Source organism: Lissotriton helveticus, chromosome 6 (assembly GCF_964261635.1).
Source record: "Lissotriton helveticus chromosome 6, aLisHel1.1, whole genome shotgun sequence".
In the NCBI taxonomy this organism is placed as follows: domain Eukaryota; kingdom Metazoa; phylum Chordata; class Amphibia; order Caudata; family Salamandridae; genus Lissotriton; species Lissotriton helveticus.
The window spans coordinates 821719054-822295769 of record NC_136067.1 but is presented as its reverse complement, the minus strand read 5'-3'; the positions used below and the strand labels follow the sequence as shown (position 1 = coordinate 822295769).

General features: G+C 44.5%; 1 protein-coding gene across 3 annotated transcripts; it reads left to right on the top strand.

The window, feature by feature from the left end:
• The first annotated feature begins 105264 nt into the window (after positions 1-105264).
• On the top strand, positions 105265-502956 carry ARMC2 (armadillo repeat containing 2). 3 transcript variants are annotated; one of them, XM_078646857.1, is made up of 18 exons: positions 105265-105397; positions 153759-154043; positions 195706-195778; positions 201862-202033; positions 212240-212342; positions 223389-223465; positions 259000-259107; positions 271741-271916; positions 274367-274469; positions 296082-296305; positions 332127-332272; positions 385214-385313; positions 416585-416900; positions 427925-428047; positions 446442-446555; positions 458017-458149; positions 477532-477692; positions 502358-502956. In XM_078646857.1, exons 2-18 carry the CDS (start codon positions 153826-153828, stop codon positions 502510-502512), a joined length of 2502 nt encoding a protein of 833 aa, XP_078502983.1. In that variant the 5' UTR covers positions 105265-105397; positions 153759-153825; the 3' UTR covers positions 502513-502956. The 3 variants fall into 3 exon arrangements, with proteins under 3 accessions (XP_078502983.1, XP_078502984.1, XP_078502985.1); XM_078646858.1 differs by lacking the exon at positions 259000-259107 and having other exon boundaries at positions 502358-502649; XM_078646859.1 differs by lacking the exon at positions 105265-105397 and having other exon boundaries at positions 153828-154043; positions 201864-202033; positions 502358-502649.
• Positions 502957-576716: the final 73760 nt, after the last annotated feature.

Genomic DNA, 576716 nt, shown 5'->3' with positions numbered 1-576716 from the left:
CTTACATTTTTGTAAATAACTTTTGTGAAGATTATGTTCAGTGTATTTTATTGTGACGAAAATCCAAGAACAGAAGTGAAATATTAACATCTTTTTATGACATTTGTAATAAAGCTTGAAACATTGCAAGAACATATTTGAACCAGTTGTTGTTGAATGGTTGCACAGATTGATGCTGTGGTGACGCTGAGTGATGTTGTGGTGGCGACGAGTGATGCTGAGGCGTTCAGTGATGATGTGGTAGCGCATAGTGATGTTGTGGTGCCCCTGAGTGATGCTGTGGTGGCGGTGCTGAGTGATAGATATAGTGAGTGCGATAGATAGTGTGAGGGGGATGTGGCGGTGGACGTGGTGGTGGGTGTGGTGGTGGTGGACATGGTGGTGGTGGACGTGGGGGTTGTGGACATGGTGAAGGACGTGGTGGTGGAGGCGGTGGTGGTGATGGACATGGTGGTGGAGGTGGACATGGTGGTGGATGTGGTGGGTGTGGTGGTGGTGGACATGGTGGTGGTGGACATGGTAGTTGTGGACATGGTGATGGACGTAGTGGTGGTGGTGGACATGATGATGGTGGATGTGATGGTGGTGGACGTGGTGGTGGTGGATGTGGTGGTGGTGGATGTGGTGGTGGTGGTGGACGTGGTGGTGGATGTAGTGGTGGACATAGTGGTGGATGTGGTGGTGGACGTGGTGGACATGGTGGTGGTGGATATGGTGGTGGTGGATGTGGTGGTGGTGGATGTGGTGGTGACATGGTGTTGGTGGACGTAGTGGTGGATGTGGTGGTGGTGGACATGGTGGACGACGTGGTGGTGGTTGGTGTGGGAGGGTTGAAATCTGAAGCACTCCAGAGGCGATGAGAATCGCTTTTACAGAAAGTCAATGAGACAGGTATAATCTTTCAAAGATATCCGTAGTTTATTCGTGGATTTATCTTTCCTTATTACTTCATATGAAACGTAAATGTTCAATCCTTGTAAATACAGTCCGATTAAATCATAGGACAGTTCATCACATGTGTTGATGCTAATTACACTTTGAAACGAGCAAAAGCTCTTCATCAGGGGGGATTTTCTGGGAAGTAAAACAACTGAAATACGTGTCTGAATCCAAGAAGACAGATTGCGAGCAAGACAAAAACATTCAACTGTAGCAAAATGCTACGTCTGGGGTGAAGGAAACAAAACTACAGCAGTAAAAGACTCTAGGAGAAGGTGCCGAGTAGGGCGCCCCGTTTTGCGCGAAGCGTGTGGGTGAAAATACTGAATCTAAAAATACCCGAGTGAATTCACGTGTTCCGAGGCATTTATGTACGGAAAACAGGAGAAAAAGAAATGTGCTTAGGACACACAAATGTGAGGGTTAAGAACTTGAATGGATCTGTGACACTAATCAGTGAGTGAGCTCAAAACAAAGAGAAGGAATCTTATTGAAAAAAGCAAATGTGTCTTTAGATGTGTGACACGGACAAAATAAAGTGACCTATGGACGTGGGAACAAGCATTATTAAAATGTAGCCTAGCCTAACAAGAAACAGCGCGGCAATCGGTGCAAGTGATGCCGCACATTAAACCTGCTGGTTACCGAGTTAAATACGGGTGACCGAAAGTGATCGGTGAAAACACAGTGCTCTGAACAAGTGAATATGTAAGAGTTAGCGCGGTTAAAAAGTTCAGAGAAATATGGCCGTCGGGCATACCTTAGTGCTTGAAGCTCACATTGCCGAAGCCAACCATGTCGGTGTTTAGTAAACGCCGTTGGGAGTGAAGTTAGCGGTGTGGTGACTACAAGAAGTACTCCAAGACCCGGAATGCAGCCCTGGGGTCACAAGAAGTAGAAAACAGACAACGCGCTGCCGCGGCGTCTAAGAAGAAAGTGAGAGCTGTGGGGAAACGTTAAGAGCATAAACGCGGCCGTGAAATGGGAGGCGCGAGCGTGGAAAAAAAATTTGACACAAAAGAATGCATGTGCCACGAGCGCTGTGAGGGAGCTAGGCAAGCATGCCAGCATTCACGAGCAGATGGTCCTGTTTACCTATGGACGTGGAAACAAGCATTAGTAAAATGTAACCTAGCCTAACAAGAAACAGCGCGGCAATCAGTGCAAGTGATGCCGCACATTAAACCTGCTGGTTAATGAGTTAAATACGGGTGAACGAAAGTGATCGGTGAAAACACAGTGCTCTGAACAAGTGAATATGTAAGAGTTAGCGCGGTTAACAAGTTTTGAAAAGGGCCTTCCACCACGCAGCTGCATTTTTAGTATTGCTGGAACCGTTTGAGCTAGAAACAAAAAATATTGTTGTTAAAATATGCAGACGATGTTGTAAATGCGGAAAATCTATAATTATGCGAAAATCACGCGACCGCACAATGGTATAATTTCCGTAGCCTTGCTTTTAGCCTACATGTATCATTCGGGCAAGCTCAACGGACTTAGGGACACATACTTCCCCAGAAAGATACTACGTCTCGTGCTAGAAACAAAAACTTAACAGAAATATTGAAAGAATACTCAGTATATTATACTACAGTATACTAATTATAATGGTATACCACATGAACAGGAGAACAGTAATGGAATTAGTAATACGAATAATGACCATAATAAAACAGTACGCAGCACAGCTCTGCGATGCACACTAATGGCGGCACGGCGCTGTAAACATCTCAACATAGAACTCAATTGTAACTTTGAAAGTAACTCACATCACGGTGACAGTGACAACAGGAATAACGCTGACACTCACAATAATCACATTAATAGGTATCATACAGTGTGTAGTGATGCGGTGCTTATATTCAATGACCAGTTTAGGCCGAGCCGTGGTGATATGTTATGTGCAAGGGAGTTATTGGGAGGGGGAGGGGGCGGGAGTGTGTGCAGGAGGAAAGGGACAACCTGAGAGGAGAGAGGAAAGATAACGGACAGAGCCCGACTGTTGTGCTCAATAATAACACGGAACTTGAAAAACGGGTTTGTGGGAAAGGAGGAAAAGTAGAAGGTTGGAAGGGAAAGGAAAATGCAGCGGGGAGGTGAAAAAAGTAACAAAAGGGAAAGAAGCGAGGAGAGCGAGAGAGTACATATAGAAGGGAAGGAAAACCTCGAAGACTTTGGATAAAAGGTGAACAACAGAGAAGGAAGGAGGTGAGGAAATGCACTGGGAGTGAAGGAAACAGTGGGAGGAAGGAAGGAAACGGCGAAAGACGGAGTCAAGCTAGGGAGGTGAGAAAAGAGAACGAGGTGAAAAGACGAGTGAGAGAATAATCTAGAAATAAGGAAACAACCCAAGACAAAGAGAAGGAAGGGGGTTGAGTAGAGTGGGGAAAAGGGCAAGAAGGGCTGGGATGAAAGGCCAACGCGAGAGAGGGGCGGGAGGTAAGAGATGAGTGAAGAGAGAAAGTAGGGCTCGCAGAACAGAGGGTGGTAGAAGGAAGTTTCCAGAGGAAAATATATTAGAAATGGCAGGAGGTGAGAGAAAAGAGACCTTGGTAGAAGGAGGGAATATGGGAAAGAGGAGCTCAGTGGAAGTCGGGGAAATGAGGGTAGATTGGGGTAGATACAACTATGGAAAGACGGAAAAGGATGAGGGAAATGGGGGGCAAGGAATGAGCATGTGAATGAAAGAAGAGTGTGTAAAGAGTTAGCAGGGTGAAGGAGTAGAGATGGGAAGAAAGAGTGATGGAAGTAAATCAGAAAATGAAGGAACCAGTTATGGATTTAATATCACAATTGGATGTATGAATTGAAGCCTATAGTGCTGGTGGGGGGGTGGGGTGTAGCGTCTTGATGCCTGGAAAGGGCTTGAACTATTAAAAAGTGAAGAGACAGCTTGTGAAAGGCAAGGGCGCCCGAGAGGTAGAATGCGAGAGCGCCATGGCACGAACTTCAGGATGTTAGGGAAACAAGCTCTCGGCATTGCTGGGTGGGCGGGGGAGCAGCAGCCTGTGGTGTGAGAGACAAATGTTGGTGTGCGAGGCTTCCTTTCAAGTCGGGTGGGGGAGCAGGGGAGCCAGCAAGTGGGTGGGAATAGCTCTCGGCATTGCTGGGTGGGCGGGGGAGCAGCAGCCTGTGGTGTGAGAGACAAATGTTGGAGTGCGAGGCTTCCTTTCAAGTTGGGTGGGGGAGCCAGCAAGTGGGAGGGAATGACTGAGGCCAAGCACGCGCTGGTGAAGCGTCACGCTTCAATACTTAACATGCATTGTGAGAAATCCGCTTGTTTAAGAGAGTTTGGTCACATGTAATAGGTTCAGAGCAATAAATTGCTCGACCTAAAAACGGTGGAGCAGGAGTAAGACTAGCAGGGGTGAGAGAGTTTTGTGAAGTAAAACATTGGAAATGCAAGCCCTCTAATTAACAGAAACAATACAGCTTTTTACACATATGCATGCTATTTGTAAACATCTGTGAAGTACTTACTTGTGGCTCCAAGAAGACTGACGTCAAGCCACGGAGCTACTTTGAAGTTATTGGTTTCTTTGTGCCCGTGAAGCACACGATTTTAAGAATACCTGCAAAGTACTTTGGTGCGGCCTTAACACCAAGCCAAGCTGGCACAGCTTTCCTAGCCCCTATCACAGTTACGTTGGAAGATAAAACCTGAACTACATTAATGTCCCTAAGCAGCAGGGAGTCACAGCTACACAGGGAAAAACAGGTGCAGCCTCATAATAATAATGATGAAATATAAAATGTGTGCTTACAGTGTGCGCTACAGTACAGTGTGCAGCAGAGAAGTGTGCCACACTGAGGAGAGCGTTCGCTGCTATTGCTCTACCAAGGCTTGTGTGCACTAACATTAACATTTGGGCAAAATACATGGCGTTGCTTTGGGCCTGATAATGGTGTTGCTTTGGGCCTGGTAATGGCAGTGCTTTGGGCCTAATATTTAAAGGCCATTGCGGTTGCCAGGTTTGTCTGTCGTATTGGGCTTCCTGAAAAAAAGCGAGGAATGTTGGCTCTGCTGGTATCATAGGAAGAGAGCAGCCTCGGCAGGGTCACCAAAGGAGTAAATGAAGGACCATTTACAGCTCCGGGTTGGGAAGGGAAGACTTACCTTGCCGCGCCGGTAAAATATATGGAGCCCACTTAATTACTTTTTGATTCCAGTGGGCTGGTTTTTACTTATCGACCTGGACAAGATGAAAGGCTATACTGGCTCCTTCGGTATTGAATCATGTGACGCTAAGATGCACTAGCATTCTAGCAGCATGTACAGTAACTCTAAAGTATCCTAGCATATAAGATACGGCTGGATGAAGTGTTCGCATCTAACATGGGGCAGCTTCAGATATCTGCACCAATAGCTATTTTATGGGGAAAGATGGGCATTTTACAGCATATGCTAATGAATATTTACAAAATAAAAACAAACAACAAATAAAAGTGTTCAAACCCAAAATAATAGACAATAAAAATATGTGCATTTAAGAGCCCAGGAGTGAGTGACTTCCAAGGGCATTCTTCACACCGCTACCACACAAGAGGGTGGGTGCATTTAAAGGGGAGCTGCATGTTTTGGGACAACTCAAGCACAACCGAGCTAAGGAAGCACAGAGCTATTTGTCGTGCAGCAGTCTCTGCATAACCTTGATCCAAAGCAAAGGGTATTTAGTCACTGTTTTCTGCCGGCTTGCGGCACTGATGTGAGAGTAAATTCACACAATGTTTATACTTTAAAAGCCTGTGCAGTACTTAGCTGCGGCTCCAGAAAGACGGACACAAAGCCATGGAGCTCCTTTGAGGTGATTTGTTTTTGTGTGCATATAAAGCATACAATATCAAGAGCACCTGGGTGCAGCTTTAATACCAAGCAGCAAGTTTAAATGTAATCTCTTAAAAGACGACCAGCACACACTAAACAGCTCCAATTTAAAAAAAGTGTGTTTTTGGCCTAGAATGCAATTGATCTGCAGGGGCTGTAACTTTTTGCATTTCATGAACATCACCCGCTTAGCAAAATACAAAAAGAGCATAGCATAAAAATAAAATGTAATCCAAAATAATAATACCAAGCGGACCAAAACTAGGCAACATCTGGAAATATATATAAATGATAACCCGATATTCACACAGTTGGTAGGGGGAAAACCTTTTACAGTCTTTACGCATTGCACTGAACATTAAAACTGATTGCTTTTGCTGGCGAGAAAGTGTTGCTTACAGTTGTTAAATATAAATTATAATTACAATAAAATTAAGAAAAAGACACATATAGCAATCTCAAATTTTAGCAGCTATATGCAGACAATTTTGAACAAAAGCACCCCCTGAGTTGGGCTTATCTCGAGGAAGCGCATTCCTCAAAGGCTCCGTGAAAACTAGCTGAAACGCGAGAATAAGCCCCCAGTAACAACAGGATGTTTATGGGCTGTTACCAGAGCTTTTATACACATTAAACCAGGAAAAATTAGAAGTTGATCCCAAAGACTATTTAAACCTATGCACAAAACAAAAAAAATATAAAACACACACTGATTTGCAGCAAGCAAAATAACCTACAAAGTTACATGCAGATTTAATGGTTAAAAAGAAACAACGCGATTAAGATGGCACATCCTTTTTAGCTCCGGTCACAAAGTAATGTTGGAGAATAAAACGTGAATTAGCTGAAAGTTCCCCTTAGCAGCAGACAATCACAGCTACTCGGGGAAATAGAGGATATATAAAATATGTGCATGGAGCGCACGTTCTACCTAGGTGCTCTAGGCACTTTAGTGCGTTGAGGAAAGATACAAGGTCCGTAAAAAAAGGTACGAAGGTTCTGGTGTTATTGGAAGGTGGATGAGAGTTATACTTCCCTTACTGCAGCGGCTCTAGTGGAGAGTCTCAGTGGCACCATTAAAGTATAGTGTACACGGGTCAGTCATTAAACCACAAAAAAGCAGAAACTGATCCCAAAGACTGTTCCAACTATAACTACTGTTCTTAAAGTAAAATACCGCACTGGCAGGGTTCAAGGGGCCCGGTGCCACTGCACCTACTGCACCAACGGTAGGTACGCCCTTGCTCGGCAGTCCTGGCAGCCGTCTCTTCGGTAGCGTAAATGGCGTCTATTTTAAGAGAACATGGGAATCTTCAGGTCACGCACTTTCAGTAAAACGCAGTCGGTTCTCGAGCTGCTCTGGGCCCGTGGCGGGGTGAGATGCGCCTGGGGCCTACTCGAGGACGGACCTTGCCCTGGCGCTGAAGGAATGCAGCCGGCCTTAAGAGGCACTTCGCAGTGAGATTTTTTTCCATTTCTCACAGAGAACAGGCTGGGCTGGGCAAAGTCTGCAAATAAAGCGCCCTCTCGCATCCCTGTGAATTTCACCTTCCCTGTGTGAGTGGGCTGGGCGCCAAGAGGCGCTCCCCGCTGTCCTCTTTATGCTTTTACTTCCCGAGGCAGGAGGCAGCTGCAGGGCTTTCTGTTCCAGCTGTTCAGGTCCACCTTCGGCGCGGCCATGAGTGATTTGCCGACCTCAGTAGAGGAGAGCAGCGCGCCACCAGGAGGTGAGTGTGTGCGCGTGCCCGTGTGCTAGTCCCAGTGAAAAGGTCCGTCAGTGAATGCCGTGACGTCACTACCGTTCTCAAAGCCCACTCTCTGACAGTGTGGAGATCTGTCTGATGTCAGTGGGCGTCGGCTGATGAGGATGTATTGATTGGGTGAAGAGGACAGAATGTGATTATAAATTCAACAGGAGGAACAAGCCGTGAGCGTGCACTCTCCCGAACTTACGGTGTCGGGATGTGCACGCTCACGGCTGTCGTGGGGCGGGACTTCCGTCTTATGCGCCCACGGAGTGGATGGCCGGCCCAGAGGAGCGGTGGCAGCAGAAGTCAGGAGTGGCGGCTGAGGCTGCTGATGCGGTAAGGTAAGTGGGGCTTAGTCGTGGGGGTGTGTGTCTGTGTGTGCGTGTCTACGTGTGTGTTTGTGTGCGTGCTTCCGTTAGTGTAGCTGTGTGTGCGCGCGTGAATGAGAGAGGCTGACGCTGTGATTGTGGAATGTAGAGCAAAAGATGTGCACGGCTGGGGGGGCGGGGGCTGGGCATGCGCGTCCATGAGGTGCAATCGGCGCTCGTGCCCCGGTCTGTGGTCCCTTCAGCGCTAACTAGGCAGCAATAGGTCTTTCGCTGACACGAGACCTAAAAAGGATATCATTAAGAAGTGTCAGAATAAACAGCATGACGCACAGGATGTTAATTGTCTAACAAATCTAAACGGGGCTACAAATTGTCCATCCTGAGCTCCTGTACTAGGAGGACCTGGCATGGCTTGCAGCAGTCCTTCCAAGTCTGAAACGTTGAGCTGCAAATCCAACTCAAAGTGAAAGTGCTGTTCTTATGGAGGCCACGCTGTGTGTGATTGGATGGTACTCCCCTTGCCTTTTGTGTGAGGGCCTCTAGCACTTGAGGACAATGGCCCATGAGGGCCACAGCTGTCAGTCAACTACCGCTGAGTGTGATTAACATGGCAGCATCTCATGCTTCACTGCCTGCAGTAGGCCTCACATAGCAGGTCCAAGGAGGCAGAAGGGTCCCTCTGCCTATTGGGCTCACCTCTTGTTTGGTGCAGAGTCAGATGTAAAGAGGCAAAATACCATCAGTTTTTATGCCTGAGCACTCAATCCCTCACTTCCAGCAAACAGTGGAGCCCACATATCACATTTACCTTTCATGGCACTGATGCATTTTCTGCACAATCTTCTGGGGAATTACAGGAAAGATAAACAAATCATATGGGTGAAACCAGTAATAACAGTACCATTTTAAGAGAAGGACACACACACACACCGTGGAGCTGCATAGCAGTGTCACAGTGCACAGATTCATAATACCAGCAAAAAGTGTCCAGAAGAAAAAGGTGAACAATCTAGGGTTGCCATGCAGAAAAGGTTGTTTTCCTACAATGGCATTATGTGACGTTGCCCTTAACCAGTGATGAAGTGCAGCATTTATCAGCATGGAGTCAAATCACGTTCTCTTAAAAAAGAAACGAAAACACACCTCTTTGCGCCTTTTCTAATGTTTGTCCCACTATCTTTAGCTTGCTTTTTCTTTCAAAATATACAGCGGTGAATAGTCCCTTTCTACAAATCAGTCTGCATGTGTCCTCCTTTTCAGGTTTGACTTAACAGTGCTTGTGCCTATTCGGGCAAAATATTGTGTAGAATATTTAACAACTGGAGGGCTCTGTGGAATTATTTTGCCACCAGTTAAACCAGAGGTGGTATGCAAACACCAGGGCTCAGGAATGGAGTTTACCCTATTACAGGCTAACTGATTCCCTATTATTTGTGTTATACTATTATACTTTATGATTTGTTTGATTCTCACGCATGTATTACCATTTTTTTTGTCAGACCAAATGTTACACTAGTTCCTGTCTTGTAAAGCGCTCCGATACCCACTAGGGGGCACATCTTTCACGCTATACAAAACTTTCTAAATAAAATAAATAAATATTAATTATATTAGGGGCCAACTAGTGCTGGTAGAAACAAAGTGTGTTTGTACAGAGTGGTCTTTCATTTAGGCATTTCTTGAAATAGTTTTGCGACACTTATTAATGAGCGGCTGGCTCGCTTTGTTTACAGAGTCAAACTCTCATGTTAAAGGTACTATCTGCTTTCATGCAATTGTCAAAAAAGTAAATTAATGGATGCTGCTAGCTGAGCATAAAAAAGGAATAAAAAGAGGATTAAACAGAATTAGTGTGGAAAATGTAAATGGAAAACATCGTTTAAGTTCGCCATGAAAATAGAGGGAGAGGGGCAATTTTGTCCAAACAATAATTTACAGAGAGGTAATAATCACAAGCTATCAAATAACCAACACTATGCAAATCTCATAAAATGAAGCAATCCAAATAATAAAGGTTTATGATGCAAAGATGGTTGTTAGGATGTTTGGACAGATTTGTATGTAGATGGGAGCGAGATTGTCTTGTGACAACAACCGAACGGATATTTTGGGAGACAGATGTGGCTCCACCCGGTTGTAATTCTAAACACAGGCATCTCTCTAGCATCTCCATTCACCATTAAAAGGATTCTTCTAGTAGAAGTAGGGGGGCAGTAAGCTTCCACCACAGCCACAACAGATGATGTCGCACTAAGACCCTCATAACAAGGGCCCGACATGATTGCGATACACACAGTAATTTCTGTTGATGCAAATATCGCAGTTAAGAGTTTGGTGGCTAATAACGCAGTCCTGCAATTTTCCTCTCATACGTTTTGGCAGGTTGAACCTCACAACATTTATTAATTGGAAAATGCCCCATAATTATCTGTACATACAAATGTAGGTGCAATAAGCACCTAAATCTGCATGTTAGTCCCCTTGTTCGGGGACAACTCCTCATTTGGAGTCATTTACTAGAACCAAAAAATCCTGACCTTGTGGAGTTCGAATTTGTTGGGGTGCTAAATATTGGCCCAAAAACTGAACAGCTTGTAATAAGTGCCACAGTATCAGACCCCTAACTGGGTGGAACCAATGGTCTGGGCAGCAAGAAGCTGACTTGTCCTATAGCTTACGTCTAAATAAACCCCTTAAAAAGTTAATGAAACACACAAAATATAACATACAGTGAACAGCGCCCCTTCTGGTCTGTTTACTTCTAGATGCCACCAAACAAACCCCATATCAGAGTAGCTTCTTGAAGAGAGAATCTTGCAATGGTATAACATACAGAGAGCAATTGCTTTTGCTGGCGAGAAAGTGTTGCTTACAGTTGTTAAATATAAATTATAATTACAATAAAATTAAGAAAAAGACACATATAGCAATCTCAAATTTTAGCAGCTATATGCAGACAATTTTGAACAAAAGCACCCCCTGAGTTGGGCTTATCTCGAGGAAGCGCATTCCTCAAAGGCTCCGTGAAAACTAGCTGAAACGCGAGAATAAGCCCCCAGTAACAACAGGATGTTTATGGGCTGTTACCAGAGCTTTTATACACATTAAACCAGGAAAAAGCAGAAGTTGATCCCAAAGACTATTTAAACCTATGCACAAAACAAAAAAAATATAAAACACACACTGATTTGCAGCAAGCAAAATAACCTACAAAGTTACATGCAGATTTAATGGTTAAAAAGAAACAACGCGATTAAGATGGCACATCCTTTTTAGCTCCGGTCACAAAGTAATGTTGGAGAATAAAACGTGAATTAGCTGAAAGTTCCCCTTAGCAGCAGACAATCACAGCTACTCGGGGAAATAGAGGATATATAAAATATGTGCATGGAGCGCACGTTCTACCTAGGTGCTCTAGGCACTTTAGTGCGCTGAGGAAAGATACAAGGTCCGTAAAAAAAGGTACGAAGGTTCTGGTGTTATTGGAAGGTGGATGAGAGTTATACTTCCCTTACTGCAGCGGCTCTAGTGGAGAGTCTCAGTGGCACCATTAAAGTATAGTGTACACGGGTCAGTCATTAAACCACAAAAAAGCAGAAACTGATCCCAAAGACTGTTCCAACTATAACTACTGTTCTTAAAGTAAAATACCGCACTGGCAGGGTTCAAGGGGCCCGGTGCCACTGCACCTACTGCACCAATGGTAGGTACGCCCTTGCTCGGCAGTCCTGGCAGCCGCCTCTTCGGTAGCGTAAATGGCGTCTATTTTAAGAGAACATGGGAATCTTCAGGTCACGCACTTTCAGTAAAACGCAGTCGGTTCTCGAGCTGCTCTGGGCCCGTGGCGGGGTGAGATGCGCCTGGGGCCTACTCGAGGACGGACCTTGCCCTGGCGCTGAAGGAATGCAGCCGGCCTTAAGAGGCACTTCGCAGTGAGATTTTTTTCCATTTCTCACAGAGAACAGGCTGGGCTGGGCAAAGTCTGCAAATAAAGCGCCCTCTCGCATCCCTGTGAATTTCACCTTCCCTGTGTGAGTGGGCTGGGCGCCAAGAGGCGCTCCCCGCTGTCCTCTTTATGCTTTTACTTCCCGAGGCAGGAGGCAGCTGCAGGGCTTTCTGTTCCAGCTGTTCAGGTCCACCTTCGGCGCGGCCATGAGTGATTTGCCGACCTCAGTAGAGGAGAGCAGCGCGCCACCAGGAGGTGAGTGTGTGCGCGTGCCCGTGTGCTAGTCCCAGTGAAAAGGTCCGTCAGTGAATGCCGTGACGTCACTATCGTTCTCAAAGCCCACTCTCTGACAGTTTGGAGATCTGTCTGATGTCAGTGGGCGTCGGCTGATGAGGATGTATTGATTGGGTGAAGAGGACAGAATGTGATTATAAATTCAACAGGAGGAACAAGCCGTGAGCGTGCACTCTCCCGAACTTCCGGTGTCGGGATGTGCACGCTCACGGCTGTCGTGGGGCGGGACTTCCGTCTTATGCGCCCACGGAGTGGATGGCCGGCCCAGAGGAGCGGTGGCAGCAGAAGTCAGGAGTGGCGGCTGAGGCTGCTGATGCAGTAAGGTAAGTGGGGCTTAGTCGTGGGGGTGTGTGTCTGTGTGTGCGTGTCTACGTGTGTGTTTGTGTGCGTGCTTCCATTAGTGTAGCTGTGTGTGCGCGCGTGAATGAGAGAGGCTGACGCTGTGATTGTGGAATGTAGAGCAAAAGATGTGCACGGCTGGGGGGGGGGGGGGCTGGGCATGCGCGTCCATGAGGTGCAATCGGCGCTCGTGCCCCGGCCTGTGGTCCCTTCAGCGCTAACTAGGCAGCAATAGGTCTTTCGCTGACACGAGACCTAAAAAGGATATCATTAAGAAGTGTCAGAATAAACAGCATGACGCACAGGATGTTAATTGTCTAACAAATCTAAACGGGGCTACAAATTGTCCATCCTGAGCTCCTGTACTAGGAGGACCTGGCATGGCTTGCAGCAGTCCTTCCAAGTCTGAAACGTTGAGCTGCAAATCCAACTCAAAGTGAAAGTGCTGTTCTTATGGAGGCCACGCTGTGTGTGATTGGATGGTACTCCCCTTGCCTTTTGTGTGAGGGCCTCTAGCACTTGAGGACAATGGCCCATGAGGGCCACAGCTGTCAGTCAACTACCGCTGAGTGTGATTAACATGGCAGCATCTCATGCTTCACTGCCTGCAGTAGGCCTCACATAGCAGGTCCAAGGAGGCAGAAGGGTCCCTCTGCCTATTGGGCTCACCTCTTGTTTGGTGCAGAGTCAGATGTAAAGAGGCAAAATACCATCAGTTTTTATGCCTGAGCACTCAATCCCTCACTTCCAGCAAACAGTGGAGCCCACATATCACATTTACCTTTCATGGCACTGATGCATTTTCTGCACAATCTTCTGGGGAATTACAGGAAAGATAAACAAATCATATGGGTGAAACCAGTAATAACAGTACCATTTTAAGAGAAGGACACACACACACACCGTGGAGCTGAATAGCAGTGTCACAGTGCACAGATTCATAATACCAGCAAAAAGTGTCCAGAAGAAAAAGGTGAACAATCTAGGGTTGCCATGCAGAAAAGGTTGTTTTCCTACAGTGCCATTATGTGACGTTGCCCTTAACCAGTGATGAAGTGCAGCATTTATCAGCATGGAGTCAAATCACGTTCTCTTAAAAAAGAAACGAAAACACACCTCTTTGCGCCTTTTCTAATGTTTGTCCCACTATCTTTAGCTTGCTTTTTCTTTCAAAATATACAGCGGTGAATAGTCCCTTTCTACAAATCAGTCTGCATGTGTCCTCCTTTTCAGGTTTGACTTAACAGTGCTTGTGCCTATTCGGGCAAAATATTGTGTAGAATATTTAACAACTGGAGGGCTCTGTGGAATTATTTTGCCACCAGTTAAACCAGAGGTGGTATGCAAACACCAGGGCTCAGGAATGGAGTTTACCCTATTACAGGCTAACTGATTCCCTATTATTTGTGTTATACTATTATACTTTATGATTTGTTTGATTCTCACGCATGTATTACCATTTTGTTTGTCAGACCAAATGTTACACTAGTTCCTGTCTTGTAAAGCGCTCCGATACCCACTAGGGGGCACATCTTTCACGCTATACAAAACTTTCTAAATAAAATAAATAAATATTAATTATATTAGGGGCCAACTAGTGCTGGTAGAAACAAAGTGTGTTTGTACAGAGTGGTCTTTCATTTAGGCATTTCTTGAAATAGTTTTGCGACACTTATTAATGAGCGGCTGGCTCGCTTTGTTTACAGAGTCAAACTCTCATGTTAAAGGTACTATCTGCTTTCATGCAATTGTCAAAAAAGTAAATTAATGGATGCTGCTAGATGAGCATAAAAAAGGAATAAAAAGAGGATTAAACAGAATTAGTGTGGAAAATGTAAATGGAAAACATCGTTTAAGTTCGCCATGAAAATAGAGGGAGAGGGGCAATTTTGTCCAAACAATAATTTACAGAGAGGTAATAATCACAAGCTATCAAATAACCAACACTATGCAAATCTCATAAAATGAAGCAATCCAAATAATAAAGGTTTATGATGCAAAGATGGTTGTTAGGATGTTTGGACAGATTTGTATGTAGATGGGAGCGAGATTGTCTTGTGACAACAACCGAACGGATATTTTGGGAGACAGATGTGGCTCCACCCGGTTGTAATTCTAAACACAGGCATCTCTCTAGCATCTCCATTCACCATTAAAAGGATTCTTCTAGTAGAAGTAGGGGGGCAGTAAGCTTCCACCACAGCCACAACAGATGATGTCGCACTAAGACCCTCATAACAAGGGCCCGACATGATTGCGATACACACAGTAATTTCTGTTGATGCAAATATCGCAGTTAAGAGTTTGGTGGCTAATAACGCAGTCCTGCAATTTTCCTCTCATACGTTTTGGCAGGTTGAACCTGACAACATTTATTAATTGGAAAATGCCCCATAATTATCTGTACATACAAATGTAGGTGCAATAAGCACCTAAATCTGCATGTTAGTCCCCTTGTTCGGGGACAACTCCTCATTTGGAGTCATTTACTAGAACCAAAAAATCCTGACCTTGTGGAGTTCGAATTTGTTGGGGTGCTAAATATTGGCCCAAAAACTGAACAGCTTGTAATAAGTGCCACAGTATCAGACCCCTAACTGGGTGGAACCAATGGTCTGGGCAGCAAGAAGCTGACTTGTCCTATAGCTTACGTCTAAATAAACCCCTTAAAAAGTTAATGAAACACACAAAATATAACATACAGTGAACAGCGCCCCTTCTGGTCTGTTTACTTCTAGATGCCACCAAACAAACCCCATATCAGAGTAGCTTCTTGAAGAGAGAATCTTGCAATGGTATAACATACAGAGAGCGATTTACTCCTAATTGCTTTTGAAATTATTGAACCCAATCTACATTGTGGGGTATGAACCCCAAAAGAATATCTACAAAGCAATTAGTTATTCCACTTTAATGCAGTTCAGTGGATTAAGCTAGCGATAAACCGCATGAGGCAGTTCAACAATAGCAATCTGTTGGTTAAACGAATGCAGCAATTTTAAAGTTTGAATTAACCAAATTGATTAATTGACTATGAGCAAGTTGATTAATTGACTACCAAGCGCCTTGCCAACATACGATTCAGTCCCTATGGATCACAAAAGGACATCATTTACAACTGAAATTAAACACAGAAAACAATTCTTAGAGATCATAAGCAGCTAAAGTAAAAAGGCATAAATTGAGAATCTGAATCAGTATTACTCTGCAGCCTTTCTGGACATTCATTCATTTAACCTGGACTTTCGCATGCATTTAAAAAAAGCCCACACCACAGAGAAATTAGCCCCCAGCTTGGCAGCACACACAACTGCCCGGTAGCCAGTCCGGCCCTGATCCCTTAGTTTCATTTGGAACTAATAGCATAGCTATCATGGACGTCATTTAGGGGTCGCCAGTGGTCGCAGCATGCCCCTTGTGACCCCTGGCACTGCTTTTGCGACCCCTGCCTCAGCAGCGGCAAAATCCGTGGCAGGAACAGAAGCAGCTCCTCCTAACGGATGTCGGTGGGGGCTTCACTCACGCCGTTTTTTTGTCACATTTTTATTATATTAATAGTGAATAATATTACATTATTTGCTATTAGTGTAATAAAAAATTGATCATAAATAGCTGGAATATGACTTTCCCTGGCAGCTGAGGTAAGTAAAAAAATGATCTTAAATTAATGTAGGTTGTGTGCATCCTTGCAGTTTTGAGTGTGTTTATGTAAGAGGGTGAGTATGTATGAATGTGTGTGTGTGTGTGTGTGTGTGTGTGTGTGTGTGTGTGTGTGTGTGTGTGAGTGAAAGTGAAGGTCAAGGGGCAAGTGAGTCACTTCCGCTACCCCAGGCATTTTGGTGAATTGATGTCATGCTTGCTATATACATAAATGATCATAATTTAGACTCATTTGAGGTTCGAGTAATTTGCACAATTAATTGGGTTAGGTTGGAGTTCACATTTCTCACACTTTAAAGAATAATGATTAAAGAAACCGACCCGATTAAAACAAAAGAAAAACAGGCGTGAGACTCCGCCTTTTATCGAGACACACTTGCCCCATGTGGGTATCACAGTTTGTGGGTCTCATTTTTCAGTTCTTCAGCTCAAAAACGGACTGTGTTAAGCAAGTTGGCTCGTGTGTGGTTTCGTGGTCTATGCAATTTATAAAATTAGCATTAAGCAAAACTAAACGCACGCTGTAACTCACCTGCTCTTCGTGAAGTGTCCTGGTTTCACATGGACACATTTTACATGTGCTTCGAGAGTGTGGAAAAAATGATGCAATTGCACGTGCACTAATTCTATTTTTGAAAGTTACAAAACTGCCTTTCTGATAGCAACTTTTCCCATTCATCGTGATCAAGAATAAATATAATCTAGTGACCAATGAAACCACATTTCATTTATTTCTATTTAATTGCAATAGTGCTGGAATCTGAATTACCAACATTGAATTAAGCTAAACTCGACCCTGAATTTGCCTGCAATAAAAGTCATTTAGTAATGCTAGAGTTTAGAACTAGAATGAAAGTTCATTCAAAACAACGTAAGTACAGAGCAGTATTTCTGTGCAGCACGCCCGGTATATAAAACAGATTATTTCCCAGCTGAAATTGTCCAGATAAATAGTCATATATGCATATGCATTACTCGCATTTCTCACATTTTTAGGATTTTGTCTCGAAAGAAACCACAGTGGAAAGGACTTGCTAAAAACATTTTCTCTGCTCCAGGAAACCGCTTCGCAAGACGCGTTTATAAGATTTCAAAGTAGGAAACTATTTCGGAACATGAATGTATTTTTGGGGATAGCTGTACCTGCTTTCCAGGGGAACCCATAGTTTTCAGCGGTTTTCCATAGAAGAATGAAGGTGAGAAGCGGCAGTTCAGCGCGAGCACAGCAGTCCTTAAGCATGTGGCGTTTCAGCTCGCGCACTGCGCAGGAACTATGTCAACAGAGGTATGTGTGAGGAGAGTCCCCTCGGGCTACAGAAGCCTCCTGCAAGCACCGGCCAGATAGGGAGAAGACAGGGCGGGAGAAGCGGCGAAGAAGAAAAGCAAAAGTCTGCTAAAAATACAACGTGAGATCACGCTCCTCTCAAAGACAGATGGGATGTGCACACTCACGGCTGTCGTGGGGCGGGACTTCCGTCTTATGCGCCCACGGAGTGGATGGCCGGCCCAGAGGAGCGGTGGCAGCAGAAGTCAGGAGTGGCGGCTGAGGCTGCTGATGCGGTAAGGTAAGTGGGGCTTAGTCGTGGGGGTGTGTGTCTGTGTGTGCGTGTCTACCTGTGTGTGTGTGTGTTTGTGTGCTTCCGTGAGTGTAGCCGTGAGCGCGCACGTGAATGAGAGAGGCTGACGCTGTGATTGTGGAATGTAGAGCAAAAGATGTGCATGGCTGGGGGGGGGGCTGGGCATGCGCGTCCACGAGGTGCAATCGGCGCTCGTGCCCCGGCCTGTGGTCCCTTTAGCGCTAACTAGGCAGCAATAGGTCTTTCGCTGACGCGAGACCTAAAAATTAGCTGCTAAAACAGCAAACATGAAACAAATTGGCCGGATTAGCAAATGAATCCGAAGTTTATAATCAGGATGGCATTCTCACTCCATGTCATTGCGGGCATGTGTTCCTGTCCTGGGCTTTTGCGTGAAACGTATTCAATTATGGGTAACGCAGTGTTGGTTTGCATCCCTTTGCCTAATTAGATTAACACGCCATTTAGTAATTATTTGAAGGTTAAAAGCCCAGGACTGCAAATAGTGTAGGTAATAACATTGTGTGAGGTGGTCATCCGATCATATTCTGTTTAAATACAGACTAGTTTATGAGGCAAAATGGCTCAGAGATATTTTTGCTATCCCAACAGAAGGGGTTTTGTTCCTGTCACTGACTGCAGTCACAAGAGAAAACAGATTAAAAGAACACAGCAGAAAGCAAGGCAAAAGAGGGGCCTGCAAGATCGTTTGACTTCCCACAATAAATGCGTATATATACTTCATATTGGCAGAAACAAAGGAATTATGTATTTGTGTTGAAATATAGTAAAATCAACCACCATATTGCTTAAAAGGTAAAAAGAATAGTTCAACAATTAAATGTCAGCACTAGAAAGAGCTATGTCAAATTCATTATTACTATGTTGCAATATACCTTTGGGTTCCTTCTAATACAGTGACCACTGGCGAGGGCTGATCTGCTTTGGGGTAAATAGGTAAACATAACATGACAAGGTTTGATTCCTGAGGTTTCTGGCCCCCTTGCTAGATATTAGAGATCTTATGTAAGGCACGATCAGAACACAACTGTATCCTTGCTTCTCTTCATGTGCACACACATCCAACCATCCAACTGTTGTGGTTGGTGGATAGGGTTATTTAGGTAGGAGGTAAATTCTTAATTCCATGGTACACCCTTGGGTCACAGTTACAGCTGGTGGGTCATTTTAGGAGCTCATTCGCCCTTCAACTGTAATCCACTCCCACACTTCAGCCAGCACACAGACTCCAACATTCCACACATTATCACATTCTAACAGCATCTACACTCTGTAGGAAGCTGGCTCTGTATAGACTATAGAGACACCTGCATAGAAGAACCCACAAGAAGGATTTGATACCCAATAATTCTTCTAAATCCCAAGGGTGTGTAAACTAACACCAAGCCCTGAGGTCCAGGTGTATTTTCAATTAAAAACGTTACTACAGGTAAAATCTCACTCAAACAACAGAAAAAGTGAGCAAAGAGAGAGTACCTCACGGTAGCACCACCCGAGGGGGTTCCTGGCTAACAATTACCAGTTTACCCGCTTCTCATCATCGGCCCTCTCTCTTTGTAGTGCGTGAAAAAGAAAGCAAAAGTGTGTTGAATTCCTAAATAATAATCACGCAGTGCAGCAATAGTGAATGTGACCAAAATATACACTATTCAATGACTGTAAGTATGTATGTGCACCACGAACCCCAAGGAGAACCTGTGCATTCGGTTCCCAATGTTAAAACCTGGTGAGGCTTGCTGGCTATCCAACTTTATTCCACTGCTGCAAGCCTCCCCGGCTAAAAATGGTTAATACTGCACCATATTCATTTTCTTAATGCCAACATGTTTCGTTGCTCAAAAGTTCCAGCAACTTCGTCAGGGCAAAATGGGGTTCACTTTTCTTTATCTTCACACTCATTGAATTCCAAAACCTGTAGTAACATTAAAAACGAGACAGCAGTGAATCACCAAAGTTCCTTCAAAGAAGGTCTTTGGTTAAGAATAAGTTTAAACACCACACAGACTGTTTTTCAACTCATAGATTAACTTAGGGTCGCCTAGTCACCGCATACCAGCAACCATGTAGAATGTCGGACCGGTACACAGTCTAAATATCGAGTTTGTAATATCGACCTACAGAAATTTCGAAGGTAAAGAATATCGAGGTCAAGAGTATCGTTGGACAGAATATCGACCCTAAGGTAAGTAATATCGAATGTATTTATGTGGATGTAAGTAATATCGAAGTCAGTAATATCGATATCAAATATATCGATGTTATTAATTTCGATGTTACTAATATCGATATCTGTATTACTATTATGTATTTTATTATGTATTTAATATTTATATGTTTTTTGTTAAGTATTTTACTTGTTTTAAATTACATGTGTACTATTTTTATATATTAATAATGATATTTTAAAGTTAATTTAAAGTTTTAGTACTGGAGCGGGTTGTGGGTTTATAGGGGAATAGGGTGGGAAGTAATTTAAATATATTAAATTAATTTATATTTTTTAGGAATTACAAATTAATTGTAATTAATTTTTGCATTTAAGTTTTGTAGCGGGTAGTGGGTTTATAGGGGAATTGGGTGGGAAGTATTTTAATTGTAATTAAATAATTCTTTATTTTAATTTATTGGTACTGATAATAAATTCATTTTTAATTAATTATTAATTGGCAATTAATTATTTTAATTGTTAATTTAGTTTTTTAAATTGGTAAATAATGTTTGTAATTGGTAATTAATTTTTGTAATTGATAATTTTTTTTATTGGTAATTAATTTTGTAATTTGTGATTAATGTATGTAATTGGTAAATACTTTTTTTAATTGGTAATTAATCATTGTAATTGGTAATAAATTTTTTAATTTGTAATTAATGTTTGTAATTGGTAGTTAATTTTTTTAATCGGTATTTAATTTTTTTTAATTGATCATTAATGTTTGTAATTGGTAATTAATGTTTGTAATTGGTAATTACTTTTTAAATTGGTAAGTAATTTATTTTAATTGGAAACTATCTTTTTAATATTTGGTAATTAATGATTTATGAAAAGTATTTTTTGGTATAAAAAATAATTTTATTGTTTGAAGTTTTTTAATTCCTAATCAATTTTTTATAATAAATATGTGTTTTGTTTTGAAAAATATTTAATTGTTCAATATTTATTATTCGGTAACTAATATTGATTAATTAATATGTATTGGTATTTATTGTTAATTTATTGTTAATAAATTATTCAATTGTAATTATGTTTTTAATAATTATTAATGGGTATTTGTAAATGATGTTGGTCTCAAATTTAAATTTTTAATTATTTTAAATACAAACATTATTTATAAGTATGTTATATTTAATTTCTATGCTATCCAACATTTTCCCTACTTTTGCACTCTCTGGAGTGGGAATAGTAATTTTTACCCCTATGCTATTCAACGTTTTCCCTACTGTTTTACTCTCTGGAGTTGGAACAGTAATTTTAACCCACCCGCTATCCAACGCTTTCCCTACTGTTACACTCACTGGAGTGGGAATAGTAATTTTTACCCCTACTCTATCCAACGCTTTCCCTACTGTTTCACACTCTGGAGTTGTAATAGTAATTTTTACTCACCCGCTATCCAACGCTTTCCCTACTGTTGCACTCTCTAGAGTGGGAATAGTAATTTTTACCCCTACGCTATCCAACGCTTTCCCTACTGTTGCACTCTCTGGAGTGGGAATTGTAATTTTTGCCTTCCCGCTATCCAATGCTTTCCCTACTGTTGCACTCTTTGGAGTAGGAATAGTAATTTTTACCCCTATGCTATCCAACGCTTTCCCTACTGTTGCACTCACTGGAGTGGGAATAGTAATTTTTACTCACCCGCTATCCAACGCTTTTTCTACTGCTGCACTCTCTGGAGCTGGAATAGTAATTTTTACCCCTATGCTATCAAACGCTTTCCCCTCTGTTCCACTCACTGGAGTGGGAATAGTAATTTTTACCCAACCGCTATCCAACGCTTTCCCTTCTGTTGCACTCTCTGGAGTGGGAAAAGTAATTTTTACCCCTACGCTATCCAACACTTTCCCTACTGTTGCACTCTCTGGAGTGGGAATAGTAATTTTTACCTTCTTGCTATCCAACGCTTTCCCTACTGTTGCACTCTTTTGAGTGGGAATAGAAATGTTTACCCCTACGCTATCCAACGCTTTCTCTACTGTTGTACTCACTGGAGTGGGAATAGTAATTTGTACCCACCCGCTATCAAACGCTTTCCCTACTGTTGCACTCTTTGGAGTGGGAATAGTAATTTTTACCCCTACGCTATCCAACGCTTTCCCTACTGTTTCACACTCTGGAGTTGTAATAGTAATTTTTACTCACCCGCTATCCAACGCTTTTCCTACTGTTGCACTCTCTGGAGTGGGAATAGTAATTTTTACCCCTACGCTATACAACGCTTTCCCTACTGTTGCACTCTCTGGAGTGGGAATAGTAATTTTTACCTTCCCGCTATCCAATGCTTTCCCTACTGGTGCACTCTTTGAAGTAGGAATAGTAATTTTTACCCCTACGCTATCCAACACTTTCCCTACTGTTGCACTCACTGGAGTGGGCATAGTAATTTTTACTCACCCGCTATCCAACGCTTTCTCTACTGTTGCACTCTCTGGAGCTGGAATAGTAATTTTTACCCCTACGCTATCAAACGCTTTCCCTACTGTTCCACTCACTAGAGTGGGAATAGTAATTTTTACCCATCCGCTATCCAACGCTTTCCCTACTGTTGCACTCTCTGGAGTGGGAATAGTAATTTTTACTGCTACGCTATCCAACGCTTTCCCTACTGTTTCACACTCTGGAGTTGGAATAGTAATTTTTACCCACCCGCTATCCAACGCTTTCCCTACTGTTGCACTCACTGGAGTGGGAATAGTAATTTTTACCCCTACGCTATCCAATGCTTTCCCTAATGTTGCACTCTCTGGAGTGGGAATAGTAATTTTTACCTTCCCGCTATCTAACGCTTTCCCTACTGTTGCACTCTTTGGAGTGAGAATAGTAATTTTTACCCCTACGCTATCCAGCACTTTCCCTATTGTTTCACACTCTGGAGTTGGAATAGCAATTTTTACCCACCCGCTATCCAAGGCTTTCCCTACTGTTGCATTTTTTGGAGTGGGAATAGTAATTTTACTTTCTACGCTATCCAATATTTTAATTACTGTAGTTTTTTTTGGACTTTAAATAGTAGTTTTATTTATTTTTTATTTAATATTTTTTGTATTATTTTAGATAAGGTAGTATTTAATTAACTTTGAATATTTTAAAGGTATATTTAATTTTTTAAATTTATTAAATAATTATATACTTTTTATTTATGTTATTATTTTATGTGTGTAGATGTATTTGTAATGTATATTATTTATAAATAATTTATAAGTAATTAAAATAATTATTAACAGTTATTATTAAGTATATATGATATATTTTATGTATATGTTTAATTAATGTTTTATTATTATATATGTATAATTTATTAATTTAAAACAATATTAAATATTTTCAACTATGTGTATTTTCTTTATTAGTATTATTTACTTTATTTTACACATTTATTTTTAACTGAAAAAAACTATATTTTTAACTACGATATTTTTTACATCGATATTTTAGTTTTGATATTTTTGTACTTACCTTGTTGTAGATAGGATGTCGATATACTTACCTTCGATATTCCACCGTCGATGTTTCTGTAGGTCGATATTCTTAGAGTCGATATTCTGTCAGTGATTCGTCGGACCACGTGTCACAAGATCACATGTCCACCAGAGGCTCGTTCTGTTTTAAGCCCCCTGCATGACAAAGAAGAATGCATATCATCATGTCCGGGAGGCACGCCTTTGTGTGTAGAGACTCCAATGACCACCCTTCTATACAAATGGCCACATCTCGCGATATTCCTTACGAACACAAGCAGCCTCTTAACAATCTTATGAGTGCATCTGTCAATGCCCAAATGATTAGTGGCGTCCACACACTTTCACGTTCCACAACTATCAACAGCAAACACTGACGAAGTGCATGTGCTTGCTTAAACACCCTCAGCCCGTCTCCAAGTACTTCTTATGGCCCACACACACATGTCCCGAAAACCTTACTGTTGCCGAGTCCCGCTGGCGCTTCTGGGGATCCCTCGCACTGCCCGCTGCCATACTCGCTCTATATCCTAACCTTCAACACCGCCCCTTCCGCAACGTGACGTCAGGCGTCATAGCAACGCGAGACGCATTGCGTCGCTGCTCCGCGGGGCGGCCATTTTTGACAGGGATTAAAAGGTTCGAGCCTGTTCAAAGTTCTGGCAACTGCTATAATGAATTAAACTTGCTTAGAATACCATCAAGCCCCATCGGACTGTAACAGAGTTATGTGGCCGGCAACCTAAGCTCCCAATATTACTTTCAAATGCTCTTGATCACACATAGTATAGAAGTGGCAAATAACTATGTGCTCTTTAAACAAAAATAATGATAAAGATAAAAAATGACATGGCATTGCAATTGCATGTATCCAAGTTCCTTATTAAATTACCGGTGAATCTTGGTAACTTTTATAAAAAGGAACCGGTCCCCAGTTACATCAAAGCATGTAGACCATACCTCCGACAGTACCAGCACAAAGGGGGAGGGGACATGCAGCTAGTAGCCAGAAATTGGCTGATCTTACTGATTAAAACACTGAACAGGTATGTGGGGCTCTGTGTAGATTGGTGTACCCAATACTCAGGCCGGGAATGAGTGAACTACAGAGATCTAAGATGGACTGTCCTTGAAAGGGTGGTTGGCGACACACATAATCTTGAAGCCATACTAGCAAAGAAAGAGGCCAAATGGATTTTCTCAGAAAAAGCAGATCGTGAGGACTTAATGAGAATATTGAGTGGAATAAGGTGAACAGATGTTGAAGTACTAATGGGATTGGGAGCGAATACTGGGACTAACTTGATGTTAAAATTCTCTCTGATCACATCACCACCCAGGTTGCCCTCTCCGTGCTTTCACTCATATCCCGGCCTGAGTATTGGGTACACCAATCTACACAGAGCCCCACATACCTGTTCAGTGTTTTAATCAGTAAGATCAGCCAATTTCTGGCTACTAGCTGCATGTCCCCTCCCCCTTTGTGCTGGTACTGTCGGAGGTTTGGTCTTCATACTTTGATGTGACAGGGGACTGGTTTCTTTTTTATAAAAGCTACCAAGATTCACCGGTAATTTAATAAGGAACTTAGATACATGCAATTGCAATGCCATGTAATTTTTTATCTTTATCATTATTTTTGTTTAACAAGCACATAGTTATTTGCCACTTCTATGCTATGTGTAATCAGAGCATTTATTACAGTCCGATGGGGCTTGATGGTGGTCTAAGCAAGTTTAATTCATTATAGCAGTTGCCAGAACTTTGAACAGGCTTGAACCTTTTAATCCCTGTCCAAAATGACCGCCCCGTGGAGCAGCGACGCAATGCGTCTCGCATTGCTCTGACGCCTGACGTCACGTTGCGGAAGGGGCGGTGTTGAAGGTTAGGATATAGCGCGAGTATGGCAGCGGGCAGTGCAAGGGATCCCCAGAAGCACCGGCGGGACTCGGCAACAGTAAGGTTTTCGGGACGTGTGTGTGTGTGGGCCATAAGAAGAACTTGGAGACGGGCTGAGGGTGTTTAAGCAAGCACATGCACTTCGTCAGTGTTTGCTGTTGATAGTTGTGGAACGTGAAAGTGTGTGGACGCCACTAATCATTTGGGCATTGATAGATGCACTCATAAGATTGTTAAGGAGCCGCGTGTGTTTGTAAGGAATATCGCGAGATGTGGCCATTTGTATAGAAGGGTGGTCATTAGAGTCTCTACACACAAAGGTGTGCCTCTCGGACATGCTGATATGCATTCTTCTTTGTCATGCAGGGTGCTTAAAACAGAACGAGCCTCTGGTGGACACGTGATCTTGTGACACGTGGTCCGACATTCTACATGGTTGCTGGTATGCGGTGACCAGGCGACCTTAAGGTAATCTATGTGTTCAAAAACTGTCTGTGTGGTGTTTAAACTTATTCTCAACCAAAGACCTTCTTTGAAGGAACTTTGGTGATTCACTGCTGTCTCGTTTTTAATGTTACTACAGGTTTTGGAATTTAATGAGTGTGAATATAAAGAAAAGTGAACCCCATTTTGCCCTGACGAAGTTGCTGCAACTTTTGAGCAACGAAACATGTTGGCATTAAGAAAATGAATATGGTGCAGTATTAACCATTTTTAGCCGGGGAGGCTTGCAGCAGTGGAATAAAGTTGGATAGCCAGCAAGCCTCACCAGTTTTTAACATTGGGAACCGAATGCACTGGTTCTCCTTGGGGTTCGTGGTGCACATACACATTTACAGTCATTGAATAGTGTATATTTTGGTCACATTCACTATTGCTGCACTGCACGGTTATTATTTAGGAATTCAACACACTTTTGCTTTCTTTTTCACACACTACAAAGAGAGAGGGCCGATGATGAGAAGCGGGTAAACTGGTAATTGTTAGCCAGGAACCCCCCTCGGGTGGTGCTACCGTGAGGTACTCTCTCTTTGCTCACTTTTTCTGTTGTTTGAGTGAGATTTTACCTGTAGTAACGTTTTTAATTGAAAATACACCTGGACCTCATGGTTTGGTGTTAGTTTACACACCCTTGGGATTTAGAAGAATTATTGGGTATCAAATCCTTGTTGTGGGTCCTTCTATGTAGGTGTCTCTATTTGGTAAGGCTCTGTTGTGTTGGTATTTGGTTGAGTGGGGGGCGGCCTTACCTTGATTCCCCCTGATACTCCTATTGATTGACTCTGTATATACTATACCAAAGTAAGGTATAGTGTGCACAGATTCCAGTGGAAACCCAAAGGTAGGCAGAAGTAAAAGTAGATAAAACCTTACTCTCTATTTGCGATAGTGTGGGCAAGCAGTAAGGCTTTATCAGAGGGTAGTGTTAAGGATTTATTGTACACACTCAGGCAAGGAATGATGTCACACACTCAAAGACTGAAACCAGACCAATGTGTTTGAATAAAAATATTATTTAGTTGTATTTATTTTCTAGAACCAAGCAAGCCTGGCACAGGTAAGTGTAAATGGTACTTTTCAAGGCAGGTTGAACATTACAAGCAAGCTGACAGAAAATTACTTTGTTACAGGTTTATAAATACTTTGAATACAGTAAAAATTACTTTTAGATTACTTTTGATTACTTTGCAGATTACTTTTTCTACTCAGTGTGATATGCCTAGATATCACACTGGGACTATTCCTAGGGAAAAGGTAAGTAATTCACTTTTTGTACATTTGCAGTTTTTCAAGGTTTCATACAAACCAACTCCACACAAGAATTTTCAAAGAAAAGCAGTCAATGCAATCCAATGGGAGGAAATGAAGTTATCTGTTTACAGGTAAGTACCTGGTTGCGGGAGTTGGGTTTCTGGGGTTAGAACCAGGATTCCCACAGGGTCGAGGATGTACTCTCAAAGTGCCCTCAGCCGCACTTGGGCAGCCGGTGCAGTGTGCTGAGGCCCAATGTTATCTAATGGGGGATAGGGGTTATCCGTTTGGCAGCTGCTCAGCAGCAGACCACACGTTGTGGGAGCAAAGCTCCTGGTGTTAGATTCAGGGCAAAGGTGGATCCGATTTAGCACACAAAGTGCACCCACAGTGGCACAGGGGGGGGCGGGTGCAGGGTGCTGGTTTGGCATCGGGTGCCATGTTGATTTCAATGGGGATTCTCCGATTGCAACAAACACTGCAGGCTCGGGAGGAAGATCTTCTGAAGGTGACCACCAGTTAGAGAGGTAAGTTGGGATGCCTTGGGATGCTGGGACACCATTGGTTGGGCCACCAAAGGCTGTGGGACATTGGGTGCAGGCGTGTCTTTAGGCGTCGGGTTTTTCTTACCGGCTGCGGTTGGGGGGGATCATCCAGAAGTGTCTGCAGGTGTCGGTTGGAGACTTGAGACAAGTCAGGGATCACCAGATCCCAGGTCAGGATCGCTGGGAGACCTCCTTGTGGTGTTGGGTCACTCGAACTCGGGCCGTGGGAGTCGGGTGCAGAGTTGTGCAATCTCGCGGATTTGGCTGGAGCCAGAGTCTGTGGGTGAGCAAATCCAGTACTCACAGGAGACAAAGTCTGGTTTGGGAAGGCAGGGTAGGTTCTCTGAATTCTTGGGAGCTGCTGGCTGCAAGGCACACTGGAACTTCGCTGTGATCGGTCGAGGTCGGGACAGGCCGGTAGGGCTGGGGCCAAGTCAGTGGGTGTCCTAATCTTTTTCTTCAGCACAGCACTTCGATCCTTCTTCTTCTTGTCTCCTCTTGTCTGAGGAACCCAGGTTCAGGTCTGCCCCTAAATACTACATTCAGGGGTGTTACAGGTAAGTACAGGTCAGGACCAATGGGTCCCTTCCTTGGGGTGGGTACATCCCTATTAAGCCACCTTCCAGTGGGAGGGGGTATAAGCCTCACTTTGGTTGACTGGGTCCCTCCATCTGCAAGATGGCAGGGACTGAGAGATGTGCTTCACCTCACGTCCCCCACCTGAGGGGTGGGGCTGGCAAAGGTGGGTACACCTCTCCTCCTAACTTGGTTTTCTCGCTGATTCTCCCTCCCAAATTGGGGGACAGAACCGGGGGCGGCCAGTTGCTGGGAGCAGCAAATGCCTGGGGGAGCTCACAAAGGCGGCAAGCCTTTAAGCTTCCCCTTCATGGACCCTGCCCATCCTAGTGGAGGAGGCTTGGCACATCGTCCCAGGATGTGCTCTTTTTCAGCGCCTCTTTTTCCAATCTCGGGCGTGGCTCGGACGGCCCCAGGCCGTCATGCGCACACGTCCACTGGGACTCATGACGGCCGGGGGCCATCATGAGCATGGATGAGGTTAAATCCCACACTGGCATCAGTGTAGGAGTAATGAGCTGAGAAGTTTTATACCAAACTTCCCAGTTTTCAGTAAAGCCATTATGGTGCTGTGGAGTTCATAATGACAAACTCCCAGCACCATATACTCTTTATGGCATTACTGTACTTACAATGTCAAAGAATTGGCTTAGACACTGTAGGGGTTCAGGGCTTATGCACCTGTACCCTCACCACTGGTATAGTGCACCCAGCTAGAGGGTTGCTTACCGGTGCCAGGCCAGTGGGTTGTAGGCATGTACCCTTATGATGCTGCATATACCCAGGCTCACCCCTTCACGAAATGCACTAGGCATTCGATTACATGTAGCAATCTCACGTTTCTCCAAGAAATTCACTAAACAGCCCTCACATGACCATTCTTCCACTGAGTAATTCATATACACTATAATGGTTTGTTTTATTTAGAATATATTGTTTTCGTCTGGTTTTCAGTGTATGATCAAATCTAAACATCAGTAAGTACGACATGCTTGAACCTCAGACATTTTGTAATCCTAGAGCATGTACAGTTTTTGAATGTTCATGAATTTTTTATGTTATGTACTGAATACTAAGGTTCTGTATGTTTCTTTTTTATAGACCCCTGATGAAGGGTTAACTTGATAACCCGAAACGCATTGGGTATAATGAAACGCAATTGATAATCCATGACTTTAATGTATTTTGGAAACATTTTGATGAACTTACAAATTTGATGAATACTAAACATTTGAATAAAGATAAAATGTCATCAACAACGTTGGCTTGATTGGAATCAATGCATATTCATTTAAGTAAAGTTTAAGAAACATCTGTGTTTCATGTTAAAGGAGCGCGCCCTTTCGTGATAACATTATCACACCAGCACACAGGGATGTGTGCCATGTCGACTCTTCACTTTGTTCTGCACCAAAACACGCAGGCTGCAATGGCAGTGTGAGTGTGTGTAAAAGTACAGGGCATCTAAGCGTGGCAGAATAAATGCTACAGCCCTTAGAGGCCTTCCCTGGTCACAGTGCCCTTGGTACCTATGATACCTTGAACAAGGGATTTGCATGTGGCAAGAGAATTGCCAATTGGGTTTTGCAATAGTACAGTTTAGGGAAAGAACATAGGCCCTGTGTGCCTGGTTGGCAGGAACCCATGGCACGCTCAGTCAAAGTAGATCAACAGTTTGGCAAAAAGTCGGGGCTACCATGCAAAAAGGGGCACTTTCCTACACACTCACTATTCTACAACATGCCCATGCATACAGACACATCATGTCATCACACAATACCCATTACTTACACACAAGACAAACCAGACTTGCCACGTCACTACACTGACCCACTCCTAATTGGTGTCTGGTTTTTCCCTTGACAGTTTTTCCATAGCTGTCGGCACCTAGGCCACAGACAGAAAACTTACACTGACTCCATCTTGCTTGTGTCACATGAATGCACTGCCACCGCACTAATACACGCTTAAGCTTCAGTGACTAATAATTAAGGGTATTTGGCAGACCGCAACTCTGGGCGGCATGGGAAGACTGGGAAGTGAGATATGATGTTCCCTTTCTGGCATTTGCAAATGTTTCTTAAGGCTACCTTTGTAGTAGGTAGAATGCAGTTTAACCCCTTGGGTGCTCATGACGAGTTTAGCTCATAATGGCACATAGTGCTCGTGTGCTCAGCTCGTCATGACACCCACCCCCCGAAATCCATCTGGTGCGGGCACCAGAGGGATTCCCTTTTCTTCCCTAAAGCCTCGGGAGCTGGGGAAGAGTTTCCCCAGCTCCCGAGGCAAAGCCCCCCCCCACCCCCCCATCCGGTTTCCCTGCAATGACGACCAGCGCGCACGTCGCACTCTCGTCATTTCAGTGAAACTGAAAAAGAAATGAGCCAAGAGGCTCATTTCAGTTTCAGTTTCTATGTGCTCAGGGGGCTATCTCAGCCCCCCGGGCACGTAGAAAGACGGGAGAGGTATCATTGGAAAGGGGGGAATCCCAAGCAGGGATCCACCCACTAGACACCAGGGAGCGGGGAGTGGCCCCTTGGGCAAGGGCTTTTGCTCCCCCCAAATTGTTTTGGTGTCATTTAGTCTTTTTGCCCCCTCTGGGGGGCAAAAAGCCCACCAGACCCCAGGGATTTTTTTCCATGCCGCATAATTTACTAGGGTGTGGGCTGCCCATAAAGGGCATGTCCATGCCCCCACCCCAAAAATGTACAGCCTTTCTGCCCCCCCTGGGGGGCAGTTGGGGGCAGCAGCTCCCAATCAGCCCCCCGTGGGGGGCAAAAAGTCCACTATATGCCAGGGATTTTTTTAATTATAATTTGTGGTGGGGCTGCCCAATATGGGCATGCCCATGCCCCCAACCACCCCCCGCAAAAAAAGACAGCCTTTCTGCCCCCCTGTGATGCAGATGGGGCAAAAAGCCCAGTAGACGTCAGGGATTTTATGTGCAAATTTTAATTAGGGTGGGAGCATTGGCATGCCCGTTTTGGCCAGCCCCTACCCTAATTAAAATTTGCCCAAAAAACTCCCTGGTGTCTAGTGGACTTTCTGCCCCCCCTGGGGGCATTAGTCCCCCAATCTGCCCCGCCGGGGGGGGGGGCAAAAAGCCCACTAGACGCCACAGATTTTTTGGCAAATTTTTATTAGGGTGGAGGCTGCCCAAAACACCCCACCCGCAACAATTACAGCCTTTTGGGTGCATTAGCCCCAATCTGCCCCCTGGGGGGCAAAAAGCCCACTAGGCGCCAACTATTACGCTGGCTTTTTTATGTGTGGGGTGGGGCCTGCCCAGAATGGGTATACCAATGCCCCCACCCCCCCAAAAAAGTAGCCACAGTGTTTCTGCCCCCCTTGGGGGCATATCGGGCATCCCACCCCCAATATCCCCCCCCCCCCAGGGCTGCAGAAAACCGACTAGGCACGGATTTGTTTTTAGCAATATGCTTACCTGTCGATTTTGGGGCCTAGCGCAGCAGGCACATAGGAAAACCTAGCAAACCTGTATATTTTTACAAACTAGACATCCAGGGGAATCTAGGATGGGTTGACTTGACTGGCTCTCACCAGGTTCTATTACCCAGAATCCCTTGGACACCTAAACATTTGTCCAAAAACCCCCACATTTTCCTCTGTGGTGGAAAGTTCTGGAATCTGGGAAGATCCACAAATTTCCACCAACCCCACGATCCCCAAAGCCTTCCGAGAAAATTAGTACCTCACTTGTGTGGGTAGACCTAGTGCCCGCGACAGGCAAGGGTCCAAAACCTATTAAGGCGACATCAAAATTACCTATAACAAAACAACCTGGTTTTGCAAGGGGGTCTCATGAGTTTTTGGCCCCGGGCTTGGCGACATCTAGGGAAACCTACCAAACCCACACATTTCTGAAAACTAGATACCCGGGAGAGTCCAGCGAGGGCTGGCTTGCGTGGGTCCCCCAACGTTTTCCTTCCCAGAATCCCCAGCAAACCTCAAATTTAGCTGAAAAAATCACTTTCTTCTCAAATTTCTGTGTGGGAAAGTTCTGGAATCTATGTGGATCCACAAATTTTCTCCCACCCAGCGTTCCCCCAGGTCTCCCGATAAAAATGGTACCTCACTTTTGTGGGTGGGTCAAGTACCCGCGACAGGCAAGGGACCAAAACCTATTGAGGCGACATCAAAATGTCCTATCACATCACAAAACAACCTGGTTTTGCAAGGGGGGTCCCATGAGTTTTTGGCCCCGGGCTCGGCATCCATCCAGGGAAACCTACCTAACCCACACATTTCTGGAAACTAGACACGCAGGTGAGTCCAGCGAGGTATGACTTGCCTGGGTTCCCCATCATTCTCCTACCCAGAATCCCCTGCAAACCTTACATTTCGCAGAATAATTCACTTTTTTCTCAAATTTCTGTGTGGGAAAGTTCTGGAATCTGCGTGGATCTAAAATTTCTTAAAATTTTTTAGGTTTGCAAGGGTTTCTGGGTAACAGAACCTGGTGGGAGGCAGTCAAGTCACCCCATACTGGATTTCCCCGGGTGTCTACTTTTCCAAAATGTATAGGTTTGCTAGGTTTCCCTAGGTGCCGGCAGAGCTATGGTTTTAAAAACTACAGCCAGGCAATTTGCTAAAAAAGGGTAATTTTTCACTGCGAAATTGAGGTGTGTCCACGTGGTGTTTTGCGCCGTTTCCTGTTGCGGGCACTAGGCCGACCCACACAAATGAGGTACCATTTTTCTCAGAAGACTTTGGGGAACGCGGGGTGGGTAGAAATTTGTGGATCCACACAGATTCCAGAACTTTCCACCACAGAAATGTGGGGAAAATGTGTTTTTTTTTACAATTGTTTAGGTTTGCAGAGGAATCTGGGTAACAGAACCTGGTGGTAGTCAGTCAAGTCACCCCATCCTAAATTCCCCTGGGTGTCTAGTTTTTACAAATGTATAGGTTTGCTAGGTTTCCCTAGGTGCCGGCAGAGCTAGGGTTGAAAAACTACAGCTAGGCACTTTGCCAAAAAAGGGTCATTTTTCACTGCGAAATTGAGGTGTGACCACGTTGCGTTTTGTGCCGTTCCCTGTCACAGGCACTAAGCCGACCCACTTAAGTGAGGTACCATTTTCCTAGGAAGACTTTGGGGAACACGGGGTGGGTGAAAAATTGTGGATCCACACAGATTCCAGAACTTTCCACCACAGAAATGTGGGGAAAATGTGTTTTTTTGGACATTTTTTTTAGGTTTGCAAGGGTTTCTGGGTAACAGAACCTGGTGGGAGGCAGTCAAGTCACCCCATCCTAAATTTCCCTGGGTGTCCAGTTTTCAAAAATGTATAGGTTTGCTAGGTTTCCCTAGGTGCCGCAGAGCTATGGTTAAAAAACTACAGCTAGGCACTTTGCCAAAACAGGGTCATTTTTCACTGCGAAATTGAGGTGTGACCACGTTGCGTTTTGCGCCGTTTCTAGTCGCAGGCATTAGGCCGACCCACACAAGTGAGGTACCATTTTTCTCGTAAGACTTTGGGAATTGCGGGGTGGTTGGAAATTTGTGGATCCTCGCAGATTCCAGGACTTTCCACCACAGAAATGTGGGTTTTCTGAAAATGTTTTAGGTTTGCAAGGGATTCTGGGTAACAGAACCTGGTGGGAGGCAGTCAAGTCACCACATCCTCGATTCCCCTAGGTGTCTAGCTTTCAAAAATGTATAGGTTTGCTAGGTTTCCCTAGGTGCCGGCAGAGCTAGGGTTAAAAAACTACAGCCAGGCACTTTGCAAAAAAAGGGTAATTTTTCACTGCGAAATTGAGGTGTGACCACGTTGCGTTTTGCGTCATTTCCTGTTGCAGGCACTAGGCCGACCCACACAAGTGAGGTACCGTTTGTCTCAGAAGACTTAGGGAAATGCGGGGTGGGTGGAAATTTGTGGATCCACGCAGATTTCAGAACTTTCCATCACAGAAATGTGTGGAAAATGAGTTTTTTTAGACAATTTTTAAGTTTTCAAGGGATTCTGGGTAACAGAACCTGGTGGGAGGCAGTCAAGTCACCCCATCCTGGATTTGTCTGGGTGTCTAGTTTTCAAAAATGTATAGGTTTGCTAGGTTTCCCTAGGTGCCGCAGATCTAGGGCTAAAAAACTACAGCTAGGCACTGTGCCAAAACAGGGTAATTTTTCACTGCGAAATTGAGGTGTGGCCACGTTGCATTTTGCGCCGTTTCTAGTCGCAGGCATTAGGCTGACCCACACAAGTGAGGTACCATTTTTCTCGTAAGACTTTGGGGAACGCAGGGTAGTTGGAAATGTGTGGATCCACGCAGATTCCAGGACTTTCCACCGCAGAAACGTGGGGAAAATTTGTTTTTATTTTACAATTCTTCAGGTTTGCAAGGGATTCTGGGTAACAGAACCTGGTGGGAGGCAGTCAAGTCATCCCATACTGGATTCCCCTGGGTGTCTAGCTTTTAAAAATGTATAGATAGGTTTCCTAGGTTTTCCTAGGTGCCGGCAGAACTAGTGTTCAAAAACTACAGCTAGACACTTCGCAAAAAAAGGCAAATATTCATTGTGAAAATGTGGTGTGTTCACGTTGGGTTTTGAGCCATTTCCTGTCGTGGGCACTATGCCTACCCACACAAGTGAGGTACCATTTTTATTGGGAGACTCTGGTAATTCATATTTGTAAATCAACTGTTATTAACTATTGATTTTTGATGCATTTCTGCCTTTCAAATGAAAGACATTGTGTAAAAAAGAAGTCATTTTGAAAAATGACCGCTAATTCTCATGCTTGTATGAGTATTCCCAATTTTGAAAATGTGCAAATATGCACTGTTTCTAAACTTTATAATTTGTTCCCATTTCAGAAATACATAGGTGTCTTTCATACCAATTTTTCCATGTAAACATTTTCCCACAATAATTGCTATATACCCAGTACATAATAAAAAGCCATTGCAAATTGCTGCTCAGTTTTTGACTCTGGGTTCGTCTGGTTCTTGGTGAACCTACAAGTCCTATATATCCCCACAACCAAGAAGGTCCAGCGGATGTAACGGTATATTGCTTTCAAAGAGCTGTCATAATTACAAAAAGTTACAGATGAAAACAAAAGGCTGTTTTTTTCAACTAATTTTTAATATTTCCAATATTTAACTCTAGGTTTCTATAAAGAAACCCTGATAGAGCTACACAAATGACCCCTTGCTGAATTCAGAATTGTATCTACTTTTCTAAAATGTATAGTTTTCCAGGATCCATTATTGCTTTCACACTCATTTTTACCATTAACTGGAAGGAGGTTGAAAGCACATACAATAGCAAAAATAGGCTATGTCCAAGGAAAATGCCAAAACTGTGTAAAAAATGTTGGTTTCTGACAAAAATCTGTCATTCCCTAAAAGCTGGGAAAATGGTGACTTCAGCCCCACAAACCCTTTTTTGATAACATTTGCAGGGAAAAACCCAGACGCTTTCTTTGTAGCCTGTTTTTCCAATTGTTCAAAAAAAAAAAACTACATTTGGCCGTATTTTGGCTAATTTCTGGGACCTCTCCAAGGGAATCCACAAACCCTGGGTACCTTTAGGATCCCCATGATGTTGGAAGAAAAGGACGCAAAATTGGCTTGGATACCTTATGTGGTCAAAAAGTTACAGGCGGCTAAGCACGCACTACCCCAAATAGCCAACAAAAGGCTTAGCACAGGGGGGGAAAGGCCTAGCAGCGAAAGGGTTAACAAATGTTATCAATATACCAGGAAGGAGTTGTTAGGTGTATAATGAATGTACATGTTTGTCCTGCTTGAGAACGGAACCATTGTGTAAATGTCCATTGCTGGATGAGGGAATAACTACCTGTGCTTAGAGTTCTTGTCAGACACTTTGCTGTAGCTCCAGGAGCTCCCAGGTCATTCATCTGAATAAAAACTTGGTCTCAAAGAAAGATCCTGCTAAAGAATTTTATTTGAGGCTTGTGCATTGACAGTCCTGGTGAAAAAATGTGGGCACGCTGTCGGCAATTATCATCATGGAGGGATATTCTTGTAATATTCTGACCTCTGATTGTGTGCTCTAATTGGCTGCAGTAATATGTGGCACATGTGTAACCTTAGTAGTCCTTTGAAAGTGACAAGTTGCATAAAGTGGGGAGAAAAGATTAGCAGAAAAATAAATACACTGCAATTAGTCACCTGTAACAGGTGAAATGCTTGCCAGGTTTTTCTCCTTTCCCCATTACCATGGGGTGAATATAAACGAGCAGGCTGGCGAAGAAGAGTGTTTGCATTCAGAGGAGGGGTGATTCCCCTCCAGGTGTATGATTGAGTCTGCCAATTGGGTAGGCCCTTCAGGGTGTGAAAGTTGATTAGAGGTCATAGGCAGGTGTAATTGAAAACCATAGCCCTCCCGAAGTGATCTCACAAACAGAGAAGATAAATGAACGATATTAGGTTTCTCCCTTCAAGGTTTTGAGTGCAGAAGTAGCTTAGGAGGGGCAGTTCCTTTCCAGGTGTATGAGTGGTAGATTTCCAAACCTGAGGTTATGGGAATGTCTAATAGTAAGGCTGGTTAGACGAGGCACAGACGATCCCCCACCCATAGGGACTGGCAGTGTGCGGAATGTTGATTAAGGTTGGTATGTATACTCATTTGTGGTTCAAAGAATGGTGTTAGCTCACTAAGAAGGGCGCAAACTTGCAATTTCCAGAAACCTGTTAATTTGAAATTAAACGTCTGTAGTACTTGCTAAGATGGATGAATTAATGGAAGATGCTACCTTGACCAGCAGAAATGAATGAGAAGAGCGAGTGACTGATAAAGCCAATGAGAGCAAAGCAAAGGGGCAGGTGTGCAAGGTGTTGGCTGGTATGAAAATAAATAAGCTTTGCAGAAGCAGAAAGAGACTTGGTGTGAGGGAGTCATAATAGAGACTGAATCATAGCCTGTATCTCCCTTTGGTGGCATCTTGGCTCCTGAGGGACAGGCGAATGAGGAGAATATGAAACACACAAACAGTAATGGGAGGCTGAAAGCAGTAAGTCTAACCACTGGCAATAGCCCAGGGTAACTCTCCAGCCCATCGTTCTTTTGCCCACCATGCCACCTCAGTTTGGACCCAGCCATTTGCAAATCAGCCTTGACCCTGTTCCTAATGAGAACAGTCCAGCCTAAACTGCCAAGCCAAGCCCTTTCTGAACTGAAACACAAGCAACCCAGAACCTGTTTTGCCCTGGTTGTGGGTACCTAAGCTAGATCAGTCCCCTCCTGAAATTCTAATGGGACAACCAATGAGGCTACCCAGCATGCCTGCTACTGTTTTGCTGTCAATAACTGATGATTTGATCATGGGCTATTGAAAAAGTCTGTCTAATGTCGGGTGATCTGTGTCACACCAGGTCCAGCAAGCCCCCATAATATGTTCGACTGCTACCTGTCATAGAAAACAACTGGAGAGTGGGCCCAAGTGAAGAACCATGTCCACAAAAGATGTCTCTCGCACTATTAGAAGGGGCCCTAACAGGTTCTATGGTAATGAATACTGCTGTGAAACATGAAAAAATGCCAGCTTGCATACCTGCATCCCATCCTAAAAAGTGAAAACACCACGGTAGGGTGGCAAAGACCCTGAGGCCTCATGTTAAGCCATCCCAGTCAGTGGTCACTGCCAGAAACAATAAGTCAGGCAGATGGCCAAATCACAAGAAGGAAAACAGAAAAGGGGCAGCACGCGTAAATGAAGTAAGCAATGATGGGTCAGGGACAGAAGATAGTGTTGATAATCATGAGGGCTGCATTTGCTACCTACACAATTGGATTAATTCTGGTGTTGATGATGCATATGATCCATTCAGTAAAAACATTACGCATCCTTCACCCTAGCTATGCTTCAAAAGATGAAAGAAAATGATGAAAAAGAAATGCATTCTGAGCACCAAAATAAATATCAAGAAAATTCATACGTACAGCTGATCCAAACTTGCTAATCGATTATGAATGAGGCCAACTATTGAATGTGCACTATCATGCCAGTTTCCTTGTCTGAAGAAGTTACATATGTGGAAAGACCACTGAAGAGGAGCCAAGGGAAATAAAATTTACAATTCCTATGTCTGAAGAGAACAATATTTGTAGCTTTATACGAAAACAATGCTAGGCATTTCTTGGATATGCAAAAGTAAGCATTAGGGTTATGAACCTAGTTTGAGAGAAAACGCTTCACTTACGAACGCATCCAGCTTTGAACCTATAAAGTGAAAGGGCAAGGATGCTTTGCACAGCACACAGGGCCATCTTAGAGGTGGGTGAAAGTAACGTATTTATTAATTAGAGTGCTACAGTGAGATAAAGGGTTACAAAGATACATACCATGTTGGTGGAAAGAAGGCTAACTTCTCATTACCAGTTGGGCGGGATGGCTCTTTGTATGCAACTTTTGTATCTCCATGTATATATCATGCTAAACACTTGAGGAATATCCACTTTTACTGCCAAAGGAGGGATGCAGGGAAACATACTTTAGACATTTTCTAAATGTAGTAGGAATAAGGAAACAGGCTAAATCCAACTAGACTGGCTAATGACCTCTCAGGGGAGAGGTTGTAGCGTTACGGCTAGAGCGGTCAACCTCGACCCCGAAGCTGGGGAACCAGGTTTGAGTCTCGGCAATGACGCTCAACATCCTGTGATTCTGGGCAAATCTCTTAATCTCCCGTGCCTAATCAAAATGAATTTGCTCATCTGTAACAAAACTGGTGCTCATGTAAAGCGCTCTGATACCTGATATCTTCGGGTCGAGTTTGCTCTGTATAAAACTTAAAAATAATAAAAATGACACTGCTGCTAATTTAGCTAATATTACTGAGGAAATGATTGCATTGTGCAGCATAAGTTTGCAGAATAGAATAGCTCTGGATTTGATTGAAACAAAAGAGGGTGTGGGTGTGCAAGGTAATCACTTGGAGTGTTGCACTTTTATCTCTGGCAATACACAGAATACACAAGATCATAAATTTGAAAGCTCAAAAGTTTCTCTGGAGGAGTATGAGATGGGGAAACCAGGATTTTGGAAAAGACACGAGACCAGCAGCTAAGGAGTTGGGGAAAGTGAATTCTAGAACTTCTGGAATTGGTAATTGTTCTATTTTTACTCTTGTTTCAATTACTGTGAATAAGGCTTAGCTTATATTCAATGTATTTAATTATGGTAAGGTATTGTAGGGTTCTAAAGTTTACAAACACAGATTGGGAGATAAGGAGGTACAACTAGAGAGGAAATATGACTTCCAGAAGGAGGTCAGGCTTTTGAATGAAACTGAGTGCTAAGAAGGTTGTATGCAGTGCCAAAAGGATAGAAATGTGAGTGTCCAAGCTGCAAGCGGACAAACTAAACAGACCCCATCTTGCTTGTCGGAAATCGCCCAAAATAAACAGACCACAAACATTATCACTGTAGCAAAAAAGGCCACTTTATTTAGATCAGGTAACTCTCTGAACTAGAAATACTCTTTATTTCATTATGTATACACAATATCGTAAAGTGGGCCAAAACCTTTCACTTCTTACTTAAAATGTTAAACTTTCTGACCAAAACCATCAATATATATATATTTTGTACCATTTTCCAAAAACCTTGTTTTATTACCTTTCTTTCCGCTTGTATCCAAAAGGATGGGTAAGCCCGCTCCAGACTTACCCACCCCCAAAATCGCCTCTCATACCTGTCTCCCAGAGTAACCTGTCTAATAGTGGCATGAAAACCTTTTTTTTTTGGGTGGGAGGGTGGGATTTCGCCGCACTATAACACGCTCCCGCCTCCCTGCCGAGCTCCACACAATCTTTCTCGTGCTTCAGCATTCAGTTTAGAACGCTGACAGCGCGTGCCTCTACTCCGTACCCCTGGCCTGTTCTATTCGGGCGAAAACCCCAGGGGGAGACTGCTCGCGCTGCGCTCCCCCTGGGGCCCCCATCGTCCAAAATAAACAGACCACAAACTTTATCACGGTAGCAAAAAAGGCCACTTTATTTAGATCAGGTAACTCTCTGAACTAGAAATACTCTTTATTTCATTATGTATACACAATTTGGTAAAGTGGGCCAAAACCTTTCACTTCTTACTTAAAATGTTAAACTTTCTAACCAAAACCATCAATATATATATATGTTGTACCTTTTTCCAAAAACCTTGTTTTATTACCTTTCTTTCCGCTTGTATCCAAAAGGATGGGTAAGCCCGCTCCAGACTTACCCACCCCCAAAAGCGCCACCCAGGAAAACCAACGAGTTTTCCTGGACCCCACCCGTCCTCTGAAACAAATATGCGCATTGTTATATGTATTGTACACTGCACCATAAGTTCACATTAAGCTCCATAGCCAAGAAATCACGGGTGATGCACCGTTACATCGCAACTTTTACAACGGGAGGCTTTTACAACGGAACTTTTACAACGCAGGATCCATTACATCGGATGCCATTACAACGCATGGCATTACATAGCAGATGCTATTACAACGCATGGCATTACATCGTAAGTATAGGTAAGTATTTAATTTTTTTAATTTTATTAATATTAATTATAATTAAATATATTTATTTATGTTTTTTAATATTATTAATTTATTATTTATTATATTAATTAAAGTAATTTTTAAAATAAATACAGGTGTACATGGGGTGTTTTTAGGTTTCAGGGTAGGGTTTGGGTTTTGGGATACAGGGGTGTTTTTAGGTTTCAGGGTAGGGTTTGGGGTTTTGGGGTACAGGGGTGTTTTTAGGTTTCAGGGTAGGGTTTGGGTTTTGGGGTACAGGGGTGTTTTTAGGTTTCAGGGTAGGGTTTGGGTTTTGGGGTACAGGGGTGTTTTTAGGTTTCAGGGTAGGGTTTGGGTTTTGGGGTACATGGGTGTTTTTAGGTTTCAGGGTAGGGTTTGGGTTTTGGGGTACAGGGGTGTTTTTAGGTTTTAGGGTTGGGTTTGGGTTTTGGGGTACAGGGGTGTTTTTAGGTTTCAGGGTAGGGTTTGGGTTTTGGGGTACAGGGGTGTTTTTAGGTTTCAGGGCAGGGTTTGGGTTTTGGGGTACAGGGGTGTTTTTAGGTTTTAGGGTTGGATTTGGGTTTTGGGGTACAGGGGTGTTTTAGGGTTCAGGGTTGGGTTTGTGCTTAGGGCTAATTAAATTATATTTACCATTTATAAATTAATTAAAATATATTTATTAAATAAAATTAATTATATTATATTAATTACATTTTTTAATTAAATTAATTAAATTAAATACATTTTTTTAATTAATTTAATTTAATTACAATTTTAAAAATATTTAAATTAAATTAATTTCATTATATTAGATTTAAATCTATTAAATTAAATTAATTACTATTTTAAAATGTATTTTATTTAAATTAATTAAATTAATTAAATTAACTTAATTACATTTTTTTTAAAAAGGTATACTTACCTATACTTACGATGTAATGCCATGCGTTGTAATAGCATCTGCGATGTAATGCCATGCGTTGTAATGGCATCCGATGTAATGGATCCTGCGTTGTAAAAATTCCGATGTAACGGAATGCGTTGTAATAAATCGCGATGTAGTGACACCAATCCGAAATCACGCAGCTCCAATAAATAATGGGCAAGGACCAATTGTGAGAGGTGCACACCATCGTTCCTGAATAAGTGGCCTTCTTTGCTAGTGATATTCTCATGTGATATGTAACTGATACCCATTGCTGATCAAAAAACTTTCATCGCCCTGTTGAACTTTCTGCGAGCTTTGTCCATTGCTGACTGATCTCGTGCATGCCTCCACTGCTACCTGTAAATAAATTCCACCCATGCAATGTGGGTACACAACCAGTTATTCTTTATAATTGCCAAATCGAGCTGCATACACTTAATCAATGTTAAACCCGAAAGAGGCACTAAATCGTTCTCGCCGAGGTGTATTGCCAAAAGTTCTGGTGGTGCTCTGTCATACCTCATTTTGTCAATGGTCGGAAATAGATGGTCCCACCTCATTCCTCCCTTGCCACACCACCTCAATTCATGTCTTGCACTGGGTACGCCAAGGGCTTGTCCATAAATCTGATTCTCAGCAAAGAGGGCTGCCCGCTTGACAAAAGAATGTCCCACTATCCACACCTGCTGTTTCCCAAGGCAATTAGCACGAATGTCACCTAAATTGGAAAATACAATTAGCAACAAATAACAGCTCAAAACGAAAAAACAGAATCATTATTTTCGCACATATCTGGCACAGCAACTGGATTTCCATCTTCCTATCTCCGAATAGCTTCCCAGCCCATCCCCAATCTTGCCACCTCCGTGGCTGCCCCAATTCTAAAGGAATGCGTTGCAAAAGCTTTAGGGTTTTCCCCAAGCAAAAGCAATGCCTTCCTTAAAACAGTTAACAACTGGGAACTGGTAATCTTATGACCTGCACAAATATGGCACCTTGCTGAGAATTGGACACTGAAATTAAGTGTGCCCACTCTAATACTGGGCAGCAATTTTTTATACCACTGCTTTTAAGAAAAATCCAAACACCTCTCCCCAACTGGTCTGTTTTGGACCTTCTTAACCAGATCCTAATTTTGTTATCTATTAAGAAAACATCTTCGTAACAAAGGCCCGGCTTGTCCCTCAAACCCAAAACTTCGGAGATCCGAAATGCTCCAAAACACAACCATGTCATGCATAATCTGAAGCTGGCCACTTCTGATTCACTGTAACAAAAAACAGGCAACTGGAGTAAAATTCTTTGCAAGAGATGAAAAGTGATAGGGGCACGGGGCTGCAAAACCATGGCCTTTTCCCTGCTTAAACCCTTCAATATTTTCCTAACAAGGATATTGTCAACTGGGTCAAAACCCCAAAATAACTGGCCATAAAAAGACAACCCCGACAGTTTCCCCCCGATTGTAGAGTGTGACAAACCTTTGTTAGCCAAAAACAGTACAAACTCTAAAATCAGTGGGATTATATCGTGCATATTTCTTTTGCAATGAAAAACCTTTTCGTAACTTGAAAATTCCAACCATGTTTGTCTGTACGTCCGCCTGGTAGATTCAGCTAAGGAATTCTCTATGAGCTTCTCAATTCTCAGTCCCCTAGGGCCTAAACGCTCGACGGAATGGGCATCTTGCTGGCTTCTGCCCTAGGCGCCAACTCCTGAAAACGCTGCCAATGGAAACGTGAAAGTGCATCAGCGATACAATTGTTCACTCCTGGAATATGCTTTGCTTGAAAGACAATGTTAAGCCTCAGGCTTAACAACATGAACGCCCGAAGCAAGCTCAAAACTTTCACATCCCTAGCTTTCTGGTGATTGATCAAGTTCACCAACGTCATGTTGTCGACGTTAAAAAGAACTGTCCTTTTCCAAAATTCATTGCCCCACACCAACAGTGCCACAATCAAGGGAAAAAGCTTGAGAAAAGCAATACCCTGCCCTTACTTTAACCAGGTCTCCGGCCAGCTCTCCGCACACCAGCGTCCTTCCCAAAAGACTCCAAAACCCTTGGACCCAGCCGCATCAGAATATATTTGCACCTGCCACACCAATGGTTCCTCTGTAAAATGTAAAGGGACTCCATTGAAATCTTTCAAGAACGTGAGCCACACTTTCAGGTCCTCTTTTACCTGCTTAGAAATGCGCACTCTATGATGTGGCAACTTAGCTCCAGACATCGCCATGCTTAATGATCTACAAAATGTGCGCCCTGCTCTAATGACTCTACACGCAAAATTGAGATATCCAAGTAAACGCTGCATCTGGCGTAGTTCCAGCTTTACTTTGTCCAAGGCCCCTACAACACAATCCTGTATCTCCTGCAACTTATCCTGTTGTAGTCGGGCCATAATAGTGCTGGTATCAATTTCAATGCCCAAAAAGACTATTTGGGAGCTGGGGCCTACCGTTTTTTCTGGTGCCAACGGCACACTAAATTCCTGAGCCAGATTTTGTAACGTAACCAAAGCCCGCTGGCATTGCTGTATCCTGGCTTGCCCCATGAACAAAAAATCATCCAAATAGTGACAAGCCCTAGCTGGCGTGCAAACTTGAGAAAAAACACAATGCAAAAAAGAGCTAAAGGTCTCGAATAGTGCACATGACACCGCACATCCCAAGGGGAGTACTCCATCTACGTAATAGGCTCCTTCAAAAAACATGCCCAAAAGTTCAAAGTCAGTCGGATGAATTGGTAAAAGCCTAAATGCCGACTTTATATCACATTTGGCTAATTCTTTGCCCTCGCCCAGGAAATGTATCATTCGTAATGCTTCCTCCACAGACGTGTATGATACCGCCGTATCTGTAGGGGAAATGAAATCATTGATTGAGTTGCCTTCCGGCCAAGACAAGTGCTGGATCATTCTAAAATCCCCAGGTGTCTTTTTAGGAATGATCCCCAAAGGAGAGACAATCAAGTTAGGCAAAGGGCAATGCAAAAAGGGGCCTACTGTTCTACCCAGAGATACCTCTTCCACTAATTTTGCCCTTACAGTCTGCAGTAATTCCTTAGCTGATCGGAGATTATCTGTCCAATGCCTAACTCGGGGACCCTGGTAACTTATCTTGAACCCTTCTTTAAATCCCCAAAACAATTTACTTGCCACCTGCCTGTCAGGATATCTTTCCAACCAGTGGGCCAATGCCTCTAACTTAACTGGGCTATGAGCTTTTTGCCATAAGAGGGAATGCCGCCCCACGTCCTCTGGCACTAAAGCCTTGCTCTTGTGGTCTTTGTCCTCCTGCCCCTGATGCCCTTGCCAATCATTGAATAATGGCATGTCGTCCCCCACATTGAGAACATTCATGTCGGAAACGACATGCTGGTCTATCACAGAATCCCCGATTAAAGTTCCAGCACGCTCCCCATCCAGCCACCTGACCTCTACCTGTTCCATCCGCCCCTTGTTGGGCGGGACGCTGCAGAAAAGGACGATATACTACAGGCAGGTCACTTGCCGTGTGCATTGTCGCCGGTGGCTACGTTGACGACATCCATTGCAGCCAAAACTCCGCGTCAACCTCCCCCCAGGGTTTCTCATTCCATATGCTCATCCTGGCTCTAAACTCCTCGTCATAATTAATCCATGAATTCCCCCCAAAGTGCCTCTGAGCCATCCTCACTATGTCCATATACTTAAAAAGAGCAACCGCCCTGTCAGGATATCTTCCAGCATATATACTCGCAAAAATAAGGAAAGCCGATGTCCAATTTTCAATGTTACAAGGAACTCTTGGGCGCCTCGCCAATTCCCACTCTTCCTCTTTCGACCCTTCCCTTGCCTGCACTTCCCTATGTAATAATTTAAAAACATCAACAAATTCATGGTCCCAAATTCGTTGCTTTGTTGTGACTGATAAATGAGAACCCAATGGCATAGCCAACCCCATATATGGAAGCCGTTTGTTAAAACCTTGGTTATCTTTGTCACTAGGCGTGGCCTGTTTCCCCTTTTCACCTTCGCCTGCAGCGCACGTGACCACGACGTCTGTATCAGTCCGCCCAGAATCGTCCTCCCTAACCAGCTTATTAACATGTCCGTGTAAAGCCTCACCATCACCTTCCCCAATATTACCAAAACATGTATCATTAGATTCCCGTACTCCCCACCACTTCTGCTTACGGCATGTGAGCTGATCAGCTCTTTCTTGAAATTCCGAGCAAACTGTCTTCACTTGTTCTCTGCTTTGTGACCTCTTCCTTGTAGTTGCCGGGTCCGCTCTTGACTTCTGCAACGATTTAAAAGAGGAGGTTGCCCCTTTCCCTCCCCCAACATCCATGCCCCTCTCCATCTCAGCAAACCAGCTCTCTGTGGCCGGCCTATCGCAAATTTCTCCTTCCTCCATTTCCACAAATCCTTCTTCCCCACCTTCTTCGGTGCCCCCAGCACCATATTGGACATTACTGCTACCCGGAAACTCACCATCTCCGACTCCTCCATCAAAATATCGCCAATTAATGACAGACCCACACTCTCTGAGGCCTGCCCACACCTCTAGAATCCGCACTAGACCCGCAAGTAACTGAAATAAAATTTGTGGCAACCGCTAATTGTGCCGGTGGACGGGGAGAATGTAATCCAATAGCAGATCCTTGATCTGCACCAAATTGCACCTTCCGGTTGCTCGAACCAGAAGAGACTTGCAACCGTTGAATATCCTTTTTCTTCTTCATAATCATCTTACTATCCACATACTTCTCCAAACTCACGTTGTTGGCATGCTCTACCCACACCCATTGCCCTTCAGCCTCACTCCCACCATGAGCAAAGGGAGGTTGACGCTGACGTGGAGGGGAGCGAGCCCGCGGGAATATATATTCGGTATTGAAACAGCTTGTCGCCCGGTCACTAACCATTGCCTGCCGCCCAACGTCTGTTCGCCTCACCTGTTGGGAGGCACCTGCCTCTTCTACATCGAACTCAAATTCTAGGGCACCATCAAAATTCCTATGTCCTCCGACACATTGGGGCTGCGTCCCTAAACCACCTGACCTGCTATCCATAGCCATAATGTTGAACCTTTGGCCCACACTGAAAGCATGTGTAATAACAGAAGCATTATCAAAAACAACACCTTCCATTGTGTGTTGGGGGGTGGGGGTTGGCGTTGGGAGGAAACTAATGTCATCTTCGCTGTCACTGGAGTAATTAACCAGTGCAGGAGTCAGCTGTGAAACCACTCGCTCAGGCGTACCCTCCCGACTGCTCAAACGGTTGCCCCCTTCAGGAAAACTGCACAATTCTTGTCTGTGCACACTTTGTGCATCTGTCGCTGGTAAAAACATGGCCCTGTCACACCCCCGGCCCCTCACACTACGGAGCCCGCTCCTAGCTGACGACAAAGTACTCGACAGCAAAACACTACCACCTTCCCTCCCAGGCCCGCCCCTACCCTCCGCAGTAAAACACTCAGCAAGGGCTTGTGGAACCTGGGAGGGGGCCCCCACCGGCGTGTCAGGGGCCAAAGACTGTGCCTTCCTAGTCGTCATCTGTCGCGCCACACCGGTGCGAGCACCAACACTATGCGGTCTACTCCCCTGTAAATGTGCAGACCCACGACCTCTAGCAGTATGCTGAGGTAAACATGCCTCTACTGCGCGCTGCACTCCTCTGGCAGCCAAGCGCTTAGGCAGCCTCTGAGGGGCCTCCGCCATCTGCCTTGCCCCCAAAGACAGCAGGTCTTCTCTACCCGCCTCCTGAATAACTTTCAAGGCCCCCAGCAACTCTGCCTTCAGTGCCAAGCTGACCCCAAAGGCAGCACGCACTAAAGAAAATGTAAATTACTTTACCCGAGGGAAATCCGCCGATTTTGCCGCACGATAAAACGCTCCCACCTCCCTGCCGAGCTCCACACAATCTTTCTCGCGCTTCAGCGTTCAGTTTAGAACGCTGACAGCGCGCGACTCTACTCCCTACCCCTGGCCTGTTCTATTCGGGCGAAAACCCCAGGGGGAGACTGCTCGCGCTGCGTTCCCCCTGGGGCCCCCAAACTAAACTGACCCCATCTTGCTTGTGTCACATGAGCACATTGCCACAGTACTAATACATGCTTGAGCTTCAACTACTAATAAGGGTATTTTGCAAAGCTCTGCTCCGGGTGGCATGAGAAGGCTGGGGAGTGAAATATGATGTTCTTGTTCTGACATTTGGAAGTGTTTTTCAAGTCTATCTCTGCAATGGGAAAATGTACTGTTCAACAAGTGTTATCAATGTATATCAATGAACCAGGAAGGAGTTGTTACACTAAACGTAAAAACAATGCACATCTGTTTGTCGTGCTTGTTAATTGAATCGTCAAGTGAATTTCTATTGCTAGATGAGGGTATAATCATCTCTGCTTAGAGTTTTTGTTAGACATTTTGCTGGAGCTCCAGGAGCTTCCAAGTCATTCAGTTGAATAAATCCTTGCTCTCAAAGAACGATCCTGCTTATGAATTGTATTCAAGGCTCGGGCACTGACATAGCTATCATTAGTGTAACAGATGCAGCAGGTGCAAAGACCCAACAGTATTTCTTCCATGATCTAGTCAGGGGTGGAACGGTAACTGCGGCACATTTTCCATTCTAGGATTATGGCCTATTCTACGTTTTGTATAGAATTTCCTAGAACACTCCTCACAGAAAGGACCTATAGATGTAGGGACATCTAAGCTTAAAAAAAGGGAAAATTGTCAATGTGAGCTCATGGTGGTGACAACAATTGTTCAATAGGGGAGTCAAAGGTTCAGTAGTACCAGAGGTAATAATTGCACAGCCTCGTGGTGGATGTGTGCCACGGATGAGTGAAAGAGAAAAAGGGAGAATACTCACATGGGACCCAGCCGGGTGCTGCACATGAGAGGACATCGCCGTATTTATCAGTTAAACACACAACCTGTCATTTTACTTGTATTGTATGACCCATACAATGAATTTGAACCATCCCTCTTTGCTCTTGTGAAAGGGGAAGTGGCTTCAGCTAAGCTCCAATTGGTGTAATGATGACACCTGTACTTAACATGATTGTATTTTAACCATTAATATGGCTTTTCCCTAAAGCATCTGACATTACTCATTTGAATACATATATACGAATGTGGGGGAATTGTACTATGTGCTACGTATAATCCATAAATGCAAATGTGAATTGTCATCGAAGAATGTATTATAAACTCGCATGAAGCCGTATGACCAAATATTGTTGTTGTAAGTAGCATCACTGACACAATTATAAATGTGTGTAGAGCCGTGAGACTTGCTCCCACTCCGAGTCCCCTACTCCCTCCTTGACCCACTGGTCAGAGGGCAAGACTAGAGGCACTCAGCGGTAGTGTTGACTATGAATCCAATTTTTTGGGGCAGGTGACTTTGACTGCAGTGCGGGTGGCAAGGAGCTCCTGCACTGACCCCTTCCACCTCGGCTCCAAGTTCTTCTTTCGCTGAAAATTCTGGACAGGGGTGTAACAAAGGCCCCGAGCTGCAGGGTGCCCCCTCAGCCCAGCTGTTGCCATGTACAATCAGACTATGCTGTCAACACTTGCAATGTGTTTGGGTCTCTGCCTCTCCCCCTACTAGTAAACACAATCTCTGAGTAGCACAGGAGTGGCTCCTTCTTGAGCTCTAATTTTCTGCTCGTGGAGCTGACGACTATTTGCCAACTCATCTGTGTATTCATACGTTAAAAAGCTGATAATGCCTATCCAAAATAGGTAGAGGAATCCATTTTTAGCCTTGACTGAAGTTAAAAGAAATACCAGCAGGAGACTAAATCATCAGACGTTCAGGGTGTACAGAATGGCTCAATCTCTTACACATAATAAAAAATGTGTTCTTTATTTAATCCTTTTACCCATAGCACTTCACACAGGACCTTTATGAATGCATTTACCATTACTTCGAGGAAATTTATCTTTTTACGTGAATAAAAACAGGTCTGCTGATCGGCAAAATTGCCTTTATCCTCATGAGAATGTTAAAAGTCTACCCAGGCAAAGCTGAACTTACATCCACAAATACCTTTGAGAACTTGGCTCCATGCGGCCATGTGGTTCAGTTCCCTTATCTACAAGGACTTGCGAGCTTGGAGACCAGCTAAACGTAAATCGCAAACACTATAAAAACACTGGACACTTTCTATAATCCAGTTTCTTCCGATGCAGTCAAAACCCAAGCGCTGTAATTGGCTGCAGCAGTACAGCAGTCTGGGCTTCTGGCCTTGCTGTTCACAGAAATACCTGGGCGGGGGTTCACTGGCACACAATGGCAGTGTCTTGTGCAATTTTTACCAGAGCATGGCAATCATGAAACAGGCATGTCTCCTGCCAGAATCACATATTATTACAGCAATTTTCTTCCACTGGAGCCTCGTCTGCTGTAACTTGCATCTCTGCTTCCTTCTTCAGCAAACGAACGCTTGAGCCTGCTTGTTGTGTAAAAACATCCAATCTATCTGTACTTCAGTGTGACAAGCCAAACAACCCTCTGACAACCCTTGTGCAAGGCAGGACCTGAGGGAAGAATGGGAGCCTTGTCATCCCATGGTCATCCCATGGGATTGTTGGGTGAAAGGTGCACTGTTCATTGAGAAGACACAGTTCAATGGCCAGTATATCTGTGTGGGGCGAGGTTTGGGCAGCTTTGCCTACTTATGTGAAAAAAAAATTATGTGAAATTACATGAAATGCTAAACCATCATTTTGTGCTAAATTTTTGCGTGAAAACCATCCATTTTGGCAGCTAAGACATATTTTTCCCCAAAAAGTGTGCAATAAACCACAAGCTCTGGAAACAGCAGCTGCTCGCGTCCTGGTCGATTGCATTGCTCCCATGCGCTCCACTAAATTTTTTCCACAAAGGGGCATGATTATGCGACGTGGCATAACAGTGCAATTTCAAGAAATTTTGCATATTCAGCTCAATGCAAAGTTACCAAAATGATGCACTATTTACACTGGTGTAACGTAAACTTCACCTATGACTACTTGTGACACACTTTTATAGCCTCAAACGGGTTACCCTCCAATACATTCTTCAATGTTACTTTGTTGGCTGTTTCTGCCATGACAGGTTCATGATGGCAATTTTCCTGGTCTTTATTTTGATGAGACAGACTACTCATGGGAGTTGGATGTTAACGTAAATGTTGCATAGAAGTAGACGTTCAGTTTTACTTTTGGTTACTCAAATAGGCAGGACAAAGCAACAGTTGCCTTTCTTCCCAGTCTGAGCAGTTTACATGTAGACTGTGGAGGGTCAATAGCTCCAGGAAGGTGAAACACTGATCCCGTGTAGAGACTAGGCAGGTGTCCGGGGAGCAGCTGAGTTGATAAGCTCTGTAGCACCAGCCGGACTGAATATTAATTGTAAGTTGTTCCAAAGCGATCTGGAGTTCAAGTACAAATGTGTTTATAAGACCATTTTTATTTTCAATCACCTTTGTACAAACTATAATACACGTTTTGCAGTCGCTATGGCAGTATTTTCATTCGTGGGATAGGCCTCAACCCAGTTACTGAATGCACAAACAACCACTAATACATATTCAAATTGCTGACTCGATCTATCTCTATATAATCTATCTGAAGGCCTTCAAAAGGGAAAGTGGGAGGTACAAGATTACTAGGTGGCATAGGGGTACCCTTTCCAGGATTGTGCATCATACACACCATACAATATTTGACCAAATGAGCAGCAGTCTTTGGGATATTATCATTTTGCCATACAAGGTCTAACAACTTGCAAATACCTTTAGCACTGACATGAGCTGGCCCGTGCGCCATGGTGACTACGGGAAGAAAATATGCATCTCATAGCATCCATCTCTGTTTCCCTGACTTATCAGTCCAAAGCCCCTCCTCATCCAAACGTGCTGTGCTTTCCTGCCATATTGCTAATTCCTCAATTTTTGCCTCACTCTGTATCTCCTTGACATTCTCCTGCTACAAACATCTTTTTCATCTTTGTTTGGGCTGTCTCCTTAGGTGACTGATCTGCAAAGGCATTCCCCTTACCCACATCGTCAGTAATCTTCTTGTGGGTGCTGCACTTTACCATCGCTAATTTCTTGGGGAGTGTCAAAGCCGACAAAAGCCTATGTATTAAGGGGCCATGCTGGACCTTCAGCCCATTGGAAGTGAGAAACCCTCTCTCTGCCCAGCACTGTCCAAAATTATGGGCGACTCCCAAGGCATACTGACTGTCAATATAGATATTGACAGCCAGTCCCTCACTCAACTCGCAGGTTCGAATATGGGCAACGAGCTCTGTAGACTGGGCCGACTGATAGGGAACTTGTGACATCTCAACTACCGGGTAAAGTGTTGTGATTGAGTATGCAGTAGTGCAGTGCCATCTGGTACATTAAAACAAGAGCCATCAACATATAGTTCCCCTAGGGGGTCAGATAAGGGAACATCATTTAGGTCTACCCTTCCTTTCTTCTCTTGCTCCGTCCGGAAGATACAATCATGTATGCCAATTTCCTCACTCTCAGAAGGGAGGGGTAGTAACGTGGCTGGGTTCAGAGTGGCACATCTTTTAATCGTGACATGTGGTGCATGTGGTACAAAGAGAGTTAGCTCATAACCAGTCAGACGTGCACTGGTGAGGTGCTGCTTCTTGGTCTTATTCAAAAGGGTATCCATAGCATGGGGCACCATGACTTAGAGGTCAGTATCAAGTATGAGCCCAGCTGATTGCCTTATGGAGACGGCCACAGCCGCGACTTGTCGTAGACAGCTCGGGAGGGCTTTTGCGACAAGGTCAAGAAAAGCAGAAAAATAAGCACACGCCATTGCTTACCTCCAAATGCCTGTGTTAAGACAGAAAACGCACAGCCAGCCGTCTTGTGTACGTACAGCACGAACGGCTTTGCATAGTCAGGCATACCAAGCACAGGCGAAGAGCATAGCACAACTTTTAATTGCTCAAAAGACTGCTGACATTCAGGTGTCTAAGGCAAGGATTCATGCACATCTTTAGTGGTTAGTGCAAGCAGGGGTTTTGTTAGTAACAAGTAGTTAGGGATCCATTGGTGACAATAGGAAGTAATGCCAATAAAAGCGAGCACATCCTTCTGAGTTTTAGGGATAAGCAATTTAACAAGGGTACTGATACGCTCAGGGGTCAATCTCCTACCCTCCTTTGACAGTAGGTGACCTATGTAGGTGAACTCCTGTTTACAATATTGAAATTTGGAAAGGGACACTTTAGGTCCGTGGTGTGCCAAATGCAACAACAATTTAACCATACTGTATTTTCAACCCTTTTCAGTGTCAGAAGCAATGAGAGGGTCATCTACATATTGGAGTGATACATTACCTGATGGAAGCACGAAGGAGTCCAATTGGGCTTTTAAAGCTTGACTATATATACTAAGGCTCTCAGTATAGACCTGAGGTGCTTGACAGAATCTAAAGCTTCTGCCAACTAGTGTAAAACCGAACAAGTACCTGCTATCTGGATCGATCGGAATACTAAAGAATGCATTTTTTAGAACAATGACAGAGGAGTATTTAGCAGTAAAAGGAATCATCTTCAAAAGGGCAGTAATGTCAGGGACCACCGGGAACTGAGGAACCACTATTTTATTTACTTCACGCAAGTCAATCACAGAATTATAAACATCTGGATGATCATCAGAGGAGCTCAAAGGTGCCCTCTTAAGAATGGGAAGAATGGGGCTATTACACACACACCTGTTAACAAACAGTCGGATACCTCCATCAAGAGACAAATCCTGCCCACTGTAGTCCAGAAATACATCTTCAAACAGAGTGAAAAAATCTGACACACTCTCGTCTTTCTTCTGATGACAAGCTGAGAGCTTGTCCCAATCTACCTTTCATGGCGGTGTAAGAGAATGCCTATAAGTAATGATACGGGCTGGAAAGGCAAGTATCTCCACTCAAGGCTGCTCACCAGGCTTCCTCTCCTGATCCCATGCCTTTATTTGATCCCATGTAACCCCCAATCTATCATGCGCTACAGCTTTCTGAATCAACGTCTGCATTCTCCTCTTCCGGGCCTCCTTCTCTGCTTTCATTCGCCTCTTATTGCCATGTTTTGAGGGAATCAAACATCGACTGGCTACTCCTTTACGCAAACAATTTCTCCTGCTCATCAAAAGTGCCCATCAACGGCCATTGCAACTCTGCATTGTCCCTTGTATATTTGTGCCAAAACGTACTAAACATAATAGGGCCAAGGCCGTGTTTTACGTACATATCGAAATTTGGAGTGCTTTCTGGAGGCAGTGGCTGACTTTCTTCCAATCAAGCATCAGCAGAAAAACGACAACAGCCTAAACAAAACACTTTACTAAAACACTGCTTTTTTTAAAGAAGAAAACAAGTTCACTAGTTATGCCTAGCAGATATGTGCAAATATCCTTACCAAAGTCCTCTTTCGAATCTCATCAAATACAAATCAAAAATGGTACCATGTTCATAAAGAACTCAAACAAATTCAAGCACTTGCCTAAAGAAGGTCCTCACACTGTGTTGAATACAAATCAAAATGGTGCCATATCCACAAACACCCCAGCAAACTCACCTGATGCACACAGGTCAAACAAATGTATTCTTCACTGCCGACTCCTCGGACAAACGGTCAGATCCAAGGGTTTCGCCGTTTAGGACCCCAGTCGGGATGATCACTGGGCGAGGCACCGTCCGGTCAGACAGACAGGGCAGCTGCGAGTACCAGACTCTCTTGTGCAGGGAACCCCGGTCTGCCCATCCGACTCACCGTGGCCCGACCTCCTCAACAGTCCATCCACGGGCAAGGATGGATCACCCGATGAAGTTCCTGTTTGGGCACCAAATGAAGGAAGTAGCCTGTTTAGGGTCACAAACCAAAGATATTTATTAATGGTACACTCGAGTGGTGGAGTCCGGTCTGACAAGGCTCCGTACATTGCTGCAGAGGGACTGACTTCTGTCAACTTGCTAACACATAATGTACATCTTCAGAGCCACTAACGGCATGCCCAGACTAGAAATGTCCAGTTGGTAGCTGGTGAACATAGGACATACAGAAGGATGAATTGGAATCCTGGGACCTGGTACATGCTATCTCAGCATCAAGGTTACTCTGCCTGCACCCGCCGCTCTAAGCGTGGGAGCAGGCCTATCTACAAGGAAATGTATGCAGTAGAAAAAAACAGTGGTCAAGTATACCTTGAGTACACTAATGTAATATCAACAGTACATACAATATCATCAGATCTCATACAACTGAAAGAGTCCAATCATTTAAGATTCAATGTCTATGAATGTATTCATGATCATGAAAAACCGATAGAAAGAGGGTCCAAGGGAATGTTTAAAGACCAGGCAAAGATACGGTCCCCAAAGAAGACAATACGAAATACGAAATGTAACTGTGCGTCTAAACAATCTACCTGCTATTCAGTGTTTGACATAAAATTCACTGCCAATTATAACACTAAATCATAAAGTGTGACTCAAGCACGACAAGATACTTCCAAAATGTGAAAGTACCCATCAGTTATCGTCCGGTACTGCCCTTGTCAACATCTGGGACTCCTCACACCAAGGAGAGTATACCTGCAGCCACTTGGTGTATTAGAAGTGGATGCCCCAGTGTATTGAGGGTGTGTAAAAGGTGACCGTGTCTTGATAATTGAAAAGCAGTGCGAAAAAGGAGTGAATGTGTGAGCAAAGTGAAATGTATAAAATTGGAGAGTAGGGAGGAAAAGAAATTTATTAGTGTGGCGGGGTTGACGGAAGGGCACGGAGACAAGGTCTTGGTATGTAAGGTTTTAACTTTATTAGGGTTTTCTTTTTCCTCACAGTAAGTCTCTCCCGGGCTAGAATGTCCGGATTCGTGGTAGCGGTATTGCGTGTAGGACTTCTAGGCTCCTGGGACGATGTAAGCTTCCCTCCTGCTGCTGGCTCTTGCTTGGTATTTCCAGAGGGGTGCCTGCGAGGAAGAAAAGAGCACTATCAGTGATCTTGTCCATTTAAAGTATTTCCAAAAAGGAAGCCCAGGGGTGTGAAGGGATCACCGGTGCACGTCTATATACAGTGTGCCTATATACATTGAGTGCAGAGGTTGGGGAGGGTTTGAAGGTGTGGGAAGGTACGGGTGTGGGGAGCGGGAGTAACAAGGTCGGGATATTTACACAAACGGCGCATAAACAGTGACTTCTTCACTAGGCGGCTCTCCCTCAGTCACTCCCCGCCTCCCCATTCAGCCTGACACCCGTTCTCGTACCTGGCTGAGCCACACTCCCCTCGGTGAGTGTGGCTGGGCGGCTCGTGGGGACGGTGGCCTCCAGGCAGTGCAGCTCCTCGATACGGCGCCTCTGTTCCTCCGGTCCTCTCTTCCTCTGCCTTCTTCGGTAACTCGACTTCTCCTCCGATCTCCACACGCTCTCCTCGGCACACTAAACGCTCCTTGGTGATGTCACACGCCAAATTCTTCTCTTCCTCCCTTTTCTCCAATGGCCGCCGAGCTACGTCATCCGGGGGCGGGTTTTCCTCCTCCAGTTCATTGTAGTTAAAGGGACCGTCCTCCAATTCCTCACTGTATGTGTTCCAAAGTTCCTCAGCGTCCGATCTCCAGTCGGTCTGGTTGGGGTGTAAAGAGGGTAGGTCATTCGAGTCAGCCATCCACCACTCTACTTCCGTTGGACCCGTCCCCCTGCTATACTCCTCCCTCCCCGGATTCTCCCGATCGGGGAGAGGAAAACTCCTGGACAGGAAGTCTGCATTACTGTTGTCTTTGCCCTTCTTATGTCTGACAACAAAGGAAAAGGGTTGCAAGAATAGGAACCATCCGAGTATCCTAACATTTTGGGACTTATTTTTGTACATCCACTGTAGTGGAGCGTGATCTGTGTATAGTACAAATGCCTTTCCTACTAGATAGTATTTTAGTTTTTCAACGGCCCATCTTATGGCCAAGCATTCTCTTTCTACAGTGGGATATTTCATTTCTCTGGGATGTAACTTTCTGCTGATAAAGAGAATAGGATGTTCTAAATCATCGCTTCCTCGCTGTGAAAGGACTGTCCCTATACCAGCATCAGTAGCGTCAGTGGCCAGGAAAAAAGGATTGTTAAAGTTTGGTGCAATGAGAACTGGACTGGTTGTAATAGCAGTTTTTAGATGAAGAAAAGCTTGTTTTGCTTCTGCTGTGGGTTGTAAAAGGTGAGCTGGCCGCACTTCTTTTTTTAGTAGGTCGGTAAGGGGACTGGCCATTTCTGTAAAGTTGGGCAAAAAGCGCCTATAATAGCCTATTAGGCCTAAAAAGCCTCTTGAAGACCTCTTGGTAGTCGGAAAAGGGGTGTTGACTATGGCTTTTATTTTCTCTTCTTAAGGAGCAATTTCTCCATCCCCTAGCATAAACCCTAGGTATTTCACCTTCGAATAGGCCGCTTTGGATTTCTTGGCATTAACATGCAACCCGGCTCTTTTTAATGCAGAGAGGACTATTTGGAGGTGTGATAAGTGCTCTGGCCAAGAATTACTGAAAATCACGATATCGTCCAGGTATACTGAACAGAATGATGTACAAGATTGAAGGACTTCATTCATCAACCTTTGAAAGGTGGCTGGAGCCCCGTGAAGTCCGAATGGAAGGACATTGAACTCGAAGAGTCCCTCATTTGTAGAAAAAGCTGTTTTACATTTGTCCTCTTCCCTGAGAGGCACCTGCCAGTAACCTTTTGTCAGGTCTAGGGTGGTGATAAAGCTGGCCTCTCCTATTCTTTCTATTAATTCATCAACCCTCGGAAGGGGATAAGCATCAAGGGAGGATATGGCATTCAGCGAGCGGAAGTCCATACAGAATCGAGTTGTTCCGTCAGGCTTCGGGACCATCACGATCGGGGATGACCAGCTACTACGGGATGGCCGTATGACCCCTAATCGTAACATTTCCTGTGCTCTTTTTATGTCTTGGCGCCTGGCTGCTGGTATTTTGTACGGTCTCATCTTCACTTGTTTACCTGGTTCTGTCTCGATTTTGTGCTCTATGAGATTCGTGCATCCTGGACCGTCTGAGAATATATCGGTAAACTCTTGGAGAACAGTCATGAGTTTGGATTTAATTTCTGAGTTGAGCTCGTCATTTACTGGAAGCATATCTAAGGTAGTCTGGTCTGTGGTAGAGGGTAAACCAAATTGGTTGTTTTCGGGAACTGGTCCCAACCATTTTTTTTAGTAGATTTATATGGAAACATTGTGTCCGGGAGGGAGAAATCTATAATCGGTAGGTCGTGTTGCCTATGGTTTCGATGACTGGATACGGGCCCTTCCACTCCCTTTGGAATTTTTGTGAGGAAGTGGGTAGAAGGACCAGAGCCCAATCCCCTACTACCATCGTTCTCCACCTTTTCCCTTTGTCATAATTTTGTTTCTGTCGACGCTGGTTTTTCTCTATATTGGAATAGGCCAAATCTCTTAGTTTCCCCAGTTTATTTTTTAACTGTTGTATATACTCGAGGAGAGACTTTGCTTCATTCAGCTCCTCCTTTTCCCAGGCCTCTCGGGTTATTCCCAACAGTGATCTGGGTTGCCGCCCATAAAGCATTTCAAAAGCAGAATAGCCAGTACTGCTTTGCACTTGGGATCTTAATACGTATAGAGCCAAGGGTAACAGCCTATACCAATCCTTGTTTTCTAGGGTCAACATTTTTCCCAATGTAGTTTTTAATGTATGGTTATACCTCTCCACTAGACCCTCGGTCTGTGGATGGTAGGCTGAGGTTCGTATTTGCCGTAGGTCCAGTATTTTACTGACCTCTTTCATGAGCCGAGACACAAAAGGGGTTCCCTGGTCTGCTAGCACCTCTTTAAGGAAACCCACCCTGGAGAAAAGTTCTACGAGTTTCTCTGTGATGTTCTTAAAAGTGGGTGCCCTGAGAGCAAAAGCCTCAGGAAAACGAGTGGCATAGTCGATGATAACCAATGCGTATGTATTCCCTTTCGAGGAATTGGGAAGGGGGCCTATAAGGTCTATTCCTACTCTTTCGAATGGCTGTCCTATTATAGGTAAAGGCTGTAAGGGCACTGCTGGTGGTTTGTACAGGTTACGCTTCTGACATATCTCACATGTCTTGCAATATTCAGTGGCTTCTTTGTATATTCCAGGCCAGTAAAACCATTTAATTATATTCTGAATAGTCTTCCCTGACCCTGAATGTCCTGCTGTTAAGTGAGTGTGAGCATAGAATAGTATTTGTTCCCTGAATACTTTAGATACAAGTAACTGGTGGTGTTCCCCAGCTTTACCTTCTCTATACAACAGTTCATTATCTATGATGAACCGTGGATATGTGTCATTTGAGTTATTCTGGCCGGCATGAGCCAGCTCCCAGGCATTAAATAACGTGTTATCATTTGCTTGAGCAAAGCGAAAGTTGCGGTCTAATGCCCAGGGTTCTGAGGCCATAAAGGCTGTCTTAGTGGGGGCCTTCCCTTTTTCTGCCTCTCTGATTTCTGTCTTGAAAAGCGCCAAGAAGTCAGGGTTATCTACCCCTAGGATCAAATCCTCTGGTAACGACTCTACTGTTCCTACCCTTACTGTACAAGGGGCTCTGCCTACAGGTCGTATATTTATTTCTGCTAAGGGATAGGGTTTCACATCACCATGTATACACCTGATGTGCACTATAGTTTCGGGGAGTATCTGTGATGTTTTAACCAAAGCTGTCTGAATGACCGATTGCCTGCACCCCGAGTCCAATAAAGCCCTAACTCACTTATGGTTCACCAGGACACGTACATAAAAGGAAGGGCCCATCTTTGCTGTGGACATCACTGCTCTTGGCGCGTAGCCCACCTCCATCGGTTCTTCTGGGGGTTTCTTTCGGGGACACAGCCGGGCAATATGAACCCAGTCTCCGCATTCGAAACATTGCGGCCCTTTCATCAGAGGTACGTCTAGTTTGATGGGTTTAGGCTTGGGAAATTCGACTTTAGGTTTCTTCTCACCCTTTGTATTCGTCACGATCTTCGCTGTCTTTTCTGCTTCCCATGGGATGGCTCTAGGTTGGGCTCGGGAATAAGTAGCGGCCATTTCAATAGCTTGAGCCGGGGTTAAGACCTGAATACTGCTTCAGCCATCTTTGTTTCCCATATGGAAGAGCTTCCATGAATTGTTCTAAATATATGCATTCCATTATTTCTGGCTTGCTTTTCCCCTCCGGACGGATCCACTTGTCGGCGGCAGCTTTTAGACGAAAATACAGGGTCTTGGGATTTTCTCCTGGGATCCCTTTCTCTTTCCTGAATCTGACCCTGTAGGCCTCAGCACCCAAACTGAGGTGGTCGAGTATTATTGCTTTGATGTCTTGATACGGTGTGATTCCTGTGGCATTAGCCACCTGATATGTGGCCTGCGCTTCACCTGATAATAAAGGGGCCAAGAAAAACGGACACTTTTCTTTTGGCCAACCACAGGCCCTAGCGGCTCTCTCAAAGTTAGTTAGAAAGGCGTCAGGGTCATCACCAGCTATGTATTTTTGCAAGGATACCCCTGAGGGATGCGGCACAGGAGCCCTTCTATCCACCAGTGACGTACTACCGGAGTCTTTCATGGCATTTTGGAGTCCTTCTATTTGGGCGGACATCGCATTCTTGAATACCTCTCGATCCGCTTGAGCAGAGGTCATTTGGCGCTCAATGGCCCACTCCAGCTTCTCCTGCCCTTTAATGAGATGTTGTATCAGCTGCTCCATCTCCGGGGTCGGAACAGAAGGGTATAATCCCACTTCTGACACCAGTTGTGGCGGGGTTGACGGAAGGGCACTGAGACAAGGTCTTGGTATCTAAGGTTTTAACTTTATTAGGGTTTTCTTTTTCCTCACAGTAAGTCTCTCCCGGGCTAGAATGGCCGGATCCGTGGTAGCGGTATTGCGTGTAGGACTTCTAGGCTCCTGGGACGATGTAAGCTTCCCTCCTGCTGCTGGTTCTTGCTTGGTATTTCCAAGCGGGGTACATGCGAGGAAGAAAAGAACACTATCAGTGATCTTGTCCGTTTAAAGTATTTCCAAAAAGGAAGCCCAGGGGTGTGAAGAGATCACCGGTGCACGTCTATATACATTGTGCCTATGTACATTGAGTGCAGAGGATGGGGAGGGTTGAAGGTGTGGGAAGGTACGGGTGTGGGGAGCGGGAGTAACAAGGTCGGGATATTTACACAAACGGCGCATAAACAGTGACTTCTTCACTAGGCGGCTCTCCCTCAGTCACTCCCCGCCTCCCCATCCAGCCTGACACCCGTTCTCGTACCTGGCTGAGCCACACTCCTCCTCGGTGAGTGTGGCTGGGCGGCTCGTGGGGACGGTGGCCTCCAGGCAGTGCAGCTCCTCGATACGGCGCCTCTGTTCCTCCGGTCCTCTCTTCCTCTGCCTTCCTCGGTAACTCGACTTCTCCTCCGATCTCCACACGCTCTCCTCTGCTTACTAAACGCTCCTCGGTGATGTCACACGCCGAGTTCTTCTCTTCCTCCCTTTTCTCCAATGGCCGCCGAGCTAAGTCATCCGGAGGCGGGTTTTCCTCCTCCAGTTCATTGTAGTTAAAGGGACCGTCCTCCAATTCCTCACTGTATGTGTTCCAAAGTTCCTCAGGGTACGATCTCCAGTCGGTCTGGCTGGGGTGTAAAGAGGGTAGGTAATTCGAGTCAGCCATCCAACACTCTACTTCCGCTGGCCCCGTCCCCCTGCTACAATTAGGTACCTCTCAAACTTCCAATGATTAAAACCAGTGCGGGAACATAGTAGGTTAAACAAATAGCTACTATTTAGATTTTGAAGGTCAACATGTTTCTGCAGTATACGGACCCAACAGGGTGTCCGCTGCTTTCATCAGGACCAAACATCGCTACTGCATGGATAAACAATGGGTGAAAAAACAAAATTTACGTTACAATAGTGTCAACAACCAATGGTACTTGACAATTTTCTGACACTAATGTTTATTTGTTTATTTTTCTTTCCTTGTTCTTCTGCTTGTCTGACATTACTACTCTCTTACCCTGGACATCATCAAGTACCCTGGAGGATTTGCACATACCTAGGACACTATTGTAACGTAAATTTTGTTTTTCACCCATTGTTTATCAATGCAGTAGCGATGTTTGGTAAATAGTAGCTATTTGTTTAACCTACTATGTTCCCGCACTGGTTTTAATCATTGGAAGTTTGAGAGGTACCTAATAGATTTATTTTCCTCCCTACTCTCCAATTTATACATTTCACTTCGCTCACACATTCACTCCTTTTACGCACTGCTTTTCAGTTATCAAGATACGGTCACCTTTTACATACCCTCAATACACTGGCGCATCCACTTCTAATACAACAAGTGGCTGCAGGTATACTCTCTTTGGTGTAAGGAGTCCCAGATGATGACAAGGGCGGTACCGGGCGATAACTGATGGGTACTTTCATATTTTGGAAGTTTCTTGTCGTGCTTGAGTCACACTTTATGATTTAGTGTTATAATTGGCAGTGAGTTTTATGTCAGACACTGAATAGCAGGTAGATTGTTTAGACCCACAGTTACATTTCGTATTTTGTATGAATTTATTCAGTCTTTTCAACTCAAATTGTGAATTTCTGGTAATTTTTCTCTAGGCACAGCTAGATATCCAGTTCATATGAAGAACAGTCTTCAATTCACAAAGCAAAACACAGCCAACATGTGTTCCATCATGCAGTATGCACAATTGACTTCTTCAGTGCTGCAAACCCAAAAGGAACATAATTACTACATGCAATCTTAATAAGAACATAGCATAGTTTTAAGGAAAAAGGGGGAGATGATTTAAGCAAATTTAAAGCTTAAGTAGAAACGTGAAAAATGAATCAAGGTACACCGTCACCAAGAAGATAATTGAAACCAATCAAGAAAAATGAAGACTGTAGTACTGAGTGTTTCATGCTAGATCACCAAAAGCGTAGATTATGAGGGGGTTATTCTTCACTCCCCCCAGTTCCGGTGAGGCTCTCCTCTTGCTGGTGCCGGGTTGAGAGGTCTCCATTTCTTGGGCTGTCGGGCCCTCTAGGTATCTGGCCAGTTCTCTCGGTTCGTCGAAGAGTTGGGAGCGACCTCTGTCATTTATCCTGAATTTTGCTGGGCCTTCGAACGAGTATTGGATGTTGCTCTTCTTCAATTTGTCCCGTAAGGCTAGGAAGCCTTTCCTTGTGTCCACCGTGGGTTTTGAATAGTTCTACGTGAAGATGATCTTCTGCCCATTCCATGTGATATGGTGGTTTTTCCTTGCATAGTTGAAGATGGCTTCCGTGTGTTGAGATCTCAGGGGTTTGCAGATTATGGGCGAGCTGCGCTCCTTGTTGTGGACCTGAAGGTGGGGACTCTATGAGCTCTGTCAAGTTTGAACTGGTGATCTAGTCTTAGGTTTGTGATTTTAGGGATCAAGTCCTCTAGGAAGGCCAGGCATGAGCCCGCTTTATCTTCTGCACCCTCCGGGATTCCTAGGATTCTTATATTCCCTCGCCTGTTACGGTCTTCCAAATCCGCTGTTTGTTTCTGGAGTTGTGATTTTAGATAAGGTCTTCAGCTCTTTATTTACTTGCAGGTCTGCATCTTCGATGTCGCTTATTCTCTGCTCCGCTGTGGCCAGCCTATTGTTAGCTGTGTGCATGTCCGCCCTGACTGCTGCTAGCTCCAATTGAATAGCGTCTGTGGTCTGTTTGGTGGTCTTGGCCAGATCATGAACTTCCGCCAGTTTCTTTAGGATCATTTCTAGAGTGCCGTTGATGTCCGGTTTCTGCTTGATTGTTGAGTCAGAAACTGCAGGCTCTCTCTTGTTTTTCTTTAGTTCATGCTGGAGTCTTGCCTCGCTCCCCGCCATGTTCGTTAGGCCTCTGTTCTCCTGATGGCGTTCAAATCTCCCAACTCTCCTAGTTGTCCCTTTTGGGCCACTGCGGGTTCGTGTTCTCTCCCCTTAGGTCTGCCGGGTAGTGTTCTGCTCCACTGTTGGATAGCTGGAGTCTCTTTGCTCTCTTGCTGTGGGGTATTAGTGTTTTTTTGTTGTACTTCTATCCCGAGGTACCTGTGATCCTCTCCTATGGGCTTCTTCACTCTCACGCTGATCTGCTGCACTTCTGGCTCGCACCACACCACCTTCCAGCACCCCTTGTCCTTTCCTCCGTTTTGTTAAAAATTCCCCTCTGAGATGCTGTGGCTCTGCACGGTGACTCCTCTGCCCTTTTTTCTTTGTTCAATCTCTTTGCCTTTTTTTTCCGTCTCACTCTGGTGGTGATGGTCCTATCTGCCCCCTCTAGCTTAAGGCGGTGGCAAGTTGTTCGCAGTTCAGGCCCTGAATCTGGCTGAGTTTCGTTTTCAGTTTCAATTTTTAGTGGCTAGTATTGTTCGTGAGCCCTCCCTGGGGGATTGTTCCCTCAGCCCTGACTCACCTCTGCTGACCAAGGACTTAACCGGAATCTGTTGCGTGTGGCCAGGTTGCTCGAGGCGGCTCGGACAGTTCTGCCCTTATTTTTAGACTGCGGGCGTCTCTTGGGCTCCCCTGCAGCCTTTTTCCCTAGTGTGCGTGAGAAACAGTGGCTCTGTGTGAGCCGCGCCGCGCCGCACACTCCGACTCTTCTTCCAGTCGCTCCACTCCTGCCCCGCATGCCATGGTTTTCTTTCCCCCACTCAGTGCGCTGCCCTGCAGTGAAACTCACTGCCGCCCTTTGTTCTTGCCTGGATGGAGATGCCCTGCTCCACTCGTAATCATTGTCTCGTATACGGATATCATTAGATGAGAATGATTGTACTTGATTTTATTCATTGGAAGTATTGTCTCCAATATCTGCATTCTAATATTATACTTCCAACATGTTTTCTATGATTGCAGACCGGGATTTCACTTAACAAGTCTTTTGGGTGTTGCTACCACTTAATCCAACCACTAATATTGAACTAGACATTGAACTATTGGATATTCCGAAATTGGGTACGAAATGGATTGAAATTTTCGTCCCAGCTCACGAAATAATTACGAGAGATTTCTCTGATTAGCTTCCTCTCTTTGACTACATGACGTTTTTACTTATTAGAGGAAAGCCATACTTTTGTCTTATCGAACCTTATGCAACATATGGTGTACCTTGGATTTCAGGAATACATATATGATAATGGATAAATTCGTTTTTAACGCTAGAGGATACTTTTCCTCTGTGCTCCTTGTGGGGTGTCTTTTTGCAATTTGTTTCTGTTTAATTTTTATGTATATGTTGTCCCTTTCTTTTTACTGCAGCTACTTAGCAAACTAGAGATTGCATAATTTGAGGGTTTATATTTGGAAAGATACGGATACTAGTGGAACGGAACTAGTGAGGTAAATATGGCTCTGAATTGTAGGTTTGAATTATTTTTGAAACTGAGATTAGGTACAACGGTATTTAAGTTGAGTATTCTTATCAATCTTATAGGTACTATCCCTCGGTTGTGTTAAAGGGAGTTTACGACTTGATTCCGGCTTCTTGTTATTGACTGTATATTTTCCTGATCAGGTGAATAGATACTCACTTTAATCTAATTTGTTTCATTTGCTCTTGGGCAGCCACATCTTTTGGTGATCTATCATGAAACACTACAGTCTTTATTCTTCTTGACTGGTTTCTTTTATCCTCTTGGTGATGGTGTGCCTTGATTCATTTTTCACGTTTCTACTTAAGATTTAAATGTTCTTAAATCATCTCCCTCTTTTTCCTTAAAACCATGCTATGTTCTTATTAAGATTGCATGTAGTAATTATGTTTCTTTTGGGTTTGCAGCCCTGAAAAAGTCATTTGTGCATACTGCACGACGAAACACGTGTTGGCTGTGCTTTGCTTTGTGAATTGAAGACTGTTCTTCATATGAACTGGGTATCTAGCTGTGCCTAGAGAAAAATAACCTGAAATTGACAATTTGAGTTGAAAAGGCTGAATAAATTCATAGACATTGAATCTTAAATGATGTACTGGTGATATTACATTAGTGTGCTCAAGGTAGACTTTGATTGCTTTTTACTCTCCTTAGGAGGGTACATACAAGATTGAAGTGGTAAGCAATCTTTCCACCTTTAGAGCACCGCATAGATTATAATGAGTTATGTACACTACCCGAGATAAGAGTTGAGCGCCCATTAGTTTACCTGGTTACCAATTGTGAACTTTATTATAAGGTTAGATTTGGAGCAGCCACCGGGGTTTAACATGAGTCGAGACAAAGAAGCAGCGGATTTATTCAGTAATTTGAATACAGGTAGCTCCATAGGCCCAGCTATTGGTTATACCAAGAGTAATAAAAAAGAAGGCTTGAGAGCAAAATTTGTACGCCTAGAATATCTCGAGAGAGCTGAACTAAACAAATGGTGGGATGCTGCAACTTTGAAGCAGTATCTTACACTTAATAGATAACACATGGTCTTAGATCACAAATAGTTCCTACGTATGAAGATTTAGAACCAGACCTTCTGGGATTATGGGAAAAGGAACTTACAAATAGTTCCAGGAGTCTTATTAATATCTTGATTGAAAATGCGGATAGGAAGATTGCTAAATTTTTGCAGGAGATTCAGAGTTTAGTTGAAGAAATCAAGCAACTTATCTTGCCTGAAGCTACTATTAAGAATTATGCCATACTTGATGAGATTTTGTTAAAATTACAGGATGATATAAAGCGTAGAAAAGCAAGAAAGCTTAAACGTGATGAGAATGATTATAGAACAGGTTGTATGTTTACATTTGCTAAAAGATTTGATGACCTAGTGAGCAAAGATCTAGTTTCAGAAAAGAAAGATGACACCCCATTAACTAGTGAAATTAACACTTCATCAAGTAATGTATCAAGCAGAGAAAGTGAAGATGCAGGAGAGGGTCCATCTAATGAAACTACAGAGAATAGTTTTTTTACAAGAGGTCCGTCGGATCAGAATGGGGAACAGAAAAACGTGTGCAAGATGACAAGACACAGGTGCACCAAGACTAGGGGAGGGACACGAGGAAAAGGAAGAACAAAATGTAAAACAAGGGATGAGGACAAGTTCCTGGAAGAATTAAATGATAATGCAGAATCTAAAGTAAATGAAATTGATATAATTAATTTGTCATTATCAGAGTTGTCTGTGGATATGTTTCAGTGCTTAAAAGAGGCTTAGGATTTTGCCAAATGATTAGCAATGACTTATTAAAATACCAAGATCGATCTGTACAAATTTGTAAAGTTGTTGAAATTAAAAAAGTTTTTCTCAACTAATCCTGCTAAAATGAAGTGTTGTAATGTAATATGTGATTTCAGTAACATGACTATTCAGGATGTATATGATACTAGACTTCTCTTGTCCCTTACTGAAAATGAAGATGACCCATTGACTATGACAAGACTGCTTGAGGACTTGGAAGTTAGTACGAATGTGAGTATAGGTAGAAGGCTTAAGAATAAATCAAAATGGACCCCCCAACTTTCATCTTGTTAAACTATTGATGTATTTTATAAATCAGTGAACCATGATCTAGATAGATTGATTGACAATAGACATAAGGAGGGGACTTTTTTAGAACGTGATCCTATCTAGAGCAGAAAGAGGGGCATTGAAGGAACTTAGCAATAATCAAGAACTGATTATTCGTATGGCAACATCGTGTTGATGAACAAATCAGATTACAATGAAGAAATGTTTTCTCAACTTAATAATTAAATGTACTATGAACACCTTGATAATAACCCATTACAAGATCTGAAAGGTTTGATTAATAGGAATTTTAAGCTATGGTATGACAAAGGTTTAATTGATCATGACGAATATTCATATCTAATGGTTGATCAGCCCAGATCACCATGTAAGTACAGTTTACCCAAGATTCGTAAGAACAGAGTTAAACCACCAGGAAGACCAATAATATCTGGGATTGGAGGACCCTCTGAGAAACTGTCCCAGTTTATTGATATTTTTCTTAGACCTTATGTTCAAAACCTGTTGTCGTATATACAGGACACAAAACATGTTTTTAACATAATGAACGATATTACATGGGAACCAGGAATGACCCTGGTTACATTGGATGTGGTGACCTTATACACCAATATACTTCATCACTTGGACTGAAGGCTTTGGAATCATTTCTGAACAAGCGTCCAGCAGAGTATTACAAACATACTTTAATGTTATTAGATATGACTAAATTGGTATTGGAAAATAACGTGTTCTTATTTGATAACAAATGGTTCAGACAACGACTCGGAACTGCCATGGGTTCCAGGTTCACTCTGTCCTTTCCCAACCTATTCATGGGTTGGTTTGAGGCGGAGTGGATCTGGGGCCCCAAGGGCAGAGCATGGATTGACTGTGTTTATGATTGGGGACGGTTTATAGATGACTGTCTCCTAATATGGACTGGAACAATCATTGAGTTAGAAGAGTTTTTCAATTATCTAAATACGAATGATTTGAATTTGAGTTTTACCATGCACTATGATACAGATAAAATTGTCTTGTTGGATGTAGAGCTGTACACTGAAGATGACAAACTCTGCAGCAAAATGTATCGAAAGAGCACTAGCTGTAATGCATTGCTGCATGCTGAGAGCTGTCATCCACGTTGCCAAATAAATGTGATTCCATATGGTGAGATGTTAAGAGCACGTAGGAACTGCTCTGAACATGCAGACTTTGATGAAAACATAGAGGATATTAAAACGAGTTTGAAAGTAAGGGGTTATGATCATGATGTAATTAATTTTGCAGCAACCAAAGCCCACAATCTGAACAGAAAAGAGACTTTAAAAACAACTACAAAGAAAAAAAGGACCAATGAAAGCAACAAGATCAGACTGGTAACAAATTTTAGCCAAGAGAGCAATAAGCTCTACAGGATATTGAATAAACATTGGCATGTGTTAAGATCGGATAAGGCAATTATTCCATTTTTAACAGAAAAACCAAGTTTGACATTTAGGAAGGGGTTGACACTAGCCAATATTGTCAGTCAAAGTTACCCCAGACAACCTCTAAACTTAAATTGGTTAAATAATCAAATGAAAGGTTTTTACAGGTGTGGGCGTTGCAGTTCATGTAGATGGGAAGTGAATAAGATTGACCACTTTAACTACAATGGCACTGGCACACATAAGATTAATATGTTCATCAGCTGTGATACCACCTTTGTTATCTATGTCATCACGTGTATTTGCAAGAAGATATACATTGGGAGTACGATCAGGCGTCTCCGTGAAAGGACGACAGAATACTTCAGAGCCTTAACAAATGGAGATACCCGTTACCCTATTGGGGCACACGCAATTCAGAACTATCAAGATGAGGGAAATCGTAAATTTAACTTCCAAGGTATAGCACACTTGAAAATGGATATACGTAGGGGCAATAGAGAACTTCAGCTTAGATGCAAAGAAGCGCTGTGGATAATTAAATTGAGGGCAGTAGAACTTGGCATGAATATTGACAGTGAGTTACAATACTTTCTGGGTCAATGATTATAATAGTATCTTGAAACTGTAATCAATGGATTGCTACTTTCTGTAAAGATTACCCTACAATGAATTTCGGGTTAAAGAGTTTAAAAAGAATCATGATATTGTAATTGTTGGACTTTCCTTCCCCCTCTTTGGTTTTGGTTGCAAATATTGAGGCAATGTAACAGTTAAAGAATGTGTATATGTATATATTACATGTGACTCAATAGATAAATTGTGAAACTTAACAGATAATAATGGAAACTAGTTTAGTTTCTAAATGCAGTGTACATTACATATTTGTTGGCGAGTACTAGAATTTGAGCATTTTGCTGTTACGTAAGAATTATAGTTATATTGCTTAGAAATATGTGATAAAATAATTGTACTTTTATAGAACTTTTTGAAAATGAGTGGTTTACTGCTTTTAGGAAATGTATAAGAAGATTTAACCTTTCTCTTTTACTACATCTTCCTTGTGTCTTCTATTGTCTATATTTTTTATTACTTTGAAATTTATATAGCCCGATTACAGGAATAGTTCTTGAAAATAAGTGTTCAGAGTTGCAGAATAGCATAGTGGGTAGTGCATACGATAAGGGTGCTGTTTTATCTTGAGGAGAAGAATTAGGCAAGTATTCACTTTTGACAGCGTACTGATACTGTACGTGTGCGTACAGGCTTGGTATGACAGTTTCTTCTTGCTACGATAATTTTTTTATATAGTTCCTCGGGTGACAACACCATTTGCATATACTTTGTTATGGCTCTGTATTCGGGTGGTTTCACTCGTTAGACCAGCTTAGTCACGATCTATGAAGTATCATATATTATTTGAGCAACACTGATATTTGAAATTCGCTTTTGGGTGCGTCTCTGTCACGAAGATATCAGTATAAACTAGTGGCTTATTTTATTATGTAATCGCCACAGCTCATATTCTGTTTTATTTAGGTGACCAGATTTCTTTGATACAACTTCTGTGGGAGGTTAAGCTATTATATACTGTATGCCACTCTAGCACTTTAGATGTAACTAAGAAATGGCTATTTCTACTTTAAGTTGGCGCATTCACTATATAGGTGAATGTGTTGATATATTGGATAGTTTAAATTTATTGAAAATCAGACTTAAGTTACAGTGGAGATCTTGCCGAGCATTTTGGTCTTACGTTTTATTCGAGTGAAATATCTGATTACTACCAGACAGATAGGTACACAGTAGAGAATGCCATCCGGTTATATTTATTTGAAGTTGTGCTACTAATCATGTTTCAGAGGTAGCTTTTTTCTACTCCAAGATGGCGCTTAAGATGCCTCAGTATATAAGTCTGTTCCAAGATGGCGCCTATGCAGAACGCCGTCGCGATTAGTTGATTTTTCTGACGCGGCTCCTTACATTACCGGTAAGAGATTCTATGTTGCGCTAACTTAAGCCATTAAGATCATATAGATAGAGATATATATATTTAACAATAGTGTTCTCTCCTTTTGACCTTAGATCACATACCCGTGATTGAATTTAAGTTTTCCCGGTGACAGAATGCACTGATCGTTACGATAGGTGAGAATAGGTAATACTTGGTTGTAGTTTTTATTGCTATCAGTACGTATAAAATGAGCTGAGTACCATGACATCCGACTGTGCATAGCTTCCCCTATATTACTGATTGGTGTAAATATAGGTGAGATTGATATATTCTGTAATGTCTCTGTAGTTTATAGACCATGGTAGAACTCAACCTCCGAATAGAACTGAGCTCTTTGGCTTCCTCTTTTCTCTAATTGTCTTCACTCGCATATCGCGTACCCGTAATAATTAGTCTTGTATACGGATATCATTAGATGAGAATGATTGTACTTGATTTTATTCATTGGATGTATTGTCTCCGATATCTGCATTCTAATATTATACTTCCAACATGTTTTCTTTGATTGCATACCGGGATTTCACTTAACAAGTATTTTGGGTATCGCTACCACTTCATCCAACCACTAATATTGAACTAGACATTGAACTATTAGTTATTCCGAAATTGGGTAAGAAATGGATTTTAATTTCGCCCCAGCTCACTACATAATTACGGGAGATTTCTCTGATTAGTTTTCTCTGTTTGACTACATGCAGTTTTTACTTATTAGAGGAAAGCCATACTTTTGTCTTATCGAAACTTATGCAACATATGATGTACCTTGGATTTCAGGAATACATATATGATAATGGATAAATTAGCTTTTAACACTAGAGGATACTTTCCCTCTGTACTCCTTGTGGGGTGTCTTTTTGCAATTTGTTTCTGTTTACTTTGTATGTATATATTGTCCCTTTCTTTTTACTACGGAACTAGTGAGGTAAATATGGCTCTGAATTGTAGGTTCAAATTATTTTTGAAACTGAGATTAGGTACAATGGTATTTAATTCGAGTATTCTTTTCAATCTTATAGGTACTATCCCTCGGTTGTGTTAAAGGGAGTTTACGACTTGATTCTGGCTTCTTGTTATTGACTGTATATTTTCCTGATCAGGTGGATACTCACTTTAATCTAATTAGTTTCTTTTGCTCTTGAGGAGCCACATCTTTTGGTGATCTATCATGAAACGCTCAGTACTACAGTTTTCACTCTTCTTGACTGGTTTCTTTTATCTTCTTGGTGACGGTGTACCTTGATTCATTTTTCACGTTTCTACTTAAGCGTTAAATTTGCTTAAATCATCTCCCCCTTGTTCCTTAAAACCATGCTATGTTCTTATTAAATTGCATGTAGTAATTATGTTCCTTTTGGGTTTGCAGCCCTGAAGAAGTCAGTTGTGCATACTTTACGACGAAACACGTGTTGGCTGTGTTTTGCTATGTGAATTGAAGACTGTTCTTCATATAAACTGGATATCTGGCTGTGCCTAGAGAAAAATTTCCAGAAAGTGACAATTTGAGTTGAAAAGACTGAATAAATGCACCAACATTGAATCTTAAAGGAATGGACTATTTCAGAGACAAGACTTGAGCACCCAGCAGTATACCTGGTTACCAATTGTGAACTTTTTAATTGAAAAAACAGTGTATTCATTAGCACAGTTAGACTCAGCCTCGAAGAAACAAAAAAAAATATTGCAGCTGCTATTAGCTGAAGTAGACAGAAAGTGAAACAGTGCACACGCCTAATCCCTGCTGATGAGCGTTAATGAACGCGAAACACGTGTCCAGGGATGGCAAGCACACCAGTGAACACCCTCAAGACTTTAAACTCGGGTAGAAGCGCACCCGCTGATACCGACCACATCGACCATCATGCTCCGGGGTCACACGCTGATGGGACGAGCAGTGTGCGACCTCATTTGGACTTACTATTTATACAGGCTCCCTTGAGCCGGTGGAGGTGACGACCTCGAGACAACGCACCTGCGCGCCTTAAGCGGTATCTGTGTGGTTCTGAAAATCTGGATTCATATAATAGTACTGGACTCGAGAATAAAAACTTCGTCGAAATATGACGAATTTGGTATCAAAAGACCGAGAATGACGAGTACATCATGTACATGTATTTTTGGCGTGATTGAGTGACGATTTCCCCTCAAAATCGTCATTTACATTCTGAACCCTTAGCTCCCATTTATATGTTGCCCTTTACATAGGCCTTAATCCAGTTTAATTTAATTCCACAAGGACACATACTCCTTAATCGACTTCTCCCTGACCTCAGTACAAGTTAGAAACCATTGCCCCAGGCCGAACTCGTCAGGTCAGTTCCCTCCCAGTGGCCGAGCAAGATAGCATCTAGGCTCAACCAGCCATAAAACCATTTCAGCGCGCACACCTGCCATATCTCGCTCACATCTTTCTCCACTCCTTTGCTTCGCTTACTTTATGGTGGGGAGGTGCCCGTTTTTATTAGGGGTCCAGTGTTATCTGATGAAATGTTGGGCCTTGCCAAATGATTTGTTGTAGGCAGCACGAAGTGAAATATGGACATGTCATCATGACTCTGCTTTTTCTTTGTACTAGAAACATGTTAACTATTTACTTTACAACCAAGAATGTTTTGCCCAATGCCCAAAACTGTGTATAAGAAGAGAAGCCTGACTTCATGAAAGTGTGCAGTCTCCTGAGAACATACCCGTATTGTACTTCTAGGACACCTGTTACCTTGGTTGCAGCCAATAAACTAATCTTTGACTTCACCTAGAAGACTCCGAGTTTCTGTAGGTCTGGATCAGGAGAACCCGAGGTCTCTGGGTGTTGATTCCCTGGCACCGCTGGGTTACCGGTTCTGTGCCGGTTCTTAAAAACCCAGTACCTCAGTTGGCGCCCAACGTTTGGGGCGATTCCAGTGGTACCAGTCAGCCTGAAGATCGTGAGGAGCTTCGTGTGGAAATTCCGGAGGACGGCCAACCACCTCATCGACCCCTGCATGTAGACGTGGTCCGAAGGTCTTTGCTGCGAGGTTCCCTGCTTCCCGACGGCTACAAGGACTGCTGCCCTGGCTATCGCCCTGATTTGGACCCTTGAAGTTTTTGGTAGAGCGAAACACTGAGACGAGTCTTCTGGTGACGTCATCGATATTTTCAGTTAAGTATAAGTGGAGCGTCTCCCAGTCCTTAGTTGGACTTACTTTGTGGTATCTTTGGGATACAAAAGGTTTTGTATTGGTACTTGCAAGCACCATAACCGAAGGACTCGTGTATTCACGAGAAATATCGTAATCGATTATCCTTTGAAGTTTGGAACTAGACTAGAGAGCGAGGATGCCTAGTCTTATACTTGGGAATTTATTTTGTCTTGGTAATAATAGGGACTCCCGATTGGAGGACTCATGTCCGGTTCCTCCAGTTGGAACTCCGACTTACGAACTGTATGTAAAACATGGGGTAGGCCCCATCACCTACAACGAAGTATGGATTAAATACACCAGGAAAGATGGTGTTTTAAAATGGCCCCAATATGGTAGTTTTGATTCTGAAATCTTAGACAACCTTGAAGTTAAACTCTTCAAAAAGAAAGCCCGGCCGGCAATGTTTGACTCTTTTCGCTTATGGCGCAAAGAAGCCAAACAAAAAGAAATTAAATTAGCTAAGAAAAATAAGAGAGAAGGGGGACTTTCAGTAATGCAAGCTGCTGTGCAGTTTAAAGATAATGAAGAAGCGCAGATGAATGAGCAGTTGCACAGGCAACGTAAACTGGCAATAGATAAGTGTTATCCAGTTTTACCGTCTCTTCAGCAAGAGGCAGCAAAAGAGCGTGAAAAAGACCCATTAATGTCACATTTGCTAAATTCACCACCCCCCTATGCGCAGAATGCCACAGCACCCCCGCAACCTTTAGTTGCACAAGCTGCGCCTCCTGCTCCTCAACAGCACCCACCAGCTGTTCTTCAGCTGGCTCCTACTTCTTCGGTGCAGCCTCCTCCAGGCCCACCGACCACTTCTGTTTCACCTGTGTTTTCTACGATTTTGCCTACTGTACTTTTTACATCTCCTAATGCTCCCTCTACGATTTTGCCTAGTGCCCCCTCTATTTTCCCTGATACCTCTTCTGCTATCTCTACCCCCGCCTTATCTCACCCCGTTTTTCCATCTGTTTGTCCTTCAGTTTCACCTTCCATTCGGCAGAAAATGGCCAGCACTGTTACTAATCTTCTTTTACCTCTTTTTGGGTCGCCTGCTACGACCCCTAACATAGGAAGAAGACAGTTGCGAAGTCAACTGCCTGATTATCAAGAGAGAGATTCACTGAATAGTTTAGCTCGGAAATGGGTCATGGACACTGCAAAATATGATGTACAGTCTGTCATGGAAGTCTTCCATCAATGGGAAGCAGCGACACAGAGATATGTTTTCGAACAGATGTGTGTTTTTCTTGGTGAAGATTTAGAAGACAATGATCAGGAATGCATCCCACAAGAGATGTGTCGTGTACGGTTTAAGTTTGGAGAGGGTATGATTGTAGGTCCAGATGTGGAAAAAGCAGTTGAAATGTTATTATCATATCGGAGTAAGGGAAACAGTTCTGGGTCGCCATCTGAATCTAATACATCCAGTAAGAAAAAGGCACGACAATACCCTATGAGAGAAGTTCCCCCACAGTGGAGAGAGGGTGACGCGACTGCTGTCCCACCTGTTCTGCCACACTTTCAGCGTTTATGGGTACATGTCCCATGGAAGCGAGCTGAAGTTTTAGCACTCAAACAAACATTACCAGATCCGCGTAAAAATCCTGCAGGGTACTATAAAGAATTGTCACAAACTGCTGGGTCATGTATAATGAATTTAGCCGATATCGACATGTTATTCGGGAATGTTGTTCCACAGCCTTTATGGGGAAAGATTCGTCATGTAGATCATGACCAGGAATTAGGTGACACATGGGCTAATATTACTGCTGCAGATGCCCGCCAAGTTGGTGGTGCCAAGCCTGAGCCTCTGATAGCAGAACTCCCTGGTAAAATAGTAGATTACATGAAAACGATAATGCCTGCAATACGCGTAAATTGGGATAAGTTGTCTGCATGCAAGCAAAAGAAAGAAGAAACCGTTTCAGATTTCTTCACCAGATTTGAAGAAACATTCATTGACCACAGCGGTCAAGATATGACCACAGAAGGTGGTCAGAGATTGTTTGTCGATAAATTCGTGCACAATCTGCTTCCAGAATTGTGTAAAAAATTAAAAGATTCAGAAAGTTCTTGGGAAGTCTCATCTTCAGCCCAGATATTAGCTACTGCGCAATATTACAAAAATAGAGACAAAGATGAGAAAGATAAAGTAGAAAAGAAAACTAGAGAACTCAAAACGAAGGTTTTGCTACAGCAAGCCTATCCGCCACGTGGTGGCGGTAATCAAAATAATAATGTCCAGAATCACTACCAAAATACTTTTCAGCAGCCTCAACAGTATCAGAGAAACTTGCAAAGATTTGATTACGCTCAACCTCGTGTAGGCCCCAACCAGTGTTTATATTGCAAACAAGAGGGTCACTACAAATATAATTGTCCTGCCCTGTCACAACGTACAAATGGAGTTTCCGGTGTTAGAGGTCGTGGCAGTCAGCAAGCACCTAGAGGTAGAGGGCGTGGAAACGCCCCACAGGACACACGTCCCCTTCCACCACAAAACTCTATGAACAGGTTTGATCAGCAAAATAACGTATCTGACAGGACCGCTCAATACTATGTTGATGAATATTACACAGAAAATGAGCAGTGGGAGAATGATGATTGCTAGGACAGCCATAGACAAAGAGAGGGAGTTGTTTCAGTTCCAGTAGATCAGAGTGGACCTTACGTTGAGGTGATTACATCAGGTGTGTCAGAACCTTTTCTGTTGGATACTGGTGCTACAAAGAGTTCTATTATGCACTCCAAACTCCCTGGCGCACCTTTGTCTGGCGAAATGAACGTTTCTGTAGGTTTTTCTGGCGCCCCAGTTAGAAATCCGATTTCTGACCCTTTGTCTCTTTCTGTTGGTCCCTGCGAATTCGAAGCACCCCTCATACTGACGACAGGTTGTGGTAAAAATTTGCTAGGATTAGATTTACTAAAAAGATTGTATGCGACTTTGTACTGTTCTCCTTCAGGAGTACAACTTACTTTAGGTAAAAAAGTGGTTTCTCCCATGTATTTGTCGAGAAATGCACTTCCAGCGGAATTGTCACTTCTCCCAGATATTCTTTGGGCTACTGGTCCGAATGATGTAGGTCTTTTAGAAATTCCACCACATGTTGTAACATTGAAGTCGAATGTTAAAATGCCACGAATTCCACAATACAGAATATCTAATGAGGGTGAAAAAGCTTTGCTAGCGATTGTTTACGAATTGATTGAAAAGGATGTGATTGAGGAAACACGAGGCAATGTTTGCAATAGTCCTGTTCTGCCTGTTTTAAAATGAACGGACCCTTCTCAGCCACCTGTGTACAGATTCGTGATTGATCTTCGAGAAGTAAATGAAATAGTCGTGCCACAATTGCCAGTTGTGCCCGACATTACCACATTATTAACTATGATTCCAGCTTCTGCTTCATGGTTTTCAGTGATCGACCTAAAGAATGCTTTCTTCAGCATCCCAATTGCTGAGGAGAGCAGGGACATTTTTTCCTTTACTTTAGGAGGTCGAAGCTTCCGCTTTAAACGTGCTCCTCAAGGCTACTGTGAAAGCCCCTCAATATACAGTCAAGCTCTGAAAACACAGCTTGACACGATTGTTTTGCCAAAAGGTGCCACTCTTGTACAGTATGTGGACGATTTGCTCATTGCTGCAGATAATGAGAAAATTTGTAAACAGGCCACATTGACATTATTGCGACATCTGTGTGATCTGCATCACAAGGTGTCACTTTCCAAGCTTCAATATTGCCGACAAGAAGTAACCTACTTAGGTCACCTCTTATCGAAGGAGGGAAGGAAACTGACCCCAGAAAGAATTCAGGCAATAGCGAAATTGAATGTGCCAAGAACACAGAGAGAAGTGCGTGCTTTCTTGGGCATTACATCGTACTGTAGACAGTGGATTCCAAATTTTTCGTTATTGGCCAAACCTTTGGTGGCATTAACGTGTAAAAATACACCCAATCCCATTCCTTGGTCTGAAGAGTGTCAGAAAAGTTTTCTCGAATTACGCACAGCATTATGTTCGGCTCCTGTGTTAGGTACGCCCAACTACAGTAAGCCTTTCACATTGTATGTCCACGAGAAGGAAGGCTGTGCATTGTCTGTGCTGACTCAGTTATTCGGAGATAGACAGCGGCCATGCGCCTATTTTTCATCCACTTTGGATCCGGTAGCACAAGCATTGCCGAGTTGCTTAAGGGCCACAGCAGCAGCAGCTGTTTCTATACGACAGTCTGCTGGTCTAGTAATGAATAATACACTAATCGTGATGGTCCAGCATGCAGTAGACACATTGTTAAATAGGACCAAGACACAGCACTTAACTAGTGCTCGACTGTCCAGTTACGAATTGACGCTGCTAGCGAGCCATGTGCATATAAAAAAGTGCAGTACTTTGAATTTAGCCACGTTGTTACCAATTGCAGAGGAATCAGATGCTTTAGAACAGCACTATTGTTTTCTCACAACAGAGGAAGAGACAAAAGGGAGAGTGGATCTATTTGACACTCCTCTTGCTGAAAGTGATGGTACATTATGGGTAGATGGTTCATGCTTTAAGCTCCCAAATGGGAATGTGACTGCAGCATATGCTGTCACAACTTTGCACACAGTCGTTGAAACTGCACGAATACCACATGGTTTAGCTCAAGCCGCAGAACTAGTAGCACTTACGAGAGCATGTGTGTTGTCTAAAGGAATGAGAGTGACTGTCTACACTGACAGTCAGTATGCATTTGGAGTGGCTCACAGTTTTGGACGATTGTGGAGAGAACGTGGATTCCTGACTTCGCATGGAGCTAAGATTCAGCATGGTCAGTTGGTGAATGAGCTTCTCGAATCACTGACCTTGCCCCTGCAAATGGCGATTGTGAAATGTAGTGCTCACAAGAAGGTGACTGATGATGTTGGTCGTGGAAATGCATTTGCTGATGAGACCGCTAAGGAAACTGCAAAGAATGTGATGAGCCGAATGTATGTTGCAGGCCCTGAAAGATGGACTGGTGAGGTTGGAATATGTGAGGACACGATAGAAAGTGTGAAGTCCATCCAAGCTGAGGCCACAGAGAAAGAGTTGAGCACGTGGAGAGAGAGTACAGGAAGAATGGATGCAAATGGTTGTTGGGTTGAATTGACAGAGCATCAGAGATGGTTGCTACCCGATGCGTATGTGCTTGCAGTGGTTACAATGGCTCATGGAATGGCTCATATCAGCGCGAAAGGGATTTGCGAGTTGTTGGCCCCAGTGTGGTAGAATTCAGGGATTCCCAAGTGTGCAGAGAATGTTGTCAAGAATTGCATGGTATGTCTGAAGCACAATCCTGGTAGGGGAACCCCAACTCCAGCTGGTCATTTTGCACCTCCTATGTATCCGTTCGAGGTTTTGCAGCTAGATTTTATACATATGGAGAGGTGCAACAACTTAAAATATGTGCTCGTGGTTGTCTGTGCCTTCTCAAGATGGGTAGAAGCCTATCAACCCTAAAAAACAATACTGCCTTGTCCACAGCAAAAGCCCTTGTAAAAGAGTACTTCCCCAGGTTCGGAATGCCTAGAATGGTCTGGTCTGACAACGGAAGTGAATTTGTGGGTCGTGTGATGAAAAGAGTGTGTGAAGGGCTAGGCATTAGGCAGAAGTTCCACGCTGCAAATCACCCCCAATCAGCTGGATTAGTGGAATGTTACAATGGCACGCTAAAACTTAAATTGGCCAAAATCCAAGCGAGCACAGGTCTTAAATGGCCTGACGCTCTACCCTTAGCACTCCTATCCACCAGAATGACTGTGCATTCGCGAGTGAAACTCAGCCCTTATGAAATAGTCTTTGGCCAGCCAGCCAACATATGGGGAGTGCCTGAGCCCACGAAATTCAGCGAGCTGCAACACCCTATTTTGCTTGATTACTTGTATGAATTGACAGCTAAATTGCGTGTTTTACATCAACAGGTCCACAACACCCTGCCTCCGGTCTCCGAGACTCCGGGTCACGCCATTGACCCCGGTTCGTGGGTTCTCGTCCGCAACTTTCAAAGAACAAGAAACGACCAGCCCAGGTGGACCGGGCCTCACCTCGTCCTTCTGTCCACGAGGTCAGCCGTCCGGGTGGAGGGGAAGGCCAACTGGGTCCACGGGATCCATTGTAAAAAAGTACCCTTCCCTCTGCCCTATGACCAATGGATCCGGAAAGGTGGCACTGACTCAGAGCCTGCCGCTGTGCCACGTGTCATACCTGTCAGCAATGACCGTGTAAAAGATACTAACCCTGATTGTGAAAGCGAGAACATTTTTCAAGGAACTGTGCCACCACCAGAACAATTGAACTTTTTGGAGCCTGAACTGCTGTTTCAGGACCAGACAGTACCAGGAAAAAGACGTTACAATCTAAGACCGAGAAAAACAGACTAATATAATAAAGTGATTCCTTTTATGATTTGAGACCAAGACCTATGGACAAGCGAAAGTATTTTTTTCCTTCCAAGTACTATTTTTGAAAGTGCAGATCTCCCATCTAGGTAACTTGCTTATTTTTGTTTTTCGAACCGCCATCCGGGTTCCGCTGCTAGGGCCGCGATTGGTTAAAGTCTTCGGAAAGTGCAGCCAACGACGTTAGGTTGGTGGTTCTGGTCGGTCCAAGGGAGTTGCCCTAGACTGACAGAAGCACTCCTTAGCAGAATCAACCTCCTCGTCGCGGGCAGCACCTTAGAGAGGATGGAGTTTCCTGATGTGGAGAGACCTGCCAAACAAATGAACTTTAAGCAGAGACTATGTAACACGATGACAAAGGAAAGTTTTATAATATTGTGTATTTTTATGCTATCCAGCGTAATGATCTTTTTGATAAGTTATGTTTTATTCTCTTTCCATGTAACATTTGCGCCCACTGCATCACCCATACCTCTTCCTACTGTTTTCTCTCATTCTTTCCACCCTCTGCCTGACCACGAATCCAATAGAAGGTTAGAATTCATTAATAACTCCTTCGTTCAGTTATTACACCAACACCAACTTGTAATGAACACGACTAACTGTTGGGTGTGTGGTCTCATGCCTCACACAACGGATAAAGGTATCCCCTATTTGGTCCTGCCATTTAGTCACAATGGTTCAGTATGGGCATATAGGACAATGTTCATATATGCACGAGAAGTCCAACCCCTACGTTCTGTAAAAGACAACCTCAAGACTAGCGCCCTAGTCAAAGGTATAGTTGACATGATCAAAGAAGTAACTTCTTATGAAGATACTCCGGATGATGAGATACTTGCATATGTAGGTTGGAACGTGACCGGATATGGCACTACATTAAGTGAGAAACAGCAAGCCAAAAGATTGTCCCCTATCTGGATCGTACCCCATCAAGGTCACCTGTGTCTGCAAGGTATTGGCAAGAATCCCAGAGCTCAGCTAGGGAAGAGTATCTGTACAGAAACGTATGTTTTTGGATCTCAGACTTCCCCTGCGTTTTTAGCTGCTAAGGGTACTTACTTCATCTGCCATGATAGAGCCTATACATGGTTGCCCCCTGATTTCTCGGGCTCATGTTTTGTTTAATTTCTGTTGCCTCCCACCTACACAGCAGCGGCGGATTACCACCGGACAAGGGTAGTTAGAGGTGTTTTGAGTAAAGAAGACACTGCAGGTCAAGAATTTGGGGACTTTGCAAAGGGTTTTCTGCCGTTCTGGGGATCCATGGCTAACAGTAGAAATAATAAGGCAATTAACAAGGGTAGTTGAATCCACCGTGATTGAAACTGCTGGTGCCCTTAGTAACCTGACTGCTGAGCTCCAGTCGGATCGACTTATGACCCTTCAGAACCGGGTCACTTTGGATGTAATACTTGCGGACCGAGGTAGAGTATGCAAATTGATCCAATCTAGTTGTTGCATTTTCATCCCAGATAATGCTCCAACCGTGTACGGGGCCATCTCCAAATTACATAAAATTTCTGAATCTATCCATGTGGATAAAGGAGATTGGTCGTTAATGGGATGGCTCTGGGAACTGATATCTGCCTGGGGATGGAAAATTCTGATGGTCATTGGGATGGTCTTAGCCATTCTTTTCCTGTTCTGTCTATGCATACAGTGTGCTCCTGCAAAATGTGGCCTCTGTGCTACATCATGTGTAAGGAAGCCTGTGTCAAGAGATGAACTAAGAACTAGAATGATGTTACAGCAACACCTCAATGACTTTAGGAATATAGATCTGGACTCAGACTAACATGAGAATAGATTAATTGCCTATGTAAGGGCAAAAGGAGGGTTTGTGGTTCTGAAAATCTGGATTCATATAATAGTACTGGACTCGAGAATAAAAACTTCGTCAAAATATGACGAATTTGGTATCAAAAGACCGAGAATGACGAGTACATCATGTACATGTATTTTCGGCTTGTTTGAGTGACGATTTCACCTCAAAATCGTCATTTACATTCTGAACCCTTAGCTCCCATTTATATGTTGCCCTTTACATAGGCCTTAATCCAGTTGAATTTGATTCCACAAGGACACATACTCCTTAATCGACTTCTCCCTGACCTCAGTACAAGTTAGAAACCATTGCCCCAGGCCAAACTCGTCAGGTCAGTTCCCTCCCAGTGGCCGAGCAAGATAGCATCTAGGCTCAACCAGCCATAAAACCATTTCAGCGCGCACACCTGCCATATCTCGCTCACATCTTTCTCCACTCCTTTGCTTCGCTTACTTTATGGTGGGGAGGTGCCCGTTTTTATTAGGGGTCCAGTGTTATTTGATGAAATGTTGTGCCTTGCCAAATGATTTGTTGTAGGCAGCACGAAGTGAAATATGGACATGTCATCATGACTCTGCTTTTTCTTTGTACTAGAAACATGTTAACTATTTACTTTACAACCAAGAATGTTTTGCCCAAGGCCCAAAACTGTGTATAAGAAGAGAAGCCTGACTTCATGAAAGTGTGCAGTCTCCTGAGAACATACCCGTATTGTACTTCTAGGACACCTGTTACCTTGGTTGCAGCCAATAAACTAATCTTTGACTTCACCTAGAAGACTCCGAGTTTCTGTAGGTCTGGATCAGGAGAACCCGAGGTCTCTGGGTGTTGATTCCCTGGCACCGCTGGGTTACCGGTTCTGTGCCGGTTCTTAAAAACCCAGTACTTCAGTTGGCGCCCAACGTTTGGGGCGATTCCAGTGGTACCAGTCAGCCTGAAGATCGTGAGGAGCTTCGTGTGGAAATTCCGGAGGACGGCCAACCACCTCATCGACCCCTGCATGTCGACGTGGTCCGAAGGTCTTTGCTGCGAGGTTCCCCGCTTCCCAACGGCTACAAGGACTGCTGCCCTGGCTATCGCCCTGATTTGGACCCTTGAAGTTTTTGGTAGGGCGAAACACTGAGACGAGTCTTCTGGTGACGTCATCGATATTTTCAGTTAAGTATAAGTGGAGCGTCTCCCAGTCCTTAGTTGGACTTACTTTGTGGTATCTTTGGGATACAAAAGGTTTTGTATTGGTACTTGCAAGCACCATAACCGAAGGACTCGTGTATTCACGAGAAATATCGTAATCGATAATCCTTTGAAGTTTGGAACTAGACTAGAGAGCGAGGATGCCTAGTCTTAGACTTGGGAATTTATTTTGTCTTGGTAATAATAGGGACTCCCGATTGGAGGACTCATGTCCGGTTCCTCCAGTTGGAACTCCCACTTACGAACTGTATGTAAAACATGGGGTAGACCCCATCACCTACAACGAAGTATGGATTAAATACACCAGGAAAGATGGTGTTTTAAAATGGCCCCAATATGGTAGTTTTGATTCTGAAATCTTAGACAACCTTGAAGTTAAACCCTTCAAAAAGAAAGCCCGGCCGGCAATGTTTGACTCTTTTCGCTTATGGCGCAATGAAGCCAAACAAAAAGAAATTAAATTAGCTAAGAAAAATAAGAGAGAAGGGGGACTTTCAGTAATGCAAGCTGCTGTGCAGTTTAAAGATAATGAAGAAGAGCAGATGAATGAGCAGTTGCACAGGCAACGTAAACTGGCAATAGATAAGTGTTATCCAGTATTACCGTCTCTTCAGCAAGAGGCAGCAAAAGAGCGTGAAAAAGACCCATTAATGTCACATTTGCTAAATTCACCACCCCCCTATGCGCAGAATGCCACAGCACCCCCGCAACCTTTAGTTGCACAAGCTGCGCCTCCTGCTCCTCAACAGCACCCACCAGCTGTTCTTCAGCTGGCTCCTACTTCTTCGGTGCAGCCTCCTCCAGGCCCACCGACCACTTCTGTTTCACCTGTGTTTTCTACGATTTTGCCTACTGTACTTTTTACATCTCCTAATGCTCCCTCTACGATTTTGCCTAGTGCCCCCTCTATTTTCCCTGATACCTCTTCTGCTATCTCTACCCCTGCCTTATCTCACCCCGTTTTTCCATCTGTTTGTCCTTCAGTTTCACCTTCCATTCGGCAGAAAATGGCCAGCACTGTTACTAATCTTCTTTTACCTCTTTTTGGGTCACCTGCTACGACCCCTAACATAGGAAGAAGACAGTTGCGAAGTCAACTGCCTGATTATCAAGAGAGAGATTCACTGAATAGTTTAGCTCGGAAATGGGTCATGGACACTGCAAAATATGATGTACAGTCTGTCATGGAAGTCTTCCATCAATGGGAAGCAGCGACACAGAGATATGTTTTCGAACAGATGTGTGTTTTTCTTGGTGAAGATTTAGAAGACAATGATCAGGAATGCATCCCACAAGAGATGTGTCGTGTACGGTTTAAGTTTGGAGAGGGTATGATTGTAGGTCCAGATGTGGAAAAAGCAGTTGAAATGGTATTATCATATCGGAGTAAGGGACACAGTTCTGGGTCGCCATCTGAATCTAATACATCCAGTAAGAAAAAGGCACGACAATACCCTATGAGAGAAGTTCCCCCACAGTGGAGAGAGGGTGACGCGACTGCTGTCCCACCTGTTCTGCCACACTTTCAGCGTGTATGGGTACATGTCCCATGGAAGCGAGCTGAAGTTTTAGCACTCAAACAAACATTACCAGATCCGCGTAAAAATCCTGCAGGGTACTATAAAGAATTGTCACAAACTGCTGGGTCATGTATAATGAATTTAGCCGATATCGACATGTTATTCGGGAATGTTGTTCCACAGCCTTTATGGGGAAAGATTCGTCATGTAGATCATGACCAGGAATTAGGTGACACATGGGCTAATATTACTGCTGCAGATGCCCGCCAAGTTGGTGGTGCCAAGCCTGAGCCTCTGATAGCAGAACTCCCTGGTAAAATAGTAGATTACATGAAAACGATAATGCCTGCAATACGCGTAAATTGGGATAAGTTGTCTGCATGCAAGCAAAAGAAAGAAGAAACCGTTTCAGATTTCTTCACCAGATTTGAAGAAACATTCATTGACCACAGCGGTCAAGATATGACCACAGAAGGTGGTCAGAGATTGTTTGTCGATAAATTCGTGCACAATCTGCTTCCAGAATTGTGTAAAAAATTAAAAGATTCAGAAAGTTCTTGGGAAGTCTCATCTTCAGCCCAGATATTAGCTACTGCGCAATATTACGAAAATAGAGACAAAGATGAGAAAGATAAAGTAGAAAAGAAAACTAGAGAACTCAAAACGAAGGTTTTGCTACAGCAAGCCTATCCGCCACGTGGTGGCGGTAATCAAAATAATAATGGCCAGAATCACTACCAAAATACTTTTCAGCAGCCTCAACAGTATCAGAGAAACTTGCAAAGATTTGATTACGCTCAACCTCGTGTAGGCCCCAACCAGTGTTTATATAGCAAACAAGAGGGTCACTACAAATATAATTGTCCTGCCCTGTCACAACGTACAAATGGAGTTTCCGGTGTTAGAGGTCGTGGCAGTCAGCAAGCATCTAGAGGTAGAGGGCGTGGAAACGCCCCACAGGACACACGTCCCCTTCCACCACAAAACTCTATGAACAGGTTTGATCAGCAAAATAACGTATCTGACAGGACCGCTCAATACTATGTTGATGAATATTACACAGAAAATGAGCAGTGGGAGAATGATGATTGCTAGGACAGCCATAGACAAAGAGAGGGAGTTGTTTCAGTTCCAGTAGATCAGAGTGGACCTTACGTTGAGGTGATTACATCAGGTGTGTCAGAACCTTTTCTGTTGGATACTGGTGCTACAAAGAGTTCTATTATGCACTCCAAACTCCCTGGCGCACCTTTGTCTGGCGAAATGAACGTTTCTGTAGGTTTTTCTGGCGCCCCAGTTAGAAATCCGATTTCTGACCCTTTGTCTCTTTCTGTTGGTCCCTGCGAATTCGAAGCACCCCTCATACTGACGACAGGTTGTGGTGAAAATTTGCTAGGATTAGATTTACTAAAAAGATTGTATGCGACTTTGTACTGTTCTCCTTCAGGAGTACAACTTACTTTAGGTAAAAAAGTGGTTTCTCCCATGTATTTGTCGAGAAATGCACTTCCAGCGGAATTGTCACTTCTCCCAGATATTCTTTGGGCTACTGGTCCGAATGATGTAGGTCTTTTAGAAATTCCACCACATGTTGTAACATTGAAGTCGAATGTTAAAATGCCACGAATTCCACAATACAGAATATCTAATGAGGGTGAAAAAGCTTTGCTAGCGATTGTTTACGAATTGATTGAAAAGGATGTGATTGAGGAAACACGAGGCAATGTTTGCAATAGTCCTGTTCTGCCTGTTTTAAAACGAACGGACCCTTCTCAGCCACCTGTGTACAGATTCGTGATTGATCTTCGAGAAGTAAATAAAATAGTCGTGCCACAATTCCCAGTTGTGCCCGACATTACCACATTATTAACTATGATTCCAGCTTCTGCTTCATGGTTTTCAGTGATCGACCTAAAGAATGCTTTCTTCAGCATCCCAATTGCTGAGGAGAGCAGGGACATTTTTTCCTTTACTTTAGGAGGTCGAAGCTTCCGCTTTAAACGTGCTCCTCAAGGCTACTGTGAAAGCCCCTCAATATACAGTCAAGCTCTGAAAACACAGCTTGACACGATTGTTTTGCCAAAAGGTGCCACTCTTGTACAGTATGTGGACGATTTGCTCATTGCTGCAGATAATGAGAAAATTTGTAAACAGGCCACATTGACATTATTGCGTCATCTGTGTGATCTGCATCACAAGGTGTCACTTTCCAAGCTTCAATATTGCCGACAAGAAGTAACCTACTTAGGTCACCTCTTATCGAAGGAGGGAAGGAAACTGACCCCAGAAAGAATTCAGGCAATAGCGAAATTGAATGTGCCAAGAACACAGAGAGAAGTGCGTGCTTTCTTGGGCATTACATCGTACTGTAGACAGTGGATTCCACATTTTTCGTTATTGGCCAAACCTTTGGTGGCATTAACGTGTAAAAATACACCCAATCCCATTCCTTGGTCTGAAGAGTGTCAGAAAAGTTTTCTCGAATTACGCACAGCATTATGTTCGGCTCCTGTGTTAGGTACGCCCAACTACAGTAAGCCTTTCACATTGTATGTCCACGAGAAGGAAGGCTGTGCATTGTCTGTGCTGACTCAGTTATTCGGAGATAGACAGCGGCCATGCGCCTATTTTTCATCCACTTTGGATCCGGTAGCACAAGCATTGCCGAGTTGCTTAAGGGCCACAGCAGCAGCAGCTGTTTCTATTCGACAGTCTGCTGGTCTAGTAATGAATAATACACTAATCGTGATGGTCCCGCATGCAGTAGACACATTGTTAAATAGGACCAAGACACAGCACTTAACTAGTGCTCGACTGTCCAGTTACAAATTGACGCTGCTAGCGAGCCATGTGCATATAAAAAGGTGCAGTACTTTGAATTTAGCCACGTTGTTACCAATTGCAGAGGAATCAGATGCTTTAGAACAGCACGATTGTTTTCTCACAACAGAGGAAGAGACAAAAGGGAGAGTGGATCTATTTGACACTCCTCTTGCTGAAAGTGATGGTACATTATGGGTAGATGGTTCATGCTTTAAGCTCCCAAATGGGAATGTGACTGCAGCATATGCTGTCACAACTTTGCACACAGTCGTTGAAACTGCACGAATACCACATGGTTCAGCTCAAGCCGCAGAACTAGTAGCACTTACGAGAGCATGTGTGTTGTCTAAAGGAATGAGAGTGACTGTCTACACTGACAGTCAGTATGCATTTGGAGTGGCTCACAGTTTTGGACGATTATGGAGAGAACGTGGATTCCTGACTTCGCATGGAGCTAAGATTCAGCATGGTCAGTTGGTGAATGAGCTTCTCGAATCACTGACCTTGCCCCTGCAAATGGCGATTGTGAAATGTAGTGCTCACAAGAAGGTGACTGATGATGTTGGTCGTGGAAATGCATTTGCTGATGAGACCGCTAAGGAAACTGCAAAGAATGTGATGAGCCGAATGTATGTTGCAGGCCCTGAAAGATGGACTGGTGAGGTTGGAATATGTGAGGACACGATAGAAAGTGTGAAGTCCATCCAAGCTGAGGCCACAGAGAAAGAGTTGAGCACGTGGAGAGAGAGTACAGGAAGAATGGATGCAAATGGTTGTTGGGTTGAATTGACAGAGCATCAGAGATGGTTGCTACCCGATGCGTATGTGCTTGCAGTGGTTACAATGGCTCATGGAATGGCTCATATCAGCGCGAAAGGGATTTGCGAGTTGTTGGCCCCAGTGTGGAAGAATTCAGGGATTACCAAGTGTGCAGAGAATGTTGTCAAGAATTGCATGGTATGTCTGAAGCACAATCCTGGTAGGGGAACCCCAACTCCAGCTGGTCATTTTGCACCTCCTATGTATCCGTTCGAGGTTTTGCAGCTAGATTTTATACATATGGAGAGGTGCAACAACTTAAAATATGTGCTCGTGGTTGTCTGTGCCTTCTCAAGATGGGTAGAAGCCTATCCCCTAAAAGACAATACTGCCTTGTCCACAGCAAAAGCCCTTGTAAAAGAGTACTTCCCCAGGTTCGGAATGCCTAGAATGGTCTGGTCTGACAACGGAAGTGAATTTGTGGGTCGTGTGATGAAAAGAGTGTGTGAAGGGCTAGGCATTAGGCAGAAGTTCCACGCTGCAAATCACCCCCAATCAGCTGGATTAGTGGAATGTTACAATGGCACGCTAAAACTTAAATTGGCCAAAATCCAAGCGAGCACAGGTCTTAAATGGCCTGACGCTCTACCCTTAGCACTCCTATCCACCAGAATGACTGTGCATTCGCGAGTGAAACTCAGCCCTTATGAAATAGTCTTTGGCCGGCCAGCCAACATATGGGGAGTGCCTAGGCCCACGAAATTCAGCGAGCTGCAACACCCTATTTTGCTTGATTACTTGTATGAATTGACGGCTAAATTGCGTGTTTTACATCAACAGGTCCACAACACCCTGCCTCCGGTCTCCGAGACTCCGGGTCACGTCATTGACCCCGGTTCGTGGGTTCTCGTCCGCAACTTTCAAAGAACAAGAAACGACCAGCCCAGTTGGACCGGGCCTCACCTCGTCCTTCTGTCCACGAGGTCAGCCGTCCGGGTGGAGGGAAGGCCAACTGGGTCCACGGGATCCATTGTAAAAAAGTACCCTTCCCTCTGCCCTATGACCAATGGATCCGGAAAGGTGGCACTGACTCAGAGCCTGCCGCTGTGCCACGTGTCATACCTGTCAGCAATGACCGTGTAAAAGATACTAACCCTGATTGTGAAAGCGAGAACATTTTTCAAGGAACTGTGCCACCACCAGAACAATTGAACTTTTTTGGAGCCTGAACTGCTGTTTCAGGACCAGACAGTACCAGGAAAAAGACGTTACAATCTAAGACCGAGAAAAACAGACTAATAAAGTGATTCCTTTTATGATTTGAGACCAAGACCTATGGACAAGCGAAAGTATTTTTTTCCTTCCAAGTACTATTTTTGAAAGTGCAGATCTCCCATCTAGGTAACTTGCTTATTTTTGTTTTTCGAACCGCCATCCGGGTTCCGCTGCTAGGGCCGCGATTGGTTAAAGTCTTCGGAAAGTGCAGCCAACGACGTTAGGTCGGTGGTTCTGGTCGGTCCAAGGGAGTTGCCCTAGACTGACAGAAGCACTCCTTAGCAGAATCAACCTCCTCGTCGCGGGCAGCACCTTAGAGAGGATGGAGTTTCCTGATGTGGAGAGACCTGCCAAACAAATGAACTTTAAGCAGAGACTATGTAACACGATGACAAAGAAAAGTTTTATAATATTGTGTATTTTTATGCTATCCAGCGTAATGATCTTTTTGATAAGTTATGTTTTATTCTCTTTCCATGTAACATTTGCGCCCACTGCATCACCCATACCTCCTCCTACTGTTTTCTCTCATTCTTTCCACCCTCTGCCTGACCACGAATCCAATAGAAGGTTAGAATTCATTAATAACTCCTTCGTTCAGTTATTACACCAACACCAACTTGTAATGAACACGACTAACTGTTGGGTGTGTGGTCTCATGCCTCACACAACGGATAAAGGTATCCCCTATTTGGTCCTGCCATTTAGTCACAATGGTTCAGTATGGGCATATAGGACAATGTTCATATATGCACGAGAAGTCCAACCCCTACGTTCTTTAAAAGACAACCTCAAGACTAGCGCCCTAGTCAAAGGTATAGTTGACATGATCAAAGAAGTAACTTCTTATGAAGATACTCCGGATGATGAGATACTTGCATATGTAGGTTGGAACGTGACCGGATATGGCACTACATTAAGTGAGAAACAGCAAGCCAAAAGATTGTCCCCTATCTGGATCGTACCCCATCAAGGTCACCTGTGTCTGCAAGGTATTGGCAAGAATCCCAGAGCTCAGCTAGGGAAGAGTATCTGTACAGAAACGTATGTTTTTGGATCTCAGACTTCCCCTGCGTTTTTAGCTGCTAAGGGTACTTACTTCATCTGCCATGATAGAGCCTATACATGGTTGCCCCCTGATTTCTCGGGCTCATGTTTTGTTTAATTTCTGTTGCCTCCCACCTACACAGCAGCGGCGGATTACCACCGGACAAGGGTAGTTAGAGGTGTTTTGAGTAAAGAAGACACTGCAGGTCAAGAATTTGGGGACTTTGCAAAGGGTTTTCTGCCGTTCTGGGGATCCATGGCTAACAGTAGAAATAATAAGGCAATTAACAAGGGTAGTTGAATCCACCGTGATTGAAACTGCTGGTGCCCTTAGTAACCTGACTGCTGAGCTCCAGTCGGATCGACTTATGACCCTTCAGAACCGGGTCGCTTTGGATGTAATACTTGCGGACCGAGGTAGAGTATGCAAATTGATCCAATCTAGTTGTTGCATTTTCATCCCAGATAATGCTCCAACCGTGTACGGGGCCATCTCCAAATTACATAAAATTTCTGAATCTATCCATGTGGATAAAGGAGATTGGTCGTTAATGGGATGGCTCTGGGAACTGATATCTGCCTGGGGATGGAAAATTCTGATGGTCATTGGGATGGTCTTAGCCATTCTTTTCCTGTTCTGTCTATGCATACAGTGTGCTCCTGCAAAATGTGGCCTCTGTGCTACATCATGTGTAAGGAAGCCTGTGTCAAGAGATGAACTAAGAACTAGAATGATGTTACAGCAACACCTCAATGACTTTAGGAATATAGATCTGGACTCAGACTAACATGAGAATAGATTAATTGCCTATGTAAGGGCAAAAGGAGGGTTTGTGGTTCTGAAAATCTGGATTCATATAATAGTACTGGACTCGAGAATAAAAACTTCGTCAAAATATGACGAATTTGGTATCAAAAGACCGAGAATGACGAGTACATCATGTACATGTATTTTCGGCTTGTTTGAGTGACGATTTCACCTCAAAATCGTCATTTACATTCTGAACCCTTAGCTCCCATTTATATGTTGCCCTTTACATAGGCCTTAATCCAGTTGAATTTGATTCCACAAGGACACATACTCCTTAATCGACTTCTCCCTGACCTCAGTACAAGTTAGAAACCATTGCCCCAGGCCAAACTCGTCAGGTCAGTTCCCTCCCAGTGGCCGAGCAAGATAGCATCTAGGCTCAACCAGCCATAAAACCATTTCAGCGCGCACACCTGCCATATCTCGCTCACATCTTTCTCCACTCCTTTGCTTCGCTTACTTTATGGTGGGGAGGTGCCCGTTTTTATTAGGGGTCCAGTGTTATTTGATGAAATGTTGTGCCTTGCCAAATGATTTGTTGTAGGCAGCACGAAGTGAAATATGGACATGTCATCATGACTCTGCTTTTTCTTTGTACTAGAAACATGTTAACTATTTACTTTACAACCAAGAATGTTTTGCCCAAGGCCCAAAACTGTGTATAAGAAGAGAAGCCTGACTTCATGAAAGTGTGCAGTCTCCTGAGAACATACCCGTATTGTACTTCTAGGACACCTGTTACCTTGGTTGCAGCCAATAAACTAATCTTTGACTTCACCTAGAAGACTCCGAGTTTCTGTAGGTCTGGATCAGGAGAACCCGAGGTCTCTGGGTGTTGATTCCCTGGCACCGCTGGGTTACCGGTTCTGTGCCGGTTCTTAAAAACCCAGTACTTCAGTTGGCGCCCAACGTTTGGGGCGATTCCAGTGGTACCAGTCAGCCTGAAGATCGTGAGGAGCTTCGTGTGGAAATTCCGGAGGACGGCCAACCACCTCATCGACCCCTGCATGTCGACGTGGTCCGAAGGTCTTTGCTGCGAGGTTCCCCGCTTCCCAACGACTACAAGGACTGCTGCCCTGGCTATCGCCCTGATTTGGACCCTTGAAGTTTTTGGTAGGGCGAAACACTGAGACGAGTCTTCTGGTGACGTCATCGATATTTTCAGTTAAGTATAAGTGGAGCGTCTCCCAGTCCTTAGTTGGACTTACTTTGTGGTATCTTTGGGATACAAAAGGTTTTGTATTGGTACTTGCAAGCACCATAACCGAAGGACTCGTGTATTCACGAGAAATATCGTAATCGATAATCCTTTGAAGTTTGGAACTAGACTAGAGAGCGAGGATGCCTAGTCTTAGACTTGGGAATTTATTTTGTCTTGGTAATAATAGGGACTCCCGATTGGAGGACTCATGTCCGGTTCCTCCAGTTGGAACTCCCACTTACGAACTGTATGTAAAACATGGGGTAGACCCCATCACCTACAACGAAGTATGGATTAAATACACCAGGAAAGATGGTGTTTTAAAATGGCCCCAATATGGTAGTTTTGATTCTGAAATCTTAGACAACCTTGAAGTTAAACCCTTCAAAAAGAAAGCCCGGCCGGCAATGTTTGACTCTTTTCGCTTATGGCGCAATGAAGCCAAACAAAAAGAAATTAAATTAGCTAAGAAAAATAAGAGAGAAGGGGGACTTTCAGTAATGCAAGCTGCTGTGCAGTTTAAAGATAATGAAGAAGAGCAGATGAATGAGCAGTTGCACAGGCAACGTAAACTGGCAATAGATAAGTGTTATCCAGTATTACCGTCTCTTCAGCAAGAGGCAGCAAAAGAGCGTGAAAAAGACCCATTAATGTCACATTTGCTAAATTCACCACCCCCCTATGCGCAGAATGCCACAGCACCCCCGCAACCTTTAGTTGCACAAGCTGCGCCTCCTGCTCCTCAACAGCACCCACCAGCTGTTCTTCAGCTGGCTCCTACTTCTTCGGTGCAGCCTCCTCCAGGCCCACCGACCACTTCTGTTTCACCTGTGTTTTCTACGATTTTGCCTACTGTACTTTTTACATCTCCTAATGCTCCCTCTACGATTTTGCCTAGTGCCCCCTCTATTTTCCCTGATACCTCTTCTGCTATCTCTACCCCTGCCTTATCTCACCCCGTTTTTCCATCTGTTTGTCCTTCAGTTTCACCTTCCATTCGGCAGAAAATGGCCAGCACTGTTACTAATCTTCTTTTACCTCTTTTTGGGTCACCTGCTACGACCCCTAACATAGGAAGAAGACAGTTGCGAAGTCAACTGCCTGATTATCAAGAGAGAGATTCACTGAATAGTTTAGCTCGGAAATGGGTCATGGACACTGCAAAATATGATGTACAGTCTGTCATGGAAGTCTTCCATCAATGGGAAGCAGCGACACAGAGATATGTTTTCGAACAGATGTGTGTTTTTCTTGGTGAAGATTTAGAAGACAATGATCAGGAATGCATCCCACAAGAGATGTGTCGTGTACGGTTTAAGTTTGGAGAGGGTATGATTGTAGGTCCAGATGTGGAAAAAGCAGTTGAAATGGTATTATCATATCGGAGTAAGGGACACAGTTCTGGGTCGCCATCTGAATCTAATACATCCAGTAAGAAAAAGGCACGACAATACCCTATGAGAGAAGTTCCCCCACAGTGGAGAGAGGGTGACGCGACTGCTGTCCCACCTGTTCTGCCACACTTTCAGCGTGTATGGGTACATGTCCCATGGAAGCGAGCTGAAGTTTTAGCACTCAAACAAACATTACCAGATCCGCGTAAAAATCCTGCAGGGTACTATAAAGAATTGTCACAAACTGCTGGGTCATGTATAATGAATTTAGCCGATATCGACATGTTATTCGGGAATGTTGTTCCACAGCCTTTATGGGGAAAGATTCGTCATGTAGATCATGACCAGGAATTAGGTGACACATGGGCTAATATTACTGCTGCAGATGCCCGCCAAGTTGGTGGTGCCAAGCCTGAGCCTCTGATAGCAGAACTCCCTGGTAAAATAGTAGATTACATGAAAACGATAATGCCTGCAATACGCGTAAATTGGGATAAGTTGTCTGCATGCAAGCAAAAGAAAGAAGAAACCGTTTCAGATTTCTTCACCAGATTTGAAGAAACATTCATTGACCACAGCGGTCAAGATATGACCACAGAAGGTGGTCAGAGATTGTTTGTCGATAAATTCGTGCACAATCTGCTTCCAGAATTGTGTAAAAAATTAAAAGATTCAGAAAGTTCTTGGGAAGTCTCATCTTCAGCCCAGATATTAGCTACTGCGCAATATTACGAAAATAGAGACAAAGATGAGAAAGATAAAGTAGAAAAGAAAACTAGAGAACTCAAAATGAAGGTTTTGCTACAGCAAGCCTATCCGCCACGTGGTGGCGGTAATCAAAATAATAATGGCCAGAATCACTACCAAAATACTTTTCAGCAGCCTCAACAGTATCAGAGAAACTTGCAAAGATTTGATTACGCTCAACCTCGTGTAGGCCCCAACCAGTGTTTATATTGCAAACAAGAGGGTCACTACAAATATAATTGTCCTGCCCTGTCACAACGTACAAATGGAGTTTCCGGTGTTAGAGGTCGTGGCAGTCAGCAAGCACCTAGAGGTAGAGGGCGTGGAAACGCCCCACAGGACACACGTCCCCTTCCACCACAAAACTCTATGAACAGGTTTGATCAGCAAAATAACGTATCTGACAGGACCGCTCAATACTATGTTGATGAATATTACACAGAAAATGAGCAGTGGGAGAATGATGATTGCTAGGACAGCCATAGACAAAGAGAGGGAGTTGTTTCAGTTCCAGTAGATCAGAGTGGACCTTACGTTGAGGTGATTACATCAGGTGTGTCAGAACCTTTTCTGTTGGATACTGGTGCTACAAAGAGTTCTATTATGCACTCCAAACTCCCTGGCGCACCTTTGTCTGGCGAAATGAACGTTTCTGTAGGTTTTTCTGGCGCCCCAGTTAGAAATCCGATTTCTGACCCTTTGTCTCTTTCTGCTGGTCCCTGCGAATTCGAAGCACCCCTCATACTGACGACAGGTTGTGGTAAAAATTTGCTAGGATTAGATTTACTAAAAAGATTGTATGCGACTTTGTACTGTTCTCCTTCAGGAGTACAACTTACTTTAGGTAAAAAAGTGGTTTCTCCCATGTATTTGTCGAGAAATGCACTTCCAGCGGAATTGTCACTTCTCCCAGATATTCTTTGGGTTACTGGTCCGAATGATGTAGGTCTTTTAGAAATTCCACCACATGTTGTAACATTGAAGTCGAATGTTAAAATGCCACGAATTCCACAATACAGAATATCTAATGAGGGTGAAAAAGCTTTGCTAGCGATTGTTTACGAATTGATTGAAAAGGATGTGATTGAGGAAACACGAGGCAATGTTTGCAATAGTCCTGTTCTGCCTGTTTTAAAACGAACGGACCCTTCTCAGCCACCTGTGTACAGATTCGTGATTGATCTTCGAGAAGTAAATAAAATAGTCGTGCCACAATTCCCAGTTGTGCCCGACATTACCACATTATTAACTATGATTCCAGCTTCTGCTTCATGGTTTTCAGTGATCGACCTAAAGAATGCTTTCTTCAGCATCCCAATTGCTGAGGAGAGCAGGGACATTTTTTCCTTTACTTTAGGAGGTCGAAGCTTCCGCTTTAAACGTGCTCCTCAAGGCTACTGTGAAAGCCCCTCAATATACAGTCAAGCTCTGAAAACACAGCTTGACACGATTGTTTTGCCAAAAGGTGCCACTCTTGTACAGTATGTGGACGATTTGCTCATTGCTGCAGATAATGAGAAAATTTGTAAACAGGCCACATTGACATTATTGCGTCATCTGTGTGATCTGCATCACAAGGTGTCACTTTCCAAGCTTCAATATTGCCGACAAGAAGTAACCTACTTAGGTCACCTCTTATCGAAGGAGGGAAGGAAACTGACCCCAGAAAGAATTCAGGCAATAGCGAAATTGAATGTGCCAAGAACACAGAGAGAAGTGCGTGCTTTCTTGGGCATTACATCGTACTGTAGACAGTGGATTCCACATTTTTCGTTATTGGCCAAACCTTTGGTGGCATTAACGTGTAAAAATACACCCAATCCCATTCCTTGGTCTGAAGAGTGTCAGAAAAGTTTTCTCGAATTACGCACAGCATTATGTTCGGCTCCTGTGTTAGGTACGCCCAACTACAGTAAGCCTTTCACATTGTATGTCCACGAGAAGGAAGGCTGTGCATTGTCTGTGCTGACTCAGTTATTCGGAGATAGACAGCGGCCATGCGCCTATTTTTCATCCACTTTGGATCCGGTAGCACAAGCATTGCCGAGTTGCTTAAGGGCCACAGCAGCAGCAGCTGTTTCTATTCGACAGTCTGCTGGTCTAGTAATGAATAATACACTAATCGTGATGGTCCCGCATGCAGTAGACACATTGTTAAATAGGACCAAGACACAGCACTTAACTAGTGCTCGACTGTCCAGTTACGAATTGACGCTGCTAGCGAGCCATGTGCATATAAAAAGGTGCAGTACTTTGAATTTAGCCACGTTGTTACCAATTCCAGAGGAATCAGATGCTTTAGAACAGCACAATTGTTTTCTCACAACAGAGGAAGAGACAAAAGGGAGAGTGGATCTATTTGACACTCCTCTTGCTGAAAGTGATGGTACATTATGGGTAGATGGTTCATGCTTTAAGCTCCCAAATGGGAATGTGACTGCAGCATATGCTGTCACAACTTTGCACAGAGTCGTTGAAACTGCACGAATACCACATGGTTCAGCTCAAGCCGCAGAACTAGTAGCACTTACGAGAGCATGTGTGTTGTCTAAAGGAATGAGAGTAACTGTCTACACTGACAGTCAGTATGCATTTGGAGTGGCTCACAGTTTTGGACGATTGTGGAGAGAACGTGGATTCCTGACTTCGCATGGAGCTAAGATTCAGCATGGTCAGTTGGTGAATGAGCTTCTCGAATCACTGACCTTGCCCCTGCAAATGGCGATTGTGAAATGTAGTGCTCACAAGAAGGTGACTGATGATGTTGGTCGTGGAAATGCATTTGCTGATGAGACCGCTAAGGAAACTGCAAAGAATGTGATGAGCCGAATGTATGTTGCAGGCCCTGAAAGATGGACTGGTGAGGTTGGAATATGTGAGGACACGATAGAAAGTGTGAAGTCCATCCAAGCTGAGGCCACAGAGAAAGAGTTGAGCACGTGGAGAGAGAGTACAGGAAGAATGGATGCAAATGGTTGTTGGGTTGAATTGACAGAGCATCAGAGATGGTTGCTACCCGATGCGTATGTGCTTGCAGTGGTTACAATGGCTCATGGAATGGCTCATATCAGCGCGAAAGGGATTTGCGAGTTGTTGGCCCCAGTGTGGAAGAATTCAGGGATTACCAAGTGTGCAGAGAATGTTGTCAAGAATTGCATGGTATGTCTGAAGCACAATCCTGGTAGGGGAACCCCAACTCCAGCTGGTCATTTTGCACCTCCTATGTATCCGTTCGAGGTTTTGCAGCTAGATTTTATACATATGGAGAGGTGCAACAACTTAAAATATGTGCTCGTGGTTGTCTGTGCCTTCTCAAGATGGGTAGAAGCCTATCCCCTAAAAGACAATACTGCCTTGTCCACAGCAAAAGCCCTTGTAAAAGAGTACTTCCCCAGGTTCGGAATGCCTAGAATGGTCTGGTCTGACAACGGAAGTGAATTTGTGGGTCGTGTGATGAAAAGAGTGTGTGAAGGGCTAGGCATTAGGCAGAAGTTCCACGCTGCAAATCACCCCCAATCAGCTGGATTCGTGGAATGTTACAATGGCACGCTAAAACTTAAATTGGCCAAAATCCAAGCGAGCACAGGTCTTAAATGGCCTGACGCTCTACCCTTAGCACTCCTATCCACCAGAATGACTGTGCATTCGCGAGTGAAACTCAGCCCTTATGAAATAGTCTTTGGCCGGCCAGCCAACATATGGGGAGTGCCTAGGCCCACGAAATTCAGCGAGCTGCAACACCCTATTTTGCTTGATTACTTGTATGAATTGACGGCTAAATTGCGTGTTTTACATCAACAGGTCCACAACACCCTGCCTCCGGTCTCCGAGACTCCGGGTCACGTCATTGACCCCGGTTCGTGGGTTCTCGTCCGCAACTTTCAAAGAACAAGAAACGACCAGCCCAGGTGGACCGGGCCTCACCTCGTCCTTCTGTCCACGAGGTCAGCCGTCCGGGTGGAGGGGAAGGCCAACTGGGTCCACGGGATCCATTGTAAAAAAGTACCCTTCCCTCTGCCCTATGACCAATGGATCCGGAAAGGTGGCACTGACTCAGAGCCTGCCGCTGTGCCACGTGTCATACCTGTCAGCAATGACCGTGTAAAAGATACTAACCCTGATTGTGAAAGCGAGAACATTTTTCAAGGAACTGTGCCACCACCAGAACAATTGAACTTTTTGGAGCCTGAACTGCTGTTTCAGGACCAGACAGTACCAGGAAAAAGACGTTACAATCTAAGACCGAGAAAAACAGACTAATAAAGTGATTCCTTTTATGATTTGAGACCAAGACCTATGGACAAGCGAAAGTATTTTTTTCCTTCCAAGTACTATTTTTGAAAGTGCAGATCTCCCATCTAGGTAACTTGCTTATTTTTGTTTTTCGAACCGCCATCCGGGTTCCGCTGCTAGGGCCGTGATTGGTTAAAGTCTTCGGAAAGTGCAGCCAACGACGTTAGGTCGGTGGTTCTGGTCGGTCCAAGGGAGTTGCCCTAGACTGACAGAAGCACTCCTTAGCAGAATCAACCTCCTCGTCGCGGGCAGCACCTTAGAGAGGATGGAGTTTCCTGATGTGGAGAGACCTGCCAAACAAATGAACTTTAAGCAGAGACTATGTAACACGATGACAAAGAAAAGTTTTATAATATTGTGTATTTTTATGCTATCCAGCGTAATGATCTTTTTGATAAGTTATGTTTTATTCTCTTTCCATGTAACATTTGCGCCCACTGCATCACCCATACCTCCTCCTACTGTTTTCTCTCATTCTTTCCACCCTCTGCCTGACCACGAATCCAATAGAAGGTTAGAATTCATTAATAACTCCTTCGTTCAGTTATTACACCAACACCAACTTGTAATGAACACGACTAACTGTTGGGTGTGTGGTCTCATGCCTCACACAACGGATAAAGGTATCCCCTATTTGGTCCTGCCATTTAGTCACAATGGTTCAGTATGGGCATATAGGACAATGTTCATATATGCACGAGAAGTCCAACCCCTACGTTCTGTAAAAGACAACCTCAAGACTAGCGCCCTAGTCAAAGGTATAGTTGACATGATCAAAGAAGTAACTTCTTATGAAGATACTCCGGATGATGAGATACTTGCATATGTAGGTTGGAACGTGACCGGATATGGCACTACATTAAGTGAGAAACAGCAAGCCAAAAGATTGTTCCCTATCTGGATCGTACTCCATCAAGGTCACCTGTGTCTGCAAGGTATTGGCAAGAATCCCAGAGCTCAGCTAGGGAAGAGTATCTGTACAGAAACGTATGTTTTTGGATCTCAGACTTCCCCTGCGTTTTTAGCTGCTAAGGGTACTTACTTCATCTGCCATGATAGAGCCTATACATGGTTGCCCCCTGATTTCTCGGGCTCATGTTTTGTTTCATTTCTGTTGCCTCCCACCTACACAGCAGCGGCGGATTACCACCGGACAAGGGTAGTTAGAGGTGTTTTGAGTAAAGAAGACACTGCAGGTCAAGAATTTGGGGACTTTGCAAAGGGTTTTCTGCCGTTCTGGGGATCCATGGCTAACAGTAGAAACATAAGGCAATTAACAAGGGTAGTTGAATCCACCGTGATTGAAACTGCTGGTGCCCTTAGTAACCTGACTGCTGAGCTCCAGTCGGATCGACTTATGACCCTTCAGAACCGGGTCGCTTTGGATGTAATACTTGCGGACCGAGGTGGAGTATGCAAATTGATCCAATCTAGTTGTTGCATTTTCATCCCAGATAATGCTCCAACCGTGTACGGGGCCATCTCCAAATTACATAAAATTTCTGAATCTATCCATGTGGATAAAGGAGATTGGTCGTTAATGGGATGGCTCTGGGAACGGATATCTGCCTGGGGATGGAAAATTCTGATGGTCATTGGGATGGTCTTAGCCATTCTTTTCCTGTTCTGTCTATGCATACAGTGTGCTCCTGCAATATGTGGCCTCTGTGCTACATCATGTGTAAGGAAGCCTGTGTCAAGAGATGAACTAAGTACTAGAATGATGTTACAGCAACACCTCAATGACTTTAGGAATATAGATCTGGACTCAGACTAACATGAGAATAGATTAATTGCCTATGTAAGGGCAAAAGGAGGGTTTGTGGTTCTGAAAATCTGGATTCATATAATAGTACTGGACTCTAGAATAAAAACTTTGTCGAAATATGACGAATTTGGTATCAAAAGACAGAGAATGACGAGTACATCATGTACATGTATTTTCGGCGTGTTTGAGTGACGATTTCACCTCAAAATCGTCATTTACATTCTGAACCCTTAGCTCCCATTTATATGTTGCCCTTTACATAGGCCTTAATCCAGTTGAATTTGATTCCACAAGGACACATACTCCTTAATCGACTTCTCCCTGACCTCAGTACAAGTTAGAAACCATTGCCCCAGGCCGAACTCGTCAGGTCAGTTCCCTCCCAGTGGCCGAGAAAGATAGCATCTAGGCTCAACCAGCCATAAAACCATTTCAGCGCGCACACCTGCCATATCTCGCTCACATCTTTCTCCACTCCTTTGCTTCGCTTACTTTATGGTGGGGAGGTGCCCGTTTTTATTAGGGGTCCAGTGTTATCTGATGAAATGTTGGGCCTTGCCAAATGATTTGTTGTAGGCAGCACGAAGTGAAATATGGACATGTCATCATGACTCTGCTTTTTCTTTGTACTAGAAACATGTTAACTATTTACTTTACAACCAAGAATGTTTTGCCCAAGGCCCAAAACTGTGTATAAGAAGAGAAGCCTGACTTCATGAAAGTGTGCAGTCTCCTGAGAACATACCCGTATTGTACTTCTAGGACACCTGTTACCTTGGTTGCAGCCAATAAACTAATCTTTGACTTCACCTAGAAGACTCCGAGTTTCTGTAGGTCTGGATCAGGAGAACCCGAGGTCTCTGGGTGTTGATTCCCTGGCACCGCTGGGTTACCGGTTCTGTGCCGGTTCTTAAAAACCCAGTACCTCATCTGGACCTAAGAATATTTTCGGCAGCCCACGCAGCAACCCCGTGCACACGCCTAATCCTTGCTGATGAGCGTTAATGAACGCGAAACACGTGTCCAGGGATGGCAAGCATACCAGTGAACACCCTCAAGACTTTAAACTCGGGTAGAAGCGCACCCGCTGATACCGACCACATCGACCATCATGCTCCGGGGTCACACGCTGATGGGACAAGCAGTGTGCGACCTCATTTGGACTTACTATTTATACAGGCTCCCTTGAGCTGATGGAGGTGACGACCTCGAGACAACGCACCTGCGCGCCTTAAGAGGTATCTGGACCTAAGAATATTTTCGGCAGCCCACGCAGCAACCCCGTGCACACGCCTAATCCCTGCTGATGAGCGTTAATGAACGCGAAACACGTGTCCAGGGATGGCAAGCACACCAGTGATCACCCTCAAGACTTTAAACTCGGGTAGAAGCGCACCCGCTGATACCGACCACATCGACCATCATGCTCCGGGGTCACACGCTGATGGGACGAGCAGTGTGGGACCTCATTTGGACTTACTATTTATACAGGCTCCCTTGAGCCGGTGGAGGTGACGACCTCGAGACAACGCACCTGCGTGCCTTAAGAGGTATCTGGACCTAAGAATATTTTCGGCAGCCCATGCAGCAACCCCGTGCACACTGCACACGCCTAATCCCTGCTGATGAGCGTTAATGAACGCGAAACACGTGTCCAGGGATGGCAAGCACACCGGTGAACACCCTCAAGACTTTAAACTCGGGTAGAAGCGCACCCGCTGATACCGACCACATCGAACCATCATGCTCCGGGGTCACACGCTGATGGGACGAGCAGTGTGCGACCTCATTTGGACTTACTATTGAAACAGAAGTTAGTTTCGATCATAGCTCAAAATGGCGGCTCAACTTAAAATATTGCAGCAAATGCTAACTTTTCATAGAGCAATATGCAAGTAAAACAAATGCATAACAATTACATTTCAACACCTGAAAGAAATGTAAATGTGAACAATGGGTCAATCTGCAAACGTAAAGGGTGCTTGGAAGCCGGTATTGGCTTTAATTACCAGAAGCACTGGAAGCTTCTGTTGACACAGATTTATTATTTTGGAGTGGTATTGCACATGAGTTACTATCAGGGCTAGATAGTTACTAGACAGGGGACAGGCAGTTGCACTGATCCTGCTCGACCTGTCTGCCGCCTTTGATACGCTTAACCACGAGATCCTACTGAGAAGACTGAGTGAGGCCGGGGGAAGAGGCTGTGCCCTGCGCTGCTTTCAATCCTTTCTGCAGGATCGACATCAGGCAGTGTCCCTCCCGCCTTTTCAGTCTGCTTTCCCTCCTGTGCCGCATGGGGTCCCTCAGGGTTCGGCAATTAGCCCTATTTTGTTTAATCTTTACTTAAAACCTTCGATTACGGTCATTAAATCCTATGGGATCAATACCATAAACGATGCGGACGACACTCAGTTGATCCTCTCCTTTGAGGGTGAGGATTCGACATCACTGGAGGTGTTTCATGAGTGTCTGCGGGATACGGCCGGCTGGCTACAGAACAATTCCCTTCAATTCAACGCGGCAAAAACAGAGGTGCTCTTCTGTGCAGGGAGTAGGACTCCTCGTCACTTCCCTGATGTTTTTTGGCCCCCTGAAACATCGGTCACAGTTCGACCAGTGGAAACTGTCCATAACTTGGGCATTATGATGGACAGTAGACTTACCATGGAAGCTCAGTTTGCGAAAACAAAAACTTGCTGTTATGCAATCATTAGGTCCCTTCGGAAGATTCAGCCTCTACTTCCCTTTCATGCGCGTGCTCTTGTGGCTAGATGTACAATCTTGAGCAGGCTTGATTACTGTAATGCCCTCTAACTTGATTCCCCTAGTTTCCTGCTGGATAGACTGCAAAGAATTCAATCAGCTGTAGCTAGATTAGTTTTAGGGCTGCCTAGAAGTTCGTCTGCGTCAGCAGCACTGGCTGAACTTCACTGGCTCCCTCTTAGGCAGAGAGTGAAATTCAAGTCCCTCTGCCTTGTCTTTAAAGCCCTTTTTGGCCTAGGACCCCCAGCATTGCAAACAAAATTTGCTTGGTACTCGCCCACTAGACTGCTTCGCTCTTCATCGGCTAGATTGGCGAGAGTACCTAGATTTAGGAAAGTCAGGTCAGGGGGTAGATATTTTGGGGTGGCTGTGCCCAAACTGTGGACCAGCCTCCCTTGGGAGATTAGGCAAATTAAGGAACTTCTCCACTTTAGGAAATGTGTGAAGACCTGGTTATTTCCTAAGTCATAGTCTCCTGTGCTTGCCCAACTCATATTCTCACCCTCATGTAGCCACCAGCGCCAGGATGCCTGTATGGTGACAGTGTGCTTTATAAGCTGATTAAATAAATAAATAAATCTGAGCTGTGAAGTGTGTGCTTTAAAAAGACAGTTTAAAAAATTACACTCATTACAGACTGGGTATTACTAACATTTACAGTTTGGAAGCACTTCTATATCTGAAGCCTTTTTGCATGTAGCAGCCCATTTAGTAATGTGTGTAATGCGAGTTTAAAATATGAATTACATATTCACAGTGCTTTCTGTCACAGACTGACCTCATAAAACAAAATAAACACACATCATTCATCATTATTCTCCACTGCACCAACCAGGTTGCAATTGTGTGGCTGTCTGGTTATGCACACAGGCTTCTGCAGGGCATTAACTAGTGGAGGTTTCATAATCTATTATAGTGCTTTATTTTATATGTAGTTACGTACAGGTGAAAGACCAAAAGAAGTAACAGAATTTTTTTTCCAGCCAAGGCTTTGACCCTGCCCCATGCTCACTCGACCCCACCCCATTGCGCAAAGTATTGCAGTTCCTATAGTTTTTTTTATGCACTTCGACCCCTGCCTGCTTTTATTTTCCCTCTTAGAAGCAACATAACAGTGCTTGTTAATTTCTGAAATAAAAAGTCCGAACACTTAGATTAAAATATAGTAAAAGGCAACCATAACAAATAGTTCATATTTTACTTACATTATCCATTTCTCTGCTCTTTTCCCTTCTTAATTCCTTCCCTTCCCTCTCTTCTAGTTTCTCTCATCTTAAACCTTGTATTTTAAAATGCTATACATTTTAAGTATCAGAGTAATTAAGCTGTTATAATATATTTATTGACGTCACTGAATGCTTTGTATACAATTATTTTATGGCTTTAATAAAAAATAAATGAAACCAGAAAAAAGCATCAACATAGAAAAACCTCAAATATGATAACCATATAACGAGAGTTTAATATTTGTTCTGTATGTTGGACACATTTTGAGAGTTCCCAGAAACACAATTAATAAGTTAGTCCTATAAAAACTGCGCGTGCAAATCCCGGATACATTAACTAATGAGGTAAGTTACAAGAACATTCAGGAGTAGTGCCTAAAACATGATGCTATTCATGATAAAATCATGAGCTGTGGTGAAACCGTGATGCTCCGCCATTCTCGCAGGGATGCACCTGAAGCAGCACCTGTCATCAAGTTACACCTTCCACCAACTACCGGAGCCGCCCCGCCTTTGAGTGCGCGCACGCGCAACACCCTGTCAACGCCAGAGGGAGGGGGAGGCGGAGAAGGCCGGGGCGTGACGTGGGAAGAGACGCTCCGCTGCGGATGGGTAAACACCAACATACCGGTGTTGGGTGCTCTGCGTATCAGGCCTCTAGGCACGCGGCCGGGTCCTGCGCAGGTAGGCATTGGGCAGCGACGTGGTGGGTAAAGGGTCTGCTACTCTACCTGCTCCTCTTTCCTCGTGGGCTGTGTATGAGATCGTCGGCCGTTGGGAGGATAATGCATGTTGCCATGGAGACCGAGGTAACAGCGTACTTGAGACGTGGCCCAACGGCGGGCAGTAGGGGGCGCACGTTATGACACGCATGCACGTTGTTCTGTGACCCTCATTTGTACATGGGCACACGATTTCAGTGATCACATTTGTGGCGTCTGTATGTTTACAATGTACGACGTTTGCCGGTCTCGCGAGTAACCGTTTGGGTGATACTTTATAACTAGTATAGACTAGTAAAAACATAGTGCGGCTCAGACCTAGGTTCTTTCCCTTCTGGGACGTTTTGTTTTGTGTTTTAAATGTAAACATAATCGCTAAACGTATCAGAATGCAGTAGAAAACATGCATAGGCAATGCCTATGGGCTGGCTTAAAATTAATTATATGGTAATGTGAGCCATTGCAAGTAAAAAGTATGGAGAGGGACACATATTTGTGTGGAAGCAAATAATTGTATAATAATATTGGTGTAGGTTAAAGGGTCACATGATAGTCGCACTGTCAAGCCAGACCTAAATATCCTTATAGGTTAATCCTCCCATAAATATTTGCAAAACAGTAACTCATTTTGTTTTATTTGTAAAAAGCCTGTGTCTAGGAGGTGTTGCAACAAGTATTCTCTGTAGTATGATCTGTAAGGCTGTGCCTTTAAACCTCAACTCCCAGGTGAAATTCCAAAGCTTTGATTTTACACGAAAAGGATCGGAAAGGGTAGCTTAAAAGCATTGCATGTTTCCAAGCGGAATCCAGTCACGCTAGCACAGCGTCAGATATAGCAAGTTTAGAAGTATGTGTGACGATATCCGCACGCTGTGGAGATGCCGTGGTAAGCCCAATTTGGGTTGGTGACATGCGGCAGGCTGCACACACTATACTGAGCACCCTGTAACTTATTGGCATGAACCGTATCACAGCAACAGATTTTGTGGATCACACAATGAGATCCATCAATGCTGACGCAGGACTGTACGTCTTTTGTAAACATTGACGTTCATTTTGTATTTTCAGCAACTTGTTTTATTTAATACATCCGGAACTTTGAGAGATAAAGAAGTGGACCTTGTAAAGGTTCATGCACGCTGTGCTTGCTCAAACTGTGACACACATGGCATGGCAGATACTGAGAATGTCTTCCACTGGCATTTCTAGAAAAGGAAAATAGTCATTTTGCTTCAGCAGTCACTTTGTGGCCACACGTCTTCAGTGTCCTTCATGAGTCTGATCAAGGATGCATTTAGTCATAGCCTCTGGTGTTGGTTAGTCTGGGGGTCGTAGAGTAATACGCTGTATGTCTTATTTATTCTTCAGTTATCAAGGATCTAGATGCTTTTTGAGGTAAAGAAATTTTCAAAACCGAATCTGGTTGTATTCTATTCAGGGGTAATGTATATCACAGGGGTAATGTATATCTCAGGCCTCATTCCAGTAAAGCAGGCATCCTAGCTTTCCAGAGATGGAGACATAGACTAGGTGATCAGTGATGATAGGTAATTGCTTACCGTAATATAACAGTAGTGCGTACCGAAAAGGCAAGCCTTCTTACCGTCTCCTTCTCAGCTTGAGTATGAGCCTTCTCTGGTTACTTTAAACTCCCTCTTGCCAATGCATTGCTGAGTCTAGATGATTCAGGACTTGGTTCATGTTGAATCAGGGAGCCAGCAGTCCCACCGTGCTAGCATTCAGTTTGCGTTGAGGGATTGAAGTATGCACATAAATGAAAGATTTGGTAGCATCTAATTCTGGTTGACACTGATCTTAATATAAGCACACCAGCCTTCTTCATGAGGCGTCTCAGCAGAGTACTGAATGATACAAAGTTTTGGATGTAACTGGCAAAATAGCTGATCCTGCCTAAGAGAGAGGAGATAAGAGGCATAAACTGGTGTAGGTTTCAACGCAAGTGCTTCTACCTTGCTAGGGTCTGGTAACAAACGTTAGTGGAAGGAGGTGCGTCTATCAAAATTTAGCAAAGACTTGGAGGGTACTTATTTCTACTTGTTTAGGGTGAGATGTTACTAGACAAAGGCATACATAGTTTGAGGGTCTTGTAATGCTGATGTTGAACATTCTGAACACTTGAATGTTGTCACTCTACTTAAGGCAGTTTGGGGTTCAGTAAATTATGTCATATTTTTTTCCTAAAGCCTTATATTTAAGAAAAACTCAAGATTTGTATCTGTGCAACCCGAAAGGAGTGAGAAATATTGTGAAGTAGTGTACTGATTCCCCGTGCTCCATTTGAGGCTACACCTTGTTGAATTCAGGTTTGAAAAATACTCAATAAAAAATTACGGAATTAAAAAAGAAAAAAACTCAAGTTCTATTTAGCTGATGTGTCCCATCACGAATGCAAAAGATCTTGCTCTATCTCTGAATGATGAGATTGGACTCTTTCATGTCACCAGAGAATATGATCTGCTTGCAGACTCTCATGCACTGGAATGATCAGGGAAATCCATAGGGTGGAACTGTATACCTGCTCAGTGACTTCCTCGTATGTGCTTTGCCTGGTGATCTACATTGCCCACCCTGGGCCTATCCTGCACTTTTCGTTCACTAAACTAGTGCTTGCGGAGGTACTCCATATTTTGAGCCACACACTAAAATGGGAACACTTTGTGGACATCAAAGCAATACTGAGTGACACTTAGATGTGTAAATCATTGGTGGCCATTTCTAGTTCCAGTGAACTGGGTTCATTTTCCTGCTTCAGATGGGTGTATGTGTGTAACTGACAGGCTACATATCTCCATTACAGTAAAATGGCTTACAATGTTTATGTGCCTACCGCAAGATCTAATTTGTCTTGCAAGGTGCATATTTAAATCCACGCAGAACAGCACTGGGTCAGTGGTTCTACTGCACACTTCTACTTGTTATCTGCAGCTGGCAAATTTGTTCTTAGCAAGATAGCTCAGAGGTTTAGCATAAACATATCTGTGTACATCCTTTAGAAAATAGATTTGAATTCTAGTAGGACTCACTGGACCATTTACTTTTCTGTGGTCAACAAAATTAATGCATTTAAATCTGGTAATGCTTATTCATGACTCTTAAATTGGTAATTAGAACTCGGGCAGAGAGAATACTAATTTGCCAAATTTGGTCTGAAATTCGTGGTCTCTTATTAAAGAAGGACAAAAGAGGACTATAAACCCAGGAAGGGACCCGTGTGCAATCCTGTCCCCTCTCACCCACAATGTGGACATCTGTTCACATTCCTTTTACCACCTATCAACACAAGCAGTGCTAAAGAGAGTAGGTCTGGTGTGTTTTAGGTATATCATGTCTTTGTTATATGGGCTATATATTGTGTGATGTATTTGGATGCATAAACATAAAGCACATATGCAGAGCATCCCGGTTCACATGGAGATTATCTATCTATCTATCTGTCTGTCTTTCTGTCTGTCTGTCTGTCTGTCTGTCTATCTATCTCCACTGTGAATTTATGATGTAGCTTCACTTTTTATTGCAAAGGCATTTCTATGATTTGCCCATAACTATTGATTCCCATGCACAGATCTACACCAAATTTGGCAGTCACATAGCACAGTAAGCTAAAGTCTATGGGACACATTTTTGGAGCATAGAAAGTCTGTTTGGCTTGAATTCCTTGTGACGCTGGAGGGTGAGGAGAGAGACATCCTGGGAGAAGCCTACAGGATGGCCACGGAAGTGGATGGTTTGTTTGGCCCAAGCTTGAGTATATCCTGCGGTCTGGCATTGGGGCCCGCGGATCGGCTGACCCAGTGCACCCTATCCAGCCGTAGGTCTGCAAACTCCTCCCATTCCAAGATAGAGCAAAATAATGCCTGGGTATATTCTTGGATGTCTGAGCCCACTGGGACCCCGTTACGATGAATACTGTTGCGTCGAGATCTATTCTCAAGGTCCTCCACCTGTACTCAGGATTCATCTTGTTGCTTATGGAGACTGGTGATCTCCTGGCACAGCAGCTCCACCTCGTTGCATCTTGCCATTTCATTGACCTCTAATGTAGAAACCCTCTCTTCAACTGAGGACAGGTCGTGACAATGCTCACGCATGTCTTGAGAGAGGTCATTCTGAGGTTTTGGATGTCAGTTTTCAATGAGTCAGAAAGGGAGGCCAGGAAAGCCCGGTACACCAGTGCTTGGTCTGAGTCGGTGGACTCTTCAGGCTCAGGGTGCGAGGGGCGATGGGAGGCTGAGGTTGGTTCCTTGGTGGCGGCTGGCGTAGAGCGATTGAGCATATACTGCACCGATTGTTCGCTTATTGTTTTGATGCTGCCATGCTGGAGATATCGTGCTTATGCTGGGGCCCTCTTCTGCAATGTTCCCTCACAAGCAGCCAGAGTATATGATCCACTGTAGTGTTGGGGTTCGAAGGAATGCCGAGGTGTCCTGGACCGGGTCAGGAGCTCTGCGTAGGTTGTTTGAGGTTTATGGGGCTGGAAATGCCTATTCCGCGCAGCACCACAGCAGCTTGTGGCCTTCATGCCTCAACGTTCATGTTTCTCATCACCCTTCTGTCAGTACCTCTGGACCGAGCAGCCTCTCCTGATGGCAGGTATGCACTGGGGGCAATGTGCACTTCCTGGTCCTCCAGGCACACCACGAGCAATCAGCAAGCGCTTTACTAGCATGCCTCCACGACCACCAGGGGAGAAGCAGGCGTGTTGGTGGGGACCACAGAAGGCCTCTCCTGACCCCGTACAATATGCAGATAGGAAGCTTGTGCCAGGGTGCAGGGTGCAACGTAGAGGCTATCTAGCAGCTTGGGCTCCCCGGGTACTGGACAAAGGTTGTCAGGCCGCTGATCACCGCCAGCAGGTTGTCGATGTTGTAGGGTAAGAGCGGGCGCTGAGATAGGTTCACAGTTCCTCTGGAGCGCTGGTTGATGGGTTCCTGAGCTGCGGCAGGGACCCCCTCCGTGAATGGGGTATGGGCGTCAGTTAGAGCACATGTAACAGGGCCCCCAGAAGACTTACTTATGCGGCGCTCCCAGCCAACCCTCCAGTTTCAGGTGTTCACGTGGTGCCCCACCCTGGGCTCCACGGCAGCCAGAACATGTTTTGCTAGAGCTGAGTAGATCCCCTGCCGTCCCAGGCACATTCTACAGTCCAGACAGGGAAGGCTGGCTGCTTATAGACTCCACAATAATTCCAAGTTAAGGATATATTATAGACAAGAGTCTGTACTATAATAAACAAAGTGCCCAGCCGGACACTGATTTAATTATTAAAGGGAATAACACTTATAAGACAAAATTTGTACAATGGGATACAGTCCTGTATCCTATACATACAACATTTAAGAAAAAAGACAGATTTTAAACCATAAAGACAAAAAATCAACAGGCAATTATATATAGAGCCGCTAGTTAAAAGGATAACAATTTGTCTAGCTAAGCACATGTAGATAACACAATTTTTGTCACATTGGAAACTGATGTGTCACTACACTGACAGTCGACGGCGTTTCGATCCTATACCCTATGAAGGATCATCATCAGGACTACAGATAACATTGCCTTAATCATAAGCCTAGTTGGCCAATTGAAGCACGGGGACAGGGGTGGACCATGTAGTAATTCAGCAATTATTGGTCCATGGACTGTATCCCACTGTACAAATTTTGTCTTATAAGTGTTATCCCCTTTAATAATTAAATCAGTGTCCGGCTGGGCACTTTGTTTATTATAGTACAGACTCTTGTCTATAATATATCCTTAACTTGGAATTATTGTGCTTAATCAAGGACCCTTGTTACTTGATAAAATTGCTACCCTGGTCCTTGACTATTTATAGGGTACCCCTTGTTCTGTTTAAACTGCTTATAGACTCCAGGCACTGCTGATCTTTGCGGATGGCGACCTGTGTGGCTGAGGAGTGAGAAGTCACGACCTACTCCGCCGTTAAACTCATATTGCAAAACCTCAGAAAGAAATTCCGAAAAAGATCACAGATAATTCTCAAGGCCATATGAAAATATAAGCATTACATTTTTGGTAAAAATGACAAAGTATTGAATGGGATTAGAAAAAAAATACTTATGAAAGAATTTTAATTTTATCAGCCAATTACGGATCGGAAACTGTGACCACCAGAACATTAGAAGTTTTCGAGACATGAGGTAATAAGTCAAGTGCCTTTGGCACTAAAACTGTTAATGTCTATTCTGATATTTAAAATTGAGAACATTAAAGAATCATCAAGGAAAAAGGAGAGACTGTCCTTGTTTAGGGTTACATTCCATAGATGCATAACTAGAAGAAGTAACTCTGGTGAGCATTAAAGCATTTGTGTTTATGACAATTATCCTGAGAATTAAAGCATTTCGTTTTTTAGTTACCTGCCACTTAATGTTTTTTCCAGAGCTTTAGAAAATGTGAAATGTTTAACCAATGCTGCATTAAGAATTGTTCAATCTTACTCTTGACCTGTGCAACGATAGTCTTGATATGTATTAAATGTACATTGACATGCATTGACATTCCTGCATTTCAGTGCCATTTGTGTCGCTGTATGGATGGATGTTAATCCCCAAGTTTGTGTAAACTTTGCCTTTCGGGAGTTCATTGTATTCATGTACCAAGTGATTTCTGCCATTGTACAAGGAACGAGTAGCTTGTTTATTTGGTATTCGCCAGATCAGGGTGTGAATCTATTCCTATTCATGCACTCTTTGATTCTAATGCACATGATACAATTGATGCTAAAATAAAACACAATGACGCTGATTTTATATATATATATATATATATATATATATATATATATATATATATGTATATGTTCCACAAGTTGCCTTTCTTCAGAAAGCACTCACAGCAAGAGTTTTCAAAGCGCAGGGACACCTTTAAATGAAAGACAAATGCAATCTTCTTGCATGCCTCGCCTGACGCGTTTCAGAGATAGACTCTTTCCTCAGAGGCCGCATGCTCTGCAGTGATTGTTTCAAAACTTCACCAACTGATTATCCCCTCGTTAAGTATCACGCCCATCCGGGCATTTGAGGAGTTGGAGTGCAAATTAAACCCATGTCGGTCAGAAACAAAGGACACTTGTATATTTATAAGCAGCATACCTTCTTTATTCAGTCAAATGTTCATTCATTAAAAGTGCCCCCATAAGTAAAGCACATCTTGCTGTTCCAAGGTAGCACAAAATCATCTCGCACCACAGGACTTGCCATGAATCCTGCAAAGGTGCAATCCCCGGCCTGGCTGGGCCGTACACATTAAGTTCCACAAGTTGCCTTTCTTCGGAAAACACTCACAGCAAGAGTTTTCAAAGCGCAGGGACACCTTTAAATGAAAGACAAATGCAATCTTCTCGCATGCCTCGCCTGACGCGTTTCAGAGATAGACTCTTTCCTCAGAGGCCCCATGCTCTGCAGTGATTGTTTAAAAACTTCACCAACTGATTATCCCCTCTTTAAGTATCACGCCCATCCGGGCATTTGAAATGTTGCATCACGGGAGTTGGAGTGCAAATTAAACCCATGTGGGTCAGAAACAAAGGACACTTGTATATTTATAAGCAGCATACCTTCTTTATTCAGTCAAATGTTCATCCATTAAAAGTGCCCCCATAAGTAAAGCACATCTTGCTGTGTCAAGGTAGCGCAAAATCATCTCGCGCCACAGGACTTGCCATGAATCCTGCAAAGGTGCAATCCCCGGTCTGGCTGGGCCGTACACATTAAGTTCCACAAGTTGCCTTTCTTCGGAAAGCACTCACAGCAAGAGTTTTCAAAGCGCAGGGACACCTTTAAATGAAAGACAAATGCAATCTTCTCGCATGCCTAGCCTGACGCGTTTCAGAGATAGACTCTTTCCTCAGAGGCCGCATGCTCTGCAGTGATTGTTCTGAAGAAAGGCAACTTGTGGAACTTAATAAATAAATAAATATATATATATATGTATATATATCAAAACAAAACCCTTTCAGGCATAGAGTGACGCATACATTATGCAAAAAAGAAGGAAAGAACTCTGGGTAGGTCTCAGTTTAGGTGGAAAGCAGGTCCTGTTAGAGCACTCTCAACACCAGCGACACTCTAGATCTGCTCACCTCAAATGTCTGTTTTTCTATCAAAGTTTTTAAGCATAGGATTAGCACAGTGCTATCCACGTCGAGATAGAAAATGACAGTCTTTTGCCATCTAAACAGCAAAGTCTTTAAGCATAGGACTAGTACAGTGCAGTCCTTGCCGAGCTGTAAAATAACAAAAGCCATTTATCACTCCAGGAACAATGTTACAGCTTTGAATTGGTAAAATACCAATTCAAGCCAACCTGAAATGAGTAAAAGCAACCCCTGACAAAGTGTTTCGCTCTAATTAGAGCTCTTCAGAGAGGTATAGCTTTGTCCAGACACAAGGGAGCACCCAGTATTAAGTCAAAACAAAACCCTTTCTAGACATTTGAGGTGAGCAGATCTAGAGTGTCGCTGGTGTTGAGAGTGCTCTAACAGGAGCTGCTTTCCACCTAAACTGAGACCTACCCAGAGTTCTCTCCTTCTTTTTTGCAAAATGTATGCGTCACTCTATGCCTGAAAGGGTTTTGTTTTGACTTAATACTGGGTGCTCCCTTGTGTCTGTACAAAGCTATACCTCTCTGAAGAGCTCTAATTAGAGCGAAACACTGTGTCAGGGGTTGCTTTTACTCATTTCAGGTTGGCCTGAATTGGTATTTTACCAATTCAAAGCTGTAATATTGTGCCTGCAGTGATAAATGGATTTTGTTATTTTACAGCTCGGCAAGGACTGCACTGTAATAGTCCTATGCTTAAAGACTTTGCTGTTTAAATGCAAAAGACTTTGTCATTTTCTATCTCGGCGTGGATAGCACTGTGCTAATCCCATGCTTAAAAACTTTGATAGAAAAACAGACATTTGAGGTGAGCAGATCTAGAGTGTCGCTGGTGTTGAGAGTGCTCTAAAAGGAGCTGCTTTCCACCTAAACTGAGACCTACCCAGAGTTCTCTCCTTCTTTTTTGTGTATATATATATATATATAACACACAGCATTTTTTCATTTTACTTTTATAAATAAGCTAATGTAGGCAATCTTTCTGTAGTGTTATGTATCAACCGATAGTATAGGTTCATAATCCAATTTACATTTGTATATTTTGCAAAGCAAAGAAAAAAGGGAAATAAAATAAAAATAAAAAGGAATGAAGAAAAAGACAAATACCTGGTATACTATTGTATACCAGGAGAAGCCTCATCTATGAATTGTGAGAATATTACAAATCGTGCTATGCTACGAACATATTACAAGTAAAGATAGGTAATAGCCATTTTAATAATGGTATTGCCATAGGGGGCTTTCACGCATGTCATTAGGCATCTCATCTATAGGCCTTCAAAGTTATATGACTATCCTTTAGCATCTTTGCAGTTAAATCATCATACCTACGAACATGACTGAGAGTCATGAGTGGGACCTTAATTTACAACTATCATGAAGCTACTCATTATCGATTCAGTGGCCACTGTGTTCGGTAGGTCTGAGAGAGTTTTATCATATTCAGAACGTCTAAGATCAGAAATATCGGAGTAAACAAATTTGTCTGAAATTATTGTTTGTCTTAAATATTTGTTCATGTTAGCAGTTGCATTGGCCTAAAAGGTTTAGTCATGTTGCAATTTTCCAGAACAATGGAGCCCACCTCTATTTACAAAGCCAACAATTCTCACTCTAACTCAAACCACAGCTTTGTAATTTATATGATGTCTAAGAACAGTTGTGCAATTAATTGCAACACCTGCTGTGAATAGCTCTATTACAGAGAATAAGCCAGCTATGTCGGGTGCTGATTGCTAATACATCTGTAGCAACAAATATTCCTCAGAAATTGAGTGTAACGGACACCATTTTCTCTTTGCAAAATGGACTTCAAGACACTTCTAATTCATGTTATGTTATGTCATGTTAAGGGCTTTTGTATAGCGCGTGACTCACCCAGGGGCATCTCAGCGCTCACCAGAGGGGTACAGAGATCGGAAAACAAGAACAGAGTGTACTTATGCTGACTCTCTCAAAACAGCCAAGTATTTAGTTGTTCCCTAAAGGACAGATAGGTGTTGGATTTTCACAGTGTAGCTGGAAGTGAATTCCAGTATTTGGGGGCTATGAACGAAAATGCTCTACCCCCTGTGCGAGTTAGCCGTATACGGGGAATATTTTGGAGTGCTAAAGCATTAGATCTTAGATTACATTTGCTCAAATGTTTGGAGAATTTGTTTTGGAGATAAGATGGTCCTTCTCCTCTAATAGCTTTGAAGGAAAGGAAGCATATTTTGAACAAAGACCGTTTTTGTATTGGCAGCCAATGTAGGTGTCTAAGCAAAGGGAGGGATGGAGTTCCAGGAGGGCAGTTCAAGACCATTCTGGCCGCGGTGTTCTGTATCACCTGCAACTTTGCCAGAGTGGTGACTCCTACCTCAGCCAACAAGGCGTTGCCATAGTCTAGCCTACTCTCTACCATTGCCTGTACTACAGTTCTGCGATGCTCCAGCGGTAGGTAAGGAATAATCCTACGCAGTAGACGCAGGTTATAGTAGCATGATCCTGCGATGTTTTTCACATTGTCCTTCATATTAAGCTTTACGTCCAATTGGATTCCCAAGCTTTTTACTGAGGCTGATGGCTTTAGTGCCTCACCCAATTGGGGGGGCCACCAGTCCGAAGTCTAAAGGTGAGCAGACTTCCCCAAGAGCATTAGCTCTGTTTTTCCTGGGTTGAGTTGTAAACACTGCACCCTCATCATCCAATTTACGATCGCCAGCATACCGCTCATGAAACGTTGTTTCTCATCAGAGATGTTGTTACCTATTGGGAACAGTAGCTGCGTATCGTCTGCATACGAAATAATCTCGAAGCCGAAAGATTGAATTGACTTAGCCAGAGGGGCCAGGTATATATTAAAGAGGGTAGGGCTGAGACAAGTGCCCTGTGGCACCCCTTTGTCCAGTAGAAATCTATTTTTTGAGACATGTGGTCCAAGTGAAGTAGTTTGCCATCTGTCTCTTAAGAAATTTCTTAGCCACTGCCCAGCTGAACCCCCGATGCCACACTCACTTAGTCTCTCTGCTAGCCGCCGATGAGATATCGTGTCAAAAGCCGCTGAGAGATCTAAGAGGATCAGGATCGAGGAGCCTCCGGCATCGAGGGTACGTCTCAACGAGTCAGTGACCGCCAGCGTTGCTGTTTCTGTGCTGAACCCAGGTCGGAAACCCGACTGGGAGGGGTCAAGTAGGTCATTAGCTTCAAGATACTGACTAAGTTGGGTATTTACTTTGGATTCTAGCATTTTCCCCAGTAGGGGTAATAGGGATATAGGTCTATAGTTACTTAACTCCTGTGGGTCTGCAGATGGCTTTTTTAGGATAGGTCGCACAGAGGCCTTCATCTGACATCAGCCATCAAATTCCAGTAATTCTGACATTATGCAAATCACAATAATTGGTATCTTTTCCACAGCATATTGTAAACATAAATCAGCCCTCTAATGCACTCCCGAACTTCCATCTTGCAATGGCAACGGGTCTAGGGGGAAATCAACAGATCTCAAAATACCAATCATTTGTTGGATTCAAGTCTAAAATCTATTGACTCTAGCTCCGTTGTAGCGCCATCTGAATCACAACTAAAGGGCATTTAGCTACGCAAAATGTAAAAAATGAAGTTAATAATTTTGGAAACAATTAAGCTAATACAATACATTTTTCTGCTAATTATGATTTTATAGGGAACTGCGATGTCCAGAGCAGGGGAAATTTACTTCTCTTTTCTTCCCATCCGAACGTAGCTTATATGAATACAGTCTGCATAAACAGGGTATGATTTGCCCCGTGCCGAGCTGATGAAAAGGGCGAAGTTACCTGATTTGATCATAAGGCTGTAGTCTTAGTTTTTAATCAACGAAACATCTTTGACGATTGGGGTATTCTCATAAAAACTATTCAGAAATCCTATTCTATGCCATTAATGCCAAAGCCAACCACAAAAGCTATAGTAGTAGATGTTGAGCTCACTGTTAAGCCTTGCTTAAAAACATCAAAGAGGGCTGATGGTGACTTGAATACACTAAATAAATGGCTATCTATAATGTTGCAGAAAGGAGACCATCCATCCTACTTGCTGAAACAGGAGCAGGAAAAGAAAACTGGATGTGGCTCTCCCAAATACTCAATCAATCTGGCAATCCAGCCTTAGAAAACAAAGGTGAAAACACTGCTCCTAATTCAGGTGTAAATAAAAACAAAAATTAAGTGCTCCTCTTTCCATCAAGCTATATCCACCCTTGTTCTGTCCTTTTGAGATCATGGAATGTCACAGGTTTTTTAAGCTCGGATAGTTATACTTTCATTCAAAACTATGTAAGCTCTCACCACATATTCTGTTGCCAAGAAACACGGTTATTTCATGCTTCAGCAATATCCCTAGGAAAAAGAAGAAGGACTTCTGCGGGGGTTTGGCTTTATACATCTCAGTACACTTGATGTAACTAAAGAAATCTTTACACATTCTCCACATATTCAGGCAATTAGAATTACAAGAAATTCAACTTATTCTCTCAGTAGAATAATAGTAGTGAATGTGTATTTATATACCTGTAATAAAAAGAACAAAGTACCCAATGATAGCATTATTACTCTATTAGAAGATCTAAAATGCAAGTAAAGAATTAATAATAACTGGTGATTTCAATCTGAATCTGAATCTTTTACATTCAGAGCAATCTGAGGAAATCTTTGAGAACCATGACTTAACATGGGATTCCCCTGAACTGGTTTTATCATCTACCAAGACACTTCTATAGGGTACTCATTTCCAGCAACCACTACATAGTCTAGGTCCGAAAATTCTACCAGCTGATCATCCAGCTAGGAAAACAAGAATTAATAAAAACTCAGTCACAAACTTGGACTGCACTTTTGTATCCATATCTTTTTTTTCCATGCTGTTGAGACCTTTCCAATTGTAGAGCGGTATGAGAGTGACCACTTTCTGCAAAAAGCTCCTATTAAATTAAATTGAGAATAACACACTCATCCCAAATTCCTGGTCACTGTGTGGGAGCAATGCATTTAAAATAAATGGAACCCAAACATAGCTTGAAAAATTGCAGACTGGAAACAGCTGACTTTAACAATATTCTGGAAAGTTCTGATCCTAGCGTTTCCAGTGAAATTTATGGAGGAGATTTGGTCCCTTTCTGTGAATTATCTAATAAAATATACTGATAGTGGAAATGTCAAAGAAGATAACGTACATCTGGGCGTGGAATTGATCAACTTATGGTACTCCTAAAAATTAAAATCTGAAAGAAGAGCTCTTCATTGTTTATCAAGATAAATTAAGATACTCAAAGTTATTTAGAGTACTTCAATCAGAATTAAAGAAGTTAACAGAAAGTGCAAATAATACCAAAACTTCTATGGGAAGCCAAATTTTGGCCGCAGGAGGAACACTAGTGTACATTATTCATGTTATGCAAGGCCAAAACAGCAGGAAATTTTGAAATCATATAAATGAATTAAAGATCAACACTAATTCAAAATCAGGGAATTCCATACTGGCCTGTGTTTGGGAAAAGTATGTTTTCTCACTATATGTTATAAATGTAAAGAATGAAGTTGATTTACATCCTTTACATATGGCATCCAGAAAATGGTGTCTGAGTATCAGTGGGAGAGGTCTCAGGAGAAACTGGAGCATATAGCTGGTGTTCAGAGAAACTTGTACCGGATATTATTAGGAAAGGAAGAGCAGATTGAGCTCCTGGGCCAAATTGTATCCCTTCTAAGAGGTTGTATGAAAGAAGCACACATGGTTGAACCACGCGTACCTCTGCCATGCAGCCCAAACCTTGAAGGCGTCTTAACCAAGCATTCCTTTACCACAAAATCTCTTTGTATAAGTATGAATGGTAAAGGTGTATGTGTGGGTAAGGTTGCCACTCCCACCTCCCCGCGCTGTCCCTTAAACTACTCCAACCCCTTCCACTGCCCTAAAACTTACCTGAACCCCAGCCCTGAAAACTACCCCATCTACCTATTCCCCTCCCACTGCCCTAAGGCCTAAAACCCTACCCCTTTACGTACACTACCCGACTGCTGTGTTGTCCCTTAAACTACCTCAACGCCTTCCACTGCCCTAAAACCTACCCCGACACCCTGCCCTAAAAACTACCCCATCTACCCATTCCCCTACCACTGCCCTAAGGCCTAAAACCCTGCCCCTTTACGTACTACCCAGACCCCTGACCCCCTGCGCTGTCCCTTTAACTACCCCAACCCCTTCCACTGCCGTAAAACCTACCTGACCCCCCACCCTAAAACCGAACCCAACTACCCATTCCCCCTCCCACTGCCCTAAGGCCTAAAACCCTGCCCCGTAAGTTACTCTACCTACCCCCCTCCGCTGTCCCTTAAACTACCCAAACCACTTCCTCTGCCCAAAAACCTACGCTGACCCCCTTCCAGCCCTAAAATCTACCCCCTAGCCCCACTTACCTCACCACAGCGTCTTCCTGCTGCCGTCTTCCGGCAGCTAGACTGGGCACTGCCTTAACCACGCGTATGCATGTTTACGGCATATGCATGGTTAAGGCAAGCATGGTTGAGCTTGCTTAGTTGGAACACGCGTGGTTCAGACCTTGGTGTTCCAACTGTTTCCCCTTCTAAGATGCTCAAGCCTGAGCACTCCTATTGGGCATCCTTGTTAATCCTGCTCTTCAGGGGTTGCTTTGCTTCTGGCTCTATTCCATCCTCTTGGGTAGACTCCATCTTCTACCCTCTAGAAGGGTTCAAATGCTGACCCCTGCAAACTATCGAATGATAACCCTTCTTAATGTAGAAGGTACGTTATCACATGTCCCTATTGCTAAAAGACCTACAAGATCGGTCAGATACAAAAAATCTGGTTCCCTGGTATCAAACAGGATTCCTGGGAAATAGTGGCACACTTGATAATATCATGGCATTATCAATTTTGTCAAACCATTATGTATCAACTAAATTCAGGAAACTATATATCTGCTTCACCTGTTTTCAAACTGCATTTGATTGCATAAATAGAAACAGCATTTGGGCTAGATTGAACGCATGGGACATAGATTCAAAACTGTTAAGAGCTATCCAGGGCCTTAATACTAACACTTGGATGCAAATTAAGCTAGGCGACAACAAATCTAAGAAATTATATAACCCTACAGGGCTTAAACAAGGCTGTGTCCGTGCCCATACTCTATTTAATGTATATATTTCAGATATTGGCTATTTTCTATCCAATTCTAGACCTTTTCCACCGAAATTAGGAGGTACCCAATGCCCTTGCTCTTGTTCGTGAATGACACTGTCATCGTACATATAACTAGCATGGGTCACCAGTATACTCTAAATCGTCTTGGATTTTATTCAAGGAGATTCTAAAACAACTTAATAATCCCACATATTATCGCAGAATTCATGACAGCCCGACACCACCTTTAAAAGCTAAAATGTTGTATTTGACCTCTGAAGCTTGGGATTGTGGTTACCTATGCAACAAACGATATGACTACTTACATTTTACAACACAAAGAGTGCCCAAGATATATGTACTGCCCATAGTGCGTAAAGATGCCCAAAATCCACCAGGGCGGCCCATCATTGCTCCCTGTGGGTTGATACTTGAACCCCTGGCAAAACATATAGAAACATTCTTGAAACCATTTGTAAGGGCCACACAGGCATAGGTGAGAGACGACATGGACCTTATTTTTAAAAACTGAACACTCGGTGTTTGATGGAGACCGACAATTGTTGGTCTCCTTCGACATCGACATCGAGAGTTTATATACTAACATTCCTCAGGATGAAGCGGTATTGGTTATGGAAATGGTCCTGGAGCAAAGAGTAAGACCACACCAGGTCCCCACAGAGTTTATACTAGAGTTGGCTAAAATTTGTTTGAAAAAAAACTTTTTTTCTTTTAGGAATCAGTTGTTTTTGCAAATAAAGGGTGTGGCAATGGGGTGTTGCTTTGCCCCGGAAATAGCGAACCTACTCCCGATTTGAAGTTCACGAAGTCTCTAAGTAATGTCCGCATTAATTTCCTGGATGTATAGATTTTTGACAATGAGGGTAAACTGGAGGTGAGTTTATATACTAAACCCACAGATAGAAACACCCTTTCAGAATTCACCAGTGGACACCCTAGAAGTCTCAAGGAACATTTGCCTTATGGGCAATTTTTAAGGATACGCCGCAATTGTTCTAATAAGGATGATTATTTTGAAAATGTGGAAAGTCTACAAAATAAACTCTGCGCTAGAGGGTATCCGAAAAACTGGTGAGAACAGCCCTCCAAAGGGCATAGTATACATCAAGGGATAGTTTGTTAACTGCTAAAATAAAAGAGGAAGTAGAACAAATGACATGTGTCCTCACGTTTAACCCCAAAGCCAATAAAGTCAAACAAATTATTTTGAGAAATTGGAGACTGATTGAACATCTGCATATGCCTAAACCACAGTTCTCTTTTAGACAAGGTAAAAATCTGAGACAACACCTAGTAAGAGCAATAAGGGAACCCTTGATTAAAAAAGATACAAGAGTTTTATTAGGCTTACCGAAATTTGTAGGGCACTACCGTTGTAATAACTGTGTCGCGTGCATATGCACGAATGACTCAAAATTTGTTTTGATCAACAACAAGAAGCATGCGATGCAGACTTTTTTGAATTGTAACACCAAAAATGTGGTGTATGTAGTTACTTGCCCTTGTGGGAAGTCATATATTGGACAAACAACTTGTAGTGTAGTTCCTATATTCCTAATAGGCTCTGCGCATTGGAATAATATATCCTATAGATTTAGAGGTAGGACTGAGGTCAACTAGGTCTCTAGCGAATATATTAAACTTAATAGTGAGTGCCAGCTAGCTCAGAGGTTACTAGAAACTTTCTCGAATTCACAAGAAGGGATTAGTTTCTGACAACCGCATAAACATGGCAACTTTGTTTCCCAAGAATAAGAAATGTATCTCAGAGTCGCGGAAACAATAGATAAGAATTTCACTCAGTCAATCATGCATGCTTCGTTTCTCTAGAGGTGCAGAGAAATAGTGAGACAGGCGTTTTCAATAAAAGGGTTTTATTGAACAGTCTTCTTTCTCATGCAAAGGAAATGAACTGCTACAATCGTAATGCAGACTGCAAAGTATATTGCGCACAGCGAGAATAATATTATAAAGTAATACTGTAATAGCATTGTATGGTTTCTAAGCCATATAAAAATACATACATAAATAACAATGACTAAAAGTACTCAACTGGTGCTTCTAAAATACGCCTATCCCAATGTACCTAACCTAGGTCTAGTACGAGGGGAGAAGTAAGTATTGTGTAGCCTCAGTTTTAGTTTTCTTTGCCAAGATTCTATCCAAGATTTCTCTTAGGTTCTAATCAGCTCCATACCTTAGTTTAGAATGAAGGAGGTCTGGTATCTCTGTCTCGGGACTTCGATTGCCCAACACCCTGCGAGGTGAGCTTGGAAACACTGGAGAAAGGACAGCTTCTCGATCAGTGCATCAGCTGGAGGGTCGGCTTACTTCGGCTCTTGCTGTAGCGAGCTGCGTCGGGCAAGTAGATAGTCGAACTGCTCCGAACCACCGTGTCTTGCTAGAGCAAGTGAAGGCATATTTATACCTTGAAGGTGTCTAATTTGACGTAAAGTCGGGCATGATAACGTTAGGAAAGAACCCCTAGGGAATAGTAGTTCTTTGTAAAGTACATGATTTGTCGGACAAATCAATATTCAAGCAAGGGGAAGGTCCCTTACTGCTTAAGGCGATTTTCCTAGAAATCGTCGTGACGTTTTGTACGGGTGGAAGTAGCCATGCCTGTATTTGGTCTGCATGGACTATGTCTAAATAAGGGAATTATTTCTATGCCTATATTAGGGCAATGTGAATTGTACCTATATAAGGGCATTAATCGGGAAAATTCACTTGGAGCCTAGAACGCCACACAACAAACTCAAGCTGTACAAATGTGAGTCCTGCAACACAAATCCAGCATTAGATGCAGAACTCAAGGAGCACCATTGGTACAGCACTACATTTAGTGCGGGCACAGTGAGGACGACCTTGTATGGTCTGTATTGGTGGTAATAAAGGCATGTAATAAAGGAGAACTAGAAATGAGGCTGAATAGCAGAGAAGGAAGCTCATAGAAAGATACCAAACAACCACAGAGGGTCTCAATGACCGTGATGAACTATGGGCACTGATTTAGAAGAAAATGTATTACAATAGGGATGTATGTGTCATGATTTTTTACCTGAAAATGTGAAAGAAATAAGTATTTTTTTTGTACTATACGGTACAACAATGTATGCCCAAATATTCCACTAAGACGTATATGCCAAATATGGAACTGATGTTCTTTGGATAAAGGTGGGGTTGTTTAATATAGAAAGAATATGTATATAGATTGATTGATAGATTGTAAGCGCCCGGTTTTTGTACATACAGTGCTCTAGTATCCCGTTTGTGAGAGTGAATATGGGAACTTAGAGGCATATAAGGTGCGCTGCCTCACCCCCATTTTGTAGAGAGAGTTGGTCCCCTCTGGATATACTTTTAATATTTGCCCCTTCTGTGCAGCATAGCAGAGCCCGTTTGTATAGATACTAGGGAAGTACCCGCACTATGTAGGCCATAGATAGATTTCTGATGGGTCCAGTGGGACCAGGTCTATTCTCCCACTACTGAATAGTTGCTTCCCGCATGTGGGGACGTGATACAACACATTTTAGGAGATGGATTATGTACATGGGTTGATTTATTATTAAATGTGTCGGTATGTCCACGCTTCCACACATAAGAGAGTGTAGAGAGATAGAATTTTCTACCTGCATCAGATACAGTGAGCGCAGAAAGGGCGCTGATGCGGATTAGGTTTGGTGACATTTAAGAATGACATTGGAGTAGATGATGGTAGCCGATATTTAAATGATCGAGGGGGCGGTTGGATATACTCCTCTTGCCGTCATACCAATGGGAACATATTTGTATGTGGATGGCATTGCTGGTTAAAAATGACATAAGATTAGAGTAATCTTTTCTCCACAGAAGGCTATCTGGAGCACTTGGAAACTATACGTCAGTTTCCCGATAGTCTTTTCTTTATGTTGCCAGCCGGTAGCGTACAACGCGATTACGCGCGTACAGAAACAATCTCAGCCAGAGAGCGTTTGCAGTACATCCATGTGGCGGGAATAGTGAGGACCGTACTTGTTGACGGTGGACCCTTACGGCAGGTAATCTGAGTTGGGAACTGGATACTTTGATACTACTTTTTTTAGTAGGATTACTGATATTGTGAATGACGTGCATATAATTCTAGTACATGTTTCGCTCTAGGGAGAGAAGTGAAGGAACGGCCAGTGACCGGAGGGCTACAACTGTTTATACAAGCGGCAGAAAAATAAATATTTAAGGTAATTTTTGGTATGTGTTCGTGTACTTGGATAGAAGGATGTTTGGAATTAGTGATAGAAGGGAGTGAATACCAGCTTGACCTATATTGGCCCCCATGTTACTGGCATGGAACCACACTATGTGGGCATCGCTTACCCCCGATGAAAAGGATTCGCCTTGACCCTGATAGTTAGGATAAGACTTCAGGTATTTTCCACCTGACCAGGTGTTTGATCGGTGTCTCGGGGCAAGCACAGACATGGTGATATGCACACTGGAAAAAGGGTATTACTAGAGGAACATTCTGGAATTAATATATACTAAATCCACCCATTATACCACCTATGGGATTAGATATCTTCATGTGGTAGTCTCCAGACTACTTTTACTGAGGACTGTATGGGCAAATAAGGGAGAGAACTAGATTGGTTGAATACATGTATGGTTATGTAATTTGGTATTTTGATCACTATTGTAGATATTGTGTACCCTTTTTAATCTGGCTTTAGATTATAGACGCACATAAAGTGAATGAGAAAAAGGTGTGATACCTCTTGCGCAAAGAGGACTACCTCAGAATGTATCACTCTGAGTGAGGAGTTTACATTAATATACGTAATAATTAGGGTATTGTATATGTTGTATATATTGTGTATATGGATTGTTGTTGTGACAATGATTTGTGTTTGACTATTATGTATTTGTTTTTGTCTTAAATATATTACCAGCAGCCCGTCCCGACGTTGTCCGGGTATGAATTGCTGCCAGCCAGTAGTATATTGTTTTGTAGGATTTTGTTTTGATAGCATTTCTTATCTGTGACAGGCCTGTGAAACGCTCCGATTCCGAGTGCACTGCTGATGCACTTAAGAGTGCGCGTTCAGTAGTGTGTGAACTCGAGTTTCCCTACTTTGTTTTTCCTTGCAATATTATATAGCGCGAACTCGACAACATGGCATGAGCACAATTTACATTACAGAAGAACACATTCATTTGTGGTAGGCACGGGGAGACAAAACGATTTGCCTGGAATCACAGGATGTTGAGCTGATGCCGAGATTCGAACGTAGCTCCCCAGCTCTAAAGTTCGCAATTCTAGAACTTGTGGCGGGAGGTGTGTCTAAAAGTGTATGTCGGTGCTGGCCTTCAATGAGAGAGACCTGTGCATTTTTCAAATGGGTGGTGAAAAAATATGAGTGTGTTGCTGGAGAAGTGGGCCGCCGTGCCACCAATGTACACCCATTATTCCACAACTTTCTTTCCGCATACCATCACTCCGCATACTTTCATTACGAAAATACCATGACTCCGCAATGCCATTATAACGCATGGCATTTCATTTGATATGCTTTTACCACGCATACATTTACAACGAAATTCGTTGTAAATGCATGAATGGTGAAAGCATGTTTTTTTAATGTTTGGATAAGGTAAGTATGGGTGTAGGGGTATATGTTTTGGGGTACTGAGGTATATGTTTTGGGGTGTTTGGGTATTTTAAGTGTTCAGATATAGTTTTAGGTTATGGGGTACAGGGGTAGTTTTAGGGTTTAGGGATAGGTATGGGTTTTGGGGTACAGGGGCATTTTTAGGGTTCAGGGCTAGGTTTGGGTTTTGGGGTATAGGGGTATTTTTAGGGTTCAGGGGTAGGTTTGGGTTTTGGGGTACAGGGGTATTTTAAGGGTTCAGGGGTAGGTTTGGGTGTTGGGGTACAGGGGTATTTTTAGGGTTCCGGGCTAGGTTTGGGTTTTGGGGTACGGTACAGGGGTATTTTAGGGTTCAGGGGTAGGCTTGGGTTTTGGGGTACAGGGTTATTTTTAGGGTTCAAGGCTAGGTTTGGGGTACAGGGGTATTTTAGGGTTCAGGGGTAGGTTTGGGTTTTGGGGTACATGTGTATTTTTAGGGTTCAGGGGTAGGTTTGTGTTTTGGGGTACCGGGCTATTTTAAGGGTTCAGGGCTAGGTTTGGGTTTTGGGGTACAGGGGTATTTTAGGGTTCAGGGGTAGGTTTGGGGGTACAGTGGTATTTTTAGGGTTCAGGGCTAGGTTTGGGTTTTGGGGTCCAGGGGTATTTATAAGGTTCAGGACTAGGTTTGGGTTTAGGGGTACAGGGGTATTTTTAGGGTTTAGGGATAGGTTTGGGTTTTGGGGTACAGGGTATATTTATAGGGTTAAGATGGGTTAGTGTTTAAGCGTGTTGGGGTATTTTAAGGAGTAAGGGTGGGTTATGAATATGGGGTGCAGGGGTATTTAAAGGGAGCAGGGTGGGATTAGCACAAGATATGAGACATGGCATGAAGGGCGGAACGTACCACACGCCCCCAGCGTTTGTCACGCCCCCAGCACATGCCCACAGCACAATGCAGACACGCCCACAAGGGACTACTTTGCTGGCACGGTTCTTTTACCTTTTAAATGTATATGGTGGGCGTCTGCATAGCCTATGTCCTTCTACTGCAACTGCCCTTTCCAACGCTGTATTGGGTGTTGTGATTGGTGCTGTGGTTTCTGAGATCACCCGCCTCAAAGGTTTGGGCTCTCTCTTTATTATATTAGTATGGATGTTTGACGTCTATTCATGTGTAATTGATTTTTGTACCAGAGTCCCGCCAAATGATATGTGTATCTAAAAAAATCATTTATATTTATAATCACAAAATATTGAAAACGTTAGGGTAATTAATGGTGCCTTGAACGAAAATAAGAGTCATTGATCCCTCCATACTTTTTTTTCCTTTTTATATCTTGTTGATGTTTTATGCCCAGGTATAGGACATTTGGGCATACCCCCTTATTTGTATTTATTTTGGTGCCAATTCGGCACAACGAAACCCCTATGGCACCTTCATGATATTCTCCACAACAAAGTACCTTGTGGTGTGCGTCCAGGGAGAGGGAGCCTCAGATGCTGGCCAAGATGTCATGCACTGTCATCCTCCCTATCTGGAGTTTGAAGACAGTCTCAGCTCAGGTCCCCCAACACGCCTCAGACACCACCACACTATCAGAATTGCACAGATGTAGCTTTTCCCCTAGCTCCCAGATGTGACTTGGAGACAGGCTGACAGACACACAGAGTCATGGGCATTGATATGTCCACTTTCCCAAAGTAAGTAAGGAAGGGAAGTCCCTATTTTCCACAGCTTGGGAATATGATCGTACCCTCTTTAGTGAACACACAAACCCATGAATATAAAAACCACAATGTTTACAAACACTTTCAATAAGATGAGATACTTAAAACACAATATCTGATAGTGATGGTTTAAAACAATTGTACAATTTATTCAGTATAAAACTCATACATTCAATAACAATTTTAAGTGCCTTTACAATACAGTGTTAAAAATATAGGGGCATATTATCACGCCTGTGCGATAAAATTATCGCAGCTTTATCGGCCGAAAACGGCCGATAAAGCGGCGATAATGGGCTTGATAATATGCTCTAAGGAATTCCAATCGAAGCCCATGTTAGATGTGAAGACAAAGCGGCGATAATTTTATCGCACAGGCTTGATAATATGCCCCATAGTTCTTTTTAAAAATCACATGAAGAGCAGGTTAAAAACGTATTTGTTAAAAAGACGTCGACGCAGCGTTTCGGTTTTATTATTACACCTTCATCAGGACAAAGCTATGGTCAAAAAGAAACATACAATTAGAATCATACAGTGATTTGCTTATTATTTTTTGACATTATTACTCCAATATACATGTTATACCAACAAAGGATTATTTACATTTAACACAAAACATTTAGGGCACTGTGTATATATAATCCAAAACATGTGGTTTTCTGGGGTTGCATCGTCACAAAAGGGGATATTATCACTAGAACTAGGCTAGAAGAGAAAGTGCTTAGAAATTGCACAACCAAGTATCTCTAAATGTCGTACTTGCATACCTTAAGGTTTAAGGGAATGAATTATCGTCCTCTGTATTCAATTCGAGGTGATTTTCATCGTGGTACCATTCGTCATAAAAATCGAGTCACTAGCTTGAGCTTAGTGCAATAAAAATTTCTAAGGATTAAGAAGTGTCACAGATTAGAATATCCTGGGACTCCTATTAATTGCGGAATTAACACATCATAGGATAGACTGTTGTTACCTTTAGGCCTAGATCTATTCTTGCATCTGAGAGTTGAGGGAACCACCGTTTTCTTATTGGTGCTAGAATAACACTTCTGATAAAAAAAAAAGGGGAAAAAACCGTTTACTATTTGATTCTAAACGTACAACTGTTGCTCGGGGGGTCCATAAATCTTACTCACCCTTAAATGTGGAGAAACGTAGCAATATCTGACTAGATGCTCTTGACAACAGCGTTTTGAATTGCAGTTTTATCAATTTCGAGTTTTGTTCCATCCGTCTCTATGGGATTCGGAGTAATTAATTCCTCCAAGTCTGTAATATAATACAAAGTTTTGAGCCATTTAGGATCTGCTCTAGCTGCAAGTTAGTGTTACACCTGATGCTATTTGTCAGTTCGTCATCTGGGGTTTCTATAAAGAGCTGTATTACAATTAATATAGTTCAAAAGATTTATATACTCTTCTTGGGTTTTAGTTAAACTCATTAGCCCTCCAGGAAATTATACCTAGATTTGTTTACGATATCACAAACTTTCCAGTGGTTTCATTTATTCCTTTCCGGAAAGAACGTATTATCCATTTTGTCTGTGTTTCAATCTTATTTCCTGAATGAATATTAACCATTATTTAAATACTAGGAAGACACCTCTCTGAACGATACACGCCTTGCTATCACTAACTCTTCAATGCCGATGTCATGTTCTGAATTAAGGTGCTAATAGTATTTAGACACCAAGACTCGGATTGTCAACAGAATGGGTCTTTAGGTTATGTATACAGGTAGCATATCAACATATTCTTTACGCTTACCCGGTCGGCGTGGTACGGCCTCCCTGCTCCGCTCAATACTCTTTACTCGGAATATTAGCGACCCTGATGCGGTCCTTGTTTATAAGCGTTAGCGGATACCCGGTATGTCCGAGATTTCCCGCGAATTGTTGATGTCATTTCCTGTGCGTCTTAAACAAAGAACTACTCGGGTAGTTTCCAAACCGAGATCGCCCTTTATAGACAAAGTTACTCGATTATTCTTAATTATTGTCGTTTTTATATTTACTCTCCATGCTATGTTTAATTAGTGGTATAGATCATAGCAAGTATTGCTATCCGCATGGGTGCTGTCGCTCATGATCTCTACCTATATGGATAAGTTCTGAATGGGCAGCACTTGGTAATTAAACCACAAATGTATTACATCACTAACACTAGAAACGATTTTTGTATAATTTTGGCATTACGAATTTGTTTAGAGTATTGTTCATATTGGGTTTATTCAAGCACAAGGCCGCATTTTGTGCCAAACCATGCTGCTTGTTCCCATCTAAAAATTATAAATTATAAGTCTGTCGTTCACCTCTCCGATGAATATCATAAACGAGGGTGATCGGTATAAAGTACCTATGTCATCTACAACAGTACTAATACAGCTATTATATAAGAACAGTATTTAACTTTAATCGTCATAGCTGGCTTTAATGTACATATTCCTATTGTTTAAGGAATGGTCAACACACTAAGGAAAAGGGAACTGGTTTGTTTACAGAATACGTTCCCAATCCTCCTTGGAATTTAATCCTTTCTTGACAGTATTAAAGCGGGACATGTAAAATTGTTCTCGTTTTTTCCTTTTTACCTCCACGTCTCCCCCTCTAGCGTTCATATAGATAGTTTCCAGCCCACACCATGAAAAATATCTAATGTGTGGTTTGCTGTTTGCCAGTGGTCCGTCAGTGGGGCTCCTTTCTTTTTAGTCCTTTTAGCGGATTTGTGTTCATTTATCCGCAATCTGATTTCGCGGGAGGTTTCCCCTATATATGCTAAATTGCAGGGACATTTTATAAAATATATAATGTTTTTCGACCTACAATTGATGAAGGATTTTAGTTTGTGCTTGGTATTATTATGTTCAACGTATTCTCCTTTCATGACATGTGTATAATTAGAACAGTTACCACATGGAAAAGTTCCAATGGGTAATGGAGCATTATTAATACTAGCTTGTGTTATGGTTTCTTCTTCCCTATAAGTGTGTGCTAGTTTATTCCTTATTGTCTGATTGCGTCTAAAAGCAACCACGGGTTTGGGGAGTTTTTCTTTATTTTTGTTTGTCACTAGATGCCAACTTCTGTTTATAATGTTTTTAATTTTCATGCTAATGGAGCTGTAATTGGTGACAAAAATTAGTGGTTTTTCTTTCTGTTTCTCTTTGTTTTTATTCTGGAATAGGTTATCTCTATTAAAATACTTCGCTCTTTAATACGCTTGTTTCACCAAGCGTTTCGGATAACCTCTCTCAACAAATTTCCCCGTCAGTATTTTAGAATGTTTCTCAAAGTCTTTAATTTGTGTACAATTGCGTTTAAGTCTGAGAAATTGTCCAAATGGAATGTTATCGCGTTCACAAGGAGGATGATGGCTTGTATAATGTAACATGGTGTTACGGTCTGTTTTTTTGGTATAAAGTTCTACTAGTAATAAGCCTTCCTCATGCTTAATGATTATGTCAAGGAATTCACAACTGTTCCTATTAAAAGTGGAAGTAAACCTTAGATTAACGTCTCCAAGGTTTAACCACAATATGAATTCATTTAATAAGTCTGCTGGTCCCGTCCAAATAAAAAAGACATCATCAATATATCGGGACCAGTATGAAATATTTTCAAAAAAAGGTGCCAAAGGATTAAAAATATGATTGTTCTCAAACTCAGCAACGTAAAGACAGGCCAAGCTGGGAGCACAGGTTGCTCCCATGCTGATGCCCTTCACTTGTTTAAAAAATTCTTTGTTAAACATAAATATATTGTTTTTTAAAACCACAGTCACACAATCAATAATAAAAACTTCATGTGAATTCAGATCTCTGTCTCCACTATTAAAAAGGGATTCTATCATTGCAATTGTGCTGTCTTGAGGGATATTGGTATAAAGGACCTCAATATCGAGGGTAACCAGTAATTGAGTATTAGTATTAAAAGGTAGTCCTTCCACTTTTTGAATGATAGCTGCCGTATCTTTAATATAAGCCTTTTGAGCAACAACATAGGGTTGTAAAAAAATATCTGCATATTTACTTAAAGGCTCGGTAAGTGAACCAATACTGGAGACTATGGGCCTCATTGGGGGATTTTCTAGATCTTTGTGCACTTTAGGTAATCCATAAAGTGCGGGCACAATTGGATTTTCGTTATATAAAAATGTATATTCATTAGTACATATTACCTCATCTTCCTTAGCTAGGTCTAGCATCCTTTTCACAGTCTCTTTTAGTTGTAGCCGATCATTTCTATTCACTTTTTGGTAGTGCTCCCTGTTGTTTAAAAGAGAGGTCATTTTATCATTATATTGATCTGTGGACATTATAACAATACTACCGCCTTTGTCCGCGGGTTTGATTGTAAGCGTGTGGCAGTTCTGTAATTTGCTTAAGGCTTCCTTTTCTTCCAGGTTTATGTTATACTTTAACCAATTGTTCTGATCTAAGAGGTCTGAGATATTCTTTTCTACAATTCTCTCAAATGCTTCGATGTCTTTATTGACCTGTCCTATCAGTGGAGTCCACGTGGATTTAGGTTTCAGGCCTGATTTGTTTATGAAGGGAATCGTATCTTTGTCCTCAAAAAAGGATTGTAATCTGACCTTGCGAAAGAAAGTCTGTATATCTCTTTCTAGACTAAATCTATCAATTGGGGAAACTATAGCAAAGCCCAATCCTTTTGCTAAAAGTCTACTTTCTGTTTCTGTGAGAACTGTGTTTGAAAGATTGATTAGGGGAGCTTTATTTATGGATCCCAATTCTTCTGGCTCCTGGTATAGGGTCTGCGATTGAACTGAGGTTGAGGGGTGTACTTGCCTCTCCCTCTGTTCCTCCCTCTCTGTTGTCCAAATGGTTGACGCTGTTCTAAAAAAGAGAGAGATTCTCTATCGGGCCTTTGCATGCTATCCTTGTCCTTCTGATTGTATTGCTCACCTGACGTTTCTGGTTCCGAATCAGAGCTGGTATATGAAGTGTCGAAAAAACGAACCTTCTTTTTCTGAAAATATTTTGGTTGATGTTGCCATGATCTATGATTTTGAAAGTTATCCCGTGGACGCTCATAATAGTCTTTTTGAAGGTATGGATAGGTATGCTCTGGATTATATTTGGCAATATTTTTCCTCAGTTTATTACTCTTTTTATTGATAAGATAATCTCTGAATCTGTTCACATCATTTTGAATATCATCTAACTTTTTTTTGGCATCGTCTAAGGCAGTACTTTCTTCTAATTTTTGTTCTATATCTTGTATTTCCTGTCGCTCAATGATAAGGGTGTCTGAGGCAGTTTCTATTATCAAGAGCATCCAGTCACGGCTGCATCGGTTGGCCACAAAGGTCCAATTTTCTATAAATTTACGATTATTGATAAAGATCCCCGGCTCGTTTGTGACTTGGAGTCCTTTTGGGATTATTCCTTTTTTACAATAGTCTATTAGGAAATCCGAGTGTAATTCTGTTCTCACTAACTTTTTTTTAGCATTCCACAGATTACGCCATTTCTCCTCATCACTATTGTTTATTTGAACAGTTGTGATGTTTTTGGTGGTGCCATTAATTATTTTATTAAATTGGTTCTCACTATAACTACGTGTTTTTAAGCCATCCATATTGGCCTAAGCACCAAGGTGCTTAGAGGTATATAGAAACACCTCCCCGGTTAACCAACCGTAAGTTACAAGTCAAAAAGAAGTAAAGGAGGTCTCCTTACAGATCCATTCAGGGACAAGGAGAAATATCTGAAGAAAGGAAGGGAAGTTTTTAAAAAGAACTATATTTTTAACACTGTATTGTAAAGTGGTAGAACTGGCTATTTCTGGTAGGCTAAGGCTGACGCCAAAGCCAGGCAGAAACCACCATTCTAGTCAGGGCAAGGGAGTCACATGCCAAGATAACCCCTGCTCACCCCCTTGGTAGCTTGGCACGAGCAGTAAGGCTAAACTCGGAGGCAATGTGTAAAGCATTTGCGCCAGCACACAACAGCAACAACGTCCTAGGCACACCACAAAAGGAACTCCACACAAGGTTATATTAAAATAACTTTTGTATTGTCAAAACACATCAGATAGAATTCACACATGTACATTGTGCCAACTGGCACGGGCAATATTCACAAGGGATTATGTACAAGACAGGGCCACATGGGCCACTGTCATAATCAACACTTTTAGAAATAGAAATACTGTCAGAAATTAGAATAAAAGGATATAAAATAACTGTAGCACAAATTAGCAAATCTAGATCACATCCAGTAACTACTGGGAACAGGTAAGTACACACTACGCAATACTAATAACTATAGGCCTAGATCACGCATGGACACATAACCTCTCTAGTATAACTAGACTAGGCAAAACACAACCACCTAAGAATAAAATACATTTAGGGGTAGAAGCAAGAACACATTACACATGATGCATCAAAAACACATTCAGCGGTGTCGGGAAAAAGAAAACACATGATGCATAAAACATTCAGAGGTGTAAGGAAAGAAGACACATGATGCATAAAACATTCAGAGGTGTAAAATCCAGGAAGACACATGATGCACAAAAACATTCAGAGGTGCCAGGAAAGAAAACACAACTCAATAGCGCAAAGACACATGATGCCTAAAACATTCAGAGGTGCAAGGAAAAACCACACAATTGCGCAAAACCTACATAAGCCACCACCTGTGGCAGTCCCTAGGCCAACTGGCCTTGTTGGGGCTAAGACGCCCTGTGTCTCAATGTCAGGGGCCTAAACGGTGCAGGTGCCCACTACTTGCTGGGCAGCTGGGAATCATCAAAAACTGCGACAGGGCCCTCACTGACCCTTTGGCGCAAACTGCGCCCACTGCTGGAGCCACACAGGCTCTGGGCATGTCACGTGCCCCAAACGTTGGAGCCACCCAGGCTCTTAAACAATTATGCTCATCTAAGTTTTAGAATTATTATTTCATTCTACACATACGAGGAAAACACTATGTGAGAGGAGTTTGATTTTTAGAATCAATCTTTTTGATTTCACATTTTATTTCAACTTAACGTTTTCATTTAGTTTTTTTGACATTTCACCGAAATATTACAAAACACATCACAAAAAAAACAATTACTCAATGATATTCATTCTCTCTTTTTACCTCATTCATCCTCATGTTCTCACTAAAAAGCTATACCATACACACTCAATACACATTCATCCAACTAGCGATCTAAATAACAAACAAAATTTGAGAAACCATAGACTCGCATTTAAAGACATAAATCACTGTAATCAAGAGGTTGTTCAATTTTCTTATGGTTTCAACGTAGCGACGTTTATATGAGAAGGTCATATAAACGTCGCTACGTTGAAACCATAAGAAAATTGAACAACCTCTTGATTACAGTGATTTATGTCTTTAAATGCGAGTCTATGGTTTCTCAAATTGTATATAAACTGTATCAAATATAGCTGTTTGTTATTTAGATTTGTGATTTCTATCTGATGTGTTTTGACAATACAAAAGTTATTTTAATATAACCTTGTGTGGAGTTCCTTTTGTGGTGTGCCTAGTATGTTGTTGCTGTTGTGTGCTGGCGCAAATGCTTTACACATTGCCTCCGAGTTTAGCCTCACTGCTTGTGCCAAGCTACCAAGGGGGTGAGCAGGGGTTATCTTGGCGTGTGACTCCCTTGCCCTGACTAGAATGGTGGTTTCTGCCTGGCTTTGGCGTCAGCCTTGGCCTACCAGAAATAGCCAGTTCTAACATTGTTGGTCAGTGGTGCGGATTTGGACTTGTGTTTGCACAGCGCCACAGCGACAGCTGGCTACATTACAAAACTCTGCATTTTTCAGATAGTCACATGTTTGGGATTATTTTTTGTGATTTTGTTTTTCCTCAAGAGTGTCATTTTCAGATGGTGTTCCTGCGCTTTATGTTTAGTGGCAGATGAGAGAAAGTGACAGGGCGGGACGCCAGTAGAAGGGGGAGGTTCCCATAGATAAGGAATCCCTTGCTGGGTCCAGTGGCCAATCCCTATTCCTGTTCCTGTGTGGGTAGATGGAAGAGAAGGAGTGTGGAGGAGAAATGGCTTGCTTGGGAGGGTGGTTATCCCCTGAGTGTAGTGTGTGTGTCTGGATTCCCCAGTATGGTAGAATCCAGTGGTGGCAGCTAAAATATGTCAAGTGCGTGAAGTCCCATTCCCAGTTCCCAGAGTATGGTGCCTGGTGCACAGTAAGAGGGGTACAGGTTGAGAGTTAGAGGCAGTGAGGAACTGTCTCACCAGTCTGGAGGGGGAGTGTGTGGATGAGTGGTGTCTTGAACTGGAGGAGTTGGTGTGAGTTTTTTTTAAGGAGCTTGCACATGAGGTGTACCTCTGGTGGTGTGCAGGAGGTCCTGCAGAGGCACTGGACAAGAAGGTGGATGTCTGGCGGTGTGCTAGATGTCTTGCAGAGACATTAGGGAGTGATTCTAAAAGTAGTGGCTTGTGTATCTGATGATCCTGTGTAGGTGAAGAGGTTCATATGTAGCCCAGCTAGGTCCCATTAGGATGGTAGGGGTGTAAGGGCTCACGTCCTGTCTCAGTGGAGGCGGAGTGAGTGTGGGACGGTGTGTCCCATGTTGGCCCGAAACCCTGTCTCTGGCCTGGAGGGTTCCCCCGGGAGCGTCAGGTCAGGGGCCTAGGCTGTACTTACAGGTCATTTGAGGAGGATCTTCCTGTGTCTAGAGGACGGGGAGTGTCTGTAATCAGAACTCCGGCGGTCCTGGTGTTGAGGGGTACCGCTCCTAAGTGGAGGGTACAGAACTCTGGAAGGGGGTGCAGAGGGGCGGTGTACTTCTGACCCCGGTGCAACTGAGGGTTTAGATCCTAGGTTGGGGGATTAGGAAGCTTCCAGGTCAAGAGGAATCTCTACCAAAGTGGATCAGCTGAAGAGATTGAGGGGGCTGCCCTTGCTGTGTGTTCTGGGGCCCACCTGCAGTTTGTTGTTTCCACTAAGGTAGAGGAAAGGGGACTTTGTTGTGTGCTGTGTCCCCCCACCTGCTTGAAGAGGGACTGTGCTGTGTGCTTTGTACCTCAGAAGTGAAATAGTTTCCAGGTGGTAGACCAGTGATGGAGTGAGCTCTTGATCTGGTGGGAGAGTTGTGTTCTGGTGAGTGCTTCCCTGTGAGGGTGCGTAAACCCAGAAGTAGAGGTAGGGTGGGGCATGCTTGCCTGTGAACTCTGGTCAGCCTGAGGGTATGGTCCCTGGGTTGAAGGATCAGTGGTAGTTGTAGCTACACTGAGAGGGAGAGTGGAGAATGGCTATTGTGTGCCAGGGGTTACTGCCCCCCACTCTGTGGTTTGGACAGGACCTGTGACATTTGGATGGCCTAGGGCCTGGTCCTGGCTGTGGATAACTAGTGTGTACCATTGGGGTATCCTAGTTGGGCCAGAGAGCTTTTGTTGAGAGACATCTATGTGGGCTCAGAGTGGCGAAAAACCGGAGGGTGTCCCTGCCGTGCGGGCCCGTGTCCGTGTTTTGTCGCCCATAGCAAGGAAGCCCATCAGTGGAGTGATTGGTCTACCCTGCGTTTTGGCTGGAAGGGGGTTGTGTTGGACCTGGCCCTTTTGGCAGGTTCACCCCGAAACTTTTTGCTTTTTCCTAGCCTGTTTCTAGAACCTGGTGTTGGTGATTTTAGGCCTTTGCGCACTTTTTCACTGTGGTACAGTGTAAAGTGCGTGTGCTCTCTGTGTATGTGTGGTGAGTGACCTGCCCTCCCATAGGAATGAATGGGTAATATGTATGCCCATGGTAGTTCCTGGTATGTGGGGAGTGCAGGGTCGAGTTTGAACTCGTGAGATTGAATGCTGCGTAATGGTCTAGGCGGCATGATTGTGTCTAGTCTAGAAGTGCCACTTTGAGAAGTTGGTATATTTGTGTAATTTGTGCCTGGCGTGTGATTGGCTGGTGAGCCTGGCCCAGAGTGCCTGGGCCAGTTTGTGGATTGACTGTCTGGTTTGAGGATGACAGGGGCTGCAGAGCCCCCAGGAGGTTGTCTGAGTCAGCCCGTGGATGAAAGGCAGCATCTGCTGCCAGGGAAGTGGGTGGAGATAGCACCTGAGAGTGAATGAGGCCGTGCCTGCCTGCCACAATGCTGGCTCCACCTCCCCGCTGGGCGACTGTCACCTCTGTCCCTGATACTGAAAGGACTTCCCTATAACCAGTTCTAGCTGGTTCTCACACTGCCTACACAAAGACTTCAAAGACTTTTCTGTGTATAAAAAGGGGCTGTGTCCCCTTCCAAAATGTTCTTGTTTCCGACTTGAATCTACCAGGGGCGGGCGCTGCCCAGCCCCTGGATGCCTGGAGGACTTCTGGGGGACCCCTCTACCTTGCCTGGGCAGATGGGGGGACTTTGCTTTGCCCTGGGATCCTTTGGACCTTCTTTCTATCCCCCCAGGACTTTGCTGGACTTTTCCTGATTCCCCCTAGCGCCTGGGAGCGCTTTGTCCTGCTTCCAGCGCTTGAGAGCGCTCTATTTCGCCTGTAGCGCTTGGGAAGCGCTTTATGTGGCTGCTAGCGCTTGTGAGCGCTTTATTTTATTTATAGCGCTGGGAGTGCTGCAATTTTCCCCTCAGCGCGTGGTAGCACTGTTATGGCCTTCCGCGGCTGCCCACGCCGCGTATTCATTTTTTATTTATTTATCTCGCCGGAGCCGACCCCTCGGATAATGATTCCCCGCCTGCCTGCCTAAGCGGGTCCGCTGCGCTGCCCGCAGCGACCCGAAAGTGGTTGGCCGGCCGGCCAATCCTGGGGCACCCGGCCGGAAGTCCCGCTCCCGCAGCCCGGGTGCCGAGGAATGGCAGCCGCGAGGCGAGGGTAGAAAGAGGAGAAGCATGGCGGTTCTGCAGGGCTCCCATGAACGGAGGGAGCCCTGCGGCAGAGGAGGAATTGACCCCGCGGTGTCCCGGGTCCCAGGAGGGGGCCCGGGTGACGCCAGAGATGTGCTGCCGCCTGCCCGAAGGAGCCCCGCCGGAGGAGAGCAGCCGGTAAGTGTAGACTGGCTGTGGGGCTCCGGGCGTGTGTTGTTGTAGCGGCGAGTGAGTAGACACAGAGCCAGGGGTGCATTTAGGGCGGCCCCGGATGGCAGCGGGCCAACCCAACGTGGTGAGGATGTCACAGAGCCTGAGAGGCTCCAACATCCCGGGGGCATTTTTATTTCAGAGCCCGAGGCGCCCGGGGGCAGTTATGTATTCAGAGCCACGAAGGCTCCCTGGGGGCATATTTGGTGTAGAGCCCCGAGAAGGCTCCGGGGGCCATATTAGTTAGAGGGGGCGTCGGGGCACATTGCCGGTGCCCGCCCCCTCCTACCTGCGAGGGATGTGTTAAGAGCGTCGAGGGCTCCATCGGCCATAATTGTTTAAGTGCTAATCACCACTGGGTATGGGCTCCCAAGCAGCAAGGCCAAACCCTGCCTTTAGTTGTATTACAAAAAAGATGCCAATGCTGCTCATCTAAGTTTTAGAATTATTATTTCATTCTACACATACGAGGAAAACACTATGTGAGAGGAGTTTGATTTTTAGAATCAATCTTTTTGATTGCACATTTTATTTCAACTTAACGTTTTCATTTAGTTATTCTGTTTACATGTTGCTTTCTGGCACTTGGTTATAGTGTGGAGTGGCTGAGCTTCACTTGTTATATATCTGATCCTCTTTTTGCTTGTGTTTTGGTATCTTGTTCCTGTCATTCATTTATTTTACATATTTTTATTGTTTTTTTCTTAACATGCAATGATAATAACAGTGTGCAGGCTATCTGTTTGCTGCTTGCTGCTTGGTGTGTTCCTGTGATTCATGATAACAGGACAACCAATGCCTCTACCACCGAAGGCAGCTGCGTTTTGAGGCCACTGTTTGCAGAGCCATGCACGCAGAAGGCTTGCTAAACATTTAAACAAAGTCCTGGGCCCACATTAAGGGTAGAGAACAAGAATGTCAGTCCATTCCAAACGTATTGTAGGTACAATAATCACAAAAGGTCGACATCAGTGGATACTTTTTTTCTGCTTGTATTTAGCGAAAATCCTTCATACAGTAACATCATAGGAAAAAAACAGCCGACACGTGTTTTGTCACCTGGGTATTCACCCGTGACTCATCAGGGCTGTAAAGCTACAAAAGCGTGGACTCGCAAAACCGGTGATAATTCCAACCCGCTAATTCCAAACTGGCGTGTGTGGGTAAAAAAAGGGGAACGAGTAGAAAAGCGGTGTGCCAAGGATAAAGGCAGGAGGGGGCAGGGACGTGTGGGTCTCTTGCCCGTGGAGACCGGACCAAGTCAGGGCTAGCGGGCGGGTACGTCCGTCCTATGACCACCGAGGTAAATACAAACAGAAAAAAAGTATTCACTGGTGTCGACCTTTTGTGATTATTGTACCTACAATACGTTTGGAATGGACTGACATTCTTGTACTTTACCCTTAATGTGTGCCCAGGACTTTGTTTAAATTCATACAGTGTGGGCCTTTGCCCTCACTTTCAGGGGTTGTTTGGGTTCCCCCTGACCTGGTTAGCACCATATCTAATTTTTACTTTCTCACACTACTGCTTACTGCCTGGAGCGCCATTTTTCCTGTTCACTTAAACCCTAAACTGAACTGTTAGGCGTGCTAAACATGCCTTGCAGGTAAGCCCGCGGTACAAAAGGGGGGTGGTGATGGACGGAGCATCTGAATCAATCAAACACTCACACCCAGTCAAAAGATCTGGGTTTAATCCATCACCGTTCTGTAGCCCACTCTACCACCCCAGTTCAGATATGGCTATATGCAAATCAGTCTGACCCTGTGCCTCATGGGAACAGTCCAGCCCCAACTGCCAAGCCATGTCTTCCCTGGACCGGAAACAAGCTTCCGAGGACTGGTTTCTGGCATTCCAGCCGTCTTCAGCCCGGCTTGCTTGAATTCAGTGGCAAAGTGAGCAAGGGACTCCCGTCTGAGCATACCCTGCCACACTTATGGCGGCCAAAAGCGGTACAAAAGGGGGTGGTGATGGACGGAGCATCTGAATCAATCAAACACTCACACCCAGTCAAAAGATCTGGGTTTAATCCATCACCGTTCTTTAGCCCACTCTGCCACCCCAGTTCAGACATGGCTATATGCAAATCAGTCTGACCCTGTGCCTCATGGGAACAGTCCAGCCCGAACTGCCAAGCCATGTCTTCCCTGGACCGGAAACAAGCTTCCGAGGACCGGTTTCTGTCATTCCAGCCGTCTTCAGCCCGGCTTGCTTGAATCCAGTGGCAAAGTGAGCAAGGGACTCACGTCTGAGCATACCCCTGCCACACTTATGGGTCTGAGCATACCCCTGCCACACTTATGGCGGCCAAAAGCGGTACAAAAGGGGGTGGTGATGGTTGGCGGTACAAAAGGGGGTGGTGATGGACGGAGCATCTGAATCAATCAAACACTCACACCCAGTCAAAAGATCTGGGTTTAATCCATCACCGTTCTTTAGCCCACTCTGCCATCCCAGTTCAGACATGGCTATATGCAAATCAGTCTGACCCTGTGCCTCATGGGAACAGTCCAGCCCGAACTGCCAAGCCATGTCTTCCCTGGACCGGAAACAAGCTTCTGAGGACCGGTTTCTGGCATTCCAGCCGTCTTCAGCCCGGCTTGCTTGAATCCAGTGGCAAAGTGAGCAAGGGACTCACGTCTGAGCATACCCTGCCACACAGGTAAGCCCAGCTGGTCTAAGTGTATACACAGGGTCAAGGTAGCTATTGGTTCTTCTTCTGAATAGGTTAAAGATGTGTCTTATTTAAACATGGGAGGATTTCCTTGCACTTCAACCATGCACAGGTGAGTATCTTGCTGCCTTGTTAAAGTTGTGCCTGTTTTCACTTATTCCGAGCACTGTGAGCAGCCTTGCATGTCTATCCTTTTACCTCACCAGCTCTTTCTGCTATTATTTTAAAAAGTACACTGATCTTTCAACAGTGTTTACAAATACGGCCTTCTTTTAAAACTAGATTTTGCGACTATTATAGAAATCTGGTGCACGGAATCATAAAGATTCCATATCGTCTGTGCATGCAGTGCCCCGTCCCCTGTTTATGAAGTTACTCACCGGAAGCAATTGCTGTTATTGATGGTGGAGAAACCTTTTTAACATGAGAAGTTTTTGATGTCTCAAAACTTCCCTAGAGTTTAAATAATTGCAATCAAAGTCGTAATTTCATCCGTACGCACCTTACCTTTTGGTGTGAAATGCTGTTTAATATTACACACTTTGGGGGTCTATTTCAGAGACTGCTGCTACGTTTGTTTTGGAATCTTCCAGACCTTTTTTTGGCCTAGTTCTATCTTTGGACTGCGTGCATAAGTCATTCGAACGGTTGTTATATTTTTTACCTCTTCTCCATCCTAGCTCTGCCATTATGTATAGGGCCCAAACCCATTTGATGAGTCATACTCTGGACTTATCTTCTCTTCTACCATCTGTATAATATTAAGACCTACTTTCCCTCTTCATTATTTAAGCCATTTGCCCCTCCCTTTTCTTCTCACTGGCCTTGGGATAGCCGTCCTAACCCAGATTTCATCTGCACCTCTAACCTACAGGTCTTTGTGCAAATTTACTGTGACTAGTTTTAATCTAGCCCTTTTCAGTCCACCCTATATTCTGTCTCCAGATCCTACAATTACATTCTTGGGTTTCATTGAATAGGTATTAGCTGCTAGTTCTGCTGTGAAAGAACACTCCACTTTCAGTTTCAGTTGAGTCTCCAAATGTATTCATTAAAAGAGTTGTGAAAGTGGAGAAAAGGGATTCCCTCAGCATCTACTAAGTATTCAAGCTCACTAGGGCAAGGTGAAGCACACGATCTATTCCCTAATACAGAAGTTTCTAGAATAGGCCAAATGTCTGAGAGGCTTTGCTACTACAACAAGCAGGCTTTGGGATAAGTTCAAGAGCATAGGAAGCGAGCAATCTTTTTATAGTATCCGCACAGGAGCACACTTTTGTACAGAAGCAGCACCTCTGAGAAATCAAACTTCAGGTGCCAGGGGAGCTCCTTGTCTTAGGGACAGGAGCTGTCAGTTACAAGATTTTACTATGGACAAGAAACATGGTTCTTTTATACGGTCTGTATTAAAGGGCTCCCATCTTGATGTAGTTAAGGGATCTAAAAAAATCCCTGCAAGTCGCTCTATCGCTGGAGTATTAGTCTCACATGAGCAATGTTCACAATACAACTAAAGACATATTTGTTATTGCTATGGAGCAATCTGATCATTATTGTAAGTAAGAGCAAATGCCTTTCTCCTTAAACAGGCCCATTATAACCACTATAACTAAGTTCATAGTGGCAATTATAATGCGCACAACCCCACCATAATAAAGTCAATCAATTAAAGTCATTTGAGAATTATAGTGTTTTAGCACCAATCAGACAGCGTATTCAAAAGTTCCGCTCAAAACTGGCTAAGGGCCCTGACTTCAAGCAGCGCACGAGGGAGGCGAGAGATGCACGTTCTAAATGGTGCAAACATTGAATACATTGCCAATACACATATGCAGGGAGTCAGGTCTTGTCTTCTGTACAAATAGACTAAAGAAACCTTTCCACCCCCTTGTGGATATTATAGTAAAGGATGGCATATGGGCCAACTTTCACTTCTCAGACCTTAAGGAGTAGAGTACCATTCCGATTAAGTACAATGTAAGCGTGGGTGTGGATCCATGTGTCCCAGCTACTCAGGTGCTCCCTTACAGCCCATTTGCTTTGCTCTTTTGTGCCAGCGTCACATTGGCAGTAGCCTAATTTCCATCTTTTACCACTCCTGTGCCTCCCTTTTGACACCCCTTGCGTAGCAGCTTTACTCCAACGCTTGAGGTTCCCTTGCCACGTCACTACATCTTACCATACCTATGCCCATTTTGCATTGATAGCACTGTGCTTCTTCAATCATCTCTTTGCTCCTATTAACTATCGCCACTCCCACCTTTTCACCTCCCTAATCCTGGCCACCTACATGCTGCTGATATCCAAGTACCTCCCTTAGCACCCCTCATTCAATACTCTCTCCCTTGCCCTCCCATGCTCCTTTCCATCCACATTCATCCTTAACATTGACAGTGCTCCTTGCCACTCCTATTCAGTCTTGGCATGCCTGTACAACATTGACACCCTTGTGTCTTTTCTACCACATCCTTATCACAACTGTCCCACCTTTCCTTTTCTTCATGTGTGCCTACTTGCATTCCTTGTGCCCTCTTAACACCCCTCTCTTATCAATCAAGTACCTTGCTTCTTCCTTCCTGATTTCATGGTTATCCATGTGTTTCACTGTGCTTTGCCATTACTGCCTCTCTTGTCTTATTATGAGGCTGGTCTCAAAGGCACTTTGGAGTAAATAAAGCTGCACTACTATAGTACTCATTTACATACACTTACGTTCCCTGTGAATTGGCAACAAAACATCTAAGATGGGATTAATATGAAAACATTCAGGGAAAAGTTGTGCAATTTCTACAAATAGAAAGGGCTGTGTCCTCTTTGCTTTTTTACTAGTAGGGAGTTGGACATTTGGGGCTGATTTACAAAGGCATGTAAGACTGTGTAAAATAGTAGTCCTATAATATTCATTCTCTTTTTAAAAACATTTTTTTTTGCAGAAACACTGTAAATACCCGCCTTCAAAGCGCACTACATTCTATCCGCGTTAAGGATAGTCGAAACAGTTGTAGAGTGTTACACAGCCATTCAGCCCACATCCCAGAGGTCGGGCGGCAGATGTCAATCATTTGCTGACTTTACATTTCCAAGAACCTGCGCAGGCAATTAACATCCAGTAACTCCTCTGCATTTTTACTTTTACCCCTCCCCACCCCCCTCCCAACTTGTCCTTGTAACTGAAAGTTGTTCTACAGTCATGGACTTAGTCACATCATACACTTCTGGCTGCGTTTGTGGACATTGCTAACTACATTGACTCGACAATGTACAGCCCTTTCTCCCCATCCCCACACCACCCCGTATGCATCCGTATGTTATCCATTTCACAGTTCCCCGCATCTCACCTCCACTCTCCATTGGTCTCCTTCAAGGCTACCTCTCTGGCCCCTTTCCAAACTCCGGGTCCGTGGCAGTCCCGTTCTCCCCTCTCCCGGGTCGTCCCGCCTCCGTGCACCCCCTCCAATCCATGGTATTGCCTCCATTTGGTCCACACTCTTCGGAACTTTTTGGGGCAACCTCTAGCCTTATAGGTCACTCTTTCTGCCGCCATGTACATGTCTAAGCACCTTCTCCATTCCTCAATGTCTGGTGTTTCTGGGGCCCCCCAGTGTCTCGCGATGTCCCTTTTGGCCACCACCAGTGCTAATACTAGGAAAGTAAGTAGAGGGCGTGGCAGGTCCACCTCGTTCGTCATGCCTAGCAGAGCCAGTTTTGGTTCCTGTACTAGTTCTACTTCTAGGACCTCCCCTAGCTCAGTGAAAATGCTTGTCCAATAGGTTTGTATCCTGTCGCAAGCCCATATGTTGTGTGGTAGAAATCCCCTTGTTAGTGCCGACACCTGAGGCACGCCGGGTCGTCTATTTTCCCCATTTTAAGGAGTCGCACCCTATCGAAATAAGTTCTGTGGAGCACATTTAACTGGATGAGATGTAGCCTTGGTTTTATTGCCACGTCTCGGGGATGCATTAGGATGATCTCCCAGTCTAAATCCTCCATTTCCCCCACTTCCGCTTCCCACACTCCCCTAAGTTTCATTAAGTCACCCAGTAAGTTATTAGTCAGTGTTTTATATGTTAGTGAAACCGCCTGGTCCAGTATCAGTTCCTGGAGGAGTCTGCCCTCCAGTGGCGCATATTCCGGTATCTCTGTGAGTATGATATTCTGGGCCCTCCAGGCATGTCTCAGCTGTGTGTGTTTAAAGCTTTGTGATTGGTGTAGTCCAAATTCTGCCTGGAGTGTCTGGAAGGACTTCAACTCTCCCTTTGCGATCACGTCTCCAATGCTTGAAATGCCGATGTCATCCCACCTTTGGAAGCCCCGTAACTTACTGAGTTCTTTTAACCATCTACAGTGCCATAGCGGCGTCTGTCTGGTGGGTCTCCCTTCCCACCCCATACGTTTAGTGGCAGTGGTCCAGGCTCTCAGTGTGATTACCGTTGCCGGCAGGAGCGACGCCCTCGCCTTACCACCATAAAGATAGTACAGTATGTTGTGGGGTGACATTTTGCACCGTTCTAGTGCGTATGTCGGGTGGTCCGCCGGGGCGTGGATCCAGTCGTTTACCGGGGTCAGGTGTTCTGCCCAATAGTAGGCCTCCAGGTTGGGAAGCGAGATTCCTCCGCTATATTGATGGCGTTGGAGTGTCTGCAGGGCTATCCGCGGTTGTTTACCTAACCATAGGAAGGTACGAAGGTCCACATGAATTTTAGAGATCGCCCTGGCCGGGAGTGGGTAATATTCATTTTGGAGCGCGTACAGGAATTTTGGGAGGGTGATCATTTTGTACATAGCCGCCCGACCCAGTATGGTGAGCGGCAGTTGTTTCCACCTATTCATATCAATCACCACCTTGTCCATTATCCGCTCTATGTTTTTACGGAAAGAAAGGTTCCTGTCTAGGGTGATATATATACCGAGATACTGAAATCCCTCCGAAGTGTTGATCAATTGCTCCGGCAAGTTCCCCCATCTCTCCATCCCCTGTGGATCATAAATAACAGACTTATGGCAGTTTATGGTGTGGCCTGCCCTTGCTCCAAACTCATCCAGCTCCCTAAACAGCTCCGGTATCGTGGTTTCGGGTTTAGTGATGTAGAGGAGCACATCATCGGCATAATGCAATATTTTTTCCTGCGCCGCGTCAGAGGCCTCCCGTTTAAAGCCAGATATATCTGGATTCTGTCGTATTTTTGCCGCCAGAATTTCGATAGTTAGCGTGAATAGTAGGGGGGATAGCGGGCACCCCTGTCGCGTTCCTCTTTCAACGCGAAACTCTCTAGATAGTCTCCCATTCACCCGTACTCGTGCCCTTGGTGCAGTGTATAGGAGCTGTATCCACCCCTGGAACTTGGGGCCGAAGCCGAACCTTTGTAGCGCCGCCATGAGAAAGGGCCAGTGCACCGCGTCGAACGCTTTTTCTGCGTCTAAGGAGAGAAACCAGTGTGGTTCCCTTCTGCCCTTGACTTCTTGTAACCAATTGTGCGTTTGCCTGAGATTTAACTTGGTGGCTCTATCTGGTAAAAACCCCGATTGATCCATGTGGACTAGGTCGGGGATTACCGATCTCAGCCGGGTAGCTAGGATTGTTGCTATAATCTTCACCTCCATATTAAGGAGTGAGATGGGGCGGTAGGAGGCACAGTCATCCTTTGGTTTGCCCTCCTTGTAGATCGGTACAATGGTGGCCAGTGCGAGATCCGGAGGCAAGTTCCCTTCCCTATATGATTCGGTGAAGAGGGTTTTTAGGTGTCTCGTCAAGAGATCGGTTGTTCTTTTAAAGAATTCCGCTGGGAACCCGTTTGGCCCCGGCGTCTTACCCGTTTTCAGTTTGGTTATGGCCTCTGATATCTCGTCTAACGTGATATCTGCTTCCAGGGCTGTACACGTTTCGGAGGGCAGAGTGGGCAGCTCCGTATGTCCCATATATTGCAGCGCTACCTCGGAATTCCCCAAGTCTTTGGCCGCATAGAAGCATTCGTAATAAGACGCGAAAGCCTCCGCTATTTCGTCGTCGGTATTCACAGATCCCCCTCCCATCTATTTGACTTGTTCCACCCATCTAGCCGCCCTTTCTTTCGTACTCAGCCACGCCAGAAGCCTACCAGACTTATCCCCCACATGGTATAGACGGTGTAAGGTTGCTAAGGATTGTGTCCGTGCCTCGTTAGATACCACTTCTCTGTACTTCCTTTGTTTATCAAGCAGTTGTCTCAGAGTCCCTGCCTCTTTGCGTGTCTGGTATCCCTCTTCCAAGGACAATATTGTGGCTTCCAGGTCAGTTACCTCGGCTTGTTTTTTTCTGCGCTCCTCCCCTACCCTCATCTGTATTCTGTCTCGCAGGACTGGTTTCATCGCCTCCCAGAAAGTGACTCCCGAGGCGACTGTACCTTCATTCTCGGCTATGTACACCTTAATGTCAGCCCTAATGCCACATGCAATCTCCGGAGTCTGTAGATCCCAGGCTGCCAACCGCCATTCCTCACCCCCTATCCCCGTCACCCCTCCCACCTTTGTGTATAAGGGCGAGTGGTCCGAAATTCCCCTCGCTTTGTATTCTACCACATCACCTACCGTCAAGTGTTGCCTTGCCATGAATATATAGTCAAGCCTCGAGAAGACCGTGTGTGCTCCGGAATAGTAGGAGTAGGCCGTTCGCGTCGGGTGTCGCCACCGCCATACGTCAATGAGTCCTATGTTTGTCATTTGCTGTGCCAGCGATGTCTGTGTCCTCCCTCTGCGTGCGTGACCTGTACGGTCCAGCTCTTCTGACATTACATCATTGAAGTCGCCCCCCGCTATTTGTACAGTGTGTGCCGTATCCATCAGAATGGACGCAATTGCCTTGAGTGTACGTGCCTGTAGTTTTGGGGGTGCATAGACCGAGAGTATTGTGTACCTACGTCTTCTCCACAACCCCTGCACTCCTACATACGTGCCCTGGGGGTCGCTCCATGTGCGGGTGGTGTTGAACGGGGCCGATTTACGGATCAGGATTGCTACTCCTCTGGAGTCCGATGTGTACCCCGCATGAGCTAAGACCTTATAATGGCCCCTCGCTATGAAAGCACATTTATCTCCTCTAAGATGTGTCTCTTGGAGTAGTATGACATCTGCCGCAGCCCTCTTAAGGTATGCATTCACCAATCCCCGCTTAATTTTCGATCCCAGACCATTTACGTTCCAGGTTAAGATGGAGGTCCCCCTATCAATCTGATGCGGTATGTCTAATGTATCTGCCATTGGGGGGAGTTGTTCTCGACTACCATTCGTAGCGGTGGTGGATGTTTGGAGCGAAGTGTCGAAGTGTATGACTGTAGCTTTCCTCCCTTAGGTCCCCCATCCCAACTTTTCACTGCCCCCCCCCCCAACTTGTTTGAACATTGTGACCCCTTGCCCCCAGCCCCCCCCAACCACCCTCCCCTTCCAGACTCCTCCCCTTACAGGACAGAGCTTTCAGTGGGAGCCGGTCTGTCGCCCACCCGGTTCCCCCCCGCTGGTCACCTACACCTCCCCCTTCCCACCCAGTGAGAGCTTGGTGAGGTTACCAGTCCAGACCGTGCGCCTGAATCTAACAAACCAAGTCAAACACAAACGTTTAGAAAATGTAGAGAAAAAACAAGGGGGTAGTGTCAACTTGCGTGCCTCAGGCCGTCCCGGCCGCTACCGCTGGTGGACCACTCCATCATTGTTCATGAGTGTGAGTCTTGTGTGGCAGTGTCCGTCCGACTATTCTTGTCGGAGGAGTCCTGTTCTAGGTTCCGTATCTCCTTCACCAGTGGATGGACCGAGCCCATTCTCTCTCCTCGCACCTCCTCGTCGGCTTCCGATGCTCTGTGTTCTGCCTCTTCCTCTTCCTCACCCTCTGAGCGTATCTGCTTCCGATTACCTTGTAGTCTGGAGCCCACCGTGGATGATTCCCCAGGGGATTCCGATCGCCCCCTTCTTACTCCGGCAGAGGTGCGTGAGTGGTACGGTGTCCCGTGTGTGCGGGAATTCAGCCTTCTAGATTTCCGTCTTTGCATTCTCGGCAATCCCCACTGTGCATTGTCCATTAGGGACCTTTCCAGTTCTTCACGTCCAGCTGCTTCTCTGCCATTGAAAATTGGTCGTTCCTCTAGCCACTGCCAGGCATCGTCAGGGTGATTGAAGAATATCGATTTGTCTTTATATATCACCTTGAGTTTTGCTGGGAAGAGCAGCATGTAGGTGATGTTCAGGGTCCTGAGTTTCGCCTTTACCATATCAAAGGAGCGTCTCTGCTTCTGCACTTCCTGGCTGTAGTCCGGGAAAATCATGATGTTCATATTTTCAAGGCGGATCTCCCCCAATTTCCTTGCCTCCCTCAATATCAAGTCTCTGTCCGCAAAATTGAGGAAGCGTGCAATCACTGGTCTGGGTCTCGCACCCTCCGGAGGCTTCACTAACAGTGCCCTGTGAGCCCTTTCAACGACAAAGCACGCCGAAAAGCATGCCGATGGAAAAGTTTCGGTTAGCCATGTGTGAAGGAACGCCGCCATATTGCTTCCCTCAATTCCTTCTCTAAATCCCACGAAGCGTAGGTTATTGCGGCGCGCCCTATTTTCGGCATCATCCACTTTCCATTGTAGTTGTCTGTGTGAGGCTTGAAGTTCCACCATATCTTTCCGGAGTGTGGTCAGCGAGTCTTCCGCTTCGCCGATTTGCATTTCCGTCTCGGTAACTCTAGCCGACAGGTTCCTGAAATCTTGTCTTAGGAGAGTGACCTCCGACCCCACCTCTCCGATTTTGACCTCTAGGGCCGCTCGTGACTCCTGGATGTCCGATCTTGATGCCTGGATGGCTGCAAGCAGCCTGCCGGTGTCTACGGACCCCTCGGGCGCTGTATAGGGGATCTCCCTGCTCTGGCGTGGTGCCGCGAAGTTGTCCATCGGGCCCTGTTTTGTTTGTTTGGTTAGTGGATCTTTTTTCCCCATTGTCGGCCGTTTCAGGGCAGTACTACTCGCCTACTGCTGTCGTTAGAGTCCGCCGCACTAGGTCCAGGTGCCGGAGGTACTCTGCCCGTTTCGTGGCCCGCCGGCTCCGGTACCGTCAAGGTATTCCAGTCGTGCCCTTTGGATATACGATGCCAGCTCCCTCCTTCCTCTTCAGGTCTCGGTCTCACCACCCGGATGTAAGTCTCGTGGCCGCCTCTGCTGCCGCTCCGGGGTAGTGTCAGCGTCAGACTGGTTCCCCCGCTGAAGGTTACCAGCATTCCATATTGGGCACGCTCGCTTCAGGGTTGTATAGTAGGCAGATATCTCCCTCCACGCACCTGGGTATGCCGGGTCCAACCTCTTGCAGTCTTTATTCCCTGTGCACTCGCAAGGGGGGTTCGGGGTCTGTGTCTTTCCCACGCCGGGACTATGGTAATGTCACCTTTGACTATCTGGAGTAGGTTGTAAGCACGTGCTGCACCTAGTTGCAGGCCCTAGTTCTCTCTCTAGTGGGTGGCCCTTTGAGTCTCTCTGGTCGGGGAGTCACGTCTCACACCTCCCTCGCCCTGCTTGCAGCCGGTGTCACCCTCTTAGTGCAGTCTACGTGTGCCAGGCTTATTTAGAGCTGCCGGGTCTCCCGCTCCCCCTAGTTTCAATCGCTCCTCAGGCGGGACATCTCCCTACTCCATCTCAGGGTCCCCGGTCTGCCCCTGTGAGGTATTCGTGCTCTCTCCGTCTCCCCTCACTGCGTCGCCATGTCCGGAAAGGCGTTGCTGGGCGCCCGCCGTTTTTGGTGAATTTTTCTGTCCCGTGAACTCCCCTGTTGCTGCGCGGGGTCTCCACTGGTCCACGTCCCCCTCTGCGGCACCGGCGAGCTAACCGGGGGCTCACCGACTGCCGCCGATGCCTGCGGTTGCCATCTTGGTGCCGGGTGATTTGGGCACCGGGGGGCTCACTCCTTCAATGTGTGGCCGTCCGGACCTCTCCACCGCGGGGTCCACTCCCTCCCTCCTGGTCCTTGGCTCGCAGCGGCTCCGCCGTCCTTCTCTCGTCTCCCGGTCACCGGCTCCAGATCACGCCGCCATCTTGGTAAAGGATCGCCGGGTGCCGGTACCGTCTTCGGCCGGAGGTCCGGCCGGTGAACTCCCTGAGCGTCTCCCAGTGCCTCGCGGAGCCCAGCGTCACTCTACTCGCTGCGGTGGGGCCATTCACGTACCTCTTTCCAGCTCCGTTGCTGACACTACACCGGCAGCGCCATCTTGCCTCTTCGGCTCCTTTCCCGGCCGGCGAGCTAAAACTTCGATTCCGCAGCTCCAGAGTCACTAGCGGGTCCCCTGGGGTCGCGCAATGGTGTCAGAGTTGCTAGGTACTCGTGTACTGACGTTTACATGCGAGTGGTCTCTAGTTTAAAGGCGGATTGTGGTGTAGGCGGCCGGGAGCTCCCGGACTGCACGTCTAGCTCGGCATGCTGCTGGCCACGCCCCCCTATAATATTCATTCTCATACTCAAAATGCTTTGAAGAATATTCCTCACTGTGTCCCCTTGCCATCCCTGCGCTGCCATAGCCGCCCATTTTCTACCTTTCTACTTCTCTAGCTTAAACTTTGCCAGGCCCAGTGGCGTCTGCCTCTGAACAGGAAGGGTGGGGTGGTTGGGGGAACAGGAGGGAATGGATAACAAAATAAATAAAAATAAACTTACCTTCGCCGCCGCACAACTCTCTTCTGTCCTCTTTATCTGCTGGAGTGGTAAGCACCGTAAGCACCTAGGCCCCCCGTACTCTCCCAGCCTATCACGAGGCAGCATGAGCAGCGTCGTGATGGGTCTGAGCAGCCTTTTTGGCGACTCGGGCAGTGCCTGGGAACCTGGGCATGTTCTCCATGTGGCTGTGATACAAATCCCTGTGGAGAACATGCTAAGTGTGCATGACGGTTTGTTCAGCCCAAACCGTCATTTGCACTTAGAGGAGTGCAAAATACTCTGCTCTGGCATCACAGAGCCAAGCCCCACCCAACCTGGTTCCGAGTCCAGCATAGAAAAATAAAATGATAATAACTTCATGTTATCATTTTCTTTTTTGCACTGCTGAAATAGCAGTGGGGCTCCTCCACCTTTGCAGAGTAGCCGCCACTGGCCAGGCCATTCTTCCATAACTGTGCTCCCTTGTTATCACTGTGTTTCACAAATTAGCTATAGTCTTTACTTCCACACCCCTGTGTTTCTATTGTAATCCATTGCCATATAGCTATACCCATACTGTGATTGCTGTGCTGTGCTGGGGAACTTTAGTTGCCTTTGGTGAATGACTCAGTGTCTCATTTTTGAATAAATGTTTTGTTTTACTGCTAGAACATACACTTCTAAACTAAAACATTGAGGAATCATAAATTGTGTTTTATTATACAAGTCTATTCCTTATTACAAAAATTCAAGAAATACTTTGCAGGCATGACGCATAGCTTTTTTTATTTTTCGAAAATACATATTTTGTATGTTTCTCAGTATCAATATTGTTATTTAGAATTGATCCGTTGGTAAATTTTACTTTGTTCCTTGAAAATATAAACACATTGATATGAGCGAACCTTAATTTAATATACAGAAAATAAATTTGCAATGTAATAACAACTCTTTTCCTGGTTCCCAAATTGTTTTCTATGGATAAGTTTGACATACTTCTAAATTTTCATTCGTAAGTCATACCAGAAAGAAAGTTTTATGATGTGGGTCCTCGTTTTAATGTATGTATTTAATTAAAAAATGGCATAGAGTTGTAATGCTTGTAGATCATTTAAGAGGACCGAGATTGAATAAGAGAACCTTATTTCAGTTTTAGTTAGTTCCCAAAATATTGCTGTCCTAGATCCACTCAGAACATGGTATTTCGTCTATGTAATAGATGGAGAACAAGGAACATATTTCACCAGTATTGCTCAGGTGAATTTGACTTGTAAAATGTTTTACAGACACTATTGAAGTATTGAGTAACGATGTCTCTTTGCTTTTTGACTTGCAGGTACTCTACACGCCTATTATGTAGCACAAGGAGTACTTCTATAACATATTCAAGATTAATTACAAAGATGCACCCCTCCAAGGATAAGAAGGCAGAGAAACTGATACCATTTTTCAAACCACCAGTGCCTAAACAAAAAACAAGTGCTGAAATTATAACTGAGGCAAGGAATGCACTAAGGACTATAAAAACTCAAAGGCCATTTACTCCAAGGGATGAACAAAGAAAGCTTTTTGGACCTGCATCTTCTAGAACACCAGAAAACAGACCACCGTCGACTTTCAGGTACGGAACAGATCTCTCGTTATTAGTCATTTGGGTGTCACCTTAATAGGGCTCATCTACAGACGGACCTATTGTATATAACACATAACAATATTTAGAGCGGGTTGAGTAGTCGAGCCCTATGTTCATGAGTGGGAGGCTCTGTTGTCTGTCTCAGTTGTATTATCTTGATTCAGTGGTTTTCCTTCCTCTTCCTTGATTGTCCTGCCCAGGCGCCTATCAGTCTCACAATGTTCTGATTGGAAGAATAGTATCTTTCTGCTGCATACCTGAGGGAGCTTAATTTATTTAGTATTGCCCACTCCATGTGAGTGCATTTGATGCATTTCTTTTGTTGATCTCACTTCACACTTTTTCTGAGTTATTCAAGCTCTCCCTGGCACTCTCTTACCCACTCCCTCACTCTGTCCTCCCCATCCCACTTCCAGTGGTACATTTTGTTATTATTTTCATGAGAGATGTGCTACCTGTCTGCTTGTTTCCTTCCCTTGAGCTCACATTTTCCCTGATGCTCCATATCCTTCGGCCCAAGTTTAATAAATTTTTACTGCTTTTTTTCTGAGGGACCAGTTGCTGGAAGTGCTGCTTACTTCCTTTTTTGTGCTTTGCACATACTACTTTTGAATTATTTTAAACATTTTAATTCACTTTTCTCACATAGTCGCCTGCCATGTTAAAATTGTAAATTATGTGCATATGTTGACATGCGTCATGGCGCACGTATTTGCATGCGTCCTGACGCATATATATCAGCGGCCATACATGTGTGCATCTTAAGTCATGCGATTGGCAGCAAGCATTGGCAGAGCCACTTGCGTAATCTTTTATAACCTAGACCTATTCACTTTGCCAGTGATTGCTTTCTATTGTATGCAAGGGACTGTTTTATATTTTAGCCCAGCTCACAATTTTAGTTTTCTTCCACATAGAGCTCTCTGGGTTTCATTACACCAGTGGGTATCCCAAAGACCTGTTGTAATACGTATTGCCCCTACATCATTCTCCATAATCCTGCCTCGTAGTAATAACATTGTTTTTGCTTTCAGAAATCAAAGTATAGCTATAGAAACCTACCTGCTATTTTCCAGTTGTTTGGTTGGTGCCCCATGAGGGACTTTCTTTAAGTACTTTATTTTTCAAAAATTACTTCTTTGATATATTTACAGTGCAGCGTCCACTCGTTCCTGAAGATGTGCTGGGTTTGTGTCTCTTGGCCAAAGCACAGTTTTAGATGTTGCTTAGCAATGTGCAGCTCTTGTTCCAAAGTGCATTTTCTAGTTGTCTCCTGCCAGAAATCCACAACTTACCACACCTATGTATGCTCTCTCGATTGTGGAGATTTTGAACGCAGTCCTGATGCAGACCTGGGTGATCCTGCTAACCTTCTACCATTACATATTTCTAAGTAACCACTTGACTGTTGAATCTATATTTATGAAAGGCCTTTGTGTTCAGAACACCCTAGCACATTTATGTTTTTGTGGCTAAGCAGAGCCCGCATGTCTGGCCGCTAGGTCGCTCCTCCCACCTTCCCACTCTGCACTCCGTTTCCAGACGCACTCACAGCCACTGAGCAGTGAAGCTATGTCACGGTGAGATGGTGTGCAGGCAGGCTTCAATTCAAGTTTCCCGAACTGGACACCGGTGGTGTTCCCGCATCAGGGGTGTTCCCACATCGGGGTTATATTTCAGTCAGTTGTTCTCCCGTCCATATATTGGGAGTTGCCACAGGTAGCCATGACACAAAATCATTGTGAATGTTATGCGCAGCGAAACGCTGCAAAAGGACACAACAGGCATCAAAGCATGTCCACTTCACAACAGACTGTTGGTTCCCTTGCTCGCGTTCAGTTGTTCTGGGGGAAATATCAAGGGGACGAAGTTGGTGTAACACTGTGGTGATAAAGTGTTTAAGGAAGGCATTCCGGGACTACTTGTTCACTGAAGTCACACTGAGATACTTTCTAAGAAGGCTGTTAAGCCTGGGAGGAGTTCATGACTATAAAGCCTGTCATCAAGTGTCAGGACGTGCCTGCCTAATATCTGTTGTGTCCAAAACCAGTGCTATGTATGGTCTGTGTTACTGTTTCGGCTTGGGAAAGTGACCAGGAGACTGAAAGACATTTTGTTCTAGGCTATCTTCTGTATAGGAGCATGGTTGAAAAGATGGATCTGGGTTTAGGTTTTTGCGGAGTGGTCGCATCTCAATTTGACCAGGTATTATGGTCCGATAGAAGATGATACAGAGTTAGCTTTATAAGCTTTCAATTGAGCCATACTGCCACCTTGGTTTGGGAGGGGATTTCAATTTTCCACAAAATGTGAAGTTGGATTCCTCAAATAACTTGCAAAGGCAGACAAAGCCCAAAACGTCAGCCTTATTATAATCATTCAAACAGGGTTTTGCCATGGTAGACCCATGGCGTCTTCGTTATCCGGACTTCAAGAAATTTACTTGTTTTTTGCAGCAGTTTAATACCGTGTCCGATTTAGATTTGTATGGTTTTTTTTGGCTAATTTAAATAGAAATTCAACCACCATTTTCCCCAATGCTTTTTCAGATCACTCCATAGACCTTCTTGAAACTGGTCTAGGTGTTGATTTAAACTCAAGGCAAAGATGACAGCTGGATAGATTATTGTTGGTAGATCAGGTTTGTTATTATTTGGTTTTTCCAAATAAACCAAAATGCGGCTTCAATATTGTCAGTTTTGGTCTCCTTTAAAGTTACATTTAGGTGGTGGACGATTGGTTATAAAGAAAATAAACCGGGAACACTCCGTGCGAATTCAGGAGCTGTAGGAAGCCCTGGAAAAGGCATCAGAGACAGTAAGAGCTCAGTCAGGCGTCACAGAATTTTAGGGATTTTTTTATTGCTGAAGAAATATGTAATGCTTCCAGCAGAAAGCATTTGAAAAGAGGCAACAGATCAGTAAACTTTTGGCATGGTCCACTAGGAGTAAAATGAGTCACAACTGCATTCATACTATTCTTAATCTATTTCCATCACTCAAACAAGTGACAAAGAAGAAATAGCACAGTTATTTTTATCAACCTTCAAGGACCTTTATTCTTGGTAGAGCAGGACCAATATCTTAGTTTGTTTGAGCTCCCTAAATTGTCCCAAACATATAAGAATAGTCTTATTGTGAAAATATATTTGTCCGACATAGCTTTTAATACAATGGCAAATGTAAAAGCACATGGGAGCAATGGTATTCCAACAGTATTTTATATAGAACTTGCTCCACAACTTCTAACTTTTTTGAAAGAATTATTTGAGTTGATGTTGCCAACTCTTTTACTGAAGCACTGGTAGTCCGCTTTCTATAAAAAGATAAGCTACCTCTTTATGTCAACTCATATCTGCTGATTAGTCTATTAAATATTGAATCTAAGCTTTTCACCAAAGTAATTGTGACACAATTAATGCCTGTGGTACAAATATTTATTCAGATAAACCAGATTGGGTTTATATCTGGTAGATCAGTATCGGCAATAGAAGCTATCTGGTCATCAAATATTTTTCCACAATTTAAAAGTGGTAATAATCTTAACCCCTTCAGTGCTAATGACAAGGGTAACTCGTCATGGAGTTTCCATTGATTTCAATGGAAAGTCAATGGACCTACATGCACACCCCTTAGCAGCCAAGTGGTTAATCGATGCTGAAAAGGCTTGCAACCTAGTTAATTGGGGTGCATTATTCAATATTTTAGCCAAATTTGATATCCCCAAGAAATGTAATCAATGTTTTATAATATGTGTCAGAGGTGCAGAGGTCAAGATGTTGATTAATGCTAAAGAGATTGGTGTGGTTGAAATAAATAGAGGTGATTGCCAGGGCTGTTCAGTGTCTCCACTTTTGTCTACCTTTTTTTATTGAGCCCTTGGCGGTTACATTATGCAACAAGCTTCTGATTAGTAACTCTTTGGAGGGGATGTCAAAAAGTACGATTTTTGTGATTGACATTATCTTATATCTCAAAGCAGACAAAAACAATACTCCAGGACCACTCAACATAATTCAGGAATTTACTGCGGTGGGTGGTTATAAGATCAACTACTCAAAATCGGAAGCCTTGTTCAGGGCAGAGGCGAGCGATAGTCCTCTCTATTTGCAACAACAGTTGGTTCCTAATTATCCAGTTCGATATTTGGGAAGTTTTCTAACCTCAGTTATTACATATCTGTTTCATCTCACTTATCTGACTGCGTTGAGGAAAGTTAAAGACTTATTGAATAGATGAGTACTTCTTCCATTATCTATTATTGTACGTGTTTCACTGATAAAAATATCGATTTGACCACTATTCTTTTTTTTGTTTTGCTACTGTTAAAATTAAAGTGAATAATTCATTTTTCCACAAATTCGACTCCCTCTTCAGTAAGGTTATATGGAGGAAAAAACATCCCAGCGTTCATTTGGCAGGATTACAATTAAATAAGGAACAGTGGGGGCTAGTGCTACCCAGGTTCAGGGTCGTCATTTACCATTGTTTTCAGATAGTACTGTGCAATCAATCGTCCGGGTCAGTTATTTGTCATTTTCTTCTGATCCAGATGATCAAGTGATCAGCGATAGATTTGCCAGCTTTTTTGAAAATTGCTAAATTACAGAACAAAACTAGATATAAAGTGGTCCATAATATGGTGTGTCATAGTAGACAGTTTTTAGGTAGTGGAGTATTCCTTTATGAAATGCATTTATTTTGTTAAATGAATGTAGATATATGCGATTGGTGATTTCAGGAACTCTTCTAGAAAGATGGAATGTTAAATGGCTTTGCTTAGTCGACATTTCTTTTTTTTTTCTTTTTTTTTTTTCTTTTTTTTTTTTTTACAAATCTGAGTTTGAGAACCTGGGCTGAGCTTGAGTTAGAGCTGCAGCTCGTGCATTGGATTCAATTCTTTTTACCGTGTTTTTCCAGATAAGTAATTTCTTGAAAGATAAATGTGCAATGTTGAATGCGGGCTCTCATCTGCTGATGAAGTTATTCACTAAGAACAGAATTCTTGGTGTAAGGAATTGGTATAGAGCTCTATGACAGTATTCAAACGCAAGGCTGATTCCCATCTTTTTAGATAAAATTGCTAAGAGCACTGGTTGTAAAAAACGATAGGGGGAATGGCAGATTATAGTTGATACAGGGTGCAAAGCTCTTAAGAGCAGAAAACTTTTAGAAAATGGCGTTCCTTTCTAGGTGGCTAGCATATTATACCCCTAGTGCTCTCCATAGGGTAAACCCAGCAACATTGTGTCAATGCTTCAGGTGCCAAACCAATGCACTCAAATGCCATCCTTTTCTTACCTATCCAGTACTGCATGACTTTTGGTATCTGATTATTCAAGGTTTAAGCAAAATGCTTGGGTTGAATACTCAGCCTGATTCTGCTTTAGCTCTATTTGGTTTCTTCAAACACATTAAAGCACCTCACCGGCCAGGTCAATGATTTATTTATATAGCTATGGTGGTAGCACATATTTGGTATTACAAGGTTGGAAATTTATAAAATCTCCAACTAGGTAGTCTCTAAATGTACATGATTCTTTGAGACAGAGTATTAGATTTGAATGTTTTGATGACACCCCTCCCCATGGTATGAGCGTAATGCACTTTATTGAAATAATATTTAGAAGTAACGTAAGGGGAATTGGGAGGCTCTATGTTCAATGGTTCTATCAAAGGCACTTTAAAATCATTTGTATTATAACAGTTAATTAATCGGATGATTAATTGAGAGTGATATTTATTTGTGCTATTTGCACTATTGCTCATCTATATGGTTGGCTCAGTGTTAAGATCATAAGCACTTTTCGATCGTCTAGTATTATGTCGATATTAATGAAGATTGATTGCAAATCCTGACATTTGCACTATTGCACATTGCCACTTTAATTTGCACTGATTTGATAAATGTTAAGATGCTAATGTTCATAAAATATTAATCCCCTCGGTTATATCAATTTTTTTTTAATCCATTCTGTGTTTGTCTACTGGTTTGATCCCCCTGAAAAAGACAAACCTAAATGTCTTCTCAAGGAGTACAAAGCCGCGGTGCTGGCGGAAAAGAAAAAGCATTTCACCAAGATGACCGCCTCCCTTAGCTCCCCTAGGGAATTGTTTAAAATTGTTGACTCCTTATCTCTCCTTCAATCACCGGACCCCATTAGAGCTACTCAGGAACTCTGTGACCAGATTTCTAACTTTTTTCATGTGAAGATAATGGATATCCACTTAGGCTTAGAAGCTCTCAATCAAAACCTGGGGGCTCCCTGTGCCCCAGTGGCGCCCCCTCCCCTGGAGGAGGATCCTGTAAGGTCCCAGGGTGGTTCCCTCGCCAATTTTCCCCCGCTCACCCTGGTGCAACTTAATCTGCACTTGGACAAACTTAAATCAGGATCTCCTCTTGATCCCTGTCCTTTGAAGATCCTAAAAGAATGCAGGGATGTCTTACTTCCTCCATTCCTTGAAGTTATCAATCTAGCAATCCATGAAGGTGTTTATCCGACCTCATGGAAAATGGCCATAGTGAAACCTCTCTTAAAGAAGCCCACATTGGACCCTGGGACTTTAAAGAATTTTCGCCCCATCTCTTTACTCCCAGCCCCTGCGAAAATGTTAGAGGCCCATCTAAATAACCATCTGAGTGCCTTCTTGGAGAATTCCAGCCTTCTTGACCCCTCTCAACACGGTTTTCGGAAGGCCCACAGCACAGAGTCCGCCCTTACAGTTGTCACTAATAACATCCGCGCGAAGGTCGACCGTGGCCAGACTACCCTTCTGGTCCTGCTCGACCTCACAGCCGCATTTGACACCCTGTCCCCCTCCATCCTGGACATGCGCCTTAGGGAGATAGGAGTGGACGGACCGGCGCTTAGCCTCCTAACATCTTTCCTTGATCACCGTGAACAGAGGGTCAAGCTGGGTGAGTTTCTTTCCCCAGTCAAGCCTGTGCAGTGTGGTGTGCCTCAGGGCTCGTCCCTGAGCCCCACACTTTCAATATTTACGTGACTCCTTTAGCCAGGCTTGTAAGATCTTTCGATACAAAAGGGGATGATGGACGGAGCGTTTGAGCAAATCAAACACTCACCCCCAGTCAACTGATCTGGGTTTAATCCATCACCATTCTTTAGCCCACTCAGCCACCCCATTTCAGACATGGCTATATGCAAATCAGTCTGACCCTGTGCCTCATGGGAAGAGTCCAGCCCGAACTGCCAAGCCATGTCTTCCATGGACCGGAAACAAGCATCCTGGGACCGGTTTCGGATTCATAATCCTCATCAGCCAGGCTATCTTGAATCCAGTGGCCAAGTGAGCAAGGGACTCACGTCTGAGCATACCCTGCCAAACTTAGGGCGAACAAAGCGATACAAAAGGGGATGATGGACGGAGCGTTTGAGCAAATCAAACACTCACCCCCAGTCAACTGATCTGGGTTTAATCCATCACCATTCTTTAGCCCACTCAGCCACCCCATTTCAGACATGGCTATATGCAAATCAGTCTGACCCTGTGCCTCATGGGAACAGTCCAGCCCGAACTGCCAAGCCATGTCTTCCATGGACCGGAAACAAGCATCCTGGGACCGGTTTCGGATTCATAATCCTCATCAGCCAGGCTATCTTGAATCCAGTGGCCAAGTGAGCAAGGGACTCATGTCTGAACTGGGGTGGATGAGTGAACTAATGAATGGTGATGGATTAAACCCAGATCCGTTGACTGGGGGTGAGTGTTTGATTTGTTCAAACGCTCCGTCCATCATCCCCTTTTGTATCGCTTTGTAAGATCTTTCGGGCTGGAAGTTCTATCCTATGCCGATGACACTCAGATCATGGTCTCCCTTTCGCAAACTGTGGATTTCACGGCCAAAAATTTCAGGAACTGCATGGAAGCAGTTGCAGGCTGGATGGTGAGGAACTTCCTCAAATTAAATGGGGACAAAACAGAGGTGCTCATCTTTGGAGGCAAGCAGGAGATCTGGTCGATCGACCGGTGGCCTCCTGCTCTCAGAGCCTGTCCCACGCCCTCTCAGTCTGCTCGGAACTTGGGCGTAATTTTTGACACCAAGCTCTCCTTTGATAAACAGGTTAGCAGGACTGTATCAACCTGTTGTGGTGTCCTAAGAACCTTGAGGAAAATAGTGCATTATCTCTCCACCGAAGCTCGCAAACAGGTCACGGTGGCCCTTATATCCTCCAGGCTAGATTACTGCAATGCGCTATATTTAGGAATCAATAAATGACTTGTCCAACGTCTCCAAGTAGTGCATAATGCAGCAGCAAGGTTTGTTGTTGATGCCCCGAGGCTCTCATCTGGCTCCTCCATTAGGAAAAACCTGCATTGGCTCCCCATGCAGGCTAGGATTGAGTTTAAGGTTCTCTGCCTCACCCACCGTGCCCTTCACGGAACTGGGGCGGAAGACATTAGATCTCTTGTGTCCTTCTACGCCCCTGGCAGGGCACTTCGCTCGGCCAATAAAAGCCTTCTCTCTGTGCCAAGAATCACTAAAGCAAGGTGGGGTGGGAGGGCCTTTTTCCCTCTCACCCCTAGGATCTGGAATTCCCTTCCGCCTGAGATTAAGGACCAACCCTTCTACCCTCTCTTCCGAAAGACCTTGAAGACCTGGCTTTTTAGGGAGGCCTACCTATAGCCGGCGCACTTCCCCTCTTTCCATACAGCATTTCCATCCTTAGCGCCTTGACGCCCATGGGCATAGTTGCGCTATATAAATCCCTATTCAATTCAATTCAATTCAATTATGCTGCTCAATAGAAAGATTTTGTGTGAATGGTTCATTTGCTTCCTTACATGGAAGCTAGGAAGAACAATGTAAAAAAGATGGACATTTGTAAAAATAAAAGAAAGAAAGATAGAATGTAATAAGAAGTCAGGAATGTTGAATTGAAAGCAAGAATGGTGGCAAGAAAAATGGGTAATAGTAGATTGAAACATAATGAGAAATAATTTACTTAATCAAAGACTATTAATGAACACTTCAGAGACAGGGAGGTTTTATTGAGGTGACAAGAAAATAACATCAACTAGTACATCCTGAGAATAAATGCTTTTAGAAGAAGTGTTGGATTATCTGTTTATTCAATGGGGATTTTCATCTCGGTGGCTGGAGCCATTGGAGGCCAGTTTTTGAAGGTTGAATGCGACTTCTTATGTCTCTAACTCCTTGTGGTCTTTGGCAGCAGACACACAAATCAAAGAGAGAGAGAGTGAAAGACCGGGAGAGGGACTGGAAAGAAAGTGACAACAGGAGTGGAGTGGGACTGGTCTGAGCATTGCATTTTAACAAGGGCTGGTTTGGAGATATTAGCCAGGGATACATGTGGTTCCCAGTCTGGCCCTGATTTCCAGCCCCACCTTCATGTAAACCTGTTACTGCTTAGGCTTGGGATTTATATCAGGCTAGCTCCTGGTGTGAGCACCAGAGCTTTCCAGCCCCCTATACTAGGACATAGAGAACATGTCCTTATTATTTTAGAAGTACTGCTGAAGACATTCCCTCCATGGCCTTAACACTACTTGAGTTAAAACTAATAGTAAACACAATGATTACCAATGTATCTAACCGAAAGTAATGGTAAAATGTCCAAAAGCAGAAACCGTGTCTACATTTGTTAGGGGGCTGAATGCAAAGTGTTTATTGCTTTTGATTTAGGATTATTGATGCTGGGTATGAAAAGGGTAACTCAGAAGGCTTCAAAAAGCAATACTCTCTTCCTTTACTCTCACATAATTTAATGTAAAGGTATTTTCCAATTCTCTAGTTAATTTTAATCATATATTCCCAAATAAGTCCACACATTCCCTCTGCTTTTCTCTGTGGTTAGGTTCATAGGTTGTTTTCTAGATCGTGTGTCTCCCACAGTTGAGCACTGGATACAGTCCTGGTCTATTCCCGGTTGTCTGACAAGAGATTGGATTCCAGGCCAATATGGAAGCTCAATAGGTTAGGGTCCAGGTCTCTTGTGTGTGTCCTTCAAGCCTGGGAGAAGGGCAGTTGTATGAGGCTGCAAGAATCCCTCCCACCTTCCTCTGTTGGTGTTTTGAGACATGATACGTTGGTGGCATTTTTGACTCTCTTATCCTTTTCTCTATTGCTTAGGTGTGAATACTGTCCCTACCCACTTTAAATGGGTCGTACGTCCTATTGTATCAGCTTCCTTTCCAACATAGTAGTTGGGAAGGTTCCGTACCTTCACCAGGAAACTGCTGCCTGTTCGCACTGCTTGTCCAATCTGGTTTGTGGGATGGGTCACCCTAGGCTCAGATTTGTGATATGGGTAAATACTTTCTTCATGAGAGGGAAGCACAATCTTGTTTAGTTGTAAGTAAAAGGACAGTAGTGACCTTACATGGCCTGTCTTTAAATGGGTTCCCTCCCCCACACTACCTGTCAGTCACCCTACCCACTGTGGAGGTCCATGAATCTTCAAGCCTTAAAAAAGGACCTATCTAGAATCGTACCTATGGAGTGCTCCAGAGAGCTAAGCCACTATTATTGGGACCCTGGGCTTAGTGGATACCTGGTATAACAATTTTGAAAATTGATAAAGACATTTTCTTTTGTATCCTGATGTTGCTGACATCCATCATCAGATAGGTATCCAGTGTCTTTGTCTACTTATAGAACATGTTGGAGATCTTTTCCTTACCACTTCAGGATTTCAACACCACAGTTAACTCGACATCCAGCATAAGTCATTAGTTTCCTTTGGTTATAAAAGTGCTTCCTAGACCATAGTTTCAATGGCATGTGGCTAGATCAAAACAACCACAAAACATTTTTTGCGCTCTCCAATCCTGAAATTCTCAAAACCACAAAGTATGCAAGTACAAAATGGGACTTGGCCAGTGCGCAAGCCCTTATGCAATTTGGAAAATAATTTCTTAATTGCAAAACAGTTGCTGCAACTCATTCCGAATCACAAGTTAGGTGGAGGCAAGAAGGGGGCGTCCCATCCTAATTTCGATTATCAAGGAAGTGTATCATTTATTTGTGACCGCAATTGTGGAGCTTTCTCTTTGGGAATTCTTTCTGATGGCCTTAGCGGTGTAGGCTTCCCCATTTTTTCCTAAATTGGAAACCTTTTTTTAATGCAGCACCTGTTTCTTTGAGGAACTTTGGCTGGAATAAAAAAAATGAATTATTTTCTTTGGAATGCAAATTTAGGGAAGGTTGTCTGCTGTCTCTTGCATATCCCTGTGTTCTTAGCCAATAGCATTGGGTTGCAACTTTCATAAATATTCATTAGACAGGGTTGTCTTTGATCCCCTGGGAATGTGAGTTTTGGAAAACGGCCTACTAGTACATAGGCAGCATTGTAGAATTACAGGCAGGTTACTAAAAGTTGGTGTGCAGTTTCAAATGTCATGAAAATGTCATATTCGTTATGACTGTGCGGTACAATCTCTAAACAGCCTTTAATCCCAAATCAGCAAACGTGGTTTGAGGTAAACCTCTTTTTCAAGGCATAGAAATGCTTGGTTGTTGTACAATCATAATTCATTCTGTGACACGTATATTCAGAACCAATTTCTTTTTTTGTAGTTTTACCCAAGATTAATAATGAATAGTGTTTAGATTATCTGCCAAATAAAGTTTTTAAAGTTTCCATGTTCATCCTTTCCTGTCCTTCTCTCCATCATTTTCGATATCGGGATAACATGCGCTTCACCTTATATCATCAGGTCTCTGGTCACAGTTAGAGAAGCCTGTCCACACTTCATGAATACTTAAACCATCACTGGGGCCAGTCTTAAGAGTTAGTCAAGTGTCCACTCTTGTGAGGTCCATTAATTTCTCTAAATCTCCTTAGTCTGGGATGCGAGGTTGCATATGAAACCAATGCATGAATGTTTTGATGATCACTGGTACCAGAAGTTAGCCAACTGTTGCATGCTTTACAGTCCCTAAAATGGTGGTGCAAGAAGAAGAACCTCCTGTAACAAGTACTTCTTTGTCCTCTGATGTAGTCACAGACATTGGTGCCAGTTGCCTCTCTGGAGAACTTAGGTATTCACATGGAAAATCTTACCACTCCTGGGATGTGGGTCCCAAATTAACTGATATCACATCAACATGTCGGAGTTGAGGTTAATTCACCTTGTTGTTAAGTCTTTCTTACAAGTTTGTCAAAGTGGGGCCAATCCTACTTTAGACAGAAGACAGACAACATGCCTGTCACATATTATGTGAGCAAGAAGGGAGGAACACATTCCAGGATGCTCTCCCAGGAAACTCGGGCATTTGGGCATAGCTTGCTGGTGAGAGGTAAGAGACATACTGCTGATAGCCATACATCTTCTTGGACTGCAAAACACAAAAACAGATGATCTGAGTCTCCTTTTGTTAGAACAGCACAAATGGGTTGTAAACAACAAGGTGCTGCCAAGCATGTTTTCTTGTTTAGGCTAACAGGAAATAGACTTATTTTCAACAGAAGAAAATGCAGAATGCTTTGCTTTACACCTTCATGTTCCCAGAATGGCTGAACATGTGTCTCTCTCTCTTCCGGGGTCTTGAAATATGGATACTTGAAGATCCCTGATGACTACATAGACATACTGAAACAGGTGATGCATCCTTCTATGTGGTCTTTAAAAGCATTCAAATGGAAGAGTTACTGCTTATGTTTTTTTAAAACTATTTTTATTGGTTGTCTGCATTTACAACAGCGTAAAGAAGTAACCCACCACCGTATAAAGTACAATTTAGATACCGTTCACACAATTAAAAGGCTCTTTCCCGGTGAGGTATTACAGAGACCCAGGTAGCAATGTCAACAAAAGGGGACCTAATCACCAAAGAGGCCCCTGCCCTCTCCATTTCCAGTACTCGTCAGCTGCATATAGTTTGTAAGCAAGCAGTCAACCTGAAGAAATGCCTGGACGAGACGGTGTAAGTTTATCTTCTTCATGTAGCAAAACCTGGTTTGCAGTTTCCTACTATCAGAGAGCATTGCATTTGGTTGACCATCACTGCTTATTGTAAGTCTTCTTTGGAGGCATCTTTCCTCACTATTGCAGTTATTTAGGATTTCCTTGTGGGATTTAGAAAAGTGTTTCCTCCAGTCAGAAGGCCTTCCCCATGGGAATTGAATGTGGTCCTTCTCAGCTGGATGGGTCCCTCTTTTGAACCAATCTGCAAGGCTGATTTACATCACCTTTTGTGGAAGGTTGTATTTTTAGTTGCTAATAACTATTACATCTGCCAGGAAGAAGAGTGGGCTTCAAGCTTTGTGTATCAATAAACAATACTTGTTTGTCCATTGTAACAAAGTATTTAGATCTCGCCCTTTGTTTCTTCCAAAAGTACTTTCCGATTTTAATACTACTCAGACTGTTTCCTTGCCTGCTTTTTCCCCAAATCACTGTCTGCCGCAGAGAGACGTTTACATACAATAAAACTCATGTGGGCATTAGATTGTTATTTCAATAGGACTAAAGATATCCTTCAAGTGATGCAGCATTTTATCAATTATGGTGCTCTCAGGGCAGGTCTAGTGCCTTCTGAACAGACCATAGCCAGTTGTATAGTTTCTTGCACTTTCCACAAATGAACATATAGCAGCAATTCTGCCCAATATAAGGTTGTATATACAAAATACAGGTTCAGCGCTCAAGATTTGATGACGTTTCGATATTCTAGTAATGCAAGGATCATCATCAGGACGTCACATTATGATGCCTGAGAATATTACTCAGTAGTAATAGGGAAATAACTGGGAGAAAGAAAAAAGAGGGAAAAAGAGAACCAGTTGGCAACCTAATAATGATACAATTGTATTACTAATTAACAGGGTGTAGGCTTGCAATAAAGTTGCTCCTCAATACTCTAAAAGGAGCAAGGGGAGGTAGGTGGAGTGCAGGTGTTAAGTGCCTAAGGGCTTCATGTCAAGTAACGGCCCAAAATGTATCTGTGAGGGAGGCTCAAGGGTCATCGGGAAGTGGAGGGTGTATACGTGATCAAAGGGTAGTGACTAGGAACCAACCCACTTGGAAAAAAAGAATCAGAATGAAAGGATCGAATTGAAGAAACCAATTTATATTGTCACAAAATAGTCGCTGCTCACCATGAGGAATTACCACCAAACCTATCTAACGGGACAGTGCCCGGAAGTAGAGGAGTCACATAATCCACAGCATATCTGAGACACCTTTTTTAAAATCCAAAACCAAGGGCATTGAAAGTTAAGCCATGTACCATACAGGAGAATCCCTAAATACTTGAGCAATCTTATCATGAGGGAAAGTTGCTGTTACTTCGAAGCTGTAGTCTGAGCAAAGCGGAGCACATCCCCCAGTCTAAGACTGGGTGTGAGAGGCACGGGAAGAATTTGATCGCGTTGCGGCCACTAATGAAGGCGGGAAGCTGAAAGGCTCGGCAAAGCCCTCCTCATCATCAGGTGTTTGGGCAAGAATCTCGGGCATGTTCAAGCACCAGTGTGCTAAATAGCCGGGTGCAGAAGATTAAAAATAAAAGGAGGACTACAGCTTGAGAGCTTTGGAAAGCAAGGTGCAGCAAATGATGGCCATATTGGGGATGAAAGCAGGCTGGGAGGCTTACTAATATATTGATAGAGAGCACAACACGAGATTGAAAGGCGTTCACTTGACATTAAGGCCCTAGACACTTAACACATGCACTCCACCTGCCGCCCCTTTGCCCTTCTTGGTTAATGATTAGCCACTTTATTGCGGGGCTACACCCTGTAATTATTACTGCAATTGTACTATTAGGTTGGCAACTAATTATTTTTTTCCTCTTCTTTCTTTCTCCCAGTTATTTCCCTATTACTACTGAGTAATATTCTCAGGCATCATAATGCAATGTCCTGATGACGATTCTTGAGTTACCGTAGGATCAAAACTTCATTGACTCTTGCACACTGACCCTGTACTTTGTAAATATAATCTTATATTGGGAAGAATTGCTGCTATATGTTCATTGGTGACGAAGAGTATTTTCCTGATATGCTTCACATATAACTGCCTGAGTTTATTCATATGATTTTTGTTTTTTTCTGTCTCCGCCTACCATCTCACTTATTTGTTATATATGTGATTTTACTTGCTTTCATAGACTTTGTGTCTGGTTCTTACTTTTTCTGTTTATTGAATGTTTGATGTTTGGCCATAGGGGCCCTTGTTCCTTTAAAACATTATGGGGCCAGATGTAGGTCACTAAATACCGGTCGGTATTTGGTGATTGAGATGTAGGGGGCCTAAATTTTACAGAATCGGTAAATTTACAGATTCTGTAAAATACTGATTCGGTAAACTTACCGAATTGGTAAATGTAGATGTAGGTGGCACTGGAAACAGTGCCACAGGCCCCTAAGAATTCGTTATTTACCATGTAATACTATTGCATGGTAAATAACTAATTCCTGTGTACACGCACATCTGTGCATGTACACCTGTGCCATGTGGCACACATACATGCCACAGGGCATGTATGTGTGCCACATGGCACACAAGCCTGAATCAGGGGTGCAACAGGGTGTCAAAGTGACACCCTGTCCCCCTGTGGAATTCGGTAATTTTACCATCAGCGGCCTAGAAAAGTACATCTTATCACGATCTGCAAGAAGAAAGGAATAACCTAAGCCTTAGATTATATTCCTTTATCCCATCAATAAAGCACTTACCTCCCATTTCAAACCTGCTTAGATACCCCCAAAAAAATAGAATAAAGAAACCATGTTAACCAGAGAATCATAATATGCAAATGCACGAAGCAACCCAGGTCTTGCTCAGAGTACCTAACTTATTCTATTCACTACATGCTATGAACTAATTTTCTCTCTTCAGGTTTACACTCAATACTCTACTTTGGAGATTTGATCCTTTGATTGCTCCTCTGAAGGTACTGACCATCCTGGAAGCGCTATTTAAATAATTCTGTAGCCACCTCATTGGATTTACACTTACCTTTCATGAAGGACTGATTGACTTGCAGACAGCTATTTCCTTTCCTGACTTATCAATGTATGTCTATGGAAAACCACACAATGCCCTGTCCCTTACGCTTCTTACCTTTAAGAGACGCCTTTACCATAAACCCCCTGCAAGGGAGACGTACACAGAAACTATTCGTATCCCTATTACCATCACACTTTTAACAGTAATGCACTTTGACACACTCCTTCAATGCAAGCTTGTGAAATTGCTGACCTCATAAAATAACTAAACTAAACTAACATTAATTAATGGATAGGAAGCCCACATGAGCCACCAGAATACACAAGGGAAGCTTTCGGACATGGAGGAAACATATTATAGAAATATACTGAAACTGAGGGCAGCCCCTCTACAGTTGAACTCATTTTATCTTGCAATCAATCCCAGTTCCAACCTAACACAAACTGACAACACCACAACAATGGACTACCTCAAAAGAAAGCTGAGACTTTCTAAGATGTGCAAATAATTTGACAATGATTCCTCTCGAGGACCGTTCACATCCCTATCGCTCACCTCCCAATCCCACACCTCCCAAACCCACAGAACTTCAAATGATACTTGCTCATTTGATCTTTGAACTTGCTGGAAGAACACAAGTCCCTGTTTAGTAATGAACTGCTTTCAGCATCTCTCCAAATGGCTAACACCAAATATGAACTAAAGTCTTTACGAAAGGAAATACAAAATGCATCCTATTTTGTTATGGCCTCATTCCAAGAGGAATGCCCTTTTGACCGACTAGATCAAGAACATTTCTATATGCTTTATCTTCTATTCCACTTCAGTCAGAGGCGATTACTAGACTGAAGCAGTGCACTGTCCCAGTGGTGATCATTGCCTAAATCTAACCTCTTCAGTCGTGCCGTTCAGAACTACTTCACCATCCATCGTATCATAAAAGTGGCTTCTGTTCAGTCCTTCCCTTCAGCATGTCTTGGAAGATTCTTAATTACTGCCACCCGTCACTCAATTTTACTGCCTACCTCACGATTGTCGGCATTAACTCTACTTCACGGGTGTCTGCATGAACATCATGAAGAAGGCAAAGTGCCCTTCCACAAGATAATCTTGTGCTTTTAAGGTGAAAAGGTGTTTTACATTTAGTATCTAGCAAAGCAGGTGGCCTGAATAACTCTCAGTAAGAGACTGTTTGGATTAGACTGGCCTCTAGTTCTCTTCTGTTGAAGTTTGTTTGGCTCTCATAATTGCATTTAGAAAGTGCTCTTTCCAGATATCTGTCATCACAATCTCAGTGAGTAAAGATTTCTTAAGATTTTTTTTTCCTCTTGTGAGAAGGCCCTCTCTCCTTAAGGGTTTAATATTTTGCTAAGTTAATGGGCCCCTTTTGATTATATGTAAAAGTCAGAGCTTTAGCACATGTCTTGAAAGATCGCCTCTTAGTGACTGTCTCTTCAGCTAAGAGGTTGAGTGAGCATCAGGCTCTATACACCAATGCAGCTTAACTGTCTTGATTTAAACAAAGTATTTTTCTTTCTTTTATTTGCGTTTCTTTCTTTCTTTCTTTTTTTTCTCCTCAAGCAGAGAGGGCTGTATGTTCATAGCCTTTAGAAAAGTGTTGACTTAGAAAGCAAAGGAGAAGTTAGTGTCCAAGAGAATACCCAGGCTTCTTACTTTAGGCGAGGCCACTTGAGGCCTTCCGAGGTTTGTAAGCCAGGCAAACTGAGTATTAGGCTTGGGATCTTCAGAATATTTGTATTGGTGCCGTTCATAGATAGGAAGCTGCGTATGATAAAGAATACATTTTGAAAGCAGCAAATCATGCTGGTTGTGCTCTCAGGACTGTTTTTCAAGTGGAAGTGGATTTGGGTATCATCTGCATACATTTAGAAGTTTACCAGATGTTGTCAAAGGAGAAATGCCAGATGGCGTGTGTAAATGTTGATTAGTAGCCTTGAGAGATTTGATCCTTATGGGATGCCAGACATGACAAGGCATGTGTATGATTCGAGTGATATGATTCTGACTTTTTAGCTACAGTCTGTGAGAAATTGTTGGACCACTACACTGCATGTTCAGATATTCTTGACAAAGTTCAAGCCTTTATAGAAATATTTCATGGTCGACGGTCATAAGCTGCTGGAAACTGAAAGAGAAATCGGACAGTCTTTTTTTTCTCATCCTGGGCAAATGGAAACTCTTCCATCATATTGGCTAGTACAGTTTTGGTGCCCCTGTGAACTTTAAAATCTAGATTGGTGGTTCTGGAGAACATGGTTAAGTTCCACTTGCACTTTAAGTTTTCGTGTAACGTCCCTTTTAATTATTTAACTGAGAATGGGGAAGTTGAAGACAGACTCTTATTTATCCTGTGCCTTGAGATCAGTATGTTTTTTGCAGGTGACGGATGACAGGGAGTGTTTTAAAGGGCCATATACAGATCTTGAAATGAGGGAGCATTTGACCACATCAGTTATGTCCATCACCAGAGGAAGGAAGAGGTGCTTGAAAAATGTGACTGGTCAAGGGTTGATAGAAGTGTTGGGTGCTGTCAAACCTTGTTTGAGAGGAGGAGCCCAGCAGGCACAGTCCATTGCACCCCAACGGTGGTTGTTGAGGTCTTTCGATTTTAGTGTCTTGAAGTCAGCCCTAATACAGCTCTGCAAACTGTGCCTAGTACACCCTTTTCTGCACTTGACGCTCATGATAGTTGCAAGCTTCTCGAAGCATACTTTAAGTATTCTTGAATACTTCAAGTATTCTTCTTCTTCTTTTTTTTTTATGATCCTCATTTTCCACCATGGTTTAAAACATTAGGGCCAAGTGAGAGCGACAAGAACTGCCACAGTAAAGACTGGAAGGGACTGCCAACCATCCGTTCAGCGTCACCAATCAGTATTGTCGCTGCCACCTAGACCCCCACGCAGGAGAAACCATTAAGGTGCGAAGTTGCTGCCCTCATAAACCAGCCTCTAGACACCCGACAAAACAGGGAAACAAACAAAGCAGCGTAATCATTGGACCATGGGGAAAAAAATAAAAAAACATAGTCAACTTCACTGTTGATCCCATTTCAGGAAGTGCCAAAAGGCTCTTTTCTCTTGATTTCCAGACCTAGCCAAGTCCAGCTTTGACACCTGGAGAATGGAGGCACGCCAAGCAAGAAGGCAAGGTGGTTTTGAGTCTTTCCATTTTTTGCAAATGTCCCTTCTTGGCAACAAAATGGAGTAGAAAAGGAGATTTTTACCTGGACTTCTAGCCCCATCCACAGCCCCAAATATTACAAGAGGAAGATTTATCAAAACTTTAAAACTTTAAAACTCAAGGAGGTCGTCAGTAAGGCACCTATAGAGTCCCAAAAGGAAGACAGAAAGGGGCACTCAAAGAAGATGTGTACATCGGAGGCGGCTGCTAAACCACAACTGGCACTTGCAACCGGGTTGTCCTTGGAAAGTTTTGATAGTCTCTGTGGTGAATAGTAAGCTCTATGAAGAGTGAAAAGATTTTTCATCCGAAGCCAAGCAGGCTTAACCATGTCCCACAGCACCTTAAACGATGTAAACCACAAATTTTCCAGGTCATGACCAGCGAGGTGGGATCCCCACAGCTTCTCCGGCAGATGGAATTCGCCGTCAACCTCATCTAACATTAAGTTGTACCATAGAGAAACCTCCTTTCTGCCTGGGGGTTTATCAAGCAACAGAGACTCTAATTGGCTACCCCCTCCTACTGGGTATCTACTCTTGAGAGTGATCTGTGAGTGCGCCCAACTAACAATACGAAGATATTTAAACCTTGAAAAGTTTGGCCCAACTTTAATATTCAGGGATTCCCATCGCAACACACAGCCTCCTACAAACAGATCACCCCAGACCTCCAAGCCCGCAACTTTCAAGGGCACCGCAAGACTGTCTACCAACCAACTCGGGCTCCCAGGTGAATCCCACAACGGTGACCTACTTGAAAAGTGCCTCAACCTTATGGAACTCCTGAGTTTAACCCAAGTTCTCACCATCCCCTGCAAAACCTTCAGTTTTATCTTGTTAAAAAATTTGGGGTCTCCGAATTTAAACAAAAAGCTTGTCTGCACTCCCCCGTCCCCTCTAAGCAAAGCTGAAAAAATGCATCCGACCCCAAGATCCGTGGGCATTTTTAATAACATGTGAGCATGGGAAAGTTGAAATGGCCATGTTTATATTTGGAGATCTGGAGCTGCTAAGCCACCTTTTTCTCTACGCCGCCTAAGTTTTTTCCAGGCATTCCTTGGGATATGTTTATCCCAAATAAAATAACTAATTTTGCTCTGTAGTTGTGACAAAAGTGAGGGTTCAAAATAAAGGGGAATATTGTTAAACAAAAAAGTAACTTTTGGTAAAATAGTCATTTTATCAGGTTTATTCTTCGTAGGATAGACAACGGAAGCTGTGACCAAGACCGCATTAATCTACGGCAGTCTTTTGCTACCGCAGAGAAGTTAAGTGTAGCAATTTTATTTATGTCCTTAACAATATTAAGACCGAGATAGCGCAAATTTGGACTAGGCTGAACCCCTGCCCCAGGGTCATTATCGTTCCAAACCATAATCTCTGTTTTAGAGGCATTAACCTCATAGCTAGAGATCTCCCCAAAGTCCTGAGCTAAACTGATAACTGATGGAAGTGCTGTGCGTAGTTCTGAGGAAAAGATCAAAATATCATCGGCGTACAGGGCCACCTTCTTCTCCCATCCCCTATACCTAAAAGACTTGATGTTAATGTCATCTCTCAGCCGTTGGGCAAAAGGTTCAATGTATAGGTCAAATAGGAGAGGGGAGAGAGGGCAGCCCTGACGTGTTCCCCTTGTGATGTTAAATGGGTCTGATAGTTCTCCATTAACCAACAGACAGGCAGAGCGGTTCTGGTAAAGTAATCTCACTGCTCGACGAAATCCATCCCCGATGTTAAACTTACCTAAGACCCCCGACAGGTATGACCAATTCACCCTGTTGAAGGCCTTGGTTGCGTCGAGCGTAAGAACAGCTAGGGGAAGGGAGTCAGTCATTGCCATATCTATAGCCCCTATAAGATCGTATGTCAGTTCGTAAAGCTGACGACCCCTCACAAATCCTTTCTGATCTTGGTGCAAAATGACGGCAATACTTCAAGTATTCTTGACAAATTCTGAGTATCAGGTCCACAATGTATTATGACAACTAATGAATTTGAGTTTCTTATGACCTGAATACAGAACTGTTTGGCCAAATTTCTCCCTGGGTCTGTGTTGCATCCTAGATTACTGCCGCAGTGTATCTCTTTAACCTTTCCCTTGGGTTCTTTCATTTCTTCTCTTTTCTTCTCTAGTGCTTGATGGAAATTGAGCTTGCTCATATTTTGTAAAATGCTTTTAATCATGAAATGTAATGTAGTGTCTTATTTGTAATTTTAAACGTTTGTGTTATATAGTTGTATTGTTCTTTGTGGCCCAAAAAACGTTTGAAATGTTCATGAAAATAATAGCATGAACTGATTCCTTTTGAAAAAATAAAACATTTAGTAGTTTTCCAATCACTATGAGTGTAATGTGTGATTGCTAAGAGTGAAGTGGTGAATAATTATCAGTATTGGCAGTTGTTTTGTTGTATCAATTATAGATTGGTCCAGCCTTACTGATAAAGGCCAGAACCCTCTATTGATTAGCACTACCCAGGATTTAGCATCTGACAACATCCAGACCAGCTTCTTTGAGCACCCTGTGCCAGCAATGAGTGAGGCCGCTCTATACCATCCTTTACCACTTTGGAGGATGTACTAAGCTCAGAACAAACAAGCGAGGCAACTGGAGCAGCTACTGCCACACCCCATGGCAAAGGGTAACATGGGCTTGAAGGAAAGAGACTGTTATTGTATATTGTACTGTAGAGCCCTGTTTAGATTACAGGCATAGCAAAACCAATGTGAACTCTTTTTAGAGTAGCTCACACGAACTGGCATGTAGGTTGATACCGCATAGTGATTGCTTAGTGATCTTGCAACTGTGTTATTTTTGTTTAACTTTGCTATTCCCTAAAGATATTCCAGATCTTCGGGAGCCCCAAAGGACCGTAAAAGAGTGCCAGAGGTGTTGTGGTGCCTAGCGTGAACTTGCTGTCGGGATTACCAAATCCTACACTGCAACTCATTAGTGTGTATAGTATTTCATTTTACTGTGCCATTAAACTACTTCACATTACTGTAGATAAGCACTGCACTGGACTGTAAATTACTGTATTTATTGGTTGATTGTTTAGCCCTGAGTCTTAGCCCTCCCCCCCCCCCCGTCCCCAACTCCCGGAGAAGCCTCACTACCCTGAGACTGCAGTGTGGAAAGGGTGTGCCTGTGCCAATTTGCTCAGCCATAGTAGTATGGGCTACAGGACATCGGTGGTAAGTGACCCCATCTACCACAGTGGTATCCCAGTAACCTCTGTCTGTCCCTCCTCCCGAACAGAATGTGATCGAGAAGGAAACATTACTTAGACTATTTATAATCTTAGTTCTCCATCATGGATATTCTCCCTGAATTCAAAACATCTTTCTCTTATGCCGAGGGCCAGGATCATAGTCTTCAGTATGGCCTTTTTTATTTGTTTGTTCCGGAGCATTTCTGTAAGAAATGTTATGCATGGTAAAGCAACAGTACGTAATCACATTATTGGCGGAGTGGTTATATAGAGCTGTGAGACTGAAGGAAATTGAGGGAAGTGAGTGAAGACAGTGATCAAGACTGCACATATATATTTATATGATACATATATTACATCAGGTAGCCAGCTTTGCAAGGGACTTGGGTGTTAGGAAGATGAGGCTGTGGTGAAGTAGGTATATAAAAGAAGGTGGTGTGACAGCTGATCACAGGTGAAATTTGAGAGCATTTTCAAAGGTTGATATGAAGGGAATGCTCCTGAGATCGAGCTGCATTGCATTTCAGTGGAGCGAGGCAGGAAGTTGGAATGAGCAATAGTGAGATTGTGTACTGAAGGGGGATTGGGGAAAATGAAGAGGTGACAATTAGCGGAGTCCATTCGTTGGTACAATGAATAGCAACAGAATTTCAGACAAGTTCTCTCAGTGCCCCCAGAAGAAGCTCCAGCACTGGAGGTGTGATGAGGTGACTAGGGCAGGGGTGAGGCAGTGGGGTGCAGGCGAGGATACTTGAGCATGGGGGGAGGTGAGGATGGGGGAAAACAGCAGGAGAAAAGATTGAATGCAGTCCATGAGAGGGTGAGTCGGAACATTAAAAAGCATGGGCCATATGCGGCAAGGCCAAATGTCCTGAAGAAGTGTGTCACATTGGATGGTAGACAATGGCTGCCCAGAACAAAATGAAACTCCAAGTGACCTAGCACAGTGGATATATATGAAGAGGGATTACGTTTTTATCAAGAGACACTGATCCTGGTACGAAAATATAATAGTCTTCTAATCTCTCCATGGCATTCCACCCCTCCCACTGCCTGCCCCTCTTGCTTTGTCTGAGACTCTCCCTGCACTGCGACATGTGGTAGAAGCAGACTCCATATCAAGGGGCATTGTCCTCCTCATTGCTTATTGCCATAAAAAATATAAATATAATGAGGAATTCCTGCCCAGCATAGATACCTATTGAGCAGGATATTATGTGCTAGTACATCTGGCCCAGAGCGGCTTTGGCTCTGGCTGTAGCACTTCCCTTAATGTAAGACTCTTCTTCATGTAATGTCGTGGGTCGTACAGGTATGATTGCAGCCTCGATAGCATCTTTGGATATACAAAAAGCATTTTATTGACTGGGGCTAGCCCTAGGTACTGGTAGTGCTAAAGAAGATGGGTTTTTGACCTGAAATGTTATGTAGACTTGTTCATTCACAGTCCACGTATTTTATGCACACTAACTGTGTGTGTATTTATTGCAATGGGGCATTGGGTGTGGGACCAGGCAGGGGTGCCCCCTTGCCCTTTTCCTATGTGCCTGGGCCCTAGAACATATGGCTTGCCAATTCAGGAAATAAGGGGCTTCACATAGCTTGTATCTGACATGTCATGTAACTATACGGTGAGGACTCTGTTAAATACCAAGAACCCCACAACTCAACTGCGAGAGGTGATTGGCAAGCTGAATGAATTTGAGAATGTTTTTGGACACAATTGAGCTAAATCATGCTTGTTTTCATGGTACCAAACATTAGCCTGCACCCCAATACAGAATGACATCGCCCCATTGCCCTGGGTTAATTCAACATTAAAATACGTGGGAATTCTAATAAAGCACACAGACTTTGACCTAATGGCTGGCAACATTCAGAGAGCTCTTGGATTATTTAGGAACTTTTTGTGTATCTGAAACTCTTGTCCTTTTCAATAATGCACAGAATCGCTTTGTCCATACTGGTGATTTCCCCAGATTCCTGTAATTTTTAAATATTCTACCAATGATCCTACCCTACCTATTATTTAAAACATCTGTACTCCGTTCTACCAGTTTTGGTATGGAATGATGGCATGTCCAGCGTGCTGATTGGTGAGCTCTGGCTGTATCTGCTATCTGGCTAGTGTAAGACATATGGGTTAATAACATACTATCCAAACCCAGCCCGAAAATGACTTGAGGAACCACCATTCTAGTAAACGTATTTTCAGGGCAGCGCCTGACGCTTTTCACAATTTGGAGCAAAACAGTTTGCCTTCATGCGAGTCCTGTATGATCCAGTAACGAGGTCTAAAAAATAACACTCCTTGCAAGGTGCGGCAGAAAGTATGCAAGGCAAAATAGTAACTCTATGATGTTTCCACATTTAGGTGGGGAGTGACCTACACCGTTTCCCACCATAGAGGCTTACTTACTATACTTTTTTGAGGCAAACATGCCCAATTGTTTCCAGGATTCAGAATGGCACTCCAAAATAAATGTGAATATACACATAGTTCCAACTTTGCGGATGTCCCAAGCATCCTCATGACACCTGCAGAGCCTACCCTTTTCACAACCTTTCCGCGAAAGTCCTTGATACTTGCAGGAGTTTCACAGTGGTAAGCAAAATTTCTGCATGCAAACATCAGCCAATCCTGATTCTGGGAATCCATATTTGGCATTTCTGTCCACAAATTAAATTGCAGATGTAACTTTAAGACAAGAAGACACAGGAAACATCTTTTGTCTTCCCCAAACTCTCACAACCTTCAGGTGGAGTACAAAATGTTAATGATGTAAACCCATGATGTACTTCTCAAACAGAATAGTGTGCTCATTTATCCAGATTTAATTTTGCAATGACGGGTTGCATTTTGTAAGCGCTATTTACTGGATTATGGTGTTGAAGTTGTTTTCCGGAAGCCTGGTCAGGAATATGAGGTCTCACCCTCTCAGTGTTTGTGTCATCCTGTTGTCAACCAGTTGAGAAGCAAGGGAGATGATAGCAGAAAAAGTAAAATCCTGTACTCTTATTTCCAGTACACTTGTGTTCCCTTTCTCCTTGCCAGAACCAACACAGCTATACACTCAATAAGGATATGCCTTGCGGCAACATGACATGACCGAAAAAAATAATTTAGGAACTGGATATGGCAGTTTTCCATGCAGAGGTGGTCCTGGTGGTGAAGCTCGCGCTCACTGAGAGATGCTTGTGCATGCAAGTCTCTCCCTCACATTCGTTTAAAGTGGCAGCCTTCTTTTGAGAAGCTTTTCTGGCAGTTCCCAACCCATGGACGTCAATTAAGGGCTGCCGGGGGTCGCAACTGCTATGTTATGTTAGTTTATATTTATAGAGCGCCAAATCACCAAAAGGTCTTTAAGCGCTTACAGCATTGACCATGAACACGGGAATCCCTTATTCCTGCTGGGGTCAGCATGTTTAGGGTTAGCTTATCCAAATGCCTCAGTGAACAAGATGGTCTTGAGTTTCCTCCTGAACAGGAGTAAGGTGGCTTCCCCACGCATACTGTCTGGTAGCGACCCTAAGCCACCCAATGCGACCCCTGCCACATTACGTGTAACCCCTGGCTGGAAATCACTCAGCCAGTGTGAGCAGCACTTGATTGCTCTGGTGAAGGAAGCTCTGCATCATGATTATAGATTGCCTGCAAGCTGGCTTGGCCTACCAGCTCAGGCCTGTGCAGACCTTGTCCTCTCTACCGTGCTGTGGTGAACCCAGCCGGCCGGCACGCAGTCCTAGACTTCTGGATACATGTGTATGTTCCTGCTGCACTGCGTGCCTGGACCTCGCCTTGGTTACTTGCAGGGTTGATAGTCTAGTAGCGCGAAAGCACTGCTACCAATGACGAACCTGGTAAGATTTATTGGCCAGCCCCTGAAAGGTCTCTCTCTTGGAGTCGGGCTCGTGGGACGACGCATGTGTCAGACTCCAGTGTGTGACTAACGGTGACCAAGTTACGGCTGGGTATGTAACCTCTGCACCTCTCTAATTACATAGTGCCTCCGTGTTTTTCGTTATATGATATGCTAAATGATCGGTTAGAAACTCCAAAGGTTGAATTGATGCGTGTGTCAATCAGGGCTCGAGTTGGGGTACCACGTGGGTGGACGGCATCCCCCCACTTATTTTACCGGGGTGTCGCCGTCCCCCCTGCCAAACAGCTGGACTTCACTCTTTGGCCTCTCTGGCTCGAGGAGCTCGGCACCTTTCGTGACGGCACTTCCTGTCATGACGTCACTTCCGGTGACAGCGTCCCCCCCCAATTCTTTTTTTACGACTTGTGCCATGATGTCAATACATTGTTATTAGGGAAATTCCAGCTTTAATTTCCTACATTTTAAGAGCTATTTCACTTTTGAAGCTTTCTGGGCCTCAATCAAATTCAAAGCAGTGGATATGAGAAAGTACACTCGTGCACACCAATGTTTGATGCACACAATAGAATGTACAGATGCATTATTCACTTAATGCTTTTTTCCTAACCAAGAATGAATGTTGTCAATAGCATGTTGTGGTAGCCTTTCACGTTTTTCCAAAACCCCAGAGAGTAACATTTAGAATCTATGCTAATTTTTAAAGATCAGTCTGGAGAAAACAACTAATTGAGTTGGAAAGCCTCAGGGTAAAGCTTGTTTTAAACTTTGTTTAACAGTCTGCCTGTTGGCACCCATATGCAAGGTGTCATGGCTCACTGTTGGTTCAATTTTGTCCAACAAGTTGGTAGTTTTGTAATCTGTGCTAAGAGCCCCCAAGTCTGTTGCATGAAGATTTTGCAAACTCCTAAATAGGTCTATGCTCAGGTGGATGGACGAGGCCTATGGTCAATTGACTTTATATGGTGGTGGTAATTGGCGAGGTTTTCCATCGTTCATTACCTACTGGCGGTCGCCAGTAGGTATATATAGTTAGGATTTTTTCTCTATGGGATTTTTGAAAATTCTATGTCTAATAACTTTGGCGTTTGTGGACGGAATTGGCTGAAATTTTCAGGAAAATGGCACATTTTGTTTCTGAGCAGCCCTTGAAAATTTGGGGGGGGTTCGTCAAGGGGGGGCCGAGAAAAAAGGGGGGTCCCAAAACGTGTTTTTAACATTGAGTTTTCCATAGGGCGGTTGGCCTCACTTTTAGCCCGAACGGCTGAATGGATTTGCACGAAACTTGGCAAAATTGTAGGGACTGGTAGCCCGATGTGCCTTTTGTAGGTCTCAATATATGTGCTCCAGTGGATTTTGAGAAATTAACGTTTAAAAAAAGATATATATCTGTAACAGCGGACCTGGCAGCGTCCCAGGACGCGTACTTTACGCGCAACGGAGCTTTGTGAAGCGAAGCTGATTGGTTCTCCGGCGTCTGTCAACATTCCAAAAAGTCCGTAGCGGCCGCCATCTTGTCTCTCGGTAGGATCGAGAGACAAGAGGAGGTCAAAACAAAGGGGGAAATAACTATAAGGGGGCATAGTAGATCCTCGCTGACCCCCTAGGTTTGATGTGGAGGTTTTAAAAGGGCCCCGCGGGGCAAAAAAAAAACAAAATAATAATAATCGAACGGTTGAATGGATTTGCACGAAACTTGGCAAAATATTAGGGACTGGTAGCCCGATGTGCCTTTGCTAGGTCTCAATATATGTGCTCCAGTGGATTTTGAGAAATTAACGTTCAAAAAAAGATATATATCTGTAACAGCGCTCCGCTTCGCGTACTTTTCGCGTTACGGAGCTTTGCGAAGCTGATTGGTTCTCCGGCGTCTGTCAACATTCCAAACAGTCCGTAGCGGCCGCCATCTTGTCTCTCGGTAGGATTGAGAGACAAGAGGAGGCCAAAGCGAAGGGGGAAATGACCATAAGGGGGCATAGTAGATCCTTCCTGACCTCTTAGGTTTGATGTACCATTTTGCCAAGTTTGGTGTAATTCCGTTCAGCCATTCAGGCTGTAGACGTATGTAAATGTCCTATGGAAAATTGCATGGGGAAAACACATTTGAAAGTGTTGAAATTTAGAACCAATTAAAATGTTACTTTGGTTTTGTATTTGTGTGTGATGAAAGTTAATTGGTTATGTATATATGTCAAATGAGAGGAAACCACAGCCATTTTGTGATACTACTGTCTGAGGTACATTTGTGAGGAATTTTTGGTGGTGAATTTCTGGTGTTTGATTTACACAGTACTAACACTTCTGCTACTTTTAAAAAGGTGAGTTGTTAATTTGTAAGGGGAACTATGTTGTACACTTGAAGATAATTTGAAAAATGTTTTCTGTTATTTATTTGCAGTCCTTCTGTTATACTAAATACTTGATAAAGTTAGTTTTATATTATGTATTACTAAAAACGATAAATGAAAGTGATTATTTTTTTCTGCAATTTACAGCAAGCAATTTCAAAATAAAATGGCTCACAATGAAGAGACCGTGGCAATTTCTTTTGAATTGTCCAACACATTGATTGAAATTGAGAGCACCAATAATGAAATATTGTCACAAGGAGGACATGACTTGTATGATTCCATTAGATTGATTGAAATGGACAGCACCAAGAATGAAATATTGTCACAAGGAGATGACTTGAATGATTCCACTACATTGATTGAAATTGAGAGCACCAATAATGAAATATTGTCACAAGGAGGAGATGACTTGTATGATTCCATTAGATTGATTGAAATGGACAGCACCAATAATGAAATATTGTCACAAGGAGGAGATGACTTGAATGATTCCACTACATTGATTGAAATTGAGAGCACCAATAATGAAATATTGTCACGAGGAGATGACTTGAATGATTCCACTACATTGATTGAAATTGACAGCACCAATAATGAAATATTGTCACAAGGAGGAGATGACTTGAATGATTTTTTTGATCAATCTCTTGATGGCGAATTTATCGAGTGTTTGGAGACCATAGAGTTACAAGAATCATCATTGGAGACTTTTAATGAGGACATTGCTGATGAGGACATGTTACTAGTTCTTTCAAATTTAGAAAATTCTGAAGAATAAATTTATATTTAGAAATCAAAAATTGTTTGAGACATTATTCATTTTTATTTTTAATTTATGAGGTTGTAGCGAAGTGATTGTAGTATAAAATGAGACTTATAGTATAGAGTGCAACATTTTTATGTTACATGGTAAGTTTACTCATATTTACTTCCCTTCTGCCACTATATTATCTCCAATGTGTATTTGACATCTCTTCTTCATCTCCGGCCTCCTTTCTCTCACTGTGTGTCTCCGATGCATCTTATCGCTGCTATTTTGTGTAATTACAGAAGAGAGTAAAATAAAATAGTTTGGAACGTGAAAAGGGGGCAAAGTAGAGTACTCCTCACCCCCTAGGCCTTTTTAGGCGGTCCCAAAAGGATCAGTTTCTGCTTTCCTGAGAGATTATGGTATGAGTTCCATATACCACAATAACTTGCATTACAACATGCAAGATATCTATCTCCTATTACCAACTTTTGGAGATATTCGCGCTAAGCGCGAATATCTCCAAAAAGTAACACCTGCCCTGAGCAGTTCTTAGCCATGTTATCCAATGGGAGGTGGATAACATGGCTAAGAGCATTAGCTCGGTAATGCATGAATATCGCTGAGTTTTTAGCGATATTCATGCATTGCGGCCGTTTATTATCGCATTTGCGATAAACCTTGATAATAGCAAGGTTTATCTTCGATAATTTCTGACGATGCTTAGTGGTAAAAAATTGGTTGGTAAGCATCGTTAGCGATAAATATCGCTTAACTTTGGTAATATGCCCCAACGTCTGTTAACGTTCGATTCGAAGGAAATGAGGAAGTGTTGAAAAACATTGTCTGCGCCATCTTGCCTTTTTTGAAATGCCACACTTTTGTCGTGCACGGCAGCCATTTTAGATGTGTTGACCAGACCCACTCTCTGCACGCTGTCGATTCGTAGCATGGCTCCTCACCCACGCAAGCATCTTCCCTAGGCACTGGTCACCACCGCTCTCTGTCTTATGCATGGGCAATAAACCTCCCCCCATCTGCGCTGCTCTTCCCTGAGAATCACACTCTGTGCCCGCCCGACACCTCCCTTTCGCCCTATTCACTACCGCACCCTCTGACACTCCTCTTTCTCTGTGTCCGATTGTCCAGGCTATCAGCTAGCCCTGCAGATGTAGTTTATGGCCCCAGCTGTAAAGAATCACCCCTCTTCAAAGGAGTTATAGTAGATCAAGGCCCACACCCGATGAGATCCGTCACACCACACGTGTTCCTACTATCTGAAAACCATCCTGTATTGTGATTGGGGAGGGGACCGAGCCTGAAGCGGAAGATTCCAGGAATGACTCTTTGTACATCAAAGTTTTTACAATTATGTGTCACATTAAAAATATATAGCACTCCAACAAAGTAGTAGGAATATAAAACTTTAATAACATATAAATATATACAAGAAAACAAAAACAGTAAAAACATTTAAACAACGAAGAGACCGTGGCAATTTCTTTTGAATTATCCAATAGATTTATTGAAATTGACAGCACCAATAATGAAATATTCTTGTCAGTAGCGGTCTGTTGTGCGAATAGTTCCAAGGCAGCAGAACGCGCTGAAATCTAGATGGCACGAAAGTGATGTCTAGTAAGTTGCCGCCCAGCAAAAAACGGCGTGGGGCGCCGCGGGGGTGAGTGAGTCCAGTAGGCACCACAGCTATTCTTACCGGCATTGCAGAATTACTGCTGGGGACAATGCCTGTGCTGTAGCAGGGTCACAGCAGAAACAAAAAGGATTCTGTTGAAGATGTTGTTGGTTTTCAATTTGAAAACAGTTCTGGTGTCAACTGCTATGCTAATGTAGTGGTTAATGTTTTGTTTTCTCTAGAAAATGTAAAAGAGGGGGAGGCAGTCCAAAGTTCCGTTAAAAGGGCAAAGGAAAGGATCGGTGGTTTGAACTATCAGTCAAAAAGGGGAGGGGGTGCAATAATTTTTCCTACCGGGTCACACTGTGCTTTCACCGGAAGTGAGGTCTGCAGGATTCTAGTAATTCAAAGTGAGGCTGGCGCCAGCATGGGAGCGCCGACGTCCCGCGGATACAGTTTCGTCACTCCACGGGCGATCATGGCAGTCATTCCCCATCGGGGGTCGGAGACTCCCGCGGCTCCTCTAGAATCTTCAAGGTCGTGGAGGACTACGGTGGTGGAGTCAACCAGTGACCGGGCCATTTCTTTATGCTGGGCCCGCTCTTGCCAGGTCGACCGCCATTTTGAGAGTTCGGCAGCTACCGGCGATCGCGGGGTCACATGAGCGGACGGGCTCCACCCTGCCGGGCGAGACGTTGCAGCATGGCCACAGTGGAAGAACCCTTTTCCGGGCGCCTGGAGCGCTGAGGGTGCAGCTGGGAAGCCTCCACCTGGGGAGGCGGGAGAGGCCTGTTCGCACCTTCTCTCCCTCCCAGTGCACCCCACGGCGTCTCGCTTGAGATTTGTTATGGCCGGACCAGGCGATGAGGACGAGGGGGGGGGGTCGGAGGCATGTGCAAGACATCCCCCCCCAGTGTTGTCGCAGCCATTATAAAAGAAAGAAGTGTCCCGTCCGTCTTCGGGCCGGGCTCCGGTGGATGTCGGCCGGACGCTCCTGGCTCTGGCCCCATGAACGGGTTTCTTGGTTTATCGGCTGCAGCCGGATCCCGTCGGCCTCGGCCCCCCGACCGTTGGTGGTCGGACCGGAAGAGCATGTGGCGGGACTACCTGCAACTCTCAAGGGCCACCGCGGCCGGACTGGGAGAGAGAGGGGAGGGTCGAGGAGACATTCCCCCCCCCCTGCAACTGTTCAGCGTTGTAAAGGCAATCCCCTGGCCGGGTCCCGCTGGCCTCGGCCTCTCCTCCGGCTACACCCTACGTTAGGATCTCCTGGGCGTGGCAGCAGGACCTGCCTTATATGGGCTGCTCCCGGCTGGGCGTAGCCGGAACCCTGCCCCACCTTGGAAGTTTCCAGAGTGGGGGTGGATGTTCTACTGACTTGCATTTTCCCTAGTCTATCGATTTTTTTGGCGTGGCAGGCGGTGGGACAGCGAGGGGTGATTTGGTTTCTCTTACTGTTTTTCTGGTCTCTCACCACTGGCATATTTTAACGTTTTCTTGTTTCTAGGACATTAATAGGTTTTATCATTACGTTATGTTATCGTTTCTTTGTTCGTTGTTTAATAAAAGTTCATGTTCATCAGTGGCCTACTGATTTTCGTTTTCCTATTTTTTTCTTTCCAGGTTGTTTCATGGTAAAGTTTCTGTTAACAGGATACAGTGATCACTTCGTTATTATTGCATATGTCCTTTTCACTAGGGGTGCTCTCTGGTCGGGCCAGATGACGTATCTCTAGTAAATGGTCCGGGTGAAAAAGGTGCATCAATCAGTGGGGAGTAGATAGGCATGACAGATTACAACGGGGGAGAACGGTCCGCATTACGTACCCTTTCACTACTTGCAAAGATTTTCCTACGTTTATTTGCAAACAGGGAATACCTCCAAAAAGAACTAATTCCCAAACAGTCAATGTTCGGACAATCAATCAATCAATGAGGAATGAAATAGGTACGACGTGTTAAAGGCTTGCGTTACCTACCCTTCACTATCTGCAAAGGGAGAGAGAATATTCCTATTCTTCCTCGTTTGCAGGTAGAGAAGATCCTTAAGAGAATTAACTTCGAACAATTCAATGCTCGATTGAAACAATCAACAAGGGGTACTGTGAACACAAATGAACGCCGCTTATATACATACGCATTGCTATTTTCAACAGGTTGTTCCTAATGTTTCTATTTTAGCGAGGTCAAAAAGAGATCCCATTAGTGGCCTACTGATTTTGCTCGATTCCTTTTGTTTTTTTACACGATTTTTCGCTATCTGCAAAGACTAAACAGAGTATTGCGACTCTGTGCTTGTTTGTAAATAGAGAATGAACCAAAGAGAACAATCAATCAAATGGAGAGAGAAGCAGGCACGACGGATTACAAAGGGGGCAAAGGGCTGCGTTAACTACCCTTCACTATCTGCAAAGAGAGAGTACTCCTAATAGAAATGAGGGGTGGGGGGCAGCATTCAAAGCAGATCAGTGTGCATAAACACGAAAATGTTTTTACTTACCACGTACTTGACATTCGACAGCTTATGATATTTGCTATTAAAAAACCATTGAAATTCACTGAAAAAACCATAGGTTATAGACCATATATAGTTAGGAATTAGCATTTACAAAACCTTGAAAATTCACTGAAAAAACCATAGGTTATAGACCATATATAGTTAGGAATTAGCATTTACAAAACCTTGAAAATTCACTGAAAAAACAATAGGTTATAGACCATATATAGTTAGGAATTAGCATTTAAAAAACCTTATTTTACTCACACAAAACCATTGAAATTCCATATATAGTTAGTTGCACTAACTATATATCGCGCACCCGCAATCCACTGCTGATGATGTCACATATTACATCATTCATGACATGGTCAGTGACATCACTGATGACATCACTGATGACATCTCAAATGACATCACTGATGACATCACTGATGACATCTCATTTGACATCAATGACCACATCACTGATGATATCATTCATGTGACAATACAATGCATCTCCTCACACTTTAATATAACCTCTGTTACACCCAGTGTTAAATACAGAGTATAATTTTTGAAACCATTGACACACCAATACTAGTTACTACATACGCACTCAGTGATTCCTATGTTTACACACACATTCACTCATTTACCCATACAATCATTCATACATACAATCACTCATCTTTACAACACTATCATATGCACTCATACACCTATACAGACTCTCACACTCTGTCACTCATCCATGGAGTTACTCACACACCTAGTCAGTCCTGTAAAGAATCAATCACACTTCCATTTTCTAATCTATACAGTTAAACATAGAGCACCTTACATTTTGAAACATATACTAACACATAATTACTCTCTTATACAATCATTGATACAAGTACACATTGATCTGCACAGAGTCACACACCTCCCAGCCAGCCACACACACACTCAGTCTCCCATACAAATACTTGGGCAATCAATCAATAACCCATATAGTTACTCATATAGCTACTGATCAACACATGCAGCAGTTTACAGAACAACAGACATAATGATGCACAAATTAAGACAGTTTAGTCACTAACCCATGCACTCAGTGAGACACATTTAATCACTCACTCATACAGTCAGTCACGCACCTACTAAATCCTTCATCCAGACACTTCTACATCTACTCATTCTTCAATATGTAAAACATATTTAAACTTTACAGAAACACACAGTCACTGGATGATGTCATCAGTGATGTCATTTGAGATGTCATCAGTGATGTCATCAGTGATGTCACTGACCATGTCATGAATGATGTAATATGTGACATCATCAGCAGTGGATTGCGGGTGCGCGATATATAGTTAGTGCAACTAACTATATATGGAATTTCAATGGTTTTGTGTGAGTAAAATAAGGTTTTTTAAATGCTAATTCCTAACTATATATGGTCTATAACCTATGGTTTTTTCAGTGAATATAGTATATGTTTGGGCTACGTTATTTATCATAATACTATTTTTTTGTTGGGGGGGGGGGGGAGTTTTATATAGAGCATACTCGACCCACAGGTATCAGAGTGCTTTACATGAGTGCTTTACATGAGTACCAGTTGCATTGCAGATGGGCACATTAATTTTTTAGGGTTCGGCAGATAAAGTGATTTGCCCAGAATCCCAGGATGTTGAGCCTCCCGCTGAGACTCAACCCCAGTTTCCTAGCTTCAAAGTCGGCTGCTCTTGCTGTTACCTACATCCTCAACTGCTACACAGCAAACACATGCCACTAATCAGAGCCGGCCTTTGCAAAAATAGGCCCTGGGCTGAAAGAAATGTGGTGCCCTTGCTGGTTTTGTTGCATAAAATGAAGCAGCAGCGGCCCCTTTTGTGTTCATTGGTCAGTCCCTGGCTGAGCAGCGTCTTGCCACTGAACACAAACCTCTCTGGACCTCCCCCAGCTCACCTAAATTACAGATAGCTTTGCTGCCTCACGCTGATGAGGGTGTTGGTGTGTGTCAGCAGGGGTGAGAGGATGAAGGGTGGGCAAGGAAGGGGGCTAATGGGGTGTTAAAAACATCACCCACAATATAATGAAGGTTTAAAACCGCTTTAAAGCTGCAAACCACTTTAAACTTGCAAATTAGACAGAAACGAGCACGCAGGTGCATGGGCAAGACTGGAGCAAGATGACAGGGGTGCTGCTGTTGGAACAACCTTAATGCAACCAGCTCCATGCGTCCCTCAGAATATTGGCGGCCTGGGCCCAGCTGCTCGCCCATGCAGAGTGGGCTAAAGAACGGTGATGGATTAAACCCCGATCTTTTGACTGGGTGTGAGTGTTTGATTGATTCAGATGCTCCGTCCATCACCACCCCCTTTTGTACCGCTTTTGGCCGCCATAAGTGTGGCAGGGTATGCTCAGACGTGAGTCCCTTGCTCACTTTGCCACTGGATTCAAGCAAGCCGGGCTGAAGACGGCTGGAATGCCAGAAACTGGTCCTCGGAAGCTTGTTTCCGGTCCAGGGAAGACATGGCTTGGCAGTTCGGGCTGGACTGTTCCCATGAGGCACAGGGTCAGACTGATTTGCATATAGCCATGTCTGAACTGGGGTGGCAGAGTGGGCTAAAGAACGGTGATGGATTAAACCCAGATCTTTTGACTGGGTGTGAGTGTTTGATTGATTCAGATGCTCTGTCCATCACCACCCCCTTTTGTACCGCCCATGCTAAAGGCCGAGCCAGTCACTAAAACGCTGTTCTGCTTTATTGTTCACCTGCTGCTTGATAAAATGCTTGATAAACTATTTTGAACTGCATTCAGTTCATAAATAAAAACGGCAGGTGCTTTATGGTGGTATAGAATTGGAAAGGACTTGTTGCTCTAATATTGAATGATTCCAGCTGGATTGGTTCTTGGGTATTTCAATCTGCCCTATAGGTCCATAACACACCTGTGAGCCTGTACACTACTTGTCTCGAGCATGTGTGCTACTTCTAACCCACTCGTATGCCTGTGTGCTACTTCCTCATCCTCAGGCCTGTTTGCTACTTGCTCCTTCTAGAACCTGTGTGCTACTTATATCATGTCTATGCACTACTTGCCATTGCGGAACCAGTGTGCTGCTTGTCCCCCCTGAACTTGTAAACAATCAAGCCACCCTTAAACCTGTGTGCTCCTTGCCCACACTTGAGCCTGTTGCTTATCGGCCTGGAGCTTGTTTACTACTTGTCTCCTCTCCAAGCCGGAGGACTACTTGCCCACCCATTCCTGAGTCTGCGTGTTTATTGCTCACCAATAGACACCGGTGAATTCAATGCCAGTGTTCAAAAATAAAGGAGCAATAATCAGGGTTCAGTGGCCCCTCAGGTAACTTGGCCCTGGTGCCACTGCACCTGCTGCACCAATGGAAGCTAGGCCCACTGAATTCTGATTATTGCTGTATTTTCTCATTCAAACAGCAGCAGGCGGGCAATTTCCTGTCTTGCACTAGGGAGCATGACTGGCGCTTTAAATGTGTTGGTGCTGTCAGGTTATTTTGAGAGGGAGAGTCACTTCTCAGCAAAGGCGCGATATTTTTAATTGTAGAGTAATGCCATTTCTGAGAAACAAGCAGGCACTTTAGCATAGGGTACCTGCTGTAGTATTGTGGGATGTAGTCTAGTGGTTGGGGGGTGGAGTCAGAGGGAGGAGCAGGAACAGGAGGAGCCAGAGAACAGGAACCAGGGACAGTTAGAGTAGGGACAAGGCAGGGGTAAGAGGTAGTGAATAAAGCTCCAGTTCACATGAGTACTTGTGTCTGTGTTTCTTGTAGCAGGATGCTACAACTGGCGACGAGGGTGGGATAGATGCCAGCCCCACTGAACCCAAAGCGCTGAGAAGACGCCCTGCCCGAGCAGCTCTGAAAACGCTGCTGGTTGCCGCCTGGAGATAGAAGAAACGAGCGCCAAACTGCGCGCTAAAAATAGCCTCACGCTGGAAGCGTGTGCCCGGTGTGGAGAGCCTGTGTGCAGGGATCGGGAGCCTACTCCGACCCTGTGAAGTGCCCAGAGCGGTGAGAAGAGTGTCCCTGAAGTGTGGACGGCGTCCACAACGTGCCGCCAGCAAGCGCTGCTGCGAGCGCTGAAATCCGAGCCCGGGAGACATCGGACGTCGGAAAACCTCACGCCCGATGCGTGAGGTTTGGGAGGTCATCGGCGAAGACGACCGGGAACTGCGGAGGCGAGCCGGGAGCCCACCCCGATCTCACCTGTTGTCCATGGTGACCGTGGAGGAGTGAATCCTGGCGTGGACTGCCCCAGAAGCCGACCGCCGGTGAGTCTTGAATGCCCCGAGTGGATGAGCCTGGAGAGCTAGCCTCGTGTGTGCCTGCAGTGACGGCGGCCATCTTAGAGTCAGGCGTCTAAGAAGGACAACCCTGTGCAATGCAACGGCGGCCATTTTGAAGTCAGGCACTGGGAAAGAAAACAAGCATTGGTCAAGAAAACAAGCATTGGCGACTGAAAGAAACAAGCATTGGCAGATTGGATCAAAATAAACATTGGCAACTGTAAACGAAGCAAGCATTGGTGACTGTAACAAAACAAGCATTGACGCATGCAAACAAGCATTGGCGAATGCAAGTGAAGAATAACAAAGCGCTGAAAAGACGACAAACAAGCACATGCAAATGCAAGAAGCAATCTAAGAAGACAAGCATTGATAAAGACAAGGAGAGAAATAGTACAACAAGCAGTGGCAAATGCGAGAGAACAAGCATTGGTATACGTAAAGCAACAAGTATTAGTAAATGTGAAAGACCAAACACTGGTAATTGTAAAGAAGCAGATGCATAAGCCTAAGCGAGTGCCCGAGATTAACAAAGATAACGTTGATTACGACCAGAGGAGGACCGAACTGCAGAAGACAGTTCCAAATCAGCGAAGAACGCATCAAATGTAATCAATGAATGCGAATGAGCAACGTGACGTGAAAGGAGCCAAGGGTCAACAAACATAGCGAACACTGGCAAGTACAAGAAACGCGCTGAAAACAAGCCCAAGTCTGCACAAACTGTGAATGCGACAAACACAAGCAGTGAGGAAGCCTTCTCTCATCAGAAAAGGGAGTGGAAGACCTGTGCTAGTCCAGAAGAGATGCATGAATGAATAAGACGCCAAATGTGTCAGGCGTCATCGTGAAAGAGCCCTCAATCATAAGACTGGAGGCAAAGTGAACAATCCTGCGACGGTAGTAGACAAAACCTTTCCTCCATCATGGCGGGGGAAGAAATAACACAAAGGTTCGATCCCTGCTTTGAAGCACCACCCCCAGGGGTGCCGACGGACACCTGGAGTCTATGTCTCAAACGAAACCAATGGCTGGCCACATTGAGTGATTTCCTGGACGCCAATGGGGAACAAAGAGAGAGAAAATGTCTAATGCTGCTCCTCCATTTGGTGGGCCCAGAGGGCCGATGCCCAATCAAAACATTTTCTGAGGAAGACACAGACATCTATAAGAGACTCCAAGAGAAGCTATGTGCCCGCCTCTCCGCACAAGCGGAAGTGGATCGAGAGCGCATCGCTTTCAACACAGCTCGGCAGGAACCAGGTGAACCACTGCCTACTTTCATCAATCGGTTGAAAAACCTGGTACAAGGCTGCCACTTCAACACCTTTACGGATGAGGACGCAGTTCGACTCCGGATAATTGAAGGCTGCGCAAACCCCGACACAAAGCTCAAGATCTTGCGAGGAAAGTGGTCGCTAGAAGAAATAATCAGGAAGGCTGAAATTGGAATGCACGTCAAGGCAAGAGACAAATCAAGGGACCCGAATCTGAAGGCAAATTGTCAAGTGGCCCGGACAGATGAAACTCGGAAAACAGACAAAACAAAAAATAGAGAGAGGAAAGGCAGACCAATGAAAAGACAACGGGAAAGACACAATGACAAGGAGTACTCTGAGTCAATCAGTCAAAGGACAACCTCAAGGAGTTCTTCACTCTCAGGGTATCATCCAAAGTCTGGCCAACGGGAGAGACACAGTGACAAGAAATACTCCGAGAAATACTCCGAGTCAATCAGTCAAAGGACAACCTCAAGGAGTTCTTCACCCTCAGGATGTCATTCAAAGTCTGACGAGGGGGGAGTGTCCAGTGGGACAGATAGCACCCCTGGACAAAATGGCAACTTACACAACAACAGAGTAAGGAAGATGAACTATAGAAGGAGAGCTCCAAATGGTCAAAACTGGAAGTCGGCGCAGGAACACTCTTCGTCAAGGTGTGAAGATGAGTCTGAAGGAACATCATCCAGCAGGAGAACACATCACACCCACATCATGGGTATCCAAGCACCAAACAAGTGTGAAGAAGAAATAGGTCGCATAAGACGAACCGACCCTCCCCAACAACGAACAGGAAAAGACCAACGCATCAATGACACCGGGGACAACGAAGAAACTGAGAAGACGTCGTTGACATGTGAGAAAGGCAAAGATGGAAAATCTCAAGAGCAAACACAAAGAACAAGCACGTGGTTGCTGAACAACTTCTCGGATGAAACAATGCCAAAGACAAGTCGACGAAGGCGCCCGGAGAATCGTTTTAAAGACAACCCTGAGTCACCAAACAACGCGTCACGGCCCACTTATTTCAGACATCCAGCACCCGATACACCCTCAAAAGAACGCTTCAAAAGGAGTATGGCCAGGAACTCCTCTGATTCAGAGAGCGCGTCCGTTCGATCCTGGAAGTCGACAAAAGACTTCTCTGACCTAGAAAACACGTTTATGGCCAGGAACTCCTCTGGTTCAGAGAGCACGTCTGTCCGATCCTGGAAGTCGACAAGAGACTTCTCTGACCCAGAGTGCTCATCTGTTCAATCCCGAGAATTGACCGAGTCATGGTCCCAACAACAGTCATGGCGTCAACCACTCAAACGCACCATGGAACCAAAAGACACCCTTCACATCAAGAGCAACACGTCACACACCAAGGACTCTGACCACTCAGTCATGCCACAAGACAACCCGTCATGTCAGTCACAAGTATATCTGGACACAAATCAGACACCGTCACCCCTGAAGGGGTCCGCGAGGCTGACTCAAAGGACCTACAGAGGGAAAACAGAGACGGTGGACCCTGGTCACCGGACGGGAAAGGGCCAGCCAGTCACTCCGCAAGGAAAACCGGACGCGTCAGTAGAGAGTGATCATCAGATGAGAAAGAAACATGCCTATGCACAGACGGCTCACGAGTCTGCCAGACAACCCGAGGCTGTGAATGAATCATCGAATCAAGCCAAGACAGTCTCATCAGATAGCACCATACTGTCTGATATGCATGACCCTGAATTGGAGGACAGTGTTGCCCTCAACAGGGCAAGACAAACGGAAGTAAAAGCAGATGCGGGTACTCGGAAGAGGACCAGAACATTATTCACTCATGAAAGAGATCGAGCATCTGAACTAACAGTAGCTACACCACTGGAAGGAGACATGCTGACTGCGGAATGTGAGAGCAGACAGTTCACACACAACGTGATCAAGAATGCCCCGACTAAGACAACCGGAAGATTGACCAAAGTCAAGCCCACCGCGGATTCAACACTACTGAGGCTTGAAGAACAGGCCGTCCGCCGACCCGTGTGGTGGATTGAAGAACTACGAACACTGAGGACATTAAGCTCATTTTGTTAAGCAAGGGGGAGATGTAGTATTGTGGGATGTAGTCTAGTGGTTGGGGGGTGGAGTCAGAGGGAGGAGCAGGAACAGGAGGAGCCAGAGAACAGGAACCAGGGACAGTTAGAGTAGGGACAAGGCAGGGGTAAGAGGTAGTGAATAAAGCTCCAGTTCACATGAGTACTTGTGTCTGTGTTTCTTGTAGCAGGATGCTACACCTGCAACTGCCACTGCTTAATATGATGAATCAACCTCCATGTTCCAACCAGCTATGAATGAGAGAGGATGATCTAAAAGTGCTGGGTCGTGATAAAGATGTTTTCCCATAAATTATTTTCTTTTCAAATCTGAACCCTGGCCAACCAGTGGGGCTTCCGTAAGGTCTTGAAAACCCGTCCATTACACCCAAGGTAAGCTAGCCTTGCTGTCTCAGCCACCTCGCCTTTTTCTCTTAGCACTAAGACATCTCCTGAGCTATGAAGAACATAAGTATTTGTTTCTGTTTTTATGCCCTGTGATTAACTGTTCTTTATTTGATTTATTTCAGCCTTCATGCCTCCAGTTTCGAATCTCCAGACTCCCGGCCAGTCTCTGGAACTCGTCTTAGCCCATTGCAACATGTAAACCCATTTTAATTATTTACATAGCCATTGGAGATTAATTGAAATTGGATTCACAATGTATATAACTATAAAAAGGAAAATGTTCTTATTTCAGTTTTTTATCATTTTTTAAAATTTTCATTATAGTTTTTCAGTTGACTTTTTTAGAGCAAATGTGATTGAATTTGTCTAGCTTGCGAAGCTAAAAACAATTTTGTCAAGTTCCAGATCATCCAAAAACAACTGTATATAGGGAATTAAATATAACCTGTTATCATTGGGGAAACGGGGTAAAAAAATATTTAAGAATTAATCAATTGATCAGAAATAAAGCGCAAATCAAATAACATGCATGTGATATTTTGGTGCTTTTTTATGTTTCCCCTGTACAGCTCTTGCGCTGCTTGGGATAACTAATACTTTCAATATATCTTAAAAGGGGCTTGTACAGGGGTTGTTCCTCCGCAGTGTCGGAGGTGCAGCGCCTCACTGCCTGACTCAGAGCAAGGAAATGAAAAATAAAACTATGTTCATCATCGTTTTATTTTTCATTTGCCGTCTCTAAGCCAGCTTGTGGAGGGAGGGGCGGGGTGGGGCGCGGGAGGAGGAGTGCTGTGTGCACTCCTGCGCATATATGTTTGGCCGCCTGTCTCAAGCTGATCAGAACACATATGTGCACTTAGGTTTCTCCAGCCCGGCTCCATTGAACAGCCTGGCAGGAGAAACCCCCCACAGAATCCCTGACCTGAGCGGAGTGTCTTTTCAGCCCGCTCAGGCCAATCCCCACACTGCTGTCCCTGAGACTGAAAAGAAAGTGTAACGCGGTAGGCGGCCATCGGCTTCAGGGAGCTTTTTTAAAAATTTTAAATACTATCTTGCACCCGGCGCGTTTCCCCCCTCCCGTGTTCTCTCCACCCGTCCCAACACTCATTGTTTGTCGCGGTCCCCTGGGCTTCTCTTATCAGTTCCCAAGGCCAAAGTACTCATCCCAATCTGCTTTAGTGGGTGGAACTTCTTTCATACATTACGGCTGCTCATCAGTTACTGTTTACAGATACTTCCCTTCCCCTGGCTGCAGGCATTTAAAATACACATCTTCAGCTTAAGCTGTTGACACTGTTTAAGCCCCATTCACCGTCCAGACTTCAGGGTCTGTTAAACTGTTAGATATGATCTCTTCCCGTGGAGAAGGCAGACAGCTTCTAACAGTATGCAGGAATGTTTGCTTTTTTATTACTTTGTTGTGTAAAGCAGATGCTTTTGCCTTAGAACTTTTGCAGCATTTCCTATTGATGCATCAGTACCTTTCTTTGCACTTTGTAGGCATTATTGGATTGATTTTACTACTATACAGTCAGTCACAATTGCAGTTAAAAGGGGCTTGATTTAAATGGTGCAGTGATTTTGGGGCCAAAAGTTATTATAACTCCACTAAACACCAAATATTGCTATATTTTACTACTAAACAGGCAGTCATAAATGCAGTTATCTACCAGCAACTAGGGCCATGATTTCAATAAGCAGTGGCACTGGGACCAAAAGCTCTAGACACTCACTAAGCACCTATATTGTACAACTAAACAGGCAGTCACAAGTGCAGTTATTTTTCAGGCACTGGGGTGATGATTTGAATGGTGCATCAAGTCCAGTGGCACCGGGCACAAAAGTCAACAGGGCCTTTATTTGAATTGTGCAGCAGGTGCAGTGGCACTGGGCCTAAATGTTGTCAGAACACCACTAAACTTTCTATATTTTACGACTAAACAGGCAGGTATCTAGCGACCACTTGGGTCACGACTTCAATGGTGCAGCAGTTGCAGTGACACCAGGATCAAACCCCATTAAGCACCTAATATTACTATATTTTGCTACTTAACTGCCAGTCACAAGTGAAGTTCGCTTGCAGACAACAGGCTCATGATTTGAATGGTGCAGCATGTGCAGTTGCACCGGGGCCAACCATTGTCATAAATCCATTAAAAACGGATTATTGCTATATTTTACAACTGAACAGGCAGTTATAAGTGCAGTTATCTAGCAAGCACTAGGGTCATGATTTCAATAGTGCGGCAGGTGCAGTGACACCGGGACCAAGAGCTCCAGGCACCCCACTAAACACTGATTATTGCTGTTTTTTACAACTAAATAGGTCGTCACAAGTGCAGTTATTTTTCAGGCACTAGGGTCATAATTTGAATACTGGAGCAGGTGCAGTGACACCGGGCCGAAAAGTTGTCAGAACTCCTTTAAACACCTAATATTCCTATGTTTTACTTCTAAACAAGCAGTCACAATTGCAGTTCCTTTGCCGTTAAAAGGGGCTTAATTTGAATTGTGCAGCAGGTGCAGTGGCACTGAGCCAAAAGCTCTAGAGTCCCCACTGAACACAGATAATTGCTAAATGTTACAACTAAACAAGACCGCCACAAGTGCAGTTATCTAGCAGGCAAATATAGGTCTCATTTCAATGGTGCAGTGACGCCACGACCAAAAGCTCTAGGCACCCCACTAAACACCTAATATTGCTATATTTGACTACTAAACAGGCAGTCACAAATGCAGCTATTGTGCAGGCACTAGGGGCATGATTTGAATAGTGCAGCAGGTGCAGTGGCAGTGAGCCCAAAAATCAGCACTCTAAACACATCACATTGCTATTACATAAATTAATTCTATTATCTCCTTCTTTCATTTAAGTTTTCAAAATGTTGCTAATATTTACCCACACTATACCACTAGTAACAGCACATTATATTGTCTTTTTTTTTTACATGAACAAGCCATAACACTTAAACAGACTTTCTGTAACTTATATTGTACAACTACTCAGCATGCTACAACTTACAACAAAAAAACGCTTAATATTAATCATATAGGTGAACCCTAATGCATTTACCAATGCTTGTTATATTCATAGCCCTTGGTTGCTCAATCATGGCTCATGTTTCTGCTCGAATTTTTTTGTTTTAGTGATTTGTAGAATTCTTGATGTATTAAGGCTACTCTGGTGCCCTAGGATTTATGTAGCATTGTTGAGCAATTTTCTGTAGGTGCATATGGTACATGCACATAGTTCATGGCACAGGTAGAAAGTAAAAACAATCATCGGCACATGTACAGCTGGTTTTAGCGGTCGCTAATGGAGAATCGGGCCGTTAGCAACCGCTAAAATGCTGTTTGGCATGTACTAACCCTATTTTGCGAGTCGGTAACCTTTTACCAACTCGCAAAATAGGGTTTGCGAGTTGATATGAGGAAGGGGTGTGCCAAGGGCATCCCTTCCTAATAGTGAGTCGCAGAATAATGTATGGTTGCTTTGCAATCAAAATGCGGTTGCAAAACATTCATATTTTACCAACTCCATGAAGGAGGTGGTAGCCCATTCGTAAACAGGTCCCCTTTGTGAATATGGGCGCCAACATTTTTTTAAGAGCAGGCATTGTTCCTGTAGGGGCGCCAAAACGTATAGTGATCCTGTTTTTGCGTATCACTCCCAATTTTGGGTTCTTTAGTGCAGTGTGGGGAAAAGAGGTTGCTCCTCAATATGTCACATAGAAAGGTCACGGTACAGGCCTTGATAGGCTCTCGCCTGGACTATTCCAACGTCCTGTACCTAGGCCTTCCGGACTTCCTTCTTGCCCATCTCCAGGTTGTTCAAAACTCAGCGGCCCGGGCCATCTTCGGCCTCACTAGGAGAGCTAGGGCCAGCGACCTTCTCAGGACTCTTCACTGGCTGCCTATTAGGAAGCTTATCACTTTTAAGGCCTTGACCATTGCTTTCAAAGCCCTTCATGGTACAGGTGCCTTTTATCTCTGGAAACGGATTAGTTTCTATCTGCCTTCTAGATCCTTGCGATCCTCTACCCAGGCCATGGCGGCCACCCCGGTGATCCGACACGCGCGCTGCGAGGGCGTTCTTTTAAACATCTCGCCCCGCGGCTGTGGAATGCTCTTCCTCTATCACTCAGATCCAACACCAATCTGCTGGCATTCAGGAAGGATCTGAAGACCCTGCTTTTCACCCAGTAATTCATCCCACCTGCTCAGCATTCTCTCCCGTTTTGCCTTCCACTCTGGGTCCGTGACGATCTTAAGCGCCGGGACACTCTTCGGAGTAGCTGTGCGCTATAAAAGTACCCCATTAACATAACATAACATAACATAACATATGTGGGTTGATTTGTTATAACCAATGTTCCTTTTAAATAGTTTCAAAATATTTTCCATGTAAATTGCGCAATAAAGGTCATATTAAAAACGATTTAAACTTTAAAATAGTTAATTTACATAAAGTAGATGCATCACATAAGTCATTCAGACACAAGAAGCCTCTTAAACAAAAGATTAATGTTAGGGAAGGTAGGAAACTTTTAAGTTAATATTATGCTTTCCCCTAACTTAACCGACACAATATCAGGAGAAACTTGACACACCAACAAATGTAATGAAATAGATTAGCGAAATAAAGAGTGCAGTTCATTCCGGAGTTTACTCAAAATGTACGAGCCCTCGATAGGAGCCATACAAAATGGAACGAGGTTGCAGGCAGTTGAGCAAACTTTTATGTACTTAATCAAATTTTAAACACTAGAGAAAAAACAGCAAAATACATATATGTAGGTTATTAGGACAGAGTATAGTGATGCATAGGGAAATAATTTCAGAGTGTAACCAAATTCTGGCAACGAGACCTGTGAATTTTTTAAAAGCAAACACTTGCATTACGTTTTTGCTCTATACAGGCTCTTTAAACTACTTTTCTTGTCCCCTCCCTCTACTTGGTACATAGAGTTCTCTTGCTGCTTAGCAGGAGAACCCTTCGTGGTGTGTGCTACTGGTGACCCCATATGTGGAAAGAGATTGCAGCCTGAGACCCCCCTCCCCCACCAGCTCTTTAAAAGGAACAGGGTCATGACTGACAGGTGCCCTTAACCAATGGCTGTTAAATGCGAGCTGATCAGTAAAAGTGCAAAGAACTTACAGGAACACTCTAGAATGCGGATGTGATGTTCGAATAGTGACACGACTGCTACAACTATTATTATTGAGCTGTCTGTCCTTCATGTTGCCGATCGGACATTAAGCTGTAAAAAGGACCACTAATGCCTTTGCTCTGGTCTTCACGTCACTACTATTCCCACAATTAGCGGAGACACACCGTGATCACGCCATTTGACCACTACCTAGTGGTACCCTCCTCCGACGTCATCTGGGAATTGTGTCCTGTAATTATTGTTTTCGGCAATTGCTAAGAGTCATACTCCTCCGACGGCATCTGTGAGTTGTGGTCCGGGATATTATAGTTCGGGTTGGGGCCGATTCATATACTTTCGTGCCTACCACCATACTTACGATCCGCAGTGATTGACCCTTTCTTTGAGGTTACCACACCACTTCTTTCTATTTCATGTTCGATATCTACATTGTTTAGCCTTGAGAAAGTCTTGGTACGGACTCTGTACTGACGAAACATGTGTTGGCTGTTTGTTTCTTTGACGTTTGTGAATAAAAAGAAAACCATCTTGTCTCAAGAAGAAATCTTTGTTGAAACACGCATACATTGTGACTGTATTGGTGAAATAATTGTTGTGACCAACAGGTCGTCTTTAATATTACTTTAAGGATAGTGCTGAATAGACCCTCCTTGTATTTCTGCTCTGGCAGGTCCCTTAGATCTGGTTTAGTCACCCTTAGTAGTGAGTGACGGTGGTCTCCCTAGCACTCCTACTGTATTTTCAGTATTTGTAATAATCATGTTCCCTAATCAACTTTTCTCTTGATATTTATTTGAATGTGCGGTTACTCCCTCTTAGAGAACACCACTACCAAATTCCTTCTGTCAACTTACAGCAACCAACGGCTGAGCAGGATTGACCATTTTCCCCTTTGTCTTCAGAGATAATATTGGCTATCGAGAGTGACCTAAAGGTATTGCAGACAGATTTAAGCAGGAAATGTGTTAGACATGAAAATTAATGTGTTGGTCAAGGATGTTTTTAACATTTTTGATTGTAAACATTTGGAAGGCATATGACAATGTATTGCAGTCTGTTTTTAAAGAGGTGTTCTAGATAAATTATTTGTTTTTGGTATTGCTTAAGAGACCAAAGTTTCCTGGATCTGCTGCAAATGAAGAGGAGCCTTTCCCTTCTATTCCAAAACCTCCTTTGCACCCGGTGGATGTAAGAAGGATCAGCAACTCTCGTGCACGCCTGTTTAAAACTGGTTCTCAAGGATCCCTCTTGCCCGACAAAGGATTTCATCCTGAAGACGGTAAGAACATACTGGAACATTTTCATTATTTTACACCACTCTTAGTTCACTTTTACGGTGTCGACTTAGCTTTCCTTTCTTTTGCTTCACCCATTAAGGACAACACAACCATGAGCTGCCAGTTGAGTCACTACTTTTATGCGTTGTTGTTTAACCTGCTAAAGACTCATGTTTGTAAGAATGTTCGTAGCAGGGTCCTATTTTGAGATATTTAGCAAAAGCGGATTTTTGTTGCACCTTTTGTCATAACCTGTCCACCTGTTCTGCTATAGTGGTATATGCCAATGACAAGTATCCATGATGTACCAAAACAAGCAGTTGTTCTTGGTCTTGATAATTCACAATTCTTCCTTATTTCTACCAGCAGCAGGAATAGTTATCCTTTTAGTACCTGTGGAAACCTGCCAGAATCTCAGAAAACCAGATGCTGCTCCCCCTGATAGAGGGGGAACTAGAGTAACTGTCATACATAGTACTGTAGTAGAAATGGGGGGCCATCAAACTAACAGGGAGAGCCAAGTCCAGCATTTTTCTTGGCTCTAATAGCCTAGCCAGAGCTCGACAATGAGAACATTTGGCATAGAAATCACGCACCAGATAATAAATAAAAATATGAAAAACTGTATTCAAAGTTCAGTGAAGATAAACTGTTTTACCTTCGTGCATTAGATTATATCACTGCATTGAGAGGCATTTACTAAAAGTGATAGTTTTTAAGCTTTTAAGCATGAACTGAGAAACATTAATGCCCCTACCCCCACTCTGATGACAGTACCATTAGTGAACTAAGAGATAAGTTAGTTGTCTTGTACACCCTTTATGAGGGTTATATTTTTATTTTGGATGGAGTAACATTTTAATCCATTAGGCCAAACACAAGAGGGATGTTTGTACAGCACATATCCTCCCTTATTTCAAGGTTTTCCCATATGCTGTAATGAAAAAAATAGGAGACACGATAAAATAAAATAATTGCATACAATCACACAATTTGATCAAGTGGCCAAGCCAGGATTGATCCCAGGTTGTCTGTTTTCTCACTGTGTAATTCAGCCACTACATTGGTATCCCTTTCTAGCTGCTGTTTGACATCAACATTTAATGGTTTGTCTTTCATTCTTGGTGCATAAGGTAAGAGATTTGGGTAGCAGGGGAAGAAGACACAAGAAAACTTAATGCATTTTAGACTCGAGGGCTTAAGAGGAACTCTGGCGTAAGCAGATTATAGCATCTGTCTCGAACCTTTAGTGGCTCACCTACCTCTATAATTTATTCTGGGTATTCTGTGCCTCATATAAGCTTAGATGCTTCTGCCAGTATGATACCTGTTTTGTATGTGAGGATGTCAAGTTTGCACCCCAGTTCGGTTCCTTACACTTGTACCAAATCTGAAATCATGCTTGTATATTGTATCTAAGGGAGGCCTTACATGGCGATGCACAATGTGACACTTGTTCCATGTATTAGAAGGAAGCTTGCCGTGGCCCTTCAATACCACATTTGTTCCATGCCTTTGACTCAAGCTTGCACAGTCCCTGAATACCACTCTTGTTCCATGTCTTTGAAGGAAGCTTGCACTGACTGACCCGGAAGTACAATACTTGTTCAATGCCTTTGAAGGAAGCTAGCACTGAATAGCCATGCGGTACCACAATTGTTCCAGGTCTTCGAAAAAACTTGCCCTGTCCTGCAGTACCATACATGTTCAGTGTCTTTCAGGGAAGATTGTGATGCTCTTAACCAGCGCTGTATGTCTTATGCATGTAAACCTACGACTCCTGTGCTCCTTTACTTTATCTATTTCTGTGTGTTAATGATCTGTCCAAAAGGCTGCTTAAGTTGTCTCACCAGCCTCACATGTTTGCAACAATAATACGTAATCTTGCTTAGAGAAAATTGGCTTTGGGTAAGCCTACTTCAGTTATTCATCAGACAGAGTTTCATTCACATATTCGTTCAGCTCTTCAGAACAGCACACACCCAATTGGACAGTGGATCAGGCATTGGCTTTGTTGCCAATGTTTGCTCTGCCTAGTATAAAACCGCTGGTCTTTAGGATGTCAGGCAGTCTGAGTAACAGTATTTTGCTATTAACTCTGTGATACTCTGTATCCAGAGGAGTCATTCTCCAGAGATATTTCCTTTAAATGTATCCCCAACAGCTCATGCAAATGCAGGCTAGTCTTAATTTAGAGTACAAGCAGCTGCGTTGCCATTGCTACTGGACCACAGCTTTCTAATGCAGAGCACCAGGTGTCACTGCTGCAAGCTTCAAAATCATGCCACAATCTATAATCCTATTCTGCATACTCAGCATACATGTTTGCTGTTCCAAGCTGGCATACCAGTGTGAACCTATACGATTTATTCGTTTTTATTAATACGCATGCCCTCCACATTTCATTGCAATTATTTTAGTTTTTCTTCATTTATTTTAGGATATGCCTGTACTACAAAGAAAACAACTGCCTTGCTTTTTAGAAGGCAAGTGAGACAGTTTTTGATGCCAAGACCTTCCCTGCAGTGTACTTGTGTGGGTGCATAATTGCTGCCATGTCTATTGATTGCATTGTGAGGGGTGTGCCTGTGAGCATGCAGAATTTACATTGTCTTTTGTGATTTAATTGCCTGTGGTTTACAGGTTGAAAATTGTGCATGTGTGAGTACAGAGTGGGGCATATGCCTGTGTGAGTGTAGCATGAGGTCGTGCCTATTTGAGGGTAAAAGTGTGAATGTTGGGTCTCTTCATGTTCTGTCTTTGTGTGCATGCTCTTTACAAGGGCCAAACATATTTCTTTTGTTAATGCTTTTTAGGGATATTACTTTGTCTTGCAGAAATACAGTGCAGTGAGTGCAAATACAATAGTGTGTGTATGAGAATGGTAGTTAGTTTTGATATGGCAGGTGCAGAGTCTGTCGAAGGAGGTTTCAGGAGTGTCGGGACAGCTGACAGACTAAGATGCCATGCTAGTGAGGGGGCCCAGTTACTTTTCTTGCACTAGGGTGCCTGCCAACCTAGATACGCCACTGTCAGGTCCCATATTAGTAGTGACTGGAAGAATCCTTAGAGCGCAATGATTGGGGTATCCACTGCCAACTTTCCTTTATCGGTTCACTACTAGTAACTTAGGGCAAACTTGATAAGTCTTCCAAGAGAGAATGCCTGGACCATGCTTCGAAGGAAAGTGCTGACTGCCTGCTCAGAAGGAGCCTGGAAGTGTCCTTTCATTAAGAAGAAGCTACTCTGAAGGAGATGGGGTTGTGAAGGAGCCGGTGCTAGATGAGTTTAAGCTACTGCTCTTAGGCCACAAGAGACCTGCACCACTGTGTGAGAAGTGAGGTCTGGAAGTCCCTGGTTTGTCCACACAGCATGGCAACTGCATTGATGCCTAACCGAGAAGGGTGACATTGAACTTACCCAGGAGTTGGCCTGTAGTACAAGGAAGCCTTTAAGCACTGGAAGCAGGTGACCTTCTGTGGTTGAAACAACAAAGACATACCTGCCGAAGAAGAGATCAACCTAAGCAGAGTGACCGCATTAGCCAGAATAATCACAGGTACGAACTAGGGTGTGCCTGAACTTGTTTGGGATGTGGATTTTGTGACTGGACCCAAGGAAGAATCTAAACCACAGTCTCACTGTGACCAGAAGACCCGTGCTCCTCCCCCACAGAGCCTCCTCTTGACTGGTGAATTGCAGGCACCACCACTCACCTTGACATCGGTGGGGCTATAGTGAGAACCACCATAGCTCCTCTTTGTGAGTTGTCCATGATGCACATCACATAGAATGGTGCAGCCAACCCTGACTAGCAAATACTGCAGGTGTTAATTGCAGACAAACTCAGCTCTTCGAACTACTTCACCCTGGACAGTAAGGTACACTGATATTGCAAGCTTGGATAGGTGGGCTAAGTGCACACCTATATGGGGGGACAAACTAACTGTGATTGATGGATCACAGGAGCTGCTGTGACAGACCTGCTGAGATTTCTTGCCCCTAAACCCCCCTCCCAGGCTTGGGCAAGGGCCAATGTACAGTACCATTACACACTGTTCCTGAGATTGCCATGGGAACTGTTTGTGTTATTGCCTTTGTGAAATACCATCTGTTTGTTTATTACTTTAAGTGATTCAATTGTGTGTGTCAGTTTAAAGTACCGACTGGATAGTGAATTATTGATTGTTTTCTAATGTTCCACACACCACATCCCTGGGTAAGCCTTGGACTGCTTGACTTTGATACCCTGAGAGTCAAGTGCTAAAGTGGTAACCCCTCATTGCCTGAGGACTCTTGTAAAAGAGTTACCATAGGTGGTCTTCTGTTGGTGCTGCTTAACGTGAAAAGAAGGTGTTAAGGTTAAAGATATATATTTCAAGTACATACACTACCACCTACAAACAAAATAGAAGTTCCAAAAGATACCTCTGCTTTACAATTATGTTTACTAACTTGAAATTGATTGAGAGATACTGTTTTACTCCATAGTCATTCTTTGTACTCTCATCTTCCAAACGTAAAGAAACAACTACTCCCACTTGTAATCCCCATTTAAAGCCATTACTTTTAGACAGAGATTTTCATTTGCACTTTTTTGGTGGAGCAGTAACTGTTGTTCTTAGCTTTGATGGAATGCATTGTCTTCCCATAATTTACTTGTTTAAGAGTTTGTCATGTTGTGGAGTGATGCTTTAAGTTGAACCTATTTGTGCAAGATGTGGTTTAATTGTGTGTGGTTATTTTTTAGTTGGCAAATATCACAAAGGTACACAAGTCTGAGGCTTTAATTATAACTATCTAATGCTATCACCTCAGACGACACACCAAAACTTGTTTCAACTAGATATGAAATGTTCTTATAACATCACTATTATGAGGCTACTTTTTCCATTCATGCATATCATGAAACTGGAGTCCAGTATCAACTAGGGGTTAGGTAAAGGGGTGAGCACATAATGCAACATATTAATCAACAACAACTGCTTATGGTCTGTAACAAAGACTAAAACTGCAAACACTTCATGACAGCTCTCAGTAATTTTTGGCCATATATGGGCGTAAAAATAGAGGCATGGGAGTTTTGTTTTTCTGTATTGCTCAGTCATCACAGGTGCAGGCTCAATTTGGATCACTATCCAAGACTTCTTTAGTCTCATTAAATCCAGATCCTCACAAGCTGTGGTAAGTTGTGCAAAAAAAGTGAGTTCTGCTGTTATGCACAACTCACAGCCTGGCAAGAAGCCAGAAAGATGTGTTCACACCAGGAAATAACATGCTTTTTTAAATCCTGCCCTCTTTTCTTGGCTTCCTACAATCTCAAGTCTGTCCCGAGAGCTTTGGGGACAAGGTCAGGCTTCTGCTGATCCTCCACATCTGCAAGGGTTGTGCCCTTTTTAGTTCATTCAGAAGGATCTCTCTTGGGGGGGGAAGGATTCATGCAGGGAGGCAATGCAATATTGTCTCTGTTTTTTAACCTCTTCCACGCTCATGACGAGCTGAGCTCGTCATGTAACTCGTCTTTTCACAAATGTTAGCGCACAGCGGGAAAACCCGCAGCATGCATGGGGTTAATTAATTAGTGTAGATTGTTTGTGCCCCCTTTCATGGAGGTTGAGGCTTTAAGTATCTTCAAGGTATAAAACATTGTAGCAAATATGTGGAAGTTCATGTCCAAGGATTGGATCTTAGCCTTCCCATTTTTAAAAAGGGGAATGAACAACTCTTTAGTTTTGCTATCCCATAGTGATCAGTTTTCTTTAATAAGAGAATGTAGAGTTTTAAAATAGAATGTGTCTTTTGTTATAAAAGATTAGTTTTAATCCTACCCAATCAAAAGTTATCATACGTTTTGCTTTTCAGAGTCTCAGAGGGGCTGCAAGAACTCTGGTTGTAGTTTTTGAGAGTATGCTTGGATAAGTCGCAGAGCGGGGATGGCCGAGGGGAGGTCAGAGCCCATCGGTATTATTACCTACATCCTCAAGTCTAATATGATCGCTTTGGTTTAGTTAGATATGCTAGGTGGTGGGATCTGGTGATCGCATTGATGGTTCAATTTGTAAAAAGTTTTACAATTTTAGAAAAGGGTCAGCACACAAATTTCCATTCAAGTATAATTTGGCGTTCATTACAGGGATAAACACCTTAATATACGTTTACAGTTAAAGGCACATACCACATTGGAAGATAATTTAATATAATATACGATAATGCAGTATAATTCAAATCCAGCTCACAGTCCTATACATAGCTCTATCTTTGATTTACACGTGGGGAAACAGTTTACAACTGAGAGTGGCACCAACGGTTTACCATACAATTCAAGGACAGCATACTATCTGAGAGATACAGCAACAAAATAATGAGAATAATACTATAAGTAAGAACAGTCAACTGCAAAATGCAAATACATTCCAATTTAGACTCTGGGTCTGATATAAATGTTAGCGGCCCTTCATTACCTTGCAAGTGGAGAGATGCATATTGTGTAAGACTCATGTAATGTATGTACAGTGAAGTCTGACCATACTAAGTATAATTTAAATGACCTCTACTTAAATGTATCTGCATACATATTTGCATTTTTTCCACATTTTAAGGGAGTGAAATACTTTGATATATTTTAGTCTTGAGTCTACAAGCGGTAATCTTGGAATTCAGAGTCATAACATCTAACTTAGACATGTTGGATGTATATTATCTTCAGTTATTGTTTTCTATATACTATAGTGTTGCTGTTCTACTTTTCTTTCTTGGATACTTTGAAAGCTAAAAAACAGTTGGCTTTTGAATGGGTAGTTTGATGATCTGCTTTTGTTAAAACTAAAGCTTCAAAATGTTATGACAATGACTTGTTTAACCTATACTTATAGTCCTTTCTCTCCCCATAGATTAAAATCACCCATGATGATATATGGCCTAATTTATATTCCATCGGATGGCCTCCACCAGGGGGGTGGAATAGATTATTCCATCCCCTTGGTGGAGGGACCGCCCCCCGAATTTATAAATGAGTGCCAAGCTAGCAGTCATTTATAAAGCATTGACATAAACCTCTGTCATGGCGGTTCCTGTCAATGCGGTTTGTTGCAGGGCTCCGGCTACATGACTGAGCACTGCACCAAAATGTTCTTTATAATTTTCAAAAACAAATCCCTGAAATGGGATTTTCTTTTTGAAAATGAAAAAGAAAAAGCCTACCTCATGAGTTATCTCCCATGGTGAGGGGGGCATTATTTTTACTGTCCGTTACTGCCAAGGTTTGCCTTGCGGTGACAGATAGTAAAATAATGGTAATATGTCCGCTTATCCTAATTGGGTGGATAGACACATAGCCATTTCTCCAACAGCCCTTATTCTGTCTGGCCGTCAGAGAGGTTTGGCTATGGCGATGACGGTGTAATCACCGCCGTAGCCAAACCTATGGCCAGCCTGCATCTAAATCATGCGAGCAAACCATTATCTTGTCAGTAAGCATACCGCATTGCTGTTACGATGGAGTATGCTTTTTTAATACATTTTGTAAACATTCTTTATTGAGTGTTCACAGTTTGTAGGTACAATGAATAAGTAACTGTCAATTGTTGCCATCATGAACATTGTCAATGAGGGAAAAAGCATATGCCACACAAGCATATAATGGAGTAATTTACGTGAGACGGTATGGAAGAGCGAGAATCTGCACTCAGTCCATCTATGGGAGTCACACACAGCAAAATGATTTCCTAATAACCAAATAAACAGTGATAAAGTCATAGGAGTCTTCCCCCCGCAACGGAGTATGCTTAGCGGCAAGATATAAATCGGGCCCTTAACCTGGCTCGACGAAAGTAATAAGATATTCAAATTCTTCCTTAGATATGCCTTCATTTTAATTTGAAAGTTTGTAGAGATTTGGCAAGTTTATCGTTTTTTTGTCTAAGGGCCCGATTTAGGATGGTGGAGTAATGTACTTCCCCTATCCTGAGGCACCGCCGCCCTCTAGTTTTAGAGTTGGCTGCCGGTGCTGTGGACAGCTGTCTACATTGCAAGGAACAGTTGTCATGACTGTTCCTTTCAATGTAGGAAACCATGATACTATCAAATATGACAGGCAGCAGTCAAACTTTTCATAAGTTGTATTGCTTTTAACAAACTCCCAAAGTGGGAATTGAAAAAAAAAAAATAATGCCGGGCACACACTGGGAGTTTTCAACTGGGATGTGGGGGCCTTTATTTGTTTTTTTTCCTTGTACCTTACCACAAGGTTTTTCCTGGTGATGATGGAGGAAGAAAATACTTTACACCATTCATCCTGAATATGGTGGGTGGTATCCTTCCTTTGTCAGCGCCTATTCTGTGGGGCCATCAGAAAAGTATTATTTTGACAGTGCTGTCAGTGTTGTTGCCAACGGAATACTTTTGGTCTGCCTCTCTCTAAAAGAGGAAAGTGGACCAAGAGTTTAGGGGACGGGGTACTCTGTTGTGTTTGTGATGAAGTACCCTGTCTGCAGGTCCTGAGTTACTAAGGTTAGCCATAAACATTTCAATTGTCCTACAGTGGGAGGTTTTAAGCTGTATGATCTGAAAGTTACTTGAGCACCCTGTCCTGTCTGTCAGTTTATTTTGTTTAAAACGTAGATGAACCTAACAGAAGCATAAGTACTTTGGTATGCCCAGGGTTTTTTTCTAACCATTTTTCTGTAATGTCAAAAGATTTTTTGTTGCTATAGAATTTATTAAAGCCATTTTGAAAGTGAAGTTTCTTAAAGCTCAAGTTTGTTTCATTAATACTGAAAATCTGCTTCTAACTATCTCTTAGTTAAGCATGTTCATATTTTTCAGCAAAGTCCAGCACTCATAAGTATCTGATCTTTATTGAATAACACATCAATGAGTATTTGCCACAATGGTCCGATTTTGTAATTGTGAAATGTGTTGGTGTGTGAGGGTTGACATATGTGGCGTTTTCTATTGGTGGCGAGGGTTAACATAAATTTGTGTCAGTAGTGTTTTTCAAGACTGAAAAAGTGTTCAATGCATATAAGCGCCAAATTGTACATGCATACATCAGTTCTAGTTATTTATATTTTAATTCAAGCACTTTGAGAAAGCGTGTAGCATAATATAGCAGTTTCCTTCAGAAATTGCTGCTGTTCTTTGGAGTAGAAATGTAGATAGCATTTTGACCGGGAACTTTTCCATAGCCAATAGCTGCCAAATACTGCCACTTTAGGCTGTATTTGATGACTTGTGAGGGAATTTCAGATTTTGGAATTGTGTGATATGGGCAGCTAGAAGCAGCTGAGTGACAAAAGCCAATGAAGAGGTCACATGCGTCACCAGGAATGGGAGATCACAGAAGGACAACCAGAGGGTTCCTCAGAAGTTGGATATTGATTTATAGACTTGATGCGGTACAATGCACCCTTCTAAAAGAAACTGTGCTGTCCTACATGCCCACAACACATGGAACATGTTGGTCATCTGATTATATCTTGAGCATCTGGCCTGTCTTTCTGCTTATAAGACACCTAACCTGACCAGTGTTAGTTTTCCTATATGTAGGATATGCAGGATTGATGTTGAGTCCTTCCAAACACAGGTATATATCTAGTGCCATTCTTACAGATAGGATTCTAGCAGTTTTATCTCCCAATGCTTACTTCATTTTTGATGCCCATAATTCAATAAAAAGTAAAGGTGGTAGTTTGTTTTTTATCACACTCTGCCCTGTGCCTACTGCAGTTTATCTTCCTTCCATTGATAAATTACCACTTTGGGACCTATGTTACCTGCACATGTGCAATTGCACCGCATTATTTTGATTGTTCATTCAAATGTCATTGGAACATCTACGTGGATTTTAAAAGTATTACGTTGTCTATAGGGATTGCATTTAATCTGTGACTCTATCCTTTAAAAGCAACATTTTCATTGTTGATTGTGTTTTTAAATTGTTATACTATAAAAAAGCTTTTAGATGTAGGGTAGAAAACTGAATACAGAAATCTGAATTGAGCAAAGATGGGTATAGAATGTGGGTATATAAACAAAATGCCCATACAAAGTGCTAGATGCTCTGTAAATATGATATTTGACAGACAGTCTATAAGTGAGTGTGTTTCAGTCCATGCTGAGTCATGGCTTTCAAATGATCAGTAAACCTGGAGCACACATGTCGCTGTTGATAGGCTGTCATAAGGTAATCCTATACTTTACTTTTACAGCAAAGAAACAATCCAGTTTAGAGGAGCAGCTAACTAGTTGTGCTTCCTCCGGTCCAAGCAGGGGCCACAGCTTCAAGGAGGAGAAGGTACACACAGAGTGCAGGTATGGAAATCTTGAGTTGTTTGACAAAGGCAAATTTAAGTAAGCAATTTCAGGACCTTTTATCTAGAGCCTAAAAATATTTAATCCTAGCTCATAAGTAAATCAGTGGTATACGTTAAGTGTGACTTTGTAAATTGTTGAAAATATCTCTGCAAACTGACGGACGTTGGCTGTAATCTCCATAGATAAACGCAAACGACTAACCTTCTGATGTAGGCATGTTTTATACTTGCCTTTTATAATACTTTACGCTTACAGACAAGGCGGGACACAAGAATACTCTTTATTTTTCTAACGTTCTATGTTGTAAGATCTTCATTGATGGTCATACAACTAGAATATTCGCACTTGCATGTGGGGGTCCCAGAATATTTTAAAACACATCAATAATTTCGTTATATGATGGAACTATGTATCTTTTTTAAATGCATATATACATATTGCAGCATATTAAAGATTGATTTTTGTGAATTTTAAATATTTTCTTTTCCAAAATGATGTCCAATTAAACACAAAAAAGGAAACAGTGCTGTACAAATCCTAACCTATCTGACTAGCGAAAAAGGAAAATGCAAGCACAAATTAAAGGAAAATGCAACTAGAGAGGCATCATACATAGAGATGTAGAAAAACAAAAAACGCTTGTTAAAGGAGCCTGCAGCTACCATATCACATCATGCTCTTTACTGGCAAGTGCTCCACAGCCTTATTTATTTTTCTGTCTCGTGGGAGATAGTTCTCACAACACTGACAGAGTTTTTGGCATATTTTTTTAGAGGATTATTCCCTATTACCAAAGCTTTTTTGGATTCTCTCAGCATGTTTAACATCTGTGTGTATTCCCTACCTTGTTTCATGATTCATTTCAGTAATATTGACTGGGTCTTTTCACTCTGCTTTCATCATACCTTTATTGTTTGCCCCTTATAGGAGGGAGAAAGGTGCAAGTAATTGACACAGAGTGTATGTGATTTGTAGTCCATCTTCACTCTCAGTGGAGGACTGCTAATTTTGTCAAAATCTTTTTCGAAAATGACACTGAACGATACCAAAGACCTGAGAAACAACAAGGTGAAGAATTGGCTTCATAGAGCTAGGATGGGCTCCTTCCACTGTGTCTCAGTTCTCAACCCATCAGAACTCTCACTGTGGTAGATCCTATTCATGATCAGACGACTCTATTCTGTATTGAGGTCAATCACGGTACCAGCATGCTCGCCATAACAAACCGGTACAGCATCAGTCAGGATGTTGATTTTCAAGCAAAAACACTATTCAGCATCAAGGGAGCCATCATCGTCAGGCTTTCTTTCCTATTCGAAAACTCTGTGATGACCTAGTACTCATGCTTTCTAACTGCTGCAGCTTTCACATGACCCTGATTCATGGAATGTAGCCATTCTGAGGCAGAGGTCGGTATCTGCATACAGGAGAATTTTCACATAGCTCCTGCTCAACCTGCATTGGTTTCTGTTGCTGTTCCAGTGCTTCCGACAATACAACCAGAGCCTCCACATGGTGTAGCCTGATTTTTTTCCCTATCAATCCCATTAATCATCAAACACTTGACCCTCTTCTGCCTAAGTGTAGAAGAAAGAGAACCCCATCTCCAATGCCTCCTAATGCAGATACTTACACAGACTCTGAATTCCTGTTCCACGTGATGCTGACTAAGATGCAACTAAACGTAAAATTCCTTTGGAAACACTTGAGTCTTCAGTGTTAACATAGATACGCTGAATGTAGGAGTTCAAGCATGACCCTTATTGCTTCTGGTCCATGGGATTGCAGAGTTAGCGGATGAATATTTGACTCCAGTTTCTACGCGAGTTGTCACTCCATGTCTGTTTAAAAAACTAGAAAACTATCCGAGCAGGATCTGTTTTTTTTTTATCTGATCCAAAGACAATGCTCCCTTATAATATCAGCAGTGAGAACGAGGCATGCTTGTGCTAGTGAGATTTCATTGTACAAGATGGGGAAAGTAACTGAGTACAGGTGGAAAGATGGTGTGCAGTGCTATGGTTCTTTTGGACTCGTGGGACAGTTTCCTTTGGGGAAACTATATAGAGGTTGCTGAAGAACTTCATAGAGAACCAAGATAAGAATTCCGAGTGATAGCGGAAAAGCTTTCATGGCTCTACTTGGTTGATGATAATCCCTATTGATTTTCATTATCTCTCAACCTAATTTGAAGGTTTGAAGGTTCAAAATGGTGTAACAGTCTGTAGAGTTCTTGGTCTTTACTCCAAATCAGTTGTGCTCCCAAATATCTTATCCTATGTCCTATCTGTCACAAAAGTGTAAAATCCTCATGGAGGTTTTACAACATCCTGCAAGAACTACAAGTAAAATATGTAATGCTGGGTTTAACTAATTTTAATCTTTCTTCCCTGACACAGGATGAAAAATGAGCTTGAGTAATGTACCCTTGAAGTTTAGAGCATTGATATCTTGCTGCACTTGCTTGAATGCCCACTTGAACTCAGACACATATCTTTTTCTTCTGAAGTGCATTGCTGATTCACAACTCTTTCTTGGGATTCACAATTCTTCTCCACTCTGATTTACTGGCGGTCACTGAAAAATGTCTGTGTTGGTTACCATTACCCAGTACGTTGTACCACATATGATGGTGGGGAAAATAACAAGCATTGAAAATACAACAGGTCTCGCCTTTGATTAAGTTAAAGCCATTTGATTTGCTATACAATACCATTAGCAAAGCAAATGGCTTTATCTTAATCAAAGACGAGACCTATTGCATTTTTAATGCTTGTTTTATAAAGCAATAAGCTCTTTAAAAGGCCCTCTGCTGCCTGGAAGGAGCAAGCCACAATAATGACTCCCTTTGGCAGGCCCTGGAGGGGCACCGCGGGAGGCAGTCTGGGGGTCACCACTGCTTCGCCTCTGAGGCGCTTCTACTGGAAAAACAAGGCTTTTCTGTCATGGCTTGTATTCTTTACAGCACCAGAGATGTCAGAACACATGTCGGGCATAGGTCGGTAATAAGCGCATTTTGACGGACAGTTGTCCCTTGCAATATGAGAAGGAAGATAAAAAGGAACACACGATTGGGGGTGCAGCAGGAGAGACACAAACATGCATGCTGATGTTATGAAAGCTGCGTGCACAGCGCTTAATCTACCCTTTGAGAACGGAGAGGGTAAGGTGTGGTCACGAGAAGGAAGAGGAGAAGAGAAGACGAGGGGGTTTTAGGTTGGGGGGGCGGGGCGGAGGAGGGTGAAGGGAGAGAGGGAAGAAGTAGAACATATTAATACCCCTTAATGGTTGCTTGCGTTAATGCTCACCATGTGCCGCTCCAAAGCGCTACATTTGAATGAAGGTCTCTGCTTTCCCATCACAACCCGACTCCAGCCACTGCTGACATCATTTGCCGCAAGAGTCTGTTTACCCCACTCTGCAGACTGCGTGGCTGCCTCACCACCGGAGGGCACTGGCCCATGCAACACAGGCCACAACATCCTGAGCTTGGCGCAGCCTGGGCGCTTCCTACTGCACAGAGTGTTCATTAAACAAGGGTACTGAAACAACAAATAATTCTGGTAGGCAAATACTAGAGCGAGAAGGAGTGAGATCCGATACATTTCACAAGGAGATGTGAGGTACTGTGATAACTTGCGAAGCAATAGATCATTACTGTTCCACAATGTTCCTAAAAGTGAATCACACCAAACAAGCACTTTGGCTTTTCCAAGACAACGTACTGTATTTCTATCTTCCTGACAGAATACCACACAAATGCAAGCTTAAATAATACAGCTGGTGAGGTAAGCAGTGAGACTGGTGAGACGTGAACATTAATTGGGGAAGCTCGGGATGTATCCTGTGGAGGAGGATCAGAGAGGCACGGGGTGGGCGTGGAAAGGAAGGGAGGGCTGACTTCATGAGCGCATGGCAGTGTGTGCTGTGCCAGAAACACAGATGGTGTCGGCCTGTCCACATGGGCCGTCCTACAAGTAGACAAGGCGGCAACCAAGAAGCCCGCTTTCCAATCACGCGCCATCGTTTAACATTAACGATGACGCGTGACAATGGAAAGAAGGGCGGTGCTTCAAGTATACTTCTGGAATCGTATCGATTCCTAAAGGCACTCGCAACGGCGAGAGCAGCGCATGCGCGCTGCTAACGCCAGGCTAGACCTAAAAAGGAAAAAGGGCAAAAGAAGGCAGAGAGAGAGTGTTCTCTCTCTGGTTTCTGGATGCATGGTCCTTTATTGGGTATTCTTCCCCCAGGTCATACACCGAGGTAATGAGTCATTGCACTAACACTAAAGGTTGCACAGACAGGTCCTCACATCAGAGTTTGCTGCATAGTTACTGGTCCACCGGAATTTTACCATACTGTGCGCAGAGATACCATTCAAGTAGTCTTCAAATTAAGACAGTCTTAAAGGGTGACTTTTCTTTGGAACAACTAGCTTCTCCATGGGGTCTAAGTTTTCTTTCAGAGGGCCCAACCCAGGTTGCTCTAACTACCTTCCTGACACAGACACTGAAATGTAAACTCATGCCATTGGAGAATTGTGGTTAGTGGACCACCTGATCCTTCTTGTATCATAGAAGCCTCACAAATGGAGAAGAGCATCTTCAAGTTCCTGGGACAAAAGTTGTCCCTGCTATAGGTACAAGAAAAGCCAAAGCATAGAAATCCTACTCACTCTCATCTTTGGGAAGCTGTTACTGTTGAGGATCCCAAGGCTAAATTAGACACTGTTGCTTCCTCAGAGTCCAGCATGTCACTTGGAACAAGGTTGAATTGCTTAGTGAGTGGTCTCAAACTCCCATGAGAGAGTTATCTGAGACCTCCGCCTCACATTCTTAGGGGGACAATTTCTAAAGGACATCACACTTAAGCATACCATGACTAGGAACACTTTGGGTTTCCCAGTTCATTCTAGCCTTATCTAGGCAGCGGGTCATTGGCTTTATTTCAGGCAGAGTACTTATATTTTGGCTTTGGGGTGACTTTTGTGCCCTGACTGATACCGCTTGATTTGTTCCAGTTATTTTCAGAATACAGAAAAATAATTCTGCAATTTTTATGGTCTTCTTATAACGCCTCCGATCTCTGAGCTCTGTGTTTTTATTGGATAAGCTTAGTAAATAAAAAACAGTGCTGATCCATAGGAGGCACACAGAAAGAGCAGTTTGCTTATAAACACAACAAAAATAGTGCACTTGTGCATTCCTATCAATGTTCGCATTAGCATATTAAAATCAATCCTTTAGGTTTTGCCGATGCTTATTGTCTCTGTGTTTGAGGCCTCTAGATTTGACTATTTCTGACTCCAATTTAGAATTGTGAATGTATGTGAAGGTCAGGATTTTGAAAAAATCAAGTACCCGTCTGACCAATCCAGTTTTTGCGGGTTATATATTTGTATATGTTGTTTTGGTATGAAAAGCAGGTTCAGGTTAGAGCTTTTATTGTAGGTAGAGGTGTTGCAATATTATAGGAGAATGAGGAGGAATGTGTTAGTGTTTTTGCGTTTTTCCAGTTAGAGGTTGAACTCTCCCTGAAATCTGATTGCAAGAGTCTGGGAGTTGATTAGGGCTGTAATTGAATAAAAACTTCAACCAAACTCTTTTTATTACTGGCCGGGTAGTGTACAATATTCAGCCTTGGTGGTTTAGGTGTTGTGTTTGTAATCTTCACAATGATGCATTGGGATGAAGATGGGGAGTTGATTGAAAAAATCTGTTCGCATTTAAGGGGCTCCTTGTGGATCGAGATGACCCTTCACACCATTTTATTTGCTTAATCTAATTGGTGTATTCTAGTGGTTAGATAGCTTTTGGAATTTGAGCAGAAATAGCTTTCTGTGAGTGAAATAGTCTCAATGTGACAGTTTTGGATGATGACAGATGTGTTAGTAGCAGCAGAGACCTCATATCTACAGTGCAGGAAGGCAGCTTTGATGTGATGTGTAGGAGATGCGTCACTAACTTGAGAGAAGCTAATTCTTCTGAAGTTGTTTGGGTAGATTGATCTTTTAATTTGCTTAGGTCTCCAACACCTCAACTCTGGTCAAACAATGGAGCGCTTATTCATCTTCCTCCCCTAAGAGTGCTGATATTTTTGGGTGGTTGAGAATGTTGTCAAAGAGAAATTAGGGATTTTGGGGAGGAGTTCTGACCTCTTCTGGAAAAAGTGCTGACAAAGCATGTTAAATTTCTTTTCTACTTTCAGTGTGTTTCCTAACGTCCTTGTTTACTGAGTCTATTTTATTCTGCACTTTATCAATGTGTTTGATTACTTCCTGCTATTACTTTTCGTCGTGGTTAAAGTTGAGCTCTTTCTTGGTGGCCTTTGCAACAAGCGCTAACATGCTGGCTGACAGCATTGTGCTCTGGGACAAGGCGAGCAAGCTCCTTCCACCTGGGGTGCACCTCCAGTGATAGGTGGCAGGTCTGGCTCCCGAGGGATCGGAGCGATGCAGCGGGCACTGTGAAGAGAGAGTTAGGGGGGTGGTCGTCCTCGTACTGTGTCTATCCATGTACGGTGGCCAGGTCTACGTTTATGGATATTGTGTGATATGATCCATGATCAGGTGTGTGAGCTACATGAAGGAATGCTTCTAAACATTTGGGTTGATGTGAGTATTTGGATCTTCAGGAATAGCTGTGTTGATTCAGATATAACACAGAGTTAGGAGAACAATGCTTTGGAGGAGAGTTCTACGAGGAGAGAGTAATAGTGTTGTTTGCTAACTTATCTATATCATCTATACATGATATCCAACCATAACGTGATGCCAAGCAGTTCTTTTGTGGAGTGGCTAAGAGATTTGTGCTCTGGTCTGCAGTAAGGCGAGTAATCGTTTTTATGTCTGATCAGTGTAGGAGTAGCTTGTTCCTGGTTATGGCCCCGAGTAACTTGATTTATGGTTCCATTATGCTATTTGGATTCATTCTCTCAGGTCTCTGTGGGTAATTATGGAGAAATGGCGAGGAGTGGAGTAGGGTGAGTTAGTGTCTTCAAACAAAAAAGGTTCAACAGATCTTACAGTCCTTTGCTTTGTGAGAAAGATCTAGGCAGTAAATACATTTTTTGGGGAGTTTTACGAATGTAGCTACAGTTCCCCACAACTTCCTCAAGGCCTGAAGAGACCTTTCTCAGATATATCTGAAATAGTGTTCAGTCAGAGGTCAGAAAGAATGATGGCAGAAAATGTTCTGAAGTGATGAAGCCTGGCTGGCAAATGAAGGGGTTGAAGATTTTCAGGTTTTCCGAAAGTAGACTGAGTAGAGCTCGACGAGACTTCACATGACATGCAGTAGAAAATCTGAAGTGTGGTAGTCTCTGAAAGGAGCAGTGATCAGGGTATTGCAGTCTGATTGGATAAAGCTTAGTTCTTTGAGTTGATGTGAAAAGGATAATAAAGTCTGCTTATAACCTGAGCTCTCCTATGACCTCCATGTCTTTTCCATAAAGCATTAACCTTATATTCAGAATCCAGTGGGACCAATGCATTCTCCCATCCTATCCTTCACTGATTCTAGCGTCAACCTCACTTACAATATGTAGGCTAAAAGTGGGAAATTGGAATCGTATAAGAAAGAAGACAGAAAATATGGTATCACCACTCTGACTTGTCAGCATGTTTGGCACAGCCTTCGGCATGTCAAGGTAGTTATCTAAAGCCAAATAAGATAGCTTTAATAACCTCTCATTGAAGTGGAGCTTCTAAGCCTATTAGTAGATCAGATACACCTTAAGACAGAGGTCTTCAAACTTTTTGATGCCGAGACCCCCTTGTGAAACGTTTTTAGCGGTAAGGACCCCCTTCTGACAAAAATTTCTAGAACCTGGTACTTCTCATCATAGACAACTATCGTCACCTATAAACGCCCCCAATTCCCACAGCAAATAATTTTTACAGTGGGAAATAATGTTAAACAGTGTTTAGCAAACCAAAGGTCAGTGAGCGTGGGGGTTTAGTCAAAGGTGTAGCTAAAAACAAAGGGCCTCATTTATGAGGAATTGGCGTAGGACAGCGCCGCAAGTCTTCATGCTGCGCTGCCCTATGCCAATGTGAAAGGGCAGGAATGCACAGTATTTATGAAATACGGTGCATTCCTGTCCTTTTCCTGTATGTCTATTGTTCTCTGTGCTTGGATACCTGTGTGCATCGGTGTCTGTATGTCTATTGTTCCCAGTGCTTGGATGCCTGTGTGTTAATCTGTGTGCATCGGTGTCTGTATGTCTATTGCTCTCTGTGCTTGGATGCCTGTGTGTTAGGATGTGTGCATTGGTACCTCTATGTCTATTGTCCTCTCTGCTGGGATGCCTGTGTGTTAGTCTGTGTGTATCGGTGTCTGTATGTCTATTGTTCTCTGTGCTTGGATGCCTGTGATCGTCAGTGTATGTATGTCTATTGTTCTCTCTGTGCTTGGATGCATGTGTGCATCAGTGTCTGTATGTCTATTGTTCTCTGTGCTTGGATGCCTGTGTGTTAGTCTGTGGGCTGTGGTGTCTCTATGCCTATTGTTCTCTGTGCTTGGATGCCTGTGTGTTAGTCTGTGTGTATCGGTGTCTGTATGTCTATTGTTCTCTGTGCTTGGATGCCTGCGTGCATCAGTATCTTTATGTCTATTGCTCTCTGCGCTTGGATGCCTGTGTGTTAGTATGTGTGCATTGGTACCTCTAGGTCTATTGTCCTCTCTGCTTGGATGCCTGTGTGTTAGTCTGTGTGCATCGGTGTCTGTATGTCTATTGCTCTCCGTGCTTGGATGCCTGTGTGTTTGTTTTGTGCATTGAAGCCTGTGTGTATATTGTTCTCTGTGCTTGGATACCTATGTGGTGGTCTCCATGGATTGCAGTTTGTATGCCTATTAGTCTCTATGCTTGGGGACTGTATGTGTAACAGGTGAAATGCCGATCTAATAGAGTGTTCTAGCGCTGGGCGGCCTTTGGGTAACCACAATCTGTGTGCATCGGTGTCTATCTGTTAGTGTGTGTGCATTGGAACGTGTGTGTCTCTAGACCTATGTTTAATGGTGTGTGTGTATGGTAGTGTGTGTGCAAGGGTTTCTGTATGCCTATTGAGCTGCGTGCCTGGTCTGTAATGGGTGCCTGCATGTGGACTATGTACATGAGTATTTCTGTGTTCATGTCTCTGGGTGCCAGCATTCATTTTGGTCGCTTATTTACCTGTGCACATGTGTGCCTAAATGCCCATAGTCCTGTGTGCACTGGTGTCTGTATGCTGGTTAATGTGCAAGGGTACTGGTATGTTTGGCTACCTCTGTGCATGTGTGTGTTGGTCTCCGTGTACGGGTGCCCGTTTGTTTCTGTGTGTACATGTGCGTGTGATCTATGTGTGTACCACAGGTGGGCACGCGCCACGTACAGGAAGTGGGAGGCTAGATTACCTCTGTGCAGACTGGGAGAACTTTACAGATGGGCAGATCGGGTATTCATCAATGAATCAACTAACGTAAGCTTTAACCAGCTATAAAAACCTCGAGCCAATTTATTTATTTGAGCATTTATAACACTATAGATTCTAGTGTTAAAAGTGAAGCTGGGGATTGTGCAACCCCCTTCCAAGGCCTCCACGGCTCCCCCTGGGGGTCGTGCCCCACAGATTGAAGACCCCTACCTTAAGAGGTTTCTGTCACAGACGTAACGAAAACCGAGGGGGCCTCCCTGCACGGAACTTAGAGGGGCCCCCTCCGAGCTCAATCAGGAGCTCTCCGGCCAGAGGGCAGTGCCGAGGGGGCCTCCTGGAGCTTGGGGTCCCCCGCACCACGGGGTATGCGGGAGCCTGTGTTACGCCCCTGGTTTCTGTATAACCATTCCTCGGTACTTGAAGTGAAACTGATGTTTTTGAAACTGAAACCAGCATGATTCAGTTCTGTTTGAATATTGAAGCGCATCCCTTCTTTATAGATAGGGTAACTACCATTTCTTCTAGAATGTACACTTTCTAAACATAGTGGTGTAGTTTCCACTGCCCTGATTGTGCAGTTGTAAAGGAATTGATACTCATCAGTTTCTGTGATTTCTTGGAGTAGCAGCATACCTATCTATTAGGTGGTAGACACCTTTAACATTGCAGATATTTATATGTACAAATCATGAACATTCAGAAATGCCTAGTGCAGTTATTCTTCCTGTACATTCACAAGAAGTGACCCATAGTTCTTGTAAAAGTCTCTCTTAAGTCTATACTTAAATGTACAAATGATTCAAAGTTTGTTTTCCTGCAGCTTGACTTGATTTGAGAAATACTTCTCTAAACCCCAAGCTGCCCTCCCCAGGATTTACCCTTGAACTTTGAGTTCTCCACAGAAAAATACAAATCTAGTCAATAGGTCACAGCTGCAGCAACACTATAGTACGAGTACCTAGCAAGAAATCCATGACACATGAGGAAAGCTATCCCAATAATTCAAGATAGAAGCACTCATCTTCAAATAAAGTGAGAGTTCAGGATTTCATAGGTATTGTAGTTTCAGTGTCAGATGCTGTTGCGTAGTGATGGATGCAAAGCCTTTCGACAGGTGACACTCACATTCAGTGACCTTCATCAGCCTTTTCTTCATTGAACACACTCAGTAATAGTGGGTTCTGAGTATTACACACCCGCTAAATCCTTGTCAGTAAGCGAAATACCCTGACAAGTGCTCATGGGACAGGGAACTTGAAGGGAAATTTAAAATTGTTTGTAGGCTGGGTGTGTGTGTCTCCATTTTATTTAACCTTATTCTCTTTATTGTTTTCAACTTCTCTCTAGTCATAGTAATTGTAAGTGAGGTCAGGGTGTAGTGGAAACTGATAATGATTCTAAATTGGGGAAAAAACATTACCTATTTTGTGCGGTCAGTGTCTCTGATGTGCGTTTTTCTATTTGCAAATATATGAATACTCAATGCATACATTACTTTAAGAAAATAGAAATGCAGTTTATCTTTGTAATACAGTATAAGATATCTCATTTAGTATTGGAAAAAAAATACTACTAATGTGTCTTGAATATGCTTTTTGATTGGGTTATTTTGTTGTGTTTTTTTAAAGTCAGGGATCCAAAAGACAGGACCGACCATCATCATGTCCAGAGAACATTGACAATCGTAACATTGGTATTAAAGCAGGTATTTGTTTGTGAACTTTAGTGCGCCTGTTACAATGAAGATGTGTACTTTTTCTGCTGATCCAGTGTATTATTGTTCTGCACTCAAAAACCATATACACTTAATTCATATATGCCTTGTAGCTTCCAAAAAATGTAAGTATTTCCCAATCATAGGCGAGTATGACCAACATTAAGAAGTGGATTGGTGCCATTACTATGGCATAGTAGACATTATGAACCACACAGTCGCTCACAAACCTGTATTGAAGATTACCTTCATATGTTAATGTACTAGTGCTTATGTGGGTGTTTAGTTCTTAGTTTCTCCTGAACATTTTTTAAACTTACTTCAACATTTAACATTGTCCCATTGTTTCCTGTCTGGAGCCTCTGGGTTTTCTTCTTTATGAAAGTGGTTGGTCATTAATCTCTGTTATTTATTCTATTGTGGTGTTTCGGTTTTAAAAAAAATATGATCTATTTAATTTGTAAAATAGCTCCCAATGTAGTAAGAGAATACTTTGATTTTAATGCTTAAAAGTCCCAATTGCATTTGTGTCAATGTTTCACAATACTGTTGAGCACGCTGCAACAGTATTGTGCGCCCTGCAAGCGCCAGGACGCCCCTTTGCTGGGGCAGCTGTGCGCGGTACAAATAAAAATAACATAACATAACATATGAGGTTTTTCTTTTCCGACCGTTCAATGGGGATTTTGTAAGCTGTCAGATTCTAGTTTTTTGCTGCTGATAGAGAGGTCTGTATTTTAAATGTTTCTGAGACTTGCTTGGAGTTTCGTTCAGAAATTTGTTTGTTTCAGGAATCACAAAATATCAGAGAAAAGGAAGAAATTCTGATATATCCCCTGGTGCACATTGTTTTAATTTTCATGTGCCCTCAATCTAAAAGATTTTTATTTTAAGCAATATTAATGTAGGGTTTATAAAGCACGATGTGCATGCATCTTTAAGGAACTGTAGATTATGGTATTATTACTAGCCCACCCATCATATTTTATTGTAGTGACATTGGAAGAAAGAGAAGCTCATTGGATACGTCAGGTTTTGAAACCCACAAGTTGCACACAGATCTTAACAGCAGTAGCTTTATACACTGATATATCCTACCAGATTCAGTAAATATCTCAGGGTCATTTTGGGCAACTTATATTCTAATGCTTAAAGTGTTTCTTTGATTCTGAGAATTAGTTTAAGGTTGTTTATTAAATGCATGGCAGGCATAGCTTTTAATCAAGGTTTTGATTTCTCAAACTGTTTCTCAGTGTATCCTGCATCACTACTATGTACCCTGGTTAGCGAAGTTGACTCTATACCACAGTTTGTCTTTTGATGAAAAATCAACTTTTTGTTCTTTTATGTCCATTATGGATATATTATTAATTCCCTTATCAATATCATATGTCGGAAATCTTTTTCAGTGTGTTTCCTGAGCACAAATCAGCATGCATTTAAATCACATCAGGAGCCTCCAGCTTCTCAAGAGCATACTGTTATGGTGCCATAAACACAACATGTTGAGGATGATACACTAGATACTGACTTGGGGGGGGGGGGAATGAACACCTTCATACTACCAGTTTGTATAATTTAGAATTGTCTAAGGGCATTGGTGGCTGCTCAGACCCTTGCAGTTGCAGGACATTGACCAAAACCTTGTGAGGTTTCTACCTGCCCTATACAGAGGGTATTCATGAGTACAGTATTTTAGTTTAGAATCTTCTACTTCTGCTCTTTATCATAGACTAATTCAACATAAGCAGACTTATGTATTTGAGATATTACATAAAGCTTGGATTTACCTTGTTTTAAGCTTATATTTTGAAATTCCTGGATGGTGACTATACAGCTTCTAAGGATTAATCCTTCTTGTGAGGGGCAACTTGCCCATCCATTCTTTGGTAAGGTAGAAGTTTCACCCCATCCTTGATCCTTCCTTGAAAAGGAATCTAAAGCCGGTGCTTTTCATGGTAAAAGGCCTAAAGAGTTACCACTTTGTCTTTACATGGAATTGGTTCCGATTGTGGGTATAGCTTTTGTTATCTACATAATCAGAACAATCTTGACAAGCTTTCTAGGTTCTCTCCTCTTTAAGCAGCTAAGGAATTCTCCTTTTGATTTTCTGAATGTGTGAAGGCTGCTTTTACTACTGCTTCAAATAACTAAAAACCTAAAGGACAGAACAACAAGATCGATGAATGCTGTCTCTTTCCTGACATTCAGAAAAATGTTTTAAAATTAACTCCTTGCCAAGAAACCTAATTTTGCAAACCAGACAAACATTTTCAAAAAAAGCAGGTCTTCAAATACGGTCTTGTCTGGATCTGCTACATCATCTTAATGTCAACAATCTGAAGATGTTTAGCTTCAAGATGACCTTTTACAAGCCAGCATTGCGAAATACCTTTAAGACAAATGAGAGATTTCACAGCAAAACAGTATAACTTGCATCCTTTTCTTCTGTTGCTCTATAGTCCTTTAACAAATCGGTTTTACTCACTGAAGGAGTGCATGTTCTTCTATTTTTATGAAAGAACATGCATTTCGGGTGAGGGTCAGAGTTCTGTCTTTTTCCCCAACATATAGTTCATGGTCCTTGGGGGTGCAACCATTTTCAGCAAAGGTGCTCACTGTTTTCTCCCAATCCTCCTTTATCTTCACTAAATGTCCAAACATCATGTGAAAAGGTGTTACTGGAGACTCATGCATGTCTTTCTAGCACAGTAGACGTCCGATCAATTCTAAACACCCACAGATTATGATTCTTCTTAGAGAATCCCCCAAGGGCAACTACTTAAAATAAATGGAAGGGGGCAGCAGACAGCCTTCCTCCCCAAGCCTTGTTAGGCCCTGGAGACTACATGCCCCAGGGCTGTTTTTTAAATTAAAGGGGGGGGGAGGGAGGAGAATAAGTGGTCCCCTGCCCTAGCCTTGTAAGGTCCTCGGGACCCCATCCCACCGGGCCGTTTATTTATATTAAAGGATAGGTGGCCCCCTTCCCAAGTCTTGTTAGGCCCGGATGACCTCCTCCTCTAGGACCCTTTTTTTTTTAAATTAAAGGGAGGGGGCCCACGCAGGTCCTCTCCCGAGTTTTGTTAGGGCCTGGGAACCCCATCCCCAAGGCTGTTTATTTAAATTAAAGGGGAGGGTGACTGCGTGGCCCCCCTCCATGAGCCTTGTAAGGCCCTGGAGATGATCCCCCAGGGCCACTATTTGAAGTAAACTGGAGGGGGCCATGGTCCCCGTTCCCAGCCTTTTCCTCACCCGAGGACCCCACCCCCAGGGCCTGCCATGTCAAATGTACTCCATATACTCGTTGGGGGCGAGGGGAGCCCCAAGGTCCCCGCGTCCCCAGCCGGCTCTGTGCATGCAGCGGGAGCCAGCATTGCTCCCACATGGAGTGAGCAGCTACTGATGCTGGATGAATATTTTGATCTGTTTCCCTGCCCAGAGCTGGTGAGTCCCTTCCCCATTTTAAGAACTTTCTCCCCCAGGGGTGGGCTCCCCGGGGCCTTTAGAGGTTTGGGGAGGGGGGCCACGCAACCCCCTTCCCGTATTGAATGCAGCCCAAGGGTGGACTGACTCCCACAGAAACGAGATGGCCCAAGGGATATGAAGCTCCCTGGGTGAATCAGAATGCTCTCTTTTTAAATTGATGCTCCCACAAGAGTCTCCTAAGCATCTCACGAACCCAACTGTCCAGCTATACAATGATTGTTTAACCTTAATTTCTCAAAGACTACAGAACAGATTTACACCAAATAACAAAAAGCACAATATGTGGACTAAGCTCTAGCTTCTTGCCAAAATTGATGCAATTAAGTTCAACCGTTTTTGCAGGAGCCTATCTGAAAGAAGTCTATGTAAAATGCATGGGGATTTTCCATTTTGAGACCCCCTTTTTTTCAGCCCCGGCTTGAGAATTACCACAATATTTTCCATGCACAAACTAGTCCAAAAATAGCACCTTTTTGGAAAGTTTCTGGATGATTTGTGAAACGGTTCCAAAGTTATTAGCAACACAAAAATGTTTTTCCTATGGAGCAGATGACCTAATTCTCACTTTTAAGTGGCGACCGCCATTAGGTAATATATATCATCCTGGGAAAACATCCAGACTCTCCTGAAAGTCTCCAAGCCACAAGTTGGAGCTGACCTGTTTCTACAAGACCATTTATTTCTCCTAGTGGACCCCGTAAGATCCCCTGAAACATTGGAAGAAGTACTGGGAAATCCACACTCATCTCTAATAGCATAGGGTACCATGCTTGAGTACTCCAAAATGGGGTGATCAGCACTACAGTCTTCCTCAATTTGGAAATCATCCCTGTCACTCTGCTGATCATAGCAAATGGAAGTAAAGCATAATATTGGCCTCCGGGTCTTAACATAAAATTCTGATTTCAAAGGATACAGTCATTTGCTAAGAAATTAAATATCCTAGAATTAGGTCAAACAGATGATCTCACCACAGAACAAACCTATATTTCCACTACGTTTTGATTTCCGCTTTCCTCGGGTAGTGTAAGATTGTTTGCTCAGTGGCTGCGCAGCTGACACTGCTGAATTTTCAAAAAGCATCATGAGTGAAAATTCCATTTGGAATGTGGAATCCATGCAGTCCTGAGATCTCTAGAGATATGCAATAATCAGGTGGTATTATCTGTGATATTTAGTCCATAAGGATACAATGATTTTAAATGGTACATTCCCAGCCTTTTCCTCACCCGAGGACCCCACCCCCAGGGCAGTTTTCCAGCAGTCTTTCCTTTCAGACATGTTCCACAGGGAAAGGTTTCAAATTTTATAGCAAATGGATAGCAAAGTTAAAATAATTGGCTACAGGCTGTTCAAGTGTCTTATTATTGCTGATTAGTAATTCATGAATCATGTACGGAAGTCATTCACTATTTGGCCTGTGTATTGTTTTTACAGCTTTGGCCCTGAATCACATAAATAATGCATGTTGAGTGACATGCAAAATGCTGTCTTGTGCCATAGGTTCTTCTTGTAACAGAACTTGTTACTGATGTTTGTAAAAGGTATTCCAAGGTGATGTACCTGTTAGAATCCCAGCAAGGAACCCCTGCATTTGTAACAGCTTGCTTGACTCTGCTCACACAATAAGAGATTGTAAATTGAAAGCTCTGTGAAAGTCAATGACTGGCAGTTTTGGAAAAATATTTTGTAATTTTTCATGTGGATAATAATGGAAGTTTTTGTTTACTTTGTTTTTTTAGTTGGGAGATGATGGATAATATGCAACTACAAATGTGATTCTGTCACATTTGTATCTGCTGTTGGTATTCTAAATAAGTGCTTCCATGGGTAACAGCAAGGACTTGCCAATGTATTGCTGTCTGATATGGAGAGGATAAAATGAAGCTAACTCGTGTAAATGTTCTGTACAGATGTCCTCATTGCTGCAGCTGCATCTTAGTCTGAGTGATTGACTGTAAATGAGGATGACTTTAATTGGTGTTGATGACAAGAAGTCCAGTTTAGATACAAATGAGCATCTCTAGGCTTGTGGTACAGGTTAGATTATATTTTCTGTTTGTAAATAGCACAGCCAGAAAAGGAGGATGGTGCTTCTGTTTAGCATTGTTGCCAGTGAATTTAAGAGTAGGATGGATACTGTTGGTTTAAGCTGTAAATTCTCTACTTCCTACATTTCATAACTTAAATATGTCATCAGTATATCTTAGCCATACCATGGATTTGATGCTAGAATAAGTAAGTAATATGTTCCTATAGTTTTCCCATGAATACATTTTCATAGGATGGAGCCATTCGATTGCCCCTGGAAGTCCCTTTTATCTGCAGACAGTGTGTACCATTGAAGGTAAAATTGTTGGATTTAAGTATAACTCTTGTAAAGTTGGTAAGCACTTTGGTTGATGGCCTTATTGCAGTTCTTAGATTAAGATCTGCAGGTAATGCCATACGATCTTTCTCAGGTGGTATCTTGGTGTATAATAATGTAATATCAGATGTAGCATGGAGAGTGTAATCATTAAATGTGTTGGTTTGTTTTAAATATCTAAAGGAAGTGACTGGTATGCATAACAAATAATGGAAGTTCCTAGAAAATAGACAGAGGTGCAGGTTAATTATAGTCTCTCAGTGGCTGTTTTTTTACCAGAGATGATGGGGCGGCCAGGATTGTTTATTTTGTGAATTTGGGGAAGCATATAAAATATCACAGGTCTTTGTTTAGGATGAAAAAGGACATCTGCAGTTTCATTAATGTGAATTAAGCTCTTGTACCTTACAACCATTTTCTTAATTTCTCTGTACAAGTCATCTGTTTTATCTGTTTCTAAAGGTTTTTAAGTGTAGGTATCCATTATTTGCCTTATTACCTCCTTAATTTAATCACTGACTTTCATTGGAACCACAGCACCACCTTTCTGTTTTATAATGACATCCATTCTCTGTTGAAGGTAGTGGAAAGCTTTACTTTTCTCTCTGGTAATGTTATCAAAAATCATTCTTGGTGTTGATTCATTGATGAGTTTGTTGATGGATAAAATGTACACATCAATAACAGGATTTCTACCACATTGATGAGTCCAGGATTTGGGATGGTGGAAATTCCTAAATGGATCTGGAAGATAGCTTAACAGATCAAAATCAGAATTACTGTTAAAGTAGTCTGCATCTTCACTCAAAGTTTTTAGGTCCCTCATCATGTTTGCAGTCTTTTGATCCTGGGGGACAGGACAGAATTAGAGGCCTTTGCTCAAGAGGTTTATTTGATCTCAGGATAGGAGCCCTACAATTGAGTAAATAACTGTGTATTTTTTGTCTTATAAACAGTCTGTTCTTTTTGTGCTGTTTACTCTTAAGACTTACACTGACAAGAGAATCTCCAAAAATAGAATGATAGAGTGATGAGGTGGAAGAGGAGGTATATTTTATATATATATATATATATATATATATATATATATATATATATATATATATATATATATATATATATATATATATATATATATATATATATATATATATATATATATATATATATATATATATATATATATATATATATATATATATATATATATATATACCATCGCAAGTTTGCCTGCAAGAAAGGAGCAGCCCACAAGCAAGGTAAGATTCAGCCTTTAATATCCTTGTTGGAAGCAGCAGTGAAATGGATGCAAATTTCAGCAACAGCATAGAAGTCCAGCCTGACACGTTTCGTATCTCTACTTCATCAGAGGCTCGGGCTAGTATTCAAAGGCAAACGATTTCTCTGGCAAATACCAAGATGCCATTTGATTGGTCACGCCCACTGAGGCGGAAGTTATATTGCTGTGTAGCTGCCAGAGAAATCGTTTGCCTGTGAATATATATATTGGCGGTCGCCAGTAGGTATATATAGTTAGGACCTAGTTACCATAGGAAATTCCGAACATTCTATTGGGAATAACTTTGGCGCCGATTGAGGGATCTGCCTGTAATTTTCCTTAAATTTGCCTCGCTGCGCTCCGCTCCTTCCCTGAAAGTTTCGAGGGGATTCGTCAAGCGGGGGCCGAGAAAAAAGGGGGGTCCCAAAACGTGTTTTCCCCATGTTAATTTCCATTGGGACATTCTGACAAGGCTACAGCTCGAACGGCTGAACGGAATTATGTTATGTTATATGGGTATTTATTACGCGCACGACTACTCTTGAGTATCCTGGTGCGGAGCATAACCACAGAGAAATCACAGAAGAAGCACAACATTAAGCTTGGTTGAAAAGGTGAGTTTTAAGCAGCTTTTTGAAGCAGCTAAGGTCTCTGGTGTCCCTGAGAGTGAATGGAAGGGCATTCCAGAGGGTAGCCATTTTAACCGAAAATGATTGACCGCCCAGTCTGGAGCGCCTAAAGCGCGGTATTACCAGCCGGCGTTGGGAAGCCGACCTGAGGTATCGACTGGGCACGTGAAACGTCACTCTTTTCTTGAGATACGCCAGGCCAGTATCATGTAGGGCTCGATGAGTGAGAACCAGAGCCTTAAATTGCACTCTTTGGGCCACCGGCAGCCAGTGGAGTGTGGCCAGTTGTGATCTTATGCTGATGCGTCTAGGGATGCCCAGCAGAAGTCTCGCCGCCGCATTTTGGATGAGCTGCAGCTTGTTTAACAGAAAGGAGGGGGAGCCTAGATAGAGAGCATTGGCGTAATCTAGGCGGGACAGTATCAGGGCTCTAGCGACCGTTTCTTTGGCCGGCTGGGGCAAGAGAGGGAAGAATCTGCCTAGGGATTTAAGGGTCCCAAAGCAGGCACCCGTCAGTCTTTGAATCTGCTCTGTGAATCGCAGATCTTCATTAAACCAAATGCCCAGGTTCTTACCAGGGCCCCCCTCAGAGAGGGGACGGGGGAAATCGAGAGGCCAAATCAATTCCGTAAATTGGTTTGGGAAGTGACCATAAAGTATAATTTCCGATTTGGCAAAATGGTAGGGACTGGTATGCAGCAGTGCCTTTTGTATGTTTGGTGAAAATCCCTCCAGTAGTTGTTGAGGAAAATTAAATTTGATCAAATTATATATCTATATGCGCTCATTGTACGCGCACCATATGCGTACCGTACGCGTACGTGCGCGTACCCTTACGTGCGCGAGCGAGTTTCTGATTGGCTGGCAGTCGACTGTCAACATTCCAAACTGTCCAAACCAGGAAGTGTTGGCCACCATCTTGTTTTTCAGGAGAACTGAGGCACAAGGGAGCCCAAAACAAGAGTGGAAAACACAAAAAGGGGGCAGGGTAGAGACCCCCCAACCCTCTAGCCCTTCTCAGGGGGTCCCAAAAGGACCCCCAAGGGCAAAAACAAAAAAATTAATCACGGGGTACGCGCACCGTACTTTTTTTGCACTTGGTGGTCCTTCTGGGACACCCTGAGAAGGGCTAGGGGGTCAGGGGATCTCAACTCTGCCCCCTTTTCGCGTTTTCCACTCTTGTTTTGGGCTCTCTTGTGGCTCACTTCTCCTGAGAAACAAGATGGCTGCTCAGGTGGTCCCAGAAGGATAATAACATATATAAACGTTATCCGCTAAAAGAATTAGCATTTACAAAACCTTTGAAATTTATTGAAAAAGAATATAGGTTTCACGCCTGATATAGTTAGGAATTAGCATTTAAAAAAACCTTGCAAATTAACTGAAAAAAACATAGGTTTCAGGCCTTATATAGTTAGGAATTAGCATTTTAAAAACCTTGCAAATTCACTTAAAAAGCCATAGGTTTCAGGCCTTATATAATTAGGAATTAGCATTTAAAAAAAACATTGAAATTGCTCCTATATAGTTAGTTGTACTAACTATATTTCCGCACCCGCAATCCACTGCTGATGATGTCACATATTACATCATTCATGACATGGTCAGTGACATCACTGATGACATCACTGATGACATCTCAAATGACATCACTGATGACATCACTGATGACATCTCAATTGACATCACTGATCACATCACTGATGATATAATTCATGTGATAATACGATGCACCTCCTCACACTCTAATATATCCTTTGATACACCGAGTGTTAAATACAGACTACCATTTTTGAAACCATTGACACACCAATACCAGTTACTACATACGCACTCACTGATTCTTAGGTCTACACACACATTCACTCATTCACCCATAGAATCACTCATACATACAGTCACTCATCAATACAACACTATCATATGCACTCATACACCTATACAGACACTCACACACTGCCACTCATCCATGGAGTTACTCACACACCAAGTCAGTCATGCAAAGAATCAATCACACTTCCATTTCCCCAACTCCTCAACTATACAGTTATACACACAACACCTTACTTATTCAAACATATACTAACACATACTTACTCTCTTATACAATCAGTGATACAAGTACACAATGATCCATACAGCCACTCGCACATTCACTGGCTCTCATGTATAGTCATTTATATATGCCAACTCTCACATGCACTGTTTTTTACATATGTACTTACTTGGACATGTAGCACTGAGATATCCATTCACTCACCAACACACCCATGCACACAGTCAACCGCCCATATAGCTGTTTCCACATGCACTCTTGAACTCATACACCTAGTGAATCAACTGCTCACACATCTATGCACAGAGTCACACACCTCCCAGCCACCCACACACACACTCCCATTCAAATACTTGGGCAACCAATCAATAACCCATATAGCTACTCATATAGCTACTGATCAACACATGCAGCAGCTTACACAACAACAGACATACTGATGCACACATTCAGACAGTTTAGTCACTAACCCATGCATTTAGTAAGACACATTTAATCACTCACTCATACAGTCAGTCATCCAGACACTTATACATCCACTCATTCTTAAATATGTAAAACATATTTAAACTTTACAGAAACACACAGTCACTGGATGATGTCATCAGTGATGTCATCAGTGATATCAAATGAGATGCCATCAGTGATGTCATCAGTGATGTCATCAGTGATGTCATCAGTGATGTCACTGACCATGTCATGAATGATGCAATATGTGACATCATCAGCAGTGGATTGCGGGTGCGTGAAATATAGTTAGTACAACTAACTATATAGGAGCAATTTCAATGGTTTTTTAAATGCTAATTCCTAACTATATAAGGCCTGAAACCTATGGTTTTTTAAGTGAATATATATATATATATGTATATATATATATATATATATATATGTATATATATATGTATATATATATGTATATATATGTATATATATATATATATATATCCTCCTAGATGCCCCAGATCTCGGAAAACGCCACTCCACCAGGGATGATTTTCACAAATCTTTTATTTTCTGCGCCACACAACACCGCCCCAACTGGTATGGATCCCGACGCGTTTCGGTGCCCCTGCACCTTAGTCATGGGAAGGGGAGATAGGTTAAATCCGGGTTTGGACGTCACACTTTTAACCCAATCAGTGTATGCTCTCCAATGAGCGGTATGCTGGGAAGTGAAGTCCTTGATTAAACCTTCCAATAGGTTCCGTGATTTTCACCCCCCATATATATTTATATATTTATATATATATATATATATATATATATATATATATATATATATATATATATATATATATATATATATATATATATATATATATATATATATATATATATATATATATATTTTTTTTACCACAACAGCTCCGTTCTCCAACAGACGTACTTGGACACCACAGGATTGCTCGTGCAAAAGTGATTTAATGGCAGGAAAAAACGCGTTTCGGCTTGATCACGTTTCAGCTCTGTGATACTTAGTGTTCATATTTATCCCATGTCTCCCATAAACAAAGGACTAACCCCCCATACGTGTGGCAAACAGACAGTGAACATGGCAGCCATTTTGTAAAGTCCAAAAGTACATGTTGTTACTGCTTTCCCCAGCACATTCAATGTTGCATAATATTCTGTAAAATTGTCTGGAGCTTTAAATCAATGTGTTTCTTAATACTTAAGCGCACTGAATACAGATCTAACTGAAATCCAAATACTCGCGATTTCAGTCTAGGTATTATGGTGTAGTGTAAACAACAATATCTATCGCTTTCAATTATACCTCCGTAGTTACTGATAGATTTAGCAACCCAAACACATTGTGTCAGCATCCTACTAATAAAGGTTTGAATGTTACTGTGTTAGCGGTCGGACTTCAAATACCATCATGCCCAAGTGGGCTGATTTAAAATATGCCGTAATGTTATCTTAACCTGCAAGCGCACAGTGACAAGCCAAGCCATGTAGCTATCGCCGTATCCCTCAAAAAGATGTCAGGCCAGCTGTCGGATAATGGCGCTCTGTCATGACTCCTTTGCGATCAGTCCTGGTGTCTGCTTTTCCAAATATGTGTGATTCTTTATACCTTTGTCTCCAATGATTCTCTATGGAGAGGCATCCTCTGTCCAAGTGCTCATATCTATAGGCTAAAGCACATGCAATTCTTCTTTCAAAGACGTATTCAGTCAGCAAGCCACTGTAACTAACATCTTTCCTTTCAAACGTTAACCATGTGAGGCCAGATGGCCTTGCAGTGCTAATCACTACATGTAACTCACAAGACAGCAGAAGGGAACATTTGTCTCTGCTGCATTTCTATTATGTTTGTTGACTTGACTAATGTTAAACTTCATCTTTCAGACTATTAGTCTCCAAGACCTAAGCCTCATACTTACACACTCTAAAGAGTTAAGAGTACTTTATGCTTGTATTCTGTTAGGCCTGACAAGTATGCCATATGCAGCTATTTCTAGGTAGTCCCTATTACACACCTGTTTCCTCACACGAAATAATAACCTAGTGTTAATGAGTTAAAATTGTCATATAAGGTTATTGTTAAATAATTCCTTGTATATTGTAACCCCTAAGAGCATGGGTTACCCTTATTTCCTGCATCTAAGGTGTACTACACATACTGCAGCTTTGTCTTTCTTTAAGTTAATAATGCTGTGTTCTTGGTTTCCTGTTCAGTGTACAGTGCTGAGTGTGTGTTTGATTGCAGAAATCATATGTAGCACCCTATCATTTGATTACATTCCAATCATTCATTATGGGAGCAGGTAAACTGAGAAGAGCTGTGCAAAAAAGTTAATGAACACTGTTTTCTTGGTGTGTGATTTCAAAATGATCATATCCATGCAGACCCAAACAAACATATTGCAATTATGTCAAAGAACAGTAACTTGGATGGTTTCAGTATTATCAAAGCTTATCTTACCCGAATGCTTCTTTATGTTTAGATGTATTTTATTGGTTTTCAATTCAAAAGAACAACAAACAAGTAAGGCATTTTCTGTGTGTGTTTCTGGAGTTACAGCAGTTAGATCAGCTAGAATAGATAACAGTCACCCAAAAAACAACAGAACTGCACCCCCCTCCTGGCCCACCCTTCCCCAAGCCTGAAGTGTGGCTAGTACATTCTTTTGGTCTCTTTTTATATTGGCGAATCCAGAGGAATTTATGCATCTTGTTGTGACTTATCGGCTGATGTTACAGGTTGCGGTTGGTCAGCTAATCGCCAGAGTCTCAGGTACTTAGGGCAGGTAAGTTCTGTAAATTCTGAGGTCAGCAGTTTCAGGAAAGGCTCCCAAAGGTCTTGGAAGGAAGCTCCAGGAATCATGAGCGTCAGAGATTTTCTACATCCCTAGTATCCCCCACATTCTGTGCAGCCACCCCAAGTGAGTAGGCATAGTCTTAGTGCCCCAATGGGAGAGAATGTTTTGCTGGGCTAGCGCCAACATCATTTGCCTACCTCTCCATGTTCTAAAAGAAATGTGAGCAGGTTAGGGAAGCCCAGCAGAGTGTAACTAGGAAAGCGGGGTATTTGGGTGTTGAAGTGGAGGTTGATGTCGTCCAAGATAGTTCCCCAGTAGTTTGTCAAGAGGGGGCATTCCCACAGCAAATGAGTCAGAGTTCCCAACGAGCCACATGCCCTCCCACAAAGAGGGCTACTTGGCGGATTACCTCTGTGTAATCGTGGAGGGGTTAAGTGCCAATATGTGGCTATTTTCGTAGCCGTCTCAAGGCTTGCTACATTGTGCGCTGAATGACGGGCTCTATGGTAGATATCCGTCCACTCCTTACCCGAAAGTGTTTTGCCCAGTTCCCTTTTCAATCTCATTTGCCTGGGGGATTTCCCTGGTCTGCGGTCTCTTGGCTTTACTCTGTGTCTCTGGATGCATTACCCAGTGCCTAACCTGTAGATATTGGTAGCTTTCTACCTCTGGGAGGTCGTGCGACTTGCGAAGATCCGTAAAGGGAATTGGACCTTCCGCGTCAAAGATGTGTCCTATTAAACGGAAACCTTCTTTCGTCCAGTGAGTAAACTCTGATGCGTCTAGCCCCGTAGTGAAGTCTGGATTATTTACTATTGGTGTTAATGAAGAAGGGAGAGTCGTTAGCCCTTGGGAAGTGGCGACTCTGTCCCAAGCTAACAGAGTGGGATGCGTCACCTTGGAGAGGTATAGATTCCGGGGTCTGGCAGCCTTAGCGAGAAAGGGAACTCCCCAGAGTGGTTGCTTAGCTAGAGCCCTATCCATGAACAGCCAATGTTTCTCAGACTCCGGCCTTGACCATTCCACCAGCGGCCGCAGCTGCACCACCCAGCAGTAGTCCTGCAAGTTAGGAATTCCCAGCCCCCCTTTCAGCCGGGTCACTATAGCTTAATTCATGGTGTATTCTAGGTCATTGGTCACGCCATATGAAGCGCTCCAAGTCTCTCTGCAATGAGTGTAACACCCCCTTTAAGGGAATCAGCGGAAGGGTCCGGAATATGTAGATTATCATAGGTAGTATTGTCATCATTATGGCTGCTATGCGACCTAACCATGACAGTGAGTAAGGCCTCCACTTACGCAGGCAGTCACGAACATGTCGCAGCAGCGCCGTGTAATTCGTCGAGTTAGTAGATTGTATATTAGCCGATAGCTGCAGCCCGAGATATTAGATTGAGTCTTATGCCCAGTGGAGGTGATGTTTCCGCTGGAGCATCTCCAAGGTATCGGAACCCAGGGATAAATTAAGGGCCTGTGACTTGTGAATATTGAATTTGAAGCCTGACACTTGAGCAAAGCGTTCCAACTCTGTCAGAAACGCCGGAGTGACTCTCTTGTCTTCTCCAATGTAGCCACAACATCGTCGGCGTACAGGCTTATTTTGTGCTCATCGCCTCCTAACTTTACCCCTGATATTGAGGGATCATCGCGCACTCTTTGGGCCATAGGTTCCATGTACAGGGCGAACAAGAGTGGCGAGAGTGGACAACTGTGTCTGGTTCCTTGTTGGATAGGGAATGGTTGCGAAATTATACCATTCACCCGTACTGAGGCGGAGGGTTTGTATAGCTTCCCAACACCCAATCAATAAAACCTTGCGGCAGGCAAAAGTGTTCCAGGGTGTCCTTGAGATAGGGCCAATACACCCTGTCAAATGTCTTCTTGACATCTACTGATAATATCATGCGCTCATCCGTAATTCGTTCAGATTTGTCTATCAAGTGCAGAAGGTGCTTAGTATTGTCAGAACACTGACGGCCCGGGACGAAAGCCAACTGTTCAGGATCTATCAGCCCTAGCAGGTGGGAGGAGAACCTTTGAACTAAGATACCAGTGAAGATTTTAAGGTCAACGTTTAAGAGGGAGATGGGACTGTGTGAGGCACATTGGCTTTTATCCTTCCGTGGCTTGAGTATTACCGTAACAAGTGCTTCTAACATCATGTGTGGTATGGGAGCAGATGAACCAATCGAGTTGACTACCCTCACCATTAGTGGAGCTAACGTGGAACAAAAGGTCTTATAAAAAAGGGTTGGGAAAACCATCCGCTCCTGGGGATTTTAGAGGTTTTAGTTTGGATATGGCGGAGATGACTTCCCCCTATCTAATTGGGCATTCTTTGGCTTGGCTAAAAACCAGCTTGGCAGTTCTCCCAGATTGTAAGTACTGGACCGGGGACTCCTCTGATAGTGTTTGTGCCTTGTAAAGAGATGCATAAAATTGTTGGAATGTGTCAGCTATACACGATCAGTGGTTTGCTCTCTCCCTTGCTGATTGATGACCATTGAGATATTGGAAGTCTCTTTCTCAGCCCTAAGTCTTTTAGCTAAACGTCTCCCACACCTGTCCCCTCCCACGTAGAAGGCATGGCGGAGCCGGAGGGTGGCATGTTCGGCCCTGTCAGTATCTAGGCCAGCTAGTTGAGTGCTGGCTGCTTTAAGTTGCTTCCAGTCCTTAGGAGCCCGAGTTCTCCGATGGATGCGATCCAGTTTCGTCACCGCACTCGTGAGTCGTTCCCTCTTCTCTCTTCAAAACTTATTGTTGAAGGCAGAGATAGCCAAAAAAAAAACGTACCACTGCCTTCAAGGCATCCCACTCTATAGCCACAGGGATTTTGGGAATGTCTTTGTCGGCCTGGTAGTCAGTTATAAGTCTAGTGATTCGCTGGGTCACCGTCAGGCTTTGCAGCAAAGTTTCCTGAAGGCGCCATACTCTGCTAGGTGGGACCTGACATGAATGAGATAAAGATATGCACACAGCGGCGAGATCGGATTGGGGACATAGAAAGATCTCCACCAGTTTCGTCTGTTGTGTCAATGAGGCCGTCGGGAGTGTATAATCTATCCTAGTGTATGTTTTGTGGAAGTGCGAGTAGAAGGTGTACTCCCTGGAGGTCGGATGGTGTGACCTCCAAACGTCTGTCAAGAGCTGTCTACCTTTCTTGGCGAGGGCCCCGGTCGGTCCGTGCCGCTGGCTGAATCTGTCTAAGTTGTTGTCAAAGGATAGGTTGAAATCCCCCTCAATAAAAAATGACCTGTCCTGGGAGCCTGATAGACCCTGTAACACCTCTTGAATAATATGGAATGATGACTGACGGGTGAGGAGCTCGCAAAGGGAGCTCCTCCGCTTGGGATCGTCATTTTAGACTTTTATCCCTGTTAGCACCATCAGCTCTGCCCTGGAACCGCGACACCTCTCCAACTAATACAGAGGAACATAATCAGTAACTTTCATCTCTCTTACCTGCTTCAAACCGCTACCTGGACGGAGGGAGCCGGTAACTGGAACTGCACTGACCAGGATCCTCCATCTTGGACGCCAGATGATCTGAGGGTCATAGATCTCGTGTCTGCCCGCAGATGACTGGACTCGGGATGCATATGCCTGCAACTTGGACTAGGAGCTTAAGTCCGTGACAAAATGGCACAGACCTCCCATCCTGTGCACCGGACGGAATGAGGGAAGCGAGTTCTCCGTCACGCCGATTCCCATTTCTGCCTCGATCCTAGGGTCACTGTGAGATTGACCAGGATCCACCATCTTGTTTACCAGCCTGAATTTGGCTGGAAGTCTGCAGCTGTTGGGATCTTGCAGCCCACATGTAGTCAAGAGTGTCTCCATCTGATGCCGGCCCTAGAAACAAGATGGCGGCCGCCCACCACCGGAGCCTGGTCCTGATCAGCAGAGCCCACGACTGATGGCGAGGCTTCCGCAACACAATTTACAGGTTGAAAGACTCCCCCTGAGGAGCGGTCAGGTAGTGGACCAACCGTCGGCACCTACGGAGCAAGTCGCAATGCCTACGGGAAAGAGCGGAGCCGGACTGGTATCTTCAAACAGCATCTATAGCCCAAGGATTCAGACCCACACTGGCTGACGGCGCTGTAGTGAGGAGCCATCTTCTCGCCTGAGATCAGTGGGCAAGGGGCACTGGTGATGCGGCACAACCTGGATTCTGGCGCAATTGATCGCTCACAGACGCCTGACTCCAAAATGGCACCCGCTGGACCTCGCGGCTGATTCTAAGAGAGTGGAATGTTGCCGCCCACCACCGGAGCACTCTGATAACCATGAGGAGGTAGGCTGCTGTACCCAGAGACGTTCTCTGCCCCCAGAGAGGGGCTGCCGCATCCCTACATGCACCCATATGCTGCTTCAACTCTGAACTATGCCTGGCCTTAAAATGGCGACCCGCGCTGGACCTACACACTGGCAATCTCCCCCACCCAGAAGCAATCGGTGCAGATAGCATCTGATTCAGTGGGGATCGGAGGGAGAAAGGCATCGGCCGCCCCCAGTTGCAAGTAAGATGCAATATAAGCAGTAAGAAGGCTGCTGGAGGCACGTTAGTACAAAATGTAAATTATATGAATGGGTTAAACACTGTTAGTTCTGAACATCATCCTCTGCACCCAAGAACTTAATATGAATAACATCTGAATTGGCAGATGTGCAGCGTACTATAAACTTCTGTGAATCGTGAAAAATAATTTGAATTCCAAACTGTGTGCTTCATGTCCAGGATGGCAAAGCTTCTGGAATGGCCTGTGCTAGGTTTTTTACCTTAGAGATGGGGCACACTCATGGCCACAGAGAGAAAACAGTCTGTCCCCCTAACTGATTCTGTCTGTTCCCATTTATTACTCTTTCTTTCTTTGTCTACTTCCTTTGCTCCTATCCCCTCTCACCTGAATCTCTCCCCTTGGCTACTACACCGGCTAGCCCCCTGTCCTTCTGTGCCCTTTGAATAAGCACTCCTTCTCCCATTTGAGAACCTGCTGAGAGAGTCCACAGCGCCAAGGGAGCCACTCACAGTAGAGGTATGGTATGGCACCCCTTGCCAAAGCTTTCCCTCACCCCTTTTTGGGGAAGGATCCAGTATGTAGGCTTTGGAGTCTCAAGAGACCCTTCTGAGAGAGTCCACTGCGTATAGGGAGCCTCTCGCAACAGAGATGGGGAAATGATCCCCCTGGGATCACAGCTTACTGGACTTTGGACGCAGCTTTGACTCAGCTACCGGTTTGTGTCCCCGTCACCCTCCCCCTCCTCTTCCCATGCTGTGTCTTTCACCCTCCCCTCCTCTTTACCTCCTACATTCTCTGTCTTCTTCCCCTGCTCCTACCCCCTCCCCTGAATATCTCCCCTTGCCTGCTTTTTCCCTTACGTATATGTCCTTTTTGTTTTGCCTCAACCTTACATGTAACTATGTAAATGTAAATGTGTTGTATTTGTAAAGCGCACGGCTGCCCACGCGACGGGGCGTCCCGGCGCTGCACTCATACCGCTGTGGAACCCTTCCTGGCTCTTTCATGTGAAATGTCCACTCCTGGGCACCCCCAAGGTGAACAAGAAAGGGGGGAACCTCTATTCTGACCTATATTTCTTTACACAATAGCATTAAAGTTTCATCAAAATTACATGCAAGATGCTACAAGAAACATGAAGTCATTCACTTAGACTTAGTATTTGTGTTTTATTTCTTTCATTTATTTTCTATCATTTTCATAACAATTTTGTTTTTCTCATTTTCTAGTGATTATTTTATCAAAATGACAATACAGTGACATGGTAACATATGTACAAATCAATTTAAAATGCAAGGTGAAATCATGTCTTTGCAGGAACCCCCTAAACAATACATATAAGAATGCTCTCAATCATACACACATTCATACTAACTCAGTCTTTCATACTGATTGTCCTGGCATTGCTAACACAACTGACAACAGTGAAAACAAAAAAAGTGAAAAACAAGTAATGTGTCCTCTAGTGGACTCCTCCAGATGTAACTACAACCCGTCGTTTTATATCTTCTTTTTTATTGTAAGGGTTAATAGTCTTTTGTGATTTTTTCTTTTTTTCTTCCTTCGGGGTTTGATTTAATTTTGTGTGAGGGTCTCTGGTGCGTACGGGGTGCGTACGGCCTACGTACGTTTCGGTGATGTCAATACTTTGTTTCACCTTCCTCAGGGCCAACATGAAACTGGACAATAGACAGGTGCATACATACTATTAAAACCAGGGGGTTCTCGTTATCTGTAATAAGAGCATATGTTCCATAATTAGTTTCTGAGCATCTATGTATCAACACAATGTTTCAGTGTTTAAATGAGCTTAACATGCCATGGGCTGACCTGTGCCAGAATCAAAAGAAGTCGGATGAGAAAGGTGCACTTGAGCATCTTAGTACCTTAAATCCCAGAAAAAGAGAAAGGCTTGTGAAAGTATAGAAAAGCCCTATAGATCCAAAGGGTCTTTTAAAGAATTAATAAGATGATTGATATCCATGCGTTCTTGCTAGTGTGTGTAAACATGCATAACATGCGGGATGTTCTGATATGTGCCATATTATAAGTGAGTTTAGGCGAATTACATCTACCTGTGTCTTTGGCGACACTTTCTAGACACTATTAGCGATATTGTGCTGCTAGGCGCTTGTTTTCTGATTCTGCGAGCAGATATTAGATCCTGTAGATGGGGTGCAAATGAAACCTAATGAGTTATACTAGAGATTATGAGATAATTTGGAAATAAAACTATACTCGAATAAATTATTACCTAAAAACTGTTGGTCCACATTGTACATCTGTGTGTTTAATGTTTTGCTATGGCACTTTCTGTGGCTCCAACCGGTTTGATCGGTACTACTTTGTAGATCTGAAACGAAAAAGGGGGTCCAGGATCTATCTCAGGTAAAAAATTGTGTCCATTGTTTTAAAATACCGAAAAGGCTAGGTAAATGAAAGCCTGTGCGTTCACCTCTGAGGGTATTAAATCCCATATGGTGAAGATCACAGAGGGAGATGGAGATGGTGTTGTTGTATATCTCACTCTAATGATACACAACAACTGGATGCTTTTATTTAAGGTGAACCCAGGCATCCAAGCGCTGCTGGGGCCGTTGTGGAGATTAAGCAAGCTATTGCCCAGAGTCACAGAGTGGGACCCATGATTTGACTAGGCACCGAGGCGAGAATTATCAGGTCCGGGGAGATTGAGTCCAAGAGCCGCAGAGGCGGGAATTGAACCCTGGTCCCGGGCCAGACCTCTGCATCAGGGTCTGCCACTCTAACCATTGAGCCACGCTTCTCCACTATGTTTGCCAAGCTCTAATAACTGTGTAACCTTTGTAACGATGTAACCCGCAACTATGGTCTGATACTCATGTAAAGCGCTCCGATACCTCCGGGTCTTGCCAGCACTATATAAAACCTTTAAAATAAAATAAATAAATAAATCCCTCCTGACCGTCATTTGGGGCATAAACCGTGGTTATGGTGAAGGAGCACAGCCCTACCGTGAATGTATATGCTAGAAGTCGCCCTTTAATCTCGGCCTGCTTGGGGCCTATTTTGCCCGGGAATTTGGTTGAGACAAGAATGGCCACTCCTGCTGTCTTGGAGGAATGGGATGAAAACACTTGATGGGGAAAAGCTCTGGCCTGCAATCTATGGAAGTCTTTACTCAGTAGATGTGTTTCTTGGAGGAGACGTATGTTGGCAGCCGTATTTTCCAAAAACGACAGGGCTGCCCGCCTTTTGATTGGGCTGTTAAGGCCGTTTACATTGAGCGAGATTACTATAAGAGAGGCAGCCATCAGATAGATTGCCAAATGGTCTAAGAACTCCTGCAAGGCAGAGGCCCAGCTAGACCCGGCGACTATTGTGTACATTCTGACCCTGAGGGTCCAATATTCCCCCACTGCTGGATTTCCAATAATGCTTACACTATTAGGAGGAGGAGAGACCCCTGTTAACCCAAAAACATTAGCAAGAAAAATAAAACTAAACTGGAACTTACAGAGTGTTTGCTAGTCCTGGGTTGAAGCCCCCATGGAGAGGTGTAAGATGTCACCAGGACCCAAAAACACCACCCCCGCCCCACCCGGGCCCCTGGTTGTAGTGGCCAGGAGATTCCCCTTCTGGCGCCCTCTTCCTCCATTACAGCATTTGGATCCAGGATTCAATCTGCAGCCTCAGAGTCTCCCTCCCAAGTCGCAATGAGTGCCTGTTGTTCTTTGGCCATCGTCTCCAGATCCAGTCACAGGCGTAATGGGTATCTCCAGATTCTCTTCCACTCAAGAGGAAGTCTTTAGATTCGTCATGGGCTGAGTCCCCCACCACACCGTCGGGCAAACCAAGCAGCTTTAGGGCTTCCTGCAGGGAGCGGATTTGGTGCAGCTTGCCTTCCCACTTGAAGATTATCCGGAAGGGATGACCCCAGGAGTAAGGGATTTCTTTGGCACGCAGGAGGGGCCTGGCAGAGCGGAAGTCTATAGGGAGTTTGTCCCGGGCCTCTTGGAGGATTTGCTCTTTTAGTTAAAAATCGTGGACACAAGTGAGAATGTCCGGTGGAAGGGCCGCGATGGTCTCTTAAGGCCCACGCGATGGGTCCTATCTAGCTTAATTTGTTGGTCCGAAGGGGCACCCAGTATAAAGTGGAAGAGCCCAGCCACGTATGCCTTGATGTCCTGCCCTTCTTCCCCATGGGGACCACTCAAATTCTTATATTGTTCTGATGAGAGCGGTTCTCTACATGGGCTTGAAGATCCAGTTGCTGGTCTTGAAGGCAGAGTACCTCCTGCTGGAGCTGTACAATCTCTTCGTCCCTCGTTGTGGCCTGCGTCTCTAAGGTGTCGACCCTTTCGCCCACTGAGTCCATATCTCCTCTCATGTCTTGTAGATCCATGGTAATCTCCTTTTTCATGGAGTGGAATTCTCCCTTCAGCGAGGCGAAAAGAGTTTCCAGGAAGGAACGGGTATCCGGACCCTCTGCGTCTCCCTGCTCCTTCTCAGCGTCACCACCACTCGACGCCAGCGCTGCCTCAGTCCCAGTGGTGCCAGATTTAAGGAGAAGGTCCTTTACTGAGCGTTCCTTCTTTGCCTTGTTTGACACCACTTTGAGATGACCCCTTGTTACAGTGTCCTTGTGAATTGACCTTGGTGGAGGGTCTTCCCAAGTCACTCAACCGCTCCCAAAGGAATCCCTGAACCACGACCAACCGCTTCCTGCATAGACCGAGGCAATGACTCTATTTCACTGGCGCATTCCCCCGGTCACCCGTCTGCAGGCCCCTGTGTGGGGGAGTGGGGCTACTTCACGTTCTGGAGCTCTGATTTCCACTGGAAGAGGGTAAACAGGCACCCCGTCTCTCCATAATAGGGTCAGGTGCCTGGCCTGAAAACACTCATAAGTGCTCCGAGGGATCAGGGAGGCCCGAGGCCACAATGCCAGCTGCTGCTGTGGGATCCCTTCCCTCTACTTCCCCCGTACCAGTCTCTTGGGAGGTAGGAAGTGCGCAGTGAAGAAGCTCTATGTACCGCAGCGTTAGTCTCTTCACCTCTGTGCCAGCGCTCTCTTACCCCTGCTCGGGATAGATGGGTGCTCAGCTCCCTTGCCTGCCTCGGCGCCGGTTAGGCCCAATCTTCAACTACCCCACGCAGCCCGGGGCGCCACTCTCTGTAAACGATTGGGAGTGCGGGGCATTGAATGTGGGGGCCCCTTCACCTTTGATGGTAGTTGGTGTGGTATCCTGCTACTCACATGGGACTCCTGCCTTCCAGCCAACAGATCCAATGGCCTCCGGTAGCCGTCCCATCTCCCAGTGTCCTTATGCCGGCTCGAGTGTGAGGAGCTCAAGAGCTAGGCCCTCTCTGTGCGCAGTGGAGAACCGCTATCCGGCTCAGCTTACTAGGTCATCTCTCACTCCAGGCGGGACCCGGCCTGTCTACTCCACCATCTCGGCCACGTACCTCAATGATGCCGCCTCCACAGGGGGCCCGCCACTTACCAGCAGCGCGATCGTATCCCTCGGCGCTACGCTGCCCAGTTCTTTACTTTCTGTTCTCCGTTACAGGACGCCAGCCCCGGGCCTCCGTCTCCTTCCTCCGTCCGCCTTGGGCTCGACTGTGCCCCGGATCCCCTGTGACACTCCTCTCTGGCCGCCAGCTAGGGTGACCAACTGGCATTGGTGCAAATTCAGGACAGTGAGTGTAAAAATTCAGGACAAAGGGTCAAAATTCAGGACATAAATTCAGGACAGGAGGTCAAAATTCAGGACAAAACTTCAGGACAATTGAATACGTTTTAGAGACGCATCATAGGTTGCGCAATAGTATATAAGTAAGCCCAGCCATATCCGAACATATTCAACCAGTTGCAAACCTATCCATCATATAATCTACCATCTATCATTTCACTCATCCATCCTTTCATCATCCATCCACCCTTTCACCCTATGCATCTGTACACTCATCCATCCACTCTTCTACCCATCCATCCATCCATTCATCCAGCCATTTACCCTTTCACCCATCCAGCCATTCTTTCACTTACTCATCCATTCACCCAGTCACTCATTCTTCCACCCATCCACCCTTTCAGTCATCCATCCATCCTCCCTTTCTCTCTCCATCGACCCTTACACTTAGCAATCCTTCCTTCCATCCATCCACCCACCCATCCATCTACTCATCCACTCATGAACCCATCCATTGACACTATCACTCATCCATCCTTTCTCTCATCCATTTATCCTTTCACTCATCTATTCATCCTTTTGTCCATCTACCCTCCCTTTCACTCACTCATCCATCCTTACATCCACCCTTTCACTCATCCGTCCATCCATTCACCCTTGCACTTATCAATTCATCAATCCATCCATCATTTCACTCATCCATCCACTCATCATCCACCTTTTCACTCATCCATCCTTTCACTCATCCATCCACCCTTTTACCCATCCAGCTACCCTTCCACTCATACATCCAGCTATTTACCTTTTCGCTGCCCCTCAATCTCAGTTACCTTCAAGCACCTCTTAACAGCTCATCAAGGGCTGAAGGTGTGAGGGTTGCCATCCCTCTGTGCCTCTTCAATGCTGCGGGGTATCTGAGCTTTGGAACAGCATCGGAGTCAAGAAGGGAGGTGGGTGGAAGCTGTGCCGGCGTTAGGGTGGTGCGACCGGTGACCGGTTAAAATTACGACCAAATGGCGTCCGTTAAAGAATCCTTCACGAACAACGGACAGACGGCCGAAATTACGGACTGTCCGTGAAATTTACGGACACTTGGTCACCCTACCGCCAGCGTGGAAGGATCGTCCGGCCCCCAGAGATCGAACGCTACTTCACGTATTCAGAAAGGCGCTTCTGGGCTGACTCAGGCTCCGATGGGTTGGGAGACATTTGTGGGAGAAGCAGGGCGACCTCTGCCCATGTCCCTGGACCTCTGTCTGCAGCTTTGTTAATGGGGCCCAGGTGGCTGACCGGAGCAGAGAGCAGGCATGTCCTATTTGGCCGCCGTCTTGGTCACACCCCCGAATGCTTCTTTAACTTATGAATGGTTACTTTTTCTTCTCTGAAGTTTACCTGAAGTGTCTTTAGACTCCTCAGCATGAAGCAAAGCACGGCAGTTCTAAGCAAACATACAGACCCAAATATGAATATTCAGAGCCTTTTTTTGTTTTCACTACTCATGATACTGGGTGCCTACTCCTTTGTCCAGGGTTACAGAATAAGCATAGGGGAGTGGGGTTACTTTGCTAATGCATGCAAACAAGCATGCTCAAATGCTATTTGCATGCTTTAGTACATTAAACCAGACCTGTTGACTTTGCCAGTGTTAAATGTCACAAGACTAAGTAGCATAAGACTGCGGCCCGTCACTAGATTTCTACATATGTGTGCAGTATCAGAGAATGTTGCTATGCATCCCAACAGTGAGCACTAAATGCCTGGATAGCCACTTGCTGTTAGTAGGTCCTCTAAGAGTGAGCAACAGAGAGCTGCAGTTCTACAGGCAGTGATTAGGTGTCATGAGGGACTAATAGGTGTCCTGAGATTACATTAGAGCTGCTAAAATATATTATGATGGCACTGCAAAGTAAATGTCATATAATGTAGAAAATATTAAATAAATGAAGCAGTGTTTATACTAGCAAGACTAGGTTAATTGTTTCTCCATAATTTCTGTAGGAAGGGCCATATTAGCACATAAGATTAGTGACATAAAATGAGGACTACAATGGCACAACATTGAGTGACATTTTAGAAGTTCCACAATAGCACTTGTAATCAGCAATCTAGTATAAAGAGTAAAATGGAATACAGAACCGATGGACCAGAGTGGCACATATATGGAGCAACACTGAAGAGGGACTCAGATGGCATTTCCATCTATTGTCATAGAAGAGGGACTACAGTGACCCTTAAAATCTTTTTGATGGGCACACTCTCAATAAAAACAAATGGCCAAACAAACCTTTAAATCAAGCCAGATCCGGAGTAAAAATTACCAGACAGTTCATCAGGAAAAGTATGAAAACACTGGATAAAGTTTTTCATGCATTATTTGTTGGAAATTACCATCTTCAGCGTGGTGTACCCCCAGATTTTTGCCTTGACTGTTTTCGAGGGCTGTAGAACTCTGTGCAGTTTTCCCCTGCTATCCAGTGGTGAAGTGCCTGTGTTTCCCCTTTCAACATGATGATATTGAAATACCCTTAATAGGCATATTTAACTTACCTATAAGTCCCTTGTGTATGGTACAAAGTGTGCCCACTGCTTGTAAGTTAAATGTTACTGGTAGCCGTCCGCACCCATTGTGCCACCCACCACTATAACAGTGTAAACATGACTGCAGGTCTACCATTTGTAGCCTGGCTGTTTTAGTTTTAAACTGCAGATTTGACCTGCCAAAATAACTCAGTTTGACAGGTCAAAACCTTCCTTTTAAATATTTATAAGCCACCCCTAAGTAGACCTTATTTCTCATAATTGATCATGTCTGGACAGCCAATCTTACAGTGTCTACATTGACAGTCTCTCCTTGTACATGGTCTGACCACTACTTAATACATTTCGCTATCAACAACAGAACTACGGTTAAACCCCCAGCTAAAGAAGGGTCCATGGCAAGGAACTAGAATAGCATCAACAGAAACATTTTCTGTAACAAACTGGCAAACACAGTTCCAATTAACCAGCCATCCATCAACCTTAGTGAGGAAAACCTCAGCTAACAGCAGCCAGCAACGGACACATGAGGCTCAGAGATGGTTCTCTACTGATCTAAAAAAAAAAAAACTAGCCCTGCGCCAATCTGAACGAAAATGGAGACATAACTACTCCCCTGATAAAAGAGAGACTTATTTAGCTCTACTCAAGGAATACAAAAAATCTAATTTAACAACCAAGGCTACCTATTTCTCTTAAAAAATCCTGAGCTCCACCAATAGATCAAAGGAAATATTCTCAATCGTCAATGAACTGTCCAACCCTGACATATTCATAATAAAACCAATACCCTCTCAAGCCCTTTGCAACTCCCTGAATACCTTCTTTATCGATAAAATTACCACGATTAAAGCCAGTATTCCTACCCGCTGCACCCCTGAGGCGCTACCATCAACGCCACAAAAACCTTGTTCCCTTCATCAGTTTCCAGCAATAAGCAGTCAGGCATTTTTGGACCTTCTGACCAAAGTAAAATCTGGGTCACCCACCGATAGCTGTCCGCCTCATATCTTAAAAGAAGTTTTCTCTGTGCTCCCCAAGCCTGCCCTCTGAATGTGTCCCTAGAGCTTTCAAAGAAGCGATCATTGTCCCCCTTCTAAAAAATTATCTCTCAATAAGAGAGAGGGACCCTTTCGTACCAAAGAGATAGGCCACCAATTAGACCAAGATCGAAAAATGAAACCACTTTGGCAAAAATCGTTAGCTCAATTTCCCATATGTACACATATTTTTTCAACCAATATCCCCAAAACATAAATTCCAATTTAAATACATAAATATATATACAGTGTCGGCCAGATTTCTTCATGCAATTTAATGTATGTGTTTCAGCCACTCAAGGCCTTATTCGTGTGAACATCTAGACAATAATTTAAATAAAGTAATATGAAGCCTTGGAATAACCATAACTATAAACAAAGGGATTCTATCAAAGTGTGGTGGTTTTAAATATTTACATTTTTATTTTTACATGTGAATAGTGAGAATAATAAACTCTCTCTTAGGATGGTAAAGATGAGAGCACAATGTGCTTGTTAAAATACCCCTCACACACTAAAAAAATCCTTTAGTGTCATGCTTCATCATGGGGGTCTTCCCGTCCCTCTACGGCGCGGGGCGTGCTACGACCTGAAGAACTACGCGGGAGCACTTAAATGTGACAGAGGCTATGTGACAGTGCAGGGTGAGTGATGTCAGTGAAGTGTAGGGACCTATTTATGTGTGGGTATTAAAAAGACTAAAAATTCCCTGGCTAGTGGAAAAAAAAGATTTATTCACTTCCCTAGCTGGGAACGTTAAGAAGGGGGTTTTGAGGTAGAGCGATTAGCTTGCTACCTAGTCTACATGTTTCGTAAGCAGTCCCCTACTGCTTACTCATCAGGACCTTCTAGTGGCCCCTACTAGAAAATGCTCGGTTTCTAAATTTAGTATGCCTACTGTCCTAAAAACTAGCAGCAAAAATCAGCTGGTAGTTTAAGCTTCCGGGCATGAGCTGGCCCAGGGGAAGCGAGATAGAATTTATCAAAAAAAGTGGACCTATTGCGGTCTCTGTAAAGGAAATGGGAAAAAGAGAGAGAAAAACAGCAGATTTATACAATTGTATGGATAATCTGTCATTCAGCACAAATTGTTGACAGTGCCACTGGTCTCACTATACGTCCTTATTAGCCCGTCTCATAAAGAATATATTTAGAACTTTATGAACAGAGAAATGGTGCATTCTACCATCCCCTGATTGTTCGTTTTCACTTGGTGACCGAACATCGTGTAGCCCCATACAATTAGGGCTGGCTTGTATCAACACACACACAGTCATAACTCAATGCACACATCAGCATCACACAGGGTTAAAATAAGAGGGACCCGATTCCTTCGAGAGGAATGTTCAATTCGAAAAATATTATTCTGAACAGTCATTTAAAATCACTGTGGGACACAAAAAGGTTTTGATACATACTACTTTGGCACAAGTTATATGCCCCATGAGCTGACAGACGGTAGATGTTCCCCACGGTAATCTGCAAGAGAAAGCCGCGCCCTTTGCGTAAAATACACAAACCAAAGTAGTTCGTTTTTTATCTCATGGACCATATTTTAAAGACTCGTGGTCAAAGTCTATTACTCACAATTTCCGCATAAGTTCACTGCCTTACTCCTACCCGTGCTGCCGCTCCGAAGAATAATGGGGTCTTGTGCTCGGCAGTAATATAACCTCCGCGCTGCACTGTCATCTCATTCGGTGTGTGATAAAAAGACTAGCACGCTGACCTAAGATGGCCGCCGTTTGCGGAACGTCGGATGGTGCATTAACGGAAGTCTTTCTTCCGTGTTTACTATTTGAAATAGATCGTATGCCTCAGAATATTTAATTTGTAATTACTATAACTCCATGATTTTTATTATAACTTCTAAATATTAGATTTTGTCTGGTTATGGAATCAGTATGGTAAATAGTTCTATCCATGTCCGAGGTTGCTGACATTAGTGTGAAGTCGATACACACAGCGGAATGAGTTAGGGGCTGAGTGGCAATGATGAAAATAAAGAGGCTTTTACCCAAATGCTCAGAAATTATATATTGTGATCAGTAGCTATTTCTAACTGTAATAATACTGCCACGAGAAAGGTTTCATTATTGAGTGGTATTCATAGACAATATGTGTCGTTTCCATGAGGCTCAAAAAAAAAAAAAAAAAGGAGAGATGGGCATCTCCCATGCTACATGAGGAGCTGTGCTCAAAAACTGAGACAAAAGAACTGCCTTTGATACTTTTCTGCAATCTGTAAGTTGGTTCAAAAACAGATATCGCCCCAGTTGGGGCTCCCATAAGGTGGCCTGATGGTTACAGGGCAGAAATTAGTAGTAAAAAAGGTGCCTGTCAGTGGGGGATAGGTGTGCATGATCTACAGCTGGCCCCAAGGTATTTCATCGTTCAGCCCATGCTTATTAGATTGGACACGAAAAACCCACCTTTGTTCTTTTTCCAGTAGGTGTTTCTCATTGTCAATCTGCTCTATCACAGTCCAGGTAATGTCCTCAGGTTTATGTCCACTTTCAAGGAAGTGGTTGGTTAATTTTGTACTTGACTTCCTGCATTTAATTGTGCTCTTATGCTCACCTATTCTTGTCTTTACGGCCCTGCTCGTCATGCCGACGTATTCAAGGTTGCAGGGGCAGGTGATTAGGTATACAACATTAGAGCTATTGCAGTTGCTGAAGCTTCTCTGCTCCCATTTTGTCCCATTGTTGAAAGTTAGTGTCTTACTCTTTTTGGTAAGGAAACACACTTTGCATCCACCACATGGGTAGTGTCCTTGTACAAAACTGGAGTTACCTTGGGCATTGACCTTATCTTCCTTAGGTCTAGTGTGTACCAGTATATCTCTCACACTCTGTGCTCTTTTGTGCGAAAACATGGGTTTTGGAATCTGTAGACCTCCGCTATTAAGAATCTTCCAATTCCTGTTGATGATCTTAATTACTTGATCAGAGCTTGTGTTATACGTAGTAACACATATGGGTCTCTGCTTTTCCACTCTTTTTGCTTTGTCTTCGAGGAGACTCTCTCTGCAGTTGTTCCTGGCTCTTTTGTACGCTTTATCGATGATCCTCTTAGGGTAATTTCTAGTTTGTAATTTCTCCCGTAGGTCATTGGACTGTGATTTAAAATTAGCAATTTCTGTGCAATTCCTGCGGAGGCGCAGGAACTGTCCGTAGGGTAGATTGTCCCTCAGATGTCTAGGATGAAAACTTTGATACATCAAAAGACAGTTCTTGGAAGTGCTCTTGAAGTGTGTTGTTGTCATCAATCTGCCATTTTTCGGGAAAATGTTCAAATCAAGAAATACCAGATTATTATTGGTGGTGACACTGGTGAATTTCAAGAACTCGTCTTGCGAGTTGAGCCACGTAAGGAACTGCTGAGCGGTCTTTTCATCTCCATCCCAGATGATAAGGATATCATCGATGTACCTTTTCCAGGTCATGATGTTATTTCTGAATGGGTTTCTGGAGTTCAATATCCTAGTTTCCTCAAGATGGTGCACATAGAGACCAGCTATGCTTGGAGCAAATGTGCTCCCCATGCTGGTCCCATGTTTTTGGAGGTATAGGGTGCCGTTGTGTTCAAAAAAGTTCTCCTTTAATGCCAGAGAACAGCATTCCATAACCACATTTCGTGGGGTTTGATACTCCCAGTCGTCTTCAAAGAGAACATCTTCGATTATTGCCAGAGTTTCATTGTGTGGCAGGCTGGTGTAGAGGCTCTCTACGTCACAGCTAATTAAAAGCTGTGTATTCGGATCAAATGGCAATTCCTCAAGTAAATTCAGCACGTCTTTGGTGTCTCTAAGGTAGGTAGATGTCCTCTGTATCATAGGTCTCAGAAATGCATCTGCAAATCTGGAAACTGGTTCAAGAACCGACCCAATCCCCGAGACGATGGGTCTTCCCGGGGGGTTCTCTAGGTTCTTGTGGATCTTCGGTAGGGTGTACAGGTAGGGAGTCCTCGGGTTCTTTTGACATAGAAACTCCCCTTCTTTCCTGGTGATCCAATTATGAGACAATGCCTCCTCTACCATCGTTTTGATCTTGATTATTATTCTCTCGGTAGGGTCGGTCCGTAGGACCTCATAGTTTCTTTCATCTTTTAGTAGTCTTGTGCACTCCTTGTCGTATTGTTCTTTGTTTTGTAACACAGTTGCACCCCCCCTTGTCCGCTGGTTCTATCACCACTTTTTTGTTGTTGCTCAATTCTCGAAGTGCTTGTCGCTCTTCATTGGAAATGTTTTGGAAGACTCGTTTCTGCATTGGGTTGAGTTCTTCAAGGTCCTTCATAACTGCTTTTTCGAAGGTCAGGAGTTCAATAGGGAGTGTATTGTTCATAGGGGTGAAGGTAGATTTTGGCTTGAGTCCCGTATCTCCTTGTTCGGTGTTGTCCTTCTTATCTTTAAAGAAGATCTGGAGTTTCAGCCTTCTTATAAATTCCTGAATTTCTTTACAGAGGTGGAATTTATCCATGTTAGCAGTAGGGTCATATCCTAAGCCTTTCTCTAGTACTCTTTTCTGTGATTCAGATAGCTCCGTGCCGGTAAGATTTACCACTAGGCTCATTTCTGATTCTTGGACACACCTGTCATACTCCTGGTTGACACTCTCGGGGTTCCTTCCTCCTCGATGTTCCAATGTAAAAACGATGGTAGAGGAGGCATTGTCTCATAATTGGATCACCAGGAAAGAAGGGGAGTTTCTATGTCAAAAGAACCCGAGGACTCCCTACCTGTACACCCTACCGAAGATCCACAAGAACCTAGAGAACCCCCCGGGAAGACCCATCGTCTCGGGGATTGGGTCGGTTCTTGAACCAGTTTCCGGATTTGCAGACGCATTTCTGAGACCTATGATACAGAGGACATCTACCTACCTTAGAGACACCAAAGACGTGCTGAATTTACTTGAGGAATTGCCATTTGATCCGAATACACAGCTTTTAATTAGCTGTGACGTAGGGAGCCTCTACACCAGCCTGCCAAACAATGAAACTCTGGCAATAATCGAAGATGTTCTCTTTGAAGACGACTGGGAGTATCAAACCCCACGAAATGTGGTTATGGAATGCTGTTCTCTGGCATTAAAGGAGAACTTTTTTGAACACAACGGCACCCTATACCTCTAAAAACATGGGACCAGCATGGGGAGCACATTTGCTCCAAGCATAGCTGGTCTCTATGTGCACCATCTTGAGGAAACTAGGATATTGAACTCCAGAAACCCATTCAGAAATAACATCATGACCTGGAAAAGGTACATCGATGATATCCTTATCATCTGGGATGGAGATAAAAAGACCGCTCAGCAGTTCCTTACGTGGCTCAACTCGCAAGACGAGTTCTTGAAATTCACCAGTGTCACCACCAATAATAATCTGGTATTTCTTGATTTGAACATTTTCCCGAAAAATGGCAGATTGATGACAACAACACACTTCAAGAGCACTTCCAAGAACTGTCTTTTGATGTATCAAAGTTTTCATCCTAGACATCTGAGGGACAATCTACCCTACGGACAGTTCCTGCGCCTCCGCAGGAATTGCACAGAAATTGCTCATTTAAAATCACAGTCCAATGACCTACGGGAGAAATTACAAACTAGAAATTACCCTAAGAGGATCATCGATAAAGCGTACAAAAGAGCCAGGAACAACTGCAGAGAGAGTCTCCTCGAAGACAAAGCAAAAAGAGTGGAAAAGCAGAGACCCATATGTTTTACTATGTATAACACAAGCTCTGATCAAGTAATTAAGATCATCAACAGGAATTGGAAGATTCTTAATAGCGGAGGTCTACAGATTCCAAAACCCATGTTTTCGCACAAAAGAGCACAGAGTGTGAGAGATATACTGGTACACACTAGACCTAAGTAAGATAAGGTCAATGCCCATGGTAACTCCAGCTTTGTACAAGGACACTACCCATGTGGTGGATGCAAAGTGTGTTGCCTTACCAAAAAGAGTAAGACACTAACTTTCAACAATGGGACAAAATGGGAGCAGAGAAGCTTCAGCAACTGCAATAGCTCTAATGTTGTATACCTAATCACCTGCCCCTGCAACCTTGAATACGTCGGCATGACGAGCAGGGCCGTAAAGACAAGAATAGGTGAGCATAAGAGCACAATTAAATGCAGGAAGTCAAGTACAAAATTAACCAACCACTTCCTTGAAAGTGGACATAAACCTGAGGACATTACCTGGACTGTGATAGAGCAGATTGACAATGAGAAACACCTACTGGAAAAAGAACAAAGGTGGGTTTTTCGTGTCCAATCTAATAAGCATGGGCTGAACGATGAAATACCTTGGGGCCAGCTGTAGATCATGCACACCTATCCCCCACTGACAGGCACCTTTTTTACTACTAATTTCTGCCCTGTAACCATCAGGCCACCTTATGGGAGCCCCAACTGGGGCGATATCTGTTTTTGAACCAACTTACAGATTGCAGACAAGTATCAAAGGCAGTTCTTGTGTCTCAGTTTTTGAGCACAGCTCCTCATGTAGCATGGGAGATGCCCATCTCTCCTTTTTTTTTTTTTTTTTGAGCCTCATGGAAACGACACATATTGTCTATGAATACCACTCAATAATGAAACCTTTCTCGTGGCAGTATTATTACAGTTAGAAATAGCTACTGATCACAATATATAATTTCTGAGCATTTGGGTAAAAGCCTCTTTATTTTCATCATTGCCACTCAGCCCCTAACTCATTCCGCTGTGTGTATCGACTTCACACTAATGTCAGCAACCTCGGACATGGATAGAATTATTTACCATACTGATTCCATAACCAGACAAAATCTAATATTTAGAAGTTATAATAAAAATCATGGAGTTATAGTAATTACAAATTAAATATTCTGACGCATACGATCTATTTCAAATAGTAAACACGGAAGAAAGACTTCCGTTAATGCACCATCCGACATTCCGCAAACGGCGGCCATCTTAGGTCAGCGTGCTAGTCTTTTTATCACACACCGAATGAGATGACAGTGCAGCGCGGAGGTTATATTACTGCCGAGCACAAGACCCCATTATTCTTCGGAGCGGCAGCACGGGTAGGAGTAAGGCAGTGAACGTATGCGGAAATTGTGAGTAATAGACTTTGACCACGAGTCTTTAAAATATGGTCCATGAGATAAAAAACGAACTACTTTGGTTTGTGTATTTTACGCAAGGGCGCGGCTTTCTCTTGCAGATTACCGTGGGGAACATATACCGTCTGTCAGCTCATGGGGCATATAACGTGTGCCAAAGTAGTATGTATCAAAACCTTTTTGTGTCCCACAGTGATTTTAAATGACTGTTCAGAATAATATTTTTCGAATTGAACATTCCTCTCGAAGGAATCGGGTCCTTCTTATTTTAACCCTGTGTGATGCTGATGTGTGCATTGAGTTATGACTGTGTGTGTGTTGATACAAGCCAGCCCTAATTGTATGGGGCTACACGATGTTCGGTCACCAAGTGAAAACGAACAATCAGGGGATGGTAGAATTCACCATTTCTCTGTTCATAAAGTTCTAAATATATTCTTTATGAGACGGGCTAATAAGGACGTATAGTGAGACCAGTGGCACTGTCAACAATTTGTGCTGAATGACAGATTATCCATACAATTGTATAAATCTGCTGGTTTTCTCTCTCTTTTTCCCATTTCCTTTACAGAGACCGCAATAGGTCCACTTTTTTTGATAAATTCTATCTCGCTTCCCCTGGGCCAGCTCATGCCCGGAAGCTAAAACTACCAGCTGATTTTTGCTGCTAGTTTTTAGGACAGTAGGCATACTAAATTTAGAAACCGAGCATTTTCTAGTAGGGGCCACTGAAGGTCCTGATGAGTAAGCAGTAGGGGACTGCTTAGGAAACATGTAGACTAGGTAGCAAGCTAATCGCTCTACCTCAAAACCCCCTTCTTAACGTTCCCAGCTAGGGAAGTGAATAAATCTTTTTTTTCCACTAGCCAGGGAATTTTTAGTCTTTTTAATACCCACACATAAATAGGTCCCTACACTTCACTGACATCGCTCACCCTGCACTGTCACATAGCCTCTGTCACATTTAAGTGCTCCCGCGTAGTTCGTCAGGTCGTAGCACGCCCCGCCCCGTAGAGGGACGGGAAGACCCCCATGATGAAGCATGACACTAAAGGATTTTTTTAGTGTGTGAGGGGTATTTTAACAAGCACATTGTGCTCTCATCTTTACCATCCTAAGAGAGAGTTTATTATTCTCACTATTCACATGTAAAAATAAAAATTTAAATATTTAAAACCACCACACTTTGATAGAATCCCTTTGTTTATAGATATCTAATTGGAGGGTGATTCTGTCAACACCTCTATACTTCCTCTATTGTTTTGGAAGCCTTGGAATAACCACCATCATTTCCTAACATTATTAGTGTTCTGAAGAATCCTGAGCAAATATGGATGTATGAGAGAATGAGTAATTGGATTGATTGAAGATTCATCTAAAAAATTTAAAGTATGGATGCTGCATGACTGTGCAGTGCAAACAATAAAGTAAGATTTCAGTATAGTGCAGAATGAGTTTGTTGAAACTGATAGCATTGCAGTTTTCAGGATATCGCTCATCTATCATGTTATGACTATACACGTTTGTATTTTTGTTCTGGAGGTTCAGAGACTTCTTCAACAGTATATGAAACTGAAACTGAAGAGGAAGCATGTTATTGGAATTTAAGGATTTCACCAATTCTTCTGAAACTTGATGAAGGCTGTGTGGGTAAGACGCAATTTAATGCCACCAAGCATACATATATGGTACATATTTGGCAATACAACAAGAAATTAAAGTGCACTAGTAGTGAATGTTTCATGGGTACTGTTGTTGTATAAATATTATGAGCATTTGCTTTAATGAGTTTGCTGCTGAATATGCTTTGCATACTTCTGGCACCTAGTGTTTGGGCTCAAGTAGCATCTTTTTTTCCTTAAAACATAGAAACAAGAAATAGCTGCTAGACATGCATGTACATTAAATAAAATGATAACCGAAAGCCTCATGAAATACTAAATGGCTACTCCTCATAAAAAATACTTTTGTCGAGCTCCCATATTTGATATAGTACAAACAATTTCCTCTCTAAACAGTAGGCATTACTAGCCTTATGTCTGTTTTGCTTTCTCTTCCAATAATTTTCTTTTTTAGATCTTCTGTGCTGGTTGCACTGTGCTTTGTTGATTTTGAAGGGAAGTATAGTCGTTTCTTACATTGTTGTGTACAGCTGAGTACCAACTTTTTGCCCATACCTCTGCCAACCACTTGTAGAAAATATGCTGCACTGAATCAAAAAATGTATGCAAATATTAATTGCATTAGGTGCATGAGCACCTCAATTGTATTACCCATCCCATTGTTATCTTTTGTAGGAATCTGGTGATAACCAAAGTGGCCATAAGGGAACTAGGTAACACATTCACTGTCTTTCATATCTCCCTGAGGAAGTACGTTGTGTCCTGTCAACGGCTAATTGTTATGAGCATCAGAGGTTTTAAGATGGCTCTCTGGCTCTGCTGCTTGGCTCAAATGAGTAAGAAGTTTGAGCAAACAGTGATTGTTGAGGATTCAAGACAAGAAAGAGTGCATTCCTTGGGGAGATAAAAGCAAAAGGGCTCAGACATGGATCCCCTTGATGTGATTTTTGTAGATACTATCTCTCCTCCAGTATACCCTTGGAAATCAAGAAAAGCAGTACAAGCACCATTCAGTGACCTACAGAATCGAACCTAGTTTTTGCCACAAGAGAATAGTGGTGAATCAGAGTGGGAGTTTGAAAGTTCCTCTTGATATGTAGAACACCTTGGCGTCAAAAATGTAATGTAGGGAAAAGAAGGGAGTTAGAATAAATGGCATTAAAAGAACGTGCCTTCAGAATGGCAAAAAGGAGTTAAGATCTTTGAAAAAAGGCCAATTCTGCAAGGTAGAAAAGGGAAAAGTTGTAAGAAGTCCAAGGGAATTCTGTAAAATAAAAAAAACACACAACTCAGCTACATGAAATGCAACATATGTCTAACCAACACAATACAAAGAAATCTTTACATGAATCTTTGCTGAAACTACCCTGTGAACATCATGGTGCTATATTTAAGGGGTACTGCAATCCTTCCAAGGAACTCATGAAATATAACAGTCATACAAAAAGTACAGGAGGCTCAGGTTGATGGGCTGTGGTCTTGCAATATAAAACCATAAAATATTTTACAGTATCCAGTGTTTATGACCCTAGTATAGATGATTATTCTAGCCTTGAGGATTTTGAGTTCATAGTAGTAAACCTGCTGTCACCTGTTTTGTAGGAGGTGACTTGAATATAACATTGACATGCACTGATAGATCTGGTAATACTGTGGTATTTGATAAACCCCAAACTCAAAAAGGCTAGAAGTATTGATTAAGAATTTATATCTCAATGACCCCTGGAGAGAAGCAAATAAAGAGGATACAGGGTGCAAATTCCTTTTTCGTTGATTAAATTCCTTCTCTAAGATCGACTATATTTTGATATCTAGATCATTCCAGAGTGCATACATCTTAAAAAAGACTCAATGCCTTTATTAGACCACTCTCTGATCAGCATCTCTATAAAAGAGTTATTTTGTAGAGGAGTTTAAGCCTAGTTAGAGGAGTTTAAGCCTAGTTAAAGACTTCATATCTAGAAGTCGACTTCACTAAGTATATCCAGGATAAAACTGTTGAGTTTATTTAAACTCAATAAAAATTCATCACACAGTTCTGGAGCACATATAAGACTGTTCATGGAGAGCACATTTTAGAATATTCATTAAGAATTGCATGTAAGCACCACACTAATGAGAAAGATCTCCTAGAAATTTTGCACTCTCTAGAAGTAGATTTACAGAACAGTATTAATGCTTAGAGAAGGTCCAAAATTCTTTTAATTAGAATTAAATATCACCAACAAAGATATGCAGACTGATTAACAGCAAATGAAGCAATACATCTAGGGCAACAACAATCTGAACTACTTGTGCTCTCTGAAAAATGTGGCAGAGTGTTCTCATGGTAGATTTGAAGGCAGGTCAAGCGAAACCAAATTTCATGACTTTTTGTAGAGTGGAATGAACGTACCGGTGAGAAGGAAGTGCAACAAGTACCTTGATGAGATCAGTATTCCAATAGTCAGGTCAGAGGATCCATCCAGAATATCTGAATACTCCTGTTAACATCACAAGAAATTCTAGATAGGCTAAAATATCCACATCCCTTACTCCACATGGAATATCTTAAAAAATTGGAACATTAGTGGCCATACATATCTTATACTCATACTACCAAATATGCCAAGAACTATGCTTGGGAGGGGAAAATCCACCAGTGTGGTAGGAAACAAACATAATTTATTATTTAAACAAGGGTAAGACCCTTAATTACCCACATCCTATAACGCTTTCTGATTGTTAAATGGTACTAAGATTTTAGCAAGAATACTTAACAGATTTTAAGAAAGATAGGGAATATTTTTATTCAACATTGATCTTTATACAAGGGCTTAATATAGCTGCATTTTGTACCAGCATGGATAGAGCTCCCTGCCTGTCTCACCTGTTGCTTTCAGTACAGTGATAAATGCAGAGAAGGCATTCATCAGAGTAAAGTGGAACTACCTTTGGTTAATATTGGGACATATGTCCTTCCCTATCATTCTATTAGCATACTATGAACATTTTATTTTTATCCCAAGAGTTGATTGATATTTAATGGGCAATTAAGCTGATTTCTTTCATTATATAAGGGGATGTGCCAGCGTTACCCAGTGTCCCTTCTGTTTTTCTTTCTAAATAGATCCCTTAGCTATCAAACTCAGATGTAACCCATTGATGCCTCAATTGTTAATGGATAAACTAGAATTTAAGGTTTAATTCTATGTGGATATATTTTTGAGTTATAAGATTATTGAGGGAAAAACAAAATTTGAATTGGAATATGGAATACAAGGAGGTGGATTGGAGTAATTTATTTAGACCGCAGGATAGGTACAGAGTGATGAAAATAACGCAAAACCTGTATGTAAGAAATCGGGTTATTAGTTATGGAGTGTGGTGAGCCACAGTAATAGCCACAATATTTGTTAGGGTATATTACTAAAGTCATTAAATTAATCTGAGCTCAGCCACCTAGTGCAACAGCACAGGGCAGACTGGCTTAACGTAGAGGCACAGCATAAAATAGTTATGCTGTACGAAAACAGTAATAACGTCAAAACACAGCACAAGAAAAAAAATCCCAATTTAGAAACACAGAGAAATGTTTAAAACATAAAAGGGCACTAAAACAACACCAGTCCAATCAGGGGAACCGGAGATATAAATTTGTTCAGTTTGAGATTTAAAATAGCACCAAAATTGTTAAGCGCCAGCTGTGGCCATCTGGTTGTGTTTGACTGGTATGCAGGTGTGAGTTAAGACTGGCCATGATGGAGTGTTGGTCAGATACAGAGAGCAGGTTCAATCAAGTCAGACATTTTACCTTTGCGCTTAGGGCCTGATTTAGATCTTGGCAGGCGGTTTACTCTGTCACAGCGGTGACCGATATCCCTGCCACTGAAATATAAATCCTATTATATCATATGGGATTTATAATTCAGCAAACAGGATATTAGTCACCGATGTAGCCATCCGCCAAGATCTAAACCAAGCCCTTAGTCTCTGAAATGGAAGTTAAAATGCTCAGCCGGCAAAGGCTGCAGGATGTGGCTGAGGAGGGCTCCATGTTGTAGGATAGCCACTGGATATGGTCTTGGTAAAGCTGTTGACTTTTGGCAACACAGCTCAGCGTGGGATAATGTCTCTCACTGGCTGATACTTTTGATGATTTTGCCTGGGGAAGATTTCTACGTTCAAACTTAGTCTTAGCTAAGCTTGGATTTTTCATGTCGGGCAAGACTGCATGCTGTGGCCGACCAGGGCTCCACGAGGCCAGATGCCTTTCCCAAGAGGTCCAGCTGAATCAGATTTGCTGCTGAAGAAACGCTCCGAGTGGCAACAACCTGACTCTTTAGCCCAGCGGCAACCCACCTTTGTTGGATCAGATTGACAGGTTCATTCAAGTCCTCAGGAGGTCTTTGGAGCAAAAGGTTTCTAAGTCCTAGGTTCCAGGAAATTATTAGACGAGCACACTTTGGCACAGCCAAGAATCACAGGACCTTCAGGACAGTACTTGGGGTGGGGGTGGGGGGTCAAGACCTACATCACCAGAGGCCAGCAGCAGGGTACAGGGAAGGTCCAGTTGGAACTGATCAGATGGCTAGTTACAGAAATTACCTTGTGTAGCTTGTTGTGTCCCTTTATCTTTAACAGGAGATCAGCCTAAAGACCCTTAAAGTCTACCTTTTGTCCTGATCCTAGAGGGAAGGCAGATCCAGTCTTCTAGGCTCTTCTCTGATCTCAGACAGCAGAGTCAGTCCTTTTATCTTTCACAGGTCCAGTAGTATTCTGAGGAGGGTACTGTGTGTGCCACATTTATGCCTGGCACCAGTCTATAAGTAGGGATGACTCCTGTTCCTTCCTTCCTAAGCAATAAGGTAGAAGTTCCCAGGGGTTACCCTATCCATGTTTGCAGCATTTCCCACCCCAGAGGTATGGTTGTAGAAATGAGCAACCCCTTCTCTGTGGTCACTCTAGATTAGTTCTGGAGGCAGCTCCTTTCCCACTGGGATTGGTGCCTGCTTGACTAGAGGAACGAAGGAAAAGCCTAACATTTCTCTGTGACAGGGTAGGCCTTTTCAAAGTTAACCAAATTTCTAGGCACAGCCAATTGTCGATCTTGTCAAGGAATCAACAACTCCTCTCAACACCCAAGGCCTTTAACCTGCTCTGGAAGCAGCCTTCACACCTCATGAAGGGGTTTATTCAGCTGCCAGGTATTAGTTGGAGCTCATGCCAATGGGCATACAGAGGTTTTAGGTAGGAAAAATGGACCTTTCAAAAATAACTTTTTTCTTAATAGTTATCAAAAGTTTAATTTTACTATTAAATCGGATTTTGAATAACTATTAAAAAGTGTCTCTAGATCATATATTTATAGCTGCTTCCAAACAGAATTAGCATTATTAAATGTAATAATGGAATTTGGTATTTTCTAAATAGCCTTGCTAAAGTGAAAATTGTTTTTGGGCCTTTTTCACTGGAAGGACATGTTTAACATTAAACATTTGCATGTCCTCATTTTAAATACCATGCACTGTACATTATGCGCAATAAGGGCTACTTAGGTCTTGAGCTCAATGTCCGCGGACTCGATAATTATCGCCTTGGCGCCCACTCTAATCATGGGTCCCACGCTGCAACTCTGGGAAATAGCTTGCTTAATCTCCACAACGGCCCCTACAACACTGGGATGCCTGGCTTCACCTTGGGGGTGCCCAGGAGGGGCATCTCACAGGGAGAGCCAGGAAGAGTTCCACATCGTTATACAGCGCCGGGACGCCCCGTTGGGGCAGCTGTGCGCTTTACAAAATACACTATATTTACATTTACATTTACATTTAGGTGTTACTAGTTTTTTATAAGGAGTTATTTTGACTGGTCGTATTTGAGGTTTAAAACTGTGATAACCAACGTACAAATGGTAGGCCTGCAGTCATAGCTGCACTGTCACTGTGGTGGATGGTACAATGTGTGCTGTGGCCCACTAGTGACATTTAACTTACAGGCCATTGGTGGACTTTGTACCATAACCTATGGACTTATAGGTAAGTTTAATTTTTCAATTAGGGATATGCTAGTTTCATCATTTTGAAAAGAGCAGCACAGGCACTTTTCCGTTGGTTAGCGGGAGTAAATTGCACATAGTTCTACAGCTACCAAAAACAGTCAAGGGAAACAATCTGAAGAGCAACATGCAAAAGATGCCATTTCCTACAATGGATAATTTAGTTAGGGTCAGTTGTTTATGATAATATGATAGAAATCAAAATCTCCCACTTAGGTAAAATCTCCCTCTTTCCATTATTGATTGTGTTAATTATATTAAATGGTCATTTGAATATTTTTTTTACAAGTTATTAAAAAATATTTTTTTTTAAAACACCGTGTTTCCCCTAGGTACTTCTTTCATTAGTTGCAAAGAAAAATATATTATTTTACATGGGCAAATAAAAATCCACACATTTCCAAGAAAAAATAAAATAAGAGTCTACTTCTGGCTGGTTTAGCTAAACAATATTTATAGCTCTATTTTTGTGGAGCCAAATTCAATCTTATTCAGTTTTAAGTCACTGATAGATGCCCGGTCTTCATGGAAAGATTTTAGGCAGCGCTTCTCTCTTTTACTCACCCTTGAGAAAATAAAATCATCAGAATTTCTTTTTAAAAAACAAGTGGAAACTATTTCGAGACACGCTCAAGTCAAGTTGGTTATTTAGCACAATCTCAGATTTTCTAGAATTCACACTGCAGATTCTATTTGGTACAATTGTCAGTTTCCTTCAATTAGGTTTCCCACGGATTCCCTTCTGTGTCAGGAACTGACAGTGTTAAGACATCCCTAATTCTCAGGGTAATATTAAGGCATTTGAAGGTGTAGGAATAGGAATACATTTTCATTTTACATTTTAGTGTATAAGCAGACCAAATCTCATAGTCACAAAGGTCATTAAAGAGGAGACATTGAAACCAACTCACCTAATTTTTCAACCGTATACAAGGTTTCTGAAAAAATAATCCATCAATTTTATTCTGAATTACAAGAATCTTGGAACCCTCAAGAACGTCTATGGGAAGATCAACGTTCTATTAAATTGTGTAAAGAATACATAGATCTCACCCAATTTCCATTGGCGGGCACTACATTGATGAATTGCACCAGTTTCTCAAATGTTCGGTACAGGAGTTTTTTTTTTTTGCTTTCTCCATCACTCCTAAATGAGTGCTTTCAGGATTAATGAGATGTTCACAAAGTAGGGCAATCCATTTCCAGGCTATGTGGTCAATAAAAGCTGATCATCTCCATATGTTTGTATGTTGCCCCAAGTTAGATAACACTTGGCTAGACTATAAAAACTTAATATAGGACAAAGTAGACACAAACATGGAGGTAAAGGACACTATATTATTATCTGGGATGAATTTGTTCATTCAGGAAATTTCACCTTTGATTGATGGAGTAAGTGCTTGTGAATACAGTGGTAAAATTGGAAATAGCCATAAGATGGAAATCAGATTCTTTTTACTACGAATAATTATTTAAAATCATTGCTTATACAGATCAGCTTTAGTGCTTTAAAAGCAGGCTCACAAGTGAGGAAAACTAGTTAAATAATCTTTATGGTCTAACTCTGTGAATTGGTTAAAATATACACCTTGGATGAAAATACATGTTAAAACCGTGAAGGAAAATATTTTTCCAGTTAGTGTAACCACTAGAGCATACTTTAGTCTCACCTATTTCCTTGGTCATGTAACCGACCTAACAGCTGGACTTTTGTGAACCTATAGTTAAAAACTGTGTCCGATGTGGCTCAACAAGTGTCTGCCTTTTACGATAATGTTGCTGCAAAAGAGGCACTTGGCTGGTTACACTTGTGAGGACTGCACTTGGGAGACTCCTGTTGTGTGCAGGCCAGTAACTGCACACAGGTAGCCTGGTGCTGAGGGAACTCTGCAGGATTGGATATTGACCTGGGGCAGTCACATAATTTCATCGTACACTCCTAGGGAAAGTCAGTGTGGTTTACTTTCTTCTGCAGTGACAATCCATTGTACACCGAGGGGAATGGCTGCCTTAGAATGCAGCTTCGCTTCCCTTTGGCGTACAGAGACCAGAGACAACTCGAATTGGGGCGTAACCTGTGTGGGAAAACTGTGGGAATATCTCCTGATGCTCTATGGCTGCTGGGATTTTCTCCATTCCAATAAGCCCCCAATTTCATTGAAGCCACTCTACATAATCTGGTGCTCTCGCAGTGCCTGAGCGTGCCAGTATTGTCAGTCTGACTTCACACAAGGCCATAAATATGGCTCTACCCCTAGGGATCGCAATGGGTAGGTTAATGGATTAGGCAGAACCAGTGAGATATAAACCAGGAATCAATGCAGGTCATTATGAAACATAGCTTCTATATTACAAAGTACTTCCTCCTGGTATGTAGCTATTTTCAGGTAATCCCCCATGTGTGTTAGTGTCCCCACCTACCACATTTCCTACAACATATGGGAGGCGTGTCTGGGCACCATATATGTGTATGTTACGGTGCATAGTACCAGTAATGAGTCATCTGCTGATGGGCACCCTTTCCTGAGTCGCTAGTAGCTGAGCACCATTTTTTAATATATATATCCCTCCACTCCCTGTCTGTCAATTGTGGTTGTAGTTCTTTCTCCCATCTCCTTTACGCTGGTGAGTGGTCAGTGATGATCTATTTATGAAGAAGTTTATAGATATCTGATAGTATGTGTTTTTCATTCCCTTTTTGTGATTAGCCACTGTTCTTAGGGTGTATGAGCCATACTTGCTGCTTTTTTCATGGTCAGCTGCATGACCCAGTGTCGGATTTGGTAGTAGTGTAGTCGTTCTGTCTCTGGGTGGTCATACTCATGTTCCGACTGCTCAAAGAATGCTATACTCTCTGCATTAAAGAGGCTCCCCACCTCCTTACAATTGCATGTTGCCAGGCCTAGTATGTGACACCCTTTGCTGCTGGCGTAAAGTCAGGAGTGGTCAGTATGCGGGTCAAGGGTGATAGCACAGTTGTTAGTCCCCGAGCCGTAGCGAGTCTGTCCGATACGTCTAATGTCACTGTAACAACTGGGGAGGTATAGTCGCTGGGTGGTCTGCGCTTTTTTGCCAGCCAGGGGACTTTCCAAATGTGAATGCTTGCTATCGTCTGATCCATAAAACACCAGTCTTTTTCAGAGGTAGATCAATGTCATTCCACAATGTAATGGAGTTGCGCCGCAGCGTAGTAGTGAGAGAGGTAGGGAACTCCATGCCCCCCTCCTCTATAGCCTGGTAAGTCCCACCTTTCCTCATGCAGGGTTTCTTGCCCTTCCAAATTAAGTCGTCTATGCCTCTCTGCATTTTCTCCGATTCACCACTGATGGGGAGATCGGGACTGTTTGCATAGCGTATAGTATACTAGAAAGCAAGTTCATATTAATTGCCTCGATTCGGCTAACCAAGTCAGTACCCCATTTCTCCAGCTTTAACTTACGGCATGAGCGGCTGCAAGTGATTTTGTGTAATTAAGAGTGACCGTCTTTTCGACAGTAGGGCACATTTTGATTCCTAAATATAAAATACATTGTTGTGCCCAGAGCAGTGAGTACTTCTGTGCGAGAGCAGCATTAAAGTCCTGGGTTGCATTAATGGCCATAATTAGGGATTTAGAGTTGTTCATTTTAAATCGACAGGCCTTGCTAAACTCTTCCAGTTCAGAAAGAAGGGCCAGGATAGAGGGTAGGGGATCCGTTAGCATCACCATGACATCATTGGCATAACAGGCTATTTAATGTTGGTGCCCCCAAACTACACCACCGTTATATTTTAATGGATCCGTATCCTTTCAGTGACCAGCTCCATATACAGTACCAACTGGAGGGGAGACAGGGCAGCCCTGCCTCGTCCCCGTCTCACCGCAAATTGCCTTGAAAGGAGGCAATAAATTCTCCTCAAACTGCTTTCATGGTTTCTCACAGTATTGGGATGGGCCTGTAAGGAATATTATTAATGTTGAGAAAGTCTTCTGTGCTATGTTTGATAGTGTCTATCACTGGCCTGTGTTTCAGTAGATTGTCATTAAGTTCCCATGTTTTGCAGGTGTGTCCATTGGTGCCGCCCTTCATTCAGTTGTGATAGACAAGTGATCAGAAAGGGCGGATATCGCATTGTTAGATCTTATGGTTTGTGCTGGATGTGTGTGGTCCCCAGGAAGTAATCCAGTCCAGCATAAGTCTTATAGAAGGCTGAGACAAAAGTGTTGTTCCATTGAGTACAATTCACACCATATGTCAACAAGCCCTAGGTCCCGCAGCCACTGAAGGCTCGTATTCAAGAGCGTCCCGGTTTGCCCCACCTTTTTGGCGATCTGCCCAGATATGAGTCCATAACTATGTTGATACTATGTTGATATCCCCTCCAATCTGTATGTTCTATCTGGGGATGCTAGGACCTGAGTGAGAGCAGATTTGAGGAATGTTTCCTGATTTTTGTGTGGGGCATATATTGAGCCTTATGTGAGAGTAGTGGGTCCAAACAATATGCATATCACCAGGAGTTTATGCGCATCGCCAGGAGTTGTCCGGGTATGTCTATCAGTGTTTCTATCTTTTTCCCTTGAAAAATTTTAGCAAACAATATCACCACTCCTCCTGACTTTTTGGGTCCAGAGAAAAATACCTGCCTAGTAAACCAGCGGGAATTGAGCTTTGACCAATCCTGTTTAATAAGATGTGTTTCCTGCAGTAGACAGACATCGTAGTCTGTCTCTTGCAGGAAAGAAAGTGAGGCTAAGTGCTTAACCAGGGCATTTAACCCTCTCACATTAAAGCTTAGAACTTTACCATCATAACCCTGAAGAGACAAAGCCTCATCCCCTGTGTGTCTCAGAGTGTAATGTAAGCCCAGGCATGTGTATGTATGTTAAGCGTGTAAGACTATATTTGGTGATATTCGTGGATCCAACGTCCCTCCCTTTGTAACCACATAACAACAGTGAATAAAGTTCCCTCCCCTGTGGAGCATCCATTTCTTCTAATGGGGCTCAGGGAGTCTGGGTCCAAGTCCATTCTTTGACACTCACCTCAGTGCCCCCTCATCTCCCCCTGCCATCCATATCTGTGAGCTTGCCACAACCCATGTCACCCCCCACCTCAGGTCGATGTGTAATCTTTGGATATGATCCAATTTAATTTTGGAGAATATTCGCAACCCAAGTGGTCTTCTGAATACAAAAATTAAACTTTTTTCCGGATGCACGATAGAAACAATATTAGAACCTGAACTTGTGTTTGAATCTTTGCGACCACAAATTCATAGACAAACAACAGATTTTAATTATATTTTTGTGCAACCTTCCAGCTTTCCTTCAGAACACCAGATAACTAATATCCTTAATTGGGCACTTGGTGCTGGCATAATACCATTGGTTTATTTGTATGGATTAAGTCCTTGACAATTGTGTTCTTAATGTACAATGCCTGGCATCTGGAAAAGTCAGGAGACTATTGCAATAAGTAAAATAATTTAAGTTGATTTTGTCACCCATTTATTAATAATATTTTTGCCACTCAGTGCCTAAGTTGAGTAGTGGGCCTGACTACCAACTGAAGGTATCATATTCTGTAAGATTGATGAGGCAATCCAGGGTTCCTGTATTTGGGCACATTTTTCTTCACTTAGAACACTCCTGTGAGAAGCTCCAGCCCTTTAGATTTTCTACCACACATCGTTCTAGAAATCTATGAAAGATTCCAATAATGGAGAACTACAGTTACAGGTAAGTAAGTTATTTTCATTTCTGGTATTAAACTCGTTGTAAGCCGAAGATATGGTACTTTGCTTACATTGTGCCCCTGGAATATCAAGATGGGACTCTTGATGGCACGAATTCTCATGACCAGAATATCAAGGTTGAAATATCGAAAGGTAGGTAAGTCTAGAATTTCTATACCTAACTTAACTGATACCTACCTTAAAGACCCATATATCTTCAAGGTATGTAGATGTGGAGCTAGGAATAGTAAATCTATTCATCTGATAGAGACGTCTAGCCGCAGATTCCTTACCTTTTGAATTTCCCCTGGCGTCAGACTGGATCCGGAAGATAGTTTGTGAGAAGTACCACTGCATGCTGGTAGGTGGCGTTGATCTGCTCCAGTCCAGTCATCAGCATCGTCCGTTGGGGAAATTCAAAAGGTAAGGAATCTGAAGCTTGATATGGCCTCTGCCAGACAAGGTGCTACTGAAGGTAAGTATCTTGTTCTTCCTCTATAGGAAGACTGATGCTACTTGCACAGGCATTGCTAAGCCGCTGGTGGTACACAGACATTCTAAGTGAGGGAAAGCAAAGGGCATATGTGGAAGGACTGGAGAAAATCAAATGTATGCTAGTGTCAGGCCGGTATCATTGCTGCTGTGACACATGTAGTGTTTAATGTGTACTATCTAGTATGGCAGCCACAAAAGATATTTTAGTCTGAATTTTGCTTTGAATGTGATAAGATTTATAGACCAGTAAATCACAAACGACTCCAAGCTCTGGAAGCAATATTGATTGGCACGCTTATTTTTATTCTTACCTTTATTTGATTATCTCGTGAACTAGAGTTTGTGCCTACTTGGGTAATGGTTTTGCCACATGTTCATTGTATTACTTCATGCTTATACTCTCTCCATCAGAAGGGAACCAGGATGATCTATGTCATCTGTGCTCCTGTCTCCATCAAACCCTGGAAGAAGGACATCTTCTTGGAAAAATGTGCAAGAGGAGAGCTGTTATTCTGAAGACATTGTTCAAGCTAGTGGAACTCGGTTCAGACTTACTAGGCCTGAGACTGGCTAATCTAATATTGGCAGTGAGTTATGTATTTCTCTTAAATGTGTGAAATGCAACAGAATAGGATTGATTTGTACACAACATCATATAAATTTATATGAGATAGTCTTTGTTTCTTTTCTGTTGCTAGTTTGGGTTGTACTTATATGCCTAGTATTCAGGCCAAATACCTTGATGGGGCAGGTAGTAAGTGCAGCATGAGTTTGTTCATATTGCCTCAATCTCATATTGTACTAATTTCATTTATGTCAACACAGTATACCACACATCTGTCTGATCAAATTGAAACCCCCTTGGCTCCAGATACCTGCAGTCACTTGGTTCTCCTTATTTCTGTCAGACAGACACAATTTGAGTGGATTTCACTCTAATGCTTAGAAAGCATCCCAGTAACCTACGCAGTCCATCAAAGATCAATGAATTTTGAACTGTCTTGCTCTCTGCACCTCCTTTCACACCTCTCTCCCTTTCTTGATCCAACTACTCTCATATGCCGTCTATTCTCTCGCACCGTTCACTTTCCAAACCCAGGTACTCACTCTGACCCACAGTCCACACACTCTCATCCACATGCTCTTGAATCCAATCCATACTCTTTGCACCCACGTGCAAACCTTTTATACTGTATTCACACTTAAAAAACATGAATATTTATAGATCTCTAACGTGACCCAGAGGGCAGCTCGGTTTAGAGATACACTGATCCTTTACTAAAACATCAGTTCAAATAAATCATTAAACATGGTGGATATGGCCCACATGTAAAACTGTAGAGACAGAAATAGGCATTTCAATAGGGTATTAGCTCAAAACATCAAATTGTTTACTTCCCAATATATTACTTTAAAGTTTTATTGGTGCTCACAAAAATGTAAATTTGCAAACTTCAACATAAAAATAAAAAAAAATTAAAAAGATGTTGGAATAAATAAAAAATTAGAAAAAAAGCACAGATAAAGAAGGTGGGTAGGATGAGGGAAAATGAGGTACAGTCCTTAAAACAAAACAAATAAGCAGCCAAAAAATATGTAGGGAACAGGTTGAAAAATAAATGTGAAGGAAAACTAAACAAGAAAGTATAGGGTTTCTTCAAAAAGGAAAAAGAGGAAAGGCAAAAAGATAGCAAAAAATGGGACAAGAAGGTGGAAAGTAAGGGTGTTATTTATACTTAGGCGTACGGGATACTCCATCACAAACGAGACTGAGCGTCCTGTCTGTCAAACCTTAAATCAGGCCCTAAATGTTAAAAAAGAGAAAAAAAGTAACACAAAAAGAGAAGTAAAAACCTGGAGTAGTGCCATAAAGAATACACTCAGACAGATCAGTCCCTGGGTTAGAGGGAGATAGCGAAGAGGGGGGTCTCTTGATACTATTCCCGAAGTGTGGGAAGAATGGAGTTAATTCAAGATGTCAGAGGATGTTTTTCAAATGTTTTGGATCATATGAAGACAAAGCCTATTTCTGTATGAAGTTTTTGCAAGTCTTAAGAATTTCAAGTGTGACTAATGAGGAAATGCTAGGTGTTTGAGCACTGTCCGAGATGTAACAGTTGGTGTTTGAGTTCTTTGAGTGAAGGGCTTTGTAAATGACACAGAATGCATTGTGGTGTATTTGTATCAGAATATCAGATGACAGAGGTTGTTTGTTTGCCTTATCATTTGAGAAATATTCAAGAACTTCCTCTAATTGGTGATCAACCATCCTGCTGTATTAACTACAGTTTTTAATGAAATTAGGATTTTCTCTCCGCGGCTACTTAGGTCAATCTTAAACCCCTCCCCCCTGTATAAAGATAAGGACCTTGACCAAGGACGGGTAGTTGTCCTTAGGTACTAAATTCTTGAGTTCAAACAGTAAGCTAAATTAATGCAGTGCCATTTGTGTTTTTCTTTGCCTGGTCCTTATTGCACAGCCGTAGTGGAAACCTAGAGATTTAGTTCAAGAAAGTGCAGAGTGTTAGAAGCATTCTTGGTTATTGAAGCCTGCACTGGTCTTAAGTTTGGAGTGTGTTTCCACACTCATTATTTGTTGGTATTGAATTTTGAAGTAGATAGTCAAGTTTAGATGGGGTGTGGGCAAAATCTAAGTTTTTGGAAATCTATAGCTATAGTGACAGACACTGTTTCTTAACTCTGCATTCCCTGTGCCCACTTTATGTGTATGGCCCATAATTTACTTTAAAAGTGTTCAGAATAAATGTCATATGCCATTAAAAGTTTATGAATTCTTGGGACTTTATTCATTGCTTTTCTTCTTTAATAGAAAGTGCCAAATAAGTTGTAATCAATACAGAAACCAGTATAGAATGTTTTATGTCGAGCCACCTAACATGCACATTGTCACAATGCTAAAGTTAAGTTCTCTTTTGTAGAAACAGTTGTCATTATTTCTACATATTTTCTATACTAATGTCTATAATATATCTGTACTGGTTTTTATTGTGATTATGTCCACATTTGTCTTTCTCAGCTTAAAGTGAGTGGAAAAAATCTTCTTAACATATGCAAACTTGTATTTAAAATAAGCCGAAGTGAAAACAATGACTCCCTGTTTCAAAATGACAGCATATTGGGTACGTATTACCTTTTTAATTGGGCTGTTATAAAAGCTGTAAAGTTATACTCATAATGTCAGCTATTTGTGTATTTGAAATACAATTTTCATGGTAATATAAACAAATTAAACGTCTCTACTGAAAAAGAAACAACAAATTAAAAGTAGACATTACGCAAGTTAATTTAGTATTTTAGCCTATTGTCATTTGATTTGGTGTACTGAAAGATAAGTCTCTCAACAGTGATTTCACACTATTGAATCAGAGTCTCATTAACCTTTTTAACTTCAACATAGTCAAAGTAATAGTGTTATTATTAATGTTGACTCGGAGAGGCCAGGTACTGTGATGCGCAATATATATTATTTTCTGACCCAGTTAACCGTACTAATAAAATAACAGGCACATTTGTACTGTGTATGTTCACTCTAAGTGGTCTCGTGCCACCATTGACAGATAACAAATGTTTCTTACCCAACAGAATGGTACTTCTTTTATCAACCTTGGAAAGATGAAAGTCAGAGCCAAGTCACCAGGATTTAAACTTTTGAACATGGGCAGATATCTTCCAAGGATGTCTTAATGCCTTGAGCTTTCTGTCAGTCTGAGATTTTAGTTCTGTTAATTGATAAAGCTCTTCTCACATTACCAGTTGAATGTATCTATGAAGTTGTCCTTCATGTCAGTGTATGTTTCTGAAATGTAATATATAACCAATTCCTTTCACCTGAACCGGTAATATGTCCTCAGTCTGTAATAACATTTCTTCCTTGGCACATTCAACATGACAGAATGCTGCTTCCTATTGGTCCTGCAAGAGATTTTGCAGTAATAGTCAAAATGTTGACTTCATGTGAGCTTGCATACATTTCCCGCTGCTTTCTCTTCCATCCACTGATTAGGGAACAGGTATGGCAGCTCTCTTACAAGTTTCAAGGGCTTATACCAACATGTTCACCATATTAAGCACTAGGTTAAGCTGTAATTGCTGTCACATTGTTTACGTTTAAAACAATTCCCTAGCATTGGATATTTCATAGATTCATTTGTTGGAACAATTCCAGTAATTAGGGTTTAAAATCCTCAATAGTCAGTGTTAACAGATAAGTGTGTATATGCACATTATTAGAAATGGGGGTCTCTAGTTGGCAGGTTGTTACCCTGTCTAAGTAGGGACCCTTCTTCCTAGCCAGGATAAGGGAGTTACACTCCTAAAATAACCCCTGCACACCCCCTTGGTAGCTTGGCACTAGCAGTCAGGCTATCTCATAGGCAGTGTGTAAAGCATTTGCACATAACCAATAGTAATACGGTGAAAACACTACAAAAGGACACCCCACCAGTTTTAGAAAAATAACCAATAGTTTATCTGTGCAAACAAAACCAAAAATGATAAAAATCCACAATACAATTTGAAAGAATCTCAATAAATCAAACATAGGCTTAAAATACAGTTTCTTGAAGTTGATAGCTCAGTCCGGGGCTATCACAGCATCGTGAGCAACAAATCCAAACAGTTCTGGCTGACCGCGGCGGCGTGGGCCAGCTATGGTGTCGGGAAGACCTGCAAAACAGTTCCTTTAGAAATGCAGGGCGTGGGCAACCTCTCGTTGAGCTCCGAAGAACCGGCGTCGGCAGGCATTAGTTTCAGAGGTCAGTGCAGGAGCCGTCGGGCCCTTGAAGTCACATGTGTTGCAGATTTAACTCCTCATGGTTGAAGACGGGAGCGCCGGTGTCGGCAGGCGCGGGGCTGCAGTACGAAGGGCAGCAGTGCTGCATGCGGTGCCCTCAGGTTGCGGTGCAGGCAGCGGCTTGGTGACCGTCGTCCAGCAGTGTCGGTGAAACCAGGGCTGTGGTGCAAAGTGATGCGATGCTCGTCGCAGTGCTGGCAGTTCAGGGTGCAAGCAGCGGGGTCCTCGTTGCTGAAGCACTCTAGTCGACTGATGAACTGGAGTTGATGGCACTAGCGTCTGTAGGCCAAGGCTGCGATGCGGGATGAGGACAGTGTGTTGTGAAACTTACAAGCTGTGCCCTCGAACCAAGGTGCAAGCAGCAGTGTCGATGTCAGCTTGGACCGGGGTTGTCGGGGATATCAGTGTGGCGGCTTGAAGTGAGGCGATGTGAAGTGCGGTGCCCACAGGTTGCGGTGAAGCAGCGGGTCGGTGGTGGTGTCATTGTCGGTGAGGCCAGGATTATGGTGTAAAGTGTGGCCGTGTCCTCTGCAGTGCCTTCAGGACACTGAGTTGGCAGCGGCGTCATTGACGGCGTTGGGTTGCTTTTTCTTCTGTTGCAGCACAAAACACAGTTCCCTGTGCTGGTAGCAGATGAACTTGAAGTATTTGCTGTTCCTGAGAGGTCTTTAACAGGGGCAAGCTCTACCTCAATCCCTTGGAGAAACTCTCAGAAGTAAGTTGCAGAAAGTTCAGTCCAGTTCTTTCACTGTCCAAGACAGAAGCAGCCACTGCATGCCAAGACAGCAAAGCACTCAGCAAAGTGGTAGTTCCTCTGCACAGCTTCTCCAGCTCTTCTTCTTGGCAGTCTTTATGGTCCAAAAGAGTTCTTTGAAGTCTTTTCTCTCCCTGAGACTTCCAACAGGAGGCAAGCTCTACTTCAAAACCTTGGAGAAAACTCTAACAGCAGGATGATGAAAGTACAATCCAGTCCTTTCCCTGCCCATGACAGAAGTAGCAACCAGCAGGCCAACGCAGCAGTGCACGCAGCAAAATGGCAGTTCCTCCAGACAGTTTTTCCAGCTCTTCTTCCTAGCATGTTCCTTAGTTTAGCAGTAATCAAAACTTCTGGACCTCAATATTTATACTCCGTTTCTCTTTGTCCTCTCAGGCAGAGAGGCTCTGTGCTCAGTCCAAACCAGTTGTGTCCTCTCTGGTCCAGCTTCCAGGTAGGAGAATAAGCATTGTCCAAAGCAGACAGGGCCTATTCAGGTGCAAGGGAAATCTCCCCTCCCCCCAACTCTAAATGCACACCAGACCTATTCAGGTGCGAGTGAAAACTCCTCCCACTACTTCAGCCCTGCCCTGACTCATTCAGGAAAGGCAGGACACACATCACCCCCAGCCCACCCCCTCCCCCCGCCCCCAGTGGCTGTCTGAGAGAATGCGCATCCCTAGCCCCTGTCACTCCAAAGCCAGAGAGTCAATCCACAACCCAGCAGAGGCACACAGGATGGCTAAGCAAGAACATACTTCCTTTCTAAAAGTGGTATTTTCAAACACACAATATAACAATCATCTTTACTAAAGGATGCATTTTTATATTCTGAGTTCAGGCATACTAAACTCCATTTTGTCCCAATGGGAAGTTATACTTGTAAGATTTACAAAGTATCTCCCATTCTATCCTATGTGACAGATAGCCTTTCCAAAATGTCAAACCAAGTGTATCCCATCACAAAACAATTATTCATACTTACAGACAAATAAATACTCTGGTAATGAGCAAATTGGTCAAAGTAAGAAAAAAGTCACCAAAGACTTAACCCTATAATATGTCATATAACAAGACGGCGTGACCTGTTCTTCAATAAGTGCCATCTCAAACAGGGTAAAATATATCCCAGAAAAACGGAAACACGTCATAGTAGCCATAAATTGAACTAACATAAGCACAGATTTGGATAGTGTGCTGATACACCGTTGCCATCTTGAGATGGCAAATCCTATAGTTGCCAGCATATCAAGATTCATATAGCGGTATCTCATGAGAACAATTTGCAACTGCTCTCATTCCTCCACAGTCAGATGCTCATAATAAGTTCTAATACAGCTCAGGCCAAAAATCATAGACCAAAATGACCCTAGACCTAACTAGCGTTTTTTTTATAAGCCATTCTTACCCAATTCTAATGGGAAGGTGTAAAACTAAACCAGCTATCTAGCAAGATTGTGTGACAGAATTTCTAACTAGCGCCATTCGATGGATATTTCCAATATGATTGAATTTGTTTTTTATTTATAACTACTGCAGCTAAATGTGGAGCATGTCTAGAGCAGCAGTATCACCAATACGCATAATTTAGCATTTAACCCCTGAATTATCATAGATTAATCTCTAAATTGTGTTGAAAATCATAATTAGAATATTATAAAGACCCTGTCATGATTGGTATTACCCATGTTGAAGCTTGTACATTAATCTTGGTTTTATACTAAGAAATACAATAAAGGGGTAGCCATAAGATGCCCCCACAATCTGATGCCTCAGGGAACTGTGAAGTCAAATTGTGGATATTATTCTGAAACTTATCATGGCATGACTACATGCGGGTGTCATCATAATGTAGAGTTAGAGCGTATATGGTCAGACCAAATTATAAATTGTTTTAGAAACCATTCACAACTGTTGAGGGTTAGGAAGAAGATATTTGTGCTCAAATTTATCAGACCTGTACTTGTGATAACAATCCCAAACAGTAGAGGGAAGCAAGTTGTCACCTGAAAACGCGTAGGAAATAACTAAGCTCATGCTCCCTTTTTCCACTGCCCGTGGTCAACATGTCTCTAGCTTCTGTTTGTCTCAACATGAAGTCACGTTTACCCCCCACTCAGATTTGCAGGTACATGGTCAATACTGTGAAATCTGCAGTTACCATTTAAATGTTGTGACTGGCAAACATGAGTGACCAAAGAATAAGTGGCATCTTTGTTGTGACATTCTCAAGTATGTTCTTGAATTCTGTGTCCGAGTTGCAAGATGGTGCTCACTAGATATATTCTCTGGATCTCGCCGTAGTGTTGTAACTATCACCATTTTCTTTAGGCTACTAGGGCAAACCAACTTATTGCCACAGGTAAAAAAAAAAAACTTGCCCGTTGCAATAAACAATGACCTAGTCTGCAACTTTGGAGTTTTATATTTCTTTTCGGATTATGCTACCTCATTGGTAAGTAATCATAGGCCTATCAGTTACATTTTCTCCCAATCCAGTTTACTCAAGATGTTAATAATGCTATTTGTTAAGTGTTTAAATGGTTTTACCAGCATTCTTCTGTCCTTACATAAGTTCAAATGATGTCGGTTGATGCCAACAGGGAAGAAATGGCCAAACTTTCTTTAACTCTTCTCTCAAGATATCTATGAGAGATCCAAGAAAAGCCCTCTCCTAAAGCTGGGTTTATTATTTAATATTACCTTTTCCAAATGTTGATGACCTTTAAGAGTAGTTTTCACACAGTAGTTTAAAAACTTGTATTCCACTCGAACTCCCTGTGCTGCCTCAACAGTGGATGGACCACTTTAGAGAAATGTATGCATTATGCATCAATTAGGGTGACTCCATCCCTATTATAGAATTAGTTTAGACATTCGGGGCTCAGGGAACATTGAAGACCAAGCATCTATACAGTTTTTAAGACCTTGAAAGTACCAGGCCCAGACAAGGTCCCAGGAGACCTGTTCCGCTGTGAGACAGCAGTGTGGGATCCATACATAAATGGCCTTCTCAAACAGAAACATGGCAGGCAAGAGAATACCTGACTCGTGGCATGGTACCAAAATATTTTCTCTGCTCTGAAAGGGTGATAGATCAACCCCCAGAAGTCTGAGTGGCAACTTACAAAAGAATACTTGAGTGGATGGAAGAAGCTAAAGTCCACTCCCCGTTACAAGCAGGTTTTCATGCAAGGGTGAGCACCAGTTAGTCCAACTGTTATGTACATTTTCTGACGCAGCTTAGTGCCGCCCCCTATATTTACACAAAGCCACGTTTCAGAATATAGAAGTTGGATAGCTTTTAATATTTTCTGTCGAATCCTTGCAATTATTAGTTTCTGCCAGAGTAGAGTTAAATGGGCCCTATCAAAAGCGGCAGTGAAGTCAATAAGACAACCTTAAAGCTTTGATTTTTACCGCAGGGCATTCTCGATTCAAATGGCTTGGGCAGCCAAGCTTAGAAGTGTGTCCTGTCTGGAATAAAATCCTGTCTGGTTCCATGGGATAAGATCCAGCTATTTACCCAGGCTAAGAGATCTTGTACTATTAACCTGGCATAGTACTTGGAATCAATATTGAGTAAAGCGATCATTCGGTAAGTGACTGAATTGCTCCTGTCATCACCTTTGAAGATAGGATGCACAATAGAGCAACATCAAGGGTCTGGGACATCCTGTTGCAGGCTTACTGCTCTATACAGGATATTTCGTTTCCCCCCCCAGAGCTCTGGGTTGGATTTAACGAGAGCAGATGGCACACAGTTTAGGCCAGGAGCCCGGTCTCCCCTGCTTTTCCTTAGGATGATCTCAGTGGGACATGTTTTTTGGCCTGCTGTCCCTGAGGAGCTATTATTTGTCACTGACCCAAGCGTGACAGGTCCCACTCTTGTTCCCTGCGAATTTATCCAGAAACTTGCACTTAGGTCTTCTTCAGTATCCGATTCCTTATTTTGCTAGTAGGTTTAAACTCGCCTACATTGCTTGCAGCCAAATAGCGATCGGTAACGCTGGAATTCTGCTAATTTCAGCATTACCGATCGCTATTTGGCCACCTACATCTGGCCCTTAAAGACATGCTCAACCCTATTTCTGTAGGATCCACTGGCAAAGTGATTTAATGATTCCTCAAGTGCTGTGCCCAGGACTCCGCAACTTCTTTTGCATTGCAGACTGCTGTGATGTCCTTTTCTGTTTCATTGATTATTTCCTAAAATACCCTAGTCTTTTTATAGGTGTGGTTTTATAGGTGTTGACCATCTTAGCCCAGAACTTCTCAGTGTTCTCTTTCTTGATCGTCCAAACTGCCCTCTTATATTCTCGTCAAAGTTTCCTCAATCTTTCTTGTGCTACTTTAGGGAGATACTTGTTTTTTAGTTGGCAATACTCTTTGTTTTGAGCTCTTTTTATTAAATTGTGCGATTTTGTCATCCGTGGAAAAATGTTCTATTTAATGGCTATGAGGTGCATAGGGCCCTTCTGCTCTGCTATGTTTGTTGAGCAGCGCCTTACAGTATTGTTCCCAGTTGGTGATTTCATTGCATGGAGGGAGTTCATTTTCATTCAACAAGTTTGTGCCATCTAGAAGGATGTCATCCTGTCCCCTTACTTGCCATTTTAGCTTCTTCAGGTTTTCTGTATGCAAATCTGAAATTAACTCTTAAATACAAGTGTAGCTTCAGATTCATTGTTATTTTCTAAGAGGTAGTGATCAATGTTTTCGTGTTGTTCCATTTTGTGGTCTTTGATGTAATCAAACTGTGGCAAGGAGGTGACCTAATGATCTAATATTGCAGTGATCTTTTCTGAAAGGTGCTTCCAGCCTGTAGGCTAGTCCCCTGGGAATATTCTATTCAATATTCGCAACCCTGAAGCTGCTAGTAGCGACACAAGCCAAATATCTTGGGCATCTCTTCATCTTGCTATCACAACTGCTTGTGTGGTATATTCCAAACTGTGTTTTGGGCTATTATGTTTTTATCATGGGTTTGTGAATTAAACAGATTTGAATTGAAGTCCCCAGAGATCATTATATGTTATGCGCCGTGTTCTAATGACAGTTTGTTTATAATTGGTTCCAGTCTCAGTAGTGCTGCAGACTTTTCCCTAAAAACTGGATTAATATATACATTGATTAACATTAGTGGGTGTTTTAACCCTTGGGCCCAGTTTTCGATTTTTACAGCCTAGAGTCAGTCTCAGAGAAGTTTAAGGGTTCTACATTTGTTTTAAGGTCAACTGAAACATATATTGTAAGGCCACCTCTTGGTCGACCCTTAGAGCTTGGTCTTAATGCGATCTTATTGTATTCCATGTACCCCAAGCAGGGACCTCAATACTGTGCCCAAGTTTCCTGTACAAGAATGATTTGAAAAACCCTCAGGAACTGGACACCTTCTTGGTCCATGGCCTTGTTATAAATAAAACTGATATATTCCAAGTGCAAATACTGAATAGAGCTGAAGATGGTCCATATCTATCAGTGGTTCGTATTACATGAGTAATTGGTCAAACCCATAGCGCTACGTGCTCCATTCATAAATCCTTGTTTCCTGTCAAAGCTGAAGGAAGACATGGGCAATGGCGTTGACCGTCTTTGAATCACTTCTTTTTTGTTCACTTTGAGTTGTGATCGCTTTACCAATTGGACTCTTTAAAATTGAGAAAGGAGTGTGGTGTGACAGCTTCTTTTAAAGCAATAATTCTTATGTGATTGTTCTCTGTGTTTTTATTGCCCATGATAAAGTGTCCACTCAATTTAATTTGTGAATCATATAAGTGTGCTTGTCATGCTCGTCATGTAACGCTGTAATTTTAAAATTGCCGCGTACAGCTGGAAAAGCCGCCGCATTGATGCGGTTAAAGCAGAAAAGAGTCTGTCTCAGCCAGAGAACCCAGATTTATAGGTTATCCAACTAGAGTAGCCTTTATCACTATTTAATTGATTCCTATTTAGCAAATGTACAAGATATTCAACAAACATTGGGGGCTGCTACTCACCCCACTGGATTGAGAGAAAAGTAAACCGATAGGTCTATGATCACTTACTAAAGAAGCTGGCACAATCTTAGAATTTCTTAGCCCCAGCTATATACAACTGTGAAGCTGGAGAATGGGTCATCGGCTACTGGAACTGCCAAGGTTTTTTTAATTAACTATGTTAATTGTTCTGTTTGCCGTATGGGCTTAAATAAAATGCTGGAATTTAACGGCAGCACGATGGCAAAATTCAAGGTTAAGTACTTTACCACCTGCCACAGTGCATATGTCACCTAAGTCATTATTTATCAATTTGAGAGAATGTTTGTTACGCAATTTCATGTCACACCTTGTTTCCCACTTCTGTTTGGGACTGTTATCACTAGGGTTGATCCATACATTTGTGCAAAAATTAGCTTCTTTCTGGTCCTCTGCAGTTGTTTTATTTATAAAGTTTTATATAGCGCGAACTTGTGGATGGCTTCTGAAACTATTTTTAAATTGGTCTGACTATATACTCTCTCACTGTGTTTTATGATGACTACGCAAGAGGTCTGATAAATTCACACACTTTGGCATTGCAGTTTGATGAGGCATGAACACGAGCCAACATCTTATGGCCCACCATATTGCATTTCTGAGTACAAAACCAAGGTTTATGTGCAAATTTCAACACAGGTTATGCTGATCACAACAGGGCCTATATAATATTCTCATTAAAATGTCCAATGATTATGATTTTCAAAACAAGATAGTAGTTGTTCTCATAAGACACCGCTATTTGAATCTTTATATGTTGGGAACTATATGATTCGGCATCTCAAATTGGCAACTATATGTAACCATATTATTTAGAACATGTTGATACCTCTGTGCTTACGGTAGTTTCATTTCTGGCTATTATGATGTATTTCCAATTTGTTGGCATATATTTTACCCTGTTGAAGATGTCGCTTATTGAAGACAACGTCACCCAATCTTGTTGTATGACATAAGGTATGTCTATGGAGGCGTTTTTCTTACTGTAGCTTCTTTGCTCATAAACAGTAATATTTATTTGACTGCTAGTATTGTAGTAAATTTTTGTTTTACCTGGGATACACCTGCTTCGACTAGTGTAATATATATGTCATACATACTGAAAACTATATGTTTTGCCACTATGTCATCGCTTTTATTTTCCAGTTGCTTTGCTTTCTTGGTAATTGTTTTTAAGGCCCGACCTTCTAGGAATTATGACAACCATATGATTCACCATCTCACAATGGTAAATGTGTATCACTGTATTATATACAATACATGCTGAGACACCTGTGTGCAGTATACTTTTATTTCTGTGCCGGCAACTATACCATTCACCACTTCATGACGGCTTCTGCATTTCGATTGTTTTGCATCCCTGCTAGTTGATCTGCTTAGACACCGCCCTATGAAACTTTGTATGCTGGCAACTATATGATTTGCTATCATAAAATGGTATCTGTGTATCACTGTAACATAACATAACATAACATAACATATATGTTATGTTATCCTTGAAATGAAAAACATAACTATGTTGCACAGCTTTCCAATATCTGCTGTCATTGAAGGTTCTTGAAACAGACTATTGATTTTACAATCATACATTTATGACAGACAAATGGTTCCCAGCCTCGATTGTAGTTATGAATTAAAGTGACCGATTATACAAATGTAATATTCAAACTTTGCAGTGACTACGTTCCAGTTTATAAAGCCATGAGTATGGCTAACTGTAATCTTTTGTAAAAAGATGTTTTTAACAATATCATGTTTAGCTTGGAAGATTTTATGATGTTAAGTATATACTATTTTGCTTAACAATCTTGAAGAAGTTCCAGGAAGGGGAATGAAACCCGCTAGCTGTTGGTTTTAAATACATTTTTGAAGAAATGAATGAAAGGATGCATTAAAAAAAACATACATGCACATTGAATTATCTTTGAATTTGATGGAATTATCAAAGCTGGGAATGAAAAACTCCACTATAGATATTTGATTGATTTACGTGCCATTGTGGAGGTGGGCACTTATTCCCTTTGAACAATTGATGGGACCAGTATAAGGTAGTATAGATGCCACAGCTCTCTTTAAATTGATTACATCTTAATTCTTAAACTGTGAATTATTACATACTAACTCAATACATCTGTGCTAAATTTGTTGAGTAAATCTGTTGGATTTATTATGTTTTTCTTTATAAACATAGCCAAGTAATCCTTAAAACATCATATACTAAAGAATAAATAAAACAATGTAGTAAATAAAAAAATGTACACGAGATGGGCAACAGCTATATAGTTGTTTTTTCACATTTACCTTTTAAGAACAAAACAAACTTCCATACGCCATAGTACCTTCCAGTAGCAGCTTTTTTGCTTGATTTTTCTGTGTTAAGGGTCCCTGCACACTGTTCTTTCCTTTTCACCTTTTTGGCAGTCATACCGTTTAACTGCTAGAGTGTTTTCATACTGTTTCCTGACTGATATCCTTATTTTAAATTCTCATTTTCCCAGATTTGTTTTCGCATCCATACCTTTCCTATTTGTTGGATGCACTACATACAACAGGAAAAAAAGGTTGGGAATGAGCCAAAAATGTGCCAGAAAGATTCAGGATATAAAGAAGTTGCTTAATGAAAAAGAATGGCTAGGTAACGGGTGTCTTCTACTGTTTACTAATTCTAAGCGTGCTCTGTAGTGAATGATATCGAAAGACACCTTTGATTGCAGATTGGTTTATTCACCACTGGTCCTTACAGCACCTGGAGCGTAAGAGAACATTCCTGGCAAGTCATCCAATAACATTCCATGAGCTACCAGAATAGAATGTTTATGTTAAAGAGACATCATAACAAAATCTCCTCCCTCTTAATATAGTAAACATTACCAAAAAAAACAATAACACCTAAATAAAAACATACTACAACTAACTGCAAAACACTGAATGAAACCATCCAAATACTATCAGAGAAATTAAACCTTGAGTTGAATAAAATATTGAATACAACATTAAGTTGTGAACACATCCCAAGGTTAAATTGAAAAATAGCACAGGTAATAATCTAACCATCTTGGATTCTTAAAGGTTTCTTAACAACTCTGTAACTTTTAACTCTGAGAGGCTCAATAAACAGTGTAGATGAGGATTGTTCTTATGCAGTTGATTCACCATCATCGTTTTCCTTCCTAAACTAACTTTTATAGGTTATTTGCTCACCTTAACTGCACTGCTCATATTCCATCATCATGTCCGTTCACTTTGAGTGCATTTCCCCAGACAGCTTATACTCTGACGGGAATCTTGAATTTAGACAAAAGACAACAACAATGCCCCTGCACTATACAATATAGATTAGTGATTCTTTAGTGATAAGAGTGTCAGTACTATCGGTTGAAAAATAGTAGAGCACCACTAAATTCAGTACAACATTCAAAGGGTTAACGAACAAGCTTGACAAAATAGATATATCGAAAAGTTCCGTTGTAGGTGTGATCGTTCTGTTTATTGTTCCTATACATGGGCCAACACGTGTTTCATCGCAGGGAACAGACTGCGAATCTTCAGGGCCTCATAGGTGAAGGGCGTAACCATGTAGGTGAAAGCATCAGTTTAGGGTGTAAATTTGACTCCTGTGTCTGGAGTTTCCATAAATTCTGCGAGACTAGACGAGTCTCGATAGTTTTTCAAGAATATGTATACCGGGAGGAGAAAATAAAAAAGCTTTCTTCGGAATAGGTAAAGCTGTTTATTTCGAAAAGAGGCGGGTGCACCTCATCATTATCGTTCTCCCTCTTGTGTTTCCCGGCGCCGTTTTCCAAGGACGGATACTGAAATTCCCTTTCTACAATTTCTCACATCATTCTTCATTTCATTTCCTAGTGTTCATTTCTGTTGATAAGATTCAAATTTGGTATGATCAAAACCTCCATCGCCCGTTTATGCTCTCTATAGGGACACCATTTTCTCATGCAGGCAGTACTCATTTTGAAAGCAGGAACACAACCTCTTATGACATGGAAAAGGAGACTTAACACTGACACATTTAGGACTTGTACAGTCTACCACAACATGCTCCTCTCTGCCACTAACAGATCACACTTATTAGCTACAACCCACTTCACAGACTCCACAAGCGTACGATTCAATTTATCCACCAAATCATTGGTTTGAGGATGATAAAGACCAATCCATCTGTACTTGATACTACATTTGACCAAAAATGCCTGCATCTTCCTGGATACAAACTGTACCCCATTGTCTGATACAATTTTCCAAGGGAAAACCCTGCCTTGTGAAGTTTAAAAAAAAAATTGATGACTGATTTAGTATTGGGTTCTTTTATGAATTCCAGCTCCCGCCACTTACCGTAGTAATCCGCTACAACAATGGCATATTTTTGTTTGTGTGGGAATACACAGAATGAGCCAATAAAATCTACAGACAGTTTTCTCCATGGTCCTTCTAGTATTGCAACTGGTGGTACGGGGGAGACTCTGATTTTAAACTTTTGTCACTAGTAGAATATAGGGTATAAAGCTTGTGCTAAAGAGACATCAAAACAGGCTCCCACAAAGTAACATCCACAAAGGAAATATGGTTAAAAAACAACTCAGTTCCAGAGGAACATAGAAGTAATTAATGTTGATACCAGTGCGGTGGTTACCTGTGAGACTCCCAGAAGAGACACACTGTTGAAGACCCTATGTACATGAAAGGTGAAGCAGCACTTGATGTCAAGAACACCTTCAACATCGGACACGCTTTGACCTCGAGGGCCTTGACTTTGACACTCTAAATAAAAGTATTTGAAATACAGTGTCAAAGTATTCAATGAGGAGACATTTTGCTTCAACTATGTGTAATTGGCATTAGTCCCTTTTAAAGACATCACGATGGTGACCTGAATAATGGCTTCTCAATGACACCCAAAAGAACATCTGCTTTGGACATCGGACTAGCAAAACCTCCTGCTACTAGAAACTGTTCCTCTGATAAAAGTGGCAAAAGTAACACTTGCTGAAAGTGTCTTTATAAGTTACCATCTCATAAGAACAGGTCCATTCTGGACACCAACACCTCTAGGTCATCCTATACTCTGATATAACCACTTAGTTCACAGTTCTGAATCTGGTGGAGAGCCGTAGCTTGAACCAACTTTCATATTGTCGTAGTCAAAGGGAAAACACAACTGAACATCCCAGTTGAGACTCTGCTTGCTTCAGCATTAGTCCATTAGTCATTTTAAACCTTGTAACCTCCGATCCTAGGATTCTTGTTATCTGTAGCAAAATGTTCTTAACTCCAACAATGACTAATCCAGCTTCCCCTAGGCTTCTCAAAGACTCTTGGCCACTTGCGCTAGATCAAGTCTTCCTGACTGAGAGTTAATCTACATGCTGACTCTGTTATATTGTGAGCTTTGAGGAGGAGGCACTGCTTTGCCTAAGACACTTATGTGCCTCTGTGAGACGGTGGGTTCTGCCCATCCAATCAGCTCACATTTTTTACTTTCTGATCACCTGGTATGCAACCTTTTACTGTGGAAGATCCTCATAACCTATGACTCACCCACTGTAAACTCATGGTAAATGAACTGCACTTGTTTACTGACAGTTTCCACCTTTTGAGATAAGGCCACTATGAAGCAGCAAGGGTAAGAGGCACTTAGCTGGTTATGAACACGTATGCACATGCGTGAGAGCTGCACGTGGGAGACTTCTGTCATACACAGCTCGGTAACTGGAAACAGGTAGCCTGGTGCAGAGGGAACTCTGCAGGATTGGGTATTGACCTGGCATAGGCCTCATAATGTTAGTGTACACTCATTGGGAAAGTCACTATGGTTTACTGTCTTGTCTGCAGTGGTCCTCCATTATACACCTATGGGGAAGGCTGCCTTAGAGTGCAGCCTTGCTCCTCTTTGGCCTACAGGGGAGTGATACCTCAAATTGGGGCATTACCTGTGTGGGAAAATCAATTCTGTAAGTTCCTATGAGATATCTGTGCAGCTTATGGGTCATCCAGGAATATTATATTTCTCTGGCTCAGCTCAGGATCAAACCCCAGTCCATTTGTCACCCTGCTGTTCTAACTTAATTACATTTCTCTCCAGCGGCAGGAACAAAGTCCTCCTCACACAAAGGGAGCAATGATGAGTGCTTCACTCATCTTCTGAGGAGGAAAGGGGTGGGGCAGAATGCTCTGCATCAGTCAACTGGCTGTCACATTGTGCGTGGGATGGGCCTGTCCGACCCCAATAAACAAAGGAGGCAGCCTAGACCTCATGAGCCACCACAGGAGGGGACTCCCTATGAAGATTTACTGGGAAAGGCCCTGGCAGTGATGGTGATGTCAGTGAGGGGCGGAGCTGAGGCCCCCAGAGCAGATTTGACAAGTGACTCCTGGGTGACGCCACTTTGAAATGCCCCAGCAGGCTGTGCAGAAAGGTTGAGACAGGGGCAGGGAGGTGATGTGGCACCCCATGAAAGGCCTCACCGCTAGAACCTCAGCCCCCACTTAGAAGCTCTTGTGCAAGGGAGAGAGCTCTGTCTTGGTTGTGATTTTCAGATAGACACTGGGACTGGAGGTGGCAGCCATGGACAATTGGAACGAAGAACCCCCGGACACCATCTAGACTAAGTGGGGTTCTCCCCAGGACCAGGGAAGCTGGTGCTCTCACACCCTCTGAGGGCTAGTTGGGGGAAACGGGGCTTCTGCACCAAGGAGGAGAGAGGCCCAGAGGAAACCAAGGACAAAAGCTGGTGTAGGGAGCCAGTGTAACCATCTCTCTGCAAATTATGCCACCTTAGAGACCAGGAGGCCTAAAGAAAGTGCTGCAGGCTCACCACCAGGAGCAACACGAGCCCAAGATCACACAGAACGGCCCAATGGGTCCAAGATATCAGCCTGAGAAGGATTTTGACCATTCACCCAGTGCGATCCTGGCACGCGTGGAGCTCCTTTGCCCAGTTGAGTTAAACCCCTGGGTGTGCCAGGGCTGAGGGCTGAGGGTTGAAGCAAGGAATCTTTTTCAGTGCTGGGAGGGAGTGTGCGTGGAGCCCCACTTCACCAAGAAGGGGAAGCGCGGGGTTCCCAACCCCCATGCCGCACAATGTATTATGGGCCTAATAATGTTAGTGTACACTCATAGGGAAAGTCAATATGGTTTACTGTCTTTTCTGCAGTGGTACTCCATTATACACCTATGGGGAAGGCTGCCTTAGAGTGCAGCCTTGCTCCTCTTTGGCCTACAGAGGCCAGTGACACCTCAAATTGGGGCATTACCTATGTGGGAAAATCAATTCTGTAAGTTGCAAGGAGATATCTCTGCAGCTTATGGGTCATCCAGGAATATTATATTTCTCTGGCTCAGCTCCGGGGCAAACCTCAGGCCATTTGTCACCCTGCTGTTCTAATTAATTACATTTCTCTCCAGCGGCAGGAACAAGGTCTTCCTCACACAAAGGGAGTAATGAGCAGTGCTTCACTCATCTCCTGAGGAGGAAAGGGGTGGGGCAGAATGCTCTGCATCAGTCAACCGGCTGTCACATTGTGCGTGGGACGGGCCTGTCCAAACCCAGTAAACAAAGGAGGGAGCCTAGACCTCTGGAGCCACCACAGGAGGGGACTCCCTTTGAAGATTTGCTGGGAAAGGCCCTGGCAGTGATGGTGATGTCCGCGAGGGGCGGAGCTGAGGCCCCAGAGCAGATGTGACAAGTGACTCCTGGGTGACGCCACTTTGAAATGCCCCAGCAGGCTGTGCAGAAAGGTTGAGACAGGGGCAGAGAGGTGATGTGGCACCTCAGGAAATGCCTCACTGCTCGAACCTTCCCGGTCCAATCCTCGGACTCCTGCAGCCAAGAAGGTAACTGGTGTGACATCGCGCCTCACCAAGTAACCTCAATGGCACCCGGGATCCTAACTCCAGACCCCTACCACCAAACAGAAAACCGGGAGCACCGTTGTGCATTCCAGTAACAAGCAGTTAGGGGCCCCATGCCTGGGCCCTGGCAGCCGGAAGGTGCAGGTGTAGCACTGCTGCGTTCCCCTTGTAGTGGTGGGCCTGCCCATCTCCCTGTGTGTGCGGGGAGCGGGAGGCTGCCACCACAGTCAGCGCCTTACCCGCAGGAGCAGGCAGGACAGTGGAACCTTGCTTGCTCCCGTGGCTGCACAGAGGAGTGCTGCTCGCGTAGGAAGCCGGTGGGGGCAGCCAGGGGCGGTCTCCCTGGGCTGCCCCTCAGCTTGGAGAGTGCACAGGATGCTCTGGTGGGACCTGGAACCCTCTAAGAAAAGGGCAGCATGGTGAACAAAATAGAAAAAGAAACAGGACAACAAAGCCAGCTGCTCTCCCCGAAGCAGCTGGAGAATTGATAATCAAATATGCGCTTCTCCCAAGAGAACACCTCATAATGCCTTGTGGGGCTTTACAATTCAGCATGTATTTTCACCCCCACCATCCTGCCCCCAGGATGGTGGGGGTCACCACTAACGATACCCAACGGTCCAAGTAAGCTGCAGGAGCTCAGCACTTTCCCTCTGGAGGCCCAAAGAAGTGTTTTGAAATTTAATGACCCCAAGTTTGCAGGGTCTAGAAAAAGATGACTAACCCAGGCTTTGCAAGTATTTTTCAGCACTCCGTAGGCTGGAGCGTGTGCTCTTCAGATGGGAGTGCTGTGCTCTCTGGGTTATTGTTGCAGTTATGGTGGCCTGAAGGTGGTTAAAGAAATGTTTATGTGGTGCAACACTCTGTAGGGGTGGAGTGTATGGTTACACGTGGTTTGTGATCAAAATGGAATACCCATTAGGGACTATCTTTACAATTGCACTTTTAATGCTGCAAGTATTTTAAAAATACACACACACACGTGAAGTTAATTGGTTCCATGTTTAAATATCGATTACAAAAATATAGTTTACAAAAATATAGATGTCAAAATATCGATTACAAAAATATCGACTCCCTATACTTAAACAGGCGGGTACAATGATATCGACTCAAAAATATAGATGTAAAAAATATAGATGTAAAAAATATCGACTTTAAAAAATACTATAACATAAATTAAATAATTAAATATTATTAATATTAACAAAATAAATTACATTACATTTATATTTTAACTATTTATAACAAATAAACTTAATTTATTCAATATAAACTTAATAAATGTGTACATATACATATATTTTCTTAAATACATTTTATTATTATCTTTATTTAATTTATAAACTTTAATAATTATATAAAAATAAAATAAAAACATATATAAAACATTTTGAATAAAATAAAATGTTCTATATTTAATTAACACATAAAAGTATTTAAAAATAATAATACATACATTTAATAACAAAATTAAAACATTAGTAGTTAAAACATTTGATAGCGAAGGGGTAAAAATTACTATTCCCACTCCAAAGGGTGCAACAGTAGGGAAAGCGCTGGATAGCGTATGGGTAAAAATTACTATTCCCACTCCAGAGGGTGCAACAGTAGGGAAAGCGTTGGATAGCGTTGGGGTAAAAATTACTATTCCCACTCCAAAGGGTGCAACAGTAGGGAAAGCGCTGGATAGCGTAGGGGTAAAAATTACTATTCCCACACCAGAGGGTGCAACAGTAGGGAAAGCGTTGGATAGCGTAGGAGTATAAATTACTATTCCCACTCCAGAGTGTGCAACAGTAGGGAAAGCGTTGGATAGCGTAGGGGTAAAAATTACTATTCCCACTCCAAAGGGTGCAACAGTAGGGAAAGCGTTGGATAGCGTAGGGGTAAAAATTACTATTCCAACTCCAGTGAGTGCAACAGTAGGGAAAGCGTTGGATAGCGTAGGGGTAAAAATTACTATTCCCACTCCGAAGGGTGCAACAGTAGGGAAAGCGCTGGATAGCATAGTGGTAAAAATTACTATTCCCACTCCAAAGGGTGCGACAGTAGGGAAAGCGTTGGATAGCGTAGGGGTAAAAATTACTATTCCCACTCCAAAGGGTGCAACAGTAGGGAAAGCGTTGGATAGCGTAGGGGTAAAAATTACTATTCCCACTCCAAAGGGTGCAACAGTAGGGGAAAGCGTTGGATAGCGTAGAGGTAAAAATTTATATTCCCAATCCAGTGAGTGCAACAGTAGGGAAAGCGTTGGATAGCGTAAGGGTAAAAATTACTATTCCCACTCCAGAGAGTGCAACAGTAGGAAAAGCGTTGGATAGCGTAAGGGTGAAAATGACTATTCCCACTCCACAGGGTACAACAGTAGGGAAAGCGCTGGAACCCAAAACAATAAAAAAAAAACTATCACATTTTTTATTACATTTTATTTCCAATATAAACATAATTAATATATACATTTATATATATTATTATTAACAAAGATAATAAAAAAATATTTAATTACACATTTTTTAACACTATAATATCCACCACACACACCTAAAAATAATTACACAATTACATTTAATATTTACTAATTAATGAAAATTAAAGTATTTTTTTAGTTAATTAATTATTTAATTGACAGCGTTTACACCATATACACTTATAAACACCACAACACAAACCTAAAATTAATTACACATTTACAATTAATAATTAATAATTAATTAATGGTAATTAATTTTTTAAGTATTTAATAATTAATCAATAACAATTTAATTACTTCACACCATTTACACATATAAACTCCACTACACACACCTAAAATGAATTAAACAATTAACATAATTAATTAACATATTTAATTAATTAACATAATTAATTATTAATTGACTAATTGAAATTAATTAACAATTAATTATTAAACAATTATTAATAAATTAACACAATAATTAATCAATTAATTTTATATATTTAAATTACTTCCCACCCTATTCCACTAATAACACAAAATTCAACATAATATACATTAATAACTAAAGAAAAATTCTACAACATATAATAAAATGACAAACAATTCTCATTAAAAACACTAGGGGCCAGATGTAGGTAGGACTCAGTTACCGATTCTTAATTACCGAATTTTACCGATTCGGTAATTAAGAATCGGTAAATAAGAATGTGGGACATGTAGGAACATCCAGATGTTCCTTTTACCGAATCGGTAAAAATCTGTATTTACCGATTCGGTAAATACCGACCGGTAATGCCCATTCATTCCTATGGGCTTTGCAGCCCATAGGAATGAATGGGCATTACCGATTCGGTATTTACCGAATCGGTAAATACCGAATTCCACAAGGGTGCAGGGGGTGTCACTTTGACACCCCCTGGCACCCCCAAAAGAGGCTCGGGTGCCATGTGGCAGGCATACCTGCCCTAAGGGCAGGTCTGCCTGTCATATGGCACAGGTGTGCATGCACACATGTGCATGCACACCGGAATCGGTATTTTACCATCAAATATATTTGATGGTAAAATACAGATTCGGTAAGGGTTGTGGGACTCAGAAGAGTCCCACCTACATATCAAATTTATCGAATAGGTAAAAATATCGATTCGGTATTTTACAGATTCGGTAAATTTACCGATCGGTAAATTTACTGAATCTGTAAAATATGTGGCCCTACATACCATTTCGTAAATACCGGTCGGTAACGGCCGAAAATACCGATTTTCGGCCGTTACCGACCGACGTACATCCGGCCCTAAAATACATAACATTATTAAAAAATCGATATTTTTGTAAACTATATTTTTGTAAACGATATTTATTACAACTATATTATTGTTATCGATATTACTTACCTGTCAGTCGATATTCTGGTCAAACTATATTTTTGTTGTCGATATTTCTTCAAATCGATTTTTCTGCGGGGATATTTATGTCAGACGATATTTCTACGTCGATATTCCTGCTCTGCACCAAGTTAATTATGGTCCATGCTTAATTGACTCAAATTATGTTGTCAGCTACTCATGATCAAAGCACATGTGCATTATTGCAAGTAATAAGTGCCCTCATGGTTATATTTGATTATTGCATTTACCCTCAAGATGCTGATTTTCGACATGTGGTTTGAAGAACGTGACCCCTTTAGGGGGTCCAAGGTGATTTTGAAATTTCATCAAAAGATATTTCATTCAGCCTTATGTGTGTATATTTGTAAATTGCGGTATAGCACTCAGTAGTGTGTGTGTAATGTACTTTTCATTTTTACAAAAGAAAAAGCATAGCCTGGACAATCATTTATTGAGTGTTATAATTGTGTGCCAGCGAATGGTGATTACTAGCCCACACCACCTTGCTTTCTAGCCATTACATGAAGATTTCTCTGGGCTTGTGGAGATATTGTTCTCAGTTCCGCTTTCTCCCTGGTCACTAGGCTAAGATAGAGAAACTCATCTGGATTGGTGGTGTAACCCTACTAAGGAGAAGGATACCTTAAAGTGATAGCCTATTTGATGGTACTTTGTTTTTATTCTTGGTATTTATCATTATATTGTGCTGGCATATTCCAGGCCCTTTGTTCTTGAGACTTTCATCTTCTGCATCTTACAGATATCGCTCCTCCCGGTCCTTTGAATGTGGTTCCAGCCTCTTGGAATGATGTCATCTAATACTTTAACCCTTTACCATTATTGTTTTAGGTCTTGATGTATTCTAGTGCTTTGTCTTCTGTCAGCGCGGCTCTCCTCCTTGGGCGTTCTTTGCTATAACGTGATAGTGTTCTGTTGCCATTCACTAGAGGGTTCATTTAATACAGAGTCCTTTATTTTGCAGCATCTATTGGCATTGCCATTACTTACCATTTTTTAAAAACTATAACCAATGTTATTGATTTCAAACACAATACAGTACAAGAATACAGAAACCACCTCTCGCCTACCAGCCACACTGGTCATGATATTAAACAAAGGATTCCTCTCGATTTCCACTATGAAGTCACCCGCATGCTTGCTTGTTTTTATTGTGATACAGCCTGCAGAAAGCTACTTCAGGGCATGCAAGTCCCATCGAACTCTTTCAAATGATGGAGTTTAAACATTTTAAAGTATTAAAGTTTGTCTGCATAGTTTTTGTGACTGATCTCATATTTTGCAGCAGGCAATTAGTCCATCTTTTTCAAAGCATCACAGTAAATTCATATTTAAAGTTTAGGATTATTGACCTTGGTAATTGTTATGCTTTGTTTTCTTAGCTTGTCGGTTTTATTTATTATAACCATAATTATTTGATAATCTTGTTTTCAGATTCTATGCTGGAGGTTCTAAAAGTAGAAGATCTGCAAGCTAACAGTGAAGCTGTTTTGTACTGTATGGCGGCTATAAAATTCCTTTCTGGAAATACTCCTCTCCTTCACGACCTGTCTGGCAAAGGGGCGCTAGAACTGTTGGTACAGCTGATGAATCAGATAAACAGCAGCAGCAAAGAATCCCACACAGTGGCTTCCAATTTAGGACACCTGCTAGTTCAAGTTAGTTAGAACTTTTTTTTTGCTTCTCAAATGTTTTTGTTGTAATGGAGTCATGTAATGAAATAAATAATGGAAGGATATTCAAAATTGGAGTGGTAGACAGACACAGCCATTGTATGTTGTTAATCCCAGTCTCATGTTGCAGCAACCCTAACTCTCTGTAGGAGCTTTGAGACATTAAGCCACTCAAGGAGCGCTAAGAAAAACGAAGATCACAGAAAGTATTTTACATCACTATTCTCTGGACAATTTTAGCATAGTTTTTGTACACAGTCGTGTAGGAGAATTAATGAAAGACAAAACGTAGCGTATTTCTCGGTTAACATTTTTTCTGTATATATATCACAACCAACAGAATATTTACCACAGTGTATACACCAGAGCCATGTCCATCGTGTTCCAGTAGTTAAAGTGTTGCAGTCAAAATTGTTTCTACAAAACACAGCAAGGAAAGCCCCATAGCCAAGCTGATTGCCACTTTGCTCCATTATGTCAGGCACTATAGCTTGCTAGGCGCACTTAGCAAAGCCAGGTGCATCGATAGTTGTGGCACAAACAGATTTTCAGTGTCCTTGGGCGGCTGGGGATCAACCTATGGCCTGCATCATGGTCGGGCCTCCCCGCTGAAGGAGCAGTGTGCCTGGAGACTTCGGAGGTACCCAACATGTGGATTCTTCCTGCAGCCGGAGCCCTCCCAGCTGAGACTGCAGAAGCTTACCAATCCCTACGTTCGGCCTGCCATGTGTTTGGCAATCAGAGAAGCGGGGCCCGGTGGCTGGTGTGAAAAGGATCACGGCTGCTGTAGACCTGCCTGAGCACTGCTTGAGGCTGCGGGCCTGGGTCGAGGGCTCTGCGGTGGATGTGGCTTCGGAGAGGCAGGGGACCCCAAGACAATGGCCTTTAAAGCCATGTGGCTGATGGGCATGGCAGGCAGGGGGAGAGAGGTGCCCGATTCCTGACTGTGACATCGCTAGGGCCAGTACTGCGAACGTGCCCTGTGGACTCCTGAATCTAGCTGTGGAGCACCGAGTAGGACATAGCAGTGAGTTCAGGCCTCCAACTGACGGGGGTGTCACCATGCAGCCCATACACCCGCCAGGACTTTTACAAAACTCTTTGATCATTGTTGGGTGACTTCTGTAAAGCAGTCTGCCATATAGACCTATCATTACTCTGCCACTGACCTGCTCAGATACCCTGGGCGGCCTCTCGGGCGGAGGTGAGCTGGAGTGAGCATGTTGAGTCTGACAGGGAACCCCTCTGCAGGTGCGGAGCCCTGTGCCTTTCCAAGATGGCCATTGCCCAGTAGGGACATAGCTAATTTACTGGCACACTGTCCAGACGTCGCCTGTTGGGGGTGCACAGTGGAGCAAGACTTTGCGTGGTACTGGCCACGCGAGTAGGTGCGCTGCCATCTAAGCCCCGTGCCATGCCTGGGTGACAGTCCACAATGTATTCTGTGGTTCTCTTACTTGCTCCGTCCTGCTCCCCTGGCTCTGGGTTGCAAGTCTGCGGGACGCCTGTTTGGTGAAAGTGACATTGGCTCCGCATCGTGATTGAATGCTCTATCCCTTTGTCGCATTGTCCTTCTCGTTTGTGCTGACCTACTGGTGAATAGTGTTACTCAGTATTACTGAGACTGTCCAGACAACCCAGAATTCCTGGCACAGAGGAAGGAGGCCCTAAGCAGAGGTTCCCACAGAATCTGAAACCGGACGGCCTGTCGTGCTGGTGGTGCCTCAGAGGCAGTGCTGCCGTCACTCTCTGCCACGATAGGCAAAATAGATAAGACTCAGCCAGAACTACAGTTCGACCTCCGCAAAACCCCCAAGGCTCATGAGGGGGGCTCTGCTACGCAGCGGTCCATGCCTGAAGATTCTGATGTGGAAGTGGGCATGAAGTTAAAACAGATGCTAACAGCTATGCAGCACAATCTTACGAAAATAGATGACAAGATCGAAGTTTTGACTTTCAGAATGGATCGGATGTCAGAATGGATCGTTCATGGCGAGTGCCTTGACATGGTAGAGCAGCGTGTTTCGGAGGCTGAGAACCACTGTGTTTGCATCCCAAAAGAAAATGGATAAGCTTCTCCTTGAGTTGCAGTCTAAGATGGAGGATCTGTAAGCCCACTCATGCCAGAACATTCTGAGAATCATGGGCATCGCAGAGTCCACCAAAATATGCAACATGGAGTGCTATGTAACACACCTCCTATCTGATCTGCCTGGGCAGGAGACTTTCTCTGAGATCTTCTTTGTGGAGTGGGCCCACCTTTTTCTTGCCCCATACCCAGTGCCAGGGGCCAAACCTCACCCCATCATAGCGACACCGTTGAATTACAGGGATTGTGATCCTGCACTACGTAAGGCACGAGAACTGAAATTATCTCTCTGCGAAGGTTATGAACTATCCTTGTACCCAGATTTCACGTGTAGGAGGCAAGATGACAGTTCATTCCAGCAGAGAAAAGGTAGCGGGTATGCTGTATGCCACAAAGTTGCTGGTCATGGTAGGCGGTAAGGCAAAGATTTTCTGCGACCAAAAGCAGCTGCAGCAGTTTTCCACGCACAAGGAGATGGTGGGGGTGTGACACCCCTCCCCTAGGGCAGACAGCAGCGATGCGGAAAGCAACCAGGACATGGAAGACTAGGACTGCTTCTGCCTGGCTGGGTGCTTCGGCTTCTACCCAGCTGGGTGTTTCGGCTTCTGCCCCTAGAGACTCCTGTGTCGGCTCTGCATAGGGGCCGCTATCCCTGTTTGGGGCCGTATGAGGGGTCCTGTGAGTCTGTCCCCTCCCTCTGTGGGAGTTTGGGCAGTGCCAGGAGTGCAACTATGGAGTTGAAACAAACTCATGGTGGTGCGACAAATGCTAGAGTGTGGTAAGACGGTTCCTGCAGCTGCACTGTGTTTTTGTGATTGACTGAGGCCCTAGGCGTTCTTGCCCAGGCCATGAAGCACCGTATAGTACCAGAGATCATGCTGAGACTATCATGTTTGTGTTGTTATTTTTCTGTCTTATGCGCATGCCCTGCTTGGTATAGGGGCCCCTGAGGCTACATGCTGTATGGGGTACTAGGTCGGGCAACATCTATCCCCGTGTGTGCACTACCTGCTACTGTTTGAAACCTACCGGGGAGGGGGAAGGCTGGGTTTTGGTAGGAATATGCATCAATTTAGAGTGTAGGAGGGGCAGGTATGGTTTTTAGGCAGCTGTTTCTTAAGTACTGGCAGCAGCTGTGGACTTTAGTGATTTCTGGTTAGGTGTGACAAGGTGTGTGGAAAGAGGGGCTGATGGTGGAGGATACAAGGCATGCTACGTCTGCACCTCCAGGCCACTCTCTGCTACGGTTCTTCAGGTGGAATGTCAGGCTGCTGAATGACTGCAGGAAGATACGAAAGGTTGTGGCTTATCTCCAGAGACACATAGTGGATATTGCAATAGTGCAGGAAACCCATTTAGCACCCAGGAGTGTTGACACAATATAGATTGCAGGAACTTTGCTGTGCGGCAGGCTTCACCGCGCACACTAGAGGCATTCTCATCTGGCCTTCAGGTGTCAGGCTGCAGGAAGTGTGCATAGATACAGGTGGCAGATATGTAGTGGCGCATTGCTAAAAGGACGACCTAGCGATCTTATTGGTCAGGGTGTACGGGCCTCTTAGTCTTGGCTTTTTCATCGGGTTTACCCACTGACTTTTTGCTTTTTGGCCTCCTGTTTTTGACCCTGTTTTGGTTGGTTTTAGGACTCTGGGTACTTTACCACTGCTGTTCAGTGCTAAAGTGCAAAGGCTCTCCATGTAAATTGTGTTTATGGATTGGTGATTCCATGATTGGCATATTTGATTGACTGGTAAGTCCCTAGTACAGTGCACTGTGTGTGCCCAGGTCTGTACCGGGAGGCCATTCCTGAAGGGGGATCCCAAGGTGTCGGGTAAGCTGGGGGGTGTCTGTAACAAGCGTCCCACCAGTCCTGGTGTCTGGCAGCACCTCCTTAGTGGGGAGGGTGCATGAGTCCAGAGAGAGGTGTGAGAGGGGGACGCAGTCCCCAGTGGAAGGACCAGTGGGTCAGGGGTTGCCAGCTCTGTGGTCAGAGCACCCCAGGACTGACCCCGGTGAGCCCACTTTGGGCGGTCTTCATGCTCTGTAGGGTGGACAGGAGGCTGGACACCTGCGCTAGGCAAACTCTTGCACAAATCCTCAGGAATGTGTTTACCTTAGGGATGGGTTGGTGTCCTTCCCCAGAAGTCCTGGGTTGACAGGCACAGGTCCAGCCTGAGGGTGCAGACCGTGGGTTGGAGGGCCAGGTTCATGGTGTCCCCCTGACCTGGAGGGAGGGGCGACTGCCACCAGAGCCCCGACTGGTTTGTCTTCTGATGGCTCCGCTCCAGGTGGGTGCATGCAGAGCCCCAGGAAGGGGGGGGGGGGGCAGGGAGATGGCAGCCTCACCCCTGACCCCTGCCCAGCCTAATGGTATGGACCCTGGGCTAGTGTCGGATAGCACCACTGAACTAGTGAGTGAATTGTGCAGGATACCTGCGACAGGTGCACTGAAAATTCTGTAATCTGGAGGTACCACTGCTGGTGGGAGGGTGCAGAGCCCTAGGGAGGAGGACAGGATGTGGGGGAGCCCACCCCTGTCTCCTGTCTAGTCTCAGGGTACAGACCCTGGGCTGGTAGGTCAGTGTTAGGATGTCATCCATGACCTGACAGGAGAGAGTGGGCAAAGATTGCCAGGCACCTGGGGCTACAGCCCCCCCTCTCTGAAGCCACAGAGGTTATAGAGCCCTGGGAGGCATGAGGCCTGGCTCTCGTCACCGACAGATTTCGGTAGCCACTGCAGCTTGCTGTCCTGGCAGACAGAGGGGCCCCTGGGGAGGGGACTGGAGTCACACCCTGGGGGTGAAGTGGGGCCACACCACTGTGTTGCCCAATGTGGGTACTGTCTGCCTGCTGGGGCACACCTGTGAGCAAGCTACGGTTAAGTGCTGCACAGATGGTGTCCACAGGTCAGGAGAAGGATTCCCAATAGGTTAGCTTGGTGGGCCCTGAGAGTATGGATAGAGGGATCCAACTGGGTTCAGCAAGGCATAGAACCAGAACTTTCCCCCAGTGTTGTGGGTCAGCTCTATGTTCTATCGCCCCAAGCAGGGAAGTCCATCAAGGGATGGATTAGTCTCCCCTGGCTTTAGGTTGGGAGGGGGTTGTGTTAGCTTTGCTTTTTCATTGGGTTTATCCCTAGACTTTTTGCTGTTTGGCCTCCTGTTTTTTGCCCTGTTTTTGTTGGTTTTAGAACTCTGGGCACTTTACCACTGCTGTCCAGTGCTAAAGTGCCTACTCTCCCCTGTAAATTGTGTTCATGGATTGGTGATTCCATGATTGGCATATTTTATTTACTTGTAACTAGTACAGTGCACTCTGTGTGCCCAGGGCATGTAAAACAAATGCTGCTAGTGGGCCTGCAGCACTGATTGTGTCACCCACATGAGCAGCCTCTAAATGTCACTCAGGTCTGCCACTGCAGAGTCTGCGTGCAGTTTGTAACTGCCATGTCTACCTGGCACATGCACCCACTTGCCAGGCCCTAATCTTCCCTTTTCTTACATATAGGACACCCCTAATGTAGACCCAAGGTAACCCCATGGGCAGAGTGCAGTGTATGTGAAAGGTAGGACATGTACTGAGGTGTGTGACATGTCCTGATCGTGAAATACAGTGTATTTTGTTTTTCACTATTGAAAGGCTATTTGTCCCATAGGATGAAAGGGGAGTTTATTTATAACATCTTATAAATATAACTTCCCATTGGGACGAGATAGAAAGATGACATTTAGTATGCCTGAACTCAGAATTTTAAAATGCATCTTTTAGTAAAGATAATTTTTATATTGTGTGTTTAAAAATACCACTTTTAGAAAGTGTTTTTTTCTTGCTTAGCCATTCAGTGTGCCTCTGCTGGTTTGTGGATGGACTGTCTGGCTTTGGAGTGACAGGTGCTGGGGATGTGCATTCTCTCAGGCGGCCACTGTGGGGTGGCTGGGGGGCGATGTGTGTCCAGCTTTTCCTGAATGAGTCAGGGCTGGGCTGAATAGACCTGGACTGCATTCAGAGTAGTGGGAGGAGTTTTCACTAGCACCTGAATAGGCCTGGTCTGCATTTAGAGTGGTGAGAGTAGATTTCCCTTGCACCTGAATAGGCCCTGTCTGCCTTGGACAATGAGGTCTCCACCTCCTGTGGGGAAGCTAGACCGGAGAGGACAGAACTGTTTTTTGTTGAGCACAGAGCCTCTCTGCACCAAGAGAACAAAGGAATTTGCTATATAAATAATGGGGCCCAGACTCTACTATTTTAGATTCCTGCTGAACTAAGGAACCTGCCAGGAAGAAGAGGTGGAAAAGCTGTCAAGAGGAACTGCCACTTTGCTCCGTGCTCTGCTGTGTTTACCTGCTGCTTGCTGCTTCTGTCTTAGGCAAGGAAAGTACTGGATTGTATTTTCATCACCCTGCTGTTAGAGTTTTCTCCAAGGGCTTGAAGTAGAGCTTGCCTCCTGTTGGATGTCTCAGGGAGATACTCGCTGGAATCAAGGAACCTGCCAAGAACAAGAGCTGAAAGAGCTGCCAGGAGGAGTACTGTCCCTTTGCAGTTGCTACTTCTGTCTTGGGCAGGTAAAGGACTGGGCTAAACTTTCTTTACTTGTGCTGAGTATCTCCAAGGGCTTGAAGTAAAGCGTGCCTCCTGTTCTGAAGTCTCAGGGACGGCAAAGACTTCACCAACCTCTGGGTGCAGCTTCTGGTACCACAGTTGCCACAGAGGAGGGAAAAGCAACCAACTGTGTTGCTGGCTGCGTGTCCAGAGGGCAGCGCCGGAACCCTGGCCTCACCGACGACGACCACTGCCGCCACCACTGAGCCGCTGCTTGCACTGTGACCTGTGGGCACCGCACTCTGCACCACTTCCCTTCACTTCGCCCTTGTCTCACCGACGCTGTCTCTGCACAGTGACTGCGACCTCAGTGAGCGCATCGTGGCTTGGGGGCACTGCTTGTAAGTCACACAATGCATGGCCCCGTCACACACTGCAGTCTGGACCAACTAACGCCAGCTTCCCGCAACCGGCTCTGTCACCTGCACCATGATCTGTCAGCACCGGAACGAGCACCGCCTTCACTACACATTGTAGCCCTGGGCTCACCAACGCTGCTGGATGACCGTCACCAAGCCACTGCCTGCACCACAACTTGATGGCACGCAAGGCCACTCCACTCCACTTCACACCGCTACCATTGACACGACTGGCCCGCACCAATGTGTCGGCAGCAACACAAAAGGTACTGTTTACAAGTCTGTCTGTTGACACCCCTGACCGACACGGTCAGATGGAACTGTTGGAGTCTGCTGTTTACAGCACCGCTGTAGCAACAGATGGAGCTACTGACTTCAATGAACTGTGTTGTTCAAGTATTCTTGCAAAGTGCATAATTTTAAAGTACTGTATGTTGGATTTTTGTCATTTTTATCTTGTTTTGTATATATAAAATATTGGATATTTTTCTAAACTGGTGTGGTGTCCTTTTGTGGTTTTTTCATTGCATTACTGGTCGTTATGTTCAAATGATTTATACGCTGCCTGTGAGATAAGCCTGTCTGCTTGTGCCAAGCATACCAAGTGGGTGAGCAGGGGTTATTTTAGAAGTGTGTCCCCTTACCCTGACTTGGAAGAAAGGTCAATACTTAGGCAAAGGTGCAAACCCTTGCCAACTAGAGACCCCCATTTCTAACAGGGCCCAACTATGAGAATCCACAGTTTTATCACACCCTTAATGCTCAGCTGGTACAGTGGGACAACCTACGCCGAATTTGAGGTGGTGACTTCAATTGCGTGCTGTGCCCGGATCGTGACCGATCAAGGGGACCGCCTTGACTGAAATTATGCCTTAATGCATAAATGGATATCTACCTGTGGAGATCTCTACACACATGCATTTTCAACTATGTTTGGGCAAACATCTAATAACTTTATGATCAGATTTCAGACATAGGAAGACACAACAAAAGCAGCTAGGGAGATTTGGGTCTCAAAATGAGAATAAATGCTATAGTTCAGGAGGACGGGGCTCCAATTCTCTTTGTTTTGGGCAGCCTTTGCCTTTATCTCCACTACTGCCATAGCTGCAAAGTTTTCGGTGTGCGTATGGGGGACATTCCCATATGTGCAGTGTGTTTATGTGTGACATTCCAATGCATATATGTGACACTTTGAGTGGCACTTTATTGAGAGCGAAATAAGGCAGTTGTGTTCATGTCAAGAGAAAATTGTGAGGAATTACTCTTTTTCATATGCAATGACTTAAAAGGGTCCCCAAAGCTACAACAGCCATTAGACACGAGCAGTGTGAGCTATGTTATACCAGAGGGGATCTTGTGAGACGTAGATTCTTCATTGTTGAATCTGGAAGTCTATTCTGTTGCATCCTCATAGGAAATAAGCCCGGTGGCAGCTTAGAGCAGCAGGGCCCAAACATATTGGCTTGTGGTACAAAGGACCATCAGTGAATAAACTGACAGCCTGATACAGAAATTACACAGGTGGTGTTAATAACAGTGGCGAAATGAAACTTGAGGGGGAAGCCCCTGAAAAGTACAATCAAGGGAGCCCTCACGCTCCAGACCCAGTCTGAAGCTCTCAGGCCAGGGACCTGTCAGTGCTGAAGGGGACCCCTGGAGCCACACTGCAGGGGCTGTGGGTGCTTCTGTTACACCACTGGTTAATACCATGGTTTAGGAATTCCATCCTGGTGATTTCACCATTGCATTAAGTACCTCCTCCAAGAACTGGAGAATTCACCAGAACCAGCTACCTCTAAAGCAAGTCTGATAGGCCACAAGGAAGCTAAGTTAGTACATGTGAGGCACTATCCGCTATTCTCTTGTTACACACCAGGAAGTTCCTAGTACCCATTCTCTTGCCTCCTCTCTCCAACCTTTGCTTGGACTTTCACTCGTCTATCTCTCCCTTAGTCTCTTCCCTTCTCTCTACTTTTGATTCCTATCCTCCTCTTCCTGTTGTCTGCCCTGCTTCCACCACTCCCTCCTATTCTGTCACACTTGCATTTTTCCTCATCCTTTCAACTCTCTATCATTTCTTTATCTTCCAACTTCTCCTTTGTTTTTCAACCTTCTTGTGTCTTTCACTTTTTCTTTTGCTCTACCTTGACCTTTCTCTGCTTTTTTTCTCCCTCCTTGTTTATTCCTCTCTTTTCTCTCGTCTCTCTCACCTGGCATCCTCTTTTCTTTCTCTATGCCCCTCTCCCTCATGTCTTTACTCATTGCCCTCAAGCCCCTCCTTTCTCTCTCCTCTCCTGTCCTCTGATTCTATATATCCATTCCCTCATTCAGTGTTCCCCTCTCATTTTGTCTCTTCTTTCCATTGCTTCCCTCCCTTCTTTCCCTCTTGCCCTCTTCTCACTCCACCAGTTGTCTCTACTTTCTTCCTTCTAACTCTTCTTTGGATCTATCTTCTGCCCTCCAGCTGTTATTCCTCTTCGCAGTCTCCCCCCCCCCGCATAAGCTCTCTTCCACTACCCTTTGTCTCTTTTCTTACTATTTCTCCCTCATCTCACCCTCTTCCTTTTGTTTTGTCCCTCTTTCTACCCGTTGTACCACTTTTATCTTTTTCTCTCTCTCTCTCTCTCTCTCTCTCTCTCTCTCTGCCACTCTCCCAAGTCTTGGTGACTTCTGTTCATAGTTAGGGCTACTGCCTCTTTTCATTTGAAAAGCTCTACGTTATATAATGTATACTTACTAAGCTGTACTTTATCCTGTGTGAGACCTTATTCTAGTCCTACATCCTGTTAAATTCTGGGAGTAGTAATTTCATTTTGTGAGTTTCACTTAAAATGCTTAATATGCATGGTGATGTTGGCTAAAATGTCAAGCTGGGGACTTGGTCTAAAAGACGACAAAGCCAATTGGCAGATATGACACATGAAGTAGCTCAGCTGGGGTTGTGTGAGAGGTTGAGAGATTGGCTTAGCTCCATACTCTATGATGCTTCTGTGACTGCTCTGGGTCTCCTCCTCAAGTGCTGACAGTGTTGCATCAAGGCAGATGATGTACTGGTCATTTGAATATGACCAGTGGGCCAGCTTCAGATGTGGTATCCCAGCTCCGCAGACTGGGAGATAGGGATCTGAAGGGACAGGCTGAGTATGAAAGAGACATTCAAAATCCCCAGGGGAGAGACTTAGCAGTATGCAAACTGTTCATGACCCTGAGCACCTACTTCTTAGCACTGCTATCAGACTTGCTTGAAAGAGCAGAGCTTGTGAGTGAGAAAAAGAGACAGTGTGGAGAGCTGTTGGAGCCAGCAGCTACCCGAGCTCAGTGCAACCCATCCAAGGCAGGGAGAGTGGAATAAACTGTGTAGGTGGTATGAGGTGAGGGGCGGTGCTGAATGCTGTGCTGAATTCCTAAATTACAGTGTTACCAGGAGGGGGAGGGCAGATCCATGGCAACCCTTCATGAAGGCTGAGTGAAGCTTTGCCCCGAAGGCTTCCCATCACCTCTAATTGGCTAAGCTGATCAGCCACATATCAGTGTAACCGAGGAAGAGATTTGACGGGGTGTTGGCTGTGGCATGGCTCTTTAGGACACGGTTCAACGCCCAGACTAATCTGGTCAGCTGTGTGAGCCCCTAACTTGAATGTCAATAATAGTCAATGCAGTATTATAGGGACATTACCAAATATGTATTACCAAACGCAAGATGCATTGCTTTTGACAGGGCTGTACCACTTCACTAACGTCTTGAAGATGGCCTTATGAGTAGCAATCTGCTTCCTTATGGCTTCCTAGAAAACAGCCATGGTGACATACTCAGGGAACGGGGTGGGAGTGATTGATCAAGAGTTTCAGAGGCAGATGTTGCCCTAGTCAAATGATATTGAAGACAGCCACTTGGAGCAGGGAAAGGAATTACAAAGTATATGTGCAGACCCTGTTGTTGTGGGCCACTCAAAGTTTGGAGGGATGGCTTTAGGCCCCAGTTAAGGAGAGGCCTGCTCCTGCAACACCACCGATTTCCCTTCTTCTGGGGCAATATGTGTCCATCATCTGACTCCTCGTGGAATGTGGTGTCTGGGCAACCACCCTTTCAGTGGTATGAACAACCTCTTGAGAGTGAGTGACTGTCTGAGTGGGAACACACTCCCTCCCAGTTGATTCTCCCTTCTCATCAGTGTAAGCATCCTGTGTCCCGCAGTGGCAAGGTCCTTTCTCTCATTCTACCCTGGTCCCACATTTCCCCACTTAATCCTTTCTGCCCACTGAAAAAGAAAGGTGAGAAACGAAAGGAATCCTGAGTACATGTGCTCACTACATGAAAATGCATCATCATTACAATATTAAATGTGATGAAGAATGACATTGTCATGTACCGCACTCCCCTTTGCCTTGCATGGTTATAATTCTCAAATGCTACTTTTAACAGTGGGTGACTGGTTAACAAAGGTGCAGCTGAAGCACATGTTAATTTCCAAAGAATCATTTTACTTTGCTCATGATCTGCATACAGAAACGTAACCTTACCATATGGGATGCCTTAACTTTGTAAAGGAATTGTTACTTTAACAACATTCTTTCAACTACACAATTTTGATGAGAACATGTAACAAAAACAACATGGACATTAAGACACAATAAACGTGAGGCATGACATCAAAAAAACATAGTCTACGGAAATAATATTACATTTTGTATATGGTAAGACTTACTACCTTGCTACTGCTTATGTGCCTTCACCTGAGCAAGAAGGATTGGCCAAGCAGTTTCAAAGACTCATCTGTGCTGTGGGGGAGCCTGGGGCTAAGAGGATACCCAGTTATGTAATGTTATTGGTATTTGTATGGCGCACTAATCACCCATGAAGATATCCAGGCACTTTGCAGGTGGGTAGGCGTGGAAGTTCCAAGAGTTTATTTGAAGAGCCAGGTCTTCAGCTTCTGGCAAAACTCAAGAAGCGATGAGGAGGCCCTGCTGTTCTATGGGAGGTAATTCTATGCTTTGAGGGAGATGTCCAAAAAGGTGCTGCATCCTGCTCTATTTCTCTGCATGCAGGGTATGTGTGCAAGTGAGAGTCCGCCGACTGGAGGTGTCTGGTGGGATGATGAAAATGTATGCAGCTGTTTAGGAAAGTGGGGCAGATGTTGTGTAGTGCTTTGTATAAGTTCTTGAGGAGTTTCAATTGAGTGCGTTTCTGTATGGAGAGCTAATGAAGTTCTGAGGTGTGGTGTGATCTGGGAGTGGCATGGTAGGTTGCAGATGAGTCTTGCAGCTGTGTTCTGGATGGCCGGGAGTCTGTTCATGAGCCGTTTGGTGATTCTGGCGGAGAGTGTGTTTCCGTTGTCAAGTCTGCTGGAAATTGGTACATATGAGACTTTTTTCCTCGCATTCTCTGGAAGCCACTTGAAGATTTTTCGCTGCATCCTCAGGATATGGAAACACGTGTAGGTCTCCGAGTGGACCTGGGCTTTCTTGTTGAGCTTGTCATGTAAGATGATTGCTAGGTTTCTAGCATGGGCGGTAGGCGTGGGAGTGGGTTCTAGGTCTGCTGGCCAATAGGTGGAGTTCCTCAGAGAGGTTTTCTTTCTGGAAATCACGACTTTGGTCTTGTCTGTGTTGAGATTGAGGCAGTTGGATGTCATCCAGGTAGCAATTGCGGTCACGCAGGTGGCAAAGTTGGTTCTTGTCACAAGTGTCTTGTTCGTAAGGGAGAGTATCAGTTGTGTTGTCTGCGTAGGCAAGAATGTTGATACTGTGTGACCTGATAATTCGTCCACTGGACTCATGAAGGTAGGGCTTAGAGATGATCCTTTGGGGGCTCCACAGATGAGTTTCCTGGCTTCCGACATTTAGACTGGCATGGTGAGTTTCTGGATTCTTTCCGTTAGGAAGGAGCAGATCTGTTTGAGGGTTGGACCTTGTATTCCTGTCTTGTGAAGTCTTCTGATCAGGGTGGAGTGAGAGACTGTGTCAAAGGCTGCCTAGAGTTTGAGCAGAATGAGAGTAGATGTTTCCCCTCAGTCAAGGCTTATTCTGATGTCCTCTGTTGCAGTGATGAGGGCTGTCTCAGTGCTGTAATTGGGTCTGAAACCTGATTGAGTGGTGTTCAGGAGCCAGTGTAGGTCGAGGTGGTTGGTGCGTTTCTTTTTGATTGCTTTTTGTATGACCTTGGCTGGTTATGGTAGCAGGAAGATCGGGCGGTAGTTTGCTAACTGGGTGGGGTCTGCCGAAGGTTTTTAAGTAGTGCATCGACTGCTGCATAATTCCTGGCTTCTGGCAAGGTGGCTATGGTAATTAAGTTGTTCAGGATGCTGATGAGTGCTTTGCTGATCAAGGAGGTGCTCATGTGGTAGATTTGGTCCAGGAATGGTCCGTCAGGGCTCCGGAGTAGATGGTTATTATCATGTTGGCTGTTTCTTCAGTGGTGATTGTCATGGTGTTTCCTGAGCTTTCCATGGATAGACTAGAGTTGAGGCTGCTGGGGTTTGGTTGAGGGTCTTAGTGGTTGTAGATAGTTTTGATTTTGTTCCTGAAAAATTCACATAGGTTGTCACATAAGTCTTGGGAAGGGGTGATGCTGTTGGTGGTGATTACAGGTACTGTGATGTCCTTGACGATAACCAAGATCTCTTTGCTGTTGTTTGAGATGTGTTCAGTGTGCTCAGCTGGTGCCGTCTACTTGATTTCTCTGATTTCTTGGTGGTAATGTCTTTGGGCCTCTTCGAAGGTGGTCGTGTCAGTTTCTTTCTGACTGGTTCTCCATTTCCATTTTCAGCTGTTTGCAGTATCCTTTGGATTATCAGAGTTTGTCTGTGTCCCAGCTGGCCCACTTCCGAGTTTTATTCTGGTGTTGATGTTTGCAGGGTGCCAGAGACTCAGCGCTGTCTGTGGTCCACTTGTCAAACAGGTTTATGTCGCTGGCTAGTTCACCAACAGGGTTGAGTCAGTTCAGGCATAGGGTATGGGACCTGTCTGATTCCATGATGCTGTTCCTACTGTAACTGGCCGGACTTGTGGTGGTGGGTTTTTTGTGGTGCGGAATGTTGATCTGTAAGTTAACAATGGCGTGGCTGTAGTGATCTTGATGCTGTTGAATGAGGCGAAGCCTGGGCTGAGGATGTGTCCGGCGAAGTGTGATAGCCTGGCGATAGGTTGTACCACTCTGAGGTTTCCTAGACTTTCAAGAAGTGTGGCTGGTTTGGGATTAGTTCAGTCTTCCAGTTGGAAATTGAGGTTAACTATGTGGATGTAGGCTTTGGAATCAATGGTTTCCAATGTATTGGTGAATTTTCCTTGTGGTCTGGGTGGCCGGTAAACCAAGGTCCCGTTCAAGGTGAAGTTAGCCGAGATTCACATTTTGAAATGCAGGTACTTCATGAAGGTGGTCACATTCTCTGTGGCGTAGTTGATCTCCTCGAAAATAATTGTGATTCCTCCTCCAAGCTTGTGTTGGGGATCTTGTATCCTACCGGGACAGCCTTGGGAATGTTCAGTGTTGACGTGGAGGTCAGCCATGTCTCCATAAGGAAGAGGATGTTTGGATGTCATTGTCAAGTAGGTCTCAGATTTCTTTGGTGTGTTTGCTGAGTTAGCAGATGTTGAGGAGCATGCATGATAGTATTTCATTGGGTACATATCTTCCAGTAGAAGTTGGTGGTGGGCTGGGTTTAGGCTGGATGTATGTTGGCGATGTTTGTGTGGTGGATGAGTTACTTCACGCGAAGTGGCAGTGGGTGCAAGGAAATGCTCCTCCTTCTCTATAGTGCGGTGCAGTGCAACAACAGCATGGAGATTGTCATCTAGGGTTGAGAGACCGGAGGTACTCTGCTGTGGAGTGGCTAGACTAGGGTTCATGGTACTGGGCATGGTCCAGGTGTGAACAGGGACAGACGGGCTTGCCTTTTCTTGCAGTGCATGCATGCTGTGGCCACCATGAAGTAGGTCCTGGGAGAGGGGCAGAGCGCATGGGGTGACTGGTGAAGCTTAGCATGAGTAGAATGGAGTGGATAGGGAGCAGGTGGAGGAAGGAGGCACAAGAGGTGGAAAAAGGAGTGCGGGATGGGCACAAAGAGGAAAGCAAAAGGAGTCACAAAGAGATGGCACAAAACCTGACATGATGGCACAATGGTAACAAGACAAGGCAAATGAGCACAAAGCAAAAGGCACAAAGAGTTGACACAATATGTAGGAGAGGCAGAAGAGCACAAGGCAAAAGAGATGGCACAGAGGTTGCAAGAGGCAATAGAGCACAAGGCAAAATGGCCTACCCAAGTACCTCCTGTGCCTTCAGGCATGATTATTGCTGGAAGTCCTCCCACTGCTTGCAGAACTCCCTGGCTCCAAGATTGTGAACACACTCTGCAATTCTGCTCCTGATGATGTCTTTCCATATTGCCATGTGTGTGCATTGCTCAGCTGAGTGTCTAGCCCCCTGTGAAGATGAGGATATTATTGAAGAAACCCTGCCTGATCACCTCCAGTTCCTCCTGGGAGAAACTGGGGCACCTCTCTGCATTTAGCCAATCTCATTTGGTTTCCACATTACGTGGAGCAGTAAGATTGAGGAGGATTCTGTGATGGTCCTTCAATGGCTCAAGAATTGCCTCCTTCTTGTTCCTATATGTAATTTCCCGTTTGTTGCTTGTTTGCCAGTGCAGGTATTATTGATCTAGAGTTCTCTTAGATAGCATAGGCAGAGAAATCCACCACATAGATGAAATACAAAAGAAAATAAATAAACTAAAGTGAAACACATTTCTGGGGTTCTAAATGTCACCGTAGTGGTCCCTTAAAACAAATTAGAATTGTGTTACTTTTTGGAAAACAGAACTAGAGGAATGTGTATATTAAGATGTGTAAATGTACTCTTCCAAGTTGAATGTGTCATTTTCTGCAAACTACATGTGACGTGTACTAATTTGAGTGGAAATTCTAAGTATGACCAAATGATGGATTCGATTTAAGATGGAATATGTGAATTAATTTGTGAGTGAGATCTTTGCAGATGTTCATTACACTTAGAATTCCAAGTTTGGTTGTGACATCATGGAGGTACAACAGCAGTGTCTTAGGGTGGTGTATGGAGATAGTGACATATTCCACCATTCATCCCTAACACAACAATGCCCAGCCACTGTGATGCTGCTCAGGTGAAATACGAGGCTACTATTCGGTCACACACCTGCAGGGTCTGACCTCTGCTTTATGTCCCACTTTTGGGAACCTGGATGTGGCCATAGCTCCTTGGTAAAGGTTACATGTAAGACCTCATCCATGGCGATGTTGTGCAACAGGGAAGAATAATCTTGCACAATATGTATGGGCAGTACCTGATCTTCCCTTCCTGTATGACCAAGTCATCTGAAGCACAGCTTGTTGATGCCAAAAGTGTGTTCAGTGATGGTTCTAGTATGTTTGCATGCCTAGTTATACCTCTGTTGAGGCAGGGTGGTTGGACTCCATAATGGGGTATTGGGCTAGATTCCATACCTTATATTCACTGTAACAAAGGCATGCTATATGTTATAATATGGTTCCCTAGAGAATGATACAGGCATTCTATACATGTGTGCACTGTATGTTAGTCTAATGTGAAGAGGTGAGGTTATGAGTGACTATGTTTGTGATGTCATTCTGTAGGTATACATGCCTTCCCACTGTGGGTTAGTCAAACTTAAATGTAGTTGCCATATACCACAGAAGTAAACAGCAACCAACTTAAGTGCAAGAGCAAACAATGTAAGTGCCATCTGTGCACCCTGGAAAGGCAGCATACAAATGAGTGTAGTAGCCCCTGGTGTCTCAGACAGCTTGCCCGTTGTTGGAGTGGAAATAGCGTTCACCTGGGTGCCATAAATGGCACCTACTATCTGATGGAAGTGAGCAATGGAATAATATTCCCTTGTAACCTAGTACCTTTCCACCTGTGACTGTGGGGAAGCGATAAACTGATACTTCTGCTGGTGTTGCACCTGAGTACCTGGCACAAGTAGTGTTATTAACTTGCATGTGAGATGCCCATCATTCGATCATGGGCACTGTGGAAAAATCCAGGTTTCTGAAAATGAAGTGCAGCTAGTATTTTGGCATGTACAGGGATTGCCTGGGAACAGGCTGTTACTTAAGTGAGCTCCTGCTTTCAGTTTCCATCCTTGTCAAAGATGACATCTATTGAGAAGCATTATCTAGCAATCTCTGCCTCCCTAGACATTTCAAAGGTGTTGTTCCTTTGCCTGTACATCCTCTCCTTCTCCAGCACCAGAAGTTTCATATATTCATATGCTTGCATCATTCCCCGTTGTCAGGCTTGGAAACCCCGGTACTTTTAAAATAGGACTAAACAATCTTAAAATGGCCATAGGTAAAACAACAGTGTTCATTTCGTAGCACAGCAACCTAATTTTAAACCATCTAAACTTCAGTCCATGAGGTGAAAGTGCTGAGCACTGTACTTTCCCTCAAGAACACCATTGCTAGATGCGCATAGTGTGTCAAGGAATATCTGGAAAGATCTCTGCTCTCTCGTAGGACATTTGCTTCTTTTAACAAAACTGCAACCTTTGCTTCAGCTTGCCTGAAATTCTACCAGCCCTAGCTTCTGGGGGTGTTTGGGCACCGCCTCCTACTTTCTCGCCCGGCGAGAAGGCAGAAACAAATGGTAGTTATTGCCGTAATAACTACCATTTGTTTCTCCCTTCTCACACAGCGAGAAAGCAGAAGTTCCTGGTTGGGGGTGGGCGGAGTTGCTTGAGGGCAGGGGGAGTGGCTTGCCCACTGTTCTTCATACTGACTGCTTGGGCAGCCTGAGGCCACCCAAATAGACAGTATTAACAACAGTTGGAAAGCCGCTCCCCCCTGCCCTTGAGCAACTCCGCCCACTCTCACTCTTCTCTCTGCATGCTGCAGCATACAGAGAGAAAATGACGCGGGTGGGGCAGCGGCCGCACCAATCAACAACGCAGCGGGGGAGGGAGTCTGCCTGCCGCCTTCCCGATGATGTGCACAGTGCTGCAGGAATTCGAAACTAGGACAGCGGGAGTCGGGAGTCTCGGCAGTGACGGAAAGTTTACTATATTTTATATATATTTCCATTAAACCCCTCCCGCCTCCGCACCATCCCTTCCGCAGCGCGACCCCCCCCACCCGCCCGTAATGCCGGCCGCGACTGCTAGAGATTAAAAAAAAATATGAATGCGGCAAGAAAACGTGCTCCGTGTGGTGTGTGCTATGTAAATGGTTAATTTTATGATTGAACTAGTCTTTTTTTTGGTGCCCAAATCTGCTTAGCCGACTGTAATGCCCCTCCCTCCCTCCCCCAATAGTCACCGTCCTTTCGAGCTGGGGCCCGGATCTCGTTGCGCACAGAAGAGGAAGGCTCTAGCATTTTGTATTTGCAGGACTCGAAGCCCTTTAATGACAAGGTCATGTAATAAAAGTATTTAGGGTCGAGCTCGCTCGCTAAATTGCGTTGCCGTGACTTTTACGCCCCACCTCTTTTAAATGTCACCAGCCGCGACTGTTCTGTAGTAATAAAACTTCCTCTGGACCGGGGAGAAGTCAAAACTGTTGTCATGACAGACAGAGGGAGAAGAAGTTCTTTTACTTAGAACTACATACAAATGTAACATTTCATTTTTCAACACAATGTGCAAAACTTTGTAATATCTCTTTACATGCTAATCACTACCTCTCAAAAGAAGCTGTATTAACAAATATACACTACTAGAAACATCGTTTTACTCAGTAAACCTTGAATAGAATAACTTTACCAACAGTAGTGCACTTACTAACACTTCTCAACAAAGTTCATTAACAATATTTTTAATTACCTGAACTTAGCAATTTCTTATATGCTGCTGAAGACACTAGTCTGTCCCACTTCCAAAATAAGCCAGTTCTGTTGAGCACAACTCAAAGAGGCTTCCTTTTCCTACAAATCTCCAAGAACATGTGAACTATCTCTGGTTGTGCACCCAATCACATCACAGCATTTCCTCAACCATGTATTTCAAATGGTAACTATTGGTTGAACCTTGGTCCTTTTTTCGACTTCTCCCCTTAACATCTTGTGAGACTTTCGGGGAATCGTAAAACACCTTGTGGCGGGTTCAGTAATTTTCCATCAGTGTCTCCCGAAATCGTACTTGTCCATGCACCAAATCTACTCCCTGAAGCTTGGGAGCTTTCGCAAGAATCGTAAGGCAATAGTAGTATGTAAGATGGAGCATCCTAATCACTAAGACCCTTCTCTTACATGACAGTTGTGTGTTGTAGGGTGTGTGGAGAGACTGGCCTCTCCACACGGACCTCTTTCTCAGATGACAGGCGTGCAGTGTAGTATGTGTTAAGGGACTGCCCTCTTCACAGAGATCTGTCTTTCAGATGGCGGTTGTGCATAGGGTGTGTGGAGAAAGAGTGGCCTCTCTTTTGAGACGTCTCTCTTGGTTGACGGGTGTGCGTAGTAGGATGCATGGGAACCGACTAGCCTCTCCACTAAGGCCTCTGTCTCAGATGATGGGTGTGCATAGTAGAGTGTATGGGGAAAGACTGATCTCTCTGCTGGCACATCTTTCTGATGATGGGTGCGTGTAGTAGTGAGTTGGTGTCATTCCATTCAGCGGTTCAGGGAAACTTCATGGGGAAAACACGTTTTGGGGTTGGCTCCCACTTGACTGATCACCCTGAAACTTTCTGGGCAGCTGCTTAATTGATTGGCAAACCAATGTTTAAATTTTTGTGAAGATTTGTCAAACAGCGCCAAAAGAAACGCTTTTCCTATGGAAATTAGGTCCTAAATATAAGTAAGTACTGGCTACCGCCAGTAGGTTTTGTGTGTGTGTGTGTGTGTGTGTTTGAGTGTCTGTGTGTGTTTGAGTGTCTGTGTGTGTGTGTACAGGTGATAAATACCCACCCTGGAAAAACTATAAATCAAAGAAAATATATGGGTAAAAATAATATGTACATGCATTAAAAGAACAATAACTGACTTGCAAGTAATGGTACGATCAATGTAATGACTCCTATGTAGTGGTTGATTGTCATGAATCCTGCTGGTGTTGCAGGTGATGTAATGACATTTATCCGAGAGATCACTATGCTTGCTAAATGTACACGGGTGCATAAATTGCTGCATGGACAGAACTAAGAATATTGGAACATCCAACCAACTTTTTGCCTTGGTTGCATTAAGATCTTGTGAGACTTTCGGGGAATCGTGAAACACCTTGTGGCGGGCTCTGTAATTTTCCATCAGGGTCTCCCAAAATCGTACTTGTCCATGTAGGGAATCTACTCGCTGAAGCTTGGGAGCTCTCACAAGAAATGTAGGGCAATAGTAGTATGTAAGACGGAGCATCCTCTCCACTAAGACCCATCTCTTACATGACAAGTCTGTCTCTCACTGCCAATCTTTCTTGTTCAAGAAAGGGAAGGATCCTCTTAATGGTAGGGTAAGGGCATGTTTCACCAGAAATATGTCAGTGACAGCTGCACTACATGCAACAATGTTGTTCCCAGTTATCTGCACAGCTGCATGGAAGAGCAAGGACACATTCACTAAGAATTACTTTCTGGATCCTAATTCTGCATCTGATGCCTCAAGGGTTCAAGCAGGTCTGCGCAATCTGTTCCATAGAAGATGAGCCTGCTTCACGCTTTTTGTGGACTGTGTTGTACTTGCTATTTTTATACAGGCATGGAAACCTAAGAACAATCCAATGCTGGAGAAAAAATGAGTTACCTATAACTCAATTTCTCCAGTGTTGGTGTCTTTCATAGTTCAGTTGCGACTCACCTTCCTATGCTGTCAGAGGCTCAATTCTCATTCTTCGCTTCCTTCGCTTTTACTATAAACATGAGCTTATGTAGTCTGTAGGTGGAATAGAGACCTCAGCATTTTCACTTCATTGGCTGAAGTTTAGGTTGTTATAAATTAGGTTGTTTTGCCACTAAACAAACAATCCGGTTGGGCCTTTTGCTATTTTAACGCTGTGTATTGCTATTTTAGAAAATACCAGGGTTTCCTAGCCTGGTGTTAGGGAATGACTAAACCATGTGAAAGATATCAGTCATGGACAACTGGGGTTAAAGGTAATTAATTCCCTCTTCCTCAATTAGTTACTCCTTAAAATGAGGAGCTAGATGACAAAGATAATCACCGGTACGGTGAGAAAATTGTTTGTGCTGTGGCTTGCTCTCCAAATTAGGCAGGTGTGTGATTGGTTGACAAAATACTGATTGTTACCTGGTGATGGATGTGCCATAGTCAGGACTGTTGAATCGTTTGAGCAGGTTATCTTACAGGTGAATGAAGCCTTATCAATGTTCTCCAGTAATTCTAATCATGTTTACTGTTCTATTTGTACTAAACATTTCTTTAAAAGCTAAGAATATATATGTCTCCGCCCTATCATCCCCACCAGAGACAGTGTTTTTGAAAACACATCTAAGTATGTGGATCACTATATACAGGAATACATGACTGCTTTGCCGACATACCTACGAGACACCAAAGATTTCCTATGTAAATTAGACTCCATTACTTGGTCAGAAAATTACCTCCTTATGACTCTTGATATCTGCTCCCTTTATACAAGTATCAGGCATGAAGATGGGTTAATTGCAACTGAACATTTTCTACAAAACAGATGTATTTCTTTTCATAATCACAACAAAATGTTACTCAGTATGATCCGTTTATGTCTGTTCAACAATCTATTCTTGTTTGATGAGAAAGTGTTTAAACAGCGACAAGGTGTCGCCATGGGTGCATGCTTCTCCCCCAGCTACGCGTGTTTACACGTGGGCTGGTGGGAGAAGCATGTACTCATGGGGAGACACAGAAATTTGGCAGACAAACACCTGATTCACATTTGGAGGTATATCGATGATATATTTATTGTTTGGAAGGGGAGATAATCTGAAGCACAGGCCTTTGTCAATACCATCAATGACAATGAACTTAATTTGCAGTTCACCGCACACATAGATCAGCACAGAGTTAATTTTTTGGACATTGCAGTAATCATTGAGGACAATAAGATCACAACCCAGTTATATCGCAAACCCACAGCAGGGAATTCCTTGCTGCATGCTTCAAGCTTTCACCCGCAACATACCATCACTAGCTTGCCTTATGGCGAGGTTCTAAGAATACGGAGAGCATGCAGCACGCCTTTAGCTATGGTAACAGCACAACAAGCAGCTAGAAATAGACTATTACAACGAGGATATTCAGTTAAGTTGTTGGACTCTGCTCTAGCTAAGGCTAACGTAAGGGACAGGAAAGGACTACTTGACACACCGCAAGATAGGAGTATGACAGAAGTAGTGACACAAGCGGGAGATAGATTAAACCCAGAGACCAGTGTCAGCACAATGGTACCATGTAGGTTTATATCTACGTACAACAGACAAGCGAAGGCGATAAAGGGCATTATCAATGCCCAATGGCCTATTGTGCTCACAGATACTGTGCTGGCACAAGCACAATGGTACCATGTAGGTTTATATCTACGTACAACAGACAAGCGAAGGCGATAAAGGGCATTATCAATGCCCAATGGCCTATTGTGCTCACAGATACTGTGCTGGCACAAACACTATCTAAAAGACCAAACCATACATACCACAAAGCTCGATCTATGCGCAGTGATTTGGTTAGACCAACCCCAGAACTGGATATAAATAAAAATTGGCTCACGACCAGCCTGGGCTTTTCCAAATGTAACACATGCCTTGCATGTAAGTTTAACGTCAATACTAAGTCATATATCACTGGCTTCTCAGATGTCCCGGTAAAACTGAAAGGACATTACACATGCCGCACAGACCATGCGGTATATGTGTTACAATGTGGCTGTGGACTTCGTTACGTGGGCAGCACAAAGCTACCAGTCCACCAACGTATATTACAGCACCTTCGGGCAACTGTAAATTCGGACATCACATACCCGGTGGCCCGCCACATTAACGAAGAACATGGTAGTAATCTCAACATGCTCCAATATTTTGTCATTGATAATGTCCCTGTGAGTAAACAAGGTGGTGACCGCGAGAAGAGGTTGCGACAACTTGAGACCAAATATATCCTCAAGCTTACTTCAAAGACGCCCAATGGATTAAATATCTGCGAAGATATTCATCATTTTCTGTAGAGTTATGTTCATTACTTAATGACATTTGATGAATTTTTAGGACCAGATAATATCTTTGCACAATCTAGAGAGTTCATGTCCATCAAGCAGATCTAATGTAACGTGTAAGATTGAGTTTAGATCTCGAGCTAACTATTTATCACTTTTCTGGTTATTGTAGGATTTCTGATCAAATTTTTCTTCTTTTTTTCACTATGCCCTACATCTTATTTTTCATGTTGATTGGTTTTAATGTTTCTATATGAGTTGTCATTACTCACCCTTTAAATGTGACCCTATATATAGAGCTGAATAAGAGGAAAGAACTATTCCTCAAGCAATGAGAATCAATAGGTCCATGTGGTGAGGTACATATTTAGGAACATTGATCTATACCTAACCTTCTCGACCAGCACAACGCAGTGTATGATATACACTTGTTGGTTTAGAACGATGAAACTTTTAATTAACTACACTTCTTTGCACGGAACCTTCACTTTGCACATATTGTTTGTTTGATACTGCGATAACATTGTCAGTTTTGGGCATTATTAAGCTGTGGTTACCAATTGGTACTTAATTTTTAGACTGGAGAGCCAAACCTGGTCTAGTTGAGGCTATAATCATGAGATTGAATGTTTAGGTAGTAGGCCATATATTTTCTGCATTTGTGCATGTAATTGTTTCCAACTGTATATCTAATTTTATACAGATTAATCCTATACCGAGTATTTTAGCCTCCCACGTTCACAATGTGCAATATTCACTTGATTATGTATATAACATTATTATTATGAACCTCCGAATTATTTGGGTCTATCCCACATCCGGATTGCAATTGTATTTGTACAGATAACATCGTTTTATTGCCAAAATTAATAGAATGTTCAACAAATGAACGTTTATTGTTCATGGCACTTAAAGCTACAATGTAAAAAAAAAAAAAATTTTTTTTTTAAATTTGTCGTTTTTTTTTCCGCAGTATGTCTTCACTTTTCATTGTATGTGTAGTTTCAGTAATCACGTGATCACCTACACCAATGTATTTAAATGTAGTTGTCTGAGCAGCCAAGGTATATGAGCAAGGCTACCCGTTAGCCGAAATGCGTCATCCTGTCTGACAACATCGCGCACTAACTTTAATAAAAGTCACTGCAGCCAGCAGTGAGAAAGTCATTTTGGAGTTCGTGTTTTTCTCCGTTTGGTATATATCTCCAAACACCTCCTTTCAAGAAAAGAGTGAAGGCCACACAGGGGAACAGCTAGGAAACGCATTTAATAATACATGGCGGCATAATGCATTTCGGCCTCTTGTCAGCTTTCTTCAGATGCCTGTTGTAATCAGGAGGCAATCAAAACATTCAATTTTTTTTAATTTTCTCCAGTAATTCTAATCATGTTTACTGTTCTATTTGTACTAAACATTTCTTTAAAAACTAAGAATATATATATATATATATATATATATATATATAATATAACACTGTCTCTGTCGCGCAGCCGGGCGGGAGGGCGTTCCTTCCGCTACCTGGCGACCAGGCTGTGGAACTCTTTGCCGGAGCAGATCCGTGGTCCGGACTGCTTACTTACGTTCAGGATAGCTGTGAAAACTTTTCTTTTTCCATCAGTTTAACCCACTGTAGTTCCGCTGGTGTTTTGTTTTCCCAATCACTAAGCATTTCTTACTCTGTAGCTGAAGCGCCGAGACACCCCTTCGCTGGGGCAGCTGCGCACTATACAAGCTACGCTAACATAACATAACATAACCCAGAAAATTGTCTTTCTGTTGTTCCCTATGTGCTGTTATTCCCTGCCTCCATTTCTAGAAGATGCTTTAGCTTTATCAGTGAGTGGCAATGTATGGTGTGTGACTTAATTTAAAGCTTAGCTGAAGTAGATTTGAGATTGTTTGGACTGCAGTACTGTTGGAGTACATATGGATGTAAGTCCGCTGAATAGTAGTTGTCTTACTCTTTTGTAAATGTCTTTTTTGTATTTGCATGTACCTCCCTGAGTCCCTTCTTTTTCACTTTTTTTCCTCCATTGTGTAACAGATAATCTGCATTTCCTCCTCCTCCTCCTCCTCCCTTGCCCTTTCCACCAAATTATATATTTCAGATTGCTGAACTTAGTTTGAATTTTACAAGTCCTCTTAATTCTCAGTTGCTCGGTGCTTGTTTACCAAATATGCCTGTGAGAACCAGCAAGTTCTCCACCGTTTTAGGATTCGGCAGTTTAAAGTCACACCCTCAGCCATTCGATGAGAGAGTAAATTTGATGGAACTTAACCTGATGCAAAATATGATTGGCAAAGAAAACTTCAGTTAACCCTAGGAGTAGTGTCGTGTAACGCACGCTTCAAACTGATCCATTTCAATTTTGTACATCGCACTTACATAACCCCAGTTGCTTTGCACCGCATTGCCGCGGATAAATTGGATGCCTGTCCTAGATGTGGTGCAGTCAGAGCCGGATTCCTCCATTTGGCTTGGGAGTGTCGGCTGGTCGGAAACTTCTGGAGGGCGGTGGTAGTCCACATCAGGAAGATCACGAGCCTACATATTGACCTAACCCCACTCCACTGCTTGTTGGCCCTAGTCCCCAAACCTAGGAAGGGGAACCTCTCATATAAAATGTTGCAGCTGCTCTTGGTGCTGGCTAGGCGACGGGTGGCTATTACATGGATGGGGCAGAGGGCACCAGACATGTAATTTTGGCTCCGGGATGTTGGGGAATGGACATTGGCTGAGGAGACACACATGCAACATGCGCGTAAAGATGAGCGACTGCAAGAGGACTTGCTCGCATGGAGAATGATGTGCGCTGTGGGGTCAGTTGGCAGCGATTCCGATGCAACTAGTGCTGAATTGTTCTCCTCTGCGGAATCGGGACCTGAGGACGGGGAGGCGGGGGTGGGAGGGGGAGTTGGTGCTGGGGTAATGCCCTGATGACTACGCACAAGGTTCCTTACTGTCAGTTTTATGTGATTGCTTTGCTTCCCAAGGATTTGACTCTTGTATCTACTGTTCTATTTGCACCTGCGGGAGCTGTACTGGGGCTATGAAATGTGTGCACCTGTATTTTCATTCTACCGATGCCAATTTTGGGGGGGATTATGTTGTTTATCTTGCTGAAAAAATAAAGTTTTTAAAAAAAAAAACCTAGGAGTAGGGCTTAGGGGTACCCAGCAAACTACCGTAGGTAATCAAGGACAAGAAACACACACCAAAAACTAGCTTTTGTTTCTTCACGATGACTCCAAATGCATTTATTGTGTTTCGCTTGTGTTCTATATTGTTTATTTGACAGGTGAGTGGGAAGAAAACAAGGCGGAATTTAACTCTAGGATGTTGCGGAGTAGGAAATACAAGGGTGATAGTTGTGGGTTGTGCGAAGGCAGCATGAAGTCATGGAATATTACGGTCATCTCCTCTGACAGTTCACTTCTTCATGAAATAAAAATGTTAATATGTGTGGGTGAACAAATATGGTCAGAAACCAAGTTTAAGGTAAATGGAGTAGTCACACATAATATTAGAACATTGCTAATTTGCAAGTGATTAATCTAGTTGCATATGCCTTTCAGTCATGGACCAATTCTATGTATCTGTTCTTTACCATTAAACCTTTTTGATGTCAATCAGTATAGTCCTCTTTATAGTACTCCACAATTTTACACATATTGTCAAATACTTTGCTAGTGGATGGTAAAGAGGGTCTGATGCTGGTTGGCAGGTTGTGTTGATGACGATCCACATGTGCTTTCCAGACACCCATATCAGTGTGGAAGAACCTATACTAAAAGATGTTTGCACAAAGCAGTAACTCGATTGGTAGACACAAGGATAGATTACTGGATGTCTTTACAGACCAACTAGTACATAGTTGGAACCCCAACTTTAAACCATCTTCATTTTGGATAATGCAATATGTTCATTAGATCATGGGTTTATGAGACACCAGTTTTTGTGGCTTTTTTTGCACGAAATATTATTCAAATAACTCTTCTCCTCTCCTCTCTTTAGGACAAAAGCCTTTGTTTTTCAGCATACTGCTGATATTTGGAACGAAATCAGTTCTGAACCTGCTATTTGCTATTGATACCTAGGTAGAGGACCACAATGGACTCGCATTTTAGGGTACATGGCAATCTAACCATTCAGTAAACATCCTTATAGATGTGGTACTTTGCCTTCCTGGGTCTAAGGCACCGACAATACTTTTTCACTGATTCCACCCATATGACAAGTGGGTCTTTGATAATATTCAATTTGGTCAGTCACTAGAATGAATTATAAAACTCCTTCAAATTCACCCACGATTAGGAGCCTTTAGTGTCTGAAGCCTCTGTAGAAAAAAATTGCTTTCTCTAGAACCTTTACGAATGTACATATACTTAGTTGAGTTATCCTGAAGCAAGGTGTTAGGCCTGAAATCCTTAGTGTTGTATTTCCCCAGACTTTTTGCCTTCCTCATCCTGTTTTGCTAAATTTGTTTTTATTGGTATTGGGACTCTGTGCACTTTACCACTGCGAACTAGTGCTACAATGCTTGTGCTCTCTCATTCAAATATGGTAACAGTGTACTACACCTAATTGGTACATTTAATTTACTTGTAAGTCCCTAGTAAATGGTACTAGCTGTACCTAGGGCCTGCAAATTAAATGCTACTAGTGGGTCTACAACCTTTCAAACATCTCAGTATTGCCACTGCAGACTGTAGCGCAGTTTTATACTGCCATTTCAACCTCACAAAATAACCCTTTGCCAGGCCTAAACATTCCTATTTAATACTCATACATCACCCCTATGGTACACCCGAAAGGATTATAGGGCAGGGTGCATTGTATTTAAAAAGTAGGACATGTGTGCTTACGTTTTACATGTCTTGGCAGTGAAAAACTTCTAAAGTCATTTTTACTGCTGACAGCTTGGGAAGGAAAGGGGAAAACGTTTGAGAACCAAATGTGGGGATAGTAGAGGAAATCACCCTGCCACCCCCACATACAAAGGCTGGCACCAGGTATAAATATTGGATCTCTAGAACCACTCAAGAGAACACTCCTGGACCTGTGGAAGTTACTGAAGGACTATTTTGCTGTCAGAGGACTGCCATGCTGTTGAAGGACTGCCTTGCTATCTGGGAAGGAAGATTGGGCCTGCTTGCCTTAATCCCAGGCTAACCAGAGTGACTCTAAGGGTCAGTTGGCTGACCTTCACTGTGAGCTGCAGGGGAACAACAAGCTTCAGAGGTCTCCCTGCAACTGCCCAGCTGACTTGCTGCAATGGAGCTGCCTGGACCTGTAACTGGACCTTCTTGAGCCATGCTTCTGGCCCCTGCTGGAGTGAGACCATGATCCCCAAGAGGTGCCCCTCCAGGTCCTGGACCCTTGGCTGACATCCCTGCCTAACTGTGGGTTCCATCAAATCCGACGCAGTGCGATGCAGCCTGATGCAGGGCCTCATATGGCAGCCTGACTGGAACCAACACTGCACCTCGATGCATGAATTTGCATTGCAGCCATCAGCGCTCCTCATCGGAACTGCTGCAGCTCAACACAAATCAACATGGGACTTTGCATACCTGCACCACGCAGCTCCTGATTGAAAACAATTCCAAGCAACATAACGCCCTGCATCAAGAACATAAGGTTCAACTCTCTGGAGCAACCAGGTCCCAGTATCCAGGGTGGCTTTGTCCCGGTCCAGCGCGACCAGATAACGACAGTTGGCACTTTGTCCTTCTTGGTGTTATTTTCACTTGAAACCTTGAAAATCAATATTTCTGGTACTACTGATTGGATTTTTGTATTTTGGCGTCATTTTATTTATTAAAGTTTGTTCAATGTTTGTAAATTGGTTTGGGATTCGTCTTGTGTTGTGTTTTCACTTTATTACTGTTTGTGTGCCGCATGAATACTTTATTATTAATAATAATAGGGTAGCCCAGTAGCATGCATAACCTGGGGAATTACAACAGTATAAAGTCAAAGGTTCTGCCATGTAGCATGTGATTACTTTCTATGAGTAAAATCTGTCCACCAAGTGTAAACAAACACACTACTGACACATATTACAAATGACAACACCACAGTTTACTTGGAAGAAAATGAAAGATAGATATATTAGAAAGTAATATATCTTCTGGGCTAATACATTAAAAAAGAATATAGTACAGACTGTGAACACTGCTTGTGACATATATAAATGTGCCTCAGAAATTACACAAGTGCTAACACAATGAACAAAGAAAAACATTCAACAAAATACAATGAACATACATATTGGAATTCGTTATTGTGCCCCCATACAATAGGAAACCCTAAAGAGACATGTGATTTGCATCCGCTCATGAGCATGTCTGTTAGGGCTTAGTACACTTAATAATAGCACATCTACGTTTTGACCCCCAGAGAACGAGTGTGGTTAGGCAACATCACCAAGGGGTCTGCATTAGGACTGGGTACAGTCTGCATGGTAAGAAAATTATATACTTAGTGTCAGTGTGTGAAAGATGAACTAAACATTATCGTGCAAAGTGAGCATTGCAAAGTAGTCTCACCTGCTGTTTGAGTTTCTCAAAAAAGAAGGAATCCATGTGTTATCTCCTCTAATTGTCTACCATATGCGTAGTAAGATATATATATAACAGGCGCTTAAACAAATGCGCAAAGTGGAGCTGAGATACTCTGGCCCATACATTAAACGTGGTAAATGAAAAGGTCGATTGCTGGAGAGGCAAACATTATCCCAATTAGTCTTCAGGTCAAGCATGAGCCTGCTATCTTTATAGACATTCCCAAATTGCGAGAGAATATCAGTTTTGTGGTGAACAATTGTTCCTGGCACTGAATGGTGCTAGGAGTAGAGGCGGCCTTGGAATACATTACAAAATTGGCAGAAGAGATAAATGACCTCAAGAAGACAGGGCCTCAATAATGCTAAGGAAGCTCTAGAGAGATTGGAAAAAAACATTGTTGAATTCAATACAGTTACCCAGACAAGGAAGCTGGACAAGATAGCCGAGATATAAGACCCTACAACAAGAAATTGACATATCCCTACTTCACCGAAGACTATTACCAACAGGATAGTCAAGGCCAATATATCAATAGGGGCAGACATTTTCAGAATCATCGTTCTCCAGTGGGCCAGTCAGTGACCACAAACACCCAGTAGCAGTAGGTCTGGACGGCAATACAATCAGGGCCATAACTATCCGGAACCACTTTTGGGACCTTTTTTAGGGGACGGAAGATGGCCTACGCACAGGGGAGGCGGAGTAGAACTGGGTTGGTCACACTACAGAGGTCAGAACAAGGCTGGACCAGGGACAGAGGGAGAGGAAGGAAATCAGTGATATTCTACCCTCAAGTCACACATGGGGAGATTCAAACCAGACGACAGACATACCAATGTTAAGACCACTACTACTAGTGTCTGAGAACTCTAGATCAAACCAAAGTCAGCTAATGGTTTGAGTGAGCAGACAGAAGGCTTGAGCGATCCTATTATCAATCTATCCAAACACCATCTCTCTCGCTCGGAGCAGTCAGTTCTCCAAAGGTTTAAGCTTTGTACCTACTGCACCCATGAATTGTTTCAATACAAAGAAAGAATTGCATTATTTCTTTAAAAAGGTATGCATGCAACACACACTATTGTTACAAAAACCCTAACCCCATACTCGAAAAGATGTTCTCTGCTACGCCTTTACAAACAGTCTACTTTGCACATCTAGTTTCTAACAGAATACTAGCATTTGAACGAGTGATCCCGAGGGACCTTATGCAAATGTTTTGGAAAAAGAAATATATCAAACATAATGTCACAACTGATGAAGGGCTCAGCGTAGAATCCCTCAAAATAAATGCTGATTTTATCATTAAGCCAGCAGACAAAGGGGGAGCCATGCAGGATACTGCAGACTATGTATCGAAACGTTGACGTACTATTATTAAGCGTACCAAGCCCAAACAGACCTGTTCATGAGAGGATGTAAATCACATATTGTATAGGGACGCAGTAACTAATTCCTTTATGTATGTTCATTGTATTTTGCTGAACGTTTTTCATTGTTCATTGCGTTAACACTTGTGTTATTTCTGAGGCACATTTATATATGTCACAAGCAGTGTTCGCAGTCTGTACTATATTCTTTTTAAGATGTATTAGCCCAGAAGATATGACTTTCTAATATATGCATCTTTCATTTTCTTTCAAGTAAACTGTGGTGTTGTCCTTTGTGATATGTGTCAGTAGTGTGTTTGTTTACATATCCTTAATGAATGGTCCTAAAATCTTGGTGGACCGATTTTACTCATAGAAAGTAATCAATGCTACATGGCAGAGCATAAATACTTTACACAATGCCTCGAAGTTAAGCCGGATTGCTTTGTGCCAAGCCACCAGAGGGTTAAGAACAGGTTTATTTAGTGACTTTTGAGGTTCACCCAGAACAGGATTGTGGTTGTTGACTGAGTGGCGCTTCCAAACCCCTCAACCAATACCCTAATTTCTTACACAGGGTATTTATTTTTATCTGAAATGTGTTTTCAGTATATGCTCTCACTAAGTATGTAATTATCTACACAAACTTTTTGGGATGAATTGCTTCCATGAGTAAGAAGTAAATACACAATAGGTTTGGCTGTATCATGATACCTTCAAAAAGTGTTTTAATAGGTTTTGATGTAATTACATATGACGATTAAAACCGTGACTTACAGTAGTCTGGGGAAGTAAAGTTATTGTTATGTGTTGATGTGTATGATTCCTCGGAGGACCCAGAATGGTTGAGGAGAGTGAACTTTCAGTAATTTGACTGGAAATATTTATGAAACATTGGACCCATAGTACTGCTCACGTCAGTTCACAAACCTACTGCTGGTAATCCCCCACCTCCAACTCTCTTAAATTTTCTATGGGGAGATATTCACACATGTAAATTTACTAATTAGTAATAACTGTTCGTGGGACATGGGAGAACGGCTGGAAAATGGAGACTACGTACTGTAAAATAGCAGGGGTGTAGGGAGAGGTTTAGAGATGGACATGTTTATTTTGACACCCACCCACTAAAGAGTACGATAATTTTTATTCACAAACTGCACCTCTAAAGTTACTACAGCCCAAAAGGCTACAAAACAGTCATAAATGTGCTCCATCCCAACCTTGGAGTAAGTCTAGCACCACACATGGCCACTCAGATCTACTGCAACCCACTCCAAAGGAAAGTAATGGAGACATGAACTTAAATTAGCACTCGGTAGGAAACAAGGTAAACTGCATTAAATTATTTATACTTTTAATTTAAATATACACATATTAAATATTTCATAATTTAAAAAATCGATTTAATTAGGTAAATACAACCTTTAAATAGATTTACTAAATATTACGTAAATATTAACATGCCATTGAGGGTGGGCTTTTTTTAAAAACTTTGTTTGAAAAATAATACTTATAAATAAAATGAATATAGTTTAATTTTTTTAATGTTTAATAAACATTCAATTTGCTGAGTTATTGTTTGATAACACGTTATCTATTGTTTTAGGTAAATAGTGATGTTTTAAATTAACTTACAATTTTATTTGACTCTAAAAAGAATGTGCATATATATTTTTTAAAACATTAAACAGTATTACTTCTTCCCTGTTTTCAGGGTGACTGATGTAAGTATAAACTTAAGTGTAAATCAGCACTTGGAAATAGTGAATAGCAAAAAAATGTCAATTTATACCTAGGTGCCAGAGTACATTTCCACTTTAGTAAATCTGTATGTGTAATGTCCATTTGTGAATTGGGACAGCTGAGTGTGATAAAATGGTTCTAGCTGTAGCACACAGCAAAATTGGTAATTGCTGCAATGTGGTAAGTGGAGCACCAGCTGTTTTTAATGGCAGCAAAGACTGTGGGCAGCTCTTGCTATGGCACAACTGCCTTACTGAAATCTAGCTGTGAAGAGTAGGTATCACTGTGGCACCCTCACTCTAGTGGACTAAATGAAAAAGTGCAATTATTGTGTTGTCACGCCTGATCACACCATGAGTTTTGAACTTGTCCAAATTGGTGGGGAAGAGACCTCTAGGTAACTACGTTTACCGATTGAGAATGAGAAGGATACCTGTGAAAAAAAACATTTTTTGGGACATAAGATTTGACACGGAGCACGCTGTCTTGACATGCCGCAACCCTCAACTGGTTATTTTAATGGTTGTCCTGGAGAGGTTGGATGGATTGAAATGTTTTACTGTTATGTTTTTATTTGCACTCTGGGTTTTCTCATATTTGCATATTTTATATGTGTTACAGTATATGAAACTTAAAAAGCAAATTACAAAAATATATTTACTTTTGTGAGTATTACCTACCAGTGAGAAACTCCAACTGCAACAATCCAACCAAGTTCCATACACTTACAAAATTACAGTGAGTAATCACAGTGAGTTAATGCCTCGACTGACATCTGTGGTGATCCTGTGGGCATCAGTTTAATTCCTGGTAATTAGTACTCAGCTCACCATCATTCTAAGTTTGTCAAATCGAGTATAATTATGAGTACTAGTAACATCTTTTATGTACAGCTCCTAGAAATGGCAGTAGTATTGCATGAAATACTGAATACAAGCAATTAGTTATTGTTGGTAAAAAATAAGATTTTCTAATGGCAGCTTTAAGCCTTTTTACATAGACCGTAAACATTGTTGAATTTTACCCTTCATTATCTTGAACATGAAGTAGTCCACACACTAACTTATTTTGATCTAAAGGGTATATTATTTTCACCTAACCTCGCAAAATGATTTCCCATTGTTCAGCCTAGACCACACTAATTGGTGAAAATGCTCTTCATAATCTTGATGTTTCAAAAAGGATTGGGCATTTCAGAAGTTCAGACCATCTTTGGGCGGGACTGTGACAATATCTGCTAGCCAGTCCATGGGTTCACAGACAGCAATGTCAAGACCTTGTACCAATGAGCACACATTTTTTTTAGTGAAATATATTTTGGAATGTGATAAAGCGATCAATAAGTTAGATTCTGCCCAGTATCCTAATATTAATAGGAAGGGTTGGAGTATCCACTGCCACACGGGCTCAAACTAAGTCACCTTGTCCTGGTAACAAAAGCAACTATAGCTCCTCCTTTCTTCCTTGACAACTTCCTATCCAAACCCTAGTCAAGTCACCCAATATTCTTGTGAAATCTTGGCTCGTTATGTGCAGATGAGAGTTAGGGAGGAATTTAGGTGGCACAGGTCTCACAGTTGGGCGGCTGAGGCATTGAAAGGCGCACTAGTTTGAGGATGGAGCATCTCTGTTCCCAAACAAGTGCTCTTACTTTGGGAATGTTTTGCACTGACCACACTCACAATCTTTCTTACGAACTTCAAGACATTTTGCAATATCAAACTTTTACTCTCAACCAAAAGGTCGCAGATTGGGACAGAGCCATGTCCGTGTTCACTGTGTGAGGAGACAATGATTGAGCGTATGGCAAACGTTTAATAGGTAGCATCTACATTGGCATAATCTTTTTTTATATGTATAGTACGGAGTTTGCATTAGCGACTCTATAATATGGTTACATTAAAGGGCATTAAAAAGGCTTTTTTATTTTTTAATGTCTAGATACGTATGTATGTCATTGCAGTGAAATAAATGTGGCTCAATAATGGATGCTATTCACATCAACTGTGCACACATCTTTTCCTACCAAGCTACGGTCAAATTCATGTAATTAAAACAGTACAGCGAGATTGACATGGGAAACACACTGTTTCCTGCTTCACAGATTACAAACTACGCAATTACTTTATAAAGGGAACCAACTCTCCTCCTAGTCTCTACGCTTATTCAATGTAAATTTACAGTGCTGAACAAATGTAACCCTTTGCGTTCTTGGTAGGCATGAAAAATAACATGTTATACACCATATATGCAGATGTACAGAGTTTGCTATGCCATTGATTACCAATGTTAAGGGAGGGGAGGGACATCAGGACCTACGAAATGAGTAAGTGAATAACTGACAGTCTACTTACTGTGGCCAACCACTTCATTGTCTTACGTCCCCCCTAAATCCCCCACTCGCCTCAGTGGAGTTTGGATACATGGATTGTTGGGTGTCCAACAATGCCACACATGACTGAATATAGTGTGTAACGTAGGCTTGACGCAGAGGTAGCTATGTCACCAACTGCTAATGTTCCTTAAAAAAAAGCTCTGAATTTCAGTAAAATCTTAGTTAAAATAAAGTTATGATTTGCATAGTACAAAGACTATATCATTATCATGAGTAGAAAAAAAACTACGCAATTCTCCTGAGAAAAGAAAATAACAGTTTCAATTATTTTATTGTTTCCACGCAAGGAAACAGAGGAAAATAGTGGAAGTTGTTCAAGGAGTTAAAATACTAGAAGGACACGCAGAACAGGTGCATAATCAGGTGGTTCATCTTTTTCTCGTGATTGTTTTTAATCCTTCAAAATATTAGTTCAAGTAAGTTGTAATGATGTTGATTTTATTATTATTAATAAATATATATTGAATGTCTTTGAAAAATTTAATAAAGTCTGGATGCCATATTGTAACATGCACTGTTGTAATATTTTCTCCTGTAGCTCACTGCAACTTTGAGAAACTTTGCAGATCTTCCTCAATCAAGGCATAAGTTCTTGGTCAGCAATGTACTATCCGAGTTGTGTATAGTTCTGGAGCAACACATGAGTGACAGTGATGTGTGTACCAATATTGCAAGAATATTCAGGTAGGTAACATTGAATTAAGTGCCTAAAACAATGCCTCACAAAAATCTTGTTACCAAAATGGATAAACTGCTATTAAACGGCCTTTGTGTATTTTGATGAGGCTAATTGATGACCTGCATCACTTCACCAGACTACAAATTTGATGTCTGCAGGTTTTGTCAAACAGAATATCAAATTTAAGTTAACGGTATGATTTTGAGACTTGAAAAAAAGTCTGTGTTTTGACTTGTATGACCCTTTGTGGATAATGCATGCTTCTTTCTTATTAGAAATGTGGTCTCTAGTTGGCTGAGGTATGCACCCCGCCCATGTAGGGACACCTCTCTAGTCAGGGTAAGTACAGTATACACTAGAAGTTTATCCGTGCTCACTATACTAAAGAGGCAATGTGTAAAGTAGTTGTGCACACACACACTGTAGCACAGTGGAAACACCGCAAAGGTACACCGCACCAGACTAGAAGAATAGCAAATATGTTTCTGAGTTAAACAAGACCAAAATGACAAAAATTCAATATGCATAATTCAAGATATGAATATTTCAAGATTAAATCAAAATGCAGTGCTTAGAAGTCAATATCTCCAACTGAGGCTATCTGGTCGTGCTTGACTGGGACTAATCCAAAAGTTTGGTCTGACCGTGATGGAATACCGGCCTGATACAGGAGTCACACAGATCCGCTGACAGTACCTTGGATGCGTCGATGCTTGAGGATGATTCTTTGAAACCCAGAGGTGATGCATTGCTTTCGCAGGCGATGCGTCCGTTCCGAAGTAGGGCGACGTCGTTGATGTGTCATTCCCAAGAGCACGTGCATTGGTTCTGAGGCGTCAATATCAAACTGCTGGGCTGGAGGCGATGTGTCTATAGGAATTCACGCCGTGCCGGGGATGTATCGGAATTGGGACTGTGCATCACAGACTTCAGTGAAGCAGTGTCCAAGACTCATGCATCAGCGTTTCTTCAGAGGCACTGTGGCAAAGTCGAGGCTGTATTGTAAGTCAAGGTTGATGCATGGAACACGACTTCTGTGCAGGCAGCGGCGATGCGTCGGTTTTGCAGAGATGCACCAGTTTGGAAATGATGCTTTGGAGTCTGCGAGTGGGGACCAGGGCTTCGATGCAGGCCGCCGTGATGTGTCGGCAAAGTCAGGCTGTGTTTTAAGTCGAGGTTGATGCATCCTGCACTCAGAGAGTAGGGACCACGACTTCAGTGCAGGCAGCGGCGATGCGTCGGTTTCGCAGAGATGCACCAGTTCCGAAATGATGCTTTGGAGTGAATGCATTGATTTCTTGGGTTGCAGCACAAACACTCACTCACTTCCAAGGGCCCTGAACTGGATTTGGCAGACCAGGACTCCCAGCAGGGGAGCCTAGTTGCTGGTAACAAGATGCAGGTGAAGTCGTTGATATCCCTGAGGATTCAGAAAGAGAAGGCAAACCCAAACAAGCCCTTGGAGAACATTTAGATGCAGGATTTAGAGAGTAAAGTCCAGTCCTCTCACTCCCAGGCAAGAAGCAGCAGGCCAACACAGCAAAGCAAGCAGAAAAGTAGCAGTCCCTCTTGGCAGCACAACAGCTCTTCTTTTTGGCAGAATGTCCTCAGTCCAGAAGTGTTCTGAGTATATGGTGTCGGAAGTCCAGTACTTATACCCATTTTAGCCTTTGAAGTAGGGAGACTTCAAAGAAAGGTCTTTGTAATGCTCAAGACCCTACCCTTCCTGGAACCTGGCTCCAGATACACTATGGGGTGGGGGAGGGGGGGGGATGCAACTATTTGTGCGGGGACAGGCACAGCCCTATGCAGGTGCAAGTGTCTGCTACTTCCACCACTCTAACTCAAGGCACCAACCTCCAATTTTCTATCTGTTTTGCTTCCAATTGGAAGTTACACTTGTAAAGTGTTGCAAAGGCAGCTCCAATGCTACCCTATGGGAGAGACAGGCCTTGCTAAAGTGAAAAAATAATTTAGCGTTTTTTTTACTACCAGGACATCTAAAACACAAAAGTACATGCCCTACCTAGACTGAACCCTTCCCATTGGGCTACCTAGGACCTACCTTAGGGATGCTTTACATGTAATAAAAGGGAAGGTCTGGTCCTGGGAGGTAGATGAACTTGCTAGGTCGAAATGTCTGTGTAAAACTGCACCCACAGGCTCTGCAGTGGCAGGCTTGAGTCTTGTTTGAAGGGCTACTCATGTGGGTGGCACCATCAGTGCATCAGGCCTAGTAGTAGCATTTGATTTACAGGCCCTATGCACATGTAGTGCACTGTACTAGGGACTTATCAGTAAATCAGATATGCCAGTCATGGAGAAACCAAATGCCATTACATTTTAGACACCAAGCATATGCACTTTAGCACTGGTCAGTAGTGCAAAAGTGCCCAGAGTCCTAAAACCAGCAAAAACGAAGTTCAGCACACAGTCAAAAACAGGAGGTCACCAACACTGAATATTTTCGATATGCTCAGATCCTACACTCACTTCAATCACTTTTACCCAAGGGGACGGCCCTTCCTGAAGCCTCGCCCTCGGAGGACAGGATCTTGGATAGGCCTTTACCGGAAAAGATGATTTCCTTAATATACAAAAAACTGATAAAAAACATGACCAATCCCCTCTAGGCATTAAGGGAGGGTTGGATGGGGGATGAGATCGATATAGATGACGAGGTCTGGCAGGAGGCGGTATCTTACCCTAGAGTGGTCGCCATACCGGCGCACGTTAGACAGATACAGCAGAAAATCCTTCATCGTGTGTATATCACCGGGCCACGTCTGATCCACATAGGCAAAGCCTACAGTGGGGAGGGCAGGAGAGGATGTGGTCACCTGGTAAAGTTCCTGCACATCATATGGGAATGTAAGCACATCAGTTCCTTCTGGCGAGAGGTACATGAGTCAATGTTTGCAGTGCTACACACCCGTCTATTACCGGAGGCGAGAGGCTGCCTCCTAAACATATGTGAACCCACAGACCTGAACACTCACCAGACGTAATGGGCCACCCTGGGGTTCATGATTGCCAAGAGAAACATTGCACAATTATGAGGCCTGGGAAAGGGATCTTGATTGGTGCATGTTTAGGGAAAAGACGGTGTATGTTGCCAGGGGATGCCCCAAAAAGTGGACCCGAATTTGGAGCTCTTGGAATAGCTATCGCGGCGAAATCTGTATGCCACCTGTCTGTGATGAACCAGATACTCTCCTCCTATGTCAAGATGTAAACATCTTCCCCTGTATGCTTTGCAACATATAATTTGGTTATGTCCTCTGTATTGTCTACTTGTACCGATGTATGTTTCAATAAAAAGATTTATTAAAAAAAAACAGAAGGTCAGAAGCAAAAAGACTGGGGAATCCTCGCTAATAGATGCATGGTCAACACTTCTTATGTACTCCTTACAAGAATCTAATTCAGGAGTGTTTATGCCATTGGCTAAAGATACGATTCAGCTGTTAAGGATTCCTCTACCCTCATGTGAACACCCGTATATTTTGTGTTCTTTACACCTCCGTTTTAATTCTTGTTGGGGACATACATTTTTAATCCTGTAAAAGGACACTTCTTTCACCCCTGCACAGCTCACTGTGGTACAAAGAAGTATGACCTGATGTAGTTGGTTTAATGGTAGATTCGCGGGGATCCTAAATTGATGGAAACTCACCTTGTAAATGTTTGTCACGTTAGTCCGCAGTTCCTGCCAGCATTGTGCTACTTTTATAAGCACAAGAAGGTTAAAAGCTCATTCTCCATTCTGTGTTTGCCTGCCTCCCTTTAGTGGGGGATCCTGGCAGCAAATGTAACATATTTGGCCATTTGTCTAATAAACTGCTGGATAAATTAATATGATGCAATTATAGATCAATAGAAGTATTTTTTTGTATCTCCCTGGTGGCATATTTAAACTACATTTATGTATTTATATATTTAGGCATTTTACATGGCGTGGACAGTTCCCAAAGGTGTTACAGTTCTTTACATTAAAACCAATATTATTACAAGAGATGCAATTTGCAAACAGTTGCTAGTTATGATCATTACAAAAGGCACAAAGTGGTGAGTGGATACATATGGGTAGTTGCTCGTTTTGATCATCGCAAAGAAACTGACTTACAATTGTTAGGAGTTTTAGGTGGTATAGGTTTTGGCAGCAAGATTAGGTCAAGTGGGGCAAGGGTAGTGCAGTTATTTCAGTCTCCGGAAGAGTGCATTATCATAGGGGAGGTTGGCTAAGAGGACAACTGGCCAAAATGTCTTTCTATAAGAAGTGCTTTCAGCTCCATTGTCAAGGTCGGCAGTGAGATGGTGGTGTGTAATTTCAGGAGTAGGGAGTTTCATGTTCTGATCACGCTGCCCGAGAAAGATTGTACCATGAATCTTTCCTTTTTAAAGATCAAAGGCTCGAACAACATATCTTCATTGATGTGCAATGGTCTGGTGCCTCCCAATCGCATCAATTTGTTAGCTAGGTAGTGAGACATAGATGTGTGTAAGGCCTTGTGGGTAATACAAGGGTTCAGTTTTACGTTGTGAGAAGTCATCCAGTCTTGAACAGAGTTTAATGTGGTGGCAAGATAAGAGATGTCATTAGTGGATGAGACCTTTAAGTAGAGGTGGGTTTCATTTGCATACTGATGATAGAGTGACTCCCAGAGACTCGATATAGAGGTAGAAAATGGTAGGTTGAAGGATAAAGCTCTATGGAACTCCTTGATCGACAGCCTTCAGTGAAGGGAGACAGTCATCAATTTTGATCCTCAGCGACCTACCCTTGAGGAAGGATGTGCACCATTTTAGTACTGCACCGTAATGCTCAGACGTCAAAAAGTGTATTACTGTAGAAAGAACTGATGGGAGGTTGAGAAGAAGCAGGAGGCAGGAGCTGCCAGAGTCTAGGACTCGAAGAGCATCATCAACTACCCGAAGCACTGCGGTTTCATTGATGCACCCTTGTTCGAAGCCGGATTGGATTAGTCCAGAAGGCTTCGTCTTTTGATGTGTTGGGTGAGTTGCTCAGCAGCACATGTTTCAATGATTTTTACAAGAAAAGGCAGGTTGGAAATGAGGCGAAAGTTGTTGAAGTCATTTGAATCTGTGTAGGGTTATTTGAGAAGGGGGGTGACTTGAGGTAGTTGGGGAATTATCCTTGGCTGAGATAGATTAACCATTTTCGTCCAGTAAGTGAGCATGTGTGTGTCAAGGTCTTTGGTAAAGTTACTTGGAATATGGTCCACAAAGTGATTCGAGAGTTTGGTTTTCATGATTCTTCTAAGTAAAACTTCTCCAGATTATAGCAAAGGTTTTCCATGTGTTCTTGGGTTTTCAAACTGTGGTGGCGGTAGGACTTTAATCTTGGCATAGGAGTGATTTCACTTTGGAATCAAAAGATTGTGCATTCTCTTCTGCTTTCTTGGAGGGCTCATCAAATTTGATGGAATTGGGCAAGGAAAAGCTGTTGACTGTTTTGATGGGATCAAGGAGTTCTTTTTTTTTTATTCTTCACTTAGTCAAGGAGGGATCTAAATTGATTAGATTTCTCACTAAAGAAATGCCTTCGGAATAGTAATCTTCATTGTAGAGACATGACAAATTAGTGGTGGATGGCGTCTGTCTCAAGGTACAAAGATCTCAAGGTTTTTCTTACCTTGTATAGGGCCTTAATAAACCATGGAGCAGTTGGTGTTGGTCTTTTCTTTTTGCTTCGGAGCGGGCTTCCTAAAAAGCAAAATAGACTGTTGAGGCGGTGGGCAGTTGAGACATTGGCATCTGTGGTGGGATTAATGGGGGTAGTACCTTCATTGTGGATTTGCTGAGTATGGTGATGTCTATGTTCTTTGTCGCAAAACCAGGAAATTGCTCTTTTTGATTGGCCTCTGGTCATAGAGTGAGAGAGTAGCAATGACATAGGAATAAGTCAGTGGTGGGACCAGTCTACTGGAATTGGTTCTTTGACTGAGAGGAGGTCATCTTTGGAGATTTTCGGTCAAATATAAAACATTTGGTGTGCTTTGGTTTAAGATTGGGCTGAATCAGATCATTTTTGGGGAGAAAGGTGGAAAGCTGGTTGACTGCAGAATCATGTGTTGCCCCAATGAAGATTAAAATCTTATTAAAATAATCGCCTTGTCATTTCGTGTTGTTTTAGCACTCGTGAGATCAATGTATTCCTCAGTAAAGGTTGAGTTGTCACCTGGTGGCTGATAGATAACATTTAGGGCCTTGTTAAGATGAGGCTCAGAAAGCTTTCTGAACCCCATTGCAGTTTCAAAACTGACAGCTTTATTACAATGGAGGCCTTTTAAGACGGGCTCAAGGAGCCTGTCTGCCAGTCGGAACTGGCACGTAATCCCTATGGACAGCATTTTACGCCGTCTGGATTACGGTCAGTTTCCGGCAGGGTTTCTATGCTGGGCTTTCCCACATGGAAACCCTGTTAGAAAGCGACTTCGGGGGCCCTTGGCAGAGCCCCCTTCAGCCAGGGGCCTCCAGTTCTATGCCCCCTGTTCATGAACACAAACTCCCTTTTCTGTATGGAAGCTTGTGCTATGGCCGGTTTCTGACCGCTATAACATTCAAAGGGGATTTCGTCCTTAGTAAACCACGTATGAACGAATAACAATACTGTTTTATGAAACAAAGAATACCTGGTTTATGTATTTCACCGCTATTTATTTTGTGCAGGAAAAGAAACAATGACCATGAGGTTCATATGTTCAGTGTATACAATATACATTTTTTTAAACACATATAGAAAGTACATATTAATTTCTTGTCTGAGAATCAATACAACTAACATCCACCAGAAACAATTTTTGATCAAGTGCAAATTACATTAATAATGCAATGTGACAATTTTATACAGTGGAAAAATAATACAAAAACAACATACAGAATTCATCCAATTAATACTAGAGGAATTACACCAGCAACACATTTTCATAAACACAAGAACTCCTTTCACCTGACACTAGGTAATTATCACGGAGTTACTTAGAGCCACATGGGCAATTCTTCTTAACCCCTACCGGGTGCATAAACAATTATACACCCTAATTCTGGAGCAAAGAGTTAATTAAATGCCCTATGTGGCAGATATATTGAAAAGGCCGACGCGTTTCTAATCCCTGCGTTGACTTGCGGGATTATCATCAGGGCACTGGGGCACGGTGTAACCTGAAACATGAAATTAAATAAACTAACTAAAACCTAGACCCAACTCCTCTTCTACATCTTTTTTGTTTTTTTGACAATAGGAAAATCATGTACCTGAAGTTCATGAATTCCCTTCACAGTGATGGATATGGGGAATACCTCTTCTAGGTGGGATCTAAAACTGTCAAGGACAAGTCCTGTTATGTTACAGGACACTATATATTGTGGAATTTTAAGTAAGCTGCTTTAAACTTTAGCATAAAACACTTACTTTTTAAACCAACGAATTGGAGGACGCCAAAGGCTCACTGTCACTTATGTAGCTTATGTGGCTTCCAGCTACTTCGTTCGTATTTCATCAATTAGTTTTACCTCGATCTGCCATAAAGAAACAATGCGCTCCCAGTTACAACACTCTGTAATGTTATCTGATTTAAATAACCAAACTGCGTGGGAGAATCAAGGTTTGCACTTATCGATGGGTATTCGCACAAGTGTTCAGGGGCATTTTGAAAGATTTGCACACCGCTTTTTGTCTGTGCGCCTTGGGTGACACAGACCAGAAAAGGAAAGAAACGGAAAAGAGGAAAGCTCTCGTTATTTTTCTCTACCGCGTACAACGTTGAGCGCTTCTTCGCACTAATTACTGAACGCCCAGAGAGTTCGAAAATGTACTTACTTTTTGTCGAAGCGGTGATCAATTACAGTGGTGGTCCATCATAACGATTTAGGAGTCAGCCATCACGCTACACGATGCTGATATGGGATCACCGGCCGGAAGTTGGCGTATTTTCGTTACTGGTGTATTATGGGGCATGTAGTTTTGCTCATCACGCTGCTTAACGCTCAGACTGCTGCCGTCTCTAGATTTAATTTCTTGTCACATCGGTTTGACCTTAACACCGTATCCTAAGGATTACACTAAGCACTGCTAATATAAGGCCACAGGTCAAAGGTTGGCATATTTTATTTATTATGTGTTGTGGGGCATGTGGTTTTACAGAGCACCATGTTAGACGCTCGATTTGCTACGCGTAGTGAATTACTTTCCTAAACATGCTGCGCATAATTGGAGACATTTCATGAGCCATTATTGTTGACATCTGCTTGTGGGGTGTAAAATCTAATACAGGCAGGTCGAAGTCAAACTCAATTTTGTACGTACAGTACCTATTTAGACAATGGGCCGCATTGTTATTTTAGCAGTTCCCATTTCATCAAAACTTGGTGCATGGCGTATACTGAAGTGTTTTGCGAAAATTGCTATGGGTATCCGAAGTCATGGATACACAAATGGCGGCCTCCTTTTATGAATTTTGAAATAACTAAACATTATGTCACTATTCAAGGGTGATTTGGGGCATCTGTAGTTTTTACACAGGGGACCCAGAGCTTCCCATTCGAGGGTCTATGGCAACGGACTGCAGCACACACTCCCATACAGAAAAAGGAGCTTGAGAGCATAGGTCGGTCTGACATGTATCTGCAACAGTGTCCATAAGGCCTTAAGTCTGAAAGGGAAGTTGTGCTGCACTTGTAGTTCCAGGGTTAGCCATTGGAGTGTGTAAAAAGGGCTATTGGAGAGCTCCTTGCATTGTAGGGAATTTCTGAAGGTGACAGTAACGACACCCCCAACTCAATCTACTCTACTCTCCCATTTATGGTGATGGAGTAGTTACTTGGATGAAGAAGGTCGAATATGGTATGAGATGTGTCCTTCAACCATGTGAGAATTTGTAGGTCTAGGTAATAATATGCATTGGTGTCCAAAATTTCAAGCTTGTGTTTCATTTCTGATTTGCAATTATGGAGCATGCATCGTAAAACCAATGTGAATTATTTGGTGTCAGTCGTGTCTGGGGTATTGGTTGCAATGGGTATGTTTCTGTTGGCTGGTCCCTACTTTGGGAGACTCAGGTGTTTGGACCGAGTCAGGGAAATATTGGCATTCAGTGTTGCTTGGAGTTGTCTGGAGTAGTGGCAATAGGGGGAGATGATACATTTGAGGTATTGTAGATTGCTACTAAGATTACAATATCAGTTTGGAAGAGATTACGGGTGAGCCTCCTGCAGAGAGGAAGGTGACTGCTTTGTAGTATTGAGTGTCTGGGGTAGTGTGCCTTCAGCTGAGGAAGCAAAGAGTCGAATACAGTAGACACCCCTTAGTTTAAGTCGGATATAATGACATCAAGATGGGTAAGTATTGAGGTGGGATAATCAAAAATTTGGTCTAGAATCTGTAGAGAAAAGTAGCGTGATGTGAGGGCCATTCAGTTATTTTTTAATTGGGAGATGGTTGTCGTGGGTGGCATTCATGGTTTCCATTGGTAAGGTGGTATGTTGTGTATTGTAGGAGCCATGCATCATTGTGTGGGATCTGTTACTGAGGTGTGGGAAAGCATTGAGTGGGGGTAGTAGAGTATGTTGGGTGGGCTTTTGGTGCATGGGGTTTGCGAGAAGTGGGGACTTGGTGATGTGGGATGAGAATGGCAGTCCAAGAGAGTGCAAGCCCTCCTCAAAAAGCAGTAGGCTGAGCTGAGCCAACTGAGCAACTTCTGGCCAATTTCACTACTCCCCTTCCCAGCCAAAGTGATAGAGAAGACCATCAATAAGCAACTCGCAAGCCACCTCCAAATAAACCACATACTGGATAACACTCAATCAGGATTTAGAAAAAAACACAGCACCGAAATAGTACTCCGAGCGACAACTGATGACCTCCGACCATCCTGAACTGAGGAGAAACAGCAGTCCTCATCCTCCTTGACCTCTCCATGACATTCAATATAGCCTCCCACAACATACTTATCAGAAGGATCCTCAAGATTGAAATCCAAGGACCCACACTCATCTCAATCTGCTCCTTCCTCACAGGAAGAACCCAAAGAGTCAGACTAGCACTCTTCACATAGGAGACCAAGAACCTGATCTGTGGAGTCCCCCAGAGATCCTCCCTCAGCCCGACCCTGTTCAACGCCTACATGACTCCGCTTGCCAACATCATCAGATCCCAAGCCATCACTATCTCCTATGCCGATGATCCCCAAATCATCGTCTCCCTGATGGACAAGACAACCACCACCACAACCAACTTCCCAATTGCCTGACCATTGTAGCAGAGTGGATGAGAACCAACTACTTGAAGCTCAACTCTGACAAGACGGAAATACTGGTCTTTGGAAACAAAACCTTCCCATGGGACGCCATCCTATTTAGGACAGTAGTAATAAGTGCCTCTCTTATTTGTGATAGTTGGGTGCATGGTCAACAGAATCCTAGCAGATTATGCGATATGTCCACTCGAAGTAAAATATGTCTTTGCATCAAAGCGTTGAAAGACTTATTTTGGCTGTGATTCTGTACTGTAAGAAAGCCTAACAGGATACCACGTCTACTAAGAAAGAACTTGTATGCCAAAGCGAGGGCCATGGCATATTTCGTAAGTGTCAGTCTACTGGTTAGCGTGCGTCAATGGTTGTGATATCTTTGTACACAGCACAGAAAGGCAAAAAGATGCATCTAACGGCATTGGCATTATGTAATCTATTTTATTGTTGGAGTCTGTTCTGCTGTGTGTAAAGGGCCAATGAGTTCAGAATTGAATGTGCCATTGTAATATTTGACTGTTCTTTCCGATTTAAGATAGTCCCTCATGCATTCCCATGGAAGTAGTACATAGAAGGCGGCATGGTACACCAAGCTGCCCAAACCACGAGATGATAGAAAAATACTCCTCTGGGCAGAGCCAATCCCTCCTCCCCCATATACTTTAAAGAACTGTTAAGAATTGCTGTTTGTAGGTTTATTTTTCATTGTTTTCTTATGTATTTGATGACTTGACAGCACGCTATACAAACAGCAGAATTGCGAAGCTCAGCCTTGGGCCACAAAATTATTCTTTCATAGTAAACAAGCAACCTCCGCAAACGTGATATCATGTGACATGTTTTAACTGTCCATCTTGTTAATTCCTATGGTTTGTCTGCAAAATGCAATTTTCCTTACTGGACCGGGACATTTTTTGCAAGTATGCAAAGTATCCAAATGACACTCGATGGTTGCATACTTGGCTGACTGAAACAAGGAACAGTAGTAGTTATTTGTGTTTTAGGCAGTAGATTATACTGTTCATTTCATCCTAATCTTTCCTCAACATTAGGCAATCTTTCCCCTTCCTTTTCCAATGCATCCACTGATCACCTGCCCTACATTTAACATAGGGCGTTTGACAGCCAGTCGAGTGCTTTTAGAAAGTGGCAATTTTCATTATGCTGTGTCTGAGCCAGATTCAAGTCACACGTGTTATATTTAAGAAATCAGTCACCAATTAAAGTTTTTTTTTTAACTGCAGCTATTTTAAGTCCTAAATAGTTACAGTACTAAAAACCTGCTCCCCCCCACCAAGGAAGAAGGCACCAAAAAAACAACCATTATTTAAAAATAAATGAAGCATTATGTGGAGATTGCGTCAACTGAGTGGCACACAATCTCGATCTCGAATGGTGCATTCCTGACCTTCCAAGATGTGCAATACCTTTGCACTGCTCTGCAACAATGTATTTTGGAATAAGCAAAATCCCTTTTTACCAGATGATTTCAGGTCATCAGGAGTACTAATTAACAATCTATTGCTTTTTAGGTCTTGCCTGGCGTTGCAGCGCGAAAGCGCTGTCGCCAGCGAGATCTATTGTGATTGTTATTAGGTCTCGCCTGGCGTTGCAGCGCGAAAGCGCTGTCGCTAGCGAGATCTATTGTGATTGTTAGGTCTCCCAAGTGGTACAAAACAGTGCACGAGCAGATTTTGGTATGTGGACGCGCTTTTGAAGACGCAGACGCGCTTGCTTCTACAGTTTCATTTTTCACGCTTAAGTTTCACTTTCATGTTTTTTTAATGTGCACGTCGTGTTTCATTTAGGCGGGCCCTCAGCGGGTAATCCAGTAGGTGCTGGGTGGGTTTATGGGTTGATTCTGCTGGCTACTCACCACTTCAGTAGATAGCGGTGCTCGCTCTCCGGTGCTGCCGGTCCTGTGCTTTAATCCGGCTCCCCGACCGCAGCCTCACTTCATGCCTCTCAATCCCTGGCCAGCGAGCTCGCCCCACACCGCTGCCCGCTCCCTGGCCACACACCGAGCAAGGTGTCTTCACTCACCGCCGCTCTTCTCTCGCGGCCCGTGAGTTCACCCTGCGCTGTTGCCGTTACTACACACTCCGCAATAACGGGCCAGGAGTGTCGTACCTGGTGATGCGCTCCTACCCCACCGCAGCTTCCTATTTTACTTTCTGCCGCTGCTCTCGCTTTTCTTGGGCAGGGACGGGAGGTTTGCTCTCCCCACCCTACACGTAGGCCCCGCGCCCGTGCACCTCCCTCCCCTGGGCTTTTACTTATTTATTTGGGTGCTGTTAGCATATGTTTGTGTGTCGTTTAGTTATGTATGGCTGCTTGTATTGTGTCAATTAATATAAAAGTGAAATGATTTGGATTCAGGCAAAGATCTTTGTGGTTGCTCTTACCCCGGCCTGTGCAGAATGTTTTCCGGGCAGCATCACTAGAGAGTTATTTAGCTATGATGGAGCATGAGTGGGAATATGTATGTTTAGGCTAATACTTTGATTGATCTAAGAGGCACTTGCTGTTGTGTGAAAGTGTTGTTGGATTGACAGCGTTTTGCTAACTTTGTGGCTATGTGTGGTGGTGGTGTGTGTGTCTGAAGTTAGCCGGGTTCTGTCTTCCATTTTGTTTCACAATTAAGGCTAATTCTGGTTAAACTAGGATTGGATTATATAGTCTGGCACACAGGGAGCCTGGTGGGGGCACCTAGTAAGCTCTGTTTAATTGTTGGGTGTTTGGAGGTCTGAAATGGATTAGAGTGAAGTTTGCATCCTAGAAACAGCAACTATTTATCAAGCAGGAGCAATGTTGACTGCATATGTGGTGTCAAGACCTGTAAGTGATTTGCTCGTCCTATGGGAGAGTATACCAGGCAAACAGGACAGGAAGAGTGAGTTTGAAACCATCAGTCCATAAGTGAGTGGTGCCAATGCTTCTCGGATTTTTTGTGGGTCTGTTGTGGCCCTTCCTGGCGGGGTTGCTGCACTTTAGCGGAACAGTACCAGAATGAGTTACGCAGCACGGCTTGGAAGCTGCGAGCAGTGGGCGGATGCGGCTCCCGGCCACCATTTCCTGCACTCACTCTTTCCATGGCTCTTCCCAGCGGTCTGGCCCGCGTAGTCCCCTCACCCTCACACCCCCTCACCCTCACACCCTCTCACCCTCACACCCCCTCACCCTCACCCCCCTCAACCTCAGCCCCACAACCCTCACACCCCCTCACACTCACACCCTCACCCTCACAACCCTCTCACCCTCACCTTCACACCCCCTCACCTTCACACACCCTCACCCTCACACCCACCCTCACCCTCACGCTCACCCCCACCCTCACACACACCCTCACCCCCACCCTCACACACACCCTCACCCCCACCCTCACACACACCCTCACCCTCACACCCTCACCCTCACAACCCTCTCACCCTCACTCCCCATCACCCTCACACCCCCTCACCCTCACACCCCCTCACACTCACCCCCTCACCCTCACAACCCTCTCACTCTCACCCCTTCACACCCTCACACACCCCCACACACCCTCACCCTCACACCCCCTCACACCCACCCTCACCCTCACACACACCCTCACACACCCCTCACCCTCACACACCCCTCACCCTCACACACCCCTCACCCTCACACACACCCTCACCCCCTCAACCCTCTCACCCTCACCCCCTCACTGCTGCACACCTCACACTGCTGCACGCTCACACTGCTGCACGCTCACACTGCTGCACGCTCACACTGCTGCACGCTCACACTGCTGCATGCTGCACACTGCTGCATGCTGCACACTGATGCATTACTCACAGTGCTGCATGCTGCACACTGATGCATTACTCACAGTGCTGCATGCTGCACACAGCTTCATTACTCACACTGCTGCACGCTGCTGCATTACTCACACTGCGGCATTACTCACACTGCGGCATTACTCACACTACTGCACGGCTCACACTGCTGCACGCCTCACACTGCTGCACGCCTCACACTGCTGCACGCCTCACACTGCTGCACGCCTCACACTGCTGCATGCTGCACACTGCTGTATTGCTCACACTGCTGCACGCTGCACACCGCTGCACGCCGAACACTGCTGCACGCCACACACTGCTGCACGCCACACACTGCTGCACGCCACACACTGCTGCACACTGCTGCATTACTCATACTGCTGCATGCTGCACACCTCACACTGTTGCACACTGCTGCATTACTCACACTGGTGCACGCCACACACTGCTGCACGCCACACACTGCTGCACGCCACACACTGCTGCATGCCACACACTGCTGCATGCCTCACACTGCTGAACGCCACACAACACCACCACATCACTCAGGGACACCACCACATCACTCTAGGACACCACCATATCACTCTAGGACACCACCATAGCACTCTAGGACACCACCATATCACTCTAGGACACCACCACATCACTCTAGGACACCACCACATCACTCTAGGACACCACCACATCACTCTAGGACACCACCACATCACTATAGGACACCGCCACATCACTATAGGACACCACCACATCACTCTGGGACACCACCACGTCACTCTGGGACAGCACCACGTCAATCTGGGACAGCACCACGTCACTCTGGGACAGCACCACGTCACTCTGGGGCACCACCACATCACTCTGGGGCACCACCACATCACTCTGGGGCACCACCACATCACTCTGGGGCACCACCACATCACTCTGGGGCACCACCACATCACTCTGGGGCACCACCACATCACTCTGGGACACCACCACATCACTCTGGGACACCACGACATCACTCTGGGACACCACGACATCACTCTGGGGCACCACCACATCACTCTGGGACACCACCACATCACTCTGGGACACCACCACATCACTCTGGGACACCACCACATCACTCTGGGGCACCACCACATCACTCAGGGGCACCACAACTTCACTCAGGGGCACCACCACTTCACTCAGGGGCACCACCACTTCACTCAGGGGCACCACCACTTCACTCAGGGGCACCACCACATCACTCAGCGACACCACCACGTCACTCAGGAACATCACCACGTCACTCAGGAACACCACCATTTCACTCAGGAAACCACCACATCACTCGGGAACACCACCACATCACTCAGGAATACCACCACATCACTCAGAGTCACCACCACATCACTCAGGGGCACCACTCAGGGGCACCACATCACTCGGGGACAGCACCACATCACTCAGGGACAGCACCACATCACTCAGGGACAGCACCACATCACTCAGGGACAGCACCACATCACTCGGGAACACCACCACATCACTCAGGAATACCACCACATCACTCAGAGTCACCACCACATCACTCAGGAGCACCACTCAGGGGCACCACATCACTCGGGGACAGCACCACATCACTCAGGGACAGCACCACATCACTCAGGGACAGCGCCACATCACTCTAATACGCCACCACAGCACTCAGCCCAACCACATCATCACTCAGCATCACAACAGCCTCACTCAGCACCAGAACAGCACTGTCCTTGTTTGCTACCAACAAGCATTCCCATAGCCAATAGGACTCGCATTAGGAAAGTGTAAGCTATTGGCTTTGTCAATAACAATGCTATTAATTTATATATTTTCAAATCCAAGCACCCCACACCATTTGTGCTAACTTTTTTTAAATTTTTCGTTTGACCATTCAACTTGGATCCAAACATAGAAAAAAAGCACTCATGTGAATTCTTAGGCACATGTTTTATTGGTGTGTGCACCTACAAAATGACATGCAGGTCGCTCAAGGTTTTTTTTGTTTTTATAAGCCATGCTGCACAGTATTGGTGACTGCGCACTCACACATTGCTCAGTCACAGTAATGTAGTCCACACATACTGCACCCTCACACACACTGCCCCCGCACACATTGCACACTCACACTACTTTAGGCCACACACACTGCACCCTCACACCCCGCACTCTCACACACCTCGCACCCTCACACACTCTCATTACACTGTGCCCTCACACACTGCCCCATCACACACTGACCCTCACACACTGCGCACTCACACATTGCTCACTCACACTACTTTAGGGCACACACACTGAACAATCACACCCCTCACACACTGCCCCCTCACACACTAACCCCTCACACATTTCTCACTCACACTACTTTAGGACACACACACTGCACAATCACACCCCGCACCCTCACACACTCATTACACTGTGCCCTCTCACACTGCCCCCTCTCAAACAGCCCCCTCTCAAACAGCCCCCTCACACACTGCACCCTCACACACTGCCCCCTCACACATTAGCCCCCACTCGTCGCCACCACAACATCACTCAGTGCCACCACAGCATCAATCTGTGCAACCATTCAACAACAACTGGTTCAAATATGTTCTCTCAAGGTTTCAAGCTTTATTACAAATGTCACAATTTTTTTTTAATATTTCACTTCTGTTCTTGGATTTTCGGCACAATAAAATACACTGAACATAATCTTCACAAAAGTTATTTACAAAAGTTTAAGCTATTGCCATTATAAATTACAATAAGTATTAATTATAAAAAAAATGATATTTGTAATATCAATACATCTAACTCACGTAAATACAGCACATATTGCATTACAAATGCTATAGGTGTTACATTTGTGAAAGTTATAACTATTGCCATTGTAAATGACAAAGCTATTAATTTCGCTATTTTCAAAACCAACACATAATATATAAATGCAATTACAATACAATACAATAAATAAAAGAAATGTCATTTACAATACCAATAGCTCAAACTTTCCTAATGCGAGACCTATTGCATTGCAAATGCTTGTTGGAATTTGTATTCCTGCTCCACTTCAACTAGATTAATTGAACTATCATACTTGAAACCATTGACCTGAAAGAGGTAAGCTGAGGACTGGACCACACTGATCCTAATAGTAACTTTAGAACATTCCCATGCAAACATCACTCCAGGTTCCTTCTCAACACAGGATTCATTGGGCTACGTGTGAGATGTTGTAAGCATCATCCACATTTCAGTGTAAAAGAAACCACCAGCTTGTAAAATGTACAATATATCCATACTAATATAATAAAGAGAGAGCCCAAACCTTTGAGGCGGGTAATCTCAAGAACCACAGCACCAATCACAACACCCAATACAGCGTTGGAAAGGGCAGTTGCAGCAGACGGACATAGGCTATGCAGACGCCCACCATATCCATTTAAAAGGTAAAAGAACCGTGCCAGCAAAGTAGTCCCTTGTGGGCTTGTCTGCGTTGTGCTGTGGGCGTGTGCTGGGGGCTTGACAAACCCTGGGGGCGTGTGGTAAATTCCGCCCTTCATGCCATGTCTCATATCGTGTGCTAATCCCACCCTGCTCCCTTTAAATACCCCTGCACCCCATAATCATAATCCACCCTTACTCCTTAAAATACCCCAACACCGTTAAACACTAACCCATCTTAACCCTATAAATATACCCTGTACCCCAAAACCCAAACTTATCCCTAAACCCTAAAAATACCCCTATACCCCAAAACCCAAACCTAGCCCTGAACCCTATAAATACTCCTGTACCTCAAAACCCAAACCTACCCCTGCACCCTAAAAATACCCCTGTACCCCAAAACCCAAACCTAGCCCTGAACCCTAAAAATACCACTGTACCCCAAAACCCAAACCTACCCCTGAACCCTAAAATACCCCTGTACCCCAAACCCAAACCTAGCCCTGAACCCTTAAAATACCCCTGTACCCCAAAACCCAAACCTACCCCTGAACCCTAAAAATACCTCTATACCCCAAAACCCAAACCTAGCCCTGAACCCTAAAAATAACCCTGTACCCCAAAACCCAAACCTAGCCCTGAACCCTAAAAATACCCCTGTACCCCAAATCCCATACCTATCCCTAAACCCTAAAACTACCCCTGTACACCATAACCCCAAACTATATCTGAACCCTTAAAATACCCAAACACCCCAAAACATATTCCTCAGTACCCCCAAAACATATACCCCTATACACATACTTAGCTTATCCAAACATTTAAAAAAAAACATGCTTTTACCATTCATGCATTTACAACGGATTGCGCTGTGAATGTACGCGTGGTAAAAGCATATAAAATGTAATGCCATGCGTTATAATGGCATTGCGGAGTCATGGTACTTTCGTAATGAAAGTATGCGGAGTGATGGTATGCTGAAAGAAAGTTGCGGAATAATGGGTGTTTACCCTCCCCCGGTAAGTACATTGGTGGCACGGCGGCCCACATCTCCAGCAACATACTCATATTTTTTCCCCACCCATTTGAAAATTGCACAGGTCTCTCTCATTGATGGCCAGCACCGACATACACTTTTAGACACACCTCCCGCCACAAGTTCTAGAATTGCAAACTTTAGAGCTGGGGAGCTACGTTCGGATCTCGGCATCAGCTCAACATCCTGTGATTCCAGGCAAATCGCTTGGTCTCCCCGTGCCTACCACAAATGAATGTGTTCTTCTGTAATGTAAATTGTGCTCATGCCATGTTGTCGAGTTCGCGCTATATAATATTGCTAGGAAAAATAAAGTAGGGAAACTCGTGTTCCCACACTACTGAATGCGCACTCTTAAGTGCATCAGCAGTGCACTGTGAATCGGAGCGTTTCACAGGCCTGTCACAGATAAGAAATGCTATCTAAACGAAATCCTACAAAACAATATACTACTGGCCGGCAGCAATTCATACCCGGACAACGTTGGGACGGGCTGTGAATATATAAAATGATAAGCTCTAATTTAAATTATATTGTACTTAGGCCGTGTTTTTTCTTGGTGCAAGAAATTTGACAATATCTCTCCTGTCCTAACTCTTCTATTGCTCCCAATGACTCCCCATTGAAGCAAGAACACAATATAAGACTGCCTGCATCCCTCATAAAGTAACTGCACATGCGCATCTAAGCAGGGCAGATGATTACATACAACTGACACGAAGTCACGGTGGACCCAGGCGGCCTCCGATGGGACACCGGGGAATTCACAGGTGTTCCACTGACAGGCTCAAAATAGGGTTTCCGCCGCATTTTCTCTTCTGACGCGAGGGTCAGGCACACTATCGCTAACATGCAGAGGGCTTTCAATACACCGGAAACCTTTGTAAGAGATACTCACGTCACACATGCTACCAATTTACTCATTAGGGGGACTATTTAAAGCCATCCATTCCACAACGGGGAAGAGGAGCGAAAACAACTAGGATCACGGAGAGAGACGTACCTTGATGTTGTAAGAGTATGAGTGGTAGTGGTAGTGTGGATGATTGCTTGTGTGAAACTACAGCACTCTAGTGAGGAAACTCCAGGTTCCTTCCCAACACAGGATTCATTGGGCAACATGTGAGGTATTGCAGGCATCGTCCACATTTCAGTGTTAAGGAAACCACCAGCTTTTGAAATTTACAGTATATGGATATATAAAATTATGAGCTCTAATTAAAATTATATTGTACTTAGACATTGTTGTTTGTTGGCGCAAGAAATTTGACAATATCTCTCATGTCCTAACTCTTCTATTGCTCTCAGTGACTCCCCACTGAAGCAAGAACACAATATAAGACTGCCTGCATCCCTCATAAAGCAACTGCAGTACCTCCACATCTGCCTACCTGGCTAAGGAACTGAACATCACTGGTGTCCAACTGGGGTTGAGATTCATCCAACTTGAGTCTCCAACATTCATGCAAGAGCAATGTATGAAGTATTCCTTTTTCAGAAGTGCAAAAAGGATCTGGAATTGCCAGCTCTATGTGCAACACATTGTCTTGGTAACTTCAAAAAGGAACTTAAAACGCTCCTTTTCCAAAGTCACTGATGAAAGTTTTCTGGTTAAAGTTTGCTGCAAGGTCGATTACTCAGTCTCCTTGGCTTATACCTTTTGACAAGTTTAGATTGTTCTGGTGCTTACTGGTGCTATTCTTGTAGTGTTTATTTGAAACTAACCTCCCAGTTAGTCATCCCAGGTGTCCCTGAAGATCTCCAACCTGTCCTCGCTCAGATCATACAAGACAGTTGTGACGCACGCAAGTTCACAATTCGTTGTGGCTCAGATACCACTGACTCTATCACAAGGAGTTTGCCAACAGTGTAGCCATTGGTCACAATACTTGACTACCACCAGTTTTCTAGGTGATGTTGAGTCATCCCTCATGGGCATGCCGTTCAACGGGACTTGGCTGTCAAGGAGAGCAGGGTAACAGCATATAAGCTTATCTGCTCCATCTCACCAACCATATATGCCCTACCATTCCTTTTGCGGCATTGGCAGAAGTACCCCATACCACCATTCAACTCCCACAAGGTGCCCTACAGTTTCTCAGTTGAGGCTGTGGTGACCACCGCCCCCATGGTCAAGGTCAACGAGCCACCCTATCCACTAATCCCGAAACACCACCTGCCAAGCCCCTTTAGCATGGTTTTAGCGGAGCACGGCCACCCAGCTGGAGGCATGATCTCACAATTCTTACCGAGTGGCAGGCCATAACAACAGACCGATGGGTCCTGCAAATTGTTCGTAAGGGCTTAGCCCTACCCTTCCTTCCTTTTCACCCTGCCGCACCTTCTACTGTTCCCCCAGGAAGTGACGGAGGCCCATCTATTCATATAGTGTCCGTATGTGCAAGCCCTTTTGGCCAAAGGGGCTATCAAAAGCTGCCTGTATTCAGAAGTAGAACATGTTTGTTATTCCAGCTATGTTCTGGTGCCCAAGATGGACAGAGGCTTTCATCTGATTTTAGACCTGTGCCCTCTCAACACCTTCCTCTGGAAGGAAAATGTCAAAGTGCTCACACTAGCTGAGGTCATGTCTGCCCTCGACTCTGGAGATTGGATGGTGGCGTTGGAGCGGCACGATTCCTATCAGCAAAAGATCTGAAATAGTGGTTACTGGACCTTGATTGGGTCAGCAGAAGAAAACTACTTTCAACCAGTCATGGCTGACAGTGGTGATTAACGTATTGCTTCTGGTTTATGGTGGCTGTCTAGGAGAGGTGAAGTTCAAAAGTCTCTGGTAGAGTCCCGGGTCCATATCAACCTTCTGCAGCTGAGGGCCATCTACTTGGTGGATAGCTCAATCTATTCATCACTGCAAAGAATACGCAATGTCCGTGCTTCTGCACGTTGGAGTTTCCAGGGTGCCTCTGGTACAGAGATGCATTCTGCCTCAAGTGGAACTCAAGACTCCTGTATACTTTCACACAATTCACTCCTGCCCTGAGCTCTCAAGAAGGTCAGGATCAACCAGGCCCAAGTCAGCTGATTGGCTCCGGACTGGGCATGGAGAGTAGGGCATCCAGAAATCCTGGACTTGAGCATCTATCTTCTGAATAGTCTGCCTGTCTTGAAGGACCTGCTGTCACAGCAACAGGGCATGGTTCTGCACCCGGGCCTTTGCAGTCTCCACCTTCATGATTGGAGATTGAGTGGCAACAGCTGAACACAGCTGAGGTGGTTAATGGCATCTTGGCAGCCAGGATTCCCACAACAAAAACTGTATACACCTGTTGTTGTGACAAATATTTACTTGGTACAGTACTTGACAGATAGATCCACTCCAGGCTAAGTTGTCTGGTGTTTTATTGCTTGTTATCTCCTTAGCTTGGCAATGCTTTGCTCTGGGCATTGTTAAATTGTACCTTTTAGCTTTTCCTGCCTTTTTGCGGCCCATATTAACCCGCTTTGTTTAAATGTCCAGTTGTTGTACATTTTTTGGAAGGCTTACAACATTTGTTTTCTCTCTTTCGTTTTGTGATGCCACAGTGGGACCTCTACTTGTTCCCCAATTTTTTGATGTGCACTCCATTTGAGCTATTTCACAGCTGTTTCTTGTGGCTCCTCACACTTGTGTTAGTGTTTCCTGTGGCCATAACAGTGGCACGGTGTGTGAGTGAGCTTCAAGCTATTAGTATGAACCTGAGTTACACCACCTTCTTCCTAGACAAACTGGTTCTGCGGACACAGGTATCTTTTTTCCTAACGTTATGACATTGTTCCACGTCAGTCAACACATCACCTTGCTGGCATTCTGTGCTGTTCTCTACCCCTCTAAGGATGAGGAGAGACTGTATTGCTTTGACCCCAAGAGAGTGCTGAGCTTTTACATCGATCATTCCAAAGAACACCGGGTGGATGATCAGCTCTTTGTGGGGCTCACAGGCGTGCAAATAGCAAGGCTGTGCAGAAGAGAAACATCTGCCATTTGCTCATGCTCTGCATTAAGATCTGCTACCCATTGACTAAAAAGCAGCCTCCGTAAGGTCTGCTTGCTGCTTATTCTTCTGCGTTAGCATGCAGAGCCCCTGTCCGAGACATTTGCCAGGTGAGTCAGTGGGCGTCCTGCCAATAGTTCTCGAAGCACTGACTGGACAGTCAAGTTTGCAGAAAGGTGCATTTTGCCTGCTCAGTCCTGCAGGACTTTCTGGTTTGAGACCACTCACAGACCCATTTCTGAATAGGTACTGCTTTAGTATCTAGTTGAAATGTGAGGAATCTGCAGCTAGAAAGCTCTATCAGAAGAACAAGTTTCTTACCTTTGGTAACGCTCTTTCTATTAGAGACTATCTAGCTGCAGATTCCTCACCTGCCCTCCCTTCTTCCCCATTCTGCTATTGAAATCTATCCATTAATAAAAATTTGCACCCTGGTCTAACCAATTTGCTTTTGGGGCTCTGTGCCTGGGGACAGTCTCGAAAACAACTGACATCAGAACGTGGGAATGGCACCTATATAGGCTCCGGACATCATTTTCACAGAGGTAATGTTGAAACGTTTCCAGATCAATTCTGACACCTGGGCAATATTCAAGAGGTAAGGACTCAGCAGCTAGATAAAGTCTCTACTAGAAAGAGCTTAACCAAAATCATATTGAAATCCAAATGGTCGACTGAGAGAGAGCAAAATCTGGACCCTCCCAAGGCTAGGGATTGCTACCAGTGTAAATCCCTCCGAAGCCCAGCCATCGAGCCGCCCCTCTCAGGGTACAAGAAGGTATTACTGTGTAGAGGGCATTTACAAAGAACTACAAATAACCGAACCCTGCAACCAGGGCCCCGTACCCACAATGTCACAGGAGGCAGAGTGGACTGTGGACCGTGCACACTGCTGGGGAATCTCGTATTCTCTAGGACTGTGTGATCTGACCACTGCCGCAAGACTGCTGTGCCCGATTATGAAGAGAATCTGCCACCCCACCACCCCCTCCCCTATCCGGACATCTTCGTTCACATCCTCCCAAGACCCGATCTCCAGTCTGGGCACTGGGTTGGCCTACATTTGAGGGAGACCCCGCCTCCTCGTCACTGCCCTGGAACACATCTGGGATCCCTGCACCTCTGCTACATGTGTGAAACAAGACTCCATCATTCACGCAGAGCCCTCTGATCTGCTCCCCCTTCCCGGCAAGACTGCCGTGCTGCTCGTTTCCGGTCCAGGGAGGACCTGGCTTGGCAGTTGGGTCTGGATTGTTCCCATGGGGCACAGGGTCAATACTGATTTGCATGTGGCTGGCTCCAAACTGGGGTGGCATAGTGGGCAAAAGAACGATGGATTTAACCCAGATCTTTTGACTGGGGGAGAATGTTTGCATTGTCAGCATTCCGTCCATCATTTGTTTGCTGTGCTGCGAAGAGGGCAGCGGCTCATATCTCCCCTCTGTAATCTAGTACCAGGTGGCTGCTGTTTGATGGACCCGACTCCAGTCGGTCCTGTGGCTGCTGCTTGTGAGGCCCTAAAATGCTCTGCTTGCTTCTGCATCACTGCTGCTTTTTGGTGGTTCCAGTTGGACGGGGGGGGGCAGCACCACACAAGGACGCCGTCACTGCTTCTGCACTTGGGGAGGGGGGCAACAGGCCGGTGCACCGATTACTGGAGAGCTTCGAGAAAAGATTAATTAAAAGCAACAAATGACCACATCGCTGCGATGCCATCGGCCAACTTTGTTATGGGCACTCAGCAACTCCTCAACCCGGCTGGGGCATTCTACAAGTAAGAGAGCAGGTATGCCCTTTTTCCTACGGCTATCCCCTCCAGATCCTATGTTTGCTAATGCAGGGCCCCTGAGAAAAAATGCCCCACAAGCTACACTGAATGACTCACTGTACAACAGGCACTCAGCTTGGGGATCCCCTCCCCCAGGAAGGTCACTGAAGCTGCTGAAACTGCAGAAGGACTACTCACCCAGCATCACCCGACGGCTCCTGGATCTCCATATGTAAACTTTGCACTTAAACTGTCTGCAGGCTCTCTTCTACCTCCCACCTCACAATAGAAATTGAAAGGGGACAACCAGAATCCAAGCTTTTCTTCCACTTCCAAATTTGGTGGCCATCTTGCATTGGGCTGGCCCCTATCCAATCTCTACTACTTGAACTAATGACTCCCTGGAAACGAGAATAATTTGATGCTTGAACCTACCTATGTCAGAACTTGGTCCTGTACGCCTATACTGCTATTTCGCACGTTGACTGTGTTTCTACGCCTGCATTGCTGCTCTTTGTCTATGCAGTGTTTTTTTATTGTCTTATGCCAAACAAGAATAATTTGATGTTTGAACATATTTACGTCAGAGCTTGGTATTGTACGCCTTTATTGTTATCCTGCGCATATACTGTGCTTCTATGTTTACACTGCTACTATATGCCTATACAGAGATTTTTGCTTACCTTACACCAATTACTGTTACTTCGTGCATACACTGTGATTTTATGTCAATGCTGCTACGTATGCCTATACTGTGATTTTTTCTTATTCTTCCCTACACATGTAATAGGCCCCTGCTTTTCTGATGTCTACTGGTCCATGCTTACATTGATATCTTACCTACGTTGTGGGGGTATGTATTGTATATGTGCCCTCAAATTCCATAGGGCCCTCTTGCAGACTGGTCTACAAACTTCATCACAACTCCCAGCTCCTAGATACCGTGATCACTAAGAACTGCAACACTATCATGGAATGGTATGGCCCCAATTCATACTGCGTTACATTTCCACAAAACCTCCCCAAAAATGCTGCAAAAAAATTTAAGCACAAAATCCTTCGAGAACTCCCAGAGACACTAATAGCAGACATCTTTTCTACAGCACACAGAGGTCTAAAAACGGACTTCATCTACTTCACTAAGAAACTCGCCAAATGGAGACAGAACTTCCTACAACACCTTCACATAACTAATACTGCCAATGTCTCTTATGGAGCTAGGCTCATTATATCCCCATCCCAGAACATTAGCGGAGAATTGCCCATAAACATTTACAGAAGAGGAAACATCCTAGTCTAAGCCTCCGACCAAAACCTAACCATCTTTGATCGTCACTTCCATGCCATTCGGTCCCACTTCCACCGCTCCCCCCTCTCCGAGAGAACCAATCCCCCTACCCCTACCCCTCCCAGAGAACCAATACATACACTTGCACCTCCCCTTGTTGATCCTTCTACTCCCAATACCCCTCGTACTGTCCACCTCCCCTACAGCCTCTATTACCAGACACCCTGATGCTACACCTTCGCTACCGGAATTACTTTTCTCCTGTCCATGGCGCACTTTCACTGCCCAGCTTGACCTATGTATTGGACATGTGTCCTCAGTACCTGTGTCCTCTCAGTCCATTCACCTCAGCAGGTTAGACTTTACCTTAGCTTCCACCTCGGATGAGCTCCAGCATGCTCCCCTCCCCACTACAGACCCAACCATCTCTCAACTGATCCCTATAATAGCCCATCTAGAACACAAAATCACCAATATTCTGGAAGGAATTAATTCGCTATGTATGGACACAAAGATTAGCCACATCCTGCCCCAACCTCACGCATCTATGGTAAACACCGATCCTGCCATAAACACTCACTCTGACGCCCCCATCCCTTACCCCTAGCCAAACCATCCCCTACATTCATCACTACCTCAAACCTAGACCCACCATGACTGAAATGTTGCAGCTGTAGGCTGAAATACTGAGCAACACTTATGACAGCTTACATCAGCCAACACTGTCACCGCAAGATCCCGGTCATCCTTGGCACAAAAAGAACCCTGAACACCTTTCATCCTCCCAGGCTGCACGTTATGTTATGTTATATGTGGATTTATAACGCGCTCCGATAGTCAAGACTGTCCTGGCGCAGGGACGAAACTAAATCAGAGTGATAAGAGGAGTCAGCTATTCATGAGTTTGAAAGAGGTGAGTTTTAAGCAGTTTTTTAAAATTGGTCAAATTGGGAGCGTGTCTGAGAGCGTCTGGTAGAGCGTTCCACATTTGAGCTCCCTTTACCGTCAGAGATTGTCCACCCAGGCGAACTCTTTTAAATCTGGGGACGACCACCTGCTTTCTGGAGGTAGATCGCAACTGACGGGTCGGGAGGTAGAGAGTGAATCTTTTGGCTAGATAGGAAGGGCACGGTCCATTGAGGGCTTTATAGACGAGGACCAAGGTTTTAAAGCGCACTCTTTGGGCCACAGGAAGCCAGTGAAGCTCCTTCAACTGTTTGCGAACGCTGAGTCTCCTTGGGATGTTAAAAATGAGTCTCACCGTAGCATTCTGGACTACCTGTAGTTTTCTGATCAGGTAGTCAGGTGCCCCTATATAAAGGGCGTTTGAGTAGTCCAGACGAGAGAGCACCAGAGCTCTGGCTACCGTTTCTTTGGCCGTTTGTGGAAGAAGGGGAAAGAATTTGCGAAGAGTGGTCAAGGTTCCGAAACACGTCCCCGCCAGTCGCGAGATCTGGTCGCGAAAACATAAGTCGGCTCCGAACCAGATACCCAGGTTCTTGGCTATCCCACTCTCTCCCGAAGGGCATGTTGATTCACTGGGCCAGATAGACTCCTTAAAGTCCGTGGGAAATTGGCCGTAGAGCAGAATTTCAGTTTTATCCTCATTGCATTTGAGGCATGATCTAGGTAGCCAGGTAAATACAGAGGATAGGCATTGGCGTACTCCAGAGGTGCATAAGTTCTCCTTTTTCCAGGTGAAGAGAAGCTGGGTGTCGTCGGCGTAGGCCATAATCTTAGCACCCCAGTTCTCTGCCAGCCGGATCAGAGGAGTTAGATAGATGTTAAATAAAAGGGGACTTAAGGTCGACCCTTGGGGTACTCCAGTTTCTACCCTTCGATTAGAGGAGTGGTAGGGGGGTAGCCAAATCTGCTGGGTCCGGTCAGATAGAAAAGACCTGATCCATTCTAATGCCGTGCCCGAGATGCCAATGTCCTCCAGCCTAGATAGAAGCTGGAGGTGGGGCACCGTGTCGAACGCGGCAGAGAGGTCCAAAAGAATAAGGGTCGCTCTGCCGCCTCCGTCAAGGCATTCCCTGATGGCCTCTGCCATCTCCACCAATGCGGTTTCGGTACTGAAAGAGGAGCGGAAGCCTGATTGGGCCGGATGAAGAGCTTCAGAGGATTCCACGAATCTCTCAAGTTGCCGGAATGCAGCCTTCTCGCAAACTTTGGCAAGGGCTGGTAGGAGTGATATAGGCCTGTAGTTGGAGGTGATCGATGGATCTGCGGAGGATTTCTTTATCAGAGGAAGAAGTTTGGCTTGTTTCCACTTGGAGGGCAGAATTCCTGAAGTGAGGGATTCATTAACCAGGGCAGTGACCAAAGGGGTAATTACTTCGGCTACTCCGTTCAAGACCCTCGCAGGGCAAGGATCTATAGGTGACCCTGACTTCAGAGTTTTTAATATGGTCATAACATCTATATTTTCGACCTGAGTGAATTTGGTCATCTCTGCTTTAACCTTAGATGCTTGGGAAAGTGAAAGAGGAAGTGGTTGGAAATATAAGACTAGATCAGATTGCGGGGCAAGTGGCTGGTCAGGGGTATTCACACTGTCTTGAATTTTTTGAATTTTCTCGATGAAAAAAGTGGATAGTTGCTCGCACCAGTCTATGGAGGACAGGACTGCATTCTTCTCAGCTACCGGGGCAGTAAAGCTTTTAACTATGGAGAAAATTTCTCGACTGTTGTTTTTAGCTTTTTGAATTCTAGACGCGTAGAATTCCCCTTTAGCTGTTTTAATCGCTGCGTAGTAACTTTTTTGGGCTGCACGAAGTTCCATTTTAGCCGTAGGACAATAGTTCTTTCTCCATACACGCTCTAGCGCCTTACATCCTGTTTTTAAATTTTTTAATTGTTCGGTATACCAGGGGGAAGTGGGGGTGATCCTATGGTTGTTTTTTCCTTTGCTTTTTGGTAATGACCTAATGGAGGAATCTATCCAGGATGAGAAGTTGTCTACAGCTTCATCCAAGTTTTGTGCTTTCATTGGGGTGGAATGGGAGAGGGCCTCCACCAGATCCGGAATATTAATTCTTCTAGGGCGTTCCCCAGTCTTGGGTGAGGATAACACACGGGTGTTATTAATGAACCAGGAGAAGTGAACAGGAAAGTGGTCTGACCATGAAATGGGGTAGGGTGGATCAGTAGAGATGTTAAAGTTAGAGTATATTAAATCTAAACAATGCCCCCCTTCATGAGTAACAGATTGCACCTGTTGAGCCATCTGAGCCAAACTACAGATTTCTTTCAGCTCCTTTACTCCGGGGGCAGAGCTCGTGTCCATATGTAGATTAAAATCTCCCAGCATTAGGAAGTGTGGGAATCTGAGTGCACGTTGGATGGCGATCTCCTCCACGGATTTGATAAAATTGCCTAGAGGACCCGGAGGGCGGTAGATCAATAGTCCCCCCAGAGTAAATTGGGGGGATAGTGCTAGGGAGAATTCCATAGCTTCTCCATCCTCAATCCTTCCTATGCATTCTATCCTCAGAGTCCATTTCTCCTTGTAGATCACGGCTAAGCCTCCTCCCCTGCCTTTATTACGGTCCTGTCTGGTGATCTTAAACCCTCTGGGGACCGCCAGCTCAACTACTGGAGCGCAGCTCTCATTCAACCACGTCTCCGTAATGAATAGGAGGTCAAGGTTCTTATCAATGATGAATTCATATACTTCCTCTGAGTGTTTTAATAGGGAACGTGCATGGATAAGAGCAGCCTGAATAGGTGATTTATTCGCTGTGTTAGGCTGGGGGAAGGAGGGATTAGGGGGACTAAATTTAAAGAAACAATTAGGGCAGGTTCGTGAGGGGGAGTCTGAGACATTCCAGTGGGCTCCATTACATAAAAGGTTGTGATTAAAAGCTCTCCGTTCTTCTGAGTTGTATGTGATAGGGGGAATGGTCCCATGCAGTGTGGAATCAGCAGGGGTCCTGGCCCTGTGCGCTGACGGGGCGCGGACGGGCGCAGACGGGCTTGCCTTAGGCGCTCCCGCTGCGCTCGTCCGCTGCGCTTCCTGCCTAGGCACATGATAAGAGGTGAGAGGGGGTGTGGCCTCAAGGGGGCGTGGTTAGCGAGCACGCCGTCGATGGCGGCCACTAAACAAACAATTACCGCAGCAGCGTTCAGTCGGCTGCGTGGTATGTGGGCAGTGGAATTTCCTCCCAAAAAGAGGTCAGGTAGGCTTTGATATATTAAAATAAATCACAATGCTAGTAAACACACAAATTTTTAAAATCAATCGTAGCGTACCGCCAGATCCCGGCTTCCGCCTCAGGACTGGGAATCAAGTTTCTGAAGTCGCTTGTGTTTCCGCGCTGTTTAACAGGGCGGGGGGCGTGGCCTCAAGGGGGCGTGGTTAGCGAGCACACCGTCGATGGCGGCCGCTAAACAAACAATTACCACAGCAGCGTTCAGTCGGCTGCGTGGTATGTGGGCAGTGGAATTTCCTCCCAAAAAGAGGTCAGGTAGGCTTTGATATATTAAAATAAATCACAATGCTAGTAAACACACACATTTTTAAAATCAATCGTAGCGTACCGCCAGATCCCGGCTTCCGCCTCAGGACTGGGAATCAAGTTTCTGAAGTCGCTTGTGTTTCCGCGCTTTTTAACAGGGCGGGGGGCGTGGCCTCAAGGGGGCGTGGTTAGCGAGCACGCCGTCGATGGCGGCCGCTAAACAAACAATTACCGCAGCAGCGTTCAGTCGGCTGCGTGGTATGTGGGCAGTGGAATTTCCTCCCATAAAGAGGTCAGGTAGGCTTTGATATATTAAAATAAATCACAATGCTAGTAAACACACACATTTTTTAAATCAATCGTAGCGTACCGCCAGATCCTGGCTTCCGCCTCAGGACTGGGAATCAAGTTTCTGAAGTCGCTTGTGTTTCCGCGCTTTTTAACAGGGCGGGGGGCGTGGCCTCAAGGGGGCGTGGTTAGCAAGCACGCCGTCGATGGCGGCCGCTAAACAAACAATTACCGCAGCAGCGTTCAGTCGGCTGCGTGGTATGCTCCAACTACCATCCAACCCGATCCAAGATCATTACCTAAGCTTTGCTGCATGCTACTAAACTGTCGATCAGCAGTCAAGCATGCCTCTGGAATAGCAGAAACGATCTTACGATACAAGATTGATATCTGCGTTCTAATGGAAACTTGGCTAAAAGACCACTCCTCCCATTACATCGATCCCCTCACCCCACTGGGCTTCTCAATCTTTCGTTGCCACCCCAAGGATCGCAGGGCTGCTGGAGTAAACATGATACACAAAAACAATCTTTGCCTAACTCCCTTTCGCACCACCAAATACCCTACCTTTGAATACTTGAGAGTTCAGCTGTTCCCTTAAAGGCCCCATCCCCATCAAATTTCATGTCATCTATCACCCTCCAAGTGATAACCCACAACTCCTCAAAGAATTTCGTGAACAATAGCGCACAACTCTTTAAAAGGCAGCACAGATATCACAATAGGAGATCTAAACCTGCACCTGAATAATGCTGTAGATCCTATAGTACAACCCCTATGCGCCCTCCTGGAAGTAAATGACCTTACCCAACATTGCAATAAACAAACTCACAATAAGGGCTTAACCTTTGACACAATCATCTCTAAAACATAACACCCTATCCCTTCACTCATCATAAACTTTATTCGACAATTAAGTCATAAAAGCACATAAAATCCACAGTTTTTCAATATAAAATCCATTAAGAACAATGCAATAAATATTAAGAAAAGATTAAACTATTATAGACTATTGCCGAATATCATTTTTCATAATTTCATAAAATATTAAAAAGGTAAAAAAGTAAAAGAATCCCTCAATTTTCATACAGTCCAGGGTAATATTGCACAAAACTCATATAGATGAAACAGCCCCCATATTTTCATTTAATAAGAGCAATAGGTACATTATATTCAGATCTCAGCCGCAATTAATCTTGTACGAATTACCCATGCCCATTAAAAAAATTTAGCCAGAGCAATAGAAATTAGTGGTCTAGAGTCTGTACATAGGATTCTTAGAGCCTCTACACATCTGCGCGTGCCAAGCAATTTACAAATTGGCTTGACCCACATTGCTCTAGGGCCTGTGTACAAGGGACAGAAAAAAAGAAGATGACTTATTGTCTCCTGTTCCTCCCCACATTTAGGACATTTGTATTTTCCATTTTCGCCTGTCCATTTAGCTGTAAATGGCCTTAGTGGAAGGGAGCCTACTCTAAGTTGAAAATAGAGTTTGCGGTCCTGCTGCTTCTCTATGGCATCCCAATATATTTCCAGCTTCGGTTGGGCTTTAAACTCCAGAAAACGTCCTGTTAAATGTGAGGAGAGGCCCTTTTTACAAACTTTTGCATTCACCATCTCCCAATATTTTTCTTTCAAATTTTTCTTGGAGGGGAATGCAGCATTTGCCGGGTCGTCCCATAGTTCCATCATTCCCAATCTAGATAATAGGGTCCGAATGGCCTTCAGCCAATGTATTTTTTGACAAACATCCTTAGCCATTATCTCCCTCCAGCCCAGTGCATAATGCTGTAACTCATCTGTAGTCCATAAGCGGTGCCAGTACAGCAAAGGTCGCAAAGAGGCAAGGTCTTGGACTGCTTTTTCCCCAAGGTCCCACATGAGGGGTGTTAACGCGGTACTTATAGGGACGCTAGCTGTTTTTCGCAGGAATTCATTTTCTGCTAGCGTCAGATTTCTCAAGTTCTGAAAACCCCAAAGTTCGGCACCATAAAGGGCCGAGCTTAACACCTTCATCCCATATATTTCCAGTAATGGGCTAATGGGCTTTGTTGTTGAGGAGTTAAACCTTTTCAGAAGAATGCCAGCCTGCTGGCGATGCTTTAGCACTGCAATATCTAATTGGCTCGTCCATCCCAGGTCTCTCTGGAGGGTAACCCCCAGATAAGTAAAGGCATCAACCCGCTCCAACGGGGAACCATTCATATGTATCGTCCCTCTGAAAGGTCTAGCATGGCCAGAAGATATATGGCCAGTAAGAACCATTCTATCCTACCATCTAATTGGACTGATCACCATCTAATTCTTTTCAATCACAATACCATCGACCCAGAGGCCCAGCCCAATCTAACCGTCCCAAGCACTGGGTGAGGAGCATACATTGAATTCCACAGACAGAGTTAGAAGCATTAGTCAGTTCCCAAACCTTTCCTCCACCTGACCTTTCATCTGCAGATGACCTTACCGACTACGACAACACAAAAATGACAGAACTCGTTGATGCAGTTGCCCCTCTGAAACTCAAGGAATCAAGAAGCATCCTCTCCAGATCCTCGTTCAATAAAGACCTTAACAATAAGAGGCGACAACTCTGACTGGCTGAAATAAATTGGAGACAACATCTCTCTTTAACCAATCTCTCGATCCTCTAGGCTGAACTCCTACAATACAAAAAACACATCTTCAGAGAAAATGCCTCTTTTGTTCCGAGACTAACTTGATCGGTCTAGGAATAGACCCAAAGACCTCTTCAACATCTTCAAACAGCAAACCTCCTCTTTCACCCAACACTCAATTATTGACTCTACTAAGCGCTGCAAAGAATTCACAACACTTTTCTCTGAAAAAATATCTAACATCGAACTCTCTCTTGAGTCACCCACCTCCACACCCTACACCAAGGATGGCCCCCTTGTGAAAATGGTTCACCCAAGGCCCTACCTTCAAATGTCTGTCTCCCACTCGCAGCAACACAGGTCACCTACCTGAGCACCTTGCAATTGAAAAGCTATGTAACCTGGACTGAATTCAACCACTTCCCTGAAGAAGGCCTCAATTTACTCATGAGCATGGAGCAGACATCACACATCTCTAACCCCCTTCCTGCGGCACTTGTTAAAAATCTAAGTCACAGGCGTAGCTTGGCATTTAAGGATGACAGTCGCACTCTAGGAGTGCTCCAGACCCCTCCGACATCCAGACCAGGCCAGGATCCACCGACATCTGCGGCCATCTGACCCTGAAAGCTGCAGCCACTGCTTCCTTGCAGCCTGTCTCACCCTCTTGAGGCGGCAACCGCTGCGCCCTGTCTGCTGTGCCGCCTTGTTTCCTGGTCTTCCTCCTCACCTCACCTCACCCGTAATGGCGGCCCTCACTCCCCGGATCTCGGAGCTTTGAACTGATGCTCATCGCCGGAACCGGCCATCAGATCTGCCATCATATGTACAGCAAACCCTGATAATTACCCTAGTGATTCCCCCAGCCGCGTGAAAGAGGGAGCCGAAGGACCTGGTGCCCCGTACTGGGGCGGGACGCCTGTCAGTGTGACCCGGCCTGAGTCCTCCTTGTTATGCCGTGTCTCGCCTCCCTGCAGGGGCTGTGGCACATGCATTGTGCCATATTCTGGGGGATCGGCCATCATCTTGGGCGGGGGGCGGACCTTGTGGTCACAACCCCCCCCTCCTGTGATCCAGGGAGGTCTTGGGGCCTGGTCGTGCCCGAGTGTAGTGGAGACCTCCGATGCTGCCCCTGTGACTGGCGGCCATGGGCCCTCACGTCGATCTAGCCAGGACTTGATCTCCACCCCTGGGGGCTCTGGTGAGTGCAGCGGAACGGTGCGGGGAAGAGGAGAGTCGTCCTGCATGGTGGGGGGTCTCGGCTGAATCACTCGGGCAGTGGGGTTGTGGGGAGAGGCCTCCGGCATCCACTCCTCTCCCCCCTCCCTCCTTCCAAGGGGCGCAACCGAGCTCCAGTAGCCCACGCACCAGGCCAGCTCTGTACTCGTGGTGTTCCTGTCTGCCCCGTCAAGACTCAGGCTCACAGCCCTGCTCCTTCTTGGGCCTGTTCTGCGGACTGGCCAGGCCTGATCCCGCGGCATACCCTTGCGGGGTCTGGCTGCGGTGAATTTTCCACCTGCTCCCTCCATTCACCCTATTATTGCCTGAGGCCCCTCCAGGGATCGGGCCTGCCTCTGAACTCCCGCAAAGTCCACTCCAGATTCTTCAACTACAGCAGCCTCGCACCTTCTCTTGAGGCGGGCCCAGCATCCCTACCAATGACTGTGTGGTGAAGCCCTTGAAGAGGTCCTTCACTCTAGCTGGGCCCTGCTCAGTTCCTGCTGTGCCTAAGGGGGTACCCTGTCTGAGGGTCTGTCCACGGAGGTTAGGCTTGCGAGGTAGCCGGAACCATTCCAGTAGACTGCGGGTGGGGCCCTCCCTGCCACCTACAACTTATGAACCCGCCACCCGCTAACACGATTCCAGCGCAAACCCCAAAGTCTCTACTCGTGCAACCAGGCATTGTGAGCTCACATTCATACACACAGAGACTCTGGTACTTGGTGAACTGCCACCCGCTCCAGGATGGGCCGCGACCGGGGACCGAAGATGCCCGCGACCCAAACCACCATCGACAAATACAAAGTCACAGACCACGGGAGTGGGCATGAGGGTGCAGAGGGCCACCCCAACCCATTGAGACCTCGGCACAATTCTTCAAGCCATATTGGCCTCCCAAACCTCAGTGGAAAACAAGATCGAGGAGGTCCGAGTGGCAATGGCTCTGATCCGGCAATGCGATGGCCCGGATTACCGAAGTGGAATCTCATATATCCTCAGTCGAAAACGATCTAACCAACCTAAAAGAGCAAGTAGTCCGCCTGCAGTTCCAGACCAAAGAACTTCATAGGAGGACACTGAGAACCGCTCCAGACGCAAGAATCTGCGCCTGGTGGGATTTCCAGAAGGAGTCGAACACGGCTGATGGAGTCCTTCATTGAGGTTTGGATCAACTCCTGGTTACCAAGTGGCACGCTCCACCTGGTTCTCCGTGGAACTTGCACACCGCTCCTTGGCTCCAAAGCCCCCTCCGGGCACACCTCACCGGCCCATCATTGCACGGATCCTAAATTTCAGGCACAGAGATCTCGTCCTGCACCACGCCCGTTCTCATGGACCAATAACCTTCCAGAATCACACAATTATGAAATTCCCGGACTACACCAGGGAGGTCCAGTCCTTAAGGCGTTCCTATGCGGACGTAAAACAGAAACTGCCCACCCTCACCTGCAATACCGGCTCCTTTTCCCAACCAGGCTGCGAGTGGTTTTTCAGGACAAATCATACTTCTTTGACAGCCCCTAGACAGCTTGGACCTGGCTGATGGAAGAGCGCCCTGTTCGGCTCCAAATCAAGTCAATGACACTGGGACCCCAGGCCTATGGCTTACCCCCAAGGTCCAGGCATACTCGGTCCCGCGGAGACGGGAAGGTACGCAGAGCCAAATCGGACTCCCAGGGCCCGTGTCTTCAATATCAAACTGCCAAACCACCCCGTCGATGCCTCACCATTCTCAAGAGGCTCCCACTCCAGTTCCCTCAACTGCGGGACGCTCTTCACCGGGGATCCTGACTGTCAATTCCGCGGACTGTGATCTCTCCCGCAATCCAAACATTCCTGCTTGACGCTCCGCAATATGTTCACTGCATTGCCAGGACGGCGAATACGCCTTGCCGATGCATACCCTGATCAGATGTCTCTGCTGATGTCACCTTTGTTCCTTCTTCAAGAGAGGTCCACCACGTCTCACTGACTTCTTTTGTTAAAGGGCGACAGATGTTTCCGTCTCTGAAGTATAGGGTGGGGGGTGGTTGGGGGCCATTGCCCCATGTTCTTTGTTCCTTCGCATTTCCAGGCATGCACCATCACACACCTTCATGCGGACAACGCATTACCTTGCTTTGGCAAAGCTGCAATCACCCCACGTGGCGCTTTCTTCTCCGCGTTCAGCGCAGGCACCAAGCAGTAAGCTCTAACAGCGTTACAGGTTCCTCTACACACCCATGACACAATGACTCACCAAAGTACCCCGCTCCGCGTCCTGTCATCGAACGTTAATGGTCTATTAGATAGAAAAAAATGCACAGCAGTCCTGTGATACACCCAGAGACATAATCGAGACATACTCCTACTCCAAGAAACCCACCTCTTGGGCAATCTCTGTCCCTTCCTTGCCAGATACGGCTTCAACAGAATCTGGCACTCCAGCTTCACGAGGGACTCCCTTGGGGTTACTTTCCTACTAAAGCGCAATTTTCCCATTGTGCCCTCCCTGGTCACCCGGGACCAGCTCGGGTGCTTCGTTGCCCTCTCCGGATCATTATGCAAAGGCACTCTAAATGTTCTCTCCGCTTACGTTCCAAACACTACCCATACACAGATCTTGCACTGCTTAGGTGACACACTTGCCCCTATGCTTCCAGGACTGACACTACTAGGAGGGGATTTCAACGCTGTCATGAAGCACACTCTCGACGTCACGGAAACTCCCTCTCCCGCTCGCACCTCTCAAGCCAAGCTTCTCACTGATTGTGCCACAGCTGCGGGGCTCTGTGACATATGGCGGATCTGGAACCCGCAAGCGTTCTTCTACACTCGCACATCTGCAGCTCAACGAAGTCACTCTTGCATTGACTTGTTATTCACACCGCCCCTGAGTGTGCAAATGTCAGGGGCATAGACATCCTCCCTTGAGGCATCTCGATCATTCACCATTGCTCCTGACCATGGGGGGGCCGTCCACTGCTCTTCGTCTAATGTGGCGAATGAACTCATGGTTCCTTCATGACTGCACATTCAGATTGGCCCTCCAAGCTGATGTTGAGGGGTACTTTCTTACAAACGCGGGCTCTGTCCCATCTCCGGGTGCCTTATGGAAGGCAGGAAAAGCCACGGTTGTGGACTTGCAAAGAATGGCCTCAAGGACAGCAGGCTCATGCTCCTGGAAGCCCAAGCAGCCTGTCCAGAGCAAACCGCCAGTGGTTCGCCTGATGACTCGCACCTGAGCCAACTGGAACTAGTGAGAGACGAGATCAAGCAGATCTAACTGGATTCAGCGAAGCTCCTTTTGGAGGTCCTGTGTAGCCAGTGTCTACGGGTGGGGAGACAAAAACGGGAAGCTGCTGCATAGTTTGGACGATGTACCCCCTAGCATCCCGGATCATCCCCGAGGTCTGTGATTCGACGGGACATATTCAAACACTCTCCTCGAGCCATAGCCTAAACCCTCACAGACTACTTCTCCCAACTCTATGCTACCCGAATCCCTGAATCCTCCCTGGCAGAACTGATTGGCCGAGAAGACCTCCACCTACCCGCGCTATCGAGTCTGATGGTCTTGAGGGTCAGATATCTTTTGATGACATACAGGTGGCCATTTCGCTGGTCGTGGCTGGCAAGACCCCAGGCCCGGACGGCTACACGCAGGAATACTATTCCACATACAGAGATATTCTCACCCCTCACTTAGCTGCTATCGAAAAAGGTTCCTTTCCTCCAGAGACGGACACAGCCACCATAGTTCTCATTCCCAAGTCACAAACTCCCTCCCTCATATGTGCCGACTATCGTCCCATTTCCTTGATTAACACGGAAGTCAACATTTTTGCCACGGCCCTTGGTCAGCGCCACAAACCCTACCTGGACAGACTGGTCCATCCAGACCAATGCGGGTTTATGCAGGCGTGGGGCACCCGACACTGCCTTCGGCGCCTCCACGTGGCTTTGGCCATCCGGTACGTACTCACCCCCGACCTGGCGCTTCTCCGAGTCAACTTTGAGAAAGCCTTTGATTCGGTTGTTTGGGGCTATCTGACGGATGTCCTGAGGGTTTTGGGCCTGGGCCCCATGTTTCGTCATATGGTGCGGGTCCTATACTCTAAACCAACCACACGGGTACAAGTCAATGGGTTACTCGCTGATATTTTTTCTATTCGCAGAGGGACATGATAGGGGTGTCCCCTTTCACCCCTCCTCTTCGCCCTGGCCATGGAGCCCCTGGCCAACTTGGTCCACTCTGACACTCGGATCCAGGGCTGGCAGTGGGGGATCTCACAAGTACAACATCTCGCTTTACACGGACGATATGTCCTGTTGTTTCTCACTGATCCAGTCCAATCTGGCCCTCGCTGCCTGCAAATCTTACACACCTTCGAGCAGATCTCTGGTCTGCGGCGGAACTCAACCAAATCCACATTAGTCCCACAAAGTCCCCCTTTGATTGGCAGTCCACTATTCCTATCCGAAGGCAATCTTTCAAATTCCTTGAAATATGGGTTGCCCTACTGCCAGCCTTGGCCTGGGCTCTCAATGTAACCCCTCTAATCACCAAGACCAAACAGGACCTGCTGAAATGGGGAACACTACCTCTCAATCCACTGGGGCGCATAGCCCTATTTAAAATGATGATTCTCCCCCTGTTTCTCTACATTTTCCAGAACATACCACTTCACATTCCCCGCACCTGGTTTTGAGGCATAGATAATCTTGTCATAAAATTCCTATGGAGTGGTTGATGACCCCGTATGACCCTCCGCCAATACCAAATCCCCTCCCTTTGATGGGGGTATGGGACTCACGAACCTCTACCTCTATTACATGGTCTCCTGGTGGTCCACGATTGGTTCAACGGGGTTGGTCTGACCCGGCCTATAGATCGAACTCAACAATTTGGGCCCCCCGCATCGAAACCATGCTATACAGAGCCCCTATCCCCAGAGATCTCCCTATGGTGACCCACGCTGTCTTCTTGGCCTGGCGCGCTTCCTTGCAACACACTCACCGGCAAAATAAACTATCCCAGCAGACGCCGCTTTAGCAGGTTACATGGCTGGGGGAGGTGGTACACCTAATGGGCTTCAGGAGTTGGGACCTCATTGGTATTTTACAATTAGGGGACCTCTAGACTAGCGACCACATTCGCTCCTTTGCCGACTTGCAATCCAGGTATACACTTCAGCCTCCCCAATTCAACAGATATTTGCAAGTCCGCCACGCCCTAGATGCCCATATTAAGTCTGGCACTTCATTACCCGAGCACAGCTCTATTGAGGCCCAGGTCATGATGGGCAACCTCGGAAGAGGTGGGGTCCCCCGTATCTACCGCTCTCTAACTAATACCGGTCTTGTATCTCTTGACCACTTGAGACTCAGATGAGAGACGTGAATGGGTCCACTAGAGGACGAGGATTGGAGAGATGCAATGATGGCACCTCGAATTGTTACTGCTTCGCCAGGCTTCGCCTGGTCCAGCTCTGCTACTTTCACTCCTCCTACCTCGCCCCCAGTCACCTCCACAAAGCGGGTGTGATCCCCACCCCGTCTTGTCCGAGGTGTGGCTCAGATCCTGCAGGTTTTTTTCACATAGTATGGACATGCTCGCATATTGGCCTCTCCTGGAACGCCTTGGAAACAGAACTTATGGAGGTATTGGGATGGGAGGTGCCTCACAACCCTCTAAACATCCTACTGGGCATCACTGACGGGTTGGATGGGTTCAGGGCGGACAAGGCATTCCTGCGTACAGCGTTAGTGGTAGCCAAGCACAACATAGCAGCTACATGGAAGAACCCTACCCGCCGTCTTTCGCTAAATGATGCCGGGGAGTGGACTAGTGTGCCGCACAGGAGCTCCCGTTGTTTGAGGCCAAGGGCTGCCCCACCATACACCAGAAAGTCTGGGGCAAATGGCTAGGTATGCTGGACTGAATGCCATCTTCAGATCTGTGGGGCTCTACTGCTATGCTGTGGGGAGGGAGTGCAACTATACTGTACTTGCTGTACCTGCACTGTATGCTGGAATCTACATGTTACACCACTATCTGACATGCTGTATTGTTTGTTTTTTAGTTCTTCGTCTACTTCTAAAAATCAATAAAAATTGGTTATCAAAAAAATATATATGTCACATCATCTCTTCTATATGGACCAAAATCATCAACTCCTCTGTATCGTGCAGATCCATCCCCATTGAAGACCTAAAAACTGTGGTGCAATCTTTAGTCCTACCCAAGCTAGACTATGGTAACACAACAATTACGGGCACCTCAAAAACAATCGTGAGAGAGAGAGAGATATACAAAATAGAAGCAGCGAACCTTGGGAAGTTACCAAGTTTAGGTGGAGAGCATGGCCTCAGGACTAAAGTAGAATTCTTCCCCCAACCAGTAGTGTGCCAGGGGCTGGCGTTAACAAGAAGGGTAGTTGGCCCCCAAGGAGATCCTTGGGGGCCAACTACCCCTCCTGTTACCTCCAGTAAGTCCCACACAGCAGGATTGCTAAGAGGCCTTCGGACGCCATGCCTCCTTTCTCCACCACTCTGTAAACGCACCTCCTGGCAAATTACTGGTTGGGGGATGAAGTCCACTTTACTCCTGATGGACCATAGGGGCCAAGAAGCCCTCCTGGTACCTCCTGTAAGTCATACACAGCGGGATTTCTAGGAGCTGGACAGAGGCCCAGTCCCTTTTCTGCACCACTCCTCAAACACGACTACTACTTCAAAAGCCACAGAAAGTCACTGAAAAGATTTCTGGGACATTACAGTTAGGCTCAGGTTTCATTCATACAAATCCAGTGTAATTCAGCAGTTAGAGTTAGCTGAGCTAACTATAACTCGCGCCCCCGCAATGCACTGCTTATGACTTCACAAATTACATCACTCATGACATCGTCAGTGACATCACGGATGGCATCTCAAATGACCTTCATGATGACATCACCCGGTGACTGTGAGTGTTTGAAAAAAGTTTTTGAGTGTTAAATATATATACCAAAGTGTATTGGTAAATCAGTGGGTGTGTGAGTGCCTGTATGGATTATTCATTGGGTGTATGACTGACTGTATAAGTGAGTGATTAGGTGTCTCAGTAAATGTATGGGTGAGTGACTGGTTGACAAGAGTGGGTGCCCTCCTGTTCTTACCTTCATTAGACCAGTCTCCCCTTCCTGTCGAAACCCAGCGGAAAACAGGCAGTTTTTGTACTGTGTATCATTAGTCAAGCGATGACAGAAGATAGGGTCCCTCAAAGAATGTCCAGGTGGCTTCGGAGACTGCTTCCCACCAGACCAGCCAGTGAAGGGGCACATCGTCCACAGCACTTTAATCACTCTCCCGGTTGTTGTATGCACAGAGTAGGTGCTAATAAAGTGTTACAAAATGAATATAAAATCTGTTACTATTTAACAGCTAAAAACAAGTTCAAGTTAAAACTAAATTATGCACATGATATTAAGTATGCTTAACTATGTACACTGAAATGTAAGTGGCCACATCTTATTAAATATTAATACTTCAGCATATAATAGCAGGTTAATGTATCGTAATACGTTTTTGATAATCAAATGAGTGTCATCTGATCATTATAAAATATTTATAAGATGATTTTGAACCACTTCAAAATATTTCATTAAACATGCTATGGATCTTTGTGATAGGCCTTCGAAACTAAATATACTGGCCTCCTTAATTGATCTAAAATGAGTTCCTCTAAAAAAAGGCAGCAACTATTTCTTATGCTAATGAAGCAAACTGAGACACAGACACATCATGTGCTCTATCATTTCTTCATCTATTATAAATAGATAATTTTTTCTCTGCTGGTTATTCATATTTTTCCATGAACCATTAATTTGATGGATCGAAATGTAGTCGTCTCAGTCTTATAAAACCTTCTATTGTCTTTGCCTTAATGTCGGATTCTTAATAGAGTTGTCTCTTCACACTATAAGAGTTTTGCACGTAAATACATTTTTTATAAGTTTATGTTTGAAGTAAGTCTTTGTAGTAATCCATGCTTTTAATTTGTCCTTAAAGCTTTATGCTACAAACTGTTCATAGAAGAAAGTATTTCCAATTACGGTATTTGGTCATCTTTAGTGAGTAGATGTATTCATTAACAAAAATATAGTTCTAGGCTGTTCCTAATGAAGGGGGGATGTGTTAGGTCCGTACAGTTGTTTGGATGGCATAGGAGACAAAGGGAAACCTACGGATGGGCATCCAATATGTTGGATGTAGTGGCCTCACATACCCTTGCAGGTGTCATGCTTCATCATCGGCAATGCTCCTCTAAGAGGGGCTCTTTGGCGGAGATCTTTTATCCAACTGCCGTATGGGTGAAGTGCGGGTATGTGGCCAAGGTGGTGTAGACATTATGGTGATTAAAATGGGGCTGAGGGTACCATTTCAGGTTTATTCTAGGGGTCCCTTGCTCCAATTAAAAGAGATGTAGACTAGGCTCGAAGGGAAGTTATGTACCCCTGTGCAAGACTAGGCTAGTTTGTGTATGACTGGGTCAAGATGTTTCTCGCTACTTGTCCACTGACTAGCGATTCTTCAGGACCAATATCAGATTAAGTTTAAATCGTGTGAACTGTCTACAAAGTATCTTTTCCTCCGTCTCGGAATATAAATATTAAATGGAAAAGGATGGTGTACCTGTGTTGCGCTGTATTGCCTATCTGTTCAATGGTGAGCTACAACAACAGCACCCGGCAGGTAGTACATCGGGTTAAACCTCTTTGCTTTCAGGTTGTGTGTTCCCGTGTCTCCGTGGATGGACCTACCCCTCGCCGCTGGGTCCGGAAAGGTCAGATTTATTCATTGCCTAGTTTGGGACTGTGCCGTAGGAGTCATAAGTAGAACTTCATTGTAGATTAAGCTTTTATAGAGTGTTTTCTTCTGCATAAATGCAAACAGTGGTAAAGTTGACAAATGCGGTGTTATTTGCTGCTGTCAAATAACAGTCTAATGCAGTCTAGTTTTGTGACTGTCTACAGTGAGGCGTGGATGACCAAACATTTAGTAAATTACAAAACAAATTAACGAGTATTTGCTCTAATCTATTGATTACTCTTATAAGAAAGGCCAAGAGCGATGGAGTAGGAGGGTTAATTAAGTAATAGCTGTAGCAATGGAAAGTCTGATTGCCCGTCCTCCTTATTTACCGGAAAAGTGTTTTGAAGCACTTGCACCCATCCATACTTCTGGAGTCTAGCTTTGAGATCCGAAGTTCCAGTTTAATTTGTTATCAATATTAATCCCAAGTTATGGCTAATTAACAACTTTTTCTGTCGAAAAAGTTTCTAGAGTCCGTATAAATCTTGCACTGGGGCATCGAAACAAGATAATTTCAGTTTTAGTAAAGTGTTTTTTTTTTTAAAAACCTTTATTTAAGAAATTGTACGGTACATCAGTGTAATATAAATCCAAGTATCATTTGTCACATTATTGTACATGTAAATGACACCTTCCCATACCAATAGTTATGTGACAGTAACTTCCCCTCCCAAGTAACCACGATGCAGGTCGAAAGATCTCATAGTACAGTCTAACATTTGTCAGTGTAGCATATCAACACATTGTGCAGGCAACATCTTACATCAGCATATACGAGGTTTAGGCAATACAAATTACTAAGATGATACAGTTCCAATACATTTACAAACTCAGAGCACCGTTGTCAGTCCCAATAAGCACAGCAAGGAGGCCTCAGCGCATCCACACTCCAGCCCAGATCCCTCAACATTATCATTGAGCATAGTTACAACCTAGGCAATGCCTCCAGTGAGGGTAGGGACTGGTTTCCGGACCCATCAGCACACCCTGTCTCCAGCCTTGACTCCCCCTTTCTTCCTCGCAACTCGCCTCCTGCGCCAGCAGATAGGAAGTTAGTGGGCCCCAAATATCCTTCGGACGTGACTTAATGGGTAGCAAATCCACATAATGATGTATGTGTTCCTGCCAGGTAGCCATTGTGTGAATCCAGTCCTTAAACTTGGGGGCACGGCCCCTTCCCCAGCGATATGCCACCTGCTATTTCGCCAACAGCATTCCCATTGACAAGAACCTTTTGTGTACTGTATTAACGTCCTGAATCAGTCCCAGAAGGGCCAATAATGGGAACGGTGTCATCTGGGCTCCTATCATGGCTGACATCCCGTCAAACACCTGCGACCAGAAGTCTGCCACCGGAGGGCAACTCCACGCCAGGTGCAGGAAGTCCGCCCTTTCCTGACCACATCTCATACATTTGTGATTATCCCTGAGTCGGAAACTGAACAGCTTAGCAGGAGTGTGATACAGCTGGTGCAAGAATTTAAAATGAATAAGGTGTAGCCTACTATTACTGGTATTGGCCTGTGTCTGTGCACAACTGAGTTTTCATTTGTCATCAGTCAGTGGTGTATCTAAATCCTTGTCCCGTTCAAGTCTGGCCCTTGCTGGGTGGATAGCGGTGCGTTCTGTGTATGCTTATATAGGAGGGATATGGCATGTCGTGGGGGCTCCGTCTGCAGGAAGGCATGTAAAGGAGCTAGTGTATCCGGCTCCATAGGAAAGCCAGGGGTAACAGCCTTCAAACTTTGCCGGAGGCGAGTGTACATAAAGTGTCCATGATCGTTGGCATGCGTGTTCCAAAGAACTTTTCCATGGAACGGAACTGTCCTGTTATGTAAAGGTCTCCCCAGGTGCAAGACTTGGGGCCCGTCTAGCATCCTTCGACAGATTCCCTCACCCGTTACTTGTAACAAGGTATTACGTGACAGGGGCATCTTGGGAGAGAATAACATAGTGTTCTCCAATTCACGCGCTATCCGATGCCATGCCAGTACAGTACAGGCCACAGTGGACGGGTCTCGTTCGCGCTCCTTTACCGCTGTGAAAAGGTAGCCAGATGAGGGTATCGGAGTCATGTAACCGTCTTCAATCGCCAGATGAGGCATGAAAGGTGTCGGGTGGAACCAGTATGTTGCAAAATGGGCCTGAGCGCAGTAATAATAAAATTCAAAATTTGGGACATCAAACCCACCAAGGTGATATGGTAGCATCAGCTTGGTTAGATTAAGTCGTGCTTGCTTCCCGCCCCATATGAGCCTCGTAAGTTGAGATCTGAGTGTACTAAAGAAAAAACTGCCTGGGTCATATGGAATATTAATGAAAAGGTATAAAAGCTTCGGCAGTAGTACCATCTTGATTAAAGAGATCCTTCCCGCCATGGAGAGGCAAGTAGCCATTTGATGATAGTATCAGTTATTTTATCAATAGCCGTGCCATAATTAGTTCTCATTAACGCATCTTTATCTCTAGTGACATGTATGCCAAGGTATTTTATTTCGTCAGTTTCCCACATTAAAGGGTAGTCCAGCTGGTGTGAGGGGGTGTTATTTGTTAGGGGGAAGACCGCAGATTTTGACCAATTTATTTGCACTCCGGAAATATCACAGAATTTAGTTATCTCTCTTAGTATGGGGTTGAGATTATCCTGGGGTTTGTTAACATACAAGGTCATATCGTCTGCGTATAAGGAGATAAGCAGTTGTAAAGACGGGTAGATTAGCTCTTTATCATTATGGTAGTGTCTAAGCTTCGCAGCCAGGTGTTCAATGGCGAGGGCAAACGAAATAGGGGACAGCGGGCACCCCTGGCGCGTTCCTCTGGATACGGTAAAGGGGGTGGACTTGGCACCATTTAACAATACCGACGCCACCGGCTGAGCATAAAGTAGCTGCACCCATTGGAGGAAGGTAGCGGCCATCCCCATGTATTCCAAAGTTCCCAGTAGGTAATCCCACTCCAGGGAATCAAACGCTTTGGTGGCATCTAGGAATACTGCCATCGCAGAGCAGTTAGGGTCGATATCTTGCAAAACTGCGGCAAGGGTCCTAAGATTATGCGACGTTGAACCCCGCTTGGTCCAGGAGTACAAGGCGTTGCATCAGCAAATTGAGTCTGGTCGCCAGGACTTTAGCTGTTTTTGCATCACAGTTCGAAAGGGATAGGAATCACAATAAAGAGGGGACTTTAATAGTGAGGTTACTAGGGCTTCGCGCATGGTGCTAGGTAAGCGACCTTCTTCCAATGACACATAGTATACCTCTTTCAGTATGGGAGCTAGGACTGAAGCATAGATTTTATAAAACTCTATAGGTAGCCCATCGAACCCCAGGGCTCGACCAGACTTCATCAGCCTGATAGACTCCGTGATTTCATCTAACTCCAAATCCAAGTTCAGAAATTTCCGCTGGGTATTCCCCAACCAGGCAAGCGCTGTATCCTCAAAATAGTCAGATAAGTTAAGCGTGGTGCCTCTTTGGGAAGAGTACAGAGTCTTGTAAAAGTCTCTGAACTTAAACAGTTGATCAGGGAGATTCCTGTGTATATTGCCCTGTGCATCCTGTAACTCTGTTATATAGTTGGAGAATTTAGGGGGACGTGTCGCAGCTGCGAGGGCCCTCCACGGCCTGTCCCCCTCCCCATATATCCTTGCCATGTGTGGTTTCCCCCGGAATTTACATTCCCTATCCGCTACCTCACCATACTCTGTACATCTGTGCTGGTACTTATGCCAGTTTCTAATTTTTTAAGTTCCTCTTCCAATTTGGAGAGGTCATTACGCAACGTTTTAAGTATCCCCCCACCTTTAGCTATACACCAGCCTCGTACCGTTAACTTGAGTGCCTCCCATACTGTGGTGATGCTGGGCACAGATTTGACATTACGCTAAAAAAAATCATGAATCTCCTGTTCCGGCTCCGCCTTAAACACTACGTCCTGTAGGTGTAATGGGTTGAGGCGCCAGCTGCTGTTAGGGGAGAATTGTAAAGGGGCCTGGATGCCCGCAATAACCAGGGAATTATCAGAATATGTGCGGGCCAGATGGGTCATCTCACCAAGCCAGTGCGCCATTCCTGCAGATATAATCATGTAGCCTAGCCCAAGATGAGTGGAGTGCAGAGTAGTGTGTACCCTCCTGTAACGTAGGATGTTTGTGTCTCCAGGAGTTCAGCAAACGATTATCCGTTACGATATTAGGCAGTGTTCGTTGCGTGAGTGTATAGTGTGCCGGGGAAGCTCAGGACCTATCTATTCATGATTGTAACACCGTGTTGAAGTCCCCCTCCCATATGACATAAGTAGTGCCTATCTCCTGGATTTTTTGCCTCATAACTGGAGTAGGGCCTGGGGATCATCAGTGTTAGGACCGTAATAGTTGGCAAACGTCACATCCCAGGAGTGAAGTCTCCCCCATATCAGGCAGAATCTGCCCCTCACATCTGCCACCATTCCACTGGCTACATAAGGCTCCCCCTTGTAACCAATATAGCCACTCCCCGGGAATAACTAGAGTAAGATGCAAAGCACTGGTGTGAGGCCCAACGCGAGGCAAACAGACTTTCTGTACTAGGGCTCAGGTGCGTTTCCTGCAGCATAGCAACCGTGATGTAATTTCTATCTAAATACCCAAGTATCTGCCTTTTCTTCCTGGGGTTGTTCAGTCCTCGTACATTCCAGGATGCATCCTGTTGGAATTACATGTGTTGTCTGCCATTCCCTCCACTATAATAATCTGTACTCAACCTGACATCGTTAACCACAGTTTGCTGTAAATACTGGAATAATGCATTCCCAGACCTCCCTCCCACCACCCACGCCGGCTCCCCCAACTTGCCGGGTACCTGAACCTTCCCCACCCAAAAACCCATCTGTAAACAACAATTACTTTCTCTCTCCTTAGCGTAGAAATTGGGGATATGCCCAAGTGTGGAAATCACCAAGGGGCTCACAACTCACCCACTTCCTCCATATTTGCACCCGCCAACCATTCCGCTTTAAGGCGGGCAGCTATGGTGGGACGGAGGTAAGGTGCCGAGCAGGACATTTTACAATTAGTATTAAGTATGGGTATACATCACCAGAATCGAGCTGTTCGCCAAATGTAGAGTGTCAATATAAGTCCCAGGAGAACCAATGTTTATAGCGTGTTTCAGTCTGGATCCGACAATGGAGAGTGGGATCTGGAACGTTGTTGCGCCCCGACTCCCTGGATGCTGCTCTGCGGTGCAGATTAAGCCTGCTGCGGGTTCTGGAAGTAGTGCTGTTTTATCATGATGAGTTATCTTTAATTTCGCCAGTTACAGCCTAGCTTAAGGAATTTCTTGCAACTGAAGCTTTTTCTTGACTGCTGTGAATTTACGCCTGGCATCCTGCACTGATTGTGTGAAGTCTGGAAAGAACGCCAATGTGGTGTTCTCGTAGTGAACCTGTTTCTTTTCACGGGCCAGGCGCAGGACCGTATCCCTATCCCGATAGTTTAGAAAGCGGGCTATTACTGGTCTCGGCGTTGCCCATGGGGGCGGACGGGCCGCCAGGGATCTGTGCGCCCTTTCCACCGTGAGATGTGTCGGAAAGGACTCTCTGCCAAATAGGTCCACAATCAGTTTTTTGATGAAGTACTCCATTCGACCCACATTGGTTGATTCGGCCAGGCCAAGAATGCGGACATTATTTCTTCTGGAGCGAGCCTCCAAGTCCTCATTCTTATCAGCGATAATATTGAGCAGCTTATCCATCTGCGATATCTGCCCTTTGCTTGCAGTGGCTCTGTCTTCGAGATCCGAAACTCTGGTCTCCGCCTCCTTAGGACGCTGGTCATGTTAGTCCAGTTTGTTGACCATTGCTTCCATCCGTCTATTCATTGTGTTCATTTTAGCGTCTATAGATGTAAGGCTTTGCTTCATGCCTAACAGAAGAGCTTTCCAATCGTCTTCAGGCGCGTCTGTGGTCTCAGAGTCCGCATGGTCTGATGAGTTCGACCTTGGTGTCTTACGCGTCTCAAATGGGATTTTGGTCTGCTTGGTGTCAGTACGCCCCATACTGCAGGCCAGCGCATACAACAGAGGCGTTAAACAAAATAACCAGAGGCTCTCTCAGCGTTCAGGCGCAAACCAGTGAGCAAGGATATCAAGTAGTAGCAATCTCCGCATGCAGACTGGGGCAATTAGTGATAGCAAGACTGTGCCCAAATGCATGTCTATCGGCTTCAATATAGGCAGTAGCTGTAACCTTGGGTGCTTCACATGTGTGCGCACTGTGCTTACAATGTGAATGAGTGAGGGCGCACTGCCAGGCAGTAGCAGCAAAGACGCAAGGGGGTATCAGATGACCCAGGCCCTACGGGGGGCCCCCAAATTGCTGCCGGATGGCCAGGGGGGACAGCAGATTGTCATGGTATGAGTGTCCAGTCCCACCACTGCTTCAAAGGGACACTGTCTCCCAAGCACCGCTCAGGCCCAGCCCGCTGATTAAGCGCTCCGTGCAAGCACCGCAAAATGTCCTCCGGTACCAGTGGCCGTAGTTAGTATGGGGCGAACTGTAGTACCTGTAAGTAACTGCGGTGCCAGTTCATGCGTACTTCTTGATCGAGAATGGTATTTACGCTATATTGCGGCGGTCTCTGACATCTCTAAAGGTTCTGTGTTTCAATCACGGACAGCGCTCAAGCTGCGGGACAAAATGGCAGCCGTCAATTTCACCATCTACGGCAAGCAAATGGTGTCGTCCCGGGGATCGGTCATCAGAATCAGTCATGACCTGGGAGTGATGGTATGTGCCGCGCTGAGCAATTCCGAACTCCTCCAGCCGCCGGCACCTCGTCTCCTGCTACAGTCAAGCCCCGCCGACAGTCTCCTGCGCCACAGCGTAGCTCGATCCCAAGCCGCGGCACCAGTTCCAGAGGCTCCGACAGCGGTCTCAGTGAGTGAGCCCCAGCTCCGATCACCTTTAGCGCTCCGGCCCAGGGACTCACGTTGCAAGTCCGCTATTCACTGGTAGGAGGGCGTTTCCTGGTGCGGGCCGCCGCTCCGCCGCGCCGCAGGCTCCAGATCGAGACGGAGCAGTCCGCCCAGGGGTCAGCGAACACGTTCACAGCTGCACTGCAGACTAGGCGCACAAAATCGGTATCTACGGAATCAGCATCATCTCAGGAAGCTCGTGGTAAGGTTGGATACTTGTATAGTTGATGTAGGATGAGGTTAACAGACTTTTTCCAGCTCGGCAGGGCTGGAGCCTCACAGGCACGCGGCCATTTTGGTTGTGCGCCACCTAGCGCCCCTAGTTTTTGTAAAGTTAACTGTTGGTCCATTTGTATAATTATTATAATTTAGTCAGTTAACTGACGTTGAAGAACTGTTTGCATCAAAGACATGACCAGGTGATCTGTGTAAGCGAGATGAATAATCTATTCTTGTCCAAACTTGTTTAGGGCGTATACATCAGAGTGAGCAAAAGTCTCTGACAGATCGGCTATGCATAGTGAAATTAGTAAAGGGGCAGAGATGCAGCCTTGTTTATGTCATTTGCTATTTGTAGTTCTGGTATGAGACCAGGCCCATCAGATAATTTGACTTGCCCCCAGGTTTCCTTATGTAACTGAAGTAGAAAGTGTATTCTGATGTTATCAATACCGCATGAATGCCATTAATACCATAGGCATTTCCTGTAGACTTTATTAAAGGCTGTTGAGTAGTCTTTTGATTCAGAAAAGGGGGTGGTGATGAACAGAGTGTCTGAATTAAGCAGACCACTCTTACCCAGTCCAAAGATCAGGGCTTGATCCATCACCGTTATTTAGCTCACTGCCCCATCCCAGCTCAGAACCTGGCTATATGCAAATTAGTCTGTCCCTGGCCCAGTGCATCATGGGAACAGGGCAGACCAAACTACCAAGCCAATTCTTCACCAGAAAGGAGACAAGCTTCCGGGGACCGGTTTCTGCCATTTCAGGCGTCGTCGGCCCGGCTTGCTTGAATCCTGATGGAGCAGTGAGCAAGGGACTCATGTCTGAGTATACCCTTCCACGCTTATGGTGGACAAAATGATTCAGAAAAGGGGGTGGTGATGAACAGAGTGTCTGAATTAAGCAGACCACTCTTACCCAGTCCAAAGATCAGGGCTTGATCCTTTACCGTTATTTAGCTCACTGCCCCATCCCAGCTCAGAACCTGGCTATATGCAAATTAGTCTGTCCCTGGCCCAGTGCATCATGGGAACAGGGCAGACCAAACTACCAAGCCAATTCTTCACCAGAAAGGAGACAAGCTTCCGGGGACCGGTTTCTGCCATTTCAGGCATCGTCGGCCCGGCTTGCTTGAATCCTGATGGAGCAGTGAGCAAGGGACTCATGTCTGAGTATACCCTTCCACGCTTATGGTGGACAAAATGATTCAGAAAAGGGGGTGGTGATGAACAGAGTGTCTGAATTAAGCAGACCACTCTTACCCAGTCCAAAGATCAGGGCTTGATCCATTACCGTTATTTAGCTCACTGCCCCATCCCAGCTCAGAACCTGGCTATATGCAAATTAGTCTGTCCCTGGCCCAGTGCATCATGGGAACAGGGCAGACCAAACTACCAAGCCAATTCTTCACCAGAAAGGAGACAAGCTTCCGGGGACCGGTTTCTGCCATTTCAGGCATCGTCGGCCCGGCTTGCTTGAATCCTGATGGTGCAGTGAGCAAGGGACTCATGTCTGAGTATACCCTTCCACGCTTATGGTGGACAAAATGATTCAGATAGGAGTGGCAGGGTATGCTCAGATGTGAGTCCCTTGCTCACTGCACCATCAGGATTCAAGCAAGCCGGGCCGAAGACGGCTGTAATGCCAGAAACAGGTCCCCGGAAGCTTGTTTCCTTTCCAGTAAAGAATTGGCTTGGTAGTTTGGTCTGCCCTGTTCCCATGATGCACTGGGCCAGGGTCAGACTAATTTGCATATAGCCAGGTTCTGAACTGGGATGGTGCAGTGAGCTAAAAAACGGTGATGGATCAAGCCCTGATCTTTTGACTGGGTATGAGTGTTCTGTTTAACTCAGATGCTCTGTCCATCACCACCCCCTTTCTGAATCGTTTTGGCCACTATAGGAGTGGCAGGGTATGCTCAGATGTGAGTCCCTTGCTCACTGCACCATCAGGATTCAAGCAAGCCGGGCCGAAGACGGCTGTAATGCCAGAAACCGGTCCCCGGAAGCTTGTTTCCTTTCCAGTAAAGAATTGGCTTGGTAGTTTGGTCTGCCCTGTTCCCATGATGCACTGGGCCAGGGTCAGACTAATTTGCATATAGCCAGGTTCTGAACTGGGATGGTGCAGTGAGCTGAAAAACGGTGATGGATCAAGCCCTGATCTTTTGACTGGGTATGAGTGTTCTGTTTAACTCAGATGCTCTGTCCATCACCACCCCTTTTCTGAATCGTTGAGTAGTCTTTTAGCAAACATGTCTATAATCCCTATTTTGAATAGCTTTGTTTATAAGTATAAATAATAAGACCAAAATGTTATCTATGGGGGAACAATTAACCACTTTCTAAAGCTAGCTGAACCACAGAGCCTGTGGCTGAAAGAGGTTTGTCCGAGAGTCTCTTACTGTATGTGTACGTGTGTGTTGTTTGTTGTAGTGTGTGTTGTGTGCTGTAGTGTGTGTTGTGTGCTGGAAATAGCACTCAACAGATATCTAAAGCTATATGTAGGCAAATACTTTCTAATATATATATCATGTTAGCCAACGCACTGGACTGAATTTTAAGAAACGATCATGCGTGAATTCAGTACATATTTACATGACTTCACATGTAGTGAAATGTATTTGCCTTTCCTGATAATCCTGTATTACAAAAATGCTATTATGCACAGCATGTCAATGCAATGAGTAAGTTAAATTGTATTGCAAAAATAAGTATTTTTAATTTTGTCCATGAAATGTTTTTGCAGCAAACTTTCATCCTACAATGACTGCTGTGCAACTCTAGCAGAATGCCCGAGATGTTACTTCTTATTCTTGGAGGTATTAAATAAACACCCAAGAAAGCAGGTTTGTTCTATGTTTTTAATTTAACATTTTCAGTTCACTGACGTATCTATTTACAGGTGTCGCCTAGGCAGCGCATGCACTATGTCTTCAAGACATGCAGTGTCTGGAATATGGGCTTTAGGCACTGCCCATGTTTTAATTGTCTCATTTGACTGTTCTTTGTAAATACCTATTTTTCGTTGGTTAATTTGCGTAGTAATCCCTCCTTTTCTACTGTTGTAACCGCCCATGAGGGCCGCCCCTGTGACATGTGCTTTTACTCTTCATGTTTTTAATCTTTGTGAAGCACACTTTTTTGCTTGCATCGGCTGGCGCTCAGCTGATGGTTGGTTTCTTCTCCTGCAGTGCGTGGTGCCCGCTGATTCATTTTCATCTCTCCCATTGGGATCCCCTCCCACCACCTCCTCCCATCCGTTGCCTGCCTTAGCTCTGAGTGGTTGCATCGACAGGGCAGAGAGGAAAGGCGTGTTTTGCAGTGTTATAAAGCAAGAAATGGACTCAAAGGTATCAGCGCTCTTTACATGACCACCAGTTGCCTTGCAGACAGACACATTCAATTTACAGCCAGGGCTGATGCAGAGACTCGAACATGGTTCCCCAGCTTCAAGGTCCACCGCTCTGGCCATTAGGCCACATCCAATTGCTGTTCCCTCCTCTCCTGTTTCTCCCACTTTCCTCCTCACATGGTACAATCCATCATTGGCTACACATGGGGAAGGGCGGAGACAACAGGTCACGGTGGCAGCGGCAGCGTGGTTTGCTCGCTCTCTTGAGCTGCTCGACCCATAACCATAGTAGTTGCATCGGTACCCTTGGCCCACAACCCTCCACCCAAATGATACACAGACAAGTATGTTTGGGAATAAAAAGTTGCAGGTTTATTTGTGGTACAAATAACAGAGCGGGTTAACTGACAGGCGACCCCTCCACCCCGCAACCCCTTGTTGCAGGGCGCCTGAAGTAGAGCCAAAGAAGCAGACACTAGTGGCCCTGGCCATGTGTCGACCGGGGAGGCAAGCCTCCCCCGGTGGACCTATCGTCCACCTGCCCCGCTCACCTCTGAACAAGGGAGAGTCAACTCACACCTTGCCCAGCTAGGAGGGGCGTTATTAGCAAACCCCCGGTTGCTCAGGTTTACAACCGCCCTAAGGACTAACGGGGTGCCGTTGAACCAAGTCCCCAAGAAGGGCCCCTTGGCTATGTATGACTCAGTATTGTGCCTCTCGCACTGTGGCTTCAGGTCCTGTTCCTGCGCCTGTCCTGTATGGGGGTCGCCTTGTAACTCCTCCTGCAACCTGGAAGACAAAAACATCATTACTATTCCCCCCTCCCCACTTCCCCCCTTCCATCGGGTGAGCGGTAGGGAGGGGAGTAAAATTGCGGGCCTCGCGTCCGGCGTCGTGGGGGGAAGTGAGGGAGAGGAGGGGGCTCGGGGCCTGAGACTAGGCTGGCGAGGACAGCCAGGAGCGACCGACGGGGACAAGGGGCAGCAGCAAAGAGGGCGCCAAGGAGGAAGTGCGCCCCATATCAGTACAGGCAAAAGGGGGGGTGGCCTGGAGTCCGGCCCCGCCCACACACCCTCCCCAAGGCGGGCCTGCGGTTCCCTGCGCACTACTACGGGGTTTGCCCTCCTATGGGGTCCCCTGCAGGGACCGCGGGCCTCCCGCATAGTAGTTGCATCGGTACCCTTGGCCCACAACCCTCCACCCAAATGATACACAGACAAGTATGTTTGGGAATAAAAAGTTGCAGGTTTATTTGTGGTACAAATAACAGAGCGGGTTAACTGACAGGCGACCCCTCCACCCCGCAACCCCTTGTTGCAGGGCGCCTGAAGTAGAGCCAAAGAAGCAGACACTAGTGGCCCTGGCCACGTGTCGACCGGGGAGGCAAGCCTCCCCCGGTGGACCTATCGTCCACCTGCCCCGCCCACCTCTGAACAAGGGAGAGTCAACTCACACCTTGCCCAGCTAGGAGGGGCGTTATTAGCAAACCCCTGGTTGCTCAGGTTTACAACCGCCCTAAGGACTAACGGGGTGCCGTTGAACCAAGTCCCCAAGAAGGGCCCCTTGGCTATGTATGACTCAGTATTGTGCCTCTCGCACTGTGGCTTCAGGTCCTGTTCCTGCGCCTGTCCTGTATGGGGGTCGCCTTCTCTTTTTCCACAGCCCTGGGCGTGGCACCCGCTGCGCCCAGAGCCCCCACTACCTAGCCTTTTAGTTAGCTTTTTATCTGCATCCGGATGTTTCTAGCGCTTCCCAGTTGCGCATGGATGCGTTTACGCGCATGCGAGCAACCTCCCGTGTTCCTGGTAACTCGCCCCTTTCCATATGGGGCCAGGAGTCACCAGACCATCAGAGGCACGTGATCCCAGTTCACTGCTCAGTGCGCTGAGTCCGGTGCGCGGCAGCGGTCTACCCTCTTTCACCGGCATCCTCAACTTAAATTTGAAAGGGGGCTGAAACTAAGACAAGGGATTGGGGCGGGGGGGTGGGGCACCCCGCCTGTCCAGTTATAACTGGCCTTGTTATGTTTCCTAACCCAAAGCCCTTGAAGCATGAAAAAACGGCCTTCTAAATTGCTGACACCCATGTCAAGGCTAAAACTCTCCAAGTTGCATGGGGCCTCGCTGTATCATCTCACCTCTGCTGCGGATAACCATCTGTGCTAAGAGCCTTGATGATTGGATATCAAGGTCGTCCCCCAGTCCCACTTGGTTGCATGAATTCATTGCAAAGAGGCTCAGCCGCCTACTTAAATGGAGAACTCCAACGTCAACTGCAATCCGTTTATTTCTTCTAACTAGCCAGCGTCTGTGGCGCCCTAGGTCTGCGGCCACCCTTCGTTGCCAGGTACCTAAAGTTTTAGCCAAAGAAACACCCGCAGCCATAGCCCGGTGTAGAACCTGAGAGGATAACTCCTCCCCCCGGTGGACCTATCAGGCGTTCCCCCACCGGGCGGAGCTCTATATGGCAAGCCCCCGGATGCTCAGGTTTACAACCGCCCTAAGGACACCTGTCCCGCAGCTCTCCTAATGATGAGTCCCTTGAGGGTGCTGCTCTGCTTACACGGGGCCAATAGATCACTCACCCAGGAGCTCTGGCAGGGTTGGGCTACCAACATCCTATAGCTTAACTAGTTTACTGTGTACCTGAGCATCCCGTCAGGGCTAATGTAAGTTGGTGGTTGTTCCCCCAATTGGCACGCAGGTAAAGTATTATGTAATCTCACCCTGTCCTCAAGGTGTGATCTAGGGCAGCAAGGCTATGGAACCCATAATTGACTTTGAGCTTAGAGGTAATTCGCCTCAATTATCGCATGGAAGCTGTCTGGGATGCTGGGGTGGTTCTATGTGAACCGGGGAATGTGCTTTCTATTGTATTGACCCGGACCGTGTCCTGCCTCTAGCATTCTGGGTAAATCTTATAATAAATCTGTTATCCGTCAGTGCGCCAAGTGATAGGACCTTTCTGTGCGACATTACTAGAGGAAACTGAATCTGTTGTGTCTTTTGCGTTGCTTTCGCTTTAACAGAAGTTTACCCCCAGATCATATAGATGTCTTCTGGTCTATATTGTTTGCAGATCAGGGCACCGTGAGGTGTGCCTGCAAAATCTGACATGACTACCGCGACTCTGTTAGGCTGTTAATACTGCGTTGCTCTTAGTAACGGAGACACTACCAGGATCCCTGCAATTTGGCCCGGTAAACCCGGAGATCTTTACATTCCCAGACATAACGTTGGGAGTGCCTTAATTCACCCAAGTTCACTGTTGATACCTGTTGGCAGAGAAAGAGTCGAGCATGTCTACATCAACGCTCACGAATAGAGTCAGTATACGTGGACCATTGCATGGACGGAATAACTTATATACCATGCCAGCTACTGATGCCCATTATAATGCATCACAACATATGACCGAAAGCGGAAACACCATTATATATAACTTAGCTAAAGCAAGTGTAGAAGTATACACAGCATAAAAGGAATGATCACTATTCTAAAATAAATTGCTTATAAACCCGCCCTTGTCAAATTTACCACTGCACAGCACTACAACTAACAGATACAAATGTTAAACGGCCCGATGAACTCAGTTCATCAGCATCGCTATGATGAAGGTACAGGCAGGTGCTGCAGGGATTTCAACTGTACGGCGATACTGCATACATGGGAGCAGAAGATGGTGATTATGTGATCTAACTTACTGACTGCATCCGAGGCAAAGTAACGTGCGACAGGAAGGAAGTTCTGAAGTGTTCAATTACTTAATTCATTAGAAAAGACATAAGGCAATGCGCACGTGTGATGACACGGCAGCCCTAAGTATAATACGAGGACCAGGGAAGAAATGTAGATTGTGGGGGGATCTACAACCCAGTTTGAGTCACAATGATATACCCCTCAATGTCGGTGGTGGAGTCAAACTCCTCGAGGTGCAGCGGAGTACACATCTCCGGCCTGTGGCGGCGTCCCCGCAAAGGCATGGGAGCGCCCCCCCCATGGCTGGCAGTAACTGACAATAACCCAATGACATCACCTGCTGCTGCAGCTTGGCAGGCAGGCGGGGCAGGGCAGCTCACAGATGAGATGAGGAGAAGTCATTCGCCCACTCCACGGGGTGGGGAACCCATCCAGGCCCCTACTGCGTGTTCGAGCCCCGAACAAGCACAAAGGGATTGTAGCATTGCGAGTGGCGATGAGGTACCAGGTGCTTCCTGCTTCCTGTTCGGGCTAAGACAGACGACAGAGGAAGCGCGAGGGAGACGCGGCTATAAGGGTAGTTTGCTGTTCACAGCAGTGCAAGGACTTCAATGTGCAAGCCCTTGAGCGAGAGTAGAGGGCGCACCTCGTGCCAGCCCCAACCCCATCTCAAGTCCACGCGCTATCTCGTGCAGTAAACTATGACGTCGCGACTGGAGATCATCATGGAGCAGCCGCATCACTGCTGTTCGGGAAAAATTTAGAAACATTTCTCATATATTTGGAAGTGTGCCACCGTCAGTTGTGATGTGCCAATATTACTTTAACTAACAAGATGTGCATTAAACCCAAAGGCACCCCGCACATTAATCGGTACTATTCCCCAGCCCGTTCAACGTTATGATATTTGAAAATTGGAATAAAAGTGTGGTCATTCGTTACCGCATTTTTATTTGTCACTGTAGACCTCCTGATGGAGACCTAACGCCTAAACGGATTCAAGGTCATTGCATTTCTTGACGCACGTGCATCCAACCCGGGGGGTTTTCCGACTGGGTGCATGCAATTCAAGCAGCGGACCTCGTGCACCGCGAGAATCAAAACACCGCTCAAGTTCCGCTGTGGGTCCTCTGAGGACACGTGGAAACTACTGAGATAAATTGTGCATTCATTCCAATCTGTAATGAGATTCCATCTTGTCTATGGGCGGGATGTGCAGGTATAGTTAAATACAATCTTTATAGCTAGCAAAGTCCAGAGTGGATTCCTACTCTGACGGGCCTAATCAAAAGTATCTGTTTTGAGGAGCTCGTTCCATAACGTCTCCCTCTGCAAACATGAATGGCCGCACCAGCCGATCCCTTGATACATTATGTAATATTGTACATCTTTGCAGCCCAGAAGAAGTCGAGGGGTGCTTCCCAGGACGAACGTGTGTTGAATGGCAAACTTTTCGGCTTAAAGAGGGACACTACAACTACAACTGCACTTTCTTTGCATAATATATGCCCTCTTGAGTTCTGTGAAAATTTACGTATCATGTCGCCATAAGCACTGTAATTTTGCGTGTGCATGGCTTGCAGTGGCAGTAGTTGCCCATGAATATGTAAGGCCAGATGAAGTAATGTGTCCTTCCTGATAGCAGGAGATGTTAGGGGCCTAATCTGCATAGACCATTGAGTCTCTTTAAAGTTAACCAGGGGTTGCAGTAGCTACCCCTACTGATGAAGTCAATTTGGTACATTCAGGAGGTGAAGCTGCTACCACCAGCCTACTCTTTCGTTCTACCTGCACCGCTCCTGATATCCGTGGTCTCGGGGCTTGATCCCAACGGATATCATTCTTTGAAGATGCCTGTTCGAGGCCTATGTTGGCATCCAAATTTTAATAGCAGTGAGCAGCAACTTGTGTATTTGGCTGATTCATGGTATTATAGTTGACATAATACATAATGTATGCATGCTACTAACTTCTTTAAAAGCAATTTCGCCAATCTTGAGGACCAAAACAAGTTCCCATTGGGTAAATGAGAAACCCTCCAGTCTCGCTCACTTATACACCGACATTTGAGCCTGAGTTTACCAACTGGAGTTGGCTGTGCTCGAACTCCCAACCTTTCGGTTAGTAACCGACGCTGAAAAGACGGCGTCACAGAGGCTGATAATTAAGCCGATAGAAATTAATCTCCTTTCTCAATCCCCTTTCTCGTGTGAGTTCAAACGGGCCCTGCAATTGACGCCTCTGCCAGTGAAACTTCGGGGTTTTTGGTCGCATGTTTGCCATGAACCTTTGCATTTACCTCGGTGTGTATTCCAGTGGTTACGACACTTTTCACTGTAAGCGTTAAAAGTTGATTCACTGTCTATGTTGCAACATAAATTCTTATCATGCAAATCCCCCTCTTATTCGCGTGTCCTCTTGATGCGCAACCTAAATTGATTGTCGCAAGGCTAATAACAGCTCCCGAAACTTCTCGCCCCCTCGTGACCGTCTGCTCCACGAAGGGTGCAACGACCTGAACTAATCCGAGGCTAAAATGGGGAAGGAGGCTCAGTCCCCCGATACAGTCGCGGCCAGGACACCGGGGGGTGGCACCAAAGGGGGCCTTATCTTTAAATGCGAGTTGGTGGCCCAGCCAGCTCAGCGCTCTTCCACGTCTTCAAGTAAACATGGATCCTTAGCCCGCCGCACAGGCGTGGTGGGGGGGGGTCGCCGAGCCCACGAGGAAGGGCTACGGCATGGATGCCTGGGAATGCGGGCACAGTGCTGTCAGGATGCTAAGCAGCCGCTGCCTGCGGTCCCCAACCTTGCCCTCCCCCACCCCTGTCCTGCTCCTCTACCTCTAACAGACACGCCCTCCAGTAGCAGGCATGTGCAAAGCAAAATTGCACGCCCACTGCTTGCGGCGTGTTGATGTTAAACAGCTGCATGTGTATAGTTACCACGGAATTGTTGTCAGTTTATCGACCTCAGGAGGATGAAAGTGAATTGGACCTGCCGCAGTTCGAAGCGGTGAACCAAATTCCTGGAGTGGAGGTAGAAGCAGTCCAGGGAGAACTAGGGGGTGGCGGTCATCTAAGGGGCTGGGACTCGTAACTGGCTTGTCCGGAGCGAGGCTGTGCTACCTGGAGCCTGATGCCCCCCGACCAGATGGTGCCCCTGACCAGATGACCACAGTCAGACCAGTGCGGTCCCATCTCCAGACCCACGCTGATTTGCTGACCACCGCGAATCCACAGAGACGCACACAGCTGCCCATCTGAGCCCCACGCCCCCAGGAGCAGTGAGAGTCAGGACACGGACCTCCCCAACGTTTGGCTTTTAGTTTTGCTGCCTTTCCCCCGGCACACCGAGGGTGCCATTTGCGAAGCGCCGAGACGCCCCGCCCCTCCCCCTGAGTGGGAGCAGAGACTGCGGCAACCCCAGCGAGGAGCAGCAGTAGCCGGAGCTGTCCCAGCGGTGAGAGTCAGGACACGGACCTCACCAACGTTTGGCTTTAGTTTTGCTGCCTTTCCCCCGGCACACCGAGGGTGCCATTTGTGAAGCGCCGAGACGCCCCGCCCCTCCTCCTGAGTGGGAGCAGAGACTGAGGCAACACCAGCGAGGAGCAGCAGGAGCTGTACCAGCCCATGCACACAACCCCCGCTTGGCAAAGCGCACTGCAGCGCCGCTGTTTGCCCTGACCACGCTGCTAAAAAGGGGGGGGGGGTTGCCTCGCCGCCCGTGACTCCCCGACGATGCTGGCCCTTCAAATGCGGCCGGTGGCGGCGGACCCCACACGGAGATCAGCGCATATGTAAATCGCCCCCGTTGATCAAGTCGACAAATTGGCGGCGGTTTGCGACCCATTGTATTTGCAGCCAGTGGCGGGTAATTCATCGAGGCCACTCTACCCTTCTCGTCGCGCGCATCACCACCACCATATTTATGTTGATGGCTTGATGGCGGCGGCGGGACCCAGACGGTGAAATCAACAAATTTGGCGGCCGTTTGCAAGACCATTGTATATGCAGCCAGTGGCGGGAAATTGATCGAGGCCACTCTACCCTTCTCGTCGCGCGCATCACCAGCACCATATTTTTCGTTGATGGCTTGATGGCGGCGGCGGGACCCAGACGGCGGATAACCCTTCTGACTGGTTGCGCGCCTCAACACTACCATATTGAAGTTGATGGTGGCGACGGGCCCCACACGGCGGAAAAACATTGCAACTGATCGCGCGCCTCAACACCACCATATCTAGTAGGTGGCGGCGGCGTTCCCACACGGCGATCAGCATGCGGGCCCCCACCCCACGACCCATGCCACAGAGCACTCCCACAAACAATGGCGACCGGTCATCATTGAAATTGATGACGGCGGCGGAGCCCACACGGCGAGCAGCATGTTGCCCGCGTGATCTAACTGCAGTTCGCCCTGTACTGTTGCAGCGGGGCAAACCTTTCCGTTATTGTACATGCGCCTCACCAACACCAATCTGATTTCGGTGACGGAGGCGGGCCCCACGCGGTGATTTTGGTGGCGGGCCCCACGCGGCGGAGCATACGGCCCCCCCGACGGCCCCCCGACGACCCCCCGCCACTTAGAACTCGCAACAACAAATGCGACCGGCCACAAAGTGGGATCCGAACCCACGCCTCCAGAGTAAACCATGCCCTGAACGCAGCGCCTTAGACCACTCGGCCATCCTCACCTACCAGAACTCGCACATACAAAACTGCCTCAACATTGCGACTGGCACACGATGATCGCATCGTTATTAAATGCACCGAACGATCACCGCCAATAAATACTCGTCTCGAGTTGACCTCCGCCCTACACTCGGCTACGACTGGTCGCGTGCGTCCTAAGACGCTACTCTTGTTTACTAAATCTATATTCCCACGCGGACAATGGCGGCGGACCCACACGACGCTCCCCGCCACTGCCTCGCCTTTAAACCCGCCGCTGCCCCGCCTTAAAACAGGTCACCCCATTTACTCGACACATCCCCTTCCCAATGGCGCCATAACTCGCCGCCCGTACCCACGCACGCAAACGCCTTAGTCCCCACAATACCAAACTCGGATCAAAGGCTCCCCCGTGGTAAACCACGGAGCCCTGTCGACTCGGATATACCGAGGACTGGGCTCAGGGGGGGAGGCGTAGATGATCCCTTACCTCCTTGGAGGGGAGTAAAATTGCGGGCCTCGCGTCCGGCGTCGTGGGGGGAAGTGAGGGAGAGGAGGGGGCTCGGGGCCTGAGACTAGGCTGGCGAGGACAGCCAGGAGCGACCGACGGGGACAAGGGGCAGCAGCAAAGAGGGCGCCAAGGAGGAAGTGCGCCCCATATCACTACAGCCAAAAGGGGGGGGTGGCCTGGAGTCCGGCCCCGCCCACCCACCCTCCCCAAGGCGGGCCTGCGGTTCCCTGCGCACTACTACGGGGTTTGCCCTCCTATGGGGTCCCCTGCAGGGACCGCGGGCCTCCCGCATAGCTTTGATAAGCAGCCATGTACCCTGCTTTTGACTACAACCAAGTGAAACGGCTTTTGTGCCATTCCTAAACCTGGGAACATGAGAAGATTGAGGACCCAAAAGCAAATACAAGACTGAGGGCTCAAAAGCGAGTCCCTTCTAATCTCTCCCCCAACCTCTTTGCCACAGCTGCTTACACACTTCATTTGCTAGGACCTTTAGAAAAGTGGGACCGTTTGCACGAATCCCAAGTTAAGATTGGCTAATGTATTTCCTATTCTCTTGGTGATAGTAGCCTATACTTTCCTATGCCGTGATCTCGTAACAAGATCTCTGTGCTTCATACCACATTCCCAAGGGGCTAGTCGGCTCTTTGGGGCCTAGGGCAAGATCAATCTTGCATTCATTTTATGCCCAGATGCCTACACGAACTGGCCCCGCAGGTATCAGAACACCTTACATGACCACCAGTTGCATTACAGACAGACACATTCAACTTACAGCCAGGGCCGTCGCCGAGATTCGAACCAGGTTCCCCAGCTTCAAGGTCCACCGCTCTCGCGGTTAGGTCACATCGGATCGCTACTCCCTCCTCTCCTGTTCCTCCTGTTCCTCCCCTGTTCCTCCTGTTCCTCCTACTTTCCTCCTCACATGGCACCATCCCTCATTGGCTACACACGGGGAAGGGCAGAGACAATGGGTCACGGCGGCAGCTTGGTTTGCTAGCTCTCTTGTGCTGCTCGACCAGAATCCATAGCGCTGACTTATTTCAAACTTTCTAGTTAGCTGCTCCTAACCTTGTGCCGCCACAGACTGCCCCTTGTCTAATGAAAATGCCAGTCTTTGTATACTGGAATTCAAAGATCTTGTGTATTTAAGTGCACACGCTGCCATGGAGTTTGGGACCTTGAGGGTGGGAACCCAGAGCTAGAGCACTTTCCTGTGGCCACAGTATTAAGCACTACGCTGCACCTCCAGGCAAACAGATGTGTGGGTGTGTGTATGTGTTTCTTTTTGTGTCCGTGTGTGTACTCCCAACTGCGCATGCCTTCACATGTGTGTCCAATTTACCACATGATATGAGCGGAGTGCTCTTGTTACTTGTTGGCAACGGGTGATCCCTGGTGTCACGGGTTCTGTAGCATCTGTTAGTGTTTGCCACTTTAGGTTTGCTGGGAAGTGACAGTCCCTTGTCATGAGGAAAGGTCAGCTCTTATGAAGTACAGGCAGGGCTGGAACATTGCTGAAGTAACAGCTTGCATCATGCTTGCATTAGTGCCTTGTTCCAGTTGTGATGTTGATGTGGTACAGGGCATAATTGTACCTAAAAAGGCAGTTAGTTGCTTATCCCAGATAAGTGTTTTTTTTTGTGTGTGTTTTTTTTTCTTTCTTTTCTTTTTCTCGCACCCCCCTCCCTCCCGTCTTAGTGCTGCTAGTTGGAAGGCAATGCGAGCCAGCTCTAATAAATTATCTGCGTGGCTCATTAAGGGTCCAGTACGTTATGTAGCTAATAGAGGTCTCGTTAGAACTCCAGAGGGACACTTGGTAACAGTCTGTGGTACTGCACCCTTTCCTTGCTTCATTGCTTATGCTATTGCTGGGATATGTTTTACAAAAAACATAACTAATAAACATTGTCATTTGCAACACCAATAGGTCTAACTTTCACTAATGCGAGACCGATTGCATTGCAAATGCTTGTTAATTACGTCTTAAGTCTCAGTTTGCCCAACAACTTTCATTTTTGCTCTTCATTTCTATTGGATCACAATAATTCTAAAGAGTAAATGTTTTTAGTGAATGAATGTAAGAAAAACTCACAGAAAGACACCGATCTGCAGTAGACTAATAGTGACTTTGTGCATCGGACATTGAAGCTTTCAAGTGAAATCAACGAGCATGTGTCTTTTGTTTGTTTTGTAAAGCAACATATGTTCTTTTGAGCACCAGAATGTCTTGGCATGCAGTAGCATTTGGTGGTGTTCTGTGGCATTGAAAGTTCAAGGTGCCTCAAACGAGGATGGCAGGTTTTTGTACAACTTTTGTTCATGCATGGGGCACAAAGGTGCATTCTCAGAAGGTGTTTTTCAAGCATGCCTTCTTAAAATCTAGTTTGAACAATAGGACCCTGGAAGTTATAGATGAGACCAAACTACCCGCAACAGTTTCATGTTTAAAACCCCAAACACTTGTTTCCTCCAGCTGTCAGTTTTACATATGAAGGCATTTTCTCTGTCTGGGTCTTTGGTGTTGTGGTAAAAGATATTTTGTTTACATTGTTCCTAAAACTGTTCACTTTTTAGGTCTCGTAGACCTATTGCAGCCGAGTTGCCTGTGAAGCGACATACACAGGTGCACGAGCAGCTACAGACAGGTGCACGAGCGTCGATTTCCCAGTGTGGGCGCGCACGCCCAGCCCAGCCCCCGGAGCCGTGCACATCTCCGATCTCAGTCAGCCATGCCTCTCTCAGTTCTCAGTTGCGCGCACACACACACACTCTGCATACACGCACGCAGGCACACACGCACTGCATACACACACCCTCACACCCCCCCCACCTACTCACGGGCTCACGCGCACACACACACAGTCACACACGCGCATCCACACACTCGAAGTGCCGATCTCCTGTCTCGCTAGCCTGATGCACCAAAAACACAGTATTTACACGCCCCCCCCTACTCACCGGGCTGACTCAGGAGTTCTGCTCTCGAGGCCGGTCTTTCCTCCTCAGGTGTGCAGGGTTAGCGGCTCAGGCTCGGCAACAGCAGGCGACGCAGAAGGTGATGACGAGCTCCCTAGACGTCCGATGTGCACGCTCACGGCACATGGAAACGCGCACAGCGTGACTTGCTCCCGTACAGCTGAGGTGCATGCTCACGTCATTATCCTTCGCTTGTTTCTGCTTGTATTTATTTCATTTCGCGGCCGCCAATGCTTGTGCGGCCACTAATGCTTGTTACCTGAAATGAGGAGAGAGCCCGCCGCAGCAGAGCCGTCCTGCTGAAAGCTCCAGCCAGCGTAGGACGCTCCCTCCGCAGCTGCGTGTCTCAGGCATTTCGAGCAGCAGGTAAATCCAGCTCTGATTTAATCACCCTTGTTTATTGTTAGTGCTTAGTCGAGTAAACGGCAGCCCAGTGCTCCTGTTGAGCAGAGGGCGCCCTCGGGCCGTACTCCTAGTATCATCAATGGGTTAAATGAATGCAGTTCAGTGTGGTAGTCCACATCACCACACTGAAATGCATTGTCACACATTGATAGCGCCTCAGCTGTCTGCCGGAGCTCTGCTATTTAGCACCTACAAACTTCGCAAAGCTTAGCTGGCAGCGTGCAGTACTTGCAGCAGGCTTGGGGGCTGGCTACAAAGTTTTACCCGACACCGCGGACATTTCACTGACACCAAGGCAGTTTCGAGGGAGTCTTCACTCATGTTTTCATTGGCCCAATCACCAGCAGCATAGGTGGATCCAGCCAGCTGCCCATGCAGCAAGCAGCAGTTTGGTAGCCAGCGGGGGTCTGCAGCTGCAGGCAGCCTGCACAATGCGACCAGCCATTAAATTAGATTTGGACCGCAGACACTGCTGGAGAGTGTGATTGTGTGCTGGAGCGCTGCTATTTAGCACCTCCACCGACTGGGCAAAGCTTTACTGGCAAAGCACGGTCCATGCACTGATTGCAACCCCTTCTTGTACAGTTTGGCAAAAGATCCCTGTGCCATTCATACTGCTTCATATAGCATGCGTCGAAAGCCTTGCCGGTAAATCCCCTCTGTGCGCCTGACACACGATCTTGCTTCTGAGCCTCCCCTTTACCCCGTTTGCCAGTTCGTCTATCCTTGAAAAGCAGAGCAGGTCATGGATTTACTACCACCAGGACGCAGTTTATTGTGCTAATGTGCGACCATGCCGATCCTTTTCCGACTGTCACACAGGCATGGCTTGTTTGTCCCGCTTCTTTCGAAAAACGACAGCAATCGCACATTTATTTCTTTTGACTGTATTTTCTTGGTGCGATTTACCGATGTTGAGTTCCAGCGTCCCTCAACCTTCACTCGTTTTTTAAAAAAGACCTTCACACTTGAGCGAACAAGGACGCTTTGGAAGTTTTGATGGGAAAAGCCAACCTGCTGCCTTATTAACCCAGATCCTCCGCTGATGTGACGTTCTGCCATTTACCTGGCCTCCCAGTTTGTATCGCAGTGCAGGCAGAATCCAAAGGTTCTCACCAAGTATTAGTATTCCGTGTTTGTCTGTTGTGCACAAAATCGGCCTAGGTGCAAGTATTTTTAACTCCGAAACTGCATTGTTTTTTTTAAAAAAAATGCTAATTTGCTTGCGTAAACAGAAGTTACGTTCGCTTGTTCTAGTATGTGGAGCATAACTTATTTTGGAATGCCAGTTTTGCCTTTAGCAATTCAGTGTTAGTGGATAGCTTGTGGTGGCCGTTTCCCTATAGAACTGATTTTGATTCCCGAATTTAATGCATTGTTTTTCTCCGTTTGTGGCCAGATTAAGCGCAGCTGCAAATAACTTGTTTTGAGATTTAGTAACATACTATAAAACTATATAACAACCGAATGACAGGTGGGGAGACAGTTTCATTAGTACCAGGGCTTTAAGTGTGCCTCACCCTCCCAGTGTACTTTTATTTTTTACATTCAAGTCTGTTTTTTCCCTTGTTTTTCTGCCATTCTGCCCTCTGTTAGACTCGTTTTTGTGCCTTTCTGCCCTCTGTTAGACTCGTTTTTTGTGCCTTTGTGCCCTCTGTTAGGCTCGGTTTTTGTGCCTTTCTGCCCTCTGTTAGACTCGTTTTTCCCTTGTTTATCTGACCTTCTTCCCTCTGTTAAGACTCATTTTTTGTGCCTTTCTGCCCTCTGCATCACCACATCATCACTCAGCGCTACCACAGTATCACTCAGCACCACCACATTATCACTCGGCACCACCACAGCACCACTCTGCACCACCGCATTATCACTCAGCACCACCACATTATCACTCTGCACTGCCACATTATCATTCAGCACCACCACAGCACCACTCAGCACCACCCAGCACCACCACAGCATCACCCAGCACCACCACAGCACCACCACAACACTCAGCAGCACCACTCAGCACCACCACATTATCACTCAGCACCACCACATTATCAATCAGCACCACCACAGCACCACTCTGCACCACCACATTATCACTCAGCACCGCCCCATTATCATTCAGCACCACCACAGCACCACTCAGCACCACCACAGCACCACCCAGCACCACCACAGCACCACCACGCACCACCACGCACCACCACATTATCACTCGGCACCGCCCCATTATCATTCAGCACCACCACAGCACCACTCAGCACCACCACAGCACCACTCAGCACCACGACGGCACCACTCAGCACCACCACACCACTCAGCACCACCACTCAGCACCACCACATTATCACTCAGCACCACCACATTATCACTCAGCACCACCACAGCACCACTCTGCACCACCACAGCATCATTCCGCACCACCACAGCACCAATCAGCACCACCACAGCATCACTCAGCACCACCACAGCATCACTCAGCACCACCACAGCATCACTCAGCACCACCACAGCATCACTCAGCGCAACCACAGCATCACTCAGCGCAACCACAGCATCACTCAGCGCATCCACAGCATCACTCAGCGCAACCACAGCATCACTCAGCGCAACCACAGCATCACTCAGCGCAACCACAGCATCACTCAGCTGTGGAAAAGAAAATTTTGCCATGTTCTGTGTCCCTACGCCTCATCCATCATATGTTATGTGTGCATGACCAATATGCATATGTTATTCCCCATGTCCGATTAATGACGCAATTCCAGTTGTGTCCACCTCTAGTATGTTAGTTTCCAGTCTTCGTGAATACTACGAATATCAGGCCTATGTAAAGTAATGTTGCCACGTTTCTTAGTGTGCACGTTATTCCATTATAAAGTCCCCGTTTCCAGGCCTCAAAAGGGCCCGGACCACAGATTCAGCTCCTGTCTCCTGAAAGCCTCACTGAGGAGCGATACAGCCCCCACCTGTATCCTCGACCCTTCACTTACTTCCTGCCTCGCAGTGCCCGGTGCAGCTTGGCTCTGCCTCTGAGTCTGCCAAGAGTATGTTATGATTCCAGCTATCAGTTCAGTCCTCCTCCTCTGCATTCCTAAGCTACTGAACTGCATCAATAGTTTCCGTCATTGTCTAGCCTTCTCGTCTCCATGTTAGAGAAATACTGTATTTAATGGTCATTTAATATTCTTCATCACGCATTTCATGTAGAATAATGCATGGTCCAGTCTTAGAATCAAGTTAGCTTTTCCTCTCATGACTTCTAGTTTATATCAACATGTTCTCTAAACATCAGATACCAGATAGGGTTTAGGTACATGTCGCTCCGACCCTTCAGACTCTAGTCTCTGCTCCTAGCACAGAGTTCATAGCCCCCAGCTTCTCCTAGTAACACGTCATTGCCAGTTTTCGCGCACCATTAGGTTAGAGGTCCCGGCTCCTTAGATAGCCCCCTCCAAAGTTTCCGCCCATTCATGACATATTCTGTTACGTTTGCACCACATATCTATGTATACGCCCAGTTACACCTCTTTTTACTGTTATCTCTCGCGACTGCTACGCGTCACGCCTTCTGCTCCACCCACTGCTACGCCTACTGCAATGTAATGCTATGTGTTTGCGCTATGTATATAAGTCAATGTTTTGTTATTGAATGTTAGCGCGCTCATCCCAGACCCAGCCCCGGCAGCTGCCGGGCCTTATTGTCCTATTCCCATGCAGGTTGTCCTGATCCTGCCCTTATGCTGTAATAAACCTGCAGAAACTCCTACTACCTCGAATCTTGACTCTTATTTTATTGAGCTATCTGTTATGCTATAAGTCTAGTCAAAAATAGGGTATTATTTATTTATTTACCACATAATGGCGCCCGAACAGGGACTTGCCCTTTCCCCACGCGTCGGTAAAGCCACGCCGACCCCCTGACCCTCTGCAGTCGTGACGGAACCATACCGTGCACTGGCAGATATTTCTGCTCCAAGTATCCCTCAGGCCCACGGAGGAGACGGAGGAGGCGGTCCAGCATCCAAACGAGACGGTGGAGGAACGCGGCGAGTCCCGACCAGAGCCCAAGCCGAGAGCCCAAGGTCCGAGGTATCCGGAGGCCCACCCGTAACTGAAGTCCGAAGTCCGAAGTCCGTCGTAGTCCAGTCCCGTTCGAGGCTTTCCGTTCCGTGCTGCCCGGTGAGTACCATTGCTGGGGTAGTATCTAGACAGGACCAATCTAAATTGACTCCTGGTCCGTGGGTTGGTGGTACCCAAGCCCACAAACGAAGTGTTCACCTAGGTGGATACGGGTCTTGATGCGTTCCTTTATGGGACCGGTATGTTCCGTACTGTTACAGCAGTGCATCCAGTAACTCTAGTCTGTTCCGTTCTCGAGAATTCTGTTCTGTTTCTGTTTTCAGTATTTTCAGGTAGTATTCTGTTCGAACTGTTATGTTATGATATTGTTTAATGTATTTCCAATGTCGTGGTATGCCTGAATTGTTTTCCCAATTGTTATTGTTTTTTCGTGTATTGTATTGTGTTCCGATTCAAGTTTAGAATGCCGCTCTTTTCCAAGTTACGTCAGTTAAAAACTAGAAAGGGTCTGTTAGAGGAAGCAGTTCCTGTCCCGCCTAGGGACAGTCCAGGTCATTTTATGTATCAGAAACATGGCATAAGCGCCATAATGTATCTAGATTTATGGGTAGAGTATACCAAACAGTTAGAAGAAAAGTATAGATGGCCCGTATCGGGTACATGGGATGCCGAATGTATCATGCGAGTAGAAGAAGCATTATGGAAAAAGAAAGCCAGACAGTCACAGAAAGATGCCATCGAGTTATGGCGCAAGGAAGCTCATAAAAGAACGGAAAAGGAAGTCAGAAAGTCAGAGTTAAGTAGAGAATCCCAAGAACGAGCCCAAGAAAGAGAATTAATCGAGATAGGTGAACAAGTCAAAGCCGAACAGTCAGACAGACAGAGGCATGCCCTTATTAAGGGTATGTATCCTCTCCTTGCCGAAGGCCTGCCAAAAGCGACCCCAGAGGCACCCAGTAATTTCCCGCCGCCATTAATTCCGACCAAGCTACGTCACAAACCGACCGCAGCTGATATTTTTATTTCGTCCTATTTGGACGACACAGTCCCCGAATATGCAAATCCTGTTCGTGCTCCGCCAGTCCCTGTAAATCAGGCACTTCCCGCTTCTCCAGACACCGGAGTACCTGTTACGGTACCCCCGGTCCAGCCTACAGTTCCATTTCCCACTCTGCCAGGACGTAGAGCCTCAGTAGACGACTCTAGTCTAGGGGCCGCAGGAGGAGCTACTCCTCAAACCCCGCCGCCACACAAGCGTTTATCGGCACTCGAATTACATGCTCAAGCATCACAGCGTACTCCTAAAAGTAATAAGTCTGTTACAGAAATCAGGCAAGCCCTTAACGAATGTGTCTATGATCCAGTTCCAGGCGAATATACTATGGTTTTATATTCCTTACGTATAAGGAGGGTGACCGAGTATCTAGTCACCTTACCGAATATGAAAGAAGATCTAGACAGAATATATCGTTTCATCCGTACAGGGGATGATCCAGAAAGTATTGGCGAAATTATGTCTCAAAGGAAAGCCGAGATTCAGCTCATGATATTAAAGTTCCTGATCAATTGTTTAATAAGAGAACAAGATTACCCGTCTAAAGATCCGGCCGAAATGAGAATCCTGACAAGGTGGAGTGATAATATAGCCGAGGGTAAGCACAAGACCGTCAGTGCCATGGAGAGTATGTACAAGAAAATTCGTAAAGAAATAATAAGGTTACACGACCAGCGTAAAGCAGCACAAGTAAGCGAGAAAGAAAGTATCTTTGATCCTGAAGAGGAAGAGAACGAGAATCCCGCCAGAATAGCGTATGTAGGAAAATCCAGATTTCCAGATCGCCATTTACGTCTAGAACCCAAGTCTATTTTTCAACATCTAGCACCAGAACAAGGTTCCCTAGAACAAGTATTTCAAGCTACCGATCACATTCTGAAATCACGAGTCGGTTACAGTGAACTAAGTACTATGCATGAACAAGAACTAGCCCGATCAGCAGTCCGATGGATTACTGATTCTACCACTTTTCCAGACGAAATAGTGGCACAAATGTTTCTAAAACTGCCCCCAGCCGAGCAACGACTGGTGGGTATGTATATGATCCAGCACCTCATTACTCTGTATGAGGGTCAACATTCTGATCCAGGCCCGTTGCATGATGTCCTGAACGAGTTACTCCAGTATGGATGGAGAGGTCTAGGTACCGATTTAATTAGTGTCATTCTAGAACAGCGCCACAAATATAGAACGTTTTTGAACCCGCATTTTGTTCATGTCTCACCCTCAGAAAATAAGCCATTCTACATAGACAGACAGAATCCGTTACGAGAAGTCCACCCAGTCCAGGGGGCGGGTGGCGTAATGCAACGAATGTTTGTATACACTCCAATATCAAAGATGGAACTTCTTGAAATGAAGAAATTAATTCCCTGTCATGACAAAGATCCAGCAGGGTTCCATAGAGAATTAAAAGACATGCTCCGTATGGGAGAATACACTTACCCAGATATCATTAAAATGTTAAAGGTCCTGTTACCCGCAGGGGTGTATGAAAAGTTAAAGGAAAAAGAATGGGAGGTGGGAGAGAAAAAGATCGATTGGGCAGCTCTAGAAGCTGAAGACAAGGCACGAGTACCAGGTACCGGTCTTGGAGATAAATGTAAAGATTTACCAGAATTATTGATTCAAGTTTTACCCAGATTATTGACAACTAGGAAAGAAGACTGGGATGCAATCTCAGCCTGTAAACAGAAGCAAGACGAGGATATTAGTGATTTTTATTCTAGATTTGAAAAATGTTTCAGTATCAACAGTGGTCTCAAGACAAGTAGTGAGTCATACCCTCATCTTTTCGTCACCAAATTAGTCGAGAATTCAAGTCCACAAATTAAAAATCGAGTTTTGAAAGTCGAAAGCACCTGGCAAGCTAATACTCCGTCCCAGATGCTCCAGATGCTCCAGTATCACCAGAATAGAATTAGAGAAGAGCAAGAACACGAGAGAAAACGTATGAAAGACACGAAAATGAAAGTGCTAATTGCACAATCTATTCCTCAAGACAGTCAGAAGAGGGGTCCAAATCAAGCCAGTCATCCTGCAGCTCCCGTTAAAGGGAACTGCAATTATTGTAAACAGCCAGGTCATTTTATAAACGAGTGTGCAGTTCTGAAACACAACATAGCTACTGGTAAGACTAAAGAAAGACCACGTCCGCCGAGACAAGAACAAGTTTCACAGACTCCCCAGTCACAGAATGCACCGCAGACAGTTACAGTACCGCAGCCCATTGCTGCAACACAGCATGTCACATCACAGATGTACCAGTATGCACAGTCCGAGTATCCAGAGTACCAGTCATATTCATGAAACAGCCTAGAGAGGGAGGTAGGCTTGCCTCTCATCGAGATACCTGTAGATCAAGAAGGTCCCTATGTTCACAGTCAAGTATTGGGGAAAGACAGAAAGTTTTTGATCGATACAGGGGCAAGTAGGACCACAATTAGTCATGCCGAAGTTCCAGGGGCTCCGCTCTCAGGCTCAAGAAATGTTTCCCTTGGATTTTCAGGAAAACCCATCGTTAATGAGATATCTAAGCCAGTTACTCTAGAAGTAGGTCCATTGTCCCGCACTACTGATCTGTTACTTACTAAGTCATGTCCAGAAAATCTATTAGGTATTAGGACACTGAAAGAGTTAGGTGCAGTTATTTGCTGTTCCCCAGAGGGAATACGTCTGTTCCTACGTGACTTTAAGGGTCACTATGTGTTACGAGATTTTGATTCAAGATTGTCTAATGTTCCACAGCATTTATGGGCGCAAGGTCCAACTGATGTAGGTTACATGCAAATCACACCCCATCGTGTGACTCTCAAACCAGGTGTAGTGTTACCCCGAATCAGACAGTACAGATTGCCACCTGAGGCTGTAGCAGCCTTATCCAAAATTATTGACGAGCTCATGGCTCAAGGAGTAGTTGTAGAAACTGACTCCAATGTATGCAATTCTCCGATCATTCCAGTCATGAAACGTACTGATCCAAATGCACCCCCAGTATATCGATTAGTGATTGATTTACGAGAGCTGAATAAATGTGTTATTCCTCAGTACCCAGTTGTTCCAGATATTTCTTCCCTGTTAACAGCCATTGATTCCGAAGCCATGTTTTTCACTGTCATAGATCTCAAGAATGCATTTTTTAGTGTTCCAATTCATCCAGATAGCCAGTTTCTTTTCGGATTCTGTTTAAATGGAAGGAGCTATATGTTTACACGCGCTCCTCAAGGTTTCACAGAAAGTCCTAGTATTTACAGTCAAGCACTCAAGAGACAACTAGACAACATTCACATGCCAACTGACACTGCCCTGCTCCAGTATGTCGATGATCTACTGATCACAGCCCGTTCTGAACGTGCTTGCGAGCGAGCATCACTTACAGTTCTGTATTTTCTAGCCGAGATGGGGCACAAGGTGTCACCTTCGAAGCTTCAATTCTGTGTCCAGCAAGTGGTATACTTAGGACACTTGCTGTCCAAGAGGGGTAGGCAGTTGACACCCGACCGTATCCAGTTAATAGCGAGTCTTCCCCAGCCCAGAACCCAGAAGGAGGTACGTGCTTTTATCGGCCTTACTTCTTATTGTAGACAATGGATTCCCCAGTATGCATTTCTAGCCAAGCCACTGATACAGTTAACGACACAGGAGGCAGCCGTATCGACTGTCCTCCCTTGGACATCTGACCATACACTTAGTTTTAACGAGTTAAAGAAAGCCCTATGTCAAGCTCCAGTTCTAGCTACACCGAACTACAGTAAGCCTTTTACACTTTTCGTTACTGAACGGGAAGGTACAGCATTATCTGTTCTCACACAAGATCAAGCAGGTCAATACAAGCCCTGTGCTTATTTTTCGAGCACATTAGATCCAGTCGCCCAGGCGTTGCCTGCGTGCCTCAAGTCAGTTGCAGCCACAGCACTAGCTATCAGACAAAGTGATTCCATAGTTTTAGGACACTCCCTGACAGTACAAGTCCCACATTCAGTAGAAGTTCTTTTAAACCGAACACAAACTCAGCACTTGACAATTGCACGTTTAACAGGTTATGAATTGACACTGTTCCAGCCACACATAGAAATCAGACGCTGCAACGTTCTGAATCCTGCTACACTGTTACCATCAGTTAATTCAAATCCAGACCCACATGATTGTGTGGAAGTAGTTGACATTACGACAAAGCCAAGACAAGACCTGACAGACATTCCGTTACCAGATCCCGACCTGACACTTTATGTGGATGGTTCATGTATGAGAACTAGTACAGGAGAACTAGTCGCCGCGTATGCAGTGACTACTGACACTGAAGTTATTGAAACACACCGTATTGACACCCTGTCCGCTCAAGCAGCAGAGCTAGTCGCTCTGACACAAGCCTGTATACATGCCAAGAACCTGAAAGTTAATGTTTACACAGATTCACGTTACGCATTCGGAGTTGTACACGACTTCGGAGTGCTCTGGCAGGAGAGAGGTTTCATGACTTCTCATGGAACCAAGATTCAGCATGGTCTCCTTATTCAAGCCCTGTTAGATGCCATACATTTACCGACATCTATTGCTATTATGAAATGCAAAGCACATACGAAAGTCACTGACATTATTTCCCAAGGTAATGATTTAGCAGACCGCACAGCCAAGCTTACAGCACAGACTCCAGACATTCCAGTTAATCTGACACATACTCCAGATCCGATTACATGCATGACAGTTAAGGACCCTACACAAGATGTCATAGATATACAGTTACATGCTACTCCCGATGAAATCAAGAAATGGTCTGAACAAGGAGGGGTCCAGACAGATCAAGGATGGTTAACGAAGGGTAGAGCCACATGGTTTCTCCCCGATTCTATGGTTCAAGTCATTATCAATACCGCACATAGTCCAGCACATTTAGGAGAAAAAGCTATGTTAGACAGTATCCAGAACATTTGGTTCAATAAGCATTTACGAGCTGCAGCCAAGCAGAAAGTCCGTACCTGTATGATATGTTGTCAGTTTAACCCAGGTAAAAGTGTCCCGGTGGAACAAGGTGGTTTCCAGCCCCCTGACCACCCTTTTGAGGTCCTCCAGATGGATTATATTCAGATGGAGCGATGTCGAGGTTTCAAGTATGTCCTTGTAGTTGTATGCGCTTTGTCCAGGTGGACAGAAGCATATCCAGTCCCAGATTACACAGCCGCGACCACTGCCAAGCAGTTGGTTCGTGAATTTTTCCCTAGATACGGACTCCCTAGAGTCGTATATTCTGATAACGGTCAGCCATTCTCCTCAGAGTTAATGAAGCACGTTTCCCTGTTGTTAGGGTACCAGTGGAAGTTTCATTGTGTACGCCATCCAGAAGCAGCTGGACTAGTCGAAAGGCATAATCAGACCCTGAAAATCCGCATTGCAAAAGTCTGTAAAGACAAAGGTGTAGACTGGTTAATAGCTCTGCCAGTCGCTTTATTTTATATGCGTATGGTCGCACATTCCAGATCAGGTCTGTCCCCGTATGAGGTCGTATTCGGCCGCCCCCCTAACATGTGGGGTACTCCTAGACCCCGAAGTATTACCGATGTTTCATGTAATATGCTGACAGATTACCTAGCTTCCTTGATGTCTGCCCTCAACTCATGTCGTTCACAGGTTGCCGCCGCATTTCCAGACAATACCGAGGTGGCACCGCACGAGATCGTTCCAGGCTCCCTTGTGATGATCAGAAATTTTGACAGATCAAGTCCGCTGGAACCACGTTGGAAGGAGCCACGCCAGGTCCTCTTGACCACCCGAACTGCCGTCAAGTTGGAAGGCAGGAAGGGGTGGGTCCACCTTTCTCATGTAAAACTTTTCAAAGGATTGAAACCAGCGTCTAAAAACATTTTCCAGGATTCGAAAGACTGCCAGAACATTGTTTTAAAGGACTGTCCCGCACAAGACATTATTACAACCCCTCCCTTGTTAGAGAAAACCCCGCAACAGGAGTATAAGTTGAAGCTCAGGTCTAGTAAAATAAGTCAGTCAGTTTGATTGTATAAGTCCTCCCCTAGGTGAAACGGTTAGATTGTTTCTGACATGTATAAAATAGACCCCCATAGTGAGAGAGTCAGTCGAAGTTCACTTCACTGTATCGTTTTTCTGAGTTTCCTATTATTTCTCAGCATAATGATTTCCTGCACTAGTTACGCACTTTTCCTGTGTTTTCCAGATCCTCATGTAAATATGTCTACTAATGCTACAGTAGAGCACACGTTTAGTGATCTGCCTCCTCACGAATATTCTTACCGCCTCGCTATGCGCAACAACACATTTATCCGTATGTTACATTATTCACACCAGACCAGCAATGCCACTAATTGTTGGGTGTGTGGTCGACTCCCCCCTTTCCAGACACCAAAGGGAGTTCTGCCACTTTTTCCTTATCCATTCTCACACAATGGTTCGTGTGGAGCATGGTCCACGTTAACGTCATCCTCAACAGATATGTCTTTTCTTAACAGTACATGTTTTCCAGACAAGCAAGGTCTCCCCCACAGAACAGGTTTAGATCTAGAAAATGAAGTATATAATTTAGGTAATTATTCGTCGAATTTCATGGTCCTGAATGTTCAGTCTGATATTACTCCAGACTTACCTGCTATTTCAGTACTACCTGTCAAAGGCGAATTATGTGTCCGTAGTTATGGTTCTGTACACATAGGTCATCGTGAATGTACTACTGTTATCCAGTATAGTGACAGTGGGAAATCTATTTTCAAAGCTTCACGTCATTCTTATTTTATTTGTGGTCAAACTGCATATGTCCGTCTGCCCCTCGATTGGGAGGGAACCTGTTACATTGCCTTCCTACTGCCACCTGTTTTCCTAGCCCCATCTGATTATCACAGAAACACACATCTAGTACACATTAGACATAGAAGGGAGTCCCCAATTGTCGATTATACTGAAACTACTCTAGAACAGTATACAGATTTCAATAAAGGTTTCTTCTTCTTTGTAGGACCTGTCCAGAATAGTAAACTGATCCGTAGGTTAACAAGAACCCTTGAAGCTGTAGTTAATGAGACTGCCTCTGCTCTAGGTAACCTAACCGAAGAACAATCTGCTATGAGATTTGTCGTTTTGCAAAATCGTCTCGTCCTTGACGTCATACTGGCCGATAGGGGCGGGGCCTGTAGAGTCATCGGATCTAGTTGCTGCATTTTCATTCCAAATAACGCGCCGTCTGTTTATTCAGCTATAACCAGACTCCATAAAATTGCCCATCTGTTACACCAAGATCCAGGCACCTGGACATGGTCCGGTTGGTTCTGGAATATAATTTCCGCATGGGGATGGAAAGTCCTGTCCTTTCTAAGTATAGCAGTAGCGATCATATTTAGCTGCTGCCTCTGTATACAATGTGGCCCTGCGATTTGCGGCATGTGTGCTACCTCTTGTATTCCTAGTCCCAAGCCCCGTTCTAAATCCCGTTCCAAGACAATTCGAGACGAGCAAATGATACTGTATGAAATGATAGATGGTATCATGAAAATTGATGTTTCCTGATGGAAACGTAGTGACAAGGAGGGAATGTGGAAAAGAAAATTTTGCCATGTTCTGTGTCCCTACGCCTCATCCATCATATGTTATGTGTGCATGACCAATATGCATATGTTATTCCCCATGTCCGATTAATGACGCAATTCCAGTTGTGTCCACCTCTAGTATGTTAGTTTCCAGTCTTCGTGAATACTACGAATATCAGGCCTATGTAAAGTAATGTTGCCACGTTTCTTAGTGTGCACGTTATTCCATTATAAAGTCCCCGTTTCCAGGCCTCAAAAGGGCCCGGACCACAGATTCAGCTCCTGTCTCCTGAAAGCCTCACTGAGGAGCGATACAGCCCCCACCTGTATCCTCGACCCTTCACTTACTTCCTGCCTCGCAGTGCCCGGTGCAGCTTGGCTCTGCCTCTGAGTCTGCCAAGAGTATGTTATGATTCCAGCTATCAGTTCAGTCCTCCTCCTCTGCATTCCTAAGCTACTGAACTGCATCAATAGTTTCCGTCATTGTCTAGCCTTCTCGTCTCCATGTTAGAGAAATACTGTATTTAATGGTCATTTAATATTCTTCATCACGCATTTCATGTAGAATAATGCATGGTCCAGTCTTAGAATCAAGTTAGCTTTTCCCCTCATGACTTCTAGTTTATATCAACATGTTCTCTAAACATCAGATACCAGATAGGGTTTAGGTACATGTCGCTCCGACCCTTCAGACTCTAGTCTCTGCTCCTAGCACAGAGTTCATAGCCCCCAGCTTCTCCTAGTAACACGTCATTGCCAGTTTTCGCGCACCATTAGGTTAGAGGTCCCGGCTCCTTAGATAGCCCCCTCCAAAGTTTCCGCCCATTCATGACATATTCTGTTACGTTTGCACCACATATCTATGTATACGCCCAGTTACACCTCTTTTTACTGTTATCTCTCGCGACTGCTACGCGTCACGCCTTCTGCTCCACCCACTGCTACGCCTACTGCAATGTAATGCTATGTGTTTGCGCTATGTATATAAGTCAATGTTTTGTTATTGAATGTTAGCGCGCTCATCCCAGACCCAGCCCCGGCAGCTGCCGGGCCTTATTGTCCTATTCCCATGCAGGTTGTCCTGATCCTGCCCTTATGCTGTAATAAACCTGCAGAAACTCCTACTACCTCGAATCTTGACTCTTATTTTATTGAGCTATCTGTTATGCTATAAGTCTAGTCAAAAATAGGGTATTATTTATTTATTTACCACACAGCGCAACCACAGCATCACTCAGCGCAACCACAGCATCACTCAGCGCAACCACAGCATCACTCAGCGTAACCACAGCATCACTCAGCACCACCACAGCATCACTTGTTCTAATATGTTCTCTCAATGTTTAAAGCTTTATTACAAATGACACAAAAAAATGTTAAATAATGCTATTGGTGTCACATTTGCAAATTCTATAAATATTGGCATTTACAATAACAAAATTAATACATTTGCTATTATAAAAACATAAACATAACTAAAAAAATTATTAGATTTACAAGACCAATAGCTCCAACTTTTCTAATGCGAGACCTATTGCATTTCCAATGCTTGTATAATGTAGTGTTAGGTTACCGGTAGCTTACGGCGGACGTATTTTATGTTCTGATGTATAGGCACGGTCTCTTTTTCGTGATTATTTAACCTGTTTACATATTGAAATCAGGAATATGTTACAGTTATTAACTGTGCAGGCAACACCACGTGTGTTCAGATTTGCACATTAAAAGCAGAGGCGAGGCTGCTGGCTTTCAGCGTGCAACTGCCGGGCGTTAACAGCAAGAATCTGAGAGGATGTGGTCCATCGGCATAAACGCCTGACGCTGGTGCTGGAAACCAGGTTTCGAGCCTCAAGGTTGCGTCCACATCCTGTGATTCTGGGCAAATCAATTAATCTCCTCGTGCCCGAATGTGTAATGTAAATACGGTGCTCATGTAAAGCGCTCCAACGAGAGAGATTAAGCTATTGGCATTGTAAATGACATTTCCATTTATTTATCTGTTTTTAAAACCAACACATAAATAAAAAGTTTGTCATTTACAATGCCAATAGCTCTAACTTTGGCAAAGGCGAGACCGTTGCATTGTAAATGCTTGTTATTACAGATTCTGATTGTAGTTCCTTGAACAAGGACTCTGTGTGAGACCTAGGCAGTCTCTGCTGCGCCCCTTTGCACTGCATTCTCTTCTGTATAGTGTCCAGTCTAATGCTACTACTTTTGATTACATTCACAACTTATCACTCCCACCTCCCACTCCCCCAATAATCAGTTTGTGATCTTTGTAGGGTCTTTCTTTAGGTGTCTTATTTCTTTTAGGAAGATATTCTTCGTATATCTTTATGTCAGAAGAACCTTGTATTCCTTCAATGCGAGTGAATTTCTGGACTTATTGTGTCCAAACAGCCAAATTGAAATAAAATAGTTCAGTTGACAGAAAAATCACTACAGTGCACCCTAATGGGAAAATGTAAAACAGGAAATTGCGGCCGAATACCCAACAAGCACATTAGTAAAAATATCTCTATGCAACTTCCAGAAGACTGTACTATGCCATCTTGCATAGCAGGACGATAGTTCATTATTTTCTGTCCTATGAAAAGGTTCCTAAATATTTTTTTTATGTTTTCAATGCTATTTTTGGCTATGTACTCCAACTTTTAGGTTTAAAAAATAAATATTCGACATCCTTTGAGGTTTTTTAGCATTTCCGTCATCTTTTTCTGAAAATCCAACCATTGGTGTGTTGGCTTTCAAGAAGGTTTTTGGCATTGCTGTCATTTTAGCCACCATGCCTGCAATGTTTGACCAGTATCCAGGCCATTGAAGTAAAAAGAACAGGAGATAAAGCAATCATTTGAGGATGATCTGCCTCCTTGAAACTCGTTCCATAAAGGAATGAAATAGAAGCAGAAAGGAGGCTGAGGTATAAGGAAGAGGTTTGCCTCACGACCAAGAGAGGCGAGACTGCAAAAATCTGTGACATCTGCATTTGCCGTAGTAGTCAAAGGGCTAATTTTCCACCCTCTACCTCTCAAGACACGCTTCTGCCTCTTCAAGACGTGAGGAGGCAGCATCTTGAGATTTTTATATTTTTCAATCCCTATTCACTTCTAAGCCTGTAGAACCTATGCCATACACTTTAGCTGAAATGAAGACTTAAAAGACAGTGTTTGTTGTTTAAGTGCACAGTGAACTGCAAGTAATCCCATAACCTGTATACTCTATTTTGAATGGTCGAAGTTAGTTTAAGAACTCATTCTTCATCCTTTCTGAAGGTTCTATTTGATTTCTATACAAAGCACAGCATTTCCTTTGTATGTTCTTTTAATCCAACTTCAGAGGCTGTAAACTGCAAGCCAATTACATACCGAAAGAGCTGGATAAAGCAAGGTATTAAGAGATCATTTGTTACATATAGTGACCCTAGTCCAGGCAAGCAAACATTTGAGTCTTCCAATGCTGGACAGGTCATCTTGTGTGTTTTGGGACAATATAGCTAGGGGAACATACTCAACTGGACAATACTCCGGCTCCAGAAGTTAAGACCTTTGTAGTGTAGGTGGCCTTTGACAGACACATTCTGTAAGATAGGTTGAGGATATCAAACAAAGGGTTACACTTCACTCTTTTTGAAAATATCAGAAGTTGTCTGTCAGCACAATATCTTATGCTCCGTTTGGTCCTGTATTTCGTATGAAGATTTTCTTCTAGACGTATTGCATTTCATGGTTCTTTGTCTCTCCTTAACTTGGTTTCTGGAGGCGATGTAAGGTGCCACTTCTGCAGTTAAACCCACCAGCTTGGGATCTGGGTTGCAGCTGGAGCTGCCAGCATGAGCACTGAAAATGCCTGCATTGTTCCTGGGTACCTTGACATCTTCCCATAATTTTAAAGAAATTGAACTACGTATAAGTTACTCATTGTAGTGACTCTTGTAGTATTTTCTAATTCACTTGACAACACACCTGACATGTCCACTTTTTATTTTGGTGACTATAAAATGGAAGGAGAGAAATGAAAATAACCTAAAGCTAAACTGTCTGATGTGTGGGGGCAAGGCTTCAAGGCTTAGTCACAGATGTATTGGTGCAAAGCTCTGGCTTGTCATCAAACATTGTCCTTCAGTTACACACTTCTCTTATATCCATGGTTGTGAGAGCTTTCCCAAAATAGACAAGGTGTTCCTCAAAACTGGATGAATTGCCACGATAGCCCTTAAGGCTCAGAGGGTTCATATTCACCCTAGGAATCTGCTTGTGACAGGTCTCAATCCTAGCCGAGCTGAAATTGTGTTTCATCCTTTCCAGGTCAATGAAATTAATATCATTGAGTTATATTAGCACCTAATATTCCAGCGCTTAGAGATAATTTAGTTTGCAATGGGCAATATATGAATAGTTAACAGCATACTTATTAGTACTACTCTTTAAGTGCTCCGGGACTGTTTGTGCTTGGACAATGTATCTCATATATCATGGCTCCATCACATAAAGACCACCTTTAAAGATTTAGGGAGACACGGTTTATTCTCAGATCCCAAGGGTATTGAAAAAAAGATCTTACCTGGGTTAAGCAGAACTTCTCCCTTAGGGTGGCAGTTGAATGGGAGGTCACTGCTTTAACCAAGCAGTCGATGTGTAAATACATATGGTGAAATCTGTCCGCGGGATCGAGCCTTACAGCCTCTTGGAAAAGCCCAACCACCATTGTCGTCCTTTGACATATTTTAGACTGGGAATATTTCATAAGTTAATGTTACCCAAGGAGGTTAGGAATACACCATTCAATTTGACTCTTTGTATTTGTGATAATGCATCAGTTTCCGACACCATGCACCTAGTACTTATCTGCCCCAGATTCACTACCCTTCGCCATAAATATATAAGGCCCCTCTTGTTGTCAATCGAATTTAAACAGTTTGGACCTGCATTTCTATATCCGCAACTTTTATCTACTTCTCAACTGTGTTTTTATGTGTCATGGTTACTGGCTGGTGTTTTTAGTGTAAGCTTTTAGTCTTTTCTGTCTACAGACATTAGTTTTAATGGTTGTCCTGATTGATACTTCCCTCTACACCATGAATCTTGCTTATGACTGTCTGCGAGTTACTTATTCTCCTGCATTTTATATTGTTTGATGATATATTCTTTCAACTATGTATAGGTTTGATATATTTTTAAATTGATGTTTGCGTAATGCCATTGCAGTGTATACTTGTATGATTTATGTTACAAAAATCGAATAAAGTTTGATGATTAGTGGTAATAGTGGTTGTGTGTCAGAAAAATAAAATGTTAATCTAGATAAATCTCCTCAAACATGCATACATTCTGCCCTAAACTTAATGGAATGGGCCACATCATTATCATACAAAACATTTACCATAGTTCAACCAGTGAGCTTTGAATTTCAAGTCAATGGGTCTCATTCTCCAAAGATACATGACTAGGGACTCACTTTGACAGCTCTTAGTTATGGTGTGGACGTATTCACGGTTATCCCTCAGCATGGGCACAGACAATACTGGTGGTGGTACCACTGGAGGAATCTGGAGGGTGATGGCTGCAATGCGTCAACAGATACTTGGGTGGGGGCAAAGGGCAGTATGGTCTCCCATTTGTTAGATCAAGATGGAGGGTCAGAGTTTGAGCCAATCTTGCATCGACTACTTGTTGCAAGTTGTGTCAGTGAGAGATAGCCTGTAATGACTGAAGCATTTGTGATACAGCTGGTTTGAAATGATTTTTGAGATAACTTACAATAATTGTAAACTGATACCTAAAGCAATTTCATAACAATGTTTTTATTGAAAACGTTTTCATTTTGTTTTTAGGATTTAGTTGTTCGAATTATTTTCACCATTGGTAACTTAACGGCAAAGAACAATCAAGCCCGTGAGCAGTTTCATGTGGAGAAGGGCAGCATTGAGACATTATTATCACTGTTCAGCACTTATCTGGAGCTTGATATGAAAATAACTAAAATACGCATGGACAGTGAAAAGACCAAGAATCAAAAAAGGCCTTCTGATTTGGAAGATATTCTTATAAAACTGATAAGAGTGATTGCCAACATTTCCATCCATCCTGGTATTGGAGCAGCACTGTCAGCTAACCAACAATGTGTGGATCTTCTTGTTAGAGTCCTAGGTATGGTCCAGATGACTGGTGTGATTCCTTTTTTGGTTTTCAGATGTTTAAGTTCAATTTAAGTTAACCTGCTAATCTTTAAAGACCACAATTAGAGCATAAACCCGTAACAAGTATTTGTTTACTACAGACAGACAGTAACTGAAGGTTTGATTCAGTGCTGTAAGCTTCACACTCAACACTGTGTTTTAAATCCATAAACAATGCTGCACTTTAGATTTTCGTAAGATGTTTTACCACATGCGCATTTTGTTCCTCTGTGACTTTATAGTGTCTTTATTTAAAAGAATGAATCACTAGGAAAGGAAAGGTTATATATTATGCTAAACCGATCAAGTTATCCGTGCTTTGATTGAGGACCTGCCTTGGAAATAATACATAATTTATATTTACAGTAGCAGTTGTTTTGCAGATGCTTTTTAGGATTTATGTTGTACCTTAGACATCCTACAGAAGCATTAGCCCATCATAGACGTTCTTACCTTTCCTTATCTGCAAATGAAGTCTATCAAGGGCTCTTGTAGGATCATTGTTAGGAGCCATGGCAGACATTGAAATAAACCTAGAAAGTATTGCTCACTTACAGTCCCCGATTCTACCTACAGTAAACATATCTGTGGGTTTTAGGATGATTGCACCAACTTCTAAGGTACCCTCTCAGCTACCTCGGCAGTTCCGTGCTTTTCTATCTAGGAATCTCAGTCTGATACCAGAAATACCCTGTGTAATTCATTGAGTGGAGCATGAGAACCAAAACCAAGTATTTATTTCTTGACAGCATAGTCAGACGAACAAGTATTAAACAAGAGCAGACGCATTTCTGAGTGATTCTGATCACTTCTGCACATTAAGCCTAAAGATGAGTGCTTAATTTGAGCTGTTGATTGCAGTTATAGCCCACTGGAACTCATTTTGGGGACTGGCATGTATTTTTCCACCACAAACTTTGATCCAGAACAAGGAAGAACAAACACAAAAGATTGAAAGGAGGAGGAAGAGAAAGATGGAAAAACAGTGACAAAGGGAGCAGGGATGAAAAAGAACCAGACGTGGTTAGATAGGGAGACAGGGAGAGTCTGGTGGTGGAAAAAGGGGCATTACATGGAATTATGAGTACGCAGTCTTGATATTTGGCACCCTGACCTTTATAGTGGCAACTGCGGGCTTCGGACCAAAACTTTGGGCCCAATACTTATTCAGTTACAATTTAAGTACTGCCAAACACTGAATTGGTAACTTGGCAATTACTATTTCTAGGTTTTCTATATTATTTTGAGCTTGCATCTTGACCGTGAGGTGCCAGGACCGATATGAGGTTGTTTTGTTGTTTCTTAATTAACCTCCACCCCTTTTGTAGATGTAAACAAAGTCACATTCTTTTTACACCACTGATTGGACTTTTACATCTATTTTGTGATTGCTCTTTTGTACTGTACCAGACCTAAAGTTAATACCACCTTCTACAGTGACCAATACTCTTCCACTTAATAAACAAATACCCAAGCACACACATGCAGTCCACGGTTGAAGTATATAGATAGATATAATATTCTTCTTGTTTCAGACTTGTAGTTTGGTGTCATAGATTCTTTATTACTCCAGTATTGGAACTTTCACAGATTCCCATGCTTGTATCATTCCCCATCGTCGGAATGGGAGTCCCCGGTATACATAAAACAGCAAAAGAAACCATTACCAAAACAGAACCTAGGCCTAGGCCCATTCTTGTTTTGCAACCTATCCACCTCTTTTTGTAAAAGAGATTTAAAAAAAGCATTGGCACAGCCAATAGGTAATGCTTTTGGGACCTTATAAGTGTTTAGCCATGCAACATTTGATGTTGTTTAATCAAGTATATTGTGCTGGATAACTAAACACTTATAATGTCCTAAAGGCGAGACCTATCGGCTATGCATTGGGGGGGGGGGCTTATAAGGGTTTAGGTAGAGCTATTGAATTTGCAATGTTTCTAAGCTGTGCAGTCGAGAAGTGTGACTGCTGTGCAGCATGCTGAGAAGTTGTAATTAAAAAGTGTAAGAAGCACTGAGTTATGCTGTGGTGTTGTTGAGTGATGATGTGCTGGCCCTGAGTTATGCTGTGGTGGTGTTGAGTGATGCTGTGCTGGACTTGAGTGATGCTGTTGTGGTCCTGTGTAATGCGGTAGTAGTGATGACTGATGCTGTGCTGTTATGTCTCTGGTTGCTTCGTTTTATAAAAGGCATTAATTTATTATATATCAGCACACATAATAATATGGGGATGTTACAGATGAGCAAACTGAAAACGTGACCACTATGACATTTAGACCTCACAAAACCGTTCACTTTGTTGGTTCGGTAAGTCTTTAGAGCCTTCCAGGTCCTTGGTCGGACTCTTCTAATTAATTCTTTGGATGGTATTCTTCACACAGACAGTAACGTGCATACTTACCTCTAAAATGGTCACTCGCCAGACACAGTAACAGCTAATTACGCGCTCTAGTTGTTAAGTGGATGTATCTTCAGCTGTGGGCAGGTGGAGGACAGTAGGCGGGCGAAGGAGGAGGAAAGCTTTGGCAGAAGGTGAAAAATATGCTTGACCTACATCCCGCAGTCTTTCCTTTTATGTGGTTTGTTCTCCAGGAAGATGATCACTTGGTTCACATTATAAAAGTCCCCCATTTGCAACCATGGAAAGGAAGAGTACACTAATTTTGATCTCTGTAAATGAACTCAAAGGAGATACAACACAATAAAACTAACCTTAAAGCCAGGATTATTGGGGTTGCGGCGGGGGGGGGGGGAGTAGGGGGGAGGGCTTTGCTGCACTCCTGGCACTCCACTTTTAGCGCCTCTGAGTTTAACCCAGTACTTTCTTGACAATGTTCCCTCTGCCTGCGAGGCTGCTCATATTCCACTCACCCTCCCTTCCCCTAAACACGAGGAGGTTGCGCCTAAACCTACATGGTAGGTGAGAACTGCAAAAGAAGAGCTAGCCCCGGAGCTCACGTGGAGCTGCGTAATTGTGGCACGAGTCGCAATTGCTAAAACGTCTTCCACGTTCCAAGCTCCCTGGAACTCAGGTAGCTGCAATGTAGCATGAAGCTCGGCTGCACTAACACGACACGCATGTGGAACTAATGATTTCTTTCAGCATCTGCGATTAAGGTAAAAAGTGTGCATTTTGTTTTTCTTTTGCAGACGCATTCAGGCGTTCATAAGTGAAAGCATATCTCAGACACTTCCACGTTTATGCATGCATTCTGGCCTGTGTGGAACTGCCTAAAGAGCTAACTGCTCCCGCTCTGGATTCGTGGATTTGTAATCAGAAAGTGTTTGGTTTCAGAAAGTAAGTTTGAGTATGGCAGAAACCCTGGGGCGGCAGAAGTGCAAGCTTCATTCGCACAAGCTGAAGTACAGGGCAGGCAGCACTATCGCTACCGTCACACATGCAAAACGTGGGGGAACACAGGCAGGGCTTTGAGTAGGCTGTGTACTCAGTGGCATAAAGCACATTTTATGGAGGATCTGGTTTGGGGAGGGAAAGGGGCAACAAAGACGCTTGAGGATTTTTTTTTAAAGCTGCATTGTGATGGAACACTCTCCCACGTAAACAGCAAGGCCACACATTGTTTTTATTAACAGACTTTAATTTGCTTCCTTGAGGCCTGTCAGAAGCACGATTAATGAGTCTACACCCAGACAAGAATAAAAAACTACAAAACATAGGGAAACAAAACACGTACATTACTTAGCTAGTTAGATACCTTGGGGGGTTTTGCGCCTGTTGCAGTGATCTAGTTGCAACCGAGAGAGTGGAGGGGCAGCCTGTGCCTTCGGATGGTCTCTGTGAGGAGATCTCGGAGGACCTGTGCACTCACCGCACACTGCAGCCACCGCTTGCTCTCGCTGTTCACTATTAGGACACAAGGCTGAACATCATCACGACGTCCAAAATGAGCTGTGGCTACTAGGGCCGTGAGACGCACGTGCATTTCTTGGCGTTATGTAGTAGCAAAGGCCGCACTCTGTGGTGGGAGAGGGGGAGGAGCGAGACGCGCGCTTGTACTGTGGAGCAAGGAGGTGGAGGAGCATTAAAACTAAAGTGATTTGTGCGCTGTAAGGCTTAATAAGCCATGACAAAAAGCCAGATAGCGTCTGCGCGCGTGCATGCATGCATAACTGCAAGCTTGAGGCCAGGAAAAGCATGTGGTAGCACTTTAAAAACCCCTCTACTAAATGTCTCGCAGAGCAGCACATGTGCTGGCTCAGGCGAGACCTAAAAATGAACAACCAATCTGATTAGCCTCACCCCTTAGAAACCTCCTGAGAGAAGCTCAGAACCTCCGATTTTCTACCGCACGTTGTGCAAGGGAGTCTCCAGTGAGCTCTGCTCAGTTTTTTCCTGTCAACTTAATTCTAAGGAGCCAGTCTCCAGTGACAGTGATGAGGCATCCTCTGCTGCATCTTCCAGGAGGTCTGTAAAAAGGGGTAGAGCTTCTACTTCACCTTCTGAAGAACGTCCTGGTAAGGCCTTAAAAAATACCTCTCATAGGTCTGAAGGGCATAGTCCTGGCGAATCTCCTCACTGAGGTGAAAAGGAGAGGGAAGGACTGTCAAAAGGAGTAATGTCTGAGAGGAAATCCAGCTCTGTTCCTCCAGCTTCTCCTCCAGGGGCTCCAAAGACCTTCTAAAAGCCCTCCTCACTATCTTCTGAGGTAAAATCAGTGAAGAAAGTTCACTCGACGACGACGCTATCAATGACTCCGTCGTCGAAATCATCAAAGGTACAGTCTTCTCCTTCATCTCTGGTTCCGTCGGCGGGCTCGTTGACGGTGATTTCATCGTCTCCGGCGCTGAGAATTCTGAGTTCCGCGTCAACGATTTCGACATCAGTGGTGTTGTGTCGCCGCCGATGGTGTCGAAGATGTCAACGAGGATGTCGACGATGAGGGTGACGACGGCTACCACGTCGATGGGGTGACGAATGTCTCAATGGATGGGGTGACGAAGGTCTCAATGATGGCTGTGTCAACGACGTCCATTTCTTTGTCGGCGACACTCTCATCGTCGTTTGGAAAAAATTACTATTTCTCTCAGAAAGCACCAAATTACGCCTGATATGACTTCCCCCCGGAGGGTGACTCCTTTACCTTCTGCACTCCTCCTCTAAGAAGAGGGGTCTGAAGAGAATGATGGACCGTTTGCCTATCCTAATAGCCCTTCTCAATTGCATGTCAAGTGTCAGGACACAGATTCTGAGGGGGAATACGTGGAGGACGAGCAATATGATGCTTCCTCACAGTATCAAGAGGACTACCAGCAGGAGATGGTCTCTATGCCTTCCTCCTTACTAACAGACTTGCAAGCTATGCTTTTGGACTGTAGGAGCCAGTTACTGCTATTCCTCCTACTCGGCCTGTTACCCCTCAATTGCCACCGCCTCAGCCAATGCTTGTAGCTCAGTATGCACCACATGTTGTGCCTCCCGTTCAGGATGACACCTCTGATGACAACCAGGGCACCATCACAATTCCAGATACAGATACAGAGTGGGATGACTGTCATTCCTGATCCGGCTTCTCCTGCGACAGCACCTGTTGATTCCCCCCTGCAGACATAGGGCACTTCCATAATTTGATGGAAAGAGCCGCTAAAAGATTTGAACTGCCCATGCCCTTGGTGCAGTCTGAATGCTTCCTTTACGACTTTAAGGACCCTTACAAGAAGTCGGTCCGAGCAATACCTATTGTTGGTCATGTCTGGGATGAAGGGTTAAAAGTGATGCAAAATCCAGCCACTGGTTTTCCAGTACTACCTCGCCTGGAGAAAAAGTATAAGGCTCCAGATGATAGCTCAGCCTGTTTGATCAGCCAACCTAAACCGGATTCGGTCATCTCTCAAGCTGCCCAGAGGAAGTCCAGGAATCCTTCTGCTCCCCTCATGACTCCTCCAGATAAAGAGGGTAGGCGTCTTGATAATGCAGGCAAGAGATTTTCCTCCTTGTCCAGCCTGTTGGTCAGAGCTGCTAACGCCTTAGCTATACTTGGTCGCGACGATCGCCAAATGTGGTGCGAGCTTTCCCCCTATCTGGACCAGTTGCCGGAAGATGGGAAGAAAAAAGCAAAAAACATTCTTCAAGAGGGCGAGATAACATCTGTGGAAGTCATTGACTGTGCAACGGTCTTTGCAACAACTGCTTTCCGCTCCCTGGCTGGCGCGGCAGTCCTTCGGCAAGGCTGGCTGCGGGCTACATGGTTCCGTCCTGAAGTCCAAAACAAGATCTTGGATCTTCCATTTGATGGGGAAGTGCTCTTTGGGAAGCATGTGGATGATTCGCTCCAGGATATTAAAAAGGACACGGAATCCGTAAAATCCTTAGAGACTCTGCAGTACCGCAAGGTTCTCTTCCGAGGAGCCAGAGGGAGAGGTAGCACCACATACAGAGGAGGATACCAACCGCAGCGGTATTCCTCGTATGGTTCGCAGTCACAATCTTACCAGCCAAACTACAATCAGCGGGAGAATCAATCCTCCTCTTTCTCTCGATCGAACAACAGAGGAAGACAAGGACGCCAGGGGAGGGACGCCTCTAAGCGTCAATAGCGGCATGCTGGCTCTGACTACTGTCCCTTCTCCTCCTGTGACATCAGTTGGAGACAGAATTTCAATTTACCTCCACAACTGGCAACAAATAACATCGGACCGTTGGGTGCTGAAGATCATTCAATGTGGCCATACTCTGGAATTTGTCCAAGAACATCCTTCAAGCCCCCTCGCGCCACTGCGTCAAAACATCTCCATCTAATACGGTTCGAAGTCCATCAGATGCTCCTCTAAGGAGCGATACAACCGGCCCCTCTCTCTGTGGGCAGAGGATTTCTACTCCCGGTTCTTCCTGGTCCAGAAGACTTTAGAAAAGTGGCGCCCAATTCTAGATCTGGGGGAGTTCAACACTTGTCTCATCAAACAATCATTTCGGATGGTTTCTCTGCAAGACATCCTTCGTCTTTTCAACCCAGGAGATTACCTGGCCACATTGGATCTAGAGGACGCTTACTTTCACGTACCCATCCATCCACCCCACAGGAGGTTCATTTGCTTCACAGTAGCCAAGAGCCACTTTCAGTTCAACCCTTTGGACTCCGTTCTGCTCTGCGGATCTTTACAAAGGTATTGGCTCCGGTGAAAGTATTACCATGAAAACAACAGCACCAGGTCTTCCCTTACCTGGACAACTGGTTGCTGAAGGCCTCTACAAAGCAAGCAGCAGAAGACTCAGTCGTGGCGTGCACACAGCTTTTCAGCAATCTCGGGCTAACTCTCAATACAGAAAAGTTAACCCTCTGTCTATCCAGAACAGCCAGGTTTCTGGGAGCCATTCTGGACACGTCCATCAACAAAGCTTTTGGAGAGGCAAGAAAAGCTGATGGCTATGGCCCGTATGCTGTTAAGAAGACAGTCACTTTCAGTTCGTCTCTACAAGTCCCTCCTAGGGTCCATTTTCTCCTGCATTCCTCTGATCCCTCACTGCAGGTTGCGGATGCATCCTGCCCAGGAGAAGTTGGACTTACAGTGGTGCCGAGTCGTCAGATCTTTCGAGGACAAGGTCATAGTTACCGTGTCCATGAGAGACGCCGCATCATGGTGGACGAAGGAGGAAAACATTTCTCAGGGTCTCTCCTTCAGGATCACTCCTGCTTCTCAGATAATTACTACAGATGCCTCCCTAGAGGGCTGGGAAGCAGTCTTGCACGACGTTCATGTAAGTGGCCGTTGGTTGCTTAAATCGTCTTCTACATATCAATCTGCTGCAGCTCAGAGCTATTTTCCTAGCCTTGCAGGCCTTTCTTCTGCGAATACAGCAGTTTGCAGTTCTGATACGGACAAAAAACACAACGGCCATGCAGTATATAAATAAGGAAGGAGGCACCAGATCTCGTCTTTTGTCACTAGAAGCCCAGACAATTTGGAAATGGGCAATCCAGCAGGGGATATCATTCACAGCGGAGCACCTCCCAGGCGCTCTCAACAAGACAGCGGACACGCTGAGCAGACTGGATTCGGTCAGCCACGAATGGGAGCTGGACCAGTCCACTCTGGAAGAGATTTTTCACCTATGGGGCAGGCCTTCCAAAGACCTCTTTGCCACGCCGGAGAACAAGAAATGCCGATTTTACGCAAGCAGACTTCACCATCCGGGATCATTGGGGAATGCACTTTCGATGGCCTGGTCAGGCGCATTTGTGTTTGGCTTTTCTTCCCATTCCTCTGATCCCCAGACTTCTCAGGAAGCTCAAAACAGAACCCTGCAAGATGATTCTGATAGCTCCTGCGTGGCCCCGACACTTTTGGTTCACAGATCTGCACTTTCTGTCCCTGGACCTTCCACTTCCTTTGCAGCCGATTCCTTCACTGCTGATAATGTCCCTGGGCCAAGTCTGGCATCCGGATCCACAGTCTCTGCAGCTTTCGGGATGGCTCCTGAGCAGCGAGAATTTCTTGGTTTCACCCTTTCAACAGAATGTAGATAGGTTCTCTCTCAGGCACGAGCCCCAAGTACCAACAAGACATACAAGTTAAAGTGGAAGTGTTTCTGCATCATGTGCCAGCAAAAGGTGTCCATCCTTTTAAGTCTGAACCGCATGAAGTTCTTCCATGTATTCTTTCATTGGCAAAATCGAGACTGGCTCACTCTTCCATTAAGGTGCATCTTGCAGCCATCTCTTGTTTCAGACGCACATCTTTAGGTCCTTCCCTCTGGTCGGCAAGAATATTCAAGCAATTTCTCAAGGGCCTTTTCAGAGTTTTCCCTCCAGTCAAGCCTCCAAGCCTCCTCCTCCTCTTTGGCATCTTAACTTGGTTCTCGCCAAACTCATGAAGCCTTCCTTCGAACCTATTTGGGGATGTGCTGTCGCACATGTAGAGGCCGGAGGTTTCAAAGGCAAGTAAGTAGCCTTGTTTCCCCATGCATAGCAGTTTTCTGGAGGCAGATGGCCCCACGAAACAAAATGTATATTTAAAGGTGATTTGTTCCCTGAACCCCGAGCGCCAGACGCCGGAGATACAGAGGCACGGCTGTGCCTTGGACCAATTTCTACTGCAGATTGTGAGGACTAACGTCAGATAAAGGTCATCCATTGTGAACAAGATGTCGTGCTGTCATAAGGAATTCAGGGTGGAACGTCTTAGAAGGCCACACACAGATTATTTTATGTCCTGAGGAAGACCCCCCACATACGAATACATTTTCACATTTTTCCAGGGGTCGAAACAACGATGCTAAATGTCAAGTGCAAATGATCACCCAGATTAATACAGATTAGTCCGATTTACTTCGCACTGGGTTGATACAGTCTCAGCAATATTTCACACTGTGTCTAAATGTGTTTCTTTGAATTTATGTTGATGTGTATTTTATATGTAGTGTTGTGGTAAGTAGAGTCATAGTTTTGTGTTCACTTCATGCCATTTATTTTTGTAATTGTATAGTGTTTATCTGTGTGTGCATTTACTTATTCCTTTTGAATACATGATTCACATGAATGGACTATAAAATCATATCTGAGAAACAAATGAGTTTTGGATTTCGGTTTGGTTTGGATGTAATTAATATACATAGATTTTCATTAGAGGTGAGTCCTATCAGATTAGAGGGACATAAATTGAATACAGGTTGTATGCTCTCTTTAAGCTATAGAATGGCTTCTCAGCATGAAAAAGCATAAGGTGATGGAAGGTGATTGAGGTGAAAGAAAAGCGGGGTTATAAGTCCTGAAGTGTAGTGAGCTGCAAGCAAGGGGGAAGAAGTGAGCTACAGTGAATTTGGCCATGATAGAAGGAGGCTGATGCATTGTTGGGGTACGTTCTAAAGTTCAGAAGCATGCATTATATTGTGTAGACTGATTGAGATGTATGAGAAGGGAGGCAAAGGATAGTCGGAGATCAGCTGAGTTTAGAGTTTGTAATTGTTGGCTACTGCTCAAGAGGCTTGAGTGAATAATAATCTCAAAAAGAAGAAATGGTGACCAATGGTCAAATGCCGTCAAAAATATCTCCGCAGGGGCATATTCCTATAGTTTTATGGTTGGTCAAGAATGTTTGTGTTTGTAAATATTGATATAGGTTATGTGTTTACCATAGAATGGTGGAGTCCTTGGTGCTTTTTTATGAATGTACTAATCATGTTATGAGACAGTAAACATCACTAAATACACTATTCCCCATCTCAGATATTTTTGAATAAATATGGCCTTAGGGACACCTTTTCTTTTTCAGCAGGGAGCCTCTGCATAAGATTTACAGGATGGCCTTTTAATGTTTTTTTCCACATTTACAAACATTATTGTCTTGGGCAGGGCAGAAGCCTTGTTTGTAAGGTCGATGGTTCCTCACATTTTCAGATAGCTTGACCTCTTTAGTCTTATCCAGCGCCTCAATCCAGTTTTTACACATTAGTGGATAATCTTTCAAACACAATGAATCTGTAAAAGAGTATAGTATTTATTCAAATAAAAAAGCGATGTACCTTCAATAATGTTTATTTTGATAGATGCAGTGTTCTCCTCAGAAGATTTTTTATAATCGCCCACTTCTCCTCCCAGTCATTAAAGCTTCTTACGCCTTCTGAACTGGCAAATCCATAGAGCTATCTAGGGCCTGACCCTGTGGCATGATTTACGCAATCTGTGCCATCCACACTCATTCTTTTTCTAGTGGTGCATTGGACAGAAACGTGAAAGATAGCTGATCAGCAGATGTGGCACATCTATCAGCTTCAATGTTACCAAATGTATTAAACCTCTTCTTACAGCTTTAACCAGGTTGTTACTAGGAAGTGCTCAGATTCCCCTAGGGGTGACAGCGTTGCACTTTGCAAATGCTGACGGATTGATTGATTTATGAGTGAATGCATATATCCCTCTTCAAATTCAAACCTTAATGCACAAATGTGCTAAATCTGTTTTCTGGGCCTGAATCCTAATAGCGTTACTTTGACTTGATTGGTTTGTTTTTGTGATTAATTGTTATTTTACTTTGCATCAGAGTACAAATCAATTGATGAATGTGACGAGCTGGTAATCAACGCGGCAGCAACTATCAACAACTTATCGTACTATCAAGGGAACGAATCCATAGTGCAAGCAAGAAAGATGCATATTGCTGAATGTGAGTATAAAGTATGATATATCTCCTTATTTTAGCTTCGAATGTCTGAATTGCAGTTGCTGTAGTAATGTCAGAATCAAAACCGAGGTTAGATTTTGAAAGAATTCTGAAACATTTCACAATCAAGTAAAACAAAGAGGGGAATAAACATGAAATATGTTTTTTTAATCTTCCTTTAAAATTCAGTATGTTGTACTCCACCACTTCCTAAATTAATTTTTTATAAGGATATTACAGCCAGGAAATGTGTGTTGTCACTTGCTTCCCCTTTTTCCCAAATATTTTTATTAAGATTTTGTCAAATAATACAATAACGTGTTGGAAACAACAATAACCCCGGACGTTGTGGGAAATGAGCATTACAGATGGCCTAGCCTCTTAAAAGCAGGATGGTGCTTCCTATCCGTTGTCCATGAAGTTCTCTCCTCTGTAGGCCTCCCACTCCCCTGCTATGTCCATGGTGCGTTGGGTGTTGCCTTTTGCTTTCTCAACCTCTATTTGGAATAATAGTTTTCTAACGTTTAGCTCACTGCTGCAAAATTGTAATTCTAGGCATATTCATTTAATTTTATAATAGGTACTTCATATAAACACATGCATAAACGTCAGCAATTTAATAGGTCATTATACAGACCTGCATATGTGCCTAGTTAGTAAATGATATCTCTTGAACCAGAATGTTCTTTTTTTATACATTCTGAAACTACCTGTTTACTTACCGTCGGTCACTATCAATCTGGTTTGAAAAAATGTACACTCCCCTAATATTGATTGATATGCCCACGATGTGAGTTGGAAGGCTTTTCTTTTTTTATACATTGGTTGAAATTAGCAACAATAAGATTTATATATTTTTTTTGTCCCCTTATTATTTTCTGTCTTAAAAACATCAATCCCCTTAATCATTGCATACTTTCTGCATTTAGGTTGAAGTCTAAATATTTGCCATTTCCCTTTTGTTAGAGTCATGATAAGAGCTATTTTTTTTTCATGTCATTTTCATGACATGCTATTGTCCATACATTTAATTTTCCTTTTGGGCCTGAGACCGGGTGACCTACTACACAAAAAAATCTTACATAACTTAGTTGGCTCTAGCTGACAAGTAGAGGATGTAAACTGGGACAAGAAGTTCTGAAATTAGCGCTTCCTTAACTTACTTTGGAAATTTGTGTTCGAGGCATATGAGCTGCAGATCACACACTATGCATAGATCGCCATCAGGTGTTGGGCCCAGATGTTTGCACTTGTTTATGTCTTGGAAAAGTCTTTGGAAGTCACGAGATAGGTGACTCCTCCTTTGGATCATAGTGCGCATGGGCATCAGCTCCATATTCAGATTGTTTTTTTCTGCCATCGGGCTCGGATGTGTTTATCGCGCTCCAGTTCAGTGCCGTTACCGATTTAACTTTTGATGTGCAATCCTTCACCCTTTTCTCCGGTATTGATTCGATCGCGATCCCGAGTCGACGCGCATCTTTCCAAGTTTGAAGTCCTCGATTCCGGTCGTCGACGAAGGCCTTCGGGCCTTTACATCCGGCTCATGGAAAGGACTCCATTTAAGAAGTGTCCTCAATGTGGGTCGAAGTTCCCACACACAGATCTTCATGAGGTGTGTAACCTCTGCCTTTCACCGGAGCACGAGGCCAGAGACTGTCCAACTTGTGCCTCTTTCCGCTCCAAGAAAACCATTCGAGATCGTCGAGCTCGAACAACAATGGCTCGCTCGTCGACATCCATTCCTGACGACATCTTCAAGGGGGGCATCGATGGACCTGAACAGGAGCGGGCTGAAGAAAGTCTCGTCAGAGGCCTACGATGCCGATGACTCCGACGTCGAAGACATCACTCCTGGGCAGCGGGTAGTAAGTACTGACGTTGATCCCGACCCCCTCCCCCCACCACCGAAAAAGGCTTTGGTCACACCTTCACCTTCGGGCCCAGGTACACACCGAGACAGTACTTCTCACGCCCCGCCTCTGTGCCCGGCAAAGAAGTCAACAACTAGGCCTTCAGGCCACTCGAGCTGGAGTCAGCCTGCCGACGGTGCCGAAACCCCGACACCCAAAAATAAGCCATTGTCTTCCTCCTCCTCCTCAGTGCCGACTACTGCCTCTGCTCCGTACTCGGCACTGAAGCCTACCGGCAACAATCCCTCGACTCCGAAAAAAACCATCGGAACCTAGCAAAAAGCCGCTACCGAAGACTACAGATTCTCAACCTTCCGAGGCGAAAAAAAACCTTGGAACCGAAGAAACAACCGGTTCCGCAGGCTCCTGAAGAGACTATAAAACATTATAGTTCCAAGCCTAAAGAGCACAAAACCACGCTGGAGTCGGTGCCGTGCAAGCATTCAGAACCGAAAAAATCGGCACCGAAAGACCAGCATCCAGCAGAAGAGCTTTTCAAACCGGATCCCACCCAAAAAACTCTTCTAAAAGACCCAAAGACTGGTCAACTGACTCTAAAAAGAGACCGCTGGACACCCCTACTCCGGCTCCGCCACCCAAGAAGAGGGACATTGATACATCTCCTCTCAGGATCCCTTCTCCACCTCCTCCTCCACCTCCTTCTCCACCACACCACTCTCCTCCACCAGTGGACGATGATGACAACTCTGATGACACAGGGGAGGGTGCAGACGATGAGCCACTAGGGCATCCTAGTCCGCCTTCTACCCCAGACCCCTGGGACGATTACAACACATCAGATGTCCCTAAAGTACCACAAGATGACATCTACCCCTCTAGACTTTCCCCTCCAGAGGATACCATGGGTTTCAACCAGCTTGTTCACAGAGCTGCACAATACCACAGGGTTGACGTACACACAGACCCTGTGGAAGAGGATTTCTTAATGGATACTTTTGATATTTCACAAAAGTCCACCATTCTACCTATGCTGAAAGGGGTAATTAAACATGCACCGGAAGTGTTTAAAGATCCTGTTAGGGCTAGGTTTATTAACCCCTGATACAGAAGAAATATAGAGCTGACCCAGCATACATTAAGAGCCACATACCGTTGGACTCCGTAATAGTCTCCAATGCTGGGAAAAGGGCTAACTCTCAAACGTCAGGGGATGCTCCACCTCCCGACAAAGAGTCCAAACTCTTGCATGCTTCTGGTAAACGCACAGCGTCACAAGCAGCTAACATATGGCGTGTCGCCAACACTCAAGCTCTACTAGCTAGGTATGATAGGGCACACTACGACGAGCTAGAGACCCGATTGCACCACCTTCCTGACAAATATAAAACCAAGGCCATCGACCTCATACAGGAGGGTAAGCTCATTACTAACACCTCCATCCGTTGCGTTCTAGACATAGCAGACACCGCCTCCTGAGCCATGAACACAAGTGTCCTTCTGCGTAGACATGCTTGGCTACGCATTTCAGGCTTTAAACCTGAAGTACAAACTTCCATCCTTAACCAGCCATTTGACCAGGAACACTTGTTCGGACCCACCGTGGATTCATCTCTGGAAAAGATGAAAAAAGACACTGAACGGCTAAATCAATGGGAGCCTTGCAATCGCAAGCTCCTAGACGTTCATTTTGTTGCTCCTCTTACAAAGGCACCTGAGAGACTACTCCTCTGACAACCCCTCCACCCCTTACAAGATTCCCACCCAGACCACATTCACCAGAGGTTATGAAAGAGGTGGCAATAATAATAAAGGAAGAGGCAAGACCAACAATACCCACTCTGCCTCCACCCCTACCCAATGAACTCACCTCTACCCCCCAAACATACCACCCAGGCAGCGCCCAATGTTACTGGAACATTTATCACTGCTAAAACAGGAGGTAATATCCCTCCTATACAAACATGCAATACAATCAGCCCCCCTGCATCAGCAAAACACAGAAGTTTTCTCCCTGTATGCCTCATCCCAAAGAAGGACGGATCTCTAAGACCTATCCTAGACCTCAGACCCCTTAATATGTACATACACTGCTTCAACAAGCCCTTCCTGTTCTCTCACATGGCGACTTCCTTGCCACTCTAGATCTCAAGGACGCCTACTTCCATATTCCCATTCACACCTCTCACAGGAAATATCTCCGGTTTGTAGTGGACGGTAACCATTACCAATTCAGGGTACTCCCATTCGGAGTCTCCACAGCGCCCAGAGTGTTCACCAAATGTCTGGTGGTGGTTGCAGGTCACCTAACAAGACAACAAATTCATTTCTTCCCAAACCTAGACAACTGGCACATAAAAACCAACTCATACAGCCAGTGTGTACATCACACTTACGCTACAATCCAACTACGCCACGACTTAGGGTTTACCATAAACCTTGCAAAGTCTCACCTACAACCGTCCCACATACAACAGTACCTCGGTGCCACAATAAACACTTCAAAAGCACTTGCATATCCCAGTCCTCCCAGGATAGCAAGCATACAAAGCCTCATAACAAAATTTCACCCTCAACACTCTCTTCCAGCTCGAGTATTCATGCAGTTGATAGGGATGATGGCCTCTTGCATATTTATAGTACCTCATGCAAGGCTTCAGATGCGTCCTCTACAGGAATGCTTAGCATGTCAGTGGAACCAGGCTCAAGGTCAGCTTACAGATCTGGTGTTGGTGGATTGCCGCACACATCCTTCTCTCCAATGGTGGAACACCCAAAACCTTTCCAAGGGGCGACCGTTCACCAAGCCTGTTCCACATATTGTGCTAATAGCGGACGCATCGCTCTCCTGCTGGGGATCTCATCTATTACATCACACCGTGCAGGGCAGGTGGACGCCTCAACAAAGGTTACTCAACATCAACCACCTGGAGTTACTAGCCATATTTATGGCGTTAAAGTCATTCCAGAAACAAATATCAGGCAAAGCTGTCCTAGTCCGCACCGATAACATGACCGCAATGTACTACATACAGAAACAAGACGGGACACACTCCCTACAGCTCTCTCAACTAGCACAAAGCATATGGAGATGGGCTATTCCCCAGAACATTTTTCTCCTAGCCCAACATGTTCCAGGAGTCCAGAACAACATAGTAGATCTGTTAAGTCATCAGACGCAACAGATTCATGAGTGGGAACTTCATCCGCAAGTTCTTCAACCATTTTTCCACATGTGGGGACAACCAAAGATAGATCCCTTCGCCACACACAAAACTTCAAATGCCCAAGCTTCGCCGCCAGATATCCACACCCACTTTCCAAAGGCAATGCGATATGCATGAATTGCTCAGGCAGATTTGCATATGCTTTTCCGCCTCTCCCACTTATTCCACTGGTGGTGCGCAAACTGCAGCAATACTCACTGACACTCATCCTAGTTGCTCCAACATGGGCCAGACAACATTGCTGGAAATATCAGTAGTCCCGCACCAAAAACTACACCTCTCCCCATGCCTCTTAACACAGAACCATGGAGAGATCAGACACCCGGACTCAGCACAGCTCAACCTAGCGATCTGGCTCCTGAAGTCTTAGAGTTTAGTTATCTTAACTTTCCCCCTAACTGTATGAACGTTATCAGACAGGCTAGACGCCCCACCACTAGAGCCTGCTATGCAGCCGAGTGGAAAAGATTTGTGATATACTGTAACAACAACAACATTAATCCTCTAGATGTGTCTATTCAACACATCATATGTTATCGACTACATCTTCAAACGTGTAATCTAGCATACACATCTATTAGGTTACACCTTGCTGCCATAGCAGCCTACTTACAGAATAGGCAACACTTATCACTATTCAGAGTACCTGCCATCAAAGCATTTATGGAAGGTCTCAAAAGAATAATTCCTCCCAGGGTACCACCCTCACCTGTGTGGAATTTGAACATTGTTCTCACTAGACTAATGAGCCCTTCATTCGAACCTCTACATAAATGTGAGTTACAATTTCCTACATGAAAAGTCGCTTTCCTTGTGGCCATTACTTCCCTTAGAAGAGTCAGTGAGCTACAAGCACTCACTATTCAAGAACCATTTTTACAACTCCATCATAACAAATTGGTTCTGAAAACAATCCAAAAGTCCTCCCTAAGGTTATTTCTCCCTTTCACCTCAATCAGTCTGTGGAGTTGCCAGTGTTCTTCTCGCAACCACAAACAGTTGCAGAAAGAGCTCTTCATACTCTAGACATAAAAAGAGCACTCCTTTATTAGATAAAAAAAAAAACCTTTTCGCAAAACAAAACCACTTTCCGTGTCCTTCTCACCACCACATAAAGGCAACCCCATATCAAAATCTGGAATTGCAAGGTGGATTGTCAAATGCATACACATTTTCTATCACAAGGCAAAATGTTCATTATCTATTCCTCCTAAAGCCCACTCTACCCAAAAGATAGGGGTTTCAATGGCTTTTCTAGGGAACATTCTCTTAGATGGCATCTGCAAAGCAGCTACATGGTCTACACCGCACACATTCACAAAGCACTATTGTGTAGATGTGCAAACAAAACAACAAGCTACTGTAGGCCAAGCTGTACTCAAACCACTATTTCAAACTACTGCACCAGATACTGGTGGTCGCCTCTAAGGAGGGGTACTGCTATACAATCTGTGCATAGTGTGTGATCTACAGCTCATATGCCTCAACCGGAAAATGCCACTTACCAGTATGCATCTGTTGTTGGCATGTAGAGCTGCAGATCCACACACTCCCACTTATCTCCCCGGCTGCCTTTATCTGTTCCAGTATTATCTTATTTAGATAAAGCATACATGGGTATCTTTTCTGTTTCTTACAAAACTCCATCATTTCCCTGCTGGCGAAAACCAATCTGAAAATGGAGCCGATGCCCATGCGCACTATGATCCAAAGGAGGAGTCACCTATTTTGTGACTTCCAAAGACTTTTCCAAGACAAAAACAAGTGCAAGCATCCGGGCCCAACACCAGATGGCGATCTATGCTTAGTGTGTGGATCTGCAGCTCTACATGCCAAGAACTGATGCTTAATGGTAAGTTCCAGAAAAATTAGCACAAAAAGATAGTCTCGGTGATAGAGGACCAGGACTCACCAAAGCTGTTAGTGAAATATATGTCTGCGGATATCCTGTTTCTGCTCTTCCAAACTTCTACATAAAAGAGTAAAGAAAATAATAACGCTTAAACACCTTCAAATAGTGGTCTAAGATTGAAGGGGACTAATATTTTTCAAAGAGTACATTGAACTAAAATGTGCCATATATCTCAAAGAGGAGGTTGGATGGCAGAAGGCTGAGCTGACGGCTCTGCATCAGAAGGTAGCTCAGCGGGTGTGCTAATGGGACCCACCTAGAAAGTCAAGCTGCAGCCTCCCCTCACTTGTCCTCTCCCCTACACACATTATTATCCCCCAGTTGTGTGCTGCTGGGTGCTTGCTACTAGCTGTCAGTCTGTGCTACTACAGCAACATCTTGTGGAATCTGTGGATGCCTCCCTACTTGAGCAGGGAACATTGCTAAAAAGCTCTCTTACTTCTGGATAGTCTATGCATTCAAGACGTGTGGTGGCACTGTCAAGCCCACTAGTAAGACAGCCAAGAATGCTGCAGCATTTCACAGTACCCAAGCACCCCTCTGGTGGGGTAGACAATCCCTGTATTTCTAGACTGTCTCCACCACTTTAGCCCCTCAGCCCACAAGGAGAGCCTCATGCTCTTCTTCAACTGCTGCAGACAAGGATCAGTGGAGCTTGCTTTTGCTAGAGACTTACCTGTTTCTACTCCTGAATTACAGTAATAGCATTGATTCCTGTAGAAGAAGTCTGAAATGTCTTCTTCATCCTCAAGGGAAATCCTGTCGAAAAAGTCGGATGAGGGCAACATTCAAATGCTGTTTTTATCTGCATGGCGCTTGCTTGGCCAATATCAAAGGGTTGTAAGAAATGTTCCTAGTAACCTAACCCCTAGCAATGTTGAAAGCTGTAGTGTTGTAAGTATGATTGGTGCTACACTAGGGACCAATGACTCAAATCAACTCACAGGCCCTAAAGGAACTATGCAAGATTAAAGTGCACATAAGAAAATCATCCCACCTCCTACAATCAAAGGGCAATAAAAGAAAAGGAGTTTGTGCCTGGGGACTTCCACCTTGAGCTTTTAAATCTATGAATATTACAACCGCTGGTATATTCATTTCACCGTCAACTATAACAACCAGCACCCCCTGAAATGGTCATACAGACCCAGGGGGCCAATTGAAAGCCACATTTAAAGTGTTGAACAAGTCTAGTACTACAAATATGGAACGGTCAATATGGTTATTTCTATTACAGAGATTAGCTAAGCAGGAGGAGCAGGTCCTGGTCTGGTGGCACTCTCCCTAAATGAGAACCCTGAACTTTTGTTTCTATTCTTCTGACTACTCAGATGAGATTCAGAGATTCCTGACATAATGAGCTTATATTCAGCCATCAAATGAGGTAGCAAAATGGATAAGATGGGTAAATAGAACAAGGTAGCAAAGAGAAATGCCCGACAAATTAACTCTTCAAAGGATTGAAATTTACTTTAATTCATCAGGCACAGTCGAATCAGGGGCTGATTTCTGACAATTAAACAAGGACCCCGCAACCATATGATCACCCCACTGTTACATCCACATACAATCTTCACTGTCTACATTGAGAAGAATACAGAAAAGACTGCTGTGTTAAAAACTTCCCACTTCAATACTGAGATAGCGATTCTCAGAATGTCCAAGAAACTCTCCACAATGGGCTCAAAGATGAGCAGTGCATCTCTATTTTGGAAGACAACGTTCACTCAACAAACCAACGATCTCGGGATCAGAAGCAACTAACTAAAAACAGGAAAGTGGTGGAGGTAGAGTGCCAAAATAACCTGTGAGTGTTGGGTGTCCCAAAGGGCATAGAAAGAGACGATGCTTAATGGGTTTCTGGAACATCATTTACAGCAGGTGTTTGTGTGTCTTGGTGAATGGGAATTGCCTGCCAAAACAAAAGGCCTATTGATTCCCTTTTGTTCAATCCAAAAAGTGTGATAACAGCTTACGAGCTATTTTAATCTATATGGGTAGTTTTATTTTTCTGCAGTGCTTTAACCAGATTGCTTCCCCAAAGAATCTAGGCAGAGTGGAGGAGTTACCACTTTTGTGAGATTTAATTTTTCTCAACCCACGATGACTGGCAGCAGTGGCAATTGATTCCCTCCCTCAGGATGCTAGGGCAAAAGTTTAGGAGCCAGCAAAACATCAGATTCTATTTAACGGGCATGCCCATTTTGTACTTCAGAAGCCCAGATTCAAGCTCTCACAAACCAGTGGCCCAAGAGTAATGGATCTGATATTGATTAAGATAGACTGAAAAAATATCCCTCCATGTACATTTTTGTGCCATTTGTCTCATTCTCAAGCTCTGTGTTAACCTAGAGCTAGTGGTCATCCATATTTATTTTGTTTCTCCTCTTTTAAAAAACATTTTTATATGACCTCTGTATCTGAGCATGATGCCAAGGGAGACCGAGGGAATATGGCATTAGGGGTTATCTTCCTAGAGAGGCAAGCAGGCGTGATAATTAGTATTTGGAAATAAGCTGGACTACCCCCTTTTTTGGAGCTATCACTTTTGGTGTAGGGCTAAACACTATTGGAAGGGTAAGAGTAGGACTGGAAGGGGGTGGTACCCAGCCAGATCTAATAGGAGTGGCAGTGGGAGTGGAGGGGTGGTACAAGGGGAGTGAGCAATGGAACCAAAGGTGGGGTGGGGTTTGGGGAAAGGGGTTACAAAAGATGAGAAGTTGAAAAAGTCACGAATGTCTTTTTTCCATGTTTTTACACACTTGCAAGTTACCCAATTATTTTATGACCAATTTCAACACTGCTCAGTCTGATAGACAGTATTTGTTCATACTGTCTTGAAATATAAATGGCTTAGATCACCAGCAAAACTCAGATATATTTTAGAAGGTTTGCAAACTCTTCAGCACCAGATTCTTCTTCTTCTTCAACAGATCCATCTTCTTAAAAATTAGAGTTACCAGATTAAAAAAAGCTAGGCTATAAGATATTGGCTGCATCTAGTTTTGTCACACCACAGTGCACTGTGGTACGGCTTGCTCAGGACTCTTCCTGGGAGATAAGCAATATTAAGATTGACACTCATGTTTGTTGGCTTATCACCCAGATTGAGAAAGGTGGGTCCCATGTTACTATCTGCCCAATTTATATCCCCAATATGGATGATTCATCACTATTAATCATGTTTATAAGTTATCAGTGGTAGGACCTGATTTTGCCATGTGGTAGTTTTAATTTAACTATAAAACCCAGGCTTCAGTTTGCTAGTCCTCAGGGCCTGCATAAGCTTTAGCTGATCCTTGGTGATTTTGTTGCTCCTCCGATCCAGGCTACACATGTTTTCAGCACTCCATTGTGCGTTGTCCCTAATAGATATCTTCTTTATTAGTTATGGCTTCTACCATTTGTTTCTTTAACCCCTTCGCCGCGGGGGTAATTCCCCCACGGCACAGGGGGAGTGGGGGACGCAGCACTGCGGTGCTCGTGACGAGTCTAGCTCGTCATGAGGCACAGTGGAGCTGTGCTCATGACGAGCTGGGTTCGTCACGACTCCGCCCACTGATTCATTCTCACCCACAGGCAGGGAATCAATTACACGTGGGAGTGCCGCGGCCATTATGATGAGCCCAGCTCGTCATGAGCACAGCTCCACTGTGCCTCATGAGGAGCTGGGCTTGTCATAAGCATGGAAGGGGTTAAAACTCAACCCTTAGATTGTATCTCTTTATAAGGCCCTTTTCCTTTACATCAAAGCCATTTACTTTAGAATCAAGGCGTTTCCACACCGCTGGACGTACGATTGTAAGTTGCTATTGGATACTTCTAAAGTATCATTTCAATGAATTTATTCTGGATTAATGTGGGTTCAGCAGCCGTCACAACCATTTGTAACATTGTGATGACTGTGGTATGCAGCCACATGCTGAGCTTTTGCTATTCAAAAGGGAAGGACCGAAAGGTTAGCTGAAGCACGCTTTTGGTTTAAACTCTTCCTATTTGAAATGGAACATTCCTGTAGTATCAAAGCTGCTTGTCCAACTAACAAGGAAAGGTTAGCATTTAGAAAAGTAACCCCATAATAGATGTTGTTAAAAAATATCTGGCACAGGATGAGCTTAAAAGTGCATCTGTAAACAAAACCTCTGCTTAAAGTGAGAAACTGTTAGCATTTCAATCAAGGAAACAAGTAATAGTCATTTTATCCGTAAGAATCCATAAGCTTACCGCAAAATAAATCTTTCTTGGGATAAGAAGTGAGGCTTTTGGTGGCCGTAGTCTGCTGGCAACTATTGTTATTGCATGTGCCCGTTCATGTATTGCTAGAGTCTGGGTAGATAATGTCAGTCCTAGTGTTAACACATTTTGGGTCTTACTCAGACAGGTCTATGAGATGGAATTTGCTTTGGCCAAAGCTAGAGGGCAGCGTTCTTGTCTTGTATTCAATCGGATATGGTCTTATCGACTATTGGAGTAACAAGGGGCTGCCTACCTATGATGTTCTTTATCATGGCTCTATGACATAAGTTATTCCCTATTCTTTTCCTATTTTTCTTTTTTTTCTTTGGAGGGGAAAACCTTATTGTCTCTTCTAAAAATGTGGTTATGACTGGTTCTTCTGCTTTTTCTTTTATTTGATCATATTGTTGTCTTTTCTACTTGGTTACTATTTGGTTGCAAAAGAGATTTTTGTCTTGTCTATATTTCTAATGTCATGTACATAATGTTTGTCTTACTTTTGGCTTAAAATAAAAATATATATATATTTTAAAAAAGAATCGGTAAGGCAGGCCATATCTGACAACCACAATTCGGAAACATTCCAACAGTTGTGCTCAATGCTATATGAGGAAGACAGTGTGGCACCTAAGACACTAATTGATACATCAACACAGGTAATTTGAGCAAAAAAGAGTGGTATTAGATGCAAAAATGAGTCCACTTGAGATCAAAAATGCTATTTGTCAACAGGCATCTGGTAAGGCAGCCTGTCTCGATTTTCTTCTGTTAGAAATGGGGGCTCTAGTTGGCAGAGGTAGGTACCTTTGTCCTAATAGGGACCCTTGCTTCTAGTCAGGATAAGGGAGGAACATACTCTAGATAACCCCTACTCACCCCCTTGGTAGCTTGGCACGAGCAGGCCGGCTTATACCAAAGGCAATTTGTAAAGTATTTGTACCAACACTCACAGTAACACAGCGATAACACCACGAATGGACACCACACCGGTTTAGAAAAATAAAGGTATCTTTAGATAGATTCTAACAAGACCAAAAAGACAAAAATCCAACATGTGTGTCTTAATGTAATCGACTTTTCAAGATGCCATGAAAAATAACTTGCAGGTTTGTGTTTCTTTGTAGGATTAATAAAAATGTCACAACACAGTTCGCTTTGGCACCGGTTCACGGTACACTCGTGGTTGTGGCTTCTCACCATGTGACAAGCTGACTTTGCCGTCAGCGCATGCAAAGTTATGCCACCAAATGCTCAAAATTGAAGGAGATATGCGCAAATGCCGGCCCCTGTATCATTCTGCTATTCAAAGCAGGTACGGGCCGTCCGAGTTACCCAGCGTAAAAGACTTCATTATGCGGGTGAGATCGGAGTAGTCTCTGCAGACACACGCAACCCGCCCCAGGCGGTGACACACGCAGTGGCTCTGGACTTGAGTCTCAGCGTTACCTGGGGGTTGCTTTCTCTCTCCTCCTCGTGGCCCGACTTCCCGCTGGCAGCTCCAGTGGCCATAGCTGTTCCTCGTGGAGGGGTAATCCTGGTTGCTAGGCGACGCCTCCCAGATGATCGGGTCTCGGCGCTTCTCCTCTTCTGTTGATCTTGGACAGACGACCCGAGCCGGGGGCGGTGTTTCACCCTCGCAGCTCCTCTTCAGATGGCGGTTCCCAGTAATCCTTTTGCACTTCAAGGTTCGGGCCGGCGGCAGTGACAGGCACTCGGAGCTCCTCTCCAATGACGGCTCGGGCCGGGTCGGTGATTAGCTTCGCAGCGTTACGATGATTACGCTGCAGGGGTTCAGTGCGGTCACGGCTGGCCCAGACACACGGGCACACAACGGTCTCAGGTTGCGGAAAAGCACACGCACACAGCATCGCTAAGACGATGGGGGAAACATTGATGGCCCTTAGTTCCCACAACAGGAAGCCAGCTCTTCTCAGGCCCTTGGAGATGTCCTTTCAAGCAGAGGACACAGCACACAGCAAAGTCCTCTTCCTTCCTTTGGCAGAATAGCAACTGCAGGTCAGCCCAGGACACATAGCAATGGCAGTCCTTCTTCTCAGTCTCTTCCGCTCTTCTCCTCAGCAAAGGTTCTTCTTGATTCAAGGATGATCTAAATTACAGGGGTTCCAGCTCTAATATTTATACCCCAAATGTCTTTGTTCTCTATGTGTAAGGGGTCCTGAACCCATTCAAAACTAGTTCTGGGTGCACTCTGCCAGTGCACAACTTCTTCTTTTGTCAGTGTGGGCCAGGGTCTTCAGACACACCGCAGGAGGTGGAGCCAATCCTTTGTGGAAGGCAGGCACAGCCCTAGTCCGGTACAGGAGCTACTCCTCCCAGCACTCCAAATGCAGATCGGCCTGTTCAGTCCAGGGCTGACTCAGACTCCTGGAGCTACCCCAACCTCTGTTCCTCCACAGCCAGACAGTCAATCCACAATCAGGCAGAGGCACACAGGAAGGTTGGACAAGAAAACAGCCACTTTCTAAAAGTGCTATTTTCAAACACAGAATTTAGAAACCATCCTTCCTAAAAGATGTGTTATTAAATTCTGAGTTCAGGGATACCAGACTCCAATTTTCTATCTTGCTCCAATGGGAAGATATGCTTGTATCAATGTTACAGAGCATTCCCCATTCTGTCCTGTGGGCAAGATAGCATTTCAATAGTGAAAAACGAAATTGGCAGTATTTCACTGTCAGGACATGTTATACACACCAGTACATGTTTTACCTTTCTCATACACTGTACCCTGCCCAGGAGGGGTACCTTGGGCCGGCTATAGGGGTGTCCTATGTGCACCGAAAGGGAAGGGTAGGGCCTGGCAAGTGAGTGCACATGCGAGGGCAACATGGCAGTTAACAAACTGCCCACAGGCACTGTGGTGGCAGGCCCAAGACATCTTTTTGGGGCTACTCATGTGGTTGGCACAATCAGTGCTGCAGGCCCACTAGTATCATTTGATTTACCAGCCCTGGCACATGTAGTGCACTTTACTTTGGACCTACTCGTAAATGAAATGAAAAATGAAATGAAATGAAAATAAGATTTATTAAGCGCTACAGCTGCCCTCAGGCGTCCAGGCGCTAGGACTAAAAGATGCCATCAAAAAAACAGAGGATTCTAATTACTGAAACAAAAAAGTTTTAAGCTGCTTTCGAAAGCTAGACAAATTGGGATTGAGTCTCATATACAAAGGAAGAGTGTTCCATAGCTTTGATACATTATAGGAGAAGGAACGACCTCCTGATCTGGATCTGTAAATTCTAGGGATCTTGGCCAGAGAACCAGATGAAGAGCGAAGCGCTTTATTGGGCAAATACGGGGAGATCAAGGAGTGGTTAATTTCTGGGCCCAGTTTCCAGAAAGCTTGGTGAGCAATACACAGGGATTTAAACTTCACTCTTTCCCTAATGGGCAGCCAATGAAGCGCTCTTAGCCCAGCCTTTATTGACGTTCTTCATGAGATTCCAAGTAGTGCGCGGGCTGCGCAATTTTGGGTGCGTTGAAGTTTTTGTAGGCTATATTCTGGTGCCCCAAGATACAGGGCGTTGCTGAAGTCCAGGCGGGAATGGATAAGTCCCTGTATAATTATCTGCTTGGCCTCAAACGGAAGAAGGGGAAGGATTTTTTTAATCACCCTAAGGAGGCCAAAGCAGGTGGCCGACACCTTAGTAGCCTGTGTATTGAAGGTCAATGACTTATCTAACCATACCCCCAGACTTTTGATGTTGTCTCTGGGGGCAGGAACCGCACCCATGCTCACGGGCCACAACAGCTCCAAAGTGGAAGGGGCTGCCGGACCCAAGAGCAGGAGCTCGGTCTTATCGTCATTGAGCTTCAGACAGGAGCTCACCATCCAGCTCTTACCTCCTCCAAGCACACTGCTAAATTCGGCAGTGATTGAAGACCACTCTTCTGCACAAGGGAAACCACTAGCTGGGTGTCATCCCCATAGGAAATGATGTTAATACCATGCGGACGAACAATCCCAGCCAGCGGTCTCATATATGCATTGAAGAGTGTAGGGCTCAGTGAAGAACCCTGAGGTACTCCACACCCTAGAGGCCTGCTTGCCGAAACGGATGTGCCATCAAAGACCTGGAAGGTTCTGTCAGTTAGAAAAGACTTGAACCAGGCCAGGGCTTCTCCGGACACACCCAGATCGGCGAGACGGTTCACAAGAATTTTATGATGAACCGTATCAAAAGCGGCACTCAGATCGAGGAGGATCACTGCCACTGACCCCCCCCCCCGATCCAAGATCCGCTTCGCCTCCTCTGTCACAGCTAGCAGGGTGGTCTCTGTCCCATGTTTCGGATGGAAGCCCGTCTGGGAAACATCAAGGAGATGGTTTTCCTCGAGAAACTGCATCAAGATGGTGTTAATGTGTTTCTCGAGGATCTTGGCTACCCAAGGGAGCAAAGAGATCGGGTGATAGTTGCTAGGATTGGCTGGGTCAAGGGCAGGTTTTTTCAGCAAGGCCCGTACCATGGCATGCTTCCATGCCAAAGGCACCATCCCACTCAAAATGGAGGAATTCAGCAACTCCATGAGGGTAGGAAGAATGGCTCTGCTGGCCGCAACCAGCGGGCCTGGAGGAGCATGGTCGCACGGAGAGCCGGATTTTATTTGGTGTGCTAGAACCTCTAATGTTTCCAAGTTCAATAGAGGAAAATGATCTAGCTTATTTTGAAAAGGAATTTCAGTGTCCAAGACCGGGGCAGCGCTTTGGATGGATAATTCAGTGACTGGGTCCGAAAGGGAAAGGTAAATTTTGGTGACCTTATGAAAAAAAAAGTTAACCAACTCATTGCAACAAATAGGCCAATCAGGGAGAACCAATCACAATATCAATTTACACAGGGAGCACTTGCACTTTGACAGTGATCAGCAGTAGCAAAGTGCCCAAAGCATCTAAGCTAGCAAAAACAAAATCCAGCACAGGATCAAAAACACAGGAGGTGGAGGCAAAAAGTCAGGGAAAACCACGCCAAGGATGCCAGGTCCAACAGTTTCCCAATGGGGTTCTATATAATTTTTCTGAAGTACTGATACCCTACATGAGAAAAGGTTTTACCTCAGTGGAGTTTTTAACATTTTTAACACAATCTCCAAGTATTCCCCCTGCCTCACTGGAAGTTTTCCTTTCTTGGTATTATTGCACGCTTAAGTACAGCACATGCTTGGCTTCAGCACAAACCACTGGTCTGTACAGCTTGGTGGCAGGAATTTGTTTTTTTGTGTGGCTTAGGGTTTTAATCATACAAAATGGCCCTCAGGGGCACAAGCAGGAAACAATATGGTGTGCCATGCCATTAAATGACTAGTTACCCCCACTTATTCCTGGCTATATGGATGCTATAATTTGAACAGCTATCAATCACAAATGTATTTATTTCAACAGTGCGGCAATGGCTTTTCTGAATATATGAAGTAGGTTTATGTAATGAACAGCATAACAGTGCAAAATATTTACATTTTTCACTACTGTAAGGATGATAGCTTCCCAAAATAAAAAAGTGTTGCATAAACCCAAATAACAAAGTGCTTGCAATTAACTGCCAATGTATCTTAACATTAAGTATAATGTGTTACTAGGTGCAGCATATTTGCGGGCTAGAGGAGAAACTTAATTCCACTCATCCTAATAGAGAAGTCGCCACCGGAAGAAAGACAGACTGTGCTATTAACAGTAGCCATTCCATCTGCCCTAATCAAAGAAATATTGAATGGGTTTTATTCCTTCTTCTAGTGCAATTATGGACTGAGTGTGGTAGACCATAAGTTCAGAAAATGTCAACCACCTTGTCAGTCATCTTCTGTTAATGATGCTATCCCTTCAAAAGGTCATGAGGGCTATCTTCCAGGAGTCTTTCTGTCAACACTTATTATTCAGGAAGTTTATCAAAAGATCATGAGGCCTATCTTCCAGTACTCTTTCTGTCAACACTTGTATTCAGGAGGTTTGTTTGTATGTTTATGTTCCTTCTAATCATCGGAGGTCGTCAGACGTTTTTGAATGTTTATGACAAGACCATCATTGCGGGTGTAGACTGTCCCCATGCATTCTACTGACTCTACTATCTAATCAAGCTCTTGGCTCAACAGTGGGGTTGTTTTCCAAAGAGACATGGTGACTTTATAACAACACTGGTAGTGTAGGGCATTATACATATGAAGCCTTTGGTGTGCCTTATATTTCATCAATGGAAACCCATTTCATGGATTTCAAATATTTGATTCTAGTTATTTCATCCATCTGGCTCTGGTATGGTGGCTACCTCTTTCCAGTCTATTATCTATCAATGGATGCCTTTTTATGCTTCCACTGGTTCTTTCCACCTCAGCAGCCTGTTCATCTAAGTGGAACGGTTATCAGCCTTTGCAGTCCAGCTGTGATGTTGACTAATTCTAATGTGAATAAGTTGCCACAGGGCTAAAGCTTAGGCAAACCGACCAGTGGGCACCCATTTTGTAAATCTAGCAGGGTCTGTACACTGCATATCACTTAATTTGATTTGTTCCAAAGTGTTGTATTTCCTTCTGTTTTTCAGATCTATCCATTCAGGAAGGTGTGCCTCTGTACAATCTGTCTGGTCATATTATGTTGATGATTTATCTTGATTGCTTTGCTGAGTTTTACCTTTGTGATTCTTTGACTATCTGGGTCTCCCTTCGGGTACAAAACATTTACCATCACATTGAATCCATATTTATTTACAGTATTCCAGATTACAAAATTCCTCCCATTGAGCTTCTGTGCTGGTTATTCTAATATGCTGTCACTAGTATTTAATTTATAATGCCATGAAATACTATAAATAAAGCCATATGTGCTTATCTTTCTCCATCATCCGCATCTGCCTAGGCTCTGAAGTGTAAGCTGTATACAATGGTTCTTTAAACAATATTTTGGTCTTCCATTATAACATTTTTGGTGGATCATTAATGGAAAATAGCTTTATCAACGATTATCTCATATGGTACCACATATTGTAATCTGTTCCTGTTTTGGTGAGGCTATATTTGTATCATTATGTTTTTACGTTTAGTATTCGATCATGTGAGTAAAAAAGGATTAAAATATCAAACAAAAAAGTTAATGGAATACGAATTTATACATTTCTCTTTAATATCTTTAACACCAACAGTGCTTCTAAAGCTGCTGTTAGGCAACAGTATGCATGGAATACTGGAGGCAGCTCGTGTTTATGGCAATCTTTCGCAGTACCCGGAGATTCGTGACTTCATCGTTCAGAAAAATGGTAAGCTACAAAAAAATGCATGCTTCATAACAGTCATGAACTATTAAACCCAACAAGGCCTCATTTAAACTTAGGGCCACTCGTGAAGGACCTGGGATACTGGGGCAGCTGGAGGCTGGACTGGTAGACCCTGGAGGCGATGGAGGCAATGAACTGCCGATAGCAATAACAATGAAATGTACATAGGGCATGATGATCTGGGAGTGGTGGCATTCCACTCTACCTAGTGGATTGGCAGACCTGCACAGACATGCCACTTTTCCTTTGGATATTTGTTTAAACATCACTAGTGTTCTGAAAGTATACCAAGATGTCTACTCGGTTAATTGTATATATGGAAATACCACTAAAAATATGCTTTTAAAAAGGTGTGTTTCTGCCACCAGAGCCATGACTGACCACTTAATTTAAAGTTCTGCATAGACTCCCATGCTTTTATCTTTCCCTGTCATCAGGCTGAAAATACCCAGCACTATAATTTCCAGTAATATTTATTTTAGTAAAGGAGCAGTCCTGTTGTAAAGAAACTCAATGTCAGGATCTAAACCAAACTTTAAGCCTCCACCGAAGGCCTAAACATAAGTTTATAACATATAATCTTTATCACTTTTCTGCTTACCAAAGTTTGACTCAAAAATAATGGCTATGACGTGTTTCTTGGAGCTATTGATTCCTGCAAAACATTTTCCTTGTCAGTTCCACTCATTAAGGGGCTTTTCAGACAATGGCAATGGCAGCTTCCGCAATCTTTGATGCAGCAGACCATTTAGTTGTTTCAGGGCCATGGAAGTGGCACCAGCAGACATTGCATGGGACAACAGGGCCACCAGTCGTCCCAACGTCTCCACTGCTGTAATGGCTGCCAAGCCATTTTAGCTTATCCTTCACATCTGACACATAGGTCTTACAAATTGTTCAAAGGAACTGTGCCCAATCTTTCACTTCCTCCCAACCCCACCTTCCTTCTGCACCAGAATGATTTTCACAGGAGCATCTCTGTCCATCCTACTGCAGGAGGTACAACTCTTGCTCTGCCATCAAGCAGGTATCCGACTTGGAGAGAAATGGGAGCTGTTATTCATGCTACTTTCTCATTCTGAAAAAGGCCTATCCTAGACACTCAGCAACTATATGCCTTTTCCTGGGAAATACAAATTCAAAATGCTCACAGATTCTATCTACCACGGACTTGGGAGACTGGATGGTATCCCTTGATTTGCAGGACATGTATTTTCGTATACCCATCCTTCCATCCCAGAGGCATTACCTGTGGTTTAGGGTGAAACCTTTCAATTTGCTATGCTCTCCTTGGGACTCACCTCGGTTATTCACGAAAATGGTCATAGTGATTGCGGCCCATTTTCCCAGGCCAGGATCTTCTGTATTTTCATACTGGAATTTGGGTTCACTGCTGTCATTTGTCAGCTACCTTCGGATGGCAGCAGAACCCTCAACATTGTTCAGTTTCACAGTTAACAAGCTGAAGTCCCACCTGATTCCCTCTCAGAATCTTTTATTCATTGGGGTCATACTGGCCTTCCTCCACCGCAGTGAGCCCGGGAAATTCAGGTTATGACCCTGATGTTAAGGTTCGGTCCAGAGCCTCTGTGAGGATGATTTGAGGCTGCTTGGTCCCCTAGCTTCCTGCATCCTCCTTACCAGCAATTCCAAATGGCTCATGCAGGCTCTGCAATGGAAACTGACGTTCTAGTGGGCTCAGTATCCAGAATGACTCTCCAACTCTATTCAGATCTCCATGCATCTGGCCCAAGATGGTGGTGACTGACTGATATCATTCAGTCCTACAGTAGACTGCACTTCCTTCCTACCCAGAGCTCAAAGTTGTGACGGAATGAATGAATGACTGAATGGCTTTTATATAACGCTCAGCTACTTTATGAGTGTCCATTGCTAGGCATCAAGAACGGATCAAAAGGTGGCCGCATCTGTCAGGTATCCCCAATCCCTAAAGTTTGAACAGATATGTTTCCAGTGCTTTCTTAAAAGTTGCTTCATCAGTGATTGATCTCAGATGGCCGGGCATCTGATTCCATATGCTTGCTGCCATAACCGTAAAGTGGGAACCCCTTCTCCATTGTTTTTTTAAACGGGCCACTGTTAATAGGCCAGCATTACTAGAGCACAGGGTCTAGTAACTCTCTTGATCCTCTCAATCAAGTAGGATGGACCATTGTTGTGGAGGGCTTGGTGGCTCAATGTCAGGGTTTTAAACATTATGCACTTGCGAACTGGTAGCCAGTGTAGTTTCTCACGGAAGTGAGATACAGAAGAGTGTTTGGGTAACTTGAAGAATAGGCCGACCTCCATGTCTGTACCACTTGCTGACACTGAACTAAGTAATCTGGTAGACACAGGTACAAAACATTGATGTAGTCCCTCATACATGAGCAGGATCTGTTTTTTTTCCACGTATGGTATGACCTTGATGCCAAAGGATTTGACCCGAAATGCCAATGGGGTCATATATATATTAAAGAGAGTAGGACTCAGGGCAGAGGCTTCAGGGACACCCATTTCAAAGGTTTAGCTCTGGAGGAGAAGGGCTTCATCCATACTACCTGCTCTCAATTCTCTAGAAAGGAGCCCAGCCAGCCTAAGGCTGATCCAATCATCCCCAGGTGTTTCAGCATACATAGCAAAATGCTTTAATCCACTGTTTCATATGCTGCTAACACGTTCCGCAGCACCAGAGCTACATTGAGTCCTGAATCAAGGTTGGTCTTAATTGATTCAGAGACCTCTAATAGCACCTTCTCCATGTTGCGTCGTACTCTGAAGCCGAATTGTGGCGAGTGTAGTAGCTTGTTTTCTGCCAGAAAAGTGGTGAGCTGGCGGTTTACCATTTTTCCCAGAATAGGGGCGGCTGCTGGTAGTAGTGAGACTGGTCTAAAGTTAGCGAGCACTTCAGAATCTGCATTTGCCTTTTTGAGAAAGGGGATAATGTTTTCCCTCTTCCAGGAATCTGGTTAGACACTTGAATGGATCGAAACAGAGAATATCTCCTGGTAAGTTGGAGCAATATTGTCTGCTATAGCCTTCAGCATATGAGGTGGAAAAGGGTCATCATGGGATCCTGAACTGCAGTTTGCAAAATGCGTCTTCACCTCCTCCATCGTGGGTGCTAGGAAATGCATCCGCTTTGTTACCGCTTTGGCCTTGCTATGTCGTCTGGTCCTGGAGCATGATCCAGATTATGAACCTCCATGTTTGCCTGAATTTTGGAGATCTTATTTTCAAAGAAGTCACAAAGTCTTGAGCATAGGGCTTGATTGGTCGGAGGGGCAGGCCATAATTTTTGGATCCATGAAGTAAGAGACTATCTTAAAGATCTCCTTCACATTGTTATCAGCCTCTTTAATACATTGGGAGTAAAAAGAGCATTGAGCTCATTTTATGTTTGTATGATATGCATTGAGATACAGTTTATAGCGTGTTTTGTCTGCCTCCTGGCTCTTTCCAGCCTTTTACATAAAGCTCTCTCCAGGGCTACTTCTTGAGAAAAACAGCGGGCCGAAGAGGCCGTAAATCCCTTTTGAGAGGCCCTCCTTGGTGCCACTGGATCGGCTGCTTTCAAGATCCATGTCCTGATAGCTCTGTGCCCTTGCCCGAGAGCATTGGTCTAAACTCATCTAGGAACCTCTTACGGTCTGGTAAAGATACCTTGTTCCATGACCTTTTCCCTCGCTCATGTTGGGATAATCTACTTTCCTTAGGACATGCAAAGGCCAGAAAAACAGGAGTAAGAAATGATCCTACCAGATCATCTGCTCAGGGCTTTCCCACAGTACCACTATATTAGACAGAATACTGTCAATGGCATTGCCTGCCGTATGCCTGGGGTCTGTATCAGCTCGTGTTAGGTTGAGTTAAACTAGGGATTCCAAAAAGTGAATAGACAGTGGATCGTCTGAGAAAAAGACTATTTGGTGTTGGGAGAAATAATAATGGTGAGGGCTTCTGCTCCCTTTAGCTCCTCTAGCATAAATGTCTAGCACTTGAATGCCTTCCTATATACAATGGCCACCCCCCACCACCTTTTGCCCACCCTGTCTGCATGCACACAAGTAGTTGTCAGAAATGGCTAACTACAGATCAGGGCATGAGTCCTTGCTCATCTATGTATCAGTAGTAGCTGAGGGGTAATCTAGGGGAGGTGGAGATTATAGACTTCAAGTCTCCAGTAGTGAGCTGGCTCCACATCAGTCGTCTTGGCTTAATGTCTCTGGAGGTGGTTGAAGTTGCAAACGTCTTTCTAATAGCCAACTACCTGACAGAATCTTTGAATGCAAGATTGGATGAATTGAATGGACGTCATCTGACAGATTTCAAGTGATATCTGACTGACTGACTGATGTATTTGTAAAGCGCTCGATTGCCGAGGCGTCTTGGCGCTAAGATAGGTTCATACTACTCCAGATGTTTTCATTATTCAAGACTGCTAAAGAAATAGCCAGGTCTTAGCCTGTTTCCTAAAGATGTTCCTGTTGGATTGCAGTCTCAGCTGTGGGGGGAGGGCATTCCACAGCTTTGTAGCTAGATGAGGGAAGCTCTTACCACCCCATCTAGCCTTTTTTATTCTAGGCACGAGTACCAGCCCTGTGTTAGCGGATCTCAAGCTACGCAGAGGTTTGTACCAGGAGAATAGTTTTTGGATGTCAATAGCACAACCTCCATATAACGCCTTGTGCACTAGGCAGAGGGCTTTGAATTTTACTCTTTCAGGTATGGTAATCCAGTGGAGCTGTCTGATGCTGGCAGACGTGGGATGGTATTCAGGAAGAGTGAGCAACACACGGGCTGCCGTATTCTGCATTCTGAAGTTGCACAGTGTGTATTTGATCAGTGGGGAGAGCCCTGGCTAGGTCTTTTCACCACCATCGAGAATACACAGTATCAGCAGTTTTGCTCATTGGAGTTTATTTGACAGCACTCATTAGCTGATGCATCCGGTTTGAATGGAACAAGGGACTCCTATTTGCCGTCCCACCACAACCTCTCCTACCCTGAGTTCTGATTAAGCTCAAGAATGATTGAACCCAAGTCATGCTAATTGCTGCGGACTGTGTAAGGAGAGTGTGGTGAATGGAACTTCAGAGCATGAGCATCTGTCTTCTGATCAGGCTAACACTTTGGGTGGATCTCCTATCTCAACAACTGGGCTACATCTTTCTGAAATTCCACAATTACACATCCATTTGTGGTAACAAATGACTTAATTTGAAGTGCTGACCGAAGTGGTGTTTGTCATCCTTACTGCCGGCCACCCTTCCACAAAATCCATCTTTGCCTGGGTACTGGACGAAGTAATTGGGTGGTTTTGAAAAACCAACCACACTTGCATGCTAAACTTTCAGATATTGTTATGTTATGTGTAAAGTGCACTGTCACCCGTGAGTGTATCCTAGCACTGAGCAGGTGTGTGCACCTAGCCCTGCCTATAGTAGGTTGATTAATTGCAGAGCCATATCTTCAGCTTCTTACAGAATTCAAGAAGAGAGGAGAAGGCTCTGAAGCGGAGTGGGAGGATATTCAACTCTTTAGAAGCAACGCATGTGAATGCCTGTCCTCCTGATCTGGTTGTGTTTATGGTTGGGATGTATTCGAGTAGGAGTATTATAAAGCATTGGTTTGACACATATGCTCCCTTACAAATCATTTGTTATGCCCAGTGAGATCTTAACTTGGTCTTGACGTTTTTTATGTAGACGCCCTTCAAGCCTATGAAAAGTTTCTTGCTGCATCTCTTGACCCTCAAAACTATCTTTTTTGTTGTGATTATATTAGCTGGTCACATCAGTGAACTGCAGGCACTTTTGGTGCAGCTACCCTACACCACTGCCTATCTGGACAAATGTGTGCGAAGGACCGGGGCAGCCTTCTTACTAAAGGTTGTGACTCACTTCCACATTGGGCAATCGATCACTCTCCCAGCAGTCTTTGCTGCCCCTCACACCTTGAAAGAGAGAGCAGGAGAGGATCCCAAAAGTATTGACTTTTTATAACAATTGGACCAACACCCATCCAACGGATGATCAATTGCTTGATTTTGAGGTTTTCTGCAGTGAACAAAGCCAAAGCTGTGGAGAAGACCCTTTCTAGGTGGATAAGCCTTTACATCAAGATCTTCTACTGGCTAAGAAATAGCCTCCTGAGAGTCCATTGTTCCAGGGCCAAGGCTTCCACGACAGCATTGGCAAGAGACGGGGCTATCCTTGATATTTTCCAGGCTGGGACATAGGCGTCAGTGCATAGGTTCAAAAACCACTACTGCCTTAGCAGCCAGGTCCAACTGCAAAGACAATTTGCCCGCTCTGTTCAGCAGGACTTTGATTTGAGTCCACTCCACAAAACCTCCTCCTTTGAGAGGTACTGTTTTGGTGTCTATTCTATAGGTGAGGAATATGCAGTTGGGAGTATCCATTAAACAATCAATTTACTTACCTCTGGTAACGATCTTTCTGGTGGATACTCTACCTAACTGCAGATTTCTCACTGCCCTCCCAAACCCCCCACTTTGTAGAGTGGCCTCTTTTTAACATGTGAAAAGGTCCAAACTTAGCAATCAGCACACTGTCACAAACAATTGTTTTATGTCTGAGGGCACAAACATGGAAAAGAAAATGATCTGACATGAGCGTCTATGGATTGGTGTGTCGAGGGCAGTACAGATTGAGTACAATGCTGCATGAGTGGTGGTTCAACAATAGGAATACTCTAGTTGCAGTTACATTTTGACTGCTCCTTCACAAACATTCGTGATAGTTGCATCTCTAAATGGCTGGAGATCTCACGTGAGCAATCTTCATGACTCTTGGGTTGTGCTTCACTGGGGAAGAAATAAAACATTTTGGACTACATTTATCATGCACTGAAGTATTTCCTACTAGTTATCAATACAATTCCTTGCCTTCGCACAATCCCAACATGTCCACCATGTAGTAGATATGCAAGCATGAAGCGATGACACCCATTGTTCTCTTCCAGGATGTTCAGATCATTTGGCATTGAGTGAGAGACATCCAGCTTAGGGTGATACATCTGCCAGGTCTTCAAAATATGAGAAGAGACAAGTTAAGTCATAAGTTGGCAGAATTGGGTCTTAAACAACAAAGTGCTGGATGTCATCTTCTCATGCGGGCATCAGGCAGAAGTTGATCAATGTCCACTTATGCCTCCATGTTTATGGAGCCAAGATCATTGGATAATGCAATTTTGATTACTTCTCCATGCTTTTGTTCCGATCCCTCCACTTCCCAAGTTGATCAACAAGTTCAGATTCAGATACTAGAAAGTTGATCTAATTGCTATAGACCAGTGACACCAGTGATGATATCCATATCTTCTGCATATGCCTCTAATCCCTCATAAAAGACATCCCAGTCTTCTCCTCAGAATGTTAACCCTAATCTTCCATCCCAGCTTTCCATCGCTGAACATGAGTGTCTGGCTTCTAAGTTCTTACCCTGTTGACACTTGAATTTTACAGACGATTATATGGCCATTTTCAGGGACGTGGAACATTTTTCGTTTAGATCGTTTTTCATTTGAATCCCACTTTCCCTGTCAAATGGTTGTTGCATAGCCTGTATTTTAAGAAGCGTTTACGATACTATCTAGAGAAGACCAAATAAATGTATTACTACAAACTAATCTTTGTTCAAACAGACACACCCTAGGTGAATAGTGTTCTGTATTGTCATTTGCTAGTATGCATTCATATATTATGGCCAGGGCTCCCTCAAGAAAAGAAAAAAAGCTACTGTTGCTCAGATGAGAAATGTCCCCTCTGCTGACGTTTGTAAGGCTAAGGCTGCCACTTTGAAGTTGGCCTGTAGCTTTATAAAGGATTATTATTTGGACTTTATGTAGGTGGGTCAGACTTTGCTACGCAGTTAAATTGCATGCCACTAAACACTGCAGCAGTGATCGTGCTTTGTTGATTGGGTTCGCTTGCTACCCTATTCTACCTTTTAGGAATATCATGGACATTCCCATGGTAAAAAAAAGAGATGGGACTTTAAAATGTAATTCTTTACCACGGGGATACTATTTGAATCCATAAAAGCCCTAGCCACCTCCCACTTGTGAGAGCAGGGCTTTTGAATTGATTGCTATGATTTTATTATCATACCGTTTCTCTGCTCCTGAAAAGAACTGCATAACTGACACCCTGCTGGACATTGCAGTATAGGTAAGTCAACAAAGTTGTTGAAAGGGAACGGGGTTAATTTGCACTGTTTTACCATGTTTTGCTTTAGGACACGCATGTCTGCTTTTATTTTTACTGGTATTTTGCATTGGTGTTTTCATCTAGATGTGCTGATGGATTTACAATTAGGCTCATTGGCTAGAATAAAATGTTGCTTAAATGGCAATTTTTCTGATCATTCAGTTGAATTTGGAAAATATTACATGTTGTGAAACTGTGTGTGGCAGATATATTCTACCTTTGTTAATTCAGAGGGAAAAATCATGGTGAAGATGGTTACAAGTAAGTAACTTTTAATTTTGCTTGAATTTTCCATTGCAGCAAGCTTGGTAAGGTTTCTGTTAGTTAAGCTCATGAAACATCTTGATGGGTGTTTGGGTTTGTGAGCAAGTGAAAAATAGTAAGGTCTACCACCTGGCACTGACACCCATAGGATCAAAGTGAGAAATATTTTTTTAAACAAGGTCACCAAGTTGTACTACCAACAATTATTCAACATATTCTCTTCACGCAGCAGGAGTCTTAGCTAATGGACAAGCCATTTGAGTCATTGACCACCTTAAACTAGTTGCTGTCTTGGAAAAACACTGTAATGATAGGCATGACATCTTCCAAAAGTCTGGGCTATACACCATTCTTATAAAGAAAAACTGTGATTAGAGCACCTGTGCAGGGGGACTGACTTTGATCAAGAACAGTGGAAAAAAATTATTGGGTACTTTTCTTTACCATAAAATAAAGCCATGACATAAAGTAACACTTAACAAAAAAGAGTATGCTGTTCCTCAAAGGTGATCAAAATTAACAAGAAGTAAAAAGAAGAGAGAGATATATAAATGTAAGTAGGAAAAGTAACACTCCGCAACACCCAGAACCCAAGTAATGGGTCTGGTGGGGAACAGGGGGGGAGTGGAAAAGGGGGAAGTCCTTCCTTCAGAACTAGGGGCCTCACACACCCAGCCAGCTAGGTATCATGCTTCATCATTGGGCCTGCTCCTCGTTGGGTTTGCGCTGCAATACCCAATGGGCACCCAATGAGGGGCTCTTTGGCGGAGATCTTTTGTTCCTTGCCATTTGTTGTGGTGTGGGTGAGGGGCCTAGAATAGTGTTGGTGTGAGTGAAAAGTGTGGGATAAAGTGAGAGTTAAAACAGGTTAGGTGAATCAAAAATAATTGTATTCACTTGGTTCCTACCTGATTAAAAACAAAATGAGAGGCGGCCTTATCCAACTAAATGAACTGGGAAAAGGTAACGCTCTACTCAATTGGGTCTACATGTTTCTTACGGTGACAGTCCCACAGGGTCTATGGCAATTCATCAGGACCAAAAATTATCAAAAAACTAATTACACACCGTGGTACACGTGAAGTATCTACCTACCATGTGTTGAAATCACTGAAGGTTAGGTACCCATCAGCCTATGAAGGAATTCTGAAAAAGAAGAGTATACAACATACGCATCATGTGCGGCGTCTACTTGTAAATAATACCTCTCTCTCAATGATGGTATACACAGTTGAGAACTTTATAAAAAAGTAAATAACTTTATCAACATTGTGATTGTTATTAAAGGCAACATCATTGATATAATGCTTAACCATAAAAATGAAAACAATGTTTACCATAAAGCACTCACTCCTAGAAAGTATATATGGAAAAATGTACATACACACGGTAACTACTATAGCCTTCTGATATTTGGGACTGTTAGTTGTAGCTTTTTATTTGTGTGTACTTACATTTTACCATGTACACTTTCTAGGACATTGAGCCTGCTGGTATTTTAGCCCGCCGGGTACGGTTGAGGCGTGGCGATATTGAGCAAATAGGTGAGGTTGTATCCTTTTTAGGAGTGAGTGCTTTATGGTAAACATTGTTTTCATTTTTATGGTTAGGCATTATATCAATGATGTTGCCTTTAATAACAAATCACAATGTTGATAAAGTTATTTACTTTATCAACAGGCTCAATGATGAAGCATGACACCTAGCTGGCTGGGTGTGTGAGGGCCCTAGTTCTTAAGGAAGGACTTTCCCCTTTTCCACTCCCCCCCCCCCCCCCCTTGTCCCCCACTGGACCCATACCTTGTGTTCTGGGTGTTGCGGAGGATTACTTTTCCTACTTGCATTTATATATCTCTCTCTCTTCTTTTTAATTCTTGTTAATTTTGATCACCTTTGAGGAACAGGATACTCTTTTTTATTGGTTGTATCCTTGGGGCATGTATGCTGGACCTCCCTAAAAGCCCTACGTCCCCCTCTTTGTTAAAAATATAAAGTAACACTTAACACATCGTGTTACCACTGAGGGTATTACAGAAATGCTGATGGACTTTGTTACGGTCAGAACACCAGTGCCAGTTGGGATTTGCCTTTGGTGGAGAAACTTGGTGACAGTTTTAGTACAGGGATACAGTAGTTGCTTTGAAGGTCAGAACACTATCTGTTCAAACGAGGGTATGATATTTTTATTCTCAAACCAAAAGTGAAGGGCAAATCGCTATAATACCTATGCATAGAAGTTGTGCGGACAGCACAGAAATGCTTGCAGTTATTATTATTATTCTCATCATTGTTATTAATATTATTATTATTAATCTCTACCTTCTTCTTCTTCTTCCTCCTCTCCTTCCTCTTCTTCTTCCTCCTCTCCTTCCTCTTCTTTCTCTTCTTCTTCTCTTCCTTATGGAATAAATAGTTGAACTGTATTTCTCTAATTTTGCCTGATATTTTTTATTAACCTAAAAATACGCCATATTGGTTTGTTAGTTGTAACGTTTTTTTTTACAGATTTTAACAAATTGGCATATATAAATGTACTAGATATAGTTTTTAGTTTATACAGCATATGTTAAACTCAAATTGCATTTATTATTAAACTAACAAATGAAAAAATTAAATTCTGCAACAGAAGGGCATTATTGTCCATTTATGGATACACAGGGTAATCATCTGTGCCACTGAATATATCACAAGACCACATCTGTGTGTTTAGCCCACTGTAAATCTTCATGGCGGTTCTAAACCAACAGACCTCGGTCCAGTGCATTTTCTCATGTGTTCCGCAGTATTAAGTGGCACATGGCTGTCATATACTCTGACCTGTTGCACACACAGCATGGCAACAACGTTGCCCACATTCCTTATCCAGGGTGTTGCTAGCAGTCTCACTATCTATTTAAATCCTAAGAATGCCTAACCATAATTGTCTTTTTATATTTTATGATGCAGTGTACAAATTCATGATTGCGTTGATGGATGCCAAACACGAGGATGTCTGCTTTTCTGCCTGTGGGGTTCTTACTAATCTGACGGTTGATGGCAATAAACGACACATTTTGAAAGAAGAAGGCGGAATAAAAAAGTAAGAGTGCATTCAAATTGCTGTTCCTAATGATTATAGTTATATTGTTTTTTATGTAATCCCCAAAAAATTACTGCTTCCATCTGCCATGACTCCCACATTGAAAGTAAACACTTCTGCGTTTGAGTGTTTGTCTTTCTCTTCAGTCTTGCGATTGTAGAGCCTCAAAATAGGACTTATATACCATATATTAATGGTCATAGACAACTGGAAAACTAACCCTTCCTTCGTCTTCATCCTTCCTAATCCTACCCCCACATGAATATATGTCAGAAATGCCATGTGCCTATGTCCAGGGCAGGACTTGCCATTCTGCAACTCTAGCATATCTTTTTGTGCACTGTAGACTCACTGATTTCAAGGCCATGAACCAGCAATGCACCCTATTTCCATTTCTCGTCATATTATGCTGGTTGAAGGGCTTGTTTGAACATTTTTGTTGTGGCTGATTTTGGTTCCCAGGTTGTCCCTGCTCTAGGTCTAACTTGCTTAGCCTTTTTGACGGGTAAGGGCCTCACTCTGGGATGGTGAATGTGGGAGATTTTGGTCAATTTACACCACTAACCCTCGACATGAAATAGACCGTTAACATGTCTTAGCATAAGATGCAGCCAGAGAATACTCTTGATTTGCAGGGAAAACACTTAAACAAAGACAGTAAAAAATATGTTTCATGAATTTTATCAAATGCCAACGTAGTGTTAAATAGAGCTCTTGCTACTCTGTGTAATCGTGGAAATAATCATCGGCAGGTACATGTTGTTTCCAAACAACAGGAAAACCTCAAAATGTTGATTAGTTTGAAAAGGGGAAGACCACTCCTACCAATGGATGGGGTTGTTTCAGGTGGCCAGTGTTCTTACTTGTATTACCCAAAATCTACTAAGCAATGATAATGGTGCCTTCAGAGCAAACACAGTTTTGTTTTTCAACCCAATTTCAAGTGGAAGTAAGATTTTTCCTAAAAATGTGCGGAAAAACATGATCCTTTGCAACAGTTCCCTAGTGGAGCGAAAACTGCCACTCATTTTCTTCCATTGCTGTGCTTTAAAAAAACCATTACAGCAGTGTCTTTCCATCAGCGGTTTGATGACCACACTGCGGACACACATGGGTCACTAATGGGTTTGGGTTCACACATAACCCATCTTCAAATGTAGTTAATTTGTTCAGTAAAAGAGTTAACACGACACATCATCCTTTCTGGAATATAGGGTCATGTGTGTAGCTCCTAAATTGGTCTATCATTTTGTCACAGACAGCATAATCTTGATTGAGAACGTCCCCTGATTATATATACCTTGAACAAGCAGGGGATGCACTAAGTCCAAGATTTTATTGCTCAAGGCTCAATCCACATATGATTAGCTGAATCTGAAGACCACCATGATGCCACTACCAGTAATGTAAAAATACATGGTTGAGTCTTTGAGCAAGATGTTCCAATAAGACCACAAATGGGTTTTGAAAGATACATAATGAATGATATTTTCAAAGATTTGAACTCTCCACAAACAGACCTACTTGAAAACTGAAGCAACAATAATTGTCCAGACTTCATTTGCCACATAGATTGTGCCTGGGTCCAAGAGCAATGCTTTTTGATGTACTGACTGTAGAAACATCTTTGTATTTTAACTCTCGATCCATTTAACCATCAACAAATTCAAGTCTGCAATTAGGAATTAAACTAGTCGCTCTGGAAAGGTATCTGCAGTGGTGGTTCACTCCCGGATGTTTGAGAGACCACAGATAAGATTGCCATACAACCCAGATCTCCAGTCTAGACTGTGTGGAAGGATTTTTTACCTCAGCTTGCTATTGTTGCATGTGTTTGCATGACTCCTAAGGTAATACAGTGAAGTCATTTACATTCCCACCAATAATATAGAGCCATGCTCGAAGAAGCAAAATGCCCTTTCACCGGGTCATTCTGTCTATCAGATGTATGAGTTTCTACAGCTTAACAGGAGAAAGAAGTGTTTTTCTAAAGACCTTCTGTATTTCTTGCACCTAGGGAGATCTGGTGTACAAATCTCTTTCATTAAGGTACCCCTGATCAGGAAAGGTCCTGTTTTTTTTTTATTCCTTAATGGATGGTTAGATTATGCATGCATATTTCTGAGGACGGTTAGGACAAGTCTGAATGGTATATCCAATATCACAACAATAGGCAGCCTTTCACCAGTGTTCCTTTATTCTCTGTCAATGGGCCCTTAGCTGCCTATTCTTTCCTAGGTTCTTCCTGAACCAATGGGTTCGCCGAGGCATCTGAATTGATGAAGAAACTGATGAAGTTAGAATAACTTCCTTGGAACTTTTTTCTTTCTTTTCATCTTTTTCTTCCACCTATGTTCAATTACCACCACTAAATCAGTGAGTTCAGAAAGTGAAGTACAATGTTGTGAATTAACCAACTTAGCCCTAACCTCTTCTTTCAACTCTGTTATTTCCACCCAGTAGTTTCAGTTGCTGATTGATGTAACTGAGTCACATAAGTCAGTACATCCATTTCACCTTGCTGAATATCACACTGTGCTTCCTCAGCAGACTGCTTAAAATCAGGACATTAAAACATCTTCTTAAATGCAAGTAGGAAGGTATAAGATGTATCTGCCAGCAGAGGTTGGTACTAGAGCAGTAGCCCATGCTAGAGTTGGACAAGTAAGGCAAACAACCAAGTAACTCACCATAACTGAGTGAGTGATATATGCTTCATTTCGATACATAACTATCTTAAAAGCAATACATACAATAGAAAATACATTCTCAAGGCCAAAGATAAAATGCATTATGATTTAAAAGAATAAAACAATTGAAACAGTTACAATAAATAATTAAAAAGGGATTAAATTGAAATGGAAAGCCTTTTCGAACGAATCACCCAAGCCCATTTTAAAAATTTTGTAACACCACATACAATGGGGGACGATGTATCAGTCAATAAGATGCGGAGGGCCACCGAAGGCTGTCGTGTACCTAAAAGTCTGCACAATGGTGTGAGCCAGCACCTCCTTGGAGCACAATAGTCCGGGCATTCAAAAAAAGTGTGTGCCACCGTCTCCACCCGTGTCGAACCCAGAGCACAAAAGGGCGAGGACTGGAAAGATGATTTCCACCTGGACACAAAATTGCCTAGAGGTAAGGTACCCACTCTAAGCTTAAAGTAGAGAGCCCTGTCCAGTGGAATAGAAATGAGGTCCAGATAAGGCTCATATGCAACCACATCTTTGATTCTTAGGAATGCTGCGGTTGAATTGCAGTGTCGAGGATTGCCAATGAGTTTTTGAAGATACCCACTCCCAGTATAGTTTCTTCAAGGTGGCTTTGGGAGGAGCAGAACGAGTAGCTCAGCAATCATCCAGCCCCAGCTCCCCCAATAGAGTCTTAACATCCCTTAGCCATTTTATACGATACCATCCCTCCATTGCAATCACCTCAGACAGGCCTGCTGCATATGAGGCTAGCTCGGGGACCCTCCACAAGCGAGCCCACAGGAGCAAGGGCCGAAGTCGCGCCTGGTCCGCAATTGGTCTGCAGCCCAAGTCGAGAAGCACCGGGACTGTGGGTGTGCTCAATGGGAGAGCCATAAGTTCTTTCAGGAATTTACTTTCCGCCTTAGCTAATACCTCAAGGTTTGAGGTGCCCCACAACTCCGCCCCGTACAGGGCGGCAGTAACCCCTCTGGCTTTGTAAATGTCTATAACCGGGGAAATGCAATGTTTAGTGGATGAACGATGTTCCCTGAGTAGGACGCCAGTCACCCTTTTCTGGCTGAGCAACATCTTTTGAATATGTGGGGTCCAGCTCATGGAGTTACTAAGGCGGATCCCCAAATAATCAAACTCGCAGACCCTCTCCAGGGAAACAGTATTTAGAACCGGGAGAGGCCCTATCTTTTTAGGAGGGTTCATAGTCAGGAATTTGGTCTTATCTACATTGATCGTCAGGCCCCTAAGAGAGCAGAACTCCTGGAAGCGGTTGAGGAGCTTTTGGAGACCCTGAGGTGTCTTTGCGATGAGAAGGGTATCGTTGGCAAAGAGCAGGGTGGGGATCCGAGTGCCCGCCCGGGATGGAGCGTCTGCTGGTTCTTTAAGCAGGTGCTCTACCACACCATTCACATACAATGAGAATAGTGTGGGAGCTAACACACATCCCTGGCGGACACCCCTACACACCGGGATCCTGTTGGTTTTCTCCCCATTCGTGCCCCACCGCACCTGTGCATAATTGTCTGTATGAAGTTTAATCAAAAGCGACAGGATGTAGGGGGGCAGCCCCAGCCCTTGCAGAACCCTCCATAGCTCCTCCCTGGGTACTAGGTCAAAGGCAGTCTTCAGGTCAATAAAGGTCAGATAAAGACTGCCCTTGCCCAGCACCACCACCTTCCAATACAGGAGCATCAGCCTGAAGGCCTGTTCGATCGTCCCAGTACCTGAACGGAATCCTGCCTGAAAGTCAGACAGTATCTTATGGTCATCAGCCCCTTGAAGGACCCTCCCCAAAATCACCTTCCCAACCACCTTTTGGGAAGAGTTGATCAAGCTAATGGGCCTATAATTAGCGGGGCTATCCCGACACCCCTTTTTGAATATCGGGACAACCTCCGCCCCCTTCCAGGAATCAGGTACTAATGCGCCCCTCATGATTGCATTAAGTAGTGTGGCGACCAGTTGTCCCCATTCCTTGGGGTCGGCTCGTAGCAAGTCACCTGGTATCCCATCCGGCCCAGCTGCTTTTAGTGGGACCAGGGACTTAATTACGGCCTCCACCTCCCTCGCGGTAAAGTCATCACTGCCACTAACGATTACAACTTCCTCCAAGGAAAAAGACTCACTAAGGTCCCCTTCAGGTTGAGAATACAGGGCCTCGAAGTGGTTGTACCAGATCTGGGCGGGGATGTTACACGTGACCAGCGATACATCTGGCCTGTTCCTAGTTCTAACCAAACTCCAAAAGCCCCTTGCATCCTTTCCCTTACTTGCTACCAAAAGGTCTTCCCAAAACTTCTCCTCCCACTCCTTTTTCGCTGCCCATAAGGTGTGGGAGTAATCCTTCCTTCCTGTCCTAATTGCTAGTTGGGACTTAGATTTAACTGCCCCTATCAAGGCTTTTTTCATGGTCCTGCATTTTGTTGTAAACCATCCCTGTCTGTTAATGGGTTTAGACCTGTTGGTAGCACCAGAGGAACTATTAGGTGAGATAAAAAGCTTACTTAGGGCCCTAGTTAGATCACAAAAAATCTGCGTGGCCTCCTCAGACGCATGAGACAATGAGCCTAGATTGTTCTGAGCAGCAGCCAGCAGAGCCCCTATGGCTGTGACTTTCTCTACAGATAGGACAAGCTTGGCCCACTTCAGTCGCCTCCCACAGTTAGATACACTGGCCATCTGAGAGTTGACTGCCGACAATGGTTGTAAATCAGCCTTGCCCTTGAGCCACTCAGGGGATAAGACAAGAGAGAGAAGATTGTGGTCACTCTCAATGGTCTGAATAATCTCCATATCCCTCAGGGTGCTCCATGAGCATACGTCAAGAAGAATATAGTCTATTCTAGACGTATGATTGGGCCTGTTGTAAGTGTGTGCACCAGTCAAGTCAGATTTAGACCTCCCGTTGACCGCCCTTAGGTCAAATTCCATATTGAGGGCATTGATCTGCAACGCCACTTGTGACCACCTTTTAATGGGGGGCAGGACCAGGGCCGGAATCCCCTTTCTCGAACCCTCCTCTTCTATGCCTAGGATGTCGTCAAGGCCTAGGGGCTCGAACGTACAATTTAGATCACCCGCCACCAAAATGCATGATTTTTTGGGCCGCTGCCTAAGGAGATCTTCCAAAAGAGCGATGGTGGGTGATTGTACGCCTCCCCTAGTGCCTCTGATTCAGAAAAGGGGGTGGTGATGAACAGAGTGTCTGAATTAAGCAGACCACTCTTACCCAGTCCAAAGATCAGGGCTTGATCCATCACCGTTATTTTGCTCACTGCCCCATCCCAGCTCAGAACCTGGCTATATGCAAATTAGTCTGTCCCTGGCCCAGTGCATCATGGGAACAGGTCAGACCAAACTACCAAGCCAATTCTTCACCAGAAAGGAGACAAGCTTCCGGGGACCGGTTTCTGCCATTTCAGGCGTCGTCGGCCCGGCTTGCTTGAATCCTGATGGAGCAGTGAGCAAGGGACTCATGTCTGAGTATACCCTTCCACGCTTATGGTGGACAAAATGATTCAGAAAAGGGGGTGGTGATGAACAGAGTGTCTGAATTAAGCAGACCACTCTTACCCAGTCCAAAGATCAGGGCTTGATCCATCACCGTTATTTTGCTCACTGCCCCATCCCAGCTCAGAACCTGGCTATATGCAAATTAGTCTGTCCCTGGCCCAGTGCATCATGGGAACAGGGCAGACCAAACTACCAAGCCAATTCTTCACCAGAAAGGAGACAAGCTTCCGGGGACCGGTTTCTGCCATTTCAGGCGTCGTCGGCCCGGCTTGCTTGAATCCTGATGGAGCAGTGAGCAAGGGACTCATGTCTGAGTATACCCTTCCACGCTTATGGTGGACAAAATGATTCAGAAAAGGGGGTGGTGATGAACAGAGTGTCTGAATTAAGCAGACCACTCTTACCCAGTCCAAAGATCAGGGCTTGATCCATCACCGTTATTTTGCTCACTGCCCCATCCCAGCTCAGATCCTGGCTATATGCAAATGAGTCTGTCCCTGGCCCAGTGCATCATGGGAACAGGGCAGACCAAACTACCAAGCCAATTCTTCACCAGAAAGGAGACAAGCTTCCGGGGACCGGTTTCTGCCATTTCAGGCGTCGTCGGCCCGGCTTGCTTGAATCCTGATGGAGCAGTGAGCAAGGGACTCATGTCTGAGTATACCCTTCCACGCTTATGGTGGACAAAATGATTCAGAAAAGGGGGTGGTGATGAACAGAGTGTCTGAATTAAGCAGACCACTCTTACCCAGTCCAAAGATCAGGGCTTGATCCATCACCGTTATTTTGCTCACTGCCCCATCCCAGCTCAGAACCTGGCTATATGCAAATTAGTCTGTCCCTGGCCCAGTGCATCATGGGAGCAGGGCAGACCAAACTACCAAGCCAATTCTTCACCAGAAAGGAGACAAGCTTCCGGGGACCGGTTTCTGCCATTTCAGGCGTCGTCGGCCCGGCTTGCTTGAATCCTGATGGAGCAGTGAGCAAGGGACTCATGTCTGAGTATACCCTTCCACGCTTATGGTGGACAAAATGATTCAGAAAAGGGGGTGGTGATGAACAGAGTGTCTGAATTAAGCAGACCACTCTTACCCAGTCCAAAGATCAGGGCTTGATCCATCACCGTTATTTTGCTCACTGCCCCATCCCAGCTCAGAACCTGGCTATATGCAAATTAGTCTGTCCCTGGCCCAGTGCATCATGGGAACAGGGCAGACCAAACTACCAAGCCAATTCTTCACCAGAAAGGAGACAAGCTTCCGGGGACCGGTTTCTGCCATTTCAGGCGTCGTCGGCCCGGCTTGCTTGAATCCTGATGGAGCAGTGAGCAAGGGACTCATGTCTGAGTATACCCTTCCACGCTTATGGTGGACAAAATGATTCAGAAAAGGGGGTGGTGATGAACAGAGTGTCTGAATTAAGCAGACCACTCTTACCCAGTCCAAAGATCAGGGCTTGATCCATCACCGTTATTTTGCTCACTGCCCCATCCCAGCTCAGAACCTGGCTATATGCAAATTAGTCTATCCCTGGCCCAGTGCATCATGGGAACAGGGCAGACCAAACTACCAAGCCAATTCTTCACCAGAAAGGAGACAAGCTTCCGGGGACCGGTTTCTGCCATTTCAGGCGTCGTCGGCCCGGCTTGCTTGAATCCTGATGGAGCAGTGAGCAAGGGACTCATGTCTGAGTATACCCTTCCACGCTTATGGTGGACAAAATGATTCAGAAAAGGGGGTGGTGATGAACAGAGTGTCTGAATTAAGCAGACCACTCTTACCCAGTCCAAAGATCAGGGCTTGATCCATCACCGTTATTTTGCTCACTACCCCATCCCAGCTCAGAACCTGACTATATGCAAATTAGTCTGTCCCTGGCCCAGTGCATCATGGGAACAGGGCAGACCAAACTACCAAGCCAATTCTTCACCAGAAAGGAGACAAGCTTCCGGGGACCGGTTTCTGCCATTTCAGGCGTCGTCGGCCCGGCTTGCTTGAATCCTGATGGAGCAGTGAGCAAGGGACTCATGTCTGAGTATACCCTTCCACGCTTATGGTGGACAAAATGATTCAGAAAAGGGGGTGGTGATGAACAGAGTGTCTGAATTAAGCAGACCACTCTTACCCAGTCCAAAGATCAGGGCTTGATCCATCACCGTTATTTTGCTCACTGCCCCATCCCAGCTCAGAACCTGGCTATATGCAAATTAGTCTGTCCCTGGCCCAGTGCATCATGGGAACAGGGCAGACCAAACTACCAAGCCAATTCTTCACCAGAAAGGAGACAAGCTTCTGGGGACCGGTTTCTGCCATTTCAGGCGTCGTCGGCCCGGCTTGCTTGAATCCTGATGGAGCAGTGAGCAAGGGACTCATGTCTGAGTATACCCTTCCACGCTTATGGTGGACAAAATGATTCAGAAAAGGGGGTGGTGATGAACAGAGTGTCTGAATTAAGCAGACCACTCTTACCCAGTCCAAAGATCAGGGCTTGATCCATCACCGTTATTTTGCTCACTGCCCCATCCCAGCTCAGAACCTGGCTATATGCAAATTAGTCTGTCCCTGGCCCAGTGCATCATGGGAACAGGGCAGACCAAACTACCAAGCCAATTCTTCACCAGAAAGGAGACAAGCTTCCGGGGACCGGTTTCTGCCATTTCAGGCGTCGTCGGCCCGGCTTGCTTGAATCCTGATGGAGCAGTGAGCAAGGGACTCATGTCTGAGTATACCCTTCCACGCTTATGGTGGACAAAATGATTCAGAAAAGGGGGTGGTGATGAACAGAGTGTCTGAATTAAGCAGACCACTCTTACCCAGTCCAAAGATCAGGGCTTGATCCATCACAGTTATTTTGCTCACTGCCCCATCCCAGCTCAGAACCTGGCTATATGCAAATTAGTCTGTCCCTGGCCCAGTGCATCATGGGAACAGGGCAGACCAAACTACCAAGCCAATTCTTCACCAGAAAGGAGACAAGCTTCCGGGGACCGGTTTCTGCCATTTCAGGCGTCGTCGGCCCGGCTTGCTTGAATCCTGATGGAGCAGTGAGCAAGGGACTCATGTCTGAGTATACCCTTCCACGCTTATGGTGGACAAAATGATTCAGAAAAGGGGGTGGTGATGAACAGAGTGTCTGAATTAAGCAGACCACTCTTACCCAGTCCAAAGATCAGGGCTTGATCCATCACCGTTATTTTGCTCACTGCCCCATCCCAGCTCAGAACCTGGCTATATGCAAATTAGTCTGTCCCTGGCCCAGTGCATCATGGGAACAGGGCAGACCAAACTACCAAGCCAATTCTTCACCAGAAAGGAGACAAGCTTCCGGGGACCGGTTTCTGCCATTTCAGGCGTCGTCGGCCCGGCTTGTTTGAATCCTGATGGAGCAGTGAGCAAGGGACTCATGTCTGAGTATACCCTTCCACGCTTATGGTGGACAAAATGATTCAGAAAAGGGGGTGGTGATGAACAGAGTGTCTGAATTAAGCAGACCACTCTTACCCAGTCCAAAGATCAGGGCTTGATCCATCACCGTTATTTTGCTCACTGCCCCTAGTGCCTCTAGCATAGATGTTAAAGATGTCTAGGAGAAGACATCCCCGCGAATCCTTCAACGTGATGTTGAGGATATCAGGTGAGTTTGTGGGGTGCTCCTCCACCCTACAATCTAGGGAGATAGCAACCCAAATGAGGAGACCGCCCGAAGGGCGACCCCTACCTGACAAAGGGGGGACAGCTGGAACAAAGTCGGATGAATATCCCACCTTATGGCAAGGCTCCTTACCCCACTTCTCCTGGAATATACAGATGGAATATCCTTCAACAAGAGCGTTCCAGTCGGGCAACCCCAGCTTCCTATCAATTCCTGCGATGTTCCAGCTGAAAATCCTAAGAACTGGATCCGCCACAACTGGGTCACCACCAGAGTCCAGGGCTCCTCCCCCCTCCAACAGGTCCTGAGTCATTAGGCTACCAACCCCACCTTCCTTCCCGAGAAGCTGATTACTCTCTTGTATCGGAGTGGGGACTATTATACTAGGAGGGAATGTACCATAATCATAACCAATGGTCGGCCCTCTCAGCTCAATGACATCACCTGAGTTACCAACTCCGAGGACTTCCCCAACGATGCCGTCGGTTCAATAACCCGGGGGTCTCCACCCAGGCGATGGCCAGACTGCCTGAGGATGGAATTGTGGATTAGCGGGAAATTCGGAATAGGCAGAGCTATTGCTCCGAACCCTGCCGAATTCTCGGCCAATCGGGGGAGTGACTGATCTTGGGTAAAAAAAAGGTTAGGTCCACTATACCAATTCCCGGGCCCCCGGGATTAGATTTATTTTTGCAAATAGTTTGTGCTACTCTACTATCCCTAAAATTGACCACCACACAGTCTCCTTCCAAATACTTGTGACCTTAGCCCACCCAACCCACCCTTCTGACTCCTATAATTGATCCGTCAAGACCCCTCGGAAGGGGTCTGTTGGACTCTAGCCAATGCAACGTTTTATTTTTTAAGGCTTGAAGAGATTCATTTTGATCAGCCTTCAGGGTGGGTACATTTATAAGGACAGCAACATATGGGTGGCAGTCTGGCGGCAAGTTCACAGGAGGGGATGTTGGGGCGACTTTGAATAATGAGCATTTTGGGACAGCTTTTGTTAGTAGTGTATTTGGGTGGATAAGAGCAGAATTATTATTCGAGGTTTTGTCGGGACAAGCCTGACTAGTAACTTTGCCTTTACCCGTCCCCTTTGGAGTTCCCTTTGATTTAGCAGGACCACTCCCCCCCGGCAACTCAACCCGGCCCGGCTTCGTACCCGGGGCTTTAGGGGGCTTGGGGATATTTGGAAGGACTTGCGCTTTTTGGCCAATGCTCCCAGAGGTAGCCGCAAGCAGCACTACGGGAACATAGGCAGCCAACTGAGGAGTTACCAAAGTAACCGCAGTGGATACAACAGGGAAATCATGCTGGGACTCCGTAGTTTTCCTATTTTCGGTGGGCCCTCCTTGTTCTTCCTCCCTTATCCTAGAGTACAGTTTAATTAGTGCTTTCAATGAGAAAAAGCTGTCTAGGGTTGATTGTGCAAACCTGTCAAGCCTATCACCCAGCCCTGTTACTCTGTCAACAATCGGGGACAACAAAGTTTTGAGCAACTCCTCGATTTGTGCAATAGTAACAGGGACACAGGAAGCTGGTGGCTGATGGCTGGGAAGGGGAGCTGCACCCATTTTTTCTAAGGTGGGACCACTCCCATTGATAAGGGAAGAGGGATTTATCATGCCCAAGCCCTCACCCATTTTGGCCTCACCCATTTTGGTACCTATGCCCTTAGTCCCCTGTTTCCTTGATTTCTTAAACAGTTTCAAGGAACTTCCTTTACGCGGGCTAGCAATCCTTTTCCTTTTCCTTTTAAAAGTTACAGGGATCTTAGGAGCCAACAGCGGGGTGCCCAGTGACTTTGGATTTTCCACTACGGCGAGGGGGCAGTCAGGGCCTACTATGGTAAAAGGGGATACAGTGGGAAACAAGGCCGGATTGCCCCCATCCTCAGAAGAAGGTATGGATGAAGCAGCCAGCCTCTCCAATCTATCGATACTGTCCCTCAGAGATGCAACCCGCGGTTCATCAGGTACAGGCGATGTAACTAAAAGGGGAACAGGGTTACATACAGGTGACACTGCCTGAGCTAAGGGGCCCAAGGATGATCTTTTAGACGGGTGATATTCCTGCGAGAGACGCCGCTCCGTCATTACAATCTCCTTCTCTATGACGGCTGCAACCCGTGTAATGAATTTGTCCATAGTACCGGTTACACTACTAGTTCCCACCTCGCCACCTCCCCTCAAGCTCTTCCCCGAGCGGGTAGACATTGGCACAGACTGTAAAGAAAGAGCGGATACCCTTGTTAGCGTTGATTTGTTTACCGGGGCTGAAGTATCGAATGACGGTGTCAGAGGGATGGCCCAGCCCAGCCTTAGACAGCCCCTGACTGCCACAGACAGCCCGCCCTTTGCCCGGGCTTCGCACGGCGTTGCGCTCGCGTTCCGCTACGCGACGGTCGTGCTGTTAAGTAGAAGGCGTTGCGGGCGGGGGGCGTGGTTTCAAGGGGGCGCGGCCAAGATCTCCGGGGCTTTGCAGGGACTCCTGGACAAGCGAGTCCCTGCCTCGCACCCCCCTTCACGTTGTTCGCCGAATGCTCCTCCTCTCCTCCGTGATCCGGCGCTGGAGCAACACCAAAGCCCCTCGCTACAGCCCTCGAAGCGGCACCCGCAAAGGCTGCGAGAAGTTACGGGAGTAGCGGTATCCCTCTAAGGTGAGGGATAAAGGGCAGTCCAAATCTCCAAACGCCACACAAACCTCACGGGTCCTCGCCAGGTAAACTATCCCACCTGTGACCTGGCGTCACGGGCCTTTAACTCTCAGCCGGGCGGGGGGCGTGATTTCAAGGGGGCACAGCCAAGATCTCTGGGGCTTTGCAGGGACTCCTGGACAAGCGAGTCCCTGCTGCGAACCGCCCTTCACGTTGTTCGCCGAATGCTCCTCCTCTCCTCCGTGATCCGGCGCTGGAGCAACACCAAAGCCCCTCGCTACAGCCCTCGAAGCGGCACCCGCGAAGCGGGTGCTGCGAGAAGTTACGGGAGTAGCGGTATCCCTCTAAGGTGAGGGATAAAGGGCAGTCCAAATCTCCAAATGCCACACAAACCTCACGGGTCCTCGCCAGGTAAACTATCCCACCTGTGACCTGGCGTCACGGGCCTTTAACTCTCAGCCGGGCGGGGGGCGTGGTTTCAAGGGGGCACGGCCAAGATCCCCGGGGCTTTGCAGGGACTCCTGGACAAGCGAGTCCCTGCCTCGCACCGCCCTTCACGTTGTTCGCCGAATGCTCCTTCTCTCCTCCGTGATCCGGCGCTGGAGCAAAACCAAAGCCCCTCGCTACAGCCCTCGAAGCGGCACCCGCGAAGCGGCACCTGCGAAGCGGGTGCTGCAAGAAGTTACGGGAGTAGCGGTATCCCTCTAAGGTGAGGGATAAAGGGCAGTCCAAATCTCCAAACGCCACACAAACCTCACGGGTCCTCGCCAGGTAAACTATCTAACTAACTGGATCTTCATTGAATGGTGAAGTGAAGTAGCAAACTGCACTGTAAAAGAATCCCCAAATTCTCCTCACTTCACAGAGGACTCCCTGAAGAGAGCCGTGTCGACGTGATTAAACTTCCCTCGCTCACGTGCATTGGACGTGACTGCTGGGGACTCCTGTTCACCTTTCACCCAAGTAAGTGAGACGGTGTTACACTTCGGCTCCATGATTTCTCTGATACTCCTTATTGTAGCAATTTTCTAACACATGTCTATAGAACTTTGTCCAAGCAATACTCCTTACTCATTGCAGACTCTTAACTTCGAATACGCGCAAGTGCGCGTCACCGTGGCCATATACGTATCCCGCAACCGTGGATCTAGGTATGTCAGGGTAGCCTGTGAACGTTTTATTAATTTTTCAGCTTATATTCTCTTACAATCTTTTATAATTTTCACAGATACCACTACTGACTTGGCATTGCCATTTGCACCGTATCGCAGATGTGCTGGGTTGGAATTATCACCGGCATTTCGGTGAGTCTTGCCCAGGGGTACACTTTTGCATGACTATCGCTCTGCTTATCAGTTTAGACCTTACATGTCTGTTGCTATCTTTACTAGGAGTTTTATGCCCCCCCTTCCTTTGCATCTCTTTCAAGTTACACCACCCTGTACACTCCTTCACAGGTAGTGATTCGTGACTTATTTCCATTTAATTTTCCCTCATTTAACATTGTGGTATTATATGGGAACCTCCATCTGTTCAGCTCATGTATCCTCTTAAACCTCTTGTACTATCAACACAGATATCCCTACAGATTTGGCATACCATACGTTTCCTTTCGTTACTGATGTGCTGGGTTGGAAATATCACCGGCATTTCGGTAAGTCTCGCCTGGGCACATCCTTGCATCAACATGTTTTTGCTCATTATTATTGACCGAACACGTGGTTGTGGGTCTCCTCATTGAGTTCTTATGCCCCTCTTCATACTCTTATCTCTTTCAGATTACACTACGTGGCTTACACTAGCCCAGGTAACAATTTGGGCTTCAGTCCGTGTGATTGTTATTCCTGGTATTTCAGCACCCAATTGATGCTTTTTACCCTTTTTTCTTTCCCTGTTGTCGCTCACTCATGATCCTCATTCCACGTTTGTTCTTTTATATTTTCCATCATGCCCCATATGTCTAGTCAGCTCCACACTTTTGTACTGAGATCATCCTCACACCTGAGTCATCTGTTCTTAATATGCCCTTCGGTTCCTTTTCGGATAATAGCACTTAAATGTTCTAACCAATAATTATGTACATATCACTATGAGTCACTTTACATGATACCACTAAACTGTTTCTCAAGAGAGTATTTATTAATTGAACACGGATGCGCACGTCGTACTCTGTCACGTTTATAATGTGGTTTTTTTTCTAGGGTTTCCACTATTAATGGGTGATATTCACAATTGTCACCTTAAGGCACTATCTACATCATGAGGCAGTCAGTCTCTTTTATGTTATGTTTACGACACTTTTGTATCTTTTCAAGCCCTGAAGAGTCAGGGATCTATTCTACTCTGACGATGATTGTCAACTTAAAGAAATTAAAAGTAACTGGAGACAACTCCTCTGCGCACTTCCTTATGGACTCTTATTATGGACTTACGTTTAGTGAATTGTTCTAATTACTCTCTGTGAGTGCCCAGGACTGTAAGAATTGTCCCATCCCCAAGCTGAATGTATCCTTCGCATCCTGATAGGTAATATACCTATTCCCTGGATATAGGTCCAACATCATCAGACAACCCCCTCCCCCCTTCCTTTTCCCAGTTGATTGACATTGTTTGTTCTATTTGAGCAAATTGTGGTATAACCCAGATATCTGCTTCTGGTGCATAAGCCATCCCTTTAAGAATTCTTGTAGTCGTTCTATCCCATATTTGAGCTTTTAGTCCTGTTAAAGGAGGATATAATTCCAGATACGGCTTATTTGTCCAGAGAAGCGCTCTCAGCTGTCTCTCACCATAGGCACCCTCTAGGACGGAGTGCTCCCACAAGGGATCCGTATCTAGCCATGAGATTGCATGTTGCAATTGGGCCGCCAAATAGTATAGCTATAAGTCTGGAATTTCTAGACCTCCCTTACCCCACTTTCGTTTCATCACCTCCAAGCTTACCCTACATCTCTTTCCATTCCACAGCAGCTGGGTGAGAAGGACATATAACTCTTTGAAGACTCGCTGTGGAATTTCATGGAACAAACCTTGCATTGTGTACGGAGTATCACCATCTTGATTAAGGCGATTATTCCCATCCGGAATAATTTGAGGGTATTCTAGAACTTTATACTCCCTTGCAAACCTTTTAAAATCCTACCCATATTATAGTTATAAAAGGTGTCTTTAGCCCTGGCAACACGTATCCCGAGGTAACGCACCAAGTCTAATTCCCAGGTAAGATCCATCCCAGGGAATTCGGACATCTCTCCCCCCTCTATCTTCTTCATCGGATATAATTGCGAATTTTGCTTGTAATGTGTAAACCGGAAGCCCTTGCAAACCTATCCAATGTGTGGAGCAATATGGGGATCGAATGGGACGGGTGTCGCAAATAGATCAAAGCGTCATCCGCATACAACGAAACTAAATGTTCGGTTTGGCCAATCATAATACTTTGACCCTGCAGCTCCATCCTAAGGTGACATGCGAGTGGCTTCATTGTGAGGGCAAATAACAAAGGGGACCGTGGACATCCCTGTTGTGTACCCCTTTGTAACATCATCGCATCCGATACAAATTGTCCCGTCCGGACTCTCGCCATGGGTCTAGCATAAAGTAATTTGACCCATTTTACAAACCCAGCCCCTAGTCTCAATTTCAATAGAACCTGCCAGAGATGGTCCCGTTGGACCAAGTTGAACGCTTGTTCGATATCCAGAAATGCAAGTGTGCTTTCCTCTGCTTCTACTCCAAGAGTCTGCATTATATGAGCGAGTCGGCGAATGTTCTGCAGCGTATTCCTTTCAGGTATCAACCCTGACAGATCCACATGTATCAGCCTTCGCAGATAGGGAAGCAGCCTTCTCGCCAACACCTGGCTAATGATTTTAAGATCTACATTTATCATGGAGATGGGTCTATAAGAGTTCAGGGTCGACTGGTCCTTCCTGGGTTTGGGGATCATCACAATTAATTTTTCATGCATTGAAACTGGCAATTCTACCCTCTCCTCCGCCTCTGCAATTACCTCTAACAACCTGGGAGTGACCTGCTCAATATAATTTTTATAAAATTCGGCTGTCAGGCCATCCATACCCAGAGATTTAGCCGTTCTCAGCTGGGATATTGCCGCTTTTATTTCCTCCCCATCAATAGGGCTCCCTAGTGTTTCCTGATTCTCAGTATCCAGGCTGGGTGTCTCTTTATCCATTAGATAAGTTTGAATGGTCTAGGTATGTGTGGGGTTGGGGGACTCCGAGTATATAGTATTTAGGTGGGTTGCAAATGCCTTATTAATCTCATGTTGTGTATAGACCATTCGTTGTTGGTCATATCTAATTGACAGGATCGCTTTGACCCCTTCTCTATACCATCTTCTCCTGCTCTTATTTCTATTATAGTTGCCTAAGGCATCCCATAGTTCCCCTATCTTTTGTCGCTGTGCTGTCCATTTAGTAAGTCCCTCCGTGTCTATGGGGAGTTCTGTTTCTAGAATGGCCAACTGTTGCTCCTAGCGCTTCATATCTTGCTCAAGCACTGTTTTAACTCCAGTCTCAGTAGACATACATGCCCCCCTTAACACTACTGTCATAGCATCCCATTCCACTGCTTTGGTACTGGCGGTATCAGTCAGTGCTTCGGTATTTAACCTCCAAAACGGAATCTTAGGTTTCGGCCTGCCTATAGTATATGTTATCAATAGTGGGAAGTGATCCGATAAATATCTAGCCAGATATTGCGCCTCTTCAATTCTATTCGCTGCCCCTTTCTGTATAAAAAAATAGTCTAATCTGCTATGTGTATTAGTAGCGGGCGTGTATTATGAGTACGCTATTTGGTGAGGGTTGCGATGTTGCCAGATATCCAAGTTGTAATTCATTAACATCTATCGCAAAGCTTCTCTAGTTTTCGGTTTGGCCCCTGGCCTTGGGGGGCATCTGTCCAGAGTCCCGTCCAAGGCACAGTTATTATCCCCTGCAACAATCAATTCTACATCCGGTGCAAGATCTATCTGCTGCATAACTGACCCCAGGAACCCACCGTCATCACTATTCGGGTCATATATGTTAATCAGGTACACCTTCCGCTCATCGAGACTTCCCTCCACTATCTTGTATCGCCCAATGGATCTGGGTTGGACTTTTCCGCTTTGAATAGGGCTCTGGGTGCCACCCATATTAAAGCTCCTCTTGCATATCCGGAATCGGAGTTTGCAAAAAATTGACCCTTCCATCTTCGTTGAACATATTTAAGGCAATCTCCCAGGAGGTGCATTTCTTGGAAGAAGGCTATATCCACTTTGTATTGTTTTAAATATGTAGCCACCTGAATTCTTTTGACCATATTATTTAGCCCTCTAACATTCCATGTTATGAACTTATAGTATTGTCTATCTCCTTTCATAACTGTATTACATTGTAGTATCTCTGTATCTCGTTCGTAGGAAATCAACAAAGCGCGGGCAATCACCTTGTGTACACCTATAAATTGTGTGGGATATCTTCTCTGCTCTTTTCCAGTAGCGAACCGTTTACCAAAATTATATGATCTCCATTGACCCCTACCCCTTCCCCAAGGCAGTAGCAACAGATCCCCCCCATCACAACCTTCGTCTAAGGCGTTGGGACACTGCCCCATATTTATTTCCTCCCCCACCCTACATCCCTACCCCCAACATTACAATCAACACTTTCACGAAAGGAATTCCAAAGAAAGCCTAAATCCTGAATTATGGCCAATTTGCCTGGCACCATGCTGCCTGTCCAACCCTAGGCCTAGCAAGGCAGCTACAGTGCACCACAGTTGCGGCATCCTAAACTGTATTGTGGTGGAACTATGTCCCAACCCCGGGATCTCAGTCTTTAACTCATAGTCCTTCAGGAATATCCTCCTGACTTTTAACCATTATCTCAGACCACAATCCCATACATCTAGGTCCTGTACTCACAGTTTCTAGGAGCTCCTCTCTCACGCTCTAGGCTGGCTCTGGCAAAACCCCACACCCCAAGGGCCTCCCCATGAAACTTCTTCAGCCCCCGGGGGCATTTCTTCACTCAGGGCCCCCAATCAGGGTCTGGATGACCTCCGAGGCTTCCTGCAGTTTACCCACGAGGGGCCTGGCCACCATTTGGAAGCAGGTAGGCGCCGTGTCACTGGGATTTCAAATTGCAAATTCTCCAGGTGGGCTCTGGCACTGTCACACGTACCTCAGGCCTCCTCGCGAAGCTACTTTGCCGTATGGTGGCTCCCTTGCCCACAGGGCCCCCGTTTCGGGTTTCAATGGCTTCTGGGGACTTGTCTATATTAGGCCTGAGGGGCAGGCGCCGCCATTTTGAGGTCAGGTGGGCCGTCTCTCCCCCGGAGTCTCACTTTCTGTTTCTTCACCGGTGTAGTCTGGCCACCTCCTGCTTCTCGGTGCTGCTATGCAGGGGGTCTTCTGACACTGTTTTCCCCCGGGTTGATGCCCGTTCCACCAAAATTTGTGAAGGATTATGTCGGATGGGGCAGGAGCTCCGCCACAACGCGTCTACCTTGCCATGCTTTTAGGCCACCCCCCATGTACATACATATTTGTGGCCAGTTCAGGTTTTCCTTCACACAGGAAGATACAGTTCTTTTAGTAATCTGGGCAAGGAATGATATTCTGAGATCTAATTAAATCGTAAAGTACAAATGAATTTACCGTTGCTAAATCTGAACATTGAGTAGTACTTGCTCGATAAGGAAAATTAAATAATACAGAATGGTCTGAATCATTGGATGGGTACACGGTAGATTTGCATTTAGTTTCCTTTTTATGCAGTTCTGCTGAAAAATGTGAAGTAGAACATCAAATAATATACTTTACTGTTCTTCAACAGGTTAATTGATTGCTTAAGAGACTTTGGACCATCAGATTGGCAGCTGGCTAGCTTAGTTTGTAAAACATTGTGGAATTACTGTGAAAATATGACAAACACTGCATTGTGGTTTGGAGCAGAAGAGGCTGACACACTTATTGAGCTCCTGTCATCATTTTTAGGTAAGAATTATGTGGTGGCTGTGACTCGTTACAAACAACTTGGCTTTTCATAATTTGCTTATTCATTGTATTGTTGAGAGGTGTCTGTAACAGTATTTCCTATGTGCATTGTCACTCTTAAAAAAAAAAAGTTACTTTGTTTTTATGCCTCTAGTAAGTATACAGTCGCATGACATTGCACACTGAGTTGGGATCCCACTTAGGGAAGGAGGGGGTCCATGGTTTCAGTCCTCCACAGTTTCAGTTCCGGAGTCCACTTTGCGGCAGGGGAGGAAGCCATGACCACTGCATTGTGAGTGGGGTCAGGTCAATGGTAAGTCCAGCTGTGTTTGCTGAGGAATATCTCTGGGAAACCCTAGTCTCCCACATCAGGCTAAAGTTTGCTTTTCAGCTTCCCCATATTTGGGACATCAATTCTCTGTGAAAACTACTTTTTCAGCTGTCAAACTGTGGGTCATGCCTGTTATCCACATGTCATTACTGGGGGGCGTGGCTTCGTCCCTATATCTCGCTAGGACCCTTTTAGAATAAACCCTAGTGTACAGAAAAGTAAGTGCTTCCTCTGCAGGTCAACATCTTTGCTGCATTGTCACTATTTATATGTTTAGAATATTTTGTGCAAGCAGACCTATTAGTATCAGAAAACACACTTATTAGTACTAGAAAGCTCTTAAAATACCTCATCCTTAAATCTTGTAACTGGGGTGTGTCATTCCATGTCAGTTCATTTTTAAGTACCAGTGGGGTGCAAAAAAAGATCACTGGCTCAATGGTTTCTGTCACTGCAAAAGAGGCCTTATTTATTTTTAACACTCCTTTTCATGAATCATCCATTTAACATGTACAGAACTGTGTACATGGCCTACACATGCATCTAGTAGCACCACTAGGGTTATTTGCTACACACTGGTGCCTTTCAGGTTTTCTCTCACTCTAGGTATACATCGCTCAGACTCCCTGGGACGTATACGAAGTCCTACAACTCCCTGGGATGTATACAAATCCTAAGAAGTCCAAAGTAATCCCAATTCGACTAGAACCATGAGTTACTGGCCAAGATGGTATTGCAAGACACACTGTAACTCCACCTGCTGAAGTAAAGTGTAAATCAAGACCTGGTTACTGAATCTCCCGGTAATTCCTAATTTCTAAGGAGGGCCTCAGTGTACTTGTAATCTTGGGTAACTCCACCTCATGCGATGACCTATGCCCCCTGTATTGGTAACCTCTGAGGCGGATATACCAGGGCAGATAACGGGGACCTTGTAACAAGGACATAGATGTGTACAATTCAGCTCAGTTAGTCTTTGTTAGTCTGAGGCAAGCTGTATTATTAGATGGCGGAATTAGGCTCTTGTTTACAGTTCACCCTACTGAGACATTAGGATTTAGCAAGAAATCAACATGGTTTTCTTGCTGACATTATAACATGCTGTTGAGTGGATTGAGATTCATGACCTTAACAATACCTTTAGGTAAAATCTTAAAACTCCTGCTCTGATTAAAGCAATATTCACATGGAGTAGCTAGTCCCCTTTATAAAAATGCCTTAAAGTTTGTTTACCTTATATGCAGAATTTGAGTGTAAGCCCACCATAACTGGGGATCTATCAAGAGGAGCTGATTGCAGATTTTTTTTTATTACTATAGCTGTTATGTTACCGTGTACTAGGAGCAATTGTCTTGAAGGTTTACAAGTACATGATTCTTTGTATACAAGGTCTTCTTGTGTGATAGGTAACATGTTCATTTTATTTCAGCTAAACTTATAGGATTTTCTAAAGTGCAGCTAATACCCTCATGATATTTCCTCGTGCTTCAAGCCAATTTACCCAACGGACATAATTCTAATCTTAGCGGTAGTAACCTAATCGAATTGAAACAACCAGGTTGTCCATATATTTGGGACCTATGTTGATTCTCACTGCCATTAAATTCAAGGGTATTTTATTCCAAGCCTTAATAGCCAGAAACGAAAGGGTGTGCCCGCCATGACTAGCTTTTCTGATTGAACTGAAATTAGATGGAAATCTTCATGTACGGAGATCTGTCCCTGACTCCGTACTTGAAGATTACCATAATTGAAGATTTCTGTACTTAAAAGCAATCACATAAATATTTCTGTAATTTTCACTTTTGGGTTCAATGGGTATTGTCTTGACTGGATTCTAGTTTATACCAAACACTGCCAGACTATTTATCATCCATAATCTAGAGAGGGCCTCATGCATTTAAAGAAGAGAGACCAAATCCTCCCAAGTTTCATTACACTAATACAATTTCTGTACTTAAAGACAAATTCATGCAATTCAGACAAATCATCTAAAGTAGGTATAAGAGATTCCATAGTTTGATAGACAAACATAGTAATTTCAGAGTTTGGAGACAATGTAGAGGTTTTAGCAGTTTGATAACCTAGTGGAGAAGTGTGGCTCACTGGTTAGAAGCGGCAGACCCTGAAGCAGAGGTCAGGCCCGGGACCAGGGTTCAATTCCCAACGCGGCAGGGTCTTGGGCTCAATGTCCGCGGACTCGATAATTCTCGCCTCGGTGCCTACTCTAATCATGGGTCCCACTCTGCAACTCTGGGCAATAGCTTGCTTAATCTCCACAATGGCCCCAACAGCGCTGGGATGCCTGGTTTCACCTTGGGGGTGCCCTGGAGGGGGCATCTCACAGGGAAAGCCAGGATGGGTTCCACAGCGGTATACAGCACCAGGATGCCCCGAGATGGGGCGGCAGTGCGCTTTACAAGCTTTTTCCTTAGGATCTCATATTGAAACGATTAATGTGCCGGACACTTAATAACGAAAAGACTGCATCTAGTAATCCTTTCACACAAGTGCCGTTCTTATTTGGGGTCTTTCCAGAGGTAAAGATAACCTGTTACACCCAGGGGAGCCCCGAATTATGCTCCACTCCAAAGAATACTTTAGGGCATCGAATGTGGCAATGATGTTTTGAGCTGCAAGAATATAGGCATGTATCAAAGCAATCAATTTGCCAACTTGAGCAGAGTATATTTGATATAAACATCTCTCCTCTTCTTAATACAGAGTGCGTATACCTCATCGGCAATTAGTGAGCCACAGTGTTTTTCTTAGGCAATAACCAAGGTAATAAACAAGATCACAATTGTGTATTGGAGCATTTGTGAGTGCAAGACTGAACTTCGTCAGAGGGGCAGGTACAGTAAGAGAGTCACATGGTTCCATATACTGGGTGCAGGGAGGCAGAGAGGCAGGGTTCTGGATTGGACATCGGTGAAGTGGCCTATGAGAAGCAGACAGCAAAACAATGTAATAATCTTTCAGTATTGCCTCGGACAGCTGTTGGGTTCTGGTAATGCGTAACAGGACCAAAAGAGCTTGGGGCAGGCCAGTTGTAAGGGTGTTGCCAAGAACAAGATTTTCAAAATAGTCTATGCAGTCACCGCAGCCTGCAAACATGACATAAGTCCTTTTGTGACTGCATCAAGGACAGAAGTATCATAAGCAATGGGCTTCTTTCGTTCTCTCTGATCTTGCCCCTATACTGCCGAAGCAAGCCCCTTTTTTCATCATAACACAAAGTAAAAGGTTTGCTATAGTCAGGCAGTCTTAGAGCAGGGGCAGAGGATAAAAGTTAGTTTAAAGTCACAAAGGCTTTTTCTGTCTCTCCGAACAAATGCAGCAGTTATGGGGTGCTTTTCTTCGCCAAATCTTAGAGAAGTGTAACAATGATCTCAAATCCCCAATTCCACTGTCTGACATAACCTACCTTCCCCAATAACGTGTCCTGAGAGATGGTAACTGGTCTAGGACACTTATGAATACCTTCAATGCAGTCTGCGCACAGGTGTCTTACTCTGCTGTAATATCTTGACCTAGATAGCAAACATTCCAAAAACAGAATTGCATTTTCTCTTTAGAAGCTGTGTGACCTTATTTGCTAATTTGCTGAAGAGATAGGAGTTCACCTTGCACTAGTCTGTGGAGTAAGGTGCAACTAAGAAATCATCTATATATTGGACTAATGGGATCCTCCTGGAAACACAAGGGTGCCTATATCTTCCTTGAATGCTTGAGAAAAGATGGCCACTCAGTTAAGCAGTGCTGCATGAGCTGGCCCCATAAAAATGTGAATGTGAAGAAGTACTGGCTGTCTGGGTGTATAAGGATAGAGAAGAAGACAGAGCAAAATCCCACCACCGTAAGCCAATTGGTGTTGGCTGGAAGAAAATTAATTATTGTAGCAGATAAACTTTGACCGCCCAAGGTATAGCTTTATTTGTGGTTAAGACCGACGATCCAGTAGCAACATATGAAGGTTCAACAAAGGAACTGGAATTGTGGTGAAACTTGACATTTCTGTGTATACTTTGACCATAGAAGATCTAGACTCAAACTTTCACCTAGTCATGTTATATCCATAGCATAACAATCAATATCTAGCTTAACAGTTACATCTGTTAGTTCTGCTACAAATTTCACATTACTCCAAGGTGGTCTATGTAGCAATAAAATATGCCGTTTGAATAGCTGTCAAGCAACGCTGAATCAAAGTAAGTTCAGCCATGAACAAGTTATCACAATCTTTCGGTTTTACATTGCATTGGCAACCACTGCTAGCCCATTCCCCTTCCATTTTTTCTATTCTTCATAAGAAAGGTATTACTTTCTGGGATGAGGTTAGGTGCAAATGGGGAACGATCTCATTTCTGCCATGCCTCAGTGAGGTAAACAATATCGTGCAACCAATAATCTGAACCCTAATTTCTGTCCTTTTCTTATCTGGTCAGAATGTATTAATTAAACTACCATTCGCAGATTGTAGTCTATTTTATTTACTGATTCCAGTCCAGCATAGCTTCCGGCATTGGTCCCCTCTGGGACCTGGACAGCTTGCTTTACATGTTTCACCAACATTCCTGCAGTGCTTCTCAGCAGCATGCATGTGCAGAATGCATATTTAAATAGTTTTTTGACTGAATAACCTGAGTGATTGGAGAGTCTATGCGATTTTAATTCAACACTGGTACTAGTAAAATGGCTGCTGCATACTGTGCGGGGATGCCTGCCTCTCCCTGACTCAAGTAAGAATTTATAAGAAATTGAGTTATTATTTGGGGTGGGTGACTACCCACCTCAAAGAATATTCATGACCCTTTTGAGGGTAAACTCTCAAAGTCACCAAATTAACTTATGGGCAATGTGTGAAGTATTTATGCAGTTCCAAAACAGTAATAAAGCCAAAATGCCAAACAATAAAAATCCCAAACTGAATTAGAAAAACCGAGTAGACCTAAATAAAGAAAATGGCACCAAAATGATAGACATCCAATAAGGGGAACTAGCAATATGAAATGTTACATTTTTAACTAAAAATAGCAATGGAAAGCTCAAAACGTCAATGATAGTCATTGGCTGTGGCAGACCAGGACCTAGACGCAATTTGAGACGGACTACGATGAAGCACAGGTCAAATACACCAATCAGGTTCATCCCGGTCAAAGATTATACCTTATGATGTATTCTTTGAAGTCCTAATCTTCCACCAGAGTACACTTTTAAAGCCCCCAGAACCTCAGGGGAGGCACTTACAGACTCACAGGGTATCAGAAAGAGGCCAACAATAGCGTCCAGTCCACGTGCAGATGCTTCTGGTCAACTGGGTACTTCCAGGAAAAGGCCTTTTTTCAGCGTGTTGCAGCTCCAACCAGGAGGTCATCCACCTGACCCATGGAGTCCATTTCTTTGTCTTGAATGCAAGAGGGAGTATGCCCAGTCCTGCAGGGCTTCTCTCAGGTCACACACAGCCTGTCTACTTCTCATTTGATCTTCCACAGGTCCAGAAAGTGTTCTTAAGTGGGTGCCTGCTGGTGCCACATTTATACCTGGATGGGTATGGTGTCTCCTGGGCACGCCCTAAAAAATGAAGTAAAAGTTCCTGGTCCAACCTTACTCTCTTTTTCAGTAGTTCCTGTTTGCCTTGTTACAAACAGGCCCAAAATGCCATGTGTCAGGGAATATTCAAGATGGCAAACGTTTTGCCCAAACTAAACTTGAGCTCTTAGGGCTGGGGGTGTGGGGAAGGTATGGTATGGTAATCCTAGTGCCCTCCCATCTAACATTGAAATCCAATTTGTAGCAGGTATTGTAACCACAGCAAACCCAGAGACAGAATTCTGGTAGAACAAATGCAGAATCCTTATGCAGACAGAGTAGTCTTGTCTTGGCATCCTATTCTCTCCATTTCAAGTGCACCCAAAGGTGTGTAGGTGAATCCAGCAGACCTGTCAAGCAGAATTTAGCACCGCAGTGTCCAAAAGGATGCCCACACCTTGCATATTCTTTTAACTTCAAAGGAGTCATCGCTGCCCATTCAAGTCCGACTTCACCATTGAATTGTATTTTAATGACTAATAAAAACAGTTGTGCATATATTTTTCTACCTTATCCTATTTCCAAGATACTGTATTAGTCTTTAAGATAGATTCCCAGTGTTTTGGGGGCTAGCCACTGTAAGGACATTTTAACATTACATTTCTACATGCCCTACTTTTAAATGCCATGCACCCTGCCTTGTGGGCTACATGCCTACATATGGATGACTTATTGATTTTCAAAAGGGAGAATTTGACCTTTCAAAAAGAGGTTTATTTTGGCAGGTCATGGTACATCTTTATCACTGTTACAGTCAGGCTACAGTGGTAGGTCTGAACCTGTGTTTGCACTGCCACTGTAGTGGAGGGAACAGTAGCTGCTGCAGTACACTAGTAGTTTCAGGCCCTGGGTACATTCGGTACCATATACCAAGGACTTATAGGCAAGTTAAATATACCAATTGGGAGTATGTCAATTCGACAATGTTAAAAGGGGTAGCACAATATTTTACTATTGGTTTCAGTGGTAACGTGCACAGAGTTTTAAAGCCAGCAAAAATAAACAATCCAGCAAATGATGATAAATCAGGGTGACCGCACAGCAAAGTCAGATTTCCTACATATACAAACATTTTTTTTTTTAGTCCTCATTTATCCAAATTATGCTTTAATTTCCAAGAGAAAGTTTATAGACCGAACCCTTAGGCAGATATTGTTTATCCCCGGTCACTCCACAAGGGAGAGAAAGATAAGGTTTTATCTCCGGGTCAACTCTTGGCCTCTTGGTTTAGGTGAACACCAAATCTTAGAATTTTTCTTTGGACCGGTGATTTTTATGGTGGTCCAACCACCGAAGCAGCCTCCTTAGCATATCGATAATCATTGGATCATATAACAGAAAAACTGAAGACAAGATATACAGAGAAAATAGTGAATAATAAGTGAATAAATAAAATAGAAGGAACTCTTTAATGTAAAACCAAAAAAGAGTGAGAAGAACCCAAAGTTCAGTTTTAAGTGTGTAGTGCTTACTAATGTATATAAGAAGTGGAATTTTTCTCAACCCAGTCATCCCAGATTTCCCAGTATTTTGTTTTCTTGACCTGTTTACCTGAACGATCTAGCAAGGATACCCTTTAAATAGAATAAATCCATTCCTCCTCCGTTGGGGAACAGGAAAGAATCCATTTAATACACAATTCCCGTCGTGCAAGGAGAACCAGTGCAAAGAAAAGAGCTTTACGATTTTTTGTTAAGGTTTGGTTATCCGAATTCTCCAGCAACACCCCAAAGATTATAGAAGGAATACTAAGCTTTATCTCCTGACCCATAATATCTGATATGGTCTTAACCACTTTCTTCCAGAAAGCCTGGATTGAGTAACACAGCCAAAACATATGGATCTTGTTAGCGCTATCTTCTCCACACTTCGGGCATTACTTGATCTCACGACTTCCCATTTTTTATATTTTCTGTGGATTCCAGTATGCTTTGTGTACTGTGAATAGTTGGTTCTTTTTTAGGGTGCAGATTTAACACATGACCATAAGAGAGACATTGGTACTTGCCCCAATTTTTCAAGATCGACATCCGGCAGGTCCCTCTTCCAAATCTCTGTGTAGGCAGCATTCCTAACTTCTCCACTTTGAATTAACAGCCAATACCACTCTGCGATTTCTTTTTGAGTTGTAGGTCATGAAGATATCTTTGACACCATGGCCGCCTCCCCTTCTAACTCTTTTCCTAAGGATTTTACCCAACTTGACTGTTAGAGATACTTAAATTTCGAAACCGAATGCTCACAAATCAGGGAAAAGTGCTGCCATGAAATTAGTTCAGTGTCCACCATGAGTTTTCCCCAGGAGTGGGTACCGCAAGATCTAATTGGGATGGCAAGGGCATCCTCCAAACAAGCCGGAGTGCCTGGAAAGTCCCAGATTGGTGCTGCGTCACTATAATATGGGATTTTTAAGTCTTCTCACCTGAACCCAGAGTTTGACTGCTGCCCCCAAGATCTTCAGTCTCACGTTCTTGAAAAATCTTGGGTGTCCAAATTTTAAGAGAAAAAAACCTGCCTGATGAGAGAAGCTGATCGTAAGGGCCTTAAAAAGTGGAGAAAAGATTGAGCTTTCCATCAATAGTTGCCGGAATTTTTTTAACTGAAAAGTGCAATAATACAGATATAAGTCTGGGGTAGCAATTCCTCCATGGGCTTCCTTTCTTCTAAATTTTTTAGGGCTACTCTTGTGCTTTTATTACCCCAGATAAAACTAGAGAAAGACCCCTGTACTTTCTTAAACCACACCTTTGGGAATTCTAACAGAATTGTATTGAACAAAAAAGTAAATTTAGGCAGAATTGAAATTTTTAGGAGATTATATTTACCCAAAAAAAAGAGTGGAAGGGCACTCCATGGTTGCAACTTTGATTTGACCATCTTAGTTACTTTTTCAAAATTAACTTGGACTATTTTATCAATGTCATGAACTATTTGAACCCCTAAATATCTAATTTTTCTTTTGGTGAGGTCACTCCTTTATTATGTATTCCATTTCATCAGTTTTGTCTTTTGTTGATTAATCATGTATACGGAAACCTTTCCGAAGCTCTCCAATTGATCCCATATTGCCGGCAATGATTGCTCTAAATTCCCTGTTAGTATCATAAGGTCATCGGCATATAATCTGTTTTTCTTTTGCCATCCGTTACCCCTAAAAGGGATGATATTCTGACAGGCTCTTAGTTTACATGCCAGCAGCTCAATATATATATTGAAAAGAAGGGGGACAGTGGGCAGCCCTGCTTGGTGCCCCTGCTGATTTTTATTGACCTAGTAAGATTACCGTTAACAAGGACTTTAGCAGATGGAGTTTTATAAATAGCTTTAACTTTTGTTAAAGATGTTTCCCCTAGGTTGAGACGCTGAATCATTTGGAATAGGAATGGCCAACTGACACTGTCAAATGCTTTAGCAGCATCAAAAGTCATTACTGCTAAAGGAATTTTATATGTTTGAGTCATGTCTATTGCTCCAATTAGATCATATGTTAATTCAAAGAGCTGCCTCCCTTTCATGAAACCTTTCTGATCTGAGTTTATTAGTGATCCTATAACCTTGTCCAGTCTTTTAGTTATTATCTGAGTGTATAGTTTATGATCACTATTTAAGAGAGAGATGGGCCTGTAGGATTCACAGGATCTCGTGTACTTGTTAGGTTTAAGTAAAATAGTTACAGTTGCATCATCCCATGACAGCCGGAGATCCTGACCTTCTGTGAAAAGCGAATTAAATAACTTAGTAAGAAAGGGGCAAGCTCTACTTTTAAGATGACATTGATCTCATTAGGGATTGAATCGGGGCCGGCGGCCTTGCCTTTCTTTAGAGTCCCGATAATTTGAATAACCCCCTCCGAAGTTATGGGCGGTTTAGATAAATGTTCTCATCATTTTGGAGAGATGATAAATCCAAATCTTAAAGATAGTCTTCTATATCTGATTTGTTTAATGTCAACTCTTCTGTATATAAATTTTGAAAGAATTGGACAAAGGCATCTTCAATCCCAGAGTCCTCCGAAATAATACTACCAGTATTCAGGCATCTGAGATCCCTTATCCAATTCCTGGACTGGTCAGCTTTTGCTTTCCAAGCGAGAAGCTTGCCACACCCCTCCCCATTCTCATGATGTGACAACCTACTGGCTTCCCACTTTTTTTTAGATAGCTTCTAAGTAATCTGCAAGCTTATTCTTTTCTGCTGTTAAGCTCCATAGAATGTTTAAATTACCAGGCGTTTTTTCTAGCTCCTCTTGGTAGGTATGCATTTCAGTTTCTAAGGTCTTTATCTCACCCCTCGTGTTCTTAGTTTGGACAATAGAGAAAGTCCAGTTACCTCTTAGAAACGCCTTAAATGAATCCCATACCGTGTTGAGCTCAGCTGAATTAAGGTTAAATTAAAAAAACTCCTTGGTTGCTATTTCCAATTTTTCAATAACTGTATTTTCCAACAGTGGTGATCTGTGAGGTGGCTGTCTCTTAACAGTAGCAATTTCCAGGAGCACCGCTGAGTGGTCGTACAAGTGTTCCGGAGCATGACTGACTTTTATGGTGTTTTTTTCGGTAACCGCGTCAACCAAAAAAAATCTATCCTAGAACGATGTCCACACTTCTTATTATGAAACGTAAAATTCCCCCCCCCCCCGCTGTTCCTATCTTGGGGCCCATCTTTCTCCAAATATCTGAGAGTCCTACATCTCACATTAGCTGTTTCATGGCTGCTCTCATATTTTTTTGCCATTGCCATTGCTCTGTTTGAGGTTAAGTCCTGAATAGGGTCCAAACCTAAATTAAAGTCAATGGCAATTATAATAGGGTCATTCATGTTGATTAGTTGCAGAAGTAGGGTATATAGTGGGGCCGGGTCATCTAAGTTTGGACCGTAATATCCTACAAAGTTCAGCCACAAGCCATTAATTTTGACTCTGGAGATTGCCTACCTTCCTAAATGATCAACTATGCAATCCCCCAATATTGATTGGACAGTTCTTTTAAATAAAAGAGCAACCCCTTTTATTGTACAGGTTTGAGTAGTACAGACACAGTGTTCTATCCATTTTTGGCTTTTTAGGATTAACTCCCTTTCCTCCTTAAGCAGATGTGATTCTTGAATAAAAATCTCATCTCTGTCCATGAGATTTAGGTATTCTAGGATTTTTTTTCTTCTGGATGGGACCCTAAGACCATTTATGTTCCATGACATAATTTTCAAACTATTTTTTTGTTCTTTCCTACCTACATCTGTCATTGGAATATTAGATGAGTAGGGGAAACGGATCTGCGTATGTTACCTATGGTTAATAAGACTATTAAGGTAAAACTCTTATCCAGAGCGGTCTGGGGTAATTGAATAATGTTTATAAATTAGAGATTTTTTTTTTTTTAAATCCCACATGCTCCCCTACCTTGTGTAAAAGCGTACATTTTGAATTTTATTTACATTTGTGGCCACCCCTTCCCTTTCATCCCATCCCTCCACCCTGGGAAATCCTCCCTCGGAACTAGAGGTATACCTGGACTACCTCTGCTTTCGGGCTGTCTCCAACTAGGCAGAATTTTTAACTATTAAACAATTCTCATTTGGATGTGCCTTTGATTTGGGTGATAAGGGAATTAGCATCAGCGGGGTCTCTGAAATTAAACATTTTATTATTCCACATTACCCTTTAAGTAGCTGGAAATAGTAGACCTTTTAGTTCTTGAATACATTTCCCTAATTCCCACTGTTTATCTTGTGCTGTGCGAGAAATATCTGATCTAACATGGAGCGACCAGTCCCCTCTTTTATAGACTCCTACTTTCAAGCCCTCAGCCAAAATGTTTTCCTCTATTTGATAGGTCTTAAAGTTGACTAAGATTCTTCTCTGTTTTTTTTCCTGGTCCCTTAGAATATGGGTCCCGGTGTACTCTCTGTATATCATCCTCGAGGGTCAATCTTTCAATATCAGGATGCAATACTTTAAGCAGATTAATAACAAAAGACCGTATGTCTGTTCCTTCAACTTCCTCTGGGACATTCAATATCCCAATATTGTTCCTTCTTGTGTTGTTTTCCATGCTTTCTAGCTTATCCCGCAATTCTTTATCGCAATTTTTTAGCCCTACGAATTCTGAGGAATTATCTTCTACTTGTTTCGTGAGGTCACCCAAAACTGTTTCCATAGCTCCAACTCTCTCCGTTATCTCATAAATTTTTGTCTTCAACGTTTTGCAAGCTGCTTAGATTTTTGATTGGTTAACTTCTGAAACCGCAAATTTTCCCCTAATTTTTGTAAGTAGGGTAACTAATAGTACCTCTGTAGAGGCTTGAGCCTCTGAGTTGTGGTCTTTATTGGCTCCTCTGTTAGATCTTGTCTGAGTTGACTCCCTTCAATCCCAAAAGCGGTACAAAAGGGGGTGGTGATGGACGGAGCATCTGAATCAATCAAACACTCACACCCAGTCAAAAGATCTGGGTTTACTCCATCACCGTTCTTTAGCCCACTCTGCCACCCCAGTTCAGACATGGCTATATGCAAATCAGTCTGACCCTGTGCCTCATGGGAACAGTCCAGCCCGAACTGCCAAGCCATGTCTTCCCTGGACCAGAAACAAGCTTCCGAGGACCGGTTTCTGGCATTCCAGCCGTCTTCAGCCCGGCTTGCTTGAATCCAGTGGCAAAGTGAGCAAGGGACTCACGTCTGAGCATACCCTGCCACACTTATGGCGGCCAAAAGCGGTACAAAAGGGGGTGGTGATGGACGGAGCATCTGAATCAATCAAACACTCACACCCAGTCAAAAGATCTGGGTTTACTCCATCACCGTTCTTTAGCCCACTCTGCCACCCCAGTTCAGACATGGCTATATGCAAATCAGTCTGACCCTGTGCCTCATGGGAACAGTCCAGCCCGAACTGCCAAGCCATGTCTTCCCTGGACCAGAAACAAGCTTCCGAGGACCGATTTCTGGCATTCCATCCGTCTTCAGCCCGGCTTGCTTGAATCCAGTGGCAAAGTGAGCAAGGGACTCACGTCTGAGCATACCCTGCCACACTTATGGCGGCCAAAAGAGGTACAAAAGGGGGTGGTGATGGACGGAGCATCTGAATCAATCAAACACTCACACCCAGTCAAAAGATCTGGGTTTACTCCATCACCGTTCTTTAGCCCACTCTGCCACCCCAGTTCAAACATGGCTATATGCAAATCAGTCTGACCCTGTGCCTCATGGGAACAGTCCAGCCCGAACTGCCAAGCCATGTCTTCCCTGGACCAGAAACAAGCTTCCGAGGACCGGTTTCTGGCATTCCAGCCGTCTTCAGCCCGGCTTGCTTGAATCCAGTGGCAAAGTGAGCAAGGGACTCACGTCTGAGCATACCCTGCCACACTTATGGCGGCCAAAAGCGGTACAAAAGGGAGTGGTGATGGACGGAGCATCTGAATCAATCAAACACTCACACCCAGTCAAAAGATCTGGGTTTACTCCATCACCGTTCTTTAGCCCACTCTGCCACCCCAGTTCAGACATGGCTATATGCAAATCAGTGTGACCCTGTGCCTCATGGGAACAGTCCAGCCCGAACTGCCAAGCCATGTCTTCCCTGGACCAGAAACAAGCTTCCGAGGACCGGTTTCTGGCATTCCAGCCGTCTTCAGCCCGGCTTGCTTGAATCCAGTGGCAAAGTGAGCAAGGGACTCACGTCTGAGCATACCCTGCCACACTTATGGCGGCCAAAAGCGGTACAAAAGGGGGTGGTGATGGACGGAGCATCTGAATCAATCAAACACTCACACCCAGTCAAAAGATCTGGGTTTACTCCATCACCGTTCTTTAGCCCACTCTGCCACCCCAGTTCAGACATGGCTATATGCAAATCAGTCTGACCCTGTGCCTCATGGAAACAGTCCAGCCCGAACTACCAGTCATGGGGTTTTGGCAAACGCTTGTCGTGTTGTCGCTTTCTGCCTCAACAGAGGATGCCAGTGGGGCAAATCTATTTGAAGAAACCCGGGATCCATGTTTATATCCAGTCTCCCAGTATTTGGATTATTAGGAGAGTCTACAGAATTTGCCTTTAATAAATCACTATTACTGCCGTTGTCGGGGTCACTGCAATAGTCAATACTAAAGTAGGCTGAGTGGTCTGAGAGAACTGGTTAGGTTGATTAACTAGAGAAGTTTGTGCTTGAACCTTAAAATACGAATGCTGTGATGGGGTAATTTGGAGGTTAGCAGGTTTATTTTTAACTTGATTTTTTTTCTTCTTAGTTAAGGGAGTCTTTTCTATTCGCACCTTTTTATTGTTTAGAGCTCTGGAGTGGTTTTGGGGGTTAATTTGCACCGTGAATGGAGTAGTTTCTTTGCTATGAGACTCAGTCGGAGACCGACTTTTGCCCCAAATGTCTCTACTTCATAGGGTGTATCTATTTATCCTGTTTGCCCCTGTGTACCCTCACCTGAAGCCTCATTAGTTTGCTGCTCCTCACTTGTGATATCACATTTCACTCTAGGCTGCTAGTCCCCCCTTTTTCTCCTTACTGGGGTCATTTGCGGGTGCCATAGGCACTGCTCAGCTTTTGCCCAATATGCCGGTTTCCTTATTTTGGTCCCCGTTGGCTCTTTCTTGTGCTCTTTCTTGTGCCCAGCCCGACTGCGCCCCATGCCCCCTCCCCCTCCCCCTCCCCGTGAAGGCAAACGGAGCCGAGAATCCGGCGACCGGCATTTTCTGCACATGGCTCCTGCTGCCCCGGAAGCCGATCCTTGCGGCGGTGTGCCTGCCATGCGCAATCCGCTTCCGACCACCGGCTCCTCTGTTTTTTCTCCTCCGCTCCGGCCGCCACTGTCAGCCCTCGAGTATCCGCCAACAGCACGCCAGTGGTTTCTCCTTAAAGAACCGTCCGAAACAGGTAAGAAAGCAAAAAAACGCTTTCATCTATCCCTAAGAGAACTAGTTTTTACCTAAACTTACTACATTCAAATTCTCCATATTGCCAGCATTCTGCGTAGTAGAGCGAGAGCCTGCAACCGCTTCTAGCTAGCGGCCACCATTTTCCCCGGCCACCCTATAGTCTATACTAACATCAGGGCTTTAAGTGGGAAAAAAAACTGGGGGTGCTCTAAAAGGGGCGTGGTAAATCTCTTAAAGGGGTGTGGCCTATCTGAGTAGGGGCGTGGTCTAAATCAAGATAACTAGCACTGCTGCTCACGGGATCCTTTTAATCCCTCGGTGACTTTCTCCCAACTAAAACTGTGCAGTTTTTTTGCTTGACCTTTCAGGTTGAAAGCCGGGGCTATCAAGGGCAGCCAAGTATAAACAACATTATTTTTGTGCCCGTATCACATCCACACACTCCTTTCACTCTTCCCCCTCCCCCCTCATCTCTCTGTGTTTTGTCATCCTCTCTTTCTGTAGGAATGTAGGTCCTCTACTGTGAATTTAACCTCTAGAATATTTTCTGGCTGACCCTCTAATCTTCATATTTGGTCATTTGATTGAACCAAAGGGGGTCAAAAGGCATTTTGGTGTCCAGTTTTGTTTTTAGGTTTACGTTTTATTTTTGTGAATCACACAAACAGCATCTAACAAATGCAAATACCATCAATATGGCCGCCATACAGTAGTATCTCACCAAGGAATTGTGTTTCTGCTTTTTATTTTATCTTCATTCGTTTATTTTTGCAAATTTATACGGTGCATACTCGACCCAAAGGCATTGAAGCAGGAAAGTAAGAAGTACCCTTGGGATAATACACATCACAAAGTCAAAGATAAGCATTACGGAACTAAAAGTAACAAAAAATTTGTTGCAGCGTAGACAGTCCCTTGCCAGGAGGCACTTTGCTGTCAATCACAACGCACGCATGAAAAAATAAAGATGCATGTTTGTAACTGTAATCTACATGTTTTACAAGCTCAAACTAAAAAACGATTTTAATCAAACTGTGGGGATAACGCACTGCACTTACAGATCAAGGATGGGGCTCCACAGGTGCAAAATGGTGAAACTGCGCCAATTTATTAAGTGAAGGTTGTGTAGGTCCTGCTGGAGCAGGCTGCCTGGGGCAGAGGTGCACCTAGAGGCAAATTTCGGGGGGAGGGGGCTAAGACAAAAATTCAGGGGGGGGGTTGAATCTTTAATCAATGGGCAGAGTGGAGCTGCAGGGGCTCTAAGAAGGGGTGAAACAACAGCAAGGCCTCATTAACAGGCAAATTGTCCTAAAGACCTGTGAAGTGCTGGGGTGCGGCTGTGTGGCTGTCTCATCCCGGGCTGACACACACGAAGGGGGTGGGTGAGAGGGGGGGCTGCCGCTGAAGCCTTTTGAGCCCAATGGGTGTTGCGCGCCTGGCTGGGGTCCTCAGCCTCTTCAGTTTTTTATCGGCCCAGGCTAACACCATGTCATGCCGTGACCACTTCTCAGTGAGGAAACTGAGCTCTCACTGCAGTAGCATAGGTTCAGAGATCACGTTCCAGCCCCCTTAGCTGCCCATCTTGAATACAGAAATACTTATAGAGGCTGACAGCCTTTTTGAAAGATCTCCCATATTTTTCTCCGGAATTGACCGGTTGGACTTTAACAGACACAGAGAAATGAACTTTTTGCCTAGTGTTTTCTACAATTCACAGAAAGGACCACTATAAGTTTTAGCAATTGTGCATCTATGCCCTAATAAACTACTGTTAAGCTTCAATTCTCCAAGCCCAGGTCTTGCTCGTCATAACCCTGGAGTCCCCGGCCTTATAGCCATGTACGGGTACCAATCATAAATGAGACTTAGTAGTAATCATGGAAAGTGGAGGACACAGGGCCCTTTTATTGTAACACGAAGGGGAGCCTTGCATGGGGGCGAGTTATAGGAAGAGCATTTTTTATTTTTTTATTCTCAGGCTTGCTTAGGCAATCCTGCCTCCCACAGGAGGCAATAATTCACTCTGTTATGGCTGCGGTGCAGAGGTGGCAGTGTGGGGCTGCTGTTAAAGCCGGTTATGCAGTATAGTTTCTTCCAGATAGCTTACCCCCCTGGGGTTACGGGAGGCTTGCCCCCAGCTGCACTTTACCCCTTCAGATCCTGCATCCAGAACCTTGGTGCCCTCCAGCTGCTCTTTACCCCCACACTTTACTCTCGACCACCTCAGTGCCCGTGGGCAGAGCTCAGAGGCCACCTGAATGCTCTTTACCCCAGGTCCCTGATATGAGCTGAGAGAGAGCAGATACCTTTACCTACCCTTTACCCTTTACCCTTTCTCGCCCACATGGGAGCAGCTGAAATCCCCTGGCTGCACTCGGTGACCTCATGCCCAAGGAGTAGGTAGGCACCCTCTGACTGTTCTTTGCCCCCTCGCCAAGCTCCGTGGCATTCTGTATGGCTAGCTCTGGGTTCCAGCCTCCAGACACCGCACTTACTGTCGAGAAAGCGCAGATAAAGACAAAGGAGCAGCTGATACAGTCACCCTTGAAGACCTCAGACAGACGAAGATAAGCGCGCGCTGGAGCCAGTGACGGGAGGGGGCATGCACGTGCAGCGTCAGTCAGGGGAAGAAGAGGTCTGCACTGCACACAGGCTGCAGACATGCTCTGCCTGGGCACAGTCAGGGCTTTAAGTGGGCCGTGTCTGAGCACCGGCAGGTTTTTTTGGGGCACTCGAAACTGGTCTGAAAAAAAAAATTAAGAAAGGACTACCTTTGCCAGCCGCGAAAATAGAGCCCGATAGAGACCCGTTTCGCGGGCCCCAAAAAAAAACTGCCGGTGCTCAGACCCGGACAGACCCGGCCCACTTAAAGCCCTGACTAACATCTTTATTCAATGTCACTCTGGTTTATTCTTGGGAGGATGGGGAAGACACATTTGAATGGTGTTAACATAAATCCAGATTGTTCCATTTTAAAAAAGTGAAAATTAAACGCTGACTGGTTAAAACAGATACAGTTAGATTATGTTACATTAATGAATACAGAAGGGACACATATCCACTCTTCAAGACAAGTTTATTGAGGAAATAATTTTTCTTCTAAATATTTTGTAGAAATAGCAAATGTTTTATGAATAATCAGTTTAATCAAAAGATGATCCAAAGAACATTCACAAATGTATAAGGAAATGAAATATTGGAAAAATAAAACACAAACAGTAGTTTCGTTTTTAATTGTCGTTTGCATATACCACCTTCCAAACCTATGTCTATAAAAGTTAAAGTAAAAAGGCAGAAAGATGGGCCCCATGTATGCTAAAGCAAGGGAAGTGGAGCTGATATCAATGATCCAGAGAGGGATAATTTATAGGAAAGTTCGGCAAGATAGGTAAGGAGTCTGGGAGATACACAGCCTGTCACAGCGAGCAAAACAGCACATTGCACAGCTGTAAACAGTTCTATTGCAAATGGTAGCTCCTGTAGCTGAATTATATTATCTGAAATGGCAGCTCGTTTTGGAAAGAGTACAATAATATACAAACTCATCCTTTTACACTGAAATACAGGCAATTAATGTCATCTTTCTCCTCGCTAATATTATAAATTAGATTATAACTTGAAACCATAATAATGTGCCTGGCTAGTTTTGCACATGAATGCATGCCTTACTCCAGAGAATAAATCTATCTTTATACAGCAAATGCTGAAATGAAAAGAGGTTAATGCATGAATAAAGCATGTAGTCTGACATCCACAAAGGTGCCTTAATAATTCAGATTAAGACGTTACTAGTTTCAGACTGTAGAGAAACCCTAAATTGAACCAGACAACCTGCTATATACAACTTCACCTTCAGCTGAAGTCTAAAGTGTCTACAGACACAGATAACTCTAGATTTGTACAAAATATTACAGCTGACTTAGACAAATACAAACATTTACAGATTACGGCTTATCAATTTAGGTTATCACTCTGTTTAGTTATCACGCACTAGTTAAATTAAAGGCTAATTTGGCATACTTTTGTTTAGTCTTCAAGACAAAACAGCCACAAAAATGTACTCCTGAAGACAAAAAAAAGATTCAAATTTAACCAGGGTTCTACATAGGTCGAAACATGGCCCAACTATACAGTTTTCAGATACCAGTGGTAAAGCACTCTGATACACTGTGGATCAGGTTCACGCTATTAGAAACTGATAAGCAACAACATGAATTAATTGGACAGCCCAAACTAAACGGAAGGCTGAGTAAACTGCAATCTCCAAACCCTTCTTTCATATTCCTTTGTAATATTTGGGTTAAAGGTTGCCCATCTTGAGTATGAATTGCCAGATGCAGCTCTATAACACCTTAGCTGTAGGCTGAATTCCCAGTTGTGGCAAATGAGCAGTGCAATGTAAGTTCAGAATTTGGCAACCTGAATGTTTCTTAAGAGAGAAGGTGTTTACCACGTAGTCAAGTGCTGCAGCGAGAGGATCATCCACCTAGGTTGTCTACGAGGATGTTATCCTTCTCAAGAAGGGCTTTTGTATACTCAAAAGAGTTTGAAATGCAAGCATGAGGTCTGCTGTGGTAGATGGTAGATCAAATATGACTTCTAAAAGCTGCCCAGTTGTATTTATTAATGAAAGCCAATTAGAAGCTTTGATGCAACTCTGAATAACTTCAAGCCCAGGTATCAAATATTATGGATATGATCTCTGCTCTTGAACTGGAGCTGGGATCTCCGTAAACATACAAGTGCAATGACATCCATATAGGGACCTTGTTGGAGTTGAAGGAACGAGCAGAAATCTAAATGTTTAAAGAACTCTGTGGTACCAAGTGTTTTTCCAATTTCTTTGTTGTGGAAGGAACAACTAGTTCATTGGAAAAAACCCACCACAGAACAGAGGTCACTTTATTGACCCTACAACATCTGTGTAGTGGTAAACTTGGGATGATTTGTTATGGGGATTGTTCTGGTTCCTCCTTCACCATCAGAGGCATTTCACTGCAAGAGATGAAGCATGCCTGACCATTCAATCTGGAGTGTTCTAATAGGAGTCTAATAATGTTTTAGCCCTAACAAAGTCATCAATGATGAAACATTTGTTGGCTAGAAAATAACGAGATCAATGGATGGGGAGGGAAGGAATCTGTGATCCATTCAATTCCCTTGGGTCAATATCATCTAATCATATGAGAAGGATCACTTGTCCTGCATAACAGCGGGTATGCGGTATTCGTTCTTTCTAGTCCCAATAAAAACCCTCATGCACGTGTTTATTGGTGGTAATATCAAGCGGTATATCTTGATTCTCCGCTGGCCCTCGCACGTGTCTGCATAATTATAGGGTCTTGTTTTGTATGCAGCCTCCACCAGGAGGTATTACCCTTTGTTAGGATCAGTAGTGATCAGAAATAGTGATTGTGATAGGGTGTAGTGAAAGTGATTAAAAGTCTCTCTTTACCAGAAATGTGTTTTAATAGTTCTGGTTCTAGGAGGCAATAAAAACAATATAGGTGATTGAGAGTGATTATGACTCTCTCACTCTGCAGTTGTGATTTAGGTCGACATGTTTCAGCCCTTCTGCGCCGGTCGGTCAGTAGGCTTTCTTCAGGACCAAGGGGTGTAGTGTATATAGACGGTTATTGTCTCCATGGGTGAAGGGTACATAAAGGCATTTCCTAATGTGCCCACTGTGAGAGGAACAAAACTCTGTCTTGTTCCTAAAAGTCAAATTTTGCCTTCGTTATCGGTAAACTTTACCTCATCAGGATCCAAGTGGGTCAGGGAGGCCTTCGGTCACTCCGTCTTCCGACTTGTACTGACTCTGCCACTTTGGTCCCGGATTTGCTTGTGAATTCCTATTCTGTGTTTGTCTCGCCTCTGGAGCATTTCTTCTTTAGTATGTTCTGATAGTGTTGTTCCACTTCTTGCAGTCAGGGGACCAAAAACTTTTTTATTTTACTTCTAGCACTCGATGAGATTGCATGTTTTTATTGGTTCTTTCCCTCAAGCCCTGCTACCCATTTCAAATCCCTCCCCCTTCTACAGTTACTTAATGGTTTCCCAATGCTTTTATCTTTTTATTTGTTATAACCTCCGCTGCTATTCCAGTCCTCTCCTCAGCCGCCCCTGCTGCTCTGCCACTTGGTAGCACTGAAGTCCTTATCTCCACTCCCTCCTCGGTTGCTGCGCCACCACCACGTCACTCTCTATTTTAAAACATATGTATGTATATATATATATATATATCGATCAATCTTTCTATCGGATGGCTCCTTTCTTTTAAATTACCTTTTGCACATATTTGTTTTAAGTTATTGCTTCAAGATTGTTTCTTGGAACTATGATTAAAAAAATAATAATCTATTGCTTCATGATGTGCACCAGCATTAGGATGTATACAGGTGCTTGCACGTAGGCGTATCCATGATCACACTCTTTTGTTTTTCTGATGCTGTTTATCATAGACAAAACCCATTGACAAAGCCTAAAGTCGAGACTGGTTTCTTTGACAATACTTGTTAAATTTGCATTATGCACAGCCGGTTCATATATTATATGTTGCAGTTTCACTTTCTGAAAACGTGTCCCTACACTAGGGTTGTACGAGTTGGACGTAAGAGTAATCAATGCAATGCAGGATTTTGGAAATCCTGTTATTTTGTGATTTTTTGCATTCACTGCATTTCATTGTCTAGTTGCAGTTTAGAAGCTTAAGTGCTGGACGTCTCTTCGTGACATGGCTCTGCGTACGTATATGAAGTTCCATGTTCTGTAGCTACTCTATTTGGAAGTGGCACAGTGGCTAAAAAGTCGAAATGAGCCACTGCATTGACCATGTGATATATTACAGTTTCTCTTTTAATGGGTGATTGGATTTGTTCATCCCTGTGCAATAACACATGCTACATTGGCATGCCAATAGAGTAGATTAGTGTATGGATGTATGTGCATGGGATTTCTATAGCGCACACCTAGCCAAAAAGCAGCACAGCACTGTGCAGGGTCAAAGACAAGCATATAGTCAACAAGCAATAGGAGAGGAAGCTCGGTTGTGTATGCCTAATGCATTGTAATGTAAAGCTGTTGACTTAGCACTCTTGATTGTCTCTTGCCTGTTTGTGTTACACCCTATCTTTCCCCTTAAATGCTGCAGAGATCATCAGTAATTGCCTTTGAACCATTAATATGACTTTCTCAGCAGCAGTCTCCATCATCATTTCGCTCTGGGTATTGCAGATTTTGATAACTGTGATGGAATTTCAGCCAGGCATAGTGTGGAAGCATTTTAGAATGTTGCTACTCTATCCAGGTATTTCAGTCTGTCTAGTTATTGGTCATTTTTTCCAGCACTGGTATTTACTGATGCTCTGCATTTATATCAGATTTCCTGATGGGATTGCTGCACTTGTGTTGGAATCCTTGGTGTGATTTTTCCAAACATTTTTGCTTTTAATCCTCCTGTTTTTCTGACTTTGTTTTTGCTGGCGTTGGGACTCTGCACACTTTACCACTGCTAACACATGCTAAAGTACTTCCGCTCTTTCTCTGAAACATTGTAACATTGACTTCCCAATTGGCACTTTTAATTTATGTGTATGTCCCTAGTAAAGTGGTACTACATGTACCTGCAGCACTGAGTGTGCCACTCACTTAACTAGCCCTTTAAAACATGTCTCAGGCCATTTCAGCCTGTGTACAGTATAAACTGTAAACTGTAATTTCCACATGGCATAATAAACCCCTTGCCAGGCCAAACCCCTCCTTTTAAATATATATAAATCACACCTAAGGTAGGCACTAAACAGCCAATAGGGCAGTGTGCATCATATTTATAAGGTTGACCATATACTTATAATCTTACGTGTCATGGTAGTGAAAAAGTCTTCAATTCATTCTTCACCACTTTAAGGCCTACTGCTTCCATAGGATAACATTGGGTTGCCTTATTACATTTAAGAAGTGATAACTTTCAATTGGGCGCAAGTAAGGAAGTCGTCTACCCTCTTTAGTGGTAAAGTTGGATTTAAGTCCCAATTCTGAAAATGCCACTTTTAGAAAGTTGCCATTTTTTGTCCTAACCATTTGGTGTGTGCAGCCTGTATCCTGGGTCACATGACTTGGTGTGGCTGGCAGCTGGCATTTGTGTATTATTCCTAAATAGTGAGACAAGGAGGGTATGGGTGTTGTCAGGATGGGCCATCTCTGTCAGGATGACAGGAGGAGCTGCCACCTACCACACTTGTTCACATCACAAAGACTCTGCCTCAGCACACTCACAGAAGATTTTAGGCCAGTCTTTTATGTCCCCAGACAAACTGGGGCCAGGGCAGGGAGGCAGTAAATTCAAGACACCTCTGTAGGAGGAGGACTGTAGAAGCACCTCCCACTTAAAAGTGGGCACCAGGTATAAATATTGGACTCTAAGACCCAACTCTTCAGTACACTTCTTGACCCGTTGAAGACTCCGAGGGCTAGACCCCTGCACCTGGGCTCTGCCTGCTGTGAGTCCTAGCCCTCCAAGTGGTTCCCCTCCAATCCTGAACCCTTGAGAGTGGGGCTAGAGGTGCTTTGCCAGCCCAGCTGTGGTCTCTACCTGAACCAACGCAGCGTGACGCAATCCCACACCTCCCTTTGCAGTGCCTCATTGGAACCAATTGGAACACAACCTACTAGCTTATCGCAAGCTGTTAAAAACGTGGCTCCTCCCATAAACTTCCTTTTATCACTTCCCCCCTGAAAGCTTCAGGTTAACTGTCAGCGCTGGGACGCCCTAGGGTAGCTATGCGCTTTACAAATCCGTATTCAAATTCAAAATTCAAATTCAAGTGTGACGCAACCATGACATAACCCCGCATTGCAGCCATCACAGATCATCAGAGCCATCGCTGCGTGACGCTCCTCAATGCAGACCTTGCAGCTCATCGGAACCGCGGGTACATGTTGCGGATGCGAGGTCAAGTCGGACCTCGCATCACTCCTTGGGACCATCGCTGCGCGGTACCACACTTGGGAACCAGGGTTTAAGATACATTTCCCAGCAGGACTAACTTGGTCCCTGTATCCGGCCCACGCTCCATCACTGTTGGCCTGAACTTGTGACTTTATTCCTGTGCAGCGTGACCAGACAACCACAGTTGGGCTTTGTTCTTTTAAGTACAACTTTTACCTAAACTTTTTTAATTGCGTATTTCCGGTTCTACTGATTGGATATTTATTGTTTTGCTGTCAAATAATGTATTACATTTTACCATATTTTCCTAAATTGGTGCAGGATTTTTCTTGTATTGTGTTTTCTATTTGTTACTGTTTATGTGCTGCATAAATGCTTAACACATTGCCTCTAAATTAAGCCTGACTGCTTTTGTTCCAAGCTAACAGAGGGTTAAGCAGAGGTTAATTTGGGGTTTAGTTGTGGTTGCTGCTTGAGTAGGGTTTTACCACCCCCTCACCCAGTAACACAATTTCCTACAACTTGGTGTTTAATGTTTCGCTATTTCCAATGTTTTTTTCAACAATTTTCAGCCTTTAACTGGTGCACTTGCTGTAAGGATCTCCATGATACAGAAACAAAAAGCAATATCGGGTTATCTGTCTTAATTCTTCAACCAGTGCATGGTTAGCAAAATGTTGGAAAGAAGCTTGCTAGAGTATAATTTATTTATTTAATCAGTTGGAGTTTAATTACACCAGACACGTATGGTGTAAATCAAATATCTGTAGTTTAGTTACTTATATTAATGAAAATTAAGGCAATCAACATTTTCATATTATTGTATTCAAATATTTTTTGTTGGTAAAGATAAATTGAAAGTAAGTAAAACATAACCAAAAATACTAACCCTGTCTTGAATTTGCCACCACAGATGATGACGCTGCATTGGATTGCAATTGTGATGAGGATCTGAGAGAATATCACAACATGTGTTGGAGCACAGAATTTAAACCTGTGGCTCTGCAGCTGCTGGACAGGATTCAAAGACATCATACATATCTTGAACCTTTGCCCATTCCTTCCTAATGACAGAATGACTTATTCAAATATATCAGACTTTTGCAATTGCCTTTTTGTTAAGATCAGAGATGGCAAAACAAACGTTTCAAAATGAACGAGTAAATTATATTTATGTATGCTTCAGCCACTGAAAAATTATTTTGGTATATAAATGATACATTTACAGATGATTTTAAATATAATTTATACATAACATTGAGGTGTAAAAATATGTATTGTTTGAAATTAAAGAAATTGAATTAAGTAACAAACAAATTCTACTTTTTATACTATTTCACTAATTTAACACACAACATATCTATGAACACTTGTAACACTGAAATATCAACATGAAAAATGCATTTGACACTTTATTGATCTACTTCATCCAATTTGAATGAAAGAAACGTATCTTGTATAATATATTTTAAAATGTTATGCGTGTTAGTTGTAATAAACATTCTATTACAAGTTGTTTTCTAAGTTCATTTTGATATTTGAAGAGCGTTATTAAACTGATGCAGTGATTGGTGAATATGAAGACAGATTGTGTACCAACACTAACCTCCCATTGTACACATTCCTTTTTTGAGGCAGGGTTTTTGCAGAGCTTTTTCTTTGCTTCTTTGTTGAGAGCAACGTTGCCACATATTTTTTGGTGGGACTCAATATAGGTCTCCTTATTTTGAATACTGTTTCCAGCCACTTTTTTCCAAATGCGTTTGAACATATATTGTTAGCCACGGGCTGCTGCTCTCACTCTAAATACCAGTGACATATGATATTGTGACTGATATTGTGCGCTTCCAAAGATTTTATGTACCTTGCACTGCCTCGTCTTCTGCTCTGATGCCCAAACCCATTTGATTTCTGCATTAGATATCTCTAAAACCTCATTACGTTTTGGATCACATCCTACCCTATAACTGTCAGCCTACAAAAATAACCAGCTGGATAGAAGTAAAACTAAAAACACCCCTGAAAGGCAGTTTACTGAAGGTCCAAACATTAACCATGAGGCCCCTTCTCAGAATCCCCCTCCACAATTTCCTACATCTCAAGATCTGAGAGAAGTGTTGTGTATATTTGTAGTCCTGTGCTGGCATGGTTGGAGGTAGAGAGAATAGAGAGATCTGTAAGGATGGGCATTTCATTACCATCCCATATTTGATTGCCACGGTGAGCTGTAAAGAAATAAATCAGATTGTTTACAAATTTGGAACCTGCAGTGGTGGAATGTATTATCTCTAGCCCTCTAAACTGTCCAGCACTGTGTAACAGATCTTTTCAGTTATTTCATGCATGCTCATTTGGTGATGACTTTTTATCGCTGTACAGTTCTGGTGATGGACAACCCTGAAGCAGATATAACTTATGTGAATTTAAGAGATATAAGTTATAATTTGTTGCTGATTGCTGCGTATTATCGTTTTTGTGTTATTGTGAGCCATAACTCGTATATTTGCAAGTACATAACTATATAGTGCCACAGGAAAATATAGGTCAACCCTGCTTTCCTGCATATCGAAAGTAGTTTGCTGTATGAGTTATTTGCCCTTTGTGGGTTGTAAGCTGACGATTGCTCTTGAATTGCACCTGTTTTTGGGCTTTGTTGCTGGTATGTGGGTGGTGCAGTTATTTAGGAAATAGCAATGCTTTTAATTGTCTTTGGAAGTGTGTATGCTGCTGGATGCTTCGAATGCTGGCTGGTAGTGAGTTGCGGAGCTTGGCAATGTACTGAGAAAGCAATGCCTCCTACGGACTTCTTATGGTAAAGTGTTATGATATGTGGTGCGAGCCTGGAGCACAGTGTTCTATTTGGTTTGTATTGCTTGAATTTAACTTGTAGGTATAGTGGTGGTTTTCTTTGGGACGCTCTGTGAACAATACAGATTGCCTTGAACATTGCCTTTCTATCCCGAGGATTGGGACTGGTGCAAACTCATCTATACAGGCAAGATGGCAGCGCCCGGCACGCCTTGATTCCACGGCACCCGCTGGAGCCTCCGGATCTTCAGGCCCGATACAACTCTGGCGGCTGACCCCTGCTTTGCTACCGGTATGCAGGGGGAATCCCTTGAGGATCGGCATAGGCCACGTCCCCTCCCCCTCTAGACTGCTGTGCCCTGGCATACTGAGAAGAGCTAGGTGGATTGCAGCGCAACCAAATACGACCCGCTGAAGACTGGTGAGAGTAGCACCAGACAAAGAGTGCGGCCAGCGCCAGGAGGGACATGCTGAGTTCCATGAAGGATGCTCGTGTTCTTGGGGGGGTTGGTGCGGCGGCCTCTACTGGGGCTTGCCCTGCCTGCTGGGTGCCAGGCGCACCCAGTTCTTGGGTATTGGTGGGTGAAGGACGCTGAGCCCCTGTGGGGACTGTGGCCTGCGGGAGAGTTCTGACCCGCCTGTAGAGTGGGAGTGGTGTCCCTGTATTCATCGGTGGCTCCCTGGCATTGGAGAGCCGGTGATTGCGATGCAAGGTGGTGGGGACATTCCCCCCTCCCTCTGTGCTCCCCTTTTCTGCAACTACCATCGCTATGGTGTGCCCAAAGCAGGCCAGGATGGTACCAGAGGTGGGGTGGTGCAGAGTCCAGGCCCATAGTCTCTGGATGCCAGGCTGAAGGCCCACATGGGCAAAATCCTAGCGGCGATCCTGGAAACCACAGTTCCACTGGAGGCAATGGTGGACTTGGTGGCCCTTAACCTTAATATATTGTGGGTGGACCACATGAAACAGGCGGATAAAGTGACAGAGGCAGAAACCTCTCTGGAGCTGATTGGCCCAACTGTGATGGAGACCCACACCAGTCTGGCCACCCTGCAAAAGGAGGTGACCTTTCTCAGAGATAAACTGGATGATGCAGAAGGTGCTGGTACAGCCAATTGTGGTGTTGTTACTTAATTTTCAGGACAGAGACAATATTTTGCCAGTGGTAAGGGCCCACGGACCACAACATCTACTGGGGGCTTCGTGTATATTTACCATTACTATACTGCTGCCGTCCAAAGGCAGCGTGAGATGTTCTTCGCTGTGATTAGACTTGAAGTATGCACTGCTTTTTCCAGGCTAAACTGGGAATTATCGACTGAGGGGAGTCGTGCTTCTTTGCCACAGTGGCAGAAGTTTGGACCTGTATGGAGGCTAGGGGACACCCTGCACCCCATAGAGGGCCCATGATTCCTCCCAGGCTGTATTTTGAAAGAGGCCAGGACCCATGGACCATGATGTCTAAAAGGGGGCTCCGTGAACATTTACCTCGCATGTACTGCTGCCATCCAGAGGCAATGTGAGACACTCTTTACTGTGAAGAAACACCTGCAACAATTATACTTAAAGTACAAACTGCTTTTTCCATTTCAAACTGAATTATCGACTGAGGGAAGTCCTTCTCTGCCGGCGTAGCAGAAATCTGGGTCTGGCTGGTCGCTAGGGGACACCCTGCACCTCGTAGGGCCCATGATTGCTCATCAGGCTGGAGGAGCAAGGTGTAGTGCAGCCAGTCCTGCAGACAAACGAAGTTGGCTCCCTCGCGGGACCACGTTGAGGTGGAAAGGGCCAGGGTGGTGGTGGTGGTCATTTACCACAGGCAGTCTGTTGTGATAGCTAACTGGTGAGAGGCAATGTACAGAAACTCTGGTAACACTGACGAGAAGGCCACGGGAGCAGGGGAGAGTCAGATCTGCCCCCGCCGGCTGTCACGCCGATTACCTCAGATTCCATTATCTGACTTCACCTTGATGCTAGCATGTGGTGCACTGAGGTTGCAGTGGATGGGGCCACGGGAGAAAGTACGGACAAGTGGGAGAGGCGGGTACAATATATCCTAAGCCTGTGGGGCAGTGCCTGACTGAAAGGATGACTACATTCAAGTTTGCCAAGCAGGCAGTTTCACCAGTTATGTTAGGGGGGCAACAGGCACCTTGTGCATTGGAGTGGCGGTTTGTTTTAAACCTGCGGCATGAGGTTGTGGAGTGGGAGGGTTTGGTTGGGGTGGGGGAGTTTTAGCATGCAGAAAAGTGCGCATGGATGAGTACTGCAAAGAGGGATTATGGACTCCCACATAGACAGGTCCACATGGATGGCTGAGACACCTAGCTTTCATCGAAGCAACCATGCCCTTAGGATTCTCTCCTGAAAAGTTAATGGCTTATGGAATAAAGTGGAGGGAAGGGGTGGTGATGTGGTATCTCCTCTTTCACAAGCCTTACGTGATTCTTCTTCAGGGGACCCACCTGGCTGTAGATTAGGTTTTAGGATCGGGGCAGATGCAAAATGTAGGTGTACTCTGGCTTTTTGAAAGTCTCCAGGGGAGTCGGAATCATGGTCCGCCGGTCTCTCAGTTTCACGCCACCAACACCTGGGTTGATTGGGGGGGTTGTCAGACTGCGGTGAGTGAGAATTGGAATGAGGGGACCCTGGTAATGGCCTCCTGGCACTTCTCACTGGGTCTTCAGACAAAGGTATTGAAACAACTGGGGGCCTGGCTGACCTAGGTTCCGACTGCCCTCCTGCTGGCCGGTGGGGACCTAAACCTCACAGCACACAGTGTGCTGGACAGGGTTACCTGTTCTGGAACAATCCCCCAAAACGACAATTGCTTCTCTGCCTTTGGCAGGGCCTTTGGAATGGCAGACCTTTGGAGAGTAACACACCCTCCCAGCTGCATTACTCCTATGTTTCAAATCAGTTGCGGTACATGTCCCACCTCAACTATGTGCTGGTTAAATCCTGGCAACTGGGCAGACATGATGGTACTCAGTATCTCCCAAGGGGCATCTCCAATCAAGCTCCCTTGGTAACATGCCTCCAGTCGCTCACACGGCGGCCCACCCTAAGTGGCGTCTAGACCCCTGGAACCTAATGCACTGGGACACAAGGAAATTGGTCTTGGAGGTAATGGATGACTATTATAAGGAAATAAGGGGATGATAGACTCAGGGGGCGTTATGTGAGAAGCCTACAAGTTGGTGATCAGGGGATGCATTTTTTTTTTTAAGTCTTTTTATTAAACATACGTCAGCATCAAAATATAGCATTATCATGAGTCTCATATTCTATGCATCCTCAGGACAATAGTGCACAATCAGCAGTCAATATTCGTATATGACCCTGAACACATTACAATCAGAATCTCAATCTAACACAAATCTCTTCCCCTACCCTCTCCCTTTTCTAGTTCCCAGGAATCTCCCAGTTGCCCCTATAAGATTCCCACTGTTGCCATACTTTTCCCCATTTTTTGGGACAACCCCTACTTTCGTATATAGTCTTTTCTGCGGTACAGCACCAGTCCATGTCTCTCTTTCATTGTGTCGCTGTTGGCATTTGCGTGGCCCCCTCAAGCTCTGGAAATGTTCAGTTTGGCAACAATTGCTGCCACTAATAGCCATATTTTTGGGTATTTAGGCCATGGTTGTTCCTCTGATACACATAGTACATGCCACTGGGCTTCAAGAGGAACCTCCTGTCCCGCCACCTCTGACGTTATGCGTATCACCTTCCGCCAATATAGCTGGATGACCAGGCACTCCCACACCATATGAAAGAAGGTACCTCTTTCATTACATCCCCTCTGACATTGTTCTGTAGGAATGCGCCCCAGCTTTAATATGAGGATACTAGTGTAATAGGATCTGTGGATTATTCTTAATTGAACCAGCCGGAACCTTATTCGCCACCTCCCTTGTGCTTTGTATCCCCTCCTCCCAGTCATCATCCTCTAGTAGGCCTACATCAGTTTACCAGGACTCTCTTAACTTTATCAGGCGATCCGGGGCATTATTGATTATCTTTCTATAGGTGCATGACAGTGCTTTTTATGGTATTGGGTCCAGTAGCAATCTATCTTCAAGTGGGCTATATTCGGGTATCTGTTTCCCCTCCTTTAAATATTTGTTCAAAGCATGTCTCAACTGTAGGTACCTGTAACGTTCTGTTTCCTAGCGCCGGGACACCTCCTTGTGAGGTAGCTGTTCGCGCTTTCCAAATATCAGTATTATTATTATTTCCGCTAGCTGGTAATCAGCCTGTAATTCAGAGAAAGTAAGCATATGTTGCCCCCGCCACACATCTCCCAGTCGCATTATGACGATCAGTTTCCATTTTTCAAAGCCCTGCAAGCTACCTACTTCCTGAAGTGTATCACTGTCCCAGAGAGGGGTCTGTTCTATTGATTTATCCGCCCAGCCGAGAAACCGGTTGGCCTTTGTCCACATGTCCACGACTATCTGAGTATGTGGTGGCCTGCCACCCGTTTTTCCAACAATACAGTGCCCCTAAATGACCCCTGTCCCATTTGCCCAGTGGTCCACCCTATACGCTGGGTCTTTCCTATCTGCGAACACCCAGTTGTTAATTACCATTAGCTGTGAGGCCCAATAATATTTTTGTAACTCCGGAATAGCCTGCCCACCCTCGTAGACACCCTTCTGCAGTTTGGCTAGCGCGATTCTTGCTCCGCCACCATCCCACAGCAGTGTCCTAAGTTCGCTGTCCACTTTCCTAAAGGATTTGTCAGGGATTAGGCACGGGGTGTTTTGTACTACATAGAGCATACAGGGTAATGACATCATCTTATATAGTACCGCCCTCCCCATCAGGGACAGCGGCAGCTTTCTCCAATGAGTAATGTCCCTCCTGAGGCGCTCCAGCTGTGGTTGTAGGTTCTCAGTCGATCAGGGGATAATTGATAGCCCATGTTATTGGGAAGAGGAGGAAGCTGGATGAAAAGAGCAGGGTGATGGAAAGTCAACTGGTTGACTGGAAGGCCAAATACATACAAACACTGACCGCTGGCCATTCGTTAGCATGCCCAACAGAGTAGACTATACGAGATGGGCCACAAGGCAGGAAAACCTTTGGCTTGGTTGTCGCACAGAGAGGAGGGACAAAAATGGGTGGAATCAGTGACCATGGATGAATGCAGGGAGGCCCAATCAGCTTGGGACATTGCGCAGGCCTTCATGGATTATCTGGGGGATCTCTACTCTGAGGGGGAGGGTTTGATGGTTCGTGATTTAGACCATTTTATAAGGGACCTTCCGTCTCCCACCATGGGCGAAGAAGCCAACACACTGCTGGATGGGGGACTGAGAGATGCAGAAATCTGAGGCGCTGACACAGCTACACTGTCGGAAATCTCCAAACCCATATGCAAAAAGTCCCTTAGTAGGACCCTTAAAAAAAAGCTGTTTTACACTGCTAGGACAGAGGGGATCCTTCCCAGAGACCTCAGACAGGCTACCATAATACTCATTCACAAGAAAGGGAAACCACCTCGAGACCGTGACTTATACAGGCCAACCTCGCTCCTCCGTATGGAGACGAAAGTCCTGGCAAAGGTCCTAGACAACCGCCTAGGCCAGATAGTGGACATCCTCATAGCACCAGTTGAAACAGGCTTTATGCCCTGCAGGGCAACCAGACACAACCTCCGACAGCTCTTCTGTTGTTTGCCCCGTAATGAACTCTTCTGACACAAACACATGGGTATGGGTAAGAACAGGCCCCCCAAATGTATCTACTAATATCACCACTAAAGACGGCCTGAAGCAAAGATGTGTCCTCACCCCCCTCCTTTTCAACCTCTATAAAGCCGATCTTGGGAGATTCCTGGAGCACAACTGCATGCTCCCTCTACAATTGGGCCACTCAAAATTACACATTTTACAATATGCCGACAATATTGTCATAATGGACCACACCAAAACTGGAATCCAACACGCCTTGAACAGGCTTTATGAATTTAACAATGCAAATTCACTCAAAATCCACCAGGACCAGACCAAAGTCCTGATCATTGGTCATTCCCGAAAAAAGAAATTCCTAAAGTGGAGTATTGGAGCAGCATCATCCAAAACAGCATCCAAATATAACTATCATGGGGTATGGTTTAGCGAGTCCTCGAGACCCTTGGTCCATCTAGTCGCCCTGAAAAAGAAAGCCTGAGCCATAACACACAGCCACCAGCTCCAACCAGACCTTGCCATTAGATGTAATGGGGTAACCCAGTAACCCTCAGAACCTGGGTATTGAAGCTAAACAAAAACAGTGGTTCTGTCAGGAATCACAATGTCTTAGTATCACTGTACTAAATACATATCATGAATCCTGTTTCAAACATCAAATGAAGGGCCCAAAGAAACACACAACACTAAATTTACTTCTAAAGGTAAGTCTTTAGTGTATACCTTTTCTGAATGGATCAATAGATACCTGGCTGTCCAAAACAGAGAAATACATAGACTGTGAAACACTTAGTGACTGGTCGTGATTGGTGACATAGTATTGTACAGAAATAAAACAAATTACATGTATTCATACATCTGGACAAAACATTTTTTCTTGAGTGTCCACTCTTGAAAACAATAGCCGCAACAGGATGGAGCATTTCCTTATTTGTGTTGAGACCTTGCGTGGATAGGTTAACTTAAACAACATCGACGTTTCGACCCTATGTAATAGTGCAGACTCATATGCATCTGTGTCGGGTCTTCATCAGGACTGGGGGGGGTTTGGACAGCCTGTGAATGTAAGATAGGGATCAGAACCGTGTGTGTGTAAGGGATGATTTACTTACAAGAGATCTAAAGTGCCCAGGGATGGCTCTCCTGAAAACACAAGGGAAGTGTGTTGAATGACTTCTGTGGGTCATATTTGCAGGGATGTCCGCCGACACCCTCGTAAAGTTTTCTTGAAGTGGTAAAATCTGTAAAATAAGCAGGGCACAATTCAGGTCTCTGCCACCTGTATTGAGTATAATACAGAATTGTGAAGGTACTACTGTTAGACATACCTTGCCTGATTTATGGGGATCTTCTTCACCAGCCGGTGGAAGGATTTAGGATGGGCGCCGCCATAGCGATCACCAGAGACTAAAAGTAAAGGGTGCCACTCGTGAGCATAATGTAATTGTTACCTGCTGTAGAATTATATGCTTAAAATACGGTGGTGTTGCCATAACATGCAGGGTAGGTGGTGATTTGGGTGATAAATTGTGAAACCGGGTGTCATGGATTGTAAAGCTATCCCACACATTAAAATGGGGGCTGCTTAGTGAAAAACTGAGGAATGCTGTCTTAAATTAAAGAACCGGGCCGAATGCGGTATGGGGAGCATGTTAATTACGGGCCGGCATTTCCTATGGTTATGTAATTCAGAGAATTAGTTAAATGAGCGCTTCCGTACGGGAACCGAGGCTCAAGTTGTAAGGCCGTGCCCAGAGGTCCTGTTATAAATGGTGAAAGTGGTGCGATCAATCGCAAGTGTGTGAAAATCTATTTCTCGGCGATCGTGCTATTTAAACTAATCCTGCGGGTGGAAATTAATTAAATGAGCGCTTACATGTGGAAGCGGAGGTTCAAGGTGTAAGGCTTTGCCCAGAGGTCATGTTCTAAATGGTTGATGTGGTGCATGCTATCGCAAGTGTGTAAAAAGCTTTTACTCGGCGAATGTGCAATTTACAAAACTAATCCTGCGGGTGTTCCACACAGGACGGAGGACACGCTGTGTCCTTAGTGATTCTAAACGCAGGGGGGCATGAGAAACCTACTTGGGAATTACACAAGGAGACGTCAGCGTCTGTCTCTGCTCAGCACCGAATGACTGCGGGGGCCTGCGAGCGGCCTGTATATGACGTGCACGGCGGTGCTGTGACGTGTCAACTAACGCATATGGGGGCAGATTTATGAAGGCCTTGCGCCGCCGGTGCGTCATTTTTAACATGGGAAAAAGTGACGCACCGGCGGCGCAAGGCCTTCATAAATCTGCCCCATGGTCTCTTGACTGGCTGGAGTTGATGGTGAAACACGGTAGTGGCTCAGGGCAATGTATGTGTTTAATAGAAAACGTAAATTCAATGTACAGTAGTGCATACTAGTAACACAGGTGTACAATTATTAAAAACAAGGTGTATACTAATTACACGGACTAATATATTCTTGCTCATTTCACAATTTGATGTTTATTTATTTATTTTTAAAGTTTTGTATAGCGCTAGCTAGACTCGAAGGTATCAGAGCGCTTCACATACATATTGTGCAAAGCCGAACGGCCTTACATTACCTAGAAGGCTGACAGTAAGTAAGCAAACCACGGATACAGAATACAGTATGAACAATAAGTAACTGTGCAGCGGAGGGGGAGGGAAAGAAAAAAAAAAGAAAGACAGGGAGATTAGCATAGTCACTGGTCACTTGCTCAGGGTAAATGGGGAAGTAGAATAGGGTACAGGTTGCACTGCCAGGGGCACTCAGGCGGCTGGGCACAGGGTGCTTTTGAGCCGTCGGGCGCTCAATGTTATCCAATGAGGATCTTGAAAAGGGAACAAAGGCTGCAGGCTCGGTGACGGTGGATATTCAGGAGCGACCAACACTTCGAGGGGTAAGTTGGGAACATAAGGATTCATGGAATGTTATACGTTCGTAGCTTACATACATAAACTCATGTATGAGAGGTTGGCTGTATGTAGTGGTACAAGGTTGTTCAATATATATTGAAGGACATAAAGGATACATGGAGTGTTATACATTTGTAGCTTACATATATAAACTCATGCATTAGAGGTTGACTGTATGCAGTGGTACATGGTTGTTATATATATATTCACATATTGAAGGACACATGTGTACCTGGTGTAACTTTAGAGACATATTCATGTACACAGGTTCCTTGGTCTAGCAGTGCCCATGGCGATTGATAGCTACTAGATATTTTCACATATGCAGCATGTCAATAATCACATGAAATGACACCTTCAAGCGAAATTGGACACAGAACAAAACTATAATCTGCTCATTTGTATGCACGTCTCTTCATGGTCGCTCAGCCCATAGTTGACCGACTCAAGGGTATGAATCCAGCGGCACTCTTTGAAATTAACTGAGGTGGCGATGTTCCCCCCTCTTTGGTGTATTACCACTTTTTCTAATACCCACCACTCTAGGTGCTCATGAGTGTGACCGGCTCTAGTGTAGTGCTCAACTAAGGGTGCCCCTTGGAGCTTACATTTTAGTCTGCTGTGGTGTTGTAGGATCCTGTTCTTTACTTTTTGTGTAGTCGGGCCTACGTAAACCATTTGGCAAGAGCGTCTAATAGCGTAAATCACATTTTGACTGTTACAGTTCCTAAATTGGGTAAGGGCATGTGTTTCTGTCTGGTGTGAATGAGCTCCCAGTCCTGGTGTACTTGCACGTCTTACAGTTACCACATCTATGATGACCTGTTATAGGTGGCAGACTGAGCTGTGATCTAATGTCAGGTGCTGTTGGTGTTTCACGAAATGAGGAAACCACATAGTCTTTTATATTCTTTGCACGTTTGAAGGAGAACATGGGTACCTCTGGCATGCCGATTTCCCATCCTACGAGGTTCAAGTATTTTTTGATGACTTTATTTATTTCATGGCTTCTCGTATTAAAGGTAGTCATGCATATTAATTTGTCCATTTTTTTGTCTTTTGGTTGCACTTCCAGCAACGTCTCACGTGGACTGTACCAGGCCCTTTTTCTGGCTGTGTTAAAGAGCCCCTTCGGGTAACCCCTGTCCCTTAACTTGAGGAATAGTAAATCTGTTTAATTGAAGTAGTCCTTTCGTCTTGTGCAATTCCGGCGCAACCGCAGGAAATGCCCGTAGGGCAAGTTGTCCTTAAGGTTCCTCGGGTGATGTGAGTTGTTCTGTTGGTGTGTTACGGTCTGTTGGTTTTTTGTACAGATTCATCACAATTTTTTCATCTTCTACTTCTAGAGTAAGATCTAGAAATGGTATTGAGTCACTGTTGTGGGCCATCGTGAATTGGATGTCCTGGGAACGAGCATTCAACCATGTGAGAAACGACTTCAAATGTACTTCTGAACCGGTCCAAATCATCACAATGTCATCTATGTATCAGTTCCATGTGGTTAAATTGTCTATGTAAGGGTTCTGGTGTGAGTATATGTACTGATCTTCAAAATTGTCCATGAATAAATTAGCCAGGCTCGGGGCGAACCCAGCCCCCATCGCTACTCCTCTGCACTGGTAGAGAAATGTGTTTTTAAAGATAAAGTCGTTTTTTGTCCTTGTGATTTGAAGTAGTTGAACCAAGAAATCAGTGGGGATCCAATGTGATGAAGGGCGAGTGTCTAGAATGTTCTTAATCACTTCAATCGCTTTCTCTTGTGCTATGCTCGTAAACAGCGAGCACAGGTCAAGTATGACAAATAGCTGTGTTAATTTGTTGAATGGTTGATTTTTAAGGATTTGAATAGTGTGCAACCAGACCTTGAGCAGTGCCTCAGCCGACCTTATATTAAAGGTCATAAAAGCAACTCTTCTCCCTAACTTAAACTGCGGGCAACAGGGCTCTCCAGAGGCATGCACAGTTAGCCTAGACCACGCCCAATGTCGGACCTACAAGCGAGTCTTCCAACTCCCCAAATACATACACAGGGCAAGATTGCGGCTAGAGCTGGGCCTCCCTAGACAATCACTTACCTGCGAGGCTAACACCCTGAAATTCTACATAAGGGTAATAAAAGCCCCGGAAAACACTCTTAAAGCCTGCTTAAAAGAAACGTTTGAGAGCCCAGGCAATCCTTGGCATCAGCAAACTCAAAAGGCTATAAGAACACTACAAATCGAATGCACAGTGCTAAAATCAGGCTCCAGCCCCTACACCGCTTGGAAAAGGGTCATAAACAGGCAGGTGAAACAAATTTCACATCAGCTGGACGTCCTGTCTTCAAAGGAGCAAACTATTCTATCTCCCTTGAATAAATCTTATTTACCAGGGAATCCTCAACCTTACCTTTTAGACAGTCTTAGCGGATCGGCCTGCAGAAATATCTTTTCTGATGGATACATCTGCCTGTGGATTCCTCACCTTTTCAATTACCCCCATGCACATCATGCCACGGAAACTTTTCTCCTCAGCTCTCCAACATTCAGGAGGACGTCACAATGGAACTGCTCCGCAAGCGAATCCGCGTGATGTCATCGGAGCCATAGGAAGACATCGTCGGCGTGCTGACGTTAGTTCCCCGCACTGTCGCATAACGTTATTTTCCAAGGCTCTCCTTTTCTGGAAGTTTCTGTGTTGCAAGTCTTCAGGTCTATTCGTAGCAGAGACTTTTCACTAGTCTGAGGAAATCCGGATTCAAGCCATGCAGGGAATGTGGGGGTCAGATGTCTATCACTGACCCTCATGAAGACTGTTTGTGGTGTCTCTCATTGGACCATAACGTCGGGAGTGTTTGTCATGCAGGTGCATGAACCCCAAGGCACTGAAGGAGAGGGATGCCACATTGTTCATGGGCAAAGCAAAGAATCTAAAAAGGGGTCAAAGAAGGTCGAGCTCCCGATTCAAGTCACCAACTCTGCGTACTTCGAAGTCGTCGAGGAAGCACAAGAAGAAGAAGTGCCATGGGTCTCAGCGTCGATCGTCAAAAGATACAATGCCGAAGTCGATGTCCCCGATCCCCAGAGTCATCAGAAGGATGAAGTTGCTCCATCTCCTTCTCCTGAGGTAACTGCAGCCCGTCTCTGGCTCAGAGAGCGGTGATTTCACCAGCTCCAAGAGAAGCAGTGCCACCACTGTTGCTGACACTCCACCTCTGGCTCCAGGGTCTCTGGCGCCACAACCGGAGCCGATTGTGCTGCCTCCTCAATCGGCTTCAGAGCCTGTAGTACTGGATCCAGGGTATGTTGCTTTCCTGACTTTATGTATGGATCCGTCGCATTTTCTGAATGTGATGTTTGGCTTGTTCGCCATAGTGGCAAACCCTACTGGTGCACCTGTTGGCCTTATGGGTCCGCTGGCATGCTCCCAGGGAGGTTTGCAACCTCATTTCCCTCAGGCACCTCTTATGACTTTTATGCCGATGGCTCCAGGGAGTTGGCTTCTCCCGACGCCAAGATTTTCGATGCTGGTACAATCTCTGGAGGAGCAAGTGCCACTGGATGGATCTTCTTCAGTGTCGACTCAACCTCGACCGGTGTCGACTACTGTCCTTGTAGACCTTCCTTCGGCGCAGATCCGGAAATCACCAGCACTGCATGTGACACCTCCAACGCCGGTTCCAAGGATGAGGTCTAGAAGAGAGGCACAGAGGTTAACGGAAGAGGAGGAGTACTCGGAACAACATGAGGAGGCTGAGGAACGGGAGATTGTGGATCCTGATCAGGATTTTGAAGGTCTACAGGAAGCTATGTGGTCTGGCTACTTCCCTTGAATGGGAACTCTCGTCTCCGCAAGGTCTCCCAATGCAGGAGGTGACTTCTTATCACTCTGTGATCAGGACGGCAGTTCGGTTGTCCCGGCTTTGTGCTCTTCAAGGAAGTCTACAGGGTCATTCCTATCTACACCTGCAGATAGAGAGTCCAAACGCATGGAGCAATCTGCAAAAAAGTTATTCTCTTCAGGCAGTATGGCTCACAAGTCAACAAATGCTACATGCCTTTTGGGCCGCTACATCCATGCACTTATGGACTCGGCAAGGAAAGTGCTCCCACAACTGACGGAGGACGTTCAGGGTCATTTTTCAGAGGTTCTTATGGATGCTCAAGCTGCTGCCCGCCAGGTCATACAATCTGGTCTGGACACAGCAGTTTCAGTAGGCAGGGCGATGGGATCATCTTTGGCGACCAGGAGGCACGCTTAGTTACTGGGTTTGAGGTTCTTCCCTGATGTCCAAGTGACCCTGTTAAACCTGCCTTTCAACAGATTGCTCCTATTTGGAGCCAAAGCGGACTCGGCGTTGCAGCGCTTTAAAGAAAGTAGAGCCACGGCAAGATCTTTGAGTCTCCAGTCTCAGTCCAGGGGCTTTGGATATAGCAAGTTCCATGTTTCTTGCAGGCCCTTATCCTTTTGTGCCAGGCAACGGTAGGAACAGCAGGCAAATTCCCTTTACAGATCATACTGGAGGTCTTCTGCGGGGTGCAGCATGGCAGCTAGTCTTCTCCTCCTACTCCTCCTCTTCTGCCCCTCCAACTGGTGCAGCTGGAAAGCAGCTCTAGCTCCACTATCATAGAGCATACTTGTCCCGTGGGAGGACGGGTGTCCCATTTTCTACAACATTGGAGGTCTGTTACTACAGATCTCTGAGTGTTGGACATCCTGGAGAATGGGTACACCCAGCCCTTCTGGAAGTTTCCCCATCCTTACCCTCCCCGTCATGGTATGGGCTCAGAAGAGCACCTCCTGCTTCTCCAGCAGGATGTTCGGTCATTACTGCAAAAAGGTGCAATCGAGGTGGTTCTGGAGTAGGAAAGGGGTCAACGATGCTACTCCCAGTACTTCCTGATTCCCTTTTGCCTCAAACAGGAGAAATTCAAGACGTTGAACCTGGATCAGGTTCTTCAGGCGCTGCAGAAGGAAGTCTGGATGGTGTTGATCAATTTGCTGGATGTGTATCTTCACATTCCCATCCTGGTCGCATCGGAAGTATCTTCATTTTAGGGTGGGGTCTCAACACTACCAGTTTACGGTCCTTTCTGTTCGGTCTTACTTCCGCACCTCGGGTCTTCACAAAGGTGATCGGGTGGTAGCCGCACATCTCAGAAGATCAGGGGTCCCTGTTTTCACCTACCTGGGTGACGGGCAGCTCAAAGCAAAGTCACCAGAGATTGTGTAGCATCATTTGCAAGTAACAACACAACTGTTGTTCAACTTGGGGGTTTCGATAAATGTACCCAAATCTCACCTGGTGCCCCCTCAGCACAACCTGTTCATAGGGGCTGTACTGGACACTACTGTGAGTCGTGCCTTCCTGCCTCTACAGAGGATTCAAGACATCTAGGCTATGAATCTGCTTTTTCAGAATGGAGCAGCTGTTCCAGTCCTGAAGGTCTCTTATCTGCTCGGTCTATTTTCTTCCTGCATACTGTTAGTCAGCCATGCATGCTGGCCTATGAGGTCACTCCATTGGGGTCTCCGCAGGCAGGGGTTTCAACACAACGGAGATCTCGAAGGGGTGGTCAGGATTTCCAGAGACAGAGCTGTTTTAGTGGAGTGTTCCAGGCAACCTGTCTCAAGGGAAGCCGTTTCAACCTCCTTCTCTGGTGACTACAGTGATAACGGATGCCTGGGTGGGGAGCTCATCTAGGGGATCTGAGGAAATATTGTTTCACATCAATCTTCTGGAATTGCGGGCGATACATTTGGCTCTCAAGGCTTTCTTTCCTCCTTTCGCGGTCAGACAATTCAGATCCTGACAGGCAACACTACTGCAATGTGATACATCAATAAACAGGGAGAGTATGGTTGTATCTTCTTTGCAGAGAGGCTCTGGGACACTGGTCCTGGGCTCAGGACCATCAGATTTGCATGATCGGAATTCATCTGGCCAGAGAACTGAATGTGCCTGCGGACAGTCTCAGTCAGCAGTATTCAGCCAATCATGAGTGGCATCTCCATCCAGAGGTGGTTCTTTACATTTTTAGGATGTGAGGTTTCCTCAGTTGGACCTGTTCGCCACTCACGAGAATGCGCACTGCCCATCATTCTCCAGTCTCCAGTATCTGACGCAGGGATCATTGAGGGGCACGTTTCAGTTAGATTGGGGCTCACAGCTTCTTTACACATTTCCTCCCATACGCTTGATTCATCGAGTTCTGAGGAAGATTCGCCAAGACCGGGCCCAAGTCATATTGATCGCCCCATATTGGCCGCGAAGGGTGTGGTACACATACTTCCTTTACCTCTCATCACAGCCTCCGCTCTGTCTCCCTATTAGGGCAAACCTCCTCTCACAGTCGCAGGGGCAGGTTCTACACCCCCATCTCCAAAGCCTTCACCTTTATGCCTGGAGATTGAACGGGGCAACCTGAGCTCTGTATACCACTCACCGAATTTGGTGGATGTTATTTTATCGGCCAGGAGACACTCCACCAAATCTCTTTATTCTGGTAGGTGGGACCAGTTTGTTAAATGGTGTGGAGAAAGATCCTTTGCAGGCCCATTTGTCTGATATTCTGAGTTTCTCTCTTTCCCCAGCACAACAGGGTTGGGCAGTAGCTACTGTTAAGGGCTACTTGTGTTGTTCCATAACCGTAAACCTAGATAGGGTACTGGAGAACTATCAGAGAGATGTAGGTGACTGGCGATACCTACCCTTGTCCTTAATGGGCAAGGTTGCCCTTTACAAAATGATATACCTACCCAAGTTCTTATATGTTTTCAAGAATTGCCCTTACGAGGTTCATGACATTTTTTTCGAGCTGGTTGATGAGGTCACAGGACTGCTGTGGGACAGGGGGGTAGCGTCGATAGCACTAACCATGCTAACCATGAGACCGGAGGATGGGGGCGGCACAGCAAAACCTTAGTCTTTACTTTTGGGCGTCCCAACTGTTGGTTGTTAATGACTGGAGACTATATAAGACGCGCCAAATCCCAAGCCCGCATTAGCCTGATACAGACAACTCCTGAGGCGGAAGCCGGGAGGAACGATCGCCGTTTTTTAAAGCACTGAAACTGAAAATTGATTTTAATACCTGTTGTTGCACATCTCCTTGAGCACTCCCCCCTCCTTAGAGTTGCTCACACACACCGCGCAGCCGATCTGAACGCTGCCGCGGGCCTGTCAACAATCTGCCGCCATCAGTGAGGGAAGTGAGGCCACGCCCACCGCCCTGAGGCCACGTCCCCCTGGAGACTATATAAGACGCGCCAAATCCCAAGCTCGCATTAGCCGGATACAGACAACTCCTGAGGCGGAAGCCGGGAGGAACGATCGCCGTTTTTTAAAGCACTGAAACTGAAAATTGATTTTAATACCTGTTGTTGCACATCTCCTCGAGCACTCCCCCCTCCTTAGAGTTGCTCACACACACCGTGCAGCCGATCTGAACGCTGCCGCGGGCCTGTCAACAATCTGCCGCCATCAGTGAGGGAAGTGAGGCCACGCCCACCGCCCTGAGGCCACGCCCCCCCACTTCCCACAAAAAGATGTTCCTCGGCCGGATGCTCAGCGAACACGCGCTGCGGGCGTGCCGCCAGCGCGCCGAAGGCGCGCCAAAGGTAAGCCCGTCTGCGCCCGTCCACGCCAGTACGGACCCAGGGCCCAGTCCCCCTGTTCCTCTCACCTCGCCACCCTTTAGCTACTCCTCAGACACCCTTCGCAAACTGGCAACGCGCGCCCTTGACCTCTGTCTTCACTCAATCTCTCCCGATGAGCATCATAACAAATGCAGCCACTGCTCATACAGACTCACCCCCCACTCACCCCTTAAAGTCAGGACAATCAAAATGGCTCTGCTCAACTGCAGATCCCTCCCCAAGCACAGCACCGAGATAAACCTCCTAATACTGAACAACGACATAGAAGTGCTGTTCCTCACGGAAACATGGATCACTTCAGCATCCGACCCAGACATAGTCCAAGCCCTACCTTCGGGCTACACAATTAAACATCTAGATAGACCTCAAGGATCAGGAGGCGGCCTAGCAATAATCACCAAAGCCCATATCAGCTGCCATCTCAAGGACAGTCCAATCCTCAACTGTGAAAACGCTCACTTCTCCCTACATCTCTCCCCGGAGAAAACTCTGTTGGGTCTTCTCATAAACCGACCCCCGGGCCCACTTGGACAGTTACCTAACTCCCTGGTCGAGACTGCCACCTCCCTAGCCTGTTTATCTTCCAACTTTACAATGCTAGGAGATCTTAACATCCACTTTGATGACCCAGGGAACAAAATAGTGGGAGACCTCAAAGAAGATCTCTCAGCACTCAGCCTCTCCTTGAAAAACCTTCTGCCCACCCATAACAAGGGCCATCTCTTGGACCCTATCTTTTCTAACATTCCAGAACTCACCACTTCCTCACCCCTACCCATCCCCTGGACAGATCACCACCTTATCATCCTCAAAATTCCAATCTCCACCGAAATCACCCCCAGTCTCCCACCCCAAGCACCCTCCCGCCCGTGGCACAAATTAGACACGGATGACTGGACCAGCCAGCTGATAGCCTCCACCCCCACCCTGAACCCGGATCCCTCACTAGCAGACATCCAAATCCGAGATTGGATAGAATCTTCCCTTGACACGGTTCTCCCTGTCAAACAACTCCCTAGTAAGAGGGGTTCGTTTAAGTCTCCCTGGTTCACTTCGGAACTGCGTGAACTCCGGAAAAAATGCAAAAAACTCGAACGCCTCTGGAGGAAAGATTGGAACTCGAACAGCAAAGAAACCTACAAATCGGCCATGAAGCAATACAAAACCCTTATCAAAAATACACAAGCCTCCTATTACGAAGGGAAAATCCTAGCTGCCTCCAACTCCTCCAAGGAGACTTACCGCATAGTAAAATCTCTCATGAAAGTTCCCGAACCACAGCCTGCTGCTGATCCCACTGGTGCCAGATGCACCCAACTCGTGGAGTTTTTCTCATCTAAAATCCTCAAGATCATAAAGACTTTCCCGACGCCCTATCCCCTAACAGACCTCCCAGCTGGGACCATTGACCAAGACGCCCCCGTCCTGGAAACCTTCCTCCCCATCTCCATCAAGAGGTTGGTGGACACTCTCAACCGTGTGAAGAGTTGATCCCCGGACGACCCAGCTCCCATGAGTAAACTAAAACTAGTTGCCCCCACTATATCCCCCCTACTTACCAGGCTGATAAATGCCTCTCTCTCTAGCGGGATAGTCCCCGTCAACTGGAAAAGTGCGACAGTTCGGGCACTTATCAAGAAACCCCACCTAGACCCCTTGGACCCTTCAAACTTCAGACCCATCTCCCTTCTCCCAGGCATCAGCAAAGTGGCTGAAAGAATTGTAAATGAAGAGCTCTCAACATTCCTAGAGACTAACAACCTCCTTCGCCACTCGCAGACAGGATTCAGACCAGGTCAGGGGACTGACACCGCCCTTCTGGCCGTAATAGAGGAGACAAGGTCCATCTTGGACGCAGGAGGATCAGTGGCAGTGATCCTCCTGGACCTGAGTGCCGCCTTCGACACGGTGGACCACACCATCCTCCTCCACCGTCTCCAAAAAACCGGCATCTCGGGGACCGCCCTGGCATGGTTAAAATCATTCCTGGAACATAGGACCTTCCAAGTGGCCGACAGCTACGGTCACTCCAAAGCTCTCCCCCTGAACTGTGGGGTTCCTCAGGGATCCTCCCTGAGCCCCACTCTTTTTAATGTTTACATGGCCCCCTTAGACGACATCGCCTCACCATTCGGCATAAAGGTGGTCATGTACGCCGACGACACACAACTAGTCGTCTCCATAAATCAGGCCGATCAATCCATGGAGAACCTAGTCACCTGCCTGCACAATATATCCAAATGGATGGGCGACTCCAGACTCAAACTCAACGGTGAGAAATCGGAAATCATGCTCCTAGGCGACCCAAACAAACTTCCCAAAACCCTTGCCTGGCCACCCAGCATGGGCACCCCTCCCACACCAAAACAAGAAATCAAGAGCCTGGGTTTTTGGCTCGACCAGGAACTTAGCTTCAGAGCCCAAGCAAGAAAGACAACCGGCACCTGCTTCGGGCTCATGCGAGCAGCCCGTAAGATCCTTCCTCTTACCCCCCCCCCCCAGTCTAGGAAAATTCTGATCCAGGGCCTTATCATATCGAGACTAGACTATGGAAACGCCTTGTACCTGGGCGCGCCAGAAGCTGTCATAAAAAAACTTCAGCACGGCCAGAATGCCGCAGCAAGACTACTCACGGGGGCGAAATCAAGATGCTCAGCTAAACCTTCCCTCAAGGCACTTCACTGGCTTCCCATCCAAGAGCGCATTGCCTTTAAAGCCATATGCATCTCTCATAAAATCCTACAAGGCAAAGGCCCACCTATATTAAAACCTCTCATCAAACCTCACAAAGCCACCCGACAGCTCAGGTCGGACTCCCTATTTTTGGCCAGCGTCCCCAGAATAAGGAAAGCACGCGCGGGCGGCCGCCGTTTCTCATACAACGCCCCTAAGCTCTGAAACAGCCTCCCCCTCAGTATCCGCAAAGAAAACAATCTGCTCGCATTCCGCAGACTACTGAAAACCTGGTTGTTCCCCCAATAATCCTTCCCAGGAGAACTGTTAGGCTGTCACCATAGCGCTGGGACGCCCGAAGGTAGCTACGCGCTCTACAAATCCTTAATCAAATCAAATCAAATCACTGCACAATGGGAGCCCTCGCTCCTGGCGGAAAGGAGGGCTATGGACCGATCGGGATATGTACACCTGCTGTATGGCAAGAGCTGTTTAGAGACTTTCCCAAGCCTGACCGCTATGGTGATACAGGTATGGATGAAGGTGGCTGCACAACTGGGCTGGAGTACTAGGGTTACCCTGGAGACACCTGTCTGGGATACTAATGTACTTAAAAACCTTCAACCGGTGGAAGGCCACTGTAAATGGGACCTTGTAGGTATTATCGAGCTGGGTGACATATGGGCGGTCAATGGGCTGATATAATTCCCTGACCTGCAGAAGCAATATGAGATTACAGGGAACCAGTACTTTAGGCATTAGATTTGGCATGTTCTACAGGGATATGGAGATCGGTTAAAGGACACGGCGAAAGAATCTCTGCTGGTCTATAAAGTCCTGGAAGACCTCTGGACGAAGCATGCCATATCTCAGATCTATAACACCTTGTTGTAGCAGGGTCTTCCTCCACTGACTGCTCTGAGGGACAGGTCGAACCAAGACCTTGGGGCACTGGAGGACAGTGAATGGGGAGGCCTGCTGCCACACTAGGGTGGTGGCTATAAGAGCGGGCTTCTGCCTGGTTCAATTTAAGATCCTTCACAGGGAGCTCAAGGCTATAGTGTGAGGTGGACGGATGGTGAGCTCTGCCTCTAGGGCTGCAATCCGGTTTGAACATTACTACATATTCTCTGGCATTGACCCTTACTACAGAGCTATTGGCAGGTGGTTGCATGTGTATTGTCCTTGGTGATGGGGGACGAACTGGCCCTTACAACACAATTGGTAGCTTTGGGAATATGGGGCGAGCAGACCTTTGACAAATACACACTTCTCCTGTACAACGTGGCGCTACCGGTCACAAGGTGTGATGTTATCTGCCTTTGGGGGGAGTACTATGGTGCCCACCTTGGCCCTCTGGGTGACCAACATGGAAAACATGGGGTGGTGTATGAGTGTAGAGTAAATGAAGTATAAGGCCAGGGGATGTTCCAGGAAATTTCCTGAGATATGGGACCCCTGGCGATCCCTGGAAGGCTCACCAGGCTTGGGAAGGGAATGTGCCTGAGGCTGCTGCCTGGGAATGGGAACAGAGGAGACATCTGTCTAGTGCCAATGTGGGCATCCTACAAGGCTACAGGGAAACCTCTATTTTTAAAGGATATAATGTTTCCTATTTCCATACTGTGCAGTTTTGATGTTCGTAATCCTTTAGGGGCACTGTTTGTATTTTGTGGTATAACTTGAATGCAAATAAAAAATTTTTTTAATAAACATTACCATTCTACCTTTAGGTAGCCAGTGGAGGGATTGCAGGAGTGGAGTCAAGCATTCTCTTGGGTGAAGAAGCCCTGCTACTGTATTTTGGATGAGTATTTTGCTTATGGTGAAAGCGGACGAGTCAGTGTGTAGGCTATTGGCATAGTCAGGCTTGGAGATTAGAAGTGTGAGGATGGCTTGCAGTTTATGTTGGTGTGCAAGAAATGGGAAGATGTGCTATAGTGTTTTCATTGTATAGAAGGCAGTATATGTAGTGTTGTTAGCATGCAGAATCAAGTATAGGTCTGAATGCATGATTATGCCTGGGTTTCTAACGTCTCTTGTTGTTGTTGAAGGGGCTTGAAGTTCCATAGGCCATATGGCGGTGGGCTGATACTATTGGCATAGTTGGCAGGCCATAGCATCTGTCTTTGTGGTATTGAGCTTTGGATGGTTATTCATCATTCATGTGTTTGTCACAAAGGCAGTCATCAAGTTGTGAATTGGTGCGATCCTCCGGACTATCCATTTTTAAAATGATTTCGGTATCATCTGCATAGTTGTTAAAGGTGAGGTTCTATGAATTAATCAGATTTGGTAAGGGGTTAAGTTTGGATTATATTGAGCTGGCAAATCACACCCATAAACGTGGTGAAATTGACAACATTTAAGTTAAGTGGTGAGTTTTTCATGGTACTATTTAAGTGAAAGGTTAGAGCATACCTTTTGGATTTTGTTGGATAATAAGACTGTCATTTATGTCAAATTGAAAAGCATTGTAGTGAATGCCTAGTTTTGAGGGTCACACAAAAGAGCATATGGAATGTGTAATGACCACAGCATAAATCATTAATTGATGGTGACATAGTTATAGGAATTGTGATGAGTTATAATATGATTTTATGTAGGCATGTGACATTATTTCTCGTTTGAGGCTCGTACCATCGACATATTGGGTCTCTATAACAAGTGTGTTAATCCCAGTCTCACACACCCTGGTTTTCTTGGACTAATGCTATTTTACATTGTTAAAGCTGCTGATCACGTGCTGGGATATGATAAACTATTTTTGAGAGAAAATGTTTTCTCTCATGATTTTCTCATGGAAATGATAGTTAGTGCTCCCAAATAAGGACACACATGCTACAAATTCTCTAATTTCTTCCTCATCTATTTGACGAAAGTCGGACATGCGGAGTAAAAAATGCACTTCTAACTGGAGCAGCAGCCATTTAATTGATCCCCCAGTGTTCTATTGCAGTTTCGCCATAGAATGTAAATTTTTCCTAGTGTTTAATGAAGGTAAATCTACATTTTATTAAAGACAATGAGGTGAATATTTTGTTTTTCCTAACTTGCTTTATTTCAATTGCAGCAATTAAATACAACAGAAAAAGCAACATTTCCCATATGGTTTAATGAAAATTGGCTAATAAGAGAATATTAGTAGGACTAAAACAACACAAATCAACATTGAGGAATACCTATAATATATTCTTGATTGCTATCAGCCCTCTTTTCTTGAGTGAGAAGGAACAATGAAGTATTGTGTATTAGAAGTGCTGTAATGAGAAAAAACTATAGAAATAGCTAATAACAAGATAACAAGTTTTTGGGAAAAGTATGTAAATGCATAACTGGAGTCTGGACATCTGCTGGATATTGGTGCCTGCTACAAATCCTTAGAACAGGTACTTCCTGAGGAGTATATCTTACTGCCATTGAAATAATGCAAACATTTGTTATTAAGCAGAATTCTTTTAGTTGGACGGCACTAAAATAAGGGTGGGAGAAAGAATGAATTATGAATTAGAACAAAGTGGGGGGATAGGACCTCTGTGTCTTTAATAAAATGTAGACTTTTCTTTGTTCAACACTGGGAAAATCTACATTCTATGGCACGCAATATGCATTTTTAAAACATGTTTATGCAGCTACAGGTTTGAAATAAAATGTATGAAAAGTGTCATCACTAGACCAATCTGCTGAACAAAGAAAGACCTCTAAACTTAAACCTGCCCAACAGACCTTGGAAGCCATTGCCCCTCTAGAGAAATGGGCCACAGAAATGTAAGTATCAGTACTAGTACATGGCATTATCCATTCAACCCTTCCAGCCGGAGTGGGAGAAGCAACACTTTTGTGAGGTTTCTTGAAGGAAATGAATAGTTGTGCATTAGAGATTGTTCATAGACCTTTAAACAACTACCCACACACAGTTTTGGTTGGTTTGAGAAAAAGGGGTAGAAATCAGAAGTCAAATGTGTCTGAGTTCGGGTTCTCACATTAAATAACACTCCTGCGGGTGTAAAATGTCTAGCAGAAATGTCTAATGCTCTTACATCGGAAAGCTATTTTCTAGAAATCTGCACAATAACATTGTAAGCTTAGCAGAAATCATCGTAATTGATAATGAATTATCTTTTGACCAACTGATAACCATGTTAAGCACTAAGTTAACATTCCACAGTTGACTATTTTGGAAGTGGGTGATTGCAAAGTCTTTATCTCTTTAAAGTCTGCATACATGAGGAAGTCCTCAAGTTGGTTTTCTGTTGATAGGAGAGTGATTTGCTGACATTGCAGATCAATACGTATTGTTTGTTTAATATGTGTCACCCTTCACTAGCTTGTGAAGGCAATTACTTCACAATTAAAGTGACAACTGCTGAAAAGTGATCGAAAGACCATGCCAAACACCAACTTGACCAGACAGTCCATGCTGATGTCTATGCTTTGGTGGTGCCGAGAGCCCAGGATTTTTGGATATATACTGCAGCTTCTGAAGAAATGCTTAGTGTGGAAGGTGCCACCTCAATACCGTCCAAGCTGTTATGTTTAGAGTTCTGTTCAAAATTAGGTTCTGCTTTTGCCCTTGGAAGTTGAGAAGTAGCCTGTAAAAGATTGGAATGAGGACTGGAAAGTCTACTGCTAGTTCCAATAGAGTTGGGTACCATTTGGGATTGCAAAAAGGGAGTTATTATCATTAAAGTTGTTTTCTGATGTCTGCCTAATCATTGGTAGAAAGGAGTAATTGAGACTAATCCTGAAGAAAAATGTCTGTTGGTAATGCTAACAGATCTAGTCGCCAACTAAAGAAGTATTGGGGGGGCGGAGCTTGCCGGCGTCTAAGATGGCCGAGTAATCCCGAAGCTCCATCCCGCAACTAATAATATCCTTCAAAATCCTGCATCAGTGGAGCCTGTGAGGGCTCTGGCACCGACCTCTGCGGCGTTTACACAACAGAGCGCCCGGTGGCGGCATCCCGACTGCGGCTTGGTGCCGGGGATTGGGAGATCCTTGAGGCGACGCGGCGGCGGATCGAGAGGCCCTCAGGCCCCGACCTGGAGTGACTGGACTGCCCGCACTGCGTCATCGTGCGTGTGGCTAGTACTTGGCCTGTGCCCTGTGACGCAGCTCACAGCGAGCGGTAAGCCCGGACCAGCTGCGGACTCCCCGGCGCTCGGCCCCTGCCTCGGCCTCCCCCCCCGCCCCTGCTCCCCCTGGGGAGTAGATAGGGAGTCATCTGTGTCTCGGATTCGGCGAGGCGAGCCTGCTTGCGCAGCACGGCACGGGGCACTCATCTCCCTTGGGGGAGCGACCAAGGTGTGGATCCCTGGCGGACTAGCCTGAGAGGCCGGGGGCCTGGCATCCCGATAGGGGAGAGTGCTTGCGGGAGGCCTGCCCGGACTGAACTGCATTTGGCACCTGGGCTGGATCCTGGTGGCCAGGGAACCGTGGACGCCGTTGAACCCAGGCGGCTGCACTTCCGAGGCGACGTTCCCGGTCGGCCTCTTCGGCCTTTGCACAGGTGACGGAACAGACCATCCTTGGGTGACTTAAGGGCAGGACCGAGGCAGGCCAGTAGGGGAGGCTGGCAGGTGACGTGTGGCTGTGACCCTGACTAAGGTGGAGCCCCGAGGTCCTGTAGTGCCTACGCCTGGAGTGGCCCCCCTCCCCCCGAAGGGCCCGAAGTGAGAGCGGCTGACCCCCTCCCCGGCAGGGGCATACAGGTGGCGAAACCCCGGCTCACGCAAGAAGGGTGAGTGCGACTATTTGTGGAGCGGCGGCTGTCCCCCCTTTCTCCCCCCCGCTGCCTTTGGACGGAGTAAGCACGGTCTCTCCCTGGCGATCCCGCCGCAGTTGTGACCCCGACTTGCTGGTTCTTGAGAGTCGGTTACGGCTGTGGGGTGGCCATACTGGGCGAGGTACTTGAGGGCTCTGGCTGGCCTGTGATTAGCCGGTTAGCCCTGAGTTTGGAGTCTGACCCGGACACCGCTGGGAAAACGCACAAGGTATACCGTCGCCAGGTGTCGTGAATCTGGCTGATTCCACCACCCTGGATCAATAGGAGACATTCCCCCCGGTGGAGCTGAGTCGCCTGGAGCATTGCACACTGCGCTGCACGATGGGTAAAGGCGATAAGACGCAGACCAAACTCACCTTTGACCAAAGACGCTCAAGGTCTCAGGGCCCTACGGGTGCGGACAAAAATGCCGAGCAAGGTGACGACGATGCAGCTGGGGGCGCGGACATCAAAAGCATGCTCCTAGCAATGGAAAAGGGCCTCTAAAACAGCATGTCGTCGCTGGGGTCGAAGTTAGATGCCCTCACCTACAGAATGGACAGAATGGCGGAGCGTATAGACAAGCACGCAGAACGCCTAGACATGTCCGAGAGGAGGATTACGGAGGTCGAGGAGGCACAGACGGAGCTGGATACCGACCACCAAAAGTTGGACAAGCTGATGCAATCCTTGCAAGACAAAACTGAAGATTTGGAAGCTCGCTCCCGTCGCTGATCCACATTCTGTCCATCACTGTTGTGTTTGCAATTACCGCTCTAAGTGTACTGGGGATGCTCAGATGTGAGTCCCAGGCACTCCACACCACTGGAATCAAGCTAGCCGGGCTGATGAGAGGTGTTACCTCGAAACCGGGCCGGTCCTCGGATGCTTGTTTCCGTTCTGGGAAGGACATGGCTTTTGTAGTTCGGACTGGACTGTTCCCATGGGGCACAGGGTCAGCGCTGATTTGCATATCGCCATTGTCTAACCCAGGGTGGTGTGGAGTGGAAAAACGATGGATTTGGGCCCAGATCTTTGGACTGGGGTGAATGTGTGACATTGATCCACATTCTGTCCATCACTGTTGTGTTTGCAATTACCGCTCTAAGTGTACTGGGGATGCTCAGACGTGAGTCCCAGGCACTCCACACCACTGGAATCAAGCTAGCCGGGCTGATGAGAGGTGTTACCTCGAAACCGGGCCGGTCCTCGGATGCTTGTTTCCGTTCTGGGAAGGACATGGCTTTTGTAGTTCGGACTGGACTGTTCCCATGGGGCACAGGGTCAGCGCTGATTTGCATATCGCCATTGTCTAACCCAGGGTGGTGTGGAGTGGAAAAACGATGGATTTGGGCCCAGATCTTTGGACTGGGGTGAATGTGTGACATTGATCCACATTCTGTCCATCACTGTTGTGTTTGCAATTACCGCTCTAAGTGTACTGGGGATGTTCAGACGTGAGTCCCAGGCACTCCACACCACTGGAATCAAGCTAGCCGGGCTGATGAGAGGTGTTACCTCGAAACCGGGCCGGTCCTCGGATGCTTGTTTCCGTTCTGGGAAGGACATGGCTTTTGTAGTTCGGACTGGACTGTTCCCATGGGGCACAGGGTCAGCGCTGATTTGTATATCGCCATTGTCTAACCCAGGGTGGTGTGGAGTGGAAAAACAATGGATTTGGGCCCAGATCTTTGGACTGGGGTGAATGTGTGACATTGATCCACATTCTGTCCATCACTGTTGTGTTTGCAATTACCGCTCTAAGTGTACTGGGGATGCTCAGACGTGAGTCCCAGGCACTCCACACCACTGGAATCAAGCTAGCCGGGCTGATGAGAGGTGTTACCTCGAAACCGGGCCGGTCCTCGGATGCTTGTTTCCGTTCTGGGAAGGACATGGCTTTTGTAGTTCGGACTGGACTGTTCCCATGGGGCACAGGGTCAGCGCTGATTTGCATATCGCCATTGTCTAACCCAGGGCGGTGTGGAGTGGAAAAACGATGGATTTGGGCCCAGATCTTTGGACTGGGGTGAATGTGTGACATTGATCCACATTCTGTCCATCACTGTTGTGTTTGCAATTACCGCTCTAAGTGTACTGGGGATGCTCAGACGTGAGTCCCAGGCACTCCACACCACTGGAATCAAGCTAGCCGGGCTGATGAGAGGTGTTACCTCGAAACCGGGCCGGTCCTCGGATGCTTGTTTCCGTTCTGGGAAGGACATGGCTTTTGTAGTTCGGACTGGACTGTTCCCATGGGGCACAGGGTCAGCGCTGATTTGCATATCACCATTGTCTAACCTAGGGTGGTGTGGAGTGGAAATACGATGGATTTGGGCCCAGATCTTTGGACTGGGGTGAATGTGTGACATTGATCCACATTCTGTCCATCACTGTTGTGTTTGCAATTACCGCTCTAAGTGTACTGGGGATGCTCAGACGTGAGTCCCAGGCACTCCACACCACTGGAATCAAGCTAGCCGGGCTGATGAGAGGTGTTACCTCGAAACCGGGCCGGTCCTCGGATGCTTGTTTCCGTTCTGGGAAGGACATGGCTTTTGTAGTTCGGACTGGACTGTTCCCATGGGGCACAGGGTCAGCGCTGATTTGCATATCGCCATTGTCTAACCCAGGGTGGTGTGGAGTGGAAAAACGATGGATTTGGGCCCAGATCTTTGGACTGGGGTGAATGTGTGACATTGATCCACATTCTGTCCATCACTGTTGTGTTTGCAATTACCGCTCTAAGTGTACTGGGGATGCTCAGACGTGAGTCCCAGGCACTCCACACCACTGGAATCAAGCTAGCCGGGCTGATGAGAGGTGTTACCTCGAAACCGGGCCGGTCCTCGGATGCTTGTTTCCGTTCTGGGAAGGACATGGCTTTTGTAGTTCGGACTGGACTGTTCCCATGGGGCACAGGGTCAGCGCTGATTTGCATATCGCCATTGTCTAACCCAGGGTGGTGTGGAGTGGAAAAACGATGGATTTGGGCCCAGATCTTTGGACTGGGGTGAATGTGTGACATTGATCCACATTCTGTCCATCACTGTTGTGTTTGCAATTACCGCTCTAAGTGTACTGGGGATGCTCAGACGTGAGTCCCAGGCGGTAAACAACCTTTACAACGCAACTTTTACAACGCACTACCATTACAACGAAACTTTTACAACGCAAAAACTTTTACAACGCATACCATTACAACGCATGTTTTTACAACGCAAGTACTTTTACAACGCATGCCATTACAACGTAAGTATTGGTAAGTATATAATTATATTTAATATTTTATATGTTTGTTTTTTTTTTACGTTTTCAGTTTTTGGGTAAAGGGGTATTTTTAGGGTTCAGGGTCAGTTTTCAGTTTTTGGGTAAAGGGGTATTTTTAGGGTTCAGGGTCAGTTTTCAGTTTTTGGGTAAAGGGGTATTTTTAGGGTTTAGGGTCAGTTTTCAGTTTTTGGGTAAAGGGGTATTTTTAGGGTTCAGGGTCAGTTTTCAGTTTTTGGGTAAAGGGGTATTTTTAGGGTTCAACGCATGTTTTTACAACGCAAGTACTTTTACAACGCATGCCATTACAACGTAAGTATTGGTAAGTATATAATTATATTTAATATTTTATATGTTTGGTTTTTTTTTACGTTTTCAGTTTTTGGGTAAAGGGGTATTTTTAGGGTTCAGGGTCAGTTTTCAGTTTTTGGGTAAAGGGGTATTTTTAGGGTTCAGGGTCAGTTTTCAGTTTTTGGGTACAGGGGTATTTTTAGGGTTCAGGGTCAGTTTTCAGTTTTTGGGTACAGGGGTATTTTTAGGGTTCAGGGTCAGTTTTCAGTTTTTGGGTACAGGGGTATTTTTAGGGTTCAGGGTCAGTTTTCAGTTTTTGGGTAAAGGGGTATTTTTAGGGTTCAGGGTCAGTTTTCAGTTTTTGGGTACAGGGGTATTTTTAGGGTTCAGGGTCAGTTTTCAGTTTTTGGGTACAGGGGTATTTTTAGGGTTCAGGGACAGTTTTGGGTTTATGGGGTACAGGGGTATTTTTAGGGTTCAGGGACAGTTTTGGGTTTTTGGGGTACAGGGGTATTTTTAGGTTTCTGGGTTAATTTGGGTTTTTGGGGTACAGGGGTACAGGGTAAAAAAAATTAAATTAAATTATATTAATTACAATTAATTTAAAAAAAAAATATTATATACTTACCAATACTTACGTTGTAATGGCATGCGTTGTAAAAGTACTTGCGTTGTAAAAACATGCGTTGTAATGGTATGCGTTGTAAAAGTTTTTGCGTTGTAAAAAATGCGTTGTAACGGTATGCGTTGTAAAAGTATGCGTTGTAACGTCATACATCCGTCCCAGGCACTCCACACCACTGGAATCAAGCTAGCCGGGCTGATGAGAGGTGTTACCTCGAAACCGGGCCGGCCCTCGGATGCTTGTTTCCGTTCTGGGAAGGACATGGCTTTTGTAGTTCGGACTGGACTGTTCCCATGGGGCACAGGGTCAGCGCTGATTTGCATATCGCCATTGTCTAACCCAGGGTGGTGTGGAGTGGAAAAACGATGGATTTGGGCCCAGATCTTTGGACTGGGGTGAATGTGTGACATTGATCCACATTCTGTCCATCACTGTTGTGTTTGCAACTCACCTACAGAATGGACAGAATGGCGGAGCGTATAGACAAGCACGCAGAACGCCTAGACATGTCCGAGAGGAGGATTACGGAGGTCGAGGAGGCGCAGACGGAGCTGGATACCGACCACTAAAAGTTGGACAAGCTGATGCAATCCTTGCAAGACAAAACTGAAGATTTGGAAGCTCGCTCCCGTCGCTGCAACCTTCGAATAACGGGTCTTCTGGAATCGACCCAGACTGGCAATATGGAGAAATTCATCAAAAAATTGTTGACCACTCTTCTCGGAGATGAAACTTTCTCCTCAATGTTTGTGGTGGAGCGAGCACATCGTTCGCTAGGTCCAAGTCCGTGCCCGGGGGCCCCTCCGCACCCCATCATAGCCAAGTTGCTAAACTATAGGGACAGGGATGCGGCCCTGCGTCAAGCCAGGGAAAAGAAATCGCTGCAATATGAGGGCTCGGAGATCTCGCTCTACCCAGACTTCACTGCCAGAGTGCAAGCGGCCCATAAGCGATTTGCCCCGCTCAAACGACAACTAAGGGACTTTGGACTAGACTATGCCATGCTGTATCCGGCAAAGCTTCATGTTAACCGACAGGGGCATTCACATTTGTTCACGGACCCTGGCTTCACTGCAATGAGCCTTAAAGACTTGGTCAAAAGAACACCGCAGGGAGTCGAATCTACCGACGGAAGGAGAGGAGGGTGGTAATCAACTAGACGAGCAAGAGTGACTGTCTACTTCCTGATAGCGGTATAAGGCGGTAAGGTGGAGAGGCCGCAGAATGCGGCAAGGACTACTAAAGTTATCAACGGGGCTGTTATTGTGGGGGGGGGGTTATTGACCATGGTGATGATCAAGCCGGGCCTACATGCTCCGAATTATTGAACTGTGACACGAGATGGCTCTTTCGCCGTGCTTCTTGTCTGCGGAATCTGCATAGCGGCTGCGGGATTATGTATGGGGCCTGGGGGGAGTGCGGCCGTGTGCCAGTCCAACGACAGGAGACATAGCTACACATTCAGAGTGCCTCTCAGAATGCTTGACCTGTTAAGTTTGATTGTGTAATGTATAACCTCACTGATGCTCTTTATATGATGTTGCGGGTGGTAGCCGGAGGGTCTCCAGTGTAGTGCGCTCAAGCACTCCTGGTTGGTTGCTAGGCAACCTTGCCCCCTACGTTCAATGCACCCGTTTGTCTCTACGGAGACTACCATGTTTGGGATGTGGGAAGGGGGAAGGAAGGGTGGTAGTGCGCTCCGCAAGGCCCAGTTGGGGGGGTCTGCTGTGGGAGGGGGAGGTCATGTTCGCTGATTTGGGTTATTTGGAGGGGGGGGAGTTCTTCTATACTGTCTGCACACACTGGTCATACTAGGCTCATATAGACACCGTGCCACTACAAAATACGGCTTCAGAGACAATGTTAAGTTTACCTAAATTGGGGGATAGTCTGTCCCCTGCCATGATCCGCACACTCACGTGGAATGTACGGGGGCTAAACGATTACCGTCAGTTAAGGAAAGTACTAAGCTATCTCCAGCGTCTTTGAGTGGATATAGCTCTCCTCCAGGAGACACATCTCCCTCACACTAGCAGGATGCTACACAGCAAGGGCTTGAAAGGTAATATTGCAGCTGCAGGCTTCACGACTCACGCCAGAGGGGTGCTAACCTGGGTGAATCCCAAATCGATACTGGTTCTGACTCTCCTACGGGTGGATACGGAGGGCCGTTCTGTGATAGCAAATTGTAAAGGCCTAGGTATGGACTTGGTAGTCGTTAATGTATATGGACCGAACTATGACTCCCCGGATTTTTACCAGTCACTAGCGGATATAGTTAGCAATTACAGCACTGCACAAGTTCTGTGGGGAGGAGATTTCAATTTAGTACTTAACCCAACTCAAGATAGATCTGCTTGTCCCCAGCGTAGACCATCGGCAGCGGCCCAGTTGCTGAACACCTTGCTCACTAGCCTAGACCTAGAAGACGTATGGAGATATAGAAATAAGGCCCCGGGGGGTACACCCACTACTCTGCCTACTACAACATCCACACCAGAATTGATTATTGGCTGGCTGCCTCCACCTTGGTAAGTCGCGTCAGAGACTGTAGTGTACTGCCGCGCACCTTGTTGGACCACTCGCCTCTCTTGCTAGTGCTCGAAGCTCCAACAAAGGCAATCCCCCTGTTCACATGGCGCTTTCCCCCGTTCTTGCTCCTTGACCCGATATTTAGAGGTGAGTTAGCGAAAGCCATAGATGTCTTCTTTGATAACAATGTGGGATCGGTTGATAGCTTCCAAACCGTGTGGGAGGCGTTTAAGGTCTACATGCGAGGCGTTGCTATGTCCAAGCACTCCAGTGTCCTTAAATCCATCAGACAGAGGCTGTCTGAGTTGGAGAGACAACTATCGAGACTGGAGGAGCGAGAATTGCGACACCCAGACACTGTAGTCGCGGAGGAGTTGAAAGCCCTTCTTACGGAATACCACGAGGAGGCAGATAGGGAAATTAAACATATGGGCAAATATGCGACTGCGCGCACCTACGGTGAAGGAGAGAGGCCCAGCTCGGTCCTTGCTAGGATGCTGAAGGGTAAGAGAGGGAAACCGCAGGTGACTGAGTTGAAGACTATGGGCGGCCAGACTAGCACGGATGACTTGGAAATAGCAAGCACATTCAGGAGCTTTTACTCTGACTTGTATTCCTCGAAGTGCAGAGACCTCACAGACGAAACCAAGGAGTATTTGGAGCACATAGAGCTGCCCCTGCTTTCCGCCTCGGATAGGGAATTCTTGATGCATTCCATAGGGAAGGATGAAATAATCGATGCTTTGGCATCTATGCGAGCTGGGAGCGCTCTGGGAGTAGATGGTCTTACAGTGGGTTTTTATAAAGCCTTCCAAGATCAACTCATACACCATCTATCTGCACTGTTTGACGACATCTGTGTGGAGGGTAGCATGCCTCAGTCCATGCGTGAGGCACTATTAGTTACTATACTTAAGCCTGGAAAGGCGCACGACGAGTGCAGTTCATATAGGCCGCTTTCCTTGCTAAATGTAGACACTAAGTTCTTCGCTAAGGTGCTAGCGACTCGTCTGGCGCTCTTGGCCCCCAAGCTGGTGGCGCCGGAGCAGGCTGGTTTTATCCCTAGTAGGAACTTAACCTACAATATTCGCACGGTACTGGGCACAATGCAGCATGTTAAGCAGGACACGAAGGCCATCGCCGTGTTCCTAGACATGGAGAAAGCTTTTGATTCGGTAGAATGGCCCTTTTTGCGTAAGGTTCTACAGAGGATGGGACTGGGCATGCCTTTTCTCCAAATGATAGGTGCTCTTTATGACAAGCCCTCCGCCAGGGTGCGAATCGGCAATTCTGTTACGGAATCCTTTTTAATTGGCAGAGGAACTCGACAGTGCTGCCCGCTCTCCCCACTATTATATGCCTTAGTCGCAGAGCCATTAGCCTGCGCGCTGAGGGAATACCACGGCAATGAGGGCATACGCTTCCCCACATATAACATAGTCGTGTCCATGTACGCGGACGACACCCTGTTGTATTTTCGTAATCCAGAAAATAACCACTCGCCTATGCTCAGGGAAGTTGTCCACTTCGGCGCTCTCTCGGGCCTGAAAGTAAACTGGTCTAAATCGCTGACCCTCCCATTAACTCCAGCTACTAAGAAGCTTGACATGGAGTATCCGCTGCAATGGACCAAGGACCCGATAATATATTTGGGTGTGCGTATCCATACTGACCAAGAACTTTTGCTTCGGGAAAACTACGGAGTCGCGATCAGTAGACTGGAGGATGATGTGGCACTCTGGAGCAAGATCCTGCTCTCCCTCCTGGGTCGTATTGCTATAATGAAAATGGTTGTATTGCCTAGACTCCTATTCCTATTCAACGCTATCCCGATTGTACTGTCTAAGGCCTTTTTCCAACGTTTAACCCAGCTTATGATCAAACTAGCCCGGGCTGGTAAGCAGCCTAGAGTTAAATGGACGATCCTCACACTGCCATACAGCATGGGAGGCCTTGGAGCTCCAGATTTAGAATTATATTATAGAGTGGCGCAGGCATCACACATGCACACCTGGGTTCATGGAGACAAGCACATCCCACACGTACGTATGGAGGGGTTGTTTGCGGAGCCACTTTCTCTTCCGGTCACGGTGTTCCAGCCTATGGACCGCAGAACTGGGATTCTAGACTCCATCACAGCTACTAACCACGCTTGGCACACACTACTGCACAGGCAGGGAGGAGTTTTGCTCTACTCGCCGATAATGTCAGTGGATTGGACATTGTGGCTGTCCCCTATTGGAGAAAGGGGTGTAGTCCGAGCTCTGCAGCAGCTCGGCATTCACCTGACGGGAGACTTTTTCAAAGACGGCATGGTTAAAACCTGGGATCAGGTTGCAAGTAATAGAAGTGACCTCTTATTCTTGCTCCGCTTCCAGTTCCATAGAGTGCGAAGTGCTTTCCTAGAATTATTGGGTCCAGACCTGGCGGAACCCCAGGAGGTTCCGGAACTCACCTATGTAATCAAAACGGCGTCTCCCAGTAAATTACTGACTAATTTGTACAAACTCGCTATGACCCATGAGGAGCACCAGCTCATGACGGCCAGAGTGGCGTGGCAGAGAGACCTATCGACTACAAAAGACGACGGCATGTGGCACTACTGCTGTGTAAACACTAGGAAAATCTCCCTAAACGGGAGGCATAGACTGGTACATTTAAAATTTCTCCAAAGGGTTTATTATACCCCAGAGCGGTTACATAGATATGGCCTGCACCAATCGGCAGCCTGTGAGAGATGCCGTGTGCCAATTGCTGACTTTCTCCACTTGGCGTGGAGCTGCCCCGGGATACAGAAATATTTGGACAGGATTTTTTCCGAAATGAGTAAGATACTGAAGGTTGAGCTCACTCCTGATCCGACACTGGAGCTCATAGGACATTCTAGGGGACTCCCGGTTGCACTCCGAAGGCTAGCTGACATGGGAATGCTTATTGCACGTAGAGTGGTGGCGATCTGTTGGATGAAAGGTCTTCTTCCTACTGTTGCCCGTTGGGCACAGGATATGCTTTTCTGTTGTACCCAAACTGAAAACTATAGCGAACTACTACCCCCTACAAGCCGCCCAAAAAACTTCTGGGGATTATATCAATCGTACCTAAGATGCGCTGCTCAAGAGGGGGACTCGGACGAGGCGGGTATGGCTGGAGGGTCTCAAGAGGGCACTGCTGATAGTGCAGCTATGTAGACACTGACGGGGTGTGGTTACGCACCTGGATTCGGAACCGCCATGCAATGTTGGGGGACGGGGAGGGTGTCTAGCGGGGGGGGGGCAGAGTGCCAATCCCAAGACATTACCTACAATAGGGCACTGGTGCACCTTGAGAGCCGACAAGTTCATGCAAAGTGGAAAACATGTAATCTTTGATGCCTATTTGCGAGAGGTGGGCAGAGGACCGAATGTGCACAGACTTCCGTACAGTGTTTGATATTGCATAGCCATTTAATGACATAGTGTGTGTGTAACGGGGGGAGGGGTTTGTTAATAACGATGATGGTTTTCACATCACCTGGAATCTGCTTGCCTAATGTTCAGTTCTCTTGATTGTGTGGATCAAAGGTTACACAGGTCTGCAAGGAGATTTATCTCATATGTGCCGCACCACGATTACAGTGTATACTATGCTGGTGTTACCTGAATCACATACATTTATAGATGTGCTGCCGCCGGACCCCAGGGTTGTCGGCTGAAGAGCTGTGTTACACCTGAAGAGATTGCTGACTCACTACTGTACGCTGCCGGCCCCAGGGTTGTAGGCGCTATGCTGTGTCTCTTCTGGTGAGCTAATAAAGGTTTTTGAAATATAAAAAAAAGAAAAACTAAAGAAGTATTGAAGATGAGTGCTGAGACGGATAGCAAAGAGGTCTGTGGAAAAAGGGACATATTCATGAATTTCTCAGATATGGCAGTATGAAGTCTCCAATCACTTGAGTCTTGGAGATGCCTCAAGTACCAATCTGCTACTGCGACTGTGTTGAGACTTCCAGGAAGGTATTCTACCTTCACAGAGAGATTGAGTTGAAGGCAGAACTCTCAAAACCTCTTTGCTAGTTCTGCTAAGGGCTTGGTTCTTATTCCTACTACATGATTTATATATTGGACTGCAGTCTGAATGTCCATGTGAATGAGAATATAACAACGTACTTTGTTTTTTGCAAACCTCCAAATTGCAAAGGGTCCTTCTTATATCTCTAAATATTTTATGTCCATGTTTGACTCCTCTGGTGACCATATACTTCCAGTCAAAAACTGGCTACATTGGGTGCCTAGGCCTGTCTGACTTGTCTCTGACTCTAATCCAAGATATGGGACAGAAACGAAAATTATTTTGCTGTTCCAAGCGTCTAGGTGGGCTAGTTACCACTGAAGTACTAGTTGAGAATCTTGATCGAGGGCTACCCCTTCTGAATATGTGAAACCTCTGTGAAGATTATCAATTTTCAACCTTTTAAGTTCTCGATAATGAAGAGCCCTTGGAAAAATAGTGTATATTGAAGTGGAAAGAAGACCTACAATTCTCTGAAAGGTTCTCAGAGAAATGGATGAAATCTGGAGAACTTGCACAATTTTCAGTTTTATTGGGTTGGATAAGAGGTAAGGTGGAAGTTTGTGAATTTATTACAAAACCCAAAACTTAATTTGTCTCAGGAGGCTCAAGATTAACTTTTCTTGATTGAGAAGAAAGCCTCAATCTTGTAGAAACAAGTATGTGCTGATTAGTTGTTTGTCTTGAGTTTGTATATTCTGAACTTTTAATAAAATATTGTCCTGATAAGTAATAACACTAATTCCCTGAACTCTCTGGATTGCAATTTCCAAATTCCCCTGCATTAAGGCAGGACTATATGTCCACCCATATAAAAAATTGACATTTGGGAGAAATAACACTGCCTTGAGACCTGGTCATACTGTGGTAGCATTGAGAAACCCACATGCTACAGATAATTACTTCTTATTCATTGGATATACTTCACCAATGATTTCATATTCAAAGGAAACACCTCACCAAGAGTGACTACATACACTGTTAGCATTACAAGGAGGGAGAATAAACCCCTTATATTTTTGTGCTCTGAGGAAGGTGGTTTTTATATAAAGTGACTTACCACTGAAACGCGTTGACGCCGAGCATTCCTGAATCCAACCACAAGGCTTCTTGGGAAGAAATAGATTTGAATACTCACCAGGATGCAAATTTGATGTAGAGTGTTGGACCAGCTTATGCAACAGCTCGCTTAGAACTGTGCAAAAAGGGTCCCCCGTTCATATACATTTTTCTCCTTTTGTTTGTCACCGTGGATATGTCGTTGGGTTTATAATATCAATACATATTGTGTTTTATTGTATTCTGCATGCTATATATGAATTTTATATTTCTATTTTTATGTGATATCAATTACTAAAAGTGCACTATGATGTAATGTGTTGATTTTAAGAAATTAAATAATCCTTTAACGCTATCTTGATCTTGGTGGTACATCAATAGGTGGGGCTGGTCTAATTTCCAAGGGGAAGTTACATTTTCTCTACTGTTTAGTAGTGCCCTGTTCCCTTGGATATAAGGCCCCCCTCTCTAGATTAATAACCTCTGAATCCAATTCCATTTTAAGTTTTGAATCTCTCAATTTAGGAGAAAGATTTAATTTTTGGTCTTTACTTGAGGGACCAAACAATAATTCTGATTTGTCAACTTGGTTAGCGGATGTGTCGTCATCAGTATCTCTATCGTGCAAGTCTTATATAATTTGAGACAAAGAAATGTTCATGGTAGAGGTAGCAACCCCCCTTAGCAGGCGGCCTTGAACGGACCAAACCCATAGTCATTTGTGAGGAAGGCTTGTGTACCATGTGCAAACTACCTGAAGATGAATTCTGATTGCCAGAATCATCGCTACTAGGGGTGACATTGGTAGGGGCACTTATTTTCGGTTTAATTAAATTAATATATTTTGTGCTTTGTGTTTTCTGTCTTTCCCCTCAGAATGGGCCAAACAATTTTTGTTAAACATTTTCGTCATTGTTATCTCTATCGTTTTTTATATATTTTTCATGGATGATGTCACAGCCTTCTGTACAGATGACTGAATAAAGTAATTTGCATGCTTCTAAAATCATGATTTCCTGCTTTTCACAATAAAAGGCTGAGGAAAAGTCTGGTCCATGGTCCTAAGATATATAGAAAAATATTGCATGTAATATAATATGGTATTTTACATTTAATCCAGTTAATTTAAATACAAATGTGGAAGAGTTAACATAGAATTGTATGACACTGTAAAAATATTTGCTTTAGAAAATGCCTGACTCTTTAATAGTTACACTTGTATATCAGCAAAGGGTTAACATGCCTGAAGTTCTGATGTTACAGGTTAGGGAGAAGTCCAAGAAACAACAAGTGGCAACTCTTTTTTTTGCAAAACGCTGAGCAGTACAGACCACATACTTGCTTTATTGTGTGAAAAAGGCCACTTTATTGAAGACAGGTGCACATCACAACAATAAAACCATAGAACGTTTATCTTACAAAACTAAACTTCACCATACAATGATTCACCCACAGACACATACTCGGCCACCCTAAGATTCTCACCCACTAACATCTCTATCTTGCAAGTGTGTAACTCCTACCCATGTATTGAACTGTTAACCTTTAAATCCCTTAACACTTTAACCTACATCTATTAACATCTAGCTATCCTAAATCTTATCTTTTCATGTGTTGCTTCATCCAGGTGTAACTTTATTGCCTCCCCCAATTGTCCGGATACACCAATATTCGCAACAATATTCTTCATCTAGAACAATGCCAATTTAACTGCCAACTGCCACACAGAAACACCCCCAAACATTTCTGGACCCCCTCCAAGGAACCGTAGTTGCACCTTCTAACGTTCAATGTTCTCTCATGCACTTCCTTCAACTGCAACATATATAGCTCAATCCCGTGGCGTGACAAGTGAATCCCATCTCCCCTTAAAAATTCTATGAAATCGTATTTTAAATCAGGATGTTTCACCCTACCAAAACCTTCATCCCTACAAAAAATGTGCCTGTCCCTGTTAATTTTTCACCTGGTCTTATCAATGGCAGAGGGATTCATCGCCGCCTCCACTGTCTCCTCGGAATGAATTCCATCCACAAGACGAAGCATCCGTACCACTGCCACCTGATTTCCAGCATATCCTTCTTCATCTCCTTTAACAAAGCCAGTCTGTTACATACTACCATGTCATTTTGCCCAGGTGCAGCACTAACACATCTGGACATCTATGCCTTTTCCATAACTTATTTAAACATTGCAGCAGCTCTCGCCATCTCATACCACCTTTTCCATACCAAGTAACTTTAAACATGTGTTCCTCAAGCCTGAAATAAGCACCTTGACCTTTCTGGAATTTGTGCCTGTCCTCCCACTTAATAAAGGTAAGTCCTACGATCCAAATAGACAGTTTGATTGTATCCGGCTCAGCAGCTGCACCTGAAAAGAACAACATATGTGAGATACAACCAAAATGTCTCGTACTGTCAACAACCTCCTTCTCCCAACAGCATGTACCGACTAAGGCACTCCGAAGACCACTGACCCAACTGCATGACCCTACCCCTGCCCCAGCCCCACTGTGCAGTCCCTGTGGCCACCCCAATTCTAAATGAAGAGTTACCATAGTGCCCCGGGGCTTCCCCCAGGCTTGCCAACACCTTCCATAGAACCCACTAAAGCTGGAAAGATATCTTCTGCGCTCCAGTAGAGTGACTAAAAAACGCTCCCTGAGTGACCCCCCTCATTGCCTTCAGTTTTGTGTCCGAAAGTAAACAACATAGGCCCGGAACTGCGAATGCCTGTAAAACCACTGTCTTCCCCTTGGCCATTTGATCCGTCTTAGATTGATGAAGGCGCAGCTCTATACTGCTACTCGTACCGCCAACATCTGCCCAGTCCAACCAAGGGACCCTTTTCCTCCCCGGCAGTTTGAACATCCTGAATGGCCCAAAAACATCCATGGCATCAATGTTAAAAACAAAGCTGTCTCCTCTTTGCAGTTGCATATTGTTTGCAGAGGCCCCAATACGTTGCCAAAAAGGTTCCTTGATAATAGCCTCCTTATTCCGGGCCACCAAACTCTTTCCCTCGGCTACCCCTCTAGCATCCTCCTTCCCAGTTCCCCGGATGATGGCGCATAGCCCCGGAGGAGCTTGCCTATTAAGGCAGTTCTTGTCAGCTTACCTGCTATCGTGCTTCTAGACAAACCCTTGTCAGTCAATGCCAGAATGAACTGAACTACACTTCTTCCCTGCTCAAAAATTCAGAACTCCGTCTGGCACCACCAGATAGGAACTCCTGCCAAGCCTGCCCATACGGCTTCGTGGTGGATTCTGCCAAATACCCTACCACCAACTAAAGTATCCTTTCTCACCTATGGTCCACATGTCCGCCGGCATAGGTGTCTTGACCTAGCCTGCCTCCATGGCCAACCCATGTAACCTCTCTCACTATGAACGAGTTAGAGCATCCGCAATGTCATTGTCCACCCCTGGCACATGTCTAGCATTGAATGATACATCATGTCTCAAACATACCATCACAAACTTGCGCAGAAGGTTAATCACTTGTGCATTCCTTGCAGACTGTTTGTTTACTACATGCTCCACTGCCATATTGTCAGTTCTGAACAAAACTTTCTTGTGTGCCAGTTCCTGCCCCCAGAGCATCACCGCTGCCACCAAGGGATACAATTCTATAAAAACCATGCTCCTGCCCCCGTGCTTCCATTTTGCGGGCCATTCCTCTGTACACCACCTGCCCTGCCAGGACAAACCGAATCCTAAGCCCCCGCAGCATCAAAATATATATGCACATTCCAGTCACAATCTTTCAGGGCCACCATTGGAATGCCATTGAAAACCTGCACTACATACATAAGTCCTTTTTCGCGCCGTAAACAATCGTATGTGGTGATGACACAGGAATAGCCTGGCTAGGCACATGCTCAGTTGCCTACAAAAAGTCCTCCCAGTCTTCACTACCCAACAGGCAAAATTCAAGTGCCCTGGCAGAACCTGCACTTCCCTGACAGTCACCTTTCATGTGCAGCTTCTTGAATACCAGGAGGCGCAGCCCCATGGACACTAAATCCAGTTCAATGCCCAAAAATGAGAGTAGCATGGTCAACCCCATTGTCTTTTCAGGAGCCAGCAGCACCCCGAGGTCATCCTTGAGCTTTTGAAAACTTGCCAACTGTTGTCGACAGTCCGGAAAACCGAGAGGATCTACAAAGAAGAAGTCATCAAGGTAATGTCTCACTATCCCCTTTGCCATGTGAACAACCACTTTAGAAAGGAGCTGAAACGCTCAAACAGAGCATAAGAGATGGAACTCTCTATGGGTAATACTTTGTCGACGTACTAGTGCCCGTTAAACTGTATACCCAGCAACTGAAAATCCTCAGGGTGTACTGGCAGCAGCCTAAAAGCCAACTTAGTGTTGCACTTTGCCATCTGGGACCGCATTCCCACCTGTTCCACCAATGCCATGGCCACATCCGCAGACAAGTAGGAGACCGATGTGACCTCCTTTGATATGAAACGGAACCTGAACTTCTGGACTTCCTTTAGGAGCTTCGCCTGCACCACCTGTTTATGTGACTGTTTGACTTCAAGTTCTCTGCCCGCCTACGTGCCTTCTGACCTTTATACCCCAGCCTGAACCCTTCCCGAAAACCTACGCTCAACAACTTGGAATCCTCTAGATTGTGGTAGTGGGCCAACTAAAAATCTAAATGCTCCACATCAATTAGCGTATGACCCTTGCCCATATTTCTGTCTGTCCAGCGTCCTCCACTACTTCCTTCCGCCTGATTACCGTGCTACCCACGGTAAGTCCTCTGGTGTTGGGCTCATTTGCCCTATCTGCTGCCCCTATAAATTGCCCTTGCCCCATAGCACTGCACAAGGGTGTGTCTACGTGCACACTTGGAGCACTTCTGTCGGAATTTACAGTACTCTTTCGTACATAGGCCTTTATTAAAATCCCAAGAAAACAATTCAAGGGTTTGGCTAAAACGCAGTAAGGCTGCGCCGATATCAATATAAACAAAACAAGTTGCCAGTACTGCTATGTCGATCAACTAATTTCACATGCACAACGACTTCAAACTGTTGCTGCATATATATAGACACACAAATGTCAGACTTAATCCTTTTTATTATTTTGACACTTTTTATACATTTTTACACCAAAAAGGGGGGGATTTTTTCAAATTTTGTCAAGGCGGAGGGAGTGTGGGATATCTTAAAACCTGTTTAATCTGAAGGTAATGCACAAAGATAAGAAATGTGCAAAAATAGATGAAAAAAATAGACCTCAATCACGCAAAATCATTTATACATCAACATTCATTTCGTGAAAAAATCTTACAAACACTTCCTACTCGCTCAAACACACATACAAGTGAAAGAAATAGAGGTGAAAACCAGTGTGAAAATACCCTCATCTAGACACAGGGGAATCTGTTTATAGTCGTGAATGATGGGGTATAAATGCAATAATTTCACAATAATTTTACAGATGATACAAAAAAGGCCGTCAAAAAATTATTTTAAATACTCTAAACGTTTTTACAAATGGTAATAACATATGATAGGCCTGAACACAAAAGACAGGGTCGACGCGTTTCGAAACCCCTTAGTTGCGGGGCTTCTCATCAGGACCTTGGGGGATTCACTCCTGAAACAAGAACAAAAACATAATCCTTACTAGCCTCACTCCTGAGATAAACCTTCAACTTCAACAGAGACCAGCAGAACTTAAAGAGATTACCTTATATTCTTTCCATCAAAAATTGGTCAAGCTAACGTTCCCGTATTTCTGCAAAACGGAATTGGTAATGTCTTGTATCAAACACCAATCATGTACCGCTTTGACAACTCATATTCCTCCTCCTTGGAACCTCATTTTGCCCTAAGCTCCCTATGGAGCAGCTTCAACATCTCAACAGCCACCCCTTTCTGTATCATTTCTTTGGTCGCCAACTATAAGTGTGCACCAAGGATCTTCATCACCCCCACAAATGGCAATTTCTTATTTTATTTATCTTATCTTATTAAATTATTTACTCTCTTTCTTTCCCGTGTCCTGTGCTCCTGTCTTGTCCTGTCTACCCTCCCCTTCTCCTTTAGCATGCGGAATGACCTGTTCCCCTTTGGTCCCTGCTTGTGCTGCTTGCCCCACCACCCCCTCTGACTCCACCTGGTCGACCCCGGACTTTCCCTCGGAAGGCTGAGCGTCTGTACCCACCTCGGCATATTTGACATATTGACCTTTCATTAAACGTTGGTACCAGCTGTCCCAGACTCCCATCATATCAACCCCAATTGACACTTTACTTGTGACTCCCTCCTTTGCCCCGGAACACCAAGCTCCCTTACCTGGCGACAAGGTCGGCCTCTGCTCCAGATCCAGCCACCGAACCAGTTGTTACATGGCACCACCAACCACTGCCTTGTGATGTACCCCCGATTGCCATTGCGCTCCATCAAATTACTAGGGACAACCACATTATCAGAGCCCCCCCACTGCTTACACCCTTTTTCCACCACCTGTGTTCCTCCTCCACAGGGGCATCGTCATCCCCCACTTCACCTTCCTCACTCATCGTAGTCCAACAGTGGAGGAGCTTCAAATAAATCCCAGATCCCTGTGGGCACAAGGACCTGTGCATCCGCACCACAGTCTGCAGTGTGCACAAGCACCTATGCACCTTCTGAGGTATGCCAGGGGGCTATGATATGTCCTCCTGGTGTTCCCCCACCGGCTGTCACTCTGCGTTGCTGCCTGTCGTCCCAGGGGCCATACAGAGCCGTCCAGGTTGATGAACTGCTGAAGCCACACCAGACCTTTGTGTGGCAGTGTTTTAGCCATCCCACGTCGGCATCTCTCTGGCTACACTGGAGCCTGCTATCTCAGCCCCCCAGGGCCCTTGAGCCGCATAAAGCTCTCCCAAGTCCATGTGACTGCTGTGGTGATGAGCATGCAATAGAAAGGTGAGGTATGTCGTACCATAGTTTGTGTCCCTACTAGCCTGTTTTGCGCCCTGTTCCCCCACCCAAAGCAAGTGACCTGTATAGCCCTATCCATGTTGCCCTGCAACCTCCTCCTCACCCTGCCGCAAAGCTTATCCCCACCCTGGCCTGTGCTGCCATAGCAGTGTCCCCCCCGCCGTGCCGAAGCCACGCCCCTCTCTTGATCCTAACGAGTATATATTCCGTGGTCTGGCTTTGCCTCCAGTACCCGAAGCACCCTTTCCTTGAACCACATAACCCCTTCCCCATTGTCCTGCTCCTCCTTGTTGCTCCTATTCAGCATTGCCACCACCAATACCATCACGGATTCCATCATGTGGCTCCTAGCATCGCCAGCATCCTTACCTGAGAGCCTCCTGTCTGGCTGTAGGTCTGAACCAGAGGCGGTCTCCTTCACCAAACCACCCTCTTCTGACCAGCGGGACTGCAGCCCCCACGGGTCCCTCTTCAACCACCTTCCCCTTTGCCAACAACACTGAGGTCATGGCCGTGCAACCCAGCCCTCGCCGTATGAATAGGGTGACCAGGCATCCCCTTTTTGCCCATACGGTCCCAGTTTTTAACCAGCTGTCCCAGCAAATTTCAAGAAATGTAGCTCGTGTCCCGGTTTTTAAAGAGGGTCGACTGAAAACGGTGGGAGTTTTTTTTATGTTTTGCAAAGCAGGGATAGTTAGCAGTTGTTTCAAGAAAGCAACTTAAATAACAGGCAAGCTAGTGGGTTTGAAAATTGCATTGTATGTATGTTCTTACTGCCTGTTCTCTAATTCGCTGCTGAGGAGCGCTCTCAGCGCTTGAAGTAAAATTGTAGTCCTTCTTCTATTTCTATGAAATGTGCCAGTTTTTGGCTTTAAAATTCTGGTCACCGTACGTATGAACCCCTGTCTCCCTGCCCACTCCTCTCATGCTCGCACATTGATAGCCCAACTGTGGCTTCCTCACCACTACTCTGCCCCTGTCCTGCATCCTCGGTGCTCCGCCGCTCTTCCCTGAACCCCCGCACCATAGCACTTCCATGCCCCCCCCACCAGAGTTCCACTAGGGCACCCCAAATCTCCGCTGCTCCCCTCACCCCCATTCGCCTTCTGTGCTCGCTGTCCACGGTATGGGGGCCTGACTCCAAAGACCCGCCTGTAGCGTTTTAAGAGACGCTATCTGTGTAGCAAACGCGCTCGCGTTAAGAACCACAGGAGCTGGTACTTTGGTTGCGCACACGGCTCCGACTGCCTAGCCGAGGCCACGCCCTTTTATTTATATGCGCGAGCGTCTGACGTCACGCGTCAGCGCTCGCCGTTCCCGACAGCGTGGGTAGGCTGGACTGCCACCTCACGCGTCGGAACACTACATTCCTTCCAACCTTTATTAAACAATAACATCTGGATGAGGGAGAGCTGGGCAGGTCACCCCTGGGAGTGGCAGGCAGGGACTGGGTATTATGGTCCACTGGATCGTCCTCACCCCCTGGGTACTGGTCTGCTTCCTGGTCTTCGCGCTGTTGACTCGGGTGCAGTCCTTCCAGTTCAGATCCGGGGCATGGAGGGGTTCCGGGGTATGCTCTTTTGAAGAATGATATGTCTCTGATGACAGTTTCGGCTCCTCCCTGGGCGGTCACCATCGTGCCGGTCCGGCAGGTGACAGTCCATGGTCTGTGTTCGAAGGGAAGCCGGAACTTGCTCCCTGGATATCGATCCTTGACATACACTTGGTCTTGCAACTGGATAGGCGACTCTTTGGCTCCTCTCCGCTTGCTGGCTTGATCATTTGAGCGAGTCCTGTTGGCTAGGGTCCTTTCCTCGCTGGCCTGTGCCGGGACCCAGGTTGGGTGGTGTGGGAGTGTGTCGCTCACTGCTCGGCCCATTGTTGCCGTTCCTGGAGCTGCCTCCGTGGTGATGTGTGGGGTCATCCTATACTCTCTTAGGAAGCTGTAGATCGCTGTCTCCAGCGGAGATCCATCCGCCAAGGCAATTCGTATTGTTTTATTGAGAGTGCGCATGAACCTTTCCACTTCCCCATTGGCTTGGGGCCAGCGTGGGGTGATCTTGCGATGATGAATTCCCCATCCTTTTAGATATTCAGCAAACTCTTGCCCCTGGAAGGGGGGCCCATTGTCTGTTTTGACCACCTCAAAGATGCCATGAGTGGCGATGGTTTTCTCAAATTTGGCTACCACTTCCGTGCCTGTCTGGCTCCCTACTATTTCCACTTCCGGGTATTTGGTGAAGTCATCGATGATGACTAGGGCATAGCGTCCATCCGGGAGGTGCCCAAAATCTGCGCTCACGCACTCCCACGGTCTCTGGGGGTTTTCTTCTGTCACCACTGGGTGGGGGCGATCCGCCTGCCCTGCTGCTTGGCACCAGTTGCAGGTCCTCACCGTTTGTTCGACCATGGCATCCATGCCGGGGAACCAGATTTTGGCTCTTAGTCTGCTTTTGGTTTTCACCATTCCCTGGTGCCCTCGGTGTACCAGGTCCACTGCTTGCTGGGTGAGGCTGGCCGGCATGACCAATCTGGGGCCTCGTAAGAGACATCCTTGGCTGTCGACTGACAGTTCCCCTCTTACCCTCAGGATGGATTCCAGCGTTAGTCTGGCGTGGGGTTTTCTTCTGCCCAGGGTCTCTTGAATGGCCTTCCAATCTCCTGACCTGACGGCGTCCGCCGTCATTTGAATATATTCGTCTCCTTTCGAGGCTTCGACGATGGCGGCCAAGCTCATGGGGAGGGGTCGTGATCTTTCTGTCACCAAGCGGACGTACTCCTCCGTGTCCTCTGCCTCAGCTCTCTCCTTGTTGGTGGCTGGCCGCGGGTGCCTTGACAGGTAATCCGCCGGATTGGTGGACCCCGGTTTGTACTCCACGCGGTAGTCATAGCCTTGGAGCTGGAGTATCCATTTTTCAATCCTGGGTGGCGGTTTAGACGCAGACCCTTGGAATAGGGGTATTAGCGGCTTATGGTCAGTTGCTACTGTGAAGTGGTGCCCATACACGTATACGTGAAAGTGTCGGCAGGCCCAATGAATGGCGATGGCCTCTCGCTTAATTTGCAAGTATCTTTGCTCTGTTACAGTGAGGGACCGGCTGGCATAGGCGATGGGCGCCCACACTCCATTGTTCTGAAGTTGAGCCAACACTGCTCCCAGTCCATAGGGGCTCGCATCCACTGCCACGTTGGTGGGCTTCGCAGGATCAAAATACGACAAAGTAGTGTCTGCCGACAAGGCCGCTTTTGTTACCTGGAAAGAATGTTCTTGTTCGGGGCCCCACTGCCATGTGGTCGTGGACTTTGTCAGTTCCCTGAGAGGCTTGGTAAGGTTGGATAGGTCAGGGATGAAACGCCCACAGAAATTTACCATGCCCAAAAAGCTTCTCGCTTCTGAGATGTTTGTGGGGGCAGGGGCTTCTTGGACGTCTTTTACCTTGTCCGGATCCGGGGCCACTCCTTGATCAGAGAATGTGTATCCAAAGAAACTGATTTTGTTCTGCAGGAATTGACATTTTTTGAGCTGTAGAGTAAGGCCGGACTCTTGGATTCTCTTGAGAACTCCTCTCAGTCTTTGATGGTGCTCTTCCACTGTTGACGCGTAGATCGACAGATCATCGCTCACGTTTAGTACTCCGGGGAGGCCACTGAGGACCTCTCTGATAGTATTCTGGAATACTTCTGCGGCACTTGAGATACCGAAATTCAGTCGTCGGTACCTTCTGAGGCCTACATGGGTGGAGAAGGTGGTTATGTACCTCGAGTCTGGATGGAGTGGCAGTTGGTGATAGCCTGATCGTAAGTCCATTTTGGAGAACCACTTTGCCCCATTTAACTCTCCCAAGATGTCATCGATGGTGGGCGTCAGGTGTCGTTCTCTTTTCACGGCGGCGTTGGGGAGGCGCATGTCCACACATATGCGGACTTGTCCTGGCTGTTTTGGCTTCCTGGCAATGACGATTGGCGATACCCATGGAGTGGGACCGCTGACTCGCTCTATGATGCCTTGTTTTTCTAGAGCCTCCCGCTCCTCTTAGACCTTCCGTCTCAGGTGGAATGTGATTCGCCTATGCCTCGGCGCCACCGGCTGGACAGATGGATCGATGTGTAAGGACACCTCTTTCCCCTTTAGACATCCGATTCCTTTGAACACCTCACCAAACTCCTCCATTATGGTGTCTAACTCCTCCTCCAGTACTGCCATGGCAAATGATATCAGCTTCAGTGCCTCGGCTGATTGTCCGCTCAACAGCATGCCACTTCCTTCCTCCGTGACGTAGCTGGTGGTGCCTATCTTCGTTTCCTCGTGCTGTATTTCTGTCTTGAAACACCCAATCAGTGGGATGGGCGTCTTTTGTCCGTATGCAAATACTCGGATCTTCGCCTCTCGTAGTGGAGGCTTGGTGCGTAGTTGGTGGTATACGTTGGCGGCCATTAGCTCGATTGATGCCACCGTGTCGATGGTCGCCTTTACCTCCTGTTTGTGGACCCTGATGCGATACTTTGGGAGGCGGCGCTTCTGTCTTTGTGGCTGGTTGATTGCGAATACATAGTGGACTGGATACTCTTCGGTGTCATCATCCATGTCTTCGCTATCCGGGTCCTCTCGCACCGCATGTGCGGCTTCTTTCTTGACCCTGGTGGATCTGCATACTGCTGCGAAATGATTCATCCACCCGCATGCGCTACACTTCTTCCCTTTTGCTGGGCAATCCTGCATGCGGTGAGGTTGGCCTCCACAGTATCCGCACTCTTTCTTTTTGGTGTCCGGCGGTTTCTTCCCCCCAGTTTGTCGCACTTTAGGCCTTACCACGTTCACCTTCTCGGCCACGTGTACTTGTTCTGTCTTGATGGGGCGGTGTAGGGCTGCTTCCATGTGCGATACCCTTGCCTGCGACAGTTCCTTCGAGTGGCCTAGCGTGAGGATGTCCTCTAGGGGCTTGCCGTCTTCCTGGAGGATGGCCACCCGGAGCTTGGACGAGTAACACCCTTGGATGACCTGCCCTCGGATCTCCTCCTGTTCGTCACGGAACCCACACGTGCTCGCTAGTTCTTTCAGTCGGCCGTGGAACGCATCTAGGGATTCTTCGGCCTCCTGCTTGGCCTGGCGAAAAATGAATTTTTCGTAGTCCCTGTTTGCCATAGGTTCGAAGTGAGCATTTAGAGCGGTCAGTAGCGTGAGGTAAGTCTTTGGTGTTGCTTCCGTGATGGTTTTATATATGCGGTGGATATCCTTGCCTCCCAGGTGGAGTAGTAGGGCTCTGCGCCTTTCTCTTGATATGCCCGCCCCCTCGAAGTATATTTGAAGTCGATCGGTCCAATCTCTCCAGCGTGGAGCGAGGGATGACGGGTTCCCATCAATGACAAACGGCTCAAGGGCGGGTATCGACGCCATTTTGGCACGTGCTCAGCGCGCTGCGTGGGCCTTGTGTCCCCCTGTTCCCTTGGTAGGCCTGTGTCAGAGCGACACCCTGAGTTTCCACCCTTGGGCACTGTCCTTTTCCCCCCTCCACCGGGGTTATTCAGGCAGAGTGACGCAGCTTCATGAGGCGGGCCTTGGTGCTATGAACAGGCCTGGATACGCCGCCTGGCCAAAAGTCAAAGAGCTGCTGTGCTGCGCCTCACCCACCACAGGGCCAGCGCGGGTATTGACTCAGGGGCCCCGAAGGACGGTTGCATACCTCCGTTTTCCTCCACCTGTGCGGTATTAGCGATCCCCGGTAGGCCTTCCTGAGCTGGCCTGCTCACACAGGGCACACCATCTGGCAGCACAACACCTAGCACAGCATGGGGCAGACATCTGCCCTGGTGGGTCCAGAGCTACTCCCTCGTCGCCAGTGTAGCGTTTTAAGAGACGCTATCTGTGTAGCTAACGCGCTCGCGTTAAGAACCACAGGAGCCGGTACTCTGGTTGCGCACGCGGCTCCGACTGCCTAGCCGAGGCCACGCCCTTTTATTTATATGCGCGAGCGTCTGACATCACGCGTCAGCGCTCGCCGTTCCCGACAGCGTGGGTAGGCTGGACTGCCACCTCACGCGTCGGAACACTACACCGCCCACTGTTCATTGCCTCACTGCTCCTGTTGTGCCTCCTGCAAAACCTGTCTGCCCTTGCAGCCTCCTTCAAGTCTATCTGCAAGGCTACGCCTGGCGTCCCCTTCCACACATGGGCTCCCCCTTCCGACTATAAATTGAAGCACGGGTCGCCGCGCTCTGGCTCGCGCCAACGCAGGTGCCGCTCGCTCTCCTGTCTCTCAAGCGGCCCCTGGTGCCTACCATGGGTCGCACCCAGAGTAGCGGAACACGCCAACCCCACCACTCCACTTGCAAGATGCGCCGGGTGCACCCAGTGTGAGAAGATCCTGTCGTGTTGAGCTGGTCACTGGCAGTGCATGGAAACACAGGACAACAGGTTCGTGATTGTACTTTCTTTATTCGGTGTGTGGGAGCGTGTCACAGCACGTCTGTCCTCTTCATCGTCTGTGGCTTCACTGTCCACTTCCTGTCCCTACAGGATGTGGTGTCCAGTGACCTGGTCACTGCCCTGTGACCCACAGGGTCCTAGTGCCCTACGTCTGTGGTCACCCTACTGTCAAGCTGCTACATCTCCCCCTTTGTCACAAACAAAGTTTTTGTCACATGCATAAAAACATCCGTGTTCTTTATCTTCATCCCCTTCTTGTTTTCCTTTAGCTGGGGAGGTAGAGAGAGAGAGAGAGAAATAATCTTTGTTCTACATCTCTTCAATTAGTCTTTGTGGCTTCCTGCACATTCTGCTTGGTCTTGTCTCTCTGCTAGTTTCTTGCTCGCTGTTTTCCACTTTCGGTGGTGTTTCCATTGGCCCTTCATATTCCACCTTGAGTTCCTTGAAATGGGAGCTGTTTCTCATTATTCTTTGATGATCAGATTCTGCCGTCAGCATTGATCCCTTTACTTTGGTCACTACTAGCGGATCTTTTGAAAATGGGCTGTCCGACTTCCGTTGTTGTCTCTGTTTCACCAACACCAGGTCCCCTTCATGTAACTGACGTTCTGATGCGTGTCTCCTCTTGTCAGCATATTCTTTCATTTTTTTCTTGGCTTCTTGATCTCTTTCCACTATGTCACTTCGATCCGTGCTCCTCTTTGCATCTATTTGAGGCAGTCTTGTTTTGCTTGATCTTCCTAACACTAGTTTCGCTGGACATCGACCTGTGGAGCTGTGGGGGGTATTTCTGTTGTCTCTCAGCACTTGACATAGTGCTTGTCCAATCGATATCTGTGTCAGTTTTGCTCGCTGGATGGGTTTCTTTATGGTTCCCATAAATCGTTCTGCCATTCTGTTGGCCTGCGGCCACAGGGGTGTTATCTTCCGATGCTTGATCCCCAGATATTCCATAAATCGACGGAATTCTTCTCCAGAAAATGGAGGTCCATTGTCTGTCTTTAGTGTTTGTGGGGAGCCCCAGGCAGCAAATATATCGTCTAACGCTGGTAATGTGGCGCTTGCTGAGGTCGATGGTATTTCTCTCACGATTGGGAATCTTGAGAATTCATCAATGACCACTAACAAGTACCTCCCGTTCTCTAGTGGTCCATAGAAGTCTGCTGCCAACTCTGTCCATACCGCTGGTGGCAGTTCTGACATTTGCAACGGTGCTGGTTTGGAAGGCGGTCCCGTTACATGACAGACATGACAGTGTGCTACTTCTTCTTCCACCATGTTGTCTAATCCTGGGAACCACACTTTTTCTCTCAACATCTTCTTTGTCGCTACAATGCCTCGATGCGATTCGTGAGCTAGTTCAATTGTTCTTCTTCTTAGTCGGTGAGGTATCACTATTCTTGATCCTCTCATTAGGATTCCGTTCTCGGTTTCAGATAATTCTTCACTTATCTTTTTGAAAGCCAGTAGTTCTTCTTTTATGACCCCTTCTCCTGCGAAGCTGTTGTTGTTGATGTGTCTCCTTCTCTGCTGCCGCACTACGTTCCCGATTGCCTGCATTGTCGGGTCTCTTTTTGTTTCTCGCTCTGATTCTGCAATCGTTATTGACACAGGAGTGTTTTGTTTTAGGATGAAATTTAGGTATTCCTCTGCCATGGTGTTGCCATTTTCTCAATGTGTTAGTGGGTGTCGTGACATATAGTCAGCTGGGTTGTGTTCCTTTCCGGGCTTGTGGACAATTTTGAAGTTGTAGTCCATCAGCCTGATTCCCCATCGCTCAATTCTTGGTGTTATTTTGGCGTTTGGATTTCCATATATGGTAACTAGTGTTTGGTGGTCTGTAACAATCGTGAATGGCTTCCCATAGATGAACATGTGGTAGTGCTCACATGCCCATACTACTGCCAGACTCTCCTTTTCTGGTTGAGAGTATGCTCTCTCGATGTCCGACAGGCTCTTGCTTCCATATGCTACGATCCGTCGTGGCGAGTCTCGTCCAGGCTCGTGCTGCGCCAGTATTGCGCCCAGACCTACTGGGCTGGCATCCACGGTCAACTCGGTGCATAGGTTCGGGTCAAAATATGCCAGGTGGTCTACTGCCGTTTCTGACGCCCTTATCTCTTCAAATGCCTTGCTGCATTCTGTGGTCCATTCGAATGTTTGGCCCTGCTTCGTGAGTTCTCGTAGAGGGGTGCTTACTGTTGCGAAGTCCTTTATGTATCTCGCACAGTAACTGGAAAGGCCGAGGAATGAGCGCACTTCAGCTACATCTTTTGGTTCTTTTGCTTTTTCTAGAGTGACCACTTTGCTGCGATCAGGTCTCATTCCTTTTTTCGAGAAGATATGTCCAAAAAACACCAGCTCTTCTCTCCCCAATTCACATTTCTTTTCATTGACTGTCAGGCCCACCTCCTCTAGCTGTGAGCATACTTTTCTCAATGCTTTGTCATGTTCCTCATCCGACTTGCCAAACACCAGGATATCGTCGCTGTAGTTCAGGCTGTTTTTTATTGGTCTAATGATCTGTCTGATTGTTTCCTGGAAAATGTCAGCTGCTGACGATATTCCAAAGCTTAACCGCTTGTAGCAAAACAGACCTAGGTGTGTTGAGAATGTTGTTATGTACCTTGACTGTTGGTCCAGCTCTAGTTGATGGTACCCCTTGCATAGGTCTAGCTTGGAAAATCTTCTCATTCTCGTCAAGTAGCTAATCATGTCATCTAAATGTGGCCCCGGATGTCGTTCTCTTTCAATGGCTGTGTTGGGGATTCTCATGTCCACACATATCCTTATTTGTGCACTGTCCTTTTTTGGTACAGCAACTATTGGGGACACCCATGGCGTGGGCCTTTCCGCCGGCTCTATGATGTCTTGTTCTAACAGTGCCTTTATTTCTTCTTCTACCTGCGGTTGTAAGTGAATGGGTACCCTTCGGTGGTGTTGGGTGACAGGTCTGACTGACTCGTTTATGTGCAGGGTGATCTGTCATCCTTTCATCCTTTCAGCTTTCCAAGTCCTTTTGTTAACTTCGGGTACTCCTCTAGGATGTTTCCTTTGTCAGACACGTGATATGTCATCTGTAATAGGCCCATGACCTTCGCTGCGACATTGCTTAGTAAACATGGTGCGGGGATATCTCCTCGTAGTACATGAATTTCTTCTGTGACTGTCTTGCCCTTGTGCGTCATGGTGTCCGTGAATTTTCCCATGTTTGTTACTGGATTTTGTGCACCCCAAGTGAACACTCGTACACTTGATGGTTGCAGGTGTGGTTTTCTCTTCATTTTTTCGTATTCAGTGACGCACATGATGTTACATGTGACCCCGCTGTCTAGCACAAATTCCGCTTGGTGTGGCCCTACCTCAATGATCACCCAGTCCGTCTTCTTTATTGACTGCTTATCCACCAGTCTGATGTGTTCTTCCTTGTGTCCTTCGTCCGTGGACATGAGGTATAGGCACTCCACTCTCTCGGTTGTTTCTTCTTCTTCATCTCCCGACTCCAGCGACGAGCTCCTTGTGGTCGCTTCCACATGTCGGTTAGTTGTTGTTCTTTGTCTCCCTGGCCTGCCCCTTTCATTTGTGAATTGCATTCCTTGGCACATGGTGGCGAAATGGTTGCTTCTTTTCGACATATCTGACCAAATGCTGGGCATGCTCCTCGATGCGGAAATTCCAAACCGCACCTGTAGCACTGGGACTCTTGTTTTCTTGTCGCCTGGTCCTTTGACCCTTTCTTCCAGTTTCCAGTTCTACTCTTGTCTGTCATTCTGTGGACTTGCTCCTATCTTCGGTCCATCTGTCTTGCATGCGCCATCGCCCTTGCCTCTGCTCTCGCTAGATCCAGAATCCTTTCTAGTGTGGTCGGTTCCTTCAGTATTCTCGTACGAAAGTCTGTGTCACGACAGCCTTCTATCAACCTTAGGCGGATGGCCTGTTCATTGTCGTACTTCTCAAAATCGCAATGTGCTACGAGTTTCCTTAGTCTCGTTGCAAAATCATCCATTGACTCCTCCGGCTGTCGCTGCGAGCAGGCGCATAGCTACTTGTACACTTGCTTCCTCCATCATGAAAAGTGAATAACTTGCAGAAAGCACAGAAATTACTTGCTAATATCCGACCACCCTGTCACCTTCCCAGAATGGTGACTTTAAACCTGAAATGGCCGGCTATATATTGGGTTGCAAGTCCAAAAATTCTAGCCCAAATATCGCCTTGTGTACCCTGGGCTGACCCATTCTCCCAATATCCCCGGGAGGGCACTCATCCCTACGGTCAGCTCCCCCCCCCCCCAAAAAAAAGCCCATTAGACAAGGTGGTTGAAGAAGAAGAAGGAATCTGGTATTGAATGCAACCGCAGGAGGAAAGAGTGGTGTTCACCCGCAGTTAGAAACACAGCACAATAAGGAGAGACAGAAACCGCTTCAAGGCCTTGCTGGTGACCTCGTTCCTTTCGATAAGAGCAGCCAGCAGGTTGGTTGAGAAATGGCAGCAGTGGTGCAGTATGACTGAAATAGCGATCGCACTACAGAACACTGGGCGTATTATGAAGTGTGTGTGGCAAATACTGAAAGCAACACAAATTATTAATATATGAAATACATTTATATAAGCTTAACATCATACGCAAAAATATTTTCTTGACTGCAAGCAGCAAGAAAAGAAAGTTGATTTTAGTTAAGATAGGTTCTATAGGTATTCTTCAATGTTGATTGGTGTTCTTTTAGTGCTATCAACAGTCTCCCATTGGCCAATCCTTGCTAAGTTTTGTGGGCAATGTAGTTTTTTTGGATGTTCTTAACTGCTGTTATTGAAAAAAAAATTAAGATAAGCATAATACAAATCCCCGGTCTTGCCATAAAATTCCAACAACTAAAATGCTACCCTTCTAAATTCATGGCAAAAAGGAAGCACTCCAGAATGTAGTGTTGGTGCGATAGGAGAGGCTGCTTGGTGGTTGTTGATGAAAGTGATGGAACATGACCCAATTGGTAAGAGTTGGAAGCCAAGCATGGGTAAAGGAAACAGAAATGAAAATGAAAGGATGGCTGAAACTCACAACCCCATCATAATTCAATGCAGTAAGAAAGGCAGCTATGTTCCAAGCAATGCTTTAGTCCAACACAATAATTTGAAAATCTCATGTTCGCGAGGATCCCTCCATGGGTGAATTGTCTGTCTTTGTGGGGGAGAAGAGAAGGGATTCCCTCATGATCAACACTCGTAAAGCAGAAGGAAAACAGAATGTTTTTATCCTCTTTATGGCCTGAAATTGGAATTGCCATGGATCTGCATGGTAACAAGCAAAGTTGCACTAGTTGAATGTGAGAGAGGAGGGCTTGGAGCTTCCTAGATGAAGAGGGTGAGTGGCACTCACATCTACAGGCACCCAAAGGCTTCTGGACTAGCATCACAAGGTAGTTCTCCATGTCTATAATACAGAAAGGGATTTTGCCCACTGGATAGGTCCCTTGAAATGTACACACAGAGTGAAAGCCCCTGGATGCAGAATTATATTTGTTCTCTTCTCATGGGAAGGTGCATTTTTCTGTTCAACGATATACAAGTAACCCTGGGCATAGTTTGCGTAGGAGCGCTACGCGTAGCTACGTGAAGTGCACTTCCCACTACGCGAGCTACGCATAGCACTACGCGAACTGCGTAGTGTGGTAGGAAAATGCAGTTCGCAATGATTGCACAGTGCCAGATGTTTGTCCGCACTGTGCAATCATTGCAAACGGCATCTTGCCGAGTGCAAGCCGTCATTTTCTGCCGCTCAAGTAGATTTGTACTCGAGCAGCAGTTTTCTCAACGTGACTGGTAGTTTCTCATTGCGATTGGTCGCGAGCATACGCAACCACTCGCAATGAGAAATATGACCTCCCCGCATTGAGAATGTCGGTGGGAGCATTATTTTCCACGCTCGCGATCGTCAACTTGATGTTGCTGATCGGGAACGAGGAAAAAGTCTCGCAGGGATGTCATTTTGCTCGCTCGCGGGTGCCAACTTGACGTTGAGGACCAAGAGCAAGCGAAAAATGCCTGCTACACTACGTGTTTTTGCACTGTGCTATGTGCAATTCGCCTAGTGCGTAGTTGAGCAAACTACGCAAACTGCGCGAGCATAGCATAGTTTTCCGCCAAGGCCTATATACAAGTCTACTTCAAGTTGCTTGCTTCCACCAGGGTAGTGTTCTGGATTGTGCGAATGAGTGTGGGGTTCATCAGTCATTGGGAGCTCAGTCAGAGCCAACTGCCTTGTCGTTTGTCTATACATCCTTCCTGTCAGCCCTCCAAAGGGCTCAGGGCTTCTACTAAACCAGGGCCTCAACTAGATGTCCTACCTGCCCAAGAAGCTCCCTGGAAGATGACTGGGTCCATTCTTCCTTTGAGAGTGATTGGAGTGTGACTGAGTGCAAGCTGTCCCTTCCTTTTTACTTGATGTGCATTGTCTTGACTTGAAGGAGTAGAAATCCGGTGGAGGGCATTGTCCCATGTCAGCCGGATATGCCCCTGGCCAGGAGGCAGGCTATATAGAGCTCTTCAGATGACTAGTAGTGTATGGAGCTCTGTAAATCCAGGAGGGAACAAGTAAGTTTTGGGTAGATGAGGAGGTGGATGGAGTTGAAAGAGGTAATGGGAATAACAGATTGAAAGTTAATAACCCCTACTGGGCATCCATGTATCAATGGTAAGCTGCAAAGCCTTAGAGCAGAATAATAGGAATTAAAAGCAGGGAATTGCTAAATGTATTGTATTGCATTATTTGAAAAATAAAAGACATCTGATGTAGTGTATTTGTACTGTATTTATAGAGAGCCTACTTCCCCTGATGAGGTGTTTAAGCACTTTTGGCGGGTAGCACGCCCCTCCTGATCCCAACTTTAGTGGTTAGTCCAGTGGTTATTGGATATTGTTGGACATTGGTTGGTTATTGTTAGTTATTGGGTTCAGTTTTCTGCTGTAAAGGAAACAATTCCATATATTCACTTGAGTACCTTTAGAGTAGATTTAATTAATAGGAATAAGATATGATGGGATGTGAGTTACTATGAGTTCAGAAACATGGCTGGTGGGATGAATGGGCGGGTGAGAGATTATGCAAAGAAAGAGTTGTTCAACAGAAAGGAAAGAGATAGAGCAGAGCAGTCACTAGTTTTAAGTCAAGGTCAATTTTTATGCATGGTTTAAGAAAGATAGAGGAGGCTTGATGAGATAGCATTGAATCTGAAGATGTACAACTTTAGAAAGAAATTACATTGTTTGCATTATGTGATAGCATATTGCACCATTTCATATACTTAGTGTTTACTACCCCCAAGTGGGGCACCCAACTGCCTATCCACAAAGTTAGCACGCTACACACAAATATGTAAACTTATGTAGACAAACAACAAACCTGGAACAAAAACTTGAATGGAAGCTTACACAAAACACTTACTGATCTGGTTCTCACTTGATCTTATTAAAGGGAAGTTTTTTAAGGGGATTGGGCTCATCTTGTTCTTCCGTGATCATTAGAGGTTAGTGCAGGGGCGTCTGTTTGTAGACGATGATGCCAGAATTTGTGTAAAGAACAAGATCATACATGTTCTCTGACGGATCACGTTGGGAAAACCAACTCTCATCTAACTCTTGTCTTTAATAGCTGTAAATAACAGGGGCTAGTGGAGTACCCAATTCATTAGCATGGAATTTATCAACTTCTGAGCTGGCCCAATCCGAGCTTGAACTTATGACGTGCAGGACACAAACACGCCGGATCAGTTCAAAAAGGAAAGAGGAAATGATAATAACGCAATGATAACACGCAGAAGTCAGCATTGAAAATGTAATGCCACCTTGGTGGATTTGTAGTATGGTAGGAATAGGCACCTACCAAAGAGCTGGAGCGAGTACATATCAATGTTATGTTGCTGGAAGCTTACACACAAGATGGATGCGTTTGTGGTGAGAACTGGTAAGTACCAGGTATATATGGGGCAGCAATTACCTATCAAACACATGCAATGACAGCAGCAGTTGGCTATTAATGGGGATGCCTGGGCCAGGTATCTACAAAAGATGTGTGGAATGAAAACAAGTATCTAGAAGAGATTTGTGAGTGGAGTGTGGCTACCAATAAAATATGTTTGAGATGGTAGATATGAACAGACCAAGGCTGTAAAGGATGGTAAGAGCTGGTATTAACCAATGATGAGTACTACATAGGGCAGGATACCCACCAGAGATGTTTGCTGAGACAAGTATCTCACAAGGATGTGCAGGATAGCATTATCAGGTAACTGCTAGGAATTTGAGTACCTATCAAAGATCACATGATAGCGAGAGCAATTACTAACCAGGAATATTAAAATGTCATAAACCAGTGCCTATAAGGAGACTGTGAGATATTGGGAGCAGGCACCATAAGGGCGGATTGTCGGGTGGTAGATGTGGGTACCTGCTTGACACGTGTTTCTTGAGCCACAAGATTCACTTTCACATAAGCACTCTTTCATGCGCACAATTCATTGATAATTTACTCAAGTGGTGATTTGAAAAAATGTCTAACTAGTTTCTTGATTTTCCAATCTCATTTAATTCTCATGAAATTGTAGTTTCTCAATGGTGTATCAATTATTCCGATTAATCATCACAGTTCATAAGTTTTCTAATATTTTCATTTTTTGCCCGATGCACTTCGAGCTACACAGCTCTTCCTCAGGGGACCATTCATCTGAAAAAATACGTACTTCTATTCACTTAAAGGTACCGAGTACGGTTAACTCAAATCTCATAATAATAGCATGGTGATGACATTGATAACATCATTGCATTCGGCACATTGCAATAAAGACATAAACATTGCAATACAAACATAAACATTGCAATAAAGACATAAACAATTTCAATGTTACGGTGTCTCCTTATAACCCTGTGTGTTCGTAAACGTTATATAGTTACATGCGGTAACACGCGCCATTGTTTACTTAGTCTCGCCACACTAACCTGCACATTTGTTGCGCTTGCGACGGTCTTGTTTTAGAGCTGTAACGGTAAAAAGGGGTTTGTTTCAAATGCTGGTTTATACCGAAGTCGATTATTTCCCTCCCCTCATTAGCTCGTGTGCCAGTGACTTACTGTGTCAGTACTTCAATAAGCTTTCGCTGCTCTCACTGTTGGCGTGCGTCGATCTATCAGGGTGAACGTCTATGGTTATAGTCGCGGGATGGGTACGCGCTGGGTGGAACGCACTCCTTTCTATCCTCACGTCTCTATCCCTTAAAGTGATACGTCACGTGAACCGTGGTGCACGCTCTGTGCGAAGCGCGCTGCTCTATACTCATGTGTTAGTGCGGTCTTGTGTACAATGTAGTGAAAACAGGTTAAATAGTGGAAACGTGATAATATATATGAATGTATATCACAACTCATATCAAAAAAATAATAATGATCAATCTGTTATATGCATTATAATACAACCTGTACATGTCAAATTAGATCAAATCCAGTACATAGTCCTGGTTCCTGCTCATCATTAAGTAGATAGAAAGTTGCAAGAAATTACAGAAAGCAACTGAGTTTGATTCTTTCATTCAACCCTTTCGGATGTAGAGTACACAGGAAATTAATCCAAAAGGTTTCTCTCCTTAGTAAGTGGTTGTTATTGTCCATTCCGGGCAAGGTTGCGACTATTTCTAGGATGCAAAATTTCAGTTGCGAAGGGTTATGTTTGGCCTCATTGAAATGTGTCGCTACTGTGGATTTCTGGTTTTTTAGCCTGATATTGCTTTTGTGCTCTACCAGTCTCGTTTTAATTTTCCTTTGGGTTTTCCCAACGTACGATAATCAACACGGACATCTCAACATGTATATAACATTGCTACTGTCGCATGTACCTGACACCTTCAGTTTGACTGGTGTTCCTTTGGTGGGGTGGTTGATCACGTTCCCTTTGATTATTGCTGAACAGTTCCCACAATTATGACACGGTATGGTACCTTTGTGTATCTCTGTTTCCTCATGTTTTGGTTTCTTGATTAATTCTTTGAAATTTTTTGTCCTCTCGTACGCAAATATAGGAGTTTTTGCAAAGGCCCCTTTGAAATCTTCCTCAAGAGCCAGTAATGGCCAATGTTTTATGATTGTTTTTTTGATTGCAAAACTTCTGGTTGAGAATTTCGACACGAATACACTTCTGTGTTCCTCTTGTTTTATTTGCGTGGATAGTAAATGTTGTCTTTGTAATTTGTCTGCTCTTTCTGCAGCGGCCTCCAAAATGGATTGGGGATATCCTCTGTTTCTGAACTTGAGTTGTTTTTGTGAACACGCTTGTGGTTAACTCACTTTCATGTTTAGATATCAATACATCTAAAAAGGATATTTCCTCTTTGTGAATGGAATGGGTGAATTGGATTCTTTCATTAATGACATTAATGAAAGAATCCTCTAAAAAGGATATTTCCTCTTTGTGAATGGAATGGGTGAATTGGATTCTTTCATTAATGACATTAATGAAAGAATCCAATTCACCCATTCCATTCACAAAGAGGAAATATCCTTTTTAGATGTATTGATATCTAAACATGAAAGTGAGTTAACCACAAGCGTGTTCACAAAAACTACAGATAGAAACAACTTGTTACACTACAAAAGCTTCCACCAGCCAACACTAAAAAAGCACCTACCATTTTCGCAACTGGTCAGAATCAAAAGAATAGCATCAACCCAAGAACTGTACAGTAAACACAAAGAAGATATGTTACTCAAGTTCAGAAACAGAGGATATCCCCAATCCATTTTGGAGGCCGCTGCAGAAAGAGCAGACAAATTACAAAGACAACATTTACTATCCACGCAAATAAAACAAGAGGAACACAGAAGTGTATTTGTGTCGAAATTCTCAACCAGAAGTTTTGCAATCAAAAAAACAATCATAAAACATTGGCCATTACTGGCCCTTGAGGAAGATTTCAAAGGGGCCTTTGCAAAAACTCCTATATTTGCGTACGAGAGGACAAAAAATTTCAAAGAATTAATCAAGAAACCAAAACATGAGGAAACAGAGATACACAAAGGTACGATACAGTGTCATAATTGTGGGAACGGTTCAGCAATAATCAAAGGGAACGTGATCAACCACCCCACCAAAGGAACACCAGTCAAACTGAAGGTGTCCGGTACATGCGACAGTAGCAATGTTATATACATGTTGAGATGTCCGTGTGGATTATCGTACGTTGGGAAAACCCAAAGGAAAATTAAAACGAGACTGGTAGAGCACAAAAGCAATATCAGGCTAAAATTCAGAATTCCACAGTAGCAACACATTTCAATGAGGCCAAACATAACCCTTCTCAACTGAAATTTTGCATCCTAGAAATAGTCGCAACCTTGCCCGGAATGGACAATAACAACTACTTACTAAGGAGAGAAACCTTTTGGATTAATTTCCTGTGTACTCTACATCCGAAAGGGTTGAATGAAAGAATCAAACTCAGTTGCTTTCTGTAATTTCCTGCAACTTTCTACCTACTTAATGATGAGCAGGAACCAGGACTATGTACCGGATTTGATCTAATTTGACATGTACAGGTTGTATTATAGTGCATATAACAGATTGATCATTATTATTTTTTTGATATGAGTTGTGATATACATTCATATATATTATCACGTTTCCACTATTTAACCTGTTTTCACTACATTGTACACAAGACCGCACTAACACATGAGTATAGAGCAGCACCCTTCGCACAGAGCGTCCACCACGGTTCATGTGACGTATCACTTTAAGGGATAGAGACGTGAGGATAGAAAGGAGTGCGTTCCACCCAGCGCGTAACCATCCCGCGACTATAACTATAGACGTTCACCCTGATAGATCGACGCACGCCAACAGTGAGAGCAGCGAAAGCTTATTGAAGTACTGACACGGTAAGGCACTGGCACACGAGCTAATGAGGGGAGGGAAATAATCGACCTCGGTATAAACCAGCATTTGAAACAAACCCCTTTTTACCGTTACAGCTCTAAAACAAGACCGTCGCAAGCGCAACAAATGTGCAGGTTAGTGTGGCGAGACTAAGTAAACAATGGCGCGTGTTACCGCATGTAACTATATAGCGTTTACGAACACACAGGGTTATAAGGAGACACCGTAACATTGAAATTGTTTATGTCTTTATTGCAATGTTTATGTTTGTATTGCAATGTTTATGTCTTCATTGCAATGTGCCGAATGCAATGATGTTATCAATGTCATCACCATGCTATTATTATGAGATTTGAGTTAACCATACTCGGTACCTTTAAGTGAAAAGATGTACGTATTTTTTCAGATGAATGGTCCCCTGAGGAAGAGCTGTGTAGCTCGAAATGCATCGGGCAAAAAATGAAAATATTAGAAAACTTATGAACTGTGATGATTAATCGGAATAATTGATACACCATTGAGAAACTACAATTTCATGAGAATTAAATGAGATTGGAAAATCAAGAAACTAGTTAGACATTTTTTCAAATCACCACTTGAGTAAATTATCAATGAATTGTGCGCATGAAAGAGTGCTTATGTGAAAGTGAATCTTGTGGCTCAAGAAACACGTGTCAAGCATTTATATATTTACCCCGTGGCTCAGTAGGGGATTCACATATAGCACCAACCACACTCCAAAACCTTACTTCAACAACCCAAAACAGCACAGAAAGTCGAGTGCGGGGTCATCCTTCCAATTGGTTCGAGATGTGGGTACCTGTCAGGCCTGCGGGTGGTGTGAGCTGATGCTGTAAGGCGGGTAACACAAAGCTGTGTTGTGGATATTGATGTAATGGACAAAATGCGCATGGCAGAAGAGGAGCTGTAGTTCGAACAGGAGGCTCGTCTCCAGATGATATTACTGTGGAACAGCCACACACCGTGTTAGAAGCCATTGGAGAGCCTATCCACTCCTTGTATGAGACCATGGCCTAGATGTATCAAGCCTTTTGCGATTCGTTAAGGCCGAAATTCGCAGAATTTCGGCCTTAACGAATCGCAAATGGACATTTTGCATCTTTTGGGATGTATGAGAAATTAGCAAAATAAGGAATCGCAAAAAATTGCGATTCCTTATTTTGCTTAAGCATTTAAGGAATCGCAATTTTGCGATTCCTTAAATGCCATGTATGAAGCTTTTCAAATTGCGAATTCTGGTTAAGAAATAGCAAATTAACACCAACTTGAGGTTGGTGTTAATTTGCGAATTCCTTTCAAAATTCACAATTTACCAATTTTGAAGGTGGCATGTGACACACATACATGCCCATAGGGCATGTATGTGCGCCATATGCACACACATGTAAGTTTCAGGGGTGCAGCAGGGTGTCCATGAGACACCCCTGCACCCTTGAAATAATTCTCAAATTGCGATTAGCAAATTGCGAATTCGCAATTTGAGAATTATTTTGCAAGGAAATTATTCCTTATTTGCGAATTCGCAACTTGCAAATTCGCAAATAAAGAATAATAAGGAATCGCAAAAAAATAGCGATTTTAAACATGCATCCCATTTTGCGATTTCTAAATAGCGATTCGGTAAAAATCGCTATTAAGAAATCGCAAATAGGAACGATGATACATCTAGGCCCATTTTACTTTAATGTCCCTTAAACTAACGTTTTTGAAGGTCTGTTAACTTTTAATTACAAAATAAACTAAATTTGGGTAAAGAATCATAATTTCCAGTTAACAAGGTTCATGATCAATATATTTCAAAGGCAGAAAATTGCTTGCTCAGTGTAAGCTTACACATTACTTAAAAAGGGCACCAAGCCCGTAAGTACTGGCAAAAAGATACCATTTCATTTGAGATTTCTTATTGGAAACCTTTTCTGGCATGCACAAAGCACTTTTCCATGTTTGTGGGACTTTTCTCACCTTGTTCAGGCTATCTGTACACAGTGTGAGAGTTTGCAGTACATCCTGGCGAAGAGGTGGTGAAAACAAAAAAAACACTGCAATTTAAAGAGAGACCAGTTAAAAGTCAATTAAAATAACACGTAAGAAAAATAAGAGTTGACAATAAAACTAATAGCCATGTGTTGTGCATGTTACTGAGGGAGGTATAGATAATTAAAGGGCGCATATGTCAACAAGAGCGGTGCTGATTTCACTTTCCAAAGGCTATTTTTTTTTTTTACTACATTTAAACTTCTGTGCTATCTTCTGTCTATCGTCAATATTACCTTATTCAGTCACTAGATGGCAGCATTGAACAGATCATTTTGATCATATGGGGATAAAGAAGACATTATGTACCGTGAAGTCCAAAAAGCACGTGGATGTTATTTCTATTTTGAAAAGGGAGTAGGCCGTCATTTATTATAAACTACTGAAGAGTTGTGAACCTTTGGTGAATGTGTCCATTTAAGCTAGCTTTGGCGATAACGTGTATAACGCAAAAATGTAAAAAAATAATTCGGACAAGTGGATTTATCTGTCTAGTTAAGCTTATATTAGATTTTCATTTTGTTATGAAGTTTTGTGAAGCCTGCACATACTTTTGAAAAGGGAGTAGGCCGTAATTTATTATAAACTACGGAAGAGTTGTGAACCTTTGGTGAATGTGTCCATTTAAGCTAGCTTTGGCGATAACGTGTATAACGCAAAAATGTAAAAAAATAATTCGGACAAGTGGATTTATCTGTCTAGTTCAGCTTATATTAGATTTTCATTTTGTTATGAAGTTTTGTGAAGCCTGCACATACTTTGAAGCACCGTAAACAGCCATGTATGGCTCATTTAGGGTTTACATCACTAAATATTTGTTTTGCAACAGCATAAAACAGTCGGGCATTGAGTCTTATGGCTTGAGAAAGGCCCGATTCACAAATTGACTGGTTTGCTCACTTAAGCTCAATTAGGGTCGGAAAAAGTGTGGCAATTTCACACATCACGGTCCAGATCTACTAATATTTCATGCAACTCATTCCAGCATTCGTATTGAGGAAAAATGACTGCTCAGAGTCATGTCCACAAAGATTTGCTGGCTGATACGTGTAGCATCGCGCTACTAATTATTACAAACACAGCATGTGGTTTGACTGGAGCTTTATTCATTACATCCAGTGTCAACCCTGTCCCTACTCTAACTGCCCACCAGCCGGTCCCGGCTCCTCCTGTTCCCCCTCCTGGCTCCGCCCTCCCAAGCACTAGACTGCACAGAACAATGCTACATCTCCCCCTTTCTTAACAAAATGAAATTAACTTCTACCAAGTTCGCAATTGTCCACTCAGCCCCATGAGTCGGCAGACAGTCTGTTTGGGCCACAGGAAGGTGTCTCCATGCATGAGCTCAGACTCAGTCCTGTCTTCAAGCATCAGCAAGGTCGAATCAGTGATGGGCCTGTCTTTGGTCGATCTTTCGGTTGTCTCACCACAAACATCTTTGACCACGGGAGCGCGTTCTTGAAAGCGTGAGACATCGTGCGTGAACGGCTTGTTCTCAGATTCCACAGTTATCACGGTTACGTTCTGCTGTGTGACCACTGATATCTCGGCGTGGCAGTGGCAGGCCGTTCTCCATTGTGACACATTCTTTCCTAGGCATCCGCTTGTGAGTTCACTTCCTTTACCCATTCGGTCAGGGGCATCAATGCTCTCGTGCTCACGATCCTGCACGTTGGAGGATAGAGCACTGAGTGTCTTGGTTCGGTTTTGGGACTCATGTGCAGGTTTTATTGATCCTCTCGGCTCCCACCCGCATTCGTAAATGTTGAACTCATTGAGCACGGGGTTATCAGATTTTATTGATCCCCTCGGCTCCCACTCGCGTTTGTAAATGTTAAACTCTTCGAGCATGGGAGTATGGGCATGTTCCGTTCTCGTCCCCTCTTGTCTCCGCGATGCGGACCCATCTTTGCCAACACACCTTGATGAGACAGTCCTTTCCCACGCCAATGTGTAGTGCCCACTATGGCTGCCCCTTTTCTGACAACTCTTGGAGTCAGCCTCGCAAACCCCGTCAGGGGTGACGGTACCCTCCTCAAGTCCGGATATGACTGCGACAGACGGGACACGTTGCTTGACGGGGTAATCAAATGTTCCGAGACATCTGCGTGCAATATGCTATTTTGGATGAGTGAAGTAGTCTCTGAGTTTAAGGTCCGTTCAGGTGATCGGTGCCATGGATGTTGTTGTGAACTTGATTCTGTTGACCTCAGTGATTGTACCGACCTGTCCTCTGAATCAGAGAGATCTCTTGCTGCTTTTCTACGAGCCCCTTCTTTCGAATGTGTTTGGACTGATGCACTTCTTGAACTGGTAGGCTGTGACAAACGGCTCTCAGGTTTAGAGTTGTCTGTGGGACACTTCTTGGGGTATGTGTCTCGCCATGTCTTCCATGCTGTTTCAGTGAAATGATTGTCTGAAAGCCAAGCGTGTATTTCTTTTGTTCGATCCCGAGGCTTTTCGTTGCTGCCCTTCTCGTATGATGTTACTAGTCTCCTCTCAGTTCCCTCACTTTCATGGGTGTCCTGAGTGTACTTGCCTCTCACTTTCTGGTGTCGGAGTGAATCACCCAGTTTTGTGAGGTCTCTTTCGTCTTCTAGCTCGCTGGGAGCCCTGGTGTCTGTGTCCTGGGAGTGGTGTTTTCTACGACCATGTTTCTTCGGACTTGTCTGTGAAGGTCGGTGACCCGCAGATTGCTCGGGTGTGCTTGTGTACCGGCTCCCAGAGTTGACATGACTGGTCCGATATTCTATAGCTTGTCTTTTCTTCAAACTTGTTGAGTAGGCTGACATCGGTTCCATCCCTGTGAGCTATCTCACTTGACTCTTCTTCAGAATAGTTTGTGTCATTTGCTAAGTGACTCCTTGAAGGTGAATTACTCCCTGTGGTCATGTCTGTGAGGCTGTAATGATTCTGGATCATCCCAGTCTTTTGTCTTTGCGTTGTTGACTCAGAGTGTTTTATGTCACTTTGCCTCTCCCACTGTCTTGTCTCTAGTCTACCTTCGCCTTTCCTTTGTCTGGTTTCAGTTGCCTCTTGAATCTTATGCTGTGACCTGAGGGAGGTCTCCTTTAGCTTATCTTCTCTTCTTGCATTGATGTGGAACTCTCTTGACAATTCTCTTGTTTCGGCTCGCTCTCCAGCTTTGGCCCTCCTGACAATTTCCTTCAACGAGAATTGCCTTTGTAGTATCTTGCGCTGTGTGTCCGGTTCTGAACAGCTCTCAATCACCCGCAGGCGGATAGCTTCCTCATTTGTGAATGTGTTGAATTGACAATATCGTACCAACTTGTGTAACCGCGTTACAAAGTTTGATAAGGATTCTCCTGGTTCCCGCCGTGCTGCATTGAAAACAATGCGTTCATGATCGACATCTTCCTTTGTGATGAAATGAGCACATAACGTCTTTTTGAGTTTTGTAAATGTTCCTGTATCCTTTGCTGAGAAGGTTCTGATCAGGCGTCGGCCTTCGTGACCCACCAATTGGAGTAGTAGTAGTAGACGTTTACTATCTCTTCGCTCTCCGATAATGTCCAGAAATGCATCCAGTGACTCCAGCCACCGGTTCCATTCTGGACCCAGACTCTGGTCGCTGGTCTGTGTCACTGGGGGTGGCACTCCAATGCAGGGGCTCGATGTATGTGTTTCTTCTCTCACCAACATGATGGTGGAATGTGCTGGCATGCCGATGTCACAGGACTGTTTCCTCACTTTCTTCTTGTCTTCTTTTGCTGACCCTTTTCGGCCGCTAGTCTTTGCTTGGTCGTTTCCTTTGAATTGTGGTAAGGTTCGCCGCTCCCGGGTGACTACTGTATGTTGTCCGCCCTTGGCGCGACTGTCTCGGTATGCTTCTGTGAGTTGGATATGGATTTCCTGAGGTCAACTGGCCACCATTCAGCTGCACCATACGTGACTCGTGTCTCTGCGAATTCCCGCTTTCCTTGGTGTTGTGTGCTAACTGTAGGTGGTCGGTGGTGCTTCCGCAATGATACGTGGCAACGTTGTCAGTGTTCTTGCGTTTCGTTCCAAACTAATGCAGATTATCCAGTCACTTAGTTGATGAGAGAAGACTTCTTTTATATTTGTCTGCTCCTGCTTCTGGACCATTTGTTTTCTTGACTTCTTCTACTTTTGTAGCTATTTGTCTTCACGTGGTGCTGAAGTTTACTTTGGTACTTGTCTTTGCTCGTGCTTGCTTGTGTTGTTAGCTCTTGTGTCTGCTCGGGCTTGTTTCACCCTTTCCTTTGCATGTGCTTGTTTTCTTCACGTTTGTCAGTGTTCGCGCATTTGCTTTTGCCAGTGCTTGGCTCCATACCCTTGCCACTGATTGTTCCTTTAGACTTGCCAATGCCTGTCCTTGCAGTTCACTTACATTTGTCACTGCTTGTTTTCTGGTTCACTCTCTGCATTCACTCGTGCTTGTTTGTTTTGCCCTCGTCTTTCCTGGTGCTTGTTTATGTTTCCTTATTATGCCTCTTGCGTTTGCTTCGGTTTGTTTTCTTATTATACTCCTTGCATTTGCTTGTGATTATTTGTGTCCACTTATCGCTTCTATCTAGCTCTTGCATGTGTCTGTGCTTGTTTGCTTATCTTGCTTTTGGCTTTGCCCGTGCTTGTCTGCTGTTTCTTCCTTGCACTGACTCGTGCTTGTTTGTTTGTCATCCCTTTGCATTGATCAATGTTTGTTAACTTGGCACTGCCTGACTTAAAGATGGCCGCTCTCACACTGCACAGGGTCTGTCCTTGTGGCCGCCTGACTTCAAAATGGCCACCGTCTCTGACATCCCAGCTTACACGAGACTTTCTCTCTATCCATTCAGACCCTGTCTGATTCAAGACAGGACTCACCGGCCGCCGGTCCTAGGAACACCAGCGCCTCTCCAGTTCTCCACACCTGTCCACAGCCAGCACGCTCAGGTAAGGTTGGGGTGGGCTCCCACCTTGCTTCTTTTCGCTTCGCGCTCACTCGGCGACAGCGTGCCGAAGCTCACGCATCGGGCGTGAGATTTCCAAGATCGGAAGCCACTCGAGCTCCGATTTCAACACGCTCGGCGGCGCTTGCCAGTGAAGCTTCTGGGGACAGCGCCCTCCACCTCGGGGCACTTTTCCTTCACTTTGTGGTGCCAGGCAGAGTCGGAGTGGGCTCCCGACTTCTGTTCTTTTAATGCTCACCAGATTGCACGCATCCAGCGTGAATCGCCTTTCGGCGCCAACAGCTTCTTTTCCTTCGAGCGTTTCGGCGCTCGTCGCTTCGGCCCCCTCGTGGCTCCCTCAAAGTCTCTGGAGGGGCAGGGTCACCTGCTGCTGGCCTCTCTGCTCAGGCGGCAGCTTCGCTTCACTCGGCAGCGTTTTCCTCGTCTCGACGCTGCATGGGACAGGGCACTCTCGTGGGGTTCTGTGGGCGGTGGACTCACCTATCCCACCCTCGTCATGACTGTCTTGCATGATACAGAGCTTTACACCATGGTGCACAGGTGATTGGGACTGTTTAGCGTAGGATTTGTATTGTAGGGATGCCTTTCAGTACAAATTCCCAAATCTAGACACATTCAGGGGGTTTCAATTGGGTGTGTGATGTGCATGGTATTTTAAGTTGGACGAAAAATACATATTGTGGGCTTATCCAGAACACACAGTGGGCTTGAAGCCCACCTATTGCGTGCCATTGGTTGGCTTTACTATCACTCGCATTTCCTTCTTCCTTGTGTTTATCCCTCCCCTGCAGCATAGCCTGTCTAACGTCCTCTTGATTCGGCTGACCTGTGTCCTTCCACCGCCCACTGTTAGTGAACTTCTTTTTTATTTTTGTTTGAGCATTCTTTAAGAATGTGTGTTTTTCATCTCTTCACTCTCCCTCGCGTGCTTCCCACAAATACCACCCTGTGGTCCATGCATCTAACTCATGTACGTTTCCCTTTACGTCGTTCTCCATCTTGTTTTCTCCCTGATGTGCTTCTTCCCTTTTAACCCTGTTGCGTTCACCTTGTGTGCTGGTTGCTCTCCTGAGTGCTTCTCCTCCAGCCCTTGTGATCTGTGTTCCTCTCCCTAACCCCCATTCCACTGTGTGCTTCTCTCCCGCTTTGCTGTCTGCCCCCACATCCCCGTGTTGCTCTCTCCCCCACCCCTGTGTTGCTCTCTCCCTCATGCACTGCTTTTCCCCTTCTCCACCCTCCAACCTGGTACCACCTGCCCCCTACTCCTTTGCCGCCTCCAGCTCACTCAGGGCTACAAAATTACACGCCCATCAGTTCCCCCATCATTGCGCATTTTTCACTTTGTTCATGCTGTCCAGCATCTGCATTTCTACCAATGCTGTATAGCATAGACAAACCTCAGTCTGACCATCTTAGTAAATCAGGCTTTGTGACAAAACCTATGTGTGTTTGAGCTGATGTGCCCCAGAAACGCCCCCTTTATGGAAAATGACGCAAAGCAGTATTTGCGCTATGAAAAGTGCACCATTCTGGCATAAAACACCTTTTGCACTGAATAGTAAACAGTATGTACTGCTTTGCACCACTTTATATTGCTTAGCATCACTTCGCAGCATGCTCACACGAGCACAGAGCCTTGGTAATTCTGCTCCCATGATTGCTACACTGTCAAGCCAGTGATAAAAAGCTTGGAATAAGTAAGTAAATGGAGTGCAGAGGCTTCACCAAACATTTCAATTTTTTCATAGTGTATGTGAGCAGGGGTTTCTCCATTTGGAGCACGACTTTCCCTGTATAAAAAAAAAGTGTAGCTCTAACCCTCCAAAGTCCAGTGCCTTCCCAGATTTTGCTTACGCTGGACTGGGAATAGTAAATCTAACCTCTCCAAAGACAAACTCCTTCCCCACTGTTTCTTAGATCAGAGTAGGAATAGTAAATCTAACTCTTCCCGACTCCAACACTTTCCCTTCTGGTGCTTACCTTGGAGTGGGAATAGTGAATCTAACTTCTTCAAAGTCAAAAACGTTCCCTACTGTTGCTTCAGATTGGAGTAGGAATAGTGAATCGAACCCAGCCAAAATCCTACACTTTTCCTTATTTTGATTACTTTAGATCGAGAACTGTAAATGTAACCCTTCCAAAGTCCATGACTTTCCCTAGGTTTCGTCTGCACAGGGCTTATGAAATCTGTTGTTTTTAACATATCTTAAAAGGGGCTTACTTACATCCCACCTTCACTTTTTATTGGTTCATATGCTTGCCAATTTACTTTCCTCCATTTCTATTGGTTGTAGCCTGTTCTCCCTTCTGTGTCTCTTATCACTTTCCTGTGGCCTAACTACTCATTCACATCTTCGTTTATGGTTCGAACTTTCTTTTGTTTTGGTTAACGCTGAATCCCGTTTACTGTTTACATTTTGTTATCTTTCTCTCTAAACACCCAATATTGCTGTATTTTACAGCCAAACAGGCAATCACAATTGCATTACCTTGCAGTTAACTCATTCCGTGCTCCCGTCGGCCAACAAGTGCAGTGGAACCGGGGCCAAATGATCTAGGGACCCCATTCAACACAGATTATTGCTAAATTATACTACTAAACAGACAGTCACAAGTGCAGTTATCTAGCAGACACTATGGTCATGATTTCAATGGTGCAGCAGGTGCAGTGACACTGAGAGCAAACACTTTAGGCGCACCACTAAACACCTAATATTGCTATATTTTATTGCTAAACAGCAAGTGCAGTCACCTTGCAAACAATAGGGTTAGGATTTGAATGGTGCAACAGGTGCAGTGGCACCGTGGCCAAAAGTATCATAACTCCTCTAACCACCAAATATTGCTATATTTTACTACGAAACAGGCAGTCATAAGTGCAGTTATCTAGTAGGCACTACAGCCATGATTTCAATAGTGCAGCAAGGGCAGTGGTTAGGGACCAAAAGCTGTAGGCACCCCAATAAACACAGTTTATAGCCATATTTACAACTAAACATGCAGGCACAAGTGCATTTAATTTTCAGGCACTAGGGTCATGGTTTGAATGATGCAGGTGCAATGGCACCAGGCCCAATAGTTGTGGAACTTTACTACTTACATTAAGGCTGCACAGCGTTTAGTGTTTACCAATACTTATCTTCCCCTGGTTGCACTCATTTAAAACGTTCTTGTCTAACTCTGCTTTAGTGAGTTGAACTTTTAACTAATTTTCACATTCTTTATGATATTGCACCGCTAATAAAATTAAATTTTTTTCTGTCATGTGTTTGCCACTAATAAAATGTTTTTTTCCTGCATCATGTATTTATTGTTGGCGCATTATGTAGCGTAAACCCAAATTAAGTGACTGCAGTGCATTACATAAGCATGCTCCATGGGGCTCTGAAGGGATGTTTTAACCTCCCTTATCCATTGGGACCGTTTCTGTATAACATTACAGTACCAGACAACTGCAGCAGAGTTTTGAATTGTAAACACGGTCATGTGCTTGTTCTAAAAGTATGCCTCAGGTTTTGGATTGCAGTCTGTTCCTTCTACTGGCAGGGAGGGGAGGCTGTATAGTTTCAAGAGTGGTGAATTCGAAAATTCCAGCCACTGGGCATTGTTGTATTTCGTCAAAGCTTGTCTTTGTGAGCAAGCGTGATTGGTGACTGTA

Bases quoted from the DNA above. Each gene is read 5' to 3' on its own strand.
- ARMC2 (XM_078646857.1), top strand. From the start codon at position 153,826: ATGCACCCCTCCAAGGATAAGAAGGCAGAGAAACTGATACCATTTTTC. The intron at 223,466-258,999 runs GTATTTGTTTGT...TTTGTTCTGGAG, and splicing joins TAACATTGGTATTAAAGCAG to GTTCAGAGACTTCTTCAACA. The intron at 428,048-446,441 runs GTGAGTATAAAG...TAACACCAACAG, and splicing joins AAAGATGCATATTGCTGAAT to TGCTTCTAAAGCTGCTGTTA.